Here is a 545,479-nt window from a genome sequence, read left to right as displayed (position 1 = left end):
GGTGGGCTTGGGGTGTAGGAAAAGAATAAATGCAACGAGATGGGATCGGGAGGGAGACAAAACATAAGAGACTCTTAATCTTACAAAACAAACTGAGGGTTGCCGGAGGGAGAGGTGTATGGAAAGGGTGGTTGAGTTATTGACAATGGGGAGACTATGTGCTATGGTGAGTGCTGTGAAGTGTGTAAGCCTGATGATTCACAGACCTGTACCCCTGGGGCAAAAAATACATTATATGTTAATTAAAAATAAATAAGTAAATAGAAAAAAGAAAAAAAATAGTGGTTTAAGAACTATAAATAGAAAATGAAAGGAAGTAAGCAACTCTTGGGTATAAAACTGCTTGTTGTAGAAATTCATAGACCTTGGTCACAAAAGGGAGATAGATCTCCTTTGGTCACTGGCCACATTTCAGCTAAAAGCCACAGAGAAAGAAATACTTAGAAGTCTTGTGTGGTCTAGTGAGTACGAGGTGGATATTGTCTGGCTCCGTGATTATAGAGGTCCTGAAGACTATGGTTAAACCTTACCAGTATATGTGCTTAATGAGTCTCTGAATTTCTCCTTCCAGTTTGATATTCAGGACTTCATTAGCAATTTTCAGACTCCTTAGAATGCTTCTTTAATCTATCTTAGGAGTATATAAGAAAAATAAAACAGCATTTCTTTAAAATGAGCATCTAAAACTTCCTCAGTAACTCTCACAGCATTCTTCCCTATAGCAGGATCCTCAACTGAAGGTTTTGGCAAATGCTTCTTTCTAAATGGCTTTCCTGTTGGGAAGTTTATGCCACTGAGAGCCTAAGCCCACCCTCCAGGTAAACCCCAAATATGACTATGTAACTGAGCTCGAGGACTTGATATCTGCACACTTTTGATTTCTATGCAACAGCATCAGAATCTACCTAATGAGGGAATTTCTGCAAAATTATTAATGACAAAGACAACAACAATACTGGTTTCCAGTATCTAGTGAATGCTTATTACATATAGGCATTGACCTAAATATGTCACATTTTTCCCAATTCCATATGCATAACCACCTTTAAAGGAGGTACTCTAATAACTTTTCCTTGGGGATTATTAGAGGCAAATATAAATTATCCAAACTCACCACACTACTAATGGTGGAATTGGGGTTTGGGCCTAGACAGTCTGTTTTTTAGATCTTAGGCCACTTCTTGCTACATATACTATACTTAGTAACACTCACTTGTGAAGATGTTAAATCCCAGTAGACCCTTGAACAATGCCAGGGTTAGGGGCTCTGGCCCCTGTGCAGTGAAAATTGTTTGTGTAATTTTTGACTTCCCTAAAACTTAACTACTAGTAGCCTATTGTTGACCAGTAGTCTTAACAATAACATAAAGTCAATTAATACACATTTTGTATGTTGTATGTATTATACACTGTGTTCTTACAATAAAGTAAGCTACAGAAAAGAAAATGTTATTAAGAAAATCAAAAGGAAGAGAAAATACAATTATAGTACTACATTGTAAAAACTCTGTATATAGGCAGTGCTCCCAGTGCTCCCAGGAATCTGCCTCTTGCTTCAACAATGTTCAAATAGAACAGACTCAAGAATACCCCTTCTTCCAGCCTCCTACCACCCTCCAACCTCCTTCCCAGTTGCAAGTTTTGGAACCATCTTCTCACCCATCCTCTACCTCAGAACCAGTTAACACCATTTTTTGAGCTTAGATCCTTATTGCCAATCAACTGTGAGCTCTCAGATTCATCAGAATTATTCCACTGAGGTGAAGACCACCATTGACCAATGATCAGCATGCATCTATGGGCCTCTTCTTACACCTACCTCTTTCTGTGGTTCTATTTCCACAGTGACAGTATGGCTCTGGAGGGCATGGGCCACTTCCGGAGTCAGCTGAAGAGAAGTACAGGGCACCAAGCAAAATCAAAGCAGTAACAGCACCATTCTTCAGGACGTGCAGACACCATCCCAAGATGAGTGTGTAAAACTCCAGAAGCCATGGAATCTACCATGGTCCTGGAGATGACCTCAACTCAGCCTTTTAGGCGCTACATTCCCTGGGTTCTGCCGGCACAGACCCCATCTCTGTGACTTCCTGGAGATCCATTTTGTAGATGAAGAGGTGAAACTCATCAAGAAGATTGCAACCACTTGATTAATCTCTACCAGGTAGCTGGCTCCCACGCTGAGCTGTGTATCTCTTCAAAATGCTCACACTTAAGTACTACTAGGCATCTCCAGAGCCCAGCAAGCCTGTCTGGCATCACCCTGATGTCAAGGCTTCTGCCTAATCCTTGCCCTGCAGCCATTAGGTAGTTTTTTAACCACCTGGAGCCCTCTACGTAGCCCTGGCCAAATGGAAATAAACCTTTCTGCAGAAAAAAAAAAAATACACATACAAGTGGATTTGCACAGTTCAAATCTGTGTTATTTAAAGTTCAGTAGTACTTCAAAGTGAATCCAGATTTCTTCAGTAACTCTCTCTGTACCCCATTCTGGATCTAAAACAAAGTTAACTATCCTCCTTCTTTTCTCCCAAAGCATTACCCGTTCACCACACTTGTAGTATTTATATTATCTATTTACTCCTCAGTGTCTCCCACTAGATTTAAATTTCTATTAAGGCAATGATTTTAAACTGAAAGTGATTTTTGCCTGCCAGGACACATTTGGTAATATCTGGAGATCCTCTGAGTTCTCACAGCTGGCAAAAGGGTGCTACCACTATGTAGTAAGTAAGGGCCTATGATGCAACTAAACTTTTTACAGTGCATAGGACAGTTTCCTATTAGAAAGAAATATCTGGCCCAAAATTTCAGCACTGTTGAGGTTAAGAAACCCTTCTTTAATGCAAGACCAACCACAATCTTTATATTCAGCACCCATGGTAATATCTGGTACATAGTAAGTGCTTAATAGATGCTTATTGAACAGACTCAAAAGATATTGTAGGTTAGAAAATTATGCTCCATTTTCTATTAATTTGAAAATTGCTTTCCTAATCTTCCCAGGTTGAATAAGCTCCTCCATCATCTATGAGCTGTATTCCCTTAAGTCATCCACCAGACTGCAGAAAACCTCTGTGCATTAATATGTTTTTTAGATGGTGACCTCTATCAGGCTTAAATATCTTTGCATCTCAGTCAGTTTTTAAAGATATTTTAAAAGCGTACATAGAGAAATACCATAATTGGATGACTTGTTAGGAATGCATAGTTCTTCCTAGCTCCAAATCCTGTAAGTCATGTAGCCACAAGGGGACCTATAAGCAGCAAAGTATAAAATCAGCTGTGGGGGGGGGGGGGGAGACTGGTCCTGATGTACACCACTATTTTTTATTGTCTAGTTTTCTATTAGGTAAGCCTGTAATATTCCATTGTATATAAAATATTACAGCTGTTCCTACTCAAGTTTCTCCTAAACTTAGGTTTTCCCATTAAGGTTGTGGTTTTATTTTTATCCGTCTTTCACAATTCTGAAAAAGCTTGTTGCCAAAACTGGTGTCAGGACACTCTACAGTAAGGACTTTCTTGCTTTTCTTGCAGAGGTATAAGCAAACATTCTCCTGTGAACTTGCTTCAGAAAGAGCTATGATTTTTTTCTCATTGAAAACAGATGAAATAGCATCAAGGGCCATAATTGGTTGCTCACATTCAAGAGCAAGAAAGTGAAAGTCTTTCTCATAAAGGCATTTAAAAATGTCTGTTAAGTTTTATTAGGTTATTAACAACATAGTCAGCTTCTTTTCGTTAATATTTTGGTTTTATAGCAGTCTAATACTCTAGTACTGATAGAATAATGGTAATCCTCATGTCCCCCCAATTTTTGATGAGTTGTAACCTGTTGTACTCTTTTCTTAGGTTAGTATCTCAGCCTTTCTTAGACTGCTCAATCCTTCTTTCTAGTTTAAGATTTAATTAAGATGTTACCCTCACATTTTTTTAAGCACTAGATTAATGATCATTTGTCATTAGATCATTCTTTACATAGAAGAAAACCTCATTACAACTTCCACCTTTAATATGGAAAAAGGGGAACCCTCCTACATTGTTGGTGGGAATGCAAGCTGGTTCAGCCACTCTGGAAAACAGCATGGAGATTCTTCAAAAAGTTGAAAATAGAGCTACCCTATGACCCACCAATTGCACTACGGAGTATTTACCTTAAAGATACAAATGTAGTGATCCAAAGGGGCACGTGCGCCTGAATGTTTATAGCAGCAATGTCTACAATAGCCAAACTATGGAAAGAGCCTAGATGTCCATCAGCAGATGAATAAATAAAGAAGATGTGTTTTATACATACACACACACACACATGGGAATGCTATGCAGCCATCAAAAAAATACAAAATCTTGCCATTTGCAATGATGTGGATGGAACTCGAGGGATTATGCCAAGTGAAATAAGTCAATCAGAGAAAGACAAATATCACATGATCTCACTGATATGAGGAATTTGAGAAACAAGACAGAGGATCATAGGAGAAGAAAGAGGAAAAATGAAACAAGACAAAACCAGAGAGGGAGACAAACCATAAGAGACTCTTAATCTCAGGAAACAAACAGAGGGTTACTGGAGGGGAGGAGGGTAGCAGGGATGGGGTGACAGGGCGATGGACATTAGGGAAGGGTATGTGCTACGGTGAGCACTCTGAATTGTGTAAGACTGATGATTCACAGACCTGTACCCCTGAAACAAAAAACACATTATATGTTAATTTTTTTAAAAGATTTTATTTATTTATTTAAAACAGAGAGAGAGAGAGAGATCACAAGTATGCAGAGAGGCAGGCATAGAGAGAGAGAGGAGAAAGCAGGCTCCCCACTGAGCAGAGAGCCCGATGCGGGCCTCGATCCCAGGATCCTGAGATCATGACCTGAGCCGAAGGCAGAGGCTTAACCCACTGAGCCACCCAGGCGCCCTATATGTTAATTTTTTAAATGAGCTTAAAAAAAAAAAAAAAAAAAAAACTTCCACCTTTAGCTATGATAGAACAGCTACTAGCAGTTCAAAATTCACACCAAAAACAACTAGAAAAGATAGATATTTTCATTTATTTGACACAGAGAGAGAGAGACAGTGAGAGAGAGAATACAAGCAGGGTAAGTGGGAGAGGGAGAAGCAGGATTCCTGCGGAGCAGAGAGCCTGATGTGGGGCTCCATCCCAGGACACTGGGATCATGACCTGAGCCAAAGGCAGATGCTTAACCACTGAGCCACCCAGGTGGCTCCAGAAAAGATAGATATTTTTAAAAAATAATTTTAGAGATGTTAGAAAGCTTCAAAGCACTCATGATTTGAAAGCCCAAGCACTCAAAGAAACAAAATGGTTATTGGAATGAGCTTGACATCCAATGTTCCAGTTTTCCCTTTTGAGAAATTGGCTAAATCTTTAGGATTTGGTCAGTATAGACAAGAGGCTGGTCAGTAAAAGAAGGAGAAATTAGCAGATGAATGGAACACTCTGTGGTTTCAAATTGCTGGAGAAATAGTTTGAATTCCAACCTGACAGAGGCAGCCAGGATTTGAGAGGCCAAGAACCTGTACTGAAGAAAGGAAATTTTTTAATAAGTGGGTTATATCACACTTGCATAAGGAAAAAAAAAAAATCTTGACTTTTATATCATATCACCAAAAAAAAAAAAAAAATCCTTTCCAGGTATATTTTAAGTTTTAGAGTAAAGTTCATAAGGGAAAACATCTACAAGATTTCATGGGAAATTATATTAAGGTCGACAAAAAATTTTTGATTAGGATCTCAAAAGCACTAACCATAAAAAGAAAAGATTGATCAACTGGGTTACATTAAAATTGAGAAGTTTTTCCCAGAGTACACCTTTAAGAGAATTTAAAAAGTAAGCCATAGAGTGAGAGAAAGAAAGCATTTTCAATTCATATATCCAGCAAAGGACTTGTATCTAGAACATATAAAGAGCTCCTACAAATCAGTAATAAAAAAAAAAAAATAGGCAACCCAATTTACAAAATGAATAAAAGAGGGGCGCCTGGGTGGTTCAGTGAGTTAAGCCTCTGCCTTCAGCTCCGGTCATGATCTCAGCGTCCCAGGATCAAGCCCCACATCCAGTTTTCTGCTCGGAGGGAAGCCTGCTTCCCCTTCTCTCTTTGCCTGTCTCTCTGCCTGCTTGTGATCTCTCTCTGTGTCAAATAAATAAATAAATAAAATCTTTTAAAAAAGAAAAAGAATAAAATACTTTTACAGGCACTTGATAAAAGATGATATCAAATGGATAGTAAACATGAATATGTGCTAAAAATCGTTACTCATCATGGAAATGCAAAGTAAAACTATAATGAAATAATACAATAATGGCTAAAATTAAAGAAGGATAACACCAAGTGTTCATGATATTTTAGAAAACTCAAACTCCTATAAGGCATTGTGAAAATGGAAATTGGTACAACCGTCCGGCAATACTGCTTACGTTAAATACATGCATAACTTATGATCAAGCTCTTCTATTCCTATGAACCTACACTGCAGAGATAGAAAAATATGCTCATCAGAAATACATGCTCATCAAAAGACATTTATAAGAATGTACATTGTAATACTATTTATGATACCCCCCAACTGTAAACGATACAAATGTCTTTTAACAGTAGAATGGATTAATAAACCATAATACATTTTTATACCAAGTAATATTAACTAGCAATGAGAATGAAGTATTATTACCCAAAACAATATTGATAATCTCAAAGAAGGAAAGCAAACAAAAAGGAATACAGACTATACGGCTTCATTTATTTAAAGTTCAAAAACACAGAATTAACTGGTGGCAAAGAAGTCAAGATAGTAGGCAACATCTCCTGCCTTTGGGAAGGTTGTTAAGAATTAGAAAAGGCATGAAGGAGGATTCTGAGCTTCTGATAATATTCCATTTCTTGATCTGAGTAGTGGCAATGTAACCACCAGTGAAAAAATTCTCTGGGCTATACTCTAAGGATTTGGCATAAAGTTACATTTTACATATGTATATTTTAGCATAAAGTTTATGCTTTAAAAATTCCATTACAAATCACATGACAAAATACTGTTCATGTCTTAGGAAAAGCCCATAGAAGTTATATTTAGAAGTCAGATTGCAAAAAGAAATGTTGATCTCAACATATTATTTGTTTTGATTAAGGTATCCTTTTCTTCTTCTTACTACATATTTTTACCACTTGACATTACGTTATTTAATAAATTGTTTATTGTTTGTCCTCCATAACTTGCAAGTTAACTATGTGAAGGCAAAGAGTCTATTTTATTCACTGTCTATTTATTCATACTTAGCATCTAAAATAATACATTTTAAAAATCCTTCTCAATATTTACTGGAGGAAGGAAGGAAGCAAGCAAGCAAGCAAGCTAGTTATGGCCATTAGTGGTCATTGACCCTTTCATTTAAATTTTATTTGAACTCCACATACACTGAACCATATAGAAAGTCCTCAATAATTCCAGATCTTAAGCAACCTGCATGAGGTGGCCAATAAAAAATTTAAAATGTTAAAATTCTAGAAGATGACCTTTTACTCTGCTTAATAGCTACAATGAAGACACATAGGGAGAAAACCAGAAAGCATTATAAGGGAATTTTTTTAATTTCAGGGAATTCCTTGCCAGCAGATTCCTCTCTACAAAATATTTAGTTTCTCAAAGGGAGAAAATAGTTCTCCCCTATCATTCAGAGAAGAGGGACGAAAATATGGCTCAATGGCTATAGTATAATGACAGGACTAATGCCCAGAGTAATGTGACCATATGCTGATTGGGGTATACCCCTTACTGAACCACAGAGCAAAGGTAAAGTACTGGTGGATTATGAGCCCAAATTATGGGCCTGGTGGCCCCAGAGCATGTGACCTCTGAGCCCAGATGATCAGCAAAGATGGAAAGCCAGAGAACTCAGGGAAAATCTGTGCAGCCTGCCTGGCATGGGGTGAGACTGTAAATGTGGCCCTGAAAAAGTGAGCAGAGAGAAGCAGCAGCAGTGGCCATTACAGGGCCTTACAGGGAAAGAGTGGGTCAATTAACACAAAGAATAAAGGAGAGAGAAACTAGAGCAGAAAGAGAAAGCTAACAATTAGAGCATTTTTAGGAGAAAGGGAAAATTAACATGTGTCCATCTGTATCCAGGGAAGCAAAGCCCAGTTACATGACTGAGCACTAAGTAAAGATTGAATCACTTTACACAGAAAGCTATAGGAAGAGGAAAGAGGAGGATGAGTGATAAAGGCAGTAGATCAAATGCTCAGGTACCTTTCCTCATTCAGAGAGCAAAGCTAAACGCACGTTTGTGGTGTACTGTAACATCATTGATGTTCAATTTAGCTACTTCGTAAATTATTATTTCATTTTAAAGCGAATTTAAAAAAATTAGTAAGTCTTCAAAAAGAATTCTAAAAGACTATTAATTTAATACATATTTTTTAAATTTCCAAATTCCAGAGGACCGAAGCCCAGTAGGCCTGTACAGAACAGAGGCGTGTACCCTCTCTAACCAGTAGAGAGGAAATGGGAGTGTTATGTGACAAATTCCCTAAGTAAGGGTGATTAGAGGGATGCCCATGGTCAGGATCATATTTGAAGGAGCAGAGTGAAACCTGGTACACAAATCTTCTTCTTTTGTACCCTTATTCTATGCAGTGAGGGTTTGATCTTTCTTCATAAATATGGCTAAAACTGAGTACTGAAATTTTCATTGGGTCAATAGACACTGCTAAGAATTCAAAATTAAAACTAATATTAGAACCTGTTAGAAGCTTCTTTTTTAAAAATGCAGGCTCATGTAAAACATACCCTAGGTAGGTTATTAAAGCTCTAAGCTGAAATAAGTTTTTTCCATAGAAGTTAAAATGTTAATGAAATGTCATTACCGGGGCAAGGGGAAGGAAAGGATTAAACAAACTACTGTTGTGTAACTCCGACTTAAGGGACAATATCCATGATGAGCTTTTATCTCTGTTTCCAGGCAAGATATTTACTGAATCTTTTTAAACCAGCCAAAATTGCAAAATGCAATTCACTCTTTAAATAATTGGAAATCAGTATTGTGAATGGATTTTGATTGCTAGAAAAAAAAATGTTAGCTTTCTCTTATTAGCAAGGCACAGCCGAAAATGAAGTTGGAAGACAAATAAAATATGGACTTGTTAATGGACCCTGGAAAAATAAATGAGGTTTTCTTAATTTCTTAGTGACTGTGGAGAGAGTATTTATGTCAAAATGAAGAAGACAGCTCTGTCACAGCTCTGAAAAGTAAGTAGGAAGGATATAGAAATGAGTATTGAATTAGGTCTTTTCTTCCCTCCCTAGCAACTTTTTAAAGACTTTAAAAAATTAAAAAAAAAAAAAAACAAAAAACAAAACCCACTAAATACTAAATCACTTATTCAGGATTTATTTTTCTTATATTTGTTGAAGTCTTAAATATCTAAGAAATACATTGATTCCAGAGGTCAACAGTCTTTTAAGGTATGTAATTTGGTATAAAAAGTTGAGTCTTGGGGTGCCTGGGTGGCTCAGTGGGTTAAAGCCTCTGCCTTCAGCTCAGGTCAGGATCCCAGGGTCCTGGGATCAAGCCCTGCATCGGGCTCTCTGCTCGGCAGGAAGCCTGCTTCCCCCCTCTTCTCTGCCTGCCTCTCTTCCTACTTGTGATCTCTGTCTGTCAAATAAATAAATGAAATCTTAAAAAAAAAGAAAAAGTTGAGTTTTAAATCTGGAAATGGAAAAAAAGGCTCTGCTCCAGAATGAACCTGTAATTGGTTGGAGTTGTTCGCTTAACTTCTGACTGTTCATTTACTTATTTGTAAAGGAGAGAAAATAGTATCATCCAACAGATCTCAGTACTCATTGCGAAAACCAAATTACATAACAGAAGGAACTGGTTATTGAAAGTCATTCTTCTTGTTTCTAGCATCTCATTTCTTGGCTTGACATTTGCTAACTTGTAGATGCTCATATGTCCACTACAGGGCTGCCACTTGAGTGAAGAATGATGAGACAGTATATCAGGCTTTTCTACAGAAACAGAACCAATAAGAGATCGATCGATCGATTGATCTATTTATCTATCCACCCATCTAGAGATTTACTCTGAGGAATCAGCTCACACAATTATGGAGGCTAAGTCCCATTATCTGCCATCTGCAAGATGGCACCCAGGAAATTGGGTGGTATAAATTCTGGTCTAAGGACAGAAAAAGATGATGTCCCAGCTCAATCAGTGAAGCAGGTAAAAAGGGATAAACATCTCCTTCCTTAGCCCTTTTTTCTAATCATGCCCTCAACAGTTTGGATGATGCCCTCCCACATTGTGTAGGGCAATCTGCAAAGCTTACCAACTCAGATACTACTGTCATCAGGAAACACTCCCACAGATACACATGGAAACAATGGTTAATCTGGGAACCTGTGGCCCACTCAAGGTGACACATAAAATTAACCATGACAGGCTGACATTAAAAGAACTTGGCAATAGTCCTTTAAGAGATGAGGACATACTTAAACAGAGACTAATTCTTACTTCCTGCCTAGAGAACTATGAATACAAAAGTCTGGCTAGAGCACCATAATGTCAAGGAAAGAAGAGAAGATGCAATGGGCAGCGTCCTATAAACCAAGTGGATACACAAAGCTCACCAGAATTAAGCTATATTTAAGTTATACTCTTCCAAGTGGTGCCTTGCGTCAAAATGCTATGAAGTATGGCCAAAGGCAAGAGCATGAGAGTTAAGGAAATGCTTCACAAAAGGTCAGCAAGGGAATTCACTTCAGCTTCAAGGAATGATACTTAGTCCATTTGGGCTTCTGTAACAAAAATACCATAGACTGAGTTGCTTATAAACAACAAGCATTTATTTCTTACATTTCTGGAGGCTAGAAGTCCAAGATCAAGGTGCCAGAAGATTCACCATCCGGTATAAGCCCACTTTCTTCTAAGGGCAGGCGGGACTGCCATCATTCTCCAAGTCTAGTGCCAAAACTAAAGCTAAGGGGCCATATGGAAATGTCCACTGAGAAGCAACACTAGAAGACCACGGATTGAGAAGCAGGGGTAAATTATAATAGCATATTCTTATTGTCTTGAATTTATTTCCTTTTCAGAGTGTTAGCTAAACCCCATTCCAGTAATTGATCCTATCTAATAAAACTACCTATATGGTGTCAATTTGTTTTGGCATTTTTCAGTGTTCTTACTCACCTAGAGTTGGATAAAATATTTTCAAGTGTATCATTTTGTAAAGCTCTCCAGAGTGAAAAATGAGGTTAGTATAAGGTCATAATTTTGACGATGCAAGTATTAGTCTTACACTTATGTTCAAAATTTCTATAATGATCTGAGGGGGGGGAAAAAAAACTCTTGTCATTACAAAACGTGATCAATGAAAAATGTCATCCAAACTTTAAAACTAAATTGATTAGGTTGGTTAATTGATAATCTCTATTTTGTTCTCACATGGCTTCTGTTAAATTTTCAAGCCCATCTCTAAAAAATATCTGTCTGGCACTTACCAGTCAATTTCCCTGTCAGTGCACTCTTGTTTTAGGAAATGTGGGCCCCAGAGTCCCTACTGAGTGGGCAGGAAACTATATGCCCCTGGGTCTAGTTCACTGGATGAGGGTGATTACCTGACCTAAATTGGACCAGTTGTAATTTCTGTCAAAAATAATCCAAGGACTCAAAAATGCTTGTCAATCTCTGTTGGGCGTTTGACCCAATACAGTTGCAATACCAAGGTGGGGATAACTATGTTAGGCTTATAAGCAAATGGAGCAGAGGAAGTCTATCTGAAAAAATAGAATTATGAAGCAGACACACACAGAGATCTCACAGCCTACAAGACAGGGAAAGAGACTGCCTTGATTTCTGTTTTCTCTATTCTGCTTCCAAACCAAGTGACTGACAGCTAATTTATTCCTTTTGATTCTAAAAAGATGTTCTTGCATACTTATAAGTTAGACATTTTAATTATACTGACTTAAGTGGTATCTAAGAGCAATCATTTTGCAATAAAGAATAGATTTTACAATCTCTAATTCTGTAATTCTATGATGACATTTTGTATACAATCCATATTTAGAAATGAAGTTAAATCAAACCCTCATAAGGATCCTATGATATAGGTACTATTGTAATCACCACTTTATAAATGATAAAATTGAGTAACAAGAACTAACTTGCCCAATGTCATTCAACTAGTGTTTAAGGTCATTCAGTTAGGATTCAAACACAGACTTTGCGGCTCCAGGTTTCACACTCCTAAGAAGTATATAATTTACAGCATATTAATTATTTTTCTATGATCCAAATAATAATATTTTAGAGAAGGCTTGTGGTAACTCATAATCTATCTAGAAATTGCATTAGGCAGAATAAATTTTAAAAAATATAGCCATTAGAACAAGCCTAAGAAAACTATAAGTATTTGGAATTATGAGTTTTATATGCAGATTAAAGTCATAAAACCTTTAACCTTCCTTTACAGAATGCCTCATTGACCAACATTCCTCAGAAGAGTTACAAAGAAGACTGATATATGATATAATCATTATGAAAATTAGGAGATTTATTTTAATTTTCCAATGAATAAGCAAACATGAACTACCAAGTAATAAGACCAAATATTTATTAAGCACTCAAGAGCGTTTGAGTACAGTTCGTGCATGGCTGAGAATCTCTTTCTCTTAAAATAATTTCTGTATATAGACTTCCTTCCTCTATAACACATATTTACTTAACATGAGACATCTGAAGCTAAGGCTATTTTGTGATTGAACTGATGTTTTAAAGTTTGGGGATTTTTTTGTTCTTGTTTTTACTTTTAGTAAATCGGTACCATCTTAAGATAAAATCAAATATAAATTCTAAAAGTAAGTTTGAAAATGTTAATGACCAAAACATAACAACAATAAGCAATGCTGCATTTTGGATCATTAAGAATTAGACAATAATAATTTGCTATGTATTTTCTGAGTCCAAATCTATGAGGCCAAGAAAAATAAAGGGCAAATTCCTGCCATGAAGAGCATACAATCCAGCTTGGAACATGAAAGGGGCCGACATGAAACAAGTGCACATTGACAATATATTTTCCCCAACCCATTAAAAAGAGAGAGAGAGAGAAAGAGAGAAATCTGGTCAACTTTAAATAGAAGCATGCAATCCAGCCATACATTATGTGGTACAAAAATAAAAGTCTAGTAGGGAAAGGAGAGTGGTGATGTGCAGCAGGAAGATAAGTCTTTACCTTATCCTTACAAGATGAGAGCATTTCAATAAGTAGAAAGAAGGGAGGAGTCCACATTTAGTTCCAGAGAAGCAGCATTAACACAAGCTTGGAGACAGGCAGCATTATATTGTGATTATCTTCCCAATGTCCATTCTTGCAACCATGTGGTTTATAAGATAATGGCCCTAGCTCCCCGCAATGAACTGGGCCTCAAGCAATTAGGGTAAATCCATCCTTCTTCCCATAGTGACTGGTCCAAACTGTCCAGGTGTAAGCCAATCAGTAAATGGTATCCACTAGTTTCCGTGGTTCAAGGGAGGACTCTTAATTTTGTTGTGGGAAGGAACGCTTTCTCTCACATTGCTTACAATGAAGTTTGTGTTCCTGGTTATCATGGGTATTCTTGAGTATTAAAACACAAAAAGTATGATTCTTCATAATGATGAGAAACAGTTGCTTTCTACTAAAGAAATATTGTCATCATGTAATACCACTGATTTGTTATTCTAGTCACATCTTAAAATGGGACATATATAAAGAAGAGTTTGTTTTGATAACATATCGACAATGAAAAAAGTACAAAAAGGATTTGTAAAACATTTCGACTGTCTATAATATTGTCCAATCTACTTGACTTCAGAGATGACCACTTTATTAATAGTGAAACATATTTTTAAGTCTATCTCACAGAGATATTTTGAAAGCCAGTGTTTATGAAAGGAGTATGTTGTGATGCACAAGTTTTAAGAAGAATATAAGCATAATTGCAGTAAAGATGGGATCAGGAGGGAGACAAACCATAAGAGACTCTTAATCTCACAAAACAAGCTGAGGGTTGCTGGAAGGTGGGGTGGGTAGAGATAGGGTGGTAGGGTTATGGACATTGGGGAGGGTATGGGCTATGGTGAGTGCTGTGAAATGTGTAAGCCTGATTATTCACAGACCTGTACCCCTGGGGCAAATAATACATTATATGTTAATAAAAATAATTTAAAAAAAATGAAAATCACTGCTAAGACAGTCAATGGCCAAATTTACATTTCTTTTCAATAAATAAGTTTTTATTAAGGTGTTCTGGTTCCCAATACACCCAGAATACTAGTATAAAGTTTCTTTAATCAATAGGAGTTTCTCTGAATCATTTTCTTTTCCTGCATAGTTGAAACATTTGGGATAGCATAACATAGACAAAGACAAAGTAAAAATAAAAGACTAACTTTATGTAACTCTTACTTCCAATAAGGAAAAGTACAATGCAACTAATTTGAAATTTGAAGAAATTCAAATTTCTTTGAAGTCAGTTACAATATTATTTCAAACAGCTAGATTTCTTATTTTCTTCTTGATATCTAACGTTATTTCATTTCTTGCAGTCAGTGATTTTTAATTAGAGTTTGGGTCACTTAACTTTCCTCTTTCTTCCCCATCCTGGTTTCCAAATCTCTAGTTTCATCATTTCACTTCCAGTCAGCACAATATATAAATACACAAAATCAATACTCAGTTTGATAGATAGAGGACTAATTTTAATGAACTTTATATCAATCAAACCTTAAACCTTATTCAAAATGTGAGCTGTATTTAAATGTCCTATACTACTTAGTGTCTAAAGTTCTTTGCATTTCACTCTCAATACCTCTCTCTCTCTTCACACTGTAAATGATAGCTTGTCTACTTTTTTCTTATTTTTGATTGGGAAATGTATGCCACTGAGTAAGCAGCAGCAACTGATTTTTTTTTCACCTCCATTACATCTTTCAAAATGTTTTTAATGTATGGAAGTGCCTTCATACCTACTGAAAAGAATACTAATTAACCCTTATAGACTAACAATTCTGGTTTATTAGACTTTCATAATATGTTCAATTTTTTAACAGATTTTAAAGACAAAATTTTATAGAATTTTATGTCAATAATGGTTTTTTATCTGTAAAAAATAGTTCTCTAAACTCCTAAAATAATCACTTCTATACAACATGAAATCCAAAACTTTGAGAAACAGAAATTCCATCTCTTTCAAAAGGTATTTGTATAACTTTTTCCTGAAATCCTCAAAATATTACCCAATAGTTTGTTAATAAAGCCAAACCAAGTTTATGTGGACTCACTCTGTTGAGGGAGAGTGCCTCCTTGATTGAGTCTTAGCAGTGTCTTAGAAGAATAATGTCAGAAATTAGATATTTATAAGACTTTGAAGTATGAGCTCAAGTGATTAAAGGTGGGTCTGTCTAACCAGGGAACTGACCAGGATTCAATAAAAATTTGTGATTATAATAGTTTAAGATTGATAAACATAACAAAGCAAGTGTCTTCAAGCAAATCTTGGAAAGTAAATTCCTGTTTGATAAGTAACCAGTATACCCAAGTGAGCAGATTTTTGTCAGCAATAAATTGATCTATAGGAAATGTCTATAGGGAATGTAATCAGTGAAGTTATCTATTGATTTATGGCATTATTTCTCCAAGGCAAAATTTTCTTAAAACAAGCAACTAAGACAGGTTGACATAGTTGATCTAAAACCTTACTGAAATCCTGTTGAAACAGATGGTACACTACTCCATCTTCCCTTTTGATCACTTTTCAGCCTGATATAGAGGATCAGAGAGTTGGTTATAATAAGGGGAAATGATTAAGTAGATGTTCGTAGAGTCATCCTTACATATCAGAGTTCTGTTGGTGGTCATTTCAACCTTTACATACACCAGGTTTTCTTTTATTCTTGTTGTTGGACTATCATTTGATAGAACAATGCCTATGAAAGGCATTTAAAATTCTAGAGGTTACATATTTGAACATCATAATTCAGTCAAATACTAAGAATACTATGATCAGATTATATTGTCCACATCTAAGCCAAAAACCAAAGGTGGTCTAATTAACTCAAGAGAACAGACTGCATCCACAGTAGAGCCTACAGACTAGATATGGGCATACTATCTAAATTACCTAATCTCATAATTTCCTTTATTTTTTCCTGGACCCTCTTAGTAATAATAAAATTTTCAGAAATATCTATTGAGAATAAAATTCTCAGAAATATCTATCTATCTAAATATATATAATAAAAATAAATATTTATTATAAATATATACTTTTTTCCTAAAGTGGTACATGTAATAGCTCTGAAGTTCGGTTATGTCTTGGTATTTTTACTTTGCGAACAGAAGGAGTTCTATGGATTTCTGACATTACCTAACTCCCTTTTCAATCTCTGAACCATGGTATGTTAAGATTTCTATGCATCTAGTGAAGAGTGATATAAAGAGGCTAAGGACAGAAGGAAAAATATCCATACTTTCCTTTGAATTCAGATCTCTATAGAGATCTGGTTTTCCTCCTTCTTGAAACAAGCTACATAATAATCTCTTTCTCTGAGTGTAAAATAGTAGACCCGAAGGTAGACTGAGTGATATCAGAGACTACTGAGTACTCTGAAACAGGCATCAATTTACTAAGATAAAAGTACCTGTCCACTTTCCTGGCAGTAGTCAGTAGGCTTTTGTGTTAGAAATTTGATATTTATGGTAGGGGGAATCTCCTGACAAGTTCTCAGACAAAATACCCTATGTGGATGCCTAGTCTCATTGTATAAAATTTTGTATTTTTCAGGGGTATTTAAGTACTAGGTGGGAGAATATATAGTAAAGATGTCATGAAATAGATGAAATGTTATATCTTATAGGGGATTCCAAAAATTTCCTACATGGTAAACCTTGTTTATAAGGTGTGTAACATAAGACGGGTATTCAATAAATTCCACAGGTTTATTTTCTGAGTCTTACGCCTGTGAAAGTTCAGCTATACAGAGGTGTTCTTCTATGAGTGATGTCTGGGTGTTACAGAAACTTTCCTTCCTGCCCTTTAAGTATGACATAAACGGTGATTTTGTTTTTGGTTATCTGTTTGATGTGCCGTCTTCCACACACAACAGAAATAAACAAACAGCAACAACAAAACCCAACCACACATTAATAATAGAGGCAAATGACTGATGAAACCAAATGCTTTATTGTAAAAGACTAGAACTAAAAAGAGTTAGTTGACACAAAGAAAAATGGTTGCAAGCCCAGCAATTTGTTCAATTTTATGTTTTACCCAAATCCACATCATGAACAAATTGCATCCAGGTGTTTGGCTTATTCTGAGAATTGAATAAGAATACAGAAAAGTGGAGTGCTTGGGTGGCACAGCTGACTGAGTGGCCAACTCTTAGTTTCAACTCAGGGTGGTGAGGTGGAGCCCCACATGGGGCTCCACTCTCAGGACGGAGTTTGCTTAAGACTTTCTGCCCCTCCTCCTGCCTCCCTCTCTCTCTCCCTCCCTCGCTTAGTCAATTAATCAATCTTTAAAAGAAGGAGAAGAAGAAGAGGAAGAGGAAGAAGAAGGAGGAAGAGGAGGAGGAGGAGGAGAAGAAGAAGAAGAATACAGAAAGCACACAGTTTAAAGAATGGCAATTTGTTTCTAAGCTCAAGGCTATGAAAAATTTTCTAACAGTCCCAACAAAATGAGTACCTTTATCACTGGAGATATGGAAACATTAAATCAAGAAATGTGTTTGCTATTGTCAAAACCATAGCTGCCCAGAAAGGAAATCCTTTGATCTACTCTAAGAATAAGCTAACAATGACCAGAATGGCATATTCAAAACCCATATGATGAAGGATGTTAGTAGACTTATTGTGGTAATCATTTTAAAATATATAAATATTGAATAATTTTGCTGTATATCTGAAACTAATGTAGTGTTATGTTTCAATTATATCTCAATTAAAAAAAATAAAGAAGGAGGTAATTATATGACCTCCTTTAAAAATGTTCACAGGGACTTTGAGCCTTAGGCTCTTGTCCATGCCCCTTCTATAGAGACATGTATCAGACATGTATCCTTAGTAATCTTAGTAAAAATACCCTCACCAATGTTTATTGACTGTGGTGGTCAATTTGTCTTTATTGTGGTAAGTAGTTTGAAGCGAAATTTTTGGCAAGATTCTAGTTAAGATCCTCTAGTGTCACCAAGTATCCACTCTGAAGTATCAGAGATCCTCTTCATGCAATTTACAGCTGTGATTTCTCCAATTACTCTTCAGATTCTGGAGCCAATCACTGGCATGCTATAAAACTTCCTTCAGCCTCTCGGAAGAGTTAGCTTCTAGGACTATCCTAAGGGCTAGGACCTTAGTAAGGCCTACCTGCTATATTCATTATCTAGGAATTTCCTTTGGCTTTTATGCTATCTGTTTTTGCATGGCTTCAACATTTATGAGGCCATCCATTTAGGAAGTATAGGAGAACTTAGGAGTCATTTAATCTGTTAACCAGTTTAACTGGGTTAATGGCTGGGGTCAAAAACCTTCATTGTTACCAGTTCACACTCATTAGGATGGCAATTATCAAAAATATGAAAAATAACAAATGTTAGTGAGGATGTGAACAAGTTAGAACAGTAGTGCTTTACACAGTGGTGCTTTTCTGGTAGGAATGTAAAATGATGCAGCCACTGTAGAAAATAGATTTATGTTATATTAATATGTTTACATTAATATATTATATGATGCTACATGATATAAGCCAGACAGAAAAGGAAAAATATCATATGATTCCACTTACATAAGGTACCTAAAAATTCATAGAGACAGAAACTAGAATAGAGGTTACAAGGGCTAGGGGGAGACAACAGTGAGGAGTTATTGTTTCATGAGATCATAGTTTCTATATGGGATAATAAAAAAGTTCTGGCAATAGGTCATGGTGATGGTTGCACAACACTGTGCATGCACTTAATGCCAATGACCGGTACATTTAAAAATGGTTAAAGTGGTAAATTTTTTGATGTGTATAGAATTTTTGTGTCCCCCACCAAATTTAAATACTGAAATCTTAATCTCTAATGTGATGGTATTATGAGGTGGGGCCTTTAGAAACAGATTAATTCTCTTATAAAAGAGACATCATAGAGTTCCTTACTTGTTTGGCCTGTGAAAACATAATGAGAAGATGGAAGTCTATAAACCAAGAAGCAGGTCCTCACTAGACACTGAACCCTCTGGCACCTTTACCTGGGACTTCCCAGACTCTAGAACTGTGAGAAATAATGTTGTTTAAGCGACCCAGCCTATGGTATTTTTTTATACCTTCCCAAATGGACTAAGATATGTGTGTGCATGCGTGTGTGTGTGTGTGTGCACACGTGCGTGCATGTGTGTATTGTAACCATAATTTAAAAAAAAATCTCCTGTTTTTCTAAAGCATTTCAAAATCATGGATTATTCCAATGGACTACCAGGTATGAGTATACATATATTAACTATTTTCTCTTGTCAATTTGTAAGCTCTGGCAAGTACACAGAATTCTACTATTTGGGCTAAACTTACTTCTGATAATAGGTTATATTCTTTTTTTTTTTTTAAGATTTATTTATTTATTTGAGAGAGTGTGTGCACACCAACAGGAAGAGGGACTGAGGGAGAGGGGCAAGCAGATTCCTCACTGAGTGTGGAGCCTGATGCAGGGCTCTATCCCATGACTCTGAGATCATGACCTGAGCTGAAGACAGACACTGACTGAGCCACCCAGGCACCCCATGATAACAGGTTATATTCTAAGAGTTCATTGAAATCTGTTATGACATGCCTTGCCTAAATTTTCCAGTTTCAGAATTAAGAGCCAATCAATAAATGATATTAAATCAAGATTTTCTAGGGATATTTGTAATAAGTCTGTTCAAGGCATAGTCAGTTCTTGGTACAGGACATTCCTGTTCCAATAGGTAGAAAAATTTATAATTAGGAAGACATAGAACATGGGGATTTTGAAGTGTTTGAGTCAGAAAATTGCTGTTAATATTTAGATTCTCAGGAAAAAGTTTCAGCTACCAAGGACGAAGTAAGTCATATAGATGTGATGATTTTTTTTTTTTTAAGTTGGGAACCCATTGTTTGCAGTAACTGGTAAAAACCAGAACACTCTTGTTATCTCTTAATAATCTGTCTAGGAAAGTTCTGAGTGGCTTGTAATCTATCAAAAGTAAAAATTTATTCCCTTTAAGATAAATTATGTTCTCCAGAATAGAGAGCCTGAAAATAAACCCATAGTTACATGGTCAGCTAATCTTTGACAAAGGAGGCAAGAATATACAATGGGAAAAGACAGTCTCTTCAACAAATGGTACTGGGAAAATTGAACAGCTATGCGAAAAAGAATGAAACTGGGCCACTTTCTTACACCATATGCAAAAATAAATTCAAAATGTATTTGGGACCTAAATGTGAGACCTGAAACCATACAATCCTAGAAGAGAGCACAGGCAGTGATTTCTCTGACATTGGCATAGAAATATTTTTCTAGATATGTTTCCTGCGGTAAGGAAAACAAAAGCAAAAATAAACTATTTGGTCTACATCAAAATAAAAAGCTTCTGTGCAGCAAAGGAAACAGTCAACAAAACTAAAAAACAACCAGCTGAGTGCAAATGACATACCCAGTAAGGGGTTAGTATTAGAAATATATAAAGATCTTGTAGAATACAACACCAAAAACAAAAACCAAAAAACAAACAAATAAAAAACCCAAATAATACAATTAAAAAATGGGCAGAAGGCATGAACAAACATTTCTTCAAAGACATACAGATGGCCAATAGACACATGAAGAGATACTCAATGTCACTCATGATCAGAGAAATACAAATCAAAACTGCAATGAAATATCACACCATACCTGTCAGAATGGCTAAATTCAAAAACACAAGAAGCAACAAGTACTGGTAAGGATGTGGAGAAAAAGAATCTTCATGTACTGTTGGTGGGAAAGCAAACTGGAAAGCCAGTGTGGAAAACAGTATGGAGGTTCCTCAAAAAATTAAAAATGGAACTACCATATGATCCAGTAATTCCACTACTGGGTATTTATCCAAAGAATATGAAAACACTAATTTGAAAAGGTATATGTACCCCTATGTTTACTGCAGCATTCTTTACAATAGCTAAATTATGGAAACTGCCCAAGTGTCCATCCATAGATGCATGGATAAAGAAGATGTGGATACATACTGGAATATTGCTCAGCAATAAAAATGGAAATCTTGCCATTTGCAACAATATGGATGGATCCAGAGAATATAATGCTAAATGAAATATGTCAGTCAGAGAAATAAAATACCAGGTGATTTCGCTCATATGCAGAATTTAAGAAACAAAACAAATGAACAAACCAAAAAATAAAAAAAAAGAGACTCTTAACTCTGGAGAACAACCTGATTGTTACCAGAAGGGAGGTGGGGGATGGGTAAAATCAGTGAAGGAGATTAAGAGTACACTTAATAAAACAAGCGTGGAGTAATATGTAGAATTATTGAACCACTATATTGTATACCTAAAACTAACATAACATTCTATGTTGACTACACTGGAATTAAATATAAAATGGAATATTAACCATAAAAGAAGAATGAAATCTTGCCATTTGCAATGACATGGAGGGAGCTAGAGTATTATGCTAAGTGAAATTAGTCAGTCAGAGAAAGACAAATAGCATATGATTTTACTCAGATGTGGAATTTAAGAAACAAATTAGCAAAGGGAAAAAAAGAGAAAGGCAAACAAAGAAATAAACTATTAACAATAGAGCACAAACTGATGGTTACCAGAGGGGAGGTGGATGGAGGGTTGTGTTACATAGGTGATGGGGATTAATGAGTACACTTGTGATGAGCACCAGGTGTTGTACAGAAGTGTTGAATCACTATACTGTACACGTGAAACTAATATTACACTGTATGTTAACTAAGTGGAATTTATACAAAAACTTTTAAAAAATGAAAAATACTAAGATTAAATTAAATTTTAAAATACAAATTATGTTCTAGATAATGCACTCTGCTCTGGAAAAAAATTGTATTTTTTCTTGGGAAATGATAGAACTTTTTAAAACTAAAAGAGTAAGTAAAAATAGGAGTCAATGTTCAAGTTTACCTAATCTTGAGAACACAGCAAAAATCACCTACACATTGTATAAGAAAAATTCAGAATCCTGAAAGTTCTAGTTAAAAACCTGTGGAAAATAAGACAGTGCCTCAGTAAATCCCCGAGGCAGAACTGCCCAGTAAATTGTTGAACTTCCCTGGGGTTGAGGGGTGGAGTGCTACCAGGTATTAATAGTGTTGATCTAAAGGACCACCGAAGAAAGCAGAATATGTGATTATAATATTAGTATTGAAGATAAAGTGGTATGGAGATTTGGTACCTAAGGGAAGCAGAGTACTAATATAACTTGTTTATTTGTGCTTAAGGTCCTAAAGAAGTCTATATCCTCACTCACTATATCTTGGTTTTTTGACTAGGAGAATTGGTGTCACAGGAACCAGTATAAGGTATGTTTAATCTTCTCTGTCTGTTTGGTTTTTGATTATTATATTGACTTGAGGTATTTCTTAGCTCCTGGTTTTAGATGATATTATGAAAGTTTAAGATCAACCTGAACTTCAATGAGTTCATCACCCAGAATTCTGCCAATATCAGTAGAATTTTTGTCCAAAAAGAACCTGGTGATCTTCTACCTGGGCTTGATTTAGACAAAAAAAAAATACTGGAGAAGTAAAGTTCAGTTTAGCTAGGAAGCTGTATTCTGATTATCAATAAGGACTTTCTAAGATATCTGAAGAAAAATACCATTGGGAGAGCTTTTAATTCATCAATTCTGTGGCTTTTCTAAATCCTTCTGGTTTCCTGTGTAATTCAGAATCCTCTTAAGCAAACCGTATGGTCTTTCCCATCTTTCTTTTTCATCCAATTTTTGTACTTAGAATTCCTCTTAAGATATGAACCAACCGATATTGATCCTGGAGCCTGGGTTTTCTGTTCTAAGAACTATCTTAAATTCCTCTGTAAATGTCTGTTTATCTTTTCTAAGCTTCTAAAAAAGTCTTTGGCAATAGCTTTCAGCTTAGACCAGTCTTGATATGACTTGTGGCTTAAAATCAACCATAAAAAGCTTATCTTTTTAAAAAGGGGCTTTAACTTTAGAAGACAGCTGAATTTCATAGGTTTCTGGATACCCAGAAGAAACAAAAGAGGAGTAGAGGCAGAAACCAATGAGAGGCAAAAAATAAACAAAAGGAACTAATAAAATAAAAGCCATTAGGCTCAAGTTGAGATTGGGAATATATTAAGAAAAAAAAAAAGATAGGTATAAGTTTTTCACATTTTTTTGTCTAAGCAAAGAAATCTTTTTAAAAAGCAAGTTGGAGGGGCACCTGGTTGCCTCAGTTGGTTAAAACCTCTGCCTTTGGCTCAGGTCATGATATCAGTGTCCTGGGATCTAGCCCCGCATCGGGCTCTCTGCTCAGCGGGGAGCCTGCTCCCCCCCTCTCTCTGCCTACTTGTGATCTCTGTCTATCAAATGAATAAATAAAATCTTAAAAATTAATTAATTAATTAATTATTTTAAAAAGCAAGCTGGAGTTGGAATTTCTTTTAGAAGCTTCTTCATAACGATAAAATCAATACAAAAGTTGGATATCTGGGATTTTGTTCCCCTTCCATTACAGCATGCTTCTCAAATTAACAATTTCATGTCACATTTCCTCAAGGTGGCACTATAATCTAAATTATCCTTGGTGAAATTATGAAGGATAGTCACTTGAATTAAAGGGAAAAGACGTTAGAGACAGAAGAGCTGACCAAGATGGTACACGGGCTTGGTTTTAGAATGAGATAAACCTATGAAAGTCTAACAACAATCCATCTAAATAAAGCATGTAATGCACCTTGTGTCTGACTGGCTTGCATCTGCCACATCACACAGCCTGTCCGTCAGAGTCAGTCAAGTACACAGACCTGAAAATCTGTGACGCAGATAAAAGTTCTGGAGAGGAGGTATCTTCCATAATCATGTTCTCATGGGAAAAGTAAGTCAACACTTGCCTTAGTCTTGTAAGATTCCCACTGATAAGTAACATAAGATAATATTTGTTTAAATGAAACTAGCCTGAATAAAAATTCCCATAGTCCTTAGCCCCTGGGTGAGTGAAATAGGCTTATTGGAGCCTATGCCCTTTCTCTTTCTTCTTACGTCTCTCTCTCTCTGTATGTCTCTCTCTTTCTGTGTGTATGTGTCTGTCTCTGTCCCTCTCTGTCTCTCTCTCTCACACACACACAAAGACAAAGACAAATAGTAGAGATGTTAGCAACAAAGCAGATTTTCAGCAAGGATAAAAGCTTTCAAATCTTATCAGATAATAAAGACATCCAATAATAAATTCTATTTCCTGGAAGAGAATATAAACTTGGCATTTCTTACAATGGGGGGGGAGGAACAAAATTTACCCTTTCCCCACCACAGCAGAGACCACTGAGCTCCAGGGACTTCAGCGCTGTTTCCGGATTTGAGAGCCTTAGCCACAGTGGTAAGACGGGGTCTCAGTTAAATCTCAGTAAAACCGCCAAGATCTATCTTAACCAGTATGATAGACTCTATCCACAGATGGATATTTAATTTTAAGTTTAAAGTAACTAAACGAAAGATACTAAAAAGAATTAAAAATTAGTTCCTTAGTCATGCTTAGCTACATTTTAAGTGCACATGTGGTTAGTGACTACTACATTGGATATTTCTAACATTGTATGAACCTCTACAGGAAATCATTTTTCCAGATTGTTGAATTTAACAAAATATCACCAAATGACTTGATAATTAAGGAAAAATAAGTTCATTTGAATTCACTATAATAGGGTGAACACCGCCTTTGCAGAATCTTAGCAGTGTGTCAGAAAAGTGACTCAGATCAAGTGGTTTAAAGCAAGGTTTTTGAGGCAGGAAACTGGTTAGGATTGACCAAAGTTTGTGATATAATAGTTCCAAATTGGTTAATTACAGAAAATGAGGGTCTTCAAATGAATCTTGATAAGTAAATTCTTATTTAATAAGCAAATGGTTGCCCCAGGCAAGCAGACTATCGTCTCTGATGAAACTGATCTATAGGAATATAATACTGAAATTATTTCTGCTTTATAGTATTATCTTTACTAGGCAAGGTAAGCTAAAGCAAGGTTGATTAAGTCATATTCACACAGTTCTCATGGTATTTAAACACAAATTAACAAAAATACCATTTTTTTTAAAGATTTTTATTTATTTATTTGACAGACAGAGATCACAAGTAGCCAGAGAGGCAGGCAGAGAGAGAGAGGAAGGGAAGCAGGTTTCCCGCTGAGAAGACAGCCCGATGCGGGGCTCGATCCCAGGACCCTGGGATCATAACCTGAGCTGAAGGCAGAGGCTTTAACCCACTGAGCCACCCAGGTGCCCCCAAAGATATCATTTTTAACAATATATCAAAATAGGACTTTTTTTTTTCAGTAAAATAAAAATAAAATAAAAATTTTTAAATATTAAAAATGTACCCCAAAATATTGTTTGCATTTAATATGTAAAGTTTAATTCACAAAAGCATCAGAAAAAGAAGAAATCTGAAATAAACTTTAAAATAATTACAATAAGGTTATTTAAGTCTTCTATAAGAGGAGGCAATCTGAACTTTCTTTAGACTAATTCTGATGGGTTGCAATTAAGAAAGATTTACATAAAGGGAAATTATGTTTAAGGAAATTCCAACTAACTCAATTTTCCATCACTTAGGAAAACTAAAGGAAGATTTCTTTAAACTAGCATTTCTTTAATAGTATTATTATCAGGTTTATCTCTAACTAGGATGCAGTCTGCAGGCAAAAGTCAGCTTTTTAAAGAATTTTAAAATATCATCCCCTAAGATCAAGTCTCCACAGGCCAACAAATTAATCCCAATAAAATATGAGGAAAATTTTTTTTAAATAATAATGATATTACCCTACTGAGAAAATTTTCCATTAAAAATAAATAAATCAAGGCAAGAGAAGAAAGCAGAACAAGTAGGGAGTCAGTTTTTCCCCAGGGATAGATGTCCTAGAAGTACAGGAAGATTATCATCTGTTCTCAAGGAGAATTTTTTTAGTCATTTGATTTATTGAAGGATTGTAGAATAAGAAGCAAAAATTAAGAGAAAATTTTAAGTGTGACACCTAGAGGACAAGATCTGATTGAGTACCATACAATATAGTGAGGACACAGAACAGAAAATAAGAGAAGTAATTACAGATATCATATACTATTTAAAAGAAATATTTTGTTTTATAATCATATGGTGTCTTTGGAATTAGTTTATATTTAATGTGAGGGGAAGAGGAATTGTCTTTGGCTGGAGATATAACTGTATTTAGAGGAAGGACTGTTAAAAAAAAAAAAAAAGTGGGGGCACCTGGGTGGCTCAGTGGGTTAAAGCCTCTGCTTTCGGCTCAGGTCATGATCCCAGGGTCCTGGGATCAAGCCCCACATTGAGCTCTCTGCCCAGCAGGGAGCCTGCTTCCTTTCCTCTCTCTGCCTGCCACTCCGCCTACTTGTGATCTCTGTCTGTCAAATAAATAATAAATAAATAAATAAATAAATAAAGGGCTGGTTATTAAATGGAAATAAAAACCAGATAAACATTTAAGCCATGTCCCAGCTATGGAGAATATGGCCAATGCAGTTACATGAGAATGAAGTTCTGAGAACGAAAATACACAGCCTAAGGGTTGTAAATAAATACCCTAACTTCGTTTGTGTCATGCTCTTCTTTGCAATACCCAGAGACCCAGACCGATAGTTTTAGAGTGGGTCTCACTGATATTAGCAACTACTAAATAAGAGTAGAACAGGTTAAATTCTGCAGGAAAACTATTCAAATCATTAAATGATAGGAATCATTCAATCATATTGACTGGATAGAAGCAATATATTATTGAGGGACGCCTGGGTGGTTCAGTGGGTTAAAGCCTCTGCCTTCGGCTCAGGTCATGATTCCAGGGTCCTGGGATGGAGTCCCACATGGGGCTCTCTGCTCAGCAGGGAGCCTGCTTTCTCCTCTCTCTCTCTCTCTCTCTGCCTGCCTCTCTGCCTACTTGTGATCTCTGTCAATAAATAAAACCTTTAAAAAAAAAAAGAAGCAATATATTATTGAAATGATGTTATGGAATATCTAGATAGTAAAACAAGTGATAACTGAAGGGATCTACATAGATGAAATTAACAAAGAAAATAAGTACAAATGTGACTCATGAATGAGATAGTATAGTCCAACTTGAGAATTACAAGAATCAAAAATAGAATCAAAGTTACCTAGAAATTGTTTAAAGATGTTTTTATTTATTTTAGAGAGAGAGAGACCGTGGGGGGTGGAGGAAGGGGAGAGGGAGAAAGAATTTCAAGCAACTGTTCTGAGCACAGAGCCCAATGCAGGGCTTGACTTCATGACCCTGGGATCACAACCTGAGCCAAACCCAAAAGTTGGATGCTTAACTGACTGCACTGCCCAGGTGTCCCTAGAAAGGTTTTTTAAGTGCCTGAAACCTGAAAGGATTTATAATGCCTTTAAGTAAAAATGAAAAAGCAAGTAGCCATTTTAAGATATAGCCTAGTGAAAGGCTTAAGTATCCAAGAGGAATTCTCTATGCTTCAGAAGCTTTTCCAAAAGAAAAACAGTACTATAACCTGAGTCAAATTTAGGATATTGTCAGATTGCTCAATTATAATAAACCAAATTATAAACTATGTAGTTGTATTTTCAGAATTATCAAACCAGTGTTCTTATCCTGACCATTTTTGTGAATGTATTTGTATGAAAAGATATATATTATGTATTGCATTTGTGCATTTTCTACCCAAAGGGCCCATAGCTTTTATCAGATAAAATCACATACCATTGCCCTTTTCTTATACTTTTTGATGAATACGCATTACGTTCTTTGTGAAAATATCAAAGTGCCATCTTTCCCTGGCCCATAAATGAGCATGTAACTCAACCTAAAACAACCAGTTTTCTTCTCTCCCATCTCTCCTCCCTTCACCTTTCTCTCTCCCCCACTTCACTCTCCTCCCTCTCTCCCCCTTTTAAAATTAAGTCAAGTGATACAAAGCCATCAAATACTAGTACATTAATGAAGTTCTTCAAAACATGCCAAGAGAATGAAAAGAAAAGCTACAAAATGGAAAAACACTTGCAAATCACATATATTTTTTAAAGATTTTATTTATTTATTTATTTGACAGAGAGAGAGAGAGGGAACACAAGCAGGGAGAGCAGGAGAGGGAGAAGGAGGCTTTCCGCCAAGCAGGGAGCCCGATGTGGTCCTCAATCCCCGGACCGTGGGATCATGACCTGAGCCGAAGGCAGCCGCTTAATGACTGAGCCATCCAGGTGCCCGCAAATCACATATTTGATAAAGGATTTGTACTCAGAATATATAAAGAATTCTCAAAATTTAATAATAAGAAAGCAACCGATTTTTCCCAATGAACAAACATAAAAATATAGCCAAAGAAGTACAGAATACAATTACAATAAAATAATGTTTTCATCTATCAAGATGACATATTACATGTTCCATAGCAAGAACATGTGAGGACAAGCACTCATACTTTTGTAGTAAGTAAACTGGTAAAACTTTTTTGGAAGGATACTTTGACGTTATTTATTCTAGAGCTTAAATATGTTCATATTTTTGACCCATATACTCCCTTTTGTATAGATAAACCAAAGAAACCATTATATATATAGTCAAAGACATGTATTTGAAAATATTCTTTATAGCTTTTTTTTAAGATAGAGAAGAATGGAAATAAGCTAAAGATACAACAATAGGAAAAAAAATCATATAAAATATAGTACAGGGATACGATAAATTTGGCAGTCACAAAGAATATTAAGTATATTAAGATAAGAAACATAAGAAAATACTTAAGTTTTCATGTTAAATAAAACTATATATATATACACATTATATATATATATCACACATTTTATATTTATACACACACTATATATATATATATATATATATATATTCACACACACATACACATTAAATATATGTTTAAGTGTGTTAATAACTCTACCTCGGCATAGGAAACCATCAGAACTGAAATGTAGAAAATATTACCTCTTGTTATTTACAAAACATGGGATTCTGGACAATGTTTTTAGATTATGGATTTTTGTCTTCTTCATACTTTATTCTGTAATGTTTTCTACAGTCAATATGTATTTCCTTTATATGGAAATATACGTTTGTTCCATTTATTTTGGGTAGTAGGGCCATCATCCAAGTTGGTGGCCTTCTGTCACTGATTCATCACAGGGGAAAACAAAGTTGAAATATAGATCCTGCTTGGTAGTAATCTTTTCAAAACACAGATAAAGAATACTAAACCCCATCAGCATGTTCTTTTAGAAAACTAAATGAAGTGACTCAATTTCTAAAGTTTTACATGAATACATCTTTAAGGTTGAGTTTGGGAGTTGAGGGCAGACAGGCAGAGTGAATCAAATAATCTTTTCTTTGGCGCTGGAGGATGGATGAAAAATATGCATGGCTCAGGGATGAGTTGACTAATAGATTTCTACCAGAAAAAAAAACAGACCTTATTTTGTTCAATCTTCTCCTTGTATAAATGGAGGATCTAAGAACTTAAGATCTCCATGTTTTTAAAAAAATCTTAATTTAAGCTCATTACTATTTTCTATCCCTGGATTCAAAATACCTACAACTACTCAGAATTTCATTAAGACTTGGGACACAAGATAGCTTTCCTATTTGTTGTGATAAAAACACAAATAGGAATCAGTGCAACCTGCAGAATAAATGATGGTCACAAATATGGCCCAAAATACACAGGAATGAACCTCTGCTGGTTTCATTGCTAGAAACCACCTCCCTTCCAAAATGTGCTGTAGTGAGTTCTGATAATTTTCCAGGTGCTACCTCCCATGTGCTCTTGTGTCCTGTCTGCAGTTTCTTCCTCAGACCAGCACTGCTACTTTGATGCTGAGGACCCTCCTAAGGATATCTTACCTACTGTTGATCACAACTGTCCTCACCCAGTGGTGGCCTGCGCTACTACCGTTTGACTTCAGAGAAAAACTTTGCTCATTCATCATCTACTTCATCATAAACATTGGTCAGGTACTTCTTGTTAATCCTCCCCAGCACATCATCAACCCCATAGTTACATAGGAAATTGACATTTGTAACATGTCTTTATTGAAAGGTCAGGGATAACATAAAGACAATTATCAGGGAACCTACAACTACCATAACCATCATTTGAGTGAATCTGACAGTAGTAGGGTCAAGGGGCTTTCACCACAGAAGAGGTGGGGAAGGAGCTGTTAGGACACAACTCTATTCCCCCTGCAGCATCTATATACTCTAACGAGAAGATAAGCCATGCTTTTTCCAAATGTCCAGAGTCTTACTCTTTTTTGGATGCCCATTTCCTTCTCAATAATTAATCTAAGTCTTAACAATTCCTTAATCTGAGATAGGAATACTTTTCCCATGACTAGCTTTTACTACCTTGGCTCACTTTGAGAATCACCATTTCTGCACTGTTAGAATACTTATATTTGTAACACTAGAGTATTGGTATTATATTATAAATTCTTACCTTACATTGATTTCATTTATCTAAATTCTGTCACCACAGCTAAATGGCTAAAATCCCAAAGACAGGAACTAGTATTTCTTTTTCATTCTTTATAATACTTTGCACAATACTGGACACAGAGTACACTTTTGATACTCAAAGATTTGAGTGAATTTGACTTATTTGACTAGGATAATTTGAGATTTGAGATATGAAGGCAACGGTCTTCTTTAAATGTTCATTATCTTTTTTTGGTGATGTAATGTAAATGCCTTAGCCTTAAATACAAGAGTGAACATAAATCATTCTAAACACTATTGGGAAATAAGAAGGACAGGAATCTAGGATTAGAGAAGAAACAACTAAGTATCCACATGATTAGTTACTTGACATTTGCAATCCTGTGTTATTTTTCTTTATGTATTTTGCTTAAGCTTTTAATGACAAAATAGTCTTTGAAAAATTCATTTCATTTTAATATCAGTTCAAGAACGTGCATGGATCAGTAGTATCCTAAGCACATTCACCTGCTGACTAGAGACTATGTTAAAAAACAACAAATCTAACATTCATTCACCAGGACAAGGACAAATAAAATAGAAAAACTGTTCACCTTCAGACTCAGGCAATTAGTTTTAAGTATGTCTAGAAGCGTGCTGCCACAAGAAATAAATGCACTGAATAGTAACTACGCGAAATTACAAAAAGACGCCAAAATATAAGCAAATATCCTAACAGGAGGCACTTGAAAATCAACCCTCACTACTATTATTGGAGGGTTCAAAATATAAAGATCTATTAAATTTTATTTTTAAACTTTCATACCTGTCCCCATGGTAACAGTCCAGGACAATTTAGATGGAAAATTTAAATTAAGACTTACAGGTTGGGCAGAAAGAACAAATGTCCATAAAATCCTAACCTAATCAAACAGATGAATTCTAGCATTCTTTTTTTTTTCCTTTTCTTTTCTTTTTTTTCAATAGTAATAAGCCTTCTGTCATGATCAGGAGACAGAGTAATCGGAAGATAATCAGAAAATATTCTGTTTAAAAATGTGAATACAGAAGCACAAAATATATTCTGAAGATAATGTTTGTCTTTCCCCTGGAGAGCAGAAACTTCTTTATAAATAAAAAATCTTTATTTTATTCTTATCATAAAAGTAATAGATGTACACAAAAACAAAAAGTTTAAAAATATAGAAGGGCTTAAAATAAAAAACAATTTTTTCCACCCCCAGGCCCACTCCTCACAGACAACAATTATTTTGTACCATTTCTGACTTTACTTTTTCTAGAGGTTATCTTTGTTATAACAAAGATTATCTGGATTCTAGATTATCTTCTGGAGGTCAACAATATAAGCATATAACAATGTGCTTGTGCCTTTACACCTCTGTTTCTTTTATCAACTGTTCTCTCTTCCAGAAAAGTTGAGCTCACTCCTACACATTCCCTTCCCCATCATTTTTATTATATTACTTAACTCCTAACTACCATATATGAAAAAAAACTAGTACTTCTTTCTGTACCTCATTATATTTCCCTTCCTCCTTCCCCTTCCCAACCTTAGTCAGATGTACCATTATTTTACTGTCAAGTTTCAGTGAATTTGCATTTTGTTCTCTAACAGTTATTAGTTCTTTCATTCTTTGTCTATATGTTGATTCTGAAAACTGAAAACAGAAAGCATGTACATTATCATTCATTACAGAATCATTTTGTATGATTGGATTTAGAAAAAGAGAAACATAATCTATATAATGAACCTTATGAATAAAATATTCCAAGAAAATGGATCAAATGAATTCTCAATGCTTACTTGGCTGCTTCTCAAAGCCTTTGGCTAGAAGGAAACATTTATAGAAATAATGAAGATATATTTTCTAGAATCTTTTTCAAAAAAGGTAAAATATGTCAGGTTGAAAAGACCCATAATGTACTAAAAAGAAGAAAAAAAGTAAAAATCTACCCTGAGACATATTGGGGTAACACTATTTAATATCATAGATGAAGAGAGCATTTTTAAAAGTTTAAAAAGAGGAAGAACAGATAATATACGAAGTAATAAGAATTAAGCTGACTTCGGATTTTTCAGTAGCAACAACGGATGCAAGAAGATGGTGAAGAAATGTCTCTAAAGTGTTAAAGAGCAAGAAGTTAGAATCTAGAATTTTCTATGTAGCTATTAAAATGTGTTTGAAGTCATAATAAAATATTCACAGATATATAAGACCTCCAAAGCTTTACTGCAATAGAATTTTCCTTCAATTTTCAATTCTTACCACAAAGGCTGATATAAGGTAGGCACTCAATAAATACACAGTAAAAAAAAAAAAGGAAGGAAGAATGGAAGTAAGAAAGGAAGAAAGAAAGCCTAACATAAACCCAGTAATCAGTTTCATGAAAACACAGAAACACTTCCATATACGGTTGAATTGTATTTTCTACATAAAGACCTACATTAAAAACAACTTTGAACAGTTAAATAAAAGAAGAGGCAAATTTAAAAAAAGTGGCAAGAGAAATAGAGAGTAAAGGTGATAAAATATTTTGGTAAAGCTTTTTGTTGCCTTTTTTAAATAGCTGAAACTATTTATTCATTCCTAAAAAAAAAACCCAGAGCTTTTATATCCACAAGTAACTAGCAACACAGACCAGCTGCCTTTCAAGTTCTCCTTAGGAAACACATGGTGACTATTAATGTCTTGTTGTTGTTTTTTAAAATAACTAGCGCTTTTTCTCCTATCTTCTTCTGAGTATCATTTCCTTTCTCCTTACTATTCTGACTTGTGTGACCCTGAGCTGAAACTAAGCTCATGACACTCCCTTTCTCAGTGTTATGGAGTCAACTGCGTCCCTTCCAGGTTCATATATTGAAGCCTGAACTCCCAGTGCCTCAGAATGTGATTATATCTGGAAATAGGGTCTTTAAAAAATAATTAAGTTAAAGTAAGATAACTTACTTGGGATCCAAATCCAGTGTGACTGGTGTTCTCATAGGAGGGATGTGCATACACAGAGAAAAGGCCACATGAGAACACACCAAAAAGGTAGCCATCTTCAAGCCAAGGAGTGAGGCCTCAGGAAAAACCAAACTTGTGGACAACTCGATCTTGGACTGCTAGCCTCCAGAAGACTAAGAATATATTACTTTTTGCTTAAGCCACGCAGCCTGTGGTATTTGGTTATGGATAAAAATATGCTCAGAAATCTTATTATGAACAAAGCCACTAAACACCAAGGTAGTTGGTGTGATAGAGCAACTAATATTATGGGTATTCGTGGGGTGGGCAGACAGACAATATATACATATAAAATTCAGTGTCAAGAAGCAGTCAGTCTTACGAGGAAAACTACATGAGTAAGAGTATAAAGTAATGGAGGATGAGGAGCTATTTTAAGGTAGTTTGGAAAGTAAGTATTGAGAAATATGTTCACTATGTGATTTTCTACAAAGTGTCAAAAGAAAAAAATTCTCTTTAATATCAGCAAAAATTTTATGTGCCTATGAGCAATTGGTTCATTTTCACCATGTTCAAACCATGACATTTATAACTATTCACATTACCCACATATCATTTGTGATTTGCACTTGTCAATTAGAGAGAAAAGACAAATTTCCAACAAAGGAAAGAAAATTGGGCAGACAGCTGACAGTCTTAACAACAATGGAAGACAGAAAAAAGAGGGAAAATACTTTTTAAATGATGAGACAAAAGACAATTACAAGATCGTTTAAAATCATATTTTAAATTTAATCCCTCTGGTCCTAAAAGCAAGTGTGTCCCTATTATGGAGACAGATGTATTAGGTTACTAATGTTGAACACTTGAATTAGGATAATAGCTAATAAAAATACCATCTGTGCTACTCCTATAATATACAAATAATCTCTAATCCTCAAAATAATCCTAATAGTAGGCATTATTATCTTCATAAAACAGAACCAATGACTCAGAAAGGTAAATTATGTAAAATCATACAACTAATTAAAAGCAGAGTTAAGACTCAGATCTACTATTACATTTCAAAGCCATTATTGTATGTATACCACTGGGCTCTCCTAATTCTTGACCTAAATTTGTGTTCATCAAGCAAACTTTGTATTATTACTACAAAGAATAATTACAATTATTCTTATATAAATTTTCTCTTTAGGGAGCAAAATTGCACACTGATTTTTCATAAAGTTCATGTAAGAAATATATTTGGAATATTAGAGGGTTTATGTAAATTTTATTTACACAAATCTTTAGAATGTATCTATGATCAGAAAATTAAATGTATTCATAGTTACAGAAGCATGACTCTTATAAAACCTATTTTGTCTAACTATATGACTAAAGTACCATCTTCAATATGTAAAGTACTAACTTATCAGAAGAACATAAAACTGGGATTTTTTTTTCCAGTAGAGATGAAATGTTAGTACCACTCTACCTTGTTTTCTTACTTTTCTTACTCACCCACACTTCTGTGGCTGTGTTTAACTAGGCCATGGAACATTCTGACCCACAAAAAAATCAAATGCATGTCCTTGGCCTCATTAGAACAGTTTCACTAATCACCATTATCCAAATTTACATTTTAAAAAATTCCAATAGCAGTTATTGTCTTTAGAATTCTTTTGGTGATTAATCATGTACTGCTTTGTGACAAACCTATTGTTCTCTTGAACTGTTAACTATTTTGTTATTTATCTTTATGCTACAATCCTTCTTTCATATTATCACAAAATTATCTCCCCAAAGCACAGATACTATGATCATGCTATTGTCCTGCTCAAAAAGTATGAAAGGTACATTCTCACGATTCCCTCTGGCTTCAAGGCTTCCTGCTTCCTCTGAATTGGTTCATTTTAGAGATCATGAAAGTGTTCCACTTGCACATTCTGTTCTTCCCAAAAGGGGCCCTGTGGTAGACAAAGTAACAGGCTCCCAAAGATGTCCACATAACTAATTTCCAGAACCTGTGAATATGTAACCTTGCTCTGCAGTTGTAAATAAAGATCTTGAGAGATTAACCCGGATTTTGTAGGTGAGCCCAATGTGATCATACGAGTCCTTACAATGGAAGAAGGGAAGCAGGAGAGTCGGTCTGAGAAGACTTAAAGACAAAAAGCAGAGAACAGAGAGAGAGATTTGAAGATGTGATGCCATTAGGTTGGAAATAAAGCCTCTAGAACCTAAAAATAGACAAGGAACAAATTACTCCTAGGGCCTTCAGCCCCGCTGACATCTTCATATCACTCTGTAGGACCCATTTATGGACTTCAGAGCTCCAGAATTGTAAGATAATAAATGTGTGTTGTTTCAAGCCACTAGTGGTAATTTGTCACAGCAGCAATAGGAAACCAATACAAACCCATTTTTGGAAATCAGTCTCTCAACTTGTAAAACAGGATTCTCAGAGCTTTATTGAGGATTTGGGGACATAGAGCAGGGAGTTTTCATTTCAGAATAATGAACATTAGAGATATCTCTGCTTTTAAAAATGTTTACCTACATTTTTTTCTCTTTCTCTCTGTTATGCTCTTTCTCCTTCCCGCAAATTGTTGTTTATGATAAACAGAAGTTAAACTTTTTCCATTGTTTGTTTGGCTTCTAATAATCCATCCTCTTAGGATCTCATTTCCAATTCTGGTGATTCTATCAAACCATTTCCTCAATAAAATCAAAAAAACTCTGATACCAGTTGCTAACAGTTTTTTATATCCAACTGTACAAGGAATAATCTGAATCCAACATGTAAATTTTAGTCACAAATGTGGTTATATATAGATTATCTCTTTTAGATTCTCCTTCTGCTGGAGATGCCTGAGATTGTCTTTGAATTTCCTCTCAGGAAGAGGTTAATAGATCCAAACTTGTCAGGGCATTGTTTTTATTGGCTTTCCTTTAGTGGTAATAGTTTACATAAAATTATATGTAACATCACCAAATACTCTCTGTGGTTGATAGCATTTATTTTCAAAATGTTTGCCTACATTTTTTTTCTTTGCTTTCTTTGTTTTTCTCATAGCATGAAACTGAGGTCTCTGAAATAAAATTATGACCATGATATAAGTTTTCAGAGGAGGGGCCATACCAGATCCAAGGGATTATATTGGATTATATCAAACAACAGTTCTGGGAATACAGACTGCTAGAAAGCCAGCAACAAAGTAGGTGGTGAAAAATCAAACACAAATCTTGACAAAGGAGTACCAGGAACACTATAGGATAAAAACATTATTAAGCCAATTTCTTGTCCTTATTTCCTAACCCATTAGAAAGTTAAAAGCAAAGTCATGGAATGCAATCAATATGGGTCAGGTCTAAGCTGCCTAGAGTTTTTCTTTTCTTTTGTATTTAGAAGAAAATTATGTAATTGGTTTGACAGGAAGAAACCAAAACTGTTAACTGTTCTATAAAGGAATTTATTTTATAAATGTCATTCTCCAGCTCAAGGTAAGAAAACTATGGCACATAAGCCAAAGTCTGCATTTGATTTTATATTACTGGAGCGGAAACCTCCTGTATCTAGAAAGCAAGGTTTTCTGGTATTTGATGCTAGCATACGCCATTCAAAATGGAGTTGTGTTCTTGACTTTAAAAGACTGGAATAGGATGCCTGGCTGGCTCGGTGGGCTGAGCCTCTGCCTTCGGCTCGGGTCATGATCTCAGGGTCCTGGATTTGAGTCCAGCATTGGACTATCTGCTTGGTGGGGAGCCTGTTTCCTCTTCTCTCTCTCTGCCTGCCTCTGCCTACTTGTGATAGGCAGTAGGCAGGAAGCCTACTTCTTCCTCTCTCTCTGTCAAATAAATAAATAAATAAATAAATCTTTAAAAAAAAAATAAAAGACTGGACTAATTGAACCATGATTAATATTGACTAATTAGGTCATCAAAATTTCAAAGGGCAAAGATAATATTTGATCATTTAAAATCCCATAGCTCAAGTAAATAGACTGTGACACAAATATACATATATATTTATTTCTGATTCACTTCTACCACAGAAGGCTTAAATTACTCACAAAAGGGATTAGTCTTTTATTAGAGTCCTTACTCGAAAAACCAGCATATCTGAACTCTACACCAAATCCTCAAATCTAAATTCAATGGACACAATATAGAAACATGATTATTATTAAAAGAAAAGGAGAAAAAAAAAAAGAAAGAAAAGGAGAGGTGGCTGGTGACTTAGTGGTTTAAGCATCTGCCTTCTGCTCAGGTCATGATCTCAGGGTCCTGGGACGGAGCCCCGCATCAGGCTCCCTGCTCAGCAGAAGTCTGCTTCTCCCTCTGCTGCCTCCCCACACTTGTGTGCTCTCTCTTTTTTTCCATCTCTTGTTTTGTCAAATAAATAAAATCTTAAAAAAAATAAATAAACAGAAGAAAAGGAAAGCCAATAACACAGATAATATCCAATAGAATAGCACAGTAAACCAAATGCTCTCAAATGAGCCCACCTCAATGCTACATTTCATTTTGTGTATGAAAGTATGTTACATGGTATGTCCCAGCCTCAGTAACATGGCCCTCTACTGGCACTCCCTACTGAAGTCATTATTCTTGCAACTGCTAACAACCTTTTGTTGCTATAAGCTGCTCTCCAAAGGTTTTGTTTTGTTTTGTTTCTGAATTGTCTTCTACTCTAGTGTCTCCTATGTTTTCCTCTGCTGGAGAAGCAGATATCACCAAATATAATTCCAAGTGTATTACTGAAGAGTTTATACTATAATACATTCAATAGTTTATTTATTCACTCCCTTTTTTGATGGGCATTTGATCAGTTTCCTGGTTTTAGTTACAGCAAATAATATTGTTACCAACACTTGCATACAGGTCTTTGTGTGGAGACCTACTTAATTTCTTTTGGTAAATACCTACAGATGAAATGTTTGAATCATATGAATGGTTAGTTTAACTTCATGAGAATTGTCAAGCTCTTGCCAAAAGTGGTTGTACCATTTCATATTCCCATCGACAGTGTATGAGAGTTCCATTTTTCAAATACCTTCTCCCAAATCAATCATTTTAAGTTTAGCCATTCTAATAGGTATGTAGTGTTTTAATTTACATTTCCCTAATTACTAATGATGTTGAACATTTTCATGTGCATATTTGCCATTTTAAATCTTTTTAATTGTTCAAATGTTTTTGCTTATTTTTGTAGGTGGTTTTCATACTATTAAGTTTTGAAAGTTCTTTTGTATTTTGTCTACAGATTATTTATCCAACATATCTTATTTGCAAATATTTTCTACTAGCAAATATAGCTAGTCTTTTGTTCTCCAAGTAACACCTCTTGCAAGGAAAATAGGTTAATTTTGATGAAGTTCAGTTTGTCAATTTGTTAATAGATGGTGCTTTTTGTGTCATATCAAGAAAGTGTCATGTAACCCAAAGTTTTCTCCTATGCTTTTCTGCATCTATTGAGAAAATCCTATGATTTTTCTTGTTTAGTTTTTTAAAGCGGTTTATCACAGTGATTGATTTTCAAATGTTAAATCAATTTTCTGTTTCTGGAATAAACACCACTTTCTCATGATGCATTATCTTTTCCACATATTTTTATTGTATTCACAAAAACTTTTGTTTAAAGGTTTTCATCTACATTTATGAGGAATAGCTAGCTATCTGTGGTTTTCTTTTTTTGGTAATGTCTTGCTATCAAAGAAAATTTGCCTCATAAAATGAATTGGGAAGAGCCCCTCCTATTTAGTTTTTTGGAAGAGTTTGCAGAGCATTGGTTCTCTATTTTTCCCTTAAATGTCTGGAGGGATTTCAGTGAAGTCATCTGAGACTGAAGTTTTCATTGTAGGATGGTTGTTAACTATAAATTCCATTTTTTAGGATAAAAGTCTATTTATTTATTTCTTCCTTATTGAATTTGGTGGTTTGTGTCTCTGAAGGAATCTGTTCATTTCACCTGTTTCCCAATTTATTGGCATAATATTGTTTTTAATTGTTAAAAACTGTCAAAGGCCAGATAGTTTATCCTACTTGCAAGCTAACAAGTTAGCTCATCCCAGTATTGATAAAGATGTAGATATAGTTGTGAATACAGATACAGATATAGATATCTAGACAGAAGAAAGAAAAATTTTTTAGGATGAAAGATACCCTTTATTACTTACAACAAAACAGCTAGACAGTGTTTTAGCACCAGTTCCCCCCCTCCCCCCGCCGTCTCTGTGTGGCAAAATGAATGAAAGCCAGATGTTACTGCACATGTGGCAGGGATGCATCACAGGACACATCAAGTCTCAAAATTGTGAAACCTGGAGCTTAGGCAGGTGCTACTGGTACGTATGACCATTCTCCCCTCTGGAGAGAAGAAGGGAATTTTATTCTGAAATGTAAACAAATAGCCTCCAAAGAAAAGAGGGAAGCTCTTTATTACCTTAGAATATGAGTGGGGGCGCCTAGATGGCTCAGTTAGTTAAGCGTCTGCCTTCTGCTCCAGTCATGATCTCTAGGTCCTGGGATGGAGCCCCATGTTAGGCTCCCAGCTCAGCTGGAAGTCTGCTTCTCCTTCTCCCTCTGCCTTTCCCCCTGCTTGTGCTCTCTCTGTCTCTGTCTCTCTCTCAAATAAAAAAAAAAAAAAAAAAAAAAAGAACATTAAAAAGAAAAAAACAAAAAGAACATTAGCAAATGTCTCCAGAGGAGACAAGTCTCTATATCTCTGGCTTCCAAGGTCTCTGTGACTCAAACATGCCCCCTGGTTTAAAGATCTGAACCATGCAGAAAATATTTAATGTATGTATCAAATATTTCACATTCAAATCCTGTCTTCAGGGGAAGGCCGTCCCTAAATCCATTCAGTTATTATATCAAGAGCTGATATCATGAGACCACTGTTACCTAGAGGATGCCCAGACCTCCTCTTCTAATTTGATTAGAGGAATCTGATTCATGGATACATAACCATCCCATCTTGTGCTTCTGCAATCCATAAGGGGTTGTCACCATCTTTATGTTCTAGAATGGGGCTCCATATCTAGTTTCCAGTCAGAAGGAGAAGAGAATCTAGGGAAGGTCTAACTTCTTTCTCAAAGGCCTGTTGTAGTCAGCCTCTGAAATGACCCCTAGTGAATTCCATCTCCTAGTTTCCATGTCCTATTGTAGTACTCTCCCATGTTGAATAGAGCTGACCTGTGTAAGTGATATGATATTGCGGCAATGATGATATATGACTTTTGAGCCCAGGTCACAGAATATATCTCAGCTTCTGTCTTGCTCTCTTGCATCATTTGCTATGGGGAAAGCCAGCTACAAAGTTATAGGGATACTCAAGAGGTTTTTTCGGGAGTTCCATGTGGTGAGGAGCTAAGGAATTCTGCCAAAAGACCATATAAGTGAATCATCTTGGAAGGAGAAACTCCAGTACTAGCCAACCCTTCAGAGGCCTACAGCTCCCACTGCAATCCTGACCCACACTTGCACAAAAGAACTGAGGCCAAGAGAGAGGATGAAATTTTATGAGTATGATACCAGCATGGTTGGTACACAAATGGATGTGGAAGGAGCAGCTCACAGCACATGAATATATGTGTGGGGGAAGGTACTAGGTAGACAATTCCACAGAAAACACTACATTTCTCAATAAGTATCTAGTGAATGAATGAATAATTAAATTGGATTTCTCTACAAAAGGATATTTAAAATATAAAACTGTTAATGGGCATGAGATAGATATACATTACATGTCATGACATGGAAAGAGGTTCATCAAGATCAAAAGCTTCTGCACAACAAAGGAAAGAGTCAACAAAAACAAAGAGGCAACCCATGGAAGGGGAGAAGATATTCGCAAATGACACTACAGACAAAGGGCTGATATCCAAGATCTATAAAGAACTTCTCAAATTTAACCCCCCTAAAACGAATAATCAAGTCAAAAAATGGGCAGAAGGTATGAACAGACACTTCTCAAAAGAAGACACACAAATGGCTAACAGACACATGAAAAAATGTCCATCATCATTCATCAGGGAAATTCAAAACTACAATGAGATACCACCTCACACCAGTTAGAATGGCAAAAATTGACAAGGCAAGAAACAAATGTTGGAGAAGTTGTGGAGAAAGGGGAACCCTTTTACACTGTTGGTCGGAATGCAAGCAGCAGCCACTTTGGAAAACAGCGTGGAGATTCCTTAAGAATTTAAAAATAGAGCTACCCTATGACCCTGTAATAGCACTACTGGGTATTTACCCCAAAGATACAGATGCAGTATCTTTATCTATATACAGAAGGGCCACTTGTACCCCAATGTTCATAGCAGCAATGGCCACAGTTGCCAAACTGTGGAAAGAACCAAGATGCCCTTCAATGGATGAATGGATAAAGATGGGGTCCATATATACAATGGAGTATTATGCTTCCATCAGAAAGGATGAATACCCAACCTTTTTATCAACATGGATGGGACTGGAAGAGATTATGTTGAGTGAAATAAGTCAAGCAGAGAGAGACAAGTATCATATTGTTTCACTTACTTGTGGAGCATCAGGAATAACACAGAGGACATTGGGAGGTGGAGAGAAGTGAGTTGGGGGAATCAGAGGGGGAGACAAACCATGAGAGACTGTGGACTCTGAGAAACAAACTGAGGGTTTTAGAGGGGAGGAAGGTGGGGGGTTGGGTGAGCCTGGTTGTGGGTATTAAGGAGGGCACAAATTGCATGGAGCACTGGGTGTGGTACCTAAACAATGAATTTTGGAAAACTGAAAAGAAATAAAATAAAATAAAATGGGAAAAAAAAAAGAAAGAGGTTTGTGATTTACAATTCAGTGATAAAAGCAGATTACAGAATAGTCTGTATAAAATGGCTCAATTTAGGGAAGCCCGGGTGGCTCAGTTTAAGCCACTGCCTTCAGCTCAGGTCATGATCCCAGGGTCCTGGGATGGAGTCCTGCATCAGGCTCCTTGCTCAGGGGAAAGCCTGTTTCTCCCTCTGCCTCTGCCTGCCACTCTGCCTGCTTGTGCTCTCTCTATCTGACAAATAAATAAGTAAATAAAATATTTAAAAAAAAAATGAAATGGCTCAAATTATAAAAGAAATAAATGAATATGAATAAATGTATATGAATGAAAAAGTTTTTTTAAAAGATGTACCTCAAACTGTTAGCAATAATTTCCTCTGAAGACATTCACATTCTCGTCATACATTTTGTTATTTGAAATTTCTTTTACTATCTACTTTATATGTACTGCATTATTTAAATTATTTATAGTACATATCTACTACTTTTACAGAGATATGTAATACAAGGCAAAAAGCAATACTAATAAATATATTCTTGGAAAAAAAAAATCTCTCTCTAACATGCTTCACAAATCTTTCTCTTTCTCTTCCTGGCATACTACTACTTCTTTAGTACATTCCTCTGTCATTTACTACCTAGACCGGGATTCAGCAAACTACTCTTATTTTATACCTGTGGGTATATGGTCTCTTCACAACTCCTCAATTCTGCTGTTGTAGTTTGAAAGCAACTAATGATAATACATAAACTATGGGTGTGGCTGTGTTCCAATAAAACTTTATTTACTAAAACAAGTAGTGGGCCAGCCCATGGGCCATAGTTTGCTGACCATTCACTTAGACTACTGAAGCCACTAAATTCTCTAACTCTGATCCCTTTCACCATATTCTCCCATTTCATGCACTGTTTCTATGTATGTTAAATAATTTCTTCACATCCTATGTTTTTGTTTAATTCTCATTTTCCTGGAAAAGTCTTAAATTTCTGGTGACCTCAGATCATTTTTTAAGACCAAGAATAGACTTCATGACCCCCCAAAATAAAACTGACTGCTCTGCCCCAGTGCTCACAGGTTTTGTACGTAGCTTGACAGGCATCCTGTATTGTGATTTCCATCTGTGCCTCCCAGTCAGACAGAGCATACCACAAGGGCAGAGGCTCTGCTTTTGAATTCCTGGAACTTAACAGAAGACAGAGCAGAGAATAGGGACTCAGAGTGTTGGCTGAGTGAACAAAGAGAGAGGGACAGGTGTCTCTTCCACCTCTTAGGCTTTCAAATTAGGTGCAGATAACTGCTCCTCCTAGCAGTACTTTTTCTCTTCACAATCCAAACAATCAATACCTGGCAGCTTGGATCTTTCTTCCTTCTTTCTCATATTTCTGCATGATTAAAAGCCCAGAGAAAACTAGACCATATAGCTAATATCAACTTTATGATTCCAACTTGTTATCTGATCGAAAACAACACTATGCATTTATAAGTAACATCACTCAGGGGATGGTTCGTCTTTGCCCCATTGTCCTAGTTATAAGGCTTTTTCCCCAACCCAGGTTCACTAGATGGTGAACTACTTGATTATGAGGAGTATGTTTTTGAAAGCCTAAAAGATATTTAGTGCATATATGAGTGACTCCCTAAGGTACAGCCAGCAAGTTTGGAATGTGTCCCAGGTATCCTTGGGACTTATTCACAGAGTTTGTACACAGGAAAAGTCTTACCTTAGAGACAATAAACTATCAAAAAGCCCATTTTATTATTCAGCTTAACCTCTCTCAGCCCTTTAGATGGTTATCATCACCAATTTGCTGATGAGGAAACTGAGGCTCAGAATTGTTAAGTATCTGACCCAGTGTCATAGTGAACAAGGGGATGGAGCTGCATCTCAAACTCAGCCCTTCAGATTTTAAATCCCATATTCTTTCTTCATACATGGCTTATTCTCATCTTCCCTTGATTCTCCACATTTATACAAAACCCTTTGCATATAATTTAAAATGAGTAATCCAGTGTTAGAGTTTTTGCAGCTGACTTTCCGCTAAATAATAGTCAATTACACAAACCATTGTTAAAAGGGGTTCAAAATGTTTGTCTGTTGAATATTTTTTAAAGGTTTAAAACTGACAAGACAGTTTTAAGCACCACTATATACCAAACTTTGTTGAGTAGTCCCCGGGTTTTGACTGGCAGTGAGATGGACTAGTCTGAGATGACCCACATCTGAAGACTGAGTAAACATCCATCCATAGGCAAGGCAGGTTGGGGGACTGGACCTGAGCTGCCCAGAGTGTTCAGAGAAACTTAATGTCATTACAATGATGGGAAATTCAACAATAGATGGGATCTCCAGTAGATACACAGAACACAAAATAAAAGAACTAGAGATCTACTCGTCATTCAAAAGAACCTGAAGCTGAAAATAGAAGCCATTCATAGGGGTAGGATGGAATCAAGAAAAAAGTACAGGACAAGCTCTGCTCCATAAGAGCTTACATACCCTTCTTAGAAACAAGGCTGGGACTCAGGCAAAGGGGGATTAGACAACACATCAGGGGCAAGAACTCAGGTGTGTAATTAAAATGACAGCTGCTGACTTGATTAGGGGTCCTCCCATTCCCCCTTCCCAAAGGCAGAAATGTTCCAAGCAGTCATACAGGTTGAAATCTAGAGGTGATGCATACAGAGCTCTAATAGTGAAGAGACAGGAAAAAAGAGACTGTGTCCAGTGTGCCTGTCTCGATATGTCTCTCTAGTTCCTCCTCTTGCTTGCCTTTTTTTTCCTCCTTGCTCCTCACTGTTCAAAAAGTTTATATGGCCAAATTATGCTTTTGGAGTATTTTCATTAATTCTTAAATGTTTATTTTTCTTATTCTGAATATTTAAAATAATTGAGTATCTTATATTTTAATAATGTTTAGTCGGTAGCCCTCTGAAGAATTTCTAACACTGCTTTAACAAACTTTTTATTCACTGGACTAGTTGCAATTAATCCAAACTACACAAACTGTATTCAGGTTTTTAAGAAATCTCTACACTACAAAAAAAATTAAGATCATGTATGTTTTCTAAATATTCACAAATGATTAAATGGTTAATTATTTTGCATTCATTTGATGACATATTATGCACTAATTAAAATATTTAAAAATCACTTTAAAAAATTTTTTAAATCATTTTAAAAATTAAAATCTGAACCCATGGCTAAAACTAGGTAAAATTTTTGTGATTTTAAATGTTAAGAGAACATAGGAAAACAACAACAACAACAACAAAACCATGGTTCATAGAGAGACAGAAAGACAGACAAATGGTGAATTATATTTTATTTTTTGGTATTATATTACTTGGCATTGAATCATATTTCTTAAAATGAGATGTATGTCTGTCACCTATACTGTTTGTTAATGTTCAGTTAGCCACTGTATAGTACACGATTAGTTTTTGATGTAGTGTTCAATGATTCATTAGTGAAGTATAACACCCTCTGCTCCTTCCCCTATACTTCTTGAGACAAGTGCACAAGCTCACGGCTCACATAATATAGTCTGTTTCACAGAATTATTGTCCTAAAAATGTTCAGCTGTTCCACTATGATACTTTTAAAATAAGCCATTTTGAAGAATCTAGTGCCTTTGAGAAATGAAGCTGTAACTCATGTATCTAAAACTAAACAAAACAAAACAAATCTTTCCATGATAGACATGAAAGGAAGGTATCACTCAACATAGATTAGAATGCAGTGAGTTCAGTGAAATCTCTGTCTATAACCTCCTAATCAGCTCTGGTCCCCAACTCTATCCTTCTTCATCCTCCCACAAGAACCAGTTCCATTTGGAATGCAGAATTTGTCTCTAAGCTTCAGTATTCCTGCCAAGAACACCAAAAGACTAACTTTTTGCCCTTCTGCTTTCTGACATGTCATTTTTGGCTTCTAATTCGAATACACTTAAATCCTCTACAAAATTAAATTCTGATTAGGCATTCAGTTACCTCTTACTCCTTAAAAATAGTTTTCTTTTCTATGACTGTAGTAGCAGGCTGATAAAGGCCTGCTTACATGTGTAACTTTATTAAATTAATATACATTCAATGGAACTATTCAGATACGATTATTTTACTATTCAAAATATGTAATTTGTTTCCTTTGAGAAATCATTTATTCTTCCAACAAATAACTTCAATAAAACACCAAAGCGTAAGATTGAATATATGGATAGACTTTTCATCATGAGGAAATACAAATGTATATTAAAAAATACAGACTTTTCCCATAAGAATTTCTTAAGCATCAGTTCTAAAAAGATGAAGTAAAAGGTATTTTTATAACAGTACTAAAATTTGTGGCAGCTTAAACTGAAATAAGATTCTGATACGAAAATGTTTACTTTTTATTGTTGATAATTTCAGATTCATTGCCACTATATTGTTTTGGCTGCTAGCTATGACCCAGTTTTCATTTGTTTTTATGCTTTATTTATTATTTTTTAATCCTATGACAAAAAAACAAAATACTGAATGTTTTAAATAGCATCAAAGATTTTTATATTGACTATACTAATAAAAATTAGTATTAATGAATATAAATTTGGAGTGCTGACCTTGAGGCAGAAGCATGCTTGGCAAATTCAAGGAGACAGGGTGATTGAAGAAAAGAGAGGGAAGGATGGGGTGCATAGAGAAGGTAAGGCCAAAAAGTTAACCAAAGGGCAAGACATAGGGCTATAGAGGTCTTTAGATTTTATTATGCATGCAGTGGGAAGTCACTGGTGGGTTATGTGCAGGATGGTGACATGATTTTATTTATGTTTCCAAAGGCTTACATTGGCTGCTGTAAGACTACAGGATATACAAGACTAGAATCAGGGTAATGAGAATGGTAGCTTGAGGTAGGTTGTTTCGTACTGAGTGGTAAGGTGTGGTTTGACTCTGGACCTAGAAACCTACTGATTATACCCTTTACCAAGTTCACTTACTGTTAATATGCTTTATCATTTCTTCATTTCTTCATTCTATCATTTTCCTTTCCCTCTCCCCTCTCTCGACTCGTTCACATCTGAATTATTTGAGGGTGAGTTATATTCATCATACATCACAGCCCCTTACTTCTAAATTCTTCAGTGTGTATTTCCTAAGAACAAGAATCATCCCTTATATAATCACAATGCAACTATAAACTTCAGTAAATGTAATATTGATACAATATCTAATTTTATCGAATTTACTATTTGTATTCCAATCTTGTCAGTTGACCCAATAATGTCCTTAATAGTATTTGCTCCCCTTCAGTACAAGATCTGGTATTGCATTTAATTGTCATGTCTATTTAGATTCCTTTAATATGAAGCATTTTCATAAACTAACTTTCTTTTATGCATGTATTTTAACACAGAGACAACTGACAGGACTGAACATTAATACAGATAGATTTGATGTGGACTCTGGGGGAGGTGAGGATGACTCCCAAGATTTCTGGCTTCTGAAACTGAATGGATCTCATTTACTGTGGTAACTATTGCTGCAGAGATGGGGGGCAGGTGGGAATTGAAACCTCTAGAGAGGTTCTTCTTGTGAAAGTGACTTCTTGTACTCATCCATATTTCCTCCTCTGGACACACTGGAGAATTACACTTCCCCACCACCTGACAGCCATGTGAAACTATGCAAGCAGTTCTGGCTAACAGTTGCAAGCTGAGATGATAGTATCAGGTCCCAGGAGAAGCATTTTCTTAGCCTGTTTCATTGTCCAAAAAGGCTGCGTATTTCAGGTAGCGCAACTGCAGGATGGTGGAGACTCCATCAGTGAGCAATGCGGACTGATGGAGAATAGTCATCCTAGACAATTGTCCATTCCCATAGCAGAATTTGCATGACCAAATAAGCAGTTGTTATGTCAATTCACTAAAATGTGGAGATTTATTAATACCTAGCCTATCTTGACATTGTCACCATTAGACATTCAAGTGAAATGTTAAGTAAATATTTAGATATAAAATCCTGGAATTGGGGTCAGGTCAGTTCTGTGAATGTTTGGGAATCACCAACATATAAATGATAGAGGAATGAGGTTCCCCCATCTAGTGAGTATAGGTATAGGTAATTGATTGATAGGTGATTGACTTATATATACCAACTTCTACTCATATACCCATACATACATAATGACCTCCTCCTCAATCAGCTGCTATACACAATCAGTCCAAGAAAAGGCATCTAACCTAAGACAGCCACCCAAAGTCTTTCCACAGGATTTTTCAAACTGGAACTAAAATAGTCAGTCTGTCTTATGTGGCGGGAATCTATGAGGGTCAAGAATTGTCAGAAGTCATATCCCAAACTATGTGAATGAAACTTGCAACAATAGGAGAAAATGAAGCAGAAGTAGAGAAAAAAAGAGATAAGAGAGTTTTGACAACTTTCAATTCCCTGGTTCTCACTGTTCTTCAGGCCCTTTCTTTCATGTCTTTCAGATGATTTTGTCATTTAAGAATACCACTAATTACAAGAGCCAATAATTACCATATTGTCCTAATCTAGTTTGAACTAGATTTCCATAACTCTTAGCCCAAAGAATGCCGGATAGTAAATGATTATTACCAAATTAACAAAATATTATACATTTTTAACTTAAAAAAAAAAAAACTAATCACGATGGGACACGTGGCTGCCTCAGCTGGTAAAGCATGTGACTCTTGATCATGGGGTTGTGAATTCAAGCCCTATGTTGAAATAACAACAAAAATAATTCATGGCTTCTCCCATTTTTGGAAGCCATCATTTACTTCCCGTCCTTTCCTCCACTTAGGATCCTGATGATCTATTGGTGCATACTAAACCACTGCAACACAGTAGCTTGAGGGTGAGTTATATTCATCAGCAATCAGTTGTTTTGCTCATCAACCTGCAATTTGGGCAGGGCTCCATGGGAAAAGTTCACTTCTGTTGCACATGCTGTTAGCTGGAGACCTGATCAAGAAGGCCCACCCATATGAGTGAAAAGTTGGTGCTGCCTGTCAGCTGATCAATCAGGCCTGCGTTGTCTCTCCATATGTGTCTCTCAGTATGACCACAGCATCTTCACAAATGAGACTGGATCCCAAGGGAAGCATATCAAGAGAGACAGGCAAGCAGAAGTTACATCATCTTTTATAACCTAGCCTCAGAAGTCACACAGTATCACTTCTGCCACACTGTACAAATCATACTAGTCACAACAATCACAAAGTCTTACCCAAATCCAGTGGAGAAGTACAAAGATGCCACCTTTTAATATGGGAGTGGCTAGATTCAAGAATAATATGAGGGAAGGGAGAATTATTATGACTATTGCTGGAAAATTTAATCCACCATAGATGCTTAATGGTTTATAAAAACTAAGGCTACTGAAAAAAAAAAAAAAAAAAACTAAGGCTACTCTATGTAAACTAAAAGAATATGTGTTTTAGTTTCATATGAAAAATATTCACTCATTCATTTACTCGCTTATCCATTAATTCATTTGTAAAATAAAAACTTATTGAGAGACAAAGATTCTAGGTGCTTTGCTAGATTCTGGAACAGGGCCAATAGTGAACCAATACATACTTAGTATATTCTACTATTTATTTGCAGCCACTATTCATTCTTATTGGGTCTGTGTCCATTCAGATGTCTTGGTGTCCCAGTTGTCAGCTATTCTGAATATCATCCCTTTGCATGGGGAATAGCAAGGAAGACAGAAATCTTTCAGAAGACAGACTACGGGGGGAGATTATGGTCTGGAGTACTGCTACAAACACTGCTAATCTTATGCTGGACTCCTTAGAGCTAGAAAATGAGACAGAGATTCTTGTGAAAGTGATTGATTTAGGAAGTGCTCTCAGAAAGGGAGGGAGGAAATCAGGACAGGGCAGCAAATGGAAGCTAAGCATGTAGCCTTGATTGGAGACTTGCATTAGCCTGGTCCCAAAAGGAGCTCTGGAATATGAATTGTAGCACACAGGGGGTCCTATCTGAGGCAAAGAGGACATATTTCAGTACACAAGTGGCCAAGGGACATGACTGATGTGTTTACGTGTGTGTGTGGGGCGGTGCATGGGGAGGGCAGAAATAGGTGTAACTCAGGTGTGGCAATTCCACTTAAAAGAGGAAGCAATTCGCCAAAGATGCAGTTATGAGCCTTTAGCATCCAAAACCAATTTGTAGCTGGGGATGAATACGCCTATCTAAGAAAGAAGTTCTTTTTTATATATAGTTTCAAGTTACTATTTAAATTCCAGTTAGGTTACATACAGCATAGTATTAGTTTCAAGTGTAGAATTTAGTGATTCACACTTATATACAATACCCAGTGTTCATAACAAGTGCCCTCCTTGATATCCATCACCCATTTAACCCATCCCCCCATCTGACTCTCCTCTAGAAACCCTCAGTTTGTTCTTTACAGTTACAAATGTCTTCATTTCCCTCTCTATTCCCCCTTATGTTCATCTGTTTCTTAGTTCCACATATGAGTGAAATCTTAGGGTATTTGTCTTTCTCTGACTTATTTTGCTTACTATAATACTCTCTAGCTTCATTCACATCATTGCAAAAGGCAAGATGTCATTCTGTTTGATGGTAAGTAATATTCTATATCTAGATCTAGATACATAGATATGCCATCCTTTCTTTATCCATAATCAGTCCACAGACATCTGGGCTCTTTCCATAGTTTGGCTGTTGTTGATAATGCTGCTATAAACATCAGGATACACGTGCCCCTTTGAATCAATATATTTGTGTATCCTTTGGTAACTACCTTGTAGTACAATTGCTGGGTCATAGAGTAGTTATATTTTTAACTTTTTGAACCACCTCCATACTGTTCTCCAGAGTGGCTACACCCATTTGCATTCTCACCAACAGTGTAAGGGTTCCCGTTTTTCTGCATCCTCACCAACATTTGTTGTTTCCTAAGTTGTTCATTTTAGTCATTCTGACCAGTGTGAGGTGGTCTCTTATTATGGTTTTGTTTTGTATTTCCTTGATGATGAGTGATATTGAGCATTTTCCTTGTATCTGTTAGCCATCTGTACAGCTTCTTTGGAGAAATGTCTGTTCATGTCTTCTGCCCATTTCTTAACTGGGTTATTTATCTTTTCAGTGTTTAGTTTGATAAGTTCTTTATATATTTTGGATACTAACTCTTTATCTGATACATCACTTGCAAATATCTTCTCCCATTCCATAGACTGCCTTTTAGTTTTGTTGATTGTTTCCTTCACCGTGCAGAAGTTTTTTATCTTGATGAAGTCCCAGTTGTTCATTTTTACTTTTATTTCCCTTGCCTCCAATGACATGTCTAGTAAGAAGTTGCTGCGGTGAGGTCAAAGAGGTTGCTGCCTGTGTTCTTCTCTAGGATTTTGATGGCTTCCTGTATCACATTTAAGACTTTCATCCATTTTGAATCTTTTTTTTGTATATAGTGTAAGAAAGTGGTCCAGTTTCATTCTTCTGCATGTTGCTGTCCAGTTTTCCCAATACCATTTGCTTAAGAATCTGTCTTTTTTCTATTGGATAGTCTTTCCTGCTTTGTCAAAGATTAGTTGACCATACAGTTGGGGTCATTTCAGGGTGTGTATTCTGTTCCACTGATCTATGTGTCTGTTTCTGTGCCAATACCATCTTTGTCTGGTTTTGGAATCAAGGTAATGTTGGCCTCATAGAACGAATGTGGAGATTTTCCTTCCATTTCTATTTTTTGGAACAGTTTGAGGAGAGTAAGTATTAACTCTTCCTTAGATAGTTGGTATAATTCCCCTGGGAGGCTATCTGACCCTGGACTTCTGTTCGTTGGAAGATTTTTGATTACTGATTCAGTATCTTTGCTAATTATCAGTCTGTACAAAGTTTTTTTTTTACTTCTTCCTGTTTTAGTTTTGGTAGTTTGTATGTTTCTAGAAATTCACCCATTTCTTCCAGATTGCCCAAGTTGTTGGCATATAATTTTTCATAATATTCTAATTGTTTGTATTTCTATGCTGTTGACTGTGATCTCTCCTCTTTCATTTGTGACTTTGTTTATTTGGGCCCTTTCTCTTTTCTTTTTGATAAGTCTGGCTAAGGGCTTAGCAATTTTATTAATTCAAAGAACTGGGTCTTTGTTATATATTTGTGGTCTTTCCAGATTTTTTTCACGTGGTTAATTTCAAGTTTCATAGCACTGTAATCCAAAAATATTCATGGTATGATTTCAGTCTTTTTGTACTGGTTGAGGCCTGATTTGTGACTTGGTACACAATCTATACTGTAGAATGTTCCATGTATACTCAAAAAGAATGTGTATTCTGCTGCTTTAGGATGAAGTGTTCTGAATATACCTTTTAAGTCCATCTGGTCCAGTGTGTCATTCAAAGTCCTTGTTTACTTATTGATTTTCTGCTTAGATGATCTGTCCATTGCAGTAAGTGAGGTGTTAAGGCCCCCTTAATTACTGTATTACTATAAATGACTTCCTTTATGTTTGTTATTAATTTTCTTATATATTCTGGAGCCCCCAAGTTGGGGGAATTAATACTTATAATTGCTAGATCTTTTTGTTGGATAGACCGCTTTATTATGATATAGTGCCTTTTTTCATCTCATTAGTCTTTGTTTAAAATCTAGTTTGCATGAAGTAAGTATGGCTTCTTTGGCTTTCTTTTGATATCTGATTGCATGATAAATATTTCTCCAGCCCCTCACTTTCAATCTGCAGGTGACTTTAGGTCTAAAATGAGTCTCCTGGAGGCAGCATATAGATGTGTTTTTTTTTTTTTTATCCATTCTGATAACCTAAGTCTTTTGATTGGAGCATTTAGTCCATTTATATTCAGCATGATTATTGATATAAATTTAGTAACATTTTTTATCTGTTTTGTTGCTATTTCTGAAGATTTTCTCTCTTCCTTTCTAGTATTTGTCACTTTTGGTCTTTTCCACTCAGAGTTCTCTTTAATATTTCTTGAAGGGCTGGTTTAGTAGTCACAAACTCCTTTTGTTTTTGTTTGTCTGAGAAACTCCTTATCTTTCTATTCTGAATGATAGCCTTGCTGGATAGAGTACTGGCTACAGATTTTTCCCATTCAGTATATTGAATATATATGCCACTTTCTTCTGGCATGCCAAGTTTCTGTGGAAAAGTCTGCTAACCTTTTTTGTATTCCCTTGTCAATTAGAGATTTTTGTCTTGCTGCTTTTAGGATTTTTTTTAATCTCCATATTTCACAAATTTAACTACGATAAGTCTTGGGATTGGCCTGCTTTTGTTAATTTTGATGGGAATTCTCTGTGCTTCCTGGATTTGGAAGTCTGTTTCTTTCCCCAGATTAGGGAAATTTTCACCTATAATTTCTTGAAGAAAACCCTCTGCCTCCGTTTTCTCTTTTTTTTCTGGGACTCCTAGGATTCAAATGTTATTACATTTCATGGAGTCACTGAGTTCCCTAAGTCTACTTTTGTGATCCAAGATTTTCCTTTCCCTCTTCTGTTCAGTTTATTTTCCATAATTCTATTTTCTATTTCACATATTCATTCCTCTTATTCTTCCATCCTTGTGGTCATTATATTCAGCTGGTTTTGAATCTCAGTTATTGCATTTTTCATCTTGGCCTACTTAGTTTTAAGCTCCTTTTTCTCTTACAGTAAGGGTCTCCTTTCTGTCTTTTATGCCTTTCTCAAGCCCAGCTAGTATCCTTATGATTATTGCTTTGAATTCTGGATCAGGCATATTACTTACATCTGTTTTGATTAGATGCCTGGCTGTAAACTTTACTTGTTCTTTCTTTTGGGATAAATCCTTCCATCTTATCTTTTGTCTAGGTCTGTCTCATTCTATATATTAGGAAAGCCTGTTATATTTCCTGTTCCTAAGAATAATGGTTTTATGAAGAAGAGGTCATAGACTGTCCAGGGCCTGGCACTTCAAGAAGTGGTCTCTGGTGTGTGCTGTGTGCACTCTTGTTGCTGTTATGGCTGCTCTACCCCACAGGTCAGTCCTCTGCAGTTTCTCCTTGCTAGCAGTGGGTAGTGTTTGGTGTAAGCAGGCTAAGCAGCCAGTTGATGTTGTCCTATTTACTGAAGTTGGTTCTTGCTGAGGAGTGGGGCAGGGAAATGGTGCCAGCCCCATTTCTCCCCAGAGAGGAGAGTTCCTGCTTGCTGCTGTCAGGGAAGCCTCTGGAAGAGTGAATAATTTTCTCTTGAGCATTGTAGGTGTTTTTCAGGCTGCTGTTTTCACAGTGTCTGTGTCTGAGTTGGTTGCCTGCCTGGACCAGCACAGTGCATTTTGGGGTCTATCTTGGGCAGCTAGCCGAGTTTTCAAACTCCAAATTTCAGGGATCTGCTGTTGGGGGGAACTTCACTGATCTTCTGGAGGAGGGTTTTGCCACACTGGAACTGATGTAGGTTTGACACAGAAGGGCAGTTGCACCACAGCACAGGAGCATGGGGTTTGGAGCAAAGCACCCTAAAGAGCCAGTGTCCAGGTCAGCCACCTTCAGCAGGTGCTTCTGCATCTCTGCTGAAAGGCAGGAGAGGGAAATTGCACCTCCCCCCTCCGCCCAGCTCCTTTGTCCTCAGAGAGGTAATGCCACCTCTCTCAGATGTACTCTAAGAAGGGGGAAATGTCTCTCCCAGTGTGTCTCAGGAGATCCTCAGATCACACCATCTGTCCCCAGTTTACCTGTCTGCCTTCTCCACAGGAGCACTACAGTACCTTCAGGGCTCTATACCAGCCACAGAGCGGACCTCTAAAACTTGTCTTTTGAGCTCCACTGGTTGTAAAAAGTCACAGAAATTGGCCCCTCTCATTTTCCCAGTCGATGCTTTTGGGAAAGTGTTTTTTCCCTGTTCAATCCCCTGTGCACTCCTCCCCCATCTCTCTCATCTCTCTCTGTGACCAGGACTCCCTCCCCTCTGCAGCAGCTACAATCTGTTTCTCCCCGCAACCATGTCTACACACCGCCTACCTCCCACAATGTGGCCCCCCTTTCTCCCTCTGTCTTTTCAGTTTATTCTGTCAATCCTCAGACTGATTTCCCAAGAAAGAAGTTCTGACTGAGGCACCAACATATTCAATACATTATCTCCTAGAAGTTATGTACCTCAACCTGGTACCGAGGCATAAACTGAGAAGTCAATTTGAACAGCACCTAACTAGATACAGAGTAATGGCAAGTCTTACACATTGCCTGTTGTCTACAACTCTCTTTGTTTGAAGATGAGGGGAGAAAAAAATCAACATAGTGTTTATGAAGGGGGATTTCAGGAAAGAAAAAGAATGTTAAATTGAACAAAAAATGGATCACTGAAAATTTTTTATTACACACAAAAAAACTGGGTGATTTTAATAGTTTTATTGAGATAGAATTTATACATCATACAATTCACTTATTGAAATAATTGAAAAGTTTTATATTTACAGAGTTGTACAATCATCACATCTAATTTTAAAACATTTAAATCATTATTAAAAGAAATCACATGCCCATATACAGTTATTTTCTATCCCTACCCCCATCCCCAGAATTAGGCAAGCATGTTGTATCATGTATCCGTGCTTTTCTTTTTTTATTGCTTCTTATTGCTGAAGAGTATTGTACTGTATTTTATTTATCCAGTTGATGTGCACTTGTGTTGCTTCTGTTTCTTAGCTATTGTGAATAATGCTAATATAAACATTTATGTACAAGTCTTTATGTGGACATTTTCACTTCTCATTTCTCTTAGGTAGATTCCAAAAAGTCAAACGCTTGGGTCCTATGTTAAATCAAAGCCCAACTCTTTGAGGAACTGCCAAACTGTTTTACCAAGCAGCTGTGCCATTTTACATTCCCACCAACAGTGTATGAGGGGTCCAATTTCTTCACATCTTCCAACACTTGTTATTATCTGACTTTTTCACTATGTCCATTCTAGTGCATGAGAATCTCACTGTCATTTTGATTTGCATTTCCCTGAGAGCTAATGTTTTTGTTGTTTTATATGTTAATTGGTCATTTGTGCATCTTCTTTGCAGAAATGTCTATTCAGATCTTTTGCCTATTTTTAATTGGATTATCTACCTTTTTATTATTGAGTTGGAAGAATTCTTTAACTATTCTGGATATGTCTATTATTGGATATACAACTTGCATGTATATTCTGCCATTCTGGTTTTTTTTTTATTATTATTTTCTTGAAGACAGCTTTTGAAACACAAAAGGTTTTAGTTTTAAGCCCAATGTATCATTTTTTTTCTTTTATCACTTGTATTTTGCTATCACATCTAAGAAATCATGAAGATATTCCCCTAAAATTTCTTTTGAAAGTTTTATAGTATTAGCTGTTACATTTATGTCTGCAATCTATTTTTAATTACTTTTTATTTTATTATTTTTTTTAAGAGAGAGAGAGTGAGTGAGCAAGTGCGCACAAGTTGGGGGAGGGGTCAAGGGAGAGGGAGAGGGAGAAAGAGAATCTTAAGCAAGCTTCACACCTAGCAGGGTGCCTAACACCAGGCTTGATCTCATCTCACAATCCTGAGATCATGCATGACCTGAGCCGAAATTAAGAGTTGGAAGCTTATCAACTGAGCCACCTGGGAGCTCCTAAATTATTTCTTGTGTATGGTATGGAGTAGGAGTTCAATGTCATCTTTCTGTATGTGGATATTCAACTGTTGTAGTACCATTTGTTGAAAGGGGACTCTTTTCCACTGAATTTTCTTGGGACTTTGATCAAGAAAGCAGAGTGAATTTTTTTTTTTTTTTTAAGAAAGCTAAGTGATTTTTTTTTTTTTAAAGAAAGCTGAGTGATTTTATTTTTATTTTTTTTTTAAAGATTTTTTATTTACTTATTTGACAGAGATCACAAGTAGGCAGAGAGGCAGGCAGAGAGAGAGGAGGAAGCAGGCTCCCCGCTGAGCAGAGAGCCCGATGCGGGGCTCGATCCCAGGACCCGGAATCATGACCTGAGCCGAAGGCAGCGGCTTAACCCACTGAGCCACCCAGGCGCCCCAAAAGCTGAGTGATTTTAGAAAAGCATTTAGCATGCTGTTTGTCAAGTCCCTGACCTATATCAAAGAGCAGATTATTAGGAAAAAAACAGGGTGACATTAAAACAAAAACAGAGAATGAGATAAAGTGTGTAAAATAAGGAATGAAAGCAAGAAAATAAATAATATAACAGAAATAGTAACATTCACAGTGGAATGCAGATAAACTGTTGGATGGTTAACCTCTTTCAGTACATATATATATGTGTGTGTGTGTGTGTGTGTGTGTGTGTGTATGGAAAAATTGTAAGGTAGACTTTGATAGATATGGAAGACAGGAATAAAAACACAATATAAGAATTTTAGGTGTTTTTCAGTAAGAAATCAGAATAATTAGAAGAATGATTAAAGATATAGTTGAAGAAAGAATCCCTAGGTAAAGAAAATATGATAGTATACAGGTAAGAAATGCTTAGATCTTTCCTAGGAAAAAATCCAAAAGAAGTTTGCAGATAGACTTATTATGGAATGAAATGTATTAAAGAAAATTTCCTATATAAACATCATATAAAAAATGCTTTCCATGAAAAAGGCAATTAGACTTAAAGATGATCAAGACTGGTCCCTCCAAAACATGCCGCTTTGGCATAAAGATTATTTTGAACCAAAAGTAACCAAGACCCACTGGATTTAGGAAAAGCTCTTTATCATCCCCACAACTGCCTAAAAGAATTTAGATAAAGGACCTGCTCCAGGAAGACAGCAGTCACCATAGATAGCTATACTATTTTAAGAACCAGGTATGCTAGACAGGAAGGAACCTAGATCAAAGCCTGTTTGATCTTTGTCCTGTTTTTCCTGAAGCCCAGAAAACATTTGTTTACCAAACATTTACTCTTTTTTCCTTTTTCCTGAGGATTGCATTCCTTTTCTTTGAAGACCTGGATCCCTACTACCTTCTCCTTAGTTCAGAATGATATACAGACCTTATTTTGGCTGACCATCTTTGGAATTTCCTATCTATGTGAGGGTCTCAGTACATAAATTTAATTTAATCTGCCTCATGTCAATTTGATTCCTAGTTCAACGAGAAGGACCTTAAAGGGGACAGGAATTTTTGCTCCCCAAAAAACTGCTTCAGTTTCCTCTCCTAAAGAACAAATGTCAGTAGAGAGCAGAAATATTTTAAGTTTCAAGTAAACAAAAAAAATTTTTTTTAAACTGAAGACTTTAAAACCTGGGCAAGTTGTCTTTCATTTGAAAGCAACTGAAAAAAATATCCTGGAAACGCAAAAGTTCAGAAAATACATCATCTATTCACCCTACTTGAGAAAATTTACTTAAAGATTAAACTCCAGCAGCAAAATACTGAATCAAAATAAAGATCTCAAAATGGTGTATCACTGTCTGAGAAGGTGTGACAGATCTTCCTACACTCATTTAGAGAAATATAAATTCCAGAGAAATCTAAATTCCACTCAGGCAAATTAGGTTCTGCTAAAGGAAGGAGGTAGAGGTGGGAGAGCTTGAACCCAATGAAATGTGTTGTTTCTTGATATATTCCATAAGTTAGGAGATCTCAGATGGTAAATTTATTGCTGCTTTTTCTCCTGTGGGGGGTGGTAATTACTGAGAACTGTTGTTTCTTTACCCAGAACAAGTGACCAGGGTTTTTTCTGCAGACCTACCCCTTAGAGGGTAATTGCTAATGGGGAAAGATATGGGAGAATAGGTTGAGTTCCCTTTGGATAAATCTTTTGGAGTCAGGGCCATGTCATAGTGTAAGTAGCACGTGGGTCTAAGCTCTAAGGTTGACTGAAGTTTCACTTAGATTTAATACCATGTAAGCACAACGCACTGCTAGGTTTCTAAGTAGTCTAATGATCTCTAAGATTTCTGTTCTGATTCCTTCTAAATCTTACTGCAAAACCTTCACTTAGAAGTTCACTCCCATGTCAGATTCTGAAAGCGGTCTTCACTGAAGGCTGTTAGGAGAAGCCCTAAATAATTTATTGCAACACACTTATTCTAAGTTAGGCACTGTGCAAATCACTGTTGACAAGATAAACCGCCACAAAGATAAATAAAACACAGGCATCTTTCCTGAAATGGTTGTAGTCTAGCGCAGAGGTCTCTTAAATGCTAATATGCATAAGAATTGCCAGGGAGGCTGTTAAAAATGTAGGACCTGGCCCCAGTCCCAGAGGTTTTGTTTCATTGATTGTTTTAGGTGATCTCCAGTGAGTGATCTCTCTTTGGAAACATTTGTCTGGGGGCCAAGCATTGATGGTTATTTCAATGTAACGTCAAAGTGCTGCATTTGAATAATGGTAAATCATAGACTTTGGCACTAGAAGATACAGATTTGAATCCAGCACTACTATTCACTACTTGTGTGGCACTGGATAAGTTATTTAATCATATTGTCTCTACAAAACCATACCTCTTATGGTTGTTATGATGTTTAAAATAAACGAGTAATTTAAATCTAAAGAAATAAACTAATGCTTACTGCTTACTAATTTTCTTTTACTGTGAAGGTACTGCAACAAAACTCATTATAATATAGGACTTGGGAATCAGGATAGGCAAAGCGAGAAATGGAGAGAAGATCTAGAGCCTGTACAGATGCAGAAAGAGATGAACAGAGATATTTGCTGAAGAAGCTTGCTTGAAGTTTGCTCTATTACATGTAAGATAAGTTACTCACTAAATATTCTTAACATTTAAGTACTAACCAGTGTTTTTGAAGTTGGGACTTGTGTTTGCAGAAAATGCCAGAAAAAGGGCTGCGTCTGTTATCAAAGTGTGCTGGGTGCAAGAAAAGATGCTACTCAGAGAGTATAGTCATACTTTTATTACATGAGTAAATGGCTAATAGGCTGGCACGTAATAAACCTCCAATAAATAGTGGCTGTTATCAGTGCCCTGTTCTTCCTTGCTCCATCCTTAACCCGATGTCTTCTTCCTACTCTATCCTTAAGTAGTATTCCACCTAAGTTTTCAAGAAACCCTCTTACACTCTTACTCTTTTCCCAGAACACTCTCCCTTTGCGACTCCTGACAGTAAACCTTAAGAACACCACCTCCTTCATCAGCTTCTCTGACAGGGATCCATTCATTCAACTGGTCATTCATTTAACAAGTACTCAGTGAGCAAATACCCTGTGCTGGGCTGTGCCAGGAACAAGAAAAGGACAATGGAAAAAACACATGGTCCCTGCCCTCATGGAGCTTATAATCTAGGGGAGGGGCAAACAAACAAACAAATACACAAGGAAGTATCTAATTACAAAATAGTAAAGTGCTAAAAAGAAGTTCAGTGTTCTATGTGTATACAAGTACCTATTCCAGTACGGACAATAAGAAAGGCTCCCTGAAGAAAAAAATCTTTATTATATTTGTTGAGCACCTATTATGTCACAGATAGCAGTATCCCTGCTATATATGATATAATATATAAGTGCACATGTTAAATAAGACATGAAAGAGAATTAAGATATGTAGTACAGTATGATATCTGATATGTAAAAGATAAGCACAAGTGTATTTCAGTAAGTGCTAGGAATCACGGAAAATGTCCTAAAAGAATAATAATAAATAAAATAAATGGTAGCTATTATTCCTATGATACCATGTGCTCCAAAAAGAGGCACGTGGTGGGTTAACTGGTGACCCTCCCCACCAAAGAGCCATGTCCACATCCTAATCCCCAGAACCTGTGAACATTGCCTTATATGACATGAGTGCATATCCCCTTAAATACAAAAGCTGTGATTAAGATTTCAAGAGGTAGAGTTTTTCCTGGATTATCTGGGTAGGCCTTAAATGAAAATACATACATTCTTATAAATATAAAGCAGAGAGTTTTGACTTAAAGGGAGTGGGCAATGTGATCACAGCTTAGAGCTATAAACCAAGGGACTCCTGGTGCCAGAACTGGAAGAGGCAAGCAAGAGATTCTTCCTGAAAGCCACAGGTGGGAGCAGAGCTTTGCTGACACCTTGACTTTGGGCACTGGCCTCCAGAACTGTGAGAGAGTACATTTATTTATGTATTCATTTTTCAGTCACCCAGTTTGGGATAATTTCTATTAGCAGCTACAGGAAACTAATAAAAAATTAAACCAATTTGTGGATATAGGGAATTGCTTTCTGGAGCTAAAGGAAATTTTGAGGGGAGGAGATCTCAGTTACTATTACCATACGTAAAATATCAAAAAACATCAACAATATGAAAAAAAAAATAGTAAAAAGGATACCAGACATGAAACAGCATGATTTTCTTCTGGAACCCTAAACTGTAGCTGTGGGGAGAGGTAAGAGATGAAATCAGAGTATCGCTAAGTTCAGTTAGTCTTGAAATGGCAAAACTAAAGAGCCAAAACATCTCTAGGCCCTTGGTACTCAAAGAGTGGTCCTTAGAGCAGCAGGTGGAGTTATAACATTATTATAGAGGTTTTTAGAAATGCAGAACTGGGGCCACATTCCAAACCAAATGCTAATAGAATCTGAATTTTAATAAGCTTTCCGGGTCATTTGAAGGTACCCTAACATTTAAGAAGCTTGCCTCTAGGGCAATGCTATTGGGAGATTTTCAAAGATTTAAAGCAAATAACTGACAAGGTAACTTTTGCATTGTAGGTTATCCACCTGGTGGTATTATGAAGAACACCTTTAACTGGATAAAACCCAAGGCAGAGACAAGTGACTGCAACAGTACTGGTAAGAGATTACGAAGTTTTGAATGAAGATGGTGGTAACAGAGATGGAAAAAAAAGAGACAATTTTAAGAAATATTTAGATCCTAGTCTGATATGTAGTAAATCTATTCACACCTAGGTTCTATGATGTGTCCCACTTCTCTGTGCTTCTATTTCTAACAGGATCTTAGAATGGGATTATTCCTGTCATAGTTTCTGTTGAAGCACCAAGCAGATGACAGGATGCTCAACGGAGGGTGAGCCATTCTCCCTTCTACACACAGGTTGACAAAAGAAATGCATTCTAGATATTTTACATGATTCATTGAGGCTTCAACCAGATCAAGAATATTTTAAAAAAGGCATCAGAGAAAGTAAAGGAATAGCTTCTTTAGAGAGCTGTCACTCTGTCATGAGCACTGCCAAAAAAAAAAAAAAAAAAAAAAAAAAAATCTGATCTTTTAAGTTACTCAGTTGAATAACAGTACCAATCCTCTGAGAGGGAGAGGCATAGATGTGTAGGACCTTCTAACTTCAAGCCTAGCGAGGAGTACTGTCAGGGGACTGTGGGAGAGCTTTGAAATGTATTTTCTATAGCTGAAAATGCAAAGAACTAGTGTTGTACTGCTGCCCCCAAAATCTTAAGTGGACTGTAGACTGACGTGTGACTGACTCTACTACCTCCATCCCAGAAAATGTAGAGGCTGAGGATGACTGGCTGCTTGGCCTAGGAGAGTGCTTTTGGTTTAGGACCAGCCTTTACTCCTAAAACTTATCAGGGCAAGGAAAGTAAGCCAAGGGAAAAAGAGCTGGCATGGTTCGTTCCTGGGTTATCAGGGCAAGGAAAGTAAGCCAAGGGAAAAAGAGCTGGCATGGTTCGTTCCTGGGTTCTGTCCAAAAAAGCCACCTGGAAGAGTAAAGAGTTCCTCTCAAAAAGGAACTGTAGATGCACTTCAGGCTTTTTAGGACCTGAACCAGGAAAGATGCATCAGCTAATGAATTGCCAGAGTTGGAAAGGTCTAGTTGGGAACCTTCAAGGAGTTCTCAAAGGTGTCTACAAAGAGAAAGAATCTGTTTTAATAATTTACCAGGACCTGCAAGAGGTCCCTGCCTTTAGACACAGAGAAGGAAACAACTAGGATTTTCAGTGAAGTAAGAAATGTCCTATATCTCTGACTTGTTGTCATCCTCCCACCTCCTAAGGGCTGGATGTGGCCTTGGAAATGATAGCAGTATGATGTCACGCAATAGAAGAAGAGAGAAGGCCCACTCCACTTCTTCAGTTCAGCTCTAATTAGGCTTAAGCTATTGCAAGAGAGAAGAATTCATACTAAATCCAATTATGAATTTTCATTATTACACAATAACAAATAGTATCTATTTAAGTATTAAATACTTAAGTTACTGAATTGTCATAGTGTCTGTAACTTAAAATGACAATGGAAAGTTATATTATTTAAAAGTCAACGAACAACAACAATAAAGCCACAGATCCCGCCATAGTTTTCATCCAGGAATAGGTACTCTACCCCAATAAAATTTAAAGGAACGGTGAGAGAAAAAAAACATTTCATTTTAGCTCTGTCAAAAGCTATGCTTTCAATATTAAAATTTTAGTAAATATTGCTCTAACTTAAAATACTGTTCTTTAAGCTTGTAATTCCTCGCAAGTTGAGTTGGTTCATTTAGGTTAAAAGACGGCTAAACAGAAAAAGAATTCTGGGATTGATGTCAGCTGTGGGCAGTAGTAACTACTGTTCGTGTCTGTGGGAGGTGGTCTTAATATACAGGCTTGCTATTGCTAGGATATAGTCATCTACTTCTAGCTCTAAGAAGATATTATACTATTTCTGCTTTTATAAAAGGAAACACTATAATTAGTGCTACACACACAATGAAAAATGTTGCTTAATCTTGTTTTGCTTATATATGTATTTATAATTTCTTGCTGTGTCTTTGTGAAAGCTTAAAAGGAAAAATTCTCCCACGGAGCACATATGTCAGCATTTAGTTTTTTAAAAAATTCACTTTAGTGGTTGTTAAGTAACTAGGTCTGTTCAGAGTTGTGTAAATCTGAGACTTTGTGTTCGGGGTAGGATAATTTTTCTCTTTGTTTATTCGTTGAACCCAGATTTAAAAATTTGAAATGTGGTATTAATGAAATCAACATCACATATTTAAGGAAGAAATTATTTGTAAGCAATCTTGAATATATATCTTAAGTACTAATATACAAAAATTAATTATCTGCCCCTATTTTTCTTTCTTCTTCATAATAGCAAAATAAGCACCAATTGACCAAGAGCTGTAACTAAAATAAGTCCTTTCTTCTAGTTTAGAAAACATGATAACCCTAGACAATAACCCATTTAATAAAGAAGAGAACAAGGTAAGCCTTGACCAGTTTGTCATCAGTTCCCTAAGTCCTCTTTTATGAAACTCCACATCTTGTCAAAAGATGGCGCTCCTGTAACCAGCAAAGAAACTGAAAAGTCCTGGAGAAGATAAAACACTTTTTCAGATACTGAGAAACCGTCCATTACTACTCGAAAGAGCCTTTTGATAGCAAGAAATTTCAGCTTTAGAGGGTGTGCTGAATCGCAGTTAGACATTCCCTTCCAGACAGACTGTCAACCTCCTAAATCTCAATTTCCTTTCCTGTGAAATCTACATAACAAAAGTGAGAATAATAAACACTTTCAGAGTTCCAGGAAGAAATGCTTAGCACAACGCCTGGCAAATAGCAGGTACTTGAGCAGTGACAGATAGCTATCATTTGTTAAAAAGCCAACACAGTGTTTGTCTTGTTTGCTGCGGAGTCTGCTGACTCAAGGTAGGTGCTCAGCATGTGTATCAGTTGAATGTGTTGACCTTACAAGAAAAACAGCTGGTTATTTGACCAGCAAAATGTGTTTACTCAATAATAGCAGAGGATTTGCAATTTGGACATGCAAGCTATGCCAAGCTACAGGCAGGTCCACAGGTCAAATGAGAGAAACGTTATCAAGAAAAGGAAGAATTTGGGGGTTGAGAGACTGCTGTGAATGAAAATCCACTGAAGGAAAGTAAGTCCAGCAGAGTGATGATTTCTCATTGTTTGAACTGTGATATTTTCTTACTCACTGGGCTTGTTGTTGGCTCTAGAGAAATTATTTCTTCTTCCTGCTAGAGTAGTAAGGTAGGCTTCCTCCCACTGGGAAGGCAAGATAGCTCTCTTCTTAAAAGAAGTAGTAGGACATGAAAGCTCCCCCTTCTAGCCTCCTGACTCCATTTTAAATGAGGTATCCTCTACTCAGTTTCACAAATGAATGGATGAATGAACCTTCACATCAATGCATAGAGTTAGCTAAATATAGCTCTCAGTCTGAGTGTCTTGAGCCTGTGAAATCCGAATCTTATGCCTGACTTGAACCTTGCCCTTCCTGATCAATGACTATAACTGCCCGTCTGACCTGTGAGTTGACGGACTTTAAATTTCCTGGTCTTGCTTAAGCTCCTAGGGTGGAATTTCCATCTCTAGTCTATTTTGTCACTTAAGTCCTATATCTCTACTATATCTTAAAAAGAACAACAACAACAAAAAATTATAACTCATGTCTAAACTAGGAGAGCTAAACCTATCAAAATGCAATTAAAATTATTTTAAGAGAAATTGATATTAATAAATGGGACCTTAACATTTAAATCTTATAATTTCATTTTAAACTATAATGGTATTACTTCCTTAGTGATGACTCCTCAACACATATATGTAAAGAAATGTTTAAAATATAGGGGCAATTTTTAACAACTCAGTGTTCCTTACGGAGGTCTTCAGTAGTTTATATTCTTTCTAGGGAGGTCTTGCAAACTTACACAATCCCCAAGCCTCAAAATCATTGAACTGTTACTATACAGCTTCGTTTTTCCTTCATTATCATTTCTGGCATTATAGTCTACTGAAAAACTTTCAATTTTATTTTCTAGCTGTGTCAAACTTAACATAGAATGCATTACAAGCCAGTAAGCCTGGTAGCATCTTCCTATTTATATATATAGGACAATTAGAGGAAAAAGAAAATGTTAGTAATCCTATTCTAATCTTAATTTTCTTTGTTGAGATGCTTCATAATCATTCAGAATGTTTTAAAATATAAACTTAAAAATAAGGTTTTTTTTTGAAAAAACAATTTAATTTCAGGGGGTGTAAACAACAAATCCTCCAATGAGAAAAGTGGAGATTTAGGGGGTGTATAGTAATGAATTAGAGCCAAAGAGAAAGCCTGGACTTTGCCTTTACCCTTTTAAGAAGGGGTTATCTGAGGGTCTTGGGTTACAATGAGTAGTCTAACAATATGATTTAGGTTGGGTACTGGCAACACCCATATCATCTTAGGTTGTGTATTAGCCAGTAAAAAAAAGACTAATAATAAGATTTTGGGTGGGACCCTTGAGTCACACAGTATCAGTGAACCTGGAAACTGAGACCTACATTTGGACACCAAGCTCAGGTGAGCCTCCCTGATTGGTGGTATTCGATGCATATTGTCACATGTTGATGCTAGAACATTAATGCGTCCTGACTTCATAGCTAGAAGACAACTGATTCTCTGCATTTGAAAGTCTCCTAGACTCTGTTTTACATGTGCTTTCTTTTAATCTTAATCTATTATCTTTTCCTTTTAATAAGCCATAACCACAGTATAATAGCTTTTAGTGGTTTTGTGGGTCTTTCTGAAAATTACTGAAACTGAATTTGGGAGAATCACTCCATCTCCCCCCCGCAACCCCGCGCCCTCCCGCAAATTTGCAGTTGATATCAGAAATGAGGGTGGTTTTGTGTGGGGACTGTGCCTCTAACTTTGTAATTGGCCTAAACTTCTCATAGAGCATTTTCAGGTTTGTTAAAGTAACAAGGCCACAGCAAGTTAACTTGACCATCACTTTGTAAGTACCAAGCTGTACTACCATGGTTCAGGACGAACCTGAACCTTGTCCTGACCTTACCTACTTTTAAAGTGAACACAATCTCTCTTTGAAATTTAAAAGTCAGTAACACCTCTAATGTATATTATAATAAACACCTTCTACATACTTTTATGGGATTTTCCCATAAGAAAAGACTTTTAAAACAGAGGGTGGAGAATATCTCTTTGAAGTATCAATACAATATATAAATTAAGGTGAGGGTGGCAACAACATGAAAAAAGTACTGAGTGGGGGTGCCTGGGTGGCTCAGTGGGTTAAAGCCTCTGCCTTCGGCTCAGGTCATGGTCTCAGGGTCCTGGGATCGAGCCCCACATCGGGCTCTCTGCTCAGCGGGGAGCCTGCTTCCTGCCTCTCTGACTACTTGTAATCTCTGTCTATCAAATAAATAAATAAAATCTTTAAAAAAAAGTACTGAGTGACATACTATATGATTTCATGTGTGTGAATTTCAAAACAAGATAGTAATCTATGTTGACAGAAGTCAGAATAATGGCTACTTTGGGGTGGCTGGGGTGGGATACGGGGGCTTAAATGCTGATGGGGAGGGTTAAAAGGGAGAATTAAGACATGCTGGAAATATTCTAGATCTTCGTTTGGATAGCAGTCACATGAGGTAGCATATAGCACTGTACACTTAAGATATGTAAACTTTAATATACCTCAATTTTGAAAAAAAGCTATACCTTAATTAAAAATTTAAGTTCTCCATCACATAATAAAGGAAACACTAAATATTAAAGGAAAAGTACATTTAATTGACAAACATTTGGTATCTACTATGTTTCAAGCTAGTACTTAAAGATACAACATAGGGAAAAAACAGAAAACCTGTTTATAGACTATCAAGTCAGTATTTTCAAGCTCTCACTAGCAACAGTCTGGACTTCTAAAATTCAACATGCCTCTATTCTCTAGAATCAATCTTACAAATATACCATTCATGATTTTGCATATGAAAGGTTTTATATATAAATTCTACCTATTCTTATATGCCCAACTCCATACTTGCTTTTTTTTGCAAATGTGTTTAATCTCCTGCAGCCAATGATGCCCTATCTTTGCTTTGCATTCCTTTTGTACTCATAAAGTATCACACAACTCAGCACTTAATAGTTCTTTAAGAGTCTTGTGTTAAATTTATCTCCTTTTCAAACTATAAGTTCCTCTAAGTTCCCTGAGAATAGAGATTATATCACACTTTCCTTTGGCGAGTTCACAATGCTTGGCGAAGTGTGGGTTATGTGATATATGCTTAATTACTTGTGGGTAGAATGAATGGAAACTCCATTCTGACCATATTAAAAATCCTTAAGAATAGTCTAAACTTCAGCAAATTTTAATTCATAAAATAACTAATATCCATCATTATATATTGCCATTTTTTACTTGCTCAATTTTTATGTGCATAAAAGAGATAAAAGTTAGTCTTCATATTATTCTGTTTCCCATGGCTCAGTTCTGATAAGTGAAGGGAGGCTATCCTTATCTGTTTAATACCAGTATGTTTGCTTTAATTGAGAAGGAAAAGGATTGTGGGTGAAACATTTGTCTCCAAATACGTCTTTATCTCTCATGGCAACAGAACTCCTGAATTTTAACTGCAATATATAATATAGTTGCCTAAAATAAAAACTACTTCTCCCAGCTGCCCTTGAAATTAAGTGTGGCTATGTGACTAAGTGAGGGTGTACTTTCAGCTCATGTTCCCAAAATAGGTCCCTCTGTTCCTCCTCTTCTTTAGACTGCTACTTGGAATATAGCCTTGGTTGCAAGTCATCTCATATTATTAGATGAGAACACTACACTAGAAATTGTAGAATAGCAAGAAGATGCCTGGATCTCTGGATGACTAAATCCTGAATACACCTACACTGTTCCACGACTGCTCTTGGGGGTAGGGTGACTGAAAAGACATCAATGCTGGTTGACCCGTGAGCTGACCCCAGGCAATCAAAGGCACCTCTGCCTACCTGTTATCTTTGGAATGTGAGTTCCGCTTGCCTTCCTGCTCCCAGCAGCTGCCCCAAGGACATAGCATTGGGATAATGATGTGGTGCTGAAACTATTTAGACAGTATAAGATAGTATAAGTACTTGACTGAACCTGGCTAAGGCCTCTATATAAACTTTTAAGATTCGACAGGTGCATCTAGGGATCCACTTGTCTTGTATCCTAAAACAAACTTGCGTAAGTAAGTTCCCTTTGGTTATTAAATCTGCCACTTACCAACCTAGAGTAGGCTTCTTCTTTCTTTGTTCTCTCCCTGTCCTCCAAATATAGGGACCAGTTTCAGATTATACCTGGGACACTCCCAAAGAAACTTGCAAACCAATTACTCAGCTATCATGTTTTGAGACAGAAAACTCTATTGCTACTGTTACTCTGGGTCTCATATACAGTCTAAATAATTCCTTAACTTCTCTGTTGGGAGAAATCACAGAATAGCAACAGTTGGCAAGGAAAGTTTCTTCCATTCCCACACAGTGCTTTAAGTAATAAATATGTTAGCACTTCAAACTTCGGGTGGGTGATTTGCTTGCATAGGAAAAGCAAACCTAGGGGTGCATGGGTGGCTCAGTTGGTTGAGCATCTACATTTGGCTCAGAGTCCCAGGGTCCTGCGATGGAGTCCTACATCATATTCCCTGCTCAATGGGGAGTCTGCTTCTCCCTCTGTGCTCTCCTGCTCTCCCTCTCTCTCCCAAACAAATAAATAAAATCTTAGAAAGCAAGAGAGGGAGGAAGAAAGATAGGCAAACCTAGCTCCTGATATGAAAAGGCTAGCTAAAAATTAATCATTTTGAAGCTAACTACCCCTAATCTTCTTTCCCCCAATCCCATTTATATAAACAAACCTATATTCATATGCATACTCACAATTGTCACTGATTCTCACCTGGCATTTGGGCAACTAAGTAGATCTCAAGTCAAATTAGTCAATGAGAACTCTCTGACTTGGAGTTTTCATTTCTTAAGTTTATATTGACTGAGTAGTGTTGCTTTTTAAAACCTAACCTATGGCTGCATGTTTGAATTTTTTTTCTGTATTTTATAGTAAATTATGAAAATTCAACGTATCTTACTATTTTACAAGAAATAGTTAAGAATATTCATACACTGAACAAGCCATAATTTCAAGGCTGCTAAAAGAAGTATTCCATTCATATTGTATATTCAACTTTGAAATTTTTATAGCTAGACATTCTTCCTTCAATACCTTAAAATTTTCCTGTATTTTTAAGCATCCTCTACTTCTTTCATCTTATCTCACAGGAAAAAGTCCCTCTCCCAAGGTTAAGAACAACTTCACATATGGTCTTGAGTGTATCCTTGTCTGTCTTCACTTCACCTCACTGTTATCTTTACTCAACTCATCTCTTATAGGTTTTTTCCTTCTATCAGTATCTTGGACATTTGCTTGTTTTTCTATCTTAAAAACACACACAGACAGAAGTCTTTCTCTGGACCCTAATATTTCCTCCACTGCTCTGCTTTTTTCATGCATTTGTTAGACAAAAATGATTCTCATCCCTGTCTCCATTATCTCATTTATTCTCTTAATTTGCCATCTGATTTCCATCCCTGTCAAGTTACTAAAACTGTTTCCAATCCATCAATTATATAAATCTCTGAAGACATTAACTCAGTCTCCATTCTCCTTGACTCTGAGCAGGAATTAACCTTGATGACTTTTTCAAAAAGTGATTTTAAATATCTTTGCTAAACTCTTTCCTCTTTGGCTACTCTTTCTCTTTTGCTAGCTCCCCTCCTCCTCTCAGACCTAAGGGTAGTCCTCTGAACTGTTTTGACCCTTTTCCTAATGATATTTTTTTCTGAATTCCCTTTACATATTTTATCCTTGTAGTATTTGATTTACTACAGCTTTCGCTTTTAAAAAAATTCCCTATTTTATTATTTATCCTATTGGAATTCCCATTTACTTCCATAAAAACCTATTCCTTGAACTCTTCCTTCTTTCATCTACACTGCTTTCTCTCTAGACATGCTGCACAGCCCCTTTTGGGCATGTCGGTTTGCCGCTAAGATTTGCATACCTTTTCCAGAATTACATGTTCTCCTCTTAGTTTTCAGCCTTATTTTTCTGAACTATTTCGCAGAGTTTCTGGCCTTATTTTGCTGGAGTGAAGATCACACGGGAGGAAAATCTTCTGCAGTTCCAATTTGATGGTCTAAAAATCTTTATTTTGCTCTTACAGTTAATTGCTAATTTGAATAAATATATTCAAGAGTGAACGATATCTACCATTAAGACTTTGAAAATATTCTGTCATTGTCTTCTAGGATCCAATGCTGTTAGGTCTAATTTTTTTTTTTTTTTTTTTTTTTAAAGGGGGGGGGGGGGGTGGGGGGGGGAGAGGGAAAGGGAGAATTTCAAGCAGGCTCCATATCCACAGAGGAGCCCATTGAGGGGTTCGATCACGTGACCCTGAGATCATGACCCCAGTCAAAATCAAGAGTTGGAAGCTTAACTAACTGAGCCGCCCAGGTGTCCCAATAGGTTTGATTTTAATTCTTTTGTTGACAACATGTCTTTTATGTTTATAAACTTTAGGGATTTATTATATTATTATTACTGACTAGTATTCCTAGTTTTAATTCTTTTTTTAAAAGATTTTATTTATTTGAGAGAGAGAGAGAATGAGAGAGAGCGAGCAAGCGAGCGAGCATGAGAAGGGGGAGGGTCAGAGGAAGAAGCAGACTCCCGGTGGAGCAGGGAGCCCGATGCCGGACTCCAAGATTATGACCTGAGCCAAAGGCAGTGCTTAACCAACTGAGCCACCCAGGTGCCCCCCCTAGTTTTTATTCCTGGTATTATATGATAATATCTCCAAGTGTGAATCTTTTTCCTTCTATGTTCTGATACCCTATTTTTTTCTACTCAATCTGAAAACTTATTTCTCTCTACATTCTAAAAAAACCTCTTATAATTAAAATTTTTTTCTCACTTTTTTTTCTAAATCTCTTTCTTTTCTAATGGTTGAATGTTAGTCCATTGGATTGGCTCTCCGTGACTCTTCATCTTTTCTCATATTTTCTGTTTATGTCTTTGTATGCTATGTTCTAGATTTCTTTGATTTTATCTCTGGTACTTCCCTTGAATTTCTCATTTAAGGAACATGTTTTCAGTGTCTCTGAACTGTATCATTCTATGGTTGCTCCTTTTTCAGAGTACCTTGTTTATTGCTTATAGATAAAATATATTCTGAATACTTACGTTTATAAATTGAAGTGTTTTTAAAAAATGTCCCCTTTTATTTTATGAAATATATCTGTTTCCTTTAGAGTTTGTTTTTCTGTTTTCCTTTCTCTCTCTTTCATAACGGTGATTTCCTGATTTGTTTGTTTATTCTTTATTGTACGTTTCTAAACACATACACATACAATATAACAAATATTTATCTAAATATATATTATATTATATGTTATATAAAATTTACTTATATTTGCTACTTATGTAATAGATAAATACACATATAAAATGCATATAAATATTCAGCAAAATATATAAAATATATATTTAATATGTTTAAAGTATTTAAGTACATTAAATAAAAAAATTAAAAAATTAAATATATATGTATATATAAACTGGTAATTGATTTGTTTGCTTTTAAGGTTTTATTTATACAGGGGTGCCTGGGTGGCACTCTCAAGTGAGAGAGCCCACAAGCAGGGGGAGAGGGAGAAGCAGGGAAAGAGGAAGAAGCTGGGAGCCCAATGAGGATCTCACTCCCAGGACCCTGGGGTCATGACCTGATCTGAAGGCAGACACTTAAGCAACTGAGCCATCCAGGTGCCCTTCCTTTGCTTTTAGTAAGCAGGATGTCTTCCAGGTTTCTCTCCTACGTACTAATTGTGAACAAGTGCCTGGGTTTGATAGGGTAGGACTAGGAATACTAAATATCAGGTTTTACTTTAGATGATAAGGCAAGTAACTAGCTCTCAGGATGCTGGTCCTGAGTACCACAATGAGAATGGTATTACTCTGTGTTGTCAACATAAAAGCTTTCATTTCCTCTCTACTATTTACACAATTCATTTCAAGACTTTTGGGGTCTTTTTTGTTTCTTTGTTTGGTGGCAGGTGTCTTTGTCAGCTCTCATTATGTACAATGAAGAAGGAAATGTGTGTGGTGCCTGAGTCAAGTGTACCATATTTAGAATGTCAACCTCATTGTCATCCCTTATTCTTATTTCTGCTCTCTGCCATGCCTCAACCAACTCTTTTGTAGCTTCTTCACTGTATTTTTTGGCAATGGTTTTAGGTGTTATTCCTAGTCAAATCTCTACCATTAGCCTTGTTTCCCAGGAAACTGTTAAAGTCTCATTTACTTTTCTCTTCTCCACTGATCATTCTCCTCTCCACATAAGTACATGCACCAAACACACACTATCTTCTTTTTTATTTATTCCTCAGCTTTCCTACTTCTAAATTTTTATTTCAGCACTTATAGGAAAGAACATTAGGCAAATTATATGCCAAGTCTACCATCTTGAACTGTAAGCCAAGAATAACTCTCTATAGAACTTATAAGCATATATTTGCCATTTGGATAAAACTTATTGCAGAACCCCCCCTTGCTGACTATCCCTTGGTCACATGACCACTTCTACAAAATTCTTATTCAAAAGGAAATAGAATTACTTCCAGGGTAACAGGAAGAGCTCACATTTCTTTAGTTGTTTGATGACCTAACAAATTCATTTTATTAAGGAAGAGGAGAAAAATGGTGACTGTGTAGACAACCAACAGCATCTGCCATCATAATTTTTTTTCCGTATCATCATCATTTATTAAAAAGACTAGGGAAACTCATTTTAGAATTGAGTTTTTTATTAATCAGCATCCCCCAGAGGTTAAGTGTCAGTTCCAGGAAAAGAAATGCACTGGGGTCCAGCAGAGATGTAATTTTAAGACCCAATGTTAATTTTAAGTTGAGGTATGCAAAAAGGAGGGGGAACCTATGGACTGAGAATAGGTAAAACCAAAAATATCCAGAAGCCAAGGCTGTGGGACACTGGTGAGCTGAACAGACCTAGTGGACACACATACTGAGATACTAAGGGACTCACGGGCTAGACATGAGTCTGGAGCTTATCAATCCATTCTGACAACTCATGAGGTGATAAGGGTGAGAGTGAAAGGCTAACATGCTAAGAAAGATTGAACATAGAGATGAAAAGAACCAAAAAACATGGATGACTTTGTTGAGCCCATGAAAAATATGCTGGAAACATCTTCACCTTGAGATTTTGTTTTTGAGGCAATTTTAAGAAAATTAAGGCACTATTAGTCAAATGATCTAGTTACATACACACACATATATAATTTTACATATAAGGGTTCACGTTGTGTATGCATTATTTTCCAAACTATTTACTCAATTGTACTCCTTGATAAATTTCCATATCAAACAATACAGAGTCATGTCATACTTTTAAATGCCTATAAAGTATTCCACTTTAGAGATGGGCTGTACAATAATCCCCTGTCTGTGCGAGATACTTCCAAGACTGCCCCAGTGGATGCCTGAAACCAATGCTAGTACCAAACCTTGTATATACTATGTTTTTTCCTACACATACATACTTATGTTAAAGTTCAGTTTATAAATTAGGTGCAGTAAGAGATTAACAACAATGACCAATAATAGAATAACTACAACAATATAATGTAATAAAAGTTATGTGAATGTGGTCTTTTTCTCTCTCTAAATATCTTATTGTGGTGTACTCACCCTTCTTCTTTTGATGTGAGAGGATAAAATGCCTAGTGATGAGATGAAGTGAAGTGAATGACACAGGCATTGTGACATAGCATTAGGCCACTATTGTCCCTTTGATGATATATTAGAAGGATCATCTGCTTCCTGATTGTGGTTGACCTCAGGTAACTGAAACAACAGAAAGGGAAACCTTGGACCAGGGCAAAACTACCATAATCAATTTAAATCTATCCCCCACTGTTTGTGGAATAACACATTTTTAAAAAATACTTTATTCATTTATGTGACAGAGAGAGATCACAAGTAGGCAGAGAGGCAGGCACAGGGAGAGGCGGGGGGCGGGGCGTGGGGGAGGAGGAGGCTCCCCGCTGAGCAGAGAGCCTGATGCGGGGCTTGATCCCTGGGCCCCAAGATCATGACCCCAGCCAAAGGCAGAGGCTTAACCCACTGAGCCAACCAGGTGCCCCTAGAATAATACATTTTTAAGTATGAGTTTTAGTTGGTTGCCCAACCACCCATTAATTTCAACCCACCCTACTCAATATATTTTTTTAAAAGATTGTATTTATTTGTCAGAGAGAGAGTGTGCACAAGCAGGGGGTAGCAGCACGCAGAGGCACTAGCAGGCTCCCTGCTGAGCAAGGAGCCTGATGCAGGACTCAATCCCTGGACCCTGGTATCATGACCTGAACTGAAGATCATCAGTTCCCTTAACTGACTGAGTCACAGTAGGCATCCCCACCCTACTCAATATTGACAAGAGATTCATACAATCCCATTTTCTTTTCTTTTTTTTTTTAAGTTTATTTATTTGAGAGAGCGAGAAAGGGAGCATGAGAGGGGAGAAGCTAAGAGGGAGAAGCAGACTCCCCGAGGAGCTGGGAGCCTGATTCGGGACTTGATCCTGATCCTGGGACTCCGGGATTATGAGCCAAAGACAGTCACTTAAACAACTGAGCCACCCAGGCACCCACAATCCCATTTTGTAACTGCCAGATCCTAATTGCCTACAGTATTAAATTTCCTTTTTTTTTTTTTTAAGATTTTATTTATTTATTTGACAGAGAGAGATCACAAGCAGGCAGAGAGGCAGGCAGAGAGAGAGGAGGAAGCAGGCGAGCAGAGAGCCCGATGCGGGGCTCGATCCCAGGACCCTGAGATCATGACCCAAGCCGAAAGCAGCGGCTTAACCCACTGAGCCACCCAGGCGCCCCCAGTATTAAATTTCTTAAATTAAAAAGTGAGTCTTCTTATAGATTAGTTTCTGATTTTAACTTTATTGTCACTGCCTTCCAATAAGCACCTTCTATTATAAACCAATGGGTTACTCATTATCATAGAGTGCATCTGTAATCTTGTTACCTTGTCTTTGCTCATGACACACTTTCTAGACAGTCTTCTATCTCTTCATTAGGAATCCTGTCATCAGACTCTTTCCACTGACATTTTGGAAAACCCTCCAGGGATTACAAAGAGGACAAAGATAGTTTTCAGAGCTCAGTGAAGTGTACTTCCCTCTAGGTCAGAACTGCTTAATAGAAATAAGATGCAAGCCACCTATGTAATTTAAAATTTCCTAGAAGCCTCATTAAAAAAAAAAAAACAGGTAAAATTACTTTTAATATACTGACCCTATATCAAATGTTAATATTTCAATATGTACTCAATATAAAAATTAAGATATTTTACTTTTTTTGTACTAAATTTCAAAATCTGGTATATATTTTGCACTTGCTGCATGTTTCCATTTTCCGCTACATTTCAAGGGTAAAGAGCCGCATTTGGTTAGTTCTAGGGCAGTTCTAGGCAGGGTCCATTTTCAATCTCCTCCTTCTCCCTTAACTGTTGGGAACTGTGATAAGAAAAGAACAATCTGCCACATGAATTTCTAGCATTTATTGTTAGTAACTCTCATTATCATGTGGCTTCCTCTCATTCCTTACCTTTTGATGCATTTGTCTTGTCTCATAAGTTAACCTCTAAATTCTTTTAAGTCTGGGACCATGGGCTGATCCAATCTGAAAGTTGGGAATGACTTTAAAAAACCATGAGCTAATTCTTTTCATATATGGCTCCCTTGCACCTCCTACCTATGAAATAAGCCTTCAGAATCTAATTAAGGTCAAATCCAGTAGTTGAGGCCCCCACATATCCTAAGGCAGACAACTTCTCTGACTACTTCTAGAAAGATCTTTTTCAGGACATGAAACCCGTTTCTCTCAAGTCTGCATCTCTTGAGACCAAATGAAAGGAATCTAGTATCACATGACTAGTGTTTATTCGATGTTCCTGTAGCTTTCTCTGTTCTCTGAGAATCCTCCCCAGTTCAATCAGTACTTTTTTAATGTGTTACATTTTGGGGTTCTCATCATCATCTGCTCTCCTGTGAAATAATTCCAGCTTCTGAATTTGCTTTTTTTTTTTTTTTAAGTGCTCAATCTAGATTGAACACAGAACTCCAATTATGGTTTGGCCAGTGAAGAGTATTAACCGGATCACTGTTGACTGCCTTTCTATAAAACACAGTTCCATTAGGCATCAAGACACATTCCTTATGAGAAACGGAGGTGGAAGAGGGGGAAGCTGGGACACATTAAGTCAGGCCGTCATGCCCGACATTTGGTCTGGAACTGTATACACATACCCAGACAGTTCTTGAGGTTAGTTAATTTTTCTTAATGTCGTCAGTCTTTCCAAATGAGCCAGGGAATCTTAAAGACATTTTGTTCGTGGTGGCGGCCGTCCGACCAAAGGACCAGATAGCAGAGATAACTTTAAGATAACTGAGAATTGAGAAAGCTTAAGGAAAGCGTACCAGAGACTAGAGAACCGCGTATAGTGTCCCATAACCGGGAGCTCGTGGCTGGTGACGCAGATCGCAATTACCCGGTTCTTCAGACTTCATACTTACTGCTCTTCTCTCCTTTGTAGGAATTATTACTTCTTTGTCTCCATCTTAGGGAAAAGAATAGGAAAAAAGATGCAGTCAACTCCAGTAATTGCGAGGAAAATTCTCTGGCAGCGAGCTAGAAGCAGCACGCCTGAACCCGCAGGGACACCCACCTGACCGCGGAGCCCCAGGAACGCGCGTGTCCGCGCCCGTGCCCGTGCCCGTTTGGGGACGCGCTCTCGGCGCCAGCCCGGCCCCCTCCGCAGCTCAGCTCCGCGGGCGGGAGGCGAGCCGGAGGCGAGCAGGGGGCGGGCGGCGCGCGCGCGGACGGGGTGGGGCCCGGGGGAGCTGACGTGCCGACGTTGGCGCCGCTGCGGTCGGGTGACGTGTAGGCCCGCGCCTGCTCCGCCCCCTCCCTCCTAGCCGGGTTTGTAGGTCTGTGTGGTGGTCGAGGCGCTGTACTCTGTGACTTGGAGCGACCCCGGCGAGCTCCGGGTGGGGTGCGGAGGAAGGCACAGCGGTGCAGCCGCCCACTGGCATCTTCGGCTCTGCCCTCCGTTCTCTACCCGGCGTGGGAAGTAAAAATGAAAACGAAAGGGAGGGAGACTCGAAGGTAGAAGCTGACCGAGTGATGGGATGCGCGTGAGCTGGTGCGGAGAGGTGAGGAGGTGGAGGTGGGAGAAGGAGGAGGGGCGCCGCGGCCACGGGTAGATGGCGGGGCAGGAAGTTCGGGGTGGGCTACGCGACCCGACAGCCCCTTCGGGACTAGGTGGCAAGCCAAGAGCTGTCATCCCTCTCGGGGCCTGAAGTCGTGTCTGTGGTCTCCGACAGTCTGGTCCCACTCTTGGAATCTGTAGGTGCGAGTAGTGATCAGAAAAATCGCCCCAAGCCAGATATTGGCCAGGTATTGGGCCACAACGTGGTGACCAGATAGGGTGATTTTTCTTTCCTGTGTGAGGGTAATTTGCTTTCTTTAGGTTTCGTTTGTTTTGTTAAAAGCCGCGGTAACTTCTTCGTTTTCTTCACACAGATTTTGGGAGAAAAGCCTCCTTTATATCTTTTTTACCCCCACACTGAAAAGTAAATAGTCTGGTTAGGGAGTTGGTCATGGTGAATTGTGGGTGAATTTAGCAATCGCCGAGTCTAGAATGTCATATTGAAGTAAGTAGATGTGTGCGCGTTTGAGGCAGGTGTTGTGGGTATGGGGGCAGTTGTATTAAATAGCCTTTATATCATAAGTTTATTTATTTATTGAATGCAGTGTGTTTGTGTATTTTGCTCTTCTTTGGTTTAAAAGAAGCATAATTTTAGCGTTAGCTAAAAGTTTGATATGAATGGTATCACATGTACACTCAAGCTAGTAAAAATATTTTCTTTCTCTAAGTAAGATTGGATTGAATAGCCGGTATCTTCATCACTAGATTTCATGTTTCATGGATGAATTTTTTTCTCATTTTCAGAGTGTTGTGAAAAGTTAAGAATTCAGCTTTTGATTCTAATCTGGATTGAGGTTCTGTGCATGTATTTTTTATTTGAGATGATATTATAATAGTAGTCTCGCATGAGAAAAATGCTCCTTAGAGATGCCAATTAAGTTAGGCTAAATGATCTTATTTGGATGAATAATTTTTCATGGTTTAGCCTTCTTGATCCCTGCTGAACAGTTTTCTTTTATCATTTCATTCATTCATATCTTCATCTGTGTCAGGCACTGTGCTAGGCCTGGAAAATCAAGAGAGATACAGTGTCTGTGCTTATGCAACTTTCTATAGTCCACCCTTTTAACAGAGAATCTTAACTAAGGTTCCTCTTCATGTCGTGGATCTCTAGTGGACCAAAGTGAAGCTTTTCATGAGAGTAAGTTATTGTCAATATTAATATGTAATGGGCCCCTAAAAAGGAACAGATTATTTTTCTTGAACAGCATGACTTGATTTTGCCTTTGATCAAAATCATACGTGCCAATGTTTTGCCAGTTAAGAATAATTTTTTTTTTTAAGATTTATTTGAGAGAGAGAGGGAGAGGGAGCTCAAGTGGGGGGAGGGGTATTGGGAGAAGAAGAGAGAGAATCTCAAGCACACTCTCCACTGAGTGGGGAGCCCAATGCGGGGCTCTGTCTCAATACCCTGAGATCATGACTTGAGCCAAAATTAAGAGTCGGCCGCTTAACTGACTGAGCCACCCAGGAGCCCCCAGAATAATTTTTGTTCTTTCTGTAAAGTTGGCTTAAATACAAAGTTCACAATTGGAAATCAGTTACTATCTGAAAAAGACTTTATTTTTCCCATTTTTACATTGGTCTCATTGGATCTTCTATGTGTTAATAACTTGTAATTCACAAGAATTATATGCACAAAGCATATTCATCAGAAATATGTATGGTACTTATTGACAAGTAAATTTTTTGCCCCATAGAATCTTCTCTGGGGAGGTCGTTAGCATAAGCCCTTGCAGTGCAAAATATATCTTTATATAATGTGGCACAGTTTTCAACTCTGAGGAGATAACTACCTGAAGTTGAAATTTTAACAAACATTTATGGAAAGAAAAAGTGCATAATTACCAAGGAGGAAAAAATAAGGTATCTTAACGTATTTAGTAATTGTGAGAAGGTAGGCATTATATGTCTTTTTCCTACATTATACTATAAAGTTTTTTAAAGTAGTTACTGGGTCTTGTTTCTTACATCTTTTGCCTAGTATAATGCCTCCCTCATAGTAGACTATGTAAATGTCATTCATTTACCATATAGCATCTCATTTAAGTCCTCCATTTTGCATGTAGATGAGCAAGTATGTTTGAGAATGTTTGTGTTCAGTTTCATTTTCCTGCTATTAGCTATAATGATCTGCTTTACAGGTTGTCTTGTTTCTGAAACTCTGTTATTCAGGTTTAATGCAGTTTAATCCATCTTTGAATATTCTGATTTAATCAGATCATTCAACCTGAAAGGAGCATTTAAAAATCATCTTGAGGGGCACCTGGGTAGCTCAGTCAGCTAATAAGCTTCTGTCTTCAGCTCAGGTCATGGTTCCAGGGAGCTGGAATTGAGCCCCACATTGGGATCCCTGTTCAGTAGAGAGCCTGCTTCTCCCTCTCCCTCTGCCGCTCCCCCAGTTTGTATTCTCTCTCTCTTTCTCTCAAATAAATAAATAAATCTTAAAAAAATATATAATTTTGAAACTCCTCTTTATTTTATGGATCAGAAAGTTGATACCCGGAAAAGTTAGCTGATTTTTTATCATCAAACAAAAATGGACATCTGAATTCAGTTCTCATTCTTTTTATTTTACGTTCATACTATGTCATTTTGCCTCTCCTCGTTGTTACTTGAATAGACTCCTGGGGACCTTTGTAAATTAAGGTAGAATCTTATTTTATCTTTCTGGTTTTGGAGTTTGGGGCTTATCTTCCTCTAATTCTATGATCTGTTCTTCAAAGAGAATTGTTAGGAAATTCATTATCAAAGATTTGAACTGATAGGGAAAATAAGGTGGAATTTGGAAGACATACATAATTTTAAAGCTAGTAGCAGTAAGCATTCTCAGTATATGTTTTAATAAAATGATTGCTGAGAAATATTTATATTTGAAGGTGGGAAAGTTCACACCTACTTGTTTAATAATTAAACCAGAGGGGCACCTGGGTGGCTCAGTCGGTTAAAGCCTCTGCCTTAGGCTCAGGTCATGAGCCCAGGGTCCTGGTATCGAGCCCCACATCGGGCTCTCTGCTCGGCAGTGAGCCTGCTTCCCTTCTACTCCCTCTGCCTGCCTCTCTGCCTCCTTGTGATCTCTCTCTCTCTGTGTCAAATAAATAAATCAATAAAATCTTAAAAAAAAAATTAAACCGGAGATTTTTAAACGTACTGAATCAGAATTTCTACGGGTGGTGTCTAGAGATGTCTATTGTTCAAACAACTCCACTGTGATCCCAATGCAACCAGTTTATATTGGAGAACTTGTAACTAAACCATATGAATTCAGAAGCCTCTATTCTGGTCTATTAAAGCAGAGCTTCAAAAGGAGGGAATTATCTCAGGATTATGGAGTAGTCAGAGAGGAGGTTGGTCACGTTTCCCAGCATTTAGTTTTTATTTTTTTGAAGATTTATTTATTTTAGAAAGAGAGTGGATGTGGCGTAGGGGGTGGGGGGAATAGAGAAGGACAGAGGGAAAGGGAGAGAGAATCCCAAGTAGGCCTGGCCTTTATCTCAGGCCTCCATCTCAGGACCCTGAGATCATGACCTGAGCCAAAACCAAGAGTCAGACACTTTACTGACTGTGCCACCCAGTTGCCCCAGTTTCCCAGCATTTTTAAAGACTTGCTAGGTCATTTTGAAATTAAGTTAGTGACTAGAAAGTTACTCAGTTGTGTGTAGCTTGGAAGTATGGCGTGCAAATTTGATAAAGGAAAACATTCCATTCCAATAAAATTCTTATTAATGAGACAATTTTTTTCTTTATTTCTTTTCTTCTTTTTTTTCATTCTGGGATGGTTGATCTTGAGCCTGCAGGGAGAAGGCTGACCCCAGTCGTCTTCAAGTCAACATTTCTTTGCTTCCAATTCTTACATGTCCAAAGACAGAAAACCACATGGACATCCCTTTGTTGAAGGGTTCTATTTGTCTTTTTTTAGAAAAATTCTTTTACTTACTTTCTTGAAAGTCAATAAATGCCCAACAGGCTAATCAGATAAAACAATCTAAAAATGTTAAATTCTACTTTTAAACATCAATAGAAATAAATATACCTTCATCTTGATTTAAGAAACTTAATTATAAAACCTGACATATATGATTTATAAGAACTTAATATGAGGATGATACTCATTTTGTACAAATAATCTCAGTGCATTTTTTTCCCAGTGTGCATGTGTTTTCTAAAATAGACCTGACTTAAGCAGGACTTTTAACACCGGGGGACTCCTTAAACTGTTTTTATGAGCATTCTTTAAGGAGTGAAGGAAACTTTGCAAAATATTAGCACTGTCTGCACTCTGGGGGTGGGGAAACAAGGAATAGCCTAAAGATCACTTTTAGAAAGAGTCACAGATCATTGAACAAATATTTATTGAGTTTCTTGGTATAGCCAAGAACCATGCAAGTAGTACTAGGGAAAACCAAGACATACACTACTGCAGTCCTGAGGTGCTAGTCAAGATGCTGGCTTTGTGAGACTTTGAATTAACTTGAATCAAGGAAAAATACCCGTGAATGCAGCCTGCACAGTCTGAAGTAAGTAAAGTAGAGGCTTTGTCATTGATTTAAAAAGTGAAAAAGTTGGTATCCTAAGTTACTGATTTTGGCCATTAGCTTAGGGGAAAAAATAGTTATTAGGGAGTTTGAAAAATGATTGAACTCGTTTTTCAGAGCTCTTCTCTTTGTATTTATTGGATATAATAGAAATGCTAGTTAAGAAGTAACAGGTGAGTGGAATCTGTTCCTACATTCTTCTACTGTGGTTTTCCTTCTGAGCCCACTCCTACTCTAGGTTTTCTAGCAACTGTCAACTTTTACCATTGCTTTTTGTTTTCTATTATATTAGCCTGAAATTTAGAAAATACCCAAGTATTGACTTGAGGATTAAATTTCTGCATGTATAAGTTCTTGAGTTCTTTGAGAAGAGTGGCATCATGAGTTGAGAAAATCACGTTAGATTTTTCTTTTGTGTTTGGAAAACTTACTAGTTTGTAAAACATCTCCTTAAGTACTAAAATAAATTAATCAAGTTATTAAATTAACTTATGTGTTGGGGGGGTATTTTTGAGGTTTTGAAATGAAGATTATGTAAACATTAAAAAATACATATTTTATATATGTGTGTGTGTGTATCCAGACCTGTAAATACTGCCTCTTTTTTGTGGCCATTTGACCTCCTTTTTTCTTTTCAGTTGGTCTATCTGGCCAAAATACAAATACTTATTGAGAACCTACTAGGCCCAAAATACTGTTTTATTTTAGATAATGTGGATATTACAATGAACAAAGCAAAATTTTCACCCTCATCTGGCTCATATTCTATTAGATGAAACTGATAAAAAACACAGAAAACATGTCATGTGATAAGTGCCATGAAATAAAGTGAGTTGAATGCAAGAGAAGGATCAAGGAAGGGGGTGCTGTTCAGAGACGGCTTCTCTGGTAAAGAGACATTTGAGCAAAGACCTGAGGAAATGAAGGAACTACCTATGTGGCATGTTTGAGAAAAGTGTTCATATAGGGAGATCTGCTTGGTATAGTTATAGCACTAGAAGGAAGGGCAATATGGATGTCCCAATATGAGCAAGGAGGAGAGTTAGAGGAGATCAGATCAAAATGTAAGAGAAAGCCAAGTTCTTTAACCTTTTGAAGTTTACTCAGAGGTATGGGAAACCTTTAATGGTTTTTGAGCAGAGTAGAGCCACAAATGTTACCTGTTTGGGGGAAGAATTATTCTTGTTTGTGTGTGGAAACTAGATTGTTAGTAAGGATGAAAACAGGGAGACTAGATAGGCGATTCTAATAATCTAGGGAAGAAAGAGTGACAGAAGTGGTCAGATTCTGAATATATTTTGAAGCTAGAATTGGGAGAATTTGCTGATGAGTAAAGCATTAACTCCAAGTTTATTTTTGGCCTTAGCAATAGTCAGAATGGAGTTCTGATTCATTAAAGTGAAGTAGACCACAGGAGATTTGCAGTGGGAGATCAATTTTGATATTCTTAAGTTTGAGTTGACTATTAAACATGCAAGTGGAGATGTGAAAGAGGTAACGAGTATACAAATCTGGAATACAGGTGAGATGTGCAGCATGGAGATAAGAATTTGGAATTAGTGTATAACTGATACTTAAAGCATTGAGACTGAATGGGATCACCTAAGAAACAAGTGTAGCTAGAGAAGGGGTCTGAGATCTGATCTTGGTGCACAGCAATGCTTAAAGCATAGGAGGATGAGGAGGAATCAACAGGAGAAAAAAGTGGCAGTGTTGGAGAAAAAAATGAGATACTGGTGTCGTAGGTGCAAAGGGAAGCAACTTTATCTAGAAGGGCTAGGTCAAAAACTGACAGGAATTAAACAAGGACTGAGAAGTAACATTGAATTTGGCAATGCTGAGGTTATTTGTGACACTGATAGCTCTTTTGATGGAACAGTGGAGGTAAAAGCCTGATCGGAATGGAATTTTTATTGTAGAGAAGCTGAAAAGTAAGATGTTAATTGAAGAGGGCTGTGGAGTCAGTGGGGGTTTCTAAACATGGGAGCCCTTATACCATATTTTTAGGCTTTGGAGATGATCCAGTAGAGAAGAAAATATTACTAATAAAGAGAGAGGGGACAATTTCATGTCAGCAATTTTATCATGTATCTCCACTGAGTAAATTTTTCTTGAATGAATTGATGAAGGGATAGAAAGTGTTTTCACCAGATGCAATATATTTTTTATTGGTGCTGAATAAAAAGTGGGATAAGAAACACTTTAACATCTTTTTCAGATGATTGTGAAAATTGATCAAGTTTTAGTCTTCCTTGGTGAGATTACCAACCTTGAAGTTTACTTTTTCACTCCGGTGAGCCTGGTGTTTCTCAAGTCTTTACAAGGTCTCAAGGTGTGCTACTGTGATGGGCTTGTCAGATCTTTTACTTTGTGTTCATTTTTCCCCTTTAACCTTTTAAAAAGTTGGTACGTATTTCAAAAATTTGGTTACCTATTATGAACTATTTCCTTAAGAGGCATTGAGACACAATGTGTGTAGGAACATTAAACAAGCACCCAGATGCTCCATGTTCAGATGTTCAGTCTCTCATTAACCTGATAATTTTTAGGTAGCAGTTTCAGAACCAGTGATTTGCCATTCAGTTTGTTGCTTTAAAACTGCTCTCTCTCTTATTAGCTTCTGTATTTATTGAAACTTAATTAAAACTTTTAATTATGAAATATTTCAAGAATATGGGAGATTTCAGAAAATAATTTAACAAGATTTAACAAGTTTTAATTTTTGCCATATTTGCTTCAGATCTTTCTCTTTTGAAAAATACTACAATTTACAGGATGTAAACCAAGGAATAATGAGGGGGTTGATGGAAAGAAATAGGATTGATTGACTTGGTGAAGAGAAGGCTTAAAGTAGGATGACTGGTGTGTTCACCTATTTAGAAGTCACTAATGTGGGAAAGAGTGCATAAATTTGATGACTTAAGTACAAATAGCTCTTTTTTTAAAGTATATTTATGATCAGGAAGCAACATCCAGTAATCAGTTATTTTATGGTCTATACTTATATGGAAATTTTTAAAAGACATTGAAAAACATCATTGTTCAATCTATACAGATACCATTTTTATTAAGTCAACAGATATCATGATTTTCCTGGTATCTTCACTGTAAAAATTGTTAAGCAACAATCTTTAGAGAAATGTCTATATTATTATTTAAAAGTTTAAGGTTACATGCACTAATTTTTAAAACATTAGAGAAAGTGAATTTTAAAATTGTTTGTAATACTTTTTGAAACATGATGTTTCTTTCAGTAATTAGATTTTGAAAAGGTGAAGAGTATCATTTTCAAAACTTGTTTTTCCTCTCAATTGTAGAATATATAATTTATTGCTAAGAAAAGGGCCTAGAAAGAATATAAGAAAGAATGACAACTAACAGGCCTGATCCTTTCAAACTTTTTTTTTAGTTTAGGAAGCTGGGAGTAGCAGAGGATAAAGTCTCATAAGAAGGTGATGGTTCGTCTCAGGACAAGACACAGAAAAGACATTCTGGTGGACCTTTATTTTTCAGGGCATATTTCTGACTGATATCACAGAAAGCAAAAGAAAGCACTTGGGTTTTTTTATCAGTAGTTAAGTTTTCATAATATTGAAACAGTTCACTCATGAATGTTAAATATGGCTATGTCAATACATTTTTTTTTCAGAAATAATAAAGCATATATATTAAATGCAGTGTAGTAACATAACAGAATTTTTACTCTCTATGTATTTGGACATAGAGAGGCATTCATAATATCTAGTGTGTAGTAATTTACTTTTCTGTTTTTTATATTCGTTTACCACATAAATTCATCGGAGTCCTCATTTTAATGTTTTTCTCTACTTGAGAAAAAGGGGTAGTGAGTGTGTGCCAACTTCTTTTATATAATGTCAGTGTTAGGGCTATTTAAGAATTTCCTCTGCTATGCACAAAACAATAAGAAGTAAAGATTAAGGTCATCATACACTTTGATAATTTTTTTTTTATTCAAAGTGGATAATCCTGTTTGTTTGGGTGTAAAAATTTGAGTTAGAATTCCTAAAGGAGCTCATATTCAGGAATGTAGTGGTGCTCCATAAAGTTGTAATACAGAAGAACCAGTGTAAGGTCAGGAAAACCCTTTCTCTCTAAATAGCTAAGGCTTGAGAATCACTAGAGTTTTGGTTTGGTGAATTCAGGTTTTATTAAGGGACAGACAGACATTTTTTCGGTCTTCCAGAAGCCCATAGTTTGGGGTGGAATTAGAATTCTGCCTTTCTCAGATAACCTGGCCCAGGACCTTTTCAACTGGACTAGTGTGGAGAGAGTTAAGATAGACACTCCTAGTATGTTGTGTATCTGTTCCATGTGTTCTCTAGGAGTAATAAGTGAACTTGTTTGGGGTTTGTGAAATGCTTTCTGACTACGCTTCTTGTTCTTAACTGGAGCTGATATATTTTTCTAGACACTTGTTTTTCCAAGAGCATTTAAAGAAAAGCGTTCTTTACCCTTAAAAAGTAAAATTAATATAATTATGGGGGTCTCTTATAATATGAAAACTTTGGTTTAGAGTTATGAGCCTAATTGGTCTATTCTTCCTAGGGTGGGAAACCTAGGGTTAATGTAAGTAAATAGTTGGGGGAAGTAAATTAAAGAGTATGACCCTTATATAAATTTCATTTTTAATAAATCATTAGATATGTTATTTATATAAAAAGTGTATATTTATGTATTATTTATATTACCCTCGCTTTCTGTGTTGTCGAGGTTCCAAGTATATTTTCTAATTTGACTGGAAACTGTTGAAGAGCAGTTGCTTCTTGCTTAGGAATGAGTTAGGATATTAAGTAAACTTCTTGGGTAGAAATTATGAATAGTTAAAAATTGCCCTTGAAAATCCTTCAGCTGGACACAAGTTTGTCAAAACACACTGTCTTAGTATGTTGTATGCAGTCGTGTCTTTTTTCCAGACTTGGAAAATGATCAGTTTCTTCAAATGAACCAGGTGAAAAGTTGGCTTGTGTTTAATGGCCATGATGTGTGTATATATATATATTTAAAAGATTTTATTTATTTATTTTGAGAGAGTGAGAGAGTGTGCAGAGGCAGGGGGGGACAGAGGGAGAGAGAATCTTAAGCAAACTCTAAGCCAGAGGCCAGGCTTGATCTCACAAAAATCAGGAGTCCAACCCTCAACCTACTGTGCCACCCAGATGCCCTATTTTTTTTTTTTTTTTAAGGGAACATAGTTTTAAACATTGCAGTGCAGCAGGATGCTCACAGTTTGAAATGCATATAGTGACTCACATGAAGGGAGCATCATATTTTTATTGCTCATCTTCCATTCACTCTGGAGCAAGTACTCAGTTATTAAATAGTGGCAGAAACTCCAGTATTGTTTCTGTCTGTCTATAACTTTATTTGACCTGTTTTAGTTGGTTGATTCAAATAGGGAAATGTGCCTATGATATGACTCTACTGTATTAACTAACTGATGGCAATAATGTACAAGTTAGGAATAAAAGGCAAAAATCATTTTTAGAATTTACTGTGAAAAATTACCCCCCTTTGAAATGGCATACTAGAGGATTATATATGTAATGTGTCTACGAAAGCTGGTGTTTTCTGAATTCTAATCTTGGCTTAATTAACTCTTTTACAACTCACTTTTTAGAAGTAAAATATAAATATTCCAGTTTATTTTTCAAAATCTGGTTGTTGGCATATAATTCTATTTTAAGTATTGAAACCTTAAATTCTAATTTTACTCCTTTCACAGCCTACTCCTGTTATTCCAGTGTTTTTATCCCTCACCTGCATTATGTCACTTTGACTTTTCCTGCCAGTAATTTTCTAGTATCCATGGTCGCCAAGAGTTAATTGGTGACTTTACATTCGTTAGGAAATATAGTTTGGCTGTTATTTGTTTATAATGAAAAATATAGTAACTATATTTTCCTAAAGTTAGGGTCAAGCAGTCAGACCCCGTTTAGAAAAACTTGCTATGTGGTATTTCAGAATAATGTGTACTAGAATTCTAGTCCACTAGTTGTTGGTCAATGTCATTTCACAAAGGGAAACATATTCCATTCAGATTTTTTTCTTCCCTAAATTGAATGTTTAGAAGGACAGTTAAGTACTTCAAGACCTTTTCTTTTTTATCTGTACTTATATCTAATCAACATTCTGAAGATTATTCAGATAATCACAGGAGGCTACTGCTGGCCAATAAAAATAGTCTTTTGGGTTTTAGTCTTATAGAATTATATGCTAAGGTGTTAATATTTATTATTAAAGGATTTTTTCATTTATTCATTTGCCATTTAGTAGGTCATACTAAATATGTAATAAAAATTACTGAGGTAACTGCGACATAGGACAGTTTATCTTAAAATGTATTCATTGTAGTCTTATAAACCAGAAATTTTCACCATGAACATTATGATGTGTCTTTTTTGTTTGTTTGTTTGTTTGTTTTTAAAGATTCCATTCATTTATTTGACAGAGAGAGAGAAAGTGCAAATGGGGGAGCAGCAGGCAGAGGGAGAGTGGGAAGCAGGACCTCTGCAAAGCAGATAGCAGGATGAGGGACTGGATCCCAGGACCCCAGGATCATGACCTGAGCCAAAGGCAGACACTTAACCCTCTAATCCACCCAGGGCCCCATGATGTGTCTTTAAGACCGCCAACTTGAACATCATTTCCTTTTGTTTGGACCTCAAATCAGAGCTTGGTCTCATCATTTAGACTCCACTGTCCTACTACTGTTGCTATGTTATAAAACCTCAACCCTGGATCCTACCAATCTTTGTTCCTTTGCCAGATTGTTGCCACTCTAAATTTGTGTTTTTCCAGTATAAACTGAGTATTCATTGCTACCTGAAAAATCTTTTATTGGTTTCTTAATCAGTTTCCTATCTTATCATTGGTGGTGAAATCAAACTTTGGCTTCTGTCTTCAAAAATTTTTTTTCTCATCGTCTTTTGAATTGTTTCAGCAGATCTCAAAGATTTTGGTGGAAACTCCCTTTTACCACCTTTTTCTCTCCCCATTCAATGCTTCACCGTGTTACAATCGTATCTGTACCTCCAGGCATCCATCCCTCCCTGCTCTTCCTTCTAGCAGTCTTATCTCTACCTCATGCTTTTATTCTCATTCACTCCTATATTCTCAGGGACTCTACTCCCTTAGTCATAATGTGCTGATTATTCAGTGTTTCCCTCTCTCTCTACTGGTTCTCCCCTGAATATGAAATTGTGCTCAGCTCTCTCCTATATTTTCAAAAACTGTTGACCCAATGTATTTTACTATTTCTTGCCTTTCTCCTTCTTCTCTGCCAGGTTCCTTGAAAAAATAGCTTGTACCCATTTTATTTGCTCATTTTCTCCCTTTCATTTATTCTTCAACCCACCAAAATTTGCTTTCTCCCCCAGTTTTTTTGAAAGTATGTGTGCTAAACTCACTTAAGACCCGAGAGTGGCCAAATACTGTGAACTCTGCAACAGCAGTTGTAACATTCTGTTCTCTTGTGGTAACACTTTCTTCATATGGTAACTCTTTGCTGATCTGTTTCTTAGGACTCCATTCTTGGCCCTCTACTGTCTACTTTCAAGCGTTTTTAGGGGTTCATGTGGATGGGTTTCATGGTATTCATGCAGCTTCTGAAATGAATTATAAAATATTTATATATGTGTATGTCTGTTTTCTTAGGGAGAAAGTCCACAGGTTTATTTATATTTGACTTAAAGCAATGCATTCACTCATGGTTTTAACTGCCCTGAAGTCATAACTCTAAATTCTCTATTTCTAGCCCAGACCTTTGATAAGGAATCCCAAACTGCTGTTTATCTTACTTGATGGCACATGATCAAAACTTTCCAAAGCCGAATTATTCAGTCATCTTTCCTCTTCCTGTATGGCATCTATTACATATATATGCCACTATTCTGCCTCTCCTGAATAACAAATTTGGGTGTCCTGCTCCTTTCCCCTTCATCTTCACAGCATATCCTACCCATTCTCTCTTTCAATTGTAAGTATCTCTCAAATTCATCTTCTTCTGCTTTTTCTTGCCTTAATTCCACCCTCTTTATCTTACATCTGGTTTACTGTAATAAATAACTTTCCAACTGATTTGCTGGTCTCCAATTTGACCTACATTTAATCCGTTCACCAAACTTAAATCTGAGTAATTTTTCTACGTTATGTTAATTTTTTTCAGTGACTCGGATTGTCAGGATAAAAAGTGCTTAAATTGAAACATGGTGTTGGGTCTCTGCTCACATCTTTATTCTTATTACATGAGTCTCCAAATGTACATTATTTAGTTTTCTCCTTCATGCCCTTACCTTTTCTTCTCTACTAGGCAATTCATTCAAGCCCTGTAAATCGCAACTTCAGTCCTTATCTACCTTCCTTCCTGTTCTCTTAGAAGTTCTACCTCTGTCTTCCTACAGTTATAGCTGCATAATTATTGTAACTCTTCTTAACCATACCGTAAGCTTGTTATTCAGAGCAAGTGTAGTCATAACCCCAATTTTTTTTTTTTTTAATCTTTAGAGCCTCACAATGTGTCTAATGTATAACTGGTCATGTATAGATATTTGCTGATTAAATAAATAACCAAGATGTAAAATTTGTTTCTCATTTTGACTTTTATGCATTTAGGTATCCTTAAGTGTTAGTAATCTTTTTTACTGGTACAAACTACAGTGAGTTTTGAAGAACAGAATTCTGTAAATCTTATTTATACCCAGTATCTAAAACTGTTCTTCATAAATCAAAGAAACTCAACTATTTGTCAATAAATGATTTAGAGGTGATCATGAACAAATGAGCTATTACATTTTTGAACTGTTAGTGTTCAACCTGAGGAATAAAACAGAAAACAAATCAGAAAATCAAGTAGTATGGGTTACTTAATTTTCTTGACAACTATAGTTCATATTGGACATTTTGATGAGAACTTAGGGAGTTTTAAAGTTTCCTGTTAGTGTAGGATGTGACAACAGTGCAACGTCATTACCAGGCCCTGCTGTTAGATCTCTTCTTAGAGACTGGGTGTATTATCTTGTTTGTTAGGATTTGTTAGGCTTGTGAATTAGACTTCATCCATCTTTATTCTCATGCCCTGCTGTTTTTAGAGAAGAACAGGGGATTCAGGAGATTATAGTGGGTTATGTCAAAATGGTGGAAGTAGTGGTTCCAAATACCAGTTTTATTCATAAAACATATCTGAGGCAGAGTATTCCATGTAGCAGAATATTCCATGTAGCATATGTCTTTTGTTATGATGTTGCATTTTGAAAATACTAATTTATGTGGTAAAAGGCATGTTCTGAGGCAGATTATATTCAGTTTTCTGTCAAGATCTTTAAATGTCTGGGTTAATGTCAATCATTATGAATAGAATGCCTATCTTGATAGTTTTTTAATCTGGACAGAGAATTTAAACCTCAGTGCCCAAAGGCATTGTTGTGTCCCTTACTTCTCCACATGGATAATAGTAACTATATGTTCCATCCTTGGGAGAATTGAGAAAAAAGTCACTCAAGTCACTCTAAGTTAAGACTTGAGTCTCTCACAGACCATGGTTGAGAAAGGCTCCTAGAAAACAGGTTGTGCACTTAAAATTAAGCTCAGGTCACTAAATTCTTAGTAGGGGGAAACTCCTTGATCACTTCATTTGAGACAAAATTGAATGTGACTTAAGAATGAAAGATAATAAAAAAGAAAAAAAAAAGAAGAATGAAAGATAATATCCCTAAAACAATCGTTTTCAAAGTGTGGTCCTTGACCTGAACTTGTTGGAAATGTAAAATTCTTATGCCTCATCTCAGTGCCATCTAATCTACTGAGTCAAAATTGGGGATGAGGAGTAGAGGAAGGGGCTTATTAGTTTTAGCTGGGTAACTGGTGCATACTAAGATTTGAGAATCCATTCTGTGCTATTTACCCCTGCTTTCATTTCTTCTTCCATATGCTCCAGACAGTATTTACCCAGTATTAGAAAAATCCAGATGTGATTCCATGAGTCATTTTGTTTTCAGAAATACTCTCCTAAATTCACTCCCAATGAGTAGTTGAAATTTAAAATCAGCTAGATAGGGTGTTTATTTGCAAATTAGGTCATTTTACTTTTCTGATTAAAATTCTTTGGTGTGATATAGGGCATCCAAATCTTTTCTCCCCCCAGACATTTTTGTACCATTTTCTTATTGATTTGGAATGCAGTCATTTGTGGGGTTTTTGTTTTTTTTTTTTTTTTACTTTATCTTTGTTGTTTCTGATTTCTAGTCTATTGTATTTTGCTCAGAAAATAGAATCTGTATCGGGGTCAGCAAACTAATTTGGTCACCCAGAGCCCAATAATAGTTTTATACTTTTAAAGTGTTGTTTAAAACAAAAGCAAAAACAAATCCCAAAATATGTGACAAAGTCTGCCTGTGGTCTCCCATATCTAAAATATTTATTCTCTCTTTCCACAGGAAAAGTTTGTTGACCCTGATCTGTGTGGTACTTATTCTTTGAAATTTGTTGAAATTTGCTTTATGGCCTAATATACACAGACTACTTCATTAAACTTTTTTACATGTACTTGTGAAGAGTATATATTTTCTCATCATTAGGTACAGATTTCTGTATATGTTCATTAAATTAAACTTACTAGTTTCACTGCTCAAGTCCCCTATATAACTTTACTGAATTTTTTAGGGCGTTGGTTTGACCTCTCAATAATGAAATATTGAACTTTCACTTTGATGTTGCACTTGTGACTTTTTCTGGAGTTCTGTTTGTTTGAATTTATTTTGAGGCTCTTGCATCAGGGCATGCAAATATAAAATTTTTATATTTTCTTAGTGAGATGTAATTTTTATTATTATGTAGGGAGGATTTTTTTTAATCCTTTATAATACCTTTTGTTTTAAAGTCCGTTTTGTCTAATTTGATAAGTTTTGGTAAAGCCATCAGCTACTTTTGGTTATAACTTACAGGAAGATCTTATTCAATCCAAGCTTCTTTGTCTTATGTTTTAGGTGTAACTCTGATGTTCACTTGTTTGCCATTTAGTAATTCTGTTGATCTTGTGCATGTTAAGTTTAATTATTGTGAATATTGATATATTTGGACTTCTTCCTCTTCATCTCTCTTAATCTCTAATTTGTTTATTTATGACAGCATACTGGGTTACTTCTTCAGATCTTTATTTCAGGTCACTAGTTTTCTCCTTAGCTGCATCTAATCTATTCTTTAACCCTTATTGATTGTTTCTAAATTTAATAAATATATTTATTTCTAAAAGTCATATTTTCAAATTTGCCTGGTCATTTTTTATTATTATTCACTGTTAAATTCTCTCTTATTTTGTTAAACATTTCAGTTATTTTGTTTATAATTATTCTAATATAGGACTCAGAGAATTTTTTAAGTATTAAACTTTGTAATAACTTTCAAGGATATAAACAATAAAGAAGAGCAGAATCAGGTCATGGTCTGAAATATTCTATATGGTCCCCCTGGTTCTTTCCTTCCCACATTGAACACATGTTCTTTGAACCAAAATAATCAATGAGGTCTCTTAATTGAGGTTTGTGGAACATTTCACACTGTAAGAAGTTTCTGGACTATAAAACATCTTTATTTCACACTCTGGAGTGGGATTTCATAAGCTCTGCATTATTTACATTTTGGACTGGATAAGTCTTTGTTGTGGGGAGACTGTCCTGTGCATTGTAGGATGTTTAGCAGCATCACTGGCGTCTCTGACAGAAGCCTGTCATACTCCCCACTCTCCACTTGTGATAACTGGTGATAACTCAGAATGTCGCCAGATATTGCCAGCTGTCCTATGTGAGGCAGAGTCATCCCTGAGAACTGTCCTAGAGACTTAAATACCTTTTGTGGCATTCTGCAGAGAACCATGCATGCCTTATGAACCTATAGATTATAGTTTTGTTATAATAAGCAATCTTAACCAAGGATGACCCTTCAACAGTGTTTCATAGATAAAAACTCCCCTCATAGTCAGTATTATTAGTCTGTTTGCCAGAAGGTTTAGTTGTTTAGTTGTCAGCATATAAACAGGGAGCCCAGATCATCTGACTTCTTTATTTTCCTGGGAGTGCTCCCCTTCCCCAGCTGCTTTAATTTTTTCCTTCTGTTCTTCAGTCTCTCTGTTGCCATTATCTCCCTTTCTCCATTTTTTTCTTTTACTATTTACCAGATAATTACTGAATACACAGAGTATTCCCAGACTAGTCCACTTGTTAGGACAGACCAGTAAATAAAGGTCTTTTTTTTTGGTTAAGAAACAAGACAACAAGTAAACAAACAGGAAAATATCATATTAATTAGTATAAGGAGAATTGAAATTCTGTGCTTTGAGAGATAGGAAGTGGGTAGCTGTTCTTTCTTAGATTGAGTAGTCAAGAAAGTCCCATCTCAGAAGGTGTCTTGTGTCAAGGAGTCTGTTAAATGAACATCAAAAGAGAATTTCAAACAGAGGGAACCATTAATGCAAATGCATTTAGATAGAAACATGCTTGATACTTCAAGAAGAGAAAAAGCCAGTGAGACTCTGAAAGCAAGGGATAATGTGAGATGAAATCAGTGAGCATAAAACAAAATTGAAGAAAAGATGGGAAAGTGCTTTCCTATCTTTCAGTGTGACTGGCATTAGTTGTATAGTATTGGAGTCCTTGGGAATCTGTAAAACTCATTTTGAAGGGATGTTGTGGTAGTACCCACAAACAGGTGTTTTTGTGTTTCTTTTTCCTTTAGCCATAGCCAGTGTAGTTATTAAAAAAACTTCATGGGTTTAAAAATGTTTCAGGAGAACTTTTCAGCATTGCGTTTTAACTAATTGGTTTTTCTTTTCTCTTGTATAGGTCAATTTGTTGAGTTTGATTACTTCTCCAGCTTCCTCCCAACAGATAAATACCATTTTGTTTTGTTTCAGTTTCAGGTTTCTCCTTGTATGGATCACTGATTGAATAATAGATGGCTTTACCACGTCTCACAGGAGCTTTGCGCTCCTTTTCAAATGTCACCAAGCAAGATAATTATAATGAAGAAGTGGCTGACTTAAAGGTAAACTTTTTAGATGAAAAACATTATAAATGTACAATGTGAGCAGATAACTGACACTCTTTTTCTCAGGTCTTTGTACTTAAAATGGTAAGTTTTATTTTGTTTGGTGTGATACCAAGAAGGGGAATGGGTAGTGATGTTTCCTGTGAGCATACTTATCTTAAGCACTTATGACTATATTGTCAAAGAGAATAATCAGAACCATGATAGTAAATTCTTTGTTAACTTTTGTTGCTAAGATATCTGCCACAGTTAATTTCGTAATTTAATCCAGTCATTTAACTCTGGTACATCTGAGTAAGTTTATGGGTCTCTGGTAAAACTTTTATCAAATGGACAGAAATAATGTCTTTACCATAACATGGAAAATATGAATATTAATGCTTTAAAATCAGTGGCTTGTCTCATAACTGACTTCTGTCTGGTCCTTATAATGACTTGTGGACTTTATAGGCCTGAAGGTGTATTAAGTATATATGAACATGTGAGCTATATAATATATATATAAAGGAACTGACCCTGTGTTGTTAAAAAAAAAAAAAGTTACATTGATGACTCTTTATTTGACTCTGTTGTAGAATATTAATGTTGTTTTCTAATAGGTTGGAATTTTATTGTTCATAGTCCTTAGGCCATTTTTAGAATTAATGCCTTCATTTGAAGATTGATAGTAGGAAGAGATTTGTTTGCAGTCTTTAGATAGAGTTTTCTTCTAACAGTGATACAGTTTTGCTACAGAAAACAGTTCACATTCTTTATAGTGGGAGCTGGTTTGCATTTTCATGGCAATAAAAATAAAGATATAGTCTATACAGTTAATTTATATTACTATCTTAAACTTGAATTGTTTTCTCTCATCTAACCAAAGCCCCTTTTAAAAGTTACTTTATATTATAAATATAATAGGAGATTTTAAAATTTGAAGATATATACCATGTCATTTCATTTATTCTTACAGACTTTTAGACACTTCTTTTTTTCCTGAGGAAAGAAAGTGGCAGATCTAATGAGCCTTATTTTATTTTCTATCTGCCTTTTTTTTTTTTTTTTTTTTTTTTTAAGAAAAAGAGAGGGAGGAGGGGATGGGTGTAAGGCAGAAGGAGAAGAAGAAAAAGACTCTTAAACAGTGGTACCTGAGTGGTGCAGTCTGTTAAGCATCCATCTCTTTGTTTCTGCTCAGGTTGTGATCTCAGGGTCCTGGGATTGAGTGCCACGTTGGGTTCCACACCTAGCAGAGAGTCTGCTTGAGATTCTCCCTCTCCTGCTCCTCCCGCTCATGCTCTCTCCCTCTCTCAAATAAATAAATACATCTTAAAAAAAAAAAAATCTTAAGCAGGCTCCATGCCAAGTGCAGAGCCCAGCATGGAGCCCCATGTGGGCTCAGTCTTACAACCTTGAGACCGTGACCTGAGCTGAAACCAAGAGGTGGATGCTCAGCTGACTGAGCCATCCAGGCACCCTCTAATGAGCCTCATTTTAATGTAACTTTTTTTTTAATTTCTTAAATTTTATTTATTTGACAGACAGAGATCACAAGTAAGCAGAGAGGCAGGCAGAGAGAGAGTGGGATTGGGAGCAGGCTTCCCGCTGAACAGAGAGCCCGATGTGGGGCTCCATCCCAAAATCCTAGGATCATGACCTGAGCCAGAGGCAGAGGCTTAACGCACTGAGCCACTCAGGTGCCCCTTAATGTAACTTTTTATCTTGAGTTATAGCCAACAATATAAATGAGAGAATAGTAAGCACCCCTGGATGTTGGACTTTTTCCTTTGTTCCTTTTTCCTTTGCTGTATGAAAATAATTGCATAATGAAAATTCATTGTGATCAAAACTATAAAAAATAAAGTTTTTTTAAACAGACAAGATATTTTAAAATCACACTTCAATAAAGCTCCTTCTGGGAGCTTTTGTTAAATTGTTAAAAAGCAATTTTGAATTCTTGTGGGTGCTATGTTGTATATTGTAATGCAAAATATACATGGTAAGTGATGGCTTTGAGGAGACCATTAACCAGTGTCACTGTATTATGCTGTTTCAGGTGAAGCGGTCTAAACTTCATGAACAAATTGTAGATTTGGATGTGATGTGGAAGAAGATAGTAAAATTTTTGAATGAAAAACTGGACAAGAGTGAAATGCAAAGTGTAAATGAAGACTTAAATGATATATTACAGGCTGCAAAACAGATAGGTATAGTTTTGTTTTGTTTTGTTTTGTTCTCTTTTATTTTGTTCACTAGGGTTTAAAAATAGATTCCTTTTAAACTGTATACTATATAGGGAAAGGCTCAAGTTTCCAGACAAGTATTTAACTATAAAAGATAGTCTTACCTATCTAGGGGCTCAGGAAAGAGTCATGAAACAGAATTAAATTAGTACTTATTATACAATTAATCATGAGGGATTCATAAGAATTAGAGTTTGCAAACCACTGTTATGGTTGAAATAAGGAGAGAGTAAATGGTAATTTTAATGTAGCTTGAAGGAACCTTAAAAGCCATGGGGACCAATTTCTTATAGAGGCCCGCCAGCACATAGTGAGGGGCAGCACTAAAGCTAAATTTTGCTTCAGTTCCTTTTGCACACTAATATTCTCATCAATTGATTATATTTGAAAGAAATTATAATTAGAGTTTGTGATACCACATATCAATATAATTTACTTTCCCAAAGTTAAAAACAAAAACAAAATAAAACAAATGGTTCTTTGGTAAAACATCTGAGTTTGTTCATTGAGATTCATCCTCTTTCTAGACTCTGATAACTAAAAAAGCATAGCTAACACTACTGTAGTTCTAAATTTTCCAGATTCAGGTTTGTACCCAAAAACTTCATGCTGATATTCAGGTCCTGTGAGATCTGGCCTCCACGTTCCTTCTGACCTCAAGTCATCCTTGTCCTCACCAATTGTGCTTCAGGAGACACTGGCCTTTTCTCACATCCTCAATCCCAGTTAGTGCAGGTCTTGAGAATGTCTTTCTGTTGAGAATGTCTTTCTGTCCTACTCTTAGAGTGGGTAGATCCTTTCTTGTTATTTTGAACTCAGCCAAAAACTTATTTCCTTAATGAGGTCCTGACTGACCATCCAGTCTCAAGTTGTTACCCAGTCATGCTTTTGTCTTATAACCTCAGCAGCATTTTTCTCCTTAACGTGTATCGTTATCTGATATTTTCCTTGTTTGTTTATTGCCTGTGTTTTGCTGCTAGGATGTAACTTTCATGAGGATAGGATCTTATTTTTCTTGTTCAGTGCTTCAAGCTGGGTGCTTAGAATAGTGTTAGGCATGTTTCGAGCCTTAGGATTCACTTGATAAATAAAAAGTTTTCTCTGCTGATTTCTTGGTAGAGGGAAAATTTAGATTCTTTGTCATATGCTGGTTGGCAGTGTTCTTCCTTACATGAACTTTGGGGAGGGTTTTCCTATTATATCTCATATACTTATTTATGATCATCAAATCTTTATATTTATTCTTCAAATATTTTGACTTTGATATATTATTTAATTATCATTGGTTTGTAATATAGTATAATATTTAATGTCCTCATTGTTTTAATTTGTGAAAGTACAAAGTGAATGTCACATATACATTATCTTCTGAACTTCAAGTGCTTTATTAAGTAAGGGATTTGTTTGTTTGTTTGTTTAAGTCTAGGGGAAATGAAGTGCACTTTGATGAGATTTGTAATAGCATTTGGCATAATATTTAAAAAATATAGAAGTAGTTAGATTCATTGGAAAATTGTAGTGCAAATGCAGTCTCCAGTTTACCAACATCAACTTGACTAGGATCTTAACCTTTCTGGACTTCACTGTTTTCATTTCTAAGATGTTGGGGCCATTGCGGGGGCAATTGTGATCTGACTAAAATACTTTTTCAAAAACTGTAGAAAGTGTCTATCCTCTTCTTTAGTTCAGTTTTAAAAATAACTCCAAATACTTAGCAAAAAAGTATTAAAATGTTGAGTTTATTCAGTACCATGACTAAATTATTTCTTTATTTAAATTACGTGGAAATTAAGATTTTTAAGAAATAAGGTACCCTTTGGACTTCTTCCCTGTGTATCTTTGACAAGTCAGAAATCATTGCTTTAAATATCAGTCATTAAATGTAATCCTAGGAGTTTTGCCTGTTGGCAAAACATCTGATTCATACTCAGGGACTAATCTATTCATTGATGTTTTTAAGGATTGATTATTTTGAGATGTAATATCTCAAAAGAATATTTTCATGACAGAGAAACCTTAGAGTTGGATTTAGGCAGATGCTCTATCGTATCTACTTTTTAATCCTATTTTACATTGAGTAATTATTAACTTTATTGATACTAATAGTTGCCTAGTAGTCAGCCATGCTTTCTGAATGACAGTAATGCTGATAATGGAAGTATAATTAAAATTAGCAGTTTTGAAAAAGTTAGTCACATGGGAAAAATGTTTTTATGATTTCTTATATTGCTCTTTCACACAGCTAATTTGGTATAATTGTATTAAAGAGGTAGAGCAAAAGAATAAAGAAAGAAGAACAATCACTTATATTTCAATTGAATACAGTAGTAGAAGGAACTTATTTAAGACCATTTATATTGACTAGTCATTATAATGGGTATTTTAAGCTGGTAAGGTACATCAGAGAACATTGGTCCATTCCTTTTACTTACTATGTAAATTAACAGAATCCATAAAGGTTAACTGAATCGCATGATTGATTCATGGTGAAGATAGGCTAGACCCAAATTCTGAAATAGACACATGATGGAAATACTAGATTCTTTTCTTTATTTGTAGTCAGATGTCATGTTCCATCAAGTCTACTTTTCCCCATTCTTAAATTCACTCTTTGTGTTATTTACTTTAATCTAGACTTTTAACATGTCCTCTCTGATTACTGTAGTAGCCTATTGCCTCAGCCTTCCTTTCCTATTTAACTTCTTCACTGTTATTAGACTGATCTTTGTAAAAACCAAAGCTCATTTTTTATTCCCATATTATTCTTTAGACCAAATTCCTTAGAATGGACATAAGAAAAGCTTCTTTATGAATTGAAACAATTTACCTTTTCATTTCTTTGCCATTCTATCACATGTAATCTTTACTACTACTCATATACAATGTCTACTAACTTAATTTCTTTAAAAGTGCTTACTGGTTTTTTTCTGTCTTTTTGTATGTTAAAATAACTTTCCTCATTGTGTTTACCCGGTGAAATGCTTTTCATCCCTGAAGAAATGGCTTAGACTTCATTCATGTCATCTGTTACTCTTTTCTAATCTTAGTAGATGGTATTCCATTAGACTATCATCTATTCCATACTTTATTATAGTATGGAATACTAATACCTAATATGGTGCAATGGATATAGTAGATGTTCAATAATTAAGTAAACTTTTGAGAACTCAACTAAAAGTACTCTGTGATCTTTATTACTTCTGATGCTAACAGCTTTTTGTTATTGTTATTTTAAAGTATTTTTTTCCTCTCAGACTTATATTTAATTATTCCTGTACCTTTTTACAATTTTATTCTCCCCTCAAGATTATTTTAATAGTAAAACTTAGCTTTAGGGAGGAAACATTATAAATTATTTGAAAGTAGAATTCTTGGCCCTTAATCTTAGTTTCTTTAAATACTCATTTTAGACATAGCTATCTCCTCCATGGGTTTTAAAAGATATGCATAATCATATTAACCTATATTCTGTTGGCAATGAAACTTTGTCAGTATGTTTTATGTGCTCTAAGAAGAAACGTCTTTGAAAATAAAGAGATCAAGATCAAAAAATGCATCATGTATTAGGCATGTGTATCTGTTACTTAATACTCATTTTGGGAAGCTGATAAGACCTCTAGAAAAACTAGAGTGGGGGTCAAGAATGGAGGAAAGGTCAGTAGAAAGACCCTGAAGTTCCCTACTCTGCTCTGTAATTGAATCTCTCCCAGAGCCAGAACAGAATGATCTCATGATTTTATTCGTATTATTTCACCATGCACAGACCTGTTTGTTTTGACTTCTCTGATTTATAACTCTTGCCTTATTTGGGTTTCAACGTTCTTATGCATTTTACCTTTAATAACTTTGCCTTTAAGAAAAGTATGAGTCAAAATGTAGGTTGGACAAAAGTGACTTGCAACAATGTGGCTTAGGTAATTTGGTAATCCATTACATTTTATGAGTTGTAAAGAAAATAAGGCTTTACTACAAAAAGTGAGGAATTAAAACTGAGGGAAGAAATCAGTTGATGGAAAAGACTTAAAAAGATATTAGGATCTGGAAATCCTGTCTATGGAAGACACGCTACGCATTTAGAATAATAAAGGCCTGTTGTGTATTGGAAGTAGCAAGAAATTTTGCAGGAGTATTTGTGGAAAGTAGCTATCTTGAAAATTGCAGATTCCAAAAATGTTTGGAGTTCCATTTCCCATAAATTGGCAGACAGGTTAATTTGGAACAACTCTCTGCTGAGAATAACTAGAAAGACTGTAAAATATAAAATTTGTTTAATTGCATCGGAGTCTACCAAAGCGATGAATTATGGGGCTGAGATCTGGAAGCAGACATAAACCCAGAAAATGTGATCCTGGCTTTTGGGCCACTTTTTCCTAGAGGTGACTGTTCATTCCAGAAGAGGAAGCTGGAAGAAGAAGAGGAGAATGAGAAGAGAAAAGCTTTTAACAGATTCAAAGGACTAAAGTGACAAAAATGACTAAAATGGCCAAAAGTGGAAATAGAAAATCTGAATACTTGACTTAAAGAAACTGAATCTGTAATTAAAAACCTTCTCATGAAGAAATTTGTATGCCTTGATGGCTTTACTGGAGAATGTCATATAATGTCATTTAAAGAGGCATGAGATTATTTGTAGATTAAAGAAGGTTACAGGCATATAATAATTCAATGTACTATCCTTGATTGAATCCTGAATTGGAAAAAAATAATAAAAAAATTGGGGGGACCATTATGGTAGACATTTAAATATATACTCTGGATATCCTGAGGTAATATTAGATCTCAAGTGAGTCAGTGGTTTAGTGACCGTGTAAGTATATGCTGAATCTCAGGAGATGCATACTGCAGTGTTTATAGTGAAGTGTCATGGAGACTGCAATATACTGCCAAATGGATCAATAAAAAATACATATGAAATGTGTGTGTGAGAGGGAACACAAATCCACATGAATGCACAAAATGTTACTGGATTAATAGGGAAAAATAAGGTGATTGATGAAGGTTTGAAATCACATGATTAGTAGATGAAGAAAAAACTTTTTTTTTGAATATCTAAAATCAATTATGATAAAAATTCTTAGCCAACTAGGAATAGAACTTTCTTAATTTGACAAATAATATATTAAAAAAGCCTGGATCAAATATCATATGTTGTGATGCAGTGATGAAAAAGCTTTTCCCCTGAGGTAGGAAATTAGACAATGCCCTTCACCATTTCTTTTTCTCACTGTACTGAAGGTCAAAGGCAAGAAAGAGTATAAAGATTTATTGAAACTCCCATTTTTCACATAACTATCTTTAGAATATGAATTTAGCAAGGTCAATATAAAAATCAATTTTATTTCTGCTTACCAGCAGCAAATTTAAAATGTTATTTACAAAAGCATTAAAAATCATCAAATATCTAGAAGTAAATTTAACAAAAGGTGAGAAAGACTTCCTCATTGAAAACTGAAATATTAGAGAAATTAAAGAAGACCTAAATAAATACAATAATGTACAAAGGATTAGAAGACTCATTATTATAAGATACCATTTTTACCCATATTGACCGAGAGATTCTTGCAATCCCAATCAGACTATCAGCGGGTTTGTGTTTGAGGATGTGCATTTGTGTGTGGAAATTGACAAGATAATCTGAAAATTATATGGAAATTCAAAGGCAAAGAGCAGCCAAGTCAACCTTGAAAAATTAAGAGGGAACATTGATTCTACTGGATATTAAGACTTGTTATAAAGATAGTAAATTATAAGTGAGATGTTGGTCTAAGGATAGACAAATAGACGAGTGGGATGGCATGGAGTCCAGAAACTGACCTACGAATATTAGGGCTCTTTCTTTACCACGAAGGTCATGAAGTAGTGAAACATGGCTGTTTTTTCAGTGCATGATGCTGGGTCAGCTGTATATGCATATGAAAAAAATTAAACCTGTACAAATAATTCTAAGCAGCCTATAAAATGAAATGTGAAGCTTGAGATAATAAATCCTTTAAAAGATAATAAAGAAGAATATCTTCATGATCTCCATATATGGAAAATTATTAAATAGTAAATAGCACTCATAAAGGAAATGACGGCAAATTGGACTACATGAAAACTGATATTTTTTATTCTTTGAGAATAAAAAGACAAGTCACAGAGTAGGAGAATATAGCTTCATATATAACCCAAAAGAGAGTTTGTATCTATATTAAATATGAACTCCTACAAATTAATAAGAAAAGGTAATCCTATATAAAAAGGAGCAAGAACCTTGCATAAGCACTTTGCAGAAGACAGTTGAATGTCCAGTAAACATGAAAAGGTGTCCAACCTTATTAGTAATCAAAGAGATGGCACTACATGCACATCAGAATGATTAAAATTTTAAAAAATGATATACCGGTTGTTTTTTAGGCTCAAGATTGTGAAATAACAATTCTCATCCACTACTCATTGTGTTTTAAATTGGTATGACTGCTTTGAATAACTGTTTGATGGTATATGCTGTGGTTGGACAGTGTTATTTTAAGTCTTGGTATATATTATCCAGTAATATGTACATAAATTTCCAATAAAAATGCCTGCACATGTATGCAAAAGACCAGTGCATGATTTGTAATAGTCTTAAAATGGAAACAGTCCAATTCACTGTTAAATAATGGCATAGAAAAATATGATATGTAGACTACCTTATAATAATAATGAACTATAACTACATGTGACATTGTAAATGGATCTTATAATGTTGAATGAAAGCAGCCAAACACAAAAGAACAGATAGGATAATGATTCTGTTTTTATGAAATTGAAAACTAGGCATGACTGATCTCTGATTTAGAAGTCAGGATATTGGCTACTTTTGAGGAAGCAGGTAATGATGGAGTAGATTTGGCAGTTTCTAGGGAGCTGATATTACTTTCTATCTAGAAGTAGCTATCCAGATTAATATTAAATAGGTGCACTCATTTTGTGATAATTCTTTGAGCTGTATGTGTACTGTATATGTTCTTGTTTTATTCAATAAAAAGTAAAAGTTAATGGCTTTTCATATTATTATTTTTCTTAAAATATTTCAGACTGATAAAAACATAATAAATGCCTGTGTATTCACAGGTCAGCTTAACACTTAGCTAGCTATGTTTCCTTCAGTATTTATTATTTAAGTAATGATTTTTTTTTAAAGATTTTATTTGAAAGAGAGAGAGAATATGAGCGGGGTGGGGGGCAGGGAGGGACAGAGGGAAAAGAGGAAGGAGACTCCCCACTGAATTAGGGAGCCCAATGTGGGGCTTGATCCCACTACCCTGGGATCATGACGTAAGCTGAAGGCAGTTGCTTAACCAACTGAGCCACCCAAGTGCCCCTAAGATATAAAATCTTAATGTTATGTTCAGAACTCTTATGGACTCTGCTCAGCCTCTGGTACTCAATATCATAAGTATAGTAAATAAATTTGTATTATTCTCATGCTTATTTTTATTACATATATTTATACATTCATAAATATGCATTAGGAATGTATTCAGCTCAAATATCAAGCCTGCTATGGTAACAAAGACCAAATGAGTTTATATGTTTCCTCTTACAAACTCCCTCTGTAGGATTCAGTAACTTGGTAATGTTAGGACCCAAGGCTGTAATGGCTTGGCTTTTTCTTCTGTTTGTTGCCTTTTGTTCACCACTTGCTCCACTTCTGGCCATCATATCTACGCAAGATGTTTCTTTAATTTTTTGAGAATAGATTATGTCACTAGATTTTTTGATAATCAAACCACCTTTTCATTTCTGAATAAACTCTACTTTCCTATAGTTTACTTTTAGATACATGGATGGATCCATTAAGTTAATACTTTGTTTGGAATATTCACAACTGTATTTTTTATTCCATATATGTTTCTGTTTTGTTTTCATAAAATTATTTTCTTACAGTTTAGGATGATTTAAAGTGAGTAGCTAATTAATATCACTAATCCTGTTTCCTCATCTATTACAGTGATGATAATTCTTGTTTTGTATAGTTGTGGTGTGAAGCAGTACCAAAAGTCTGTAGAGTAAAACCTAGCAAATGGCTGTCAGTGAATGATTTTATTATAAACTATAAACGATTTTATTATAAACACATAGTTTATAATAAAATCGTTTATAGTTTGTAATAACTTTTTTTTTTTTACCAATAGCCTTGGTAAACGAAGAGTTCTGTGTAGTTGTTATGATAAATGTATGTGCTTCAGTGATGTGAATGAACTGTGCATAAGGTCAGGAACTGTGCTTGGGTGAGTCTGGAAGGAATTCTTCAAGAACACTGGGACAGGTTTAGATTTTGTTTTAAATAGTTAGGATCAAAGTTGTTAAATTTATGTCTGTTTCATGGAGTTTTCAGGGAGAAATTACAAAGTAAAAGCTGAATAACTTAATGAATTCATACATGACTGAAGATATATCAGCTGTATAAACAGGCAGTTCAGATTACTTGAGGATATGGCAAAACAGTAAATTGAATGGACATTATAGCAATGCAAGAGTTGGAAATAGGATCAGATCTTCACAGTTTATGAAGTTTTAGTTTATCATTATATTATTCTTCATTACAAATGATTATAATTTCCTAAGCAGTTTGCACTGCATTTCTTAGAGGCATTTGTAAGGTTGCAGTTGATTGTCCTGGCAGTATTACCAAGTATAACATTACTAAACATCTGATAAGTGGGGACAGAACTGAAGTATATACCTTATATCATACTTTTTTTAAGGTGTTTCTTTGGACATTAATAAGTTTAAAGTGCTAGGTCAATCTCAGTAAGCTATGTTATTTGTTCAAAGGTACAGTTTCTTTAGTGATGCTCAAAATGATGATTTTATGTAGAAAGCTCTTATATAAAATTGACATTTTTATGTTAGCTGTTTCGTTGCTTGGGAAGTCAAGTTATAATTTGATGAAGGATTTAATAGTACTAGAAATGGCAGTATAGTGGCTAGATGCTGACTTGAAGTCTATACTGTAAGATGAGTATTCACATTTTGTAGTGAATATACATAAAATTGAATGGCTGACTAAAAGATGGGGAAGTGCTTTGGACTATTTTTAATCTCTTGTATTGCTCTTTTTCTCTACTAAGTATGTTTCTCTGTTTGCTTTCCTTTAATAATTTGCTCACCCTGAAGGCAATAATTTCTGTGTAAGTGCAGGAATAATTTAAATGTGTAAGCAACTCCTTTAAGTTACTATATTGAACATTTCTTGAATACTATGCCTACTTAATGTGAGGTTTTGCTGAAGGTGCTTTGATGCAGAGTTACACTCTGAAATAAATGCAGGTCATTATACTAAATTGCATAACTAGGCAATTTTAAGTTTAGATGATGTAAATTGTTAAGTTCATCCCCCAACAAAGTCATATGGTAGATGCTGATCTCTGTTACATAAATTTGTTTGACAATTTGGTGATTATTGAAAGATGGTATAATATAAAAAGAAAACACCTAATCCTGGCTCTTATAGTCTTAGTATGTCATTTAATCTCAGTATATCTGAGTTTCTCTGTAACATAAGGAAGATACTTGCACAATTCATTTTAGAAAATTTTCGGTACTATTCTTGTTAAAAAGCACACCAGTGACACTGGAGGGAAATATGTAAAGGGAAAGAAATGATTGGGGAATGGAATAGAGTATATTTAAGCAGAATCCTTTTTTTTTTTTTTAATATCTAATGCTGCCTGGGAAAGTTTATTGCACAAGTATTTTACATATTTGTAAAAAATTATTGTAATTATCAGTTAAAAAATCATTTAGCTAATGTCTGCAAATATAGCATAATAATACTTTTGTCAAATGGTGTAAACTTCAGTTGACACTGATGCAGGTTTATAATACAGTATTTGCAGATGCAGATCAAGTGTTTGGTAAAATGAACACTTAAAGTTTTGTAAAACATGAAAAAGTAAATTTGACTGCTTAGAACATTTCAGTATTAAAATATAAATATAAAAGATTTTATGGAATATTTTCTACTGAACATTAAAGATAACTGGTCAGGGAACTCATTTGTTGACAACTTGTAAATTGAATATTAACAGTTAAGAATGCAAGCAGTTGACGGATTTTTTTAATTCAATTTTCAATTAAAATTTTTTATTCATTTTTAAGAATCTCCCAACTATAAGGTATAGGATATTTGTTAAAAGTTACAGTTTATAACCCTTTAATTCTTTAGCATTTTTCTATCAAAGGGAATATAGAAGTAAATTTTTGTGTCAAGCATGATTTAAGATTATATCATTGCTGCTCTGATTTTAAAAATGTTTTATGTTACAGTAATCAGTTACCAATTATATAGATGACTGTACACTTCGCATCTCATTTTTTCTTTCAATGTAACTGGGTAGTAGGCAGGGCAAGTATTTATGATTAATAAAGAATAGTCTAATGACCTTCTAAGCATATCTCTTTAAATATGTTGCAGTTGAAGTGCCAGGTGGTAAAAGCCAGTTTTCTGATTTACAGTCCACCTTGTTTAGTGTTTTATGGATAGAAAATAGGATATTCAAGTGGTTAGGTATCTAGACTAGTTTTCTTATAGGTTTGGAGATCTAAAGTTTCATTCAAGCTTTGACAATTGATTACTTAGTGTATATTTTATTTTTTACTGATTTTTTTTTTAAATCTTGAGGACAAAACTAAGCTTCTTAAAATCCATCCAGAAAGATTAGCACAGGCAGTCGTATGAAACAGAAAAAGCTTGAAAATTGGGAGCAAATGTTAAGTGGCTGAAGAGCTTTAGCCTACGAAATAATCATTTGAGAGTTCATCAGTTTTACATTGTACATAAAATATAAACCAGTATTACATTGTACATAAAAATGAAGAGGTTATTTGTGAATAACATCCTCACAGTTAATCTCACAAATTTAATTTTGGGTACAGTGTAAGAAAAGGACTACTTATTACAAATTTCCACTCTAGAAGCACACCACACGCGTTTTCTGAGGTCTCCCCCACCTCTCGCTCTGGCTCATTATTTATGCTCAGGTTCAGCTAGTCCATGGACCAGCGCCTAGGTTTCCTGGAGGTTTCACTTCCGCTGCCATTGCTGTTGAGGGAAGGTGGGGCCTGCCAGACCTTTGACAGGTCAGATATCAATTACATTCAGTCTCTTCAGATGTTCTCTCCGTGTTTTACAAATACCTTTAATATGGTTTAGTCACCATAAGATCTGCGTGCTGCCTTCGTGGGTGGGCAAGTGTTGGTAAATGGGGTGGCTCCTTTGCTGCCGCCCTGCGTGAGGCCAGGATTCTCTGCTCCAATCCTGAGGTGCATTCTCATCCGGGTGGTCGACTAACAGCCCCTGTCCTGTGCTGACTACGTCATTACGTGCGGACCGCGCACGCTGGAACGCGTGTCTCGGCTCCTGGCGCGGAAGACACGCGTGTGCGGTTGCGGGAAGGCAGCGTGGCAAAAAGCCAGCATGCCGTGTTTTAGCGCGCCAGAGAACTTCATCATTTTCAGAATGCTGTAGGCTGTTGGAAAGCCAACAGTGGCCATAAATGGTGTTTGTTAATTTTTCTCAAAAACGAAGTTCCAGACACCTGAATAGGGTGGTGCTGGTTCACCTTTAAGAAACTATTTTGTGATGTGAACACGTGTCCTATTCAAAGATATGTGGAGTAGGTTGAACAGAGTTAATAATTAGGCGAGGGTAGGGTTAATAATTAGGAAAGGGTATTAACTTTTATGAGCACCATTTTCTAACTTAGTTTAAATAATTTTTTAAAGACTTCGGTTTTTGTTTTTTGGGGGTTTTTTTTGTTGTTTGTTTTTTGGGGGGGTTGCAAATAGATATGTTGATACTCATTTAAAAATTTTAAACACTGAAAAAATGTTTTTGATCTTTGTGTATGTTTCCAAGAGTCTGTAGTTATTTTTCTTCAAAGGTAGACTCATAACTTCTTTTCCACTACTATGGATATTATTTTCTGGCAAGATATTTGGTTCCATTGCATTGTATTAGTGAATGCAGTGTATGGCTGTAACATACTTACCAGTGATGTAATAATGGTACTTAATTAATTTCACTTTCAGTAAGAAATTAAGACTGTTCTCACAATTTGTACCTTATTTCCTAAAGTGATTTATTATTTATTTAGTACATGAGACTTTGAGATAAATCTACTTTCTGGGAATTTATAGGAGATCAGTGTGGTTTAGTAGAAGCACTTTGTTTAGGAGTTAGAAATCTGCTTTGAATCTCATTTGATAACTAGCTGTTTGATGTCTTCCAAGTTATTTGTCTCTGATTCTCCATATAGCATCTGTAAGATAAAGATAATTTTGTTAGGAAAAATTGAGATAGTTTGATTGAAAAGTTCTTAGTAAGCTGTTTAAGAAAAATCCAAAGGTATAAAATATCTTTACAAAAGAATATATGTTTACAATGTTAGATGTTAAGTGAGTTTGAAAATGTAAGTTCCATTTTTTTTAAAGATCTCAGCAGTCCCAACCTTATTGAATTACTTGTAAAATTATCACAATTCCTAAATTATTGAAAATCAAATTATCTAAGTGTCATGTATAAACTAAGTGTACATAAATGTTATTCAATTAAAGGGTTACTTAATTTATAGAAGTTTTTTGTCATGTATTTTCCTAAATAATAAAAGAATATATGTCCCATACTGTTTTATAAATTCTTTATAATCATGCAAGTAGACTTTATACTTGAGGAAATTAGAAATAATAGTTATTGTAAAATTATTTTCACTCATATAAATAGTCTCCTACACACGTGTAAACATCAGATAAAAAATTACAGAGGCAGTGTCATATAGTGTAAAACTGCTAGTCTGATGTCATTGAGGCCTGGGTTTAGGTTAATTCAACATATTTCTATTGAGGCACCTATTTTGGGCTAGGAACAGTGAGGGAGTACAACATTGTACATAATATTATACTCACCCTGAAAGAGGCAATTAAGCTAGATTCTGAAACATGGGTAAAATTTGGATAATCAGAGACTTTGGGGAAGGTTGCATAGAAATAGGCATAGCGTGGCCAGGACCTCGTTTTTAGATGTTAAGAAATCCTTGTTGGCTAGAGTTAAAAATGGATAATGGTCAGTAAGGCTGGAATAAAAGGATGGGGTAGCTCCTAGGGTGACGTGAAAACAAAGTATAGGAGTTTGGATTGAATATTAGGCTGTACTAAGCCACTCAAGATGTGTGATCAGTTCTATGATTGCAGCCATGGTTTCAGGATGATATTAGCATTAGTTGTATTACTAACTTTAAAGTTAGTCACATTGCCTTTGGGGTCTCTGAAGAATAAAATTCTTTTTTTTTTTTTTTTTTTTTTTTGGTTCTAAGGCCATTCTTTGAATTCTATGACACAAATAGTTTCTATCTTTTATTTGAGAAAATCGGCAATGAGAAATTAATGCTTTAAAGAAATTAGTAGCTGCTCCTTTAGTTCCTCCTCTTACTTTAGTAAGAAATTTACATCTTTTAAACTGCAGATTCTTTTAAATGTTTTATAATATAACTAAGTTTCTTTGACAAGATTCTGTTTCTGTCCATCCTTGATGGTATTAAATGTTTTTGAGTAAAAATTATATAAATCTATTTCTTGCCATTTCAGATTCGCAGTACAAATTGGAAAGGAAGTTAAAGATCCCCTGAGTTTTTCTTCTAGCTCCAAGTCTGTAATTCAGATATATTTTTTACACTTTATTTTTGTTTATTTGATTAGCCTATTAAATTAGCTTTTAAAAATCACTTTTAAGTAAGTTTTAGCTAACAGCTCAAACTGTTTTTAGAAATATGTAAGGAGTTGTTACTAGGTAGTTTCTCCTTTCTAGATAGAGAATGATTACTGATAATGATTTATTGACCTAATATGGTTCTTTGGGAATTTGGGAATAGATGTAAAGGGATTTTTTCTGTTCCTAAATTGGTTGTCTTTATCAGTATATTTTCACTGCTGGAATTACCCAGAAGTATATTTGTGGTAGTTTTTTTTGAAGAGGGTGACTTGAACAGTGATTCACTTGGGCTAATACTGTTTTTTTCATTTTTGAATAGTTGGAATAGGTAATGGGAAAGAAGCAATTGAAAGTGCAGCTGCATTTCTCTTCAAGACATTTCACTTGAAGGACTGTGTTGGTCACAAGGAGACAAAGGCTATCAAACAGATGTTTGGTCCCTTTCCATCGTCATCTGCCACTGCAGCTTGTAATGCTACTAATCGAATTACTTCTCGTTTTCGTCAAGACAATCTCACTGCTCTTATCCAGATGACAGAAGAAGAAGATGATGATAGAGTTTTATTTGGTAAAAATTTAGCATTTTCATTTGACATGCATGATTTGGACCACTTTGATGAACTGCCAATAAATGGTGAACCCCAGAAAACTATAAGCCTTGATTATAAGAAGTTTCTGAATGAACATTTTCAGGAGCATTCCACCCCAGAGCTTAAGCCTGTGGAAAAAACAAATGACTCCTTTTTGTGGTGTGAAGTTGAGAAGTACTTAAATGCAACTCTAAATGAGATGGCTGGAGCAACAAGAATAGAAGATCTTTGCTGTACTTTATATGATATGCTTGCTTCCGTTAAAAGTGGTGATGAACTTCAGAATGAGGTATAGTGGAAATTATTGAAGTTTTATATTTGTATGAATATATGAGTAATGTGAGTTATCTTAATAACCTTTTTAACATGGATAGTTATCAAAGATAATTTAATATTATGCTGATGTAAAATAAGTAGCCAAATGGTTTATATAGTATGCATGTGTATCTTTCCAGTAAGTAGTTGTAGGAGGACTGTGAGCGTAATGAATAAGCGAAGGCTTAAGAGCATCCATATGTCCTGGTTATTGGGATATTCCTGGTTAAATCTGTTGTTATAATAATTAGTAGGGTTTCTTCTTCAAAATGTGTATAGGTTTAAATGAATCATATGATTACTGTACTAATAAGTGTTAACGTTTGTATCGTGTTTTATATTTCTAAGAGTTATTTGATAAAATGCAATAAATTTCAAAGTATTAGAAATTTTATCTATATGTTGAGTGACCCACTGCTTTAGAAAAATATTTTTTCACTAGTTTGTATGTTTGAAAGAACAAACTTTGAAAAACAGACTGATCTGAAAGTACCTGGACTAATTTATATTACTTAGAAAAAACTGTCTTTATAAGTTTTTTATATCACATAAAGGAAAATATAATTTTAATTCCTTTCTATGCCACAATTTACTTATGTTATTTAAAATGATGAATTACTCTTACAGTTACATGAAAAGTTTATCTTAAAGTTTTTAGTTTTGCTCTCAGTACTGGCATTGTTTTCCTTTCTTGTTATAAATTTAATATAATGTCAAGTCAATATTAATACTGGATAAATTAGATGAATAACGTATTTAATGAAGGATTAAGAGAAGTGATATACTGTTGCAGAGTAGGTGTAGGTTTTAAAATCAGATGGTCCTTCCTTTCCCTACCAAAGTCTTGGTAGTAAGCCTCTAGGTAATTGAATTTCCAGAGGGTGTTTTCTTATTGGACTATCTCACAGGGCTATGAATACAAAGGTAATAGAATTATTATAAGCCTTAAATGATCTGTCAATAATGTGAAATGATAAGTAACACTTAGTAAATACTCATTACATGGTAGCTATATTATTTATTGTTATTATTATTTTAAATCACATCAAGTATCAGGAATACAGGTAATACTGGTTTGTTTGTTTTTTTTTCAGAGAAAAATTAATTTAGGAAATTAGCTAAACAGATATTGAAGGCCTGACCCCATGGTAATGTTAGGTATTAGGCCGATTAGCTTTGATTCAGAAGTAAGTTACTGTATTTTTAATTCTGTGATCAGTTTCATTTCTCTTGACTTCTTTGCAATTTATATCAAGATACGTTCCACATTTGTAAATGGTTTTGCTCTAATATTCTGTAAATAATAATGTTTTTAAAATTGGGATTTATAAAGAAAATCCTACTGATACTTCTTTATCATAATTGAATACATAGTTTTCTTGTTATGATTTTAGTAAACTGAAACTTATATAACTAATGGAAATTTTATTTTCTGAGTTAGCTGTAAAACTATTCCTTCAGTTCTGAATATCTGCAGTGAAGTTTGTATTTCTTACTTCCTTGCCACAGTTTTTTGTTTTTTTTTTTTTTTTTTTTTTAAAGATTTTATTTATTTATTTGACAGACAGAGATTACAAGTAGGCAGAGAGGCAGGCAGAGAGAGGAGGAAGCAGACTCCCTGCTGAGCAGAGAGCCCCATGCGGGGCTCGATCCCAGGACCCTGAGATCATGACCTGAGCCGAAGGCAGCGGCTTAACCCACTGAGCCACCCAGGTGCCCCATCCTTGCCACAGTTTTTAAGTAGTAACTGAATCTGATTTTTGGACGGAGACTGTTTTTTAGTTCTTAAACTGAAGTTCTCATGTTTTTCGTAATCTAGCTCAGTAATCATAATCTAGCTTAGTACAAGGTCAAATTAATTCATGCATCCATCCATTCGTCCTATATTTATTGTATGGTTATTATGTGTGACGTACAGTGCTAGTTACTGGCATAGAAGGATGAATAAGGTAGCAGCCTTACTCTGAGGGAATTCATTGTACATTAGGAGGAGGCATAACATTAAATAAGTGTACTCAAATACCATTGGTATTATGGTACTACAGTTGACCTTTAACACAGGTATTAGACGCATTGGGGCCAATGCACTTCTGCCCCGTGCACAGGCAGAAGTCCATCTATAGCTTTAGACTCCCCCGCCCTCCCAGAACTTAACTACTAATAGCCTACTGTTGATTGGAAGACTTATTGATAATGTAGTTGATTAACAGATATTTTGTATATGTATTATATATTGTATTCTTACAATAAAGTAAGCTAGAGAAAAGAAAATGTTAAGAAAATCATAAGTAAGGGAAAATACATTTATAATCATATACTGTATTTATTGAGAAAAAACCCATATAGAAGTGGATCCACACAGTTCAAACCTGTGTTGTTCCCAGGTTAACTGTATACAGAAACAAAATGGGGGCGTAAAAGAACCAGTCATAGATTGTGTGGAGGGGTTACTGTGGTAGGAAAAGTACTCATAGAGCAGGTTAATCTTGAGCCACGTCTTAAAATATGACAAGATTTAACTTCTTCAAGTGGACCAGAAAGGTAGGGAACCTATTTTAAATGTGAGCAAGAATGCGGTGTGTTTAAAGAGCTGTAATCTGGGGACGCCTGGGTGGCTCAGTTGGTTAAGCAGCTGCCTTTGGCTCAGGTCATGATCCCAGCATCCTGGGATCGAATCCCGCATCGGGCTCCTTGCTCGGCAGGGAGCCTGCTTCTCCCTCTGCCTCTGCCTGCCATTCTGTCTGCCTGTGCTTGCTCTCTCTCCCTCTCTCTCTCTGACAAATAAATAAAATCTTTAAAAAATAAATAAATAAATAAATAAAATAAAACCTTTAAAGAGCTGTAATCTGTACAGTGAGGGTGCTGGGTGTAAAAGGCATGTGGCTGAGAGACAAGGATGGGCAGACAGAAGGGTCAGAGAAAGTAAGGCTTTGTATACCTTGTTAAGTTGTACTGTGAGCCACTCTAAAACCTATCAATACACCCTGTATGGTCTGGTTCAGTCAGTTTTCAACTGGTGTTTAATGGACAGTTTAACATGTAAGTGAATATTTCACAATCTACCAGTAGCTTGAGTAATGGAGTTTTAAATGATTCATTTAGTGTTTTGGTTTTTCTAACTGTGAATAAAAATAAATAATTATTAGGATAGTTCTTAAAAATTTTATGGTATATGTTATTCATACTTTATATATTTGACCCCTTTCTGAGCAATTGTAGTTTTACAGCAAATTTTCCTTACAATTTTGAAGTAATTCTTGAATAGAAAATGTTTCATTACAGTTACTCTTCACCATGTTATTTTCACTTTAAGGTGTGCTATACCTTATGTGTTATCTTTTGACTTTGAAATTCTTCACTTTTAAGCCTGGAAAGGGTGTAATTAAAAGAGTTATCAGTATATATGATAGCATGATTCATTTCCATTTCTTTTTGAGGTTTTAGTTGACTCTGGAGTAGTAATATTTAAATAAACACACTATGTGCTGTTGCTCCAGAAATTTAGCAGAACCATAGAAATAGATTTTTACATATAATGTAAGAGGAGTATGTTAAAAGCTATGTCTATGATGAAGGCATTTTTTCCCCTCAACACAGGATTTCCCAATTCTGCATTTATTTCTTGACCTAATGACTGATGATAAAGCTAAGGACTGGCTATTTAAAGGGTCTTCCCCCCCCCCGCCCCCCCGCCAAAGACCTTTATGTTATTGTTGAAGTAGTGTTGGAAGCATGAGAATAAAAAGTATGTGCATATGATGACATTTACCACAAAGGTGGTGCAAGAGAGAGTTTCTAGTCTGAAATGTGTGGAGAGAAGTAATCCTAATGACAGTAGTCATAACAGTAACGGCAGCTTTTGAGTGTCTACTGTTTGACTTAAGCATTATGTTAAGTGGTATGTGTACGTTACCTCCTTTAATCTTTAAAAGCAATACTTTGAGGTAAGCAGTGTTGGATTAAAAGCTGTTAGAAACTCTTAAGCACTGAAAAGTTACATTCTGAAGCACTTCACCTCCCCTCCTGTAAGTTATTAAAAAAAAAAATCATACTAAAGCAAATATAAGAAATTGTAATAAACTTTCATTTGTACCATTATAGGTAAGTTGAAGTCTTTTTCAAATATCAGATTCTTTAAAAGAGTTTTTCTTATTTTTTGGTACCTCTGTCTTGCTGTACTTATTTAAGGAACTACTCTGGTGGCTTTATGTATTATTGCTTACTAGGAGGTAAAGCTATTTTATAGAAATGTTGGGAAATTTCCCCAAGGTTACAGAATAAGTAGTGAATCCAGGATTTAAATTCAGACATTCTGACTACACTGTCATATACTTTCTTTGCCAAAAAAGTAAATCTACATTTTGCTGTATTTGGTGCTTTGAAACATAAAACATTTTAAATATGCTGAGGAATCTTTGGCGTTTACTCTAATTCACAATTGCATTAGAAACAATGTTTTGCCCTTTTAGAGAGTTCCAAATATGGAGCTGGCTGAAATAAGAGAAAGGATGAAAACTTATTAAGGATGAGTTTCAGTATTTCTGCAGAGAATTAGTTATACTTGAAGTACTTTTATGTTTTAGTGGCTATTGAACTAATAACAACAGCCCACTTCTTAGGTTTACCAATACCCTCATCTTTACCTGCCCTACCTAACAATTCTAAGGCCTTTTCACCTCTCACTTCTAGTCCTCTTTCTGTTAAGGCTACACTCATTATGATTAATCCTTAGAATTTGTTTGGGGTAGAGATTCTTTAAGGTTCTTTATGCTCTTGAGGTATATTTACTTTAAAAAATATTTCTTAGCATTAGAGCATTTTAGTCATCAGAAGCAAGTAAGATTTGAACATTCCATTTTATTTTCTTAATCAGGACCTGTTGTGATTAGTACAGACATCTTCCTGTTGCTGGTGTTCCATAACCAGAATTGTAGCAGTCAGTTTAGTCCTACTGGGATCATGTAATGAACTTTGAAAACCTACTTACCCCCAGAAAGTAGTAATATTAGTAACAGGAAGTATACTGTGTTTTCAGTGCCTGTTATGTGTGGACCTGGACAGGCTGTCTTCCTCGACATAACCAGTTTCTTTATAGTCCTGCATGGTACGGATAGAATCCTCTGTATAAAGATAGAAAACAAAACAAAACTGAGGCACATGGGTTTCCTAAAGTGATAAAAGCGAGACTGGTAGGAATTCTGGGACTTTCTTCTGAACTTAGGCCTACTGTTCTATCCAGTATACCATTAGATTCTTTGAGGAGAAGAGCACTGACTAGCAAGACTATTGGAAGAATTTCTTTTCTCACAAAGTCAGGCCAAATTCTGTTTGCTTACCTGTGGTTGACCACGGGCAAACTACTAAGCCTTTATAAACGTCAGCTCCGAATTTGTAAAACATCTGCGTAGGAATTTTGCTGTTGGGATTTGTGAGATAATATATATGAAGTATTTAGCATAATGTTTCACAGACGGTAGGCTTTCAAATGTTCCTTTCTTGCCTTCCATGCTAATGAGCATCATATATTTATACATACCAAAGTTTTATTAAAGTATATACTCTATTATAGATCAGTATATAAAATTTTATCTATGCCTTATATATAGATGTTTCAAGTAATAAAATGATGCTTAAAGGCTAGGTCTTAATTTAGAGAATTGTTATTTTTCACCACTTTTTCTATTTGCTTTTTAAGTCTCACTAATCCTAAAGAAAATCTTTTGAATTTAATTTTTGAAGTGGGTTCTGATTTTAACAGTCTTTGTTAAAATAGAAAAGCTGTTAATAGAAAGACAGTTGAGAATATTGGAGATCTATTGAAGATATATTGGAGTGTACGTATCTCTTGGTATTCTTTCAATATTAAATGCTATTTGCAGAGTTTTTAATACTGATATAAATATTGATAGAGTTATTGTATAATCAGTTCTTAGGAAAAGTGAATTTTGAGTTGTATTGATATGATCATAGTTTCTTTTGTGTATATGGGGCTTATTCTTTATAGCATTTGTGATTTGACATTTGATGTTAGCATTATCTCTTGACGCTTTGCAGATGGTGTTACTTGACTCATTCAAGTTCACTTCTGAATTTAACCCTGTTCCAGACATGTGCCTGATCCTAAGAAGTACGAATTATTTGGTTAGATTGTCTTCTGAGAGAAGACTGTATTTTTTTTAGTACTTATTTGCATTATAAAGGATTCCAACATTCTTGTGAAATTTTGGTATAGAATAATTAGCATGGTTTAATTTGGTGGTTCTTGAACATTTTGTTCTCAAAACTCATTTACACTCTTAAGAATTACTGAGGACCTCCTAGAACTTTTCTTTATGTTATTTATCAGTATGTTCTATTGATATTGTATTAAAAATTAAAACAAAAAAATTTAATACATTAAATGATTTAGTATCTTAGGATAATACTAAACTATTAATACTAATATACCTCATTTGTTATATTAAGATAAGGAATATTTTTATTAAAAATAACTTTCCTAAAATAAAAAAATATAGTTTGAAGAATGGCATTGGATTATCTTTTTTCAAATTATTTAAACATCTAGCTTAATAGAAGACAACTAGGTTCCCATATGTGCTTCTGCATTTAGTGGGTTCTGATATCTTGCATTATGCCTCTGCAAAACTCAACTGACTTTACACTCATGGGAGGATGTGAGTGAATGAGGCAAAAAATATTTTAATAAAATAAAATATACTAATATTAAATTTATTATATTAAATAATAATGTTATTTATTTTTAATAATAATTTTGACCTCATGGACTTCTTAAAAGAATCTTAGAGATTCCAGACCACACTTTGAAAATCGCTGATTTAATGTATATACTGCAGTCTGACAAGAAGGTCATAATGATGATTTTGGTATCTAGAATAGGATATTTAAAATACTATTATGCTGAATGATACCATTAATGTTTTATGAAAAGATTTTTCATCTATTTGATGTTGTATATTCTTTTTGGTAGATTTAGCACTGTTGAACAATACAAAGACACTGACATCAGCCAGGTTAGAATTAAAATAGTGTCCCTTCAGCTGTGAAGACCAAATGTGTGTTGCCTTTTCTATAGTCTTTCCATCAGTGATCAGAAGAGACTTTTTTCCAACCAAATCTGATGGAGAGCTGCCACTGGGTAAAATTACACTTTTAAGATGTAGAGAATCTTTGCAGTCATAGAATTTCTCCACCCAATCTAGTATATGTGGGTCTAGCATTCTGTCAAAATGGTGGTGCCCCTATAATGAGGTCTTCTTATTGTAATGAAGGGTTTTTTTTTGTTATTTTGTTTTTGTTTTTAGAAGATATCCCATTCCTGGGGCACCTGGGTGGCTCAGTGGGTTAAAGCCTCTGCCTTCGGCTCAGGTTATAGTCTTAGGGTCCTGGGATCAAGCCCCGCATCGGGCTCTCTGCTTGGCAGGGAGCCTGCTTCCTCCTCTCTCTCTCTGCCTGCCTCTCTGCCTGCTTGTGATCTGTCAAATAAATAAATAAAAATAAAAATCTTAAAAAAAAAATAGAAGATATCCCATTCCTTTCTTGAATAGTTCTCTTAAAACTTGTTTGTTGAGGGGCGCCTGGTTGGCTCAGTGGGTTAAAGCCTCTGCCTTTGGCTCAGGTCATTATCCCAGCGTCCTGGGATTGAGTCCTGAGATCGAGCCCCCATCGGGCTCTCTACTCTGCAGGGAGCCTGCTTCCTCCTCTCTCTCTCTGCCTGCTTCTCTGCCTACTTGTGATCTCTGTCTGTCAAATAAATAAATAAAATCTTAAAAAAAAAAAAAACTTGTTTGTTGAACTGATACTATTTCTGTTAAGTCTGCCATTTAGTCCTGTATTTCTACAGTGAGGCAACAAAGTTGTAGGCATCTGCTCTTTTACATGAGGATATTTTATGCATAGGGTGGTAGTTACATTTTCACTCCCTTACTTACCATTTTATTTCTTTTAAGTGTAAAACTCAGTTTTCTCCTGTGTTGCCTGTTAATCCGTTATCAAAACAATTTTGATACAGTTATTCAGTGGTCCGTAGATCTACCAATGTGGACATATACAATGCTTTCATCATCTTGTCTTTAAGGATATTAAACTGTGAGTTACTTTGCCAGTATAAGAACAATAAACCTAATAATCTCATAGGAAAATTAACTAAGACTATTTTTTCATGACTTTATTTAGCAAATCCTGTTCTTTTTGTTGTTGTTACATTGCTATGTATTAATTTTAAGCTTATAGTTAAGTAGTTTTCACAATCTATCATTGTATCTCTTCCGTTTTCTTTTTCAAAATTGGAGAATTTTGCCTTTCTCTGGCACTTGTGATTTTCTTTATTATTTCTCAGAGAGAGCAGTGATTATGCTTAAAATCCTTGCCTGTTTAAGAGAGGAAATGGTATCTCACTGTTGAATTACATTTTTTTTTTTTACAACTGAGGCTAACTTTTTTTTTTTTCATTTATTTGTAGGCCATTTACTGTTTGCTTGTGAGAATTACCAGTTTTTCATTTGATGAAGTTATTTTTTATTTATATGATTTATAATGAGGTTAAAAAATTTTTGCAGATATTTTAAGTATTTCAAGTTGGCAGATCTTTCATCTTTTTACATAGGAATCTTCTTTTGGCGTTAGATTGCTTAGAAAGGCAATCCCCAAGACATGATTGAATCTACCATGTTTTTTGAACTTTCTTACCTTTTAGTCTCACAGGTTTTAAATAGAATGTTATTTGGATCAGATGTCTCTTTTCTCTGTATTTGATTAATGGATACATAACTGAATATGTCCATATTGCATACTCTAAAGTGGTAGAGCCATTTTTTCCCAAGGCTCTTGTCACTTCCACATTGTTTACCATTCTAGGTTGTTCATTTCTACATTTATTCAATAAGCAATGAAATTTTCATGAGGAAAATGAAGAATCATTTGTTCTACTTATAGCTAAATGTGAAATTTAGGAAAGGTCAAAATAGGTGAAATATTTCACCTGTTATAATTGGTCTCAAGTTTTATAACCTGTAATAGGAAAGCATTAGCTATATTTTGTATTTACCTTGATTGTGTGTTGCTTTTGTTCCTCTTTTTATGGCTCCAGTTATTAAAATGATAGGTTGAAAGGACGTGATAAAATAAATATAAATTTATGTACTTGTAATCAGGAATACTGTTAATTCTGGATAGGAAAATCTAGGTTAGTAGCTACATTTGTTTAAAAAAAAATATTTTTAACCAGTGACTATTTCCTGCTTTATTTTTTGGTCACATTTAGGTTTTAAGCATATTTTACTCGTATAAGAAAACAGTGATGTCATACATGATGATAAAATCCATTTTTAAAAAAGATTATTTATTTGAGAGAGCGAGCATACAACTTCGAGAGAAGAGGCAGAGAAGCAGACTCTGAGCACAGGGCCTGACAGCGAGGGTGGGGATATGGGGCTTGTTCTTACCATCCTGAGATCTTGATCCTGAGATCTTGACCTGAGCCGAAATCAAGAATAGGACGCTCACCTGATTGATTCATCCAGGTGCCCCAAAACCATTTGTTGTAGTTAAAAAAACCTATTGTAGGTAAATGAGTGTCCATTTTTGGCAAAACTCCGTCTCCACCTCTTAATAAAACTATAGTTTAAACTCACAATGAAGACTTAAACACTTGCTGTAATTAATCTGTTACTAATCTGTGGCAGTAATGGATTTCAAACCATTTTGCTCTTCATTGGAATGGTTACTCAAAGAGTAGGACGTTTTGCCAAATTTCATACTTTTTCTCTTATTTTTCTGTTTGGCTGTTTACTCATTCATTCATTCATTTTCTACTGTTTATCAAATACTCCTATGTGTGTGTGTGTATATATATATATACACACACACACACACGCATATATATATGTTTACAAGGAGAATGGGAAAGAAAATTGTGTTTGACATAATGAATAATAATATGACTAATTTGGGAGAGCACATGCATTTATATGCTGAGAGATATCTGTAATATATTGATATGTTAAAGAATTAAGATAAACGCATTTTATTAGTAAAATAAAGGATAAGTTTCTTGTTTTGATATGTGAGATTAGTAAAAACATTTTAGGTGTTTCAATTGTCAATTTGTAAACAAATGACTATTAGATGTAGAAATTGCTCTGAGCATTCCTTTAAATATTTAATACATTAATTGTGTTCAGCTTTACACATACATGCACACATATTTATACACATACATGTAATGACTGTAAATTTATTTACTCCAAGGCAGGTAAATCAATGTATTTTCTAAGAATCAAGGAAACTATCAATTTGCCATGAAAATATAAAGCAAGCTTTTAAATATACAGTGGTATCTAGCTGTAACCTTACTTAAATACATCTAATTAATTATAGCATGTGAAGAATGAATAGGTTCACATTCCAAGTAGTTTTAATTAAGTTGTAAGTGACCTTGGTTCTAGCTTTGTGTTAGATTAAGTACCTGTAAATAATGAACATTAGTTATTCTGAAAATATAATTTATCTAATTTTCTGTAGTGCAACAATTTGCATAACACATTTTTCTTGAGAGAAAAATAATTCTAAATAAATGGTGTCCTAATTTTCATGGTCATTTTCTTATGTATTTAAGACTTTATTTTGGGGCGTATGAATATTTAATAATCTTTTATGCCACAAACCAAACTAAGAATAATTTACAATGTTATTAATATACTGTGCTTTATGTAATTATTCTTATACTCAGTTCCACATGGACTGTTAATTCAAAGCTATTTTCATTTACTTAGCTTTTAACATTTTCTTTTATCATACTTCATTATTCTTAGTTTTCAATATGCATATCTTTTTAAATTGACATGCAAATCTAAAATAGCTTGTTATCTCAAAAGAAGACATTCTCTAAATTGAACATTGTTTTTCTTTAGATACTGTGTTTACCATAATGTATGACATACGCTGTTTAGTACACACAGTGGAGGTGTAGATACAACTTTAATTTTTACAATGTATATCTCTGTATAATTAAAAAAGAAAATACATATATTTGCTTTAATTCACGGGAATCTGAATGCCTCCTTTTTTTCTTGAAGCTTTATTCATTGGGTACTGGTGCATTATATGGTTTTTTGATCCTCCTGGTATGCTTAGAATCCCAGCCCAAGTAGAGGATTTGTAAATTATCCTGTTTTAATGCCTAAGGTTATTACAACTTCATAAAATAAACTTCTGAAGCTTTCTTTCTTTCTCCTTTTTCAAAAAAGTTTCTATAAGAAAATGATTATGTCTTTCATGGAAGTTTGATACAACGTCTGGTCTGGTGTCTTTTTGGAAGGCAGACTTTAATTACCGATTCAGATTTTACAATACTTGTTGGCTTATTCAGATTTTTTATTAGTTAAATCAAGTTTGAAAATTATATTTTTAATGAGATTAGCCACTTAATCTGAGTACTCAAGCTTTTTGCTCTAAAAGTATTTATAATATCCTCTTATTTTAAAAAAGATGTTAACAGTTTTTAGTTGGATTGCTCCTTTCTCTCTACCTTTTTTCCATTTTCTCTTTAGTGATAGAGGAATGTTTGTTTTATTTTCAGAGAACTACTTTTGGTTTTGTTGCTCTTCTGTTTATCCCCCCCCACACACATATGCTTTGGCTCATATTAATATAGCATGTATTAGTTTTAAATAATAAGGCATGTGGCAGTTTTCCAGCCTTTAGATACGTAGGGATTGGGATAAAGCCCAATGGCCTTCTAGTTACACCCAGGTATAACAGATCTATTTGTATCACAGTGGAGATGGGTTTCTTTACTTGTTTTCTTATGCTATCAACAATAATCATGATAACATTTGGAATACTCTAAAAATATAAGGTGACCTTAAGGACATTTTATTGTATTTGAAAAATAAGAGATCCCAATGAAAATTCCAAGAGATGTATATTTCATAACCTGATGACTTGTGCTGATAGAAAATGACTTCATATTGATCTTTTCATTACTTACTCATTTTCTTCACAATGATTTATGAAGCATCTTTTTATATATAAGGCATTTTATAAGGTAGTTTTTGTTTAAACTACAAGTAGGATAATCATTCAGCTTTGCAAGTATTAAAAATAAGGTTATAATTCTTTTTTTTTCTTGAATATATATCATCTTTTAAAAAAAATTAATGGACTTTTTAGAGACCAGTTTTAAATTTACAGAAAAATTGAGCAAAAAGAATAGAACATCTCAGTATATACCTCTTTTGTTTTGTAAATTATCTTAATTTAAGCAGCTGCTCTGTTGATCTCTTTGATAGTATTATTTTTAAGTCTTTGTCTCCTTGTTCTGTATTACCTTCTTCTGGAGTGACCTCAGGTTCCACTGTTGATTTTGTTAACTATCATTTTTTAGGATAAGATTTCTTCACATGTGGGGCTCCTGGGTGGTTCAGTGGGTTAAGCATCTGCCTTCAGCTCAGGTCATGATCTCCAGGTCCTGGGATGGAACCATGCATTGGGCTTCCTGCTTAGTGGGGAGACTGCTTCCCCCTCTCTCGTTGTTTCTCCCTCTGTCCCTCCCCACTGCTCATTTTCTCTCTCTCCAATAAAATCTTAAAACAAAAAAATGATTTGTTCATATGTTTTGGAATTTTAATTCTTATGCAGATGTTAATTTGTAACTTCTTCCCGCTGCATCTCCCCTATGCGCTGTATTAGATTCTTGTAGTAGTTGTGGCCCCAAGTGTCATTTTTATAGTAGTTCTTTCATCCCTTTTCATGAACAACACAGCCCAATTCCCTTGACCTAGCTTCAGCTAAGCCTTGTTCCCATGTGGCATGGGACATTTCTCATCTAGGTGAGAGGCTCCCAGGGAGCCAAACCTTAGGACCATACTGTCCAGAACTGGAGCCCAGCTAGTCTCTTCATGTCTACACAGTGCTTTGTCTTTTTTGCTCAATGTTTGGTCCAGGGAGATATTTTTGTTGTTTTTAAATTTGAAATGTGTCTTTTAGGTTTTCTCTTTTTCTATTCAACCAGAAGAGATACTTTAAAGCATGAATTTTGTGTCACCGTTTCTTCTTCATCTTAATTGCTAATACTTGTCTTTTTTCAGAAGGCAGTCTTCTTCCTATCTTAAGCATAAAGGGGAAGGGATTTTTTCAAAATAATTTTAAGAAGTTTAATAGTAAAATCTCTTTTAGTGTTTGTATTTTTTTAAAAGGAGAAATGACTTGTTATTCTTACAGGATCATCTTTTTTTATTGTGGCAAACTAAGGGTTTAGCTATTTGTGAATATCGAAAAACTGAAAATAGTAGAGTAACTAAATTCAGCATATAGAAGGTACATACCAATTGTATTGTCCTAATCAGTGATCAATAAACACTTATTCAACTGTTATTTCTATTTAGAGTTAACATTTAAATCTCGAGTTTGCTCAAGGTAATAGAAAATTAATCATGATAGTTATGTTGATTTAATAAGAATAACAACTATATATAAATATTTTGTTGATTCTGGAAAAAAAAAAAAGCCAAAACCAGGAACTTGTTGCTTATAATATTATCAAGCCTTATTTATATTTGCTTTATTTTGGTACTTTTAGCTGTCTCCAGTTTTATATGAGTACTTTGTTGTACTCATATAACAGGTCAATAGGTTTGTTGTTTATGCATTTTATATATCAGTTGTTAACTAGGAAAAAGTGATGTGTGATATGCTGTCCTTAGGGATTGAACTTCTGTGTAGAGAATTTAGTGCCTTACAAATCCCCCAAATAGAAAGGACCCCTAATAAATGCTATGATTTTTATTGTCTGTACCAATAAGGAAAGAGGCTAAACATTGCTTGCATATTACCAGTCTGTATGAAATATAATAAATAATTCTCATACAAATATTAAATGTGTATATGAGCAATCACATGTATTGCTTTCTACAAAAAATTGTTCTTTTTTTTGATACACAAAGAAATAAACTTACTTGAAGAGTAATATCTTACCCGCTTGCTCCATTTTATAAATCTGGCTATTTAGATGCTCAAACACATTTTTAATTTCTTTGTATAAGCTGCTCTTCTTTTTCTTAACTAGTTAAGAGTACTATGTCTCTTCTGCTTAGGAAGACTATAATGGACACCCTGCACTTATTGCCTCTCCTTCCTTCTTAGCTAGTTGTAGTTATATGTTAGAATAAGGAGTTTGCTTATGAATCTATATGATTAAGTTGTGAAAACATTTATTGCTGCCATGAAATAATAATAATTAAAACTTACTATAATAATTTTTCAGTGGTAAGATTTTTTAGAAAATAGTGTATGTCATCATGATTCCCATGTGGTCAAATTGTGTTTGATTTTAAAAAAATTTTTGTCTGAGGGACGCCTGGGTGGCTCAGTTGGTTAAGCAGCTGCCTTCGGCTCAGGTCATGATCCCAGCGTCCTGGGATCGAGTCCCACATCGGGCTCCTTGCTCGGCGGGGAGCCTGCTTCTCCCTCTGCCTCTGTCTGCCTGTGCTCGCTCGCTCTCCCTCTGTCGCTGAAAAATAAATAAAATCTTTAAAAAAAAAAAAAAAAAATTTTTGTCTGAAAAATACAATTTGGTAGAAGAAATAATTTGTCTTATCACTGGTTGTCATATTCTTAGTTATCAGCTAATTTGACACTTGATAAGAGATTTTATTTGTATATTTTCTGGTGTTCATTCCAAATATGGTAAATAAACCTATTTTATTTATTAGTTAAGTGAGTGATGCTTTGTGTCTTTGGCAGACAAAAAGTGAAAAACATTGGGCTCCTGGGTGGCTCAGTTGGTTGAGCGACTGCCTTCAGCTCAGGTCATGATCCCAGACTTCTGGGATGGAGTCCCGCATCGGGCTCCCAGCTCCTTGGGGAGTCTGCTTCTCCCTCTGACCTTCTCCTCTCTCATGCTGTCTCTCACTCATTCTCTCTCAAATAAGTAAATAAAATCTTTAAAAAAAAAAAAAAAGTGAGGGACGCCTGGGTGGCTCAGTTGGTTAAGCGGCTGCCTTCGGCTCAGGTCATGATCCTAGCATCCTGGGATCGAGTCCTACATCGGGCTCCTTGCTTGGCGGGGAGCCTGCTTCTCCCTCTGCCTCTGCCTGCCTCTCTGTCTGCCTGTGCTCGCTCACTCTCTCTCCCTCTGTCTCTGACAAATAAATAAATAAAATCTTGAAAAAAAAATAAAAATAAAAAAAAATTTTAAAAAAGTGAAAAAAATTGATAAATCAGAATCTGGTTTTTGTTATTTAAAAATAAGATAAAGATAAAAATAAGATATTTGTATTATTTAAAAATCACTTCTTTGATTAACTATTATATGTTTGTTATAGAAAATTTGAGAAAGATAAAAAATAGTGAAAAATGGAAAGGGTACAACTTAATGAAATAAGAAATGAAGACATAATTACTAAAATGCGGAAAGGAATGGATGAATAAACTGGGTTATAACCATATAATGGGAAATTATTTAGTGATAAAAGGAAATGAGCCATCAAGCTGTGAAAAAAAATGTGGAAAAAATGAATAATGCCAAGTGAAAGATGTCATTCTGAAAAGGCTACATATTATATGACTGTAACTGTGTGACATGCTGGAAAAAGTGAAACTGAATATAATCCAAAGGTCAGTAGTTGCCAGGGGTTGGGAAGGAAGGAAGAGATGAAGGGAGGAAGCACAGGGCAGTGGGTTTATCCTGTATAATACTATTAATGGTGAAAACATTCATTATAGCCATGATACATTTGTCAAAACCTGTAGAATATGCAACACACACAAAATAAACTCATGTAAAACGGCGGACTTAAATAAAATCTAATTTGGTAGTCATTCTGATACAACCAGACAGATAAATTATGCCATGCAAATATATGCTATCTAGCTCCCAGCAGACAATTTTACAGTAGAATCAAAATATCTTCCAGGCCACTGATTGCATATTCTGTTTGAAATGAAATATTCCGTTTGTTCTCCAACATAATACCCACTAGCCACTTGTGTTTGTTGATCTCTTGTAGTGTGGCTAATAAGACAGAAAAATTATATTTTAAATTTATAATTATTTAGAGTATAAATAGGTCATGTGCCTAGTGGCTACAATATTAGGGAAGTATCGAAATTAAATAAGATAGAAAAATGTCAGTGTTAATTCAGTTAGGTGGAATTAATAGTTTGTTGAAAAACTTGACCCTAAATATTGGTTCAGGGACAATTTGGAGTCAGTTCTTTCTTTTTGTTTTATTCTTTTCTTATTCTCTATTATTTTTATTTTTTGCCCTGTCCTCATTACTTTATTTTATTTTTTTTAAGATTTTATTTATTTACTTGTCAGAGAGAGCACAAACGAGGGGAGTGGCAGGCAGAGGGAGAAGCAGACTCCCCGCTGGGCATGGAGCCCCACTGGAGATTCAATCCCAGGACCCTGGGATCATGACCTGAGCCTAAGGCAGACACTTAACTGACAGAGCCACCCAGCTGTCCCTGTCCTCAATATTTTTAATCAATCATTTGCATACAGGTACGGTTATTGAACTTGGATTCAGGACAGATTCAACACTGATAGTGTTTACCGATATAACAGATGCCTAAATCTGGATTTAGAAAGCTCTCAAAAGACTAAAAAGAAGAAACAGGAAGAATTTGAACCTTATTAGCAATCCATTTGAATTCTGGGCTTACGAACTGTAAAAAATAAAGGATATAGGAATCTTGGACTATTAGGAATTCATGTGGAAAAAACCTAAAACTGAATGTTTTTACTTGGCTGCACATTGAGTTTGAACCAACAGTGTGATGTTGTTATCGACTTAGGCTATGCTTAGAAAAGTTTAACATCTGATTCAAGATATTGGTGTACTCTCTTGTGATTTGCCCCGATCAAATTATATTTGAAATATTATGTTCAGTTTTGGTTTATGATGTCTTTTTTTTAAAAAAGGCTCAATAAAAGGTATATTTGTAAAGGAACTTGGGTGAAGAATTATCTAGAAACCAAGTTATATGACTAATAGTAAGGAATCGATTAATGTTTACCTGGGAGGGAAAGGACTTGTGTGTGAAATGTGGCTAATACTTTACTTGGCTTTATCTTCAGGTATTTGAAGCGCTGTCTAGTAGAGGTTTACTAAGATCACTCTCTGTAACCTAGAGAGCAGAGATGAAAGTTGTAGTGAGGGTGACTGGGCTCAATATAAAGAAAGATAGATTTATTTATTTATTTATTTATTTATTTGTTAACAATTAGTGGCATAAATTACCTTAGCTAACAGAGGCATGAACTACCATATAAAATAGTTTGCTGCTGGCAGATCTATGCTAGGTGTTCATCAGCCAGGAAAAAAACTTATCAGTAGCAGTCGTATTTATGGAGCATTTAGTGCCAGACACTGTGCTAGTTTCTTTTAACAAATAAGGAAGCTGAGGCTAAGGGAGTTTATGAAAGTTGCCCATTATCCTATAGCTAGAAATTGGCAGACTGATAAAGTTAGTTCTTTCTGACTCTAAGCCCATGTTCTCAACCGTCCTCTTATTCTGTCTTCCCATGGCAGTAATTACTGCTTTTATGAGAGCTTTGTTTAGCTGTCCTCTAAGGTACCTTCCAAATTGAGGGTAGATGACTACATTGTAGTTTTTTGAAAAAGTTTATGTGAAAGGTGACAGTGAGGAAGAATCATCTGGTTCTAGTATGTAGCAGCTTGAAATGCAGACATACTGGTGGATGGCAGGAAGACTAAGAAAGCTATGATCCAACCAAGGATTAGTTGAAACATTGTTTCAAACTTAATGTAGCTACTTACAGAGCACCAGGATATGTTGTATTTAATTTCACCATTGAACAGAGAATAATTTAACAGCAGAAATTAGTTAGAATATGTGTATTCCAGCGTATGGCGACTGGGTGGCACAGGTGGTTAAGCATCTGCCTTCAGCACAGGTCATGATCTCCAGGTCCTGGGATAGAGCCCCATGTTGGGCTCCCAGCTCAGCAGGGAGTCTGCTTCTGCTTCTCTCTCTGCCTCTCCCCCTGCTTGTGCTCTGTCTCCCTCCCTCTCAAATGAATAAATAAAATCTTAAAAAAAAAGAATTTATGTAAGCACATATTACTATCATAAGCGTACTTTACTGAATAAAATGCTAGAAGTAAACACGTACTTTTGTTACTATTTTTTGTTTTCATTTTATTTCCTAATGGTAGTGGATTATTAGATACTTTTGAAGTGTTTTCTTTTAATTTCCATTGTGATTGTTTTTAAGTGATAAATGCATGAGTGTTGTATATAATTAGCAAAGATTCACTAAATATTTCTTCTGATAGAAGACATTTGAATATATGCTTTATATGTAAAGTACTTAATACCTTACCTGGGATATGAGTAGTATACAGATGTTAGGTATTGTTATCATTATTATTGTATTACAAATTATTTTGTGTACTTTACTCCTTTGTTTGATTATGACTTGTCTATTTTAATACTAAACACCTAAAGTTAATTACTTATTATGTGCAAGGCCTTGTGTCAAATACGTTTACATATATTATTTTGTTCACATCACAGCCCTTTGAATCCTTGCACTATTATTCCTGCTATACTAATGAGAAAATGGGAGGGTTGGAAGGATGTCTAAGGCCCTGAAGCTCCTAAGCTTTTGGCTTTTAAAGATTTGAGCCCTGGCTAACTTTCTCCTCTGCTAAACTGCTATGTTATGCTAGCATTCGTAAATTTGGTAAACTCTTGAATTAAGAGTTTACCAAAGGGATAATATGAAGAAATGATGGGTTTGCTGACTTACAATGAACTTAGACAAAAAAAAAGTTTTGAAAATATGAGTAGCGATGGTATCAGTGGATTGTACATATTTTGTATTTTTTAAATTCTATAAAACACCTGCAATTTTCAGAAATACCATTCATTTAATAACACTTTCAGAAAAAGTATCATATTAAATATAGATAGTAGTTATAAGATATGGCTAGATTAGAAAACTGTTACATTGAGATAAACTTCGTAACAGTATATTTGAAAGCATTGGTCTCCCAAACTTTTTTGATCATACTTTCTAATAACAACTTCAATAATGCATTCCTGATATAAATGTAGTTATTTAATTGTAAATTATAAACATATACTGTTATGCCTTATGTTCATCATAAAACATACATAGCAATGGAAAATTAAAAAGGATGATGGTGTTTTAAAAACAGTACTTAACTTTATTAATGGTACTAAAATTCTTTCTAGTCAGAGCAATATGATTATGTGTCCGTATTTTTAATCATAGTTTAGCATTTGTGGTGTTTTGGGGTTCTGGTTCTTTGTTCATGTCAATTTAGTACTTCATCTTTGAACAGTGGAGAGTCATTGGAGAGTTTTGTTGGCAAGCAGTGGAGGGGAGATGGCTTATATTTACCAGACCTACATTTCATATGATTTATTGTTGTTGCTATGTGGCGAATGGATTGGAGTGTTTTGGATAGATGTGAAGAAACCTTTTAAGAAGTCATTTGAGTGGTAGAGGCAGTAAATGTTTGGGAACTTAAAATAGACAAGCAGAAAGACTTGACATCTGTTTAGTAGTTGAGATCAGAGATCAAGGGCTGTATGCTCTACCAAATGAGCCCAGCTGGGAGCCCCACTAAGTGGAATTTTTGAGATATTACTATTAATACACTAAAATTTTTCTAGCCTTCATTGCATTTTTTATTCATATTGACCTTGCAAGTAACCAACCCCCATCCTTTCAGGAATTTTCTTAGGAATTTATTTGTGGGTCTAGGTTTCCCCATTTTGTGGAAATTTGCATAAGGTGTTTTTTTTGTTTGTTTGTTTGTTTGTTTGTTTGTTTTTATCCTACTTGTGGGGCTTTATATTTGTCTCTATTACTTCTCCTTAGGATTGGCCAGATATATCAGACTATTTAGAAAATTTAAAATCTTGATTTTACCATGCAACTAATTAACACTTTAACAAATTTGATTTAATATGTCTTCTAGTTTATATATCATTGATAAAATTTTGAAAAGGACAGAGCCATGGGCACTCCTTGAAGAACAACCTTAGTAGCTTAACTCAGTATTGAGATTAATCCCATAATGTACCTAACCATATTGTCATCCAAAAGGATACCTTGCTCACATGAAGATATTGTGCCTATGGTGCTTCACTACATCATTTTTCAGAATGCCCGGTGACTATCTGATACATAGATGGGTTGGTCTCTCTTCTGAAAGAGATCTTTTGGAACTCCTGATAGACTTAGTTTTGACTTTTGATGAATTCTTTAATATTGACTAGTTGGAAATAGAATGGAACAAGGGGCGCCTGGGTGGCTCAATGGGGTAAGTGTCTGCCTTTGGCTCAGTTCATGATTGCAGGGTCCTGGGATGGAGCCCCATGTCCTGTGTCCGGCTCCCCGCTCAACAGGGAGCTGCTTGTCCATCTCCCTCCTCCTCTCTCTCTCTCCCCCCCTCTCTCCTGCTCATGCTCTGTCTCAAATAAATAAATAAAATCTTAAAAAAAAAACAGAACTGACAAACCTTTTATAAATGTTGAAACTTTACTTGCTTTAAAGCCCGAGTTAGTGATTAAATACTTTAATTGTTCATTTTTTGACTAACCTGAGAAACAGAGTTTGAATAGGACATTAACATGACCAAATTTGTGTTTTACTTGGAAATAATATTTTTTTCTCTAAATCTAATCTAATCTAAATCTCTAATATCAGTAAACTGATAATCCAAGATATCTGCCATATTTATTCTGTGGTTTCATAAACAGTATATCTCTGCATCCACCAGTTTGAGAACAGATTTATAGTTCTAATTTAGATTCATTTTCTCTCTCTCTCTTACCATTTTCATAGGATTTATAGCATAATTTTCCATGGTATATTATTCAGAGGTTTACTGTATTTTGCTTTTGTGATGATTGATATTTGTGATTCACTTGATATTGTGTTGGGAATACAGCATCCATTATAGCATTGTTCCAATTGGAATAAAAATGATATAATTAAGAATATAGGATAAAGTGGGGATTACCTTTCCTGAGAGATTCACAAACTACCTTTGTCTGTTTAGAAGTGTTATAAGAAACAAGGACAGAATGCTGTTTTAAAGTTAGTCTGTACATGTTTTGAAATTTTTTTTTACATCTTAGGAATGTAGACTGTTGGTTCATTATTTTGACTCTTTACACTCATTATTTCAATTTAATGAACTATTTCAATTTAATCATTTAATTTAATGATAAAGGATTTATAGTAACTAAGAATTCTAAGAACCTTTGTCTTTGACAGTACCTTAATAATAATATATTGATCATAATAATGGCTTTAACAATTTCTATCAGGGAAAGGATGTTACCTGTCTATTCTCATGTGTCTCCTTTAAATCTCCTATCTTTAATTTATAGCTAGGATACTGAAATTTATCTTTTTCTCTCTCTTCCTCCCCCCCGCCATTTTTCTTTCTTTCTTTCTTTGTAGTTGATGTCTGTTTCTCTACCCACAGCTAACTTTTCCCTCTTTGTTTTTCAACTTGATAGCTTCTGGAACTTGTGTCAATGCATAGAGCAGTGATCCAGACAGCTGTATCTTTACAAATAGTCACACTCATTGCCAAATTAGTTTGTAGTGCAAATCTTGAGTGAGAACTGCACCTGCTCTCAATGTGGATGAAAATGGCAAATGTTAGGGAAAGCGTAATTTGGGGATTACTTTAAAACTGATGACAGCTGATCTCAGAATTCTTCTGGGGATTCTTCATCTCAGAAGTCATGGAAGTCCTACTATTCAGAGCAAAACAGCCTTCTTGTCTCTTTTGCTGGGTCTTAGGTGTGTTATTTTTAAGAAATAATGGGCTAAAAAAAGAAAGGAGGAAAGAGAAAGAAAGGGCTCTTTGAGCTGCGATGTTTCTCCTGAGGTGTTACATTAAAAGTTGTATTCCAGATATACTGGTGTTTTCCTTAAAGTTACGTTGGACTAAAACTTTGTGAATCTCTAATTTACCATGTGTGAACACTGTATTTCAGATTAAGTAAACTTGAGGAAGTCAAGAATATGTATAAGGGTAACTCTGCCATGATAAATCATTTTCTTATAGAAGAAATGGTCTCAATTTAAGAATTAACACATTCTTTTGAGAGTTGTTAGAATGTGAAAGACTTTTCATGCTATATGTAGAGAACATTTCTTGCTGCAATTCGTTTGTATTATGGGGATATCATTTTTTTTTAATTTGCTGGTTTTAAAATATCATGCTTAACCTTAAGCACAGGGCTTACATTGAACTAATAACAATTCTCAAAACATTCACTTAAAATTTTTACCGCGAAACTTGTACCAATCTATATCTTTCAACCATAAGTAATTTTTTTGTTACTTTTGGTATTTTAGTTTAAGCCATTTTGGTTTATAATTAAAAATAAAGCTTCATTGATACATAAATCACAGTTCATCCCTTTGAAGTGTATAAATCACTGGTTTTTAGTATATCCGTAGATATGTGTAGCCATCACCACAGTCGTTTTAGAGCATTTTCTTTACTTCAAAAAGAAATCCTAAACGTTTAACTTCTATCCTTCTATTCCCTCCTTGACTCCCTTCCCAGGCCTAAACAACCACAGATATACTGTCTTTAGAATTTCTCTATTCCTGGACACTTCTTATAAATGGAATCTTATAATATGTGGTCTTTTGTGACTTCTTTCACTCATCAAAATGTGTTTAAGGTTTACCATGTTATACACTACTACATTCCTTTTTATGGCTTAGTAATATCTGTTGTAAGTACATACCATATTTTATTTATCCATCCTTTAGTTGATGGACATTTGGGTGGTTTCTACCTCTTGGCTATGTGAATATCCATATTTATATATAAGTCTTTGGACATATGGCTATAAATTCTTTGGGGTATATTCCTAGGAATGGAATTGCTGGGTCACATTATAATTCTGTGTTTAACTCACTGAGGAACCAGAAAACTGTTTTCCACAGTGGCTGCACAATTTTTTATTTCCACAAATAATGTATAAGAGTTCCAGGTTTCTCCACATTCTTGCCAAGATTGTTATTTTCCAGTTTTGGTTTTTTTTTAAATGGCTTTTCCAGTGGTTCTTATGATTTTGATTTGTGTTTCCCTGATAAATAATGATGTTGAGTATCGTTTCACCCATTTATTGGCCATTTATATATTTTCCTAGAGTAAATTCAGATCTTCCGCTCAGTTTTTAGTTGATATATTTTAATTGGTGATAAGAGTTCCTTCTGTATTCTGGGTATAGACAGTGATTGTACCAGTCTCTTGCCAAATACGTTATTTTCAAATATTTTCTCCCATTCTGCATTTTCCCCCTATGTTCTTGATAATGTCCCTTGAGACAGTTTTTTATTTTGCTAAAATCCAAATTATCTGTTTTCTTCTGTTGCTCATGCTTTTGGTGTCATATTTAAGAATCCTTTGCTAAATCTGAGGCCATGAAGATCTTTTCTGTTTTCTTCTAAGAATTTTATAATATTTAGCTCTTACATTTAGATCACTGATCCATTTTGCATTAATTTTTGTATGTGGTATAAGGGTCTAACTTCACATTATTGCATATGACTAGCTAGTTGTCCCAGCATCATTTATTGAAAAGTCTGATCTTTTCTTACTGAATGGTTTTGTCATGCTTTTAGAAAACTTATTAGTTTGAATAGTATTTGAATGGAGTCTTTAGTATTTTCTATATAGACGATCTCCTATTGGAAATAGTTTTTTTTTCTTCCTCTTTGATCTGAGTGTCTTTTATTTCTTTTTCTTGCCTAATTGCCCTACAATGCAATATTCAGTAGAAGTTACAAATACAGCCTTTCTTGATCCATTTCTGTTCTTACTATTTCACCATTAAGTATGATGTTAACTAAAGAATTTTCATAAATGCCTTTACCAGGTGGTGGAAATACCTGTCTAAGCCTAGTTTTTTGAGTGCTTCTATCATGAAAGGCTGTTGGGTTTTGTCAAATGCTTTTTCTGCATCTGTTGCGCTGATCACGTGGTTTTTGTTTTTTATTTTGTTGGTCTAATACATCAATTGATTTTCTTATGTTGAACCAACCTTATATTCCTGACATAAATCTCACTTTGTCATGGTGTGTAATTCCTTTTATATATTGCTGGACATGGTTTACTAATACTTTGTTGAGGATTTTTATGTCTCTCTTCCTAAGAGATTGGTCTGTAGTTTTGATGTGTTTGTCTGGTTTCAGGGTCAAAGTAGACCTGGGAAATGTTCTCTCTTTTGTTTTCTGGATGAGTTTGTAAGGAATTGACATCACATCTTTTGAATGAATTTACCACTGTAGTCCTTTGGACCTTCACTTTTCTTTGTGGGTAGTTTTGATTACTAGTTTAATATTTCACTTGTTATAGGTCTGTTCAGATTGTCTGCTGTTTGGTAGTTTGTGTCTTTCTAGGAATTTATTTTATCTAGTCTACCAGTGCATGGGTTTATAATTGTTATTTGTTTATTTGTTTAGTGATTAGCTGGATTATTTTAGTACAGACAAGTCCTCTCACCCTTACCCCACAGTATTTAGATTCTAATATATTCTTCAAGGAGGCACACTTTTGATTAAAGACAATCAAAGTAGTTTTGGCAGGAGCCTCTGCTTTTCTTACCTTGAGGACACCCAACTATTAAATTTACCAGTTACCAGATAATTGCTCTGTTGTTTGTAGAAATGTCCTGGGGCATAAATTGCTCCATAAACTAATCCAGCAAATTTGGGACCCCTTTAAGGAGTAATTCAATTCCAGAGATGCTGAGCTGTTGTTGGTATTTATTCTCACTCAAAAGGACTCCTCCCACTTGTCTCTCTTTAATTCTCTTTTGTAACCCAGTATTGAATTTGTGAATCTCTAGTTATAGTTAACCACAGTCTGTGCTGTTTTTGAGATGGCCCTAAGGCTTCAACTTCCTGCCACATTGCAAATGAGGACACACCTTTGGAAGAAATTGGGACCCTTTTTTTTTTTTTTTTTAATCGCCTAAAATCTTTGATGCAAACTCTGAAGCTAGGAGTGGGGACAAAGGAAAGCTTATCTCTTGAGTGACACTGCGGCTTTAGGAGCTAAGTACTTGATGGGAGGAGGGTAGGCAGTAACCTAAGTTCTTGGCTTGCCTCTCCTGATGTGGAATTAGTGCCTTATGAGCCAGGGTGAGAGTGATTGGTTTCTGTGATGTTTAGCCCAAAAGTCAAAGTGTTCCAGGACTGGGGACTGTGGCCTTGTATGTAGATAATGTCTGCAAAATGAACAGTAAAAATAAAATATTTATTAAATATTTACCATTTCATATATACTTATCATAAATTCCTACTTTGTGATTTGTGTGGAGTCTCTGAGAACAGTTAGAATTTGACTAATATAAAATCTTCACATGTAAAATTAGATAAAACATTTCTGGACAGGAAGAAAATATATCCTCTAACCACATCTGAAGAAGTCTAAAAGCTTTCTGGAGCAGTTATTTCATACAATCATGTGATTGAAAGTCTTTCTAAATCACCAGTTCTCTGATTCTGAAATCAGCTTAATCTCTGGCAATTACTCTGCATAAGATACACATGGAAACTTTTATAAAAAGTTAAAGCACTTATGGAACTGTGTTTTAGATTTCAGATTTATTAAGCATTAAAAATTATTAATTAAGCATTAAAATATAAATTTAATAAAAATAATAAAATTAATTAAGCATTAAAAATTTGCAAGTCATGAATCATTAAAACATTTTAATGGTTCTTTAACTCTATAATGGTAGCTGATATGTGTAGTAAGTTGTAAGAAGAATGGTACTCTGGACTCTATTTGTGAAAACCAGAATAGTATAGTAAAAAGCAAATTAATTTTGGAATTTCCTTAGGTTATACCAAGAAAAGCCAAGTGTAAGAGTTATTTGTTCTGTGATTTAGTTTTATATATAAAACATAATTATTTTGAAAAGTTGAATCATGTGCTTTAGTAATTGCAAATTGATTTCATAAAGCTGAAAAATACATAACAATATGAGGAGTTATTTTTCTTTCCTGAGTTACTGTTTTTTAAAAAATACTTTTTGGGTACTTCTTTCTCTGTTAGTTTGGCACAAGGTTTAATAACTTGAAAATGGTGAGTTTGAGGTAACAGTTATTTTGATTCTTTTTCTTTTAAGCTCTTTGAACTGCTGGGACCTGATGGACTTGAACTTATTGAGAAACTCCTTCAGAACAGAATTACAATTGTGGATAGATTTCTTAATTCTTCAAATGATCATAAGTTGCAGGCTCTTCAAGGTAAGAAAGTATTCAGTGGTAATTCTAATTTAATGGAAACATTCACTGGTTAGCAAGTCTTTTAAAAATAATTATGCTTGGGGCGCCTGGGTGGCTCAGTGGGTTGAGTCGCTGCCTTCGGCTCGGGTCATGATCTTGGGGTCCTGGGATCGAGTCCCGAATCGGGCTCTCTGCTCGGCGGGGAGCCTGCTTCCCCCTCTCTCTCTCTGTCTCTCTCTCTCTGCCTACTTGTGATCTCTCTCTGTCAAATAAATAAATACAATCTTTAAAAAAAAATAATAATTATGCTTTTAATATTATTTGGTCTATTATATAATTTAGTGATACCGCTTTTTAAGGTAGATTTTAAATCTGGCAGATTATGCAACAAATATTAATGCCTTAAATAGGGCATATTACAGTAGAGATTCTCTTTATGTTTAGGTATGGCATTTTTTCTTGCTGAAGATTTGAGTAGACAATTTTTTTAAAGCAAATACATACAGTATTTACTCTGAGCTAAGTAGTGTTTTAATTTCTACCCAACTTTTTTACCTTGAAAACTTTCAAACCTGTAGTAAATGTGTAAAATTAATACAGTGAATACTTGTATACCCTTCATCTGGATTTGCTAGTCATTGACATTTTGCTTTCTTTCTCTCTCTTTCTCTCTCTTTCATTATTATTCTCTTTACGTATGCACTCACACACATATACATAAACAAATACCTACTGTTAAACTTTTTGCTGAACAGTAGCCTGACTGCGGCTTAGATGAATTAGAAAACGAATTTTCCCATCTTGATGCTTCACCTAATTCTTTCCTTGTTCTGTGTTGCATCTTGGAGTTTGGTAAGATAACTTGCACTGTGCTCCATCCGAGTATGGACCAAATCTCAGTCTTCATTGTCTTCCTAGCTCAGTTAGCAACAGTGCCTGGAACTAGTAAGTACTCAATACAATGAATGTGTATTGGTTTGGACTGCTTTGAACAACACTTTGAGCAGTTCCGTTAGTGCTGCATTGAGCCAAGATATACTACTTGGAAAGATTTAATTAAACATAGAGGGTAATCTGTTGGAAGAAAAATTTCCTTAATATTGAGGTGACCAAACCACATGTTTAAAGTGGAACTTGTGAACATTGACCTTTCATTGACCTGATTCTTAGTGGCTCTGGCCATCTTCCCATTTTTTAAAAACTCTATTTCCATGAAAAGGTGGATCATGCTCTTTATTTGCCTCGGTCATCTTATAAATATATCCTGAGCTAATGTTAATATATTTTATTATTATGTTAACAGTAAGTGCTAATTAGTATTGATAATTATTTATTGAAATTGTGTAAACAAATAATTTCAGAATTATAAAATATAATTTTTAAGTTCCTGATGTTGTATCTAAGAATTTGTAACACTAAACTATGTAATCTGTATAAAGAAAATATCTCGTGACTTTTCTTAAGCCACTGTATTAATATCGCTTAGATTTTATATTTTTAAAAACCTCTCCTTAAAACATACAATTGAATATGGCAGTTTTAAAAAAAATGAATTAAAACATTTTGCAATCTTACATTTTGGCAAAGGGAAAAATGGTTTTCATAAAGGTTCAATTTATAAAACATGGTATTTCTTAAATTTGCTTCGTAGACAATTGCAAAAAAATTTTAGGAGAAAATGCTAAACCTAATTATGGATGTCAAGTTACTATTCAGTCTGAACAAGAAAAACAATTAATGAAACAGTATCGCCGTGAAGAAAAAAGAATTGCCAGACGAGAAAGAAAGGCTGGAGAAGATGGAGAAGTTGCAGAAGGACTTTTGTGCTTTGATCCTAAGGAATTGCGGATACAAAGGTAATAAAAACCAGAAGCTGAAAAATGCTTCTGTTGTAGTTGCTACGATTATGTATCATCATTTTTTAAACAGTTTAGATGATTCTTACTTCTAGTGTTGTTTTCTTATAAGAACAGTATTTTAATATATGAAAACCTAATTTTCTGGGATAAAAAAGCAGTGATCTTAATTAGAATATTCTTGGTTGCATCTATGTAGGTGAGAGGTTTGGATTACAGAGGTAAGCTATTTTTAGGTGCTGTGCACACGCCACTAGTAAAATTTGTGAACCCTACACAGATTTATCTTGAGACATTTGGGTTTTTTTTTTCCTAGCATAATAAAAATACTTTTCCTCATGTTATTTAGAGTTAGGAAGGAGGAGAAAGATATGAAGGCATTATGGTACTTGTTCTTTTAAATATTGAATCCTTTTTTAAGGAATTTATACCTTGTTACACATCCTTGGATTATGGTAAACAGAATTATAAATAAGGAACATTAAATTAAACTTATCAGATGATATTATCTAAAAATAGTACCTAAAGAATGTGTTAACTCCTATGTAGTTACACGGAAAATTTCAGGATTGCTAATATCTTTCTTTGTATTGTAATTTAGTTTCTTCTACTTTATAATGGAAGGCTACCTGAAATAGTTATCATCGTGAGTATTTTAATATATGCAAGATAAAAATTTCAGATTTACCCTATTATTTTTGTATTTACAGAGAGCAGGCACTTCTGAATGCTAGAAGTGTTCCAATTCTGAGCAGGCAAAGAGACACAGATGTTGAAAAAATACGTTATCCCCATGTTTATGATTCCCAGGCTGAAGCCATGAGAACATCAGCATTCATTGCTGGTGCAAAGGTATGTTATTGGTATATGACCACTTTGAGATAATATGTCTATTCTGAGGAAATAATACATAGATTTTCCTTATTTCTTTTGTGACTCTTGTACTTGTTGATATACTGTGCTGACTTTTAAAATAGTGGGGAAAATGAGAATACGGTGTATGCAAAATTCTTGACACATAGTAGGTATTCAAAACATATTTGCTCTTTTCCCTTCAGTTATTTATGGAACTTGTATTTTTGAGTTTTAGTGGTTGCATTACTTTTTGGTCTTTACACTATACATTGCACATTTTTCCTAGCCACACAAGTACATCTGTCTTCAAGAGACCATCTAATAAATACATACTTAAAATTCATCAGCATAATAGGTGTTTTATATGAGAGATCTGATATATGAATAATTTGTGTGTATGTGGGTTTTTTTTTTTTTTGTATAGACTTGTTTTTCTTTAAATTTGCTGTATTTATTTACCAGTTCTACGTCTAAAGCCAGTAGTGTTCTCTCTCTCTCTCTTTAATTAAAGAATCTTTACCAGAACTATTCTTTAATTGATTTTTATTTTTTGTATTTATAGATGATTTTACCAGAAGGAATCCAAAGAGAGAATAACAAGATGTATGAAGAAGTAAAGATTCCCTATAGTGAACCAATGCCAGTTGGCTTTGAGGAAAAACCAGTTTATATCCAAGACTTAGATGAGGTGAGGTGATCATTTTTTATATTTATTTATTTTAAAGATTTATTTATTTTTAGGGAGAGAAAGCAGGAGAGAGCATGCAGATGAGTGGGGGTGGGTAGAGGGAAAGAACTAAAAGCAGACACCCTGCTGAACGTGGAGCCTGAGGTGGGGCTCAATTTCAGGACCCCGAGATCATGACTTCAGCCAAAATCAAAAGCTGTACGCTTAACCCATTGAGCCATCCAGGTGCCCCAAGATCATTTTAAAAAGTTGATATTTTTGATGCTTGGTATGTTTTATGAATAGATTTGTAATAGAAAAATTATACACACACACACACACACATTTTTTTTAAAGATTTTATTTATTTAATTGAAAGAGTGAAAGAGTGAGAGAGAGAGCATAAGCAGGCAGAGAGGTAGGCAGAGGAAGAGGGAGAAGCAGGCTCCTCACTGAGCGGGAGCCCCATGTGGGACTCTACCCCCAGGACCCTGGGACATGCATGACCTGAGTCGAAGGCTGATGCTTAACAGGCTGAGCTACTCTGGTGCCCCTAGAAAAATTATTTTTAAAAGTCAGTAGTTGGCTGACATACTAGAGAGAATATATGCAGTTGTTTACTAAAGAGGTACAGGAGGGGAGTTTAAATTTTCTGGGGTTTTCTTTTTAAAGAATTTATTTATTTATTTGAGTGAGAAAGAGAGGAGTGGGAGCAGGGGAGGAGCAGAGGGAGATGGACAAGCCGGCTCCATACTAAGCACGGGGCTGGACTAGGAGCTTGATTCCACAACGCGGAGATCATGACCTGAGCCAAAAACCAAGAGTTGGACACTCAATGGACGAAGCCACCACGGGCTCCAGGGGAGTCTAAGTTTTAAAAACTTATTCCTTCACACATTAAACATATCCTTGTATATATATATTTCTATAATTTCATGTTTGTTTTGGTTCTTTCAACTAATGTTTGGTTTAATTTACGTAGGCTGGCTTAAACCGTTTAAAAGGATTCAATTATTGATGTACCAGATGGTCAGCATATAAAACAACAGAATATGATTTGAAGAGGGGATCAAATTCTAAATTGTTTTATTTTTCTCAACTTTTAAATTTTGAATAATTTCAAGCCTCTGGAAAAGTTGCATGAATAGTATTATCCATATATCCTTTGTCTCCTCTGTGTACCATTTGTTAAAATTTTGCCTTATTTGCTTTATCTCAAAATAAAATATTTCTTAGTTACTTTTATGTTTATTTAGATTGACTGTTCAGCTTGTGATTTATTATTTTCCTGAATTTTTGGAGTTCTAGTAAATTAGTTTTAGGAAGGGATTATTTATCATTTTGACTAATGTTTAAATTGTGAGGATTTGAGAAAGTTTAATTTATAAAGCTGTGTAGAAAAATAATCTTTCCCTTCAATAAACTTACCAAGCAGTGCCAATCCAGAAGACTCTGTATACTCAACAGTACTGTGGTAAACTTGTACGGTCCCTTGAAAGAGTATACAGAAACATAAATTATATTGAATTTTGCACTCTGGTGGTTTTAGAGAACATCAGTATATTGAGGAGAGTGCTAGTCTGATTTGAGTATTTAAAGTTATTTGGATGACTTCTAGTAATAGGGCATTTACAATTAACTAAATTGTAATGCACACTAATGATTAACTTTGAAATCAGGTTTTCTTGGGATCTGATTTATTGGATTCTTTGTAAATTAAAATAAAAACTGTTCAGATGATTGTTTAAAATGTATTTGGAAACATTTTAATTAGGGTATATATTTGTCAGAATTTACTTTTGCATATTATTTGCCTAGTCAATTCCTTGAAATGTAATTGAGGTCAAATTGAAGTTCTTGATGATCTACATTTAAGGAAGTCAGAATTCATGAGTTTTGAGTGTGCAGGGGTTGGGAAGAATTAGGAAAAGAATTGCTATGTTGAAACAAACTTCTTAAGTCTGTAATCAGAGCAAATATGGAGTATGTAGGAAGGCACATCATCTTATCCCTTTTTATAAGAAGACAGTTACCCCCCCTCATAGATTTTATTTTTATCAATTCCTAAATACTCACCTATACCAAATGCATCCATATATATCTAAAATATGCCCTTTATTTGAAGAAATATGGCAAAGATGTAAGATAGCTGTAGCATATTTATGTAGACAGTGAGAGTGATAATGCAGAGTATTTCATAAACACAGTGTTGATAATGAATAAGAACCTCTGGTCAGTATCTCATCAGCTTTAGACTTAACACAGTTTCAATCAAATATACATCATTTAATGGTTGTCAAACAGTTTCAGTCAAATCAGTTGATTATGAAGACTCAAAGTATATAATCCAGCACTTTATTTTGGCACTTGTCAGGCACCTAGGTTGTTTATTTTCTCTGTGCTACAGGATATAGTCATCTGGATATTAAACTCACAGAAAAGTTGAAGAAATACATAAACATGTACTAAATTGAAAAAAAAATTCTTATAGTATACATATTACTTAACATTAGCCTTTTCTTCATGATCCCAGGGTCGAGTCTGCGTCTCCCTCCCCGTCTGCCCCTCCCCTCTGCTCATTGTTTCTCTCTCCCTCTCTCCCTCTGTGTCTCTCTCTCAAATAATCAATAAATAAATCTTTTAAAAAATTAGGTTAACCTTTCTGTCACCAAAATGAGGTTCCTATATATATATATCTATATATATATAATATATAGATATGTATTCATATATATATTACCTATGATATATTATACATGATATATTATATACGTAAATGTATACATATACGTATATAATATATCATAGGTAATCATTTAGAAATATCAATAATGGAGGTAAGCAAAAAGAGCAGCATAAAGCAGCATAAAGAGTAACCACAGCCAACCAAAATGAACTCCATTTTACACATATATGTGCAGGGGTATTTTGTTTTATAAAATGATATATCATACATATTATTTTTTGTGTATTTATATAAATATCTACATACATCTTTCCATGTCAACAAACATATCTGTAGCATCATTTCTAACTACCATACTGTATTCCATTTTATACCTCTATTACTTTTAAACCAATTTCTTATTATTTCAGTTTTGTTTTCTATAATAAGTTTATATATTAGACTAAAGTTGTAATTTTATATTAGTCAGTTTCATCTTGTGCATCAGAATTACCTGTAGATCTTTTTCAAAATCCAAGTGCCTTCTCCCCTATTAAATTATAATGTCTTGGGATGGGCCCAGATACTTATATTTTAAAGATGATTTTTGGAGCACTCTAAGTGACTCTGAAATACAGCAAGGGCTAAAAATCTATAAGAGTAAATAATTTTATACATAATTCTTTTTAAACTTTACTAGTCATTTTAAGCATTATCATCATGAAGAATTATTTTGTTTAGTGTATTAAATATTAATATTTTTCATGAAATATGAAAACATTATTAACACTCATAATGAATAGATCAGTCATCTTATTTTTCTTTCATATTTATTTCTAAATAAATAACTTTATTCATATTAACTTAGATTATGGGAATAAGAGTTTTCCTTAAATGGGTTAATGCCATCTATAACCTTAATGTCTGTTTGCCATGTAACCTAATATTTTTATGAGTTCTATGGAGTAGGATGTGGACATCAGTGGGAATCGTGGTACGGATCATCACAGTTTAACTTTTCATTTGTTGAAGGTATCAATGTCGCTTATAGTTTTTTGTTCTTACAAATTGTATAATTCTTCTTGGGCTGCCATAACAACAGACATTTATTTTTTCACAGTTCTGGTGGCTAGAAATCCCAGATCAAGGTGCTGACAGATTTACTTTCCTGTGAGGACTCTCTTCCTGGCTTACACACAGGCACTTTCTCACTGTGCCCCTCGCCCTCCCATGGCCTCACATGGGCTTTTCTCTGTGTGGCATCTCTTCCTCTTCTTATAAGAACAGGAGCTCTATTGGATTAGGACCTCACTCAGATGACCTTATTTAACCTTGTTACTTCTCTAAAATCTTTGTTTCCAAACACTGTCACATTGGGAGTTAGGTCTTTAATTTATGAACTTTGGGGGAACTTAATTTTATCCATAATATGGATAAAGCTGCACTAGACGTTGGCCTACAGGGTTTTGTGTGAATGTAAGTTTTCATTCCTTTGGAGTAAATGCCTGAGCATGCAATTATTGGGTCATATTGTAGCTGCATGTTTAGTTTTTTAAAAAACTAACATTTTATAGATGTTACCTAGAGTAACATTTTATATTCCCACCAGCAATCCAGTATGACTCAATTTCTCCACATACTTGCCAGCATTTGATTATCACTATTTTTTTTAGCCATTTTAATTTATATTTTTATATTTATATTTTTATTTTAACCTTTCTAACTGAATGTAGAGATTTCCCATTGTGTTATTAATTTGCACTTCCATAAGCAATAATAATATTGGAGAATAATGCATTCAAATGCAATGTGTCATTATAAGTACATAATTAAACCATTTGATGTCCTGTCACTTTAGATAATGATCCCACCAGATGTCATTAACATGAATAGTAATTGAAACCTCAGGAAAAAATATAGGTGTTAACAGAATGTTTGTTTAGTGGATGCTTTTGTTGGCTTAGATCTATTTTATACAACATAGGATCTTTATGGATCACAAAAAGTACTCCAGCAGATGGTATCTTTCTCTTTTCACTGAGTACATAATTGCATGCCATTCCTAACAGTCCTATGGAACCATAGATAAAATCCTCTTATGACTGAATGTCACCTCAGGTAATTTTGTCCTGGTTGCAATGCAGAGTTGAGGGTTGACAATAGAGCTGCTGGAGTAGTTCAGGACAGAAACGCTAAGCACCTAAATTAAGAAAGTGGCAGCCTATATGAAAAATGGGATAAAAAAGAATAATTTAGGTACAAGTGTATATCAGTTCTGATAACTGATTAAATGGGAGGGAATGAAGCAGAGAGAAGACTCTAGAATGACATCTCAGTTTTTGTTTGAATCTAGAACGATGTCTAGGTCATCTTGAGTGAACGATAGTGTCATTTACCAAGGTGAGGAATAGAAGAAAAGGAGAGGTTTGTACCTGTTCAGTCCAGGAGGCAGAAAACCACTTCGGTTAAGAACAGAGCCTCCGATTCCAGCCTGGCCTAGTTTGAATTGGATCCTCCACTTTCTAGCTGTGAGATTCAGGGCAGGTTACTGTCCTCTGTGGGATCCAGTGTTGCATTTGTAAAGTTGGAATAATAGTACCTTCCTCATAGTTTAATTGTGAGGATTAAATTTATTAATATATATAAAAAAACTTTGAATACTATTAAGGATTTAATACATTTTATGTAAAATGTTAGCTTAAAATGAAAAATGTAATGATGAAAACACTGTGATGTCAAGAGTATAGCTAAAGCAAAAAGACTTATTGTTACTTCAGCAATAATATTTAGTTAAATAAATTACTCCTGTATTCATTCATGCTATTTGGCTATTCTTTCATTCCAAACACATGTGGGAGTAGTATCGGATACTATCCTACAAGATCAGGAAGAACTAAACTTATAGTCACTCTATTAAGACATCTAGAGTACTTTCTAATTATTTCATAGAAACTAAAAAAAAGTCATAATTACTGACATCTGTGGTTATTCAAGAGAGACATTTTGAAAAAAGAGAGATAGAATAAATATAAAAAGTACTACTTTTCCTGTTTTACTTTGTTTTCTAAACCTGATGTGGGGATCCTAGAGCCAAAGCATTTATTGACACAGTTGGATTTGATCAAAATTATAAAGACAAGAAAAATAAAGAAGCATCCAGAAAAACACTTCACAGTGTGGATCTTTTTCATGAGACCATGAAATGGGTGAAATGTTGCTAAAACCTGGACATGCCCCCAAATAAAAAGCCTTTTCTGAAGTGTCCCACAAGGCTGTTTATTACACTGTCAAGCATATCATCAGTTTCATCAGAACCATGGCCTTGCATCACTCAATGCCTTTTTAAGAGGTGGTAACAAGAAATAATAACAAAGTATAAAGTTGAAAGTTGCAAAGTGAGTTTACGATATTGTTTACACTGATAGGGATCTTAGCAAAGATTTCACACATTTCATGGAGAATGAAATGGTGTAGCACAAATTAAATTTCTAACCATTTATATCAAATTCTGTTTCCCTTGATAAATGCTTTGCTTCACCTGGAGATTGGAGCCATGAGAATCTTGATTCTTATAGACTTGTTTGCTATATTTGATGCTAATACCATCAAAACAAACAAATGAACAAACATGTAGGTGTAGATTACTTCTATATCCTTATAATTCCTACAATTCATTTTTATTCTTTTTGCTTTAACAGTCTTTTTAAGACATTATGATATCTAGGGGCACCTGGATGGTGCAGTCGGTTAAGCATGGAATGGTTTCAGCCCAGGTTGTGATCTGAGGGCTTGAGATCAAGCCTCATGTTGGGCTCTGTGCTCAGCACGGAGGCAGCTTGACAGTCTCTCCCCCTCTCTCTGTCCCTCCTGCTCATGTGCACTCTTTCTCTCTATCTCAAATAAGTAAATCTTTAAAACAAAACTTAAGATACCTAATAATAACGAACAAAATTTTTATACTTGTGTACCTATCAGGTTACCCCTTTATGCTGTGTGTTGATCCAGATTTCCATTTGGTATTTGTTTCTTATAGTGCAGGTTTGTTGATGAATTCTTCCAGCTTGGTATGTCTGGAAAAAGCCTTCATTTTGTCATTGTTCTTGACAGATATTTCTTTTGATATAGAATTCCAGGCTGACAGTTTTGTTTTTTTGTTTTGCCAGTCCCTATAGATGTAATTGTATTTTATTGCTTTCATTGTTTCTAATAATAATGAGCATGCTTTTATTATGCTTTTATTCTTAATCTTTCTTTCTGGGTAATATGCTTTTTTTCTGGTTGATTTTTAAGATTTTTCCTTGTTATTGGTTTTAGGCAATTTGATTATGATGTGACTTTATATTAGCTTTCTGTCATTGTACAAGAAATTACCAAAAATTTAGTTATTTAGAACATCCATTTATTATCTCCAAATTCTGGAAGTCTGATTTGGGTGGGCTTAACTGGGATCCTATGTTCACTGTTTCATAACAGCAAAACTATTGTTTTAGCCAGGCTGGTCTCTTATCTGGAAGTTCTGGGGAAGGATTCGCTTAACAAGTGCGTTCAGGTTGTTGGCTAAATCCACGTCCTTAGAGTTGTGGAGCTGAGGTTCCTGATTCTTTGCTGTCTATTCTTAGCTCCTCAACACTACCCACATTCTTTGGCATATGGCCCACCCCATCTTCATAGCCAACAAGGCAGTGTCAAATTTCCTGTGTGCTCTAAATCTCTCACCTCTTCTGATGGTGAAAAAACTCTGACTTTAAAAGATTCGTGGGATTAGGTCAGAGTCACCCAGATAATCTTCCTTTCTAAAGGTCCGCTGTTGCATGTAGCGTAACGGAATCGCAGAAGTAACATCCGTCATATTCATAGTTCAGAGGTTTATGCAGGGAGTAAGTACACTGTGGAGTGTGGCAGGGATTGAAGAAGAAGTCTTGAGAGCCAGTTTAGAAATCTGCCTACCACTGCCTTGATGCAGTTTTCTTCAGGGATTTTGTGCATGCTATTGGTTAAGTATCTTGGATCTGTGGGTTTCTGGTTTTCATCAAATGTGGGAAGTTTCCAGCCATTATTTTTTCAAAAGTTTTCTACGCCTTCCTCCCTCTCAGGAAGTCTTATCAAAGATATATTAGGGTTCCTGAAGTTGTCACACAGCTTACTGATGTTCTATTAACTCTTATTTTGTTTATTTGATATTTTTCTCTCCTCATGCTTCATTTTGGGTGGTTTCTGTTGCCTTGTCTTAAAATTCACTGATCTTTTTTCTTTGGTGTCTAAGATACTGTTCATACCATTCAGTGTATTATTCATCTAGCACTGAAGTTTTGTCTCTAAAAGTGTAATTTTTTTTTAATTTGATATCGTCTATGCCTCCACTTGCATAGTCATTTCTTTTTTTTTTAATATTTTTTTAGAACATTTTATTTATTGTTTGACAGAGAGAGACACAGCAAGAGAGGGAACACAAGCAAGGGGAGTGGGAGAGGGAGAACAGGCTTCCTGCTGAGCAGGGAGCCCAACGTGGGGCTCGATCCCAGGACCCTGGGATCATGACCCGAGCCGAAGACAGTGGCCACCCAGGCGCCCCTGATAGTCATTTCTGTAGGTTGGGGTTAGCAAACTTATTCTGTAAAGGGGCAGATAGTAATTATTTTAGGCTTAGTGGACCACATAAGGTCTCCGTTCAACAGTCATTATTCTTTTATTGTTTCTTAAATTACTCATTCAAAATGTAATGACCATTTGTAGTTTATAGGCCATAAAAACCAAACCAAACAAAACCAAAAAAAAAAAAAAAAAAAAAAAACAAAAGGAAAGAAAACCAGGGGCACCTGGGTGGCTCAGTGGGTTAAAGCCTCTGCCTTTGGCTCAGGTCATGATCCCAGGGTCCTGGGATCGAGCCCTGCATTGGGCTCTTTGCTCAGCGGGGAGCCTGCTTCCTCCTCTCTCTCTCTGCCTGCCTCTGCCTACTTGTGATCTATGTCTGTCAAATAAATAAATAATTTTTAAAAAATCTTTAGAAAAGAAAGAAAACCAAACAAAACAAAACAAAAAACCAAAAACAAAAAGAAGTACCCAAGATGTCTGGCTAGATTTGGCCCATAAGCCATAATTCGGTGACCTTTGCTCTAGTTATTTGAAGGGTCCGTCATTTGTGTTATTTCTTGATTTGTTTTAGTTGCTCAGATCAGTTTATATTCTTATTATAATTTTTTTCCTGCCTTTTACCATGCACATTTTTTGTGAAAACCAGACATTGCGATTTTATCTTGTTGGGTGCCAGATATTTTTTGTATTCTTATAAACATCCTTGAGTTTTTTTCCTAGAATATAGTTAAGTTTGAGTCAATTTGACCCTTTCAGGTCTTGCTTCTAAAATTTCTTAGGTGGGTCAACGCAGCATTTAAAGGCTAGTTTTGCCTCACTATTTAGACACAGCCCTTCTGAGTAGAGTACTCTACATAATTACCAGTAAAATAAGAGGTTTTCCACTATTGGTAAAGAAACAGAGCTGTTCCAGACCCTATCAGGTGAGGTTTGAGTTTACTTCCTCTAATCCGTTTAAGTGGTTCTTTCCCCTACCTTGGGTGCTTTTCTCATATGCTTGTGCTAGTCAGCAGTCACCAGAGACTTAAAGGAAGCTCTTTGGAATTCCAATCTCTGGAGCTATCAACTCTCTCCTTCTGATTATTATATATTTTTAACAACAAAAATATCTCCCCCAAATGGAGAAACTCTGCTCTAAAGGGAATGAAGTAGAACCTGAAGCTGATGCAGTTGAGAATTATTATTCCATCAAAACTGACAAAATCCCTGTGTTTTAACAGAATCTTCAGTGTTTATTTATGGATTTTATTTTTCTTTTTGAACCAAAAGCAGCAGATTACTCTGAAAATTGGGAGTTTTAGCAAGTTAAAAGAAGGTGTGTTTTCCCCCTTCTTTCTGAGGGAGGCCAATGGTTTATTGCATTCCCAAATAAGTTGTTATTAAAGAAAGGAAATAATCCTATTTTCAGAATTACACATTATCTGAAAAGTGAGATCTGTACTCTGAAGTAAGGTCTTAAGTAAAATGAGAAAAGAAAAAGAAGATTCCACCCCATCTGTTCCCATTCTTTACCTACCTTTTAACTGGGCAGCCCTCCTGCCCCATCCTTCCTAAAAAAATATTTGGCAATATCTTAAGGTACTTTGGGTTGTCACACTAGCAGGGTGCTTCTGTCATCTAATAAGTAGAAGCCAAGGTGCTGCTAAACATTCCACAGTGTATATGACAGCTTCTCAGAACAAAGAATTACCAAAATATCAATAATGCCAAGATTGAGAAACCACAGTAGCACAGAGCCATCTAAGAATTTTATACCCTCCAGAGTTAGATATCTGCAAACTTGGTCCTTTTTTTTTTTTTCCTCTTCTGAGCATTGAATGGAATCTAAAAATACTACAAAATAAGGTGGTTAAAACTTTCAATCTCTAATCACTCCCTTCCCACGCTTCTTTGACATTGTTGTCATGTATTTTAGTCTCTCTTGTTTTAATTTTTCTCAGATATTATTTTTACTGTTACTATTGTTTACTGTCAGTAATTATTTGGTTTTACCTATATAGTTTGCTCAGTATTTTTTAATTCCATCAGTGCATTCATGTTCTGTGACTTTTCCTTGCCTGAATTTTCTTTAGTGAGAATCTGATACTGACAAAAAAATCTCTCAATTTCTGTTAATCTAAAATGCCTTTAATTTACCTTGTTCTTGAAAGATATTATTGCTGGTAATGGAATTCTCAGTTCGTGCTTATTTTCTCTTACCGCACTAAAGATATTACTCTATTGCATCCTATCTTAAAACATTAAAGATGTCCTTATAACATCATCTGCTTTTCATTTTTAATTGAGTTTTTTTGTTTGTGAGGTAAGCTTTCTCTCTGACTGCTTATAAGAGCTTCCTTTGCCCTTGGGATTTCCAGTTTTATCACATCTCCAAAATAAATCTTTTTTGTTAACTTCTTGTTCATTTTCTTATTCTGTGATTTGTTTAATGTCATCAACCAAAAGAAGTAAGGAAGGAAAAATGATTTTATATTTTTCATGTACCTATAACTTGACATTATTAAAAATGAAAAAAGAAATAGGTGTGTTTCCCTTGTCTTCCTTGAGCTTGCATCATAGCTGGGGACATTAAAAAAAAAAAAAAAGTCCCCTGTGCTGAGCATTTACAAACAATGTACTGTAGAATGCACTAAGTACAAAATCAGTAGTGCGGGTTTAATCGATCGTATAGAAGGCAGAGGGATTAGAGCAGGCTGTGGCTGCTAATGACAATTTCTTGGAGAGCATGAGGCTTGAGTTGTTTCTTGACTGCTATGTTCAGGGGGAATTGATCTTTATCTGAACAGTGACAATGAATTTGACAGTGTCTTTTTGTAATAGAGCTGGGTGTGGAATGTACAGAGAAAGGAACATTTTTAATTTTTGTGATGAAAACTTTGTGTGGACCTGGTTTAAAATAGTAGAGATTATGTTATGTCCATACTACTATTTCTATAGAAACTATAAAATGGTGTTTCTGTTTTAAAAACTTGGTCGCTGACAGATCACTATTTTATGATTAGAGTATTATGTGAAGTATTATTATGGAAAACTCTAAGGAAAACCCTAAAAATTTCTCAGCTTACTCTCAAAAGTAGTTAGGGATTTTTAAGTATTCTGTCTCTGTGAAAAGGTTGCTTTTGATGGACTATATAATGTTTTGGAGGTCAATAGGGGTTCAATGTGTAAAAATGTGATGTATTAGCTTTCTTAGAAAGTTGTAAATAAGATATTTTTATTTATATGTGACTCCCAGCAGTTATTTAAATTGTGATTAAAATGTAATGTTTACTTGTTGTGAAAGTGCTCTGTAGTTCAAATATATGAAATGGCTAGGTCTCATTTGAAGGGAAATTCTATCTATAGTTTTCCTTATAAAGAAGAATTTATTTTGTCTGTATACTGTGAACTTCTTTGAGATTATAGTATCATAAAGTGTACTGGGAACACTTGCAAATTGCTAACTAGGAAAAGGGCATCAGCTGTTTGAAAAAAACCCTGCTAAACTAAAGAGAGTTATAACTAACACTTGCTCTTCTAGCTAGGCATAATCTAACAAAAGGACTTTCTTTACAACATACACTTTGTTGATTTTATGACGAGAAATTAGAAGAGAGATTAAAAGCCTAAAACATATTGTGCTGTCCCAGAATAATAACTTTAGAACTCAAATGAATCCAGAAATCTGAAAAGTAGATGAATTTAACTTGTAATGTGAGAATTTCAAATTGCTTTAGAAATAGACTCAGTCCATATCTTCCAATATATCTATGTATTGTGGTTACATGGACCTATTATAATAAACAAATATTTGATATGATTGTATTGCTATGTATAGATTTTCATTATTTTCCTCTGGAAATATGCATGGATTGATTATCATTCATCAATAATCATTTCTTGAGCTCCTGATGGATGCAAGGCATTGAACTAGGAGGTATGATGGGTGCAAAGCAGTTTAGAATTATGATCCTGCCTTTAAATGAAATTTATCCAGTTAAGCAAGTAGAACTGAGGTTAAATTCCACCCTTGGCACATTTTGTGTTTTGGATCAGAGTACATAGCACCTCTGAATTTCAGTTATCTCATCAGACTATTTATTTTAAAGATTATATGAGTCAACACACAGAAAATGTGTAGCTGTGTGTGTGATACATTTTAGGTGATTAGTAAAGTCCCAGACTGAGAAATAATTATATAAACTGTTCTCACATGATAGCTGAGTTTTGCTGTTTAATTGGAAAGGGTACACATTGAGTCTATTAAGAGATATTGCTGGGTGAAATTATTTTGGTATAAATAACTTCAGAATTCCTCAAAAATGAATGTTGAAGTAGTGTAGAAGACAGTTTTAAATTAATAAAAATAGAATAAAGTGACTTATGTTTCTTTAGTTAATACTCTGCATTTTATTAAGTACCTTATATTGCATTTTCTAACTTAATTCCCCCTTGTAAACTCTGTAAGCAACTTTAGAGAGGATAAGTTTAAATTTCATCCAGTGGTGCAAATATCAGTGACTAAACATAGGCTACCTTGCTTTTTACACTCTTCTTTTTAAAAAAGATTTATTTATTTTACAGAGAGAGAGAGTGTATGTGTGCAATTATATAGGGAAGGGCAGAGGAAGAGTGGAAGGGAAGGCTGACTCCCTGCTGAGCAGGGAGCCCGATGCAGGGCTCCATCTCAGGACCCTGAGATCATGACCTGAGGGAAATCAAGAGTCAGACACTTAGCCAGCTGAGCCACCCAGGTGCCCTCTTTTTATATTCTTAATAAGCTGTTACATCATTGAGCAGTTTCAGAGTTATATGAAAATAATAATAAGTTGAGATAATTTAAGTATATCAAGGGAAATCATTGTATAAAGGAATCTCAGTGTATTCTTAAGTAATCTACCTAATAATTGTGTTTTATTACATAAGTGTTATGATTTCTTCCTTGTAATGTTTTGCTTATCCTTTCAAATCTCTGCATACTACTCAAGAGGTTCAAGCAAAACATTTTCCTTTTAGAGACCCCTTACTAAATGTATGCCTTCGACTTGATACATGTTTCAAACAAAAGTTTTTCTGAGCGAAAGGTACTTTGTTTTTTCCATAGTTTTTTTTCCCATAGGTTGTGTTAAATTATTAAAGAACAGAAGACTAAGAAAACCTAGTCACTGTGTTGGGAGGTAGGTAGGGAAAGTTAGGATAACATTTTTTAATCTTGCTTGTGCTTGATAATCCTTGGGGTGCTATTAAGAAATGTATGAATTACCATTCCCACCCTAGACAATTGAATGAAAACCTCAAGGGTTAAATTCTGGAAATGTCATTTTTAAAAGCATGCACACTACACTCCCTACCAGGAGTATGAGGAGCCTCTTCTCCAGGCACTGGCCTCCTTGGCATACCTTCATCGGAGCTCCTCTCCAGCAATCTTCAACCAGATCCTTTCCCTACTCTTTTGAGTGGTGTGTTTAATGTATCTGGAACCCTTCTATGTGAGTCTCAGATCTCATGTGGGGAAACAAGTAGTAAATTTCAGTTTAAGGAAGTAATTTATAAGCCCGCTTTATTGCTTGTTTCCCCAATAAATAAATAATTCTCAGATCTTCCATTTTGTAGAAATGACTTAATGATATTACGTTGTGTATTTAAAATGTTAGAAATTTTAAAAGGTACCAATTTAAATACGCATTTTAAAATTTCTGATCTTCAGGAAGTCAATACCATATATGTTCTTAAGCATTGAAATACACACACACACTTGTGTATTAAAATGACCACTCTAAATAAGTCATTAACACTTTTGTTATATGATATATATTTTACTGTTATTATTATTTATAGTAAATGAATTATTGACTTGAAATCAAACTAAGTTATTCCAGTATTGTGGGATTAAATGCAAGTGGAAGCAATCTCTTACCAGTCAGAACAATTCATCTGAGGATTCTATTAATGACAAAATTTTCTTGTTTAAGACAATCCAAGTTTAAAGTGACACTCTTGCTTTATTTAATTAGTTTTGGAAAGCTTAAAGTAATATATAGTGGAAGAAAATTTAAATTAATAAATCACCCATAATTTGATACCTATAACATTTTGAGAGCTTAACTGTGTAAGTGCCAAAATGTTTATCCTTCCTCAAGATTTCAAGTAAGCTAGTAGAAGTAACTTAAAGGTTAAACTCAGAGTTGAAACCAGTTATTACCATAAATATCAGCCAAGAATCTGAAAATGACATTTTCTTTGTAGGATTCAACAGAATTTGACAGAGACTGTTGTGCTTCTGTTTTATTACCCTGATTAGAAGTGCAGCTGTTGGTTGGAAGGCAGGTCTCACAGTTTGGACCAGAGTGACTGTAATACTAAATAAATAATGGTAACTTATATTTTTAAGCTATACTACTTATACTGATATCCTGGAGGGATATTTAGGTACACGTCATTATGAGTTCATCTCCCTTGTGAAAATAATGTTTTAACTAAATAGAAAATACCAGATTCTTAACCGTCAACTTCACTTCTGCTTTTTATGCCTCTGAAGTTTGTGTACTTAATTATGATACTGGTTTTGTGAAATCAGCCCTGTCTTATTATGGTAATGACAAGGAAACCAAATCTACCCAAATCAAACCCATAACTGAGTTCTCTTTTCTGTCCTGGAGTGCACTGGAAATGTGACTGTTGGCTCAGCATTTCGGTGTCACTTCAGAGAGATATCTGACATGATAAATTGTCAGATTTATGTGTGCTGAGAAGACACCCAAATATGCCATTTCAAGAGTTTATCAGTGGAGCTTATGGGCAGCCAGGGTTTTGGGAATTTTAAAATTCCCTCTTGAGAACTTTTTCTTTGGTTCTCCTTAGCATTCAAGCCTTCAGTCATCTTAGGAACAAGGAAACTAACTTCCCCTTCCAAGAAGAGGTGAGTGCACCTCTCTGACTCCCACTGTACCTTAAGTTCTCATTCAGTGTAGTATTACCGTTGTTTTTTTGTCCTTGTTATTTTTTTCTCTTCAAAAACATTAATAGCTTCTTATTTGTCATTTTGTCATCGTGTAGTGGAGTATTTTTAGACGACTCATCTATTTAGTTGGGTTTATTTTTTATTGTTTTTATTATGCTTCTTAGATGGACTATTTTCAGTATGAACAAATTTTCAGAAATTGATACTAAGAGCATATTAAGTATTTCCAGTTACTATTTTAGTGATATAAATGCATTCAGTTAAATAACATGAAAGGATTATGAATTATGCATTATAATTTTCTGATGGCTTTTTGTCATATGTAATAACTTACCTGATTTTCACAAAATCTTATAATCTCACTTCTTTCAAAGATTTAATAGTAGATTACTCTCCTGAGGCCTTTTGTTGTTAAGATTTAATTTCCTCTACCCAGATTGTCTGGTTCAAAATGAATTATTATGAAATATTAAGATAGACGACTCTTCAGTAAAGAGAAACTGGCCATAGACTGTCATTCTTTTCTCTTTATAATTAGCAGAATTCAGTAATTCTTCAGTGTGTTTTCAGGTGGAAGTACAAGTTGGAAATTTGGTGTTTGGTAAAGATGTTGGACTCTTTTTATGAGATAATGAAAAAGGGTGACTCAGTTAATTTGTATTAACATAAAAAAATTACATATTTCTATCTATAAACAAATTATGTTATTTTTAATGCATTAAGACAGTACAGAGCACATCTTCCTTTTTTTGTTTATTGTTAAGATAAATTGCACTTAAATAAAGGAATTTTTGTGAGGCTGAGTATAAAATCTGTTCACTACCAAAAAAAGCAGTATCTAAAATATAATATTAACATTTATAAAACAGAAAGTGAAAGTTCTTTTATAATCCCAACTCCTGTGGAGCAGTTTGATATATATCTTCCTGTAATTTTTTTATATATTAACAAATATTTAATTATGTTAATGTTCTGTGGTATGCTTTTTTTTTCCTTTCTTTTGGATACAGTTTCCTATAAGCACAAATATCTTCTTCATTCAGTTTGACTACTGTAGTTCATGAAGAATGTAACATGAGTTAATTATCCCAATCCATTGTTTGTGGACATTCAACTTATATCTATTTTTTCTTGTAAATGTCGTTTTAGCCAATGTCTTTGTGCTTATTTCCTGGCATTTTTGTTCAGTTAATTTAAGTTGGATAAATTTTTTGAAGTGGGATTTTTAGGTTAAATATCTGCAAATTTATTAACGTTAACCATTTATAAGTAATGTATATAATGCAGTTGAAGATATATTACCAAGAATAATCATTTTTTTGAAAATTGTAAACACTTGGTTTAATAAAAATTCTATTTGCCTTTATTCAGTTATTAGTATGGTCAGTATGTTCATTGAGTTTGCATTTTTATTTTTATAAAATTAGGTTACTTTGTTAAAAATTAGCATAAGAAATAAAAGTGTAAAGTAATGAAATCAGGAAGCCTTATAAGTTTGTAACTGGGATTTTTTTTTTTAAATCATTTTTTTTAATTTATTTTCAGCATAACAGTATTCATTGTTTTTGTACCACACCCAGTGCTCCATGCATTCTATGCCCTCTCTAATACCCACCACCTGGTTCCCCCAACCTCCCACCCCCCACCTCTTCAAACCCTTCAGATTGTTTTTCAGAGTCCATAGTCTCTCATTGTTCGCCTCCCCTTCCAATTTACCCCAACTCCCTTCTCCTAACTCCCCATGTCCTCCATGCTATTTGTTATGTTCCACAAATAAGTGAAACCATATGATAATTGACTCTCTCTGCTTGACTTATTTCACTCAGCATAATCTCTTCCAGTCCCGTCCATGTTGCTACAAAAGTTGGGTATTCATCCTTTCTGTTGGAGGCATAATGCTCCATAGTGTATATGGACCACATCTTCCTTATACATTCGTCCATTGAAGGGCATCTTGGTTCTTTCCACAGTTTGGCGACCGTGGCTATTGCTGCTATAAACATTGGGGTACAGATGGCCCTTCTTTTCACTACATCTGTATCTTTGGGGTAAATACCCAGTAGTGCATTTGCAGGGTCATAGGGAAGTTCTATTTTTAATTTCTTGAGGAATCTCCACACTGTTCTCCAAAGAGGCTGCACCAACTTGCATTCCCACCAACAGTGTAAGAGGGTTCCCCTTTCTCCACATCCCCTCCAACACATTTGTTTCCTGTCTTGCTAATTTTGGCCATTCTAACTGGTATAAGGTGATATCTCAATGTGGTTTTAATTTGAATCTCCCTGATGGCTAGTGATGATGAACATTTTTTCATGTGTCTGATAGCCATTTGTATGTCTTCATTGGAGAAGCGTCTGTTCATATCTTCTGCCCATTTTTTGATATGATATCTGTTTTGTGTGTGTTGAGTTTGAGGAGTTCTTTATAGATCCTGGATATCAATCTTTTGTCTGTACTGTCATTTGCAAATATCTTCTCCCATTCTGTGGGTTGCCTCTTTGTTTTGTTGACTGTTTCCTTTGCTGTGCAGAAGCTTTTGATTTTGATGAAGTCCCAAAAGTTTATTTTGGCTTTTGTTTTAACTGGGATTTTTAAATTTGGATTTTGGTATTAGATACATGAGTTCCAGTCTTTGCTCTGCTTGCTGCCTACTGGCCATTTATCCTTGGGCAGATTCTTCAAACCTGCTTTGCCCAGTGTCTCCATCTTCAAAATAAGGAGGGCACTTATAGTGATGAGCACTGTATTTAAGTGATAAAGTCACTAAAGTCTACACCTGAAACTAATATTACATTGTATGTTAAAAAACTGAAAATTAAGTAAAAACTTGAAGAAATGTAAAAAATAAAATAAAATAAGGTCTTTTTATAAATGCCTATGTCATAATGTTTCTTTGGGTATTAAATGAAGTAATCCCCTTAAAGTATTTAAAACAAAGCCTCGTATGTATTATGTGCTCAATAGAAATGCTAGCTATTACTATTATTAAATGGATTAGTGAACAATTATCAACTTAAATAATAAAGAATATATTATCTTATGTATTTGTAATCCAAGATCATTGAAGATAACATTTTAGTATTTGTGTTATATCATGTTAGTTTATTGATCTTGACATAGATCATCTAGTTTGGGATTGGCATATTCAGTGAAATAGTATGTCAAGTCTTCTCTCTCTTTTTTTTAATTTCTTTTTTAAAGTTAGGGTATGGAGGTGTGTAGTAGTTTATTTGGGGACCTAGTAACAGGTTCCTTGTAGTTCAGATTTACCTGGTGCAACATGAGTTGTTGAGGACAGAGAAAAAATCCTCACAGCTTGAGACTTGGTAGTTAGTGTTCAGTATACATTGCATGAATGGGAGAATGCAGTTTAGATGATGGCAGGAATATAGTTTAAGTTCTGCGTTTAATGACATATATGATTCTGTGATGAAACCATAGAGTCTTGGGTGAGGCCACAGGTCTAATGTATCAGGTATTGGAGGTAAGAAGAATCTGCTGTTCTTCTATTCCTAAACTTCTCAGAGATACCTTTGAGCAGCTAGGTGTATTCAGATCAAAAATAGAATGTCAGGGAGGAGAGTGAGTGGAGGAATACATGATTTAAAATAATTTGAAGGGTCTTCAGAAGAGTAATTCAATTTATCTTTTTGTCTCTGAAGGGTAAAATTATAGGAATAATGAGAAAAACTTTTTAATATGAAATGTTTTTGAAATACTTAAGAACTCATTTAGGATTCTCTATTTAATTAGATACTTCTTCGTTTTTTAAAGAAGTACTTGTATCTCTTTTTGTGTCTCTTTTGCATAGGTATTATCATGTTTCAAAAACTGGAAACTTATAAATAGTGCAAAGTCTCCTATTCTATCTCTGTTCTTCATCTGCCCAGATCCCTACTTCCTTCTTTAATAACCACTATGTTTAGAATTTATGTATTCATCTTGAATCTTTAAAAACAACTAAATATAGATTCTTATTCTCTTCCTCCCACCCCCGCCAAATTTGAACAAAAAATAGCATATTAAATGCTGTTCTGCACCTTACTTTTTTCACATAATGAGATATTTCCAGAATAGGAAATGTTCCTGTTCTGCAGAGGGGTTTTCTTTTTTCTTCACAGAGTTTTTTTCTGGCCTCATAGAATTCCATTGTATTGATGTGCCATAATTTATTCACTTTAGTACTCTATTGATGACATTTGGTACCATAGGTAATTTTGTGATGAGTAATCTTACAAGTGCACCATTTTCTATGTGTGCAAGTATGCTTTTTTTTTTTAAAGTGAAATTGCTAACCCCAAGATTATATACATTTGTGAGAGAAAGATTGCTGTGTTCCCAAAATGAAATATCATACTTTGAAAGAATGTGTTTGTGTTTGTTGGAAAGTGTTTATCTATAACATTGATTTTCAAACTATTATTTCTTTTTTTTTTTTTTAGTTTTTTAAAATTTTATTTATTTATTTGACAGAGAGAGAGAGAGAGAGAGAGAGAGAGATCACAAGTAGGCAGAGAGAGAGGAGAAGCAGGCTCCCTTCTGAGCAAAGAGCCCAATGCGGGACTTGATCTCAGGACCCTGAGATCATGACCTGAGCCAAAGGCAGAGGCTTAACCCACTGAGCCACCCAGGTGCCCCTATTATTTCATACTTTGATTCAGTCACCCAAACACAAAAACTTTATGTAACAGTATTTGCCCTTATATATGATATGCTGCACTATATTTTTTCTTTCCTATTCTTTCAAAATGCTGATTACCATCCACTAAATTGATTTTATAACCCACTAGTGGAAGGTAACCTCTTGTTATACACTGACCAGAGTTTAGTTGACCAACTTTGTTATATGTGGTAGGAGTCCCTAGTTGCAGTCTCCTAAGAACTCCCTACAATTTTTTTGCAGCTAAAATGAAATAAACATAGTTTTTACTGATTTTTAGAAAGTCTCTCAGAAATGATATTTTATTATCTTTGGACTCAGATGTTATGATATTTTAAAATAATAGCATGTATAGCATATGTTGCTGTATCTACATAAAATATATAAATATGTAAAAATATAGGTATAAGAATTTATCTTGGATTGGGTATAAATCAGCTAAGCAGTTTCTTGAGGATAAATTATTTCTTGAGGATAAACAGTAAAGATAGAATGTTAAATATTCCTGGCCATAATTTTTATGTTCTATGACATGCTAAGTATTTGATTATTTTTAGGGTTTCTAATACCATCTTAGTGCCAAGAAGGTTTTAAAACTGTAAAAGTATGTTTCAAAACACTGCCTTTTTTTCCCCCCAGAACAAATGTAACAGGGACTGATGTCCAAGGTAACATCTAGTTTCGCTGGAAGCTGCAGTGAATGAATGTAGAAAAAAAAATAGTTTGGCTAGGATATATGATATCTGATAGAAAACATGTATCACACTTAAATAATGTTAGCAGAATAATATATACCCAGCTCCTGTTCTGGAGTTAGTCATTGTGCTTAACATGGAGTGTCTTAAGTATTGCTTGATTTATGAAAATTCATCAGTGATGCAGCTCACAGATGATAATTGGTTTAATTAGAATGACTCAGCTGAAGCAAGTACAGGAAAGAAAAATCATTGAATATTTTCTTTGTGCTAAGTACTATGGTAGGTATTAGGAGGATGAAGATGAAAAACATAATTCCCAACCCTTAGTACACTCATTTTTTTTTAAAGATTTTTTTTTTCTTTCAGAGAGAGAGAGAGAGAACACAAGCAGGAGGGGCCAAGGGAGAGAGAGAATCTTAAGCAGACTTCGTGCTGACCTTGTAGCCCAACACGGGGCTTGATCTCAGGACCCTGAGATCATGACCTGAGTTAGACACTTAACCTACTGTGCCCCCCAGGCACCCTAGTAGTCTCATATTCTAAAGGGAAATAACTCCTTATATTTATCATTTAGCACTTAAGAGACTGTAAGTAATTTTTGTTTGATCAGGTGAAGTTTTGTCAAGCTTTAATAAAGGTAAGTAATAAGGCTTCAGTCGGGACCAGTTTAGTATATTAGTATATGGTGCATGCTTAGACCTAACTGTTGTACTGTTGTTGACTTTGGGTTGGAAAATAGAAATAAGTATTATGTGTATGTGTGTGTGTGTGTATATATATATATATATACATATATATATACATACATATATACTTATATACATATAAGAAATAAGTATTAGTGATTTAGTCATTGTTGGAAAAGAAGATTAATTCTAGTCTTTAAGGCATGGAACAAATGATTACTCATTTTTTTTTGTTTGTTTGTTTCTTTGCTTACTAAGGATGACCTTATTAAGAATGAGAGGTCAGATAAAACTAATGTTCTTTATGTTCCCAGAAGCATCCTCGATAATAGTTCATCTGAGTTCCATGACCCTCAGATTATGGCAGGGTCTTTGAGACCATCTTAGGATTTTGTATGCTGTCCTAAGAGTCTTTCCCATTATTCATTCTGTTATGTTATGACAATATATTTATCAGGTTTAAAATATTATATAAGTTAGCTGGGTGCTTTCTAGAGCTGCACTGTTTTATACAGTAGCCACTAGCTACATGTGCTGTTGAACAGTCTTGAAAGAGGTAGGGATGGAAGGATAGGCAAAATAGGTGAAAGGGATTAAGAGGTACATACTTCCAGTTATATAAAATAAGTAAGTCACAGGGGTGAAAAGTACAACATAGGGAACACAGTAAGAGTATAATAATTTGTACAGTGACAGATGGTGACTACACATATCATGGTCAGCATGTTGTAATGTATAGAATTATCAAATCAGTATGTTGTACACCTGAAACTACTAATATGCTATGTCAACTATATTTCATTTAAAAAAACTTAAAACAAATAAAAGAAATATGGCTGGTCTGGATTGAGATATGCTTTAAGTGTAAAATATACTTACTGCTCAGATTTGTTATGTAAAAAGAATAATTTTTATTATGTATTGAAAAGATATTTTAAATATATTAGGTCAAATAAAATTTTTATGAAATTGATTTCAATTTTTAAAACCTTTTTGAATGTTTCTTCTAGAAAGTTAAAATTTACATGCATGGTTTACATTTCCTTTTTAAATTTTTTAAAATTTTTTTAAATTTTTTTAAAATTTTATTATTTATTTAACAAACAGAGATCACAAGCAGGCAGAGAGGCAGGCAGAGAGAGAGGGAGAAGCAGGCTCCCTGCTGAGCAGAGAGCCTGATGCAGGGCTGGATCCCAGGACCCCTGGATCATGACCTGAGCCAAAGGCAGAGGCTTTAACCCACTGAGCCACCCAGGCGCCCTTAAATTTTTATTACTGAAGGATAATGTGACATTTTATTTTAGGTCTGCTACTAATGTGTAACCTTGGGAAAGTCAGTGTAACTCTCTGATAATGAGTTGTTTTTTTTTTAAACATTTTATTTATTTGAAAGAGAGAACAAATAAATGGGAAAGAGGGGTAAAGGGGAGGAAGAAGCAGGCTGAGCAGGGAGCCTGACATGGGGTTTGATCCAGGAACTCTGGGATCATGGCCTAAGCCGAAGGCAGATGCTTAACCAGCTGAGCCAGCCAGGCGTCCCCTGAAAATGAGTTTCTTAAAAAAAAAAAAAAAAAATCCTTGACTTTTCCATTGACCTCCAAAGTCAGATGCAATTGCCAGTTTGAAATTTCTATTTGGACATATAATAAGTTCTTAAAATGTAGTGTTTTTTTCTTTTCCTCTCTTAGTCTGTCTTTTTAATCTTCCTTATATAGCATCAGTAGAACTGCCATCTATCTACTTAAGGGAAAAAGGTTGTCTTTGATTTATGTCTCTTTTTTTTAACCCACTCTCACATTTAAGTTGTTATCAAATCCTATTAGCTGTACCTCAAAAATGTAGTCTGTATCCTCCTACCTCACTTTCCATTCCAGCATCACCCTCCACCTGTACTACCAGCATAGTTGTCTACAATTTCCTAATCTGTTCTTCACATAGTAGCCAAGTAGGCCTTTAAAAAATACATTTGTCATTCCTTACTTGAAATCATGCAGAGAACTTCTCTTGTATTACTAATAAAAATCCAAGCTCTTTACCAAGACCTATGGTTTCTCCATGACTCCTATCTCCCTTTCCTCTTAATACCCTCTTCCTCTGTATTACACTGTTCGTTGAAAGGGAAGTATATGTGAAATGACCTCTAAAGGCCATGGGAGCCCTAAGACTGAAGATAAAGGCTGACAAGTCCAGCTTGACAAGAAATGGCTTATTAAGGGGATTTAGAGGTATAAGTGTATCTTGGGCAGCTGCAAGAGGAGTAGATCTCTACAATCCCATTTCCCTTAACACTTGCTTTTATAGTCCTAGAGACTGGGAGTCCATACTGGGGGGACAATCCAAGAGGAGACTGTTTAAGAATAAGTGTGTGTCATAGTCAGATCTCTGGGGGCATGTCCTGATGTTATGTCCCAAGGGCATACTTAACGTGTGGTTAACTAAAAGAAAAAGATGTTGGAGGGGCAGGAAGCTGTGCTCTAGAAGTTTTAGGTCATGGAACCCTCATAGTGACAGATTTGTCCAAAATGGCATTAGTTTGGTTCACATTTATACCATGTATTAAAAATTAATTCATATCAGTGTTTGAAATAATCTGAATGTGTATTTTCTCTCTAATATCTTTATTACAAGTTGTGTAACTACCTTTTTGACCATTTAAATAATAAATAAATGTAGTAAGTAAATAAATGTAGCACAATAAATATTTGCCAAGTGAGCAGATGATAATCCCAGCCATGAATGGGTGAGATTTTCTTTAATATGTCCTATTAAGAAGGCCAATCTGCATGGTTAGAATACCCCATAATAAAGTTTTCAATACCATGTAAAAGCTCTTCTAGGAGAGGAAAGATACAGCTGTAGTCTGATGAAAGGTTTCTAAATATCTTACAATGAAAAATATATAATGTGCCTTAAATATTTTATACACTGAAATTTTATGTACAAGAGGCTTAACAAGAAAATAAGGCATCACAGACTATGGCTGAAAGAAGTTTTGAGTGGTGTAAGAGACCTGATATTGTATTAGTAAAATTCCAAACAATTTATTATCAACACTAAAAACATCATAAAGTGTACATAAAGTGATAAACCTTTACAGTAGACATCAAGACAAGGCAACAGTGCAAGTTTACACATGTTACTGAAGGCAAAGAGTAAGAGCAAAAGAGAACTCCAGTTGAAATGTTGAGTTTGTTCCTACAGGCTCCTCTTGATTTAAACACTCAGGACACACTGAATGAAATCATCATATAGGGGAAATTTACAACACCTTGTGGAGCAGTATCCCATCTTAGAAAGCTGTCTGTTAGAGCTTGCAGTTTGATGCAGCAGGTGATGTAGTCATTGAAGGTGATCTTGAAATTGGTGCTGTATCAGTTTGCTGTTGAAGTCCTGGCTTGGGAACTCGATTGAAATCCCACTGTGATCAGGGCCTTCTGCACTTCCTGAGGATCTACTCTTCCACTCCAGTCACTGTCAAAACTGATGAACTGTTGTGTCCGGGCATTCAGAACAGCCCAGAGTTTTGTTGCTGTTGTTGTTGTTGTTTTAAAGATTTTATTTATTTATTTGACAGAGAGAGAGAGATCACAAGTAAGCAGAGAGGGAGACAGAGAGTGAGGAAGGGAAGTAGGCACCCTGCCTATCAAAGAGCCGGATGTGGGGCTCTATCCCAGGACCCCGGGATCGTGACCCGAGCCGAAGGCAGAGGCTTTAAACCACTGAGCCACCCAGGTGCCCCCAGCCCAGAGTTCTTTACATTCACTGAAACCCATTGTGCCTGACCTGTCTCTAGCCAGCATTGAAATCATAAGCCGACACGTCTCCATGTATCCTCCAGCAGTGCCTGTGTCGGGTATCTCTGCAGTTCAGCAGCGTCTATTTGCTTATCTTGTCCAGCTACAGCAGCAAAGTAAGATACAGCGGATCCTGAGCTTGTCTGGGAAATGTAGGCCCTCCGGGACCCCCTCCATACCTACCTGGGTAGTACCTGCTGATAGCACCAGAGTGGCCTGGGTACACCATGGTGCAAACTCTGCCACCTCCCTCACTTGTAACAGTATTTTAAGAATTCTTCTGCAATGTTCTATTGAAATGAGTGTAGAGTCTTATTAATGGGCAAAATAAATCATCGTATAATATTAAACAGTAAATTTGGTGGTTTGTTTTCGAAACTAGAGAAACTGAGTTCAGGTCCCATCTTTTCCACAATTTATTAGCAGTGTGGACTGGAGTGAGTTATTTAACTTTCGGGACCTCAGCTTCCTGTGCTGATTCCTTCACATTGTCTTTCCGAAAAAAGACCTTTAGAGGTAAGGGGTTTCTGTGGCAGTCTGGTCTTCATAGTCTGGTCATGGCTTACTTTTTTTTTTTTTTTTTTTTTTTTAATCTTCATCATCTCTGCTATTCTATCCTTCCTTATCCTTTACACAACTGCAGTTGACCATTGTACAACTGGAGGTTGGGGCACCAACCTGCCATGCAGTCAAATCTGCATATAGCTTTTGACTCCCCCAAAACTTAACTACTAAGAGGCTACTATTGACCAGAAGCCTTACTAATGACATAAATAGTTCATTAAAACATATTCTGTATGTTGTATGTATTATATACTTTATTCATCCAATAAAGTATGCTAGGGAAAAGGAAACATTAAGAAAATCATGTGAAAGAGAAAATACATTTACAGTACTGTGCTATAAAAAAAATCTGTGTATAAGTGGATCTGTACAGCTCAATACTTTTTCCAGAGTTATCTGTACTAATTTTTAGCTAGTTCCAGGTGTGTTTTTTTTTTTTTTAAGATTTTATTTATTTGAGATAGAGTGCATCCGCTCAAGAGAAAGCAAGTACTCCCTTTTGTATGTACATGTACTTTTTTTCCTCTTGGATAAAACCTAGAAGTGATATGGCCAGATCATATGTTAATTGTGTTTAACTTTTAAAAAATTACCAAATTATTTTCCAAAGTGATTGTACTATTTTTACATTCCTACCAGCCATAGGTATGAGTGCCAGTTTCTCCATATCCTCACCAACACTGGCAGTGGGCAGTTTTTAAAATTTTAGCCATTTTAATAGACATGTAATGTTATCTCATTGTGCTTTTAACTTTGATTCTCCTAATAACTAATAATGTTGAGCATATTTTTGTTGTGCTGCCATCCAGATATTTTCTTTGGTGAATTGAATGTTCAAATCTTTTGCCCATTTTAAAAATTATATTTTTTGTTTTCTTACTGTTGTGTTCAGAGAATCCTTTATATATTCTGGATATAAGTCCATTACCAGATGTATGCTTCACAAAGATTATCTTCCATGTTGGCTTCTTTAATTTTTTTTTTTTTAAAGATTTTGTTTATTTTACAGAGAGAGATCACAAGCAGGCAGAGAGGCAGGCAGAGAGAGAGAGAGGAGGAAGCAGGCTCCCCGCTGAGCAGAGAGCCCGATGCGGGGCTCGATCCCAAGACCCTGCGATCATGACCTGAGCTGAAGGCAGAGGCTTTAATCCACTGAGCCACCCAGGCGCCCCTTCTTTCATTTTCTTAGTAATGTCTTAAAGATTATGTTTTCTTTTTCATTTTGCTTAAGTTGAGCTTATCAATTTGTTCATTTATAGGTTATGGTATATTTAAGACATCTTGGCCTAACTCAAGTAACTTTTCATGTCATCTGCATGGTCAAATTTATTGGCATAAAGTTGCTTATTAATATTACCTATTTTTTCAATATATGTAGCATCTGTAATGATGTCACTATTCTCATTCTTGATGTCAGTAACTTCCTGCCTTCTCTCTTTTATTTCTGATCAGTCTGGCTAGAGATTAATCAGTTTACTTGGCTAACTCAAAGAATGAGCTTTTCTGTTTTCCATTTTGTTGATATCTACTTCAATCCTTACTATTTATTTCATTCTGCTTACTTTGGTTTTAATTTTCCTTTTTTTATTTTGGAAGGTGAAGATATCCACTTAAACTTTTCTTCTTTTTTCATATCAGTGGTTGGTGCTATATATTCCTCCCTAAGTATTTCTTCAGCAGCATCCACAAATTCTAGTATGTTGAGCTTTCTCTTTCCCTCAGTTAAGAATACTCACTAATTTCCTATTGATTTTTTCATTCATCCATGGGTTATTTAGCAAGTGTGTTATTTAATTTCAAATATTTGAATATTTCCTGAGGATACTTTTGTTAAGGATTTCTGATTTCATTCCTTTGTGATCAGATGACATACTTCGTATGGATTAGTTTTTAATTTATTGAGACTTGTTTTATGGCCGAGAATATAGTATATTTTTTAAATGTTTTACAAACACTTGAAGAGAATTTGTATTCTACTGTTGTTAGATGAATAAATGTTGGTAGGTCAATTGGTTCATAGTGCTATTCAAATCTGCTTATAACCTTGTCGATTTTCATGCCTACTTGTTCTGTCAAGTGTTGGGAGGGATATTGAATTCATTTGCATGTCTTGAGTTTTTGCTTCTTACACTTTAAAGATCTGTTATAGATATATAAGCATATAGGACTGTTATGCCTTGTGATTAATTATTCTCTGTCATTATAAACTGACTGTCTTTATTCCTGGTAGTATTCTTGGCTTTGGAATTTATTTTTTCTGACATTAATTTAGCCATTCCAGTTTTCTGCCATTAATCCTATCCAGTTTTTCCTTTACTCTAAGACATTGTAATTTTCATTTCTCAAGACTTTTCATATGAAAGACCTTAGGAAAAATTATTTAACCACTCAATTTTCTTCTTTATTAAAAGGGCATAATAAAAGTACCAAGGGGGGCCTGGATGGCTCAGTCAGTTGAGCATCTGACCCTCGATTTTGGCTTAGGTCATGATCTTGGGGTTGTAAAATCAAGCTTTGCTTCTGGCTCCTTGCTCAGCCAGGAGTCTGCTTCTCTCTTTCTCTCCCTCTACCACTCCTCCCCCACATGTGCATGCATGCGTGCTTTTTCTCTCTACCTTCCTCTCTCTCCAGATAAATAAATGAAATCTCTTAAAAAATAAATAAATATATAAATAAAAGTACCTATACCATGGAATTATTTTGAGAATTAAATAAGTATATCAAAGTGCTCACAATTAATATGTATCACAGTGTAAGTTCTGAATGAATATAATCTGCAGCTATTGTTCCTACTATTATGGCTGCAATTAAAAAAGATATTTTTAAATCCATAATGTGTTAAAGCAGAGTTTCCTATTCATTTATATGCCCAGGACATTTCTTGTTTGGACTTTAGTTATCTTCAATTTAACTAAGCTAGAATATCGTCATATAAACTCAAAACATACCCGTGTTTTATTTTATTGCCTTATGTTATCATTGTTTTGTATTTAAGATCATGTACAAAGATACAGATATATAGTGTCATTATCGTATTTTTCAAATTTAGTGAGTATGCAACTCCAGAATTCATTAGAATCATATAGTAGTTGTGAGTTCTCAACTGCACACTTTGTTTTAAATATTAGACATATTGAGAGACTGAACAAATTAGTCATCTTTTTTTTTTTTAAAGATTTTATTTATTTATTTGACAGACAGAGATCACAAGTAGGCAGAGAGGCAGGCAGAGAGAGAGGAAGGGAAGCAGGCTCCCTGCTGAGCAGAGAGCTCAACGTGGGGCTCGATCCCAGGACCCTGGGATCATGACCTGAGCCGAAGGCAGAGGCTTAACCCACTGAGCCACCCAGGCGCCCCAGTCATCTTTTTTTTTTTTTTTAAATCAAAAGAAGTAAATATTTGCATTTAGTATTTTGTATGGGTCGTTCACATTATCATCATTTATAATGAGTCATTTTTTTTTCTCTCTCTCTTTCTTTCTTTCTTTAGATTGGGCAGCTGGCTTTTAAAGGAATGAGGAGACTCAATAGAATCCAGTCAATCGTGTTTGAGACTGCCTACAACACCAATGAGAACATGCTGATTTGTGCCCCTACTGGGGCTGGAAAGACCAACATTGCAATGCTTACAGTTTTGCATGAAATACGTCAGCATTTTCAACAAGGTATTATCAAAAAGAATGAATTTAAGGTAAGAAATTAACAAGTCAGACCACAACTTTTTAAATTATAAAATTAAAATCATTTGTGGCTATACATGTTAGGTGAAATCTGGAAAGTTTTAAGGATATTATTAATGATGTCATGTAAAGATTGCTGCTTGATTTACTCTGTAACTAGTAAGGCAGTCCCTATTTGTGTTGTGAAAATCCTGTTACCCCTGTGAAACACTGAAAATACATTTAGCTTTGAAGCAGAACCAGTGTTCAAAGTGATGAGGCTATATAAACAAATTCCATTGTCCTTTAAATAAGCTGCACACCTACCTAAGAAAGGTAAGTACTTTTCAGATATCGCTATTAAGATTTTTTTACTGCTAGAGTCTGCAATTATATTTCACATTAAGTTTTGACTTACATTGAATGCTGTGAAACAAATGACTTGTAGTTTTTGCTCGTTCATCAAGGTAATGTTTCTTTGGCACAGATTGTATATGTGGCTCCAATGAAGGCCTTGGCAGCTGAAATGACAAATTACTTCAGCAAACGTCTAGAGCCACTAGGCATTGTTGTGAAAGAATTGACTGGGGATATGCAGTTGTCAAAAAATGAAATTTTACGAACTCAGGTATGTTGTATACTTAGGTATTTTTTGTTTAATACCAATCCTTTTTTTTTTCAGATATACATAATATAAATATAATGTAATGAAATACTTTTATTTGTAATCACATATTACCTCTACAAAAGAGGTTTTTGCTGGTGCTTTGTCGAGTTTTATCCTGTCGAGTTCTGTGATTCCTGCTGTGTCTTGAATATTGTTACATGCCTGGTATAAATTTTAAGTTCATTGACAGTAAATGTTCTTTTAAAACAGTAGAAAATGAGAATGTGGATAAGACCAGACTTCAATTTTAAGAGCAGGAAAATATGTAGGTCCTTAAATGATCCTATTAGTATTCTAAACTATTCTATAAGGTTGCTTAACATATAATAAAAATGTTTAGTCATTCTTTATTTCATCAAATAGGAAGTTACCACGTGCTATATAAAGCACACTATTAGGTAAAATGCATGACAACAAAGATACTTAAGATACATTTCCTGCCTACAAGGATCTTATATTATGACTGAATAGGCAAAAACTATATTAGAGCTACAACTAGATTATCATTTATTGGGTAGAATATATAAATAAGGTAATATTCATAATGCTTTGAAAAAATCCAACAATTGATAACTAAATATTAATGGGACAGCCTCAGCAGTGGAGTGGAGTATGAATATGCTGGCTGATCAGCCTGGCATCTTTGCCAGCCTCTTTTCTGGCAGACAGTTGCCTGTCCTTACTGGTGATCAAATGTGTATTTTAAAGATTATACCTGATACGTAATTAATAGTATTAGAGTTTAAAGTCATGAGTTGGGGGATGGGGAATTGGAGAAAGCTGGTCAAAAGGTATACACTTCCAGTTATGAGATAAATAAATACTAGAGGTAAAATGTACAACATGATGACTATATCTAACTCTGCTGTATGATATATAGGAAAGTTCTTAAGAGAGGAGATCCAAAGAATTCTCATCACAAAGAGAATTTTTTTCTTTATATTGTATTTACATAAGATGATGGGTGTTAACTAAACCTACTGTGATAATCATTTCACAGTATATGTAAATCAGGTCATCATATAGTACACCTTAAACTTATACAGTAATGTTATGTCAGTTATTTCTCAGTGGAACTAGAAAAAACAAAAATGGGCAGAGGAAGTGAATAGACATTTTTCCAAAGGAGATATACAAATGGACGGTAGGTATGTGCGAAGATAGTCAGCATCACTAATCATCAAGGAAATGCAGATCAGAACTATGAGATATCACCTCACACTTGTTAGAATGACTTTTACCAAAAGGAAAGAGATAAGAAGTGCTGGCGAACGTGGAGAAAAGGGAACTCTTGTGCACCGTTAGTGGGAGTGTAAATCGGTGCAGTCATTGGAAAACAACATGGAGGTTCCTCAGAAGATTAAAAATAGAACTACCATATGATCCAGCAATTCTACTCCTGGTATATATCCAAAAGAAATGAAATTAGGGTCTCAAAGATCCTATGTTCATTACAACATTATGAACAACAGCCAAGAAAAAAAAAATTTTACTTGAGTTTAAAGATTTATTGGTGAAGATCAGATCCCTATTTCAGTTGTAGTTTGATAAAAGGCAGTGATCAGGATGTAACTCTGGTTATTTTGAATATTTTATTTTATGAAATAATATAGGAGAGTATATTAATGTTCAGACTCTGTCACTGACAGGTTTTTTAAAAAGCTATACTTTGACAAATGGTTTTATATTTCAGAAAGAGGTAGCAGAAAGAAAAATTTAAAAGAGCCAACAACATAGTTTTTGTATTTATGATATGTAGAACTTTATCTTTTCCCATTTACATTATAACAGAATCTCAGATTTATTTACTTTGTTAGCATAAATAGATTTTTAACTGTAGAAAATAATCAGTCGTAGAGAAAACATAATTTGAATTTTTACTACATATTTATAAGTTCAGGTAGTGGCTCAGGAGCTTGACCTTTTCCTTCAGATTTTCAGCTTCAAAATTAATTTTAAAATGTATAATGTACTTCCACTACTGTTAATTTAGGTCTTTTCATTGAAAAATTTTAATTTTGAGATAATGTAATAGAACTTTTATTTTTTTATAAAAAATACATAATTTTGTTAAATATTTTATCAGTGATAACACTGAATAGTAAACTAATATTGTTATTATCCTGTCATCATAAATTTTAGCTTATATTGCCTAACTGTGATATATGGTTAGATTTTGAAAACAGACTAGGGACACCTGGGTGGCTCAGCCAGTTAAGCATCTGCCTTCGGCTCAGTTCATGATCCCAGGGTCCTGGAACTTAGTCCCGTGTTGGGCTTCTTGCTCAGGAGGGAGCCTGCTTTTCCCTCTGCCTGCCACGCCCCCTACTTGTGTGCTCTTGCTCTCTCTCTCTCTCTCTGACAAATAAATAAATAAAATCTTTAAAAAACAGACTAATATATGGGGTCTTCATTAATTTCTTTGGCTAAAATTAATGTTAATTTCCAACTTGTGTTTTTTCCCATTGCCTTGAAGGAATATGAGTCTCTTATTAGTGATAGTGTTCTCTTTTGTAGTGATTCTTTTTTTCTTTTTTTTTTTTTGTAGTGATTCTTTGGGTTAGCATGTCCTAAACTTCATCAGCTGACACCCTCAGCTACGCTAGTTAATGCTTTTCAGCCACTAGAGCTGTGCATACTTGGGAAATCCACTCATTTAGGAAAAGCCTCAAACTTACAGATTTGGTTCTATGTGGCCACATCTTTTTCAAAATAGATTTTTGTTCAGGTGTCAGCCTGCTTTTTTGCCTGGGACTCTTGGGTTTTCTCCCATAAATATATTAGTTTTCACTCAAACATCTGGGAGGTTTCCACATTACTGGGCTTTTCATTTTAATTTTCAAGCTGCTTTTTTGGTTCTGAATCCTAGCTCTGAAATCTGATTTCTGGCACATTTTGCCAGTAAGGCTATGGTTTTTTGTAGCTATAGCAGTGAGTGTGGGGTCATACTCTTAGGTCAATAATTTGCAAACTGGTAATTCTTACCCCTTTCATTTGTAGTTTTGACATTACTTTTCTCTATTTTTACCACTTTCCAATGTTGTCCTATTTCTTACAAGTTGTTTTTATTAATTGTATACAGCCAAGTATTTTATAATTATCTGCAGGGATTCATACTACAGACTTGCTCATCTGCCATTACTGGAAGTAGAATCCAATATCCTATTTTTTTTTTCAAAGATTTTATTCATCTACTTGACAGAGAGAGAGAGATCACGAGTAGGAAGAGAGGCAGGCAAAGAGAGGAGGAAGCAGGCTCACCGCCGAGCAGAGAGCCCGATGCGGGGTTCGATCCCAGGACCCTGAGACCATGACCTGAGCTGAAGGCAGAGGCTCAACCCACTGAGCCACCCAGGCGCCCCCCAATATCCTGATTTTTTTATTATTGAATTTATTCATATTTCAAAAGCACTCATTTTCTTTTCCTAGCAGTGAAGGTAGGAAGCTTATTTTTAAAAATTGAACTTCTCTTTTAAAAGTTAATCCATACCAAAAACCGTAAGATACCTAGGAATAAACCTAACCAAAGAGGTAAAAGATCTATACAGTGAAAACTATAGGACACTTATGAAAGAAATTATAGAAGACACAATGGAAAAACATTACATGCTCATGGATTTAGTGTGTGATTTTTACTTTCATAATGTTTTATAAAGGCATATAGAGTAACTCAAAATTTGACTTTTAACAAATTGTCTTTATTAAAAATAAATTTTTCTGAAATTTGAACCACTCTTGAGTAGTTGAGACCATACCTGTGATATACTTACCTAAAGAAATGAATGTTTTACCCTGATGGGTACAATGAAGTTTAGGGAATAAATCAAGTCTGTTTGTTCCTCTTTTATTGCTTGCAAGTCTAGCATTAAGAAATTTTCTGCAAATGATAAATTCAGCTTTGGCAGTCTCATCTCATTGTTGTGCCAAATCCAGGGCTCTTCCTCTGTATATTTCTACTTTAGTCTTTCTACACACTATTAACAGACTTTTAAAAAAATTTTAAACCCTGAACTGATTTGGTTATTCTCATTACTATACAGCAGCAACTCTCAAAATGTTGTACAGGAGCATCCTGTTTCCTAAGATCTTTCTGGAGGTCAGCAAGATTAAAACCAATTTTCATAGTAATGTTATTTTTTTTTAAGATTTTATTTATTTATTTGAGAGAAAGAGAGAGAAAGCATCAGCAGGAAGGGAAGAGGGAGAAGGAGAAACAGGCTCCTGGCTGAGCAGGGAGCCCAACATGGGGCTCGATCCCAGGACCCTGAAAATCAAGGCTGACACTTAACTTGACTGAGCCTCCCAGCTATCCTTATAGTAACATTATGTTCTTTTCGTTCTCGTTTTCTCATAAGTATATAGTGGAGTTTTCCAGAGTCTGCCTAATGTGTGATGTTATCGACAGCTAATGAAGTGACTTCTTTCTATTTTTGTGTTGTAAAAATTTCTCGGTTTTACTTTCTAGTATAAGAAATTGAGGGATGGATGGATGGATGGATAGATAGAACAAACCTACAAATACAAGAGCTCTTAGGGCCTCAGTAATTTTAAGAGTGCAAAAGAGTTCCAAAGCCAAAACATTTGGAGAACCACTACCTGTGTAAGACAGTGGATTATCTTCACAATCTGGTGAAAACCAAACTCGTTTCAACCTCAGGTCCCAACTACTTCCCAATACACACTACAGCCATACAGAGCATTTTTGCTTTTTCTAAAGTAACATTGCTTGGATAACACTTTCTTGAATAAACATTGCTATTTTGTAAGTTTCCTCATGCATTTTCTCTTTTTCATAATATGGTTCTTTATTCATTGACATTTGTCCAAATCATTCTTCAAACTCAGCTTAAACCTAATGAGTACTTTTTTTTGTCTGAATCCTATAGCACCATTTATTTATATTCATAAAGTAAGACCTACTCCACAAAGTCTGTGGTTTTGGATCTGGTGTGGTCTTAGAAATCTGGACCACTCTTAAATAAAATTTTGATTGCTCCTGTACTGTATCTAGCTGTGTTGTTGATGAGAATGAAAGAGTATTTATGGAAAAACAAGGGAGGTGACATTTGAATTGAAATTATGAACCAGTCACTTTGCTAAGTGCACTATGTGTATCCTCACTCATATTATAAGAACGTTATTGAGAAGTATCTCTACTTTACAGTTACAGAAAGTTAAACATCAAAATCTACTTAGATTTTTTATGTTATATTGTCAAAAGATTTATGAACATCTCCCCACCCTGACCCCGCCCTTTGCTTATTTCTGAACTTTCCTAGATCAGCGCTGTGTCTTGTGTCATGTTTGTTAATTCTGTAAGGCCAGGGGCCATGTACTTGGCCTCAGTAATAGTTTATAAATTGAACCTTCTCTCTTATCTTTTCTCTTTATTCTGCTCCAGTATAAATATAGCCCTACTATCATTGATGCTAATTTTTTGTAGACCCGAAACTGCATGGTTACTAACCTCTTCACCTTATCCTACTATCTATTCTCATGAATTCTCAAAGATTAATAGACTGTGCCGTCACCACTGCATTTGAGATGGGGCTGCAGAGAGCAAAAGCAGGACTATTGCAGACCATTAAGAGTATAGACATACTAAACTTTTATTTTTGAAGTTTTAATTTTTTGCTTTCCTTACTTTTCACTTACATAATTTTAATAGCTTTTTAATGATTCCCCTTATAATGGTAAATAAGTTTCCCAGTAATTAATATAATTAAACATAATTTTGAAACTCCTCTGTTGTTTAAAAAAATATTTTCAGTATTGTTAGTTTGTCTTTATTTTTATAATATGGGAAAACAAATTAATTTCATTTGTACATTCTCTGTCATGCTGTTCTGATCATATTATTCTCTTGCTCATAAACTTTCATTGGTTCTTTATTGTTTATTGAATTAAATCCAACTACCTAGCTTGTTAAGAATCTTGTACAAATTAAGTATAATACGAGATGTGATTTGCTTTGTGGTTCACTAGGGACTGTCAGGTCTAGTAGCAGTTAGGATTTTATTGAGGTTTGAATATTAAATTTCCATTACAAGACAAAATTACATAAATCTCAGATTTATTGTTATGAAAAAATAGTCTGTGTAGACAACAAATACCTATCTCTCATCTTCAACTGAAAAGCCACTTCATGCAACCTCAAAGAACTCAGTAAATTTGTCATCCATGAAAACACCAATTTTTCTTTCAAACTTTATTTTCCATTGTTCTTCATCTATGTTTATTTTTTTAATTTTATTTTTTCAGTGTTCCAAGATTCATCGTTTATGCATCAGTCAGTGTTCCATGCAAATATTCTTCATCTATATTTAATTTCCGACTTATCCCCCTAATTGTATCATTTGCAAAGAATTATTATTTTACAGTATTCATTGTTGTTTTTAATGGTTTCATTTGACAGTTGTGCTTTCCCTTACACCCTGTCCTTCCGTATCTCAGATTATCCTTTCTGCATCCCTTCCTAGTATCATAGATTCAGTATTCCTTTGAGCCTCCGTGGAAATACTGGTCAGAAATTTTAGAAAAGTTTCTCCTGTCCTGGGAGTGGCTTTGTATTAAAGCAGAGCCTGAGTCCTGAATTCTGAAATTGTTCTCCTTTTTCTTTTCTATTTGTTTGCTCATCCTTATGCTGGGCTGAGTTTATCTGTGCAACTTTGGGAGTTGGAATGAGCTATTTTAGGTTTTGTTTGTGTTTCTCTTTTGGCTGTGCATGTAGGGAGATTCTGTTCAAATCTCTTAGGTGTAGGCAACAGCAAACAGAACCGTGAATCTGTCATATTATTCTGTTTTCAGAGCTCTGGCAACTTTGGTTGGGAGACTCTGTGTGTTGTGCATATGCATGTGCTCATGTCACACTCCCCTGATTTACTCTTCTCTCATGAGGGTTTTTATTGTATTGAGAATATACAGATACTTAGGAGTATAGGGTAGGAACAAAGGGGAGTTGGAAAAATGGGTCAGAAATTACATCATGTGTTCAGGTTTATCTGGATATCTGTGTGTTGTATGTTTAATTTACCATTGCTATTTTCTGTATAAAATCTGAGAATGTCTTTATTTCACCTCAGTTCCTGAAGGATATTTTTGCTGGATACAGACTTGTACGTTGTCAGTTCTTTCAACACTTGAAAAATACGCCACTTTTTTCTAGCCTCCAAGGTTTCCAAAGAAATAGCCACTGTCATTCAAATTGTTCTTCCTCTGTAGGTAACATGTTTCTTTTAAGATTCTTTCTCTGTTTCTAGTTTACAGAAATTTGATTATGATATGTCGAGTTTTGGATTTGTTGGGTTCATACTGTTTAATGTTTATTTAGCTTGAGTCTGTAGGTTTGTCAAATTTGGGACACTTTGAACTTCTCTTTCTTCAGCCCATCATTCTTTCTCCTCTCCTTGGACTCCATGGATAAGAATGTTAGATCTTTCCTTACAGTCCCACAGTATGCTGAGATCAGTTCATTTTTTTTTTAACTTATTTTCTCATTGTTGTTCAGATTTGATAAATTCTATTGATCTATCTTTGAGTCCACAGATTTTCATCCATTGTCTGTATTCTTGCTATTGAGCCCTTGCAGTGAATTTTTAATTTAGGTTGTTACAGTTTTCATTTTTAAACTTTCTGCTTGCTTTTTCTTTTCTGAGACTTTTTTTTTTTTCCCCAATAATGTCAAGTAAGTTCGAAACTGCTCCCAGAAGAATTTTTCTAACAATTGCTTTAAATGTTTTGTCAGGTAATTCTGACAGATGGGAAGATAAACAGATGTAATATACCCAGTTAATATTTTCTCAGCAGACAGTTTTGTATCCAAGCACATCAGAGAACAACGTAACTTCTAAGAATAGTGAGTTTGGTTCTAAATATGTTGAACATGGGAAGATTGTTGAAGTTTATAAACATAACTGAATTGGAAGGGCAAAGTAGTCCAAAAGTTGGAGTCCAGAAACATTCCTGGAATTAGGAATATAATGTTACTTAGTGGGTTTTCATTATGTAATTCCTAATGTATCTGGTGAAATATGTTAAATGCTCTCTATCTAGAGTTTAGGATTTCCTGAATCTCATTAACTTTGCCTTCTTTGCTCTGCAAAACATTTAATTTTTTTTATAGTAGCATATTAAAGCACACACACACACACACACACAAAACAGCAAGATGATATAAACTAAAGGTTAGGTAAGAGAGGTAGTAGGGTAAAGGAAAATAAAGACCACGTTAAAAAGAGAAGCCAAGAATAAATACTAATGCAATAATACATTTAACAAAGTTGAGGAAGGCTTGACCGATTTTATAAATCACAGTGACCATTTGCTTAGGAGAAGCCATTCTTGAGCATAACAGACAAAAATATTCCCAAGGGGGGCGCCTGGGTGGCTCTGTGGGTTAAAGCCTCTGCCTTCGGCTCAGGTCATGATCCGAGTCCTGGGATCAAGCCCCACATCGGGCTGTCTGCTCCGCAGGGAGCCTGCTTCCTCTTCTCTCTCTCTACCTACTTGTGATCTCTGTCTGTCAAATAAATAAATAAAATCTTTGGGGGCACCTGGGTGGCTCAGTGGGTTAAAAATATTCCCAAGGGCCCTTAAAGAGAGAAAAATCAGTAATCTAATAAAACAAATCTTCAATAACATCTCCTAATTTGTGGCCTTCCCTTTGTTTCCTATTTGTCAGAAATTCAGAACCCTGGAAAAGGAACTCTCCTAGGATAAAATAGGAAATAATGTAATTGTGGTGCATCCCAAGCCTTGAAACAAACTTATGATAGGCATTTCAGTTTTATTTTCTATAACTAATGCTAAGCAATATAGGAATAAAATGGGGCCATTTTACTATTAAAACTGATTTTCAGTTTTTAAAACATATCATTTTATTACAATTTGTTAAAATTCTGCTTTGTTTCATTTTATGTAATTTAAGTGAAAAACTGAGGTCAGCAATATTTTTATTGGTCCTATGAATGAGTCATTGACCTTGAGGTAGATTTAATGTGTTAAACCTGGACTTAGAGGTGAGCAGGAAGGAATGGCCTAAAGGCGGTGTTCTCAGGCATGTTTGGATCATAGACTAGTGAAAATCTGATCACAGGAATTTAAATTGGGGATGCAGATAAACACAAAAATATAAAATTTTGCATAGTCTGTTGTAATAGTTCACTCCACTCAGATGAAGCAATCCTAGCCCAAGTTAACCATTCTTTTGAAAGGAGAGGGTATTGTGAATTACAATTCTGGAGTCTCTTTGTTGGATAAATCAGCCATTAAAATCTGTATGTACTTGAATTGGCCCTCAATTTTAGTTAGAAGAACACTATAGATTTTAACTACACTGTACTGACACTTGCTGGTTGCTTTCCCATGTTGAAAATCAAATGTTTTATATAAGAGTGATGAAGTATATATTATTAGGCATTCACTTATATATTGAATCATTATATGAGCATAACAAATAGCATGGAGGACATGGGGAGTTAGGAGAAGGCAGTTGGGGGAAATTGGAAGGGGAGTTGAACAATGAGAGACTATGGACTCTGAAAAACAATCTGAAGGGTTTGAAGAGGTGGGGGGGTGGGAGGTTGGGGGAACCAGGTGGTGGGTATTGAAAATAAATTTAAAAAATGAAAAAAAAAAAACTAGCTGAAAAAGTTTCATAAACTTTATTCAGTCAAAAGTGTGCAATTATAAAGAGATGAAGATCTGATCAGTGAGATTCTGATTTTGTAGAAATTAAAATGATTCTTGAAGACTCCAGGGTAAATATTTTTCATGAATCTATGATACAGTTTCCATTTTTCATAGATTATTGGCATATAGGCAGAAATACATGATAATTCTGGGAAAACTGGATTAGCTTGGCCGATATAGTTTACTTTACAGTTGCTCTAAAACTAAGGTGCCTTGATAGGATAGGGACATCATAATTCAGACACATCAGGTTTCTTCCCCCAAGGTATCTGCAGAAACGTAAGAATTTCTACATCCTTTTTTGTATTTCTTTTTTGAAATTGTGGATTTATTCTTATTACTTACCTCTGAGATTTTTTAAAAATACCTAGTTAAACAATCTGCTGAATGAAAACATTCTATGTTAATTTGAATACTTTCTTGAACAATACCAAATGTTTATGTTTTTCTCCATAATTTGATATGGTGTGACATCTGAGAAAATACAGGTTTATGAGATCCTGAGAGCTTGATAGGTTCTTGCAATTTGTTATGTTCAAGTAGTTCTTGATTTGAAAGCCAGTTTTCCATTGTTTGGGGCAGTTATTTTAGTCAGTATTACAGGCAATTATTTTCAAAAAGGCTCTTGTCTCACAAACACTGCCTCAGAAGTACGAAGTTTCTGTAAACCAAAAATGCAGCATGCAGCTGGTTAATTTTAGGAAATGTAGGGAGCTGTGGTTTCTGTAATTTCTGTGACTGATCTAAATAGCTTCTTTTGAATTTGTAGTTTATGCATGTCTGTAAAAATTATTTTTATATATCAAAACTAGCATATATGAAATCATATTTTTGTAGAGCTTTGTGCCTCTACAGCCATAAATAGGTTTTATAAAGAAAGCTGAATGTACTTGTAGTCATCATTGATTTGAACCTTGGTTGAAATCATTACATAGAAATATTTACTGCTTGTTTTTCTTGGATTATCATTATCAAAGTCACAAGAACATTAGACGGCATGCCTTAATGTAGTATGATATACATTATGTGAGATACTATAGTTTAGACCATTTTGTATCCCAAATGTCATTTTCCATATGTTTTCTTGTGTAGTTTTATAACTGGAGCTCTGTGACACATTTTTAAGATCAGAGTGAATTAAATGTTAATTTTATTTTGAGAATTTTCATACTTAAGATTTTTTTCTGACTTCAAAAGGATAGCATGCTCATTGTAGAGAAGTGAAAAAAATATAGAAAATTACAAAGTTTAGCATATAGCCTCTTAATCTTTTTTCTAGGCAAATATATAAAACTTTAAAAAATGAAAGTTGATTGTATATTATTTTGTTACATTTTTTCCAGTAAATATATTTGCATATCATTGAGTATTTGTTCATATTGCATGGCATTTGGTAGCTGCACAATGTTCCTTTTATTGGATACACTAAGTTAACTGTACATTTCTGGTGACTTTTACTTAAGAGTTTATTTACTGTTATTTTCTTACATTTATTTACTCATTCACTCACAGTGGATTGGACACTGAGGAGAAAGAAGCAAATGGGATATCTCAGAAACTAAGCGGATAGTGTCAAGAACAAAACTTTCTCTTCTAGTGCTTGAGTTGATTTCTCGTGGACTACAAGTTAAGGGATTCCTTTACACTGACATTTATCAAACTATCACAAATGCCTTCTTCAGTTTTTACCATCAACATAGACTTCTATTTCTCTGAGTTCAGAGAGTGATTGGATGTATTCCCCTTAAAAGTCGTCTTTGTCTTATCTGTTGCTATGTGATAGGCATGCATGTAATAAGCCCCCCCTAGAATTACTCGTAGGATGGACCATGGGGTATCCAGTTATTAGTATTCTGATTATAACTCTTTTTTTCCTCTTCTCCTCTTCAAAGCAAATCTAAATGCAAGCTAATCTTGGAACTGCTATATTTAAAAAATAAAATAACCAACAAAAATTATTTCCTGTGGTATTCTAATTCTCATTATTGTTCAATTTACATGTTATAAATACTTCTTTTTTTATATTTTAAAGAAGTATTAAGCACCTTATACAGTGTAACTCATAGTGCTTTGTATTCTGGATTCACCTGTGTTTAAGGCAGGTCTTGGCCTCAAAAGCCGAATCTAAAAGAATATCAGTGCCCTCTAGTCTTTCCTATTTGTGTTAAAAAACATTATCATGATATAATGCTTTGTTCCCTCAAGTTATAGAAAACTAAAACATTCAAAATGTTTTACTGTTGTTATTTGAAATAATATGTAAAATTTTTTTAAGGTAGTATCTTGCACATAGTTGTCCTTCAGGAAATGTTAGTCCCTTTCTGCTGCTTTATTGGGTTCTTTACACTGCTTCTTAACCACTGTACCTCATGAGTAATAACCCCAGAGTATACACTTGATGATTTATGCTATGTTGACTCTTCAGACTATGCCTATTAGAATCAAAGAGAAGAGAAAAATTTGATGATTTCCCTCCATGTTAGAAATGACAATATAGTAAGTATAAATAGTATTTATTTGGCTGAAGTGGGATCCTTTGACTTTTCCCTTTGGAAGGACAGTAATCTGTGGAATTGATCTGGGAGAAGACCTCTTACAGGCTTGGCTTAAAAGAAGGCTCTTGTGTTCAGTTTGACTGTTTTTATTAAAAGATAAAAGCTATGCATTCATTCCTAAATTTGAGATTCATTCCTAAATTTCTTACTAGAAAAGAAAATAAAAATTATATTCTAAGGAAAGCACCAGAGACTACTACATGTTATTTTTAATGCATGTATACTGGTTGATCTTTAAACATTTTATTTTAGCTTTATTGAGGTATAACTAATGTACAAAAATCTGTACATTTTTAAAGAACACAATTTAAACAGTTTTGACATATGTGTATACCAGTGAAAGCATCAACACAATGAATGAGTATTCATCAGCCCTAAAATTTTCTTCACATTTTGTACTCTTCCTCCACAACTGCCATCCCTAGGCAACCGCTAAAATGCTCTGTCACTATAGCTTTGTTTACATTTTCATGAATTTTATGTAAGTGGGTTCACATAGTGTGTACTTTTCTCTCTGGCTTCTTTCCCTCAACCTAATTATTTTGATATTTATCCACATTGTTGCATTTATTAATGGTTCATTCCTTGTTACTGCTGTGTTACCTTGGATATACCACAGATTGTTTATCCATTCAATTCTGATGAATTTTTGCCTTGGTTCTGCTTTTCCCTATTACAAATAAAGCTGCTGTGAACATTCTTGAATAACTATTTATGTGGACATATGGCTTTCATTTTGAAGGTAGTACGTAGGAATAGAATTGCTGGGGATATGGTAGATACATGTTTAACTTTTTTAGAAACTATGAAACTATTTCTAAAATGGCTGTACCATTTTACATTTCTAACAGCCATGTATGAAAATTCCAATTCCTTCACATCCTCTTTAACACCTGTATGGTTATTCTTTTTAATTTTAGTTGGCCTAGTGGGCATGTAGTAACATCTCTATTGTTTTTTTAATTTGCATTTCCCTAATGATGTTGAGCATCGTTTAATGTGTCTTAGCTATCTGTATATCTTCTTTGGTGATGTGTCTTTTCAAATTGTTTACCTTGTTTGAAGTATTTTAAGTGGGTGATTTGTCTTATTATTGAGTCACAAGATATGTAAGACTCTAAATGCAAATCCTGTGTTGAATATGTACTTTGCAATATTTTCTTCTAGTTAATGACTTGCCTTCATGTTTGTAACCATGTCTTTCAAAAAGCAGATACTTAGTTTTTCTAGAGTCCTAATTTATTGACTTTTTCTTGTATAGTTCATGCTTTTTGTGTCCCATTTTAAAAATATTTCCCAAGCCCAAGATAAGTAATTATTTTCTCCTATGATTTCTTCTAGAAATTTCATAGCTGTAGCTCTTAGTTTTAGGCTATGAACCATTTTGAGTTGATTTTTGTGAAAGGTAGAAGTAAGGATTGAGGTTCTTTGTTTTTGCATATGGATACTTATTTTGGCACCATTTGTTGAAAAGGGTTATCTTGGGGCTCCTGGGTGGCCCAGTGGGTTAAAGCCTCTGCCTTCAGCTCAGGTCATGATCCTAGGGTCCTGGGATCGAGCCCCGCATCGGGCTCTCTGCTCAGCAGGGAGCCTGCTTCTCCCTCTCTCTCTGCCTGCCTCTCTGCCTACTTGTGATCTCTGTCTGTCAAATAAATAAATAAAAATCTTAAAAAAAAAAAGAAAAGGGTGATCTTTTCTGTATTGAATTACCATCACACTATTATTGAAAACCAGTTGCCCATATATATGTGGCTCTACTTCCAGGATTCTGTTCTGTTCTGTTGATTTTGTGTGTTTATCTTTGGGCCAATACCACACTGTCTTGATAACTCTATCAAGTGTCTTGAAATCATGTAGTGTGATCCTTCTACTTTGTCTTATTTTTTTTTTTCCAGAGTTGTTTTGGTTATTTCAGGTTTATTTCCATATAAATTCTGTATGTTTTGGTTACCTTTTATAAATTTTCCTGTTACTGTGCAACTTTATGTGGTATCCACAGAGTAGAGAGAGAACAGGTTATAAAAGTGTTAAGTGGGCGCCTAGGTGGCTCAGTGGCTTGAGCCGCTGCCTTCGGCTCAGGTCATGATATCAGGGTCCTGGGATCGAGTTCCGCATCAGGCTCTCTGCTCAGTGGGGAGCCTGTTTCCCTCTCTCTGCCTGCCTCTCTGCCTACTTGTGATCTCTCTCTGTCAAATAAATAAATAAAATCTTTAAAAAAAAATTGTTAAGTAGTGGATTGTAGCTGTTTATTTTTTATTATTTTGCAGAACTTGCAGCCCCTGAAAACATTGCTTTAATGGCAATGCAAGACTAGCTGAAGAGAAATTTGAAATGGTTTGAAAAATAGGGGAAAGTTTCCCACAACACCCTAGGATTATAGATTCTACCTATTTAATTTCTTTTTAATACTTTATTTTTTTATTGCTTTTATGTCATTTCAACACATATTCTTTCAGCACAGGAAATTTAAAAAAACAAAAATAACATAATATACCAATCAATTTATTACAAGTATATACTTTCCATTTCTCATTTTTGTACTAAGATATATTATATTTGTATATTTAAAGAAAGGTAGTATGGCATAATGGTAAGTTAAAGTTAATTGACTTTATATATGTGGATTGTTTAGAATAGTGCTTGACGTGTGAATTCTTAATAAGCATTAGCTTTCTTTTAATAAAACCATACAAGTAAATTACTTTATATCTTATTTATTTAACAACATACCATAAACAGTGATTCGTGTTAGTAGATACATATCTACAACAATTTTAATGACATTAACTGGCCATACTAAGTGGATTACCAATGGTTGTGAAAGGACCACACATACACAGACCTGCTGTATTCAATACAAACCATGTATTCCTCATTTATTAAATTGGGAATATGGAGCACTGTTGTTCAATATGGTAGCCACTGGCCATATGCGACTTTCTAAATTGAAATTAAATAAAACTTTATAAAATTAAAATTTATGTCTCTCATTTGCGCTAGCCTCATTTTAGTGTTCAGTAATCACCAGTGGTTACCAAATTACATAATGCAGACATAGAACATTATTGTCATCATAGTAAGTTCTATTGGACAGTGACAGGGTAGTGCTTAAAGGAAGCATTGTGGCAGTGTAGAGAATAGAAGCTGAAGCAGTGTATGTGCATACATGTTTTTTCTTTTGTTACAGGATGGGTGTAGTTCCAGAATACAGAGGGTCCTGCCAAAAATTCAACAAAACCAATCACTGCTAAGCCACTCCCCTGTCATTGAATTTAGGCTTACAGTCTCTGGGCTTCATTTTAAGGGGGTGTTTACATATATCAAGCTTTCTTAATTCTGAACCAATTTTGATACAATTCTCAACTGTAAAAAGTTGAGACATCTCTGTTTCCAGCTTCCCAGGGGTCCTGGAGAGCCCTCTTCTTTAAGTAATATACAACATTGTATGGATATTATATGGTTTATTTAACTCTTTCTTGGATGTTTATTTATAGTTTCCAAATGTCCTATTAGAAAAATCAAGGACTGTGCATGATTGGCTAGAAATCTGTACTAAAAAATACAACATATCTAATAGAAATAAAATAGCCCACTAAGTTTTGAAAAATTGGTGTCAGTGCTTAATGTTGAAAATTGCAAAACAACATTGTAGGGACCAACATTTTACTTTTTTAATTTTTATTTCATCTTGAGGGGGGACCCAACATTATAACACATGGTAAAATTTGTAACTAGGAATAGCATTTTCATTGATCTGTCATTTCATAGTTTCTCTTTAAAAAATTAATTTGGTGTTCTCCTTTTTTATCGTTATCTATAGTCATATTAGAAACCAGCCTGTCAGTTTCTGTCTCTTTATATTATATATATAGGCACTGAGATTACCATATTGCTGTTACTTATAATTTGCTCCAAAAAACTCAGCATAGTTTTGCAACTCACTTAAAATAATCATCATCTCTCCCCCATCTCCCTCTCTAACCCAATGGCTCTATTTGGTATGAAGGCCTAGAAAAATACATAAATTTAAACTGCATGCTAATGAAACATGGAATAAAAAACTAAGAGGAAGTGAAAATGATGCACAATGTAGATTTTTATCAGCACAAAAGATTTGTTTCAACTTCTGGGTTTTGTAAAGATCTGAACTTATGCTGTGTAAAACTGACATTCAAGATAAAATCATAAAAAACTAAAGTACTGTGTACCTGCTTCATAAATCAGTGGAGAATGCTAATCATTTGAAATCACTATTCACTAAGCTACTTCAGCATAGATACAATTTTTAAATCAGTTGAAAAAGCTAGTCTTAGTGATGAAATCTAAATATTCTGAGATATTGTTTTAGTTTAGAAATTACTGTGGCATTTATATTTGTTATAATGTTGCATGTTTCTCTAGTTGTCTTCATTAGTTTGGTTTTGGGATTTGTTTTTAATTGTACTTATTTCAGAATAAGAATAAAAAACAACCATAATATTCTTTTATATTTTGAAGGTAATTCTTGACGATGTAGGCTTAATTTTTCAAGTGACTGCACAAATATAATTAGTGTGTTTTTGGTGGCAGTAATGATTTTTTTCAGTCCTTTATTAATATCTCCCTTTTCCTAGGGTTTTTTTCCTATTTACGTTTTCAATTCTGTATAATTAAGCAACTAATAACCAAAATGATTTTTTTTTTTTCAAAGATAGAGAGTGAGTGCAAGCAGAGAAGGGTAGGGGGAGAGGGAGCGAGAGAATCTCAAGCAGGGTCCATGCATAGCACAGAGTAGTACATGGCGCTTGATCTCAAGACCTCAAGTTCATGACCTGAGCCAAAATCAAGGGTTGGACACTTAACCTCCTGAGTCACCCAGGTGCCCCCTCAGATGAAAATTTTAAGCTTCCTTTTAGTTAGAATCTAAAAAATGTAAATAGAACCTGAAGTCTGAAAGCAGCCAATTTTAAGAAGAATGATTAGTTTAAAAAGCTTTAACCCTGTGCTTAAGCATAATGGAATTAGAAAGCTACCACTTTTAAAATCCCTGATGCAATCTAAGTATTATTTATCAGGACAACCATTTCCTGCTTTTGAACGCATGCCATTAAGAAGTAATGAGAGTTCTATTTTGAAGAACGTCTCATTACTTTATTAGTAAGTAAGCTATAAATTACTTCGAAGCATCATGGAATTCATAGTGTTGATTATTTTTACTTTTGCAAGGTTTAATAGCTACTCATAAAATATTTTAAAATCCTTCGAGTAAAAAAGTCCTCTGTTTTTTATACACACACACACAACACACACACACACACACACACATATATTTTTCTGTTTTTAACTGTTTTGTTCTTAATATAGTTGGATTAGAGGGGGTTCTGAGAGAATTGTAATTTTTGATGTATAAAAATCTGTTTTTTGAGTGCAAATTATGTATTGAGACTCTTTTCCTAGAGTATAATTTAAAAGCACTCAGCAATCTAATTATCTTTGCCTTTACTAAAAAAAAAAAAAAATTAGAATAACAACTTTGCCTTTTCCAAGAGTATTACTTTGCAGAAAAATAGCTTGTGTCATTGTATTAGTGAAGAGAGGAGGGGGTCCTATTCTAATGGTTTCTGTTTTTCTTTTTGTCTGTTTTATATCAACATTTAGTACTTTTTTTTCCCTATTATGGGATTATTTTATATTCTTATGGACATTATGTAAAAACAGTAAAATATTACAAAATTCATTTTTAAATTACTTCAAGAGCTCTGCTTGCAAAGCTTATCATGCTAACTTATCTAAATACAGACCAAAAACCAATGAAAAACTTAGTGTTTTCTTCCTCCTAAAGTAAAATAGAATAATGTCTACTATTATAAAATAATGCAATGCATAGCATGCTTAAAAGCAGTCTAGTTTCCCTATAAACAAGTAAGCAAAAATAAATATCCAATATTTCTGATGCTCACTCTAAGTCTTCTTGTTACATATTAAATTTCAGAAAAATCCTGCCCACCAATAAGTTGTAAGATGGGAATTTGCTAACCACAAACATTAGTATCATTTTGAAAAATTACTTTTATCTTCTTCAGAAATATGACATGTCAAATATTAAAATAGAGTAAGTTATCTGTGGTCTTTTAATTGCAGATCCCTCAAAGTGGGTGTTTTTCTTTAATTTTCAATGGTTATCTAGACTATTTTGATATCTGCAAAATATTTAAAACTTTTGAAAGACTAGTAACTATTAATAAATAAACGCCTCAGATTCTAGTATTCATATATATATATATATATATATATATATATATATATTTTTTTTTTTTTTACCTCCAGTTGTCCTACAACTATTGAGGTAAATCTGTAAAAAAGTAGTTTGTCCCCTAAGTAACAGTGTTGGCATTTAATGACCTAGAAAAGATGAAGACTCTAAACAACTCTAATTTTCTTCTATTATATTAAAAAGTTTGAAAAATTTTCTCAGGGGGTAGCTTGCAGCTATATTGAGTATTTCTTAATGTTTCATTTGTGATTATTTCATATTGAACCAGAAAGATAGCAGAAAGATATAAAATATCTGACGTGTGGGGAATTTTCTGCAGAATATATTTATATGTTACTTTTCCTTGGGAAAAATAATACTTAAACATAGTCTATATTTAAATATAAAGTGAATCTAGTCAATCCAGCACCAATTCCTATTAATTAATGATTTTATCTCCTATGTTTTTCTCACTTTCATCCATATCCTCTCCATCTTCACTAATCCATCCTCTCTGGGCTTCTGTCTTCTCTCACCTTGATGACTTCTGTAGTATTGTAACAGGGGTACCAGCATCCAATCTGCTCCATCCTATTCTTCCCCCTTAGGTAGCCAGAAATTCAGCCTGGTTAGTTTTACTCTTTCGCATTTCATTCTCATACCCTGTCTATGAAAAACAATGACAATCCAAAATGAATGAATGGAATGAATGATTAGATGGGTGGACGGGAAGAAGAAGAGAAGAGAGGAAAAGAAAGCCATTCATAGTTTTCCAGGCTCCTCTACAGTGTGAAAAGAATACACCTCCTAGAAGGGGCTGAAAGGCTGTGCATTGTCTGTCCCTGCCCATCTCATTTCCACCAGAGTCCAGTGCTCCATCCTCTTTGCTCTAGCCATGCACGCTGCCTATCTTTACTCTTTCATCCACGTTTTCCCCATCTGTTCTGTGTATATGCTTCACTTCTGCCTGTAACTGTCTTTTTTTCTCCTTCAACTAGTTAATGCCTTTTCATCTTTAAGACATTAAATCAAATTCTGCTTTCTTAATAATGCCTTTTCTGATTTCTCTGATTAAATTTTCCTATTTAGGTCAAATTTAGGTCAAATTTTCCTGTTATGATTTGTTGCATCACTGGATGGTATCTAAGTAGTAAGTTATCCTTAATAGCTTATCAGAAGTAAAACTTTGTATTTTACAGTTTAATTGTATAATGCCTATTGCCACGCGCATTACAATGTAAGCCTTACCAGATCGAGGGTGTTATCTATCTGCCTTTATCTTTCCTCACCATGTACAGCACATAGCATAGTGTCTGCTATATTACAGTGAATAACAAGAGGGTGATGCTGATGAGATTAGAAAAACTAATTGATCCCTATTATATATCAGGCATTATTCTAAGTATTTTATGTGAATTATGTGTTTCATTTTCATTATACCCCCCGATATGTAGGTACTGTTATTTTCTTCATTTTATTATGGAGGAAACTAAGATTGTGGTAACATATACACAATAAATATTTGATAAGTACATCACTGAAAGATATTGAATGTGTTCTCATCACACATTCACAATGTATCAGAGGTAATGTGTTTGTAAATGAGACATGCCCATAAGGATACTTAGATTTAGAAGTATTGATAAATTGTGTTTATAGAAGTAAAGGTTTCAGTCCATTAATAGGAATACCTACTCTTCTTCCTTGCTTTGGAGGAAATTAAGTTAAAAAACCTTAGCTATTGCCTTATGAGACAGAAGGAAGAGAAATGCTGGCCTGCTTTCTTGGTAAAGGCCTGCAGTGGCCTTGATGGAGTTGGGGTGGGAGGACAGGAAAGAAGAATTATAAAAATCTCTGAGTCCTGCTTACAGGATGTTCAAATTACATTCATTCCTCTTTGAGTGCTACTCTGAGATACAATTCTGCTCTTCCCAAAAGGACAAAGATCCAGCCACTTAGTTTAAGTTAATCCAAGAAGAGCCATTAAGATCTCATCTTTTCTTTACAACATTCATTTCAGGTAAATAACATGTGGCTACTGTGATTTTCTTCCCCCAAGACATAGGGTAAGCAGTGTGGGTGCTAGTGTCTTCTTTGTCCAGGATTCAGTAAATGGGTCTCCTCCCTTGAATAAGCTTTTAAGTTTTTCTCTTTGGTAAATGTCCAAGAACAGATTAGAGAGGAGAATATTCCTCTGCCTAATTCACAAAATCTGTATGTGACAGTATATTAAACAGAACTTTTTAAACCCAATGATCTATATAGAACATAAATTATATAAATCCTACTATTAAATATAGAAATATTTGGGTTTTTATTAGTCAAGAAGAGTTGCCACTAGTGTTAGGAGGTTAATAATTACCTGCAATAAACTATAATTCATCAACAGTTCTTGAGTATGTACCGTGTACCAGACCGCTTAAGCAAGCAGTATAGTGTAATAAATGTGGAGATAGAAAATATGGGCACAGAGATGCCAGAGAAGCTTATGAAAGGGAAATATTAGTAGCGTATTTTAGTTTAAGAAAAGCCTCTTAAACATTTCCCCTCAAGACCTGGAGAATGTAGAGGAGTGTGTGTGTATTTTCTTTTAACATAATAAAAACAGAATCATACTTTATGTATACATTTGTGTGTATCTTTGCATAAAATGCATACTATTTGGGGCTTTTTCACTTAGTATCAGTATGCATAGATCTACATTATTGCCTTCTAAGAAAACTTCATGAATGTCTATTCATGTGTTCAGGCCTTTTTTTGAATTCTGGAAGTGAGATTGCTGAACCTAGGATTTGTGCATTTTAAATTTTGAAAGATTTTGCCAAATTACCTCCAAAATGACAACACTAGTTATATATTATCTCTATTAAAAGTTTAGGTTATGCAATTTGATGATATAAACACTAAATACAAGAAGAGACAATTCTTACGAGGGGAAAGACACAGTTGCAAAAAAAGATATTAAGCATCATTAACAAATAAATACTAATCAAGATACAGAACTGTGTCTCCATGATGAATTAGTGAAGGTAATGAAAATACCGCATGGAGGCAAAACTACAGTGTAACTTCAGCTCCCAACCATTGCTGTTAGTGTAATGAAACCATTGTGGCAAGTGCTGTGCTTAAAAGAAAGCAGTTTTAATCAATTAATTAAAATCAATCAATTAACTAAAAACAGTTTAGTTAACCAAAGAGAGAATGGCTTCTGGAGTCCTGAGGCCCTGGATACTTGGCAGATTTAGCCATTTTTTTTATTACTCAAGGTGCAATGCCAGAATCATTTGGGGACCAGTTTCCTACTATACATGCTGGTATCTGTTTTGGTAAGAGTCATCCAGACAGGTGTTAAGTGATGGTTCATTGCAGTTTTGATTTGCCTTTCTGTGGTTAGTGATGTTGAGCACGTTTGCTTGTACAGTGGGCCAGGGTTCACAGAAGCCTGCTGCTGGCCTGTGGCATAGATGCTTCCTGGGGCTGCGGGAACTGCCGTGGGCTGCCAGATCAGTGGGTGCTGGGGTGTACCAGGGGCCTAGGTTTGCAGGAGCCAGTAGGGAGTACCTAAAGGCCTTGGGAGTTCTCCTGGTGCTGGAGAAGGGGGGTCTGTGATGAAAAGGGACATCTGTTTACTTTCTTTCTCCAATGGGGGAAGGTATCTGTCTCTCTGCCCTGGGCTGCCTGTGCTTAGAGGTGGCGTGATAGGGGATGCCGTGAATCTATCTTCCCTACTGTCCTTAGTACGTATTTTCTTATTTCTGCACTTCACCTACGTGCTGTAATCCTTCACCTGGAATCCTTAGCTCTTGTGAAGTTATTTTCATGCACAGATAATTGTTCAAATTGGTGTTTCTGGGGGAGGGGACAAACACTACAAGTTCTGATGCTACCATTTTGCTGATATCACACTCCGTTTTTCTTTTTCAGATGGTTGTCGGGGAGGCTTACAGTGAGGTGTTGTGCTTCATCACGGATACTGTATTTGCTTGGGGCATATTTGTTTTTCTCCTTTAACACTTTTCTAAGCCTCTACTTTAGTGTTTGGATTTCTGTCTAAGGCGCTTCAAAGCTAGTAACAAATAACTGTTGTTTGGTCTTTTTTGTTCTGTTTTGTTTTGCTTTGGGACTCTAACTTTGTAAGATTATAGGAAATGGAGGAAAAATGCAGAAAAATGTATAATTTCATTTGGATCTGCTCCGTAGTCATATTGACTCTGTGTATGTCGTTTTTACCCTGAGTGGGCAGAGGCAGCCTCAGTTGGTTCAACAGGGTCAGCTGCCCGCTCATTGACCGTTTCATTTTGTAACATGTAAGAAAGAGTTTGAGCCCCATTTCATTTCTTCTTTGCTGTGTTTCTCCTTATCACATAAGCTTCTAAACTTCTTGCCTTTATCTTTGGATTCCTAAACACAGACACCTGTCTGCAGACACTGAGTTATTTACAGACTTCCACAGAGAAGCTCTCCCTTGGATAACCATAAGTTGTGATTAAATAGAACACATGTCCTGCCTTTGTTCTTTTTCTAAATAATATAGAAAGGATTTAAATGATAGAAATAGGTATACAATAGGGATAGGTAATTTTCTTAATTACAGTAGTTTTCAGCAGCTAAGGTTTTTTCTTAATTACAGTAGTTTTCAGCAGCTAAGGTTTTGCCATAATTTGTTGATGTTAGAATCCTATCTTCATCTGTCTCTCCTGTCCAGTGGTAGACTGCAAACAAACTTTTGATTAATTGTTCATGAATTGGCAAAATCTCTAAGTAGTGAATGTGCGGTGTTAGTTCGGAGAGTTAAAATTGGTAATTTGAATTACTTCAGAATTACTACAGAATACTGTTTTTAGTTCATCACATTTGAGGTTTTAATAGTTTGGCATTGTAATTTATGACATTTTAAAGTGTTTTAGTAAGAAATTGATCTTCAAATTGAACCTTGCACATGTGGCAGGAAAGAGAAAGAAGAAAAAAAAACTATAGCAAACCGAGGAAACCTGTACTCTCTGAGTCATATCCCAACTGTACAGAATAAAACTTACCACAGGACAAGTTTCTACCACAAATTATTCACATGTCAAAAATCTGTCTTTATGAGTAAACTGAAGAGGAATCATTGCAAATTGTTTCAGACCCTTGTTCTATGAGTATTTAATGGAATGAAATACTGTGGTATTATGGAAAAGCACTTATTTTGTATTTTTATTTTTTATTATGTTCAGTTAGCAACTGTATAGTACATCATTAGTTTTTGATGTAGTGCTCAGTGATTCATTAATTGCATATAACACCCATGCTCATCATAACACATGCCTTCCTCTATACCCATCACCTGGCTACACCATCCCCCCACTGTCCTCCCCTCTGAAACCCCATTTTTTTCCTGGAGTTCATAATCTCTCATGATTCATCTCCCTCTCTGATTTCTCCCCCTTCAGTTTTCCCTCCTTTCACTGTGGTCTTTTGCACTATTCTTATGTTCCACATATGAGTGAAGTCATATGATAGTTGTCTTTCTCTGCTTGACTTATTTCACTTAGCATAATCCCCTCCAGTTCCATCCATGTCGATGCAAATAGTGGGTATTCATCCTTTCTGATGGCTGAATAATATTCCATTGTATATATGGACCACATTTTCTTTATCCAGTCATCTATTGAAGGGCATCTCCAGAGTTTGACTATTGTGGACATTGCTGCTATGAACATTGAGGTGCATGTATCCCTTCTTTTCACTACATCTGTATGTTTGGAATAAATACATATTTATTCCATATTATATATATATATATATATACATATTATGCTGCGTCGTAAGGTAGCTTTATATTTTTAACATCTTAAAGAACCTCCATACTGTTTTCCAGAGTGGCTGTACTAGCTTGCATTGCCATGAATAGTGTAAGAGGGTTCCCCTTTCTCCACATCCTCTCCAACATTTGTTGTTTCCTGTTTTGTTAATTTTTGCCATTCTGACTGGTGTAAAGTGGTATCTCATTGTGGTTTTGATTTTTATTTCCCTGATGGCTAGTGATGTTGAACATTTTTTCATGTGTCTGTTAACCATTTGTATGTCTTCTTTGAAGAAGTGTCTGTTCATGTCTTCTGCCCATTTTTTGACTGGATTATTGTTTTTTGAGTGTTGAGTTTGAGAAATTCTTAATAGATCTTGGATACCAGCCCTTTATCTGTAATGTCATTTGCAAATACCTTCTCCCATTCTGTGGGTTGCCTCTTAGTTTTGTTGACTGTTTCCTTTGCTGTACAGAAGCTTTTTATCTTGATGAAGTCCCAAAAGTTCATTTTTGCTTTTGTTTCCTTTGCCTTTGGAGACGTGTCTTGAAAGAAGTTGCTGTGGCTAATGTTGAAGAGGTTACTTCTTATGTTCTCCTCTATGATTTTGATGAATTCCTGTCTCACAGTGAAATCTTTCATCAATTTTCAGTTTATCTTTGTGTATGATGTAAGAGAACAGTTCAGTTTCATTCTTCTGTATGTGGCATCCAATATTCTCAGCACCGGCTATTGAAGAGACTATCTTCTTTCCATTGGATATTTTTTCCTAATTTGTGAAATACTAGTTGACCATAGAGTTGAGGGTCCATTTCTGGAGTCTCTTTTCTGTTACATTGGTCTATGTGTCTGCTTTTGTGCCAATACCATCCTGTCTTGGTGATCACAGTTTTGTAATATAGCTTGGAGTTAGGCAACGTGATGCCTGCAGCTTTGTTTTCTTTTTCAACATTTCCTTGGTGATTTGGCATCTTTTCTGGTTCCATACAAATTTTAGGATTATTTATTCCAGGTCCTTAAAAAATGCCAATGGTGTTTAAATAAGGATGGCATTGAAAGTATAGATTGCTCTGGGCAGAGTAGACATTTTAACAATGTTTATTCTTCCAATCCATGAGCATGGACTGCTTTTACATCTTTTTGTGTCTTCCTCAATTTCTTTCATAAGTGTTCTGTAGTTTCTGGACAATAGATCCTTTACCTCTTTGGTTAGGTTTATTCCTAGGTATCTTATGATTTTTGGTACTATTGTAAATGGAATCTGGACTCTTGTTTTTTGGGAGGTTTTTGATTACTGCTTCAATTTCATTACTGGCTATTGGTCTATTCAGATTGTCTGTTTCTTCCTGTTTCAATCTGGGTAGTTTATAAATTTCCAGGACGGCATCCATTTCTTCTTGATTGCTTAATTTGTTGACATAGAGTTGCTGGTAATAATTTCTAATAAATTGTTTCTATTTCCTTGGTGTTAGTCATGAACTCTCCTCTTTCATTTATGATTTTATTAATTTGGGTCCTTTCTCTTTTCTTTTGGGTAAGTCTGTCCAGAGGTTTATCAATCTTATTAATTCTTTCAAAGAACTAGCTTCTAGTTTTGTTGATCTGTTCTACTGTTTTTCTGATTTCTATTTCATTCATCTGTGCTCTAATCTTTATTATATCTCTTCTCCTGCTTGGTTTAGGTTTTATTTGCTGTTCTTTCTCCAGCTCTGTTAGGTGTAAGATTAGCTTGTGCATTTGGGATTTTTCTAATTATATGAGAGAGGCTTGGATGTCTGTGTATTTCCCTCTTAGGACCACCTTTGCAGTATCCCATAGGTTTTGGACCAATGTGTATTCATTCTCACTAGTTTCCATGAATTTGTTTACGTTCTTCTTTAATTTCCTGCTTGACCCATTCATTTTTTAGCAGAATGTTCTTTAACTTTCAAGTGTTTACATTCCTTCCAATTTTTTTCTTGTGATTGAGTTCCAGTTTCAAGGCATTGTGGTCTGATAACAACCAGGGAATAATCTCAGTCTTTTGGTAGCAGTTGAGACCTGATTTGAGACCCAGTATGTGGTCTGTTCTGGATAAAGTTCTGTGTGTACTCAAAAAGAATGAGTATTGTATTGTCTTAGAGTGGAATGCTGTGTGTATATCTGCAAAGTCCATCTGGTCCAATGTGTCATTCAAAGCTTTTGTGTCTTTGTTAATCTTCTGCTTAGATGATCTGTCCATTGCTGAGAGTGGAGTGTTAAGATCTCCTGCCATTAATGTATTATTATCAATATGATTATTTTGGTTAACTGCCAGTTTATGTAGTTGGCTGCTCCCATATTGGTGGCATAGATATTTATAATTGTTAGATTTTCTTGTTGGATAGACCCTTTAAGTATGATATAGTTGGACAAGCATTTAGAGATTAGAGCAAGATCTTTATGACCTGTATGCACAATATAAACAATTCCTGTATTTTTCTATATTATAGGTAATTAGTTATATTTTAGGGTAACCAGGCACTATATCCTTCTAGGTTTATTCTGATGAGGGTAGACTTCGGCATGTATGTCCTGAGATTGTTGGAAAGTGTCTTAAAGTGTTTTAAGTGTTTTAAAGTGTTTTCAACAAAAAGAACTACAAAGAGAATTACACTACAGCTGTAAACATGTGTAGTCTAACAGGTATTTTAAGTATTTCTTCTTTATTCCCAGCACTCTATGCTCTGTTCCTTCAAAAGTTTTCTAATTTCTTGTTGAATTACCCTTTGTTTATTTAGTAAATGTTACCTATGAAATACTAACTGAAAATTGTGTGAGAGTTTTTCTGCTAACATGAGAATACCAAGGTACATTTTAGATTACATTCTTTATGCTTTAGCTTGATCATATCTTTACTTTCAACAAAGAATATGAGGTAAGACTACCTCTCTACTTGAAGATTTTCCAATTAATTTCTATATTTCTATTTTATAATTAAAAGCTGTGGTCCTTGACATAAATAAATAAAACTAGATACTTCAAAAGACACTGTGCTTTACATCTATGAGCAGGTACTCATGCATGTGAATTGATGGGAGAGGAAAGAACATAAAAATGTAGAAAAGGAAATAGTTGGAACTAACCGATTTATTGTAGTGTCCCCAGGGCAGGTATAATTTGCAAGCTGTCAGATTCCATTATGGGGGCTGTTGCCATCAATCAGAGCTGACATTTGTATAGCAGAGGTTAGTAATACTGTAATTATATGTATGTTTATTGAATCTAAACCGTGTGACATTTTAGCTTTATTCTTTAAATTAAAACATTCATGTAATCTATAAACTTGTTGGTTGAGTGAGTATGTGATTATGTATTTTAAAAAGGAAGATAGAATTCCTAAATCCTACAAACGGTTGCCTGGTCTACATTTATAACATTAAAATGTGATTTGTAACAATTACAGAATGACTATTTTCATCAGAGAAGATGTATTAATGAAGCATTCTTGAATATTGCTCTTTAGTTTAATTAAAAGATCACTTCATTTTCAACTAAGTGTACCATATTCATTAATTGTAAGACACATTTTAAAAATTTACTTGATAGTGGAAATAGCCATAACACAAGTAACAAAATGACAATAAATACATATCTATCAATAATTACTTTGAATGTAAATGGACTGAAGGCTCCAATCAAAAGCCATAAGGTGCATTGATAAATAAGACCCATTTATTGCTGCCTACAAAGAGACTCATTTCACACTGAAAGACTGATTGAAAGTAAGATTGAAAGTAAGAGGATGGAGAAACATTTATCATGCAAATGGAGTTGAAAGAAAGCTGGAATAGCAATACTTATATTGGACAAAAGAGATTTTAAAACAAGACTGTAACAAAAGACAAGGAAGGACACTCTATAAGAATAAAAGGGACAATCCAACAAGAGGATATAACAATTGTAAATATTTATGCACCCAAAATGGGAGCACCCAAATACATAAAACAATTAAAAACAAGAATGAAGTAATTGATAGTAATACATAGTGGTGGAGGATTTTAACATCCCACTTGTATCAGTGGACAGATCATCCAAGCAGAAAATGAACAAGGAATCAGTGGCTTTGAAAGATGCACTAGACCGGATGAACTTAACATACATATTCAGAACATTCCATCCTAAAACAGCATTATATCCATTCTTTTCAAGTGCACATGGAACATTCTCCAAAATAGATCACGTATTAAGCCACAAAACAAGTCTCACCAAATTCAGAAAAATCAAAGTCATACTATGCATATTTTCAGACCACAACAGTATGTAAATAGAAATCAACCACAAGAAAAAATCAGGAAAGAGAACAAATATGTGAGAGTTAAATAATATGCTATTAAATAATGAATAGGCCAACCAAGAAATCAAAGAAGAAATCAAAAATGACATGGAAACAAATGAGAATAGTGGTCCAAAATCTTTGAAATGCAGCAAAAGTGGTTCTAAGAGTGAAGTTCATAGCAGTATAGACCTACCTCAAGAAGAAAGAAAAATCTCAAATGAACAACCTAACATTACATGAAACAGAGCTAGAAAAAGAAAAACAAAACCAAACCCAGCAAAAGGAAAGAAATAATAAAGATTAGAGCAGAAATAAATGATGTAGAAACTGAAAAAACAACAGAACAGGTCAATGAAACAGGAGCTGGTTCTTCGAAAAGATCAGCAAATTTGATAAACCTCTAGCCAGACTCATTGGGAAAAAAAAAAGAGAGAAAATCCAAATAAAATCTCTAAAGAAGGAGAAGGAATAACAACCAGCATCACAGAAATACAAACAATTGTAACAGAATATTATGAAAACCATATTCCAATAAATTGGACAACTTAGAAGAAATTAAAAAATTCCTAGAAGCATCTCATTTATCAAAACTAAAGCAGGAAGAAAGAACGTTTGAACAGACTAATTACCAATAATGAAATTGAATCAGTAATCAAAAACTCCTAACAAACGAAAGTCTAGGACCAGACAGCTTCACAAGCAAATTCTATAAACATTTAAAGAGTTATATACATATTCTTCTCAAACTATTCAAAACAACGAAGTGGAAAAAAAATTCTAAATTTATTCTCTGAGGCCGGTATCACCCTGATCCCAAAACCAAATAAAAGCACCACCAAAAAAAAAAAAAAAAAACCAAAAACAAAAAAACTCTAGGCCAGTATTTCTGAATACAGATGCAAAAATCCTCAACAAAATATTAGCAAACTGAATCTAACAATATGTTTTAAAAAATCATACACATGATCAATTGGGACATATACCTGGCATGAAAGGTGGTTCAGTATTCTCAAAACAATCAATGGGATATGTCACATCCATAAGGGATAGGATAAAAACCATATGATCATTTCAATAGATGCAGCAAAACTATCTGACAATGTGCAACATCCATTCATGATAAAAATCCTCTGCAAAATAAGTCTAAAGGGAACATACCTCAACATAGTAAAGGCCTTATATGGAAAACTTACAGCCAATATCATATTCAGTGGTGAAAAACTGAGAGTGTTTCCCCTAGGGTCAAGAACAAGAGAAGGATGTCCAGTCTCAGCCCTTATATTCAAAATAGTACTAGAGGTCTTAGCCACAGCAGTTAGACAACATAAGGAATGAAGGCATCCAGATTGATAAGGAAGGAATAAAACTATCACTATTTGTAGTTGACATGATACTGTATAGAGAGACGACCACCAAAAACTTACTGGAATTGATAAGTAAATTCAATAAAGTTGCAGGATGCAAAATGAATGTACAGAAATCTTTTGCATTTCTACATGCTATAAATGAAGCAGTAGAAAGTAAAATTTAAAAATAATCCTATTTATAATTACATCAAAAACAATAAAATACTTAGGAATAAACTTTAACCCAGGAGGTGAAAGACCTGCACTCCGAAAGCTATGAGACACTGATGATGGGCATTCTAGATGATGCAAAGAATAGAAAAGACACTCCATGGTCATGGGTTGGAAGAACAAATATTGTTAAAATGTCTCTGCTGCCCAAAGCAATGTACACATTCAGTGCAATCCCTATCAAAATTCCAACAGTATTTTTCACAGAGCTAGAATGAACAATCTAAAATTTGTATGGAACCACAAAAGACCCTGAATAGCCAAAGTAGTCTTGAAAAAAGAACAAAACTGGAGGTATCCCTATTCCAGATTTCAAGTAATCTTACAAAGCAGTAGTAATTAAAATAGTATGGTACTGGCATAAGAAGATACATAGATCAATGGAGCAGAAGAGAAAACCCAGAAATAAACCCACAATTATATGATCAATTAATGTTCAACAAAGGAGGCAAGAATATACATTGGGAAAAAGTCTTTTCAACAAATGGTGTTGGGAAAACTGGACAGCTACATTCAAAAGAATGAAACTGGAGCACTCTCTTTCACCATACACAAAAATAAAGATGGGTTAAAGACCAAAATATGAGACCTGAAACTGTAAAATGAGACCTGAGACTGTAAAAATGCTTAAAGAGAGCACAGGCAATAATTTCTGACATTGGCCGTAGCAAAATTTTTCTGGATATGTCTCCTAAGGGAAATAAAAGTAAAAATAAATGTGGGATTATATTAAAATAAGTAGTTCTGCATGGCAAAGGAAACAACAAAACTAAAAGGTAACCCACCTAATGGGAGATGATATTTGCAAATGACATAACTGATAAGGGGTTAGTATCCAAAATATATTAAAAAAATACAACTCAACATCCAGAAAACAAATAATCCAATTTAGAAATGGGCAGAAGACATGAGCAGACATTTCTTCAAAGAAGACATATAGATGGCCAACAGACACATGAAAGGATGCTCAGCAGCACTCGTCATCAGGGATGTGCAAATCGCAACCACAATGAGATATCAACTCACACCTGTCAGAATAGCTAAAATCAAGAAGCAAGTGTTGAAGAGGATGTTGACAAAGTAACCCTTGTGCACTGTTGGTGGGATTGAAAATTGGTGCAGCCACTGTGGGAAACAGTATGGAGGTTTCCCAAAATGTTCCTCAAAAAATTAAAAATACAACTAACCTATTATCCCTTAATCAGGCTATTGGGTATTTATCCCCAAAATACCAAAACACTACTTCAAAGCAATATATGCCCCCCTATGTTTAGTGTGGCATCATTTACAAAGCCAAACTATGGAAGCAACCCAAGTGTCCATTAATAAATTAACGGATAAAGAGGAGGTGGTATACATAATGGAATATATTCAGTCTTAAAAAAGAATGAAATCTTACCATTTGCAACAAAATGAATAGAGCTAGAGAGTATAATGTTAAGTGAAGTAAGTCAGAGAAATACAAATACCATATGCTCTCATTCATCTGTGGAATTTAAAAAACAAAAAGCAAAGGAAAAAAAAAGAAAAGACAGAAACAAACCAAGAAACAGACTGTTAACTCCAGAGAACAAACTGATGATTACTAGAGGGGGACCTGGGTGGAAGAATGGATGAAACAGCTGATGGGGATTAAAGAGTACCCTTATCATGAAGAAAAGAAAAATTTCCTTGATAGTGGTTTTGTTTTTTTTTTTAAACCTTCTTACTGACACTTACAGTGATGGTGTAGCTTATAATAATGGCTCCTGAGAATTGATGAAATAATAGTAATACTATTATTAATCTATGGGATTTTAAGGACTATATTTTGGTACTTTAGCATTCTGTTTTTTTAAAAAGTCATTTATGTAATTAGTTTAAACATTTTCCCCCATTTTTTCATAGTCTAAAATTTCAAAATCACCTCTAAATTTTATAAAGGCAAGAAAATATGCTTTTATTTTTAAAATTTCTTGTATTTATTTAATATTTTATTTTTATTGCTATAAAATTGGTTTATAACATACTACTTTCAGGTGTGCACATAATAATTTATTCTTTGTATACACAATGAAGTGACCACCACAGTGAGTTTGTTTATTGTTCATCACCGTATACTGCACCACCTTCACCCATTTTACCCACCTCCAACCTCCTCCCTCTGATAACCACTAATCTGTTCTCTGTATCAGTAAATTGTGTTTGGTCTTGTTTGTTCATTTGTTTTGTTTTTTAGATTCCACATATAAGTGAAATGATTAGAGTACTTGTCGTTCTCTAATTTATTTCACTTAGCATAATATCCTCAGGGTCTATACATATTATTGCAAATAGTTAAGTTTCCTTCTGTATTTTGTGACTGTTATTCCATTGTGTGTGTACATCTTTCTCCATTCATCCACTTAGGTTGCTTCCTTATCTTGGCTATCGTAATAATTTGAAATCAGGGACTATGATGCCTCCCACTTAGTACTTCTTTCTCAAGATTGCTTTGTCTATTCTGGGTCTTTTATGGTTTCATAAATATTTTAGAAATTTTTGTTCTAGTTCTATGAAGAATGCTGTTAGGATTTTGATATGGATTACATTGAAGCTGTAGATTTTTTTTAAAGATTTTATTTATTTATTTATTTATTTGACAGAGAGAGTGAGATCATAAGTAGGCAAAGAGGCAGGCAGAGAGAGGGGAGAAAGCAGGCTCCCTGCCAAGGAGAGAGCCCAATGGAGGCCTCGATCCCAGGACTCTGAGATCATGACCTGGGCCGAAGGCAGAGGCTTAACCCACTGAGCCACCCAGGTTCCCCGAATCTGTAGATTTTTTTAATAATACTAATTCTTCCAATCCATGAACACGGAATATCTTACTAATTATTAGGGTCTCCATCAATTTCTTTCATCAGTGTCTTAGAGTTTTCAGTATGTAGATTTTTCAGCTCCTTGGTTAAATTTATTCCCAGGTATTTTATTCATTTTGATGCAATTGTAAATGGGATTGTTTTCTTCGTTTCTATTATAGTTTGTTATTAATTTATAGAAATAAAATAGATTCCTATCTATTCATTTGGTATCCTGTAACTTTACTGAATTAATTTATTAGTTTTAACAGGGTTTTTTTTTTTTTTTTTTTTGTGGAGTCCTTAGGGTTTTCTATATATAGTATCATGTCTTCTGATACTGATATAGTGACAGTTTCACTACTTCCTTTCCAATTTGGATACTATAGAAATAGAGAGGATCATAAGAGACTACTATGAACAATTATATATCAGCAAATTGGACAACCTAGAAAAAAATGGATAAATTCCTAGAAACATACAATCTACTGACTCATGGAGAAAGAGAAAATATAAACAGACCAATACATCATATTAATAGAATGAAAGAGAAAAATCATACCATAATCTTATTAAATGCAGGAAAAAAAATTGACAAAATTTAATGTCTTCACATTCCCTCATGTTCTTTGCAGCATTATCAACAGTAGCCAAGACATGGGAACAACCCAAGTGTCCCCCAGTGGATGAATGGATAAGGAAAATATAGTGTATATGTACAGTGGAATATTGATCAGCCATAGAAAGGAAGGAAACTCAAACTTTTCGACATGGATGGACCTTGAGGACATTATGCTAAGTGAAATAAGGCAGAGAATGACCAATACTGTGTGTTCTAACTTAAATGTGGAATATAAAAAAGATGAACTTAAATAGTAGAGTGGTAGTTGCGAAGGACTGGAAGTTTGGGAAAAGAGGAAATATTGGTCAAGGGATATAAACTGTGAGATGAATATGTTCTCAGGATCTGATGTATAGCATGCTAATTATAATTTGCAATGCTGTATTATGTATTAATAGAATAAGCCTTAAATGTTATCACACACAGGTGATACACACACACATACACACACACAAAGGTAGTTGTGTGAGGGAATGGGAGGGTTAATTGACCTTTTTATAGTAATCATTTTAAATTATATACTTGTATCAGATCATCACGTGCACCTTAAGTTTACATTTGTTGCATCTCAATATTTCAATAAAGCTGGAAAATAAAAGGAAGGAGAGATAAAGTGACTTCCCATAGGTCTTAGTGTTTCAAAAGGTGAAATAATAATAATAATAATAATATTAATATTAATGTTTAAGTTAACTACCAGATGAATTGGTTCTGCCAGGTCTCAGGTCATTTGGTATTTCTATCTAAAGGATAAGCATTTTAAAACTAAAGACACCAAATTTTTGACACAATGGTTGTATATAACATCGCGACTGTGCCATTTTCCCAGTGGACAAGATAAAACTGGAACAGTTTCAAGTAATGATTTTTGTGTTTCTGAGGGAATAAGTACATGTATTGAGAGAAATTTAAGTTGACAGTAAAAATGTTGACGGTTAACCCATGCCCCCAATATAAGAGCAGATGGAAATGTCTTGCATGAGTTCCAATTCATTAAGCAAATGTGACACTTCATGTTCTAGACATTTTAAGTTCAGGGAATTGAAGTGATGAAATAGTAATATAAATGAAGCCTCTTCTCACTGTGCTAAAAGTAAAGTATAATAAAATGCTAAAATGGATTTTTAAAGTTTCCTCGGTATAGCTTTCTGATATCTGAAAAATTTGATTTACAATTTGTTGCCACATTGTCGTCGTTGAAAGTTAATTATAAGACAGTATAAGCATCATATTCTTAGTTCTTGGTGAGGTAGGTAGCCAAGCTTTATTATTTAAAAGTGTACCCTGTGTCATTCCTAACATTCATGACTTAATAAGCTTACTTATTTAAATTATTATATTAAATATACAGTGTATGAGAATTGTTGTTTTGAAAACAGATAGTCTTGTCTTCCAGGATTTTGAATGAAAAGGGTTGTTAATAAGTAATCCCTACATTTTGGATTATTCTAAATTTGTCGTTATTCAAAGTAGAAGTTCAATTTAAATTTGTTCCAAGAGATTTTAATTCACAGTGAATGTTTTTACCCATTTTAGATCTCAAAATTTATTATACATCCGTTTATACTTAATTCCAGCAGCATATCCTTTCTGTTAAATTTGTTGTGATCTCAACATTGCCATTCAGCTTTAGCAACTTTGAACTAAGTAACTTTGGATTTATAGTATGTCGTATCTTAGATATGAATTCCTTAATCCGATTCACTATAGTTTGTTAATTTCTTTTCAAGTACAGCTTCTAAATTTTGTCATTGGTACAGTTAATTTCATAATGATAGCAGTGGTATCTCTAATAATGCAACAGGTCATATTGGCATATCATATTTTCGATTTATTAAGGAGTTTATATATAACTTGTACCAATCTAAAAAATAAAAATAAAACAAAAATCAAGGTAATTATTGTCCCCATAGGTGACTTAACCAGATGTGAAACAACAAAAATGTTGAGAGAACACTCTGACCCTCATCTCAGTGAACCCCTTCAAAGCACAGTTCAACTGTGATTATCATTGGTCTCTAATCCTGATCTACTGGCCATGAGAAATTGTAGTTTTGATTTATCTAGTATTCTTTGAATTATCCACATATTGGCTTCTTTCCTAATGTAGTATTACTATAGTAGAGGGTATTACTAAACTTGTCATCTTTTTCTCTGCAACAGGATGATTTTAGAGGAGACAATTTAATATGCGAAAAGCAGAGAGAATTATCATTACAGTTTCATGTTAAATGGTCTGCTACCGTGAGGCTCACATAAATGCCTCGGGCTTAACCTCCTGCTCTACACGCCCTGGAATTTCCAGTCTGTATTTGGGTTGCAATTTTGTGCCAGTTAGGCTGTATTGTATGTATTGTTTTTGGTACAAAATAGTGCATATACTAGTTGATATTAAAGGGCAATTTTTTGAAAACTATGTGTCCCTAGTAAAGTTTCCTTCACATTTGGGTACCTGGAGTAGATTCTTGGTTTCCTTCTTATTGCCTTTTAACATTTGGTTCACTTCATTGTCCCTCTTCAGGTGAAGGCCATTATCATTGTATGCAGTTTAAAAGATAGAATCGTTTGTTTTTGTTTTGTTTATTTTTTTAAGATTTTATTTACTGGAGACTGGGAGGGGGCAGAGGGAGAGGGACACGCTGACTCCCTGCCGAGCAGAGAGCCCAAAGCAGGTTCAATCCCAGGACTCTGGGATTATGACCTGAGCCAACCAGGCACCCAGAATCATTTGTTTTTTTACATCATAAGACACTTCTCAAAAAAGCTTTTTATTTTGTACACCTTACTGTAATTTTTTTGACAGACTATTATCATTGATTTTTAAATAACTGCTTAATGTCACAACTTACGTGAAGCTAAATGAAATGAAATATTACTCTTGAAATGACAATGTCTACAGTGAATTACATATCATTCTGGGATATTTTAAACACTTTTTATTTGATCTGTATAAAGGTTGCCAATCATAATCCTTTTTGAATGACACATTTGTAATTTATATAAACTATGTGACTTTTTCTCTTCTTTAATTTATCTTATCTTACAGATGCTTGTGACCACCCCAGAAAAATGGGATGTAGTGACAAGAAAGAGTGTCGGAGATGTAGCTCTTTCCCAAATTGTAAAGCTCCTTATTCTTGATGAAGTTCATTTGCTGCATGAAGATAGAGGACCAGTCTTAGAAAGCATAGTGGCACGTACTTTACGGCAGGTAAGTGGAAGTTATTTTTAAGCTTGTTTTGGAGGGATGTTTTTAAGCTTAAATATAGCATTCAAAAATATTAATATGTATTATTCATGGGAATAAAGATAATTTTAGTATGGAGAAAACTTTAGGTATTTTATTTTCATATTGAAAGTACTCTTTCTTCCTTCCTTACAAGTCTTATTTTATTGAAGTCTCTAAAAATTAACCAAAGTAAATACAAGAAGACTTCTAAACCGTTGTTGCAAAGCCAAGTGTAATATTGTCTATGAAGTGTTAAAGATAGAACATAGGCAAATTTTAGTGATTTCCTCCATTTCTCTCCCTGCCTTCTACCCTCTGAAAAAATCTGAACATGATTTATAAATTTTCTGGTATACTAGATAAAATAAAATATAAATCACCTCGTATGCATAATCTTAATCATTATTTTTTTAAAAAAGACATGTGTGCATGGTCTCTAGTTCTGGAGCTTTGTGGCTATTCATAAATAGTCCAAACAAAGACTGGTAAATTTACCAGTGTATCATGATTATTTTCTGCCAGCCCCTCTTTTCATTAAGTAAAAAGATAAAGTGTCTCAGAATGCCCATGAATATTAAAAATGACATTTGTTGTTAGATTGTACCTGTATAGAAAATAAATAAAAACTAGTTGCATCATTTCTTTTATACTTCATATGCTAAACAGCTCTGATCCAGGTCTAGGTTTGGGAATTTAATATAAAAAATGGAGTGCAAAATTTTAACAAGTTAATATTGCATTTTAAAATGCCTTAAAATAGTGTGTTTTCATCTGGTAAATCCACCATAAAATTCCAGATGGTTAATAATTTAGCATATCAGGGATGCCTGGTTGGCTCAGTTGGTTGAGTGTCTGCCTTTGGCTCAGGTCATGTACCCAGGGTCCTGGGATGGAGTCCGGCATCAGGCTCCCTCCCTGCTCAGTGGGGAGCAAGCTTCTCCCTCTGCCTCTGCCCCTCCCTCAGCTCCTGAGCGCTTTCTCTGTCTCTATCTCTCTCAAATAAATAAACAAAACATTTTTTAAAAAATGATAATTTAGCTATATCAAACAAAACTCTCTTAGTACATTAAAGAAGACATAAGAGAGGATTTTTTCATAACCTTGAGGTAGAGAACCTCTAAGCAAAATTAAAAACTCCAAAGGTTGTAAAGGGAATATGTGGCCAGTAAAGACTCCTCCAAAAAGTTAAAAAAGAAGACAAAATAACAAATTATTTGTAGCAATACAATAAATGTCTTTTATATTTAATAGTTATTAGAAATTAATAAGAAATACAAACTTTAAAAATTTGGAAAAATCATTTCGCAGTAAAAATAAACATACTGAGCATTATAGAAAAGATGCTTAAAGGGACATGAGAGTTTTATCAGATTGACAAAAGTGAAAAAGAATGTAATTTGAAAGCACCCGCTAAAATCAACTCTGTGGGGGCACCTGGGTGGCTCAGTCGGTTAAATGCCTGCCTTCGGCTCAGGTCATGATCCTGGGGTCAGGTCAGGGTCCTGGGATCAAGCCCCGCATCAGGCTCTCTGCTCAGCATGGAGCCTGCTTCTCCCTCTCCCTCTGCCTGCTGCTCTGCCTACTTGTGCTCTTCTATCTCTCTGTCAAATAAACCCTGTGTTTTTACTTATAGGGAGCTAATGTATGGAAATAATAGCACAAAAATATAGATATAATAACACCAGTGTTCACTGTAGCTTTCTTGTTAATGCAAAATATGCTAGAAGCAACCGAGATATCCAACAAAAGATGAAGTGGTTTAATAAATTATATTCATACCATAAAATGCTGCATTACAGCCTTTAAAAAGAATGAGGTAAAGCTGTATGAACTGGACTTGAAAGATAGATTATATTCTCATTGAAATAGGAAGCTGTCCTCTATATATAGCACAATTTCATTTATGTAAAGAAAAAAATGTACAATATATTTATTTTCTCATTCATTAAACTAGTGAACGTATGCCAACCACATAGTTCTAGGTGCTATGGGTATAGTTAACAGAGTTCTTACTTATCTTTAGATTTTAGGTTTGGGTAGAGTAGGATGCATATTCACAGAAGAATGTGCTACAAATTATAAAGGTACTTTGGTAACAGAGATGGAATTCGACGGTTGTTTGGGACATGTTCATATTTTACCATATTAATTTCAAAAACATGTATACATATACACATAAACACACATACATAAAACACAAAAGGTTGAAATACTCAAAATGACAAAAATCAGATATTTTAGCTAATATCCAACGTAAGAATTTCAAGGATATAGGTAGTTGTGAGACACAGGTGAAGCATGGAGAAGCCTGGAACTGCTGTCACTGCTTTCCAGGTCCTTTCTTGCCATTTTGAATTGGCTCTGACCCAGATTTTACATAGGAGGTCTCAAAAAGAAGCATGCAGGGCATCATCTGCTCAAAGAGAGCTATTTTAATCATTAAATGTTTTATTTTATAGCATGATACTTATATAGCTTAGTGATGTTTTTCAGGGAGCCATGCCATAGGAATCCATACATTCTAGGATTATTTACGTTGAGCCGCCTAGAGAGACCACATCCATCAGCTAAAAACATTATAAAGATAAGCACTTTCCTATAACTAGAGTACATTTACCAGGAGGTCTGCAATTAGCAAGTTTACAAGGGGATTTGACTAGGACATCTTTGCCGAGTACCTCCAGTTAAGGGAGCAAATAGATTGCAGACCTGCTGCTAATACTTCTGTATATATGTACACAGATACATGTCATTATGTATTTCTCATATATATATTATATTTATATATGCAATATAAATTTATAAATATTTTGTTAACTCTTTATAAAGGTATAATTTTCCATATATAATCTATGTTATAAACCATATAAAGTTAAATATATATAAACTAAATATATAAAATGTATTACAGGTTTATTACATATGTAATACAATTATAGAAATGTATATCTTAATATACGATACAGGGATATAGTATATAATATATATAACATCTAAATATATAATATATGATAATATATTTATCATACACAGTGATATCTCTCATCACATAATGAAACTCCACTTTTGTGGTTTAGCACTATTATGCTCATAAACTTGACGGATTGCTCTTTGTTATCTGAAGAAAAACGTTTAAATTCCTTATCTGGACATTAAAGACTATTGTGATCTATTTGTCTAACTTTTAACTTCTACATATTCCTTAGCTGTAATAGGTTCCAGCCACACAAAACTATGCATTCCTTCTTCTCTATTTCCTTTCCAATAACATTGGCTCTTTTCCAGAGATGAAATTCATCTCACTGGAGACAGAATGTGTTATCAGTTATGAGATTAAAGGTTATAAATACAGAATTACATATCTTCATCACTCCACACATTCATCTGTTGAAAACCTGATATCCTTTTGATTCTGCCAAATATCACTTCTTATTTTAGGTGTTTCCTAGTACAAAATTCAAAATGAATTACACCTTTTCTGGATTCCCTCTCTGCTCCTTTACACAGTTTTAGCTCTTACCCCTATTGTCCTTATAATTTCACAACTTGCTATAATTAATTCTGTCTTCACTTTTATCCTTTACTAGATTTTAATACCCTTGATAGAAGGATGTATGTGATTCCTCTTATTTCTTAATATGCTATGACAAAGCGCATAACTCTAGTTATTAAAAAGCAAAGTTCCTGTTTTTATTTGTTCCTTTTAATTAGATGTTCCCGGTAGATGGCAGTGTTTTATATTGCACATCAACATTTGTAACTGGAAGTACCATTAGAAGCTATTCTAATACAGTGTTGGTTGTGTTCAGGTTCAGGTCTGTGAGTTGGTATTAGAGACCAAATTCACAACACACTTGGCATGACTGACAGGAATTTGGAAGAGAAAATTGTAATAAAGGCCAAATCTGTTGTATATAACAACACTGAACTAATACTAGTTGTATTCTTAACTGTAATAACTTCGATTTTATCTAGGGGCAAATATCATTAAAAACTTACTGCATAGTTTTGGGCTAATGATACAGAAGAAGCTGTAAAATATTAAAATTTGTATAGTTTTTGGGGTGCCTGGGTGGCTCAGTGGGTTAAGCCTCTGCCTTCAGCTGGGTCATGGTCTCAGGGTCCTGGGATCGAGCCCCGCATCGGGCCCCCTGCTCAACAGGGATCCTGCTTTTTCATCTCCCCATGCCTGCAGCTCTGCCTACTTGTACTATCTCTCCATCTCTCTGTCAAATAAATAAATAAAATCTTGAAAAAATTTTTTGTAGTTTTCAACAATTAATACATTTTAGTTAGATGTGTATAGTTTATAGAACTTTGAGATTTGGTTTAACATAAAGTTCCAAGTTAATCTCATTTAAAAGAAAGTAATTCACATATAGGCTATTATATATATTGAGAATAATAGGATTATACCTTTAGATAAAAAATAGAGTAGTTTTAAATTGGATTTTTCACAGAAAAATATCTGGTGTTTGCAGAGTATCATGTTTTTGACATGGAAATACTCTAAAAATATGTTCAGTAACTTTTATGTTGTAAATAATTATTTGATTTTTTAAAAGATGTTATTTATTTATTTGACAGAAATCACAAGCAGGCAGAGAGGCAGGCAGAGATAGAAAGGGGGAAGCAGGCTCCCTGCCAAGCAGAGAGCCCGATGTGGGGCTCGATCCCAGGACCCTGGGATCATGACCTGAGCCAAAGGCAGAGACTTTAACCCACTGAACCACCCAGGTACCCCTGTAAATAATTATTTTAAAGCCAAAAATTACTTTTATTTCCTTTCAAATCACCACCAGTACTACCTAGAACTAGTGTGTGTAATTAAAATCTTCATTCTAATCAGTATAAAAGATTCTCATCACAACATGTAAAGGAAGTTTCTTAAGTAATAGGTATATTCATTGTTTCCCCCATAGAGGGTTCTTTTGTTTTTAGTTGGGTTTGTTTGGGATTTTGCTGATATTCATGAGATTTTTTTAGTGAATGCAAATCCATGGTCAGATGTTGTATATGTATTTATACTCTAATTTTCATCTACCTCTATCATGTTTTAATCCTTTCTCCTTATGTTTTTGCAAACAGTCTCCGTATGTGTAGATCTCTGTCTTATTCATTGTATCCACATTGCCTAAAATTTAGGTCCTATGCCAGTGTTGATAGATGGCTAATTCTGAAAGTATTCATATTACTCACATTGAAGTGCTTTTCTTATACCCACTGAGTCTTTTAGACTGAGCTAACTTATCAAATGCCTTCTCAGAAACCTGCTATGAAGTTATTGATAGTAACCTCATAGGATCATAATGATATATTTTAATCACTAAGTGAGTAGAAATTTTGGGCCATTCCTTGGTTTTATCTTTCTGAGTATGTTACACTGTAATCAGAGAACGTGGCCTATATATTTTTTTCGGTTTTGGAACTTACTGAGTTTTTTGTGACTTAATAATATTTTTAATTGTTTCAAGGTTCCTGTAGCTATTTAATGTAAATTCCCATGTGTATTTTTCAGTATGGTGGGTAGAAAGTGCTCTTATGTGTCTATTAAATCAAGGTTGTGAATTACGACCCACAGAGTCAGACACGAGAGGATTCCCAACCTCTAAACTCAGCTCTGTTCACTGTCTCCTTTCATCATCTGCTTTCTGTTCAGCTTGTTACAATCCTCCTTTGCACTTACTTTTTCTTCTGTTTGAAGGTTTTTATCCCCTGATCATCCCTCATATTTCTTTTTTTTTTTTTTTTAAGAATGTATTTATTTTTTGACAGACAGAGATCACAAGCAGGCAGAGAGGCAGGCAGAGAGAAAGGAGGAAGAAATCTCCCCTCTGAGCAGAGAGCCTGACACGGGGCTCGATCCCAGGAACCTGGAATCATGACCCAAGCTGAAGGCAGAGGCTTTAACCCACTGAGCCACACAGGCGCCCCTATCCCTCATATTTCTTTAGCAAGGCTTTTATTCCTTATCCCGCCTAAAGTGGGACCCCTCCCATGCTACTTTTTATGCCATTACCCTGTTTTGTTTCACTCATGGCACTTAGCAATACTTGATAATGCCTAATTTGTTTATCAGTTTATGGTTGTCTCTCACTAAAATGTCAGCTCTTTGATTGTAAAGACTCTGTTATGTTTACTGCACACTGTTATGTTTATTGTTATTTCCTGGTCCATCCTTGCCCTCACTCCAAAATGCATTTAGTTATACAATTGAAATCTGTTGACCGACTAATGAAATGGCAAAATCTTCTCTGACCTTATTTAAAATGCTGTGCTTGCTCCTCTGTAAGGAGTATTTTTTTGTTTGTCTACTCCCTTTTCTGACTATCTGTTGTTATATATTTTATTATTGAATCCTTTCTAGTAATAATGAACATCAAATTGGAACATACTTTGTCCCCTTTTTATTGTGAAAGCAGGTTTATAAAATCCTCACTAAAAATGAATGAACAATGAATGAACAGTAATTTAACAAAATATGATTTCCAAGGCTTATTAAGTTGTTTTCTGGTTAATATCACTGAGAGGTAAAACTTTCTGAAGTATATTCAAAACCATATTTTGAAAATTCTCTTATCTTTTTTATTTTCTTATTTTTTATTTTCTTATTTTTTAATTTTCTTCTGTAAATTTAGGTAATTTATACATTTTTAAAAAATTTTTACAAATCCACTGATTTGTAAGTTTAAGGAACAAATGGAACTGTTTCTTTAACCAGTCTGTAACTCTGCCAGACAAATGTTTATGTTGATTCAGTACTTGATAAACTCCGTTTAGGACTTTTTGCCAGGGAGATTGTTTTTATATCCAGGCAAATACCTTTAATTTGAAAGGAATGTTGGTTTACAAGTTGTAGTTCTGATTCTCTCACAGAAGTGCTAAGAATCTTCTAAGGAGCTGTACATATATCATAGGTGATGTTTTGTTTACTCTTCAGATAGGCCCAGATATAACCTCTAAACTCATCTCTAAATTTACAGAAAGAGTTTGGAAGTTACAGGGCCACAATTTCTCTTATAAGAAACATTTGTGTTGGGGAGTATACCCAGGCATTTGGATTTTTCCCAGCCTGTATGTACATTGTATTACAACACGCAGGGAGAAATCTGGCCTTGGGAATTGCTCAATTAGGTGCAGTAAACTGAGAATACCAGCATGATGCAAACAGGTTTTGACCAAAGAAGAAACATAGGAAACTGAAGAAATAATTAAAATATTTACCCAAATGTCCTTCCATAAACCCCCTTATTTTACTTACGATAACAAGAGAGAATGACATATACCTACATTTTAAAAAATAATGATAAGGTTAAATCTTTTTATATGCATTCTCTCATTGGTCTATTAACTTGCCAAATTCATTCTAAATCATGTGTACTTTTTCAAATCACATCAGAGGTTTTCAAACCTCAGGTAAGAAACCAGTTTTCTAAATCAGACTTCTATTTAGAAGGGAGGTATACGGGGTGCTTGGGTGGCTCAGTGGGTTAAGCCTCTGCCTTTGGCTCAGGTTATGATCCCAGGGTCCTGGGATTGAGCCCCCACATCAGGCTCTCTGCTCAGTGGGGAGCCTGCCTCCCCACCCCACCGCCTGCCTCTCTGCCTACTCTGACCTCCATCTGTCAAATAAATAAATAAAATCTTTAAAAAATAATAATAATTTTTTTAAAATTTTAATAATTTTTTTAAAAATTTTAAAAAATAAATAAATAAAATCTTTTTTAAAAAGGGAAGTATACAAAATATTAAAGCAGAAGAGATACAAAAACACAGACAGAAAGATTATTATTAAGGACATAGGCTGCAGAATGCTACCCAGTATTTCTCCAGAACCCCTAGGGCTTAGGGATGAATGGTCCTTTACTGTATCATAGTAATGATATAAATTATTCCCCTTAGGAACATTTTGTATCCTAATTCAAAATGGGAAGTTTGAATGTGATTGAAATGATTCTTTCTTTTGGCAGATACTAACATCCTGTATTGCTAACGTCGAGAACTTGAATAATGTAATTAATATGGTAAAGTGATCAAACATGTAGAATTGCATATCCTATGAATAGGTAAATCTCAGGTCTCCATGCAACATTTTCTCAAAGCAGAAATTGAACACATCAGAGGCTTTATAAAATACAATAGAAATTTAGAAATAACTTTTATATGATAAAATGATATATGTACATCTATGTAGATGTATATGCACACATACATACATACAATACATGCATGCATGCATACATTCTACACTTTTATGCCTATTAAAATGAAGACTGAAAACTTAACCAACTGAAAGATTAATCTCCTGCCATTTAGAGGTCAGTAAGTGATCATGGAAGGAAAGGAGAGGAGAGAGGGACAGCACTCTTATATACCTAGAATTATAATGCAGAGTAAGAATTATACTCTAAAATGAAACAGGAATGGAGGGACCATAAATAAGTTAATTATTAAATGTTAAATGTTAGACAGTTTTAAATAGAATATTCTAACAAAAACAAATGGAAAAAATAATAAAGCTGAAAATATTAAATTAATTATGAAAAACAATAATTTTTTTTTAAAAACTGAAGTAGTTTTTTTAAAAAACTGAGTAAAATAAAGAAACCTCACAAGTCTAATCACAAGTAGAAAACCATTGAATCAACAAAATTAGAAATGATAAAGACCTTTTACAGAATGTTTAGAAACTTAACAGGATGACAGTACTATAAACTGTCATGAGTTAGACCTGAAAACATAATTGAGAGAGAGAACTGGACATTGCTGAGTGCTTATGAGCAGCTAAATGGACAAACTCCTCTTTCACGGTCATTTCTGCGTTTCTTTCTTTTTTTTTTTTTTATGTTCAGTTAGCCACTGTATAGTACATAATTAGTCCTGATGCAATGTTCAGTGATTCAGTAGTTAAGTATAACACCCAGTGCTCATCACAGCACGTGCTCTCCTCAGTACCCATCACCCTGTTCCCCCTCCCCCCATTTCTAACCAGATGTTCTGTCCCCTCCCTCCTCCAGTTCATACCACCAGTTCTTTTGTAAGTGCGGTACCTTAAACTCACCATCCTTTCTGGCCTCCCTCCCTGTCTGTTCTCTGGGATTAGAACCATTACCTGCACTCAGCATGCCTTCCCTGATTTACCTGGGTTTAATCAGTGATCTCTCTCCATTATTCTCACAGTTTTTAGAAAGTGCTGCTATTAATAGGACACATCATAATGTTTGTTGTCATTATTACGCATAGACTCTAAGCTCCTGCTCTGTTGGCACCGTGCCTGCCATTAAGAGCTTAGCAGATAGTTGGTGACCAAATTAAGTCAGTGTTACCAGCAGTGCTCAGAAACAAAATGAGAGTATTACACTACACCAATGAACACAAAATGTGGCTCAATACATTTTTTGAGTAGTTTGTAATTTTTTCCAAAGTTTTGGCTGTTATTCCCTGCAATCAAACTTTCTGTTATGAATATAAAATTATTTTAATATAAGGTGCTTAACAATAATTTGTTAAGCCAATTTGAAAACTTTTCCTGTGTGATGATAGAATAATTAGTTGTATTTGTTTCTCAGAAATTCATCTGTTTTACTGATATGCTCAACTATATGTTGCTATGATATAGCAAAAGGAATACTATATAAAAGGTGAAGAATTATGGACTAAGTAAGCAATCTATAATTAGGGAAGGAAAATGCTGATTTTATAAATGAGTCTTCAAGAATTTTTTTAAAAGGCCCATGGAGAAATACGTGAGTTCCTGAGTAAGTTAGGCATCTGACTTTTGATTTCTGCTCAGGTCATGATCTCCAGGTTGTGAGATGGAGCCTTGCATAGTGCTCCATGGTAGGCATGGAGCCTGCTTAAGATTCTCTCTCTCCCTTTGCCTCTGCCCCTCCCCACCTCTAAAGTAAATAAATAATTAATTAAAAAATAAATTTTTAAATTGTTCTTGGAAATATTTTTTTGAAGATTTTATTTATTCATCTGACAGAGAGAGATACAGCGAAAGAGGGAACACAAGCAGGGGAGTGGGAAAGGGAGAAGCAGGATTCCCACCGAGCAGATAGCCTGATGTGGGGCTCAATTCCAGGACCCTGGGAACGTGACCTGAGCCGAAGGTAGACACTTAACGACTGAGCCACCAAGGCACCCCGGAAATAATTTTTCATTGAATGTATTGTAACACATAGTTTCCAATGTTTCTGTCATGCAGTTGTCATGCATTTTAAATTTAAATTTGTAAAACACTAGAAATATTTTACTTTACTTATTTTGGACTTTTATGTGTTTAGTTTTTAGCACCTGAAATTATAAATTGGTAAAATTTGGACTAAAATCTAAGCCATGTATGTCACTTACCTTGTTATATTTTTAGGAAAAAAAAAAAAAAGCCATTTAACTAATAGGATTTTCCAGTTGAGAAAATCTACTAAAATCACATTTTTAATTAGATTATTCCTGATGCCAGATTTATTCTTTCATTTTATCTTCCTTTTAGACTATGTGTTGTGTTTAAACTGTGTTTAGACTATGTGTTGTTGGGGGTGAGGGGAGTCCTGTTTTGTTGTAAATGTTTCATACTCTATATTTATTAAAACTTATTTCAAACTCTGTAAAAATCCAAATGGTTTGAATTTACATCAGATATTAAATAATATAACCCATGTAGGTGGAATCCACACAGAGTATGATAAGGATTCTTGGGCTCTCTGCGACCTTACCCAACTACTTGGATGTTGCTACATTTTTACACGTTAATCCCTGTATTGGACTTTTCTACTTTGATGGCCGTTTTCGACCAGTTCCTCTTGGACAGACATTTCTGGGAGTTAAAAGTGCAAATAAGGTAAATATTTTTTTGATAATTTACTTTTCTAAAACTGTTTTTGTTGATGTATTGTTTAATATTTAATGTATTTGGGATTTCTCCAAAAGACCTAATCTGTAGGATTACAAATTGAATGTTTTAGACAAAGTTAAGCACACTTCCTTAACTAGATATAGTAGAAAAATTCCTTCCAAAAGTTGCTTGTAGTTTGCATTGCTATCATCAATGTAGATTTTGTATTCTTAGCTGAGAATACAAGTTATATATAAAGTTATATGTTTCAAAAAGTCATTTTGATATGATTAAAGGCTGGTATAAAATAATAAAAGACTCTCATTAAACCAATAATATGCATTTTGATACGATATCCATCTAAAATAAATAGTACGTTTTATGCAATTGAAAAATAATTCCTAGTAGCAACTATTAATGGAGGTGTTCTATTTCACTTGTAAATATTTTGAATTACCATATTAACTATATATATGTAGCATATGTTAAATTCTTTATAGTGCTTTTAAAAGTTTGTTTATAGTATTACTGTGTACCATTTACACTATTAGGGTGCTTATTTTAGACTTTTATAATATTGTGAAAGAATATTTTACCTAGCTCAAAATTTATGCATTTAATATTCTGTTTAATGACACTTTTTTTTTCTGTAGAAGAAATAGGTTTAAGAGAAGATTCATACGCCTTATGATCTCTTCATAAAAGAAAATAAGATGGATTCATGTGTTACTATGTCAGCCTTGGTCTTTAATGTTTGCATTACTTGTCTGAAGAGAATTTTATTAGTAAAGTACGATCATTTTACCGTACACTATTACAAATAAAATACTCAGCTAGGAAATACCGGAAGTGACTGTGTCACTACAACAGTGTCTATGCTCCATCTACATTGCATCAAAGTAAGGTTATCTATATAGCTGTAGAGAGCTGTTTCAGACCTATGGACAAAAGGATAGTTCATGATATGATAATAGTTCTACTGTACATATTTTATCATTAATTGTTTCAAGTGCTTTTCAGTATCACTTTTTTTTTTCTTGATATATATTTGATTTTTTAGTACATTTTAATGTACCATTAGGTCAGGTGTAGAGCTGGTTTTTTAGCTTTAGATTGTTCTTTCAGCTTTATAATTTAAGTGATAGCAGGTGCTTATCACAGAAAGATACTATACAGAGAAGAAAAATTTTTCAGATGCTTTTCAACCATTTTAAACATTTTTTTAATTCTATCCTACAAAGTGGTAAATTACTTAAAGCTAATGAAATTCAAAGTATTTGTACCATAATATGTCAAAATTATAATCATAAAAAGAATGGCATCTGGTGGTTAAACCATCATAATTATTTTGAAAGTTTAGAAGTTTGACCATATTAGAAAGACACTTTTACATATCTTACATACTGTAAATAGTAAATTAATTATATGTACTAATTATAGATACAGATCTTTTTGTTGTACTAAAAGGTATTATTTTTACACTCAGTGAAATATACAATTGGTGACCATTAAGAATTTCCCCATGGTGTTGTTTAATATATTTACTAACCAGATATTAATTTGTCATCTTGTATAAAAGGAAGTCCTGGTAGGTTTCTGAGAGTTTCATTCAGAAACACGTGATATGATTCAGTTATCATGGAAGAACATAGGAAGATTATGTGCCTGACACCTCTAATCTGAAATAATGGCTTTGGCTGGCACTCAGACTGCACTGAAAAAATGATTGTGAACAGAAGTTGGTTTTGAATCATTAATGGGGAGTAAATTATCTTCTGATTCTCTCATTTTACTTAGTCACCACAAATCATAAGAGGAACAGAATGATAAAACGTTTGCTTTATTAAAGCAAATAATCTAAATCATAGTCATTTCAGATGTGTATGACATTTTCATCCCCTCTACACTCTTAACAAATGTTAAATAGGGAGATATAGGCTGGATTACATGCCTGCTCCTTTGGATTAACTATCTTACCTTTTTGGTTGGAAGTTTTCCTCATCATTAGGGAAAATGAGACCCTTTCCTAACTCATAAATTGATATTAAATTTTCATTTAATCTGAGAAATGTTTCTGTAGAAAAATATCTACCCCCTCCATATATATTACAGAAACAGTATGTTTCCTTCGATTTCAGCTTTATATACCATGGCATTCTACTAGTAGTGTTCTGGCGATTTTGAGAATTCCAGAGGAAAGCTCTATAATTTACAGAATGAAATAGAAGAAAAACAGCCTGAAGAGTGGGCTTTCCTGGGGAAAGCAGAGAAAAGAACTTTAAAATTATTCTAAAATACCTACAACTAATATATTATCCTTAAAATTGTCTTTTAAAAACTTGGCATACTTAGAAAGTTAGTACTCTGCAAGTATTATATGAGGTATTTTATTTGTACTTTTAAACTATATTGTGTTTATTTCTTATTAGGTTGTTACATGCTACATGTTTATATTGCATTTGTTGCTTCTGCATTCTAGTTAATCTGAAAGGGAAAAAATGCCTTAAAATCTGTAGTTTTTTTGGTAGTTAGAAAGTTTATAACTGCTTCATTTTATATTATTTGTGTTTTAAAAAAACTTAAGGTACAGCAATTGAATAATATGGACGAAGTATGCTATGAAAATGTTTTGAAGCAAGTAAAGGCTGGGCACCAGGTACAGTTACTTTCTTTTATCCTGTTTTTAGAGAATACTAAGTGCTTAACATTATTAATTTTTATGCTTTTAAAATTTTTCTTGAATTCTGAGATAATGACTGAGTTTTTAGTTCTTAATAATTTTTTGGTTCAGGGTTAGCCATGTAAGTCATAGAATATTAATAGATATCATCCCAATATTGATAGGTCATGCTATCTTGTTTGCCAATTTATTCAGTAGATAAGACAGAAAAGAATTTCATCCTTTACACTTCTTGTTTTTTTTTTAATCTTTTTAAAAAGCACCAATCTTTTTCATGCCTCAAAAGTTTAATTTATATTTTTATGCAATGTAAAAATTTTAAATGTATTATTCTTACTATTTTCATGAAGTAGTATCAACTGAAATATATATAATGTTTTTACATTGTCTTATTGTGCATGGAAGCTAAGCACTTTTACTTTTAAACTCCATTGTTCAAAATGCTCGAATTAAGATTGTTAGAGAAAAAGTGGAATGATAATAATTGCTTACATAAAACTTAGTCATTGCCCAATTGTATATGGGTCTTTGGATCATTTTATTTTATTATAGAATTTTTTTCTGTTATTAACCTTTTATGGCACATAAAATTAAATGCTTTCTGGTCCTTTGGTTTTTAAATTTGTTTAAAGAGCAGTGAAATCCTTTTTTTCCAGACTAAATCTTGTTTCAAGCCCCAGTATATAAACAAATCAAAGATGAATTAAACTCGAAGGCATGGAACACTGCCCACTGAGAATCTTTGATGCATTGTGCCCCTTTAAGAAATAGTTTTAAAGTCAAGTTTCTAACTAGTCTCAAGAAAATATCCTTAGGTTTAAGAATAACTTTTAGGGAAAAGACATCATAATTAAATTATACAATATTAGTGACTTACCTTTCCTAATGATTAGTAAATGTCTGAAACTGCTAGAGTTATATTTATTTTCATTGAATTCTGTACTAGCCAATGAGGCAGGTACTATTGTCATCATCTGACAGATGAAGAAAATGAGGAGTTGTACAAAATAAAGTAACATGTTTCCATCATTTTACTAGTCCAGTTGTAAATTCAGTCCATATGAGTATGGAGTCTCCACTAACCATTGTGTCATTATCACTCTCTGTGGCTTTATTTTATATCAGTGTATTTTTTTGATTCTCATTAGGAAACTGCTTTATGAATTGCATTATTTATTATGTACAAATAATGAAATGGTAAAGGCCAGTATTCTCTCTTTAATCAAAAATATTTCCAAACTCCAACTACTTATTCTTAGTCAGGAGCCAGGACACTTCTTGTAATGGGCCACAAAGTAAGTAATTTGGTCTTTGCGGGCTTGATGTTTTTTGTTGTAGCTACTCAGTTGTGCTATTGTAGCATGAAAGCAGCTAGGGAGAGTATATGAACAATTGGGCACAGCTGTGTTTCAATAAAACTTTATTTACAAAAACAAGCAGCAACTGCATGTGGCTTGTTTTCCAACCTTTGTTCTAGATTTCCTCACAAAATTTATTTGTAGTGAATGTCTGATGATCCTAAAATGTTATCTAGGGAAACTTTTGACAGCATTTCAATGAAAATCCTAAAAGAGAGAAATATCCTGTATAGCCACCAGTATTTATGCCTTCTTTATAAAAGTACGGGACAAATTTGTACTACAGAAAACTTAAGCTGTATTATTAGCTAAGGAATGTAGCTGTGGAATCCATAACATCTGTTTGTATATACTATATTAAAAATATTAAATAAATATTTAAATGTTTTCTCCATTAAATAAAAAAAAAAATAGTTACTCTTTTTTAGAGCAGTTTTGGGTTCACAGCAAAATTGAATGGAAAGTAGAGCGCGTCCTCATACAATGGCTGCCCCCACATGTGCACAGCTTCCCCCAACTGTCAACATTCTGCACAAGAGTAGTACATTTATTTCAGTCAGGGAACCTATATTGACACGTCGGTATCACCTGTGGTGTCCATAGTCTACCTTAGGATCCGCTCTTGATGTTCATCCTATAGGTTTGGACAAATGTATAATGATATGCTTCCCCCATTATAGTGTTGTACAGAATAATTTCATTGTCCTAAAAACCCTCTGTGTTCAGCCTATTCATCATTCCTCCCCATTTACCGCTGGAAACCATTGACCTTTTAAGTCTTTTTAATCTTTCTGTAGTTTTGCCTTTTCTAGAATGTCATACGGTTTGTAGCCTTTTTAGACTGACTTTTTTCACAATACCTACTTGAGGTTTTTCCGTGTCTTTTCGTGACTTCATAACTTACTCTTTTTAGTACTGAATAATACTCTGCTGTCTGGATATACTATTATTTATTTACATACTGAATGATACCTTGATTGCTGCCAAGTTTTGGCACTTATGAATAAAGCTGCTGTAAATGTCTATGTACAGGTTCTGTGTGGACTTAGGTTTATGGCTTCTTTGGATAAATAACAAGGAGTGTGGTTGATGGATCATATGGTGAGAGTATGTTGAGTTTTATAAGAAACTGCCATACTATCTTCCAAACTTGTATAGCATTTGGCATCCCCACCATCAATGAATAAGAATTCCTGTTGCTCCATAGCCTCACTAGCATTTGGTGATGTCAGTATTTTGGCCATCTGAGAGGTGTGTATTAGTATCTCGTTCTTGTAATTTGCATTTCCCTAATAACAAGTAACGTTGAACATTTTCATATGCTTATTTTCCATCTGTCTATAATCTTTGCTGAAGTGTCTGCTTAGGTCTCTGGCCATTTTAAAATCAGGTTATTCATTTTCTTATTGTTCAGTTTTCAGAGTTCTTTGTATACATTGGATAAAAGTCTTTTATCACATGTGTCTTTTGTAAGTATTTTCTCCCATTCTGTGACTTGGCTTCTCATTTTTTCATCAGTGTCTTTTACAGAGCGGTTTTTAAGTTTAGTGCAATCCAGCTCATCAGTTATCTCATGGATCATGCCTTTGGTGGTATATCAAAAAAAGTCATCACCATACCTAAAGTCACCCAGATTTTCACCTAAGTTATCTTCTAGGAGTTTTATAGTTTCATATTTATATTGAGACCTATGATTGGTTTTGAGTTAAATTCTGGGAAGAGTATAATGTCCACGTCTAGATTTATTTATTTCTGCATGTGGACGTCCAGTTGTTCCAGCACCATTTGTTGAGAAAACTATCTTTGCTCCATTTTATCACCTTTGCTCATTTCTCAAAGATTATCTGGTTGTATTTATGGCTTATTTCAGGGTTCCTTACTCTTTTCCATTTGTTTAGCTATTCTTTAGCCTATACTAGAGCGTTTTGATTACTGTATCTATATAGTGAAGTCAGGTAGTACTGTCCCTCCAACTTTGTTCTTCAACATTGTGTTGGCTATTCTGTGTCTCTATTTAAGTATGAACTGTGAGCAAACGTTCTTTTTTTCCATAATTTTTAATTGTGATGGGATTTCTTCTGTCACTGGAGAATTTTTTTCTAATTTATGATAAATTTCATTATAAATGCTAACCTTTAAAAGTTTTTTATCTCTTTTAAGATAATGGAAATTAAATTGTAAGTGCTTTGCTATGTATGGAACATATAGATAAGTTATATTTGACTCTAGTCAGGAAAACACTTACTACTCCTTTTGTAATTGAATAACCTTGAAAGTGTTATAAAAATATTTAAAACAACCTCTGCCTCTGCCTGCCATTCTGTCTGCCTGTGCTCGCTCTCTCTCCCTCTCTCTGACAAATAAATAAAATCTTTAAAAAAAAAAAAAATTTAAAACACCAGTGGTGGGAATGTTAGTGTTGCTTCTAGAATTAAAAAAAAAAATTAAGACAGTCATTTTTCTTCCAGTTGTAGTTAGCACTTAATAACCAGATAAGTAGATATTTGTTTCATTACTTTGGAATACAAGATTGCTTCTAATAGAAATAAATCGCCTTTTTTAGGATTAAAAAAGGTGTTTTCATGAATTTTTTCTGGGTGAGACTGATAAATACATATATCCATGTATAAACATACATATAAATGTACATATTTATAAATACTAATAAAAGTAAATGGCTTAATAATGTCATTATTGCCAGGACTGTAACTATTTTGGAGCCTTAGGAACTACAGGTCCCTCATCTTTGTAACACTATTTGCCTTTATCATGCTGTTTATAATTGTTCTTTAAGTATATTTGTTATATTGCTCCCACCATTTTTTTCCATTACATTACAAAACCTTACATTATAATATGTAATATTTCTTTAAAAAATAAAATGCACCCTATTCCTAAATGCACCCTATTCCTAAATGTTGGAGAGAATAATAGTTGTATCTTCCATTGTAAGTAAGTAAAAATCCAACGAAATATTGTAACTTAAAGGATCCTAGGAAGATTATTTCCTCTTCCTCTTCTAGCATAGTTCTTTCACTGTTACAGAGACTAACATGTCCCTGTAGGAATCGTGATTCATAAAGTGCTGGCTGAGGGAGGTTTGGTCAGTATAGACGAGATCTTACCGCCATTCCTTTCATTCTTAGTGTGAAGTTGTTTAGTACATTACTTTCAGAAAGAAAACTGCCAGAGGGCAGGCACTTGCAGCTATAAATTCTAAAAGGACAAGTTGGGATGGAGGGCTGGGTTCACAACACTGATTTCTGTTTAGAAGGGACAGACTTGGATGGGATACCCCAGAGAAGGTTTCGTGCTGCTCCACAGGATGAGGAACCTTGCAATAGAGAGTGAGCAAAGCTGAGGCAGAAGTTGGTTACAAGCATGACCTCCCTAATGTTTGTGTGCATGTCATGGCATCCACAATTGCCAGCCTTTGACAGACATGGCCTCCAAGCTCTCTTCCCCTGTCTGGCTAAAATGCACTGGGGGTGATTGTGTAGAGTATGATTGCAATTTGAGAGCCCATGGAAACACTTAGGCATCAGGATTTGTGTCCAGATCTGTGACTTTTTCCAGACAAGAATTAGAGCAGGACAATTATGGCCCTTCTCGGGCTGGTCAGGCTCCTTATGAAGCCAAACTTGGACTGCAAGTCTCATAATTTCTATTTTTGATTAGTGATGATGTTTATATTCTATAATAGACCTAACTGTAGAAATTCCTTAAGTTCTGTAGAAATACCCATGCATTTCTTTTACTTTTTTTAATTATAAAAATAAAATAACAACACTAAGGAAAATTTTTATAGTTCCACTGTTATTTTATCATTTTAACATTAGTATTGTAATTTTTATATACATCCCACTACTCACTTTTTATCGAATTGCACATGTAGCTTTTAATTTTGTTCACTGAAACTTTATTATTAGTTATAATCCATTACTAGATTATACTGTATATACAGTTTTATATTCACTGTTTTCTTTAATGAATACTGAACAGTTTTCATTGTTTCTGCATGGTTCTAACAGCTTTAATGTCTGGAAAAAGAGGGAGTTTTGATTCAGTTTGTAAGTTTCAGATACCATGTGAGTCTCTTTGGACTTTTAATCTTCCCAAACATTCTGATATAAGCATTATGGTCTCCTTTTGTTAAAGAGAAAGTGAAACTACAACATATTAAGCCCCTTCCCGAGCTAGTACATACAGCTAGTAAAGGTTTGCGCCAGGACTGAAACACAAGTTTCTGTGTTGATAAAGCCCACGGCATCTTCAGAACTTTACGCTGCTCCTTTGCTGTTAAGCTGACGTTAGCTCTTCCTCTCTTACTGGTTATTCCTACATTAGCGAGTGTTTTCAGTGTTTGCAATTTTCTGTTATTAAAAATAGTGCTACTGTAGTGACCATCTTTCTGCCTGTTATTTTTTCTGTTGAAACATTTACTCGGGATAAATTTCCTGAAATGGAATTATGGCACAATGGCCACATTTTATGGGCTTGCCGCATGATCCTATGATACATTCTGAATGGATTATATCATTTTGTGGTCATAGCAGACCTATGTAGGATTTTAGAAACTTAATGCCATGTTTTTCTGAAAAGTTTATCAGTGTAATGTGATGTAAGATTATAATATAATGTGTTTGCTATTTTAAATTTGTTTCATAATTTTAAAGCATATAAGAAAATGGTATCATTCCAGTGAACTTTTTTCTTTATTAGCAGCTATTACTTTTAAATCATGGTTACAAAAACAATTTTGCATACCATATTGTTCATGCTTTCCATTGGGTGTACACCCACTTTCAATTAGAAAAACGTATTCTTCCCTGTGATTTTGCTTCATGACTGTGACCGTGTGGTCTTTGACCTCCATAATTGTATTTTTTTTTTTTTTAAGAGAGGGAGAGATAGAAATGAAAGGGAGGATAGAGGGAGAGGGAGAAAGAGAATCATAGGCAGACTCCATGCCCATTCCAGAGCCCAGTTTGGGGCTCCATCTCACAACCTTGAGATCTTGACGTGAACTGAAATCAAGAGTTGGGTGCTTAACTGACTGAGCCACCCAGACACCCCTGTATTTGCATTTTTAAAATGTAGCTTAAGTATAATTAAGGTGCCTGCAGGGCTTAGTTGGTTAAGTGACTGCCTTCGGCTCAGGTCATGATCCCAGAGTCCTGGGATCAAGTCCCTCATCTGGCTCCCAGCTCCATGGGGAGTCTGCTTCTCCCTCTGACCTTCTCTCTTATGTTCTCTCTCTCTGTCTCACTTTCTCTGTCTCAAATAAATAAAATCTTTAAAATATATATATAATTAATATAAAAGAGATTGAGGGGAAGAAAAGAATTTGAACAAATTGGAAGGGGAGGTGAACCATGAGAGACTATGGACTCTGAAAAACAATCTGAGGGATTTGAAGGGGCGGGGGGTGGGAGGTTGGGGGAACCAGGTGGTGGGTATTGGAGTGGGCACAGATTGCATGGCGCACTGGGTGTGGTGCAAAAACAATGAATACTGTTATGCTGAAAATAAATTAAAAAAATTAAAAAAATTTAACTTGTGGACATACCAAAGAGCAAAATTAGGGGGAATAAATCACTACTAATTCTCCCATCCAGAGTTCTTGCTGGTGTGTGTCCTTTCATGTTCTTTTTTTTTTTTTTAAATGCATTTTATCCTTTAACTTCCTTTTTTTCTCAGTCAACTTCTTTCGTTTCTCTATTATATTTTGTCTATCCAAAAATATGACAGAACCTTAAATAGAAATAATAGCATTAAAGTATAAATAAACACTTACATCAAAGATGTCCTATTTAAAAATTTAACCAGTGTGTTCTATGTAATATTGTCCTTTTAGGTTTTGTGCTCCAGTAGGACAGGTCCTACAAAATAAGATCGGGTTACAAGAAAATATTGTTCATTAAGTTCCTAGTGTAGTGTATCTTATGTATGGGGTCTCTGTGGTAACTACAATTTGATTGTGACAAATGGCCTCATCTTCAAAGATTTAGCATCTTTAGTGAGATAAGGATGATGGGAAATATGAAATGCATCAAGACTATGACTTACTGGTTGATATTTGCTTCTGATTTCGCTAGTATTAACAAATGCCTAGGCCAGCACCTTCAGATTATAAGTACTGAGTTGTCAAGGCAGTCTTATGTTAATATAATCATCTCAAGAGCTCTTTCGCAACATAATTTGAAAGCAGAGCTCCATCTTTTCATTTCTTTATTACCTATATTATGTGTGTAATTTTGGGAAAGTCGCCCAAAACTAAAATCTTTTCCTGTTTCAGTCTTTTCAAAGGGATCATTCTAAGTCTTCTAGTTGCAAGTTGTTCTGCCAAGTATGATTTGGCCTATAAATTCATTTAACTTAATGTGTGGCAGCTTCTACTGTGGTCTTTGTAGTATGTCCAGAACTGAATATGCAAGGAAGATACTTAGAAAGGAAGGCTATTATACATTTTGATTTTGGAAGCTGAGGTAGATACCTATTTCAACGAGGCTAACAATCTTTGAATTAATCCACCACACAAGAATTCCTACTTCACAGTTCTCCTTGATTACTGAGGCTTATGTGGAAGTTTGTTTTCAGGGGCTTAGGACTACCCCCCCGCCCAGCCTTGCTGGAATATTTTTTCCCTTTTTTCTCTCCTTAGAGACATACCTTCAGTAAGGTCTGGTCCTCTACTTTTATTAGAAGTTTACCAAAGAACTTCCCAATAGATTAAAGTTTCTGAGTTGTGTTTTTTCCCCCTCAAAATTGAAGTTGACTATAATGTTAACTCAGTTACTGTCTGTCTTCACATAAGGTTCCAAGTAATAAATGTCAACAAATGAATTTGTATCCATCTGTCAGAAAATGAAAAGTATATAATTCAACAGTCTTTTCACCTTATTATCTCAAAAACTGTCACCCAAATTAACTCTTCATTTATGCTATTCTGCCTGGTCAGGTGACTGAAAGATCTAACTGGTAAATGCTTCATTCTGGAGACTCTTTAAATGTTTTGTTTTACAGCAAATTACATATGTGTTTGTGTGTATATATGTGTAGAGAGACAGACCTTTGCTTACAGAATTCAGTTATCATTATAACTGTGTTAGTGCTTTGCTATTAAATAGCCAACTACATATTCAGTAAATGTGCTTTTCCTTGTTATTAAGGGAACGTAAGTTATTTCTTATGGGGCTGTGGACCTAACGAACTTCAGCTTTATTTTGTTGCCTTTCAATATATCTTAGCAGTTTATATACAGTAGTTAGAAACTGTAAGTGAATGTATTCTACTCGAAGAAAATCAATTAAATTTCCCCCACTACTATCTCATGCACCTTTTCCCTGCCAGCTAGTTAAAAAATCCTTCCAGTGACTATTCCTTGATTTTGTTTGTTTTCTTGCCTTGAAGTTGTTTAGTATTTTGGATTTTCTCCCTAACTGTGGCTTCCCTAAATACTTTAATCAGAGCAGCTACTGTTCAGACCATTATTAATAAGACTGACATAAGTGTCCTTTCAAAAAAATGAAAAATATAGCTCTCAAGCAAGTGAATAGTTCTTATGATAAAAGTTAACACTTTCCTTCTAAATACACAAATGAATTTCTTCTGTTTCTCTCCACTTAGATTAGAATAAAGCAAATTTCATGTTCAAAAGACATGCTGACAGTCTCTGCTCATACTATTCCATGGGCTTCAGTATACTAATCATCGAAACTTACTGTGCTCGTGTACTTAATAGATTTTATGTGCAGCTTTGCCTTCCAAGTATTAAAAACAGTAGGAGGCAGTTGTGTTCCACTCAAGCATGTGTGATGACAGATGGAGAAAATCTTTTCATGTTGACTTTTCAACAGTCATACTCTGCAAGACTTCAAGTCTTCTTGGCTATTGGGAAATTAAAAGTTGGCGATTCAGCCTTTAATTTTGATCCATCTGCTCAAACTAATGAGACGTCTCATTTGTAAGCTTCTCTTTGTGTTACCAAATGCAAGTACAGCTTTATCATTCCTGTTAATAATTCCCCTCCTCCTGTGTAACTTGCAGAATGGGAAAATAATTGATGCCTTAACCCTACTGAGATTTTTCTTGTTATACAAACTTTGTTACAGTGATAGAAAAAGAAATTAGAAACTGTCTCAGAGATTATGGCATATTTATAAGTGAGTTAACTTGTTCTGTTTTTGCATTATCAAAAAGCTAGCATCCTTATTTAATATCTTACTCAAAATCTACTAACAGTTTCAGGAATAAAAGGCTTTTGCAGTATTAAAGAGGGAAAAAAAGTTAACTTCAATCCTGGAGTAATATGTAATATCAGGTCTTCCTTATTCAGATATGTCCTTGTTTTCTCTTTCTTCATTGTTTATAACTTTTTAGTAGATATTTCTGTTTGTAATAAGAAACCACCCTGAAATCTGAGGGTTTTGAAGGGGCGGGGGGTGGGAGGTTGGGGGAACCGGGTGGTGGGTATTGGAGAGGGCACGGATTGCATGGAGCACTGGGTGTGGTGCAAAAACAATGAATACTGTTACGCTGAAAATAAATTTAAAAAAAAAAATCAGGAAAAAAAAAAAAAGAAAGAAACCACCCTGAAAATTGACTACTAAATACACGTAAATTTAACTTCTGACTATTTGAAGGGAATTATTTCTGTTTCTTATCGTTGCTTCTTAGTTTCTATAAAAATAATTATGAACAACTGAAACAAGTTTTACTATGCTAACTTTAATAATGGAACTTTCCTTGGCCTTTTTACCTAAAAATGTTTTCTTCTGCCAGATATAATCATCTCTAATTCTCAGTACCCATGTTCTGTCATATCAGATTTGTTTAACATACCCTTTATTTGTGAATTATTTGAGTGCTGCCTTCTTTATTTCCTCCTGCCAAATTGAGACATATTCCCAAAAGAATATAAAAGCAAGATTCTTAAGGAGGAGACATTTTAAAAACTATGAGCACAAGAATTAAAGATATTCCCCTTCATCTTTGGCATTAAAGACAGTACTATTAAAGGAATATTTCAGGAGCTTTTTCATATTTTTTTAAGATTTTATTTATTTGGAAAGAGTATGTGTGCAAGTTGGGAGGGGAAAGAGGGAGAGAGAGAATCTTAAGCAGACTTCCTGTTGAGCACAGAGCCCCATGCAGGGCTCAATGTATCACCCTGAGATCATGACCTGAGCCAAAACCAAGAGTCAGAAACTTAACTAACTGAGCCACCCAGGTACCCCCAGTTCAGGATTTTTTTAACTACAAGAAAACCTACAAGAAGCATGCATGAAATCTCTACTTCTGGGTTTGGACATACTACATTTCAGATACCCAAGAGGAGAGGCTAGGCAGGATAATATGGGTCTAGAGCTCAATAAAGAGGTCTGGGTTGTTAACATAAATATAAGAGTTCTTTCTTTTTTTTTTTTTTTAAGATTTTATTTATTTATTTGACAGAGATCACAAGTAGGCAGAGAGACAGGTGGAGAGAGAGAAGGAAGCAGGCTCCCTGCTGAGTAGAGAGCCCAATGCAGGGCTCCATCCCAGGACCCTGGGATCATGACCTGAGCCAAAGGCAGAGGCTTTAACCCACTGAGCCACCCAGGTGCCCCATAAATATAAGAGTTATTTCTGTAAGGGCCATAAATGGAATAGGATGAAATAAGAGAAAGTTCTAAATTTAGAAATGGTTTGAGAACAAACCAGGTAGAGAAAGAAAAGGCTATAAAGAAAGTAAGAGGATGGCCAAAAAGAAACAAGGAAAATTTTATATCATTAGAGCCAGGAAAAGAAAAAATGGTACAAAGAGAAATTAGCATTTGAACCTACTTCCACTTCTATAATTTCTTGAAATCCCTCAATTTTATTCTCAGCTGTGAGCTACTGCCATCAGAAAATTTTGCCTTTAAAGAAAAACTTTTATTAAGAATGCATCAAGCTCTGCTTTACCTTAATATTTAGTTAAAACTACCTTTGGCTTTGGACTCTGGAAGGCTGAACAGCAGAGTGCCTAGGTCAACATAATTTTATATATTCCTAAAGTTGTCATGGCTAATATATAGTATTGTGATCACAGGATCAGCCTAGCAGCTGATAGTGCTAAGAAATAAGGGCTCCTGATCCATAACATCCAATTTTAAAATTTTAGCTCCTAAATTTGTAATTTTAACTGATGAATTGTTATTATATTATACCAGTCATAGAAAGAATTATATCAGACAGTGATATAATATAATGAAAATTTATCAGTTATACTTACTAACTTAGGAGTTAAAATTTGAGCCATGCCTACTTTAAGAACATCTGAAATGTAATATGTCCAGACCCAATTCATAAAATATTCACCCTTAGCCAATGGTGTTCCATCCTTATTTCTTGGATAAGTAAATGGCATAACTATAGATTTAGTTTCATAAGTCAGAAACCTAAAAGTTGTCCTTGTCAACTAACTCTCCCTTGTTCTCCTTCCTAATCCTTCGTTAGTACCTACTCATTTTACCTAAGAGTCTTTCAAATTTCATTTCTTTCCATTCCCTCCTTCTCCTGAACCATCACTTCCACTGTCTAATCCAAGTAACCATCATGTTGTCCATCAGCTATTCTAACCACCTCTTAATTGCTCCACCTGCATCCCTTCTGGCCTTCCTCTAAGCAGCTCTGTACATTCCAGCTGGCTGGAATGATCTATTCAAAGTACAGCTCCAGGACGACAGTTGAATGCTTCAAGCTCCTTTAAAAGGGTTTGGGGGTCCCTATATTGTCTGGCTTTTACCTTCTTCTGTCTTCATCACATACCTCTCTCCCTCATTTCCTACCCCTGTCTTTCTGGTCTTTCTTTCAGACCCTCATCATAGAGATGCTCTTCTATTTACCTCTGAGCTTTTGCACAACTTTATCCCTCTATCTCACACATCTTTCCTTAATCTCTGCTTAGTTATCCTATATTAAATCCTTCAGATTTTCTCTTTGTTAGAGAAGCCTTTGTATACCTCCCTTCCTCTTTTACCTCCCTATTATGAATGGTGTAGTAGCCTAGCCTATGTCTTCTTCATAAGTCTGACTATAGTTACATTTTTTTCTGGCTGGTTTTGGTTAATGCCACTTTTTATTATAAGATATCCGTCCTGTGAAGAAGATGGCTAACCGTGGTCTTGCTCATCATTATATTGTCATGGCCTCACCAGTAACTGGAGCAGAGTGGGTGCACAGATAATGTTTGATGAGTAAGTGAATAGGATATGGTAGTCTTTGCAAATCTGAAGTAATCCTTAAGGAATAAGGGGGCAACTAACCTCAGGGAAAATTAAGAAAATAATCATCCACTCTACAGTAAGCTGAATGTCCAGGCAGAGAGTAGAACAATATGGAGATTTTGAATGACATCAAAGATGCTTTGATTACCTTCTTGTGGAAATCCTCCCCACCCACCGCCCCGTTGGCTATAAAGATCAGTGAAAGAATGTTGGTATTCTCCTTTAAAATGTTTCATTACATAAATTTATTCTTGATATTATTTCATCTAGTTATAGTCTTTTCTGTTAAGCATATTAAATTATCTCATTTTCTCCTAATTTGAGATATCCATCTGACTTAGCTATTTTTCATGATATAGATATCATTTGTGCCACCAGTTATTTGAAGTTAATATATTCTTTCTTTCTTCTATTTCTATTCATTAAGCCCTAGAGAAGTAACTTTTGAACCCTTTTAAAATTTTACATTTTTAAGAGAACAGAGAAAAAATTCATTTTTCTGAAATATAGCTTACCATAAGAGTACTCAATTACATTCTTGAAATCTTATATATAATAGTTCCCTTATTAACCTTGTAATGTTCTCTTCATTTGCAAAAGGAATGTTTTTTAATGAAGAATATTAGTATTGCATTTTTACTTCATTGTTTTTAACATTTTTTCCTAATTTTTTGAGGATTTTCATGTTACTGAAATGATACATTTTTGTAACAAGTAAATTAACACAAAGGTGCAAAAAGAAAAGGCTAAAGAATTACTTTCCCCTTAACTCACTTTACCTCCAGTACCTCCTACCCCTGAAATGTATTCAGTTTCTCCTGGTGCATACAGATTAATACAAGTATGCACATATCTTTAGGAATTTGAACTTTTTTTTTTACATTGGTTATTTAGTGGTTTCTGGACTTTACAGCAAAAATTCACAGAGCACAGTAAAAAAGTTTGAGAATAACGCTGAGAAATTTTGAGGGTATAAACTAGGTTTAGATCTATCGTTGTACAGATGATAAATACTTAGCCAAAAGATCAAAAGAAAAAAATAATGCTGTCCATAAGCTTGGAAGAAAGTAGAAGCAAAACAAATAATTTTATTTTCCTGAAACTCATTTTGTTTCTATTTGATACATTGTTGAGCACCAGTGAACTCAGAACTGCAAGGTGAAGCTTGTGTTCCATCCCTTTCATCTATTGTGTAGTTGTGTATCATCTCTATTTTTACATGCCTGATCTCAATATAAGTTCCTGATAGAAGTTAGTAACTTTTCTATCCATTTTCTCCTTCTTTGCAGCTTCTTTGGTGGCCTTCTACGTGTATAAAGTGGCAAAATGTGAAGGCAGTACAGATTGCTTTGCCCTCTTCTGGATACTATTTTTTTAACCATATTATTGTGTAATTTTCCTCTCAGTTTCTCTTTCACACCTCTAGAATATCTTACATAAAAACAGCAATAACTGTTGGGCTTTGCATATATGCTTTATGCATGTAACCAATGTATAAATGCATATTTTCTGACATAACTGCATGGTTTACATGAAAGGTGAAGTTAGTTAAATAATACAAAATTTATTATAAATTTTGTTACTTAAAGATTCCATGTAGGGGTGCCTCAGTGGCTCAGTGGGTTAAGCTGCTACCTTCATTTCAGATCATGATCTCAGAGTCCAGGGATTGAGCCCCACATTGGGCTCTCTGCTCAGCAGGGAGCCGGCTTCCCCCTCTCTCTCTGCCACCTCTCTGCCTACTTGTGTTCTCTCTCTCCGTCAAATAAATAAAAATCTTAAAAAAAAAAAAAGATTCCATGTAGCTCTATAACTCTTTTAAGTAAAATATTCCAGATTTAGGAATTGATTTTATTAGATTATTTAGTAATTTATTGATGTGACTTTTGTAATTATAGTACTAAGCTCTAGTAAGTACATAATTATTTGGTTAAATAATATAAAGAAGCTCTTAGTCTGTTTTATAGTATTCACTTCTGTCAAACACTTTGTATATTCAGTATTTTTAATCTGTTAAAAGTAGAACCTAACTTACATACATGTTCATTTTATACTATTATTTGAATTATTTATATTATTATTTAAATAACAGTAATAATATAGGCTTAGAAATTACTAAAACAATGTTTTACTGCGTGTAGTCCTTTTTCTTTTTATAATATCATAGAAAATTCTCTAGATAGCCATTCAGAATATATCACAATAAATTGTCAGAATTTAATATGACAGCTATTTATTTCATTTTAGAAAATGACATATTGAATCTCTTTATTAACTAGTTTCCAACTGATATTTGGACTTGCAAGTAGTTGGTAGATATGTTTAATAACTTTAGTTACCTTGATAAGCATTTGCTGACTACATTTTTATAGCCCTCTTTTGATAAAATTGGACAGACAATATTTTTATTAAAGCTGAGTATAAAATTTTGTGTCCCAGGGAAATCTGATAGAGCTATTCATGTATTTGCTCAAAGTGCATAAAAGGTAGGTGAATATTCAGATTAATTACCCATTGCAGCCTTTTACTGCCTTGCCTATAGCTGGAGTTTTTATCTTTTTGGTTTGTTGTTGTTGTCATGTAGCATATAAGTGAGAAGGGGTGGGAAGAAAGAAATTATGTCTCTACAGATGATAATATAAATCAGGATTGTTTTTAAGGGAATAACACAACAGTCTCATATCTCATTTTTTTTCATGGTTTTTATAAATGAACAGATAAGAAATACAGCTCTAAGTATATTCTGGCAAATAAAGTAGGCATTTCCAGACTGTATAACATTCAACTTAGTGGCTGCTCCTGAAATATGGTTCAAGACCTGTTAAGTCTTATGGAGGGTGTACACACACACACACACACACACACACACATGCACGCACACACACAAGCTCACAAACAGAAATAGGAGACTCTTGGAACAGACTTCATGTTTATTCACAGAGCGTCCTATTGGTTGCTTCTCCCTAGCCTCCCACAGGGCAATATGGGTGAGAGCTGGCTGCGTCTATGCACATGGGTTACACCATAGAAGATGAGCTATAAAATTATGAAACTTGAAGCTTATATGTATGGTTGTTGCTGGCACGTCTGTTCCCTCTCTGATCAGGGGAGTAGGGCGGGGATGGAGAGAGAGAGAAAGAAAAACAGAAGAAGGAAGAAGAGAGAGAAGAACAATAAGGGAGGAAAGGGAGAGAGATGAGGAAGGAAGAGAGAAAGTAGACCAAGTGACCCAAGGACCTTATACTTTACTCTAACATATAAGCAGATGACCTCTTGAAGAAGGAAGGGAGGACCTATACCCTTGGGCATAAGCAGTTCTCTCCTTGAGGAGCCTCTACACTTTATTACACTTAAATGGAAGGAAATGGTTCTGGGGGAGTGGAGACTTTCTCTGCCATTAAAGGTGGACTTAACTGTCCATCTCTCAGATGGCCCTGACCTTTTTCCTATACCAGGAACTTCAGGGAAGATTATTTCCAGCAAGACCTAGGTTTCTGGAAAGGATATATACTCTACCAAACTAGCCTAGTAGACACTGCTTACAGAGGATGGGGAGGGTTTTGGGTGGAGAAAAATCTGGAGAAAGGGGAAAAAAAGCTTTCTAACTTTACCCACATTGCATATTCTCTCCAGTAGTATTTTTGTTTTCTGTAAACTGGGACCTCAATTTCTGACTATGGCATCTGATTTACTTTGTCTTATAGCTGTATTTTTTTTAGATTCTATGGTGCAAAGGCCAAAAAAAACTTAAATGGCTAAATGGATGGTCAAATGGCAACCTGACTTTTTTTAAATGTGGGATAATATCTCAACTGTAAGTTTGTAAATATATCATTTTTTTGTTTTTCTTTTTTTTTTTTCTTAATGAAGAGGGTTCACTGAAGAGTATATTACAGATTTATGGAGAATTGAGGTGTTTTTCATTTGTGTTTGTAAAAATGGCCTAAAAAAATAGAGACAGTTAAGAGCCAATCTAAGACAAATTATAATTTTGTGATTTGTGATTTTTCCTTTATAGCAATACAGTTTTCATCTAGCAAGTAAATTTGATTGAGAGTATATTGGTTTAGTATGATTTTTTTTGCTGCCCAAATAAATTTTTTTTCTAAGATTTTTATTTATTTGACACACAGAGAGAGAAATCACAAGTAGGCAGGCAGGCAGAGAGAGAGGAGGAAGCAGGCTCCCTGCTGAGCAGAGAGCCTGGTGCGGGACTCAATCCCAGGGCCCTGAGATCACGACCTGAGCTGAAGGCAGAGGCTTAACCCACTGAGCCACCCAGGCACCCCCAAGTAAATTTTTTTTTTTTTTTAAAGATTTTATTTATTTATTTGACAGAGAGATCACAGTAGACAGAGGCAGGCAGAGAGAGAGAGAGGGAAGCAGGTTCCCTGCTGAGCAGAGAGCCCGATGCGGGACTTGATCCCAGAACCCTGAGATCATGACCTGAGCCGAAGGCAGCGGCTTAACCCACTGAGCCACCCAGGTGCCCCCCCAAGTAAATTTTTAAAAGTATATTCTTTTAGGAAGAATCTCGTCAGTGTAATATCATCTAATATTTGAGAATATTAAATGTATAGTTGGGTTTTAAGAATTATAAATAGTGATTATTGTCTAAGAAAAAAATGAACAATACTGACAGAAGGCTTAAAAATACATTTTATGTTGTTATTTTACTAAAATTAGATTCAGTCTGGAACATCTTATAATGTTGAATAATAATAGGTCTTCAAGTCCAGTGGCATCTGTAGAAATGAAATTGTTAGCTTACTAATGAATTTTATTTGCATAGTAATAGACTAGCTAGTCTTCCTTAATTTGCTCTACAGAATAGATGTTGCTATTTTGGGGCTGTCAATAACAAATGTCAATGCAATTTGGACTGCCATGGAGGTCATAAAATATTTTTCTCTGTGTGATACTATAATGTATTGAAGAGACATTCTTTATTCTGTCTTAGCAGCCTTTATTGGATTGACTGGGTTTAGCAATTAATTAAGTTGATCTACATTTGTACCATGGGGACTAATTAGAAGGAGTGTAGTTTGGGTCACATCATTCAGATTTTTAGTCATATTTGAGAACATCTTTGACACAGCCTGAAATTAGAATGCTTAGATTTGTAGAACCTCATCATTATATTATTTTATCATTAAATTAATCATTGCAAGTAGGTAGGCTTCAATCTATGTTTATTTTTTTTTTACTTATGTGTGTGTGTCTTTATAAACTTTTAAAAATTGATGATACTTATAACTTATTCATACTTACAATTAGCCTGTAATTTTAAAATGGAAATAGTATTCTAGACTTAAAAACTTTACTGAGAATGGTTCATGATTTGGGATCTCTTTATGTAGTTTATTTGCCTCATTAAGGTAAAGCTCAGTGGGTAAAGTACAGAAACTGCTACACTTTCTTTTAGCATGTGAACTATATCTGAGTCATCAATCTAGATATTGAACAGAATGACTTTTAAAACTAAATGAACACATTACTGCCAATATTCATCTAATATTTATTGAATATTTGCGTGTGTCAGACACTGTGCTGAAGACAGAAATCAGAAGGAGACACTCTGCATTACTGTTGCTTATAATCTGATGAGGGAAACAAAGGTTAATCAAATGATTATACATAAAATGTAAATGTACAGATTTCATAATTAACTTTCACCCACTCATTTTAGCATGTGTTAATGAGTCTCTAACTCTGCCACTCCTTCCATTCCACTGCATGTAAGGGAGAACTGCTCCTGTCTCCTGTTTATTAATTCATTTTTCTATTGACTTGAATTTTTATTTTACTCAATGGGTTATTATCCATTATTGTATTACTTACTTTGATGATCTTATTAGCCCAAATTTGGCACTTGGGAGTCCCTTCAAGCTTGCTTCTTTGCTCTTTTGACATGCTCCAGTCCCAGAACTGGAATTAATAATTTCTGCAAGCCTGGCTCTCTTTTAGTAGAGAACGGTATTTAGAAACTGGTGAAATGTTTTATTTTTTTTTTCTCCCTGTATTTTTTTTTTACATTTTTAAAATTAACATATAATGTATTATTAACCCTAGGGGTACAGGTCTGTGAATCGCCAGGTTTACACACTTCACAGCACTCACCATAACACATACTGTCCCCAACCCATAACCCTGCCACCTTCCCCCATCCCCCTCCCCCCAGCAACCCTCAGTTTGTTTTGTGAGATTAAGAGTCTCTTTTGGTTTGTCTCCCTCCCGATCCCATCTTGTTTCACTTATTCTTTTCCTACCCCCCAAACCTCCCACGTTGCATCTCTACTTCCTCGTTTCAGGGAGATCATATGATAGTTGTCTTTCTCCGATTGACTTATTTCACTAAGCATAATACCCTCTAGTTCCATCCACATCGTCGCAAATGGCAAGATTTCATTTCTTTTGATGGCTGCATAGTATTCCATTGTATATATATACCACATCTTCTTTGTCCATTCATCTGTTGATGGATATCTAGGTTCTTTCTATAGTTTGGCTCTTGTGGACATTGCTGCTATAAACATTCAGGTGCACGTGCCCCTTCGGATCACTACGTTTGTATCTTTAGGGTAAATACCCAGTAGTGTGATTGCTGGGTTGTTTAGGGTAGCTCTATTTTCAACTTTTTGAGGAACCTCCATGCTGTTTTCCAGAGTGGTTGCACCAGCTTGCACCCCACCAACAGTGTAGGAGGGTTCCCCTTTCTCCACATCCTTGCCAGCATGTGTCATTTCCTGACTTGTTAATTTTAGCCATTCTGACTGGTGTGGAAAGTTTTATTTTTAAAATGATTATTTTCACTGCTTTCCCAAAATATTGTCCAGAACAATGAAAGAGATGATTGGATTTTAGAATTTTCAAACTTTTAACAAAAAAACAATGTTGAACAGAAGAGTTTCTCATGAAGCTGTTACTTTCAGGCTCCTCCAGGGTGCTCTGAGGTGCCACAGGACTTGCTGTCGTGACATTAAGAGTAGGAAACGTGTGCTGTTTGGGAGGAAGAAATGAGATCTGGATCTCTGAGGTCCACTTCAGTAGCTTTCATCTTTTTATATACGTATTGAGCTGCTACAATAGAGTTTGTTGGAAGAAAGAATTCCACAGCCAAATAAGTTTTTAAACCACTGTCCTATAGCAGTAGTTTTTTATAATTTGCATAAGGACTAGTAGTTTGTGTTCTTGTGATACCATGTGGGACTAATCTCTCAAGTGTGGAATATCAATTCAGCTTTTCTTACAGAGATGGGATTTGGTCTTCTACTTTATCATGTATCCATTAAACCTACCAAATCCGTGGTTTTCCTTTATGGGCCTTGAATGCCATCTTGAATTCTAACTGGATACACTGGCTGAGTGCAGTAACCTGTAAGTTTTCTTTTTTCTTTTTTTTTTTTTTTAGTTTTTTTTTTTAAGACTTTATTTATTTATTTGACAGAGAGAGAGATCACAAGTAGGCAGAGAGGCAGGCAGAGAGAGAGGGTGAAGCCGGCTCCCTGCTGAGCAGAGAACCCGATGCGGGGCTCGATCCTAGGACCCTGGGATCATGACCTTAGCTGAAGGCGGAAGCTTTAACCCACTGAGCCACCCACGTGCCCCTGCCTGTAAGTTTTCTAATGTAATATCTGTTATTCATCAGGCGACTCTGACTCCTTCATCACCCGGATTAGATACAAAGTCACATATGTGCATATAAGACAGGCTTTGAACTGAAAGTGCTGCACCATCTCTAGAAACTAGGGTTGAGCCAGAAAGTAGAGGGTATACCTTTCCAGAGCACCTTCTCTCCAGTGCTGTGGGTCATCCTTATTCATTGTAAATTCTGCACAGAGAGTTGCACAGTTCATGCTGTCTTTGCCCTGCTGGCCAAAATTTAATACCCCTCAGTTTGTTGACTTGTGTAAATGAAAATTTTTTACGTAAAAACCCATAACAAAATAAATTTTCAAATTTAAATGCACTTTTTTTTTTTGCATAAAGAGCAGTTACAGGTGTGTCACAAACTTGTTAACATCATATGTAATACAAAGAATATACTCCATAATCATCCTTAAATAAATTCGTACCATGATATAAATATTCTGTCATTACAGTTTGCCAAAACTCCTGTGGAAAGATATTATTTGCTTGAAAATTAAGATGGATAATACTCTTAATTTTTTTCTTTAATTATAGTTTGTACTTATTAAAGCATATTTTCATCATCTTCTGATCAGCTCCCAAAAAATCTTATTTTAGATGGAAAGTATTTTAAAGACATTTGATAGATCATCATTATGTTTACTTTATCACTGAATTTAGGAAAACATCATGAAGTTCATTAGTCTACCTTCTTATTACAGATGGCAAAACTAAGGCTAATAATATGCCCAAAGCTGGATATCTAGTAAGCTTTGCAACTGAAACTCGAACCATGGCCTTTTTACTTCCCTTTCAGTGTTTCTAAACCCCTGCAAAACTGACATTTTAATTTAACCTGTTATTGTCCTGCAAAGAGAAGATAATGTAGAGAATGTGAAAAATCTGCCTTGAGGAAAATCAATAGTACGTGAAAAATCTATAGCAACCCAATAATTTTCAGTGATGAATTTTTTTTAAAGATTCTTTTAAGGAAGTATATGATCTTTCAATTATTAAAAAACCATTTTTCACATTTTTAAGAAATGGATATCAGTAGATGCCTTTTAAATTCTATCAGGTTTCTCAGTAATTATAGTTTAAATTGATACATCTTTGAATATATAATGTAAAGTCATATTAAACTATGTAATCAAGGTGAGAACACTTTAGTCATAAAGCCTATACACATTTAAACAAATTATTTCTTCAACAAATTTTCTTCAGTACATTCTTTTTATATTAAAGAATGAAGAATAAAAATGCAACTGTGGAAAGCCATGATAGCTTTCATTTATGGAAAACAGCATGAGAACTGGTGATGTTTAACTGAGGAAAGCCCAGTTAATACTGGAGATACGATGGAATTTTTCAAATCTTTAAAGAATTCTTAGGTGTGAAAACAAGTGCATTTGTTTTCTATTGTCTTAGAGAACAATACCGACCTTGGTCTCAGTGAGTGGGTTGTATAGGGATCAGATTTGGGAAAAATATAAGAAAGACCTTTGTGGAACAACTAAACTTTTTTTTTTAATTTTATTTTTTATAAACATATAATATATTTTTATCCCCAGGGGTACAGGTCTGTGAATCGCCAGGTTTACACACTTCACAGCACTCACCATAGCACATACCCTCCCCAATGTCCATAACCCCACCCCCAACCCCCCTCCCCCCATCAACCCTCAGTTTTACCTACTGAATAGACCCTTTTATGTGCTAGGCTCTTTTCTGGGACTTCCTAATTATTTTTTGTTGTATCTACAGCAGCCTTGTAAGGCAGGTACCATTATCTCCAAATTACAGCTAAAAAAAACGAAGCACGGGGGCACCTGGGTGGCTCAGTGGGTTAAAGCCTCTGCTTTGGCTCAGGTCATGGTCTCAGGGTCCTGGGATCGAGCCCCACATTGGGCTCTCTGCTCAGTGGTGAGCCTGCTTCCTCCTCTCTCTCTGCCTGCCTCTCTGACTACTTTTGATCTCTGTCTGTCAAATAAATAAATAAAATATTTTAAAAAAACAAATAAAAATAAAAATAAAAAAACGAAACACGAAGCACAGGTAAACTTCCCCAAGCTTTTCTACTATATAGATGCTGAATTATGATTCAAACATGGATCTAAAATTCTGTTGGTATTCGAAATAATACTATAATATGTTATATAGGTTAGTTTGGCTTCAGATAAGCATTTTGTCTAGGTTGATAAGAATTTTTTTTCTTTTTTTTTAAATTTTCTTAATTTTATTTATTTATTTTTTTAATACAAGAGAGAGCACAAGCAGGGGGAGCAGTGGGCAGAGGAGGCAGCACAGGCAGAGGAAGAAGCAGGCTCCCCACTGAGCAAGGAGCCCCATGTGGGGCTGCATCGCAGGACTCTGGGATCCTTACCTGAGTCAAAAGGAGACATTTAACTGACTGAATCACCCAGGCATCCTGATAAGAATTTTTTCTTAAACAAAAAAATTAGTTTGAATATATCTTAAATTTGTTTAAGTAATTATGAACAAGGAAAAATAATATTTTTGATATGTTTACTTTTATATTTTACAAAAAACTAGAAGAAAAGAATACTTTCTATGCTTAAAACAATTTTAATGTATAAAATTCACTTTCATCAAGAGCATATACACTGTCATTAAGTTACTTAAGTTTATAAATCTAATGATCGTTTTATTTATTTATTTATTTATTTATTTATTTATTTTTAATGATTGTTTTAAAAATGAATTCAGCAGTGCCTGGGTACTCAGTCGGTTAATTGTCCTCATGAGTTCAAGTCCTGCATTGCGCTCCACATTGGGCATGGAGCCTATGTTAAAAAAATGAATTCAGATTCCATATTATTGAATGCATGAATGTATATGGTGCACATATGAATAAGATATAAATTAAGAATTTATAGAAAATTTATTCAAGCATTTCTTGGATAACATAAATTGTATTACCTCTAAAAGATATACATATGTTTAATGTCTTAAGGAAACATTGTTAATTAAAAAGTTTATAGTAAAGGGAAAAAACATTCAAAATATTTACCATTTTGAAATTCTAAAAACACTTTTTTCTCTGTAAGTTTGTGGTCTTAATATTTTAGAGGCTATGCTGACTAGAACTGTGTTATGCTTCTAAGTATATTGTACAATGCCCTGATGTATGGTGAATTGATTGTAAGGTTATTTTCTTTGCAGTGGACTTAGCTAGAAAAATGATGTGTATTTTTGGTATCATGGTATATAGTGTACACTGAGTCCTCCAAGTTTGTTTTCATTATTACTGTACATTTTGATAACAAGTATCTTTTAGGGTTTAGAAAATGTGAAGTATCATAGATTTCTTTTAACCCAAATATAGCACTTAAAGCTCCCTACCAACTCAAACGTAGAAACTGATAAATATTAAAACTTATTCCTTTAAAGAAATTTGCAAAGAATATATTTCACTTTTAGGGTAATGCCTTAAATATAATTCAGTAATGATAACCTGAATCTATTTATCACTTAAAAGCTTAGGTTTCTTGAGAAGAACTGCAGATTCTCAGCATGAGAGTCCAAAGGTGGCTATGAATTGCCAAGTATAGATCTAATTACACAGCTTGGAGCTGCGGAACCAGTTCTCTCTACTCCAGATTACTTTTTTGGTGTATTTGCATAATTTAATGCATGAAGACTAGTCAGTGAATTATACAGGTTTCTGATATAGGTAGGACAAGGTAAATTAACCCTGTCTCAGGTAGTTTGTATTTTTATGGTCTATCTGATAAGCATTTAACCACATCATCTTAAACTAAAAAACTATGTGTTAGTAAATTAGTTGGTTGCCAGGAATATCTGATAATAAATGCTAGTTGTTACACCCATGATTATTAAAATAGATGACTTTAAATTTTATTGTTTTAGCCCTATTTTCAGAGCTGAACTTACTTTTAGTAATAATAGTTTTGTGGATGTAATCCAGGTAGAGTAGTGTCAGATTTTCTACCATTATTAAACGTAAGAATACTTTCTTTATTCCTGTCCACCAGTAGGACATTGTTTTGCTTAATGAATTTGATTAATTTGATTCATTGTAAATATAGGTAGCTTTGATTTAGGAACTATCTTTGACTTCAGAGTCCAGAATTTTTTTTTAAGATGCTCTCAGAATAGCTCATTTTATAAGTTGTTTCTTTTTTAAATCACAAATTTTGAACTTTCTAATGGCCTTAAAATATATACACATATAGCTATACAATAGTATTAGAAGACTAATCAGTAGCAATTTTGGTTTATTAAATATCAGTAAAATGTTTGCTAATATATTTTTAAAAACAATCCAAGAAAATTAACTATCTAGTTGGATAATTTGAAAGTTAACTTGATACCCCATATTCCCATAAATGTATCAGTGAAAGTACTAACTCAGCCTACATCCTATTATAACTTATAAACTTTTAAATTCAAATTTCTGCTCATATTTAAAAAAATAAATGTTTTCTGTGAAAACTGATCATTTTTAACATTGGAATTTCAGCTCTCATTTATTGAGTACCTACTGATTGAATGATAGTTTGGAGAGTGAGACAGGGGATGACAAAGAGACCTCAAAATGAGTAAGATGTAAACTTGCCTTTAGGCAACACCCAAGGAGGAAATATAATTTGATGCAAAGAAAGTAGGCTTTCAAATGAGGCTAATTCCCTATTCTGCTCTTGAATGAGTAGCAAGTTAGTAAAACTCTGAACTTCAGTTTTCTTATCTGTAAAATACTAATAATATTACCTATCTAATAGTGTTGTTAATAGTGAGAAAGAGAACTGTGCATGGCACCTAGTACTGGGCCTAGCACATAATAAGCATTTAATAAATAATTCCTTTTATCGTTAGTCGTAGTAGTTATTAACATCAAGGTGGAAACCTGTGTATATGCTGAGATTACACAAGGCACAAGTATGAACAAAGTGCTGTGGGAATGATTAATTTCCCTAGAGAAATTGGAGAATAACCATTAGAATTGGATTTAAAGGTTTGTAGAATTTCCATGAGAGAATTGGCAGGAGACCTAAGTAAAATAAAACATGAGCAAATGCATGGAGGTTTTGAACAATAGGAAGAAGAATTCAGAGAGATGACGCCCAAAGACCAATAAAAAAACTTGAAATGTCAGGATCTTTAAATCAAGTAGTTTGCTATCTTTAAGAAAGGACTCCAATTAATTTTTCAATTATGCTTTTTATTTCTTTTCCCTTTTATTTTTGTTGTTCTTATTGTTGCTATTTCCTCCCATAGTTGTTCATGTAATAAATAGCAGCTTCTGTGTTCCCCATCTTCTCAGACTCTAATCTTTCGCCATAGTAACTAAACAGAAGCTCCAAAAGCACAGGGAACAGTGCTGGGCTTGCCCACTCGCTATGTCCCCAGTGCCTGTCATGTAATTGCTGGATGATGGCAGACTTGTAGAAGAGCTATGTCAAGCATAAAAGTAGCTAAAAATAAAAGGTAGTCAGTGATTAATGCTTAAGGGAAGGAGCACATGAATTTGTTAGATGCTCAAAAGAATAATTCTATCTGGAAGCATCAGGGAAATTTTTATTGTATTAATTTAACCATATTATTAACATCCATCTCCCCCATGTAGATAAAAGGGCTTCTTTTCTTTTTCCTAATGAAATTTTATGAACTTGTACTAACTTTTCAAGCAGTTCAGTGGCTGCAACGCTATATTTTAAAATGTTTAAATCAGAGTTCCCTTTTGTAAGATCTGTCTCCAATAATCATACTGACTCTCAGGGGTACCTCAGTACTCTCTTACTCATCTTGACTCCTCATAAAAAAAAAACCCTTTTTTAAGTTAACCTCACCGTTTAAAATTTTTTCCTGTTGATTGTCCTTTCAATTTACAAGAAACAATAAAATTGTTTCTCTGGTTTTCCTATGTTCTTTCTGCTGTTTTCTTTTATACTTCCTTGAGTCTTTTTTTTTTTTTTCATAATGATAGCCTTCTCTCTATTCAGTTTAAAATCTCTAACATAAAAATAATTTCTCAAGTATCATTTTTTTCTGAGTCTTGAGTGAATTCTATCTTAATACATATTTTATAATGAGATTGTTATTTGCTTTTCCAGATATTACTGCTCCTCTGTGTCCATGTCTATCAAAAATGTGTATTTACCACCCTGTGGATTTGCTCTCTTCTGTGTACCTTTGACCTCTGTATACTTTCCCTTGAAATGCTATTTATTTTCTTCTATGAGAACATTTTTCTTCTTAAAGCATTTCCAGGTACTCTGAAACAAGATAAATTTGTCACTTATATCAAAAGTGCCACCATCACCCTTATAAGTACATTGTCAAATATGTTTCAAGTTTTTACTTTGATACCGCAAATTACCTAGCAATAAAATTATCATGTCAAATATACTAGTATAGTAAGTAGTACATTATAAAAAGTTTTTATAACCTCATTGTCATCATTATTTTTTCTATTCATTATAATTTATGTATTTCATTGTAAAACTATTAGGGCTTGTTTCAGTGGCTAAGACAAACAATACAAGAAATACAAAGGAAACTTCTTTTTATCCTCTCCCACTCCCATTTTGTGAGGCATTTTATTTGGTGGGTGTCCATCCATATCCCTAATTTTAAACACACACATCCTTTACATATATACTCAGAATAATACTATGGAAATTGTTCTTCAGCTTGATTTTTTTGCATTTAACACCATATTGTGGGTATCTTTCTAGATAGCCATTTTTGAGAGCAAAATCCAGAGCCGTTTGTGCCTACTATTGGATTACCAGAGCCACACAGTGCTTGTGAAGTTCAGCACATTTTCAAATGTTTACGGCTATTTTTTACTCACTTATCTGTAAATTTCTTCAAAGCCACAGAGAAAAATGCTGATAGAGTTAAAGAAAAATTAACTGTTTCCATACTAAACAAGGTACCATAAACAAAGTCAAAAGATAAATTATAGGCTGGAACAAAATATTTGCAATATAGAAAAAGACAAAGCATATTATCTTCCATATACAGAGAACACCTATAAATTGGTAAGAAAAAAAAATATCCAATAACAAAACAGACAGTGTTCAGAATAAGGAAATAGTTAAATGAATAGTCATATATATTTGACCTAACAATTTCACTTCTATGAAATTATCCAACAAATATATTCAACAAACGTGAAATAAATCTTGTGAACAGTTATTTATTACATCATTGCTTTAAATAATGAGAGATTGGAAACAACGTAAATGTACTGGCTAAATTAAGGCATTTCTAAGTAATGGAATACTATGCAAATGTAAAACATAAATGAAGAAACTGTACTGATGTGAAAAGATTTTTAGGTGGTTTAAGTGTCTTCAGCTGGCCAGCATTGGCAGGCCTAAAATGAGAATTCTGTACTTACTTGTAATGTCCCACCACAGATGTCTTCTGATTGCACAGCATGCAGAATCAAACCTTTTAAAATTGCATTTACCTGATAACATAGATGTGGTAATATGACCACAGCAATAAAAACTATTTCGTGCTTACAAGCTCTTGTGATATACAAGATATTTGAAATACATCTGTAGTGGCACTCCCCATTCAAACTATATAGAACATAGAAAATGATTTGCCTGTGTTCTCCATCCTCCCAAAGATACCAGAATGTTCTAAATGGGGGCACAGGGAAGGTTTGGCTTGATGCAGGCTCTCAAATGTTAACATAACATGTATCAGAACCCCCAGGGGGGCTCATTGAACCAGATTGCTGAGCCCCCTTTTTCAGAGTCACTGACTCAGATCTAGTGTTGGACCCTTAGTTTGTAGTTCTCAAACATTCCCAGGGGATGCTGATGCTGCTAGTCTGGGGACCACGCAGATTTAGAATCACTCTTTGTTTAGGCCATTAGAGTTAATTCTCTTGAGGAACCTGGGTTAAGAAAGTTGGAAAGAATGAGAGCAAGACACCTAACAGGGCAGTGAGTGAAACCATAAACCACTAGGATATGAAACTCCTCACCCTCAGGCTTTATTCTTTAACCAGTACGAGAGTGAATACCTAATATTAAAGAATGTCATTCTGATCCCGGAGTCCCGGGATCGAGGCCCACATCGGGCTCCCAGCTCCAATGGGAGTCTGCTTCTCCCTTGACCTTCTCCTCCCTCATGCTCTCTCTCACTGTCTCTCTCTCAAATGAATAAATAAAATCTTAAAAAAAAAAAAAAAAAGAATGTCATTCCTTAGCATTTTCTGTGGAACATCTATCTGCCATTCTGTCTGTGTTTTTCAGGTATTCCTTTTCAGTCTTCCTTCTTAGTGGAAATTTCTAGGGAAGAGTCTTTGATTAAACATTTCACAGTTAATCCTTGCCCTCCCTCCTATTTTCAAATAATCTCAGGCTTAAATATTCCTTTAATTTTCTTTTTACTTCTCATTCATCTTGCACAGCACCTTTACAAAAGCTGTTAAAGGATAAGTGGCCTTTTAAATTATTTCATGTGGTGTCAGATATGTACACATTTGAATCAATGGGGAATAAATATATACGTGTCAATTTATGGCAGTCATTTACTGATCTCACAGTTTATTTAGTCTTTTAGGCCAAATTCGTTTTATTGTTTATTACCCTTACAGTGGTGCTGATACTTACCACTTCTGACAGGTTTTCAAAGTTGCTGTACAAAGAGTGTTAACATCTCCTTAGAAATTGTTAGAAATACAAAGTCTTGGGCACCTGGGTGGCTCAGTCAGTTGAGCAACTGCCTTCAGCTGGGGTCCTGATTTCAGGGTTCTGGAATCAAGCCCCACATCTGCATCCGGATTCTGTGCTCAGCAGGGAGCCTGCTTCTCCCTCTGCCTCCCCACCCCCCACTCGGGCTCTCTCTCTCCCAAATAAATAACAAATCTTAAAAAAAAAAAAAAAAGAAAGAAAGAAAGAAAGAAAAGAAAAAGAAATGCAGTCTTGGCTTGCCTCACACCTACTTACTCTGAGAGGGTGGTGGAGGAAAGGAACAGCAATTGTGTTTTTAGATGATTTTGAAGTGCTCTAAAGTTTGAGAGTTATGATTTTACTAAATGCAATGTTTTCACTTACATTATGTACTTCAAGCTTTATATTAAACTGTGACTCTAGAACCTATTTGTGGAGCGAGGGAAATAAGAATCGGAGAAATGAAATAGTTTGTCCTAAATCACTCCTCTTTAATGACATTTTTTTTTTTTAATTTTATTTGTTCACTTGAGAGAGACAGAGATAGTGAGAGAGAGCAAGCGTGGGGAGGTGAGGGAGAAGCAGGCTCCCCACTGAGCAGGGAGCCCAATGCAGGGCTGAATCCCAGGACTCTGGGATCATGACATGAGCTGAAGGCAGACACTTAACCGACTGAGCCAGCCAGATGCCCCTAATATAACGTTTCAAAGTAGAATTTTTGGTATTTTTCAAATAATATGTCCTTCCCTCTGAATACATTGAAACAATGTGAGTTACTTAAACCTTCTAGTTTTTAGAATCATTGTTTATCTCGGCTTTCACTCTTTCATTACCTTTAATCGACATCTCATGTAAGGTACACTGTCTTTGGCACATCAAATAGCAGGACCAAAATGCAAATTCACATACTCCCTCTCCTACCCCAGGACTGATTTAATTATATATTCTTAAACTAAATGGCTTTTTAAACTAAAAACAAGTATATACACTATTTTTAAAATGCATTAATCTAACCTCAAAAATATAAACAGTTTCATAAAACTATTAAAATTTACCAATGTTGTTGACTTGAATCTACTGTTATAATCTTATTTTAATGACCTATGCCTATTTAACTGCTGTTCAGTTACCAGTAGTGTTTCTAAGATTGATTTGGAGTTATTTATGCCAAATAAAACAGTGCTGTCCTCTCTGTTAGTTATAATTTTTATATGTCTATTAAAATTAATTAACCAAATTAACAAACCATAAAATCAAGTATGTTATAGAGACCCAAAACCTTGTAATGGCTTCTGTTGGAGCCTCTAAACAGAAAATTCTTAATAAGAAAAAGAGCTTATTTTACTGAACAAGAAGTGATGGATCATTTAATAAAAAGAAATTGCTATTTTAAGTTGTAACTAATATTTCTCTTGGCTCCAGTAGAAAATAATTTGCAAAATGATAAGTTGACAAGTCAGACTGAAATAATTAATGAAGATTTAGGGTCATATTTTATTTTCCCTTATGTTCTTTGTATCAACAGGATTTACATAATGTGGCATTTGAATTATGGAGAATAGAAATCTGGTTGCATTATAAAAACCCATCTGGGAAATGATCTTGGGGCTATACTGGTTATATGAAATACCTTCATATTCCCTGATATTATATATATATGTAAATAAAAACACGTTATTAAGGAGTTTTTAAAATCATCTCTTTAGTAGTGATTTTGTTTATGTTTCCTTTGTTTAACCTTAGGAGAAGAAAACTAAGTTGGTGGTAATTATTAACTAATTTCACACAGTAGTACAGTAGTTATCTCAAAAGTTGTTAATAATTCAAAATTTAGGTCCCACCCCTAAATATTCTTAGTTGGTTTTAGGGAAGGACCCAGAAGTCTATTTTAATGACCCCAGCAATGATTCTCATGAAGAGGTTCCTGGATCTCAGTATGAAAAACTTTGAAAGAGAATGTACTTCTTCAAGCTAACACACTCAAATTATGAAGGATAAGTATTTAATTGTATTTTTTTATGTTAAGTTAGCCACCATATAGTACATCACTAGTTTTTGATGTAGTGTTCAATGATTCATTAGTTTCTTCTAAAACCCAGCGCTCATCACAACACGCACCCTCCTTTCAATACTACTGTAGGCTCCTCCATCCACCTGCACCTGCTTCTATAGGAGATAGGGCTGATGACTAGTGATTCTTCCTCGCCAGCAGGAGCAGACCCATTTGGAGCCTTGGACTGTACTTCTCACTCTATCCGTGGTGCTCAGCGCATGGTTTGGAATTCAGTAGGGACTGTGTAAATACAGCACAGTGGCTGATTGAAGGCGACCCACCAGCTTCATGGTTCACATTCCTGTGTTATCCATGCTCCCTGTGTAGTTTTTTCTCCTTCCTTAAATTGTACATGTCTTTTATAGAAGGGTCCAGGTCTTCTGCATTTTCATATTTCCTCTTTCAACAGTACTTTACACATCCATAGCTAGAAAATACTTAGCAAGTGAAAAATATTTTCTGCTTATTTAGTACATCATAGTAGATTGTCATCTCCTTGAGGGCAGAAATGTTGCCTCTCTCTTTCGCAGAATTCTTGGGGCTTGGTAATGATTCTCAGAATTCTCAAACATTTGAAAGAGTGGATAAATATGAATACTTTCATTTAATTTAGATTTTCTTAAAATTTATCGTTAGGGTTTAGTGAGGCTTTGTGTGTAATAAAGCTTAATTTTACATAAGACAAAAAAGTCTGCCTTAACTTTCTAAGAGGAAACTCACTGTTGAAGTACCCTTACTTTTTATGAGACAAGGTGATATAACGTGAGAGATTCTGAACTGGTGAAGCTTCAGCAGGGCATTATAGCTAGCAGAATTCTTCTATCTAACTTTGTATTAAACAGTTTATGTCAATAATGATGAAAATATTACAGTGAGCTTAAGTGGTAGACTCCTGACACCCCATGAGATAAAGATGTTTCCCCAGAAAGCTAGAGAACCTATCAAAATCAGATTTGGGTTTTTTTTTGTTGTTGTTGTTGAAAATAAGGAAAACAGAAGAATTTTCCAAGTAATCATGAAGCTTACTGAAATAACTTTTATTCATATATTCTTAGGGATACTCTGATGATCATATTTCTTTTCTAAACACATTAGTATCAACAAATCAGTTAGAGCTCTAACCAAGTATGAAAGCTTACACTTTCTATCCTTGATGGCTGTGATTAACTAATGTTAAATCTCTCTAGATGACTTGCAATGCTTATTTTATTGTCTTTAAATGCTTTGGGAGTTTTTCATTGAGGAATTTTGGTCTTCTCCAGATTATCTACTCTCCTTGATTTTGAACACTTTCTAAAAGAATATTAGTAATTTAAGCATCCCAGTTTCTTGAATGTTTATACTCTGTGATTTTACTCTCCTCTGGATTATAATTGACATCCCGTACATGGAACAGTTTTTTTGGCAAGTTTACGGGCATAAGATTACTGTGAGTAAATTATGCAGTGTGTGCTCTAGATCTGTGTCACTCCATCTCCTTTCCAGTCAACTCCCAGGTCTCCCTCCCCTTTTCACCTTTGTTCAAAATGTTTCAAAATGACCTCTTTTACTTAGGTCAGCTAGCATGAGCCTATCATTTCCTTGACTAAAACCATCAGTGGCGCATTTTTCTAAATGTGTATCATGGAAATAACACCAATGTTTTAGCTTCTGGGAAAACATAATTAATAGATAAATATGGAGAGAGGTTGAGAGAAAGGCAAGATTTAGGACCTCCATGTTGCTGAGGCCTCAGGGGAATACTATGGTAACCAGAGAGTTTTAGAGCTCTCAATTTTGTTGCAAACTGGGGCTAGAACTTGTCTTTAAGTCACCCACACTGCTGATTGTCCTTAGTTTGTTATGTATCAGATTTTGACTAAAATGTCAAATTACCTAGAGGTGGTTTATTCACATCAGATAAAATTGAAAAAGATTGGTTGTCCATATAAAAGAGTAAAATTAGTGTATTATAGTAATGGAGCTTTGGGAAGGCTGGCGTTGAGCTGAATGGGGGTGGGGTGGGTGATTTGGAAGCCAAAGAAGAAAAGACACAGAGGAGAAGGCAGCACTGATGGGCATCAGATTCTGAGTGCTCCTCACTCTCTGATTTCATTCTCTTCAGTTGCATTGACATTCTGACTGTCCCTGAAAATACTTGTTTCCACTTGTCCTTGACAAAGCGTCCAGATACGTGACTTACCCGTAATTCAGATTTCCACAGTCACTTTGTGAGTAATTCCACAGGAAGGTCAAAAAAAACAACAGCAGAAAATTCCAAATGCCCCTCTAGAAGCATTTTCATCTCCAACAGTTCCCGAAACTCTATTTTTTAAATGGTTGTTCTTGACATGATTTTGTCCAAGGAAGAGTATTTTTATTGTTTTCAATTTCTTTAAACATCTTTATGATACTGGAAATTTCATTGACAGTGGAGAAATAAGACTCTCATGTATTTTTATACTCTGACCCCATAATATATGATTGCACTCATGAATCATGTCTTCAAAAGAGAAAAGCACATATTAAACTCAACATTTTATATAATACCTTAATCTCATTTCTGATTTCCGCCAATTTATAGGTTAACAGTATATAAAGCCATGTTATTGAATTTTATTTAACTTGCCTTTATCCTATATACACTTTGTTCTAAAATAAGGAAATGTTGGGGAATTCATAAACTGGGGGGTTGCATTTTGGAAAATTAATGGTTGTATATATATATGGTGATTTTCAGACTAGTATTAAGCTTTTAATGAATTTTAGTATTAAATATACTGCTTTTCTTTCTTTCAGGTGATGGTGTTTGTACATGCTCGAAATGCCACTGTAAGAACAGCTATGTCTCTAATAGAAAGAGCAAAAAATAGTGGTCAGATTTCCTGCTTTTTACCTACACAAGGACCTGAATATGGACATGCAGAAAAGCAGGTAGGGAACAAATGACGGCAAGATATAAGAACTAAAGCATTTAATGTGCCAGATAATACAGATATTTTATACATGACAGATATATGACCTCTAGTTTCCAAGGACTTAATTTTACATTTTTATCATGTTATGATCTTTAGTTTTTTTATTTAATGATCTCCCAAAGAATTCCAGTGTATGAGGTGTTCAATTACCACGTCTATCAATATGGTTAGAATTGTGTTTATCCTCCTCATTAAAATATAGTTAAAACATAAAATAGTTAAGTTCCATAAAATGTGTTAACATTGAATAGGGTTATTAGACTCTTAAAAACCTAATAGTTAATATTTTTAATTTCTCAGTTTTAATTTCTAAGGTTAATATAGACAGATTAAAGCAGCATAAATAGAAGTTCTTTTCAAGAATGTGAAAGGCTAGGGGCACCTGACTGGCTCTGTCAGTGGACAATGTGATCCTTGATCTTGGGGTTGTAACTTTGGGTATAGTGATTACTTAAAAATAAGACCTTTAAAAAAAAAAAAAAACCCGGGAGTTTAATAACCTTGCTACACAACATATACTTAAAGGACCTTAAAAGCCTGGGTCACCTTTACAAATGCAGAACCACAGGCCCATACCAGATATACCAAATCATAATCTGCATTTCGCCTCCATCCCTAGGTGAATTACTGCACATTACAGTTTGAGAAGCACTTCCCCAAGTAATTTGAGTATTGATAGCATCCTAAGATTTACAGAAGGTTTTATTTAATTATGTGAGATAATGATTTAGATCAAGAATAGGTAGACTACAGCCTGAAGGCCAAAGGTTGCCACCTGTTTTTGTAATTAAGGTTTTATTAGAAAACAGCCAGACTCCTTTGTCAATGGCTGCTTTTTTGTATTTGCAGAACGAGGGAAGAATGCACAATTGCTACAAGGACTGTGTGGTCCACTAGTAAGCCTTAAATACTATATGGCCCTTCACAGAAATTGTTTGTCCTGATTTAAAGCAATGAAAATACATTTTCAAATGAAAAAGTCAGTGGACATAAAATGATAGTAACTTCAAAGTATGTTATATGCATGAGATTTAACTGATTTTAGTGAACAGCTGCTCGCTGTCAGACATTGTGCTATACGCTTTCACATTTATCATCTTGGTAAAATGCATTTAATTGTTTTGACTTCACATTTGACTCCACTATGAATTTTACCATTTTGTATTGACATTTTAAATTCTAAATATGATAAATGTGATGTCAGTTGTTTTGAACATCAGAGTCTTTCAGTTTAGAACTATAAAAATTGTTCATTTTCTTCATTTTTCTCCACTTTATAAAATTTCTATTACATAACACTTATTAAACAGCTTTGTAGTCTTCTAGTTATTTATTAACTATGAATTTATGAGGGTCTTTGAAAAGTCAGGTTGGCATTCATAAGTCTTCTTTCATTTCTTAGGAAAAATAAAACAACTCCATTGTGTTTAAAAGCCAAGCCTTGAGAGCCACCTTGTGGATTTCTGGTTACTTCATACTTCTCAATTCTGAAAGCTATTGCTTATTCCAAATGATGCAGGTTTATTATTTAATTCCTATAATAATAGGGTTTAACATTTATCAGGTGTTTACTGGTGCCTGGCATTGCTTTCATTGCTTTATACATAAACTCATTCTGTCTCACAGAACCTTCGATATAGGTTTGTACTGTTATTACCACTTGTTATGGTATATGTGTAAGTAATTCAAATACAGCTTGAAATAAAGCATATAGAAATAACTTACATAGAGACATTTTCAAATGACGTTTATTTAAGGCATTGTCACCAGATCCATAAATCACTATGGTTAAGAAAAGAGAGCGGGAGAGAGAGAGAGAGAGAGAGAGACGTGGAGAAATGGAACATTTTAATACAGCTAAGTAGACTTGAAAGTCCCAAGTCTTTTTTATTATACCTTTTTAAAAATATTTTTATTATATTTGATTTTTATCCAGTCTGCCTATTGTTATTGGATTTTTTCAAACAAGAATGGCATTCCCAAACATTTATTAATAAGTACATGTTTTCAAGGATCATTGTCCTGTTCACTGTTATATTCCCAGCCTTTCATATAATATTTGGCTGATAGTAAGTACCCCCAAATTACTTTCTTTCCCCCTTTGTTCCTCTGAGACAAACATTATGAGATGGCCTCACTTTAATTTTCTCATTTGATCTCCACCACTGTTCTGTCCCTTAGAGATTCTTATCCCTATTTTATAGATAAGGAAACTGAAACTGAGAGAATAATTTTCTCAGAGAAGGCCACGTAACAAGTAGTAGAGCCATGATTTGAATCAGTCTGTCTCCAAAGCCTGCCCTATTTACCACACTCTATCCTAAATGTTCAAAACCAAATCTGATCTGGACTTTCTAAAGCTTTCAGAGCTTTGAGTCTTTTTGTTTCTTTTTTGGTTTTTGTTTCTAATAAAATGGAAGAACATTTCTTCAGCCTAACCGTATCCCTCATTTCTGCTGAAGAGAGATTGAAAAAACCTGTCCCCTCCATGGTAGATATGATTCTGTACCAAAAGATAAGGGAATCTTTCTGAATGTTTTATTGAAGCTCCAAAATTGTAGATTGTTCTCCTAGTGTTAGTTATATGCTTTTTATTTAAGTTTCTTTTGAACTTGGATGGTATTAACATTCTAGCAGTTCTGAGGAGCTATTATCATGATGGTAGGAGATATTCCTTACCATGTTTTTGAAAAATGGGAAATTAAGTACTCGAAACATTAAAATGAAATTAGAAGGTAAATTTGCTATGGTAGTACATAGAAATTTAGCCTCATGACTCCTGTTAATGGAAATACAGCTAAATCCCTACTGTGCCTCACTAGCACTTTACCCCTAAGTGTGTAATGTGTAATGTAACTATCTCAATTCCTGATTCACCAATTACGGTTCTTAAAACATTTCTTCACAGTTTTATTCAACACTCTACTTTATTTGTATAAATAATAAATAAAACTCCATTGAGGAAATTCTTTTCTTTCTCTTTCTGTGTGTGTGTGTGTGTGTGTGTGTGTGTGTGTGTGTGTGTGTGAGAGAGAGAGAGAGAGAGAGAAAGGTAAGGCTATTTCTCTGCCTTAGCTACAGCCAAAAATGAATCTTTTCTTCCCAGTAAGTAACAATATATTTTAGGACTCCTCATATCATTCCCATTTTTCCATCTTTAATGTAAAATTTATCCCCATATGAAAACTAGCTATATTTTCAAAGTGTCCACTGAAATAAGAAAATAGGGGAAAGAAAATGAAGTACCCCAAGAGTAGCTTAAGCTATAGAGATGGATCTTGCAGTTCTCCATGGGGAAGGGAGTATCTTAAGAATTCCAAATGAGGCCCAAAGCAAGAGGGCACATTAACAAAAAGCACTAGTTATACTTCACCTCTAGAAGCCCTCTTGCCTTAAACACCTAAATATTTCTGAAACTTAATTTCTGTTCTATCAAATGAAATAATAATAGGGTAAATAATACATATTCTAGTAGTTAACTATGAGAAACAATAGAATAATATATAAAATTATTTTGGAAAATGAACAATGATAAAAACATATCATATTTATGGAAATCTACTTTTAGAAAATATACATTAATAACTAAATTTTAACATGGTGAAAGGATAATGAACAATATGAATGACTTTTCCTAATTTGCCCTGCATATATTTTTCTCTCCTGCATAAAGTTATTTTCCTAAGAAACCACTATTTTCTGTAAGATAGAGTATACCTTAAAGGAAAAGTAGTAGCAGCTTACATTTATAGCAATATGTCATTAGGGATGCAGGTATTTTCATTATTAAGCTATTAGTTTCAGTTATGATTTAATTTCAAGTTGAATGAATATTTCAATTAGAATCTTCAGATTCTGTTTCACTTGTAATCTTAGTCAAATAAATTCTTTCCTTTAGGGACAAGTTTTTAACAGACTTTAAATATTCTAGTAATGGGATGGGTATTCCCACTCACTCCTGGATAGTATTTCTCCCGATTTATGGGTACTGATATGTGGTTTGATTTTATTACAATTAGTGATATTAAAATTTTTTCTTATAGGTAGAAATGGTCTGTCATGCAATAAGCCTTATGAATATAGTTATTCAAAATATCTATTAAAGGAGAACTCTATAAAAAATCCAATAATAATTTGTCCCCTCAAGCTACCTTAAAGAATCATTTTTTGACATTTTTATTATTATCTAGATATACCAATGATTTCATTGTTTTTTTCATAGGTCAGCTTTAGCCTTTATCTAAATTAAAGGAATTTAACTTTGATTTAAGTTATCAGATACTTAATAGCTTTATTTATTTCTACTCTAGCAGTTTAGTAGTCAGTATAGCCAAATAAAATTAGAATTTTCCCTTCCTGGTATAGATGATACTTATTAGCCAAAGAAAGTAGCAGGTGCCAAATAGACCTCTTTTTTTAATTTTTTATTTTGAATATATGCAAAATGTTTGTTTGATCAGAGTTTATTCTTTCCTTAGCCATATCAACCTCCTTTCTTTTTGGAGGTTAATATAATAATTCTACTCTTGTAGAATTGTTATAACCACATAGAAAGAATGTTGAAGACATATTAAAATTTTAAATAAAATGAAATAAAATTAATACAAAATAGAACTGAATGTTTAATTGTATTTTTGGAGACATTACTTTTCTGTTTTCAAAGGTAAGTAGGCCCTTGTAGAATAAAGGCTTTGGATCCAGGCAAACCTGGATATTTATCTGGACTCAGGCATGGTAACGTAGCCTTTTTAAATTTCCTTGAACTAGTTTCATCATAAACAAAGTGGCAGTGATACCTATATCTTAAGATTTTTGTAATAAGTTAGGTAACATGTCTTGGTCTGATACACAGTGGACACTCTATAAATGGTTACATATGTACTTTGAAGGGAAAGAAGATGACAAATTTAAAGAATGATAGATGTAAAAATATTTAAATTTGATGCTGTTTGTCAACAAAAAATAATACATTGAATCTCAAAAGGCAGTGACAGGTTGGGGGAAATATTAGTAACTACAGCTTTATATGTATCAGTATCTACATTTTTATATGTGTATCAACATCCTTGTGTACTAAGTTTAATAACTAAAACATGAAGTTTTCAGTTAGTAAATGAGCAAAGAGAAGAAAAAATAGTAAACTGGAATAAAAAATTAATGAATAAAATTGTACAAATTAATGGACTCTATACTCTTTAACCTAATAAATCTTTAAAAACTGAAAATGATAATGTCCATTTCTAAAGATGATTCGGGGATTTGGTACATTTCTAGTTTCCTGTGGCAATGAATGGTTCAATCCTTTTTTTTTTCTTCTTAAAGATTTTATTTATTTGACAGACAGAGATCACAAGTAGGCAGAGAGGCAGACAGAGAGAGAGGAAGAAGCAGGCTCCCCACTGAGCAGAGAGCCCGACGTGGGGCTCGATCCCAGGACCCTGGGATCATGACCTGAGCCGAAGGCAGAGGCTTTAACCCACTGAGCCACCCAGGTGCCCGAATGGTTCAATCCTTTAAAAAAAATTTTTTTTTGATAATATATGTTAAGAGCTACACTTTCTTCCAGATCCTTTAGCCATGAAATTCTAAACCTGGGAATCTTTCCAAGAACAGATGAAAAAGAAAAGTAATATATACCGAGAGTTTTATTCCAACACATTGTAATGGTAAAAAATGCAGCATAAATATCCAGCAGTAGGGGAATTTTAAAGTATGAACAGCAATTCAATTAAATATTATAACCTATTGAGCGCAGTTATTTTAGAGCATATAATAAGATGTCCTGTTCTAAGTTAACTGTCAGTTTTAATTCAATTGATCAAATTTTTTGTGCCACAGAAAGTAAGTAGCAAAACAAGGTGGTGTTTCTCTACCTTTAAGACACAGACAGTCTCACAGAGGATTTCGAGATACATAAATAAAGAAAGTAAAATATGGTAAATAACATAAAAGAACAAACGGTTCACAAAAGAGAAGTAGATTAATTCAAACCAGTGATCTTGTATCTCAATATGTAGCTACAAAGGTAAAGGGCATTCCAAGGAAAGAAGAAAAGGAACATGAACAAAGGAAACCACGGGATATATTTGGACAATGAGAGTGTTCTCTTTTCACTGGGATGTAATATGTATGAAGGGCCTGGCATATAGATTTTGGTCAGAATGGGGAGGACCTTAAATCACTTGCTTCAGCACTTGGACTTTATATGCAGTGAGGAGCTATTGAAGATTGTGGAAGAAGAGACAAGTTATATGACCAGAATTCAAGTGCTGAAAAGTAGGACTCTTTTTCCAACACACAGTGGAAAATCCCTTGGTCCAGGTGTTCATTTCAGTCAACTCTAATGTATGGCCAACTTTGAAAATAGAGGAGATGCTTCATAAGAGACAGAGATAAGGACATTGGAATCTTATTCTTATTTCTTTCATCATCACCTTTAAGTAAATTTTAATTGCAACAAATTTTGTTCTTATGCTTAAAGATGTATTTTAGAAGCATAGAGTAAAATTTTTATAACAAATGTATGTATCTTTTTAAGGAACCATGCTGTTTTGGAAACTGTGTTAATTAGAATACTGTTCTCTCATATGAAAATACTTTAGAAGCACTCGAAAGACATGCAGATTAAATAAGTACAGTTATTAAATCCCAAGAGATACAGAGATTTATACTGATAAAATTTAAAGATCAAAACCACATTTCACAGTGTGATTTTTTTAACATTATTTCAGCTTTTATGGCCAAATGGATATAATGGATATAAAGAATGCAATTTTAGATGAGATTTCTCTTTTGCTAATTAAGGTGCTGTCTCTGGAATAGTAAATTCTTTCTCTATAATTGGATTGTAGTGATATCAGGGTTACCTATGTTACCCTCTTTCAAGGGGTATAACATGGACAGAGCACCTGGTATTTCCTTTCTCCTAAGTTAAAGTGAATAATTAGCGCAGCCAGAATGACACATGAAAATTGGTTGTGGGGAATTAGGTTAGTCTGTGAACTGATTATATACCCATAAGCCTCAAACCATTTATAGTGATGATCACTCAGTGAATATTTACTGAATGTAAACTAGTTACCGGTCTCTGTGGTAGATCTCTAGATAACATCTAAGGAACCTCTGCTGTCAGCCTGTTTAGAGTGGATTGAAGAAGACATGTACTGTATCAGTCAAGATACAGTAAAGGAAACAAACCATTCTAGGTACATTTTAAATAGAGAAGAATCTTGTACAAGAAATTAGGTACTTACTAATGTTGGTAAGATTGAGGAAGTAGAAATTAGGGGGCTACCACTGGAACTGTTGAATTAAAGACCCAGCTACTTCGATGGTGATCCAGCGGTTGAGAAACTACAGCTGCGACTACTATATATGTCTTTCCAACACTCGTGAACACATTGGCAAGCTAAATTTTGAATGTATGATGCTTCTGTTATAACTTCAACCCTCATTTCTCCAAGATCTTATTTACAACCAAAAGATGATAGCAGAAAGAAGGTTTCCTCTTATCTTCCACTATCCAGATCTTGCGCAAGTGCATGTTGTTAGCAGAACTGATCTTTGCGTCCAGTACCCTGCCTACAGCAAATCTTGGAAATACAGTTTTTACTTTCTGGCCTATGCAATATAGGAAGGCTCATAGAAGGCCTGAGATTTGGGAGTGATTAATACTCTTTGCTTTAATTGAGAATGGAAATATATTGAGGAAGAAAAAGTATCTGCCCCTTTACTCTTATGGAGCTTGTTTTCTGAAAGGACAGAATGATTAATCAACTAATTAGATAATTTAATTTCATTTGTAATAAAGAATAAAGAGGGACAAAGTTGCTAAGGGAAAATAAAATTAGAGGACCTGATCTAGACTAACGGTGTTAGAGAAGGCTTAGCAAGGAAAGTGAAATTTAAGCTGAGATTTGAAGGTTAGGAGGTCACAAAGCAAAGAAGAGCAGAAGACTGCTCTAGCTAAAGGCTCTGACACCAGAAAAGCAATAGCACATTGAAGGAAGTGGATAAAAGTCAAAATGACTAAAACGTAGGGGCACCTGGATGGCTCAGTTGGTTAAGCATCTGACTCTTGATTTCAGCTCAGGTCATGATCTCAGGGTCAAGAAATCAGGCTCTGTGCTCAGTGGGAGTCTTCGTAAGATTCTCTCTCCCTCTCCCTCTTCCCCTACTCCTGCTTGTGCCAGCTCTCTCTCTCAAATAAATAGATCTTTTTTAAAAAGATAACTAAAACAAAGAAAATGTTTTTTCTCTGTCCTCCATGAGACTGTCAGAAGGAAATTGTTTGTGGCATAAGATGTGTCTAATGTTATAGCGAAGGCTGGATCTTGAGTACTTTTATATTCATATTATAGATTTGGTATTTTAAAAGCAATGGGCTTTGTTCTTTAAGCCGGAGAAAGAGGAAGAGGAAAGACTGGGCAGGGGAGTAGAAGCGGGTGCTGCTGATGAATAGGAAGAAAATAGAGGAATTGTGATCTCAAAATATCATTGATGATAAAGAATGGACTTACAAGAATTGTTTGAGCAAACTTTGATCAGAAATTGAGATGTTTGTACTAGTGATTTTGGAAGTGGTACAGTTGTGAGTTGATGACAAAGCCTAGAAATAATAGTTGATAAGGCTGAAGTGGAAATGAGGGTGTCAGGGAATGGAAGAGTGAGTGTTTTGGATGTCCACATGGAAAATACTGTCACCTAGGATGATGACAGGAATTGGGATGGAGAGACAGACTAGGAGCCATAGGTGTCAAGTTCATCGGATAAGGTTAAATGACAGGTGACGTAGTCAGATGGACTGAACCTTAAAAGAGCTGGAGTTTTTACAAAAAATGACTGCAAAATTGACTGGAAATGGTGATGAGGAAGATAGATATCGTCCCTCACCACTGGAGAGGGAATGGATGGGAAACAGGGTCCATACAAGGAGAGTCAAGTTTTAGTTAAGGCGAGGTCATAGAAGAGGTTAATAAAGTTTGCTGATCATTGTGTGGCAGTTCCAAAGAGTAGATCAAAGAATTCCCTATCCCATAATAGAGAAGGTAAGGAAATGTGTCAAGAGCAAAGAAATGCCAATAATTATGGGAACTTTGTTATAACAGAGAATTGGTTTCCCATTACCTGTTCCTATGTCAGTTATCAGAATCAGAATCTGAAACTAAGGCCCTAAAATTTTTAACATGATCCTCAGAAATTCTGATCATAGTTTTGGTTAGTTGATCTAGTGAAGAGATGACTAATGGACCTTATCCTGAAGAATAGGGATGGGAAGGATGATGGATTTCCTTCTGACAGCCTCGTGGAGGACAGAGTATTACATGCCTTGGTATAGATGTCAGAAAACCAATTTAAGATGTCTCAAAGAATAATGTTTAAAGTGGAATAAGAGCTTTGAAAGAGAGAGAAAGGTGAGGGAAAATTGCATATTATATTCCTTCGATTTCTGAACTCCTTTCCCAAAAGAGAAGCCAGGTATTGGTTTATGTTCTTAAATAAGCAGGTCCACTTTCTCATGCTGATGATTGTATTAACATTGAATGATAAAAGTAGCACTTACCAAAGATGAAGATTTTATAAATTTTTTTAACATTAATAATGCATACTCAGTAATGATTGTGAGAAAGAATGGCATCATTTGGAGGAAGATATTTGCCTCCTGGTTAAATTTTAGTTTTTATAATGGCAGTTAAGTTATTCCTGCCTAATGGATTTGATATTATCCACATTAAAGCATATCTTATCAAGATAAATTACCTCAGAAGGCTTACAAAGGTCACTGTAAATTAGTTATGCAATTTCTGTCATGCTTTTTCATCGAGCGCTTGCATCTAAACTGAGGTTCTTGTGTTGCTTCCGTATATTTTTGGTCTTATTGGAAAAACAAATTTGTTTTCCTTTAATAACCTCAATTGCTTTTTGGTTTTTTTTTTTCCAATTATAGTTTTAATTCCTGTATTTGTGTTACTTTGGAAGTCAACTTTGGGAAGTGGTTACATTTTAACCTTATTTATTTTTTTACCTTTTTTTTTTTTAAATGTTAGTCACTGTAAGTACATCATTAGTATTGCATAGACCACTGGGTATTATACACGAACAATGAATCATGGGATACTACATCAATAACCTTACTCATTTTTAAAAGTACTCACACTGTTTTTTCCATCTCATGGGTAGGAGAAAGATATGTAAGGTCATGGAAGGAAGCCCTGCTTGTTTTCATTGAGAATATAGTACCCTCTGTGTGCTAACAGATTACCCTAATAGTTGTCCATTCTTACTGACTAGAAGGCCCTTTATGGGAAGTTCACTTGTGAAAAGTGGAAATATAAAGTCAGAGGAATCCAAGCTTAAACAATTCTACCTACACATCTGACTTCCTTTACCTTCTCACAACTCCTGTTCTTTTGTGCTATATTTCCATGTGTAGAAACACTTATCCAGTTAATATAGTATTAGATCTCGAATAGCTTCTTTGAGAATCCAATGCTCCATTCAGAGAATGTGAACAAGATGAATTATATCTCTGCGGTTATTCAGAGGATAGCAAAGCCTGGACTCCAGGTAGTGCTCGCCCTGGGAAACCAGATGGAAACGCAGTGATGGTTTTGATACTTCAGAAAGCAGCAGTCGCCTGTAGTAATACTTGTAATAAAAAAGTTTGGCTCTGGGGCGCCTGGGTGGCTCAGTGCGTTAAAGCCTCTGCCTTCGGCTCAGGCCATGATCTCAGAGCCCTGAGATGGAGCCCCACATCGGGCTCTCTGCTGAGTGGGGAGCCTGCTTCTTCCTCTCTGTCTCTGCCTGCCTCTCTGCCTACTCGTGATCTCTGTCAAATAAATAAATAAAATCTTAAAAAAAAAAGTTTAGCTCCATAACTCATGATCTTACCCATCTCTTCTCCATTCATTTCTCTAAAAGAAATACCTGTTTAAAAGCTTTTTTTAAAGGGAAGACTGAATGCAACTACTCATTGTATGTATTTGCATGTATGTTTCAGTGTAAACAGATTTGATCATGTTATACATACTTTCATGTCTCTTGGAATAATACATAGTGGAGATGTTTTCAGATCAGCACAGAAAGATCTAATTCATTTCTCATAACAACTATATAGTATGCCATAATGTGCATACTGTCTTAATTCATTTACCCAGTCCCGTCTTGATGGACACTTTTGTCGTTTCCCATTATTTTTATTGTAAACAGTGCTATAGTAAACATTTTTGCTCATACTCTTGGCAATTGCAGTGATGTCCGTTGGGAAAATCCCTAGCAGTGAAATTTATACATCAGCATGTCACCTGCATTTAAAATTTTAGTAAATGGTCTCAAATTGCCCATTAGGGAGTTTGTTCCAATTTACATTTCCTTGAACACGGTTAACTTCCTCCCACATGACTTTATGCTGAGCATTGTGAAAGTTTTTAAGTTTAAAAAAATGATACTTCATTATTTTTCTGACTGACATTTCTTTGAGCGAAGCTGAGCATTTCCATATTGGCCACTTGAAATCTTTTTCTGTAATTTGCTTATTCATATCTGTGGTCCATTGTATTTATATTAAATTGCATGTATTCTCATATGTGTTATAAATGTTTTTTTCTTAGCTAACTTTCGGATTTTCTTCATTTACAAATATTTTACCTTGTATAAATTTTTTATCAATTTATTTATAGTCTTTGGGCTTTGTCTTACTTATAAAGACCATACCTATTTTATCCATAATTTCCTCCAGCCCTTTTTAAATTTAATTTCATTTTTATTATTAAACCTTTGATCTGTCTGGAATCTATTCCATGTAGTAATGGACCCATCATCTTTTCCTGAATATTCCATTTCTTCTATTGATTTTAAATTTTGATATAACACAGAATTCTCATATTTGCCTGAATCAATTTTTGAACTTTCTTATCTTTTCATTGATCTTACTATTTCCTCTTTGGTATCAAACTGTTTTCTTACTCTGTTACTATAATATTTTTAATACTTGATTATTCTTCAGTTTTAGAATTTTTCCTGACTAAATATACAGGTTTACTTTTCAGGGTGAACTTGAGTATAACCTCCAAGGAATCATTTTCTTGTTTTAGTTGAGTTAGTGCCTTGATTATGTTAGTGAGAACTGGCATTTTTACCAAGTCAAGTTTTCCCATCTCAAAAATCAAAGCATGTCATTTCATTTCTTGAATATATTCATATAAAGATAAGTATAATGCCCTTGAATTTTGAGGTTAAATTGTACTTAGTTGTGGTGTATTATTTTAATGCATTGGTGAATTCTGTTTTCTAAAGTTCTTTACTATTTCAATTGATATTCATAAGGGAGGTTTCTCTGATATTCTGTTTTCTGCTTCTTTATCAAGTTTTAATATCAGTGCTGTTTCAGTGCTTCTGTAAGATTAATTTTGAGGCTTTGCTTCTGTTTTTGTGCTCTAGGGCCTTTAATAGTATTAAAATTAATTTGTCTTTAAAAGTTTGAAAGCCCAGATGTTGGATAGCTTTTAAATTTTCCTCCATTGCTTTTATTATTTTATAACTTCCAACGCTTCTAGGATAAATGTTATAGCATATTTTCTATAAAACCATCCATCCCAAACAGTTTTTTAAATGGCATATACTGAATTTTACAAAGTACTCTTTTCTGAATATTTTAAACTCTGATATATTTCTGAACTTTTTTTTTTTTTACATTACTGATTTTGAGTCTTTGTGCTTGTGCCATTGAGCTTGTGTACGACTACCTATGTCCTTTTACTTAAAGGCTACACAGTAAATATTTTAAGCCTGTGGACATATGGTGTCTGTCACAATTACTTAACAGTAGCTCAAAAGCAGCCATAGACAATATGTAAACAAATTAATATGGCCATGTTCCAATAAAACTTTATGTACAAAACAGACAGTTGGCACATAGTTTGCCAACTCCTGTTCTTGCCAACAATAGCCATTGGTGATTTTTGTTTAACTTTTTTTCTTTTTAAAGTAAGAGGTTTTGTGTTTACTTATCCATTTCACAAATTTTAAATCATCAGATTCTATTTTAACTTGATTAGGATATCTGCTTATTCTTTCTTTCTTTCTTTCTTTCTTTCTTTCTTTCTTTTTTTTTTTTTTGTTATACTTTCATTATGGGGTGGCCAGGTGATCGGTATTAAGGAGGGCACGTACTGTGATGAGCACTGGGTGTTTTATGCAACTAATGAATTGTTGAACGCTACATCAAAAACTAGTGATGTACTATATGCTGGATAACTGAACATAATAAGAAAATAAATAAAAAACAAAACAATAACTCACGAGTTAGATGTTAATTCACTTATTATATTTTTATTTAGTGAAATATTTCAGGTATGATATTTTCTGAGAGCATGCTTTTACTCTGTCCTGTAAGTTTGATGTGTGATGTTTCCATTAGTTTTTAGACTTACGCAGTTTTAGTTTTTATTTTTCCTTTGTTGTTTAAGAAAGTCAAGAAGGATACATCTATGTAGTTGCAGGTGTGTGTTAGTTTAGAGTGATTAATTATTTTATTCAGATGTTTTACACCTGGTTCAGTCTACTGTCACATCTCTCTTGGAACACTGTGCTAGAGTAATAAACCTAAGTGGTCTCCCCTCTCTCTCTCCTGCTCAGAAACCGGCAGTGCTTTTCCACTTTATTCAGAGTAAAAGCCAAAATCTTCATAATGGGTGTCCTCAGACTCACGTCCCAAACTGAATCCTCTGCTCACCTTGCAAGGCACAAGCATTGGCTCTCCCGATCCTGTTTTCCCCATCACATATTTAGTTCATCAAGGCATCCATGGATAAGCTAGAAAGAGCCCTAACTCTTTCCTTCCCTTCATACCTGCCTTCGCAGGCAGTCACCCCGGCTTCCTTACTGTATAGCCTACTCTCACCTTGACTTTATGTGGTGTCTCTATTTCCTGTCTCCATCTTCTCACGGGCCTCTTGATAGCCCCATCGCTGCTCATCCAGCCTCTGGTCTTAGCACAAGGCCAAATCTGCTACTGCTTAGGAACTTTACTTGACCCCTTCCCACCTGTGCTTGAGACCATCTAAAGCCTGACCTAGTCCTCCTTTCTAGCCCCTGGTCGTCCTTTACAGCATCACTTTATGCATTCACCCAGTGCCTTCTGAACATAACGCTCAAACACACTGTATTCTTTGCTAGTTCTGGCCTTTGTGCTTGTTTATTCTGCTGCCTCCTGTCCCTCACTTAATATATCACTTGTCCTTCAAGACCCACATTTCACATTTTCTGTAAGGACTTCTTTGATGAGACTAGCAGATCATTGATTCATTCATTCCAGAAATGGGCAGGAAGTACTAGCTGTGCAGAAAGAACTCTGCCACTTGTTAGTGGGACATACACAAACAACTGTGCCATCCCTGCCCTTGTTTCAGCTTTGTCCATTTACCTCTATTAGAAACATATCATGTTATACACAAACAATGAATCATGGAACACTAGATCAAAAACCAATGAAGTACTGTATGGTGACTAATATAATTAAAAAATCATATTTTATAGAAGTCTTTCTTTCCATTCTGCACATTACTCAAAGCTCAGATTTTGTCTTTAATTTCTGTGTATTTCTAGGATCTACTATATGATAAACAGCTGTTTCTTACTTAAATTATCCTCTCTTTGGCCCTTTATAGTGCCTTTTTAGATCACTGTCATGTTTTCTAAATTTGTTAGAAGATATTTTTCTTAGGAGTGTAAATAATTTAGCATAATAATGCAAAGTTGTATAGCACTAAATAGAGTTATATGGTCAATTTATACAGCTATCTTGTACATAGATGGATAAAAATAATCAGTCTGGGTATCTTCCTGTTAAGGAACTATGGTCCTTAAACTTTTGTGTCTATCAGAATAACTTGAGGAGCTGATTAGAAATGTATATCTAAGAACACGAAAACATGTTTCATATCATTGGTCATTAGGAAAATGCAGATTAAAACCACAATGGGATACCACTACTTACTACTTACCTCTTACAGAGACTAAAATAAAAAATAAGGACAGTCTCAAGTGCAGACAATCACGGGAGGTAACTGGAATTTGGATATATTGGTGAAGAAAATGCATATCATACAGCCACTCCGAAAATAGTCTGGCAGTTTTCATAAAGTTAAAAATGTATTTACCATATGACCCAGCAATCACAGTCATGGTATCTACTTGAGAAAAATTAAAATATATTCTCTTACACACACACACACACACAGAAACTTCACATGGATATCCATAGAGGCTTGTAGTCATGATTGCCCAGAATGGAAACAACTCAAACATCCTTCAGTGGGTGACTGAATTAACAAAGTATCCATCCATACTGTAGAATTCTACCAAGCCATAAAAAAGAAGGAACTATCAGTACAACTTAGGTGAATTTCAGAGGCATGAAACTGAGTAAAATAAACTAGCCTCAAAGGCTTAGATACTGTTTTATTCAATTTCTATCACAGTCTTGAAGTCAAGAAAATGTAAGGATGGAGAACAGGTCATTGATAGCCAGGGGTTGTGGGTGGGGAGGGTTTAACTCTGAAGGAATGAAACAGGAAATTTTTTAGGGTAAAGGAACTATTCCATATCCTGATTATGGTGGTCATTACACAAATTGAACATATGTTAAAATTCACAGAACCAAACACAAAAAATGGAAAAACAATAAAATTTTTCTGTATGATTTTTAAAAGATTTTTAAAAGGTACGTATCTCTGGGCCTGGTTCCTAAGGATTCTAGTTTATTTGTACTATGAACTAGCATAGACCACAAGCGGCAGACACAGATTCAAAGAAAGTTAAGAATGAGCAACCCAGACTTATTTTAGGATTGTTGTCACTTCAGATCTCTCCTGAACCAATTAAGAAGCAATGAGCAGGGTATTGATAAGAATAGAGATGAAAGAGAAATGACCCCTGGGACCTCTATATTCCACACAGAGACCAGAAGGATTAACCCGATGGTGGTCCAGAAGCTGGTTGAACTCACTTGGCCAGAGTGAGAAGTACTATGACACTACTCCAGTATCTGCCTGCCACATTATGGGAATATTCTTCCCCACAGTTAAATATTTCCTGCATTCAGCTCATGTTGTGTCATTGGTGCCACAAACCAAGGCCTTCACCAAATGGAGCTTGACTAAGGAATCAGTAACAAGCACATCAAGACATTCCCCTGCAGGGGGCCACAGACAGCAGATTCACCTGAAACAAATGGCAATCCAAGCAGTATATTATGTACAGAGTATATCTTCCAAGCAATATTTTGTTTTATTCTTTTAGCTCTGAGTGTCTATTCATGAATATGAGAGAAGAAACTGAGTAGGTGAAATGTTTCTCCTCCCCTTACCCTTGGCCCATGAAGGACTCTGTTATATCCTAGCAAATACCCTCCAGTGGACTTTATCCCAAATCATCACATATTCATAAGAGCTGCTTTAGAAGATAGGTAGCAACTCTTGTCTGAAAAGATGGAAGTTTAGGCAAGATGACCCAAGTGTAGTTAATCATAAGGTCTATGCATAAAATGATTTCTAACAGGCTAATCACCCTGCACAAAAATAAAACAGGAATATAGTCCCCATGAAACTTGAAGAAAGCCTTTTTTGTTTCTGTGTATTTTGTACAGGACTCTGAAAAGGCTTAAAATGTGTAAGTTGTTATTTATGAGGATGGCCACTAGATGGAGTAGTTTGTTAAAGTATTTCCATTTTACAGCTGCAGTAGATTCATGAAGAACTGTTTCCTTAGATAATTTCCTTGGTTAATTATTATTAACTTAGAAGTTTAAAATTTTAAGTACTTTAAGGATAGTCAGTGTGATTCAGTCTGTTCTAGAACCCCAGACCCCTGAAGCCCCACTCCCTGCCGGTATAGTGCACCTAACAAAAAACAAAAACAAAAAACAAAAAACCTATGGAAAACTCTTTCAAAAAAAACTATTGAAATGTTGATAATGAAATTTTTAGAGCAATAACAAGCAAACACAGGACATGATGTCCAAACAGGACCTTTTTTTTTTTTTTTAAGATTTTATTTATTTATTTAACAGACAGAGATCACAAGTAGGCAGAGAGGCAGGCAGAGAGAGAGGGGGAAGCAGGCTCCCTGCAGAGCAGAGAGCCCGATGCGGGGCTCGATATGGGGCTCGATCCCAGGATCCTGAGATCATGACCTGAGTCGAAGGCAGAGACTTTAACCCACTGAGCCACCCAGGCACCCCTTTAAAATAGACTTTGTAAAGATTGATTTATTTATTTTAGAGAGAGAGGGAGAGTGTGCACCGGGGCAGGGGGCCATGGAGAAGAGACAATCTCACGCAGACTCCCTGATAAGCACAGATCCACTGGCTCAGTGGATCCCACAACTACAAAATCTCTACCTGAGCCACCCAGGCGCCCCAAACAGGAGATTGACTACCTAAATACTTCATTATGTTAATCTAAAGTCTTTAATTTTGCAGAGAATTTTCTCCATTGTATTAGTGAGTCTCAGTGAATTTTTAAAGATACTCTGCTGTAGCATTTATATGGATTGCAGATAAGTGGATCAAATCCCACATCTGAGTTCAGGCCAGGTCAAAGAAAAAACACCAGAAGTAAAGTTAATATATTCAGGGCATTGTAAAGTTGGAGAATTAAGACAGATGGTCACTGCTGGTCAGAAATCAGCAAGGACACACCTCTAGGTGAACTCAGTTGGGTTTACTGGGCCATTGCAATGAGGAAGAGTGCATGCACTGGGGAATCATGGGCATCTCTTAAGAGGGGAGAAAAGTCTTCCAGGAAGTATGTTGTGTATAGAGAGAGAATGTGAAAACCTTGGTGGAGTGGATGTGGACTTGTCAGAAAAGGAACCTGGGTGGCTTAAGTGATTAAGCCTCTGCCTTCGGCTCAGGTCATGATCTCAGAGTCCTGGGATTGAGCCCCGCATCGGGCTCTCTGCTCATGGGGAGCCTGCTTTCCCTTCTCTCTGCCTGCTTCTCTGCCTACTTGTGATTTCTCTCTCTGTGTCAAATAAATAAATACAATCTTAAAAAAATGAAAAGAAAAGAAAAAGAAAAGGGACTTAGAGGAAAAGTCAACACTAGTAGCTAACATTGGTTTGTGAGGTTAGGGGATGAGAATAATTTCTATAGATTCTTGCATTTTAAGAACTGTGGCCTTTATTCTGAATGAGTTGGGAGCAACTTAGATTTATGCTTTTTTAAATAGAGTAGTTTTGGAAGGATAGGAAACAAGTAGTAATGATTGGTTGAAAGTCTGAACGAAAGAAATACTTGCTTTTAACTTCATTCCTCTTGAATTTTATGTCACGCTGGGGATTACCTGTGTTTTAAGATAGGATATAATTTTTAATAATTTTATACAGAATATTATATACTAAGATTTAGTAAGACCTTAAAATATGAATAATTTTATGCTTTCTTTGATAAACTCATTGAACAAAAATGCTAAATAGCAATTACTTGTAAATGCTAAGTAATACTCTTTTATGTTCTATTAATATCTCCTGTAGGTACAGAAGTCAAGAAATAAGCAAGTACGAGAATTATTTCCAGATGGTTTTAGTATTCATCATGCAGGAATGCTTCGGCAGGACAGAAATTTGGTTGAAAACCTTTTCTCTAATGGGCATATCAAAGTTCTAGTCTGCACAGCGACACTAGCCTGGGGTGTCAATCTTCCTGCTCATGCTGTTATTATTAAGGTAATAGCTTACCTTATGTGGATTTGCGTGTGTCTTAAACCTGGGGGTTGGTTTGTTTAGAAAAATACTGTGATTTGGCTGTTTCACTGACCTCTAATGCTATTCATATAAGGTCAGAATTATTTTCTCCAAAAAAATCTAGTTTATATTGTGAAAATTTAACTCTATCACAGATGATGAAAGGATTAGTTAAAGTACACTTTTGAGATCTTGCCATATTTGCCTAATTTCAGTATTCAGCTCATCAGGATTATATTTGTATGTGTTTATGTAAATTCTTATTAACCTTTCCTCATCTAGGGAACACAAATATATGCAGCAAAAAGAGGCTCCTTTGTTGACCTTGGAATTTTAGATGTCATGCAGATATTTGGTCGAGCTGGAAGACCACAGTTTGACAAATTTGGGGAAGGAATCATCATAACAACACATGACAAACTCAGCCATTACCTCACCTTGCTCACTCAACAAAACCCAATTGAGAGTCAATTTCTGGAAAGCCTTGCGGATAACCTAAATGCAGAGGTAAGATTCAGTGAATAAAAGATTGGAATAGGATCATCACCTGAAAGAATGACCAAATAAATACAAGGTTGAATTGGTTGCAGTTCTGTAGTATTTAGGAAGACAGCTTATGCCATTCCACAGTCATAAGGCACAGCAGGCTGAATGGCCATATTGTTGGTTAATTCAGAACCGTATGGGATGCAGGTGATCACAGATAAGAACTCCAGAGTGTACTTTTAAACTGTGAGGTTTTGTTCTAAGCCAGAACCAAAGCTATACAGACTAGAAAAACAGAAATAGCAGTAACCACCCCTGTCTTTGTATTACATTTTTATAAAGTTTTTCTAAGGTTTTTAAAGCTATTTTATGTTAGGTCATTTGATAAAACTTGTTATACAGAATATAATTGCTTAAATTGAGCTACAGTATTATAATTTGTTTCCTGTGTGTATAGGCATTTTGTGTTAAGATTTAAATAGCAGACTCTGGAAGTCTAGGTAACGTATTAACTGGTAAAGAGGATAAACATTCTTAATTTAAGAATCTGTGTGTCAGACATTCAAATGAAGTTTCACTGTTTTCATAAGATTTTTAGTTATTTCCCTGACATTCAACACCTTCCTGCTTCTCTTTCCTTTCTTTAAAATGGACTCAAATAATTTTTTAAAGTAGATGGGATATGTGTTAAATAGATAAGTAAATGCAATGTTAAATAGACAAAGAAATGAAGAAACATTTGTAATCAAAGATTACTTGTGTACAAGTCTTATATCAGGTACTTCTTAAAGATCTTATAAAATTTCACTTGCATTCTGTTCAGTATTTACAATTGTTTTTAGAGGATCCAAAACACATTTATTTGCAGTCTCCTCTGTTAAAGAGCAGATAGTCCAAACGGGGAGCAAAAGGTACAAAAATACAGTGTAATAATGTTGGAAAGTGATAATTTCTATAGAAGCATTCAGTAGAAGGAAGAAAACATTTTTGGTCACAAGCTGTTAGGAAAGGCTTTATTCATGAAGGCAGCAAACCTGATCTGGATCAGAAGATTAAAGGTTTGGAAGATTTGATTTGGTTGGAAGTTAGAAGTCATGAAAGATGCTGGTCTCTAGTAGCATAATTACAAGAAAATAAAAAAGATTAGGAAATAAATTTTGACCCTAAAGAAAATGTTATTATAGCTCAATTTCAGTCCCCATCACCTGCTATGGTTTCATGGCTGAAATAATTGGATCTTTGGTCTTGGGTCTACAGTATCTCTGATAAAATAGTCTATTGTACAATGGTGGTAATAGTAATAATGGACTAAGGACCTTCCAGATGTCCTGCAAGGTAGACGTAATTGCCTCAGAGAGGTATGTGACTGATTACCTTCAGTCCTTCAGCTACTAATTTTTGGTCCTTCAGCTACTAATTTTTGGAACTAGTATTCAAACTCAGATATATTTAACTACACACCTAGTATTTGTAGCTAGATATTTTTTTTTAATTATTTGACAGACAGAGATCACAAGTAGGCAGAGAGGCAGACAGAGAAAGAGGGGGAAGCAGGCTCCCTGCTGAGCATTGAGCCCGAAGCAGGGCTCAATCCCAGGACCCTGAGACCATGACCTGAGCAGGAGGCAGAGGCTTTAACTCACTGAGCCACCCAGGCGCCCCTATAGCCAGATTTTTGTTGCCTGATATAAACTGTAGTAAGTTAACAGTGAATACATTTCTCGACGTTGATACTCACCATTTACCTTCTTCTAAGACCAGGACTAATTTTCCAAAATGGTCATCATAATTTCTCTGCTTACAATAAAAAGAAAGGCTCCTTTTGTGCAGTTTTTCTAGAAAACTGTATCAAGGAATACTATCTTCATAAACTTATAATTAGTATCCTTGACAACTTTTTATAAATGGTCAAGTAAACTCAAGGTGGTGATGTTATGGTGCAGAAGACACCGGATAAGTGTCTTGTCCTCAAGGAGGTCTCTTTTACAGACTGTAAAACATTATCAATAAAACTATTTGGTCAAGACCTGAAAAATTAAAAATAAATTGTAGTCCATTGATTTACCTCATATTCATAAAGTACTTATTAGGTAAGTTATCTTCAGAAATGCCAACTAACTATAACTGTAATTCCATTTAATGCCATAAAATGCATTCAAATAATGAAATACATATGTTGAAATTTTTAGCTAACATAGTGAGGTACAGACTATTGGTAAAACTTTTTTCTCATATTTTGGTCTACTTGGAATAGCTCCCAATTAAAGTAAATTGTCTTGTTAAGGAAAACAAACCCCCTTAAATTGTAGTTGAGTATGAAATTAAATTTCGTAATCTGTGGAAATCAAGTGTGAAATTAGTTTATAAAATGAAAGTGTGCTGTGTTCTTACAGTAATGGAATTTTAAGTCTTTAAACTCCACAGATCTTTGCAAAACTATTCAGTGGCAGTGATCAACATAAAGGTCATGTTAAATTAGGAATTTTGCCTCTGCTAATATCATTTATAACATGAATATCTATCCTGACCATTAGTTTAGAAGAACTGAAGAAAGTATTATATTAAATAATAATTTTAATACAAACATTTTTATGAGACAGATTTGCTGATTGGTACCTAACTGGGCGGATTTTCTAATGCTAATGCCAAAAGGTCACAAGTCCCAAACCTGTCTAAAGCCACTTAATTTTGCACTGAGAGAAACACTGAAGCATGTTTGAGGCTTATTAAAATGTCTTCAGCAGACATTCCTGGGTACCTACTCTGTGTTGGCCTCCTGTAGTATATACTTTAAAATATGTTAATCTTTCTGTAACCATACACATATTCTATATGGCATTTTTCTTGTCTCTGCAGGACATAGTATAAACACCTTGTCCTTGGATTTAAGGCTTCCGTAGTGTAACCAGCCTTCCCAGTGCTGGTTCTGGTTACTCTCCAAAACGTGTCATGTGCCCGAGACAGGCTTTCATTCTGCTCCCTTCACCTATAAAGTTCTGGTTTTCCCACTTATAAAATAGAGACGACATCACTGGGTTGTGGTGAAAATTTAATAAGTGCCTGTGCCAAGCTGGTATTTAGTAAATGATTTGTATCACTCACTGTTATCTGATAGTCCCTTGATTCTCAGCCCTGTTTATACTTACTGCCAGCTTGCAAATCCTAGCTGAATAAATACATAAATATTTTTCATGTATTTACTAACAGATACGCACACACATACATACTCATGATTAGTTATTTCGTTTTTGTATGATTTTAACCAGTTTAAGAAAACACATACACACAAGTAAGCAATTAACATAACCTTAAAAACTAAAGTTTAAATAAATAAATTAGGTACACAGTGATACATTGAGTCTTCTAAAATTACCAAATTTGGGGTTCTTAACAGAACATAAAACTCTTACACTGTTTATTTGATGGCCTTCTTGTAAGTTTCATGTATTAGGTATTTTTAATTAAAATCAGTTTTTAATATTATATACTAGGCACTGTGGATGGTGGTTTCATGTGTGTCATCTTATAATTAGTTACATGTTTCTCACCAGCATGAGTAGACAACTTCTTGAGATGAGGGATCAGGCTCTAATTATTCCCATATCCGTTGTGCTTTACATAATACTGACTCCTTGCTGACTTACTATATGATTATTGAGATGAATGGATATATTGCAGAGATTTGAAAAATACTTGTTTTCATAATAAAAGGCTCCTGTACTAAGTAGCCACTAGGTGACAGCAGATATTTACAAGTAAATTTTTGTCTTTGTCACTAGGTGGCATTCAAAGATTAATCTAGAAATATGATGTGCCATATTTACATCCATTTTTCCAGGTGGTCTGTTAGTTTCTTTTGGTGATCATTTAGAAGACTCAAATGACTTGATCCATACTCTGATACTTGCTTCCCCCTTCCTTTATTTTATCATTAGTAGCAATAAGTATATATTAATGTTAATTTACTGAGTCTGATTTTGAAAATAATAGCAAGCTATTTTATCCTTTATAAAATTTTCTACTCTTAGGAGGAGTCCTGTGATAGTATTTTAAAATACCTATAGGTCATAAGAGAATCCACGCAGTTTTTGCTGTCAAATAGTAGAATCGCAAATGGGAGACACTATCAGATTTTTAACTGTTTTTAGTTTTCTTTACCTTAGGAAGCTAGAAAATGTTTTAACTGTCTCATTTTTAAATATTTGGGGAGTGTGGCACAACTCCCTTATTGGTTATATTTAGTATTGTTATTCTTCATTTTGTAGAAAGTTTTAATTTGCATTTAGGAAATGTATATATTTTCCTATATTGAGAATGACTTAGTCATTTGTAAGTGCATTAGTATAAATTTATGAATTTATGTAATTATGGAAATCTAATTGACATATGACACTGTATAAGTTTTAAGGTTTACAATGCGATGGTTTGATATGTGTATAGTTATATAGTAACAATAAAGTTAGTAAATGTATTAATAGTCACATAATAACGATTTTGTTGTTTTCATGAGAACGTTAAAGCTCTACTCCCATAGCAACTTTCAAGTATACATACAGTATTATTAACTATTAATTAACTATCATTAACTATAGTTACCATACTATACATTAAACAACACAAATTATTCATCTTTAACTGGAAGTTTATACCTCTGACCAACGTCTCCCCAGTTCCTCCACCCTCAACTCCTGGCAACCACCATTCTACTCTGTTTCTCTGAGTCTGATATTTTCAGAATCCATGTGCAAGGGGCCTTATAGTATTTGTCTTTCTCAGACTTATTTTAAGTTCATGTAAAATTTAAAGTGAATAGTCAGAATCTGCCTCGTCATTTTTTACTTTGGTGATTTTTCTTTTTTAATAACTAATAGTATGATGTAACAGCATAATGATATTTTGTATATCGCTAGATCTCATCTTCAACTAGCCAAGTATCCACATTTATTTCACAGAATTAGTTATACAGAATTAAAAATTATAGGATTTATAGGAATAAAACAAATGTACAAGTTTTATTTTCTTTAATATTCAGTGTTAACTTTATTCTTCCTTCCTTTCTCCTAATATATATATATAATGATTTAGGTAGAAAACATCTTTCCACCTGTGATTAAAGTATTAAGAAATTTAATTTTTTTCACCCAGATGTTCAGGGAAAATTATACAACTATGAAGTTTCACAACTTGCATGAATTTTCAAATTACGGAATGCTAAGTAAATGATTACCTATAGATCTAGTAGCTAATGAAATGTATTTTTAAGGAAACTTCTCATAATTCTGGTTTAATATCAATTTCTAATAATTCCTTTCTCTTTATTATACAGATCTTTTATGTTATTATTGTGTTTTTAAATTATTAACCTTTCAATGCTATAGAGAATTAAACTCTACTTAGGGAAAAATAATCAGATGCCATAATATTGAGTAAATTCCGTTTTGGAAGATACCATTTCCAGTGTACTGTTCTCAATTAAATGAGGCAGGAATTATTTTTAATTATTTGGAGAAGTGTCATGTCCAGTAATTATACTTACCTTCTTTTAAATAAGGTACGATGATGTATTTTAACTTAACTTTTGACAAAATGGCCTTTGATGTAATGTTTATATCCAACTTTAATGCATTAGTTTAATTTTTGTTTTATTTTTTATTTGTAGATTGCTCTGGGAACAGTTACTAATGTGGAAGAAGCAGTGAAGTGGATAAGTTACACTTATCTTTATGTACGGATGAGAGCAAATCCATTAGTATATGGCATCAGTCACAAGGCTTACCAGGTAGAAAACTCATTTATAAAAAAAAAAAAAAATCAAACCTTCTTTTTTGGCTTTGTAATATTTTTATGATATGAGGATAAATATTTGCTACTTCTGCCTCATCTGAATAAAGTTAAGTACCTGGAAGAAAAACAAAAAGCTTAATCTATTTTTAGAAAATACGAAGGAAAATTAAATTTACCTCCTAGTTATTTCATTCTGTTTTAATAGCTCTTTTCTCACAGATACTAAAAAGTTCATCTTTAGATTGTTATTTATTTACTATCTAGGTACATCTCCATTTGATATTAATATTTTGCTGTGATTTTTATTTTTTTTTAATATTTTATTTATTAGAACATGAGCAGGAGGTAGAGGCAGAGTGGGAGAGAGAAGCAGACTCCCCACCCCGACCAGGGAGCCTGATGAAAGACTAGATCCCAAGACCCTGGGATCATGACCTGAGCCAAAGGCAGATGCTTAACTGACTGAGCCATCCAGGTGCCCTTTGCCGTGATTTTTTAAAAACTATAATAAATTAAACTTTTAGAGTAAACCAGACAGACATCAGGAAAATTGTAGATCATTTTTAATAATAGGCTTATATTTTTTTTAAATATGTTCCTCTTCTCAAGTCCCTTCTAACCCCTTACTCCCAAATTAAAAGATAGTGTTAATGAGTAATTAGCCATTTGGAGGCTTGGATTAGTTCCCCTGAGCACACAGACAAAATCGAATGTATATTGTAGCACTTGTTCCTATGAACTTTTCAGTTACGTGGGGCTTACAGAATCTGTTAGATTCTGTTAGATCTTGGCGTTTCTTTAGAACTCTGCTTTGTACAATGTAAATGCTCCCTAATTACAGATAAAATCAGTTGTTTAATGAGAACATTATTTCACTATCATCATACGGATATTCAGTAGTGTTAAGTCAAAAGTAGCAAAGTTGAATTGAACTCCGAATTAGTTTTCCTCCACTTACTGTCAACTTAGCTTTTGTTTATATTCCATTGTGTTATCAAAGGAGTTGCCAAGCTTTTTGTCATTTTTCTTTTCCCTGTGCTATAGATTTGACTGTGGAAAATTGAAACTTAAAGACTTAGGAGGGGAAAAAAAAAAGATCTTGTTACAAATACGGGCTTGTGAAAATAGTCAATGACACTGTGAAAGCTTTCTGAAAGGGTAGAAGGCAAAGCACAACACATGGTTTTATGGGGTAAGCCATTGCAAATCTTGGGGCCAAATAAAAACATGAATTGATTTTAAGTACTAGGTTAATTCCAGAAGTCACTTTTGTATAATTTTCTAACATAAAGTGATTTTTTTTTCCTCCTGAGATACATAGTTTTACTCTCTTCAGAGTTCAGAGACTCTGATCTTTTTAATTTTCTTTTTACTTACATGTTCTTATTTTATTACTCACTAAGAATATGTAGCCACAAAACCCATGTGAACTAACACAAATCATGATGTCCAACATATTTTAATGGTTTAGAACATGTAATAAATAAAATGGTTTCATAAGATGAACTTGATTCCTACAGTATGTCATTTATAGCAAATATTTAAGACTTTTGTATTTGTTAATGGCTTTTGATTCCATCTTCCCTACATTTGACTTTCCTTTGCCTCATTTTTCTGATTTTAAAATTTACTTTAGCTATGTTTAGTGTATGAATAATCTGCCATCAAAACGTAAGTTAGAAGGAATAGTAGGAGTGTTAATTCATTAATTGATTTCTAAAGAATTTTTATATTCCTTTCCCTTCCCTTTAAAGGTCATATTTATTGCTCCTGACTGGAGCATGACCTTCAGGACTTGGTGTGTGTCTGTATATATGTATACATACATACACATATTCATACACATATACACATATCACAATATTTAAGAATGTTTGTTAATATTGTGTGTTAAGTGTCCTGTTTAGAAAGAAGCTATTTAGGGATTCTTGGGTGGCTCAGTTGGTTAAGCATCTGCCTTTGGCTCAAGTCATGATCCCAGGGTCCTAGAATGAAATCCCTTATTGTACTCCTTGCTCAATGGGAGCCTGCTTCTCTGTCTGCCTGCCATTCTCCCTGCTTGTGCTCTCTGTCTCTCTCTCTGACAAATAAATAAATAAATCTTAAAAAAAAAAAAAGGCTATTAATAATTTCAAAAGTATTCAAAAATTTCTTGTCAACTTCATCTTACACTTTGCTTCTATTATTATTATTATGGGCAAAATGGGTTTTTCTATCAGCAGTTAATGAAAACTGCTAGAACACCAAAGTCATACTCTTGAAAGGATAATTAAGCATTTATTTCTTTATATCTTTAACAAAGGAAATCATCCTCACTGTGAGTTCTCCAAATAACTGATGAAGTAGGATTATAGCTTGATATTTTAAAATACCTGTTTATTTTAGTATGGGAGGGAAAAGACAGATTGATTTACTAATATCTGATTGCTGATCTTTATAGTCTTAAAGATTATAAGACAACCATATAAGAATTTTAGATTTTAGGGATACCTGGGCGGCTCAATCATTAAGCTTCTGCCTTTGGCTCGGGTCATGATCCCAGGATGGGATTGAGCCCCTCATCCAGCTCCCTGCTCAGTGGGAAGCCTGTTCTCCCTCTCCCACTCTCCTTGCTTGTGTTCCCTCTCTCTGTGTCTCTCTGTGTCAAATAAATAAGTAAAATATTTTTAAAAATAAGAATTTTAGATTCTAAAATATTACTACCTAAAGATATCATAATAAAGATTGATAATCTTAGTGAATTTTTAAGGCTTACTTTATCGAATGGATTAAAATATTTTCTATTTATGTCCTACATTTATAAAAATGTACTTCTTTAAAAATTGTATTAAGAAATTTTATTCTGGGGCGCCTGGGTGGCTTAGTCGTTGAGTGTCTGCCTTCGGCTCAAGCCAGGGTCCTGGGATCGAGTCCCGCATCAGGCTTCCAGCTCCACGGGAAGCCTGCTTCTCTCTCTCCCACTCCCCCTGCTTGTGTTCCCTCTCTCACTGTGTTTCTGTCATTTATAAATCAATCTATCTATAAATCTTAAAAAAAAAAAAAGAAAAATTTTATTCTAACTAAATATCAACAAAAAAATTAATTTCCATAAATAGGTATATGTTTGTAAATGATGACTCTCTAAAGAAATACTCAAATGTTTATATATATATTTTTTTTTTCCTGCAGATTGACCCAACATTAGCAAAGCATCGAGAACAGTTGGTCATTGAAGTTGGTCGAAAACTAGACAAAGCTCGGATGATTCGTTTTGAAGAGAGAACTGGATATTTTTCCTCCACTGATTTGGGTAGAACTGCCAGCCACTACTATATTAAATACAATACCATTGAGGTATTATACTGAGTGTAACAAATATAATAATACGTTTGCTCTTAGATGTAAATACTTTCTAGACTTCTTCAAAATACTGTATTAATGGAAATTTTTTTAAAAAGCACTAATAGAACAAAGTGCATTTAACTTACATGACTTCAATAACGTGAATTCAGTAAACAGAAGAGAAAAATAAGACTTTAAGTAATAAAGACCCTTTTGCCATCCATTCAGTGAGTATATCCTAAGCAGTAGGCACACCCAAGGCTAAAACACTGAGCATGGGGGGGAGACCTATAGAATGAATGCCTGAATGAGTTTACTGAATGAGTTAAGCAGGAGATGATGGCTTAATGATATCAGTGAATAAAAGTTGAAAATTAATTGTAGATTGTAGAGAAATACTGACTAAAGAAGAGTTAGAAAAACTACTGCAATTATCAGGTCAACCCAACTGTACTATTTGGGCAATTTAAGAGTTTTCAAGGATAATTTAGACTACAGTGTAGCCTTAATTTTTTGCTGTTTAATGTAATGAGTAAGATAGGATGCCACTGTAATATTTACATTTTAAGGAGCGTATGCCTGTCTTTATGGGTGTTTACATGCATGTATATATACCTACATATGTTAATACACGGGAAAACATAACAGGGATTACCTCTGAGGGCAGTCTTAAATTCAAGACCAAGAGGGGTTAAAACACATTTTTACTCTCCTTTTTATAGAGAAAGAGTTTGAATTTTTTTTCTGATATTCTTTTTTTGGGATACCTAAATATGTTTTTAGAAGGGAAATGTAATAGAAATCACTAAGGTGAAATTTCTTCAGAAATATGAAAACCTAGGCCAATATGAAGTATAATTTTTGTACTTATTTAACACATCCTTATGCATTTTACACGTCTCAGAAAACACCTTTGTGTGCCTACTAGCTCTTCCTCATCTTTCCCCAAATAAATCATGCATTTGTACAGCACTTTAGGTTTCTTCTTTTAACATGTATCATCCCACAAGTGTGATCTGATCTTCCTCAACCCAGAACATTGCCCCTTGCTCTCTCCTGCTTCTATCACCTGCTCACGTGCTTGCTTGCACTCCTTTTGTCCCATAAGTAACCTTCCTCATTTTCCCGCTAGGTCGTATGTTATTGCCAAACTATATTTTATGCCTGTTTGTAGCTCTTCCAAGAACTGTAACCCTTCTTCAGTTTTGTCTTTATTCTATGTGGTCTTCCACTGATGTTTTTTCTTCCCAGTTTCCTGAATTTGTATGTGCCGTCACTAGGAATATTTTGAGGCCTTCACCAGAATTTTCAGGTTGCATAATTTTAGTTACTCCTCACCAAATTTTATATGATATGTTCAGCTTAATGTTGGCAAATGGTACAGATTTCCACATGCCTGTGCTGAAAATTAACCAAGGCCGGATGGTTATGCTGAACATTTTTTTAGCTATTTAATGTAGGTTTTAATAACTGATTTTATTGATCTTTTTTCCTTCTAAAGGTCTTCAGCTAGTTATGTTTTAGGAAATTTTTTAGTCTTTGTTGAATTTGATGATGTTTAAAGCAATGGTCAAGAAGTGTATACCGCAGTAAAAAAGAAAAAAAAATAGTATACCGCAGACATAATAACTCTGCATCGTGTAGGGCTCAAATATTCTTTAAGAATGTGTGATTTTCTAGTCACTTTTTAATTGAAAATATTTCACTGGATTTTTCTATTTTAATCAAATATAACACTTGCTTTGGTAGACCTTCAATGAATTCTTTGATGCTCACAAAACGGAAAGTGATATTTTTGCTATCGTCTCCAAAGCTGAAGAATTTGATCAAATCAAGGTAAGATTATTTGAAGCTTGAATCAAATGCATTTTTGGCTTATATACATTCATTCATTTATAAAAGCTTATAATTATTTGTTATTCCCGTTACAATATAAGCTGTATGGCACTTCGCATTTAGAGTGCCAGCAATGTTCTTCCATTTATCAACAGTGTCCACTATCCTAGATTATGATATTATGTCATTCCTGACACTATTCTTTGCTCTCTACTGCAAATCAAATATAATTTAAATAGGTTTTGCAATAATAAAACTGACAGAGAATATAGTATGTACATTTTGGTTTATTTGCAATATAAGGTTCACTGAAGAAAATATAAAGGACATGCATGATTCAAACTTAGATATGAGTATTTCTGTACCCATATTATAATTTAATCTTATTAACAGTGAAAACTTTAATACTGTGAATCATAGTACTTCACAGCTTTAAGCTATGAATGTATTATACCATATAAAAATATATGACTATAATGAATGCATTTGAAGATAATTCAAGTTTGCCCTAATCCATTTGGGCAGAGGTTTTACTCTGGTCAAATAAAATATGAAATCTCATCAACTGAAGGATGGTGAGGTCAGAAGATTTAATTTTTGTGGCATATCAAATTTTTATATGTCAATGGCAACTTTAATATTGGTGATGAATAATAAAATGTAATTGTATCAGCCTCAAGATAGTTTCTTATTGTATTTTATTAGCTACCTGTGAAAAATTACTATTTTATTAGTGTAAAAAAGAAAAATGTTGAAAAATGGAAGCCTTAAAAAAACATGCGATGTGGTTTTATTTCAATATGTAAAATTCCAGTAAATCAGCCCAAATAATCTTATAAAAACATTGACTCTTCCAGGTCAGAGAAGAGGAAATAGAAGAGCTAGATGCTTTATTAAACAATTTCTGTGAACTCGCAGCTCCTGGAGGTGTAGAGAACAGTTACGGGAAAATAAACATCCTACTTCAAACTTATATCAGCCGAGGAGAGATGGACAGTTTCTCCCTTATATCAGATTCTGCATATGTTGCACAGGTAAGGATATTACTCCCTTCCTGTTTGCTCTTCCTTGTTTAGTTTCAGAGACTCAAGATATTTATTCATGCTATACTTTGAATGCATTGCACTGTGACATGCTACCAAGAACCATTTTATTGCAGAACTGGTTCTGTTTAATTTGCACACTTTTTATGCCCTCTGTACTATTAGATCAGAAATGAAGGTGGAATTTGGTGGTTGGTTTGGTTCTTTTTGATGTTGCTGTTTTTATTTGAGAGTTTAAAGATACCAACATTTTTTTTTTCTGCTTTACACGATCAAGTTCATTTCTTTTATTTACAAAGGGCAGTAATACAAGAATATTGCAAGCAGAATAAAAGATTTTGGAACCTTTGTAACTTAATCCAAATGTTAGAAACATAAACAAGGTTTTTTTAACCATTAAATAAGGCTTAGTAGCAGTACCTCAGACCATATTTTCAGTCTGATAGGTCTCTAATAAAGAACGTAATCTTTCTTCCCAACCGATGATACTTAAAAATTGAGTACGGAAAGAAAAATATTCCCTAAATTACAGCTCATTAAATGTATAATTTTTTTTAAAATATTGTAGTATAAAAGGCTGTAGTATTTATGTTTTTATATTCCAACCATTCATGTATTCACTCATGTGAAGTAAAGCAGGTTATTTTTTGCAGTATTTTTCTTTCAAATGAGGCTTTCCTTCTAGATATGTTTTTTTAAAAAAAAATACTTTTTACTTATCAAGTATACCTTTTTCAAGAGAAAAAGGTATTGTTTCACGGCAAACTGTGAAACAGACTCTTAATTATGGAGAACAAACTGATGGTCACCAGAGGGGAGGTGGGTTAGGGGGATGGGTGAAATAGGTGACAGGAGTGTATTTGTTGTTATGAGCACAGACTGGTGTATGGAAGTGTTGAATCACTGCATTGTACACCTGAAACTAATATAACACTATATGTTAACTATACAGTAATTAAAAGAAAAATAAAAAATAAAAAAGAATCCCTTTTTCATCATTTTTCGTTGAGTAGTGCCTCCTCTAAGTTAAAGAGAAATAAAAGCTAAATCTTATTTTAAATATAGAAACTATTCTGCTATGTATCTTATGTTGGTAATTTTGTTCAAAATTATATATAGATAAATAAACAAAAATATATATAGAAAATATATATTTGTGTTAAATAAATTATTATTAACAGCCATGAGTACTCAAGAGTGCTTTGAAATAACTGTAAATGTGAAGTATTTGCAAACATGAACCAAGATATATTGGTAAACAAGTTAAATAAATTCAGTAATTTAATCAAAGTAACCAAGGAGCCAGGTGATGATTTTATATACTATGTAAACCAACTATGGATGTGGCGGAAAAAAATTTTTTTTGACATATCTTGGAACACATGTATTTCCTGCCATAGAAAAGTTATATATAATTTATAATCTCTGAATTTATATATAATTTATAATCTCTAAACCCTGTGACTTGTATAGGAACCATTGTTTCTAACTTATTTTATCTGCTTTTGTGAAAAATGATGTTGTCATTTTACATTTTCTAATGATTTTATATTGAAATAGTTAATAGCTTAACTAAAAGTTAAGGTGAATGAGTTCTAGGTGAATAATCTGGTCACATTTCTTTCTGATTCAAGATTATGGAGATATTATCAAAGACTGACACACAAATTGCTTTACAGTGTAGAACTTAGGGTTTCTTTATGATTGGTGCCCAGAAAGTCAGTCTTGGAAAATTAAGGTTATATCTCAAAACATCCTTGTTTTTCTTAAATAGCTATTATGGGTCTATCATCCTTGAATGCATTAAATAAATTACTGTTGAGTTTATATTTTAAATGTAAGCTACCAACAACAGTTCCACAACAACCCTCTCAGCTCTGTAAAATAGTTATCCCTTCTCTATTTTTAAAACTTGATTGTCTTAGCCCCTGAGATAAATCCTTAGCTCAAATATTCTATGATGTTATAAAGCCTCTACTTAGCTTCTCTAAACTGCATGTCTTAGGTACTCTAATCATTATTCCCAATTTATATCATTCCAGATTAAAGTGCCTGCCTATATCTCACACAGGATTTCTTCTTCCATTCCTTTTAGCTTTTAGGGAACAACTATAGGTTCTGACATAGAAAAATAACATACTTTCAAACACAGTTGGGAAATTTAGCCTGGCATCTTCTTGCAGCTAGGAGTGATATCGGAAGAAGACCTATTTGGTAGATACAGTAATCAAATTGTTCATTTTATTTATCATTCTCTGGGCCGAATAAGAGTCATCCTGTAATTTTTATTGGGTATCAGAACAGTTCTCATACTTTTAAATACTATTTTTGTTCTTAAATTTCTAATACTGTAAAAAAAAGTAGTCAAATCTGTCAAGAGACAAAAACATATTTTATATAAAATGGAAAACCAAAGCCCTTAACTCTTGTGATCATTTTTTACCTTGTAATTTCAAACCAGATCACCTATTTGCTATTTAAAATCTCCACTTTATCTCTTTTTTTATGATTTTGAACAGATTTTAACATTCTTCATTTTCAAATATAGATGTCATTTGAGATTGTGAGGTTATCTCCCAACTTCATGACTTTAAGAAACAATCTTCAGTAAAATAACCTGCAACATTAGTAATAGAGGGAAGAAGGCAAAAGGAAACTAACTGTAGAGATGTTAAAATGGCTTCAGTCCTTGTAACTTTCTGTATGTCTATTAATGAAGTTTTCCTGACCACCAAATTTACAACCTTGGGGTTAAATTGGACTTGTTTAGACCTGGCTTTGAATAGATACTCTAACACCAACTATCTGTGTGATCTTGGTCAAATTATTAACCTCACCAAGCTTGGTTATCTTCATGTATACAATTATAATAACAAGACCAATTGAATGCAGTTACCATAAAGATTAAAGGAGATAACATACAAATTAAATAAGATACATAAAGCAGTTAAGGTGTTGTTTGTTTTGTAGGGAGCCATTAATACAGGTAGCTGAACTCATCAGGATTCCCTTTATCACCCTTCTCACACTAATTTTTCTTTCTTACTGGATCCCAGAGTCGTCTTTATTGCCCTAAGTAGACTTTGAATCATCCCCCTATATAGCCAAGGGTATCCTTGGCTGTATCTTATATTCTAGATGGCCTCAACAGCCTTCTAAGTCTTACGCATAACTTTTATCTCTTCCTCCTTAGTTTCTGGTTGGGGGCATAGGGTCGAGCCTCGTAAGAACTTGGATATGAGACTACCACCTGTGATTTAACAAGATAACATCCACCTGTGATTTTGAAAGAATTGAAAGATGTGATTATTCTTATGTAGAACTAATGAAGATAACTGAGGTTATATGAGAATAGATGCTGCCCACAGTTAAAGGCTGCAATTTGGCATACATCTTGTAAAATTGAGTGTGAATGACAAATTTGACAAATTTAAAAGTGCAGTGTACCTAACCACCAACCCCCTTTTTATTCTTTAGAATGCAGCTAGAATTGTCCGTGCTCTTTTTGAAATTGCTCTGAGGAAACGTTGGCCTGCCATGACCTACAGGCTCCTGAATCTTAGTAAAGTCATTGACAAGAGGCTTTGGGGTTGGGCTAGCCCTTTGAGACAGTTTTCAGTCTTACCACCACACATTCTAACAAGATTAGAAGAAAAAAATCTTACTGTGGATAAACTGAAAGACATGAGGAAAGATGAAATAGGTAAGCAGAAATGTTTTAATGTATTGTTCTGTACAAATAAAATATTTTATTAGATATAAAAGAAAACTGCATTTTCATACTTCAGATAAATTTGTTTACCATTTTAAATCCAGTTGGTATCAGTATGTAAATAGCATTTGTTCTTCTACTTTTATCATATGATGTTGAAAAACTATTTATACATACATTTCTAGATATCTTAACATTTTATTGGACAAACTTACAATGTATTGATTAGTTAATATTTCAGATTCTGGGGTTCCTGGGTGGCTCTGTGGGTTAAAGCCTCTGCCTTCAGCTCTGGTCATGATCTCAGGGTCCTGGGATCGAGCCCTGCATCAGGCTCTCTGCTCAGCAGGGAGCCTGCTTCCTCCTCTCTCTTTCTCTGCCTGCCTCTCTGCCTACTTGTGATCTCTATCGAATAAATAAATAAAATCTTTAAAAAAAATATTTCAGATTCTGAATAGGATAGACATTACACATGAAGTGAGTCAGGCTGAGGAGAAATAAGGGGGAGGACTACTGGTGGCAAAAGGTCCAATGAAGGAAGAGAGGTTGAGATAATTATTTCACTTGAAGACAGAATGGTAGAAGGTATCCATAAAAATAGAAATTAAGGATATTAACTAGAGAAGTTAAGATTACTTACAATGGAGTAACGTGTAAATATTTTATGATACTTCATCATTAAAGGAAAACCACTTTAGTTTCAAATTCTGGTGAACATAGAACATTTTGATTTGCTCATAAACATACTTTAAAAATTGTATTATGAAGAACCAAGATATGTAAGAAATATTGATACTATTAACTATTATCTATTTTTACTTAATTGCTTGGACTCAAGTAGGAAAATGTTTATAGTCAGTCACAGTCAGTCTCTTTGTGACCCCCTTCCCACCTTGGCATTCCCATATATAACTACTTCAAAATCTAGTAATTTATGAAAATGAGTACAAGTGATTAAGTTTGTGCTACATTAACCATATTTTATATTTTATCTGTATTTTTTTCTGGAAATGAGTTTGGATGGGTGATTTGTGTTTGATTATTAAAGCATTTCCCATGATGGTTATAGAGTTGAGAAGTAGACTTTGAGCAAATTAATAGCTATTTTCACGAAATACTGAATTTTTTAATGTGTCATAAGCTAGGAGGAGAGTAGGACTGTTTATAGTAGTTTAAACACTGTCAAGTCTCAGTAATTTTAAGAAACCTATTAATAGCTGAAGAAACCCTGGTACTGGTTTTTAGAGCTATGAATTGCTAATTCAAGTTAACTATTACAAAATATTCAAACATGCCAGGTCAAGAATGTCAACTATTCTACATAGCAAATCATAAAACAAGCAATAAAACCACCTTCTCTGAAATCCCATTTACAAGTCAGATTATATTGCTTTTTTTCTGTCTGAACACATTTCTTCTGTGTGATGTTTTCCTTACAGGTCACATGCTGCATCATGTGAATATTGGACTCAAGGTCAAACAGTGTGTTCATCAGATTCCTTCTGTTACAATGGAAGCATCCATTCAGCCCATCACACGGACTGTCCTCCGAGTGACACTGAGCATCTGTCCTGATTTTACTTGGAATGATCAGGTAAAAGTGGAAAATATCTCTATCAGTGGTCAGCAAAAATGTCTGTATTGCAGGTTTGACTATACCTCCTTACATCTGTCCTTAAGACATGATAGAAAACTCTAAAAAGAATACGTATTGAAGATTCATTTAAAGCATTGTAGTAATATTTACTATCATCCTCAAGAAAAATATGATATAATATATTAAAATGGCAACCAATGAGACCTCTTCATAACATCTTAGGTACCCTGAAAGTTCAACATTGAACAATAGGTTAGTGGATTCACTTTCTTAAAGACTTTGCGTAATTCTGTCTTCTTTAATTTTGTTATCTTCATTTTTGCCAGCTCTACTTACTCTGTCACTTTATCCTACTAAAAAGTCAAGATTCTTTGTGGTAAAAGAGCCCTTTTAAAATCCTAATATTTCTCAAACTGTCAATCTCCTCTTCTATTTTCCGTTAGATGTGTAGAAAGAGTATTCTGTTCTCCTCCTGGTCACCAGTTTCTTTCCTGCTGAGACTACTTTCTCAGTGATCACCAAAACCTAACTGGTTGCCCTAATAATGACTTTTTCTGTTATTTTCCTTAGTTCTCTGAATATTCAGCACTATACATTGTCTTTCTTGAAAATGTCCTTCCTTGGCACCTATCACATTCCTGTTTCTGTGTTTACCTTTTATATTCTTTCTAAATCTTAGATGTTATGGTAACTATGTTTATAATTAGTCACATCTGGTTGTGACACCCTCCCCACCCTGGTATTCCAATACATAACTATTTCAGAATCTAATCGTTTATGAAAATATGTGCAAGGGTTGACCATATTTTATATTTTAGCTTTATTTTTCCATATATCATATATATGAAATCTTAAATATATATGTATTTAACGTGTACACACACACACATATGAAGTTCTACTCTGGATCCTCTTTCTAGTCTGTCAACATTTTTTAAGGTCTCTCTTTGCAGCAGTTGCTGTACAAAGACTACAGTAGAGTAGTGATTGTAGATACAAAAGTAAGTAAGTCTCAATCCTTTCTTTCAAGAAGCCAGTGGAGGAAGACAAGGAAATCCGTAACTGTAGTAGCAGTACCTTCTTTACATGGTTATTTTAAGTTTCTGATTTAGTATAAGTAAATATCTTCTACATTACCTGTCATTATTAATATATCTTTAATACGAATTAATTTTATTCATCAATGTGCTTAAAAATTAACCAGCCATAGTCTTAAATCTACCACTGGTCTTAAACTGTCCTAACCAGTAATTTCTTCAGTTTTCTCATCTGTAAACATGCATAATAATAATAATAATAATTATCTTTCTCACAAATTCTGTGAGGGCTAAATGATATAAAATTATATTTAATATTTCTGTAAACATTAAATTTTACATAAAATGTAAAATTAGTTAAGCCATACTCATATTTCATTTATATTTATAATAGAGGGTTTTTAAAATCCATAAAAGTTTTATTTCCCTTTTTTCACAGTTTTCTTCTGTCAGTATCCATAAAAAAAATCTTCCACAGTTTGATTTAATTCATTAGTAAGATAGAGTACTTAATCGTTTGTGTGAAGTCTTAACTTTAGCTCAGTTAGAATGCCTTTGGCCGCAAGAATAGAAAACCTGACTTATCTCAAAGTGACTTACGCACAAAAAATATATTATCTTCCACAATCAAATGTCCACCAGTAGAATAGGCCCCAAAGGTGATTGAATCTATTTAATGCCATCATTTAGGGCCCATCTTTGCTGTCCTGACACTCTTGGCTACTTTCCAAATGTTTTCTGTGCTTCCTTGTTCACGTTTAACAGGGAAAGGTGAACACACCCATACTTCATCAACCTAGAGCATGAACCATAAGAATTTTCCTCAGTCTGATTGGAATAGGATTGGCCATGTGCCTATCCCTTACCACAAGCTGTTTGTTATAAGGGGGATACTATAAGCTGATTGGCTTGGGCTATCCAAAATCATTCTGAGAGACAAGGTCACCTTTTCCTGAGTCATATAATAGAGAGATGAACATTAATAAGACTGGGCTTTGTTAGGACAAAAAAAGAGGGAGAAGAATGAGTACACAAAATACAGTATATCTATCTCTCCGATGGAATATTATTTGTTAGTGAAAAAGAATGAAGTACTGTTACATGATAGAACATGAATGAACCTTGAGAACATGGTAAATGAAAAAAGCCAGTCATAAAGGACCACATATTATATGATTCCATTTATATAAAATCTCCACTACAGGCAAATCTTTATAAAGGAGATTGTTGTTGTCAAGCTTGGAGGTTGGGACAATGGAGAAAGATAAGTAGTGACTGGAGATGGGTGCAAGGTTTCTTTTGGGGGGTAATTCTTAAATAAGATTATAGAGATGGTTGTAAAAGCTTTATAAAAACCACTGAAATGTATACTTTAAGTGAGTAAACTTTTTAATGTAAATTATGTATCAGTAAAGCTGTTAGAAACAGAATAGGTGCTGGATTTGCAAACAACAATATCCCTTATTTGAGTTAAAATATACTTAGTATTAGAATATTATTTTTCCTCTAGGTCCATGGGACAGTAGGAGAACCTTGGTGGATTTGGGTAGAAGATCCTACAAATGATCATATTTATCATTCAGAGTATTTTCTAGTTCTGAAAAAACAGGTAAACATGGGTGTGTCTATTATTATGTTGCTATCATAGAAAGAAGAAAATATAAACTAAATAATTTCTGTTTTTACCTATTTCTTTGTAATTTCTTAGTGCCCTTAAAGCTTTATTTTTTTTTTTATGTTTCTGTTTGGTTTCAAAGGTAACAGGAATTGCATGTTATTATATTCATATATTCATTGTGATCCTAGGTTGAGAAATTGAATTGTAATCTTTATCATGGTTCGAGGCATAATCTGCACAGGAGTGAAATATGTCAAATGGATGGGATAAATAATGTAATGCATAAATAAAATTAAATAAATAAAAATTAATACTTTAGATGTTACAAGAAATACTACAGAATATTGACTCACATTATGAAAAGAGCATTTTTAAACATTTTCCATAAATCCTAAAAGAAAGACTCAATTTGATACTAGCGTATCTTTAACTCTGACGCTTTATCAATGATTTCTCTTTTTATCAAAGAGGAAACAAGCTTTAGGCAGGGAACCCTGGGTAGACAGCAGTAGAATTTCACAGCAGTGTTTCTTTTCATGATTACCTTCTATTTATGCTAAGTTCTGTTATTCCACTTTAGGTCATGGTAAAACTTAAAGAAAAATAGTAAGTTAATAATTTGATAAAAATCATGAAGTTAAGTAATTTAATGAATAGAAATTTAGGAAATTCTGATAGTCAAACTGGTAATCTATTAGTACATGATGATATACATATATCAATAATATAAATTATATATAAATTTTACTTTCTACAATATCAGATATCCTCAGAAGGGAACTACATATAAATTTCTGAGGTGCCTGAATATCTCAGCTATTTATTTATTTATTTATTTATTTAAGAGTTTATTTATATTTATTTATTTGACAGAGACACAGCGAGAGAGGGAACACAAGCAGGGGGAGTGGGAGAGGGAGAAGCAGGCTTCCCACTGAATGGGGAGCCCAATGTTGGGCTCGATCCCAGGACCCAGGACCCTGGGATCATGACCTGAGTCGAAGGCAGCCGCTTAACGACTGAGCTATCTAGGTGCCCCTATCTCAGCTATTTAGAAACCCAAGATATTTTCTTGTTTAGTATCTGTTGGTGTAGATAGCATTTTCTTAACACTAGACTAAGAAGGCCTTTATGATATCAGAATATTCATATTCACTTGAGACTTTATTTCACATTAGGTCATTAGTAAAGAAGCTCAACTTCTGGTATTTACAATCCCTATTTTTGAGCCTTTGCCTTCCCAATACTACATCCGAGCAGTGTCTGATAGATGGTTAGGAGCTGAGGCTGTATGTATTATCAACTTTCAACATCTGATTCTACCAGAGAGACATCCTCCCCATACAGGTAACATATTGAATTGTAACTTGAATCATTGATATTGTTGTTGTTGTTGTTTGTTGTTTTATTTGTGTGTTTGTTTTTATTATTTTTTTATTAAAATATAATGTATTATTTGTTTCAGGGGTACAGGTCTGTGATTCATCAGTCTTACACAGTTCACAGCACTCACCATAGCACATACCCTCCCCAATGTCCATCACCCAGCCACCCCATCCCTCCCACCCCACCTCCCCTAGAGCAATCTTCAGTTTGTTTCCTGAGACTTAGAGTCTCTTATGGTTTGTCTCCCTATCTGGTTTCATCTTCTTTCATTTTCCCTCCCTTCCCCTTTGATTCTCTGTATTGTTTCTCAAATGCCTCAAATCAGTGAGATCATACGATAATTGTCTTTCTCCGATTGACTTATTTCACTTAGCATGATACCCTCTAGTTCCACATCATTGCAAATGCCAAGATTTCAGTATTTGATGGCTGCATAATATTCCATTGTGTATATAAACCACATCTTCGTTATCCATTCAAATGTTGATGGACATCTAGGCTCTTTCTGTGGATTGGCTATTGTGGACATTGCTGCTATAAACATTAAGGTGCACGTACCACTTCAGATCACTACATTTGTATCTTTAGGGTAAATACCCAGTAGTACAATTGCTTGTAGGGTAGCTCTGTTTTCAGCTTTTTGAGGAACCTCCATATTGTTTTCCAGAGTGGATGTACCAGCTTGCATTCCCACCAACAGTGTAGGAGGGTTCCCCTTTCTCCGCATCCTCACCAACATCTATCGTTTCCTGACTTGTTAATTTTAGCCATTCTGACTTCTGTGAAGTGGAATCTCATTGTGATTTTGATTTGTATTTCCCTGATGCCTAGTGATATGGAGCATTTTTTCATGTGTCTGTGTCCATCTGGATGTCTTCTTTGCAGAAATGTCTGTTCATGTCCTCTGCCCATTTCTTGATTATATTATTTGTTCTTTGGGGGTTGAGTCTGACAAGTTCTTTATAGATTTTGGATACTAGCCCCTTATCTGATATGTCATTTGCAAATATCTTCTCGCATTCTGTCAATTATCTTTTGGTTTTGTTGACTGTTTCCTTTGCTATGCAAAAGCTTTTTATCTTGAAGTCCCAATAGTTCATTTTTGTTCTTGCTTCCCTTGCCTTTGGCAATGTTTCTAGGAAGAAGTTGCTGCGGCTGAGGTTGAACAGGTAGCTGCCTGTGTTCTCCTCAAGGATTTTTGGTGGATTCCTGTCTCACATTCAGGTCTTTCATCCATTTGAGTCTATTTTTGTGTGTGGTATAAGAAAATGGTCCAGTTTCATTCTTCTGCATGTGGCTTCTGCATGTCCCAACAACATCTATTGAAGACACTGTCTTTTTTCCATTGGACATTTTTTTCCTGCCTGGTTAAAGATTAGTTGACCATAGCATTGAGGGTTCATTTCTGGACTCTCTATTCCATTCTATTCATCAATGAGTCTGTTTTTGTGCCAGACCATACTGCCTTGATGATTACAGCTTTATAATAGAGCTTTAAGTCCAGAATTAGAAATAAAGGCTTTAAATGATGGTGATGCCACCAGCTTTGGTTTTGTTTTTCAACATTCCTCTGGCTATTCTGGGTCTTTTCTGGTTCCATGTAAATTTTAGGATATTTGTTCCATTTCTTTGAAAAAAGTTGATGGTATTTTGATAAGGATTGCATTAAATGTATAGATTGCTTTCGGTGGTGTAGACATTTTCACAATATTTGTTCTTCCAATCCATGAGCATGGAATGTTTTTCCATTTCTCTGTGTCTTCCTCAATTTCTTTCATGAGTATTCTGTAGTTTTCTGAGTACAGATTCTTTGCCTCTTTGGTTATATTTATTCCTAGGTATCTTATGGTTTTCATGCAATTGATATCAACTCCTTAATTTCTCTTTCTTCTGTCTTCTTGTTGGTGTATAGATTTTATACATTGATTTCTATGCATTGATTTTATATCTTCTTGTTGGACATTTTATGGAATTCCTGGATGATTTCTAGCACTTTTGGAGTGGAGTCTTCTGGGTTTTCTACATAAAGTATCATATCATTTGCAGACAGTGAGTTTGACTTCTTTGCCAATTCAGATGCCTTTTATTTCTTTCTATTGTCTGATTGCTGAGGCTATGACTTCTAGTTCTGTATGGAATAGCAGTGGTGATAGTGGACATCCCTGCCATGTTCCTGACCTTAGTGGAAAAGCTCTCAGTTTTTCCCCATTGAGAACAATATTCACTGTGGGTTTTTCATAGATGGCTTTAAGGATATTGAGGTATGTACCTTCTGTCCCCACACTGTGAAGAGTTTTGATCAAGAAAGGATGCTATACTGGGGCGCCTGGGTGGCTCAGTGGGTTAAAGCCTCTGCCTTCAGCTCAGGTTGTGATCCTAGGGTCCTGGGAGCGAGCCCCGCATTGGGCTCTCTGCTCAGCGAGGAGCCTGCTTCCTCCTCTCTCTCTGCCTGCTTCTCTGCCTACTTGTGATCTCTGTCTGTCAAATAAATAAAATCTTTAAAAAAAAAAAAAAAAAAGAAAGGATGCTGTACTTTGTCAAATGCTTTTTCTGCATCTATTGAGAGTATCATATGGTTCTTGTTCTTTCTTTTATTGATGTATGGTATCACATTGATTAATTTGCATTTGTTGAACTAACCTTGCAGCCCAGGTATAAATCCCACTTGATCATGGTGAATAATCCTTTTAATGTACTGTTAGATCCTCTTGGCTAGTATTTTGGTGAGAATTTTTGCATTTGTATTGGTCTGTAATTCTCCTTTTTGATGTGGTCTTTGTCTGGTATTGGGATCAAGATAATGCTGGCCTCGTAAAATGAGTTTAGAAGTTTCCCTTCCATTTCTATTTTTTGGAACAGTTTCAGGAGAATGGGTATTAATTCTTCTTTAAATGTTTAGTAGAATTCCCCTAGGAAGTCGTCTGGCCCTGGGCTCTTATTTCTTGGGAGATCTATGATTTATAGGTCTGTTCAGGTTTTCTATTTCTTCCTGGCTCAGTTTTAGTAGTTTATACGTCTCTAGGAATACATTCATCTCTTTCAGATTGTCTAATTTGCTTGCATATAGTTGCTCATAATGTGTTCTTTTAATTGCTTGTATTTCTTTGGTGTTGGTTGTGATATCTCCTCTTTCATTCATGATTTTACTAATTTGGATCCTTTCTCTTTTCTTTTGGATAAGTCTGGTTCAGGGGTTTATCAATCTTATTAATTCTTTCAGAGAACTCTTAGTTTCGTTGATCTGTTCAACTGTTCTTTTGGTTTCTATTTCATTGATATCTGCTATGATCTTTTTCATTTCTCTTCTTCTCCTAGATTTAGGCTTTATTTGCTGTTCTTTCTCCAGCTCCTTTAGGTATAGGGTTAGGTTGTGTATTTGAGACCTTTCTTGTTTCTTGAGAAAGGCTGTAGTGCTACATCCCAAAGATTTTGAACAGTTGTGTTTTCATTTTCATTTGTGTCCATGATTTTTTAAAAATTCTTCTTTAATTTCCTGGTTGACCCATGATTCTTTAGTAGAATGCTCTTTATCCTCCATGTATTTGTGTTCTTTGCAACTTTCCTCTCATGACTGAGTTCTAGTTTCAAAGCATTGTGGTCAAAAATATGCAGGGAATGATCCCAATCATCTGGTACGATTGAGACCTGATTTATGACCCAGGACATGATCTGTTGTGGAGAATGTTCCCTGTGCACTAGAGAAGAATGTGTATTCTGTTGCTTTGGGATGGAATGTTCTGAATAAATCTGTGAAATCCATTTGGTCCAGTGTGTCATTTAAAGCCTTTATTTCTTTGTTGATCTTTCACCTAGATGATCTGTCCATTTCAGTGATGGGTTGTTAAAGTCCCCTACTATTATTCTTTTATTGTCGATGTGTTTCTTTGATTTTGTTATTAATTGGCTTATTTAATTGCTGCTCCCATGTTAGGGGCATAGATATTTAAAATTATTTGATCTTCTTGTTGGATAGACCCTTTAAGTATGCTATAGTGTCCTTCCTCATCTCTTATTACAGTCTTCAGTTTAAAATCTAATTTGTCTGATATAAGGAGTGTTATCCCAGCTTTCTTTTGATGTCCATTAGCATGATAAATGGTGTTCCACTCGTTCACTTTAAATCTGGAGGTGTATATGGTTCTAAAATGGGTCCCTTGCAGATAGCATATTGATGGGCCTTGTTTTTTTTTTATTTTTATCCAATCTGGTACCCTGTGTCTTTCGATTGGGGCATTTAGCCCATTTACATTCAGGGTAACTATTGAAAGATAATGGATTTAGTGCCATTGTATTGCTTGTAAGGTGACTGTTACTGTATATGGTCTCTGTTCCTTTCTGGTCTACGTTCCTTAAGGCTCTCTCTTTTCTTAGAGGACCCTTTCAATATTTCCTGTAGAGCTGGTTTGGTGTTTGCAAATTCATTTAGTTTTGTTTGTCTAGAAGCTATTTATCTCTCCTTCTATTTTCAATGACAGCCTAGCTGGATATAGTATTCTTGGCCGCATATTTTTCTCATTTAGTGCTCTGAATATATCATGCCTGTCATTCTGGTCTTCCAGGTCTCTGTGGATAGGTCTGCTGCCAATCTAGTATTTCTACCATGGTGAGTTACAGACCTCCTGTCCCTGGAGCTGCTTTCAGGATTTTCTTTGTCTCTGAGACTTGTAAGTTTTACTGTTAGATGATGGGGTGTGGACCTATTTTTATTGATTTTGAGGGGACTTCTCTGTGCCTCCTGGATTTTGATGCCTGTTTTCTTCCCCAAATTGAGGAAGTTCTCTCTATGATTTACTCCAATATACCTTCTGCCTTTCTCTTTCTTCTTCTTCTGGGATCCCAATTATTCTAATATTGATTGTCTTATGGTATCACTTATCTCGAATTCTTCCCTCATGATCCAGTAGTTGTTTATCTCTCTTTTTCTTAGCTTCTTTATTCTCCAGCATTTGGTCTTCTGTATCACTAATCTCTCTTTTGCCTCATTTATCCTAGCAATTAGAGCCTCCATTTTTTATTGTACCTCATTAATAGCCTTTTTGATTTTGAATTGGTTAGATTTTAGTTCTTTGATTTCTCTAGAAAGGAATTCTTTATTATCTTCTATGCTTTTTTCAGGTCCAGCTAGTATCTTTATAATCATCGTTCTGAATTCTAGTTCTGACATCTTATTAATGTCCATATTGATTAGGTCCCTGCCAGGTAGTACTGACTCTTGTTGTTTTTTTTTTTTTTTTTTTTTTTTGAGGTGAATTTTTCTGTTTTGTCATTTTGTCCAGAAGGACAGATGAATGAGAGAACAAAAATGCTAAAAGGGTAACAATGACCCCAAAAAATATACACTAAACAAATGAGGAGAGACCCGAAACTGGGGGGAAAGAGAGGGGGGAAAAAGAAAAGGACATGATTTGGCTGGTGAATGGAGCAGATCCACACACTAGATTTTAGATGTATTTTGATCTTTTAGAAGGAACTGCCTCCCAAAATTTTAAAGAAAGAAAAACATATATACAAAAATAAGGGTAAATATGATGAAGGGATGGAATATGACTGTAAAGATGAAAATTAAAAAAGATTTTAAAAAAGGAATTGATAAGATAAGTTGGTTGAAAAAAGAAAGGAAAAAATTTTAAAAAAGAAAAAGAGAGAAAGAATGTGATCAGGTGGGAGACTGGAACAAGGCCATACACTAGATTTAGGGTACATTTTGGTCTGTTAGAAGAAACTGTATCCCAAAATTTTAAAGAAAGAAAAACTTATATATATGCTAAAAAATAAGGTTAAATACAATGAAGGGATAGAATATGACCGTAAAAAGGAAAATTTTTAAAGATTTTTTAAAAAAGAATTTATAAGATAAGATGTTGAAAAAGGAAAGAAGAAAAATTCAAAAAGAATAGAAAAAAAAATGAATTAAAATGTTAACTTTGATAAACCTGGCAATTCACAGACCTGTACCCCTGGGGATAAAAAATATTATATGTTTATAAAAAATTTTTAAAAAAGGTTAACTTTGGAAGACTAAAGAATCATGGGGAAAAGGCCATGAATTCTATGTGCTGTATTCCCCTAGTGCTAGAATTTTGCAGTTCTCATTGATCAGCAAACTTGGTCTTAGCTGATGTTTTTGCTGATCTTCTGGGGAGAGGGCCTGTTGTAGTGATTCTCAAATGTCTTTGCCCAAGGCGGAATTGCACCACCCTTGCCAGGGACCTGGCTAAGTAATCTGCTCGGGTTTGCTCTCAGTAGCTTTTGTTCCCTGAAGGCTTTCCCTATAGCTTTGGAGGACGGGAATGAAAATTATGGTCTCCCAATCTCTGGCCCTGGAGGAGCTGAGAACTCGGGGCCCCACTCCTCAGTGGGCCCTCAGAGAAAAGCAATCACTCCTGTCTCCCTGGTTTCCAGCCTCACTCCGTGAGCACCTAGCCTATGACCAAGCATTTCTGTCTCTGGCATATGATCCTGTTTGGAGTCTCCAAACCAAGTAGATTCCTGTAGTGTGGTCTCATGCTGCTCTTACTAAGGGAGGAAAGGGAGTCTCACCGGATCTGCCACTTTTTGGATCTCTGCTCAAGAGTAGTGGCCCAGTTGTGCTGTAGATCATTGTTTATGGCAGCCCCGAGCTGAGAGTCCACTCCTCAGGTCCATTTTTGCAGCCAGCTTCTCCACTCTGATACTTAGGAGCTCTGCCACACTCAGGCATCCCCAGTCTTTCTGTGACCCCAAGGGTCCTATGACCACAATGTCCCTGCAAGGGTTCCCCCCGGCTCAGCCACTAGAGCAATGTCCCTCTGCAGAGCAGACTTCTAAAAGTTCTGATTTTGTGCTCCACTGCTCTATCACTTGCCAGTAGCCAGCTGATGGAGGCTACTAACCCCCTGCAGTCTGTCTTCCCAAATATCACCTTGAATTCATGTCTCTGCAAGGTCCTTACCTTCCAGAAAGTGGTCGTTTTTCTGTTCTCAGAATTGCTGCTAATTCTTTTCTTCAATCTCCTGTTGAGTTTATAGGTGTTCAGAAGTTTTGATAACTATCTAGCTGAATTCCTGAGACCAGACACAATTTAGGTCTCCTACTCCTCCGCCATCTTGCTTTTCCTGTGCTATTGGTGTTTTTTTTCTTCTTTTTAAATAGCTTTATTGAGATAAAATTCACATATCACACAGTTCACTCTATAACTTAAATAAGGTATACAATTAAAAAATACATATACAATTAAACTTTTTTATTATTGGTTGATGTAGTACCTTTATGATGAGTACCACTATGTTAGAATGGGTGTATTGTTGTTTTAATTAAAGTTGCAAGTGTCTGTGCTTTAAAGTTGTCTAAATCCGAATCAGAACCCAACTCATTTAGTCAATATAGTTTGAAAAAAGACCTTCCAAAATCAAATCTATGTATACATTTGGTAGAATTTAATAGCAGACCTTCATTTTGTTTGAGTTCAAAAGACATTAAGCCTAGTCCAATTCTCATAGCTATAACAAGCTGGAGACTCACTACTTCTGCATTATTATGCCTTCATATTTATATTTTTAAAGGATTTTATTTATTTATTTGAGAAAGAGAGAGATTAAGAGAATGAGTGGGAGGAGAGGCAGAGGTAGAAGCAGACGCCCTGAAGAGGAGGGAGCCCAATGTGGCACTTGATCTCAGGAGCCTGGATCATGATATGAGCCAAAGGCAGACACTTAAATGATTGAGCCAGTGAGGCACCCACCTTCATCTCTGTTTTATATATAATCATTACAATCCATATCCCCTTCCTTCCCATTGCAAGTCTTATTTGTCATTTAATCTGTGCTCTTTGGGAAACTTTTGAGGTATCCTTTTTGTTTGCATTTATTGCTATTTACTTAAACTTATTTCTAGTGTGTTAAATGAATTAAAGTGAATCATAGGTTCTTTTTCTTCCCTATAGCATGCTTCTACACCAAAAGAAAAAAAAAAGCTAATATTAAGGAGTCAGGTTATGATATCACTGCAGAATGGATTCATGATAACTCAAGTCATCCATCCTACAAACAATATATACCCTTTATATTAGTTCTCTTCCCCCACGCTAATATGATAAAAGGGAATATGGTAATCTGCAATATCATGTAACAGTTTTTCATTGTCAAAACTAACAAAAATTCATTTTTAGATTTTTGTAACATGAGGAAGAATCTTTATATCTTGACTTATTAAGAAACAGAATTTCATGAATAAATGTTTATATTGGTACTTTTAAGTGCCCTCCATTCTATTTTTAAAATATCTTTAGATTAAGCTAATAATTTAGTATATTAAGTGTATTTCTTGTTGAGAATTCATAATTGATTAATGATTTCAAGAGGTCCTTAATTTAGAGAAAAATAAAGGCTGTTCTTTTCATGTAATTCCTCTGAAGACAAATTATTTTCAAAATAAAAATATTATTCCTTACTACTTTTAATGAATACATTTTTTAACAGTCCTTTGGGAAAGGAAAACAGGCATTAATGTGATTTTAATCTTTGCCATTTTTTGTCAATGTGTACCTTGTTTATTACCTTAGCATATCTTAAAAAGAAATACTTTAGACTACAGCTTAAAACAACTTTGATACCTTGACAGAACTAAAAAGTTTGTCAACATAGGGAAATAATGAGTTTGCAGTGTCTACCAATACACTCATTAAAGAGGACCTTTCTGTTTTTCTTCCATCAAATAGACTTATATGTAATACCTAGAATCTCAAAATATGTAAAAATGTTTGGTGCTTTAATTTTAAAGTATATGGTACCATCATTACTACTAAATCTCAAATGCAGTATTTGATTTTAATATGCATTAACATTGTATATTAATGCTCATTTAATCACTTCTCTGTTGAGTGGCAAAGCACATATCACCCTACTTATATAATTAGTTGGCTTCTGACTACACTTTAAAAAGCAGTAAATGTACCACCGTGACATCTTAGTGGATATTAGAAATGCATGATGTAACCTCAATGATTCCCAGTTCTATTTGGCTGAGGGTGAGAGTGGGTGTGTGTTTATGTGGATGTGTGTAGGCACCCCATTGAGCCTAAATCAAACAAGAAATTTCTTCACATTTCATAGAAGTGAATCATCACAATTTAGTATTATTAGCATATACCAAAATGTTTATTTTTCCTATTAAGAATATGTCTATGCTTTGGTTAACATTGCAAGTTGAGACTTCCTCCTTTCTTGATTTTCAGTGCTACAGAAAATTTAGGAGATTGTAATCTGCTACAAAAAAATTTATGCAGTTGCCTCTTAATTACCTATGTAATAGAGTAAAGCTGCAGAGCTGAGATAATATTTTTAAAATAGCTTTTCTATCTTTAAGTACAATTTTTTTTTTAAGATTTTTATTTATTTGTTTGACAGAGAGATCACAAGTAGGCAGAGAGGCAGGCAGAGAGAGAGGGGGAAGCAGGCTCCCCTCTGAGCAGAGAGCCCGATGCGGAGCTTGATCCCAGGACTCTGAGATCATGACCTGAGCTGAAGGTAGAGGCTTAACCCACTGAGACACCCAGGCGCCCCCTAAGTACAATTTTTTTTTTTTAAGATTTTATCTATTCATTTGACAGACAGAGATCACAAGTAGGTAGAGAGGCAGGCAGAGAGAGAGAGGAGGAAGCAGGCTCCCCGCTGAGCAGAGAGCCCCATGTGAGGCTCGATCCCAGGACCCTGAGATCATGACCTGAGCTGAAGGCAGCGGCTTAACCCACTGAGCCACCCAGGCGCCCCCTAAGTACAATTTTTGAGAATTCTCTACACTTTCCATTTTGAAGCTGTAGTATGAACAGCTCACACAGATACAGACCACCATGTCCTCTTACAGATTTTTTTTTCCTCCTTATTCAAACTTCATATGAAGTTTGAAGATGAAGTGGAATCATCCTCCATGAAAGAATCCTGAGAGTAAAGTTGCCTTCCAGTTTCCTAACTGATAACTTTTCGGTATTATGAGAAAATACAGTGTCAAGTTCAACAATGTGTAACTTCATTTCTCTAAATCATTTTAACTGTCTGATCTCCTAGACCTCTAGTTTATATAATGAGATACAGCTAAATTTGTTTCTTTCCATGTTTTCTCAGTGCAGTTCTTTTTACCCATTCATTCTCTTATTTGAAACTCCCACCTAAGTTTTTTCCTGTAATTATTTAAGTCTATTTTAGTTTTTATTGGCTAAACGAATAGCTCATTCAGGCATTCTGGTTTGGTCATTTTTCTAACAGATCAAAAGAAATTTATTATTGGTAACCATTTTGGTACTGCAGTTTGCAGTTGGTTTTCCTTTTTCTACAGATTGGGCTAAATTTAATTTTCTTCTACACCACGCATATTTTCATATAGCCGTCGCTCAAATTAGTTTCCTGATTGGAAAAGAGCCATATGGTGATATTAGTATTGGTATATGAGGAACTCTGCCAGAAGAGTGTCCAATACATTAAAATTATAAATGTGCTAACAGGGAGAAAAAAAGATCTGTAACTGGTATATTAAAATTTATGTTAAGCCTTTTCTCCCCCTTCCAATGAATTTAAGATTGTTATAATTTATCCCTGAGAGACAGTGTTTCGTATTGTCCATTCTTTCCAGTTATGGTTGTACCTGTTTCGTCTTTTCAGAATTACTGGATCTTCAGCCTTTACCAATTACAGCCTTGGGATGTGAGGCATATGAAGCCCTGTACAACTTTAGCCACTTCAACCCTGTGCAGACACAGATATTTCATACACTGTATCACACAGACTGTAATGTCCTACTTGGAGCACCCACTGGATCAGGAAAGACTGTTGCTGCCGAATTAGCCATTTTCAGAGTCTTCAACAAGTACCCTACTTCAAAGGTCAGTTTGAAGGAATCACATGCTTACATTAAATTGGAAAACACAGTCCATCATCTGTAAACTAGCCCCTTCTAAACACACAGCAAGACTCAATGAGTAGATCTGTCACTTTCTTCGTGCATTTTCCGGGGGAACCAGATCGGCACTAGAATAACTGGCCAGAAAAATTTTATCTTAAACTTTGGAGTCCTCTAGTTGGGTTTCTAATGTACATGTCAGTTTGCACGTGTCCTTTCCTCATTGTAAGCTACCTCATTCATAGCCATATTTATAAGATAAATAATGACTTATAATCAAATCTTTTTACTATAAAAGAAACACTAATACTTTAACAAATACAGTTTGGTTATATGCATGAAATACAGAAGCAGTTTTTATTCTACATTTCTGCAAATGGCCACATTATTGATGGAAAATAACATGGTGAGTCAAATAAGTATTGATTTTATGCTTTCTTGAAATATGAAGTACATACTCATAGTTTAGTAGTGTTATTTTTCAAGAAAGCTAATTCATACATTGTGATTGGAATTATATGGTATTTTCCTTATCATTTATTATTTTAGAAATGTTTTAACTTCTTTTTCAGTGATTTTCAATTAGTGGCTTTTCTTCCCTGCTTAACTTGAAGTTTTCCTACTTCTCAGTCTATTTTGTGGTTATCAATCCATTATAGGACATGTTAATACAGCAGTAGAGCTCACCTCTAAATTTGAAATATTTTATAAAGGAAAGAATTTTTTCACGAAACAATCTCTATATCAGTTAGGATTATTAAAGACCAATTGTTGCTGTTATTAAAAAGGTAGAATACCTAAAATGTGTGATTGTCCTCTTCCATAAAATCTGCATTAAAATTTAAATGATATTTATCTCTCTTTAGAATTTCAAAAGTAGTAACCTTTTTCATGGAAGAGTTAAAATTCACATAATTTTTTATCATAATACCAGGGAAAACTTTTATTTTCATCAGAATATAAAATACCTAAAGAAAATACCTTCATTGTTTTTTTTAAATATTTAAAATTTTCTATGTCTACATTTTTATGACAGTAGACATTTTTATGTCTACAGTATTATATTTCTGTCCTACTTTGGATACACGTAGTCTGAGCAAGTAAATGACTGTTTCCATTATTTGAAATTTTAGTCTTTTCAGTATTAAAAGATATATTTTTAAACCACACTGTCATATGTAGATGGAGTTTACCTTTATTTGAAAATGATGTCACTATTTTCATGAGGTCTTTTTACCCACCCCTCCCTTTTCAGGCAGTATATATTGCACCCTTAAAAGCCCTGGTACGTGAAAGAATGGATGATTGGAAAGTTAGAATAGAAGAAAAACTTGGCAAAAAGTAAGTTCTTGCTTATTCAGAAGCTATGCTTTGAATAATCTAAAAGGACCAACAAATAAAAGATTTGCTTTGGGGCACCTGGGTGGCTCAGTGGGTTAAGCCTCTGCTTTCAGCTCAGGTCATGATCTCAGGGTTCTGGGATCAAGCCCCACATCGGGCTCTCTGTTCTGCGGGTAGTCTGCTTGCCCCTCCCTCTCTGCCTGCCTCCCTGCCTATCTCTCTGACTACTTGTAATCTCTCTCTGTCAAATAAATGAATAAAATCTTTAAAAAAAAAAAAAGATTTGCATAAACCTGTTGAATGCTTTTACAGTGATTTTCATAGTCTTTTATTTCAGGGTGTTGTCATTAGTGTTAAAATGTTAGCAATATTCCCATTGTTTTAATATTGAAAAATGAAAAGTTCTTAAATTATTTAATAGGAATACTTTAATTTGGCAAGATAATTTTCTCAAAATTTTTAAATTCTAAAACAAAAGTAAATTTTATCTCTTAATTTTCCTTCATATCATTCAGAGTAACTCCCAGGAACCATGTAGAAGGCATTTTGCATGTAAACAATTTATAGAAAAATAGAAATCCATGTGAAGAACCTGACTTTTCAAAAAGTGTTTTAACATTGCACAAGTTTATTCGTTGTGGTATTATTTTTAATAACAAGATTGCAGGGGTAACCTGAGTGCCGAATAGAACATGACTGAATTAATTATGGTACATTTACACAATGTAAAATATTCTATCATCGTATAAAGAACAAACTTTATATACTGAATGATCTCCAGAGATACTATAGAAAATGTTTTTAAGTACAATATTCTATCACTTATTTTTTTAATGGTAGGGAATATAAATATGTGACTGCTTTGGAACAAGAACCAGGTAATTGGAAGATAGACATGTTACAGGGACTGCTCACCACACATTGACCCATACGAATATATTACATATTCAAAATAATGAATATAATGTAAGAATAAAAATGAATAAAAATAAGCAGAAGCTTTGGAAACACTGTACTTGGGAAACTAATCTTGCCCCCTTTTGTTTTTTGAGGATTAAGACAGATGTAAAAATTATTCAGTGGTTACCTGAAATTTAGAGTTTGCCTCCAGACCCTCTTCCTCTCTGTAAAACTGGAGTCTTCTTATTTTTTTTATCATGTTCAGCTAGCCACTGTATAATACATAATTAGTTTTCGATGTAGTGTTCAATGATTCATTAGTTAAGTATAACAACCAGTGCTCATCACAGCATGTGCCCCCCTCAATACCCATCACCCTGTTACCCCCCCATCCCCCTACCCTCTGAAATCTGCAGATTATTTCTCGGGGTTCATAGTCTCTCATGGTTCATCTCCCTCTTGATTTCTCCCCCTTTGGATTTCCAAAAACAAACAAACAAACAAACAAAACTGGGGTCTTCTTAGAATGAGATAACACTATATTTGCCTCAGCGTATGCTATTTATGTCTTATTATGGTTTAATTTGCCTGTAATATCTATAGAAAAAAGAAATGAAGCTTACACATAATTATATTCTTAATGAATGCCTCTTTTGTCTTAAGTTAACACTTTCCCTTATTAGAAAGGTGTTTATTCTAACATATGGAGAAGGAAGTATGAGTTCAACTCTATAAAAACTTATAGGGCGGAGACTTTGTAAACATAATCACAGCAAAGGTTGACATCTTCACATATCTGCATAAAAGTTAGATTATCAGTGATTTAAATTTACACATTCTCTTAAAATTCTTAAGAAACATGTTTTGGCCTTGACTCACAGAAACTTTCAGAAATCAAAGGGAGATAAAATGGTGTTAAGCATTATACAGTTTTATTTTAAAAGGTATTTTTGCCTTTCCAAGGTCATGTGTCATCTGAGAAAAGAATCATGTTTCTTCCTTTCCAGAGTTATTGAACTAACCGGGGATGTGACTCCCGATATGAAATCCATTGCTAAGGCTGACCTTATTGTCACTACACCAGAGAAGTGGGATGGAGTCAGTAGAAGCTGGCAGAATAGGAACTATGTGAAGCAGGTCACTATTCTGATCATCGATGAGATCCATCTGCTTGGTGGGTACCATGCTACCTGACACCACTTTACACATTTTGACTCTCACATGTGCAGCAGCTAGCATCAGGACCTATTAAATGATTAATACGTATTATTCCTATTTCCTAGGGGAGGAAAGAGGCCCTGTTCTAGAAGTCATTGTATCTCGAACAAATTTCATCTCCTCGCACACAGAAAAACCTGTTAGAATAGTTGGACTTTCTACCGCATTAGCTAATGCTAGAGACCTTGCTGACTGGCTCAATATTCATCAGGTATGTGGAAGATTGATAAATAAGCCTTTGATACTGTGGCATAGGTGGCTGTATTAAGGAGGCACTATAACATTATAAACTTAAATATAAAAATGGAAAATGATTTCTTTCTCATTTTCACTGCAGATGGGCTTATTCAACTTCCGACCATCAGTACGTCCAGTTCCACTGGAAGTTCACATTCAAGGCTTCCCAGGTCAACATTACTGTCCTCGTATGGCTAGTATGAATAAGCCTACATTTCAAGGTAAGCTTCAGGCCCTTGGAATGAAATAGCAGCCATTTTGTACGATAGCCTTTAAATGCATTCCAGATAATTTGGGTTTCTTTGAACGGGTAATACTGCTCCAGCTTCTACAAATGTAGGTTATGCCTCCACTGTTAAGGCATAAAAATGTATGTTGAATTAAATATTGAAAATTGGAGAGATTTCATATATGATACTATCTTGGAAGTAGAGAAAAAAATGTATGTATTTTTTTAAAGTAATTAATTCTTTATTAAGTTATTTTCTTACAGTAGTAGCTTGAACAAATGACAAATAGGAGCTATAAGTGTAAAAAATACCACATAATCTTTACCAGAAAGCATAAAACTTACGAATTTTAGTACTTTTTTTAAACAATGCTTCTGTTTTTGTGTTTTATTTTTTTGGTTTTCCTTTTCTAACAATTTAGGCAAGCAAGAAAGATTTAAGAATAACACTCCTATTTTATTGAAACATGTTTTGTTTAGGCTGCATAAGGGATATTTATTATATCAATTAAAAATAACCTCCAAAATAAATTCTCTAATGTGAACTGCTGTTGATTGTGAGGTGACAGTTGTGAGGTGACTTTTTAGCTGCTGTAATTAGCCTTATGACAGAAGCAAAGTATTGATTGTGAACTGGAGACCAATCTTGGCAGTTCGGATTATTTACACCTCCACAGAAGCATTGTATAAAATCACTAATGAACAATAAATCTGCCGTGAGCTGTTCAGCCACACCTGTTCTTGCAGCAGCAAAAATCCATTAAATGTTGAGGTTTAAAAAAGAAACAGACTCATTCATGATTATGTGTACAAATGATACCAATATTGCACTAATATGTGTATTTTAAACATTGTATTTCTAATATGATTTATCAGAGCATTACCATTTATATTCTGTAAGATTCGGATAAACTGTGAGTGAGAAATAACATAAATGAATTTATTTTTTATGGTATGTATTATGATTGCTTATATTTATTTAAGGAATGGCCAGTTGCATACCAGTGATTGAAACAAAACATTTTGTGTTCTATAAATCAATAGTAATAACTGAAATACTTATACTTCTCTAGATGTATCAGTACAGTAGCTGTCCTTATAAACTATTTATTATACTTGTAGCATATCACTATATTTCTTTGAGTTTAGAAATATGATTTAATGATAGCTTCATTTCTCACTCTTAGGGCATACATATAGTCAAGGTCATGTCAACATTTTTGTTACAAACCTTGTTTCTTAACCCATAAGAAGAAATTCTGAAACTCACATTTCAAATAAGAAATTACAGGAAGGTTGAACTTTTTATATGAAACTTTTACATATCTCTGTTTTAAGAGACCTATGTACACATAAGGATAAATTTTACTTGTGCCAGCTTATGAGCATTTTGGAGCCAAGGTATAGTAAAGAAATCTTGTTTCCAGTTAGGTCACATGATTTATGTGGCTCTGGAGGTAATTCTTTCTTTCAGTCTTATTACTCAGGTTTCAAACCATTCATTTCCTCTTCTGTGTGTCTATTTCAAACCATTCATTTCCTCTTCTGTGTGTCTACCATCCGTGTGCCATCAGCCACATACAGATTTAGGCACGGTGTTCTCTGCAGCTCTCATCCACATTCTCTTATCTTTCCACTTGAAACCTTACACATGTTTTAGGAAAACGGAAGACCTTCAGAGACATATCTCTGACTAGTTTGTTGATACAAACTCTCAATTATTCCATCGACTGGCAATGACAGCAATAAAATGAATTTTTGTGGCTTTTCTTAAAATTTTCATCACTCTGCAGGACTTGACTCTCTCCCCCAGATGCGAGGACCAATTAACTCTGTAATATCATTGCTTAGGCAAGCAGAAACACAACCCTGAAAAGTCAACCTTAGATTGAATATTCGTATACAGCTGTCACTAGACGGTAGCAGCTTTTATAAGTGTCACCTTCCTCAGCAACTCAAAATAGAACTGAGACCTGACACAGTTAAATTTCCCCTGTCCAGGCAATGTACTCCCCTCAGTGGGTTCAGCTACCTTCTCTTTCCTACCATTTTTCTAATATGCTGTCAGGTCCAGGTAGTACCACAAACAATGCAGAATTTGATGATCAAATTAAGAATTCATTTAAATCACTTAGTTTCATGCATCCATTTGATATCCTAATGATGTGCATATTATGGTATAAGTAGCTTATCCTTTTATTTTCCACAACTTTTCAATAGCAATTAGAAGCCATTCTCCAGCCAAACCTGTTTTGATATTTGTCTCATCAAGACGTCAAACTCGTCTTACTGCTTTGGAATTGATAGCCTTTCTGGCTACTGAAGAAGATCCAAAGCAGTGGTTGAATATGGATGAAAGAGAGGTAAGCAATCTATTTTATTTCTATTTCTTACACATGTCAAATTAGTTTGTATTTAATATCATGGAAATTACATATTAAATGATGTTTAATTTTAAGCTATACTAAAAATTTAGTATAATGTTACAGAAATTTAGGGAAAAAGTAGGAAATGCATAATACTGCCACCTTAACAGTTTTAATGTTTTGATGTATTTTCTTCTAATATGTTCCTGGTGAATATTTACTTTGATATCCATATTTGTTTCCATTGTCTTCCCTTTAACATCATCACCTATGTATATTATAATAATTATATTTGTTTTTCTATTGGAGTGTTCACTGCCCTCATGGAACTTAGAAACAGTTTTGCAAAATTGACTTTCTATAAAATATATAATAACATAACCATTTTCAAAAATTTAGAAAACACTAAATGTAAAAATTAAAAACCTGTTTTTATCCTTTAACCAAGTAGTAACCATCATCAAAATTGGAAGCAACTATAATTTTTTATGTCTACATAATTGTAGCCTATTATGTGGCTACCCCCATTAAATAAATAACCAGGCATCATTATTCTTATAGATTTTCTTTATTTAAACTTATTTCCTCAGTATAAATTTAAAAATAATGGGTCAAATAATATGGATTTTTTTTAGTTTTCATATACACTGCTAATTATTTTCCAAAAGGGTTTACCAATTCACCTTCTCCCATTGATACATGTATTGTCAGCAGTATATGAGAGTTAAATAACAGTTTTACTACACCCTCATTTGTTGTAACTTATCAATATATTATAGGTAAGATATGCCTTATTATTTTAATGTACATCTTAATTTGTGTGTGATTGAACTTTTTTTCATATATTTGTTTACTATTGGTTATCTTTTTTCTTCTTTTTTTTGGTCTGTTTATTTCTTTAAACTTTTATATTTTGCAGTACAGCATTTTTCTTATAGATTTGTGACAGTCTTAACAAATTAAAACACACATACATGCACACCCCTGAAATTTCATATGACATCACTTTTTTCCATATATGTTTATTACTATACACACACACATTAATCTCTCATCTGATTTTATTAGTTAATTTTGCTAATTCCTTGGATTTTTTCCTTTTTTTGTCTTAGTAGCTTTTTACAAATAGAGTTTTTGCGTTTTGGGGTACATTGGTGGCACAGTCAGTTAAGTGTCTGACTCTTGGTTTCAGCTCAGGTTGTGATCTCAGGGTCTTGAGATTGAGTCCCACGCCAGGCTCTGCGCTCAGCTCAGAGTATACTTGAGTGTCTCTTTCTCTCTCCCTCTGCTCCTCTGCTCTCCCTCCCAACACTTTCTCTCTCTCTCTCTCTCCCTCCCTCCAAAATAAATAAATAAATCTTTTAAAAAGAAGAAGAAGAAGTTTTTGCATTTGGGGGTTTGGGGGCACCTGGATGGGTCAGTGGATTGAGTGTCTGACTCTTTGGCTCAGTTCATGATCTCAGCTGTCAGATCAAGCCCTGTGTCAGGCCCCCTGCTCAATGCCGAATCTGCTTGCGATTCTCTCTCCCTCTGGCCCCCCTTCCCTGCTCATACTCTCTCTTTTTTTTTTTTTTTTTAAAGGAGAAGTGTTTCCATTTTATGTGATACAGTCAGTTAATAATCATTCTTTGTGATTCTTTCTACTGCTTCTAAAGGTAGATATTCCTCTGTCCCTTCATAGATTTATAGTGATTTTCCTTTCTTGTACTTATCTTGCTTTTTAGAAATATTTTTCTCATTGGAATTTCAATAAAAAAGTAGATGAAATCAGTAATAAATTTGTTGCATTGTTTCCCTTTGTTTTCATATCTTTCCTTTCTCATCTTACACAGCCTGAAGAAGAATAGTCAAAACAGTGTTTCTAACCCACCCATGTCCAGGCTCAGTAGTTGGCATATTTTCCCCTTCTACTTCTCATGAATCCTTTAGGATTAGTAGGCCTGTTGGATGATACTGTATATATTGCAGTTCTGTGTTAACTAATATTAGTTAACTAGTAATTTGAAATGTTCTTGTATAGGCCTGTAGGTATCTTTATTCACTGATAAGTAGCAGATCCCAATATTGACTTCCTATAAAAGGTGTCACATGACACCTTTAAGTAGAGTTGACCACTATCATGTTACCTTAATGTTGTTTGTGTATACTAAATATTTACTTAAGGTAATGATTTAAGATCAAAATAATTTGTCAAAAGTTTTCTTGTCCTTTTACTCAGTTATTCAGTTAGTATGTTCAAAAGAGTCACCCTGCTGTGTGTAACAGTATCTTGAACTTAGGAAGCAAATGGTGAGAAATAGATGTATGGAATATTGACAGTTTATGTGCAGCATCTGTCTAGGCTTAATATATTTTCTCTTGCATCTTATCCCTAAAAATGTTCCAAATGGACGATTTTCTTTGAAGTCAAGGTATAAAGTACATACCTATTGAATACATTTTGAGATGTGTGTTCAAAATGTATGTGTGTGTGCGTGGCAGTGCATTTTGCATGTGTGACTCATACTAACCTCAAATGTGAACCTCATGTCCTCTTCCAGCTATAGTACACTTACTATTTTTTTTTTAATTTAAATGTATGAGACCTAAGAAACTGTGGTCACCTCAGCCATTGTGTAGAGTTACTTCTCTGTGGTTTTTTTTTTTTCCTCAGCACAAAAATTTATCACCAAGGCTCATTATAAACCATAGAATTTACTTGCATGGCTTCTGCTGTTTTGTAGAGTTTTCACTGCTAAAATAAGACAGCTAGAAATTATGTCCTTTCCGGACATTGTGTTTCACCAAGTGCATTGCAATAGTAAGACAATCCAGGCTTTGTTTTAGTCTTTCCTCTAAAAGGCATCACCTTTAAAATCAAAATGTCAGAGGTTTTGCAGCTGATTGCTATGCAAATTCAATCTGATTCTACCAAAAATCTATAAAGCAGGTGTTTCGGTTTTTGATTCCCCTAATTACCTTAAATTTTTTAACATTTTAGTCTTTATGAGAGTTACTTTCCATTATATTGTGGACTAGAAGTTTAGTGACATTTCCTGTTGCTGCTGCTTGCACAGTTTCAGATTGGTGTTCTGTGGCAGGACCAGGTAGATTAAGTGGGTCAGCAAAGGCAAAAAAAAAGTTATCCATCAATCTTCGTAGTCCAGTAAATCTTCAAAGTACTAGGAAGCAGGACCACCCCTTCAAGTATATCATTGATGTGAAATTATACTGTAGCATGGGGAAACCCCAAAAATAATACCCTTCCATATTCCTCATCAGGAAGTAATTTCAAAAGTTGGTAGGCATATGCCACCATGTCACTTGGAGTCTCAGTTTGATAACCACCACTGGTACCATTAACTTCAGACTGTTGTTGGGTTTTTACATTACTCTCTCAACCTTCAAATCCAAGTCAGAAACGTTGGAATGCTTGAGCTTCACCCTCAAGCATACAGCAGGAATAGAGAATATCTTACCTCTGTGACTTCTGTGCAAGAGAAGATACTCAGTTGCTGGCTGTCTGTAGGAGTCTTCCACAGTCCTTTAGCTGGTTATATCCAGTCATTCTGTTCTTTTGCAATCCCATTTCAATATTCTCTAGCCAGGGGGCTAAATTATAAAGTTACCCACAACCAACACATGCTATATGCAGAAGAGGAGGGTAGAGAGACGAAAGAGAAATGAAATTAGTTAAAATATATAAAATGTGTTAGTTAAAATATGCATACGGCATATATGAGAGAGCAAAGGTAGAGGTCACAGTATTTTTTTCTGCAACACAGGACAAAACATATTTGGCCAGGGAGCCAGACATTTCTGATTTATTTTCTTTACCACCCATCACCTGCACACTACTTCAGTTGGCCCCTAAGCTAATTAAGATTCTTTATCCATTGGAGTAACCAAAACCCACATTCTTGAGACATTAGAAATTGGATTTTTATATATCCTTACTAAATAAGGCTTTAAAAGTTTTTGATTAGTTTTTCAAGTGGGTACAGTAGAGTGAGATTTCGCTAGGATCTATCCAAATTTGTCTGTCCCCTTATTGTGCAGCAATAACCCAATTTCTTTATCAGGATTGGTTACCTAAACTATACTATGACCACATTCTGCTCATTCACCCATAGAGTGAGAGATGTAGCTATTTCAGTTTCTAAGTAAATTGTCACATCCCTTGAATGTTAAGTCTCTAAACTAGCACAGCTAGAATTATAAAGAAGGGAAACAAAAATTTTCTAAGTGATTTATTAGCTATGACTACAAAAACATTTGCACATATTGACTACTTGATTCCTAGAACTGTATATTCTAGGAATGAGAGAAACAGTATCATTTAATGATGACTACTTCAGAGCATACACCTCATTTTATAAGGGAGTACCCCAGTCTTGCCAAAGCAGTGTCTTTCAGCTGCCACTCTGAGTCATTCATCTATAAAGCCAGCTCTTTCTGGGTAATGAGGGAGGCAATAAGACCAGTGAATACCATGGCATCCATTGTCTTAATCTTTCTGCCTAAAGTGAATTCCTCACTCAGGATATCTCCTATCCTGTTTCCTGAGAAACATTATCATAGGAGATATTAGATGATGCATAAAGTGTTCAGTAATCCTACTGTTGAGGCTACTGAGAGCACTCAAAAAAACGGGAAAAAGAATCAAAATCCAAAGTGTCCATTCTAGACATCATCCCAAATAGATGTCCCCTCTGTGATAGCAAGGATCCAGTATAATCTCCTTACTACCAGAGAGCTCTCTCATCCCCTGAGCAAGGTCCTTTATAGTGGGCCTAGGGATGTTTGCACTGGTGGCATATTAGGCACAGAGCAGGGGCAGTAACTGGGTCTGCCTGAGGAAATGGTAGTCCATGTTTAGCCTGTGCGTAGTTTTCATCTCTTCCGCCACGACACCATTTAGTACATGAACCCGCTGCACACAACCCTGGGATCTGGAGCGGGGGAAACTGCCCAATAGCCTTAGAAGTGATCATTTTGTTCACTTGACTTTTAGTAGCATTGTCCACCCTGCTGTTAACTTGTTGGTAAACATCTTCATGGGATATACGTAGTCTATTCTGGGACCATTCTAAACTTTCATCCCCATAAAGCTTGTGCCCTTCTTGCCACCTGCCCTCCAGTAGCACTCTTGTCAAGCTCCTGACCCTTGGACTAATCCAGTAACTACAGAGCAAAGTGTGGATCATCCATTCACATCATCCATTCACATCACCTCTTCTTGGCAGTAAAGTGAGAGGGAAATACTTGACACTTAGCCGTTTGGAGAGTCATCCCCGACAGAAGCTGTAACACCACATCAGACTACTTCAGGGGCTGCTATCTTATACAAAGCCATTTCTAATTTTGTAATTTTTTTTTTTCAGTCAATTTGACATAAGAAATACCCTGTGGGGCCTCAGTGGAGTTGAATTAGGGATAGCATGGAAAGAAAAGGTATATGCATGGAGTGTTCATGAATTACCTTTCATGATATTCTTCCGTCTGGTCCTTTTGTTTCTCCTAATGATGGACTGCCGCCAGGTACACCCCCTGTATATCTGGAGAGATCATGTAGCGGTAGTTCATGATCTGTAGCTTCAGTTGCAAAATTACCGGGTATCACATCAAAAATGCCCATAAAGGGTAATCCTCTAACTTAAGTCATTAGGCAGCTCTTGCCAGAATTTGTAAAGTGTTCATTAACATATGTATTGAATACCTACAACTTTACCAAGCACTGTGTTAGCCAACTGATCCCTATTCTCAAGGAGCTCAACTAGATAGAAATTTAAAAATATATATGATGCAGCAAATAATATTATAAAAATTGCTATAAAAATGAGAAATGAAATATGATAACGGGATACGGAGCATCTTTAAATAGAATGGTCAGAGAAGACTTCTTTAAAGAGGTAACATTTAAGCTGAGAACCACAGCATAAGAACAAGTTAACTATACCATGGGAGAAGATAATAGCACTTCAGGTCAAGGGAACAGGATGTTAAAGGAACTGAGATCAGCTCAGCTGGAATAGAATAACCTAGGAGGAAAATGGTAAAAGTTAAATTTCAGAGTAAGCAGTAGCCAGCTCATATAAGGCCTTAGACCCTTGGTTATAGAGCTCAGATCTGGATTATAAGCACTAGGGGAAGAGAGTCATTTATTTATTTATTAAAGAAACATCTGTTGAGCTCCTTCTGTGTATTAGGTAAAGTTCCTAGGCTGAGAATTAACATTCTTGTGGAGATGATTAGATAAAAAGCCAATATGTCAAATCGTAATAATTTCTATGGAAAAATAAATAAGCAGGGTAAGGAGAAAAGGGGGTGTTGAGTAGTAAAATATTATACATTGACAGAAGTACAGAATGCCCCTGTGATGAGGGTAGCTTTGAATAGAGAACTGGAGGAAGCAAGGAAACAAACCAAGCATATAGCTAAGGGAGGGGTCTCTCCAGGGAATTAAAAGATTTTAAGTTAGGCAAATGACACACTCAGTTTGCATTTTAAGGTCACTTTTGCTGTTTAGTGGAAAATGGATTGAAGTGGAGGTTAAGCATGGAATTAATGATGGTGGTGACCTACGGGCCACCTAAAGTGGTGACAGTGGAAATGGAAAGATGTTTTGGTCTGGATTCAGTAGGACTTTCTGGTAGATGAGAAATGAAGGTTGAGAAGATGAAAAGAGTCAAGCATGACCTTCCAATTATTAACTCTAAACATCTGAGTAAATAATGGTGTCATTTCTTAAAATGGGGAGAGCTAAAAGTATAGGATGGAAAGAAAGGAAAAGACGGATTTGAGCCAAGGGGGGAAGAAAAAGAAAAAAGTTATATTTTGGATGTTAATTTGTATTTCCAAGACCTTCAGTGCAATTAGATATAGGACGTCTGTATAATACACAGGAGATGTGAAATGAATATATGAACTTGGGAGTCAGCATACAAGCAGCCTTTACACCTAGGTAAGCACATGAGACCCGGAGACAGTGTGTGGAGAACCCGAGGAGCAGGCCTCGAGGGACTCAAGGTAGACCTTGGGTAAAAAATGAAGAGCTGGCAAAGGTCACTGAGAAGGTGATGTCACTAAGGAAAGTCTTAAAACATGGTAGATGAGAGAGTTTTGTGAAGGAAGAAGAGTTTAACTACTTCAAATGTTAATGGGAGCTGAGTGAGATGAGCAGGGAAACAGCGATGGGATTTAGCACTCAGCCCTCCTGGATGAGTGTGGCAAACAGCAACTTGGACAACTCGAAATCACAAGTGCAGATTTGGTAGTTTCTACTAATAACAGTTTCCTTTCTTTCTTCCCTTTTTTTTTTTTTTTAAGATTTTATTTATTTGACACAGAGAAAGTGAGAGAGCACAAGCAGGGGGAGTAGGAGAAGGAGAAGCAGGTTCCCTGCTGAGCAGGGAGCCTGATGCAGGGCTTGATCCCAGGACCCTAGGGTCATGTCCTGAGCCGAAGCCAGACGCTTAACTGACTGAGCCACCCAGGTGTCCCTAATAACAGTTTTCTATTGTTCTTTTGATTCATTTGGTTTTTTATTCGACATACATATTGACCTCTTTCTTCCTTATAGGTAAGTAGTTAGTACCAAACTTTGAAGACGGACTTTGAGATTGTCAAAAATCAGAAATTAAGTTGAGTTTAATATAGGGTAGCCACATTTTCTACTCAAAAATCTGTTTTATTATCAAACCAAAATAGACTTAGCTTGCAATTCAAAAGTCCCACCCCAAGCGCTATTTTAATCAGGCCTCGTTCCTCTTAGTGACTGACAGTAGAGAAATTACTAGGCTAAGAATATCAAAAGTAAGTATCAAAAGCTAAGTTTTAAACGGACATTATCCACAGATTTGCTGAGCATTGGACATTTGAACTTAGTTGGTCCTCATGGAATAGTTGTGTAATTCACAGCAGCTATAAAACATGAAGCTGTTTTATTTTGCCGTAGATGATATCATGCATGTCTTAATGAAGAAAGAGGCAAAGGTCTTATGCTTAGTAATAATTGACATATTTATAGACTACTTTATAGTCCATTAAAGGCTTATGTTATGTCATTTTATCATGAATTTTGGGAGGATTGTTCTTGTTATCCCAGTTTTACAGATAAAAAATTGAAACTTGAGAGAAGTAAGTAATTAGCCCAATAGTATGAAATAAATGGAGTTCAGAAACTCAAAAGCAGGATAGCTGACCCAATTTTTTTCACTCTGCCATACAGTAATTGAAATCTTTGACAACACACTGACTAGACAAGATGGAAAAGTCACAGTGCCAATATGTGTTTTGATAGGGACAGAAATACACAGTAAAGTCAGAAAAAAGTCAGTAGCTACAATATCAAACACAGGCAGCCAATAAGAGTTGTGCCATTCTCAGTCATGAGTGGTGATATTTTCATTTATAAAAGAAGATACTTTTAGATATTCTTAATTTTTAGGCATAGGAGTAGAAATACTCAAATACTGAAGAATAATTAGGTCTGCTAATCATCTGCATAGTTCCCCAGTTGTGAGTATAGTACATAATTCATTATTTCAAATCTTACCTGGTTTTTGCGCACAGTCTAAAACAGTGAGGCCCAGACTTTAACCAAATGAGTGATTTCATTATTTTAGTATATCACATCCCTGTGGTAATTAGAAGGTGGCATTGTGGTTGAGAACGTGGATTGGAGCCAGGCCTCTTGGGTTCAATACCGACTGCCCATTACAAGCTACATGACCTTTGTGGGGGGTGTTCAGCCTCTGAGCCTTACCCCTTCAACTATAAAAGAAAAATAATAATCCTGTCCTTACAGGATTAAGTATTAAATGCATTAAGTTATGTAATATGCTTAGAACAAGCCTGGAACAGAGGTAAATGTTCAATAACTGTTTTGTTTGTTTGTTTTAAGATTTTATTTATTTACTTATTTGAGAGAGAGAAAAAGTGAGAGAGATCATGAGAGGGGAAAGGGTCAGAGAGAGAAACAGACTCCCCGCTGAGCGGGCCCCCCACCCAGTGCGAGACTCGATGCCAGAACTCTGGGATCATGACCTCATCCAAAGGCAGTTGCTTAACCAACTGAGCCACCCAGGCTCCCCTAAATGTTTAATAAGTGTTAACTGTCACTACTGTTCCAGTACAGCAACATTGAATACCTTATAAATGGATAAGTTCTTTTTGCTGAAATCTCTGTGGTTAAATTTGCTATTATTTTTATAATATTTTTCTTATGTTCCTCCCTAAATTTAACTCATATTAATGTAGTATTTGTTCACTTAAAATTATGCTACCTTAACAAAATAATTTTATAAAATCCCTTTCGTCAGCTTTATCTGCATTTTAAAAGCTTTTCAAGACATGGAAATGCTCTCCAAACATGTGTTAGACTCTGAACTCTCCAAAAATGGAAAGAAGCATAAAATGTATATTCCAGAAAAAATATGAAACACTGACTTGGATTTCCTACCAATAGCATAGTGAATTAAGTTAGAAATATTAATAAGGAAAAATCTTTAATATTTTGCCCTACTAACCAGTTTTGATATTGCCATCATTAAGAATTAGGAAGGAAACACTGAAAATAGTATTGTGTTTATTTAGCAGACATAGCAAAGATTTACATGTTATTGTTTAGATTTCATTTATATATTTAATTTACATGTAATCTTATATTTAATTAAAATATATTTATATATTAATAGTGTGGTAAATCATTTTGAAGAGTCATTGTTGTGGGCTTCAGAGAAGACAGCAAGGAACATATGATAAAGAGTACTGGCAAAGATTGGAAACTTACTTTCTTTAATTAATTAATATTATTTTTAAATCTCTTTTCCCTTAGTAGATCAGCAGGATGTTCTAAAGTGTTTCTTTCATTTTTACTTCTTCCCCTTCAGTCTATGGGGTTTATCATACAGAAGTGTTTTTAAGAAATTAACACTTGGTAGTTATAAGGTTATATTTAACTTTAACATCTGTACCAGATGTGATATATTTAATTATCTTGGTTTTTAAAAAGTTTCGTAACTTTCATTATTCTTCGGTATGCTGCATCTTTATTGAGCATTTGAGACAATTGATAAGCATTCAGTGGCATATGGTCTGAGTCTGACGTGCTTTGAAAAGAGTACAGAGTTTTCTGATAATGAGGATTCTGTGAAAATGGGAAAACCAGCACAACAGATATGCTTTGAGAAAGTATGGGTTTTTAGCATCTTGAAACAATATATCACACTCAAAGGGACAGAATTGGGCTGTACAATCTGTTAGCTCATTCTTGTCCAATCTGGTCTCCTCCTTTCTTTTGGAGCCAGCATTGTCATCAACTCACTGAATTATATTCTGACTGGAATGTATTTTGGGCACAGAGTAATGTATCTACTTAAATGGAATCCTATATTTCTACAAAAGCTTTTTGAGTGTAATAAATTTAAAATATAAAAAAATTCTATTAAGTTAAAGTAATTGGTTCAACAGTTTACATATGTGCCTCCTCTACCATCACCCTAAAAAAAAAAAAAGCCACTATTTAGAGGAATATAGATCTGTTTTTGTTTTATTTATAATATTGAATAATTTTTTTTGGTTTAACTATCAGGTAGTCAGTCAGACATTTCCAAGACTGTTGGAAAGATACCTATACATTACAACAAATGTTGGTTGAATAGAAATAAACTGTGGAATTAAAACTTCCTCTGTCAGTGTTTTAATTATCATAATTATTCTAATTAAAATTCTATAGCAGCCTTTCTTAACAAGAATTAAGCCTTAATGTCTTAAGACATCCATTGCATGTAGAAGTGAACTTTTCTCTTAACCATCTAAGATGGTACTACCTATCTTTGGAAAAAATTAAAAAGAATGTAATTCAAATATTTTTTTGTGAGGTTTAATTCTCTTATGGAACTAGGGTCGAAAGAGTCTACTCTGTAGTATTCAAGATCACTGGGTCTTTTAATTTGAAATATACTGCATGGTGTAAATGTTACATTAGAGCTGTACTATTTTATGTAAGGGATTAAATGTGATAATCTTTGTAAAGTGATAAGCCCAATGCCTGACACATAATAAGTACTCAACAAATAATATGTATTACCATGTTTTAAGCTTTCGTTATCCTGTTTCTCAAAAATTTTGCTTATATTGTGATCAAGATGAAACATTTTAAGTATATAATTTAATCAAAGGTGTGTAGACTTTAATCAACAATTTATATTTTCATACTTAAATAGGCTGTCCTGGTAGTATCTTGTGCTTAATGACTGAGTACCATTACTATAAATTTTGCTTTTCTGTGGTGTTCAAATAACTCAGAATTCATGTACAGTAACTATGTAATAAATGAAGTTGTTTTTTGTAATTGTCCTCATGAGGATTTTAGGTCTTTGCCAGTTCAGATAGGCAAATAGTTCTTTTTTAATGCACTGATTTATGTGAAAGTGGGGGCAGGGGGAAAGAGAAACAGCCTTCCCTGATGTGAAAGGACAGGATATTAATGCCTCACCAAACCTCCTGCCATAGGATTCTTTAGCTTTCCTATATTAAATAGTATATTTTAGGGGGTATGATTGGCATTGCCATGGAACGGTATAAATTATACAAGTTGTAAAATTATACTGTTACTAAGTTATGAAACTGAAAAAAATAATCCCTGAAATTAATTGTCACAGCAAGAATATCAGTGAATTAATTTGATAGTGTAAATTGAAGATATTTATGCAGTGGACTATTGAACAAAACAAATGGATAATGGGCTGTCACTTGAGAATAGCTAACATAATTTATGAGACAAGACAAGCACCTTTCTTATAGCATACATTATAGTATACAGCTTGCTTATCGTTTGCTGATTTTAAAGGTAGAGTGGATTTATGTTACTACATTTCCATATCCTTCCTTAACAGTTTATAAAATGAGTATTCAAGAATATCAGGTGACCATACTGTGATTGTGAAACAGAATGAACTGTTTATATATTGCATTCAGTTCAGGGAAAGTTGATAAATAACATAATGTGTATACGATTAAAATATTACTTTGTTTCTATGAATGTTTTTTATACATTGAGAACTATTACAAAGCCTAATTTCACCTTCCTATTTTTTGAATTATCAGTGGAAAAATAACTTATTCCCACATTTTAAAAAATTGGAAAATTTTTCTGCCCATTGAAAATAAGATGAGTTAGAATGAAAGCAGTTGGAGTGCTTCATATATGACTATATTGTCTTATGCATTTTTGCTAAACTGCAGCAGCCAGTTAAACTTTTGTGAGATTTTTGTGAGGTGCTCACTGGTTTCTTCACAACCAGGAGAGTGAATGTATTGCAAGTATATTTGTGTATATTAAGGGAAAAAAAGAAATGAGATCCGAAGACAGGGTCGGTTGTTTATACTATCTCAGTCTTCAGGCATATAAAAATTATACATGTACCCATTTCCAAGTTTATCCTCCACTGTTTTTCACTGTTGGAATATGGTAGGGAAGTTATAGATATAACTAAAATATGTCATTCTTTTAACTGTTCATACATTCTCAAATCACTGCTTTAAGGACCAGTAAATGTCTGTCATTAAACAGAAAGAGATTGGGCGTTCTATTTAGTTCTTTACAAGGAGTAAGTTTTATAAGAAAATAAGATTTGTTTCTGTTGCCATAAAACCTGCATTGCATTAAGTCTTTTCCAAGTAGAATGGAAAGTGATGGAATACTCAAAGATGATGTAAGATAATAAGTTTCAGAAACTCTTTAGATATATGAAAACTTGGCGAGCTAAACTGAGGGTGGAAATGAAATAATTTTACTACATATACAGCTTAATAATAGCTCTAATCAATAAAGAGCCATTACAAACCAGTAAGGGGGAAAAAAAAAAGCTATCATATCCACTTAAAAGATGAAAAGATAATTTACCAAAAAAGCCTAGTAAATATGAAAAGTATTTTACTGCACTGCTGATCAAAGAAATGAAAAGTGAACAAAAATATACCCATTTGATTTTTTAAATGAAGAAGCTGAGGCTGAGAGAGGTTGTATGATTTGCCCTGGGTCATTAAGTTCAGTTGAGAAAGCTTAAATTTGAATGATTCCTGACTATTTGGTGAGATTATGACTAATTTTTTTTTGCATTAATTTTTTTGTCCTTATTTTCTGAATTTTTAGCACCGAGCCAAAAAGATTACAGGAATTGAACAAGACCCTGAAACATTTTAGGCAACATTATATCCTTTTTAATAATTGTTACTCATTTAAGGAGTCATTGCATTAATCCACAGATTTTTTTTCCTTGATGCATGAGAATAAAATGGGTACTGTTAAACTTTAATTCATTTAGGATATATATTCTCACTAACTAGATATTTTTTGAATTAATTTAATTATAACTGTAGATGAGGCCTCTATTTTTTATATAATATAAGAATCAAAAAACAAAATTAGTCAAATATAAACTTAGTATGAAAATTTTAAAGCTAATGAACCTATGTCCTGTCATTGTGCTTTTATTTGCAGATGGAGAATATCATTGGGACACTAAGAGATTCCAACCTGAAGTTAACACTTGCTTTCGGAATAGGAATGCATCATGCTGGACTACATGAGAGGGACCGAAAAACAGTAGAGGAGCTGTTTGTAAACTGTAAAGTTCAGGTATTTCATTTTTCATAAACAGGTATTTAAATGTAACTCAAAAGTTATGGTTTACTTAAATATATTTTATTTTCTAGGTTCTGATTGCTACAAGTACACTAGCCTGGGGTGTAAACTTTCCAGCTCATTTAGTAATCATTAAGGGAACAGAATATTATGATGGAAAAACAAGACGTTATGTGGATTTTCCCATTACAGGTAATTTTTTTTGACTTACAGATATATTAAGCTTCTCTTTTAGTCTTAATAATCTGAATTTGCATGAATTGAATTGTAGAGCGTTGATCACATTTGAACATACAATGAGCAAATTGTAAATTTTTGTTTCCACCGCAAGTACTGTTCAAAGTATTGAGCCATTTTATTTACTTTAACATACCTAATTTGTTAATAAATATCAAAAGCCTAACCAATAGTTTCAAATTCACAAATAGATAAAAAGTACCGATTAGTAGCTATTAGTGACTTAATAAATCATGGTTAAACATTATACTGTTTAATTTTAAATGTCTCACTAGAAATACTTCCATGGCACTTCTAGAACCAAAGGGCTTATTGCTTCAATGTGTCATGAACATTCTACTAACATATTTTAAAATGTGATAAAAGCATTGTCAGTTCTGAAGAGAGAAATTGTATTTCCACACAAGGATTACATGTAAAAAATGTATTTCTAAATAATTTTTTACCTCAGAGATTCCTGCAGTATAAAAGAAAGAACATTTATTTCATAAGTGGGAGGAGGGTGAGACCAAAATGGACTCATGGGGTCCATTCCTGGGGAAAATAATCAGATTAATCTGCTGAAGAGATTTGCCCATATATGTCTTACTTTTTCTTGTTCAATTAATTGAAATAGTGATTAACTCTTTTTTTAAGAAAAGACAGAGAAGCATACACAAGCAAAGGGAGGGGCAGGGAGAAAGGAGAGAATCTCAAGCAGACTCCGTGCTGAGTTTGGAGCTCAACGTGGGCCTCAATCCCACCACGCTGAGATCATGACCTGAACCAAAACCAAGAGTCAGATGCTTAACCAGCCGAGCCACCCAGGGGCCCCAAGTCTTAAACAGCATTTAACTAAAGGAGAGTTAACATTCTTACTTTTACAAACAGTAAGTAAGAGAGACCATTTTGGGGGCTTCAATTTCCTGTCATAATGAATTGATTATTTAATTATTAGGGAACTCAACAGTAGGCATCAGAGACAATAAGCATACTCTTAAAATATTCTGTATCCTTTGTTATTTTGTTGTGTTGCCAAAACATGCTGTCATCACTAAATATACCTTGTGCTATGTGTCATCTTGTTGAAAACCTCTTGTTCTCTTTTTTATAGATGTACTCCAGATGATGGGGCGTGCTGGGAGGCCTCAGTTTGATGACCAAGGCAAAGCTGTAATTCTGGTTCATGACATAAAGAAAGACTTTTACAAAAAATTTCTTTATGAACCTTTCCCAGTAGAGTCAAGGTAAATTTTGCTATAAATTAATTTAAATGGATTCATTTCATAACAAGTTAATATTTATCGCATGGTATTTTATTAGATAAAAATCAGTAAAAGTTCTAGTTCAAAAGAATTATTTGAAATGAAACTGAATTAACACTATAAGACAGAATTCAATTATAATTTCATTTTTAAAAAACCTTTTAAAAGAAGCAACGTAGTATGGTGTTGAATCACATGAATTCTGAAGCCAGATAACCCGGGTTCATATCTGAGCTCCACTACTTACTTCCTTGATCTTCAGCAAGTTATTTGATTCCTCAGTGCCTTAGTGCACCTATCTGTAAAATGGAAATAACAGCGACACTAGCTATCTCATAGGTTACTTGTAATGATCAAACATATAGTGCTTATAACAGTGTCTATCACATAGTAAGCACTTAATAAATTTTAGTTTAATGTGTGTTTTTGTGCCATAGTTAATAAAGAAATCTCCAAAATAAAGGGACTTGTAATGAATAATTTAGGCTACTGCCTTATATCAGAATTATCACATACTTCTTCGTGGCCCAGTAAACTACCCCTTTGACAGAGGCCTCCCTCATTTTCTCAGTGGAAAATAGCCTTTCTTCCTCAGATTTATATATTTTTTATTTATAACATTAATCACTTGCTATCTTTTGTTGTCTTTTTTGATATACTGTATTCTGACTGCAAAAGGTAACACATATTTGTAATTCACAATGTAAATAATTACTGAAGTTTTTATTCTAAGTGCTAATGTTCAATTTTTTTAATTTAGAAAATATAAAAATATGGATTCACTTAACACTGTGCTGAGGGAAAATTTATGATCCTATATATAATATGTATTAATAGATGTCTATATCTGTTGTAAAAGAAAGCATGAATAATCATCTAAATATTCATCTCAAAAATTTGGAAAAAATTAGCAAATTGAACTCAAGAAAAGAGAAGAAAGATAAGAGCAAGAATCAAAGATTTGAAACCAAATACACGTTAGAAAAACATCAAAAACTCAAAAGTTGGTTCTTTGAAAAGAAGAATGAAATCAATAAACCTTTAAGTCTGATCAAAAATATAGAAAGAAAGAATGAACAAAATAATATTAGAAATGAAAATCTCACAGGCATTAAAAAGATATTATGAAAAACATGTAAATAATTTTAAAATTTAAATCAAATGGTAAAATTTATTTTAAAAAATTATCAAACTGACATAAAAGAAATAGAAAATCTAAATGTTCTCTTATTTATGAAAACAATTGAATCTAAAATTTAAAATTTTGCCATAAAGAAATCTTCTCACTCAGATGCTTTATTAGTGAATTTTTCATAACATTAAGGATGAAATAACATCAGTCACTCTTTTTTTTTATATATATTTTTCATCTTTTTTTTATTTTTTATTTTTTTATAAACATATAATGTATTTTTATCCCCAGGGGTACAGGTCTGTGAATCGCCAGGTTTACACACTTCACAGCACTCACCATAGCACATACCCTCCACATCAGTCAGTCTTAAATGAACTTTTCCTAATAGTAGAAAAAATAAGACCATTTACCAACTTATTTTATAAGCCATGTTACCAAAACCTGGTGAGAAATTTACCAAAAAGAAACATTATCAAACCTGTAACTTTCATGAATATAAATATAGAAATCCTAAACAAAACATTAGTAAATCAAATTATGTATAATTTTTTTATAAATGTGAAGTTGATTTATTATTTGAAAAAAATTACTATAATTTACTACAGGGGTGCCTGGGTGGCTCAGTGGGTTAAGCCTCTGCCTTCGGCTCAGGTTATGGTCTCAGGGTCCTGGAATTGAGTCCCATATGGGGCTCTCTGCTCAGCAGGGAGCCTGCTTTCACCCTTCTCTCTCTCTCTGCCTGCCTCTCTGCCTACTTGTGATCTCTCTCTGTCAAATAAATAAACAAAATCCTTAAAAAAAAAATTTAGTACATTAGCAGGAAAGAAATGAGGAAATCATATTATTTATCAAAATATTTATTATATAATACATATATATTATATTATTATTATCAAAAAATATTTTTTTAAATTCCACACCAATTTATAATAAAAACTCTTAGCAAACAGGAGTATAAGGAAATGTCCTTAATCTGACAAGGAGTAAATCAGCAAACATCATAATTAATAATGAAATATTGAAAGTTTTCCCTTTGAGATAGAGAATGATATAGGAATATTGTTCTCCCCCCACTTCCACCAAGCATTGTACTAGAAGCCCAAGCCACTGCAATAGGTAAGGAACAGAGATAAGTCAGAATATTCTTTTGAACAAGGGTAGTGACTAGACAGCACAAAAGGAGGGCTTCCAAGGAACTGGTGATACTTGATCTTAGTGTTGGTTACACAGGTGTGTTCACATTGTGAAAATTACTTGAATTGTACATGTATGATTTATGTAATTTTCTGTATGTGTATTTCAGTAGTTAACTAAAAATGTTAATTTTGTACCTTAATATGACTATTATTAATACTTAACCGATCACGGAATATTCCTTAGTTTACACATTAACTTCTCTATTAATGGGCCTTTTGAGTTTCCTATTTTTTTTCTTTATGTATAATGTTGCAGTGAAGTGACTTGCTTCCCTACCCTCGTCTATAAATGTTTCTCTGGCAGGTGATATTGAAAGTGAAATTGCTGCCCTCCCAATTAAATATACAGATTTATATTCTGCTACTGGTGAACTGAGAGTAATATAGAAACTTTTCATGTTGTTTTTTTTTAATCATATAATTTAATACCATTTTTTCATATTCTTAAAACATCCTTTGCAAAAACGATTTTTAATACTCACATAATGTCCCACATATCATAATTTATTTAGCCTTTTCTTTTGTTTGGATACTGCTACCCCTTTTTCACATTTTACATAGGAAACTAAAATGAGCATTACGTTATGCTAGTCTTTCAACACATCTGATCATCTTTGAATACTCTACAACACCCAGCACAGTTATGTTTCATATGATTAGGAACTTAACACTCACTGGATAAATGAAAGCAGTATATATCTTTGCTCTCTTATAAGTGTCATCCCTTTCCTGTCAGCTCTCCTTTCATCAGCCTCAGTATTATTCCATACTGATTCCAGTACCCCATAAGTATACTCTTCCCTACTCTCTAAGTTACATCTTCTATTGCCCACTCTTTCCTTTCTCCTTTGGCTCATATCTTCTGAGAGTTTCTAGCCCCAGTCCATCAGCCTGCTACATGAGATAAAGTGGGTTTCATTTAATGTTCATATGTGTTTCCCATGTCTTGTTCACTGTGTAGCTTATTGGGAGTGCTCTCTGACCATTTAAATGCAGAGATTGCTGGTGGTACAATTACATCTAAGCAAGATGCAATGGATTATATCACCTGGACCTACTTTTTCCGACGTCTTATCATGAACCCTAGGTAAGTGCAGGGCAACTACATATCATTCTGTTTCATACTGAAAGAAATTGTCTGAAATTTCGTACATAACAAAAATCAGAACCTTAGGCATTCTAGGTATGTGAATTTTCCCAGAGAATCACATGATATCTCTGATTCACAATATATTATGATATATTTGAAAATGAATAATGGTTGTATTTATTGCTTAGCTTATTTTAGTTAACTTAGGATGTCCTTGAGGAGTTTGCTCTGTAGTCAGGGAGACAGGACGCCTGAATTCATGAAGAAATGTGCTAAACCAGACAGTAGTTACTGCCTTAGGTGCAGTCAGAGAAGAGTGAGGCTTGTGCCGTTGCAGAGGGAAGACTTTGTGAGGCATCTGTAGTGGTTAACAAGAACCCGGCAGGAGGAAGTAAAATGAGGGGAGTTGAGGTGGATCTTCTTCACTGAGCACCTATCTGTCAAATGGTATGTAGATAGTGAGGGAAAAATTAGTGTACATTATCCCCTGTCTTCAATGGCTGATCTTTTAATGTGGGAAGAAGACAGATAAATGATTACCGTGTAAATCGTAATAGAATAATACAGCTCTAATAGAACTGTATTAAGCCTGTAAGAGTAAAATCTTCACAGAGGGGATCGTTGAACCAATTTTGAATCTGGAACAGGAGTAGAAGAGGTAAGAGGCACGAAAGTACTGTGTGGACATAGGTGCTTTTGGCTTGAAAGGGCATTTGTAGAGCGTCAAGAAGTTTGATGTAGCCAGAGTTTAAGAGTATGAAGACCAAAAGATTGTCTTGTCCAGAAAGTGGACCACTCACCAGAGAGTAAATGGCCTGTGTGTCATGCAAAGGAGCTAACATCTGATCCTATTGGCAGAGGTAAGTGTTATGGTTTAACATCCCCAAATTGGGTTTGGTTTTGTTTCAGTCCTAATGACACTATGACACTGTGGTAGGGAATGAGCTGGAATGGAAGACATTGAAAGCAGGAAGACCAGTTAGGAAGCTCTTGAATAAGAGAGGTGAATAGGACCTTAACAGTTGCAGAAGGAATAAAAGGAAGGCCATGGGTAGGGGACATATCTGATATATTTGGAAGTATCAAGGCATTGTAAGGTCTTGAACGGAGAGATCATGATGAAAAGGTCATTACCAAATCTTACCTGTTCGTATCTTTAAAAATTTGTATCTCGTTTCAGCCGTCATTTCCACTCCCATAGATCAGACTTTGAAAATATGATGACAGTTTTGTTTCCTCAGTTCGTCCTAAGCCTCCGGATTAGATACAGAATATCATTTGGGTACATGACTATGGGATTAATGAGGTGTAGTCATCCAGCACTGCAAGTTTACCATAGCAAATAGATCGCAGGATTGGAACTGTGGAAAGTGTACCAGGATGGACTTTACGTGCACACTGGTCCAATCTTCTTGTTTGATACTGAAGAAAGGGAGGTTAGAAACTTGAAGTGACTTGCTCTGGATCCCAGAACTATTTGGATGTAAAGCCAGAACTTAACACCATTAAGTTTTCTGACTCAACTCTTTTTTTAGAAGAACTAGTGGCTTGGTGTAACTGTAGATGTATTTCTTTTTTTCTTATGTCATAAAAGATAGAGGTGCTTAATATTGTGGAAAGAGATTTGAACATGGAATCAGAACACTAATTCCTGGTTTAGTTATTACCCTTTATTGTTTGACCTTGAGTCACTTCACCTCTCAGCTTCCCTTTCTTCATCTGGAAAGTGAGTAATAGCCTCTCTCCCTCACAGGATCATGTTGAGAATCAAATACATGCATTAAAGTCTTCCTAAGTCTTGTATTAATTATGAAGAACTTAATTAATGTTGATTAGTGAGCTGTTATTCTAGTACAGCCTTTCAGTTGCTTTAGTGGTCCATACCATCCTGAAGACTCTAGTTTAGAGACTAAGAGCCTAATCATTTGTCAGTTTCTCTGATTAGCAAACAGGGAATACTTCCCTGAGTTCTTTAAACTGGTTCAAACTGAGTTCTTTAACAAATTAGAATTCTTTACTGAGCTCTGTGTGTGCATGTACTTTTCTTAAACTTAAAAAAAAAATTAACTTTCAATTAGAAACAATTTGCGACTTAAAAAAAAAAATGGGAAAATAGTATGGACACTGTATATAGCCTGCATCCAGCTTCCTCAAATATTAACTTCTTACATGACCATAGCACGTTTATCCAAACCAGGAAATTGACATTTATGTCATACTATTAACTAATCTATCAACTTTTTTCAAGTTTTGTCAGTTCTCCCATTCATGTCCTTTTCAGTCCAAAATCCAGTTTAGTATCCTGCATTGCATTTAGTTTTGTCTCTGTAATTCACTCTAACATGTGACATTTCTTCAGTATTTGTCTACTCTAACTTTGACATGTTAGAAGAATACTGGCCAGTTATTTTGTAGAACGTCCTTCAGTTTGGGACCTACGAAGAGGGAACTGGAACAGACATCACTCCCTGTTGTTCTGGTTGAAAACTACCTTCTATTAATATTAATGTGGTGAGAAAAATCCAACATGCAACTATAATAAAGAGTGTTAATTAAGGACAGAAGAAGATTATGTTTGGGAGAGGTTAGCACAGTGGACAAAGATGAAATCTTGGGATGCACTTGGCTTACAACTTAAATTATATTGAGCCTCTGAGCCTGGGAACTTCTTGGGTGTTGACAGTTTAGGGTATCTCTTGCTCATATGATTGTAGTGCATGTAAATAGTGAGTATTCTGTAGTTCATATTGCCTCCCCTACTTTTACCTGAGGGCCATCTTTGCTAGGGGTAAATTCTAGCACTGGGAATCAAAGGATGCATTAGCTTAGGGTACTTGGTTGTTGTGGCAACTGCTTTTCCTGCCCTCTTCCTGACCCAAATAAAAGCTAAATATCCCCTACTACCACCATCAACACCACCAAAAGAAACATTAACCCATCCCATCCCAGGTAAGAGTCTGTTCCTCTCACCTTCTTGGTTTTGCTGTCACTCTTCTGCCTTTCTGCAGTGCCCTCTCCAGCCCCTATAACCATCCAAGTTCTAACAGTCTTAAAAATCCAGTCATATATTGATAAATGCACTTAAATCAATTTTCAGGAGTTCATGATCTATACACTCTCAACTATCCTCATCAAAGTTGCTTATTCCTTTAGAGTAGTCACCTGAACGTATTTTGAGATACCCAGCTACGTTGAGACTCTGACTGTTATTATTATCCTGAAGTAGAAACCTGTGCCCAAGCTGTTGCCATGTGAATTAATCAGTCCAGAATAGGTACAGCAATAATTATTTTTTTTTGAATGGCTATGGTGACATTTTTCACAGAAAGAGAACAAGCAATCCTAAAATTTGTATGGAACCACAGAAGACTCAAATAGCCACAGCAAACCTAAGAAAGAAGAACAGAGCTAGAGGCATCATGATCCCTGAAGTCAAATTATATTACAAAGCTATAGTAATCAAAACAGTAAGATATTGACATTAAAAAAGACACATAAATCAATAGAATAGCGCAGAGTACCCAATAGTAAGCCCACACATATATGGCCAGTTAATTTACTCAAAGGAGCCCAGAATATATGATGGAGAAAGTACAGTCTCTTTAATAAATGGTATTGAGAAAACTGGATAGATACCCATATATTTCACCATGGACAAACATCAACTCAAGTGGATTAAAGACTTGAAGGTAAGACCTGAAACCATAAAAGTGCTAGAAGACATAGATGGTAATATCCTTGATGTTGGTCTTAGTGATGATTTTTTGGATTCTACAGCAAAAGCAAAGGCAGTAAAAGCAAAAATAAACATGTGGAACCACATCAAACTAAAATAATTCTGTGCAGTAAAGGAAACTAGCAAAATGAAAAGGCAGCCTACCAAGTGGGAGAAAATATTTGCAAATCATATATCTGTTTAGAGGTTAATATCCAAAATATATAAAGAATTCATACAAATGAATAGAAAAATAACAATCTGATTTAAAAATGAGCTAAGGATTTGAATAGACATTTTTCTAAAGAAGATGTACAGTTAGTAGGTACATGAAAATGTGCTCAATGTTACTAATCATGAGGAAATTCAAAACCGTAAGATATCATCTCATACCTGTTAGAATGGCTATTATCAAAAAGACAAGAAATAAGTGTTTGTGAGTACGTGGAGAAAAGGAAACGCTTATGCACTGTTAGTGAGAATGAAAATTGGTGTGGCCACTATGGAAAACAGTATGGATTTTCCTCAAAAAATGAAAAATGGAACTACCACATAACCCAGCAATTCCACTGATGGGTATGTATCCAAAGAATATGAAATCACTGTCTCAAAAAGGTATCTGCACTCCCATGTTCATTGCAGTATTATTTACAATAGCGAACACCTAGAAACAACCTGTGTCCATCAGTGGATGAACAGATAAAGACATGACACACACACACACTGAAGTATTTATTATTCACACAAAAAAAAATGCCTCATAGAGAACAGATCATGGGGGAGGAAGGCAAAATGGGTGAAGGAGGTCAAAAGGTACAAACATCCAGTTATAAGTTAAATAATCCTGCAAATCTAATGTACAGAATGATTATAGTTAATACCGTATTATATATTTGAAAGTTAATGAGAGAATAGATCTTAAAAGTTCTCATCAGTTTATAACTATGTAAGATGATTACTGTTAACTAGACAAATTAGGGTAATCATTTAATAATACAAACATATCAAATCATTATATTATATAACTAAAACTAATACATTGTTGCATGTTAGTTATGTCTCAATAAGGAAAAAAAGCTGTGATCAGCAACTGTATTAGATTCTGTTGGGAGGTAGTAGCAACATAAATAATGATCTCTAGTCTCAAAAATCATAGACATACCTTAAAATGGTGAGGTAGAAGCAATTAAAAAATTAAATCTATATTCCTTAATTCAGTAAACATTTATTAAGTGCCTACTTTGTGTTAAGTACTATTCTAGGCATTTTGAAGATGTAAATAAAAAACTTCTTGCTTTCATGGCACTCTTACTCTTTTAGCAGAGACAATGAGTTTAAAAGTTATGCTGATAGAAATCCGAACTCCAATGAGATATCATCTCACACCTGTCAAAGTAGCTAAAATTAACAACACAGATAATAACAAATTTTGGTGGGGCTGTGAAGAAAGGGGAACCCTCTTATACTGTTGGTGGGAATGCAAACTGTTGCAGCCACTCTGAAAAACAATATGGAGGTTCCTCAAAAAAGTTAAAAATAGAACTGGCCAACAATCCAGTAATTACACTGCAACATTACAACATATTTACCCAAAGGAAACAAAAATACTGATTTGAAGGGATTCAGGCACCTCTTTATTTATAGCAGCATTATCAACAGGAGCCAAATTGTGGAAAGAACCCAAATGTCCATCAACTGATGAATGGCTAAAGAAGAAGTGGTGTGTACACACACACACATGCATGCGTGAGCGCGTGCACGCACACAGAGAGAGGAATATTGCTTACCTGTCAAAAAGAATGAAATTTTGCCATTTGCAATGACATGAATGGAGCTAATGTACTATGCCAAACAAAATAAGTCATAGAAAAACAAATACTATATGGTTTCACTCATGTGGAATTTAAGAAATGAAACAGATGAACATAGGGGGAAAAAGGAAAAAAGAGGGGCAAATTATGAAACAGACTCTTAACCATAGAGAACAAACTGAGGATTACTGAAGGAGAGATGGGCAATAGGGGCAGGGGACAAGGTCTAAATGGGTGAAGGGTATTAAGGAGGGCACTTGTTTTAATGATCAGTAGATGTTATATATAAATGATGACTCACTGAATTCTATACCTGAAACTAATATTACATTGTATGTTAACTAACTGGAATTCAAATAAAAACTTGAAAAGGAAAAAAAAGAATGTTAGGTTAGAAGGTTATGAGTGCTTTGAAAAAAAGAATGTGGTACCGAAGACTAGGAGACCCAAGTGGGCAGAGAGGGAGCATTATAGTATTAAATATGGAGACAGAGTGGGCCTAATTAAAGGTGCCAAAGAGGGAAATGGGAAGATGTTGGTCAAAAGGTACAAATTTCCAGTTATAAGATATATGCTATAATCTACAGCATGGTGACTATAGTTACTAATACTGTATTTTTTCTTTAAGTGCTGACTTTTGAATAAAGACTTGAAAGGGATGAGAAGTTTGACCACATGATATCTAGGGAAAACATTTCAGACCAAGAGAACAGGAGAGGTTCTAAGGCATGCATGTCTGGTGTTTGCAAGGTATGGAAAAGAGAAGTTGTAGCTGATGAGAAAAAAAAAAAAAAAAAGAAGAAGTTGTAGCTGATGCAGAATGAATGAGGGGTAAACAGTAGCAGGAGATGAGATTAGGGACTTGGGGGATTGGTGGTTGTACCAGTCATGTGAGACTTGAGAGACCATGGGAAAGACTTTGACTTTCATTATCCATGATATAAGAGCCATTATGGGGTTTTGAGCAGAGGACTGACAGGATCTATTCATTACATAAGTCTGGTCAATTATAATCATAAATGTTAAAAATAATTTAAGCTAAACTGTTGAAAGACAAATTCTCGGATTCAATTATTTTAAATCCGGGTAAACGTGATTTGTAAGAAACATCTAATCAAAGTGATATTAAAAAGTTGAAAGTTAAGGATTGAAAGAAGATATGAAGGACAATAACAAAGAGAAAGCAACAGTTGCAGAATTAAAATCAGAGAAAATGAAATTCAAGGCAAAGAAACACTTTTTAAAAAGGACAAAGAAGAATGGTTCATATTGATAGCAAGCACAATCACTAAATAAGTATAGTAGTTTACAAATTTTTAGGCAACTAAAAACATAGCATCAAAATACAGAAAGCAAAAACTGATAGAAATTCAAGATGTTAACTAAATTACAACCACGTGGAGAGACTTGAACACATCTCTTGTGGAAATCAGCATTCCAAAGAGAGAGAAAAAGTACTTCGTAAAACAGGATTTGAATGAATAACAGTATCTTTGAAAATATGTATCTTTATAATTCTCCTCCTACAAAGAATAAGTCTTCTTCTAAACACTCATCAAAATTTATTTATAAAAAGGTAACGTGCACCAGACCACACAGAACACCTCAGTGTATTTCAAAACATAGTGATCATAAGGCTACATTCCCTGAATATAATGCAGTAATACCCGAAATAAACAAGAAAAGGGTAGCAAAGGCAATCTACCTACTTGGGATTTAACTATTCTTATTCTAGTGGAAGGTGAAAATTTATTTTAAAGGTATAGACTAGAGCTGTAAGAAAATACACGTAATACATAACAAAGTCAGTAAATTTCAGACACAGCACAATTCCAAGGAGTATTCATCTCTTTAGACCATCTACAAGATAGCATGAATGCTTGAAAACAAAATAAGCATTCATCTCTAGGAACTAGATGAACATTAGCAAAACACAAGTATGAGAAGGGCATTTATAAAGGTAAAAAGTGAAATTAATAACATGAGAAACAAAAACATACACTCTCATTATTTATAATTTATTAAACTTGAGTTATTGATTTAAGAGCCTAACTCATTTAGTATCATTATGATCCCCATTTTACAGATGAAGGCACTGAAGCACAAGGGGGGATTGAGCAACTTGCCCATCAGCACAAAGCTCCTGAGTAACAGAGGCAGCACTGGACTTCTTTGGGCACTCTAGCTCCAGGGGCCACAGTCTCCATCCCAGGCTCATTATCAGTTCCAGAACCCAAATCACCCCACTCCCACGGCACTTCTTCCAGTGCTATGCTGGAAAATGTGTTCTTTATGGAAACCATACCATCCAGACTTTGTTCATGTGATGCAAAAAAAAAAAAAAAAAAAAAAAAAAAAAACAGTTTTAATATCTATACCTTTACATCTGGACAAAAATGAGAACGTGCCTAAATCAATTTTAATGATTTATGTATTTTACTTAAAACTTCTGTTATAGTGAAGCTCTACAATTGTCTTTCTGATTGGCCCATGATTTTATCTTTTTCTGTGTGAAAAATCACCTGTTCCATAATCTGGAAGCAAAGAAAGGCACAAGAGTTCAGGAAATTGGTAAATTTTTCCTACTTATTTTTAGATCTATTAGAAGTTTCAAGGAAGCTAAAATCATTGTCTCAAATGAAGGGTAGTTTTAATTTATATATTTAATTTTATTTATTAAATTTATTATAAAATTATTTTTTTTATCTTGATGTGTACTTTTAATTTATCTTTAACACTCCACATTATTCAGTGTCACAAATTGAGGTGTGACTTTTGGGTGGGTGGGACAGGCTTATATACATGCGTGTGTGTGTTACAATGAGAAATTGAGGTTTATTTAAAATAGAAAAGATAAAGACCACTTTCAAAATACAGTCACACCTAGATAGTAAATATGACCAAATTCTCCAGCCCCCTTTATTTAATCATACTACTACTGTAAAGTACCCCCAGCACAGCACCGCCAAAAGTAGAACTTATGTTGACAAAGATTCTGCCACTGTTCCTGGATTGTTCTCTGTGTGTCTGCTTATAGTCTCCTGCATGTGTGATATGTATATATATGCAAATATATGCACATGCATATAAAGATATTTATTTATATGCATAAATATATATGTAGACACACATTACATTAGTGTGTTCGAATGTATATAAACACATGTATTGGTGCATCATGAAATATAATATATTCCAAATTGAGTTCTGGATTCAATTTGTATGTTCAATTTTACTCTCTGTTTTCCCCTGAGAAAGCTTTTAAACATTTCTGGGACAAAAAATGTTGTGGTAGTTTCAGCTGTCCCTGCAACCACTTTCATTATTTGTGTCATTATTACTGCTGCATAATCTGAACATAAAAAAACATGGTGCTGTAACAAATGACTTCCCCGTACTGACAGTTATAGCTGCAGCATTTCAAGACTGATGAAAAATTTCCCAGCAAGATCTCTGGCCAGGTTTAAAATAACGAAACAGGAAATGGCTGCCACTATTCACATTAAATCCAGACTGTTTGGTGTAACTTTATCTATGTTTTCGATTACAATAAAATCTCTTTCATTCCCAACCAGCAAAATTTCATCCTTATTAACGTTGCCAAAAGATAACTTGAGGTTTCACGTGTGGTTTTCCTGTTTGTCCTTTGATAAGATCTTTTAAAGATAATTTTTTTAAAGTTGTTTTACCTTTTGGATTGTTTGAATTTAATGAACTTTGTAAATTTTTACGAGAGGGAGAGGTTTGTTATGACTTTTTCCCAATGGACTGCTAATAGAAGTTAGCTTGTCTAGCCCATGTGCTAGATACTGTCAGTATCAAACTGCCTTTGACTTTCACACCTCCCAGGGGACTAGTAATTGTTGTGTTCAAACAGCCTGTAATTGTGATCCCGCTGGCTTTCTCAGTACGCTTCTGGCTATTAGAATCATTAAACAACTCAGCACCTGTTAACAGCATTGTAAATATTCAACCCTGCTTGTGTGCAGGTTGAGTCCAATATAGAGAAATCTTACAGAGCTCAGCCTCATAAATTAGAGCTTCTGACAAGTCAATTATTGTGAAACTGGGTTTCTCTGTGAAATAAATGAAATAGCATGCTGACAAAAAGGTAGGCTGTCTGTTTATGGCAGAGAGAAGGTAATGACTTGATGATCCAATGCAGTGAGCATGAAACTACATTGTATCCTTTATCTGTAATTAAACAGTTGTGTAATATTTCTGTTTTAATAACCAATAAATTGTAAATTTTGTACTGTGGAGAGTGCAACGTGAAAACCTTTTTACTTAGCTGCTGCTTGCTTTTTCAAGTTAGTAAACTGATTATTGAAATTAATGATATATAATATTTTAAGCTAAATGCTTATAATTATTTAGGCCAGAAATTACCCAGTGACTGAAAAGTTCATGCAGTAGAAGCAAAGGCCATATAATGCTAATGAAGATCATTTAAATATAAACTCCATTGTTTATTCACAGAAAACTGTCAGAATATATTATCTCTCAAAATTTGATGTGACCTAGACAGTAATTCCATTTACATTTAGTTTATTTTACAGTGTCTTAGAAATTATATATCTAATTAAGACATAGCAAATCTAACTTTTATAAGAACTTGGAAATGTAAGTAAACTTAGGTCAAATATTAGCAAAGAATAGTAGCATAAATCAGTGAGGTTACATTACAACCAAAATTACGCATTTTAGTGTTTGTGTAGGGTGTGTAGAAGACAAGTCTTTTAATGACTGATATTGTCCTATTCTTGAATGTAATATTCTACCTAGCATTTTCTATTTTTAAAAGTTATCACTTTCTAAAAATAAATAAAAGTTATCATTTACATATGCCAGGATACCTGAAGTGAAAAATTTTAGGATTTTTTTTAAGATTCTGGATTACCCCCAGATTCCATAAGGATAAAAGTATTGATAACTGAGTTAATTGAATGTCAATCCAATTACTTAAGTTGAATTTTTGCATTTCTTCTCTTAGGCAAGTCAAGTGTGAGAGTGTTGGTGAGCACATTAGAAAAGAACAACCAAATTAAGAGGAAATACCTGGAAATTTTTAAAGTTATTTTGAAAAAACTGTGTTAGTTTTTAGCAAGTTAGAAGATGTGTAATGTAGTCATCAGATAATTTGTTGTAATCTCAGAGACATAACTTTGATTGCTTTTTTTTCATTTTTGCAACTTATTTTAAATGTTTAAGAAATGTTTATCCTGACTGTGCTTTATCTGAATAAAAGCTACAAATTAATCTTAAAAACTTCCCAATAAACTTAGATAACATTAGAAAGGGTATTAGCCCATCAGAATATTCCTTGTAAATATTTTAAAAATTCATAATTTTTGAAGGGGAGTTTTTATCATAGATGGTTTTAAATGTTACTTGTAAGTATACTAAATTTGTTAAAGTAAAAAATGGTAAAATTGTCATTCAGTTATATTTAGAGGGTAAAGGCTTATGGTAATTAGTAGCAGCATCCATGAGATCTTTTTCTTTTCAAATGGCCTTGTAAATTTTTAGGCAAAAATGGTATTTTAACTTTTTTGTTTTTCATGGTGAATTATTTTCAAAATGTTTTCCTTCTGTAATTTTAATTGCATAAAGAATTATTTGATTCTTGCTCTAGAAATTCTACTTACTCAGTTCCTGAGCACATTTTCAGTTTTTTATTTCAATTTAGGAATAATTTTATCAACTGTATATTAATCCAGGAAGCTGAAAATAGTGTTGGAAAATTTATAGATTTAGCAAGCCAAAAGAATGTGAAATATAAACACTTCTGTTGTAGAACGTTTGGCTGATAAATTCCATTTGTTGGAAAAAAATGAAAAACAACAAGTATCACTATTAATTTGGAATGGCTTTAGAGATCACTTATGGGGTGTTGAATGTGCAGAATTTTTAGTTTCACCTTTGATAGCAGAATACATTATTCTAATTAATACTTATTTTACTCATTTTTCAGGATAAAGGAAATATTTTCTAATGGTTTCTAATGCTGGTTTTTTCACTTTATCTGCCTGGTTAAATAAAAGTTTGTACATTTTGTTTAAATTAACAACAGCACTGGTTTCAGTACTTATTTATCTGTTCATTGATAAATACTGCTTTATTTTGGTCTGTGACAAGAATTTTTCCAGGAAAGGCAATAATTTCTCTGCAGATAAAAATGAAAAATATTTCTCTTTTGTGAAAATTAAAATCATCAGCATGTAATTATGATTTACAGTTACTTTCCCAAGTAAATAGTCTGTTATTAATCCTTACTCAGTGGAGACTCTCATATTGGTATACTTAGCTATTTGTGCAAACATCTCTTTCTATTGAAAGTATATTGTATCTCTTTCTTTTTTTTTTTTTTTAATTTATTTGAGAGGGGAGAGAGAGAGATCACAAGTAGGCAGAGAGGCAGGCAGAGAGAGAGGGGGAAGCAGGCTCCCCACTGAGCAGAGAGCCCGATGCGGGGCTCGATCCCAGGACCCTGAAATCATGACCTGAGCTGAAGGCAGAGAGAGGCTTAACCCACTGAGCCACCCAGGTGCCCCTATTGTATCTCTTTCTTTTGAAAGCATATTATGTCATCATTTAAGTCCTATTTTGTATATTTTTATTTTTTTAAGATTTTATTTATTTATTTGACAGAGAGAGAGATCACAAGTAAGCAGAGAGGCAGCAGAGAGAGGCGGGGGGAAGCAGACTCCCCACCGAGCAGAGAGCCTGATGCAGAACTCGATCCCATGACCTTGAGATCATGACCTGAGCCAAAGGCAGAGGCCTAACCCACTGAGCCACCCAAGTGCCCCATCCTATTTTGTGTATTTTTAAATAAATTTTTGCAGTATACTGACCCCAAATATTTCCCTTTGAAGAAAGAAAAAAAAAAAAAAAGTCACCATACTTGGCCTGTTGTGGTTTCCTTTAGGCTTCTCCCATTGAGATTGTTAGCACTTGCTTCCCAGACCAGGACTATCTCCTTTCTAGTCCTGTGCAGAAGTACAACCCTTGTGCTGGGGTTTCAGGGATGAGTCTGTTCTGAGGTCACTTTACATTCATGTTACTTGATTTGGATGGAAATAGGACATATAATTCTCTATGCTGACCAAGGTACAGGATTCATCACCAGGAATTAGAGAGCTGCCATGACGTGGGATTATTCTGTCACCCTTTGATTCGGTTCCCAGACACAGATTCCTAGCAATCTTAGATATTTGGCAAGACATTTTTGGACTTAGAGGGAGGAGCATTTAGGTGAATTGCATGCCCTTCAGCCTTTACTCAGAAAATATACGGAGTTGAACATATGTGTTTTTTATAGAAGCTTAGTTCAAATGCTTTATTGTTAGTGTGATGTCCCTTCCAATATTTAGGGTGACATGTACTTATTAAGCATTTGGAGAACAATAAATGACTAAATGTCCTAAAAGAATTCATCTGCTACCCAAGTCAATAGTTCTTTGAGTTTTATTAAAGTTACTGAGGATGGGTTTTTCTATATAGAAGGGAATTATATATAATATATTATATGCTTCTATTTCTAAATCTAGTGTGCAAGTTTAGTTTGCTCTAGAGGTATAAAGTGAAATCATGCCAGTTTTAACACTGGAAAGTTAGTGTCCTTTTAATGTGATGCTGAATTTTATCTGCTTATCTTACATATTTTAACGTATTATCATTGTTCATTGGTGTCCACAAATCTTAGTATGGGAATTTTGATCTGTACAGTGAAACAGGCAGTTGGCAGTTGTTTTACTTCTTTGATTTGCCATAAGTGTAATTGTTCTTTGAAATCCTGAAAAAAATAGAATGATAAATTGAAATGCTAATTTTAGTAGAAACAATCTTGAAACAAATAATGACCTTCCTTATTTTCTAGTTACTACAATTTGAGTGATGTCAGCCATGATTCTGTGAACAAATTTCTGTCCAGTCTGGTTGAGAAGTCTCTGGTTGAATTGGAACATTCCTACTGTATTGAAATTGGAGAGGTATGACTCAGTCCTGTACATTCTAAGTGAAGAGATTGTCCAGCTTTTTAACAGTAGGGCTTTTGTTCTAATGATAACTGAAAATTTGAACAAAATTGTTGCAATAGCAACCTGCAGTAAGAACTATTAATTTTATGAATGCATGTGCTTCTAATGTACTTTTTATTTGTCATTTTATCTTTCTTTTTGAAATAGGATAATCGGAGCATTGAACCTCTGACATATGGCCGAATTGCCTCTTACTACTATTTGAAGCACCAAACAGTTAAAATGTTCAAAGAGCGTTTGAAACCTGAATGCGGTACCGAAGAATTGCTTTCAATTTTGAGTGTGAGTTTCATGATATTATTGCATTGCTTTTTCATATAAAGAGATTATATCCTACATATTTCATACCTTCTCTTTTAATTTGGGTCTTATATTGCTGCCAGCCAGTGCGTCTAGAAATTTGGCAGAAACTATTTATAAAGTCTTTATATTTGGACCAAGTTTCCCACATAATTTATTATCCAAACTTGGGTACTTCTGAGAATGGAATGGATCACTATTAATATTTAAGTTAGGATAATAGGTATAAACTGGGTTATCTTCAGCAGCCAGGTGATCACCCTATCCGTCAGTATAATAACTTATGTGAATTATAATTGAAAGCTTTCTTACTGCTTCTTTTGAGTCATTCTTCTTGAATTTATGATGTGTGTCCATAGGGACACACAATTAAGATCTCTTAGATTTACTTATTGGCAAAAAAGCTGTTCAACGCCCACCCTTTTCCCCCTTCGAAAATTTGTATTTTTACAATCGTATTTATTACAGGGTAAAAACAAGAACAATTTAAATTTAGTTACTACAAAACCTTGTTAGCACATTGGTCAATACATGTGTTATAAATGAATACTACATGTTATCTTATTCCTCAGGCTCATTGGTATTATTTTAAAAAGTTAAGAACCATTGGACTTATAATGTCTTTAAAGTCCTTCTCTTACACATTCATTGATGTTGAGATAGTTCACTTACTTACTAGCTTTTTCTTACCTCCTTTGCTTATCATTCTCAATGGCTTCAATATCCCATTCACAGTTTCCAATTTTTCGTGTTTTTCCTTTGAGAAGCTGGTTTGTAGATTTTGTATGCAACATAAGGCCAAGTACATTATAGTGAGTCAGAAAATAATATGTTAATGAATTGATGTATGGATCCTGTTGTAGTCATCAGTTCTGTTATTTGCTTTAAAGAAAAGAGTAGAGAATTAAAGTATATGATGCCACTATCAAAAACTTTTTTATAAAATTAAAAATTCATTTCTGAAATAACAAGTATAAAAAAATAAGAATTTTTAGTTCCTAAGAATGAGGTTTTATTATTTCTTAGTTGGAGAGTCATAAAAATAAGATTTATCTGGGTGGGAGACAGCAAAATCATGGTTAATTAATTTGGGCAAGTATTTTAAACCAGTATTTTAAACTAGATTTAAGAATATAATTTTCCTTTCATATTTACCTACCTTGATATATTTGTCTAATCTAATATTTAAAAATATATGCCTACCTTGGGAACACACATAATAAAAGCTAACATCTTTGAGCACTTTTCATGTGCTAAGCATTATTCTAGGAACTTTACATCAATAAACTCATTTAATTCTAACAATAAACATTCATTTTGTATTGATAACATCCCATTATTATTCTCCTTTTAGAGGTTAACTAACCTAAGGTTGCACATTAAGTCAATACTTAATGACTGCAGTCTAGCAGCCCAAGTTGTTTTTTATTTTGTTTTTTTTTTATTGTGTTATGTTAGTCACCCTGCAGTACGTCATTAGTTTTTCTTGTAGTGTTCCATGATTCATTGTTTGCGTATAACACTCAGTGCTCCATGCAATCAGTGCCCTCCTTAATACCCATCACCAGGCTCACCCATCCCCCACGCCCTCTTCCTTCTAAAACCCTCAGTTTGCTTCCCGGAGTCCATGGGTTCTTAACCACTGTCCTGTGCTGTCTCTCATGTCTCTCTCTCTCACACACACACACACACACACACACACACACTGAAGTAGAAGATATTGAGGTAAGAGGTACATGTTAAGACTAGATGCTGGACGCACATTTTGGATACCATCCCAAGATCATATTTGCAGATATCTTCCATTCCATGGGTTGCCTTTTAGTTTGGTTGATTGTTTCCTTTGCTGTGCAGAAGATTTTTACCTTGTCGAAGTCCCAATAATTCTTGCTTTTGTTTCCTTTGGCTCTGGAGATGTGTCTAGTAAGGAGTTGTATAGTCTAGTGTGTCATTGTGTCAGAGAGGTTGCTGCCAATGTTCTCCTCTAGAATTTTGATGGTTCCCTGCATCACATTTAGGTCTTTCATCCATTTTTAATTTATTTTTGTGTGTGGTGTAAAAAAAAAAAAAAAATGGCCCAGTTTCACTCTTCAGCAAGTTGCTATCCATTTTTCCCAACAGCATTTGTTGAAGAGACCATCTTTTTTCCATTGAATATTTTTCCATTGAATATTTTTTCCTGATTTGTCTAAAATCTAAAATCTTTTTTCCATTGAATATTTTTCCACTGAATATTTTTTCCTGATTTGTCTAAACTCTAAAATAGAGTTGTGGGTCCATGTCCAGGTTTTCTATTCTGTTCCACTGATCTGTGTGTCTGTTTTGTGCCAGTACCATACTGTCTTGATGATGACAGCTTTGTAATAGAGCTTGAAGTCCAGAATTGTGATGCCTCCAGCTTTGCTCTTCTTTTCCAAGATTGCTTTGGCTATTCAGGGTCTTGTGTGGTTCCACACAAATTTTAGGACTTTGTTTTAGCTCTGTGAAAAATGCTAGTACTATTTTGGTAGGAATTGCATTAAGTATGCATATTACTTTGGGTAGTATAGACATTTTAGCAATATTTGTCCTTCTAGTCCATGGGGGGGAAAAAAAGACTGGATGCACATTGTTTGTAAAGGTTTGTGAAAACCATATGCCTATTACACTCCGTATCCCTCTACGCCCCCCTAAAAAAAGACCCCAAAATATATCCAATATCAAGAGAATTAGGCTGTTTTCCTCTTCAGTCTTCTCTGAAAAGGCATTGGTCAGAACAAGAGGTCTGCCTGTTTCCTTTCAGCAGCCTGCTTCTTTCCACCATTACACCATAAAACCAGTTACACTGATCTCATGGTTTATTTTTATTAAAATAAAGTCAGTTCTTGTGATTAAAAAAAATATCATCTGCAAATACATGTAAGATAAACTCAACAGTGTATTTATATGGATATGATTTGGGGTACCTGTAATAATTTTCACAGCAACAATGATGTCATCTCTTCATCCTATGTGTTTAGTCTAGGAAACTCACCCTGTGCTACCTAGCATCTAAGTCTGTAATATCTCAGTGACACTGGTTTTTGAATGAGGATATTGGGGCTTTAGAACTGTGGGACACATATTGATAAGAAGATCTGCAGGTACCACTGTTTTATTAATTTCTTGTGTAGAAATTACTTTCCATTCACTAGAGAACATATGTGTATAAGTAACAAATAAATATTCAATAGTAAAACAAGATTGGATTTGAAGTAATTACAGTGCAATTTCTAGAATTCATTCTGTTGCTGAAAAGTATTGTTTTTTTTTAATGTTCGCTGTTACCACCCTAAATATTCCTAAATGATTCACATAGCCTCATTATCTTTACTCTCACCTCCAAAAATGGGTATTAATCTCCTTGTGGTTTTGAAACAAGGAGAAAAAAGCAGCCAGACAGGAGCTATGGAGAACAGGATGATAAACACAACAGGGCAAAGAAAACCAAAAGGAGTGTCGTTAGTTTCAAAGGCCTATTTTCATTATTATTGTTTTGTTATTATGATGCTTAATCATGTCACATTATAGTTTTGAAAAATTCAGTATTAGAACCCATTCACTGCCAGCATCTCCTTTTATAAAGATAGTCATTGATGTTTCTAAAGTCATCTTTAAACTTTTTATTAATATATTATTTTTTAATGAATTTTTAGTATTTCTGAGATCACAACTGAAAAGCTTCTATTCTCTTAAGTATTACTTTGAACTTACTCTAATATTTCCATCAGTTTAGTTTTGGCAGTGAATGAAGTTTTCTCATTTTATCTTAGGTTACATATTTAACTTTTTTTCTTTCCTTTGGTATTAATGATGGTATAGAAAGTGTGTTCATTAAGATTTTCTTTGAGGTTCTCAGTGTTGCAATGTGATTGATTTTACCTGGCATAGAGGAAAAAAACTAGAAGGTAACCAATCATAAAAGGAAAAAAGAATATTAAGACACTGATTTCATTTTCACCATAACCAACCATAGAAGAAAAAAGAATATTAAGACATTGATTCACTTTCACCAGACATTTAAAAATACATAAATATATTATTTCTCTTCATTTAACATCATAGTTTCAAGTGATAATCTCTTGATTTTATGTATTCATAACTGATAACTAATAACTGTTTATAGATCTTTTTCCCTTTAGAAAAGATATGTATTTAAAATCTCATAGTTAGCTATAGAGTTGTCTTTCCTTTACTTAAATGAATTAGAATCGCTATTGTTTATTTGGTCATTTTGCATATCACTGTCAACTTTTCTGAATTTCTTTTTAAGTAAGGATGCAGTTTTAGTGCCTTTATAATATTTACCAGACAGTTTATTTTCTTTCAAAAATAAAAAAGAAAGCATTTATTTAATCAGGTCATTTCATGACATGCTTCCTTATACAGTGTTTTTTGGCACTATAGACTTCCCTCTTCCAGTGTTCATAGAAGGTTGTCAGGTTTGAGTTAAAAACAAAAACAAAAACAAAAACAAAAAAACATTAAGGTCATATATAACGTCTTCTGAATTCTGTTCTTTTTCTTCTATCAGTAGAATGGTTGGGGTCAGACTGTTATTTTGCAGAATGGTGTTATATTGACGGTAATCATCCTTTTGACCAAAGGATGGACAAACGGGAAATTTCTGAGTTTAAAGTTGGAAACTAAACTCTTCCCAATAAAGAGCTAAGCTGAGTGAAATTGTCTTGAGAAATAAATATCTTTTAAAAAGAAAAAAAAATATGCATAAAATGAAGTATGCATAATGTATATATTTTATCCTTAATACATTACGCTCTACATTGGTCTATATTAAATTCTATCAGTCATATTTCTACCCACAGACCATATACTAATTCTTGCAAAAAATATTTATTTTGTACCTAATATGTGTGCGGCTCTTTGTAGGGGCTGGAGATAGATAGTGAACATTACTGACAAACATGCAAGAGAGAGAGTGTGTGTGTATAAGCACATACACACACTCACGCCAAATATATAGATTCAGAAAGGGCTGGAATGAATTTATTAATGATAAAACTACTGAAGAACTAAAAGACAAGGAGAAACTGTCAGATTTGGTGGGATAGATGGTGATCATTCCTTTACAGACTAGAAAAGGTGGGGATCAGGATTAGACCTGTGTGGCATTTACATGAGTTTTTCTCTTGGCCCACTGGATACTTGGAATATTTTCATCCTTCCAAGTAATATGAGGAGTTTTGCCTGTTTTTTTTTAAATGTGACAGTGTGTTAAACTTCCAGGAACTAATTTTTGTTGGTTGTTACTCCATTACATATAAATTTTTATTTCAGTCAAACTGAAAAAGAAAATACACTTCCACTAATTTTTTTTTTTAGTAATACCTCTTTTGAGATTTCATTTCTATTCATTTTTCTTCTTCCTAAGAAATTGAATTGTTTCTAGCTTACATCTTCAGCTGTCATTACCTTTAAATGATAGTGAAAAGCTCCAAGGCCAAAGACTGTACTGAGACTATTTCTGTTCACCAATCTTATTCTATAATAGCAACCCATTTGTTTAAATTTTGTCTTTCCAATGCATCTATTAAAAAATACTGCTATCTTTTATTGAGCACCTACTACATGCCAGGCATTTTATATACATTATTTGTAATCCTCAAACAGTGCTTCATGGTAAACATTAATATACACATAATAAAATTGAAATTTAATGAGGTTACATAGAAAGTAGTTCTTTAGAATTCCTTCTCTCTACCTCACTTCCTCTCCGAGACGTAGTTTATCCTTATCCAGTGTTTTAATTCCAACTGTAAAAAATTTTTAAAGCACGGAAGAATAAGGGGATATATTTTCAAAAAGTTGATTTAAAAACAGAATTACTTTTAAACTCATGTGTGACCTTGTAACTTAGAATTATAGATGTTAAATGCAGATGTTAATTACTGTGACAAAATAATTATTGCACTATTTCTTAGTGAAAACATGTATTTTAAGTTTTAAACGCTATGATGCTATTTGGAAAGTTTAGCTATTTTATAAGAACTCTTGCCAAGTTTTTTTTAACACCATGAATTAATAAGCTTCATAATTAAGGCAGCTGCTTCACACTTCTATTGTTAACCAGTGACATTACATCTGTCTTGCTCCATTGATGCCCTCCTCCTACTTATTGAAGCATTTAGCAGTTTTGGCAACAGGGATTACATGGCATAGAGTAAGTAGTCTAATTAGATATAAGTGAAAATCCTGAGGGAAAAGGACATTTAAAAAGTAATTTAAAGAATCTCTTAATGATGTTGGCACTGAAAGCCCACATCTAGAGCAGAAAGTGCCTGTCGTCATGGCAAACAAGGATCATGATTTGATATGTTCAGTGAACTTATAGAAGGTAACCTATTTTAAAACCATAATAGAAATAAAAAGATTTCAAAGTTAGGGAAAATTTATTTGAACAGATTTAGGAATATGCTTGCTATCGTATTAATAGCTTTGAAAGAAAGCAGAATATGCCCCAAATGTATTCTGTCTCTAGAATTTTCAATAAATATTTTTAAAAGATATACTCAGTTGTTATGGTTCTTGTGACTACACAGAAACATGAGATTATATATCAAACATCCAATCTGAAAAGTTGTGAAGTTCTTACTTTTTCGCAAAGCCTTGGATATTGACTAAAAGTATGGGTTTCATGTGTTAATATAAAATAGAACCATTCCAAATTTAGAAAGTACCAGAGCAATAAGATTTTTATATGTCCATAAATTTCCAGGTTTGGCAGTTCTCTGTACTGCTTTCTTTAAAGGCACACAGATTCTTTGCTCTGCCCATGTGTAGAACATTTTCAGTAACAGAGCATTTTTAATGCTTGAAGTTTGTCCTGTTTGGGCACAACTACAAATCTTTTGATAGAAAATTACAAATACATCTTCCTCAAACATGAGATTGGAAAAATAAGCAATATTGTTTTAAAAAGAGAAATTTAAAACAAAACAAATAAAAAGGACAAGGCAGATATGAATAGCATCAGTAGGGGACCCAACATGCAAAATTAAAGAGTTCATTAAAGGAAGAATGAAAGGAAGGAGAGGTTAACAGAGTAACAGTGAACATCACGAACCTCATGGCCTTCCATTTCCAAATCACCTCCTGACAATTGCAGGATCCCATCTGCTACTCTTTATCTTCCTAGTGGGGAAACCTAATGGGATATCTTCCAGGGTTTGTGAGAAGAGCTTCCCTAACCCTCAGGCTGGGGAGCTGCCTGGCATCTTTTAGAGAGGCACAGATGGCAAATGTCTTGAAAAAAAGTTATCTTTCTACTTCTCTTGGTCTCTTTCCCTTGAGACTTTCCCTCTTCTCCATTATTTCTCAGCTTCTTCCTAGCTTTCTGTACATAGAAGCTCTCCTCAGCACAGAAGAAAGTGAAATATTTTCCTGGTAAAAGACCTCAGTCCTAGACATATCTTTTGTGCATCAATAGATTACTTTAAGATTTTTAAGCTGATTGTGTTCTGATGAGCATAAAACATATTCGTGATGTTACCTGAAATTTGTCCTGTTTTACATTTTTTATTTTGTTCTTACTTCTCCCACAGAATGACAACTGGCAATTATTAGGCATCTAATGGTTTGTGATTAAGTAGAGCTATTAATTAAGAAATGATTTTATATATCAAAATATGAATAACTTTGATATTTCTTTATCACCTAATATAACTTCCTCATTTTGTCGAAGACCAAAGACCCATTCTTGCTCGAGATGACACAGTCAGTATGGAAAAATAATATAAAAACTCAGCTGTCAATAGGGAAAGGGCAAAATTGGAATTAGAATTCATATTTTCCAGCAACCTTTTAAATGCCTTGTTTCTCCCTTTGCCATTTTATGCTTTTCTTTTTCATCTTCTTCCATTTTATTTTGCCCTTTTCTTTAAACTTACAAACACAAGGTGTATAAGCCTTCTCAGCCTAAGCTATCTATGAAAAATACTTTTGGCTTGTCAGAATTTATTAAGATTTGCTAAGTGCTCTATTCAATACTCAGTGTACTTTGGGGAATACAAAAGAAATAGAAGACCCATATCTTTTTTTTTTTAAAGATTTTATTTATTTATATGGCAGACAGAGATCACAAGCAGGCAGAGAGGCAGGCAGAGAGAGAGGAGGAAGCAAGCTCCCCGCTGAGCAGAGAGCCCAATGTGGGGCTCGATCCCAGGACGCTGGGATCGTGACCTGGGCCAAAGGCAGAGGCTTCAACCCACTGAGCCACCCAGGTGCCCCAAAGACCCATATCTTTTAAGGAAATTTGTCCTGGAGCCCAAAGATTCTAATAAAAACAAGCTTGTGCTGAATACCTATCTCTTGGCTATTGCTGCTTAATATAGCTTCACCTGTGCATGAGAAGTGTTTAGTCCTACTTATGGCATTCAGAGCAGAAGAGTTGCTGATATTGCTCTCCCCAAAAAGTCAGAATTACCAGCCTGGCCTATAGGCAGGAGGTGTGTAAGTCATGATCTCAGATAGTGTTGTATAAATTATGTTTATAAAACTCCAGGTAGTTCGCCTTTCAGGGAACCCTATCACAAAACCTTTGGCAAAGGAAATCATCATTAATTTAGTTTTGAAAATATTTTATCATTGGTATCCCTGCTTAACCAAATGATATCAGATATCATAACTATTTAGAATTGTTAATACGAGGATGCCTGGGTGGTTCAATGAGTTAAGCATCCAACTCTTGATTTTTGGCTCTGGTCATGATCTCAGGATCCTAATATCGAGCCCCCCATCAGGCTCCACTCAACAGGGAATCTGCTTGAGATTCTCTCTCCCTCTCCTTCTCTCCCCATGCACGTACGTAAGCTATTTCTCTCCAAAATAAATAAATAAATCTTTAATTTTAAAAAAAAGAATTATTGGGATGCCTCGGTAGCTCAATTAGTTAAGCATCTGCCTTCCGCTCAGATCATGATCCCAGGGTGCTGGGATTGAGTCCCACATTGGGCTCCTTGCTCAGCAGGGAACCTGCTTCTCCCTCTGCCTGCTACTCTCCCTGCTCGTGCTCACTTTCTCTGCCTCTGTCAAATAAATAAATAAAATCTTTTTTTAAAAAAATTATTGATACACATACCATCACACTGGGGAAATAAAAATAACATCAAAGATTATGCTATTGCTGGAATGAAATCTCTTCCCTATAAATTTTAGCCATTTGTCAATTCATTCTGTAAGTAGAGCATTGTTTAAACTTTAAAAATAAGTAAAGAATAAATGGAAACTTGAACATTGGATAAAATATTTTAAAATGCAGTTTTTGTATGCCAGAAATTGGTTTCTGCTCAAAATGTTTCTAATATCCCAATTAAGTTAAGTGCTCTAAAATTATTGTTAGGATTCTATTGGTGCATTTGGTAGAACGTTTCAGAAATCAGTGCTAGCTCCTTCCTCACAATAATGGTGATCAGAAATTTTCCAAAAGGTTCATGGTTCCTGTTCTAAGTATTTTCCAAATACAAATAATGCCGAAACATTGTTTAAGATAAAAATATATCCTGCCTTTTATTCTCACAGAGCTGCCAAGTAGGTAAATAAGTGTGATTATTTCCAGTACTTAAAGCCAACTCAATATATTTCAGTATCACCTGTGTATAATAGAGCAAAAGAAAAACTAAACATCTAAGATAAAAATATATCCTGCCTTTTATTCTCACAGAGCTGCCAAGTAGGTAAATAAGTGTGATTATTTCCAGTACTTAAAGCCAACTCAATATATTTCAGTATCACCTGTGTATAATAGAGCAAAAGAAAAACTAAACATCTAATTTCTTTAACAACCCCCAGTTGGTGTAAGTGGAGTCCACAATATTACATTATTTTAGAGACAAACCATAACAGACTCTTAATTTCAGGATTGCTGGGTGGGAGGGGAGTATGGGGAGCTGGTTGATGGGCATTGGGGAGGCTATGTCCTATGGTGAGCACTGTGAATTGTGTAAGACTGATGACTTACAGAACTATACCCCTGAAACAAATAATACATTATATGTTAATTAAAAAAATGAATGATTAAAAAATAGAAACATGGAATTTTAAAAAGAAAAAATAATCATAGATATGCTCCTTGGTGCTGAGGGACATAACAGTCTTCTATATTAACTAACATGCCAGGCTTGTTCTCTATGTAATAATGTAGAAAAACACTAGAATCACTGTGTGCTTAAAAATACATATTTTTTTAAAAAACTATGTTAACAGTTTGAGATTAAACTTTTGTGAATTCCCTGTTGTAAAGTATATTAAAGTATATCTTAATATATGTTTAAAAGTAAGTTATATGTAGCCATCTCCCTGGTTTATTGAATTTTATTCTACAAATAAGACCACTTTACAAGCTTGTGGGGGGCTTTTAGTGGAAACAGCATAATTACCCTTCCTCAATTTCTTATTTGGCTATATTTCCTTATACTTAATAAATAATTTTTTCACTCACTTATTGGTTATCAAACCACCACTATTCCTCGTACATTTAGCCATTATTTACTCTATATAGAGATTTATATCTTCTGATTATTTTCTCACAAGTACGTTTCTTGTCAGTTAATCCTTCTGAGTAATTCTTTTCATAGTCCTATTTTAAAGGAAACAGCCAATAGTCCAAGTACAGAATGATTCATAAATATGACTTTTGTGATATCACCACTATAAGCACCTCCTGGAATTACTGGGAAGATTAAATTAGTTAATATAGGTAAAGCACAGAACAGTCTTTTGCTCATTTACAGTAAACTCAGTAAACAGAAGCTATTATTATATATAATAATAATATTTATTACATACAGACTGTGCTCCACTTGTGGAGAATATAGCAGCAGACTAGTTTGATGAAGTTCCAGTACTTGTGGGCCTTATATTCATAGTGGGCTGGTAAATAAACAAGTAAACAAACATGTAATATAACAAAGTAGATACAAATGAGATTTTTTAAAAAATCAAGCAAGTGTCTACAGATACCTAGAGGAGACTGTTCTAAATACAGGACAGTTAAAGAAAGCTTTTCACAGGAGATATCTGATAGAGAACTGAGGGACATGAGCAACCAACTCATGAGAAAGCCTTGGGGAAGAATTTCTAGGCAGAAGGAAAAGCATATGCAAAGGCCATCAAGCAGGAAATACTTGTCAGGTTCAAAGAATAGCAGGGAAGCCAGTGTGGTTAGAGAGAACAAGCATTGGGCGGTCATGGTATGTAAGAGGTAGGTCATCTGTCGTCTCTCTAGGGAGTCTGGATTTTGTCCTCTTAAGTGTTGGGAAAAGCCATTGGAGGGGTTTTGATCAAAAGAGTGATGTGATATTATTTGTTCTGAAAAAACCACTCTGGCTCCTCAGTAGAGACATGGTTGTTAGTCAAGTAGTAGAGAAATGATTGAAAGTCAAGGTGAGAGAAAATGGCTTGGATAGAATGGTCAGAAGTTGAAATGATGAGTAGTAGTTAGACTCAGGATGTTTTGAAAATAGAACCAACAGGAACGATGAGTTAATTATAAGTAAACAGAGGAAATAAAGACAATGCTAGGTTTTTGGCCTGAACAACTTGGTAAAGAGAATACCATTTACTGAAGTAGGGAAGACTGGATAAAAAAGGCAGGGTCTGTATTTACGTGAGGGGGCTGGTAACTGGCATAGGGATGTTATTCAAAATTTTAGTCCTGAGGTTGAGTGAGATTGGGCGAAATGAGTATTGAAAAAAAGTCTGTGGAGCTAGAGAGTATAATGCTAAGCAAAGTAAGTCAAAATAAGTCAGTCAGAGAAAGACAATACCATATGATCTCACTCATATGTGAAATTTAAGAAACAAAACAAAGGGAGAAAAAAATGAGACAAACCAAGAAATAGACTCTTAACTATAGAGAACAAACCGATGAGGATGGGTGGGTGGGAGGATGGGTAAAATAGGTGATGGGATTAAGGAGGGCTCTTGTAATGAGCACCAGTGTTGTATGGAAGTGTTGAATCACTGTTATTTATACCTGAAACTAATATAACACTATATAACTATACTAGAATTAAAATTAAAAACAAAAGAAAAATGATCTGAGGATTGAGCTCTGGATCATGTTGAGCTTGGAGAGAGAGAGGAGAAGATAGGTCAGCAAAGAAGACTGAAAATGAAGGATGACAAGTAGAAGGAAAACCTCTACGAGAGTGAATGGTCCTAGAAGCCAAGGGGGGAAAAAATATCTCAAGGGGATGGTGATTAACTGAGTTAGAGATTGTTGATAAGGAGTGGGTGAGAGCTATGATTGTTCCTTTGACTTGATAAGATAAAGATCCTAGATGTCTTTAGTGAGTAATTTCAGCAGAGTAATAGAGAAAAGCCTTTTTTTATTTGAAAGGATTCAGAGACTGAGTTATAAGAAAGTGAAGACAGTAAATAGAGCTAATTCTTACTTGGAGCTCAAGGGGAGATGTAAAATCAATTTCCTTTTTTAATTTAAGATATAGAATATTTGTATGCAGATAAAAATGATCCTATAGCGAGGTAAAAAATGGTGTTATAGGAAAGCCTAAAGTCTTTAAGAAAACAAAAGGGAGGTAGGAATCAATGCGTAAGTGGAAAAATTGGCCTTAGATAGCAGAGCAAATTAATCCATTGTAATGGGAGAAAAGGAGTATTTTTCTCCAAAGGGAGATGGAGTATTAGGGTATAGGTTAGTAGGTGGTAGGATAATGTGGAAATCCCCTTGTGTTTGCTTTAATTTTTTTTATAAGCTAAGAAGCAAGGTCCTCAGCTGAAACTGAGGAAGTGGGGAAAGACCTGTGAATGTGAACAAAGGCCATTAATAAACCAAGGGGCCATAGTGTAGTAGAATGAATATGGCATTTGCATCTAGGAAACATGGGTTCAAATCTCAGCACGGCCATTTTAACTTCTTTGTGTAAGTGGCAGGTCATTTAATTTCTTTTTTATTTTTTTTTAGGATTTTATTTATTTATTTGACAGACAGAGAACACAAGTAGGCAGAGAGGCAGACAGAGAGAGAGAAGGAAGCAGTCTCCCCGCTGAGCAGAGAGCCTGATGCGGGGCTCAATCCCAGGACTCTGGGATCATGACCTGAGCCGAAGGCAGAGGCTTTAACCCACTGAGCCACCCAGGTGCCCCCAGGTCATTTAATTTCTTAAACTCGGTTTCCTCTTTCATTAAAAAATGGGGAGTTATACCTGCCCTACTTATCATCACAGGATTAGTGTGAAGATCTGATAAGGTAAAAGACACATGTTCCAACATAACTGACCTTGATCAAGGTAGATTTTTTTTGTGTAGTGCTATGTTTTAGTTTATGTTTCTTATTTGCGTTTTGCTTTGTTTTGCCTTCAAAACTGTCATACTCTAGGTACTTTTACATGTCTTTAGGGTTCAGAAGACTTAGTCTCTCTCTCTGTCAGAAGGGCTGGCCTTATTGGATTCACTAAGAAACTTATTTCGTTTATTAATGTTTGGAGGAGTAGAGAAGAATACAGAATCTTATTTCTCTTGGGATCCCAAGTACAGCTTTGCCCTTACCCTACCATGTAGTTAGTAAGTTTTATCATTGCTTTTTCAAAATAACATATGGTAACTTCATTTATAAGATGTTGGTTTCCTTGATGGCAGTGTCATTTTCTGAGTTTTCTCCTGCCTCTACTCCCCTAATCCCTTGTTTCTTCTTCCTTTCTCTCCAAGGTTAATATTTTACTAGAAGCCAGGGCTCTGGGTTTTAGTGTACCTCAGGGGAGTGACAAAGTCTGTAAAAGTAATGATTCCCCACTGCCACATCATCCTACCTCCAGATAAAAAAGCACTACAATTCTTTAATGAGACATTACCCTGGCTTCCAGACCAATGTCTGTGTTGCTAAGCGTGCTCATCTATTTATAGTTGTTAAAAACCACTTAGTAATTAAAAGAATTCATAAAGTAATTATGACTTGTAATAGTGATTATGGCTGGGTGATTACTCCCTCACTAAGATGCTTTGCAAATGGATTAGCACTTCTTTGAATTAGGAACTTGGGCTTGAATCTATGAGGAAGCTATATTAATAAGAAAAATGTTCTTTCTTTTGGGACTAAGCAGAAAGCTGTAAAACAGCCAGGAAGCCTTTCGGATCCTGGCTGAGAGAAAAATCAGGCAAATCAAATTGGTCATATTATTAGGCATATGTTCATCTGGAAAAAGTCTCTTCATTCAGTTGCAGTTAAAGCTCTGGTCAATTTAATCTAGTTCATTAGTAATGCCAACTCTAAAATGGGCTGGGATATTTAGTAGTTTCTCTTCCTGAATAAGTAGGCAAATATTACATTATTTAATCAGATATTTGAAGAAGGAGAACCATATTTAGAGTCCAGATATTTCTAAAATACAGGTTTTCAAAAGTTAAAATTTGTGATATTTATATATCTACCTCATTTTATTTTCTAGTGAGGAAATAAATGTCCATTCTTTCTATTGCTCTGCACATTTTAAATCTCTTCCTTCTTTTACTGCTGTTTCTTCTTTGCCTCCCTTATTGGTTGCCTTTCTCTTGTCCTTCATTTTCTCTTTTTGGATACTTATGTGTTCTGTATCTACTACTGTCCCACAGGTAGTCTTAAATATATATCTTCAGCAGTAACCAGCAAGTATTTATTTAGCACCTACCATGTTAAGTGCAAGAGGAGAGTAATAATTAAGATATGGTCCCTGCCTTTAGGAAGGGAATAGCCCCATGTCTAAGAAGTAATTATAGTTTGATATTATCTGTTTTGGAAGTGTAAGTTGTACTAGTATGTCTGGAGTATGATGAAAGTCTAGTTATTTAGAATATGGACTTCAGAGTCACACAAACATGACTCCACCATTTTCTAAATATGTGATCTTGGGTTAGTCAATTAATCTGTCCAGGATTCTGCTCCTCTGTAAAATAAAGGAGAAGGTTAAATAAAATAATGTGTGTTAAGCCTTAATACATTGCCTACCATATGATATTTGAATTCTTTGAATTAGGAACTTTAGTCATTCACATGTTAGTGCTAGTTTTCATTAATATTTTGATACAACAATCACTAGTAGTTGATGAATTATCATTTATATAAATCATATCTACATATGACAAACACCATTGACCTCATCTATTCAAAAGATAAAGATGACAAGATAAACTCAGATTCATTACTATGCCATACAAGATTGTTCTGAGTCTGGCTGCAGAGAAGGTTGGAATACAGATAGCCTCTAATCTTCAACTGCTCTTTTCCTTTATGGAGCTCATGCTATTCCATATGCCAGCAATACCTCCTTCCCCAGCTAGGCCAGAACAATTTTCACACATTGGCCAAGACTCATTTATTTGTGTGAAGCTCTATCCAAATAAAAAGAAAACATCTTAAAGGCCTTGGTTGAGGGATGATTTATTCAACAAGTATTGTTGGGCAAATTGTATAACATTTTAGAAAAATATTCAAGTTAGATTCTAATTTCATAGCATGTATTAGAATAAGTTTCAGTCAGATTAAGGTTTAAAGCCAAAAGTAATGTTAAAATTTCAAAGAGATACAGGGGAAGAAACCCAGAAAAGCATAAAGGAATTGAAGAAATTGCAAAAGGAAATAGATGGATTTGCCTACATAAATGTATAAAATATATGAATGTCTCTATAAAATTTTTGAAGTCTTAATATTTGTTACAGTTATGATAAAGAAGTAATATATTTTAATTTTTTAATAAAATTTAAAAAGAAAACCGTGGCACCAATGATAAAATGAAAAGAGGACAGTGATAAACAGTTTTCATTGACCCAGTCTTTCTAGAAGGAAATTTGATAGTATCTGTCAAAGTGAAAAAAAAAAGTCTTCAAGAATTTTCTGCTCCCTGGTATTGTGATTCCATCTGTAGGAATCTATCCTAAAGAAACAAGTATGTTGTTAAGATACATGTACACAGATGTTCATCACAGTGTTATTTATAATGGCAAAAAAAGAAAGAAAGAAAGAGCGAGAGAGAGAGAAAGAGAGAGAAAACTGGAAAACTTTACTAAAAAGACCAAAACTGTCTCTTTAGGAATAAATAATTTACAATCACTTAAATATAAACTTCAGTTTTTTGAAAGCAAATCCGTGAACAAGTGTTTTTGTTTTGATTTGTCGTATACAGCCCTGTATGTACCTTCTAGTCCTGAGATATTGGTGCTTGCCTTGTCATATGATAGAGGATCACGTACTAACTAGCTCAAGAGTTTCCAAAAGATCTTGCCAAGAAAAAGATCTAACTAGTGATTAATAATTCTTAGAAAACTGTAGTCTTCCCACTGTGAGAAAGATTAAAATGAATATTTTTATGCTGAACTATTACATATGGCAGAAGCCTAGAAGATCTTTTTTCCAGTGATGCATTGTAAGCTGCATATCTTTCGATTTCTTAACCCAAAGAAATGATGAAGAAACATTTCATGCTTTCATGTATTCTGAAAAATTTTGTTGTTACTACCAAATAAAATGCCACAGATATGGTCTTTATTACAGTAGTAGCAGTCATACCATCTGCATTTTATTTTAACATTACATTATCCTAAAAAAGCACTCCACTTGCTTTACAATGTTTTCCAGCTGACAGTCCAATAGAATATAAGCATGTCTCAGAAATTTGATTATGTCAGAAAGTTAGAACTCACTTTTCTTTAAAAAAAAAAAAAAAAAAAACTGGGAGTTAAGGGAGATTTCCAAGTGTCATGCTCCTCACATATATAAAATTCTACATGTTCTTATGTTCTATTCATTATTTTGTATGTAATTCAGAGGAATAATGCAGTTTGGCAGAAGCATGATCATCTCAGTTGTAAAGTATTTCCATTGGCAAAGGAGAATTTTCTATATATACAGCTTCAACGTATTAGATTTAGGTCCTTAATACCATCTTTGTAGGTATTTTCTGTTATTTATTAAACAGTGTCAGCAAATTTGTAAGACAAATACCAAACAGGTGTCTTCTACTGACAGATGAACATACTGTCTTGGAGAAACATTGACCGAGTTGGCAGCGTATTTCTTCGCTGTGCTGAAAAGCACAGAGGTGTTGTAACCTTGAATTACTTTGACTGTATTAATCAGTGAAGGAGGAAGGGAAGCGAGAGAGGAAGGAATCAATAAGACATTGAAGTAACCAGTGAAAGCAACTGAAATCGGAAGAAAAGTGATGTGGGTAATACCGGACTAGAGCTTAAAAGCAAAGTGGATTGTTGTTGTTGACTGGAAATATGGCATAATGATTACTTGAAATATATTTTTAAATAAAATCTCTAAATATATGTCATGAACTTCAGTATTCAAACTGAAATGCTGTAAAATACTCTTAGAACTTTGCCAAAAAAAATTTTTTCTTTGATGATTGAGAAGACCCATAAAGATCTTTTAGAGACCTAGAGCTGTCGTTGTAAACATCAGTCATCATTACATTATGGACATGTTGAAGTGCTGGGAGGTTCATTAATAAACAGCTAATAAGAATCCAGTCAAATTCAAAACTGCTCCTGGTAAACCATAAGCAGTGGTTCTTTCCTTTTTGGAGAAGGCAGAGGTCCACAGATATTTATTACATCAGTGTATCAATAAAATAAAGCTAAGTGAAATTAAAGGCCACAGATCTTTATGTAACACTTGCTTAGAAACTGATTAAACAGGCTTACTTTTTGAAATAAGTAGTTGGTTGCTATTATTTGAGATTCTGGGAATGTGTGTATGCCTAATGTAATGTCATGCTGCACTCTAGAAGTTTAATTTAGAGTTAATTGCCCCATATGAATATCATATTTAAAAGCTTAAAGTTTTCTTGCCATTTGCGACAACATAGATGGACCCAGAGGGCATTATGCTAAGTGAAATAAGACAGAAAGACAAATACCATATGATTTCACTTACATGTAGAATCTAAAAAACAAAAATAAACAAAACAGAAGCAAACTCATATATATGGGGAAACTGTTGGTTAATAGCAGGCATAAGAAGGTTAGGGGGTCAGGCAAAATAGGTGAAGGGGATTAAGTGGTACAAACTTCTAGTTACAAAATAAAGAAGTCATGGGGGTGTAACATAAAGCATTGGGAATGTAGTCAGTGATATTGTAATAACTTTGTATGGTGACAGATGGTAGCTAGACTTACCATGGGGATCATTTCATAATGTATGAAAATACCAAATCACTATGATGTACATCTGAGACTAATAGGATATTGTATGTCAATTATACTTCAATTAAGAAAAAGAGCTATACTTTATAACCTCTGAACATGTTCTTTGTTTTCGATGTTTAAAGCACCAGGAAATGCAAACTAAATCAAGGAATTCGGTTAATTTAGCTGACAGTATGTGATTGCCTATTATTGAAGAGATAGGTAGATAAATAGAGATGCAGATACAAATAGATATACACACATATATATGTGTTCCTATAAGATATTATGGGGTTTGAATATGACTTTAGCTGTAAGAATGCTTGTTTGCTTTCTCTTGATTCACACAGAGCAGATGGATGCTTGACTGCCTGCTAATCCACAGCTGGAATGGTTTCAGCAGTTTCCACGTTGCTGGGTTAGAGTGGCTTTTCTAGTGGACTGAGAGGGCAGCAAAAGAGGGATATCATTATTCATCAGTATCCCAGTGGGAGCGCTGCCAGCAGAGATTAATTTTTTCTGTTATGCTTGTAAAACAAGCTCAGGTGGAGTCTCTAATCCTCAGGGCACGGGTGGCAGATCAAGGAAGATGCTACAAAGCTAGTTAATTTTCTGATTCTGGGGGAAACAGAAGCTCTGTTAGATGTATAAATACATGATTGCAAATTTAAGTAGCTCAAATCCAAATGGGATCTTCCCAGACATCTGGTACTGAAAATTTCTATTTTTCTTTGTTGCCTTTAAATATAACTTCTTAAAAGTTTGCCCTGGAGCCAAAATATTGGTAACTCTAAATAGGGGGAAGTAATTAATTTTATGAGTTAATAACAAAACATTTAATTTTTATAAACATGAACAAAAGAAAAGCTTTCTGCCTAAACAGGCTCAAACTTAGATACGGAAAGTACCCACTTAATCATATTACCAAAAAGACATATTAGCTATCTGATTGGCAGGATTGTTTTGTTTTGTTTTATGTATATCCAGGCTATTTTTTAATGGTTTATTTTTATTCTCCCAATTTATAACTGCTATGTGACACCTGTTTCCTGTATCTTATTGTGTGATCCATCTGTGTAGTCATATTTTTGAGCATTTCGTACAGCCTTCAAACTAAAGTTAAGTGACTTTTAAAATCAACAGGACAGAACTAATACATTCATTAACTATTGTCTTAGGATTATCTTTAAAAGCTGTTGACTAAGTTCATTACAAAAAATATTAACTTCATTCAGGCCCATGGCACTTTCTTTTGATTATTTTGGGCACAAAATGTTCTCGTTAGTGGTACTTTTCTGTTTGGACATTTGCTCTTGTTTTGAGAAAATGACAGGAAATTATTTGAAGCCAAGTCAGAAGACTAAATTTGTTGATTAAGTGAGGCAGTATGATTTTTGGTTGTCAAATTGGTTATAACTATAAGGTAAGTATAGTTCCTAAAGTCATTCTGACTATATTACCAAAAGAACACTTTCAAAATGTTTTGAGTGATGCAAGCTCTATTGAAATGAATTTATAACCTCTCATGGTGTTTATTTTGAATAGCAAGGCATATGTTCTGGGATATTTATTTAAAATCAGACCCTCCTGTGACTTTAGTCACCTCTATACATCTTCCTTTTGGCTAAGTTTTGATTTTAACTAATAATAAGTCCAAGTCTTGTTGTTCTACCAAGAACATTTTGTAAGTCAAGAAAAGATAAGCATTTTAAAGCACTAAGTAGAAACCAAAAGCTAACAGTTCCTAGAAGATTCTCCTACAATATGGAATATTTAGTGAGAATGAGGAAGACTTTCTAGTTATGGGAAATAGAGGATAATACATGGACTAGGGCAAACAACTCTCAGAGGGACTAGAGAACTGACTAGGGAGTAAGGATGAAATCTAAAGCTTATTTGTTAAATATTTTTTGAAGTTGTAATGACTGCTAATAAATTTGAGTAATCGTTCCCTAAACCTGTGCTAAATAAACCAGCTCTTATTGTCAGTTTCCTGTCCCACTCAGGAAGAAAATCAGATATCTTTAAATATTGTACCTAGCCTGAATAAGACATGAAAAAACCCACAAATCTGTAATTTCTTCATATTTTTTATTTTTTATTTTTATTTCAATTTCAAGTTTTTATTTCAATCCAGTTAACATACAGTATAATATTAGTTTTTAGGTGTACAATATAGTGATTCAGCTCTTCTATACAATACCACTGCACAACAAGTGCTCTCCTTAATCCCCTTCACCTATTTAATCCATCCTTCCACCCACCTCCCTTCTGGTAACCACCAGTTTGTTCTCCCTAGTTTATTCTCTGTAATTTAAAGAGTCTATCTCTTATTTTGTGTGTGTGTATGTCTCTCTCTGTCCCTTTGTTTATTTGTTTTGTTAAATTCCACATATGAAATCATATGGTATTTGTCTTTCTCTGACTGACTTATTTCTCTTAGCATAACACTCAGTAGCTCCATCCATGTTGCAAATGACAAGATTTTGTTCTTTTTTATGGCTGATTTTCCTGTGTGTGTGTGTGTGTGTGTGTGTGTGTGCACGCACACGCGCACACATACACATACATCTTCTTTATCCATTCATCAGTAAATGGACACTTGGGCTCTTTCATTAATTTGGCTATTGTAGATAAAGCTGCTATAAACTTTGGGAGCATGTATTCTCTTCATTTTACATGTCCACCGTAACTTATTCAAACTTTTTCAGATGGGCCTTACAAATCATGTGATTAATTCTATAGCAGTATTCTTATTTTTTTTTAAGATTTTTATTTATTTATTTGACAGAGAGATCGCATGTAGGCAGAAATGTAGGCGGGGGTGGGGGGAGAGCAGGTTCCCTGCTGAGCAGAGAGCCCAATGCAGGGCTCAATCCCAGGACCCTGAGATCATGACCTGAGTCAAAGGCAGAGATTTAACCTACTGAGCCACCCAGGCGCCCCATATAGCAGTATTCTATAGGAAACCTTGTTTCAAGAGCAAATAGAAATTGCTTGTTTTATCACTCCTTAATTTTAAACAATACATTTCCAAATTAAAAAACTAGAGTATGTATCAGAATTCTTCAGAAATTTTAAGGATACCTTCATTTTTCTTCCTAATGTAGACTTTGCTTCATAACAGAATAGTTTATATATACTCTCACATATGCAAGCTACCATTTCTTAGTTTTCCCTGAGAACCTAGATTTTTGCATTTCAGATAAATCAGAAATTCCTTAGGATATTTAAATGAAGTTTAGAGAAGAAACTTTCTACTTAGTGAATAAAAGCAAAACAAATTGAATACATTTTGGAAACTATCCTGAGCTATTTCTCCATATTACCATCCATTCAGTTTGGCTGACTTTCAGTATGGCTGGTTGCTCTAGGAGCTCTGGTCCTGTCTCATATTCTGAAGTCTGGGCATCAAAGACATGTTTGTGGGTTTGATATCTAGGAATAGAATTTTTAAAACTTAAGAGGTTTTATGTGTAAGCACCTATTTGATAAGTTTTACAGTATTATGTTACATGTATTCTTTATAGTTTTTGATTTATTAATTTTGGTAAACTATCCTGAGGAACAACCATTTATAAAAATTAAAGTTTACATTTATATTAATAATGATAAGGCTGTTCAGATAGAATTCTGAGATACATTTGAATATAGGCAATATATATTCAAATCTGCAGATTCATATAATGCACTATAGCTTGAATTTCAGAATTTTACCAGTGGTGTCATATTCTCTCTCTTGGAAAGCTGCATTAAGACTTTCGGGTCATTGGGCACCTGAGTGGCTCAGTAAGTTAAGCATCTGCCTTCAGCTTGGGTCGTGATCCCAAGGTCCTGGGATCGCATTCCATTTCTGGCTCCCTGCTCTGTAGGGAGTCTGCTTCTCCCTCTACCCCTACCTCCTGCTTGTGTTCTCACTCTTTCTCTCAAATAAATAAAATCTTAAAAAAAAAAAAAAAAAAAAGACTTCCAGGTCATTGAAACAGATTTACAATAGCATGTTCATACAGGTGTATAGAGTTACTCACCTGCTTGTACTTTGGGAGCTTTTAGATAACCATATTTTGTTAAGGTATAGAATTTGTGTCACATCCAGACCTAATTAATTGGGAGCTCTTTTATGTCACCACACTACATAAGTTTTGAAGAGTCAAAAAAGAAGCAGTGCTAGAGAACTAAGGATACTGGTCCCTAGAAAAATCTACTTAAATTAATCTACTTAAAAGAGAGTCTAATATTTTATAGTAAGTGAGGAGAAAGAAGAAGAAAGTTTTATTGAAGATTTTATCTTAAAAATTAAAAAGTTAATTTAAAAATTTAAAATTTAAAATTTAAAAATTTAAAAATTTAAAAGTTCATTTACTTTTTTTATATTCAACAAAATTTGAACTTCTATCTCAGTTATTTGCTAACTTTTAAAGACTGTATCAAGTTGATCTTGTGATGATTTTTTGAGGGAACACAATTTTTCTAATATAATTATATATAACAAGGTATAACACTTTTTACTTTGGGCCTAACTTTCAGTGCATAAATATTAAGAAAATAACTTTTCCTGAAATACACTTGAGGACACAAATTTTTATAATGACCTGTCTCAGTACTTGGATATTTAAAACATTTGCTTCTGAGCACTTAACAGTGTCATCATTCTTACTTATTTTTCTTGTTCCATTGTTCATCAGTCTAACTCTGCCAGATTCTCTTTTGCCGATGGATTTGCATGTTATTCAAGCATCACTTTCATTGATTGATGAATTAATGCATCTTTTCTAAGATATTTAGTTTCACCTTGCAATCATTTTTCTATTGTTTTACATTGTATTGTTTAATTTTGCGCAGTTAGACTGACATGTTGTTGACTAATGACAAGGGATCTGTCTTCCTTGACTTATGATAGTTTACATCCTGGTAAGCCCATTGTAAGTTGAAAATATCCTAAGTAAACAATGCATTTAATACACCTACCCTATAGCTTTTTTCATATCATATCATATTTCATATTTCATATCATAGCTTTTTTCAATATCATAGCTTAGACAGCCTAGCCTATCTTAAACATGCTCAAAACACTTATGTTAGCCTACAGTTGGGCAAAATCATCTAACACAAAGCCCATTTTATAATAAAGTATTAAATATCTCATGTAATTCATTGAATACTATATTAAAAGTGAAAGCCAGAATAGTTGTATGGACACAGAAAGGTTCTTCATGTACCATTTGTTTACCTTCATGATCTCATGGCTAACTGAATCATCTTCTCAATGTACATCTGTCCTAGGCCTGAAAAGTAAGCCCTTTCCATTATTAAGTGATCTGTTTCATCTCCCCAGAAACAGTTCAAACTTCAGATGGTAGGCAGCACCCATTTTCTTTTTTCTCTCTCAATTCTTATTTAAATTTTAGTTAGTTAACATACAGTGAAACGCTGGCTTCAGGAGTAGAATTCAGTGATTTATCACTTACGTACAATACCCAGTGCTCATCACAGTTGCCCTCTTTAATGCCCATCACCCATCTAGCCATCCACCCCCACCTGCTTCCATCAACCCTCAGTTTATTCTCTATCATTAAGAGTCTCTTGTGATTTATTTCCCTCCCTTTTTCTCCTTTTCCATATGTTCATCTGTTTTGCTTCTTACATTCCACATATAAGTGAAATCATATGATATTGGCCTTTCTCTGACTGACTTATTTCACTTAGCATGAGATACTCTAGCTCTATCCATGTCGTTACAGATGGCAAGATTTCATTCTTTTTGATGGCTGAGTAATAGTCCATTACACACACACATGCACACATACATACATGCATACATACATACCACATCTTATTTATCCATTCATCAGTCAAGGGACATTTGAGTTCTCTCCATAGTTTGGCTATTGTTGATAATACTGCTGTAAACATTGGGGTGCATGTACCCCTTTGAATCTGTATTTTTGTACCTTTAGATAAATACCAAAGGTATTTGGATCATAAGGTAGTTCTATTTTTAACTTTTTGAGGAACCTCCATTGTGTTTTCTGGAGTGGCTGCACCAGTTTGCTTTCCCACCAGCAATGCAGGAAGGTTCCCTTTTCTCTGCACCCTCGCCAATACCTGTTGTTTCCTGTGTTGTTAATTTTAGCCATTCTGACAAGTGTCAGAATGGTATCTCATCCTGGTTTTGATTTGTACTTCCCTGATGTTGAGTGATGTTGAGGATCTTTTCATGTATCTGTTATCATGTATCTGGATGTCTTCTTTGGTAAAGTGTCTATTCATATCTTCTGTCCATTTCTTAACTGGATTATTTGTTCTTGGGGTGATAAGTTTGATAAGTTCTTTTTTTTTTTTTTTAAGTAGGCTTTACGCCCAATACAGAGCGCACCACAGAGCTTGAACTCACGAACCTGAGATCAAGACCTGAGCTGAGATCAAAAGTTGGATGTTTAACCAACTGAGCCACCCAGGCATCCTTTAATAAGTTCTTTATAGATTTTGCATACTAACCCTTTATCACATAAGTCATTTGCACATATCTTCTCCCATTCTGTAGGCTGCCTTTTAGTTTTGGTGATTGTTTCTTTTGCTGTACAGAAGCTTTTTATCCTGATGAAGTCTCAGTAGTTCATGTTTGCTTTTGTTTCCCTTCCCTCTCGCGATATCTCTAGTAAGAAGTTACTACAATTGAGGGGCACCTGGGTTGCTCAGTAGGTTAAGCCCCTGCCTTTGGCTCAGGTAATGATCTCAGGGTCCTGGGATCCAGCTCCACATCAGGCTCTCTGCTCAGTAGGGAGCCTGCTTCCCCGTCTCTTTCTCTGCCTGCTGCTCTGCCTACTTGTAATCTCTGTGTGTGTGTGTGTCAAATAAATAAATAAAATAAAATTTTAAAAAAAGGAAGAAGAAGTTGCTACAGCTGAGATCAGAGAGGGTACTGCCTATGGTCTCCTCTAGGATTTTGATGGTTCCTGTCTCACATTAAGGTCTTTCATTTTAAATTTATTTTCATGTATGGCGTAAAAAAGTGGTACAGTTTCATTGTTCTGCATGTTGCTATCCAGTTTTCCCAACACCATTTGTTAAAGAAACTGTCTTTTTTCCATTGAATATTCTTTCTGCTTTGTCAAAGAGTAGTTGACTACATAAGTGGCATTCATTTTCACTCAGAAAAAATTTTTAAATGCCTGCAATCTACCAGGTACTGTGCCATATGTATGTATCTTATTTCATTTTCTTCTCAAAATACAACAGAACTCTTTGGAGTAGGTATTGTCCTGTTTTGTAGAAAAATCTGAAGATTTCAAACTTTAAGAAAGTCTATAAGAATAAGTGGTAGAAGCAAGATTCATCCCAATTCTAATTCCAAAATTGGAGTACTTTTAAGTACACCTTATTGTCTCTGTAAGCAAAATAGGAGGAAATACTAAATAACCCAACTCTTTTTTCAAAAATGACATCTTTTAGGTATGTGGTTTACATTTTGGTTTATTGTAGTAGAGAAGACCAGATAGCAGTCTGAGGTACAGCTGACCCTCTTCACAAGGAAACCCATTTAACTGCCAGAGTGTTACTCTCTTTTTGCAAAATCCAAAAGTTCTCCTAAGGGCATACAGCAAATGGAGAAGCACCTATTCAGGAAAATCTACTAAATCTCAAAAAAGAGTGAAAGGCTGTGGATTTGAACTGTTCATGTCCCTGCCACCGTACAAAATATGACAGAAGCTTTGTTGAAGGCATTTGCAGTAAAAAATATGGAACTACCTCTCCTTTGTAGGCTATATTCTCATCCCAAAATGGACTGGCTACTGGCATCTCTCAGCTTCTCCCCAAATTTGTATTGCAGAAACTCTTTTCCAAGCAGTTTTGGCCAAGAGGGACCAGTCTGTTTTTTTCTCCCACCCAGCCTCCAATTATAGGGTAGACCTATACTTCAGATATGACAAACTAAGAAGAGGCTGATCTCCCCTGTCCAGTTCATATATAGGTTAGAGATTCCAGGCTGAGAGACCCAAACTGAGAAGACCAGGGACCTATTATCATTTCCCAGAACCCCATTCATAGAGCACAGATGTCAATCTGGAAGAAGTGGGTCACAAACCCCACCCACAAGTTTTCTTTCTGTTGTAGCACATAAGTTCTGCCTAGGAGACAAGGCAGACCTTACAAAGAAAGAATTCCATAGCTCTGGTTAAGGGGACTCACTTTCTTTGGAACAAGGTATAAGGAAGTTCATGCTTAAGAACATTAATATAACAAACTTGTATAAGTTATTATTGCTCTTCTTTATTCTGTTAACTTCTACAACAAAATGAAATTAATGTAAAGTAATAATTACAATATTGTTTTTAGTTTGTAACCTATATAGATATAATATGTATAAGAATAATAACAATAAATAGAGAGAAGGAGAAAATAGTGCTATATAGGAATAATGTCTCTGTATCTCATTGAAATTTAGTGCAAATCTGGAACAAATTCTAATAAGTTAAGATGCATATTTTAAACCCTAGAGCAACTAAGAAAATAAAAAATAAGAAAGTATACAAAATCATTAAAAGAATTAAAATGTTACATTAGAAAATACTTACCTAATGTAAAAGAAGGCAGTAAAAGAGGAAGAGAGGAACAAGAAAAACATGAGTTACAAATAAAAAGAAAGATGACAGATGTAATCCAACCATGTCAATAATAATATTAAATATGAGTGGAGTAAATAATAGAATCAAAAAGCAGAGATTATCAAACTGGACAACATAACAAGACTCAACTACACACTATCTACTAGAGACATACTTTATAATTAAAAATACAAATAGATTAGGCCTCCTGGGTGGCTCAGTCAGTTAAACAGCTGCCTTCAACTCAGGTCATGATCCCAGGGGCCTGGGCTTGAGTCGCACATCAGGCTCCCTGCTCAGCGGGGAGCCTGCTTCTCCCTGTCTGCCCTGCCTGCCACTCCCCTTGCTTGTGCTCTCTCTCACTCTCTGACAAATAAATAAAATATTTTAAAAAATAATAAAAATATGAGTTAATAATACATTATATGTTTATTTAAAAATTTAAAAATTAAAAAAAATAAAAATAGGTTAAAAGTAGGATGGAAAAAGATATACCATGCAAACAATAACCATAAAAGAGCTGGACTATAATATACTAAGGTTAATGGTTATACTAGTATTGGACAAAAAGACTTTAAAACAAAAAAATTCAGTAGAGATGAACGGGAGCATTTTATAATAATCAGCTTTATTATTATAACTTCTTATAATAATTTGACAACAAAAGAGTTCAGAACTTGTAAATTCATTCTGTGAGGCCAGTATTACCAAAACCAAAGGCACTACAAAAAAAGAAAACTACAAGCCAATATCTCTGATAAACATAGATGCAAAAATTCACAACAAAATATTAGTAAACTTACTCTAACAATATATTTTAAAAGTCATTTACCACAATCAAGTGAGATTTATTCTTGGGATGCAAGGGAGGTTCAGTATTTGCTAATCAGTCAATGCAATACATCACATTAACAAAAGAAACAATAAAAATCATATCACGTCAATAAATGCAGGAAAAGCATTTGACAAAGTACAACATTCATGATAAAAACTCTCAATAAAGTAGGTTTAGAGGGAACATACTTAACATAATAAAAGCCAGATATAAAAAAACCCATATACTACTAAGCTGTAGTAATTAAAACAGCATGGTACTGGCATAAAAGTAGACACACAGATAAATGGAACAGAATAGAGAACCCAGAAATAAGCCAATGCTTCCATGATCAATCTACAACAAAGGAGGCAAGAATATGCAGTGGAGAGAAGTCTCTTCAACAAATGATGCTGGGAAAACTGGACCACTTCCTTACACCATACACACAAATATACTCAAAATGGATTAAAGACCTAAATGTGAGACCTAAAACCATAAAATTCCTAGAAGAAATCATACACAGTAATTTATTTGATTTGGCCATGGAAACATTTTTTTAATTATGTCTCCTAAGGCAAGGGATAAAGCAAAAGTAAACTGTTGGGACCACACCAAGATAAAAAGCTTTTGCACACTGAAGGAAACTATCAAGAAAATGACAAGGCAACCAACTGAATGGGCAAAGATATTTTTAATGTTATATCTGATAAAGAGTTAATATCCAAAATATATGAAGAGCTTACAGCTCAACCTAAAAAGCAAATAATCCAATTTTAAAATGGGCAGAGGACCTGAATAAACATTTTTCCAAAGAAGACAAATGGCCAGCAGAAACATGAAAAAAGCTCAACATCACTAAACATCAGAGAAATGCAAATCAAAACCACAAGGAGGTACCACCTTACACTTGTCAGAATAGCTAGAATCAAAAAGACAAATAACAAGTGTTAGCCAGGACACAGACAAAAAAAGAAACCTCATGCACTGTTGATGGGAGTGCAAACTGGTGTAGCCATTGTGGAAAATAGTACAGACATTCCTTAAAAAATTAAAAATAGAATTACCATATGATACAATAATTCCAGTACTGGGTATTTACCCAAAGAAAACAGAAACACTAATTTGAAAATATATATGCACCCCTACATTTATCACAGCATTCTTTACAATACCGAAGGTATGGAAGCAGCCCAATTGTCCATTGATAGATGAATGGATAAAGAAGATGTGGTGTGTATATATATGTATGTATATATTCCATTGTGCATATATATGTGTGTATACATGTGTGCGTGCACACGCACAATGGAATATTAATCAGCCACAAAAACAATATGAGATCTTGCCGTTGGCAGCAACATGGATGGACCAAGACAGTATAATGTTACATGAAATAAGTCAGACAGAAAGACAAATACTATTTGACTTTACTCATGTGGAATTTAAGAAACAAAATGAACAAATAAAAAACAAACTCTTAAATACAAAGAACGAACTAGTGTTTGCTAGAGGGGTGATTGGTGGGTGATGGGTGAAATAGATAAAAGGGATTAAGGGTACACTTATCATGAAGAGCACTGAATAATGTATAGAATTATTGACTCATTGTACACCTGCAACCAATATAACACTGTTAATTCTACTTCAATAAAGAGTCAATTCATCAGGAACATGTAACAATTATAAACATGCTTAAAATCAATGTCTCAAAAGCTGGCAGAATTAAAGAGAGAAATAGAGCATGGGTATTCAACACTCATAAGTGGAGACTTCAAATTTGCACTTTTAATAATGGTAGAACAGCTAGACAGAAAATTAACAAGGATAAGGGATACATGAACAGCACTATAGACCAACTAAACCTAATAGACATCTATAAACGACTATTCCACTCAACAATAGCAAAATACATATTCTTCTCTGGTGCACTTGAACATTCTCCTAAATAGACCATATAATGGTCCTTAAAACAAACCTCAGTAAATTTAAAAAATGAAATCATTAAACATATGTTCTTTAACCATAATGGAATGAAAGTATAAATAACAAAAGGAAGTTTATGAGATTTACAAATGTAGAAAGTAAACAACACACTTCTAGATAACCAGTGGGTCAAAGAAGAAATCACAGCAAAAATTAGAAAATGCATTCAAATGAATGAAAAGAAAAACACACTATACCAATATTTATGGGATGCAGCAAAAGCAGTTCTTAGAAATTCATAATTCTTAATACCTATATTAAGGAAAATCTTAAATCAGTAACCTAACTTTCCACTTTAAAAAGATAGAGAAAAGCAAGCAGAAGGAAATATAGAATAAAGATTAGCATTAAAATGAAAAAGGGAATGTAAAAATAGTAGAGAAAATCAATAAAACCAAACCTGGCTCTTTGCAAAGATTAACATAATTGACAAATCTTTAGTTAAACTAGTAAAGAAAAAGAGGATATTCAAGTCACTGAAATCACTACTGGTGACCAAAAATGTATAAGGGAGTATATATATATATATATATATATATATATATATATATGTATAACCACATGCCAACAAATTATATAATATAATGAAATGGACAGATTCCAAAAAAGACACCAAATTATCAAAATTGAACCAAGAAGGAGCACACATATATACACACCCCTATAACAAGGAAAGAATTTGAATTAGTAATTTTAAAACTTCCCGCTAAGAAAAGCCCAGGCTCAGATGTCTTTAGTGAATTCTACCAAATGTTCTAAGACTTATTACCAATATTCTACTATTTCTTTCAAAAATATAAGAGCAAGAACACCTCCCAACTCATTCTATAAGGTCAGTATTACCCTGACACCAAAATCAGATGAGGACATCACAAGAAAACTACAGACTAATGTTCCTTGTGAATATAAATGCAAAAATTCCTCAACAAAATGCAAACCAAATCTAGCAGCAAGTAAGAGGATTATACACCATGTCCAAGTGGAATCTATCCTGGGAATGCAAGGTTGATTTAACATCCAAAAGGCAATTAATGTAATTCACATATTAATAAAATAAAGGCCAAAAACTGCATGATCTTCTTAATGGACACAGGAAAATATTTGTCAAAATCCAACACCCTCTCATGATGAAAACACTCCACAGAGTAAGAAGAAAAGAGAACTTCCTCAATCTGACAAAGGGCATTCACAAAAAAGTCCATAGCTAACATCATGCTAAATAATGAAAGACTGTATACTTTCTCTCCATGGTCAGAAACAAGGCAAAAATGTCCATACTGGAGACTCAAACTAGGACAACTATAGAAGAAAAAATATTAAATACATCCAATTTGGGGAAAAAAGTAAAACTATTTCTAATTGCAGATGACATGACTATGTATGTAGAAGAGCCTAAGAATTCACCAAAATACTAGTAGAGTTAGTAAGTTTAGCAAGGTTTCAGGATACAGGATCGATATGCAAAAATCATTTGTATTGCTATACACTAGAAATGAACAATATGGAGTAAATTCAAACAGGAAGTGCAAGATTTGTACACTAAAAACTGTAAAATGCTGTTGAAGGAAATTAAAGATCTAAATAAATGAAGAGATTTCTCATGTTTGTGAATTGGAAGACTTACTGCTAGATGGCAATACTTTCCCTATCCATCTACAGTTTCAACACAATCCCAGAAGCCCAGCTGACTTTTTGGCAGAAACCGAGATGCTCATACTGTAATTCATATGATAATGCAGGTGACCCATAAGAGCCATAACAATCTTGAGAAAGAAGCAAAGTTGGAGGACTCACAATTCTTGACTTAAAAACTTACTACAAAGTGAATATAATCAGAATAGTGTGGTCGTGACCACATATAGACAGATAGATGGATGAAATCGAACTGAAAGTCAGGAAATAAACCTTTATATGTATGGTCAATTCATATGAGGGTGCCAGGACAGTAAAATAGAGAAAAAACAGTCTTTTCAATAAATGCTACGAGATAATTGGATATGTACATATAAAAGAATAAAGTTGGACTCCTTCCTCACACCATACACAAAAATTAACTCTAAGTTGATCAGAAACCTAAATGTAAAAGCTAAAATTGTAATACTCTTAGAAGAAAACATAGGTGTAAATTTTACCCACGTTGGGTTATGTGATAGCATTTGTGCCGGAAGTGTAAGCAACAGAATTTGTGAACAAATTGGACTTTATCAATAAAGCTCTTGTGCTGCAAATGATACCATCAAGAAAGTGAAAAAATAACCTATTGAATGAAAGGTGGTATTTGCAAATCATATATCTGATAAGGACTCAATTCCAGAATATATAAAGAACTTTTTATCTCAATAATAGGTGACTCCATTAAAAAATGGGCAAATGATCTGAATAGACATTTCACCAAAGAAGATGTACAAATGGCCAATAAGCACATAAAAACATTCTTGCCATCATTAGTTTTTAGGGAAATACAAATCAAAACCACTTCATACCCACGAGGGTGGTTATAATCAAAAGGACAGACCATAGCAAATGTTGGTGAGGGTATGGAGAATTTGGAACACTCATACATTGCTAGTGAAAATGTAAAATGGTGTGACCACTTTAGGAAAAAAGTTTGGCTGTTCCTCAAAATGTCAAGTAGAATTACCAGGTGACACACCAGTTTCACTCCTATGTATATGCCCAAAACACTGAAAAACTTAAGACAAAAACCTGTACACAGATGTTCCTAGCAGCATTATTCATAATAGCCAAAAAGTGGAAATGAGTAAACGTCCATTAACCAATGAATAGATAAACAAAAGGTGATAAATCCACAGAATGGATAACGTTGATTCTCACAAACTACTACTCACTGGTCACCCTCCCACCACCACCACCACCGTTGCTTTTTTTGTGTAGAATTTTCTCAGTAGTTTTCGTGATATTGTTTCTTGTAAACTTTAAAATAACTTTTTCAGCTTAAGAAAAAAAAAATGCACTCCTGTACGTGTATAGGTTAACCCATAGTCTGGGGAGAATAAACCTCTTTATTGGGTTTTACCATCCTTCTCAAATTACCATCTTACTTCCTTTCTCCCAGTCACTGACAAAATAAAAAAGTGAGATCGCAACCTGCTGTTTCCATTTCTTTCCCTTCCATTCATTCTTAACTCCCCATAATCTGGATTATTATTGTTTAGAATCTTTGGAGGTCCAAGAGGGCCTAATTACCCAATGCTTTGATATCCTTGATGTCTTCATTTCTACAGCATTTGACATCATTTACTTCTTTTTAATAGTCTATTTTTAAAAATGCATGTTCACATCTTATCCAGTGCTTTTTCTTAATGGTTTGACACTGGCTACTCTTCCTGTGCCTACCTCTGGTTGTTTTCCAGACTCTGTATGAGATAAAATTGCCCTCTTTAATGCCAACCATAAATTATTTGTATATCAAAATACACTGGTATCTTTAATATTTATTATGCGGTTTGAAAATTTTTAAAAACTACAGTGACAATATTTTCAGTATTTTCTCCTTTTAACCTATAATCACTGATAACAGAGTTACTATTTTAAAGAGTGTAATACCTTTATTTGAAGTATAATCAATGTATAATAATCATTCAGATATACAACATAATAATTCGATATTTGTTTATATTGTGAAATGATCACCACAGTAACTCTAGTTAACATCTGTCACCATACGTAGTTACAAAATTTTTTCTTATGACAGACTTTTAAGGTCTACCTTTAACTTTCAAATATACAATACGGTGTTACTAAGTATAGTCGCCATGCTAAATGTTACATCCCCACAACCAGCTCCTGTCTGGATTCTCATCACCCCATTCCTAAACAGTCTCCTAAGCGATCTTCCTACTTTAGTTTCTCTCTCTTCTGTAATTCACCCAACTCATCCCTCCAGTTTATCTCTTTTAAAGGAACATTTCTGCTTTTAAAATCTAAACTTACATAAATAATAAAGCACTGTTTCCTTAACCTAGCTATCAAGGCCTTCGTTTTTACCAACACCATCCATTAGACTTTTACAGATCCACCTCCCCCTTTCTCCTGATGAACCTTCTTACTCTTACCTTTCAACATGCTGGATATAAACTCAACACCTTTGCTTATGATTCCCACTTGAAATGTGTCTAACATTCATCCATCCATCTTGATTCAGCTCCCTCTTAAAATATTCCCTAATTCAGAATTAGTAGTTATTACTACTTTTTCTAAGTTCATGACACAGCATTTGTTTCATTCATTTGTCAATCACTCCTACATTATGATTATTTCTTGTATACTGGCCTATTTTGATATTTCATGTGTAGATTTGTTTAACTTTTTGTATATGTATTGCTTAACTCCTGGAAGAATATTCCATAGACATTAAATAGAACTGTTTTAGTATTTCCACCTTAGGTTATATATATGTATTTTTAGTGTTTTCATATGTTTGTTTTATGTTTGATATACTCTCATAGCCTATAGAAAAGCAAATTATAAAGGAAGTCACTCAAATAAATATATGAGGTTTTAAAGGCAGAAACAAGGTAATAAGAAAGTTTGTTTAGCTTTTAAAGATAGATTGCAAAGTGTGACATTTAACTAAACACAGTTATTACATTTTGCTACTAATCTCACTCTATTTTAGGATTCAAACAGGATAGCCTCAAGATTTTTATTTTTTAAAAGAAAAGTATCTAAACATTGTTAAGCTATAAGACATTTTTATTACATCCTCCAAAACTGAGGAATTTTTTTTCAAGTTTCATCAAAGAGCAATTTTTTAAGGACTTAGCTATAAATCCTGGGAAATAGAAGTTTCTGATGGAATCCTTACCACTGAAATTAATTTAAGTACAACAAAGTTACTGGTACCCACTATTGAAAGATCCCTTAAAATCCAGCTGTCAACGGGTTGTCATTTTTACAACGGAAGGAATAAGGTGTTGTTTCTTGTTCATATTTATTTTTGGCAAGTGATTCCATGTTTGCCTTAATTGGTTGAAGGCCAAACATAGTCCATAAGTTTCAGACCTTGATACAAATCAGACACATATACTCACATAAGCCCTGAAAGGAGACATACATCGATCCATGAGTATTAACAATTATATCTATCAGTATTTACATTTTTGCTACCTACATACAGTAAAATTATTTGATACTTTATCTGAGTGAACCAAATCATGTACGTACTGGATATTTTATTATTGCTTAACTAACTAGATCTTAATTTTATCATTTTCCAATAACTTTTATAACCAAGGGCTTTTTTTTTTACCTTTTTCTTTAACAAAGAATGTTTTTAAGTTCATTCCTAGTATACATTTTACTGAATTTTGAGGTCATTATAAATTCCAGATAAGTGTAGCTTATAGCAGTCTTTTAGAGATTTATTTAATGTAGTAGTAAATGATTTATTCAGTTTGAATAATTTTAATAAAAGTACAGATCACAAGTATTAGAAACTAATTATATATATTTGATTTTCAAAAACAAGTTATGTCACACATAGTTTTTTAGAGTATTAATGATTGAAGAATAGGTAACCTGATGTAATAAAGATAAAAATATGAGGCATGTTTTCTTATCCCTTAATATATCTGGGCCTGGCTGGATAAATGCCAGATAATTTTTCAAATATTGTTATAAAATGTATAATATACAATTAATTAATATTTCAGAAGGGCCCAGAAATTAAACTGGGTTCCTATGAGGGAAATTTACTGAAATGCTTTTCCTACAGCTTCAGTGGCCAAAAGACAGCACTGGAATGTGAGAAACTAATTTTGGTTTGTTTTAACGCCTCAGAATGTTACAAATTAATCAAGTGCTACTTAAAGTCTAGAACTCATTAACTTTATAAGTTTTACTGTTCCCATGACAGAGATTAAGTTACAGCATAAAGCTTCTTTAGCCTCTCACATTGATCAGGTTGCCATCCCCGCTTATCTGCTAGTTAGTGGATTCAGTGTAGGCAGCAATGTGTGCAATGACATAAAAGTACTAGTTTAGTCTTACGAACACTTGTACAAGCCAAACATGAACCCATTCTGGCTGTTTCTTACCTCTGCAATTTGCTTAAGTATAGCAAATATATCTATCTGTAAACACACACCCACACAAACAATATCCACTTACACGCTCACTAAAGAAAAAGCCGAAGTAGATTGTAATAAGCTTCTTATTTTAACAAATCTAAAACATAAACTGTACAGCCAATGTACTTAAGAGCCACAAGGATATGTAAGACCTACATAATGAATTAAACTACCAGAACCCTAACTAAACCCAGGAGCCGGCCAATCACTGAAAGACATTTCTCAGCAGTATAGATATGCCATGTTCTTAGGAGAACAAGCAAAGTAGTTAGGGATAAGATGGTGTGAACAAACCATTATGTAAGAGTATATATCCTCAGTAAACTTAAACGAGTACAAATATATAAGCAAAATGTAGTAGCTTTACATACTTTCTTTAAAATTTTTTACTTTACATGGAGTAGGTGAGTTTATGGCATTTGTAGAACAGATTGAGATTCGTGGTGACAAGGCAAACAAAATAAAAACTATTGAGTGAACAGCAGGGCCCATTTGATGTGATTATGAAAGATGTTTCTTTATTCTGTTTTTTTCTTTTGCAATCTAAAAACAGTAGCAGGGGGTAGCAAGCAGAGTTCATCATAGGTTGTCAATCACTGTCATTTAACATTTGCAGGGGAAGACGTCTTTATACAAGGACAGCTGGGCAAATCAGAGACATAGATTTGCAGTTAGGAGCCTGTCCAGCCTCCACTAAATAAACAAGGACAGGGCAGACAGACCAGCCTCTCACATAAAAATATAATGGACTCCACTGACCTCGCTGCCCTCCATTCAGCTTCAATCCCGGTTGCATAAAAGCTTCACTGCCCACTTTCAATTTCCTTTAATTACCTACATGATGTAGATAAGAAAATGAACCTCACTTGTAGTCAGTGATCACACACAGGAAATTAACTAGACAAGTTGTTTAAAATTAGAGGAGTAATTTGGAGGTAAATAGAGTGTCCTACTGAGGAAAAAGAGGCTAGAAAAGGGTTTTTTGTGTGCTTGTTTGTTTTTAAGCAGGGATTTTGATTATTTTACTAGCTCTCTCTGCTGATCCTGGGATTGCTGCTTTTCTAATCAATCTCAACTAAGTATGAAATCTCCTTTCTAAGTATTCTGAAACATCTAAAATAAAATTCTTGAAGGAGCTAAGAGCCAAGTAAAATGGTGAGACAAACATGCCACCACATTCTAAAGAGCTTAGAAAAATTGTGAACTGGAATTACAGGAATAAATGATCATGGTTTTTACAGGAGGGTCTGGCAGAGAAAATGAGGATTAAGTAGCAGTTGTCTTCAGTCAGTCTTCATTTCAGATTGCTTGTCCAGTCCATAATCAAAACACACATGCACACAGAATTATATACCAAGAATATTCTTTACTTATTCTAACAAATTTGAAATCCATATTTTCATTTTATTTTTGGAATTCATAGCATTTCAGTTTTTTTTTAATTAACATGTAATGTATTATTTGCCCCAGGGATACAGGTCTGTGAATCATCAGTCTGACACAATTCACAACACTCACCATAGCACATACTCCCCAATGTCCATCACCCAGCAACCCTAACCCTACTTGAATTTTAATTCGAAAATACTGTAGGGTTTCAGAGTAATGTAACTGTAGTACTTCTTTGGAGAAGTTGCACCAGGTGTGTAATATATGTCATTCATTCCTTTTCCCTGTCTTTCCACAATATTTTGAGTTAGTTCACCAGGTACACTGAAAAGAGCATATTTCCTTATCACACACTGATGTGATTTTGTGAACATTTAATTAATATGGATTTAAAAGAAACCTAATTGGAGACTGGAGATTAAAGCCTGCAATATCAAATCTATGGTTCAAGAGGATACAATTCCTGAATATTTTATCTTTAATTTGACTGTCTCTTGTATTATGAGAACATTGTCTTTCAAAGAACCAGTGTTTTTTGTAACAATTACATAAAAATTGTATGATTATTTGGATGAAATGAAGGTGCCACTACTAGTAGAGTATCAGTAAAAAAAAAAAAAAATTATTTCCTTGAATCATATTTAAGAATCATGATATCTTTAAAAACGAGTTAATTAAATGTTATTTTAGTTAGTGAAGTATATTTACATAATTGTAAACAAAATTTTACAACTGAAAACTGTAGAACAGAACTCAAATAATTGGATCTTCAGCTTCAGCTAACATCCTGTGTGGTATCAGATGTGGGGATCATTATTATCATAACTCCTAACATTTATACCAAGACGTATAGTGTTTGAGTGTTTCATGAACACTATCACACGGAATCTTCCCACCAAATCCCAATTTAAGGTAAGGGATTTGGGTTTAGGAAGGTTTAGTTACTCTTGGAGGGTCACATAGCTTGTAAATGGCAAAGCTGAAAATCCACCTGTTGTATCAGTTCCCAGATGCAGTGTTTTCTCTACCACCTCACACCATCCCATCCCACCCTCATGACCTACAACATTTCTAAGGGGATTGATTACTAACCACGTTTTTCAGGTTCCCCTTTAATTCAAACACTGGAAGCAGGAAAAGAAAGGATCCTCAAAGGAAGTAATTACTTTTGATGAGATGTCAGTTAATTTTTGGATAATTTTTAACTACAGAAACTATTATTGGTTTGATACTTTATGAAGTATTTATAAATCAAATATCACCTCCTTTGAAGATCTCAAAAATATTGCATGTGTCGAGGTTTTTTAACTTTATTTTTTCAGTGTTCCAAGATCATTGTTCATGCATCGCACCCAGTGCTCCATGCAATACGTGCCCTCCTTAATACATATCACCTGGCTTACCCACCTTACCCCCCCACCCTCCTCTCCAAAACCCTCAGTTTGTTTCTCAGAGTCCACAGTCTCTCATGGTTCGTCTCCCCCTCCAATTTCCCCCAACTCACTTCTCCTCTCCATCTCCCCATGTACTCCATGTTATTCCTTATGCTCCACAGATAAGTGAAACCATATGATAATTGAGTCTCTCTGCTTGACTTATTTCACTCAGCATAATCTCCTCCAGTCCCATCCGTGTTGATACAAAAGTTGGTTATTCATCTTTTCTGATGGAGGGATAATATTCCATTGTATATATGGACTATGTCTTCTTTATCCATTTGTCTGTTGAAGGGCATCTTGGCTCTTTCCACAGTTTGGCAACTGTGGCCATTGCTGCTATAAACATTGGGGTACAGATGGCCCTTCTTTTCACTACATCTGTATCCTTCAGGGTAAATACCCAGTAGTTCAATTGCAGGGTCATAGGATAGCTCTATTTTTAATTTCTTAAGGAATCTCCACACTGTTTTCCAAAGTGGCTGCACTAACTTGCATTCCCACCAACAGTGTAAGAGGGATCCCCTTTCTCCACATCCTCTCCAACACTTGTAGTTTACTGTCTTGTTAATTTGGGCCATTCTAACTGGTGGTATCTCAATGTGGTTTTGATTTGAATTTCCCTGATGGCTAATGATGATGAACATTTTTTCATGTGTCTGTTAGCCATTTGTATGTCTTCTTTTGAGAAGTGTCTGTTCATGTCTTCTGCCCATTTTTTGACGTGATTATCTGTTTTTTGAGTGTTGAGTTTGAGGAGTTCTTTATAGATCTTGGATATCAGCCCAGTCTGTAGTGTTATTTGCGAATATCTTCTCCCATTCCATGGGTTTTTTCTTTGTTTTGTTGACTGTTTCCTTTGCTGTGCAGAAGCTTTTGATCTTGATGAAGTCCCAAAAGTTCAGGGACTTCATCAAGATCAAAAGCATGTGTCAAATTTAATAATAAAAAATACACTGCTTATCAAAAGCATATATTAAATAATAAATTCTGTGCAAGCATTCTAGCTTGTGTTCTCCTCTAATAAGAGTCAGTGTCCCTTTTTGCAATCCACATTTGAACATTATCAGTCATACTTCTTTATCTAAAAAAACAGATTTTTTTTACTTTCTTTCAGTCTAGTCTTAAACTCCTTAAAGATACCTTACCTGCCCCACTGTCATTTGAACCTCCTCTTCCTTATACTTGTCCAGTTGTCATTTTACATTATCTGTGGTCAATTTTGATTAAGATCAGTCTCCCTCACTGGACTATAAAGCTTTGTGAAAGTAGGTGGTCATGCCCCTGGTTTTATTTACCATTGTATACCCAATTATAATGTATGCTGAATAAAAATTGGATAAACAAATGATTCAGCATATTAAGATCATGTCCATTGTGGCAATATATGATTTACTTTAGTAAAAATGAAAGTGTATAGTTTTTTGCAAAGAAATTAAAGAATCCTGAGTTTAGAAAGATTGCTTCATACATTGAGAAAATGCAGCACCTGGGTGGCTCAGTCGGTTAAGCATCTCCCTTCAGCTGAGGTCATGATCACAGGGTCCTGGGATCAAGTCCAGCATCTGGCTCCTTGCTCAGTAGGGAGCCTGCTGCTCCCTCTCCTTCTGCTGTTTCCCTCACTTGTCTCTCCCACCCCCACTCTCTCTCTGCATCAAATAAATAAAATCTTTTAAACAAAATAGAAAAGGTATCCTCGAATTTTTTTCATAAGGTCACTGTCTTTGGGTAGTCTACAGTAAAGATCCGATGGTCCCCTTATTAGACTTAGAAAGATCTCTCTTCTGCACAACATTTTTTCCAGCCTAAAATGTACTCAGCTGTTAGCAGACTCATGTGATACTGATACTGCTGGCAGTGAGCAAATTCACAATCCTACTGAAGCAGAGGATTAAAGCAATAAATCGGGTAATTCAAGCAGAATTGGCATGGTTTGGAGAACAGTGGAATCACGTCTTACATGGAGTTTAGATTCTAAAGAAAGCAAATATAACAAAAAACACTGGTGATCAAATTTACCTGAAAATGATCCCAAAAGTACAATAAGCATGACTGTAAGTAGTCAGTCCTATTTAGATATACTCCTTCTCAGTGAGTTCAACTCCACTACTTTTTCCTTTAGCAATGGGGCAGATCATTGTTTCTTTAGTTTAGCACCAAATGAAGGAGTTGGTTTCATTAGAAGTCATGCTTTATGAAGGTGTGCATCTTGTGCTTCTTTGGATGCTGGAACCACGGAATACAGAAAGATGTTCACACTTACAGAGGTATTTGAGGCTGGGAAATGCCCAGTTTATATTGTTATTAATTGGTCAGTCTCCCTCTGTCTGTCTCTCCCTCTTTCTCTCTCCCTCCCTACCTCTGTGTGTGAGCTGGGGGTTGGTGGGTAAAGTGTATAATCAAATTTGAATAAGATTGTACTGAGGGGAGTAGATTACTGAGATAATACTACAGTTAGTGCTTTTAGGCCAAATTCTTACTTTCCATGTAATTTTTCTTTAATTGAACTTTTCACATAATTTGTAAGCCTAATCCTGTTTCTTACCTATCCAAAGCCTAGAGAGCGAATTCAGTTTGCAGTATTAAAATAACTATTTGATTTTCTTCTGCTAGAAGATCAGAAGTTGTATTTAATGAACAGTAGAAAGAAATCTAAATATGAATAAAATGTTAGACCATGAAACGGGTTTAAAGCTTATTTCTCTCCCTCCACCTCCACCAACTATCCAGATTATTGCCCTCTCTTTAAGTGTATTTTGCATGCTTGATAGAAAGCTCCAACTCACTGAGTGTTCCCAACTTCTCTGCTATTAATAGCATCATCATTCTCTTCATCCCTGAGGCTTAAACCTCAGACCCCTCCTTATCTGTTTTATAGATCTGCTCATACTATTTTCTCCGCATGGAATGCAAGGAATCTCTCTCCCTCTGTCCTCTTCTACAAATTGTTCTAAGCCTAGAACGAACACTGTCTTTTTTGGGAAACTTTCCAGCACATCCAATTCACTCCAATGCTCTTCCCTAAATAATTATATTTTATTCTACACTTAAAGTAATTATTTATATAAATTTTCCCCCAATATAATTTTAATTTCCTCGAAGGAAAAGGTCACATTTTAGATTTCTGAACCATCTTCGTTCTTACCTGCTGTTCATTTTTTCTTAAACATTTGGCAAGCCTGGAATAGGTGGATAGTCACTGATAGGGATTTGGATGGAGCTCAGATACTACGTTGAGATGGATCAGCCATTACATGATGATGCTTCGGTCCTAAAATTCACCTGAAATCAAAAATAATATAACTGTCACGTACAACTGGTCCTTCTTTAGCAGATGACTTCAGAGAGAACAGACAGAAAAGAACTGAAATGACATATGAAAGGAAAACCAACATGACACATAGGAGCAAAAAATGATTAATTGCTAATATGGCAGCATACATATCTTTACACAAAGCAGTCAAAAAGGTGAAGATAGCATTTAAAATAGTGTAGAATAGCTGTAATATTTTTGACTAATGCAGAACAAAATAAGATGAAATGTAATTTTAAAATATTTATCTAGTTCAGTTAAACAGAATATTTCAGCTTTTCATTTAAAATATTTTTTGGGGGGCACCTGGGTGGCTCAGTGGGTTAAAGCCTCTGCCTTCAGCTCGGGTCATGATCTCAGGGTCCTGGGATCCAGCCCCACATCGGGCTCTCTGCTCTGCAGGGAGCCTGCTTCCTCCTCTCTCTCTCTCTCTGCCTGCCTCTCTGCCTACTTGTGATCTCTATCTGTCAAATAAATAAATAAAATTTAAAAAAAAAAATAAATAAAATATTTTTTCAGCGTACTATATTGAATCAATTGAAGTTATTTTAAGACCTATTTTTTTAGTCTCTTGAACTTGGTTTTCCTTCCCACTCTAGGGTTTTTGTGTATATACTTTTCCTAGAACACTTCATTTCTCTCTTCATCTAGTTAATATCTGCTGATCTCTGTATCTTATCTGCCTTTTTCTTCAGAAATCCTTTATGACCTTCCTAACTCAGTCAAATTCCTTGGCTAGAGTCTGTCATGCTTCTATATGTTTCTCCTTCATAACACTTGTCGCCTTATTAAATTTGCATTTATTTACATGATCGGTTGAGTAATGTATGTCTTTCTCATAAGGCAGATAATCAACAAATATTTGTTTAAATGAATTTATTCTATTTGGTTTTTAAAATAAGAATTTACCTATTAATATAGTCTGAATTTTCATCATAAAGATGTAATTATGTTTTGAGTAGTCTTGTAGTATACTCAACATACAGTAAAGGCACAGGTTTCTGAAACTGTAGGTCAAGCAAGGAAAGATGAAAACATATATAGGTATAGAATACTCTAATTGTTTCATATAATTGAATTCCAAATTATACAGTCTTCAGGGATTCCATCACACAGTTTTATTTCCTAGGCAAGAATTCTGTACCTAGCAAAAGCAAATCAAAAGTTATCGCATTCCCCTCTGTGAACTTTAACTCCCTCCCCTTCCACCCTGACCCCTAGCTAGACAACCACCAATCTGCTTTCTGTCTCTGTAGATTAGTTTGCAAATCCTTAGGGTATGTACTCTGCTTTTGGTCTGATTTCTTTCATCATAATTATTCTGAGATTCATCCATATTTTGGTAAGTATCAATAGTTCGTTCTTTTTATTGCTGAGTACAATTCCATTGCATGGATCCATTGTATGGATGTATGGGTAAAATTTATCCCTTCATCTGTTGATGGACGTTTAAGTTTTTTCCTCCTTTTTTTTTTTTGTTTGTTTGTTTTGCTATGTAAGTAAAGCTGCTATGAACTACTGGGTACGATTTTTGTGTGGACATATGCTCTTTTTTCTCTTAGGTAAATCACTAGGAACGTGGTAGTTACATGTTTAAATTTTAAGAAAATATGAAACTGTTTACCTAAGCAATTTAAACATTTTAAATTCCTGCCAACTGTGTAGGAAAAGTTTCAATTTTTCTCCATTCTTGCTAGTACTTGATATGTTAGTCATTTAAATTTTGGCCATTCTAATTTTTATTTTCCTGATAACTAATTTATACATTCTGTATATAAGTCCTGTATTAGATCTATGCTTTGCATATGTTTTTAGTCTATGGACTATGTTTTAATTTTCTTAATGTCTTTTTTTTTAAGAACAGATATTTTTAATTTGATGCTCAATTTATCTTTTTTTTTTAAAGATCATGCTTTAAGTTATCCTATCAAAGAAATATTTTCCTAACCCTAGGTAGCAGAATTGTCCTCCTGTTTTTCTTCTGGAAGTTTTATAGGTTTAGGTTTTTATTTAGGTCTACATACATTTTGAGTGAACTTTTTAGATGCAGTATGAAGTAGAGATTGAATGGTTTCATTTGCTTTATTTTAGGGGGTTTTGTATGTAGATTCCCAATGATTCCACTATCATTTCTTGAAAAGACTACTCTTTCTCCACTGCTTTGATTTTCACACTTTGTCAAAAATTTGTTGTCCATATAGGTATGTATTTATTTCTGGATCTATTCCATAGAACACTTTTTTTTTTATTAGATAAGCTTTATAATTAAAGTCTTGAAATCAGGTCTTGTTAACTCCCACTTTGTTACTTTTCAGAGCTCTTAAAGTTATCCTAGGTCCTTTACATTTCCATATGATTTTTTTTTTTTTTGGACAGACAGAGATCACAAGTAGGCAGAGAGGCAGGCAGAGAGAGAGGGGGAAGCAGGCTCCCTGCTGAGCAGAGAGCCCGATGCGGGGCTCGATCCCAGGACCCTGGGATCATGACCTGAGCCGAAGGCAGAGGCTTTAACCCACTAAGCCACCCAGGCGCCCCTCCATATGAATTTTAGAATCAATTATCTTCTGATAAGAATCATTATTTTCTTCTGTTAGCTATGACTCCCGATATTGGCCTGTGTCTCCAGTCTTGGGAGCAGCAGTTTGCCCCATGTCCTCTCTCCTTTTATGGCTCCAAAAAGAGTTGTTGAACTTTCAGTATGTTCAGCTTTTTACTTGTTGTTAGGATAGAATGGTGACTTCCAAGCTCCTTACATGTGGTACTGAAAACTCGATTTCAAATCATTTTATTTTAATCTAACTTATTACAATAAACTTTAAGTTAAGGATTCTTCTCTTCATCCTTTTCTTACCTCACCAATCTTATCCTCCACCTCCCTGCCTCAGCCCTGCCATACTCCTTCCATTCATCCTATAGCTCTTAATGTCATTGTTTCCAAGAAATTTTCCCTGACTCTCTAAAATAAGTTCTTCCCCAAACTGAATGTCCCTTCAGCACTCTGTACCATATAAATAGATTCGTCGTACTTTGTAGAACTTGTCTGTCCCTGAAGAACTCTCAGTTTCTGGTTCATTGCTGTGGTCCCAGTGTTAAACATATTGTATGATGCCCAGCAGGTCCTCTGTTATCTTTGTGGATTGTAAAAATAAGAAGAGCATTCATGCATTTCAGATATATTGTACATTACTAGCTTGTGCTTACATATTTTTTTCCATTTTATTTTATTGTATTTCTTTTCAGTGTTCCAGCATTCATTGTTTATGCACCACACCCAGTGCTCCATGCAATACGTGCCCTCCTTAATACCCACTACCGGGCTCACCCAACCCCCCACGCCCCTCTCCTCCAAAATCCTCAGCTTGTGCTTACATACTAATAATAGTATGGAATAAAGCAAAGTTCTAAGAGGGCATGATTAGTTACCTTATGGTTTTTCTACACTACGTTTTAAATGTCAGTAGTTCAGCTAAGAAGTATGTTAATTATACCTTTGATCCAACGTTATTTTATATATATATATATTTATATGTGTTTGTGTGTTTTCCAGGATGCAGAAGAATACACAGATTTGCCTGTAAGACATAATGAAGATCATATGAATAGTGAACTGGCAAAATGTCTTCCCTTTGAATCAAATCCTCATTCATTTGATAGCCCTCACACCAAAGCACATCTCCTACTACAGGCACATCTCAGCAGAGCTATGCTGCCCTGCCCAGACTATGACACGGACACCAAAACAGTCTTGGACCAAGCGCTCAGAGTATGTCAGGTATGAAAGTCTAATAGCTCTATTTTCTCCCATCGTTTTTGCTTTTCTCCCCCCTGTATTAGGATAAAATATGCTTGCATTTAAAATATTTTATCACTGCATTGTTGAGAAAAATCTGATGAATCAAATCAAGAACTTTCAAAGGAAAAGGCAAATATAAATGCAGTAAGATTACAATTTCAGTTATCCATTAGGTGAAAATTCAAAATAAAAGTAAATGCCAGCTACTTTTCTAAGTACTGAGTGTATAGCAGTGAACAGGCAAAAGACTGCGTGCTCCGTCAAAAGAAACAAAATCTTGCTGGATGGAACTAGAGGGTATTATGCTGAGCAAAATAAGTCACTCAGAGAAAGACACTTATCATAGGATCTCTCTGATAGGAGGAATTTGAGAGGCAAGGCGGGGGTCGTGGGGGTAGGGAGGGAACAATGAAACAAGTGGCATCGGGATGAAGACAAACCATAAGAGAGTCTTAATCTCAGGACACAAACTGAGGGTTGCTGGAGGGTGGGAGGGTAGGGATAGGGTGGCTGGGTTATGGACATGAGGGTGGGATATGTGCTATGGTGAGTGCTGTGAGATGTGTAAGACTGATGATTCACAGACCTGTACCCCTGGGACAAATAATACATTATTTGTCCCAAAAAAAAAAAAAAAAAAAGACTGCCTGCTGTTATGGGCTTTCACTTGAGATGGAAAAGACAATTAAAAATGTAAATCAGAGTGATAACTGTGTTGGGGTTTGTTTTTTTAAGTAATAAAGTATAATAAAGGAAATAGAAAGATGGAAAGTATTGTTCTGTGCTACTTTAAATGTGTTCCAGGACTATCTTGCTTATAAGGTAACATTAAAGAAAGAATTGAAAGAAGAGAGTGAGCCTTAGGATTATCCGAGGGAGTATACTCCAAAAACTAGGGAAGCTAGTACCAAGTCTCTCATGTAGGAGCTTACTTGGTGTCGTCGAAGAAAAATAAAGGAGACCATTGTAAAGAAGATGGACAGGGGCACTAGAAATGATGTCAAAAAGAAGTGGATGTGGAGATTATTTTCTCAGAGAAAATGGGGTCAGGTCAGGGTAGGGAGTTTGTAAACCACTAAGGATTTTGGATTTTACTCTGAGACGGAAGCTGCTAGAGCAGTGATTCTGTTGGTTCTATCTACGAATATTTACCATGTTAATTAAAACTAAAAAAGTCTCAAATATTTATTATGTTATTTAAAACTAGTAATAACAGACCCATTATATGTTAATTGAAATAACTTGATTTTTCAGGAAAAGTAACTATTTTCCAAGACAATAAAGAAAATTACTGAAAAGTATAGAATTATTTTACATTTTTGCAAATATCTTTAATATCTAGCTTATAGAAGTCAGCAAGATTCATATATCTCCTTTTGCCATCAGTCTGTTACAGGATGATGTGTTAGGGAAAAAAGTATGACGTATATGAAAAAAAGCCAGCTTCACAAGTACATATAGTTTGAAAAGGGAAAAGTATTTTTATAGCCTTTTCAGGTAATTGTGGATGTTCTTTTTTGACACTCCATGGAAATGACATGCGGTTTTTCTTGAAGGTTAGTTGCAGTGTGGAATCTGAGACCCTATCAATGAAACTTTTCATACCTTGAATGCTTTAGGGCTAGGCATGAAGTGATGGTGGCTGGACCATGTTGATATGTGTGAGACTGGTTAGCATTGGCTGGTTTCCTGTATGTATGTATGTATGTATGTATGTATGTATTTATTTATTTATTTATTTATTTATTTATTTTCAGAATTAACAGAATCTGCTAATGAATTGGAAAAGAGTTTTTAGGGAAAGTGAGGAGCGAGAGAAGTTTCCACGGCTAGTCTCCTGAGCAAATGGAGGGTTAGAGCTGCCATTTACTAAGAGATGATTGGGAGAGGAGCAGTGTTGGAGAAGTACTCCCAAGGGAGTGAGATAATGAGAGATTTAATTTTTCTGCATTCTACCTTTATTTGACATTTGGGTAATGAAAAACAATTTTGAAATTTTCCCAAAAACTTAGGGTGTTTTTAAGGTAGAGAAAATAGGTCTGGGTATGTGGCGGTACATTATGGCATCATTTAAAAATTAAAGACTTGTAAAGAACCTAAGTATCTTTCTATTTATAGAATGCTGTAAAGTTTACAATTTCATTTGTAAATTCTGCATGTATGTAAAGTATCTATATCTATATGTATAAATATATCTAGAGAGAAGATGCTGAATAGTGTCCACCAAAAGGTGAACAGTAACCATCTCTCTAGCAGGATTGTGGGTGGTTTTTAACTTCTTCTTTATGATTTTCTAAAATGTTTAAATCTTTTAAAATTAGCTTCTAACATTTTTATTATCATAAAAATTAAATTATACCATTTAAAAGATAGGAATATTTCATAAAATAGAGTAAGTACAAACTTTCAGAAATTAAGGAGGTAAAGCTATACTAAACACAGATATTTTTTGACATCCTTTTGTAACCAGCACATGGTTTTCCTCTCTAGGAAGACATGGACACACATACCCCACAATTTCTTTGTCCTTTCAATTATGAGTGGACATTTGGGTGGCTTCCATGTCTCGCTGTTGTAAATAATGGTGCTATAAACATAGGGGTACATGTATCCTTTGAATTAGTGTTTTTGTATTCTTTGGGTAAATACTCAGTAGTGTGATTGCTGGTTTATAGGGTAGTTCTATTTTTAACATTTTGAGGAACCTCCATACTATTTTCCACAGTGGCTCCATCAGTTTGCATTCCCACGTCAATGGTACAAGAGGGTTACTTTTTCTGCACAACTTCACCAACATCTGTTGTTCCTTGTGTTGTTGATTTTAGCCATTCTAAAGGTGTAAGGTGATATTGCATTGTAGTTTTTATTTGAATTTTCATGATGATAAGTGATGATGAGCATCTTTTTATGTGTTTCTTGGCCATTTCTGTTTTATTTGAAAAAATGTCTCTTTGTGTCTTCTGCCCATTTTAATTGGATTATTTGTTTTGGGGGTATTGGTTTATATAAGTTCTTTATATATTTTGGATACTAATCCTTTATCACATATGTCACTTGTAAATATCTTCTCTCATTCTGTAGATTGCCTTTTAGATTTATTGATTATTTCCTTCACCGTACAGAAACTTTTTACTTTTATATAGTCCCAATAGTTTATTTTTGCTTTTGCTTTTCTTTGCCTTGGGGAACCTATCTAGAAAAAAGTTACTATAGTCAATGTCAGAGAAGTTATTGGCTGTGCAGGAATTTTATGGTTTCAGGTTTTACATTTAGGTCTTTAATCCATTTTGAATTTATTTGTGTGTATGGTGTAAGAAAGTGGTCAAGTTTCATTCCTTTGCATATCGCTCTCAATGTTTCCCAGCACCATTTGTTGAAGTTACTGTCTTTTGCCCATTGGAAAATATTTCCTGCTTTGTGGAAAAAAACACCATTGCATTTAGTAGTCATTTCTCCTTAGTCTCTTGACTTTCATGATCTTGGCCCTTTTCAAGAACACTGACCAGTTATTTTATAGAACTGTCTCTCAATTTGGGTTTGCCTAATGTTTCTTCATAATTAGATTGAATATGTATATATAGTCACTGTAGTTACATTACTCCACTGTAGTTACTTCTTTGCCTTTTCTTTTATAATTAAAACGTATTTTTTGCAGAGATGCTTTGAGATTTGAGATTATGCAAATATCCTATTTCTTATCATACTTTCCACATTATTTTCTGCTCCATTGGTGAATTTTGTCTGGAGCAGTTATTGCTATTCTGATTTTCTGTTTCCACTTTTCCTGGAATTCTGGAAGGAAAAACTTGTTCTTCCCTATTTATTTATTTTATTCACGTATTTATTTATATAAGTATAGACTCATGAGTGTTTGTTTTATTCTATTGGGTAAAATCCTTTGCTATCATTTATTTTGCTGCAGAGATTGTCTCAGCATCAACCACTGGGGCCTCTCACACTGGCTTTATACCCTTTTGACATGCCCACATTATTATTTTAGCATCACCTTGCAATCTTCTGTCTTGTACCTTTCCCTGCCCTAGCCCTGGAATCAGCAATGTTTCCAAAGAGCCCTGGTTCTTTTTATTAGAGAATAGTTTAGAGAACTCATCTGCAGGTTTGTTGACTCCATCACTCCCTGGGTATCTTTGCCTCTTAGGCCTATTCACTGGACAAAGCTAGGAAATGTAAGTGTGCATAGACAGACATCTATACCATTTGCATATCTACTTATCTCAGTGCGTATGTATATCTGTGTGTGAAAACATTTGTATTTACAAAACCGTGAGTTCATTTCTAATACCTCCAATTCCACTCCAATACCAAAAAGTTCATTTCACTCTTTTTAAATTTATAACTCCTTTCTCTACCTGTGAAAACCTAGCTCTCATTAATCAAAACATATTTACCATTTCCTCAATCATAGCATATTCCTGATGTCATTTTAGAGTCACTAACCCTTTTTCCTACAAAACCAAATTTACTAGCTAGAGTACAATAGTTGTGTTTTGTTCTTTTTTGTCCATGGAAGCTCAAAAAGCTCTTTTTCTTTGTACATTTATACATATACATACTTGCTCTCTCACTTTTTTCTTTTCCAGTTTTATCATTATTTCATAAATGTCTTAACCTAATAATTTATAACATTAAATATTTTAACACTGAATTTTTTTTCAACATAATTTCTAATGGCTGCATAGTTTATTTAATGACTCCCCTATAGTCAGACATTGTGGTGGAATTTTCTGTATTATAAAGTTTTAGTTATGATCATCTTAAATGTTGAGTTGACTTTTTACCCGAAGCCACCTGGTAAAAAGTTTTGTTGTAAAGAGATGGCAACCAGCTTTGTATCCTAAATCCTCTCATTCCTGCAATTTGTAAGACTGTGATAAAAATAAACAAGCTAGGAAGAGAAAAGAATATTAGGGTTGCCAATGGAAATTTTGGGGAGAAAATCAAGAGTTGATAAAATTTTCTGTGGCTGATTGAGCTTTATAATTGTATCCTATTTCTCTCACTTGGTAATGTGGATATTGTTGGCCTTAAAAAAGTATTGGTTCAAGCCATTTGCCAAGCTGCAGCCCTGCTGGCTAATTGAAAATTATACTACTGCCCTCATGGGACATGAGCCTGACCTTGTGTCTATGTGTGGGACTCAGTACCACCATCTCTTGCCATAAATCCAACTCTGCTCTTGTTTTAGTATAAGGTGCTAGGCAAGTCGCTTAAAGTAAAAGTGTCTGAGTAAAAATAACACCTTACAAGAACAGGGCATTAGTTACTGTTTGTAAATTAAACAATGATTTGAGGACTCAAGGAAATAGGTCTGTTCCTTGCTTTATCATAGTCATTTACTCTACAGCTTTTTTATGCCCCTTATTTTATAGAAACATAGCATTTGTATGAGCCATCATTTAGATTATGAAAACACTACCAAGGCTACTATTATGAAACACTAGTCAAGGCTACCCATGTCCTAGGGAATCTTTCACAGAAGAAAGGCATAGGTGTGTAACCCTTTTCCCTGCTTGAAGTCAGAATATACTCTCCTTTCTTTTGTACCCATTTGAAATTATATATCAAGATCATCTGAGTCATTTTTTTTAGTTTGAGATATTTTTGTAATGATTCCTTTTAATATGTCACTGTTACTAGTATTTCCATTTCCATCCTACTGAACAAAAATACAAGTAAAAATTACTGTGCATATCTCAGTTTTTAAAATCTGCTTTAAAAATTCTAATTTGTAAATTGAGTAATTACAGAATTGATCATTCTTGCCATTCACCTTTGAAACCCTCTTCTTGACTGTGTTAACTGTAATATATATTTGTAAAATGTTTTAAGCGAAATGACATCCTTTCTGTGCTGGATGTACCAAACGAAAACTTAATTTTTTTTAGCTTTTATGAGAATATTACAAATAAGAAGTATCAAAAATTAAACTGACTTGCCTAAATTTTCCAAATTTGACAGCAAAGCCAGAACTGCTGTTGTCTGGTGTTTTGATCATAGCTCTCTGCTGCTTTTTAAACAAGAGACAAACAAATTCATGCTCAGAGAAGTTAAATAATTTTGTTAAGGGTGATCTGCCAAGGCAGTCCTTACTGAAACCATTGGGGTTACCAGGATTTTAAATCCTACTCTATTATCTCTGATCTTTTCTGAGAAGGGCTGTAAGTCTTTACATTAAAATCATCTTCATTTTTACTTAAAACTAAAATCTTTAAAATCATCTTCATTTAAATGAAAATTATCTAAATACAGTAGTGAGCCAGATAGCATAAGGGTATAGTCACTCCCACTCCCTACTGTTTGGTATTTATAGCAAAACTTCCCAGTAACTGAATGCTTTCAGGTGTTTCATGGAAAAAGGAAAACCAGGGCTGGAGGAGCTGACTCAGTGAGCTGAGAACCAGAGGGCTGTGTGCTTCGATGTGCGCTTCTGTGGTCAGGTTGCTGGGTTAATTAGGAAAGCTTCTTTAAGATGTGGTAGAAGATGGACTTGTCTGCTAATGCTGCTGCAGCCTAAATTTAATAGATCAAAATATCTCTGTGTTTTTAATATTTATTTTAAAAGACTTTAGCATCAGTGCCTTTAAAGACCATAAGATGATTCTGTTATCTCGTGAAAGAAGAACACACACAGAGAGAGACATGTGATGGCAGGTTGATTAGAAAGGGATCTGGAGACCTTTGCTTCCAAATTTAAATTGGAATTTATGTATGTAAATATCAAATTTGACCAGAATTATTTGGAGAATTGTACACTATCCCTGCAGCCCACACCAAAAAATCACTATATCATGATGGCCCATAAGGCAGACTGTCATTAACAATGATAGTGCTGAACGGTTTTTGAGAACTTTTCTTTGTACCAGGCTCTGTTCTACTTGCTTGGCATTGCATTTGTTATACTAGCCTAATGAAGTAGTATAATTATCCTCATTTTTCAGATGAACACTAAGTAATTTGCCCAAGATCACATCCAAAAGAAAGAGTTTTCAGCATAGGTTGGGTATATGTAATAAAGATATATCTCACCAGGTTCCCTTTGTCCTATAAGGATGAATTTAAAAATTGTACTCATGGTCTAGTCAGAATTTGTTTTAAAATATGAGAACTTCACAGGAATTTCCACTTTTTTTTAAACCAAGAATTCCCACTAGACCATGAATAATATTTTTAATTCATCACTCCCTTTTAATATATAATCAAATCACTCCTCCTTATTTATTCTTGTTCCTTTCAACAATCTATAGTTACTTTAAGCAGTTTCTAAGAAAAACCTGTTAATATGCTTGATATTTGTAATAGCTTTATTATATTACACTACACTACACTACACACTACAGTGTGTAGTAAATAGGCTGTTTGCCTTTTTTATATCAACTGCTTATGCTCTTTCTCAAGGTTTTTATATTATTTAGATACACAAGTGAATTAACCATTTACTTCCTCACATTCTCCCCTAAAACTTCAAAAATTGAAAATAATGGAGGAGAGACCAGATTGATGCTACAATTGCCAAAGGAAAGAGAAATGCCAGCATAATTACAAAACAATCCTGTAATGTAGTATAGGCGTACTAGAGCAACCTATACATAGATTTACTATTAAAACACACGTACACACATTTTATGTTTCTCTTTCATTGTTCAAAGTTTGCCTACACTGCTTCGATTAGGTTCTTGGCTTCTTTCACTGGTTAATCACCATCACCTAACGGGGTTCCCATGAAGGCAGTCTTTGTTCATCGCACCGATTCTTTTTGAAAAACTTCAAAACTTCTAGCAGCAATAGGCAATCTCAGCAATTCCTTGCCCCAAGATACAGAGCTACCAGCACCCCAAAAGATAGCAGACATCTCCTCTTTACTATTGAGGAAGAGTGTAAAGTTCTGTATTTTGTATATTCTGCATACCAAGCAAGGCACATGTTTATATAGATTGAAATCTCGTTCTATTGTCCTAGTGGAAATAGGGAAAGGTAAACCAGGGGACCTGCTTTGGTAATAATCTAGGTGATTCAGTGCCTAAAAGCTGTGTTCCGGCAGGTAAGTTTCCATGGTTTTGTAAATTCTTGCATCTAACTTAAATATAAGAGCTGCCATTTCACATTATTTTCCTTAATGCCCAGGTCTTTGGAACTACTGTTTTCAGCCTTTCTTCCCTTGCACACAGGAAACAATACATAGCTCTTATGCCCCTCAAATTAATGTTAACATGCTTTTTGTTCTTTTGGGTCTTTTTTTGTGCTGAAGCAGGGAGAATTTTTTTCTAATTGTGATATAATTGACATACAGTATTTTATTAGTTTCAGGTGTACAAAACAGAGATTTGACATTCATATACATTGCAGAACGATCACCACAATAGTCTAGTTACCATCTAACATGTTCTAATAGGCTTTATCTATTGTCATAAATGGTGTTGGTCAAAAATAAAGGGTAGGAAGTATATGAATTGAGTAGGTATTTATACTTCTCTTCAGTCAGAGAACCTTCGTAAATTTGCAAAAACTAAATTCTAAAAGTTTACTGGTGAAACTGTTGTTTAGCCCAAATTTCAAACAATAATTTGATGTCTTTGTAAACCATGTCTGATAAAGTGTGTTACCTTTCAAATAATCTGTGTCATATTTTTCCTGTAGCCCACAGCTATTCTGAAAATGCATTGCATTTTCAATCTATGTTTAAAAGACTTGAATTGATAAACTTAAGATATATATGTATGCAACTGTTGGAGTTAAGAACAGAAAAGAATAGGATAAGAGAGAAGGTGATGCAATGATATGAATATTTTTTCATTGACTTAATTTTTTTTAATGGAGAAGTACTATGACAGTGGCTGGGTCTGTATTTCCATTTGTAGTAGATTAAAAAGCATAGAAATATTTGATGATGCCAGTAGATAAAACTGCCATGGAGCAAGACTAATGTAACCTTTGAGGAGTATTTACCTATGGGTACACTAAGCACATGCGCAATGGCTCGTCAATGTATTGAAGAATGTCAGTGTCAATTAAGTGAACAAGTTTTAGAATCATAGAGTCAAATACAGTTAGCAGAGAAAATAGGCCAGGTATTGCTCTGATTAACAAAAGAAGTACTTGGTCACACATCCTTAACCCAATACTTATAAGAAATGTTTCGATATAGCAAATGGTAGATAAAATCTTCCATATATTCTTAGAATCCTTTCACACTTTTAAATGCTTATAATTAGACCAAATGAAAAGATTATCTTTAAGTGGACAGTACAGCACAATAGACTTCAGATCATTTTAAGAAAAAGATGGGTGGATTATAAGTAAATAATTTCTAGGCTTCCCAAATTGGATTATATGCATTTAGCAATCTGTAATCTAAAGAAGTTAAAAAAAAATTAATTGATGCAACTCAAGTCTTTAAAGGATCCTAAAATGAAAATTACACTATTGAGTTTTAAATATTGGATATGTTTCAAGGAATATTAATACTATGAGTATATATTTGGAGGATTTTGCATCATCCAAAGTAGTCTGGAACCTTATCAATAACTATTTATAATCTCACTGACAAAGATGACTTGGACATAATTCTTGGCATGTTGTACATTTCAATATATCATGGTGAATGGAATGCATAAATATTTCACTTTTTCTTTCTAGTTCTTTATTAGGAGAGTATTAAAAGGGAAATTTATTATGTGTGGATTCTCACAATGTTTTTGAGATTATCTGCCAAATCTGTATTGTCTACCAACAAATGTAGTCTGTTTATTATAAACATTAGTGTGACCTTATCAAATTCATGGAGACAGGGAAGTCTAATTCAGACTGCTTTCCTGGCAAAACTACCAGGAGCTCAGATCTTGCCATGGAAGCCTCATGAAGTTTTGTTAATGGATGACTATTTAAAAGCAAATAATTCTAAATGAACTTAATCCTAAATGATTATTTTTCCAAATGCAGAGATCCACACTATGGTGCAGAATTACCATCCTGTTGAATCACTGTATTGTACATCTGAAACTAATATAACACCATATGTTAGCCATCAAAATGTTAGAATCAAAATAAAAACTTAATAAATATAAAATCATTATCCAGTTGGAAGTTATTTTTTCATGTATCAAAGATACATTTTAATTCCTCAATAGAACACGGGAAACAACATTTAAAACAAGGTACCATTCCCCCCTCCCCAAGAAGCAACACAGAGCTGATGCGTGTAGTGTTTCCAAAACTAACACAAATGTGTGTGGATTTTGAGGTCTTAAACAACTTTACTTATTCTTGTGGATTTATAGGCAATCTCCCCTCAAGGACTATAATATAATTTGGAAGGCTGTTTCCCCCTGGGTGACTCTACCTGAAAGCTTTTGTATGACAATTTGGTGATGGTTTATTGATGATGTGATGCTATTATGAAGGATCCTTCTACCCCCAGCTCCTCTCCTCATACCCACATAACAACCCTTTTCCCGGTTGGGGCTATAGGAAATGAGTAATGCTTAACCCATTTGTGTGATCAACTCACTTAAGCAGCTACTGTGAAATGTTAATCACAACTTTAATTTGTACTGCATTAGCATTTTGATTAACTTGTAGGCTTGCTAGCACACTTGAAGCACTTTTACTCATAGTTACAGCTCGGAAATGACTTTTTGATTAATTAAGTTTGTTAGACAGCAGCTGAGCTTCCTGAATGCTAACCTTCTGGGGGTAAAAGTTCAGGAGAAAGTTACAGTGAACAACTGTTGCTATTGAAAAAGAGTCTTATAAATGTACTTATAGCATTTTAATTATTGACAAAATACTGTATCATTACTTGCAACTGACCTAAACCTTTAAAGGAGTATGCCTTTCTGTCAAGAAAGCCTTTTTTTTTTTTTTTTTTTTTCAGGTTTTCCCATCATTGTAAAACTTCTGGGAGCCCTTGAACCGCATAGTGCATTTTCTAGCAGATGTCTAACAATAAATGTTTTAACAAGCTGCTTTGGATGAATTTCCATAATTTGTTTTTTTTTTAAATAACCTTTATATTTTAGAACAGTTTGAGATTTACGGAAAAGTTGCAAAGATAGTTCAGAGAGGGCCTACACCTCCCACAGGCAGTTTTCCTGTAATATAGCTTCTTACATTAATAAAGTACATTGTCACGATCAATGTACCAACATTGATACATTATTATTAACAAAAGTCCATACTTAGAATTCTTTAGTGTACTTAATGTCCTTTTCCTTTTCTAGGATCCCATTCAAGGTACCACCTCATGTTTAGTTGTCATGTCCTTACACTCCTCTTGGCTGTGAGTTTCACAGAGTTTGTTTCTGACAATCTTTCCATAGTATTTTGCAATTCTCATGACATTCTATAAGTAGTCACTTGACTTCTGTAAATTAATGAAAATCCTTTTCTCTCACTCTAGACTAAATAAATCTTTCTCTTAAACTCTGTTAGTTTATTATCTTTATGTTATCTAATTTTAACAGAAGTAGCAACATTATCTAGCCATTTCAGCCTTTGTCATAATCTTATTTTCATGTGGTTGCTGCAGTCCCTACGCTACCACTAGGTACACAAGGATGACTAGCAGGAGATGTGAGGAAAAAGAGAAAAAGCTCCTTAAAGAGAGGAAAGGATAAAGGGAGGGAGAGGGGAGGGAATAAGTCAGAACGCTAAGGGGGCTGTGGGTGGAGGAGCTGGCGGTCATCTGTCTCGCACCATATACACTCTACAGCCCCAAAGTCTAGATATGACACCAAGGACTAATTCACAGACTTTTCAAACTAAATGCAGAGATTTTTAAATAATGGGCCTTAGAGCTTCATCATATTATCTTCCTCTCAGTAACTCCTAATGTATATCGAATGATAGTTTTTCTTTTGCTGGTCAGCAATTCTGTTTCCTTCCAATGAAGTTGACTTTAATTCAGTCACAGTACTCAAAGTTCCTATGTTACCCTTGAAACGCTTAAATCTGGAATTCAGTTGGATTCCAAAAGATATGTAATGCTTACCTATAAAATATTAAAATGTACTCATTACCAAATGATGGATTCAAATTAATTTAAAAATTTTAAGTTTTTGAGAATTGTATTGATAAAATTCATACAAAGACAGTAATTGATGAAATGCCTAATTATTTTGTCTGGAATTTGTGTTTTTCTGTTATGTAGGGGAGAGGGTTAGGTTAAATCCTTCTTGAAATAAGACAGGGTAGGGGTGCCTGGCTGGCTTAGTCGGTAGAGCAAGTGCCTTCAAATCTCAGAGTCATGGGTTCAAGCCCCACATTGGTGTAGAGCCTACTTAAATTTTTTTTTTAATAAATTAAAAAAAAAAAAAACAGCCAAAGTCAATGTAAATCATTCAACAGTAATGGAATATGGTGTAATGAACATAGGTAATTAATTGGAAAACCAAGATCAAGTCTTAATTTCATTTTGGCTGGTGTGATTACATAGCCACTGAACACCTAGAAGCTTCTATTTCTCCATCTGTGAAAGGAGGATGGTACGGATGCCTTTCCTCATACTTGGTATTGTTATGCATTAAGGGTGAGCTGTTTACGAAAGTGTATTATAGTCTGTATTCTTACACAAATATTTTACAGCATATATGCATACGGTCTATACAGCTTGACTTTAACATGTAATTCAGTATTTGGGACTTTTAATAATTGAATGAAATTTTATCTGTCATAATACAGAAAGAGATATGTTGTCAAGCTTGCATTTTAAGTATAGTATAGTAGCAGAAGACAAGAAAATAGACTAGATTTGATAAATATGTCTTTTGCCAAAGTAGTAACACCACCACGAAAATGTGATTGAATTTAAATGTTAAGACCAAGCCTGATATGCTTAGAGAATTCTTGAAATTGATTCAAAATAAATGTTCAAGAAATAAGTTAGATTCAAGACATAAAGCATGCATTTGGCTCCAAGACTCCTAGAGCCTAAAAATTTTTTCCAGAAAGCATCCATTTTCTAAACACTTAATTTTTTTATTGTTTTAGGAGTGAGGGGTGGGGTTGGTTTTTATGGTTTGTGGTGGTGGTTGTTTTACCGTGGCATAAAGCCAAGTACTTCAGAAGTTCTTGAGTTTTTACCTGGACTTCTCACCTGGCTTCCCAGCAGCATCTCAGTTAAAATGTGTTAAAAACCATTCTCATCACCTGCTCTCCTATAAGTAAATGACAGCTCCACAGTTTCTGTTAATTATGATAAGGTTTTAATTGTAGCATAACTTGATAAATGAATACAGTGCTAGAAATTATATTTCCATCCTATCACAGCTGGAAATGGCAAAGAATTCTCAATCATCAATCAACTGAAGTTCATTTCAACTTAGTAGAAGAAAGTTTCATACACAGAGTCAGTGCCCATCCATTTTTTCCACTATACTTAGAATCATCCTAGTTTTGCCGTGCAAGTAGCGTGCCAAGTAGAAAGTGGATGTGAGGTAAAGGGGGATTAAGTATTTGCCTAACATTAATGCTAAGCTGATAAAGAATCTCCAGAGTTCTATCTCCTCCATGTACTAAAAACTACCTTTGTTGTTGAGCATTAGATCTCTGTAAGAGACTTTAAGGTGATTTGGAGAACTGAGCCATGATCTCCAGCTGCTACCAAAGTCAGCCCCACTCTGGGGAGGAGCAGATACCTTATTAGCCTTTACCTATGAGGAAGATTGCTCTCAAAGACAGTGAGACACAGGGAATCCATCCTGGGCTCAGTCATGCAAACGTATGTCAGTACAGGCTATCAGGACCCTCAGATCCATTTACCTGGACTATCGCCTGGCCTTAGCTTCTTTAGGTATGTACCTCTGAACAGTAACACAGGCTTACCCACTTACACTGAGATCCAAGCCCACCCACATCCTCCAGCTCGGCCTGAGCCCCAGGGACTATCATTAGCCTTTTCCTCTGGCTCTTTTGTATTTGGACGCCTGTCCTGATGAACTGTTTTTGTCTATTCCATACATCTGCTCTGACCTTGCATGCCCTGCCCCACAAAGCCCTGTACTACTGAGTCCAGAAATCAACACCAAAAGGCCGAAAGGAAATCTGTTAGAAAGAATGGACTATTTTAGGGTGTTCTTTTCATCAGATCACAGGAAAACTTTAAAAATAGAGACCTGTTTGTTAAGATTTACTGTGTTCCGGGCAGTATATTAGATACCTTACATAGTACATTTTCTCACTGTACCCTCATAACACCCCTGCAAGGAGGTATAATAAGGTATAATGCCCCCTTCTGTAAATGAGAAGCCTAGCAGAGTAGGGTTAAGAAATTTCCCCAGATTCTGGGGCGCCTGAGTGTTTCAATGTGTTAAAGCCTCTGCCTTCAGTTCAGGTCATGATCCCAGGGTCCCGGGATCAAGCCCCACATCGGGCTTTCTGCTCAGCAGGGAGCCTGTTTCCCTTCCTCTCTCTCTGCCTGCCTCTCTGCCTACTTATGATCTGTCAAATAAATAAATAAAATCTTTAAAAAAAAAAAAAAGAAGAAGAAATTTCCCCAGATTCACACAGTAAGTGGGACAAAATTAGGACTGAAATCTATGTCTGTTTGACACTAAAACCTTGGAATTTTTTTCTTCGGCAAGTGTGCAATAACTTGGGCAGAATGTTGTTATCATCGTTGTAATTGGATTTTTTTTTTTAAGATTTTATTTATTTATTTGACAGAGAGATCACAAGCAGGCAGAGAGGCAGGCAGAGAGAGAGGACGAAGCAGGCTCCCTGCTGAGCAGAGAGCCCGATGCGGGGCTCGATCCCAGGACTCCGAGATCATGACCTGAGCCGAAGGCAGCGGCTCAACCCACTGAGCCACCCAGGCGCCCCTGTAATTGGATTTTTACCAACATTTCTCAGACAACAGATATTACCTTGAGTGCACTGGGCTTGAGTTAACAGAATATTTCTAGATTCCTGCCATCAAGAAATCTGTAGTTTAAAGAGTACACGTGTAAACAAAGAATCACAATAGGATGAAGGTGGCATGTGTCAAGAGCAGCAGACTCACGGGAGAAGAAAGAAATATCTGCAGTCCATCTGGAAGAATCAGGGAGACTCCACAATAAGAAGTAGACTTTGAGCTAGACAGGAAGGATGAATCGGAATTTCCCAGGTAAACAAGTAGAGCAGGATTTGCAAAAAGGGAACGGAAGGAATAAGGGTAAATTTGGAGAAATAGCAGTAATGTAGTAATGCTATATTAGGAATACAGGGAGGGAGGGGCCGGAGTGAAAATCTAGGACCAGCTAGATCACAGACCAGAACTGCCATGCAGATAAGTGCTGGCTTTGTCCTCTACATGGTGTGAAGCCATTGAAGAAACCTGAGCAGACGAATGGTATGATCCCTGTCTCCTCTCTGATCATTGGTAACCATATAAAATATGGATTGAAGAAAAATTAGATGAGACTGAAGATAAAGGGGTAGTTATATTATTCCAGGTGATTGTTGTTGAAGGTCTTGATTGTTGTTGAAGCGCTTAAGACTGTGATGGGGGCAGGAGGTAGGGAGCAGAGAAAACAGACCCGACTAGGGAATGATTGAGCAGAGAGCAACATTCATTCACATTTGGGTAATTGCAAAACCTTTTTTCATCCCAGATTCTTGGTCTCTCTACCTGCTTTTCTCAAAATTAAAACAAGAGAAATAATTGTATTCAATTCATGACATGGCTTTTCATTTACTTCATGTAAGCAATCACTTTGCATGATTTTTTACGTTTTCACATCTGGATCATACAATGAAAAATTGTGGGGAATGCTCATAAATTTTATGAAATCTTTCAACTTCATCATGAAAACTTCAAAGTTAAAAACATATGGTCTATCCATCCAGCTCTTCTTGTATGTGAGCTTTTGATCTGGAATTTATTTCCAGTCAAGTTATAATGTAAAATCACAAGTAAAATCGCCATAGTTACCCCACATTACAACTTCTAACACCATCATGATATCACATTAGATATGATTATTCATTTCTTTTTTCTTTTCTGTTGCCTTACAGAACTCAAGAGTTGTGACTTATGAACTAATGCTTTTTTTTTAATCATGATCTTTTGTCTCATATATTTCAAAGAAAGGCAAAGCATTTTAATCAGCTCTGCAGAGAAATGGGAAGAATGGAAGTGGATTTTCCCTAGATTGATGAACATGTACACTCATACATGTATACACATTGATATGCACACATATAAATATATCTATTATACCAGTATGAGGCTTTATTGTATGTGGTAGACTCACGGGTACTAAAACTCACTGTGACCATTTTATCACATTAGTCATGAAAGCCAGAAATGTTGATGAATTTCCCTGTAATGTATATAAAAAGACAACAGATTAGTTTAGCCAGATGTTTTTAAACAATTTTACTGTTTGCTAAGTTAGAGGACACAGAATAGGAAATTCAAAATTTAGAAGGAAAATGTGGCTGCCTCTGTCGTATTAAGTAGTATAACAAATTAATTTTGCTAGCATAATATGCCTTGACAATTATTTCTAAAAATGTTCTAATAGTTCAATACAACATTTTATAAATATTTTGCTGGTGATGAGTCATTTACCATTTATATTATCATTTTCAGCATTTACTAGGTACATCTCTTTTCTCTTATCTTCACATCTTCATTTCCCTAAAATAAGAGAATACACTCCTCAAACTGTATAAAGTAGCTGCCTCAAATCATGATATTAACTTATGTGTCTTTAAGTCAGCATTCTCCAGAATCTAATTTAATTGAAATAGCTTTGCCTGTGTAAACTTCTCCTTTGTTTAAATAAGATTTCACTGTTTAGTTTTGCCTTAAGCAAATGCAGCCGTTTGTTTGTCCATAAAACATTAGATTAAATGTATAGACTAATATGAATAGCTTCTCATCATTCCACTTGGACCACTGGCAGTTGCCCCATTTGTAAGTACGTAGTGTATTATTTTTATTGAAAACCAGGGCTCTGTCTTCAGCCTGCTTTTGGGGGAAAATAAATTTTTGGCAAGAAAACCTATTGCTTTACCATTATCAATATTAAATTTGGAAAAGACTTCCTGAGATTTACTCTTTAGGTGCAATTTCTAATGCTTTTCATACAGTGAATTATGGAGATATTTGTTCGTAAAGTACACTGAGTCTTTCTCTTTGTTTTATTACTGGTTTCCAGTATAACCTGGCTATATTTGCTACCCTTAGAAAAGCTAAATATTTGGCACTTTATTAGAAGTAATGTGCAACAGATGCTACTGGGAGTTCTGGTTCATTCTTTCCAATCCAACCGTGGTTTACTTTCTGGTTTTCATTTTGATTATAGCAATTTAGAGGTATAATGCTTATTTTGTGTTTGTTTGTTTTCTGTTAAGGTTAACATGAGATCCCCAATGGAGAAGGCAAGTGCCATGGTATTCTTGTAATATGTGAATTTTTTTTTTCCCCTGTTCAGGCAATGCTGGATGTGGCTGCAAACCAGGGCTGGCTGGTGACAGCCCTGAATATCACCAATCTGGTTCAGATGGTGATCCAGGGTCGGTGGTTAAAGGATTCTTCTCTTCTTTCAGTACCAAACATAGAACACCACCATCTTCACGTTTTCAGGTAATAGTTGTAATTTCAATTTAATTGGCTTTTTTAATTTCAAAAATAATATTTTCTTTACATGTGTGGTCACTGGAATTTCATGTTGTGCCTAGGATATTGATTCTTTACAGCGAAAATGCCTGTTTCCCAGAGGGAGACAGGACCCAGTGATCTCAGCTCGAATTTGATCATCTACCACAAGCTGAATCACTATTCATTTTAACCTTCCCTTGTTTTCTGTTTGCAACATTACATTCATTTCCATGTTAACTGCATTTATTCCTTTACAATATCAGCCTTTATTTTGAAAGAAGTTATGAAAGTGCTCTGTGATCTAAACCAAAGTAAATGACCAGTTTCTAGTATTGCACCATAAATTTGAGGGACCTGAAATCCCCTGTCAGAGGTAAATTGTACATCTACAAAATGTCCAAAACTGGGTAGTTATATATACTAGCAGCCTGAGATAGAACCTGTACTAAAAAGAAGGGTTTCTATTATCATCAGATTACTTAACCTGTAGGTCCTGTGTACATAGCTGCAAATATTTTAGCAAGAAAAAGAACAGTACAGTTTACAAGTGTTTAAATGAAAGTGTTGGTTTCACACCAGTGTTGCACTTTGGTTGAGAGATACTTTGCAGCCAAATGTTGGTTCACAGTCATGTAGACAAACGGAACAATGTGGCTGTAGGTTGCCATCGTGTACCCATTTCTTCCTGTCAGCTGGACTAAGGGGTGCGCTCATTTGAAGCATCTAGATGCAAATGCCAACCAGAACCTCACACACACATGGGGGTCCCCTCAGAAAGTCCCTCATTTGGACTCAAGTGTACTGGGTTCCAAAGCAGTTATTTCCATGGTGCTTCAGTCCCCACCACGGGATGTCCTAGACACTAAAACGAACATTCAGAGAGTGAGCCACACCAGCAGCAGGTGGCATGAGGAGAAAAGTAGACACCACATATCTGCAGCTCAGTTTCAGGAACCCTTCCAATACGGTATTAAAAGTTACGGGAGTTGGGTTTCAACAATAAAGTAGGTACATAAGGGTACTTTTGTAACACAGCACGCAGATCTGTTACGGAAAGCTGCTTGGGGTCTAGATTTGATCCAGTTCTTTGCTGTCACCCTGAAAAGCACTATATTTATATGATTTCAATTGTATTTTTCTTCTTGCTGTATTAACAGGAAATAGAGAGTAAAATTTAGGTGGACTGTGCTCTTGGGGCTCTGCCACTATTGTGCTGAATTTCAAAGATTCCCAAAATTTGCTTTTAACTGTATGTTCCCAACAACTTAAAATGAAAACTTTATTCAAGTAATTGTGTTAGGGACACTTGCCTGCATCCATTAAAGAGACCTCCCAGGGCTTCAGTTCAGCGCTTGAACTGAAAATAGAAGCATAGAAGCACTATTATACATTACTAGTATACTAGTATAGTATACTATACTATACATAGAAGCACTAGTATACATTAGTGCCTTCCTATAGACACGCACCCCCTCCCTATAAACCCTGCGTGTTACTGAGCTCACATTTGATTTATGCATCTTATGTCATAATAGCCATACTTCCTTGGGTTGATGTATTAGACAATCTGGCTGATTTTAAAACTTAATGGCCTTTAAAAAGTTGGCTAGTACTCTTGGTTTTAAAAAACTGTCCTCATTAGGTAAACGACCAATGTCAGGAATTCTCATTTGCTCTATGAAAGAATTCGTTGGTTAATGCTGGTATTATTTCCCAGGAAATGGAGCCCAGGTATAAAGGGCGGACGTGGTGGGGGCCATGGCGTCATCGATTGCCTTCCGGAACTGATCCATGCCTGCGGAGGGAAAGACCATGTATTCAGCTCCATGATGGAAAATGAACTGCCAGCTGTGAAAATGAAGCAGGTCAGGCCATTGTTTCTGTGTTTCAAAGCTTCCTTATTCTGTCTGGGAAATTACACCAAGAGTTTTCTAACTTAAAGCATTGGTTTTGGGATCAGACTCACCTGGGTTTAAATTCTGTATGCCATTTACTGTGATTATGAACATGGACACATCATACCTGTCCCATGAAGCTTTATGAAAATGAAGCAGAATATTAGTATTTCAGCTGCCTTATGTACTTCCTAATATAGAACAGAATTTAATAATAGTATTAAAAATAGTTACAATAACAATAATTAGTAAGAGCATTGACATTATTGGAAGTTGATTCAGTATAATGCTATTAAACCAGCATAGAAAGGCCTACAGTAGCTTGTCTATCACTAACTAGACTGCATTACCCACTTGGTGTAAATTTCAGTTGGGTAGACTTTCATGCAGTTCCCTCACTTACGTTCTTACACCCTCCCCTTTTATTTTAATCACTTTATTGTTCCTAGATTCTAAAGTATTTCTTTAAGTAAACTTCTTATTTGTACACCATATGTCTTAGATAGAAAGCTAAATCTATGTTGTAAAAGACAACATAGGTCATGTCTCCAAACTGTCTTTGGAAAGGCCAAAAATATGAATGAACAATGCCAGAAATATTTGGCATATATAGACTTTTAAGTCTTAAGCGTTTTACCCTAAATGTGTCAAACATTCAGGATTTATAACATAATTAACATTGACTTGCAAATGCAGGTATTAAAGAAACTTCCAAACCATGTCGTTCTTTTTTTTTCCAATGGAACTTAGTTTTGAGTAACTTAGAAATAAGTATTACAGGCATTAAAGTCTGATTGTTCAATTTCTGTTGAACTCAAAATTGGCGCAAGAAACAACTTAAATATTCATAATAAATGCCTACCTTTCTAACTAAATTACCATCAAAATTATGAATAAAAACAATATATTTAAACCAAAACAAGGCTTCTGTTAGCAACAACAGATTTCTAACCTAACATACACTGATTTCAAGCCAAGTTTTAGATGTGATGAAAAATTAGAACATTGTTATAATTAGTTCAGGGAGAACTCAGAAGTAAACTTACTTAATTTATTTGCATAAATTGCCATTCTGTTATCTTTAAAACCAAATGCAAATTGGCTCAGTCTGATATGATGATGGTTATTTGGCTCAAAAGTGCTTCAATTTGCAGAGCAATCTGGTGTCGGCTCTGCAGTGAGGCGATCCCAGGTAACATACAAATCCTGAATTATTCCAGAAATTAGTATGTTTAAAGCATCAATTTAAGTGCTAATTGCAGGAGTAATGAGAAAAAGCAGTACGACTGTGAGATTTGCATCTTCTACCCCATCAGTATGCCTGGAACGGCTGCTGACTGGCAGAGGATTTGGCTGCTAATTAAATAATTGTATGCATGGCAGTGCTCTTGCCTGATTCAATAGATGAAGATTAATCCTCAGATAAATATGTTTGGCTGGTATTGAAATGTCTTAGCAGTTTCCTTAAAAATAGCTTAGTTTTTATATATATATATGTGTGTGTGTGTGTGTGTGTGTGTGTACACAACAAGGATGAATAATAATATCATGCTACAAAAAAGATCACATATACATAAAAACCAGATCTGATTTTTGGGAGCCTTGTAAAGTAAAATCCCAACAAGTTGCTAATAACTGAAAACACCTTTGGTAACTAATTTAATAGTACAAGTAAAGAAACATGGTCTTGCTTCGTGCAGTAAATGTTAACTTGTGTTGTCTCACCAAGTTAAATGCTTTACAAAAATTGTGTATTTAAGTGTCCCCTTCATCACTCTCCCACTCTGGCCAGGCTTAGGACATCAAGTGGTGTATAGCTTCTATACTCAGTGACTCTTGATTCTAGCAGGGGATAGGCCATCTGTTACCTCGAAGCACATGTAGACCATTCTGTAGCTTGGCTATTTCAAGATCTATTCCAGACATAATTTCAGATTCACAAGACAAGTTATAGGATTGCAGGTAGATTGAAAATTTGCATTAGATTTACATTTTTTGAATTCCTAAGGGGTAGTTTGATTCATCAAGGCTACTTCATTTCAATTAGGTACACTAGGCAGCACTGAAGTCGTAGCAAACAGAACATCAAAGCCTATGAGGAAATCTATGGTATAGCGTTAAGAAAGAAAAGAAAACACAAAATTAAAGTATTCATGCACTTTTAAAAACTTAGAAGCTAACAACTGATAAAACCAACCAATATATTGAGAAGTTTTCTTGACTGATAGTAATATTATAATTATAAGTGTTAGGAAAAGGTAACAGTGTTATCGGATAACATTAAGTTTATTTTGTTACCTCCTTTCTGTAGACTTAGAAATTCATTTGTCAAAGATGAGCACTTGCTGTATGCATACTGATTTCTCAAAATGCCTTTCAATTTAAGGAGCAAGAATAAAATTGGTAAAATATTTTCTATCCCTTTAATATGCATCATTTCAGTTGGTATTCTCAATGTAATGCCAAAAGCACATATTTATTTCTAGAAGGACCCTTACAGGGCTCCTTGTGATATACAAACATGTGGAAATGTTTTCCTCTCAGAATAAATTTGGAACCTAAACAAACAAATCATTTTGTACAGTCAGTAGTCAATGAGTGATGCTGAGTGACATCAACAATTGCATCACAACGTTTTTGTTTTTTTTTCAAATTGTATATCCCCCAGTAAAGCCCTCTGCCTTAGAAGTCATGTATATGTTACACCAGATGTTCCTCTAAAGCAGACCAGCTGAAAAAAAAAATTTTTTTAAGCTAACTGTTGAGTGTAGTCAGTAGCCCCTCAATATCTAGGCGGGATTTATAGTGAAGGAATCACATGACACGTTTAGCGAATGATTAATAATTTTTTAGTTGCTTTTAAAAGGACTTTAAACTACAGAGATTAAAAGCACACTATTTTTACCCACCAACAAATGAGTACAAGAAAAACTCAGAAATCTGAGTAAGGACTGTGGATTGTGTCAGTGTCGATATCCCGTATCAATATTGTACGTTAGTTTTGAAAAATGCTACCGTTGGGAAAACTGGGGAAACAGTGCACAGGATCTCTCTGTGTTATTTCTTACAACTGCCGTGGATCTAAATGAATCTCCAGACAAAGAGGTAGATTTTTTTCAAAGCACAGTTTCTTGATCACTGCATTTCCCATTAACCCTTTCTTACTATTTTTCTTCTGTTTTTTATTCAGGCGTGGAATTTCTTATCCCGCTTGCCAGTGATAGATGTTGGCTTAAGCGTTAAAGGCTGGTGGGATGACTCAGTGGAGGGACACGGTGAACTCTCTATCACAACGCTGACTTCAGACAAGCGAAATGACAACAGGTGGATCAGATTGCACGCTGATCAAGAGTATGTGCTTCAAGTCAGCCTGCAGCGAGTGCACTTTGGGTTCCACAAGGTATGGTGTTTGGTTTCCATTCTCAAATGCTTCACACCAGATCCCGGCATGCGCCGCCACACATAGCTTTTATATTACTAATGTGTCCGTGTCATTGACGAATCCTGCTTTCTCAACTGGCCTTAAGCAGCAAGAGTCAGTCTTCTGGAACCAGTCAGTCCTCATGGGCCACTTGTCAGCCCCAGAATATGCACCTTACATAATACTATCTTGCCTGGAGTCCTGTGTTCATGGGGTCTGTCTCCTCAGGCCGGCTGAATTTCCTGGGATTTGGAGTACAGATTCTCTGGCCCTACTTATCAGACCGGCTGCATCAGAATCTTGGGGGTGGGGGAGAAATCTCAAAATCTGTCCTGTACCCAGCACCCCAAAAGATTTTTAAGGTTAGAGAAGCACTGCCCATGGGCACTTTGAGACATAGAAACCACAGCTAGCTAGGTGCACAGGAGGGCAGAGCTTTCCTACTCAGCGCTGTGAGTTTGAATAAGACACGAAAGTATCTTATTCTATGCCTCAGTTGCCATATCTTCCTGCTTTCTTCACTAGAAGGCACACGAGAGAGCTTTGCCAGTGTTCATACAGGCAACAAATCTACAACATGCTTATTTTAAATTACTCTGGTCTTTTCTGTTACCTATGACACAGAAACTTAAACATTAGGCCGCCTAAGAATATTAATACAGAGCATGTGAGCAGATTGGTTTTTAGTACCATAATAATTGAAATAAGAAAGAATTTGTCTTCTGTGTCACCCCGTGCCATCAGGGGCACTCCCATATCTAAAATAAGTCCTCAGATGAAGGAGGGCACGTGATGTGATGAGCACTAGATGTTTTATGCAGATAATGAATCATTGAACACTACACCAAAAACTAAGGATACACTATATGTTTGCTAATTGAATTTAAATTTTTTTTTTAAAGATTTTATTTTATTTATTTGACAGACAGAGATCACAAGTAGGCAGAGAGGCAGGCATGGGGGTAGGGGAGGAGAGCAGGCTCCCTGCCAAGCAGAGAGCCCCATGCGGGGCTTGATCCCAGGACCCTGGGATCATGACCTGAGTTGAAGGCAGAGGCTTTAACCCACTGAGCCACCCAGGTGCCCCTGAATTTAAATTTTAAAAATAAAATAAAATAAGCCCTCAAGAATGAGGCTGTTGTTAATGACTGTCCCCTCTGTTTCAAAAACAGAGGGGGCAGGAGCTGTCTGTCATTACATCTTTTTAGCACTGTGCCTTTGGGTCCCATCTCATTTAATTTCTAATTCTAAAAATCAGTCAGTGTAAGTATGAACTGATTGGCCTCTGATAGTCCAGAGGTTTTAATATGAGCATTTTTAGATGACCTAATTTATCCCAGCTTACAAAAAAAGATAGTAATAATCATACAGATAAAATCATGGGAAAACAACTAAGATTTTTCTACCTTACCATTACTACTTAAAAATTATACTTAATCATACTAGACTTAATCATACTAGAAAAACTCTCAATTTGTTCTAAATGCTGTAAAAATGCATTGCTCTCAGACTCTTTTAAAATGTCTTAAGTGCAGCATCTCCCTCTAGAATATTTAATGATGTGTGATTGAGAACATGTCATTATTAGTAAATTTTATGCCATAATGTCATTGTCTTAAAAGAATCACTAAAATAATCTCATATTTCGTAAAATCCATCTACAGTAAAGACTTCAAGTGCTGCCATTATGGTGATGTAGGTTCTTGGATTGTGGTGATTAATGTATTTTACATATCACTTGGCTTAACAATTTCCCATTCCTCGAAGAAAGGATTTTTTAATATTGCCATATTAGAATATGTGCTTTTTTATGTGAGTTTTATTCTTGGGTCGAGGGAAAGTATTTATATTACATAGTCCATATTATCTTGAGGTCCAAGGTCTAGTCTTGATGTCTTTTTTCCCCTAGGTGTCAGTTTCTTTTGAATAAGGCTTTGGAAGATTTAGTTAGCCTGATTATATCTCAGTTCGTTCATCTGCAGTTGGGGTATTAATATCACTTATAAGAATGATGTGAGAATTTACTAATTTGATGATAAGATTCAGGGCTTTCTGTTCTAACTGAGCCAAATATTCTGGTGGTTATAGCCACAAAGTAGTATCTATAATGTGCTTCAAGATGCCTGAAAAATAGTAGGTGATAGCATATCAAAGACATCAAACCAGAAAATTTAAAACATCCCAGATAGATATACTGAACCATGTAGATTTATGGCCGTCAAGGAAAACAACTTAAGTCTTTTAACCACAACCAAGGGGCATAGAAAGTCTAGACATTATTAATGGTTTCTCTTTTTTTTTTTTTTCTGGTTTACAGGGAAAGCAAGACAGCCATGCAGTTACCCCCCGATTTCCCAAATTGAAAGATGAAGGATGGTTTTTGATACTAGGAGAAGTGGATAAGAGAGAGCTTATCGCTTTGAAAAGAGTAGGATATGTTCGAAATCATCACGTTGTTTCCATTTCTTTTTATACGCCTGAACTACCTGGAAGGTAAGCAGAACCTCACCACCAGAGTTCTGCAAGAATTAAAGATGTCTGTGGTTTTACGTTTTATTCTGTTTTCATGTTTTAGGTATATCTACACACTCTATCTCATGAGCGACTGCTACCTCGGCCTGGACCAGCAGTATGACATTCATCTCAATGTCACACCCGCGAGCATTTCCGCCCAGGTCAACGAGGAGGTCTCTGAGGCCTTGACTGACCTGGAAATGAAGTAATCTGATCTGAACAATCCATTGGAGAGAAGTGGTTAAGAAGTCTGGCTGGTCATTCATCTAGACGAAGTCCAATTACTTGATGTTTGCCTTGGTGGAATCAACTTCCGACCTCAAGACACCCAGGAAATCGACAGCGGCCGCAGTATTGACTCCAGTGACACAAGGCTAGCTGCGGTGCCTTTTCACAGTTGTTGCCTTTTATAGTGCTGTCTTCATGGGTTTCTTGATATGTGAAATGAACACGCATGTAGGAGAAACTTTGTGTCTGTTGAGATGAGATTTAACAATTACCCATCCAGTTTTGCATCTCACAGTGTAATGTTTACAAGAATGTTGGTTCATTTTTTTTCTAAGGGAAGCTACACTGAGGCGTGACAGTGTTAGGGTTTGTGGTAAGAGATTTCTAACCATGCAGCATAAGACACATTAAGATAAATCTGTATGGAGGCACATAATGTCGGTCGTTAGCAAAATTTATACTTGGATCACATGTAGTTTCAGAATTTCTTATAGTCAAAAATGTTAATAATATATGATGTAAAATTATATTGCAGAGCCCAATGATGATAAAGAAAACCGAATATACTGATCTTAGAAAATGTAGATACTGTAACTGGTGGAAATAAAATGTTGAGAGTGCCACTTCAACACAGACTGATTCGATTATCTCTCCTTCCTTCCCATTTATTCCCCCTTAGTCTTCTCTTCCTTTCATGACCTGTACTTCAAGACTTCACTTCCATTCTCTTTCTTATATATTTATTTACACAAGGAGAGAAGTGCAGTCTAATTCGTGTTGTAACATGGACAGACCACACAGTACTCTTCTTCATCTTTATACTTTCCAAGACAAGTCTGGGCAAACACAGAATATTTCCAACCCCTACAGGTAGGTTTTCACTTGCGATAAAGGAAGTATCTCTATGTCCATGTGGTTTCCATCATGAAAGATACCTTTTTCAAACTAAAATGTTGTTAGAATCCCATGTCCATGTAAGATACAGTCTAGTAGAATTATATTCTACCCTTGGAAAGTAATTTCAGTTGTTCCTGGTCCTGCAACGAATAGTTGTAAAATACTTTCCAATGTAACCACCTCAAGTACTAGAATTTAAAAGTTTTTCATAAACTAGAATATATTGCTTTTGTTTTCCTTTTCCATGCTGTAAAATAAGAATGAATAAAAGTGGGGTGGGGAGACCAGAGATGCACTTTACAGAATTAAATCCGAATGACTAATAGGAAGACATTGAAGTACAGTGGGTATGAGAAGTGTGAAGGGCTCAAAGTAATATGTGCTTTTCCTAGGATGGTTTATTTGCTAATGGAAGTTCATACCTTAACCCCTGTTTTAGTAGAATTAAATGAAAATGAAAGGTTATAGACAAATGGTCACCAATCTATGCAGGAAGCTGAGGAGGAACATTCTCCTAGTCTTCATGTTTATCAACATCATTCCTTTTTGTTGAAAGACCGTGCAGGTGTGGGGAGGTAGGAGGTCTGTTTCCCTGGGCCTGTGACACAGGACATAGGAGCAATAAGAAAGAATTTCTGTTCTGTCCCCCAGAGAGAAGGAAAAATGTGACCAATTAAATTCTAACTTTAAAAGTGGTCAGTTTGCAATAAGGTGCAGAAAACACTAGTGAGGCAAAGTGTGCTTGGATGGAAACATTCCATCCCAGTAAGTGACGAACGCTATTTGTCTCTGACTTTATTCTCACTCATTACTCAACCAAAATGTTAGTGTTAAGTGTGCATTCTAACAGGACATGTGCCAACATAATCAAACTAATTTCATATTCCATTTTATATTCCCCTGGATTTCATCAAGTTCAAATAATTGAAATGCCAGTCAGATACTCATTCTAGGTAGTATGTTGAGTACTCTGATACCCACATTCATCAGAAACATATCCTGCCCTTAAGGCAGCCTGGTGATGAAAAGACGTAAATAGTTATAATAAAAAGTAATTGCAGCAGTGAGATACTATTTTTTTAAAAATCACAAAAGAATGTAGGCTGGGATTTGAAGATGGTTAGAATTGTGAAGGCAGAGATGAAAGAACATTCCAGGTAGATCAGCATTAACAAAGGCTCTGAGATAGCCCCGCCTAGGATGTCTAGTTGGGCTGCCCTTTCAGAAACATGAAAGGAATCAGTAGGCAAGAAGGATGGAAAAATCTGGAATGACCTTGAGTTAGAGGGTAAGGACAACAAGTCTTATGTGTATACAGTATAATTCCTTGGCAGGTCACCACAGAAGATTATGACAATGGACATTCTGAGAGTGGAACAAAGATGAAGTGGAGGCATGAGCTAGCTGGGAGCCTGGGAAGGCACGCAACTGAGCCTTTGGTGGGTAATATGTACCGAATACTGACAAGAAGCCCAAGAAGTGAGAACCAAATCAAGGGTTCTGGTTCTGTGGATAGTAGGTCATTAATGGCTATTAAGAGAGTAATTTCAGCAAAATGGGGAAGGAGGAAGCTTAGATTGCATAAGGTAAGGCCTGAGTGGGCAATGAGAAAGGAGAGACACTAAGTTCATAGACTTCACTCTGCAAAGGTCTAATGAGATGAAGTGTGTGGTGATAGGGAAGACGTTAGTTGGTAAAAATCAGAAAACCTGTTTCCTTCCGTCATTTTCTCCTGCAACTCCCACTCCTTACATATACATTACCACCACTGAACTGAAGCTAAAATTCCTCACCCACGCTCCCAAAACTACTTGGGTTGTTCCTCAGACTTATCCCTGTTCTCCCTTAGGGCAACCTGGACTCCAGTTCTCTCATAAACAGGTCCTCCTATTTCTTGCTATGTTTAGGAACAATTGAAATTCAAGTGTCAGAAACAATCCCACATCCCTACAACCCCAACACAAGAATGCAGGACCTTCAAGCCCAACAATGAGTTGACATGGATAAGGAACCGTCCTCTGCCTATACTTCCCAAATTCCATGGTCAGCTTTTGGATGGGAAGGATACAGTGACGGGATATTTAATCACCAAAAATGATCTGTTTCCTCTTAACCTTCACACACACAGATGATGCAGCAGAGTGAAAATCTACAAGATAGACTCTCGTCCTCAAGTTTTGACATTCCCTTCTAGTATAGTAATTCAGTTGCATTAGAAAACTGCATGTCACTCCCCAAGCATGCTCTCCACACACACGACTCTAGTTACCTTGGAATCATTCTGACTCTCCTTTTCTCCCAACTCCCACCTAATTTTCCCAGAGACCCTTTCAGTTTTACCTTTAAAATCTATCCAGAATCCAACCGTCTTTATTGCTACCACCCTCAACTACACCACATCCTCCTGCCTGGCTTCCATGCTGCTACTCTTGCCCCTTATAACATTTTCTCTCCACAACAAACATCCTTTTTTGAAAGGTTTAAGTCTGATGATCAGTCTGCTCTGCCCATATCTTATAACACCGTTCCATCAGAAGAAAAGCCAGACTCTTCATAGTGTCTACAGGGTACTGCGTGGTCTGCGCCTCCTCCCCTAACTGCCCCTGACCTCATCTCATCACTCTCCCTCCTGCTCACTCCTCATCTACCACAGTGGTCACCTTACTGTTGGTGAACATCATGCACGACCTTTGCTCTTGCTACTCCCTCAGTCTCGACTTCTGTTTCCCCAGACACCCACAGGTCTAACCATCTTAGCTTAAATGGCAACTGCACGCAAGCCCACCAGTCTTCCCCATCTTCCTTTGTTTTTCTCCATTGTTCTTATCACCACAAATATATTTGGTTTTTGTTAGTCTCCTGACTAAGCTTTAGGAAGGCTGGGATTTGTGTTCCTCCAATGCCTGGTTACATTATCAGGACCTAGAACATTACCTGGCACATGGTAGCTGTTCCATAAATACTTGCTGAATGACTAAATGAACATGAAGACACGAGGATTCTAAAATATAGCACATCATTCTCTTCAGTTGACTCGTCTAGAGATTGCAACTACTCTCACAGATTCACCAAGAGCAGGGTACTTACCTGGACTTCTTATAACATGCCCACAGGGGAAAGGGATACTTAGGTTAGTTGGTAGTTTTATTGTCACGATGACTCATTATTTATGGAAAAGAAGAATGAAATATTTTTGTGTAACAATGGATCTTGGACATTAGAGCTATTTTAAAATTTCAAATTATCATAAAACCTTTCCAGCCTAAGGTTGTACTCTCTGTCTTCTCTCACCAGGTAGCTTTCTTTCCACCATCACTACTGCTAACTATTCACAGTGAAAGGATCCGCAAACAGGAACTCCATATGCTTGAAGAATATGAACTGATAATAACTGTGGGCCTTCTCTCTTTCAGAAATAATCCAAACTGAGTAGGCAAAGATTATTTCATGACCCAGTTTCTTTAAAGAGGAAAATCTAGGGGCATCTTGGTAGCTCAGTTGGTTAAGTGTCTGACTCTTGGTTTTGGCTCAGGTTATGATCTCAGGTGAGATCGTATCCTGCATCTCCCTCTGCTCCTCCCCCACCCCTCACTCGTGCTTGCTCTCTCTAAAATAAATAACTAAATCTCTTCAAAAAAATGAAAAAGAAAAACCTGAAAGAAGTTTTAAATCTTCAGACTGACTATTAGTAAATGCAAAAAAAATTTGACTTCCAAGATATGTATTAAGCCCTTAGGTTAGCTTTCTTAATCTGCTTTCAGAAATCTAAATTCTAAATCTAAGCAAAGCAAGGAGATAAAAATTTGTAGTTTAATGAGTTCTAGTTATATTATTTTAGGGTCCTCAAAAATTCTGAGAATGATTATTGATTCCAGGTTGTCCAGGAAGCCTGATGTTAAGTAATGGAGAGCGGTTGCAGTGACTTCTAGAAAGTTATTCCCACAATTTCAGCCCCGGCTCTTTCACTTTTCATCATGAGCATTCTGTATTACCCCTGGGGAAAAAAAAATTCTTCAAATTTGAGGCTTTTAAAGGAGATTTCAGGGATTCCACTTTGCTTGAAAATTCTTCCCAAGTCTTTTTCATGTCAATTTGAGAAGGATCTTGAGGTACTATTCTGAGGTTGGATCCAGTCTTACCCAGGGTTAAGATTTAGGCCCAGACAGCTGCATCTGAATGGATATTTAAATTTTTATTTTTAATTCTTCAACTAGCCTGTGATTTGGAAAATATTTCTAAAATACATATGATTAAAGTTTCATAAGTAATACTGTATCTGTAAATTAATATTAATCAGTTCTTTATAGAGAAGTCCTGGAGAAGATGATGGACTACAAATCTATATTTGGTTGAGCAGAATCACAGCACCTCCTTGTCATTAAAACTTCTTTGAATCCCCAAACCCATGTTTCCTTACTAGTCATCTCGATTTTATTTGGATTTCTTAAACTACATAGACGCCCGCCATGCCTGTCCATTGAAAACAAATACAGTTACCTTGAATGATTGCACCCTTTGATTCCAAGTCATATTGAAAGCAGTTTTTATGATTTGAGGATTGTAGGACTGATCTAAGATGAATTTTATTCCAGAACTTTCAACCCTGATGGATCCCAGAATCAGAAGACTGCACTTTGTAGGGTGTGGCAGGCTGATCTAAAGCGGTTTTAGATCTCCCTAGAGCTAATCGGGTCCATATTTCCCAGTGGCCTCAAAAGTGCCAACCATTCAGGAGGAAATGGAGCTTCTGAAATAATCACATAATTCCTGCAAGTGAAAAGGCTAAAACTGAGTAATTCTGGCTGCCGTAAAAATGAAACTGCTTTTCTCAAGGCTTGTAAATCAACACCAAAGACAATTAGAAAAGGGGGATTCCAAAAATGTTCTTCATGGCGAAACATCAATATTGGTGCATATTTTCCAAAAGTAATAGTCTAAAAGGACAAACTGTATTTGGACGTGTAAGTCTAGGTTTGTGGCTGCTTTTGAGTCAAATTGATGCAGGGTTATTAAAAACAAAATACCACAGTAGACCAGCAAAAAATAAAATGGGTGTGAATTACAGAAGAGAAAGTTTGGATTGGGACAAAATAAACTTCACAACACAATCATAAAATAATAAGTAGGCTACCACAAGAGATCTCCATTAATCAAACATTATCTGCTCCAACTTTATGTTGTCTTTCCACCGAACACCAGATCACACTTGAAACAAGTCATTGCATGGTTCTTCAAATGTCTGAAATTGATACTACATGAGAGTGTCTTAGAGCCATTCAACAGAATGCTAGTGATGTCAGTGAACCTTTAAACAAGCTCATCTAATTACAATACCAAAACAAATGGGTGGTATACCAGGAATATGCATCTTAACAGTGTTACTTCAGCTGGGTATTACCGGAAAAGATGCTCTATTTCCTATTACAACAGTTTCACCAGGAATCTAGAAGGAATAGGTATGGATTAAAAAGAAAAGGTGGGCTTGTACTATTAAGAGAAGCAGTTTGCGTTCTTTGGTTTTCAGTTTGGGTTTGGTTTTTTGGTTTTTTTGGTTGGTTGTGTTTGTTTTTTTTTTTTTTTAATTAAGTTTCTGTAATGCCACCTTATGCCGTGTTGTATTTGGTGACCCAAGCATATGTTGGAAGATTTAGGACAATATATCTGATCAACTCTTCTATTTGCATTTCTCACCTACAAAACAGAGGAAATACCTGCCTAGGCTTCCTCTCGTAGTGGTTGGCTCCATGGTGATGAGAAGAGCGGTGAACTTCATTATTGTATACACAGTGTCTGGTACAGCAAGTATTTTATCAATTTCACTTAATGAATCATTTACATGAAAATGCTTAGAAAATGATAAAGAGCTATCAAGAATAAATAAAAGGTAAATGAAAGTCTAAGGTGATAAGCTATAAATAAACTCATCCTTAGCATTGATTTTACGTCAGTGCGCACTAAGCTAAGAGCCCACCCCATCATTGCAACCCCACCAAAAACAATAAAATCTCTGTACTCAGGTATTCACTTGCATTCCATCCCTTTGTGCTACAATATTTCCACCTCTTCAAATTCAAATGCATGCACCATTTCAGTTGTAGCTCAGCATACATGGGAATGGGGATTCATTCCTTCAGTGGACCTTTTCTGAAAATGCTTTCTGGGAACATGTTTTGGTGGGATGGTGAATGGTACATAGACGCCCAAGACAATGAAAGAGAGGTCTGACTGCCTCTTTTCTACGCCCTCTGGTTTTTTGAAGATAAACATCACCCCTTCAGAATTTTGCCAAGAGTCGTATCTAATGTCCAAGTCAGCAGAGATGGACTATTCTGGAAGCAGAACAGGTTTTGAGAGCAGCAGTGTGGGTGTGCCTCACACACTGACCAAGCATTTGGGTGCAAGGTACAATTGCACCCAGAGGGAGACATTTTAAAGCAAGCTCTAAAATTTCCTTAAAAACATTTGTGTACTTTCCCTAACATTGCAAAGCAATACCCATTCCGTCCAATCTCCCTGGGAGTTGGGTTGCTCCCATGCTTGTATAAGCATGAAAATCAATTTGAGGATATTCAGTAAAAACTTAAACCCTTTCCTTTTAAAAGCAAATATTTGGTTTTTCTTTCAGAAGTAACTATTTTTACACCATTTTATCCAACTTCTGAAACCTAATTCTGGCCAAAAATCAGGAGAAAAAAACATGCCGCTGGCTTCAAATAGTGCTGTTTTTAGCAGAAGCCATAAGAATAATATAGACATCTTAGTAAAACCTCAATCTTATTTTCTGATACTTTAGAAAAATGCATTCCTCTAAAAACACATTACCCTTCAAGTGGCCTTTGGAGAAACTGAAACATTGAAGAAATCCTTGGATTGCAGCAAAGAACATTCTCCGTGGACAATTCCAATCAATTATAGAAACATAACTGTACCCAGATCATATAATATACCACAGTGATGATCCTGGCTTCTGTCCATCTTGCAAAATGCTGCATCTCATAAACATTGGTCCTGCTGCTATTTGTAGCTCTCCGGCCCAGAAAGATTTACTCTCAATTGATACTTTTCGTGCTAAAAATGGTTTTACATTTGCATCTTCTTTTTCAGTTTTTTCATTTCGTTATCTTTGCCTACAGTGTTAATTATTTTTGGATGCTTCATCCTATCCCCAAACAATATATCTGAAACACTCATGAGGATGCATTGCATAAATATTGAATGTGTTAAAGACAGAGTCTGAGGTAATTCAGAATGAATTTAAGTAAATTGATTGGAATCAGCTTTTATTTAGGAAATCTTCTAGGGACAATTCTGACATATTTAAAATAACTAACTGTTCACAGAGATGCAATCTGCTTGTGCATTCCAACAAATCCATGAATCAGCAATCAGAACAGAAATACATCCCTTTAATATGCTAGAGAACAGCTAAAAGAGATTCAGGAAGATGATACCAATTACAGTAATAAAATACCTGGGAAAATTCTTCAGAACAAAAATGTTTTTAATAAAATCAGATAAAGATAATGTAACAATGATGAGGTGTTAAAATGAAAAATGGAAATGGAAAGTACACCCAGGCTGTAATTACATACATGTTTTATAAGTTCAGAAGACAGAAAAATGAGATCTGTTCCACCCTGGTGAACAGTGAGGGAAAGAGAAGTGGCAACTGTAATTAAAAGTCAAATATCTTGCATTTGGCAGTGATTTCTTGGATATGACACAAAAGGCATAGGCAACAAAAGAAAAAATAGACAAATTGATCTTCATAAAAATTAAAAACTTTTGTGCTTCAAAGGACACTGTCAGCAGAATAAAAAGGCAACCCCCAGAATGGTAGAAAATATTTACAAATCATATATTTGATGAGGGATCGATATCCACAAAATATAGACAACACCTAAAATTCATCCAAAAAACAACCTGATTCAAAAAGTCTGCAAAGAAACAGACATTTTCCGCATGAGATACACAAGTAGCCAATAAACACACAGAAAGATGCTCAACATCACTAATCACTAGAGAAATGCAAATCAAACCCACAGTGAGATACCATCTCATGCCAATTAGATTAAAATAACAGAAACTAACAAGTGTTGGTGAGGATGTGGAGAAATTGGAATCTTTACGCACTGTTGGTGGGAATGCAAAATGGAGGAAAAAATAGTATGGCAGTTCCCCAAAATGATAAAAATGGAATTACCATTTGATCAAGTAATTCCACTTCTGGGTATATACCCAAAAGAATTGAAAACAGGGCCTCAAAGAAATATTTGTATGTCTGTGTTCATAGCATTATTCACAGTAGCTAAAACATGAAAGCAATCCAAGTGTCCTAGAACAGATGAATGGATAAGTAAAATGTGTGTGTACCTATAATGAAATATTACTCAGCCTTAAAAAGGAAGGAAATTCTGACATATTCTACAGCAAGGATCAACCTTATTAAGGACATAATACAAAGTTAAATAAGACATAAAATAAGACAAAATAACAATAATAAGACAAAAAAACAAAGACTATATGATTCCACTTATATGAGATACCTAGAGTAGTCAAATTTATAGAGACAGAAAGCAAAATGGTGATTGACAAGGGCTGGGGGACTGGGATAGTGCAGAGTTAATAGGTATAGAGCTCCAGTTTTGCAAAATAAAACAAACTTAGCGGATGGACAGTGGTGATGGTTACACAACTATATGAACGTACTTAATGACCTTGAACTGTATACTTAAAAATGGTTAGATAGTAAATGTTAAGTGCTTTTTGCCACAACTAAAAAATGTTTTATTTCTGCAAAGTCAAATATTCTGGATCAAAGATGAAAAATTACAAGAAAACCAAATGATATCCAAAATGTTTATTAAAAATTAAGGACAATGCACTATGGAGTCAAAATACTATAGAGTTTACAAAGTAAACATTCAAAATAGAAAACTTATCACATCATCTTTTTTTTTAAGATTTTATTTATTTATTTGACAGAGAGAGAACACAAGTAGGCAGAGAGGTAGGTGAGGGGTAGTGAGAGGAAGGCAGAGAGAGAGAGTGGGAAGCAGGCTCCCTGCTGAGCAGAGAGCCCAATGCGGGGCTTGATCCCCGGACTCTAAGATCATGACTTGAGCCGAAGGCAGAGGCTTTAACCCACTGAGCCACCCAGGCGCCCCTTATCTGATCATCTTATCAATTTATTTTATGGAAAATATTTTGAAAAACTATTAAATGCTGGATCAGGAAATCTTTGTTTCTAGATATTATTTTTCAAAAATTGGAGTAGACACAACTAATTTCCATTCACTCATCCTTCACTACAAATTTTCTTACCAGAATCCATACTCCTAAATTAGGTCTGAGTCAGGCCTTCTCCAAGTAAGAAGGTGAGTAAACACCCCCAAAACTCGGCCCAAGACTTTGCACCTACAGCACACAAAAAGTTTTTAGTAGGTTGATTAATGGTCCCTTTGTGACACCCAAGGTGACACCTTCTTGGTACCAAGAAGTCAGGCCTCCTCTTTCCCCCATCTCCCACATCTATGTTTGTGAAGTACCTGAACCCCACTCTTTGAGCCCAGAGGAAATAGTACAAAAGGATTTTTCTTATTTATATTTAGCTCATTCTTTTTTATTATAAAATGTTTCAAACATATCAAAAACACAGAAACTAACAAAATGGATAGCCCTGCACTGTCTCCCAAATTTACTGAATTATAACATTTTCCATACTTACTTTTTCAAAGATAAATAAAACATTAAAGGTATAATTGATATTCTGGTACCTGTTTTCCCCAATCCTGTTTCTCCCCTGTACCCCAGAACTAGTCCTGACCTTGAACTATTACCATTCGTATGTGTGTTTTCATACTATTACTGACATAACTATATAATTTTGGTCGTGCTTTTACATGATTTTCACATATACTTAAAAACAATATATAGCAGTCGTTGTGGGAAGCCTCCAAGATAGCTCCCAATAACCCCTGCCTCCTGGGATTCACACCCTGGGTGACTGCCTTCCCTTGAAAGATATTGACCAGACTTCAAGGTTCACATCTAATGAACGGAATACAGCCCAAGTAAGTGATGGGCTATCACTTCCAAAATTCGGTGATAAGAAGACTCCATATTGGCTTTTTTGGTTTTTTGTGTGTGTTTTTTAAAGATTTTTATTTATTTATTTGACAGACAGAGATCACACGTAGGCAGAGAGGCAGGCAGAGAGAGAGGGGGAAGCAGGGTCCCTGCTGAGCAGAGAGCCCCACATGGGGCTCGATCCCAGAACCCTGGGATCATGACCTGAGCCAAAGGCAGAGGCTTAACCCACTGAGCCACCCAGGCGCCCTGACTCAATGTTGTTCTTGAGATTTGTCCAGGTTGACATAGTTTATTACACTGGATGACCATGTCACAGTTTATTTATTCATTTTTATATTGATGGGCTTTGATATTTGTTCCTAACAGGTGCTACTACAAATACTGACTGCCACAAATATTTCCTACTTCTCATCAAATTATCTTTAATTTCATAAAAATGCACATAGCTAAATAATGTGCAAATTCAGATTTTAGTTCAAGAAGCAGAAGAAATTGGGCACAAAGAATTTATGATCTGCCTAGACTACCACGACATGTTTATGTATTTTTAGGGCAAAATTTGACCTGCCAGGGTGAAACCATGGATTTCTCCACAGAAACATATCCAAGTAGGTAATGTTGAAATTGCAGACTAAAGTCAGCCATGAAACCATACTCCAGGCCAAGCTGAGGAACGCGAGCTGTAGAGTCTCATGCTTTTCTGATTATGTACAAAAGGAGCTCAGTCAGCATGTCTTCCCTTTTCTGCTCTCCTGTAAACTTAGATTTGATGGCAGCATTTTCCAGTGGATGCCTCTTTGTGCCTCAGTAGAAGATCCCTTCACCGGTGGATTCTCTAGGAGTCACCTGAAGAAAAAAGTCGTGAAGCAGCGCCCACCATTTTCACTACTCTGCAGAGCCTCCATACTGCAAGTCCTCCGGATGGAGCTGCTGGGCGGGCAGTTACCCTTCCCCCACCGGGGGAGTTCAGCCAAAGTTATAAAACTCCTAAGAAATGGGAATATGCCCTGTCATTATCTCTCCTGCCAAAATAGGACTGGTTAAAATGTCATCACGAATTAACAAGCATGCCTGCATGCTTCGCGGTGTGACAAAAGTCTTAAAAAGTTCCCTTCTATTTTTGATTTGCAGACTTTTAAAACTCTACAGCAAGGGCTACCCCTTTACAAGGGGTTCCATGGAGGGTTAAGGAGAACCTCTCTGAACATGCAAAACTGTTCTCCCCACCGAAAAAATTTTTTCTGCCATATAGCATATTTGGTCAAATGTATCACTTTTTTAGACAGGCTGGGTTATTTGTATCACACATATTTGTATTTCCTACCACATTCTGATGGGAAAGAATTCTGCAGATGACACCTCCCAGTTCTAGCTGTAGCCATAGGAGCAAAGTGCCACCATTGCAACCACCTCCCCCATGGAGACATAAAAGCACTAAATAGAGAAAAGCCAGTTTTGATGAGAGAGGCAAATCTAGTAATACCCCTTAAAGAACTGCCTTGAACGGCTGTTTAATGCACACTGAATGGGGGAATCTATTCAAAGGGATGCCAGACTTTTCAAAGAACCTGAGTTACCATTTCACCACAATTCAGGATTTACTCAAGAAAACCCCCAAAAGATCACATATAAAATTCCTTCATTATCTGCATCATTTCAGAAACAATCTGTAGCTCTCTGAGAATATATAGATTTTATCTATAAAATCATGTGCATCAACCAAAGAAATACATACTAAACAAAACCTTCCACCAAAATCAAGCTAGGCAGATGCTTTGGAACCCAAGAGGTGATAAAAATCAGCCCCGGGCGGGGGGGGGGGGGGCGGTCCCATGTTTTTTTCCATCCAGCCTGAAATGCTGCCTCCCCCTTCATTGCTTCCCCGCCCCCCGTCCCCCCAGCTCATCAACCTCTCTCCTGGGACACTGGTTCGCCTCACATCCCCTCCCCCTCTGAATAGCACAGGGCCTCATACATTAGGGGTGTTCGAGAAATATCTGTGGAACACATACAAATTTTAAAAAACAGATTAAAGAGTTGTCTGATATGGACAATGATACTAACAGAGGGAAGGGAACTTCATAAAGGCTTCTCGAGCACCCACCTAAGGTCATTGTCCCATCTTCTCTTACAGCGACTGGTAGAGACGTCTCCAGGAAAGGTCGGCAGAACAAAGTGAGGTTGCCCAACATCCTTCCTGTTTGCAGGCCGTTAGGCAGACAAATGCCTTCCTGCGGTGGGAAAGATGATCTGAAAGACAGCAAAGCAAGAGCAAAATCTAGGAAATAAAAGGTATTTTTCGAAAAGGCAGTGGGTTCGATGGTAAAAAGTCCCTGACGTCTAACAGATCCTGCTGGAGAATATTTTACAGTTTCCACCTAGACTGTCATTTATTTAACAACATGTCCCCGACTAAATGCGTATTGTCTGAAAACAAAACAAAACAAAACAAAAACCCTCAAGGCTCTCCATAGAATAATTCTGGAAGGCTAGCAAGGAATTTCTGAGCAGTGACTTGGAGGACGGAACAGAAGGAGTGACTTACTTAATGTTTAGTATTTGATACCATTTGATTTTTTTTTTTTTTTTTGACCTGGTGCTTACACAGTAATTTTCCATTGAAAAAGGGTGTATTAACATGTTTGACAAAGGAAGAAATCTCAAAATTATCAACGGCTTCGGAGGAACAAACTCAATGGTTGCACTCTGTATTCCTTTTACAAACTGATTCAACAGCTGTGTCTGAGGAGACGGGTTCCACGGAGGGTTAAGGAGAACCTCTCTGTCAAGGACAACTCTGGGAGAAACGGGGCGCTTTCCCATTCGTGCCCATGAAAAACCCTCCTCAGGGCAGCAGAGATTGTAGTATTTGCAGGATGGGGAAATGGCACGGCCGAGTCCACAGCCCTCCATTCTTCCCTGAAGCACCATGAACCTGAATGGATGGTCACAGGGACGATTCTTTATTAAAGGATGATTAAAACAAGGGCAGAGTCAGGGTTTTATTTAGGTTAGAATGAGAGATTTACTTAGGGAAGGGATTTTATCGTCATGCTTTTTATACTTTAAAAAAAAAAAATCTCAAGGTGATCTCTCTCCTTTCATTCCTCTTACAGGTTGAATTGTATTTCCTCCTAAAAGATATGTTGAAGTTCTAATTCCCAGTACCTGGGAATGTAACTGTGTTTGGAAATAGGGTCTTTACAGAGGTAATCAAGTTAAAATTAAGGCCTTTGGGTGGGCTTTAATCCATTATGACTGCTGTTCTTATTAAAATGGAAATTCGAACTCAGACAGAGACATACACAGAGAGAAGACAATGTGAGGAGACACAGGAAGGATGACGTGCATAGAAAGAGGCAGAGACTGAAGTCAAGAACATGTTGTAAGGGCCTACTTAGCCGGAGCAGCCCCACCTCAGTAGAATAGCCATTGTGTTGTTTATGCAGTGAACTTAGATTGACCCTGCCCCCCAGAAGAACTCACTTAGAAACGGGTCTGGGAAACTGGCAAAATATGGCCGACCAGCCATATTTACCAGAGCCCGGTACCAGGATCTGTCAGGCCAGGCGGAGATAACAGAGCCCAGATACCAGGACGTGTCAGGCCAGGTGGAGACATCCAATCAGTAAAGCGCACCTACTACCTCCCTAAACACTAAAGAATGTAAACTCCGCTTTCTGGGCGCCAAACTAAGGCGCCAATTCTGACCATAGTGTTGGCTAGTTCAAACAGCTAGTATAGGGTAAATTGCAATCCGATTGGTCACTCGTGTGTAACCTAACATGACTGTACAACTTTCTCTGTGTGCTACAATCTCATTGGCCAGGTTCAACCGCATAGCCTTTGTTCTATAAAACTGGTCCATAAGGTTGGGAGGGGTCTGTAAGAGGTGGCCCCAGCCGGTCGGTTTGGTTCTCGATGCTTGGCACGAAATAAAGCTTTGCTTTACATTCGCTTTGTATCGGTCTCATCCTTTTGTCCATAGACCCTTCAGTGTGAGGCTTCCAGAAGCAAGAAAGGATCCTTGCCCTACAGGTTTCAGAGGGAGCATGGCCCTGCAGACACCCGGCTTTCAGACTTCTGGCCAACAGAACTGTGAGGCAAGGGATGTCTGTTCTAAGTCACCTCATTCTTGGTACTTTGTTATAGCAGCCCTAGGAAACTCATACAAACCTTCTCTGGATCTTCTGGGCTTAGGGACACTCAGCAACCCCTGCCAGGTCTCACTACCCCCGGCCTCTGGCCTCAAATCCAACACCTTGCTTTCTGCCTCATGTTGCTCTCACCTCCACACCTTGGCTCACCTGGTCGCCACACTGGGCAAGCCTCTCCCTCCTCCTCAAGTCTCAGCTGGGAGCCTTCCCCTTGAACTGGCAAAGCACCCCCTCCCACCCCTCTTTCTCCCCGGAGGCATCCCAGCCCCTCCTCTGTTGCTGTGCCTGCCCGTGATGCTGAGAGTACTTGTGGGTCCATCCCGCCCGGTGGAGAATCACTCCCTCCAGGGAAGACACCACGACATCTTCATATTTACTGCCAAGTGTACCACCTTCCCTGCCACAACTCCGTGAGTTTTCCTGGGCTGGACTAGACTCTTAGCACCATTGGTAGAACACTGTCAGGAGAAGCACGTTGTTTCCAACTACCTCCAAAGTGAGAGCCAGCCCCCAGAATCTAAGCAGCCTTGTGGTGGACTAGGAAGGAGAGACATCATGGCAAGGAGAAATGAGGACATCTGGTCCGCTTCTAGCACTTTCTATAACTGTTATTCAGCCCTGTTCAGAGTCCTCATAAGACAAAAGAGCTCACAGCAACAAATGGGACCCCAGGAACGGCATCAGGCCTGAGTTATAAATCTGCACTGTCTAGGGTATTACCCCCAGTATCTCTCATTTGGCTACAAGTGCATCTGCCTTGATTGCATTTGGTCACAAGTTTCTTTGGGCTGTCACCTCCATTTCAGACAGTGTCATTCAGTGTCCTCTGGGATCTGAATAAACAATAGCCGAATTGAAGTCGTAAATCCATGAGACTGAACAATTGGGTAGATATGAAAGAAATTTCTGGAAGAAGTAGGTGGTCTCATTCCCCTACTCCTTTATTATAAAACCAAAAGAACATGTTTAAAGGACTAATGATTTCGAAGGAATAAAAAAAGAAAAGTGGGAAATAAAAGCCCTATTTTTCTAACTAAAGAACATTTTCTCTTGATCATCCACAAATTATAAGATGACATACATTAGCATGCTATTTCATTAACAAATTACAGTCCATTCTCCACAGTGAAGGAATAAAGAAAAAGTTCACCTAATAAGAGAGGTTAGCTCCTAATTAGGATCAGGCTGCAGAATTTGCTGGGTGTAATTTTCCACTGCAAATTGTTCTCAGGTTGACCTTGGCTGGTATTAAGGACAGGGGTTTGAAAACACATCTTTCCTTTGCCAGCACGTCCCTACAAAGCACCAGTGCCTTCCACAGACCATTACTGAGTCTATCTCTATCCCCCAGCCTCTTGCTCCCCCATTGCCCTGCCATTTCCTCTAGCTTTAAGGAATTTTCCTGAAGAGAAATTAACATTTACTGAGTACCTCGGAGTAGCTGCAAAGGCTCAGGGCTTGGACTCAGGCAGGCCTGGGAATGAACCACGTCTTCACTCCTTATTTAATACCTGTGTGGCTTAACTGAATCTCACTCGGTTCCCAGCTACGTGATGAGCTGTTGTGGGGATTCGATATCAGGGGGTGTGTTGGTATAAAGCAAGTGCTCACACATGTTATTTTCCTTCTGTTTCGAGTACTGTCAGCAATTCTGTGAGGCTGGCATTCCTCCTCACTCAGCAGTTAAAACACGCTGAGATGCTAAGTCTCTCAGGGACATGCAACCAATACATGGTGAAGGCAAGATTTGAACCTCTGACCCTAAAGCATTCAGTTCGGCCACACTGTCCATCCAAGCACACTGACCTTGAAGATTGGCAGCTTCAAGCTCACATGTGGAATGCAGACCACCAGAAAACACTGGTGCTGAGCACAGTGGCCGCCCATGTCTTCTGCCCTTAGGGGCTCAAAAAGTGAGACTAGAGGGGAGGACAGGGTAACCAAGGCAACTCTAGGAATAAATCTCCTCTCTGCCTGGAATCCTATCCCCATCATCGTGCTGTCATGGAGGATGGCCTTGTTACCCCAATGGCTTCTAAAGAGATTACGTAGAAGCCTTGAAAGACGAAAGCTCCTTATTTCAATGAAATCACCACCACCCACCCTCCCACTCCATCCCACCTCCTCCTCACAAATACCGTGTGAGGTCCCAGGTGTGCTTGATCTCTGTGTAGCTGAGGTGGTGATTTCATAATGAGGCCAGGATCAGAGTTTATACAATAACTTCATCCATATTGATTGCTCCACCACATGAATAGGAAACCTGTGGAAAAGTTCTAGAAATGCACACCAAGCAATCCAACTTCCTAAGTCAGCACTTTGGAAAACTTTGGGGCTTTGAAAATTTTCCAATGGTTCCAGAGATGTCAATGTGACTTTCAGACAGGACAATGGTGGAAGTGTAGGGAAAGGATGAGGAAAGAGGCCAGGCCACTGTTGTTCTGGATTATTACAGTTCATAGATATCTGGCAAATTTTATTTGAAAAGATCTTGAAAATAGAATTAATAGTTATCTCATAGGAATTTGGACATGCCTTAATTCCTTTTAGGGTTTGTTTCTTTTTTTGCCCTAAATGGGCTGCACTGTCCTGGCTGCCTGAGAACTATCATTGAGAATGGCATTTTAAGAAAATCAAACTCAGTTAAAATCTCTAAAATTTAGATATCAAAGATTGCAATAGGTTGTGGAAGATGGAGAAACAGAGTGAAAAATGTGATTGGGTTTTCTTAGCCGTACTTGCAGATAGGCAGGAGATATAAAGTCTTTTCAAAAACACTAGGGGCTTTAAAAAACGAGTTTTTTAATATGCCAGTGTGTTTTAAAGGGGAAGAGAAAAGATTTTCTTTCTTATATTTTACCAAAAAATTGTACAAATTTCAACAATCTTTCTTTGGTTAAAAATGATTTCCAATAATCTGGTTTTATAAATACTCAAATTTATAAAGAATGAGTATAGAGCAATCTGTCCTTTAGCTAATACCCAAAATGGCACTTGAATGAAATATTATTTCCTTCAGTAATCATCTTGGTAGTAATCAGACTCCCTCTCAGAATTCCTTTCAGAACCTGAGGGAACCTTTCTCCTCCATGGTGGCAAACATTTGTTCTCTGAGAGAGAATTTGGTGTTTGGAAATGGCCCAAAATTAACCCAATCAGTCTAGGCAAAAACAGCTTTTGTCAAAAAAGGATGAGTTTATGATTCCAAAATAATGGTTTTGAAGCTAGTTCCCAAAGAGGCATTTGAAAGGTGTTCTACACAATGGTAGCCTGTCGAAATAGGAGTTTGCCTTCCCCAAGATGGATGTTCACTCAGCTATATGAAAAGGCATTCTCTTTTCTTTTTGAGCCTAAATCGCGGTATTCTGTTTTTGCTAGCTGCTTTTCACAGGTTTTTTTTTTTTTTTTTAAGATTTTATGTTTTAAATAATCTCTACACCCAACATGGAGCTCAAACTCACAACCCCAAGAGCCGCGTGGCGTGTTCCACCCCCTGAGCCAGGCAGTCACCCCCACAAAGTTTTCATTAGAGATTTACAACTTGATGTTCCTATTTTCCCTTCCGCCTGGGATCGGTCGTTCTTTTTATTTCTGATGTAGAAGACTGGTTCTCTAGAACCCATATTAACTAATTAGCTAGTAGAAGGGCCACTGTGGACTTCCTTGATAAACTTATTCTTTTGTTTACAACATTCTCTGTCATTCACCAACTGTTAAGATTAGTGCTAAATTGAAGCTTTACCATGTTTCTGATGCCATTAGCATGTGGGGGTTAGCCAGGTCTCCTCTCCTCTCTCATTTAAAAGCTCATTAAGAAGACATTTCCCTACCTCAAAAGTGCATGACCACCAAGGTTACAAGTGCTAATCTCTGCCGTCCCATTACAAGGGCTGAGGAACAAAATCTCTCTATACCCCCAATGTTTGTAAGCATTTTTGGCTCAGTTCCTATAGCACTTCTCCATATTCTGGAAAAAGATCAAGGCTGGTACATATGGGAAGAGAAATGAGGCTCTCTGGAGACTTGCTTGGGGCATCAGCACACCTCCCATGGTCCTCGCTGTCCCTTTCAAAAAGAAAGTAGGTGGGCATCTTTCCTGGTCCATGGAATGCTGAGGCTCCAGACACAGCAGGCGGAGATGGGATCCTGGTGTTTGGGAATACAGTGAAGTCACCCAGGCTACAGGGGTGCCTGTTGGACAGAGGTCAGCTGTCACGAGCCCATCTAAAGTTGGCATGAAGCTATAACAGGGTGTGTGCTCCCTCGGGCCATGCTGGAGGAGAGGGCTTGGAGGAGGAGCCTCGGGCATCTTAGAAAACTCCAAGTGAAGAGGTACGGGGACCTGCCTACAAAGAGCCTTTCAGATGGCAGCTCCTAAGGGCTTGTGTTCTGCTTATTGACCCAACCCAGTATTTGGGAACCGGGGGTCCAGGTTTTCCCTCCCCTGGACAAGAAGGAGGATGGAGGACTCCACACTGGCCTACTGTTAATGTGAGTGCTGACCTTTGTCACTGATGTTTACTTGGGATTTTTATTTGATTCATATGTCTTTGTTATTAACGTCCTATGTGCAAGCAGAGCTCTGGTGTATATATTCTTTTATTTCTAGAATCAAAGTTTTGTGCCTCTAGATGAGAAAAAGGTATCCTATTTATCCCTTTTAAGTGGTTTCTTGGAATTACTAAACAACCAGGATAGTTTACCAAAATGGAAGGTAAAGACAGGTTATTCTTTCTAACTAGTATCAAGTGAATTCTCGGCTCAGGAAGATGAAGACTGTAAAGTTAGAGTCTCAGCTGAATCCCGTAGTTCAGAATGATGATTGTATATGGTGCCTTCCACCGACAAAGGTGCTACCAGTCCGAAACACACGGCATCTGCCTTGGAAAATGGGTTTTACCTGGAGTCAGTATTTTCCTGCAGGATCACGCGGCCTGTCTGGTGGTCGGCTGCGTAAGAGGTAAAGAAAGAGAAAGTACCAAAGAAAATTAAGGATGAACTAGAAGGTTATATCCTGTGGTCCTTCCCTCTTCTGCCTTCTGTTGCTTTATTTCTCACTCCTCACCTGTGCAGCCGGCGCTAACTGAAATAGACATTGTTTGTAGAGATAACTCTAATAATTTGTCCCAGCATTGTCAGCATGGAGCAAATTTTATGGAAAGAAATCTACTTGTAAAACACCTCTCCTCCCACTCCACCACACATCCACATACCCTGTTTCTGACACATATAAAGGTGACTTTAATCAGGTAATAAAATATAGATTCAGCAAGCATTGCTGCATCCTTCCTTTTCCTTCTTTCCCGAGTCTCTTTTTCTCTGTCTCTCTGTCTCTGTCCTTTTCTGTCTCTGTCTCCATCGATCCTCTCCACTTTTTATTTTTGAGTTGGCTGGTTTGTTGGGGAAGAGGAGGTGAGTTGTTGGGGTGAGTAGTAGGTCTTTGGTGGAGACAGTGGTGATGAAAATCTCTAACTCCTGAGCGACCCAGGTCAAATTTCTCTGTACGCTGGCAGAGAAACCCACGGTCACTGCCAAAACCACAGAGTAAAGTCTTTTAAAAATCCCCTCAGACAGTGAAGTTTTAGAGTTAAGCCTCTTCATTTATATTTGGACAACCACCTGTTGACTTCTAGTGGCGCTAGTCAAGGGCGGATAGATGGTGGGAACCTGGAGCCGAATTAGCCTGTTCAAAGGGCTTGAGATTCCCCTTTGAAGAGGTTGCCATTGTTTTCGGTGGAGCCTAGTCAAAGCTCTTCAGATCAAAATTTGAAAAACAAAAAGGAAAGCGTTTCCTTGGGGCAGGGTCTTTCTCTCCTCTTGTGATTATCACAGCATTCTCAGGCCATCCTCTTTAATCCAGGAATCGATTAGGGCAGTCTTTACAATGCATTTCCTAGTCCTGAAATGCAGGGTTGAGAGCCAGAAAACACACAAGGGAGAAGGGAGGGAAAACCAGGACCGACGACGACGCGCAGGGCAGGGCGTCCGGCTGGTTCCACGGCATCTGCTGTGCCAGCAAAGATCCCCGGGCAAGTTCCACTTCTGCCACGGGGAAGGATGAAGGCAAAGGAAAGACAAAGGAAAGGAAATGAAGGGCAAAGGATCCTTCACTCAGGAAAGTTGCATTTAAATCAAGTTTCTGGCACCTGGGTGGCTCAGTTGGTTGGATGGTGGTTCTTGATTTCAGCTCAGGTCGTGATGTCAGTGTTCTGGGTTGGAGCCCCACATCAGGGAGTCTGCCTGAAGATTCTCTCCCTCTCTCTGCCCCTCCCCCTGCGTATGTGCATGTTCTCTCTCTCTCTCTCTCTGTCTTTAAAAAATTTTTTTGAAAAAACTTTAAATCAAATCTTAGATTTGTGATGGGAAAGTTGGCCATTATATGGTGGAATCTCTGGTGAGATGTGGATAGTTCTAGGCACTGACAGGCTGTGTAATTTTCCAGCCTACCCAGATCAAGCCACTTCACAAATATTTTCTATCTACTATACCCTCGGCCCCATGGAAACTCAACGATAAAGTCATCATAGACCCTGCCCAAATGAAAGTGTATGTTGTCAATTATCCTTAACAGTCTCTGAAAGAGACAAGAAGACAAAACTCAAAACGGTATGTCTGGTTTTGATAAAATATTCCAATGTCCCTCTTTGGAAATAATTTCTTGGCCAACTCAACAGCATGAACATGTCCTTTATTTACCAACATAACATTTACATTCTACAGAGGCAGAATTGAGTGAAAGACAGAGACAGAGGCAGTTTGGGTAAGAAAGCCAGTCCTCCCCTCTTCCCAGGTGCACTGTGACTTCTCACCGAACTCCACCACTTGCCTCTATAGCTCCTCTCCCCACTCCCACAAGCTATTTGCTTCAAAGCCATTTCTGCCATGGACCCTGCATGGACTCTGCCACAGCTTAGAATTCAGCACCCTTGACTTTCATCTACACCCATCCCAGCCAGCTCCCCAACCCAGGCACCCAGCTGGGCTTCCTCAGAGCTAGGGCAGGGTAAGCAGGCTGTGGATTGGGGACTAGGGAATGAAAGCCAAACCCAGATGGTTTTGCCTTGCCCTCAAAGTCAACACAGTCAGCCCTCTATTTGGGGTCTGTGAATTGCTGTGGGAATATGGAGAGTATGTATTTGATTTTGCTGGGAAAGAAAAACAAAGACTTACATAGTCACAATTAAATACAGCATCGGCTGGCACTAGACGTGAGGCAGAGCTAGAGCGGATGAAACAGAATTACAACCAAGAGCAGAGGTAGGCACACCACACAGCAGAAGAGAGTGTATTCCCTACTGCCTCTTCCAGCCCAGGGTCTCATCTATGCCTTCTCTCAGATGGAGTCCATCTCTCTGTCTACCCTGAGGGCCAATGCCAGATTGCCCCTTCCAAAAGGCCATGTGAACCTTGACCCAGGCAGACTCTGATAGAAACAGAAGGGCACACTCACGGCGTTTGCTGAGAAGAACGTAATGAAGAGAATGTGCAGGGCGCCTGGGTGGCTCAGTCGTTAGGCGTCCACCTTCAGCTCAGGTCATGATCCCAGGGTCCCAGGATCGAGCCCCATATTGGGCTCCCTACTCGGCGGGAAGCCAGCTTCTCCTTCTCCCACTCTCCCTGCTTGTGTTCCTGCTCTCGCTGTCTCTCTCTGTGTGTCAATAAATAAATAAAATCATAAAAAAAAAAAAAAGGGAGTGTGCTGAAGGACAGGGTTACAGTCACCACCAAAGAATGATGAAGCACCTCAGGAAGAGGAAGAGTGAGAAGCCCTTACCACCTCCAGATCTGCAAGGGCAAGGAGAGAGAGAGAGATGGTCTCTAAGCTGGTAAGAGCCACAGCCATAGAGGAGGGGCTGCCCCGCAGAGGTGGGGCCCAGGGGAATCGGGCCACACTGAAGCCAAGGCAATGAACGGTCTAACCTTTCTCTCTTTGTTCCCCAATGACTGTCTGTTGATTGAACTTAACCAGAAGCTGGAGGGCGACCAGCTTCCTTCCAGGGCATTCTGTGGAGATTCAGCACCTGGGCACAGAGCAGGGTTAGAAGGGCAGAGAATGGATTGGTGGAAGGGAAGGTACAAACAGAAAATAATCAGGATACAGCTACCATGAGATTGTTCAGAGAACTTCAATCCAATGGACGTTTATTGACTATTGAAGATGCACGTTGCCGTAATAGCTCCTGATTCACAGCAGACCCTGAGCCAGGGTCTGTTACATACACTAGCTCATTTACCCATTTTACACATGATGGAAATGAGGTTCCAGTAGATTCTGTGTCTTGGCCCAGGTCTCACAGCTAATAATGAGAGTCAGGATTTGAACTCAAGTCTTTCTGAACACCCCCCTCCCTAGCCTGTGTACTTTTCTTGTGGAAGATGTACCTGCGACAAGTGACTGGTGGGATCCAGCAAAGGGGGAAGAGGAAAGATCTGATTACGTCCTTTAGAGGTTAACCCTGTTGGCTTCAAGCATGTTGAGGTCATAAACTGAAATGGGACACCCAGGAGGGACAAATAAGTTTCGTGGGCACATACCACATCAGAGGCCCCTAAAGTCCACAACTGCTAGGGGAAGGTGTCAGCGCACAGTGTGGATTCAGATATGGAGAATCTGGAGGTGGCAAATCTAGAAAGAATGGTTGGTAGCCATGGGAACAGGGTAGTGGCTGGTGCCTTGGAGGCAAAAGATACCACCTAGGGAGGTTGCTGGTCAAAGTCAAAGATCAGACAAGGACACAGGCAGAGCCTTCCAAGGCCCCCTGCAGGGAGCAGTTTGTTTTGCCTAGTGAGGCACAAAATCCCCTCCCCTACTAGGCCCCACACACTTCAACATTCCTTCTCCCTGATTCCAGAGACACACCAGCCTCTCTGGTTCAACCTGCCTGCACTTCCCCAGCTCTTTCTCCTTGCCCACACTCAAAGCCCTGTCTTCCCCATGCCCCATTCCTCCTCTGCCAGGGCTTTGGCCTGGCTGATAGCTCCCTTTCTTCACCCTCAGTGGTCCTTACAGCTCCACCAACCAGCACATGCTGTCTCACAGTGTTTGTGTCTTTGACTCCTTCCCATGTGGAGAATTAGATGCTCCATGTAGGTGGGATGGAGATGGAGCTTAACACCTCTGTTTGGGAGGTGGCCAAATATGGATAAGGCCAACTTTTCTTATTTGATTCAAATTAGCCCAACTAGTTTGTTGAATTAGTTTGTTATTTCTTCTTCTTTTTTATTTTTTTTTTAAGATTTTCTTTCTTTATTTATTTAACAGACAGAGATCACAAGTAGGCAGATAGGCAGAGAGAAAGAGAGAGAGAGAGAGGAGGAAGCAGGCTCCCTGCTGAGCAGAGAACCTGATGAGGGGCTCCATCCCAGCACCCTGGGATCAGGGCCTAAGCCTAAGGCAGAGGCTTTAACCCACTGAGCCACCCAGGCACCCCTAGTTTGTTATTTCTAAATCAGCTCTCCAAACATAATAGTGGCAGTATGATTGCAATGTTTGGTTAGACTTCCAAAGGGGCGATATGAAGAGGGACAACACTTATTTGGATATGTATTACTGTGGCTAAAGGCATGGTGGGCTTGGGAGTCAGGTTGTCCATGTTCAAATTCTGACCTGACCACTTCCTTCATTGTAATTTCCGGGGCAAGACATTTAATTTTTCTAAGTCTCAATTTTCTTGCTTGTAATAGTGGTACCTATTTCATAGGCTCGTCACACAGATCAAATGAGATAGTGCTTTAGCCCAGGGTCTGACAGATAGTATAGGTCTTGAAAAATGTTCGATATCACTGTTACAATTACTTTTAGCTCATAGAGTCTAGCTTATTAGACCTAGAAGAAACTGCACAGAAAATCCAGTCCAATCACTTTGCTCATGGATGTAGAAATGGATGCTCAGAGATCAGGCCATGATTAGGTGGAGATCAGACACCACAAAACAAGACTATGTTCTTTCCTCCACTTCCCGGATTATTCAAGTTTATATATGATGGTTTATAACTGTACAGACCCATGTTTTTACTTGTATTACAAGCAATGGGACAGAGGGACCTAAATCTGTTTTTTTTTAATTTTCTAAAGAAATAAAACATTTATATTATCAAATCTAAACTACCTTGATCAGATGGAAAAAATACAATGAAGTATTTAAGACAAATTTTCATAAAGCAAAAGTTAGATTGGTCTGTAGTCACAAAAATCATTGCTGGCGATCCTGATTAATACCGATGCTTATGAGAATAATGAAAGTAAGTATGTGGAGAGTACACTTGGAGTAGAAGTCATGGAGGTGTTTTGTGCCTCACAGCGTTTTGGTTTGGTTTGGGTTTGGGTTTGGGTTTGAGACCATTATCTAGGTCACAGGAAAATAATTGTAATGAAAATGTCCGCCTATAGGTGGCAGACTTACACTGCTCACATTCTGTCCTTGAATGTCCTTGCAAACAAATGTCACCGGGTATGGAGATGCAAGTGAAATCTAAAGAAGGAAAACAAGAAACCCAAATGGATTCAGCAATAACACGCTTACCCAAGCTTACAATTAAACAACAACAATAACACATGATTTCACAAAACACTTAGTCTGATTTGTCTGTGAAAGCCCTTCATGGAATTGTGCCAAACCCATTCATTTAATGAATGAATGTAGGCCGATCCCTACCTGGGGAGCCCTGATAGCCATTGGCCCCACTGGACAGCTTCCAGCGACGGCTCTCATTTTCCCAGAGCTGTCGTCCCTGATTTCACAGATGAGGAAACAAGCTCAGAGACACTGGGCGAGTGGCACTGGAGACATCCTGGATGTGGGGATAGAACTAATTCTGTTCAGGTTTATCTCTCAAAATGGGTGACAGCGGGTCCCTTCCAGAACATTTTATACTAGAATGGTCTTAGATGCTCCAGACCCTGCCCTTTGCTCTGGCTAACCCCGACTCAGTCCCTCACCATAGAGGGTAGGGCTGTTTCCCACACTGTGGGTCTGGATTTGCTGAGACCTCTAAGGAAGATGATAAAGAATCTAACCTACTAACAAGAAAAAAATCCTTCTACTCTACTTAAAACAAACAAACAAACAAACAAATCGTTGGATAAAGTTCAATCTTTTTAAGTGTGTTTAATTAGAACAGTATTTTTTTTTAAAGATTTTATTTATTTGACAGACAGAGATCACAAGGAGGCAGAGAGGCAGGCAGAGAGAGGTGGGGGGAAGCAGGCTCCCTGCTGAGCAGAGAGCTCCATGTGGGGAACCTGGGATCATGACCTGAGCTGAAGGCAGAGGCTTTAACCCACTGAGCCACCCAGGCATCCCTAATTAGAACAGTATTAAATGTCTATTTAAACATATGAAGAGAATAAACTCCTCCCTCCTTTCAGAAGTTTCCTCCATACAATTCCAGACCTATTCCTGCGTATTTATACATATGTGGGTGTGTAAGTGTACATCTGAAGGGTCTTCTTTTCCCACTTCCTATGTCATTCCGCACCTTGCTTTTTTCACTTAACAGTGGCCTTTGGAGAGCTTTATGTAGATAGGTCGCTTGATTTCATGCAACGCAGACATTTAGAGTTTAGATGGACCGTGGTCTAGAACCCATTCCCCTACAGGTGGGTATTTGGGTTAGTTCCATCTTTCACTATTACAGTTCTGTGGTGAAATCCCTTTACACACAACCACACACATGAGCAAGTATCTCCAGAGGATAAATTGCTAAAAATGAAACATTGTTGGAAAAAAGCATTTATACATTTACAATTTTTATGAATAATGTTAAATCATCCCCCTCCCTTTGCGCCCCCCCCCCCCCATGAAGGCTGAACTGACTTTTTTGTCGACTCTTCCATCTTCTTTTCTCTTTCTCTCTTGTTAACTTTCAGTTCTCGTCATATACTCTGGGTCGCTTTCACCCGATGTGCTAACTTCAACCCTGAAGGCTTCCTTCTCCCTCTTTCTCTCACACGTAACTCATCAGAAAGCCCCACTGGACTGACCTTCAACTATGTCCACAACTCAGCCGCTTCTCACTGTCTCCACTGCGGTCACCTGGTGGAAGGCACTGGCAGCTCTGCCCTGGATGCCTGCAGTAGCCGCCCTCACATCTCCCTGCTTCTGCCCCCGCCTCCTTCAAACTGTGTTCAGCACAGTAAGCAGAGTGATCCCGTTAAACCAAGTCAGATCTTTGCGCCCCACTGTTCCACAGCCCCCATAGCTTCTTCACTCAGAGTGAAGTCCTCACAGTGGCCCTGGAGCCCCCCATGATCTGCCCCTCTTGTCTCCTCTCCTCTATTCTCTCTCTCCCTGCTCCACTCTGCTCCAGACACTGAGCCTTCTACTTTTCCATGAACACGGCAGGTGTCCCCCACCTTGGGGTCTTTGCTCTGGCAGTCCCCCCAACCCAGACGTCCACTTGAGTAACTCCTTCTTCAAGTGGGCTTCTGTTGCACCTTTGCCATGAAGCCACCTGCATTCTTATTTAATACTTCTAAGGTCCCCTTCCAGTGCTCTGCACCCTTTGCTCCTTTTTATTTTCCCACAGCACTTAGAACCCTCTTACCTACAAAGTAACTTTTTTATTATGTTCATTGTCTGTCTCCCCTCATCTGCATGTGCCACATGGACGGGGATCTTTGCTGTTTTGTTCATCAAAAAATCCAGAGTACATAGAGCAGTACCTGGGACACAAGAGATGCTAAATAAATATCAGTGGAATTGGAATTACCATTCCTTCTCCTGTTGCAATTATGAAACAGCTTCACAGAGCTGTGGTTTCGACATGGAGACATTCCCTCGTGGGTGATGTTGTCCTTACAGCTTTTTGAAAATACATTTCAAAAAGGAAAAATGGAAAAATTTGACATGATCAAATTTTTAAACTTTTGCTATGTGGAAGATCCTGGGAAAGGGATGAAAAGACAATTTCAGAAAAAAATGTATTTGCAAATCATATATACAAGAAAGGGCTTGCATATATAGAGTACATAAAAAAACTCTCAAAGCACCACAGGGGGGAAAAAAAATATCCAGTTGGAAAATGCACAGAGGACATGAACAAACATTTCATCAAAGGGGACAGAGAGATAGCACATAGCATATGATAAGCTGTTCACCATCATTAACCACTGGGGAGTTGCAGATTAACAGCATAAAGATATCAGACCTCTCATAACGGCTAAAGTAGAACATAATGATAACACCCAGTGCTGGCAAGGATCTGGAGAAACTGTATCACTCACACACTTTTGGTGGAAAGGTAAAATAATACATTCACTCTAGAAAACAGTTTGGCAGTTTCTTCTAAAACCTAAAAGGAGGCTTCCACACAACTCAGCAATTATATCCTTGACCATCTGTCTGTGAAAAATAAAAACATACAACTATAGGAAACAAACCAAGGGTTGCTAGAGCGGAGGTGGGTGGGGAATGGGGTTACTGGGTGATGGGCATGTAGGAGGGCACTTGATGGAATGAACACGGATTATTATACGCAACTGATGAATCACTAAATTCTACCCCTGAAAGTCCTGATACACTATATGTTAACTAAATTGAATTTAAATAAATAAATAAATGTTTAAAAATTTTAAAGACCCACAGGTTTACACAAAAATTTACATGCAAATGTTCATAATGGCTTTATACATGTATCCAAAAAACTGGAAGCCACCAAAATGCCCTTTAGCAGATAAACGGTTAAATAAACTATGGTATCTCCATACCACGGAATATTATTCAACAATAAGAAGGAATGAACCACTTGGATAAACCTTAAGTATCTTATGTGGAGTCAAAGGCCCAGTCTCAAAGGTTACATATTATATGAATCCCTGTATAAAACATTCTGAAATAAAATAATAGAGACAGAAAGGTTAGTAGTTGCCAAGGTTTAGGCATGGGGCAGGGAATAAAGGATAGGTGTTGTTGTAAAAGATAACATGAGGAAGGCTTGTTGTCATGTTCTAATTTTGTATCTTAATTGTGGTGATGGTTACACTAAGGTACAGTGTGTGACAAAACTGCAAATAGCCACGGACGCACACGCACGCACGCACGCGAGGGTGTATATAACGGCAGAAGCCTGCGTAGATTCTGTGGATTGTACCCGTGTTAATTTCCTGGCATCGGTATGTACGATAGTTAGTTATACAAGATGTTAGCACTGGAGCAGGCTGCGTGACAAGCACACCAGACTTCCTGTACATTTCTTTGCAACTTCCTGTAAATCTGTAATTATTAAGAAAAGTTTCAAGAAGAAATCCAGGCTCACTCGTAAGCACCCCTTCTTTCCGCCCAGAGATGTTTCTGCTTCCTTGATTTCACGGAGATATTTGCCCCCTGGGTTACTCTTTTTATTTTCAATATGTATTTTTACTTGGTCTTTTTCGAAAAGTTGGAATCACTTTTCAAGTAAAGTCTGGAAATAGTTAATTGGGGAACAATAACCTTGTGTGATTCTGGGGAAGCTACTCAGCTCTCTGTTCTTCAGCCTTCCCTCTGGAAACTTGGAGAAATGTCATCTGTATCCTTCCTCACAGAATGCTGAGGATTACAAATTCACAGAGGCTCCAATGAACTCCTTCCATGCAGAAATAGAGCAAGTGAGAACTGGGTGAGCCTCCCCTCTACTGAGTGCCTTCTACATTCTATTCACCGCACAGGTGCTTCCAGCACCCCTTCTCACTGGTCAGATTTCAGTTCATTCTAGAAAGATATTAAGGTTCTCTTAAAGCTACAACATCACTGACTACTGGATCACTGGTAGTTAATACTATTGTTAAATGGTATGGACCTAGTATGTTTATATCCTTCCTCAAATTCCCAATTAGTCAGGGAAGTCTAGGTGGCTCAGTCCATTAGTATCTGCCTTTGATCTCTGGGTCTTGGGATGAAGTCCATATCAGGCTTCCTGCTCAGCAGGGAGTCTGCTTCTCCCCCTATCTCTCTCTGTGCCTCTCCCTCCCCTGTTTATGCTCTTCCCCCTCAAATAAATAAGTAAAATCTTTTTAAAAATTTTTTACTTATTCAAGAAAAAGCAAGCAAGAGAGAGAGCACAAGTTGGTGGGGGAGGGAGAGGGAGAAGCAGACACCCCGCTGAGAAGGGAGCCAGCCACAGGGCTTGATCCCAGGACCCTAGGATCATGACCCCAGTCAAAGGCAGATGCTTAACCGACTGAGTCACCCGTGTGCCCCAATGAATAAAAGCTTTAAAAAAATTCTATTAGTCAAAACAATTATGATATTTTGAAAGTCACTTTTAAAAAAATACGTGAACTGATTAGTAAATACAGTTTTAAAATAAATAAATTCAGCTATTTTAAAGTATTTCCCCCAGAATTTGGTGGATAGATTTTTCAAACCAGTTTGTGCATGCTGATGTCAACTTTTTTGTCAAATTCTCTCTTCCGTGCATCCTGCCTGGACATAGTCCTCTCTTCCTTCATCTCAGTTACAGTCTTTATTCACTCTCCCACTTTCTCTGGAACATGCCCGCACTAAACAAATTTGCTGTGTCACTTCTGGTCTTACAGTCCCCTGGGATAAAGTGTTACTTGCCGGTCCCTCACTAACCACTCAAGCCCCTACATGATTATTCATAATGTATCATGATAAACCTTCCTTGACATGTGTCAAGCCTAGAACCCACAAGGAGGGGAGTATGGGCAGGGTGAGTTCTCCACCATAGAGTGCTCTTGTGCAACTTAGGAAAAGGTACCATCCGTGGGTAGGACAGGGGACTGATGCTGGCTCAATTTCAGTCCTGGCCTTCCCGGGCACGGCACAGCAGCCTAGCTGGACCCAGAAGCTTTGGAACAAGTTCAAGAGTGCAGGCTCGGCTTCTCCTCACCTCTGTACTGACTCCATCATTGACGGTCAGTGTTTCTAAGAGCAATCTTTTGACACTTTTGTGACACATTTCTCTCTGGGTCCCAGCAGAAATTATAAAACCCTTCATCATGAGGTTTTACCAACCCATCCTGTTCGGGGATAGTGGTGCCAATACTCTTTGGGAAGTCAACAAATCACACAGTTCCAGGACAAGCTCCGACCATTCTGGTTTTCTTTAATGAGGAAGGGGACCCTCTGGCTACACTTGTCCCCAGTTAGTCTTCCTTCCTCCAGAGCAGTGGTCTATGACTCACAGCCCAATAAGCCAGACCGGCCTTCCCCGGGCCTGATACGCATGGTCTCTCGAATTGAATGAGAACATCTGACTCTCAGTGTCAATTTGCGGTGGGACACACTTCCCCCATTCTCTACACTATGTGAGATCGGCTCTGGACACTTCTCACTTGGTGTTCATCTCTGTCAGCTAGTCTGAAATTTGGAACCCGGAACATTTGACAAGTCACTGGCCACATCATGGTTACAGGTGGTGACATATTGCTGCTTGCTGCTGCTTATTCATGAAACCGGAGGTTAAGGCTCCGTGTCTGAGATGTAAACTAGGGTAAACCCCACATAAAGCACTAGTGTTGGACAGAATATCACATAGACAATTTCCAACCGAAATGCCAGTTATTAGAAGTCATGTGGAGTCAGGAGTTGCCATGGAATCCATTTGTTTCTAAACCAGCTCCTCCTGCTGGAATAGTTTCTGATTATCATGTCTTATGGTAGGGAAAGGGGCACAGGGAGAGACGGAAGGCGAGAGGGAGTCATCTGATATCAAACTCTGTGTTATCATTCTAATACATTCGAGCCCTAAAAGGAGTAAGAAATTAAAATGTGTAAGGAGACTTAACACCAGTTGGAACACACACGTATGCTGCTGTCTGGTTTGGAATGAAAGAAAAAAAAAATCACATTGCCATCATGGTTTCGTTTCTGGGACTGGTGATTATTCAGGGAGAATACACAATGGCTTGTCCTATGACATTTATCTTCACAAACAAGTTATCAGATCTCCAGGAGTGAAAATAAATATCAAAGCAGATCTAAACCACTACAGGCTGCACATTTGCAGTACGCTTGTTTTCTCCTACGTATGACTTTATTTAGATTCTTAACTAGACCATTAGAGCTTTTCCTTCTGTGAAACTGCTGGAGGATGAATCTATCCCCTGTTTCCTTCGAGTTATTTGTTTAAATCATGAGAAGTAATTGGCTGGCCTATATTAATGCTTGAGTTGTTTTTTTGTGGGAAAGTCCCCGTGTGTTTGTAGGTAAAACACAAAAACAGGTTGATCAGATATCAACTTGGGATGACTGAATTTCAAAACATACAGAATCCATAAATTAACCACTACTTTAACATATGTACAATGTAATTGATTACAATTAGCCAGGAGATCTGTTAGATGAAGACACATTAAAATTATATTTGCATATTTATCTTCTGTGTTTTGTATTAAAGAATACTAAATATTTCATAGGAGGAAAAAAAAATGTTGGTAGATGATGCTAGAAGTTTGAGCCTGTATATCTCTGCCACAGGTTCAAGAAACACTCATCTTCCTTAAGGGTCAAGTCCCAGCTTTTCCTCCTGCCCCAGGACCTCGACTCACTCTAGAGCCAAGAGGGTCCCACCTTCAAATGTTTCTGGACAATTCACAGGAGGGAAACTCAAAAGCTCTGCGGGTGTGAAAAGATATTTAACTTCCATAATTAGAGAAGAACAAAAGTAGACTGATTTTTTTCAGATAGGCCAAGAAAAAAAAAAAAGAGAGAAAGAGAGAGAGAGAGAGAAGTTACAATGTCCTTCATTCACTGCAAGGCTGGGAACCAGTCACCCTCTCACATTGCTAGTGGGAGAGGCAACTGCACAGCTCCTGGGGAGGGCAGTTTGTGTCTGTCTGCTAGGGCTACCAATCTACCTACCCTTGATCTAGCAACTCCACTTTTGGGACTCTGCCCTGTGGTTGTGTTTGTACACAGGTAAATAAACTGCACACCTGTGCAGTTTACTTGTTGCTGCATTGTTTGCAATAGCAATGATGGGAAATGATCAAAATGCCCTCAGTGAATGACAGGTTGAAGAAATTATACGGATATAATATATTCTTAAAATGGACTACTATACAGATGTTTAAGAAAGAGAGATATAAGTAAGTTTTACGGAAGTTGAAAATATCTAGGTGCAGAACAATATATAAAAGATCGATCTTAATGTTTGCGTAAATATGCATACGCAACTCTAGAAGATAATAAAAAACTAAAGAGCTGTATAGCAGCGGACACCGACTGATAGCCCAAAGGTGCACTCACTTGGTTTGCATAACATTTTAAAATTGGATTTCACTTAATAATCTGATATCCAAGTAAGGGTAAAAGTGAAGCTGACCAGGTGTTAAGAAATGGTGCTGATAACCTGTTCGTTTTTCCCACTCAGTTTTTTAGGATACTACCTCAGACATAACTAAAGCAAGGTGGAGGGACTCTGCCGTGGGAGCATGGATGAGCCAACTAGTTTCATAGTAGGAGTAGAGCGATGACTCATAGAGAGAAAGCCTCATCCCAAACCTCTCTCTAGGTTTCCTAAAGAGGCTTAGGAGCCACGGCTGGGAAGAGGCACACGCAGCCTCCTCGTCCTCCCCGATGTGCCCAAGAACATCAACTGACTTATCCATTTGTCACAGTTGGCACAGTGCATGGCGCCCATGATAGTTTTAGAAGTTCATGGGATGTTTTAATTTGAATTTCTTTTACAACCAGAAAAAAAGATAAATACGAGAACAAGGAATATATGATAATGAAATCAGCCTGAATGACACAGTTTGTAAAATACAATCTTGAATTTTGTTATGGAGGAAAGGACCTGTAACAACATGACAGAAGTGCCCAGGGACTGACAAGTCATAATGTCCTAGTGGGGCCCTGCACAGGAGGGGGCACTTGCCACCTGGGGGGAGGCCTAGACCTCACAGACCCAGTGGGTGACTGCAGGGCCTGCTCCTGCAAGGACAGCCCTCTGTACCAATGCTACACACATCTTGGGCCTTTATGTTTAAAGTACTCCGACACAATTAGGGAATGGTTGTGCCAAAAGGAGAACCAAAGCTTATCTCTATTTTTCCAATATGCCCTACTCCTGGTTGATTGACCCAAACCCTTTGGATTCCTTCTCTGTAGCCCAGCGAGAACCCTGGAACCCTAGAACCTTCTGCGGATGCCCTGAGCACTTCCTTGCCCTTCTGAGGCCAAACTCCCCACTGAAGTGTGGCCTGGCTGGGTTCCTAGGCCTCCTTGCCTTCATCTTGAGGCCATTATCTCAGGATCTTTCCTAAGGAGGCATCCTAATGACCTGTGTTCAGGGACCCCATTCTATCACAGCTATGAGCCTGACACCTAGACCTCAAATAGACAGTCATATCATTTTACACCATATGCCCAAGATCCCACTTGGTACAAGTCTATCACTTTCCCATCCAGTCTTCTCCCTCAAAAACAAGCTAAGAAAAAGCAAACTAAGGCCATGGTTCTCACCTGTGAACTTGTTAGAAAAGCAAATTATTGGGTCCCAGCCGAGCTTTGCTGAATTGTGAACTCTGAGAGTAGGGACCAGCAATATGTATTTTAACAGGCCCTCCAGGCAATTCCCATGCAAGCTGAAGTTTCAAAACCACGGAGTTAGGAGCAAGGGTGCCCAGAGTTTTTAGGGTAGATTTCCATGTCCCTGGGGCCCAGAGACGATGATGAGGACGGTGGGTCTCAGGAACGTGCCCCAAATGCCAAAGGCACTTCGTTCAGGGCCCAGGCGAGCACAAACGTACTTCCCCGGAATCCTGGGATGACATCAGAAGGAGGATGGGAGCAGGCAGCACTTTTTTGAGACTCCAGACTCAGCACCTGGAGGCTCAGCGACGTCTGTGGGTCGGCGCCCCGGCGGAATTAAGCCCAGGGGTCCCTGAGCCAGCCCGCCACTCTCGCTGCACGGTGGGAGGGGCAAGCCCGCGCCCCTCCCTCTGAGGTCCTTCTCAGCCCTGCTCCTTCAGCTCTCGGAGCTGCTTTGTCTTTGGGCCACCCTCTCTCCCCTCCCACAATTTACGGAATGTCAACTCCAGGGTCCAACAGGGATTTCCAGTTTCTAAATCGGAGCGGGGTCCGAAAGTCCTTATTTTCAAGCCACATTCTGCCACCACGTCCCACCCGCAGGTGACCCTGACGCTCCGCCCCCGCTGGAAGCTGGTCATTTGTTATAGAGATCAGTCTCACGAGAGTGCCTTGCCCATTCCTCCTAGACCGTGCAGGGCTAAGGGTTCCTCTTTAGGCGTTCCCGGTACAGTCTCTGTACTGTACCGGTGCCTAATAGGTGCCAGGGAATAGACACAAAGTTGGGGATCGGAGAAGGGGAAAACTCTCCAGAAGCCTAATTCAAAAGCTCTCAAAGCCAGACGAGGGTGAAACACATGCTCTCTAGGTCCATCCACACAGTTCTGATGCCCCTCACCCTTTTGGAGGCCACTGACCCCATTCCGTCACCTTGTGGCCACCCGCTTTCCAGCCCCGCCTGGGATCCACTCCTGAGCTCCTGAGGTGCAAGAGAGCACGTTTTGGTCTGAAAATCAGAAACCGATTTAGGAATCAAAGTGTCTCTCAACCCAAAGTCACAAACCAACGTTCATCTTCAGCTTTTGAACATTTTGGTCGTGCTCTTGCTCCCAACTATGCTGAAACACACACACACACACACACACACACACACACACACACACACACACACCATCCCCAGCTAAAAATAACAGCAACAACAACAACAACAAAGTGTAAAAAATGCTGGCACCCTTAGAGACAGACAGCCCCCTGCTCCTATCCACAGAATGCACATCATCAGCGCTTTCTGGCTACTGTTAATGTTTGAATAATTCATTTCTTTTAAAGTGTGCACAGTTTAAGAAGTACTCTTGTTTCTCTGTGATCAATTCGAGATTGTATTAGACTATGGTTTCAAAATCTGGTTAGAAAATATTATCCAGATTACTTAGAAAAACTACATAAAATTCACCACTCTCATTTTTCAGGTTGGTGCCTTTCTTTTTCTTTCTTTCTTCCCCTCTTCCTTCCTTTCTCTCTCTTTCTCCCTTATATTCCCTCCCCTCCTCCTTTTCTTTCTTTCTTTTCCTTCCTTCCTTCTCTCTTTCTCTTTCTTTCTTTATTTTCCTTTCCTCTTTTTTCTTCTTTTTTAATGTGTACTCATTGAAGCTAATTTTTTGGACATTTCAATGGTCAATTCAGTTAGGCAACCTCAGAAGTAGTGTCTCACAAAGGACTATTTTGTTTTGCATAACATCTCACACTTTACAAAACATCCTGATCAAACAAGTGATATATACCATAAATTTTTAAAAATTAAATATGGCTATTTTTTGGAGTTTCCTTCTATTCTTTGTTTTCTAGCCGACTTGTCCCATCAGGTCGAAGTTTTAAGGAGCCCTTGTTTGCTCCTCAACATCAGACTGTCTAAATGTGATAATAGAATGAGGCTACAGCAGGATTCACTTATGTACATGGAAGAAGAAAAATGTTAGTATTTCCTTGGACATCAATATTTCCCTAGATAAATTCTTCTCAGTGGTAGAGAGTGAACATCTGGGTATAACATACTGAGATATTCAGGTGGCCATCTTCGGATGTTGCATCTTGATTACTAATAAGTGTATCATTCATCCTGACCTTGGCCACTGAGCAAAATCCGTGCCTGTGTGCTTTGTACAAACGTGTACATGTGATGTGGAAGCGAGCAAAAGGGCACGTATGCGTTCCTAGTAGTCTGTAAAAACAAAACAAAACAAAACAAAACAAAAAGTGTGTTATGGGAGCGAGGAAGGGGAGACAGAAATCCCTCTAGTTTTGCTAAGATGCTCGAGCAGCTGGGCACAGAGAGGAGTTACCAGAAGGTAGGCTAGAAGTCTGTGCCCGAGCACCGTCAGCATCGCAGTGCGCGTAGGTCGGGACGGATACGCTGAAACCCAACCCGTAGTGTGCACCCGAATTCCGCTGAGCGTTCTGGTTCTTTCCCAACCCAGAGGTTTAGCTTCTTCAGTCTGGACTTTGCCTGGTGTTGGGAGGGGTCCGGAGACCCGCAGAGCCCCCTCCTTTTAGTTCCGGGAGCGCGCCGCGCGCGGGACTCCGCACGCACAGGAGCGTTGGTTCTCAGATCCGCCGCAGCGGGCACGCCTTGCCCCCTAGTCTAGAGCCTTGGGAGCCCGCACGTCGTGGTGTCCCAACCGGCTAAAGGAGGGCTCCATGCGGGCAGCCTCTGGGGTCGCCTCCGTGGTAGAAGCGACTCCCAGGGGTACAATTTTGCTGTTTGCCCTCCTGGGCCTAGGAAAGGAGGAAGGTGTTTGTTTACAAACAGGCTCCGGTTTCTTCCCGCTTTAGGAAATCGTTCCTGGGTTGCACGGACAGTGTGCCCCAGGGCGAGAGGTACTGGCAAAGGAGGCAGCGGCCTAGACGCTCTTAAGATTCCCGTCCGGTGTTGGTGGGTCGCATGCACCCTTTCTTTCTTCCCTGGGCTTTCCCTCTTACTTTTTGTCAAAGACGTGGGTAGGACTAGCTTCTTAAACTCAAGAAATAAATTTAAAATTTCTCACGCTAGAGGGGAACGCAAATTCTCAGAACACGTGGGAGGCACCTGAGGTTGTGGTTCACGCCCCTCGCCGGCCTGATGCTCTGGCGGGGCCCGCGGGCGGGGTCGCCGGAAGGGTGCGAGGCCGGGTCCCTGCACCCGGGCGGGGGAGGGCATGCAGGAGCCGCATTCCGGCTTCAGCCTAGGTTCAAAGATTAGAAAAACAGGTGTTACGTCGCCATGCTAATTCACTCACTCGGTAAACGCGGCTCAGAGAGTTGTGTGCGGAGGACTTAGCGAGGGGGCCGTCCCCACAAGGCCGTGCATTCACTTTGTTTATTAAACAGCTACTCGGTTCATGGACTACTGAGCTTCACTGGGACGCTGGAACAGCACGCTGGGCCCCCCAGGATGTCATCTTTGGTGTGAAGACCCACCCACTCATTTTGCCCATTTTCCTTCTGAAAGGAAAATACTGCCTTTCTTCCGGTGAAACGCTCTGTTGTATGGAGAGCAGGGCACCTCCTGACGCCCCAGGGTGTCTCTGCCATGGGCAAGGGTTTCGGACCCTAATGAAGCACTAACACACCTGCACGTCTTTGAAGGAGAGGTATGGTTTAAGTAACCACTGACTTAACCGAAATTCTTTCCAGAGCAAAGTCGGAATAGAAAACTGCTTAACTCTGAAGTGCCATTGTTGCGCCCGGCCGCTCCATTTACCCATAAGATCTGTCCCGATTGAGGGTGGTGGGAGAGTCGGGGAGAAGGGTCAGGGAAGGTTTTTTCACCTTCCCCAAACACACACCCCCTGTCTTTAAATGCAGTAGTTAAGTTGATCTTATCTGGTCTTCCTGGAGTGTCGTGTATAAGAGAGTGGCACCACATCTCTCTTAGTATCCTTACTCCTTTGGAGTGTAGCACTTGGAGGTTGGAACCCTCCCAAAGCCAGGTCTCTAAGCGGCCACAAACTCTGGGGAAATTACTCCTTCTAGATTAGAGCCCATTAGCCAGATTCCAGCTTTGAAACACCTATAAAATCTTTATGTTCCGTTTTGTCTTATTCTTTTTATCCAGACCATTCACCTCTTCTTGCCAGGTGCTTCCCAGATGTGTAAATATCCCCAGAAAGCTCCCGTTGTCGTTCTGTGAGCTTACTGCCATCGGGCGGCAAGGAGGTGGCAGATGTCTGCATTTTTGAACAAACACTCTTAAAGTTGCTGGGAATATCAGGAAAATGGCACAACCCCTCTTCAGAGTGTATGTTTTCTCCGCTGCAATTATCGCCACAAAGGAGAGGATGAATGCAACATCACTGGCGTTCTTCCTGTCTTTTACCGCCGCTGAAACACCTGCCTCCGAGTGTACGTCCAGAAGAATCGTGGTCACAAGCGGCACCAAAAAACAAGCGGGGAATCGCCTTCGTAGGGAGTGATTCCAAGTAGTAGTAATTATTTTGGGGGCAAGTCAGCTTCTAGCTGTTGCTAGCTGTTGTCTTTCTTCAGATGACAGGAAAAAAGCAATTCAAATCAGAGGGTGTCTTAATTTGTCAGCGAGAGTACTTACAAGCGTTTGTTTAAGTGGGTCCTGTTGGGGGAACTGTGAATGTTGTAAATTTATTGATGCTGAATGTATCCTTTCGTAAGGATATTACGTTGGACTTGGGTTTCCGGAAACAAAACCCAACAAAAAAGTCTTCACTCACCTTTAAGCTGACAGATTGTTGCGACGTATCTATGTATCAATCACTCTAACTCTATTTTGTGCTGAAATGTTAACGTCTTTTCCTCTAGAGTCCCCTATCTGCGCCCCCCCCATAAGACAACCCCTAGGATGAGCTTTCCACGGTGAACAAATCAGCCCCCAAACTCGCGCCATTTCGAACGACTCTCCTCTTTGGGATTAATTTAAAGACAGATAGATATAGATATAGATATAGATATAGATATAGATATAGATATATAAATCTTCTCCGGCGATGAATTCAGTGTCGCTGGGGTTTCAGAGAAACGTGGAAGAGAAAGCGCAACACCGGCGGGTGCAAGCAGTGGGCCCCAACACTTGAAAATGGGAATGGCGCGGCCGCGAACTCGGCCTTTGGGTGACTCGCGCTCGCAGTCTGGGCGACTCCAGCCTCGTCGCCAGGAGCCCCAGTCCCCCGGCTCGACCTCTGCGGCCTCAGGCCGAAGCCCGCCGCTTTCGGACGCGCGGGGCACAGCGGGGCCAGCCCTCGGGACTAGGTGCGTAGCCACTCGACCCCAGGGACAGCTGGGAAGCGAGGGTCCTGCACATCACCCGCGAGGCCCCTGGAGGCCGGGAGCAGCGGCCGCTGCCGGGCATTGCCGACACCCGCGCCCAGAGCTCGTCAGGAGCGCTGCAGCCACGCGGGTAGCGGAGAGGCGAGCGGGGAGCCGGGGCGCGCAGGGGGTGGTTCGGGTCGTGCTCGCGTCACTCAGCCCGGCCGGCCAATGAGCGCCTCTTCCCGCGGCAGGGCGAGCCAATTGGACGCGCGGAAGTTTGTGAGTGGCATTAAGGGAGGGCGGGAGAGAGGGAACCCGGGAGTGAAGTTGAAGCTAAACCCGGTGAGCTATAAAGAAGTTACAGGGGGGCGTTTTCGGCTTCCAATTAGGAATAATACTGGATTCGTAGCAACTACGGAGGAGGAGGATTCTAAAACCACCTCACCCGTCCCAAAGCCTGCATCCCCCCCTCCTTCTCCCACGCACCCCTCCCCCAATTCATGACCGAGAAAAGAAAAGGGAGCCAGGACGCGCTCCGCTCCTCTCTGCCGGTGGGAAGCCTAGAGGCCGGAGGAGTTGGATGGTAGGCATGAGTACAATTAAGAGGTGGGCGCCTCTACACCCTTTGCCGCCGGCGGGGACTGAAGGTAGGTGAAGCGAAGACACCTTGCGCCCGCCCAGAGGCACCCGCAGCTCTGCGGCGGACCGGGAGAGGCCGGTACGCCTCCCACTGCCCCCCTCCCCGTGCCTGCGAGGGGCTGTCATGAATGTGCCACCTGTTAACCTGGCGCTGCCGTGCCCGGCGTGTTGCCGCTCCCGCTGGGCAGGGAGAGCCCTGGGTCGCCTTGGGAGTCCCGAGGGACTTGATGCGTAAGTGCCACTTTTTGTGGAATCCCTGAGAGTTGAGACCCAAGTTAGAGAGATAGCCAAATTCCAGATCTGACCAACTGGGGGGGCCTGAAAGGCGGCCTGAGCCCTGTGGAGGAATTCTGATTTGTGGAACCCTGCTTTCTGGGACGTGCGACTGACCTGGGCGCGGGCACGGGGACCGGCGACTGAGGGTCTGCTAAGTGTCTTCAAAAATATGAATTTTGTTATTTGGGCAACTTCCCAGGGGGCTGGAGTATGTGGTTGGCATGGATGAGGGAATGCGAGCATTATTTGCAGGGGGCTCGGTCTCGCCGCCGATTCCTCCATACCTTAAAAAAACAAACAAACAAACATACAAATATACGCACAAACAAACACCTGGAGAGGCGCGCTGAGGCCCTTTCCGGCCGTTTTTCGGAATTCGGGGAGTGTATGGGTGATTGCGGAGCTGCAGATCCCTTACGCTCTGATGCTGTTGTCTTCACAGTGGCCTGAAAGAGTTGTCCGGCGTTCCTGTGCTTCCCAAGTTCTTCCCAAAGGAGCTCGGAGCCCCCTCAAATGCCTCGGGACTGAAGAGCAAACGTCGGGGATTATTATGTCGATTTTTTGGGGACCGGGTTTGGCCGCGCCAAACAGAAGAAAAGGCTGGCTTCTCAGGGGTCCCGTCGGCATCTGATACCCAGAGACTCCTAGGATTGTCCAGATTGCCGTGGATCAACAACTTTCCCACATTCGCGTCCTGTATTTTTAAAGAAAATAATTTTCTCTTCGCTGCGTTGGTCTTTCACTGACATCAGTACACTGAAGCAGACTTCCGTCTCTTCAAAGTAGGCGCTATGTTTTTGCCAATATGATCTCTAATTGAGAGTTTATTTTTGCTTTTGGATGAATCTGTGGAGCTTATGTTGTAAGAAGAAAGGGAGAACGAGACACAATGAAAGAGAAGTCCAAAAACGCTGCGCGGACTAGGAGGGAGAAGGAAAACAGTGAATTTTATGAACTGGCTAAGTTACTGCCTTTGCCCTCAGCGATCACCTCGCAGCTGGACAAAGCATCCATAATCAGGCTCACCACCAGCTATCTCAAAATGAGAGTTGTGTTCCCAGAAGGTAAGTGACTCTGCCCAGATGGAATTTCAAAGGCAGAAGGGGTAGAGGTTTGCCAGTGAGTGAGCCTACACCACGGAACAGAGGATTGCATTCACACGTACGTACACACTCTCTGCAAAGGGAAGTTTAGCATGGCTGCTTGACTCAGGACCTCTCTGAACTTAGATTCCTGTTGCCTTTTTGTGGCCCTTTCTACTTCCCCATTAATACTTTCTCTCCCATGCATCGGATATGTTTGGTTGGGATGCAGCCCAACAGTGCTTTTGTCAACACTTCAGATACTGAGCTCAACTGAAAGTACAAGTAATCCAAACATGACTGACTGACTTTCTTTCTTCCTTTCTTTCTTTAATTCCTCGTTAGAATTGTATCTAGCAGAAGGCAGGAACATTGCCAAATTCTTGTATTTTTGCTACATATAGATAGACCCGTGTACATGGAGCTAGCTAAGCTAGATAATAATTTCTAAGTTTATAGTTCTACAGAAGAGAAGCAGGCATATTTAGGAACAAATTTGTCCTGGATTTACCCAGTCTCTTGATTGCTTATAGCAAATGTATTCTGAGTTTTTGAGACACTCACAGATTCTGAAACTAACTCTGGGTCTTCATGATTTGCAACTCCGAGTTTGGTATTATCTCTGAGATAAAAGGCTGGGATCCAAATACTTAAGGTTGAATCAAGAAGACTAACCCGCTTGGAAACTATCTTCTAGGAGGCAGGTTGGCAAATGGGTCCTGGGAAAATTGTCTTTTAAGGCCTAGAAGGAAAAACAGCTGAGCTGGTCATGATTTAAAACATGTATTTAGATGATCAAGATTCACTGTGTGACGACAGAGCAGCCTTCAAAGAACACTGTCCTGTATAAAACCATATATACTCACTAGGAAAAGAATACTTCTCTCTTCCATCTCCCCATCCTTTCCTTTACCCACATTCAAATAATATGTACAGATTTAAAAAAGTATTTTAGATGTTTCTTTGCTAGAGGAGAGAGATTGGGAAATATAAAGGAGAGAATACAAAACAAACAAAAAATGCCAAGAGAAAGAACCCTGTTTATTTACAAACCAGAATGTCTTATTTGACCCACAGAGGTTTATGTTATTGTTGATTTTGGGTGTTTGGGGTCTATTGTTTTCTTTTAAGGAAATGGGAAGGAAATAGTCATTATCGGGCTTGGAGTTTCACTTTGTTTGATCTTGACTAGAAGTTATTATCTGAATCAAAATCTCGCAAAACATGTCGACAAATTAGTCAGGGGCACTAAAGGAAAACTTTCAAATTATAGTTCAATTTTACCAGAGAACTACAAGGAGTGTTATAGTTGTTTTGTCTTAAAGCAGTTTTTTGAACAGTCTCACTTGACCGTGGAAACCACAGGAGGAGAGGAATCAAAACCTAAAGTTACTGAAAAGTTAAAAAGAAAGAAAGAAAGAAAGAAAGAAAGAAAGAAAGGGCACTTATATAGTAAAAACCATATTTCCCATTCAAACTGTGCTGAGAATTGCTGGTGGGAAAAGTACTATTATGCTACACTGTCTTCTTCTTCTTTTTTTTTTTTTTTTAAGAGATCTCGTTGTCTTTTATACTGTCAGCGCCTACTTTATAAAAATAAAGCTATTGCGAACTCGGCTGGCCGCGCTGTTCCTAACAGGATTATTAGCAGTGATTTGTCAGCCCCTGTGGTCTCAGTGGGCTCCCTTTCTGCGTGATTTCTAGCGGGTCTCGTCAATTATCAGTGCCGATGTCGCTCGCTGTTTGATCAGAAGAAGCATATGGTGCTGCTTGTGGGGCTCCGGGTAATCGCGGGAGGAAAAGAATAGGGGATCGGCGTTCCCGGGCGGGCACAGAAAGAGGGCTGGGGGCGCCCAGGGAGTTGCCGGGCTGGGGGCGCTCGTCTTTGTCGCGCAGATCCCCTGCTGGCGCGGCCGGGAGGGTTTCGGGCTGGTTTTTGTTGTTTTGGTTTTGTTTTCTAAGAGAACAAGCTGTCTTAAGTGCTAACTCCACAAATTATAAATCTCTTGATAAATAGGAAGAACAGAAAGTAAACTCTCTTAGCCAACTTCTTATTTTTAAAGAGAGCACTGGCGAAGACTCCCTCTGGGGTCCCCTTGGTGGCCGGGCGGATCCCCTGTGGCTACTTTAAGGCGACTGTGCTTTCTGCAGCCCCCTCACCTTCTTCCGGAGCCCGGGGCCCCTCCCCTCTCCCTTCTCCTGTGGACTAGTGTGAGTTTATGGGGAGGAGGGGATGGACGATGTGTGAACTCTGGGCACATCATTTATTTCTCCAGCTACTGTTGAGCTCGTAACTCACTGGCAGTCTCCACCGGTGAGTTGGACAGGGTCATCCGAACAGCTGGCTCCTAGGGATGAGGTTTTAATTTTGAGGATAGATCAGCTTCAGAAATCCAAAACCCAGACAGAGCCCTTTAAAATATTAAACGATAACAACACCCCCCACCCCCGCAAATCCCAACATCTTTCAAAGGAGTGTAATAATCACAAGCGGCAAAACCAGGCACAACCTGCAGAGGGTGCTAGATTTGGGTTCAGCTGTGCAGTGAAGACAGCGAGTAGACAAGACTGGGTCCATGGCAGTGGGGGAAACTGGGTGTTTTCTGTGGAAGTAACCCTTTTTAGGAACGAGAAATGGAAAGAATTTGAAGATGTAGTTCATGTTTACATCTATCTTGATCCCATTCCAGAACATATAGGTCTTAAATTTTGTTCTAAGGATGGAGTAAAAGATAGCTATTTCACCATGGTAAGCATTCTGTCACATATAACATAGGGATTTTGCAAGGTATATAATCTAAAATAATCATAAATCTGATGACATCTCAGTTATAGGCACAACAATGACTATAAAACTCCATGGTTTTGGTTCAGATTACATTTCATCTACAGTATTAATATCAAAAGACTTAAATCAACAAACAGAAATCTTTCCATACTTATATTTGAAAAAATAAACAAATTCTTAAAATATAGCTAATGCCCCATTGTTAAGTATAGTTCCTACCTCCCCCAGGTTCTTGTAGATTCCTTGTCTAGGGGCAAACTTCAGCTTTCACTTATCTGAGTAGATAAAATTGAGCTCTTGAAAGAAAAACGAGAGATTGAGAACATAAGAACAGGATATGGGTGGCTGGGATAACTAAGAATAAAGCAATAGATCGGCGGCTTCATACTTAAAAAAAAAACGCAGGAAAGATTACTGTGAAATCATTAAAACTGCGTATCTCCCATTGGCAGCATATTCCATTCTGAAATAACCTTGCGAAGAAAAAACTTGAAAAATGTATGTCTTTAGTGTTACCAAAGCTAGAAAAGCAGGATAAAAAAGAGAGATGGTGTGCTTTTGTGCGCAAAATAAGACAAATTCAACTAAAAAGACATATCTATTTGTTATCCAGATATAATACAGTTTTGCTGGGGGTGCAGTGGGTTGCTGAACAACCTTTGAAAGGATCAGACATGTTTTCAAATCTATAGCCAGTGGGAATCTTGGTAACATCACACTACCAATTATTCATTGTAAAGATGTCTTGGGAAAATAAAAATAATCACAGAATTGAAATTAGTAACTGTGCAGGATAGGGAGTCTCTACAAAGACTGGAAGGACAAGGATGATTAAACAAACCTCCACAGACCCTTTCTATAATATTCACCTCAAGATTGAAATCCTTAATCGTCTTATATTTTTTTGAGGCCCAGAACTGAAAGAGAAAAAGAGGCCCCATTTCCCACGTGGATGGGTGATTTAAGGCTGTTTTTCTTGCTGCTCGGGGAAATGATTGAGCATTAGGTTTCCATGTTTATTTTCTTACAGAAGTTTTTCTCATTTAAAAGCCTTTAAGCCCAGTTTACGCTCCACGCTGGTTTTCTCTGTTTAATTCCAGTTTTGATGTTGACTTAAAATGTAGAGTGCAGAACTAAACTCCATACAGAGCATTTGCAAGGCAGATTTATGTGCTAGAAATTGTAGATCAGATCAATGAAAAATATACTTTTTTTTTCTTTAAAGGGAGTGGTCACTAATAAAAACAATCACAACAGCAAAACAGGGCATTATAAGCTATAGCAAGTTGTTTTTAAGCAGGGTACAATCACACACCTGAAGCTAAAATCACACTAAATTTCCAGAGGACAAATATGATTTCTAGGGGAGTTATTTTTCAAACCTGGGGGAAATCTCGGCAGCTTGGAGCTTTTGCAGACACATAAGTGGACACAATTCGAGCCCACGGATTCTGGCTGCATTTCTCTATGTCGGCCCAGGTATTTCTCAAGAGAATGAGGTTTGGAGCCAACTAACACCTTATGATGTTAGCTGTCCACCCACTGCCGGTCTCTGATTCATGGAATTTTAAATTTTCCGTGGAAGGAGGACAACCCTCTAGTATTTGGCAAGGGGGCTGCTACTTAGTACTAAAACACTGTTCGAGAAGTGCCGAGCAAACTTTCTGCATGCAGTCCCCATCCGGGAGGCGGTCCGGCGCGGAGTCGCTCTTCCTCGGTGGCTCGGGACAGACCGGAGACCGAAACCTCTGCAGCTCTCGGGTACGCTACGAAGCACGCAGCGGGGACAAGCCTGTATGCTGCTACTCGCAGGCCACGTTGGCGCGGTGAGGCCCATTCTGTCCCGGCCGTGGGGGGCGGCAGACGAGGGGGCGCCAGCTGGAATCTCCGCACGGTCCATACCAGGTCTCTGCCCTCCAAGGTTCGAGGACGTTCCAGCTCGCCTGCCCAAGCAGAGGCCGGGCCGGTGCGGGCGTGCTCCCTCTGTCATTCGTCCTGCCCGGGCCACTGCCCCAAGGTCGGTCTGTTGTTTAAACCTGAAGTCGAGATCCTGCCGGAGCGGACGGTAGTGCGGCGGTCGAGTCCGGCCGCAAAATGGAACACAAGCCCGACACGCCTGAACAGCCAGGCAACCCCGTCCGCCCACCCGCGCCTGCCTTTGGGGCGATGTCATTGCCCCTCCCGGCCACTTTTGAAGACCTGGAGCCCTGGGGAGACACCACTTGACGTTTTTCAGTGTCACGCAGGCACTGTTGTCAACCCCGCCTGCATTTTCGTCCCACAGTTTAGTTGGGATTAGGCTGAAACCCTTTAGCTCCTGTTCTCTTCCATGCAGCCTATGATGCCGAAGGCCAGCTTTGCTGGCCCGCTCCATCCCAACTTGGAAGCCCTAGCTCCAGGGCCAGAGCTCAGCAAGGGTACAGAGACAATCAATGCTGTGACCGTCAGTCTCCACCCCAGATTTATAACTAACATTAGTGTATCCCCGGGGCGCGGCCAGGGGTCTCAGAAGCACGCAGGGGAGAGCACGGCACTCAGTGCCATTGCGGATTGCAGAACACACAGGGGAGTTCGGGACACACACGGTAGGGTCCAGGCTGTTGCGCGGGACAAAGCCCGGCCTGAGCTGCTATCCTCGCGCTCAGGAGGTCGGCCACACCCTCCAGGTGGCCGGAGGGGACCTCGAGCAGGGAGGGTCACAGCGCCCGAGGCTTGAGGGTGGGTATGCCTAGATGCAGGAAGCAGCCTTCTATCCAGTGACCACTCCTGGCGGTCTAAGGGCTTGTCTAAGGGCCCCCAATCTCCGTCCCTCTCTTCCTCAGTGAGCACAGCTTCTGAGGCCCCCGAAGCCTTAATAGGAAGACCGATAAGTTGCTGGACAGGGGTAGTGGAAGGAGCCCAGGCGGCAGAGACAAGTCCCTCCAGGACCCCATGTTAGGAGCAGTGTCTGGAAGGGCTTTTCCCACTTCAGTCACCAAGTTGTGGTCAGATCCTGGGACAGCTCTTCCAGTCCCCTTCCCATTCCCATATTACCTAAAAGATATATCGGGATCTGTCAGTCAGATGAAGCTTTCTGGGAACTACTATAAGGAGGACACATTTCTACTGAGATATAGTTTATTTATTAAAGAAAAGGGGGGAAAGAACAGTAGACCAAGCTCTTCTCTTCCTCCTCTTCCTGTCTGAGTGAAGGAGGCAATGATGCCAGGTCTGTAATCTATATTTTGTCAAGGGCATGAAATTCATTCCGAAGGAAAAGCTCGATCAATTTATTTTTGCTGCTTGTAATAACACAGCTGGATGATGCTTTGAGCTCACGCTAGACTGGGGCTCATCATTCATTCGCCAAGAACGGGCCTAAATTGTGCCTGTGGGATTAGGTCAATTTTAGTGGATCTACTTCGCCTCATTTGGTTACTAATTGGTTTCTTGTTTTATAAATCGAAATCTCATTTTCAGGAAATTACAAAACCCGTGCAGTCAGTCCATTGAGGTAATCCTTGGGTCAGGGGGTATTTAAATGGAAATGCCTCAACCGAGCACTGAGGGTAAGAGTGAAACTTCGCCCGGGGTTTTCACATGAAATGTGAGCTAGCCCTTTAGATCCATAATAGATACATCCCTTCTAATACTACTTATGTAAATATGATAAACCAGACTTTAAGGAAAGAGTGGGGAGGGGAGAAGCAAAATTTATCTGCTAAGGTTAATGTGGCATATCTTGGAAATCTTCCAAAATAGATTATGTTTTCCTTTGTCTTCGGCCACTTTAGCTAGGGAAAATCCTTTTGTCTAAAACCCGATTTAGTTATCGCCTCCCTCGCAGAGCTCCTTTTCTCCTTTGCAAAACCCCGTTCCCTCGGCCTCACCGAATTACAAGAGAATCTTTAGATCTTGTTCCCACTGTAATCCTGCCGCAAAGGGAGCTGGTTTCCTCCTCATTTTAAACAGACAATCAAAGGATTTGTGAATTTTCTGCGGTAGGTCAAGTACAGAAACGAAATCTCAGCTTACCCCCCTCGCCAACTGAAATTGGGTGAGGGAGTGCGTCACCGCGGGCAGGAGGTGAGGGGGTCCGGGGAGAGGGGTCTCTGGCCCACTGCAGGATTTTCGGGAGGCCGAACCCTTGACCCGGGGCTTCAGAAGGTGTCCTGGGAGGGCTGAAGGGCGAGCTCAGCCCTAGGATTAGGTCAGGAACGCCTGGCAGGTAGAGGAGGGCAGCCAGTGCCTTATAAAACATTAACCCAGACAAAACCGTGTGGCGGCGATTTCAGCCGCAAACATAGAGGAGGCAATGCTCCGTGAAAGCAAAAGGTTCCCTAAAAGGTGTGGGGGTAGGGGCAGGAGAGGGCGAGGGAGGCCCCTGTGAACCTGCGCCAGGCGGGCTGTTTAGTAACCTGCGGGGAAGTCTTATTTTCCCCTCGTAGGCGCATACTAATGAGGCCGCAACCCGAGACAACAAACTGCAGAGGCTGGCGCTGGGGTTCGGAACCAGTACTTAACCCCGAGCCCAGCTCGGGGATTTTCAAATGATTCGGGTCGGGAGGCCGTTCCCGGGCTGTTTGCAGCCGACTTGGGAGAACTTCACAATTTTAGAATAAAGACGTTTGCTGGCCCCAAGTGCAGGCTTCGCACCCTTCCGGAAGACCAGATTCCAGACGCGAGGAGGCCTCTGCCTGCTCCCAGGGCTCCGGGAGCGCCCCGGCCCTTCAGCCCCGCACAGCTTGGCGCTTCCAGGCCTCGGCTGGGCCCGGGCGCTCACCGGCCAGCGCCACCCGCGTCCCTGGCTCTCCCAGCAGGTTATTTTCCCTTTCCCCCAGTTTGGCCTCCTCAACCAACAACCCCCATCTCCCTTTCCGCCACTTTTGGGTGGGGGTGTGTGAGCAACGATGAGAAAAATGAACGCGTCGTGCGGGAAACCAGGCAGGATAGCTTGGCTGAGACCCAAGGAGCGAAGGGAAGGTGACACGGCGGAGGGGTGGGTACAGGTGGCTGTGGCGGAGGCTCTCCTAAACAGTCCAGGAGGACCAAAGCATCTGGGCAGTGTTGTCACTCCAGGGAGGGAAACTGGGGCGGGCTAAAGAGGCAGGAGGGATTGACGATAGGCGAGGGAGGGAGAGGAGTCCGGCGGCGGGCGGGGAGCATCAGTGTTTGCAGAGCGGTGGGGAAATCGTTAGATTTATTTAGATGTGCAAACACCCAGGAAGACCCGATTTGAGCTTAAGGGGCGCTCCTGGTTACTCGTTACCAGGGTTTTGATCGCTTGCTTAGGAAGCAGCTTCTGACCAACACATTTTAAGAGTCCAACTCCATGTTTTATTCCGAAAGATCCGCCCTCACCCCCATATTACAATGCGAGTGTGTCTGTCACTGTGTACTTCATGGTGATTTGTACTTTAATGCAGCAAATCACTAAATCACCCCTCTTTTTGTCATGTTAAACCTTGTTTATTGGTGGAAGAATGAAAGAGTTTAACTACCTAAAGTAATTTCAGCAGCAACACTGTTAAAAAAAAATATTACCTGTAAGTAGTTACAGGTAGTATAATCTCTGTCTCAAGTTTCCTCTGCCTTTTTTTTTCATTTTCTTTCTGCAAACAGGTACTATAGCAGATTCCGTATTGATTTTTTAAAACATCAGCCATGGGTATGCAGAGAGTTGTATTTTTTTAGGCATCATCGGAGAAATGATTTCTGGCAAAGCCTGGAAAGATCTTAACGTGGTAGCATCCAGGAGAGAAAGGGGCTGTCTTTGTTAATAGATGGTGCCTGGGAAGTAGAGAAACTGAATGATTGTCTATATCCAATAGGGAACAGGAAATATTTCTTAAGACGGTATAAGCACTTGAAAGTAACTTCAAAAAAAAGGGTATACTTTCTTTTTTTTTTTTTTTGAAAGGCAAGGTTAGGATGTGTAAATGGAGGGCTGGCGCAGGGTGGGGAGGAGGGGAAGCAGAGGAAGAAGGATTGTTCAGGGATGTTGGTGCTGGAAACCATCCGCAAGCAAACGGATTTCTACAGAGGGAAGCAAAGTCAGGGGGCTGGGGAGGAAAATGGCTGGAGAGCCTGGCAGCCAATGAGAAAGCCCACCAAGGACCAGCTGGACCTGGCTCAAAGCCTCAGGTATTCGCTCCTGGCGCTTGCTGGACGTGAGGACATCCTAGGCCTCCTGATAAGGAAGATAATGACACTTTGGGAGAGAAACAGTGTCCCTCACCCCTCTAACCACACTAGTGAACCTATGCAAAAGTTAACCGCGGGGGTTCGGTATCGGCCCCTTCTGGACACAGGCGGTCCTCAAATTCAGCCACTTGGGGTACTGCCAGGAGGGGCGCTCAGCCAGGGCCCTGCCCTCCCTGAGAAACCTGCGCGGGTCTGGGAGGGGGAGTCTGACCTCTACGCAGTCCTTTATAAGTGGAGAGGGCGGGGCCGAAATTTACCCGCTTGCGTCCTAGGCTGTCCTGGTGCGGGCGATCTCCGAGGGTATCGGGTCGTGTGTGCGAACCTGGGGGTGTGACAATAACCGAGAGATTAGACTCAAATTGCTAGCCAGGTCGGCGTCCCATCGCTAAAGTCCCATTGTCTCTTTGTCTCTACAGGACTCGGCGAGGCGTGGGGCCACTCGAGTCGCACCAGCCCTTTGGACAACGTGGGCAGAGAACTGGGCTCGCATTTGCTCCAGGTAGCGGCGCGTCAGCACATAGGCTTTGAGGGCTCAGGTGCCTGTCCCGCACCGAGCTTCTTGATCTTTAGGGAAATGGGATGGGTCCCAGACGTGGCCTTCTTGCGGTCCCTACAGCTCCTTTCAAAATTAAAACGTTGAGCTCTTAACCTCATTGGGTGAGGATGGCACCTCTCCAGGCAGAGAGGGAGGCAAGGTGACAATGAGCACTCTAGGTTTAGAAGGGAGTCCCTCAAGGTCCCAAACCAGGATGGCTGAACCAAGGGAAGTGGCCATTTGACACCATTCCGCCTAAAGAACCGAGCACGCTGGGCCAAGCTGCAAAACCACCAGAAATGAAGGATTTACACAGGAATAACGGGACTCTGGTAGAAACGCCCATCAGTGCTTTCAGTCCACACATTCCAGATCCAGCTGCGTCTGCAACTCTTTCGTCTCCTCCCTGTAGCTTGCGGGCTCCCTCCTCTCTCTCCACGAGCTCTCACCCCAGGCCAGCCCAACCGGCATACAGACCCTAGCCTACACACATACAGCTCCCCAGGTAATGAGTTTACCCAATGTGGAGGCGCCCATTACAGCGTTGTTTGCAGTGTACACCGTTTTAAATTGCCCGTTGCCCGTTTAAGTCGCATAGCAAATATTTAAAATAGCAAAACTCCCAGTGGCATTTTTAGGCTTGACACTTGTCTCCCACCCTCCACCCCCTTATCATTATCCATGTCCACCGCCAGCTCCTCATGTGGGAGCCTCAGACCCAAACAGCACGGTGAGACTCTGAGTGGCTTCTTCTCCCTGGGCCGGGCAGGACCAGCATCTCATGTCTTCCCCTGTGCCGCTGCTACTCTGTACCCGCCTCAGTCCTGGAGACCAAAGAGATTCTAGTGCCACAGAGCACAGAAAGGCCAATGTAAGCATTCCCTCACAGGCCTGGGCTCCAAACCTCTGAATTAAACAGAAAGGCGTTGTCCGTCTCCTTTCTCAGAGACACCTTCGTCAGTTGTTGCTCAACAACACACTCCCGCCATCTTTCCATGCTCCCCTCTAATGTTCCTCATAAAGGAGAGAACAAAACCCAAATAATCTTTCACTCCTTCCAGTTCTTGCCCAGTCTTTTCCCTCTCCATCCCACACTTCTGGAATATCTTAATTATCCTCTCAGTTTCCTCACTCACCCTGCTCCCCTCACTTCCACACCCCTGCAGTCTGGCATCTCTCCTAACTGTTGTGCTCTGTCAGGCTCTATCACCTTTTGATATCAGCATAAAGATGCTCATCTCTTATCCTGCCTGACTTTGTTTATTCCACAAACATAGGAGGGCCAAGTATGTGCCACACAGAAAGTCCTGCCCACATGGAGTTTACATTCCAAGGCGAGCAGCCTTGCCAACCCAGACAGGGACCTTACGTAGTATAACAGGTGCTGTGGAGAAAAGTAAGAAGGGGGAGGGAGGGGCTGTGTTTGAGTAGTACCACTTAAAATGGGGACATTGCAGAGGACCTCACTGGAAAGAGAACATCTGGGGAAATTCCTGACAGAGGTGACACTGCTTACTTGACGTTCACTCTCTCCCTTGGCTTCTAAAGTAGCACAATTTCCTAGATTCTTCTCCCTCTCTACTTGCTCCTCTGGTTTCCCCACTGCTATCTGGCTACAAAAGCTGGCATTTCTCCAAAGTTCCACCTCTGTTTCTCCTCTCACAGCTTCAAGGTAATCTCAGGGTAATCTCAGCCAACACCATCGCCTCAACTTCTTTCCCACATTTGCATGACTCCAGCTGGTTTTCAGTCTAGACACCCTTCTGGAGCTCCAGACCTTTCTCTCTTACTGCCAACTGGAAATCTGCATAAACCTGAAGTTTAGCATCTCCAAGACAAGGATTCATTACTTCCCTCCTCCAGTCTTCCACTCATAGAAAAACTCACCATGCTTCCCTAAATTTTCAGTCTGGGCTTATGGTGTTACCCTCTATTCAATGACCTTGAAGCCACTCTAAGCTTCTCTTTCTGCCACTATAAATTCCACAACTAGAACCATCTTTGACTTAAACTCTCCCTCTTCCTCATCTGCCCGTGACCACCCAATTTTAGGGTCAACCACCTCTGAACTCTTCATCCCCACTTTTTCCTCCTGTAGATCACTGTCCACATTCTGCCATTAAAAAACAAAACAAAATGAAATATAGACACTAGCGTGTGTGTGCACACACCCCTAAGCATGCTATTTCCCTCCTTACCTGCTTAGAAACTGCTGGAAACCTGATGCCTACAGGAACATCTCTGAATTCCTCTGATTGATATCTCAAACTCTCCGAAAACCCGGCACTGGTGTACTTTCTTAGCCCATCTCTGGCACACGAAGTCCCTCACGCCTGAGTACACCAGATACTCCCTCCTGCCCCCCAATCCCTGCCTTTCCCAAGTCATTCCTTCTACCTAGGATACCCTTTCTCTCATCTCCAGTACAAACGTCCACTTCTGCTCAAAGAGATCCTCTGAGGCCCTCTGATTCTCCCCCAGGCCTCTGGCCACTCAGCCTCTTGGCCACTACAGCCCTGTCTCTTTAGCTGTGCTGTCATCATGTCTGTCTTTAGCCGGTCACTGCTGCTGGACTTCCAGCAACTTGAGAGCAGAATCTGACGCATCCTTGTGTCCCCACTGCCCGGACTAAAGCCTCATTCACAGAGATAGGGGGATAGGGAAAGTCTAGGATAGGAGTCTGACAGACTTCTTGGAAAGTCTGTCAGTTTGATGCATCAATGTAAACACACATATGTGAACGCTATACCCCTATGCTTGCAGACTTGCTGCCTGGAAAGCCTCTCATTTCCTAAACCCCCTTTCCCAGATTCTTTCTGGAGCTACTAGGCAGCTGTCTTCTTTCTGTCTCCAAACTTTTCAGACTACCAGCCCTTCCATATGGCTCAGTGCCCATTTCCCAAGCCCTGCTGGTACTCTTTCCATTATAGGATGCTGCCACTATGGAGTCTTCCAAAACTGACACAGGAAACTTTTCATTCTTTCAGTGATCATCACCCCAAGAACCTACCCACCTCTTATTGCAGGCTGTGATCCCTGTCCCCTATATGTGTGTGTGTGTGTGTGTGTGTGTGTGTGTGTGTGATAGATATAGATATCCATTTTGGTGGATCCTGAGTGTTGGAGGGCAGTAGTCTTGCCAGCTACCTCCTCCGGGCATCTCCCAGTGTGCCACATATCCCAGATGCTTACATATTTGGATGAACAAGAGAGGGACTCTTGCCGCGGGTATTCTATGTCCTATGTCCTACCAGCCTCTCTACCCTCTCTGAACACTCTTCTGGCTGAACATCTCTCATGTTCAACTCTGTTTCTATCTCCCTAGACCCTGGATGGCTTCATCTTTGTGGTGGCCCCAGATGGGAAGATCATGTACATCTCAGAGACAGCCTCAGTCCACCTGGGTCTTTCTCAGGTAGGTGAGTGGTCCACACCTCCAGCCTTCCATGTTTACACTGAGAGCTGGAGACCCACAGTAAGGGTCGGGGTGCGTTCCCAAAGCTCTTATATGTGCATTTCTGGGACTGGAAACATCTCAGCTGGCAGGTCTGCGTCTCCCTTTTCCTCTACTTCCCTATTCTCACCCCTTATCCTGCTATGTTTTAGAGTCCCTACCATAAGTCAAACACCATGGGTGGCGGTTGCTTACTAAAGTCTAAAAATGTCTAAAAAAGTCTAAAGATGTGTTCACCTGAACCTTGCCAGAGAACTGCTACTGCTAGTACTACTACTACTGTAATTACTATTATATTATTATTATTATTATTATTTCCTTTCATAGATGAGGAAGCTGAGGCTTAGATAGACTGCAATAGGTAGCCAACCGCACAACTGAGTTAAAACTCAGGGCTGACCCTGAAGCTTTCGCTCCTGTCCTCACAACCCTGTAGACACTCTGGTCCAATCTTCTAGCCCTACCTGGGCATCCCTCTACCTCGGAGAAGCTGATACCCCCCTCTTTACAGGTAGAGCTGACTGGGAACAGCATTTACGAATACATCCACCCCGCGGACCACGACGAGATGACCGCGGTGCTCACGGCCCATCAGCCCTACCACTCTCACTTCGTCCAGGGTAAGCAGCGCGAGCCTCTGACACTTGGGCCCATCTCCCTTGGCTTGTGGCTTTTTCCACCTTGGGCAGGGCAAGGGCGGGGGCAGGGACTGGGTCGCGGCACCACCCATCTCCATGGCTCACGGCCTGCCCCTCCCTCCGCTCCTCTCTCCCAGAGTATGAGATCGAGCGCTCCTTCTTCCTGAGGATGAAGTGCGTCTTGGCCAAGAGGAACGCGGGCCTCACGTGCGGTGGCTACAAAGTGCGTGGCTGAGAGGGACGTTCCCACCCGCGTGTAGGGGAAAAGGGCAGGACAAGAGGAGCTTGCGGCTTGGGAGGGACATTGCTGCGTCCCCGACTGCCCCGACGGCATCCCTTCCCCGACCCCCGCACGCGTCGCAGCGCTGCCTGCCCGGGAGCACCTCGAGAGTTGTAATTTGTGAACACTTGGGGGCTACTAAGTTTTAAGACTTAGTTTCACTGTGTCCGGTTAAGGCCGGGCCGCTGGGACTCTTAATCTGGGGCTCATAATGGGCTTTAGGGGTGTGCAAAGCGTCTGAAATGGTGGGTCATTTTGGCGGATTCTAGAGTTTACGCACAGCGTCAGATTCCGACCCCAGAGGGGTTACGAACCAGAGCTTTAGCTCGAATCCATGGTTCTCCTGTTCAGTGAGATAAAGCACGATTAGAATGCAGGTTCCAGGGCCCCACTATCCGATTTTGAGGAGTTCGGGTCGGCAGGTGTTGCCAGGCCTCTGAATTTTTACACGCTCTCAGGTGAGTACTGTGTGGCAGGACAGTCATTCCCTTGAGACGCTGGAGCTCCAATAACTTTGGACCCCTCAGTGCGGGGGCGGGGCCCACACGGCCTTTGCGGCCCCGGGGAGTCGCAAAGTATTTTAATCCCTTACCCACCTTTTTGTGGAGACGTTTCCTGGTTGGGGCTGAGTCTCTCCCCCACCTTTCACCCTCCTCTGCAGGTCATTCACTGCAGCGGCTACCTGAAGATCCGCCAGTACAGCCTGGACATGTCCCCCTTCGATGGCTGCTACCAGAACGTGGGCCTGGTGGCCGTGGGTCACTCGCTGCCTCCCAGCGCCGTCACGGAGATCAAGCTGCACAGCAATATGTTCATGTTCCGCGCCAGCCTGGACATGAAGCTCATCTTCCTGGACTCCAGGTGGGGGACCGAGGCGGGAAAGGATCCCCCTGGCAGGAGAGGGGTCTTGCTCAGTGGCTGAGAGCTCTTCCTCGACCGTCTGAGCCCATTTTGCAGACGGGGCGACTCACGCCGCCCTGCGAAGCGGGGCGGGCGCCCAGGTCTGAGATGGCTGTCGGGGGTGGGGGGCATCCCGGAGCTCTGAGCTCATCCGCGAGGATTGCTCTCGGCAGAGTGGCGGAGCTGACGGGGTACGAACCTCAGGACCTAATCGAGAAGACTCTGTACCACCACGTGCACGGCTGCGATACCTTCCACCTGCGCTGCGCCCATCACCTGCGTAAGGCACCGCTCTTGCCCGCACGGGACTAAGCTCCGCGCGTCGCGGGGAGGAGAGAGGGCGTGATATAAGTCCGCAGTAAGCGGAAGGGTGGGAGCCCTCATAGCCGGGTGGTGGTGCGAGGCCCTTGCCAGGGAGCGGCTGCTCCAAAGCTGAGCACAACCTTGTTTCTCTCATGTCCGCGGGAAGAGTTTCCGAGTTTCTGGGTAAATTCCCCCCCAGGAGGGTTTTTATGCTTCCCCTCCTGCCCGCTGCAAACCTCACTGAAGACAGGAATAAAAACTGAAGCTAGGCCACTTGGCTCATGTGCACCGATCTGCTTCAGCAGACAGAGCTTTGTTTTGAACTTAATCTCGAGGAACAGGGACCCTGAGCCTTGGAGTTCAGCTGCCCAGACCCCACCTTCCTTAGTTAGAAAGCTGAAAGGGGAAATCCCCCAATTTTAAGCGTCCCCTTTGCCAAATCACAAGGGGCTGGAGGACGTGATGCAAAGTAACAGAACAATCTATTCCTTTGGGAATGTAGGGGTTGTCTCTCCCTCCTGCCTGAGCACGGTTATTAGGGCCCATAGGGACCCGCACTCCCACCGCCAGGGTTTGCATTTGGGCCAGATTAGCCGCTGGATTCTTCACTCCCAGCAGCCTTCTGTCTCTCCCATCAGTGCTCGTGAAGGGGCAGGTGACCACCAAGTACTACAGGTTCCTGGCGAAGCACGGCGGCTGGGTATGGGTGCAGAGCTATGCGACCATCGTCCACAACAGCCGCTCCTCCAGGCCACACTGTATCGTCAGCGTCAACTATGTCCTCACGTGAGTGCAAGTCTGGAACACTTCGCCCACTCCAGGCAGCCCTGGTCTCCAAGAGGGTGCAGGTGGTGGTCACCGCAGGTTAGAGGAGACTGGGGTCCACTGGGGCGCAGGCAGGTTCTGACCCCACTGCAGGCTGTGCTGGGAGGCGGCAGCTTGAGCACGTTCATCTTTATAAAGTTATATTCCAGGGAAAGATTTAGGAGTTTTTCCATCTACAGTCTATATTTGCTTTCTGCTCCCTCTCTCTCTTTTAACCTTTTAAGCGAACTCTGCATTAAATAAAACTTAATGCGGCAGAAAGAAAAAAGAGGGAGAGAGAGAGGAAATGGTCCAACGTACGGAGCCATTTATGGTTAACAAACAGGACATCTGTTTCACTTTTTCAAATCTGGGTTTGAAGTTCTTAATTTTAACCAGAGTCTCCAAAGTTAAGAGTTCTGAGAGAATGATTCTTCCGTTGAACCGCAATGGGGGTTTAAGTGACCAGGCGGGTGTGAATTTAACCTCCAGAAAGCAAAGGGACCCAGGCTAATGCCACGAGTCTTGGCGGGTGCCCAGGCCCCACGCGTTCTGGGACCACCTCAAGAGTTGAGGAGCTGGCCTCGAGGTGCCAGCAACGGGCACAGCTGGCTGGGCTGGACGGCCTTGGTGGTGGCAATGGAACCTTATTCTTTCTAGAAACAATAATCGTTTCTGGTCCGCGGTGTGGCCCGGCAGGCTGATCACGTGGCCTGGTGTGCGGCTGGTGAAAAAAGCGCCTTCTGTATAATGTTTGTGAGGTTGAATTGCTCAGGTTTGAAGCCTTTATGAAGAGCCCTTTTGTGTGCACAGTTTCTGGGTTTTTTTGGGTAGTCACTGAAATTCTTGTAATTTTTAGGGGACCTCAGGAGTTATTTACTTTGGAAGCATTGACACACCCAGCGCTTAGTAGAAATGCTATTTTCTCATTGGGCAGTTAGTCAAGGGTTTCTATTTGGAATCAGACTACACTAATAGGCCACGAGGACTCGATTCATTCCACCTCGTTTTAAATCACCAAATTAAAAATGTAGTGCTTGAAAATATGGTGCTTGGCAATAGACTATTTACTCTGTGCCCTGTTGAATAAGAAATTTTAATTCAATAGACTTCAGAAATGACTTTGGTTTAAATGAGGATTCAGTATTCAGGAATAATTGTTGTTAAGAAGAATCTTTTTATTCCTTTCATTTAATAAATGGCATTAAAATAAACACTGTTGGGTTTTTGTAGTAGCAAGAAAGCTGTGGATTTTAATACAGAGCAGAAAACATACCAATATTTTGGGTATCATGAAATAAAACCGTCTATTTTATGAATGCATTTTTTATATTATCAAAGTCCACATAAGGGAAAATGGCAAAACATAATTCATAAAATAAGCCACTCTGTGAAGCAGAAGTATTAAGGAGTGAAAAATTATGTCTGCTTACCATGGAAAGGAAATGGACATTCTTTAAGAAGGTGCTTTGTATGTCTGAGACATCACAAGCCTTATACACACACTCTGTTCTCTGGTGGGTGCCTGTGGTTAGTAATCATTTTTTATCAAACAGCAGGGTATACAGTCACACAGACCCATATAAATGATCAGAATGCAAGTTAGACCTCCCAATGGGTAAGCTTAATTTACGTTTGGAGTCATTTTGAAATATTCTGTTTTGTTTTCCAGTGGATAAGTGTACTTCCTTTCTTCTGTTGACTCTGTCATTCTTCACTTCACACACTTCTCCAGAGCTGTAGGATTAGGCTACCAACTTTATATCAGATTAAAAAGATGTAATGAGGATAAATGATTTTCAGAAGGAAAAATAGCATGGCTCCTATTTTTCTCGATGTTTTATACCTCGGAATGAAAATGGAAATAAACACACAGAAGCACGCAAGATGAAAAGCTGAAATTGATTACCCTTTTATGAGCCTTGACTCCAATCCTTTGTATGAAAATTCTTAAGACAATTTTTATAGCTGCAAATGTGGAAACTGCCTTAGACAAAATGTCATCAAGTGGCTCTGTGTGTGTTGACAGGATTTTCATAATGAACAGGTTGCAGTTTGTTTGATGTGTATATCACACATCTGGCTGGAAGTTACTAATTTACATTGTCTTAGCAAATTAAATAGATGGCTATTGATTCTCTATGGTAGCAGTGAACTACCACATACATTTGTTTTCAAGGCTAGTTCTCTTTGCAGCCTGAGAATGATAAGTGAATTCTTTCCAAATATACTACCTCAAACAATGTACTTAAAACCACAATTGGGCAGGCCAGATGTTTTCCCAATTTAGACATGTTAGTAGCATACATTTTTCAGGGATTGTCGTATCATGAAAGTAGAGAGAATTTTAAATAAGCATTGGTTAAATGAAGGAGTGACATTGATGGAAGCTGCATTCATAAGAAACTCATTTTTCAAATTTCCTGATGGCCAATTTATTGTTGATGTTAAAATATGCCTACTAATACCCATCATTATTATCTGACAAAAGTGATGATGAATAGAAATATTCAGTAACCTTGTTCTAGTAAGCAGCCGCATCTGCGAATACAGGCATTTTAGAGGCTGAGGTAACCGTCTTTGTAGGACCATCACACACGTGTTGGTGTTCTGAAAATCTACGGAGGACAGGGAGAGGACACTATGATTAAATTTTTAAAAACTCTCTTAGTTTTTCTCTGGGTGCTTGAGGGTCCCTAAAGCTTATACAGCTCTTCATTAAAAGTCAGAAACAAAAACAAAAACAAAACAAAAGACTTCTCTCAAACCAAAAGACTGACCAGTTCGTGGTTTTCTGTAAGACACACATACCTGTTAGCTTTATGTTCCAAATTAAAAAAAAAAAAATCATTCTTGAGTGCCCATAGGCTTTGAAATAAGTGTTCAGTTAGACAGGCCATGCTCCCTGATTATTTTCAGGAGGATAGATGAATGGAGATACTGTCTAGTAACACTGAATGTTGGGGAAAGTCCAGACAAGTATGGAGAGTATAAGGAATTCTGTGTAAAAACTGAGTAATTTTCTTGAATTCATATTTCCTTGGGTTTGTTTAATTAGTAGTACTAATTATTCATAGCCAGTTCAGATGGAAAACATTAGTACTCAATGTGAAGAAAATTGAAATTGTGGAACACCCAATAAACTATGAAAAGTAATTTCTAGAAAAATTAAGAAGAATCTTGATTCTTTTTAGGTTATTAAACTTCATATGTTATAAAAATAAAACTTTTAAAATCTACTTTTAAGGATAAATCGCAAAAGTATAAAATCCCATTTTAAAATGTTTAAGGACATCAATTTTTCAAACATACAGAAAAATTGAGAGACGAGTACAGTGAATACCCACACATCGTCTATAATATAAGCCATTTTTGTTTTATCTCCCTTTCTATCTATATGTATGTCTATCTGTATGTGCATTCTTTCCACTGAATTATTTCAAAGTAAGCCACAGACATCATGATTCTTCATCTTAAATAACATTCTCTTACATAGTCACTGTACCATTTATAGTGGCACATGTGTGTAGAAGGTTACAAAAATGTTCATGAGATCTAGTTTACTGATGCCATTAAAAACAGTCTGTCACTGACATTCATCAAGTACTCACTGATATATGACCTCAGTAGGTTGACTGATAGTTGGTGTTTTGTGAGGGGACTTCCGTGGGATATAGTTGTAAATGCTAGTGTATTTTAAATTAGACTTCTAGTAAGAATTATAAGTTAATACAATTCTGACATTGTTCTCTGGAAAGTAAGAAAGAGAGATTTGAGAGTTATTTTGGCAACTTTGGAATCACAGACTTAATATCTTTAACCATTTTTTGTTGGTGAGGGAGGCTTCTCTGCTTACATCCTAAGTTTAGGATTGAACGTTGTTTTAGTGGAAAATCTCACAAACTGCTTTAGAGTGATTCATCGAACACATAGGAATTTTCTCTTAAAATTCCTATTTCAGTGTTACAAAAAGCAGAACAAATAGACAATTTGAATTAGTGGTCTATGCAACACTACCTGCTAAGTAATCCTTTGCATTTATAGAAAAGTTTGGGCAAAATGCCAAAGGAGACATAATTTCCTTCATGTAAAAGGAAAAAAAAAGGGTCTCTACATTGTAATTATTGCAGGTCCAATATTTTTGCTTTTCTTTTTATAAAACATCTGTAGTTCCCACATTTATTTATTTATTTATTTTAAAAATATTTTATCTTTTTAGTTCCCACATTTAAAAAGGGTCTTTAAGTATTAACATATTCTGTGAATATAAAGCCTTATGTATAAACTTATCACAAAGCAGCAGATGTTAAAATATGTTCATGTTAGTTTGCTCTTTCAAGTGTATTAATAGTGCTGAGTGAAGTTCAGCATTTAAATTAAAAATTATTTTTTATTAATTTAAATTGTTATTACTACTAGGAAAGTTTAGAAAATGTTTTTTAAAAACTTGACCAATAATATATAAAGTTATAGAAATAGATTTTATTACTCTAACAAAACCATTTTTTATATTATAAATAATGTCAAATGAAGTGCCTTTTGACTTAGCAAGCCATAGCAAAATATAAAATAATTTACTCTCATGCCTTGGATTTGTGGAGCACTTGTTGCTTAGATTTAATTTTTTTATCATTAAAAATAATAATCATGCTCTAATGTATACCCGTAAATTAGATTGATCCTTAATTGTGTTTAATCTTTATTATAATAATATTGAACATCAAAGCCCCAGTTGTCCTTTTCAAATGATCTTTTAAGTAAGTGACTGATTATAGAAATGAATTGAAGACACATTTGTATGAATGGTAATTTATAACAGTAAAGACTATTAATAGTAATTAATAGTGATTTTGTAACTACTAAAACACTTTATTAAAAGAAAGAGCTCGGGGATTTAGTCTGTTTTATAGTTCATACCACCAGTACTCACTTAAATAATGTTATCCTTCATATCCTTTTTACTTATTGTAATTTTTTTATCAAAATGATCTGTATTTAGTTTTGAATTCATCATTTATGTACAAATTTTGTATTATTATTATTATTATTACAAATGCTGAATATAACATCATTACAAAAGCGGAGTATTTCTTTCAAAGAGCTGTCACATTCATTATCTAGTTTGCTCCTTTGATAGCTCTGTATGAGGGTGAGGGAAGGGATTTTCTAGGTGAGGAAACTGACATCAGATATGCCAATAAATGGGGAAGCCAGGATTAAAGCCTGGGGTATTGACTCCTACTGTATGCCATGTTTCTCTGTATGAAGGTGGTGGTTAGAGATAGTTGCAGGGGAGAAAATATCTGGTAGAGAGGGATGGATTTAAATGGGTGAGGCCTGTGTTCAGCCCACCGACCTTCCAGATAAGCTTTCATCTGATCTCATCATGGAAAATTAAAAAACTGTTTCTCTGTTGCTGCTTCATAAATATGTACAGATATTGACAATGTAGTGGTTTAAATTTAGCAATGCTCTCTTCTCAGTCATATTCAATTAAAGATGTATCTTTTTCCCCCTGTCTCACTAAGGACATTTTCATTTTGTAAGAAAAAATGTGCCCTGCAAACATTTTAGTTTCTCCCTGAGTTCCTTGCCTTTAGTTTACATAGATACATTATTGCTATTCCTAACTATTTCATTTCTGCAACCAGACTTAATATTTTATGTTTTTGTTAAATGTGTTAAAACAAACGCCAGTGGATTGGCAAGCTAAATCATCCTTTTCATCAGAGGAGACACAAATGACCTCCCATGGCAATGGGGTATTTCCTAAATAGTGTTCTGCTTTTGAGGCTCCTGGGTGGCTCAGTGGGTTAAAGCCTCTGCTTTTAGCTCAGGTCATGATCCCAGCATCCTGGGATTGAGCCCCACATCAGACTCTCTGCTCTGCCTCTCCCCGCCCCACCCCCCCGCCTACTTGTGATCTCTGTCAAATAAATAAATAAAATATTTTTTAAAAAAACTAGTGTTCTGCTTTTGAGGGAAAATGGCAGAAAATGTTGTCTCCTGGGGATTCTGTTGGTGGAGGGAGGCTTGGGATGCAGAGCCTCCCAGCGTAAGTGAGTCATTCTTGGCGCTTTGGCAATGCTGCTACTGGGCTGCTTCCCTCTCCCCAGGCTTCTCTGGCCTCCATTCCTTTCTTTGTTCTTGCCCTGACCTGGAGGGCACTGAGTCACAGGACCTCTTCTTTAAAAGATTCCTATGGGGAGGCCACTTGGTATGTGCTAAATGACCAGCCTGACCACTCTTCTCTGGCTGTTGGGGCAGAAAGCGTTCTGATCTTTGCTTCTTATCATGGAACAACATGGTCATTAACTTCCTGAAGGCAGGGATATACATGTGATTGCGAATGGACAAATGCAAATGAAGCTTTACTGGAACTCCTGAGAAGTATGTTTTCATCTTCTGACTTCATCTATCTGACTTCACAGTTTGTTTCGTGAACACTGTTATGTTGATTCAAGGTGTGTGTATGTGTGTGTTGGGGGGTGGTGGGGGGGTGGATTATGCATGTCTTGATGATTTAGTAAGAGGTTGTTACTTATTTCCATGTATCCAGTGTTTTCCTGTTTGTTCTCACTGACTTGTGGCATCTTTCCAGGTGAGCAGGTAGTGATAGAAAATTCATCTGGGTTGAAGTGCCAGTGTCTATGCCTCAGTAGTCCTGCAGAAAGGATTGGCTGGAGTTTAGATGAAACCTGGAAATGTCTGAGTGCTTATCGGTAGAGGAATTTCATTCTGGAATTCCGTTCTGTCTTGTTTGAGGGGGTAACTTTGCCACTTCCTTCTCCTCCCTCAGGCATTCTGAGGTCTAGGGAGCTGGCAGGGGTGAGAAAGGTGGTCCATGGTGATGGCAGGGCAAGGGGGTTGGTGAGAAGAGAACTTACTTTTATGGGGCATTGACAATGCTTAGGGTCTGGCCGAAGCTGGACCATCTGTTTACCACCTGTGACTTTTACTCTGGGAGGTTATATTGCAGTGGGATTGTGATTTTGTTTTTATAAAATCCCATTGTATCATTGGAAGCAACCTGCAAGGGAAAGGCATGGGCTTTGGTGTCAGATGTATCTGGGTTTGAATACGCTTTGCTGCATTATAGCTATGAGACTCTGAGCACAGCTCTATTTCTTTGAGCCTCGTTTTCCCCATCTGTACAATGGGGATATTTTTACTCACCTTTTAAGGACTAAGGAGGATTAAATAAAATAATGTATATATATAGCACAGAACCTGGCAGAAAGCAGATGCTCAAAATAACTGTTGTTATCAGCTCTTGCCAATTATGTGATGTCAGCTGAAATAGTTTGAAAAGGGAGGAGTGGTTCCCTTTTTAACTTGAATTGCTAAATCTTCAAATTCACAAATTTAAGTGTTTATCATCCTTCCCCTCCCCAGTTCTTCAACACACACATCTCCAAGTATTGCGCTCTTTGTGGGTGATGGTTTCTATAGTTTGGTTAAACTCACCCTGTTTTTCATTGCTGTCGTTATGTATTCTACAGGGAGCTGAGCTTTGTGCTTGGAGGGAAGGAAGCCAATATTTATTGAGCACTTTATTTGTCCCAGGCAAAGTGGAAGGTGCATTACAGGGAAAAAGAAGGTTCTAGGAAACCTAGCTTTTATCAAATTTCTGAAGTTAATTTAGTTGGAACCAATGTTTGCCAACTTTACCAGTGTCAATAATTATAATTTAAAGTGAATAAAACATGCAGTCCTGGCCTTTTTGGTAGTGTCCAGTAGAATGTTTGTATATTTCCTTTAATCTGTATGGACAAATCAGGTGTTTCAGAGAGTGTGGCAGAGTGCAATGATTTGTTGCATGAATATACGAAGCAGAGGTCTTAGCATCTCTTGAGGAGTTTACAATTTATTTGGAAAAGTAGAAGAGTTGCATTTAAGTATTTAAGAACTCAGATGAGTACAGTTGGAAGTGATACGCTTGAGCTATTTGTTGAGAGCACAGAATTCAGAGACGCTTGAATGGTGGAGCTACTAGGGAAGGAGTAGGAAGTAAGGGTGGAAGGAGAGGTAGGGTCTTTTGAGATGGAATGGTGACATACGCACCTTTGTCTCATTGTTCTTTTTTCCATGAACATTATAGCACAATTAGTATTATTACTCTTCAAATTAGCTTCAGTGCTTGTCTCACTGTTCTTATCTGTGCTGGGTTTTCTTTCCTCCTCTTACCTTTTTGCCCTCAACTTTTTTGTTGGAACTGAATATGTTTCATCTGAATTGGAAACTATTTTCTCTAAGCCTCTTACTTTTCTCAAATTAGTGTTAGCATATATCTTGAACATGTTCACCCAGCCTTAGTAATACTGTATGTGTGTGTAGACACACACACTAGTGTCTAGTGTGTGTGTGTGTGTGTGTGTGTGTGTGTGTGTGTATATATATATATATATATATATATATATATATATATCTAGCATACGTATATCTATATACAGGCATATAACACAGTTTTTAACATTTTAAGGGATGTCAGTATTCTGAATAGAAAGTGGAATCTTATTGAAACAAATACACAGTATTGCCACATGTATAATGGTTGTATTTTAAAAATCATTTGTAGAAAAAAAATATGAGGTATACATTAGGACAATGAACATCAGCAGAACGGATGAGAGAGAGGTGCAAAGAACCTGATTCTTTGGTTCCAGATTTGCAGGGCCAGAAGGCCTCCCCTGTCCTGTGTTTGACATCATAATCATAATGTTAATAGAATATGATGCAGTCTAAACCCTAGGCTTTTTAGAATGTTTTAACCCTGATAACTGTAGGGATGTTTTACAAGGTACTTGTAATATGTTTTACAAAGTACTTGCAAAACATATTATGAAATGAGCTGTCACTACTTTATTATGCAACATAGCTTAATAGTTAAGAGCTTGGGTTATGGGTCTATTGCTTATTCAAATTCCAGTGCTGCTACATTGGCTCTCTCTGTGACTGTGAGCAAATTGCTTAACTTTTTTGTCTTGTTAATTTTTTAATCTGTAAAATGTGGGTAATAATAATAATATCTAGTTCATAGAGTCATTGTGAACATTAAATGAGAAAATGTGTGAGGTTCTTGGCTCTGCACCTGACACAGAGTAACATCAAGTAAATATGAATTATTAGGGTGATTGCTTCAGCGAAATTAAATAAAATAATTTTTGGCTTGCCAGTAAACACAAAATAAATGCCTGTGATTCTTTGGGCTGAAGGAGGGAAAGCATGAGTCTTAGGAAGGCAGAGTGTTGCCCAAGAATGAGAAATCCCCAATCATGCTAATCCATCTGGAATGGATTGTTAGATCCTACTTCAGATGATTAGGACTAGTAAGCCTTTAAGCATTCATAAATGTTTTCTTGAGCACCTATTATGTGTCAGGCACTGTGCCAAGTTCTGGGGATATCAAAATGAATGAGACAGTACCTGCTGTTAAAAGAAATAAGCACAAGTACAAGCTCTATCCCAGCTTGATTTCCCTATAGGCTTGCTGAGGATGGATTCGTTCCTGGAGGGAAGCGCTTCCATCCACAATTAGAAGAAAGCCCAAAATGCCTTGGCACTGTTAAGGTCACCTGGGGAATAAGCTTGCAGGTGTGGTCAGACTCCCCTTGGTTCGGTGGTGGGGAGGGAGTGGAGGCAGTGAGAGGGGCTGAGCCCCTGGGGAGGGCTGTGCATGTGTGCCTTCGAGGGAGATCTTGATTGGCTGCAGGGTAAGGAGTCCATCTCAACTCTGACAAAAACACTGTTGCCTAAGGTGTGTCCTGAGTATCTCTTTATGTCAGCCAGAGAGAGCAGTTGTGTGTGCCAAGCTGATTTTTATCCTGTTGCAATGATATTGAGCTGCTTTTTGTTCTGTTTTGAATGGAGTTTTTCAGTATTTTGTGGGGTTGACTGCTAATAGGATTAGGAATCTTACTGAGTTTTAAATGGAAGAATCACATTAGAGTCAAAATAGTCTTTGCATATTTATTACATTAAAAAAAGTTTCTAATGATCTTAGGTCTTTGTAATATTTTAAACTTTTCTTTTGTAAGGGGTAATTCCCAGGCATTGCTGCCCTGCCCTGGAAAGACTGTGTGATTGTCAGCTGCAAGCGAAGAAGGGATGGGAAGGTGCTCTGTTTGTTGTCATACTTGGAAAGGTCAGGGGGTAAGAAGGACTTACATTCAAGAGGCTGCTGCTTTATGCCAGAGGCTCAGAGAAGCCAAGTAACTTAGCCAACACAACACAGCTACTGAGTCGACATGCTAACCCAGAGACAGGACTCCAGGGCCCACCTGATTTCCTCTTTGGCATGCTGTCTTTAAATTGGTAAACTTGTACTAAGGCGGACCATATGTAATTGCCATTTCTTTACATTTAAAGCAGTCTAATATTGGCAATTTCATAGGATTCCACCTAATATTTGGGAAGTAATATGACACTTTGAAGAGATTTTGCAAAAGTCTGTGGGTAGTTCGCTAAAAGAGTTCAATATGGGGTCTCTGCCAAGTGACCTAATAGCTTCACAGAAGTTTTGGTGTACTCAGAACCTAGTCAGCTGCCATGCCATGTGCTTAACCCCTGGGTCCGACCCTACGTCCCCTTAGCCAGTTTAGGCATCAATAGTTATGACCTTTCCACAGAACAGCAATACATACGCAGAGAACACTATTTTATTTGAAACATCTAGTATTTTACCAGGATTCAAATGGGCCTTGCTGTCTTTACTGGAAGGATATTTTCCCTTTGATTGATTGTTAAATGGATAGAGACCGTGAAAGGATCTCTGTCTCTCTTTCTCTTTTTCCTGGGGATTTCTTGTTCAAACAGAATTTGTTGTATCCACATCAGTAAAGCCGTGCTAATATGGGCTGCTGGCCAGATCGTGGAAATAGCCTCATTATATTGAACTGGATGTCATAATGGTCCCCATTAAGGTGGGATTCTCTCTATGTTTGTACTTTTAAACCCAAGTCCCTTGCCACTTTTTACATCTCTCTGAGAATAGCAACATTCTCTGGTAATACAATCTGAGAATGTGCTGTCTCTTGCCTCCTCCTAGTGAAAACCATTACAAAAATAGAATCCCTGGTTCTGAGCATTTTTAGGGGTTTGTAGCTTGTTGCTGTTCCTCAGTCATTCATTTTACTCTCTGCACTCGTGATGACTATAATGTGTTCCGGTGGCTGAAGGTAAGCACCCATGAGATTTACTTCTTTCGACACTCCCATTAATTGATATTGGTGTCCAAATATATGACAGGAAAAGAGCAGCTTTTTTTTTTTTTTTTTTTGACACAAACCAAATGAAACACAAGGTTTTTCATTTTAATTTTTATAAGCTGTTCAGAGGCTAAGACTGTTGAAAGTCATAGCATTTCTATTAGCTGTTGACATTTTACAATAGTCCGGGCAAAGTGAAGCGTTTGTTGTGCTGGATTTGGGTAATGGAACCCTGCAGGATTCCAGCTCAGGAATGCGGGAAGGATGAAGCCCACAAAGCAGAGGGCAGAGTGAGTGTCAATTTCATTCCTCCAATTACAGCAGTTAAAGAAATAACAAAATGCAGGGTAACATTTTATTGTGAGGGCTAATTGAAAATCAGGGGGAAATATTTAGGTATGCTATGTTATCATCTCTTTTCTATTTGTGTCTCTTCCCATTTGTCTCAATAGGACCTTCATTATGAACAAATCTCTACCATTAACATTAGCTGAATTTTTGTTATTATGATTAAGAGGATGGTAAGAAGTGTTGTAGAGTGTAGTCCTTCCTTTAGCAAATGGGACAGTTCTTGCATTCACTCAGCAAGTCTTTCCCCAGTGCCTTATGGGTGCCAATATCTTTAGGAGGGTTGTAGTGTGACCAAGACTGACACGGTCCCTACCCTCATGGAGGATAAATTTTAGTAGGAAGAAACAGATAGTACTTATAAACAAATAAATATGTCCTATAATGTCAGGAAATGAAAGAATTAGGCAGGACAAGGAGAATGGTGGTGGTAGAGAAGGCCTCTCTGAAGACTCCTGAAAGAAGGGAAGGAGGTAGCCATGCTGAGACCAGCAAGAAGAGCATTCTCAGCAGTGGGAAGCAAATGCAAAAGCCCTGGGGTAGAAACCAGCTAGGTGAGTAAGTCAGTGAATGAGGTCACTGTAGAGAAAGGGAGGGGAGGGGCATAAGAAGTTGATGTTAGAATAGGCAGGGTCAGACCATGCTGGGTCTTAAAGGCTTTGGGAAGCCACTGGAGTTTTGAGCAGAGGCATGGCATGAACTAATTTAAACTATGAAAAGGTCATCTGGCTGATGTGGCAAATAAGCTTTGGGAAAAGTGGAGGGTAGAGAGAGGGAGACTAGTTAGGAAATGATTGCCATTGCCTTGGTGAGGGAAGATGATGGCTTGAAAGAGGGAGGTAGTGATGGAGGGTCAGATTTAGGATGTGTTGTTGAAGGTAGACAAATGGGATTTGCAGATGGACTATATAGAAGTTGTGAAAAAATGAGGAGTCAAGGAGAGCATCGAAGTTTTTAGCCTGAGCAGCTTGGGTGAATGGTGGGAAGGAGCAGACTCATGGACAGGGGCAACAAGCAAGAGTTGTGTGGGGGTCTACTTAGAGATGCCTGTCATTCATTTGAGTGGAAATGTCAGGCAGGCAGTTAGATCTGGGTGTCGTGGAGTGGGGAGGTCTGGCTGGAGATGGGGGCTGGTCATCAATGTATAAGATTTAAAGTCAGCAAGAGAGCATGAGATCCCTGGAGAGTGAGCTGTAACTGAGATGCAGCCTGAAGTCCAAGCCCTGTAGCTCTCCAGTGTTGTGGGATCTGCAGGAGCAGGTAGTGTCCGCAGAGGAGGCTGAAAGGAAGCGAACAGGGACGGGATGGGAATAGTCTGGTGAGATGCACAGTAAGGCTGGGCCCTGGGGAAGGTGTGAAGTTTGTCTTTGGAATGTCCCCTCCCTTTTCAGTGGTTTTCCATCTTCTCTGTGGGAATTTTATCTGATTTCTTTAGTTTTTCTTATCCCATATAACAACTGCCCCAGTTTTCCAAGTATGGTCCCCTGACTGGAAGCATGGGCACCCCCCAGGAGCTTGTTAAAAATGCAAATTGTGGGCTCCACCCTAGACCTACAAATAAGAAACTCTAAGGGGTGAGGCTCAGCGAGCTGAGTTTTAAGGAACTCTTCAGGGGCTTCTGGTGCATGAAGTTTGAGAACTACTGCTCTAAAGAAAGTAGTCGGTAAATGGAACCAATGAAAAATCACAGATGAGACTTGACTCTTTTAACCTTTTCTGAGCTCTCTGTCTAAAGGCAAAGAGGTAAATATCTAACAGTAGATTTTAGGCATAAAACAATGGGCCATTCTTGAGTCATCTTTGTGGGGGCCAAGGAAACTTCTCAAGCCCTACAAGTAATAAATGAAGTCAGATGCCTATTGTATCTCTGGTAATGAACTCTATGGATAACTATATAGTCTGTGTAGTATTATATAAGCTCTCTGAGTCCAACTATGAAGGCAATGAAAATTTGGGCATTTTGGTGGGCAATCCAAAATCTCTAGAGATAATTCAGAACTTATTTTGTTTGAACACTTATTTCATTTAAAGTTGTTTATTTTTTAAAGATTTATTTATTTATTTAAATTATTTTTATTAACATTATTTGCCCCACGGGTACAGGTCTGTGAATCATCAGGCTTACACATTTCACAGCACTCACCATAGCACATACTCTCCCCAATGTAAGATTTATTTTACAGAGAGAGAGAGAATGTACACGAAGGGAAGGAGAGAGGGAGACAGAATCCTCAAGCAGACTCCCCACAAAGATTGGAGCCCCTTGCAGGGCTGCTCCTGGGGCTTGACTTGGGACCCTGAGATCATGACCTGAGTTGAAATCAAGAGTCAACTGCTCAATGAACTGAACCACCCAGGCGTCCCTGATTAAAGTTGTTGAAACACTACCAGACAATTTTAAATAATGCCTCATCAGCAAGACATATAATAATAATAATAATAATGGCAGAACATTCATTGAATTGTGAATTTTTATTCATAAAATACACCTCAAATTTATTTTAGCAATTTAAATAATAGAGTTTTATGTATATTTAGTCAAGCATTACAGTAGTAAGGGCTTAGGGAGATTAGAAATAAATGAATCCAATTAAAGAACACGTCTGTGAGATTTGATATGTCATAGGTATGAATGAACTGTTTGCACAGCAACTGTAAAGAAACCGTTAATGATTAACTACCTAGAAGAGGTTTAATCAAGAATAAATGCTATAGGACATATTTAAAAATATTTAAGTTAAACAAATGAAGATTTGTGCATTTGAAAACATCGCATCATGCCATCATTTTTGCTGTGTCTTTTCCTGGGGAGTTCAAAGCCTAAGGTGCTGCTTTTCTGTTATCTACAGAAATGCCAGTTCCTTTGTGCTGTGCAGAAAAGGGCAGAGCTCTCAATGGTGCCATGAGATTTAAACCTTGCCAAGGTTTAAACCTTGCCATGAGGTTTAGCCCCACAAAGTGTGGAGAGTTTGGGACCCTCTGGTCTTGAATATAGAATGCAAATTTCCCAGTGTTGTGGAAGATTATTTCTTTGTGATCACAAGGACTTTTTCTGTTCCAGGAGTTTGTGTGAAGTTGAAAATAGGAGGTGTGCTCTTTTCACTCTCTCTGCCAGGGGGTTAGTTATAGGGTTTAGGAAGGGTCAGAAGTGGGTGAGAAAGTTATTTCTGTGGAGAATAGAACGTCAACAAAATATAACTTGTTAGGTGGTGGGTTCCCCTATTACTTCTCTATCTTAGGTATTGACAAAATTCTAAAGGAAACATACACTTGAAAAGCGTCAGCTTAGTAAAATGACAATGAAGGTGAAGGGGATGGGCACAGAGGGTGGGAAGGTGAGAACGAATGGAAAGACATGGAAAGCTGGGGCCGGAATAACTTGTATGCATTTTATTTTCTATTTGTGAACATTTTTAAAAGTAAGAAAAACTCGGCTGATATTAGTATTTTCTTTCTTTGTATTTGACCCCCCCGCCTCCCCAGAAGAAGACTAAAATTAGTGGTGTTGATTGTAGAAAAGGAGTCTGGCATTTTAAAATTTATGCCTTTGGTGAAAGAGACAGCACATTTTGCACTGAATTTGTTTGGATCTAACTTTAAAAGACCAATACCTCCCTAACTGCCCCCCAACCCTGGCCCAACTTGGAGAAAATAAGAAACAAAAAAGCTATAAGATCAATAGAATTTGGAACTTAGATCTGTAGGATATAGTACACCTAAACTTCACTAGCTCTAGATGTAGAATAGATCTCTGAGCATAAAAAATTAAGTTTTTCAGAACAAAAAATGTGGCCCCCAAAGTAGGGTTTACTTCATTTAAGTTTTACTTCATGATAAATATGCCATCTATAACTCACAGGAAGCTGAACTTTTGTAAGAAACTACATGGCAAGACTTTCTTTTTTTCAATTATAAGCAATAATTTAGGTTATATTCTCCAAAGAAGGAAACATAGAGTCATAGAGTTCACATGAAGGTCTTCAGAGACAGATAATTCTGTAAGGTAGGAAGGGTAGAAAATAGATCAGAAAGTAAGTGAAATGTATAGGCACTGAGAGAGCATATGGACATTTGGACATTTTAAAATTATAAATGGTGTTCATGAGAAGTTGAACATGTGGGAGAAGAAGTTTCGTGGTGTTGTCCCTCCCATAATTTAATATTACTCACAAAGAAGAAATCCTGGAACTATAAGGAAGAAAAATTGGGGAACCATTTCAATACCAGGTGGGAGTGCCTGGTTTGCCTCAATTAGAGTTTCTTTTTCATGAACTCTTTTTTCTGATTATGAAAGTGATACATATTTATTATAGAAAGAGTGAGGATAATACATAGAGGTATAAAGGGAAGGTAAATAACATCTTTAACCTATTTTCCAGATAGTCACTGTTAACATTTTGATTTTTTTGTTTCACCCTACGTGTATGTAAATACATGCATATATGGTACATGTTGACTTAAAAAGAGATAATTTTTCACTTTATCATTAGTATTTTTCACATCATTAGAATAAAAAAATTGATGCCTGCATAATATTTTATCACATGGGTATACCATAATTAAGTAATGGTTCTATTGTTGCTTTTTATTTACTTATTTACAACTAAATATAAGAAATTATGCTAAGTACCCTTGTATATAGACTTTTGATGCTTATCTCTGACTATTTTCATAAGATATATTCCTAGAAGTTGAATTACTGGATTTAAGAAATGAACATTCTTAAGATTTTTTTTTTTTTTTTAAGATTTTATTTACTTATTTGACAGAGAGACAGAGACACAGTAAGAGAGGGAACACAAGCAGGGGGAGTGGCAGATGGTGAAGCAGGCTTCTCGTGGAACAGGGAGCCCAATACAGGGCTGGATCCCAGAGCCCTGGGATCATGACCTGAGCCAAAGGCAGAGTTTAACAACTGAGCCACCCAGGCGCCCTATTCTTAAGATTCTTGATAAACACTGATGGTTTACTCTTTTTAGCATTAGTATATAAGAATGCTCATTTACTTCACCTTGTCTTCATTGAGATTTTAGTGTCATTAAAATAAAATCTTTGTCGATTTGAGAGATAGAAGTGACAAAAAATCTGAAAGCTGCCTTAATTCATATAGGTTTTTACAAGTGGGCTAAAGTTTTAAAAAATCGTTCCTCAGCAATTTGTAGATTGTTTACATCCTTTTCATATTTTTCTATTTCAGAGATATTGTATTATCGATTTGTAGAAGTTATTTCTCTAGAGGTTTAAAGTACTATTCCTCTGCACTCCTTCAGTACAGTTGTAATAGTTCCAAATAAATGGCTGAAGATAAAACCAATTTAGTATTCTAGTTTAAGTATCACATATGCCATGCCTGAATCGCAACTTGACCAAAAAATCAGTGCATTTTCTTAATATGCATAATGCTAAAACAATAGCATGATTTGTTTCTTTAATTTAGGATCTCACAGAATATCAGAATGATCATTATTATTTACAATCTTGGAGTTTAAAAATCCCTCACATAAACTTACTTACTTAGTAGGTATTTTTTTCTTGCTTATGTAGAAAGGTTTGCCAATTTTTAAAAATTTTGGTCATTTGGATTTAAGATAAATAAAAGTTTATTGCATTGAGAATTCTTTTGTTAATCAGTTGCAAGAGAGCATCTGCTCTCTGTAAGATATGGTACTAGACAGTAAATGGAGACTATCATAAGAGAAGGAATTTAGGAGATTGTTTTCTGATATACTATTTGCCACACTGTGTGACAGGAACTAGATGTGCTAAGTGAGCGTTAGAGACCGTGGCCGGCGTAGGCGCTGAGGGAGGAAGCAGGAAATCACTGTGGCCTCTGTAGGTAAAGAAACAATGTTTATTCTTCCGATCCATGAGCATGGAATGGTCCAGATGCATGTTGTGGCGGGTCTGGACTTAGCTATATTTCAACTTGTTGTCATGGGTTTGTGCAGAGGTTTTCCATAATCTCTGTTGTGAGGATGGTTGACTTTGCTACATCTTACCAAACTATTACAGTTTTTTACTTGCTTTTTAGTTATTATTTGCCTCTTATTTACACCCCCTGTCTTTCCTTCTTGAAATTACAGTGTGAGGGTAGACTTTGTGCCTAAGCCATCCCTCCCCCTTGTCGTGCCATCCTCTCCATAGCATGTTGGAGGAGACCTACAAAATAGAGGAGAAAGATGTTTCTAGGCAGAGGCAGTGTTTATGTAAAACCAAAGACTTCTGGGGAACTACTAAAATCACTAGAGCAAATGGAGAAAACCACAAGGAGCAAACACAAATCCACTTATTAGTATGAGACTATTATATTTCCAAGGGTGCCTTAGCCTAATTTCCCAGCAGATGTCTTCGTTTGTGAGCCTCTCACAGTATGGAATCCTCCTTATCAGCTCTCTCTGCTGGGCTCCATGGGAGCCTGAAAATGAAACATAAACTAGGTCTCTCTGCTGCAGAGGTTTACCCAGTGGCCGGGCAATAACTCTGCCAGAATATAAAGAAGGTCATGCACTTCGTGTGACAGTGATTTGAGAATCCAATTAAAAAGTTTAGTGTAAGACGCAGTCCGTCCAACTTAATCCGATCACACTTTAATGCAATCCTCTACTAATTGTAGTCAGTGCCTTGGAGCCAAATCAATTGTATGTCTCTGTTTCCACGTTTTCCTCCGTAATTTGATCACCTTCAGCTGTTTTTTTGTTTGTTTGTTTGTTTTGTTTTTTTAAATAGCTCAATTGGGAAATCTGGCAACATCTTTTAAGAATAGCCACATAACATAAAGCCAGCAAAGACACTTCAGAATGTCCAGCTTCAAAAGTGACATGCCTGCAGCAAAAAGTCACTTGTCTACAATGGAAGTGCACTAGGAGATAGCAGAGTTGAAGAGGAAAGGTTCTTGGGAAGAATCTTGACTCACCATTAACTGAGAAAATGCTGCTGATTGCTTATCTCTACAATCATTGCAACTCACTTGAACTTTGCAAATATAGTCATGCTGCTGTTGGCGCCATGGACACCAGTTTCCCAGTCAAAATGATAGAAATTATATTAATGCATTTCTCTGAAGCTAAAAGTACCTCTTAATGGTGAAGAGAGACCTCTTGTTTGCTTTGCAAGGGCATCACACTGAGGTCCCCTATGGCAAGTTGGCACTTACCTCATGAGTGGTCATGGCATATCGCTGAAGGCCAGGAAGGCCAATGATGCAAAAATGGCCCCTTTTATTCTATTGGAATTTGAGTAATTCCAAATATGTACATGGCTATTATAAAGTTTAGAGTAGACTCAGATGGTTAATTCTGCAAATTGAATGATTTCTGACTGTCCATAATGGAATAAGAGGATTACTTTGGTCTGTGCAAATATGAGTGAGATTGACAAGCTGCAAGTCCTAGTGATTGCAAATTACCCATTTCACATTGCTTTAGGAGCCAGGGTACCTGAGGATGTCTGCAGCTCTAGTACAAGTCACTCAATGGAGGAAAAAAAAAAACAAATGTAAATTGATATCAATAGCCGTTTTGAAAAAATATGCCAAAGGGCATATGCTCACAGTTCCTCTTTTGATATGCCCATTGTATCCAGAACAGTGTGAGCTTCCCTAGTGAGGGGAGCCTGTGGAGTCCTGAATATGGTCTATCTGGCACTTTCCAGGAAAGCTTTACAAGTAGAGTAGGGCTGTGTCCTGTCCCTCCTTTACTAAAGTCACCTAAGTCTAATTCCTCACTGTATTCATTCCAGAGTCCCTGGGTTGTGCACCCAAGTATTTTATTTTGTCTTGCTCCACAGGGGAACATTGAACGGCTTTGCTAACTGTGGTGTGTGTGTGTGTGTGTGTGTGTGTGTGTGTGTGTGTGTGTAAGAGAGAGAGAGAGAGAGAGAGAGAGAGATACCAGAATGTGCCTCACTGCTGAGAAGGGAGGGAGTGTCTGGGTTTGGAGGAGGGAAATGGAACTCATACTGTGATTCCCATCAGCATCTAGACCTTTAATCTACACAAATGAAATGCTCCAATTTAATAGAATTCTAAAAGTAAAACAAATGCTTTGTTCTTAGTGAATCTGTCATTCAGAGCTGCTCTTGGTAGCACATCAACTGTACTTGAAATGTCTTTAAGTGGGTATTTTTTTATTGTGCTTTTCATCTTAACACATCTTTGAGTTGTTAGAGGAACAGGAAGTTTGAGCTCCTCTCAGCATATCAGGTGTGTGCTACTCTCAAGTCCCCATTTGCTTACTCAGCAGCAAAGAGCTTACCTTAGTGAGTATTTTGGCCATACTGAAATAGAGCTTAGAGACTAAGAAACAACAGAACAAATTAATATGAGTTAGCGGTAGAGAGGAAAGAAATACAACATAAGGAGATGTTTGTAATGAAGTGTATTATAGCCACTACCAAAGCGTAACTATTGTTTTGGGGAAGTCAGGTGCCAAAAAGCACCACAAAGTATGGAAGTAAAGAAATAATACTTACTGTTTGTTGAGCATTTACTCTGTTCTAGGCACTGTGCTATGAGTTTTCTATATAATATTTTTCTAAACCTTAGCACATCCATTGCTATGAGTTACAAAGAGGAAATTGAGGTCTAGATGGGTTGTTACACACTAAGTGGCTCAAACCATGGTCTACCTGACCTCATGATATTTTTGTTATTTTTGGTGGATTCTTTATGGTCTTTTTAGATGGACAGCAAAATATTAATATTTTTATTTATCAAAAGTATTTGTATAACTCTTCTTATATTTTTTAGCATTTTCATGTGACTCTGTAGAATTTCAAATCCTTTATTTGTTTTGAATTTTTATTTAAGCCTATTTGGAGTATTTCTATCATTGGAAACTAGGCAAAAACTTAGGGAAGACTTCTTCAGTAGTTGAGATGCATACTCCCAATGCCTGATAGTGTATGTGAGAGAAATGAATCCTTGTTTACTCTCTGCTTATTGCCATGAAGTCTCTGTGCTGAAATGTTGCATTGAGAGTGTGTTTTAAAAATTATGTGGCCAAATTTTCAGGGGTGCAGGGTTTTTGCTATCAGTCTGGATCCTGTCAGGCAGAGACCGAATGGATTTACCAACACTCTCTTGACACAGGAGATGCCCAAGCATAGGAGCTCTACCTCCTATCAGAGTCCACCTTGCTCACTGTCACATGCATGTGATCTCAGGGAAGATGGTCAGAGACTCACAGCCCAGAAGGCTCTTTTCCAACAGAGAAATATTGTTGGGCTGCTGGTTATTAATAGTCACTGAGGAAAAGGGTCCTTTCTGAGTTGCATCTTTATCTTCTTTCTCTTCCAGATGTGTGAAATATTATGCAGTTGACATTGGAACATAACAAAATGTCTCTTGACTCTTGCCCTCTAGGAACTTGGAACTCCGAGGAATGATTAGATATTATCGCTTGAAAAATAAGGTTGGAGGAGGAAAAGGGTATTTTCTGGTCCCCTCCCTACTTCCTGCAGGACCTGGCCTTGGTGTCTTCTTCCTGAGCACAGCAACTTAGTCCTTCTGTTCATTGATATCTCCCCAGGACCTCCACAGAGATACTCAGTAAACATGTATTGAAGGAATTAATGGGGTTAGCAGTTGGGAAGCGCTTCAGAGGCAAGTAGGATTTAAGATAGTTCTTTATTAGAGGAGTTCTATAGGTATGTGTTGGAGGAGGAAGAGAGGAAAGTATAAAGTTAGTTTGGGGAGAAGAATTTTGGGTGAAGTGAGGAGCTGATGAAGGAAAATTTTCATATATTGTCAGAAAAATAGGTGGGAACTACATCTCTAAATTTCAATTTAGAAACTGAATTTCTAACCAAGAAGTGCAAAGAGTCTGTGTTGTGTGTTTTCCTTGGGAGATGATTAGAGTAATAAAGCACATCAGTCATATGATTCAACTTCCCAAGCCTGGAATGCATATCGCATGCCCACCTTCTAAATTTTTTTGCTTGCATAGGATAATTTTTTTTAACTTGCCCTGAGTAGTTGGACTATTTGATATAAAGTCATTGTAATTTGCTGACATATACCACTATATTGTAGTTTGTGGCCATGCTATTATTAAACCTGTTTTAGCTGATTTCTATCAGGTATAATAGTTAGATATTTCTATCTATATATTTATATATATATTTATATATATTTCTCTCTATATATATTTCTATATATGCATATTCTATATATTTCTATCCTTGTCACTCGTCACTTGCTTGATTTTCCTTTGACTTTGCCTGATCTCTCTGTAGAAGAATAGGGAAGAGGAAGGGAAGGTAAATGAATATTTGCTGATCTCTGGAAATCTACCAATCACTTTAACATTTTGAACTTTATTAGTTTATTACATTAAATATGCCTACTTTAATCCAAAGAGTATTAAAAATGCATGTAATTTTTTTTTAGAAAAGTGAACCCATTAGATAAAAGGAAAAATAAAAGAAGTCAGCGTAGCACAAAAATGCCTGCCCTGGGGTCTTTGTATACTTGTTAGAGGTGGTTACATATCAGATTTGGGGCTCAGAGCTTTTTGACTTCCAGTGGAATGGGGGGGAAACATGATGGGTTGTATGCTTCATGGTGTCTGTGAGATAAATCAGTTTCCCAGGAGCAGTCCAACTAGTTCTGGAACCTGAAAGGGAATTCTCCCACGGGTCCTCATAAAGAAGACTATGAAACATTTTATTTTGTCTGCCAGTGGGAAGGGGAGATATCTTCTTATGGAAACTGAGGAGTCCATCAAGATTCTCTCTCCTGATGCGGTCTGAGGTGATAGCTGTGGGCAGGGCCAACCTATCATCTTCAGTCCCTAAATACCTCAAGCCATACCTTTGTAATGAGCTCTCCAAGATATACTCTTTATCCTCTTCACATCACAGTCTGCAGTTACTATGTTTCATATTTGTTTACCGTGTCTTCTTGGAAATAGATTGTAATCTGTGGAAGGGCAAGGACTCTAGGCTGCTTACTCATTCTTCCATTTCCACATAGCACAAAGCCTGGTATATATTAAGAGCTTAATAAATATTTATTGAAGATGGAATGGAAAGAACTGCTGGTAAAATGTACCCAAGTGTAACTGAATTAGTTAGCCCGTTAAAAGGGAATTTTAACTACTTATAAGCCTAGTTTCACTGGTTTGCTAGCTATAAAATACTAGGAATGTTTACCACAATGATTGATCTTGGAACAGCTGACATTCTTCTTGCCAATAATCAGATAGCATCAGATGGCCAGTTGTCTGTTGAATTCACCCTATACAGAAAATCTGTTAGAGTAGATTTTATAATCTACACCTCACCGATGAGGACACAAAAACTCAGAGAAGTTGAATTATGGATTTATTTTCTACTTATAATCAAAAATGTATTTTAAAATCTAGACATTTTCATGAGTATATCATATAATTTGGCTGTGGTATATGGGGCAGCTACCTCTGTATACATTAGTTAAATGTTAGGCATTTCTAAAATAATCAAGGTGTTTGTGGCAACCAGTTATATGGCTAACTTTTGCTGGCTTTCTTTTCAAATATGGATTACTGCCATTCCTGGTGAGAGAACACATGCACCTTTTTCCTGTGGTGGCAGATTAAGGGCTGTGTCTCTCACCCTACAGGGACACAGAATACAAAGGATTGCAGCTCTCCCTGGATCAGATCTCAGCCTCTAAACCAGCCTTCTCCTACACCAGCAGTTCCACTCCTACCATGACTGACAACAGGAAGGGGGCCAAGTCCAGGCTCTCCAGCTCAAAGTCAAAATCCAGAACTTCCCCATATCCTCAGGTAAGTGCACTGCCATTTTGCAACTTTCTTTTCTTGTTTGTGTGTGGGGATGACTTGGTTTGGTCTCAAAGTTGAGAAAGTCTTAACACAGTTTGGAATTCATTATCTGGTTGTAATAAATTTAAAACTTCTATGTAAAGCTTTCTAAAACTATCTTCTTCCGCTCTTCTCCTTTTAAAATAACTATGCTAGTAAAAATTTGAAATGATCCTTGGTTTGCTTCTTTTATATGGAGATCGTGAGAGTCTCAGTTGCAGTTGAAGCCATAACTCTGTTTTTTTAAGGAGATTGATTGAAAAGATGTAGCCGGCATAGCAAAATGTGGAAAACAAGAGCTTAACATGGTAAAATTGATTCTTAGGATAGGAACTGAAGTAGAAGGAAATGAAAAGGTGGAGGCCAAGAATCAAGGCTGCGTCTTGTCATGAGATGTATGCATGCGAGGACTATCTGGGGAAGGAGGGAAGTAGAATCTACCAGATGGCAGGAATGGTAGGAAAAGCAACTCTCTTCTCATCTTGACAAAGTGGTGAGCTGATGAGACCCAGATGAGGTAACTCTAGTAATACTGCATGGCACAGGATGAGTCTGTGCTCTTGGAAAGAAAAATACTGTTTTTCTAATCAGTCACTGTTAGAAATTAGACTATACCAAGATACATGCACAACTGTCTCCTGGCCTGAAAGAAGTGGGACAGAATTGGGGATTCTCTACTCCTAGGATCTTGGGACCATCTCACCTCTATCCTTTTCCTTAAGGTGTCACATCACTCGAGTAACTCAGGAGAAGATTCCTAGGCTTATATAAAGCCAAACTGGATTTGGAGTTATTTTGTCAAAGTGGTCTTTAGTGTTTATGTTTTAAATATAGTTTTTAAACTAAACATGGCCATCTACTGGTTACAGAAACTGTTATGGCCTTACTTATCAGAGCAATATTACTCTGTTGATTTCTACAAATGTGTATACTATGTGAGGAAATGTCATTTGTTGAACTCATGCTTACTAAGAAGCTACCATTTGCTAGATTATTTTAGCAGCTTGGTATATAAAGATGAGAAGATCATGGCCCCAAAAGATTTATGTCACACAATTTAAAATCTCCCACAGAAGGCTAGATCTCTTTGCTCTGACAAAAGGGAGGGAGTTGATATGTGACGCCTAGACAGTTTTCAGTGTACACCCTCTGTTATGAGGACTGAGCATTTTACTTAAAAAGTACATTTTAGTTAAAGTCACCATGGAGGAGGAGTTGCTTCTTTTTATTGAACATCTGAGAAGCTTTTATTATTACAATCTTGTACCTTGGGGAAAAATTTTACTGTCTCTTTCTATTACTTGGAAGTATTGATTATGCCTTTGGGTAATTTTATCCTTAAATAAACAGGAATGTTGAACACATAGATGAAAGAAGAATTTAAATTAAGAAATACTATGTTAAGAAGGCATTTATCTGTTGTTATACAGAAATTAAGCCATAAAATATCTCCCCATTGGACTTCCCAAAACTCACTAATTCTGTTCTTACATTCACAGCTCTAACATATAAAATTTCTATTAGTTTGCTCTAATGGTAGACTGCTCATTTTTTAAAGATTGATTGATTGATTGATTTCAGAGGAAAGGAGAGAGAACATGCATGAGTTGGGGGGAAGGCAGAGGGAGAGAGCATCTTAAGCATGCTCCATGCCCAGCATGGATCCCAATGTGGGGCTCAATCTCACAACCCTGAGATCATGACCTAAGCTAAAATCACAAGTTGGACATTTAACCAACTGAGCCACCCAGGTGCCCCTAGATGACTCATTTTTAAAAAAATGTTGCAACTGCCATTAGACTGCTCTTTGTACATGTGGTCATACATGGAGGAGGAGTTAATTTGAAAGTTATACATGTTTCCTAGTTTATTTTAATTTTTTAGAAGATTTTATTTATTTGAGAGAGAGAGAGAGAGCGCTTGCAGGAGCAGAGGGAAGCAGCAGAGGGAGTGGGAGAAACAGGCTCCTTGCTGAGCAGGGAGTCCGAGGAGGGGCTCAATCCCAGGACCCTGGGATCATGATCTGAGCTGAAGGCAGAGGCTTTAACCCACTGAGCCACCCAGACACCCCACATGTTCCCTAGTTTAAAAAAAATACAGAAGATTGTCTACCTTGGACTGGCTGCCTCTGCCTTTGGTAACTCCTCTATATAAATTCTCCAACCTACCAATGTTGACCCATAGATAGGGACATCTCTATGCCTCCATTTAGCAGGAACAAGGTACAAAAGATAAGACCTTCCACCCTCAAAAACCTTAAAGATTTAAGGGTCAAAATTGTTTAGAGGGGGAATGATGTGGAGAACAAAGGCAAGAAAAAAAATGTAGATAAAATTAAATTTCCTTATAACCTTCAACCCACAGACAAATACTTGAGACCGGTAGAATAGACATCGCTCTAGGAAGCTCCACTCTTACTGTTCATGCTTTGCTAGAGAGAAAAGCAACCTTAGCTTGACAATAGTAAGGTCTCCAGGACCCTGTGCATCTTCTTTAGCACATGAATGTTCTTTTGGAAACTTCCCTCTTTCTTTACCTTCCTCAACTCCAACTTATATAATCAATTGCTCCTCATGACCTCCGTGCAGACTTTTCTGCCCACGAGTCCGGTCCCCATGCTCTAATAAAAACACCTTTTGTACCAGAAAAAAATAATAATACAGAAGAGTGAAACATAGACGAAAAAAACACCTCTATTCCCTTATTTTCCCTCTCTGAAATCGCGATTTCTTCTCGAAATATTCTAGGGTGTATAAAAATCATGCACATGCCCACACATATGTCCATATAGGATTTCTCTTGCTGTTTGTGTGTCCATTTTTGTGGCTAGTACTTATATATATGTAGTCCTTAGAACTTGGCTGTATGTCTCATTTGAAATCACACAGGGGGCACCTGGGTAGCTCAGTGGGTTAAAGCCTCTGCCTTTGGCTCAGGTCATGATCCCAGGGTCTTGGGATCAAGCCCCTCATTGGGCTCTCTGCTCAGTGGGGAGCCTGCTTCCTCCTCCTCCTCCTCCTCTCTCTCTCTCTGCCTGCCTCTCTGCCTACTTGTGATCTGTCTGTCAAATTAATAAATAATAATAAAAAAACTTTGAAATCACACAGGCACGAATTAAGTTTACTTAACATTTATGTGCCCAGTAAAGGTTATTTTTTAATTGTGTTTACTTTAGACAATCGTGGTGCTAAGTCAATCATTGACTGAGTTCCTACTATATGGGCTACTAATATGTAGAGATCAGAAGTGGAACACACTGCCTTTGCTTTCAAGAAGCCACTCCTATAGACAGATGAGGGAACAGGCATTTGTAGTGAATTGTCATGGGGTGAGCAGAAGGCCCTCTGGGGGCACATTGGCAAAGCATGAAATCTAGGGCAAACTCCTCACTGTATCTTCTGGAAGAAAACAATTGGGTAGCATCATCTTGGATTTCAAACCCGTAGAAATGTTAAAGAAAAAAAATTATCTACTCAGAAGTCCCATTTGTTTCAAATTGTCCTTATGTTATACTTAACCTTTAATTTTCGTGCATCACTGCTATTATGTGTCCTTGACTCAGGAGATGCTCGCTGATTCCCTGCATTGGAAAGATGCTTTGCTGGCCATTGTGGTGAATGAGGGTAGGGGCTGGGTGAAAGTTGCTAGAATATAAAGAAGTGGTATAAGAAATGTCCTTAAGCTTTACAAGACAGCTGAAATGATAATTTACACTTTAGAATCAGTACTGCATAGGAGAGAGATGACGTACACAAAGGGCTTTATGAGTGGGGTCAGCTGCAGGGAGGTAGCCTGGATGACTGGGGAAGGCATTGTGCCTGACCTGGCTTTGAGAGTTGGGTTCAGGCATACAGGCGTAAGGAAAGGATGAGGACACTTCAGAAGACCAAGATTATGAAGAAATGGCAGAGATGCATTGTGACTGGAACTGGAGCCAAGTGGGGAAGATTTTCGTCCCTGTGGTTGAGGACTAGGGATGATACATTGGGAAACGTTGGTTGGTGCCAAGTATCTGCCAGGCCAAGGAATTCCGAATTTGTTTTATGGAGAGCCAGTAGAGGTTTTTGAACAGGAAATGAGGGCATTAAGGTGGTTGAAGCAAGGCAGACTCCTCATGTGAAGAGTCCTGGCATGCATCTGGGAAGGTCTGAACTAAAGTTCTCTACAGAAGTAAACAACCTTAGAGAAGAAGAATGGATGAAGTCCTTTTTATCCTTGGCTGCTTGCACCAATTCTCCTTATAGAGTTATTTTGATCACTAAAGACTTATCTTGAAATTATACTTTTAAAGATTTTATTTATTATTTGACAGACAGAGAGGCAGGCAGAGAGAGAGAGAGAAGCAGGCTCCCTGCTGAGGAGAGAGCCTGATGCGGGGCTCGATCCCAGGACCCTGGGATCATGACCTGAGTCAAAGGCAGAGGCTTTAACCCACTGAGCCACTCAGGGGCCCCAAGCTTTTGTGTTTAGTTTTGAATACTTCTGCCCCTTTTCTCAAAAATAAAAAGAAAACCTCGTCTGTTATTTGCATGGTTACATGCTTTCAGCGTGCAAATTCTTCTCATTAGAATTTTCAAGAGGCAGTTTCCAGAGCAAAGCTGAGCTCACATGGTACATCTTGCTCCTCTTATTAGTTATGTAAATGGTGATTTAATTATTCTATCAATGTTATTTATTAGGCTCTTTGCTCTATGATACGTTGGGCATATCTAGAAATCTCTCAAAGTTGTCTGCTGAATGGCAAATAGTAACACTGCTTTTTGGAATTATTTAGGCACCCTTCTTTGAACATGTGAGACATGCACAAATTGTAATTTGCTGTCACACCCAGTTTGCAGTAATAGATGAACCTTCAGGTCCCTTCCTGATATGAGATGCTCTTGGGAATGATTTTAGACTTGATTATATTATAGCCACTTAATGAATGACTCAATCACCTTTGTACCTCTATGCATTACTCAGGACAAGAAAGGTTAAAACAGAATTGTTTTTGAATGGTTTTGGAAAAATTGTCATAGGCACTATTATAGTTGATTTCCAAAGACTCTGCACAGAGCTATTGTGCTTTTCTATATTAAGGCAAAACTGTTAAGGCCTGGGGATACATTATGACAGTTGTATTTTATTGTTCCTGGGTTTATGTTCATGAAAATAGCAACTTGTTTTTATAGTTCTGTTGAATCAGAGATGTTGAGCTTATAGAATTTATTTTTCAGACCTTATCTATTAACGATTGCTACAATATTTTTCATCTGTCTTTATGGAGGGAGTCATGGTTACTTTAATATAGTCGGATATTATCTTGCTATGGTTTAATCATGTCAATCATGAATAATTTGCCTTCCTATTCCATAGCCCCCACTCCCCATTCTACCTCCTGATTCCAGTTTCCTTTTAAACTTCTCATTATGGCATGTTTATAGTTGTTAGGTTTATTATAGACAGTGCGTGCCCTCTTACTTTATTGCATATGCCTGCCCTCCTCTTGCTTTTTCCCTAGTCAGTAATAACCAATACACCATGTAATTCTGTAATAACAGCGCATGCATAAGACTGCTTGTGTTTCTGAAATCTGAAAGTATTTAATCACTTGCTACAGACACACGTACCACTTGCTGGTTTTACTCCACATCTGTTACCTTAAATAATCCTACAGAACCCTCTTAATTTTCACTGCCAGCAATCTGGCTTCCTTTTGGTGAAGGTAAAATCTCTCTTTCTACAAAGGTTCTTTCTGGCCTCAAAAGTACACCAGTGACTGCTATGCCAAGAGCCTAACATCTTAAGTTCCAGAGAAGAGAAGGACGAAGGATTTTTCAAGTATAGTACTTTTATGACTATCAGGATAGACATATTCTCATTTCATGTTTATATGTAGTATGAAAACATGTAATACTTGATCAGTAACCACAAGAAAAGTTTTTAATGCATCTTTCAAATAAATGAGGTTATCTTTTCAGGAATTTTTGTACTATATAGACTTGCTTATATTTTCTGGCCATGTATAAACTTGAGATTAGTCTCCCTGTCCTACAGAAATGTCAGAAGATTATTAGAGTGGTCCTTTATGGTCTTTTAAAACCATCTTCATAAATGAAACTCTGAGTATTATTTTAGAAAAGATTCTGCCCAGTAAGAAGAGACCTCTGTGTTATGGGTTTGTTCTTTGGTTTTTACTAACTCTTATATTTAGGTAAATAACTATTATGTACACTATAATGCTAAAGGTGGGTCCTTAGGGAACCATGTGCATGGTCTTGTTGGGGAGGCAAGGCAACATTTTAGAGAGGAACTGTAAGATGTGTTCAGTCGTGGGACCTCAAGGCCACAGCTTTGGCCTTTTAGTTCTCTTGGCACATGGTTGAGTCAGGGGCACCATGTGTCCAGGATTAATGGATGGATGAGCCATGTAGGGGAGGTAGAGAAAGAAATAGGGCAAAGATGAGATTTATTAAGTTCTGGGATATATTCTTTGCCCCAGGGGGCTTACAGATTCATTGGGGGGAGATAAAAATGTAATGATAATTTTTTTAAAGAAAAAAACAAAACATAAGGAATAGCATGGAGGACATTAGGACAAGGAAGGGAAAAATGAAGGGGGAGAAATCAGAGTGGGAGATGAACCGGAAGAGACTATGGACTCTGGGAAACAAAGTGAGAGTTTTAGAAGGGAGGGGGGTGGGGGATGGGTTATCCCTGTGATGGCTATTAAGAAAGGCAGGGATTCCATGGAGCACTGGGTATTATACAGAAACAATGAATCATGGAACACTACATGTGTTCAAAACTAATGACGTACTATATGTTGACTAACATAACAGTTAAAAAAAAGAAAGCAAGAGATGAACATGGGGGAAGGGAAGGAAAAATAAAATAAGATGAAAATGGATAGGGAGGGGCACCTGGGTGGCTCAGTGGGTTAAGCCTCTGCCTTCAGCTCAGGTCATGATCCCAGGGTCCTGGGATCAAGCCCCGCATCGGGCTCTCTGCTCAGCAGGGAGCCTGCTTCTCTCTCTCTCTCTCTCTGCCTGCCTCTCTGCCTACTTGTGATCTCTGCCTGTCAAATAAATAAATAGAATCTTAAAAAAAAAAAAAAAGAAAATGGATAGGGAGGCAAACCATTTAGATGCTGAGCTCTAGGAAGCAAACTGAGGTTTGCTGGAGGGGACGTGAAGGCAGGATAGGGTATTTGGGTGATGGGCATTAAGGAGGGCATTTGATGGAATGAGCACTGGGTATTATATGTAACTGATGAATCATTAAATTCTACCCATGAAACGAATAATATAGAATATCTTAACTACTTTCAATTTAAATAGAGAATTTAAAAAAAAATAAATAATTTTTAAAAAGGATTTAAAAAAACTATAAAAAGAAAATTGAAACCCAGTGTAATATATGTGTGATAAAGGCCTGTGGTGGCCAGTGTAGTGGCATGTGCTGGGGGCTGACCTGCCCTTCCATCAGTGGATTAAAGGTTGGAGTTGGGGACTGACAGTGAGACAACCAATGGCCTTGAGGCCTAGAGACCTCACATGTCAGGGGGAGTTATCAGCAGGTGCAAATTTGTCCCTGTGTGCAAAGTTGCAGTGGGGCTATGGAATGACAGTCAATAAAGCCCTTTAGCTCATGGATGCTCCCTCAAGGACCAGACCCCATGCTTGATCTAGCAGCTGTGCTTTTTTATCTTCCAGCCCACTTACCTTTTCCCCATTGCTGGTGTCCTAGAAGTTCTCTCACTCGGAGGACTGCAATGGTACCTTAATTTTCCCTCCATTCTGGGACATTTTCCTCTACAGCTTGCCTTGTTTCCCAGATTGACCTTAAAAGAACACCAATCAAGTCAGTGCATGGAGACCTGCCTGAGCCCTAGCTGTTACTCAAGGTCACCTCTAATTGGGTCCTAAATGGCCTGAACCCCGTGATGCAGCCAGATCAGTCTGCTCACAATTTGCTGAATCCCTTATTCTTCCCTATTTCCATGCTTGTGCTTGTGCATTTATTTCTGCCTGCATTGCCTTTATTTTTCAAAATTCTGCCTATCTTCCAAGGTCTGGATTGAATGGTACTTATTTCATGAAATACAACTGGATTATATTTCCCTTTCGGATCTCTATTTAGAATAACCTACCTTCTACTGCCTCCTAGATGTGTTGTGTCTCCTCTCTTGGATTATAATCTCTTTGGAAGTAGTAACCATGTCTATTTCATATCCATCCCAACCCCACCTCAGCATCTAGGATGGTGTCTTCCACATGTTTACTCACCAAATGTTAAAGGAATGAATGAATGGATGATGATTACATTAAAAAGTGTGAGAATACTTTGTTGGTTGCCTTTAGAAATATAAAAACTCCAAGGAGGAAAAACATTTTACAAAAGAATCTATAACCTTTGTAAAGAGGCGAAAGATACACACCCAAAACAACCTGGGGATGGGTTTCACAGGTGCAGAATCCTGCAGTACAAATCAGACACCCAGGTGCTGAGGAGGAATTAGACGTGTTGCAAGAGTAAAACTTGGAATAAGCCTTCTCTGTCTCCGACTCTAGGGGCAGGAAACCATCCACACCTCAAGTGGCTTTCTGTTCTCCGTGTCTCTACTGCATCTTCAGTGCAACAATGGAGAGATGTGACAGCTGATATTTGTGTGCACACATGTGCGTGTATGTGTGTGTTGTGTGTTGATTACAAAATAATTGCATTGACATTTGAGTGTCTGTGCATGAAATGCCATTTGGCATGTCTTCTGTCTCAGAGACCCGTCTTTGTAGATCCAGCCCTAGTTCTAGGGCTCAGTTCCCCTGACCTATGGATACTTTCTAGAGCACTCTTATTGTCCTTTTAATAATCTATATGCAATTTTTGTGTTATACCTTTAGTAATATTATGCTCTATGTGGGGTAGATTGCTTCTATAAGAAAGGGGAAATTCTCTTAAAACAGTTTTTTTTTGTTTTTTTGTTTGCTGGTTTGGTTTGGTTTTTGATCCTTTGAACATAAAGGGTTTTGTGAGGGTCTTATTGCTTCGTGTTTCTTGGCCCTTGGTCCTTCTCCTCCTATTCCTCCTGTCTTTGTGTGGTTCCAGCCTCTCTGGAATAGGACATCACATTTAGACTACCTCCCATGTCTCCTTATTACTCTTTCAGTTTCTGATCATTCCTGCCAGAGCAAATCATTTTGCGTATATCCACCTCATTACCCTCTGCCCCTGGCCCTACTTAAAAACCTACAAGGGGCACCTGGGTGGGCTCAGTTGGTTAAGCATCTGCCTTCAGCTCAAGTCATGATCCCTGGGTCCTGGGATCGAGTCCCATGTCATGCTCCCTGCTCAGGGAGCAGCACCTTCCTACCACTCCCCTCCCCACCACTCATGCTCTCTTTCTCTCTCTCTCTCAAATAAATAAATAAAATCTTTAAAAAACCAAAAACTTACAGAGGCTTCTTGTTGATTATAGTATGAGGTCCAATCTGTAAATGTGGTCTAGGCTACATATCCGCTCCTGCCTGCCTTCCCTGCACTGGAGCCCACAGTGTCCTTGCAGACACCTCACTTGTGGAGCCCCTCAAATCCCATCTACCCGTAAAATCACAGCTGCAGACTACCTCTCATCCCCATAGATTCCGGGTTATAAGGCATAATTCATGTTACACACATCTGTGCCAAAACATAGGATAGTGTGAATCTGGGGGAGAGTTAGTGTCAAAAAAAAAAAAAAATGGGCACCAGGTAAAGCAGTGGTGCTAAATCAAGTGGAAAGCCTATGCTTTTGGCTTAGTGGAAGTGATAGCTAGAACGAGCAATTCTGCTCCCCAGCTGAACAGAAAGAAGGAATGACTGAATCTACCATCAAAATGTATCCAGGGGAATTTATTTGAACAAAAAATTTGTTTAATTAAAATTTATTAAAACTAAAGAGTGAAATTAAAGACAGCAATGCCCCATTTGACAGTTCATGGTGGGATTTGACCCACTCATAATGGGAACCTTCTAGAGTTAAGAATTAGATTGGATATCTTTAAGAAATTTAGATTTAACTCTTCCTTCTTTCACAATTTTTAGGAAACTCCTGTTGCATGTTATTCTGCATCGGATTGCTATGATTTTTCCAGAGAAGTCAAGGTTCTGGTATATAATGTTTAATAGTTAATGTTATTTTAATTTTTCTTATTATTTTACTGTGTTTCACTTAGCTGAAGAAGAGATGGAACCATTTTTCCGTTTACAGATTCCAATTTGAAACTGATTAACTTCTTAGAGGGCCTTTGAGCTCCAATTTCTTTTAAAAAAATTACAAATCTGATAGATCTTCTCTTTCAGCAGGCAGAAAGCAGGTAATACAGCTGCCAATCTATGTGCTTAGTTTTAGAACACTGCCAAGAGTAGCCTGGGCAATCAGTCCCTTGTCCAGACCAGACGAAGTCAGTAGAAGACCCAACAGCACTGCAATAAGGAGTTGGAGCAGGTGGCACCACCTATATCCATATCATTCATACCCATCTAATCAGCCACTTCTATGTGAAAAATCAGAGGGTGAGTTAGAGCATTGAGGAAAGGATGGAAAAGGTTCTGGCTCATGCCTGAAGCCCGTCATGGAAGAACATCACCATCAAAACTAATGTTACTGGTCCTAGAAACCCATGATTTTCCCAATGGGCCAAAGCTCTTTCTGATTGTCTATGCAAGTTGGGATATTCCTGATCATTACAGCTGCCAATGCCATGACATCAGGGGCTGAATTAAATGCTCCTTCCGTGTTCATTACCTGTTCAAAATCTTTGGTGCAATGAAAATGCCTGCAAGCCTTTAGAATCTTACCTTTGGATTTATGAAAGGATGTGATTTATGGATTTTATTTTTTGGGAACAGCACTCTCTGGTTGGAACCCCATAGGAGATTCCTTATAGAATTCCACGGGAGGAAAGCTTGCCTCAGGCCCTGGGTGCTGATTCCCTTCCAGCTGCATATCACTCTGACAGCTAATGAGATGTCAAGTATGGTTACCTTTCTGTGAGAAAAATGAGTGAAACAGATCCCAGGAACATTTCTTTAACTGTGGGGGATGGATTAAGAGAAGACCTATGACATTTCAAGCTATACTTAAGGCACATTAAAAAACTTTCCATGTTTCTCCTTCATGAAATATATCAGGGAACTTAGAGGTATGAAGGATTTCTCACCAGAATATTCTTTGAGCTAAAAATAATATGTAGATTAAAGTGAAAAATGTAGACTAAAATGTAGATTAAAGTGAAAAAACAATGTCACAATAAATAATAGTTGTAGGTAGAGCAAACCATAAAAACAATGAGAGAAATCTTGTGAACACATTTTTAAACAGTAATTATGAGAAGCTGACAATTAATACCATTTTCTAGATGAAAGAGGAAGTGACCAAAATATTTAAAATTGCGAAGAGTTGAATTTTGAGTCTATATTTGCTTTCTAATTGTTTATGGTATAAATGGACATATTTATTGCTCAGTTCTTTTGGTAAAACCATCCTTGACTCTGGGATGTGACTCAATTTTTTTTTCTTTTAAAATGCATTCTCTAATTTTTCTTGAGGAATTTTTTTAAAAGCTTAACTCTTTGAAACCTATATGTAATTCAACTGGATTTTGTAAAAAAAACCAAACAAACAAAAAACAACTCATGAGGATTCTTTTCCAATGCTAAATATTTTGCTACTTGTATATAAACTATGTTATAGTTAGCTTCTCTTAATGTGTACTCTGCACAGAATTATCCTTGGTGTTGATTAATAAGTTAATAAGTTAGAAATAAGTGATGCAAGAAATCTCTTCCTACAATTAACAGGAGTTCAGGAATGTAGAAAATAATGTCTCCTTGATACCCTCTTTGCAGTTTCAGTTACTGATGACTTCTAGGTAGTATAATTTTTCAAGTTAGAAATGGACTCTGTTATTTCACTGCTGTTCTGTTACATTATCACAGGCACGTGTTTTCACTCAGCTTCTCAGATTAGCAAAATTAACCTGCATAATTGTTTTTTAAAAATGCATTCGATTTGATGTTGGTTTTTCTCTTACCCTTCTGTTATCCTTGAGAAAACCCCTGGCAATCTCCAATTTGTGTGAGCCAAAGTCATTCTTCATCGTAAACACAACTCCCGTTTAAGGGAAGCATCCCCGGCAGTGGGGGTTATTTTAATGGGCACGCTGTATTACTTTAATCTAACCCTTTTACCATCTGTTCTTCCCGTAACAGTGAATGAAAAAAAAAAAAAGAACATATTTTATGTTTCAGGGTTACATTAGTAAAAAGTAAGATAAAAGTGATTTAAAAGCATGCATATGTTCTTAGTCCAATGCAGTCCGCATCTGTGATGTTTTTTCTCATGGTTCAGACACAAATCAAGACGAAAGCTGCTCATGCCTGATAGAGTGAAAGTTTTTCATGGAAAACAGGACTTTGCCATAAGAGGGTCTCTCTCTATGTTTTACAGCTAAAAATGATAAAAACTTCAATGAGCTGCCAGGATAAAAATAGATAACTGTAACTTCTATTGTTGGAACATCTGGCATTTGTCTTAAGCTGGGTGGTTGTTGCCACCTCCAGAGGAGTGCAGAGCACCTGCCTGGAGCATTCTGTTGAGGCAGGAATGAACCTCGTGACTGTTGCTGAAGGCAGACTCTCTGTGAGTGCAGTCGTGGTGGAAGAAGGTTTCTGCGATCGGAGAACATCACCCAAGCGTGTGGGGAGATAGTTTACTGTAGTGTAGGGTTTGGAGAAAGCCTCCTTTGTGAAAACACGCTTGGGGACCTGGCGTCCAATACTGCTTAGAGAGTAGGACGCTGTTGTCCTTGGTATCTAAGTACACACGCCTAGGTGAGTCTGGGGAACCGGAAGGAGCAAGGGCTCTGGAATTGAATCTCTCCTCTGAAACCTAAGTCATGTGACCTCGGGGTAATTTTTTTGCTTGTTTGTTGAGCTTCACTTGCCGCATCTGTAAAGGGATTAATAATACTTTTTAAAACTTTAATTTAATTTTTAAAAAAGATTTTATTTATTTATTTGACAGAGAGACAACGAGAGAGGGAGCAGAAGCAGGGGGAGTGGGGAGAGGGAGAAGCAGGCTTCCCGCTGAGCATGGAGCCTGATGCGGGGCTTGATCCCAGGACCCTGGGATCATGACCTAGGCTGAAGGCAGAAGCTTAATGACTGAGACACCCAGGTGCCCCCAATAATACTTTAAAGATGCTGACACTTAATAAGATGATGTCTGTGGGCTCTCAACATAGTGATTAGCGCAGAGCAAGTATTTGGTAATGGTAGCTATTGTGGTTGTTTTGGGTGTTAGTTAGCATATGCCAATCATATAGTCCATTGCCTCTTAATCAGTCATAAAGTCCTGTTTACCTTCCCAAGCAACTACAGTGTTTAGAGAGAGGGAGAAATGGCTCCGTTCTTTGAACTCCTAAACTATATGGGTTTTCTCTCTATTCAGGCCAATGCCATTTTCTAACTTGTATTATTAAAGTTATCTTCTGTGCACTGTTTATGTTCTGTTCACTGGTGTGAAGGTGAAGCTGTGTTTCTCAGATCACCAGGTATACTGCTTTGCAAATAGTAGCCACTCAATAAACATTAGACTGAATCACAGGATGAATTATTACAAAAAGTTCCCATTGGATGCATATTAGGCCCCTGCTGATGGTTGAGACCTGTAACCAGATGAGGCAGCAGTGCCTCCTGAAAGGGATGATGCTTTTGTGAACTGAATCCCAAAGGGAAGCTGGAGATGTGGATGTCGCTGACATCTATTTCTGGCAGTCATCCAAGCTCTTTGCCTGCCAGCTTTAGCCCACCTTTGGTGGGTGGCATTTGGTTTCATATTTCATGAGAACAAGGGCATCTTTCATCTGACTTATTTTTTAATTTGCCAACATGAATGCCTGTTTTGAAAATTAAATTTTAAATAAGAAATAGGGATAAATTAAGGTGCAGAATATTCAGGATGACAACGTATTTTCTACGGAAGAGAAACAGAGGTTTCAGCAAAATAAACCAAAAATTAATTTTCAGTGAACTTTCTTTGATGGATGTAACCTAATTAAAATAGGGAATTAAATCGTTCAGTTTCTTAGCATTAAATATAGGAGAAAGCACCCTTACCTTTTCAAAGAATAGCAGATGTTCTATAGATCCTAAAACATTATTGTTTTCCTTGAAATTAGTATGGATGTCAACAGTTGCTGGAAGAATCATCTAGAGGGCTTACATGTATTCTAATCTATCACGATTCCCATTCTCTCTCCACCCTCAAAACACATCTTTGAGGCTTTTTAAAAAAAATTATTATATTCAGTTAGCCAACATATATAGTACATCACTAGTTGTTTTTTTTTAAATATTGTATTTATGTATTTGACAGAGATCACAAGTAGGCAGAGGCAGGCAGAGGGAGAGGGGGAAGCAGGTTCCCTGCTGAGCAGAGAGTCTGATGCAGGACTCGATCCCAAGACCCTGAGACCATGACCTGAGCCAAAAACAGAGGTTTTAACCCACTGAGCCACCCAGGAACCCCACATCACTAGTTTTTGATGTAATTTTCAACGATTCATTAGTTCCGTATAACACCCAGTGCTCATCAATTAAAGCTTAAGCATTAAGAACCAGTGGTATCGAAGTGCATTTCAGCTTTGAAAATCAGATATTTGGAAGAAAAGGCCCTAGTATTCAGATGATTGGCCAGTGGCCTGATTTCTTTTTGCAGTCGGAAGGCTAATTTCTTTATCCTTTAATATGTATGTTTTATCTCTTTCATACCTATAGGGTGGGACTGAAAAATAAGACCTCTAGATAATACAGTCTGGGGAAAAAATAGTTTTTACAAGATGGTGATATGAACCATTCCTGCTTACCCAAGTGAAAGTTATTAATTAAGGGCATTTACTTTATACATATGTATCTGTAACATGTTTGCATTTTTAAGAGTGCTTTGCTGTATATTATTTATTTGATCCTCGTTGCAATCCCACACTGTTGATAGTCTGTTCCCATTCTGCAGATGGGAAAATCAAGACCCAAGGAACGTGGTCTTTTTTACAAGTCACAAAGTAGTGCAGAGGTTTGCTACTGCATAATCGCATGAGAGTAAACCAGGGTCCTCCCATATTTGAGTCCAATGTTGTTTCTACTGGAATCCCTAATGGATAAATTAAAATTACATTTTTATGTACAAAATATTAATAATCAGGAATAAAAACAAAGATATTTATATAACTAAGTTACAGGTTCTTGGGTCAAGTTCCCATTTCTTCAGAAAAATATTTTCATTTAATGGCTTTGTCTCTATTCTACAAATAAGGTATCAGTGTACTCAATGGCTTTTTTGATTTTAAAATATTTTGAAATGTTTTCATATATAAAGGAAGGAAGCAAGAATAGGAAATTATTCCTGTATACTAAACCTAGGTTCACCAGGACTTAACATTTTGCTGTATTTGCTTTATTTTCATTGTCTCTTTTCCTCGCCATCTTCTGCATTATTTTTTTCTAAATCATCTCATAATAGGTTCCATATATGATGTCTCTTTACATAAGCCTTAATACTGTAATGTGTATTGCTTGGTCTAATGATTCTTTAGAATAAGGAACTTGAAGGGTTTAAAAAAAAATTAAGATTTATTTATTTATTTTAGAGAAAGAGAGTGAGTGGAGGAGAGGGGCAGAAGGAGAGGGGGAGAGAATTGTCACGCAGATTCCCCATTGAGTGAGGAGCCCCATTCAGGACCAGGACCCTGAGATCATGACCTAGGCCACAATCAAGAGTCAGTCGCTCAACTGACTGAGCTACCCAGGTGCCGTGGAAATCTGCGGTTTTTCTTAAGAATTGCCAAATTGTAAATGAAACAAGTTGGGATTGGGAGGGAGACAAACCATAAGTGACTCTTAATCTCACAAAACAAACTGAGGGTTGCTGGGCAGAGGGGGTTGGGGGGGGTATGGACATTGGGTAGGGTATGTGCTATGGTGAGTGCTGTGAAGTGTGTAAACGTGGAGATTCACAGACCTGTACCCCTGGGGGAAAAAATCTATATATATATATGTTTATAAAAAATAAAGTTATATAAAAAAAAAAAAAAGAATTGCCAAATTGGGGCACCTGGGTGGCTCAGTGGGTTAAAGCCTTTGCCTTTGGCTCAGGTCATGGTCCCAGGGTTCTGGGATTGAGCCCTGCATCGGGCTCTCTGCTCGGCAGGGAGCCTGCTTCCCCCTCTTTCTCTGCCTGCCTCTCTGCCTACTTGTGATCTCTCTCTCTCTGTCAAATAAATAAATAAATAAAATATTAAAAAAAAAAAAGAATTGCCAAATTATCCTCTGTGGAGGTTGTATCCATTTGTATTCCTGCCAGCAACATGGCAGGGAGCATGCCTGCTTCCCACAGTCTGCCTGACAGTGTATAGCCAAGCTTCTGAAATTTTGCTAATCTGATGGCCCAGATGGAATATCAGTGCTGCTTTAATTTGCATTTATTTTATTAAGAAATTATCTTTTCATAGGAGTTATTTTAGGAGTTAGTTTAGGATTTATTTTTAAATTTTTTGTGGATAGTCAATGTATATTTTTTGATCATTTTTCATTGTGCTTTCTTTTTTTTTTGTCTTTCTAGCTTTTGAATTGAGAATTGAACTTTTTATTCTTTCATTTTTATTATTTTAAGTGTCTAAAGCTGTGTATACTATAAATCCAGACATGTAATATCTTCATTATCTTTTTCCCAGAAAATCTATAGTTTATGTTTGCATTTACTTATTTTCCCCAAGAGTTGTTTAATAGTTTGAGGGGTTTATTTTCGGTGAGAGAGTCTTATAAAAATTGTTTTTAATTTCTGTTTTTTATTCATTGTTGTCAGAGTATCAGTTATAATATTTATACTTTGTAAAGTTACCTGAGGCTCTCTTTGTGACCTACTATTTGATTAATTTTGATGATTAGTCATGTACACTAAGGTTCATCCTTTATTATCAATATGCAAAGTTTGATTGATAGCCCTAAAATTTAACTGTTTTTTTTTTTTAAGTCTTCTGTGGTCTTTTTTTTTTAATTGACTTTACTTATTTTATACTGAGAGTGGTTTCTTAGTCTCCTATTTCTCCTTGCATCTTCTCTAGTTTTTCTATGCATACGTGGTATTGATGTGTTATATGAGTCATAGACAGAAAGACATAAAGAAAGAGTGGTTTTAAGCAGGAGAGTGGATAAGAGTGTCAGAAAGATCTGTGAGGTGGCTAGGTTCTGGGAATACCTAGTGTTAGGGAAGTCCAGGGGTTCCTGGGATTCATTTCTTTTTCCTTTGACAGAAAGTTGAGTGGTGGTTTCCAGGGGCTTGAGGGAGGGGAGAATGGGGGGTAATTGTTTGATGGGTATAGAGTTTTAGTTTTGCAGGACACAGAGTTCTGGAGATGGATGGGTGCTGATGGTTGCACAGGAATGTGAATGTGTTAACTGCCACTGAAATGTATGCTTAAAAATGGGTAAGACAAAAAATTTTATGTGCATTTTACCACAGTTAAAATTTTAAAAAGAAAGAGCACAGTAACAAAGAGGACCAGAGGGGCCTCTGGGAGGATCAGTCTGTTAAGCGTCCAACTCTTGGTTTTGGCGCGGGTCACGAACTCAGGATCGTGGGATCCAGCCCTGAGCTCAGCTCTGAGTCTGCTTGAGACTCTCTCTTTCCCTCTGCCCCTCCTGCTTGTGCTTTCTTTCTATCTCTCTCTCTCAAATAAATAAATAAATCTTAGGGGAAAAAAGAGAACTAGGATGTGGAAAAAAAAAGGTACTGTTCTAGACATTTGTGGATAGGTTTTTGTGTGAATATAATTTTCCTTTATCTGAAAAATGTCCAGGATTGCTTATGGTAGTTGTATGTTTAGTGTTAGTTTTTGTTTGTTTGCTTGTTTGTTTGTTTGTTTTTAGAAACTACCAGACTATTTTCCAGGGCAGATGTACAATTTAACATTCCCATCAACAATGTATGGATGATCCGATTTTCCTACATTTTTGTCAGCATACATTGTCACTATTTTTTTTAATTTAAATTTTTATTTTTTTAACTTTTTTTTTTAAAGATTTTGTTTACTTATTTGAGAGAGAGAATGAGAGAGAGAGTATGAGAAGAGGGAGTGTCAGAGGGAGAAGCAGACTCCCTGCCAAGCAGGGAGCCTGATGCGGGACTCGATCCTTGGACTCCAGGATCATGACCTGAGCTGAAGGCAGTCACTTAACCAACTGAGCCGCCAAGGAGCCCAGTTGTTGTCACTATTTTTAATTTTAGCCAGTTTAATAGGTATATAGTGATATTTCATTGTGGTTTTAATTTGCATCTCCCTAATTGCTAATGATATTGAACATCTTTTCATGTGATTGTCATCTTATTATCTACTTGGTGAAATGTCTCTTCAGGTCTTTTGCCCCCTTTTTTTAATTATTGAGTTTTGAGAGTTCTTTATATTCTAGATTCTAGTCCTTTTGTTGGGTATGTGGTTTTGAAATGTTTTCTCCTAGTCTAAAGCTTTTCTTTTCATCCTCTTAACAAAATCTTTTACAAAGCTAAAGTTTTCAATTTTGATCAAGTCCAATTTACCAAAAAGTTTTTAAATGCACGTGTTTTGGTATCAAGTCTAAAAAATCTTTACCTAGTCCCGGATTTTAAAGATTTTCTTCTGTTTGTTATTTTATAAAAGTTTTACAATTTTATATTTCTATTTTTTAAGTTTTTTATATATTTATATTTTATATTTAAGTCTGTGATCCACTGGAGTTAATTTTTATATAAGGTATGAGACCTGGGTTGAGGTTCATTTTATTTTTGCCTGTAGATGTCCAATTATTTCAGCAACCATTTGTTGAGAAGTCTGTCTTTCCTCTGTTGAATTGTTTTTGCACCTTTGTAAAAAATTGGTTGGGCGTATTTGTATGGTTTCCTTTATGGGTTCTGTATTCTGTTTTATTGATCTGTACATGTATTTCTCCATCAATACCACACAGTTATGATGGTAAGTCTTGAAGTTGATTTTCTCTTTCATTATATTCTTCTTTTTCAAATTGTTCTGACAATTCTAGTTCCTTTGCCTCTACATAAACACTATGTATGTATTGAGCCTTTTCTATCTTCTTTCAACTACTTTGACCTTTTAATTTTCTCTACCCAATTTTTGTATCCTTACATGTTTTCCAACTTATCTTCAATTTCCCTCATTAAATGTTCATTCAAATCTATACTTTTCTTCACAACTTGCAACTTATTCTTCACTTATTCAATTTCTGTGTGTTTGGTCAGTTTTCATTGCCTTTTTTCCTCTTTTGTTGTTGTTGTTGTTGTTAGGTGGGGTTTTGGGGTCCATCGCTTAGTTTTAACATTTCTGGTTCTGAGCATGTGTGCCCAAGTACATCGCGTGTGCTTATTTTAGGTTGGTGTGTTGTTTTACAACTTTCCTTTGTGACATAGTTGGTTATTTGATGAGAATTTTTATCAGCTGAGATGATCGTGTTTCCATTTCATGTTTTGTTTTCCTACAGAAGTTTTATAGAGAGTTTAATTTTTTCCCCTACTCCTTAGCATTTCATGGGTTGAGTTACTATTTAAAAAGGACCCTATCTTATCAATATTGTGAAATACAGTTGTGTAAATAGATGACGACAGTGGTAGAGAGGAAAGAAGGGATTCTCCTGTCTTTTTTTTTTTTTTCTTTTCTATTTTCTGGATCCCTAGTTTCCCCCTTTCCTCCTTTCCTTTCACTGCTATCTCCTTTCGGACACAAGGCATTCTCAATTTACATTTTTCTCTTATGAAAACGATACTTGTCCCAGTCTGCTGCCTTAGATTTTGTTTGATTTTGAGCCCTTTCCCTGTGGCCAGTATGGTGAACTACCAGATACTGACTTCTGTTCTTATTTTGGCACTTACTTGTGATGTATTTTTTCTTTCTATGGACAATTTTGTCTGTTTTGCCTTTGTCCTAAACTCACTCTCTCTCTCTTTCTCTCAGACTTCTTTCTTTCTCTCTTCTCTGGTTGACATCTCACTCTCGGAGTTTCTTATACCTGCCCTTACCCTGCTCTCTGGACCCACAGGTTCATAGTGTTTGCTGTTTGACTTTTTATTTTTATTTTTTATAAATTGAAATTTAGCATACTCTCTCCCTCTCAGTAATGCCGATAGCATGGGTCATGGGTGATTCCGTTTGTGCTCTTTGTTCTAGGGGTAGTATTTGTGAAGAGGTACACATTCAAATGGCTGTCATTATCCTGTCAGAAGCCTCTAGAATATGATAATTTATTGACCAAAAGGCATCATGTAGTCCCTATAAAACTTGTGCTTTAAGGGGACACTTGGGGGAACATTTACATAATAGTAAAATAAAACTTACATAACAACTTTCTTTTTATAACCATGACAATAAAAATTCCTGGACTTGGATTATAGTTCTAAGTAATTTATCTCCTTTAAATCAGTAAAATATAAGGACAGGCACAGGAATCCTATGTTTTAACACTAGAAAGGATACTGAATAATGATTCTATCATGTAGAATGTTAAAGCTGAAAGAAAAGTTAGAGAGCATCTAACCTAATCCAATATATCATTTATGGGGGAGCCTAAGAAAGGTAAAGTAATTTGCCCAAGGTTACCCTAAGAGTTACTAGCAGGGGTGGACCTGGAATCAGGTTCTCTTGGTTCCCTGTACCTATTTCCTCTTCCATTAAATGGCACCCATTCTGGTTTTGCCTTTGATAAGTTAAGTATCTTCATGAGCCTTTTCCTGTTGGGACAAAAGAAATTAAATTACTTGCCCAAGGTTGTATATGTAGTAAGCAGCAAAGGTAGGTGTGAGGAAGATCTCACACCTCATGCAGCACCCACTGAGTGTATGGCACGTTCTGCATGTACTGGCCGCCTGCCTTCCTTTCTGCTCTCTCTCTTCCCTCTATGACTTGACAAACACCTGAAATTTTTCAGATCAATGTGTGGGTCTCTAGGGTTCTCACCAGAGTTTACATCCAGTGCCATTCATTTTAAAGGGGTGAATGTGGCTCAGAGGATTGATGATACACGCAGGTGCAGGTTTACAGGTCTTGAAAAACAAAGGTTTGCATCTAGGCTTTTGCTCTCTACCGATCTTCTTGGTCTAACTCAACCACCCAACTTCCGCCTGCTTCAAGGACAGTGTACTTGCTGTCATAGTTTCCTGACTATTGACAAGAGGCTTATCCGTCAAATTCTTCTTTGGGTGCTCTTGAAACATGTACCTCATGTATGCCTGGGTTGCCTTGTGTTGAATTTTCTTTGTGAGTGAAGGACAGAATGTTCTTCTGTGCTGCGCCAATAGCACTTTCCCATACACACTCAGGGAAAGCTTTTTCCCCTCTCAACAAGGCTCAAAAGTCTTGACTGGAGTACTTCAGAAATAGGCCTGGTTTATACTTTTATCAAAACAAGAAGAGTCTGGGCAATTCCTAGCTTGGAAAAGCACTGAGGATCTGAAATTTTCCTAGGCAGGTGCACAAATGGTGTTACCAAAGGGCAAATGTATGGCACTCTGACTCCCCCTCAATAAAGAAAGGGGTACCAACATTCCCTCAGTGAAAGTGAAGGTGGTGTCTCATAAAATGAGAGCCCAGTATTCATGGGGAGAAAAGGCTGACGGCAGATGGAAGTGTGATGTAGGGAAATGGTACTTTGGGTGCCTTGTGGTTCTTCAGGGAAAGAAGTTGCATTTACTATTTTTTTTTTTCTTGGTGGCATATGCTGATAGTCCATATGTACCCTTGGAAAATAATTAAAGTAATAATGAGGTATGGTAACAGAAAGATCTCGAGCTTGGAATTTGTGTAGAACTCCTTCCTGATCATGCTGTGTTATTAGCAGACTTCGGGGTTCCCCCAGAACCTCTGTACCGCATCTCTCTGGCTCCAAGAGCCCCTAGCCAGAACTGCCTGAATTTCTCCTGGGCCCCCCACAGCACCACACATCCATCCCTCTTTCTCCCGGGATAAGAAAAAAAATGTAATGGACTCATATTTTGGTTCTAGAGACTATATTTTGGTTCCTGCTTCTTTTCTGGGAATGTCTCTAACACTGGATCCTTTTCTCTCTCCTCTCTTCCTTGACAGTGTTTTCTCTGTAAAACATGGTTGGAGGGCAGGCTTTGAGCCGGATGGACCGCAGGTGGCCGTTCCATCTTATTAGAACACTCAGTGATTCAGTTTTCCCATCTGTAAAATGGAGCCCTGTTACTGCCCAGGGGGTTGTGAGGATTCAGTGATAGAATGTACGTACCATGATTAGCAACCGCCAGACACACTGTAAAGTCTCAATAAATGGCACCTATGATTGTCAGAACAGGTAACCGCTGTATGGGACCTAGACTTGTGTTTAGCTTTGTGTAACCAAAAACTGGTAGAAACTATATTATTAATTTGAGTGGCTCATGAGGAACTTCCAGCTGAGCATATCTCCTAGGGAGGTCTGCCAAACCTCTGGCATTTTCTTTCAGTGCCAGATTAGATAGCTGACAGCAGATGAACGGTATGACTCCCAACGAGGCACAGTATTGTGCGGCTGTTTTATTCTGAGGATCCCATGCATACTTGGAGTTTTACCTAGGAAAGCAAGAAATGCCTCCTAGTGACTGGCTTCAGCCCATATGCGCCAGTCTTTTTAAAAAGTTATATTGCCATGGAATTAGTTAAGCCTTCATTAGCTGTCCGAGCATGTATCCAGCATGGCCCTCGGGGAGTTCACAGGCCAGTGTGAAGAGTGAAGGTACAGCACTTTGGGCCTTATTTTTCTTTTGTTTTTAAATTAAGAAAAAAAAAAAATCTGAACGGCGAATGGGAACGATATATGGAGCTTTCTTGGGCTCTCCCTCTGGCAATACCATGCGGGAAAGGATGAAGGACTTGGGTTTGAATTTTGACTCTGCCACCTGCTCCCCTGTGGCCTTGAGCAAATCATTTTCTCTCTTGGGCCTTAGTTTCTCTATTCATGCAATGGGTCACTAATATCTTCGTTAAAGGGTTGATAGAAGAACGAGGTGAGGTCACTCACGTGAAGCCCGTCTGCTGTGCCTGGTGTTTAGTTCCTTCATCCCTGACATTACCTCATTTACCTCCTGCGTGACTAATTAAGTGATTCCCAGTGCCCAGTGTGGGGCCAGAGTTTGTAGAGTTTATTTTGGTGCCTTGAAGCCCAACATGACCTTCATGGTGTATGGCTGAGTAAAAAGGCCTTCTCCCCCCCACCTTTTTTTTTTTTTTTTTGAAATGTACTTTTTTCATTCTCTTGGTTTCAGTATTCAGGATTTCACACGGAAAGATCTGAGTCTGATCACGACAGCCAGTGGGGTGGAAGTCCGCTGACCGACACGGCCTCGCCTCAGCTCCTGGACCCCGCGGAGAGACCGGGCTCCCAGCACGACGCGTCGTGCGCCTACAGACAGTTCTCTGACCGCAGCTCTCTCTGCTACGGCTTTGCGCTGGACCATTCCAGGCTGGTGGAGGAGAGGCATTTCCACACGCAGGCCTGCGAGGGAGGCCGGTGTGAGGCAGGCAGGTACTTCCTGGGAACGCCGCAGGCCGGGAGGGAGCCCTGGTGGGGCTCTCGCGCGGCCTTGCCCCTCACCAAGTCTTCCCCAGAGAGCAGAGAAGCCTATGAAAACAGCATGCCTCACATCGCTTCCATCCACAGGATCCACGGTAAGGGCAGCTGAAATGAGTCCTGAGCTGGCAGCATTGGGCCCCTGGGCTGGTTTCTGAGATTCTAGGTTTGACGCCGCAGGGACTGACCCGGCGGTTTTCTCCTTTGAACTGATAAATCCGGAACTGGCATCAGTGGGCTTTTACAAGGGGCAGCCGCTCTTTTTAAGTGTATGAATCTTGCTCATGCTTGCCAGGTGCATTTATTTTTGGCATGTGAGTAAAAATGATTCCCAGTGTAAACATCATAAAAACTGTAGAAATTAAGTGAAAGTCAAATATTGAGTAAGTCTGTTGAACGTGGAATATGTATGTGTTTAAATTTCTTGCGTATGATTTTCTTCTGTATTCTGATGCTTCAAAAGTAGACCTCTGTAGTTTTGGGGCTCATCAGCAGTGCTTCTCAATGAGGCCACCACTGACCTCCTGGGGAGTCCAGGCTTTGCTGTACGGTCTGTCGCTCACTTCACAGGTGGTTGAACGCTCTGCTGGGCATTAAATATGGTAACCACCCCCTCCTGCATTATTATGAAAACCCTTAGTGTCTTCTGTGGGTGAAAGATGGAATGATATACAGAACCCATGGAAATTTTCACCCTGGGATTATTGTGCAGTTTTACGACCACATAGAAACGGGCACTGTGGTGGAAGCTTTTAGGGTCACTAACGCTCTTTTTTGTTCATTTCAAAGTAAACTGGTGAGGGAGAGCCCGCTCTGTCCATTCCAGGCTTGGGCCCGGACAGGTCTCTGACACCCTCCCTGTTTCATTAAAAGTCAGTGACATTAAGGTTGATCTAACAGGGTAATATTACCCTTCTGGCTGGGTCTTTAGGGTGGGAAACGCGCTGAACAATGTTGTCATTCACCCGTAGTCTCTGTCAAACACCACCCAGGCACTGACGGCCTTCCACGAAGGATTTTCATTTGTTTCTGTTTTTGCTTTTTATTTTTCTGCTTTTGCTTTGAGTTTCTCTAGTGTGGTAGACTGGTCATGGAAACCCAGGGCAAAGGGCAATTGCTTGCCAAAGAATGGAGTGAAGCGAAAATCCTGGCTTAACCTACATGGTCTGGAAGAAAATATTAGAAATAAAATAAGAAGAAAGAGGAAAAGGAAAGCAATGAACAGTGTGATCCAGGGCTTCTCTTCTGCATTAAGCAGTTTACAGCTTTCATATGTCCCTTCCTGCTTTTCTTTTCCCCTTTTATATTGACTTCACACTGCTTTAAGAATAATGTAGCTTATGGAATATATTTTGGATGCATTGTTCCTGTATTAGATCTCTCTCTGGGGTTCAGAACAGATTGCTATTAACATTTTAAATATTTATTTGTTCTTTACCTTACTTCAGAAACTAAGATACCAGAGTTACTGTATGAGTATATGTGAAACTGAGATTTTTATCTCTAGATTTGAAGAGACAATATTTATATTTTTGATTGGGACAAGATATCTATATCCATGCATGCATATACACATATCTGTACTTATGAATATATATGTATTTATCTAACCCTCAAATGGTTTTAAAACTAACATTAGAGCTTTATTGTAATTCTACTTAGGATACACTTAATGATTTTAACATTTTAGATGATTTATTTGGAATTGGGAAGGTAGTTCAGTCTCTATCATCATCTTCCTCAAACTCAATGGAAAGCATTTTCTAAGCATAACATTTCTCTAGAAAGTCTCATCAACCAAATGTTATGTATGCATTTTTCTTTTATTATTTGCAGTCAGACAGGTCCAACGATATGCATACATGGAGAAGTATAAACACTCATATCATTTTGTTAATTGGCCTCTAGGACCCATGGGCAAGGTTTACTTTCTAAAAAACTTGTGATAAACTTCATCTGCACTTAAAAGCCACTGAAAACTACGAATGCCAGTACAATACATTGACGCTTTGTCATGCGAGCCCATGTCTGTTTCAAATATTGGTGCATACATTTAAAATGAAAGATGAAGTTTTCTTTTAATAGGAAAAAGAAACACACAGTTTTGGGGGTCAATTTTGAGAACACTTACTTTTTCCTTTTTCTAATTTCTAGGGCGAGGTCATTGGGATGAAGATAGTGTGGTCAGTTCTCCAGACCCTGGGTCTGCCAGCGAATCAGGTGACCGATACCGCACTGAGCAGTATCAAAGTAGCCCACACGAACCTAGCAAAATTGAAACTCTGATAAGAGCCACCCAGCAAATGATTAAAGAAGAAGAGAACAGATTGCAGCTAAGGAAGGCCCCCCCAGACCAACTGGCTTCCATTAATGGAGCTGGGAAAAAACACTCCCTCTGTTTTGCAAACTACCAACAGCCCCCGCCAGCAGGGGAGGTCTGCCACAGCTCGGCTCTTGCCAACACTTCACCGTGTGACCACATCCAGCAGAGAGAGGGAAAGATGCTGAGCCCCCACGAAAATGACTATGACAACAGTCCCACTGCACTGTCTCGAATAAGTAGTCCCAATTCGGATCGCATTTCAAAATCCAGTTTGATCTTAGCTAAAGACTATCTACATTCGGATACGTCTCCACATCAGACAGCAGGAGACCATCCTGCCGTCTCGCCAAACTGCTTTGGTTCTCACCGGCAGTATTTTGATAAGCACGCTTACACATTAACTGGATATGCCCTGGAGCACTTATATGACAGTGAAACCATTAGAAACTATTCCTTGGGCTGTAATGGCTCACACTTTGATGTCACTTCCCATCTAAGGATGCAGCCAGACCCGGCACAAGGACACAAGGGAACATCTGTTATAATAACCAATGGAAGCTGATGTTTTTCTAAAATATTTTGTTCTTTAAGGCTCTCTGAAACATATTTATAGTTTAATGCCCCGTTACCAGCATTTACTATGCCACAGATGGTTACAGAGGATAATTTAAGTTACTGGATATTTGACATGTGTTCCTGCAAAATCAAAGAGCACTAGCATTCAGGGTTACACGCAGATAATGGAGTTAAATGAATACATAAATTGCCCCTCTAAATTATATGGGAACCAGAATAGATAAAGTTTGATTTGAGAAGTACTCGTGTAGATTAAATGAGCATATATATCACATTAAAGGACTGGTAGAAGACAGCATTGCACTGTGATGCTCCAGTAAACCTCACACACACGGACCACCCTCCACACACTGCTGTGTACACTTTACATGCAGAAATGTTGACTGTATACCTTAAATACAACCCAAATGGGTAAGTTTTCTTAACCCTAGCATATTAAGCTTATTGAAGAAATTTCCATTCCTAAAATAACTGAGAGAAAGAGAGAGAGCTACATCTTGTAAAGTGGTTTCTTGGTTGTGATTTCAACCAGTCAGCCCATTTGGTTCAGGCATAAATTAGGGAAATGGTTCCGGGTATGGTACAAGAATGAGTTTTCCACCTGGTATCCATTATAAGCAATCAGGAAGTGGTGATTTTTCACCTTACTTTTGAGTTAGATGAGGAACAGGATCACACTGACATAGCAGTAAGGGTTTTCTAAGTAAAAGGACTAAGATGTTGAGACACACATCGAAAACCTGGTGTGCCCAATTGGAAATAGTTTAGGAAAGATGGAAAGGCCAGAGACAGAGAGAAATGAAATGATATCTCAACACAAAAATTTAAGCCTCTAAATACGTAATCAATATATTTGAGGCTATAAAACCAACCAAATAAAAGACTCAAACCAATTCACCAAGCAAAAAAAGGCTGATAAGTACAAAAAAGAACTAAGGAAAGCCAGTGGAGGGCTACATGGTGGCAGTGTGAACGAGAACATTTCAGAGCACAGATGTGCAAATGCGACAACATGTGGAAAGCCTCAGGGAGAGCCCAAGATAAAAGCTTGGGCTGATGGACAGGTGGCCAAAAGGGTAAGAGTCACTTCAAATGAAGGAACACTCAAAGCGCTCATTTCCCCTATTGTCTGTGAACGACGGAAACAACAAACTTGGTCTTAAGTTCGTGCGGTATGGTAGAAAAACCAGCAGACTTGAATGCAAGATCTCTGGGTTCCAGTCCTCGCCCTGCCTGTGAGTGAGTTTGGGAATATCGATGTATCACTCACTGTGCCTGGGCCCTACTTTTTTTGTCTGTATGGACCTTCTGACGTGCCCTGGTTCTGTGGATCATCGGTGCGGCAGAATTACAGTTGTTGACCTGTTAGCTCTCCACTGTCAGTTGTCAAGACCATCATTCTGGCTTGTCTGCACTCCTGCAGAGGTCCAGGTTCTTTGTAAATTCAGCAGGTGCATGGGTTCTTTTAGGCATGTGTAGTTATAGTCAACTTTCTGGTCCAGCCAGAATGTGGATGGTAAAAACTGGTGAGGGAATAGGAAAACAAGGACGATTTATTTCATGCACTAGTCTCTAGTGATCAAGGCAAAGTTAAATCATGCAAGTGATTAGAGAAGTTTCTTAGGCAGTATTTCCTAGGCGTCCCATGCCTGCAACCCTTGCCATCTGCAAGGAGGGGAATGTATTGGAAGAAATGGACTCATGATTTTGAAGACAGAACATGACACTGACCACTCAGGGATTAGTACTCTAGTTTCATCATTTAACACAGTTATTTGGCAGTTTATAGGTAGGCGACAATCTGAATGATGATAATCTGAGAGATGAAGAGGGGGTCATTTGTATATGACAACAGAGGTGACATGAAATTAAGTATTTCTTGGGTATGACATAGCAACATTTGTGTCATAAAGGGAAAAAGTGTAAGTGAGGAAGTTAGTGGTTCTCATATATACTTTCAAAAAAGTTCAAAGAACAAGAGAAACTACATATTAAACTATGGAAGCAAAAAGTGTGTAGTGATTTTGAGAAGAATATTCATGAAAAACCTCTGGAATACTTAAAATAGATTTTTGATCAATTTGAAACATGAAGTAAGGTTTTAGGAATGCTGAAGTTTTGGGGGAATTCTGTAGGTGGGTAAGTGGTTCAAAGGCACAAGTATCAGAAGAATATGGTGTATTTTGGAAAGGAAATCTATACAGATGGGTTTTACTGATGGATATACATTCTACCAAAAATGTCAGGGACAGATGCTATAAAATAAATAGAGTCCTCAGAATCAAGGAAAAGGAACTGATATGAAAGAAAAGAACACCATTGAAGAGACTTCAGTGAAATCCTAAAATGGCAGATAGTTAATTGGTAAAAAATAGATTATGCACTCTACCATTAGGGGATAATCAGAAGAAATAATGCTCTTTAAAATGGTATGACCAATATTTTTAAGTGAAGACAGAAATACCTATGTTACATCCTAATTAAAAATTTTGGTAGGTGACTCAGTTTTAAATACAAACAATTTATTTAACTTACATGTCAATAATTTTATAGTGGCAGATTTATTACATTACATATAATGCCTTCCAGGTCCATAGTATTATTATAAGCTTACAATTTTTGCAATGTGGCATGATTATTACAAAATGACCCCAAAACAAGATAGTTTATGACAAAGTACCTTTTTAATATACACAATGTGTTAAAATGTATTTATAATCTACATTATCTTGTTCTGTCCAGGAACATATTTCCTCATAATGAAGATGTCATCTGTGTCTTTTTAAAATACGGGATGTAAAATGCATATGTTCCCAATAACTTACTTAGTTAAAGTTAAATTGGCTTTAGTTTTAATCCTTGAGTTCCATAACTTTGCTAAATGTTGAGAATCATGATACTCAATAGAAATAGAGAAGTATGATTCTTATATCATCCGGATTCATAAAAATGTGCTATATCCAATTGCTAGTGTAATATGTAGCAATTCATTAGATGATACAAAGTTCATGCTTTCTAGTAATAGTAAGAATATCCTTATCGCCCATTTTACCTACCTGTCAGACCTAATTTAACAAGTTGGATGACCAAAGAAATTAATAAATATTTCCCCAATGTTCCTTGAGAAAATTCTATTAAAACTATTGAGAATATACAGATCTGATGTATTATTTTTGGATGCATAATATTAATGTCATAAACACTACAGACGGACATTTAGTTGTTCCTCAGTTTCACAAATCTTTTGACCTACTATGCTGGATATCACGGGCTAGCTTTTCTAAACCATAATTGCCTGACCTAGGATAATATGATAGAGTGCTGATGTGACATTCAAAATGAGACAGGATGCAATAAGTAATTAACTTTCAGTGTTTATACAGAAAACCCACTCATTCTCTCTTGATTATATTTTATAGGGCTAGAATATTTCCATTGGGTACTATTCTTAATTCTCTCTACACCCTGCTGCCACATGCTGCCTTTGGGCAGAGAATCCCACTTAAAATAAGCTTTAATGGGATCTTCCAGAAAAGGATAATATGCTTCATTTTCTTTTCTTTTTTAAATGAGGGATAACGATCTATTCAATAAAAGGTCATTTGGAAAATATGCATAGTTATCTTAAAATAAAATGAAAGGCTTTTTACCATCCAAGATCTAGACCTTGGTTTAGACAAGTTTGATAGACGACACTACAGCTAAAGAGACATTCTAAATACAGTTATGTTATTTTATAGCTCACTCTCCCTTTCAAGAGCAGGACATGACTAAGATATTCAGTGCAATTCTATTAGTACTAGTAGTGTTTGGAAGTGACAGAGTGAATGCTGATTCTTGGAAAAGTGACGATTTGGTTATTTGGGGGTTACTTACCTTGCCCAGTGGACTAGCTTACACTTTAATACACTTTCTTTGCTTTAAACAAGTTTGAATGCCCAGCTTTGGTTCCTCAGTTCATTCAAACCATAGAACATAGATATACATTTTATTTTCTGAATGATTTAAAGAATGTAAATCCTACGGCTCTCCAAATAAGTGATTCAATTTTCATGTAAATGTCAGTTTTTGTGAATAGGGATTTGACTCTAAGACAGCAGAACCTACTGGTTAGTTCTTACTGGGACATGCATTGTGGATAAAAGATCATTCTAAACTTTAAATGAATGACAGGACAACTATGGGCACATGCAAAGGGTATCTTACAAAGAAAATGTTCTTGGGGGAAATGACCATGTGGTGCTCATTTCTTGTGCACAGGAGTTGTACGGGTAGTGCTTAACTCAAAATGTGATATTGTGCTCATATTAAATAGGGGTTTGTTCAGAGTTCCTTCTCTAGGACTGTATGCAGAAAGGCTACACATGTGTGTATGTGTGTGTGTGTGTATCTCTATACACACATATTTGTGTGTATATACAGGTGTGTATATACATATGTGTGTATATATATGTATGTGTATATACATATATGTGTATATATATATACACACACACAGTTGTAAAGCGAGTAACAAGATTCTGTTCTGCTGTGCTCTTTAAAAACTGATGGTTCACACAAGAAGTCCTAAAACTTTTGAACCAAACACTTACAATTTAATTTATTGCAAAAATTTCGCTGCATGGGACTTTGCTTTCATATACCTATATAGTGGAGAGTTTGTCCTAATTTGCTGATCCGGAACACATTTAATCACAGTTGAATTTACACCAACAACCCTGGTGTGCTTACATTTCAAAAGAAATGAAATTGGCGTGGAAAAATTTTTAGAAGTACTGTAACTTTTTTCCGTTTTTTTTTCCAAAGGGAAATATTTCAAAAAGTGAAACTTATGAGTAGACACTTCAAAAAAGATAAAAATATTTTATGTTTGTTTTTTGACTGACATGCTATAAAAAGGATTATATTTGTGAAAGAAGATACTGATTGCCAATATTTCAAATACCATCTTGCAATGTATAGTTTTTAGTGGTATCATAGTATAAATCTGTAATTTGAACTTTTACTTTGGAATGTAAAGTAGAAGATATTAGCTATGTCAATGATATCTTGCAAAGTGTTCCCATTTATAATTATTTATATTGTAAATAGCTTTCTGAAGTAAATTTGAAGTTAATGTGCATAAAATGTATTTATTATGTGAGGAATTTTTTTTGGTTTAAAATATAGTTACCAATATGCAGTTTGAGTCTGAATTATTCATTGAATAAAAGGTCTGTATAGGACAAAACAGACTGTCCACTAGAAGACTAGAACTGTAAAGAAATAAGACCAATTTTAGTTCTAGATTCTGTTGGAATAGGTAAAACATCACACATACACACACACTTTACAGGACCTAGCGATAGCAGCTTATACATATACACAATAACTATCAAGTAATGTGTCTGATTGTCACTAGATACTAGAAAATGGTTTTCTCAATTTAGAACATCTTAGGAAAGACTCCTGTGATCGCCTCTTTGCTAAAATAAAGCAAGAAGTTTAAAAGTACATATTATATTTTTAATGCCCAAGGGAAAAGAAAACCTATAATGATATTTTTTAATTTGCTGTCAATCAAAAACATGTTAAAAATCATATCTTGAATTATTTGTGTTTTTTTTTTAATTTTTTAAATATTTTTAATTTATTTTTAGAGAGAGAGAGAGAGCAGGAGCAAAGGGAGGGAGCAGAGGGAGAGGGAGAAGCAGACTCCCCGCTGAGCAGGGAGTCTGACCCTAGGTTAGATTCCGGGACCCCAGGATCATAACCTGAGCTGAAGGCAGACCCTCAATCCACTGAGCCACCCAGGTGCCCCACATCTTGATTAATTTAGATTTTGGAATCCAAAGTAGTTTTTAAATCTAGAATTAGTAATTCAGGTCAAACAGAAATAGATTTTCAGATAGTTCATAGCACCAAGCATGTTTCTTTTTCCTCCTCCAGGGTTTTTTGATATACCTTCATGTGTTCTAGATTTGACTAGAACATTAGCTGATTTGACAAACTTACACAATGTATTTTTAATTCAATGGAAATGTTTGTATTTCATAAAGCTTTTTTGATAAAGCTGCCCCAAATATCATCACATTAATATTATAACATTTATCAGATATTTTTAACACGATTCTGTAAATAATTTTTTTAGCGCTTTAGTTTCTGAAAGTAAAATTGTTTTCACTACTTCATACTTCAAAATAACTGTGCTTTCCGTTTGATCTATAGCATTTATGGAATACATACCCATGCCTCAAAAGGCATAGAAACCAAGAATCTTTTTTTTTTCCTTAAGATTTTATTTATTTATTTGACAGAGATCACAAGTAGGCAGAGAGGCAGGCAGAGAGAGAGAGGGGAAGCAGGCTCCCCGCTGAGCAGAGAGCCCGATGAGGGGCTCGATCCCAGGACCCCGAGATCAGGACCCGAGGCGAAGGCAAAGGCCCAACCCACTGAGCCACCCAGGTGCCCAAGAATCTTCTTCATTGTAGGACATTCTAAGAAAGCACATAGAGATGGTTCTTGATTTCCCTTTTGTGCTAATTGTAAATTCTTCAGATAATCATAGAAACGACAAGCATGTATTGAGTTGCATGTCACAGGCACTGAACCAAGCTTAGGTTGTCACTGAAGTCTGAATAGACCATCACTGAAGGGAACACCAATGTGCTCCATTTCACTGAGGAAAGGGAAACTCAGAGTCGGTACATGACTTAGTGACGCAGCCAGCAATGGCGGAGAAGAAATTTGAACAGGCAGGTTTACTCCAAAACTTTACCTTACTTAATTCTGCTTTCTTTATGTAATTAAAAAAGTAAAATAAAAGAGTGTCTGCACGGCGGTGACATGAAACAGATCACTCCGTTTAGTCAAGGGCCGCTCCGGCAGCCCCATATATGGTCTCAGGGCTAGAGATGCTGTTTCTCCATTATTCCACTGACACATGATGACCCGCCTGAGGGAGACAGAGGCCAAGTCTGCCACCCCCTTACCTAATATTTTGCTTCCTGCCAAATGAATGTTCTGATGTTTCTTTTATGAACATGAAACCAAGGAACATCTAGGGCACAATTAATTACAGGTAATAGTATCTTAACAGGATCCCTATTATTTGAAAAAAAAAAATTTGAGGCTTTCTTAATAAAATACAAGTGGTCTAAAGTGTAACTGAAAACTACACTTTAAAAAACAAGAAAAGCTATACATTTTTACCCCATGTTTTCAGGATATGCACCAAAAACAACTATTGCTCTTTCATTGTTGTCGTTAAATATTCTGCTTTATTTCATGGAAAACTTCCTTTCCTCTTTGCAGAAAGCCCAATCAAAGCCCATCCCACCGAGAACAGATGTGTCAGCACTGCCTATATTATTCAAGGGCCTGGTTTCAAGGTTACTTTGAGGGTAGAGCTTACTGGACTGTTGCAAACTCTACCACATTATGTGTCTTCCGCACGTGAAGGAATCTGCTCAAAAGTTATCTGACAGGCAATCTGCCCCCCAGAACATAGATGATTCCTATAAGATGTCTTCAAGCAACAGCAGGAGCCTGCTGGGATCTCGCTGGCCTGGGGATTGTGGTAACTCGTGGGTGCCACCAACGTGGGCAGCCTGTTCAGTCATCCCTGGCCCTTGGTCTCTGCCTCACAGTATCAGGAAGGCCAATCCTTTGTAGCACTTCTCGGCCTTTTCATAATTATGCTTTATAACTCAACATGTGCTGTATTTACCGATGGAATTAGATCCAGGGTGAGAGAAATGTAAAACAGCCCCTGCTTTGGGAGTTTGTAAATAATCTTTGCTTTGTTCAGCTTCCCCCAGGTCAGGCTCCTGTGTGGGGAGTAATTCCATATGGGAATCTTACTGGAGTGCCATCTAAGTAAACCTTAAAGGAAATCTTGGCAGTATCTCCTGAGCCATAAGGAAATCATTCTCAGTTTCTGGTGAGGATTTTCTGATAGCTTTGTGTAGTATATATATTTTTTAAAAAGCTGAACCCACGGAGTCTTTTTATGGGTTAAGTCTCCGGAGTTGACTTGGGAAAGTGTAATTGGGATCTAATGGGAGAAGAATCATCCAGGCAGTAATTGGGGTTCATTATTCAGTGTATTTCTACATTTCTTTTTTTTTAAGATTTTATTTTAATTTATTTTTTTATTGGACAGACAGAGAACACAAGAAGGCAGGGAGGGAGGCAGAGAAAGAGAGGAGGAAGCAGGCTCCCTGCAGAACAGAGAGCCCAATGCGGGGCTTGATCTCAAGACCCTGGGACTGTGACCTGAGCCGAAGGCAGAAGCTTAACCAACTGAGCCACTCAGGTGTCCCTATTTCTACATTTCTAATTCCTAATTTCAGGCCTTGTTTTAGTCATATGCCCCATTAGTTAGGCTAGGCAGGTTTATCTATGATGGGATGCTAAACCTTTTTCCATTTAAAAGGTCAGAGACACATTTTTAATAAAGATTTGCAGTTTTGTTATATAACTGAAAGTTACCAATAGCTGAGAAATTTTTTCAGGGTGGTGAGGAGAAGAAGTGGAAAGACGAGCAAGTACATTCCTTAAAAACTTTCAGTCACCTGTGTACCTTGCTTAAATACCTACATCTGCTATATACTTAACCCTGGTGTTTTTTTGTTTGTTTGTTTTTGTTTTTTTTGTTAAAGATTTTATTTATTTGACAGACAGAGATCACAAATAGGCAGAGAGGCAGACAGAGAGAGAGGAAGGGAAGCAGGCTCCCCCCTGAGCAGAGGTGGGGGGGCTCGATCCCACGACCCTGGGATCATGACCTGAGCCAAAGGCAGACAATTAACCAACTGAGCCACACAGGACCTTCTGTAGAAAGTGTTTTTTAATGTAAGACATAGGCTGTTTTATTTTTGAAATTCGTATTTCTTTCATGGGCATTGCTATTGTTCCACTTAATGGCCTCAAAAGGAAATAAGACGGCTGAAAAATTCTAGCAGTCTTTCATATTCCCTTTGGTGGGTTTACGGCCAGGTCTCCTTCTTTGGAGACTTCCTGTCATACTGTATTACTCCAAAATGTTCACCTTTTTCTCCAGTCCCTCTCATCTTGCAGACATGTTATTTTACTTCAGTGACCATCTCTCAATGAGAACGGCTTTTAAAAATATGCGTCTATAGCTATTATGTCACTGTCACACCTACAAAAATTAATGATAACTCCTTATGTGACACTGTTTAAAAGGAGGAGACAGAGATCAGGCGTGAAGTTCTGTCCTTATGTCTTACGGTCCTGATGCCTCTCTGGGACCTTCTTTCACCTGTCGGCTGCTCTCTTCATCGACCTGCCCTTCTCTCCTTCCTTTCCTTTTTGGCTCTCTTCAGCTCCTCCCCCAGGTTTTTACACATACTAGTGTTTTTTGGATGCATACTTAGGCCTATAAACACATACACGCACACACATGTGCGTGCACACACACACTCCCAGATAAACCCGGACTTCTGTGTATCAGGCCTCATTCCCGCTCAGCTCCTCTTGGCTCCGTTCTCCCAACTTCCGTTTTAAGTCCTGAGAGCAAACTGAATCCTATCCTGACTTGAAGACCAAGGGCTCTGGGATCCTTGCTTTCCTGAAATATCTTGATTTCTCTTTCCAACATCTCAAAATACCACATCTTTGCACTTCTTTCCTGCCTACCTGTCTCATGAACCAGGTGACTCTGACCTGGCAAACGAGGGTGTTACGTGACGGTTACCTCTCCCAAAAAACCTTCATGAGTGTCAGAGGAAGCAATGCCCAGGGAGCCCTCGGCGTCTAGCAAGTGCTCGGTAGATGTTGGCTCTGAGAATAGGCTCCTGCCATTTTCCACTTCCCCTCATTCATCATCCAGTCAGTGTCCAATTAACACTTACCAAATGCCTCCATGTACAACGTTCAGCAATGCAGATAAAACACATGGGGCCCCTGAGTCAAGAGGTTCACGGCTGGGGCGTTGGGGAAGGAGAACTCCAGCAGCCCTCCACTGCCCCTCCGTTTTCCCTCAGTGTTCCCCTCCACCGAACTCTGCACTCATGACCTCCCTTGACTGACCCCCCCAACCTCCCCCCCCATGCCCGCCACACCCCCCTCCCACCTCAGGACTCACTTTGTCTCTGAACTCCCCTTGTTGCTGTCCTGAGCCAGCTTGGCAATTACCCTCTCGGACTCTCCAGTGTGCTTCTCTGGGCTCCTTCCTTCGCAGCAAAGATCCTCGACACAGGAACCATTCCCTCCCCGCTCCCCACACCCCCTTACCTCGCACCCCAGACCCCTAGATGCTCAATGCACCACAGAAATGTGGTAAATATGCATCGGAAGAGTGAATAAATGCTCCCTCAGAAATGATGGTGAGGTAGTTCAGGTCACTGCATTTTGTTCTCCGGTCGGCATCATTACACTTCCTGTGGCCTGTGCTACTCAAAATAACACTCTGGATCTTAGCAACCCGATGGTCATGGCTTCATGTTTTTTCTTTTTTTTTTCTTTGAGCGAGGGGGTTTGCAACTTTCGCTTTCAACATTCTGTTTTTGAGACAGGAACAGTCTCCTCCATGTTCGTGATTTTTTCCTATTACTTGTATAATGAAGGAGGGGATACGTATGTGACAATTTCTATCAGTTCCTGGCTTACTGTGAGTATGCGCGCCCCCGTGTTCCACCTCCCCCTTTGCAACCCCCTCCCATCAAATCCACTTTTTCCCCTAATTTGCCCCTAAGTCTCTTTTATGTATTTCTGGTGCATATTATGTATTACATGACACAGATCCTTTTTTAAAAACACTTTTCTCAGATCTTACCCTGTCCCTGTGTGAAATGCCAGCATAATCTGACTTCCTTACTCTCTTTCCAAAATCCTTTTCTTCTCCATCTAATTTCCTCCTCCTGTTCTCCAGGATTTCTCTCCCTCACTGTTGCCAGGGTCTTCTTCCCACAGATTTTATGCCACTCACCTGCTTAAAAAGCTCTTTTGTGTCCCTATTGCATCTGAATGAAATTTAAATCCTTTGTCACGGGGAATTCTTCACAATGGAGCCACCAACTACCTCCTTGGTCTTTTCTCCATCTGACCCCCCAGGCACCCCAGGGTTCTGCTGCACTGAGTTTTCCAACTTCTTGGACTGTGCCATGTCTTTTGCTCCCCTCGTCCTTGGCACAGGCTGTTTCTGGACTTCTTTACAGCCATTCTTTATTGGGAAAATTCCTCTTCACCCTTTAAGGCACAGAGTTCTCATGTGATGCCTGAAGCCTGACTCTCCTTTGGGAGAGTTTTACACTTCCTTTCTGGGCTCACACAGCACCTGGTTCATATTTCTGTTACAATATTTATAGAACATACTGGGAGTTGTAGGATATTTCTTAAATTATGAAAACAATAGGCCAGTTACAAAATTGATACAATACCGAAGTGTGTACAGTCATAAAGAGAATACGTACAACTTTGTGACTTTTTTTTTCATTCAGCAATGTATTATGGGCATCCTTCATGTCAGTTTCCCTATATCTCTTTTATTCTCCTTAATGGATATATAATATTTTATAGTATTGATGTGCCATGGTTTATTTATTCCCTTTTTTGATAGAGACCTACTTCTTTCCAATTTTTATTTATTATTTTGTATTATATGCATATATATATATAATAAACATCTCTGCAAATAGATCCTTTTGCATCTGTCACCGAATCTCAGTAGAATTGATTCTTAGAGGTAAAATTGCTGACTCAAAGGTTATCTTCAATTTTGATAAATACTACACAATTGCCCTCCAAAGACATTGTGAAAGTGGATTCCCCCCCTTGTATATGAGACTATATTCTTGTCCTTTAATAAAGTTTCATATAGTCTTTGCGTATTTCTTGACTCTGTTCTTAGGTACTCAGTAATTCTGTGATCTACTAACACATGGATCTTTTTATATAACTTTTTTTTTTCTAATTTGGTATTGATAGCATATAAGGAAACTGCCTAATTTTTGTATATCTTATACTAATGACATTTTATTTAACCCTTGTTACTTCCGATAATTTTTAGTTGATGCCCTTGGATCTTCTGGGTAGACAAGAATCTCTGTTTTCCTATATTTACAATTATTTATTTTTTGATTTCTATATTAGTAAGTTTGTAAATCTCAGTAACAGATACTCAGTTGTATCAAATGCCATTTTGGCATTCAAGATGATAATACATTTCCTTCTTAATTTCCTAACTTGAAACATTCTTTCCTAATGTCAAAAAATCCTGCCTGCCTGGCCAAAACCTGATCAAATTATTCTTTTACTATATTCTGTATTCAGTGTGCTAGTGTTTAACTTGAAAATTTTTCTCTGTATTCAGTTGTCATTAATTTCTTGTGTTTGTCTTTATTTGAATATGGGCTCTTTGAGGGCAGGAACCGAATGCTGTTCAGCTGGAAATAACCCTCACCTCACAGAACACCTGGTACGTAGTAGATGCTAAAACTATGTCTCCATCTGTGTTTTGAAGAACTGGATTCAAATTCCAATCCTGTTTGTTTCTAATGATGTCAGCGAGTCACTTACTATCGACCTGTTTCTTCATTTGTTAAATGTGACGTTACTTCTTCTGAGGACCTATGGAAAGATGAAATGAAAGAACATATGTAAAGTATTTATTACAAGGTTTAGAGCATAGGAAGTAATTAAGATCGGTTCTTTCTCGCTTCCCTTTGAAATAGAAAAATAATCTGAATTTATCTGTCATGGGAGAGTTATCAGGACAATCTACGAGTTTTTAATAGACATGGTTATGGGTGACCCTGAGCCTCCACATTCTCACTGCAAAGTGAAATGCTGCATGTCAACCTTCTTTTGATTACTGTCATTAAATAAATATTTGTTAGGCAGCTTACAATTACAACTTGAGAAGACCTTACTATTGGATAGGTGTCAGGGGGCAATTTGGAAGACATTTATGTTGAAATTATAGTTCATCACTTCATGTTTCTATTTTACTTACATGTGTGTATACCTGCCACACATTTTTTTTACCACCCCCCCCCCCAGTTTATCTCTAATATGTTCCAAGAGGGTAGAATTGATGCTGATTTGTTAAGTCACTAGTTTAGCAGGAAGCTTGAGAATTTCATAATGAGAATGGTTTAATTCGAGCTTTTGATTTCTACCAGAAAAGAAAAAAAAGAAGCTGGACTGTTTAAATCTGAAATCTCCTTCTGCAAACTTAAATATTAATGTTTTCTCATATACAGAAGGATAAATTCTATTGCCTATGCATGAAGTTGAATCAATGCCTCGGTAAAGCCCTCTGGTGTCATCTCACTGAATGGTTTCAAATAGGAATACAAAGCCCAGATGAAACTGAGATGAGATCGTAGAAATTGTGACAGGGCTATTTTTGAAATGATGCTCTTAGGAAAAGCTGCTGATTGAAATCAATATCTCAAGACCCGGAATTTGAAAAGACCATTTCTGAGACCTGAGAGGGTCACTGAATAGAAGTGTCAGTTGATGGTATTCAGACCATGCAATTGCTTTCACCAAGGTGCCTCTGTGTTTACTTAAGTGACTTGTGGTAGCTGGTGGCTGAGCATACATTGAGAGAGTATCCCTCTATTCAGGCTCAGGGGAGGAGGAGGAGACTGGAGAGGACATTGTCTGTTGTTTAAATGAGGAAGTCCTAGTGCGCTATTTTGGAGGAAATGAATTGAACCGGATTTTCTTTTTCATTTATCCCCTGGAAGAAAGAATCTGTGAAGGATACAAAGAATATAAACCTTTGTAGTATTGAGAAAAATTAGTGTACCCCAAACTTTACAATATTAATTTCAGACCAAGTCCTATTTAATACGTTATCATTGATCCGAAAAAATTCATTTGCACAGATCTCTGCTAATGTTTCCAATTTTCCGCAAGGCACATGGAATCATTTTCTTTTTGTTAAGTGTGAGATTTTATTGGTGGTGATGTCCTGGGGTGTGGGGTAGCACAGAGGCTATTTATCCAACTTTGAATTGCCTTATATAGAAGGGGCCAGGTCACTTAATTGTTCTAAGATTTGAGATAATTTGAGGGGAGGGGAATAAATGTATTAACCTTTCAGGGTTTTTTGTTTTTTTTTTTTTACTGCATTTAAGATTTATATTATAGGGAAATTTGTTTTGTCTTTTTTTAAAATGTCAAAGTGAGTAAATTACATTTTGGTGCTCCTAGCACATGCGTATTTTAATCATTAATTTTGTTCACTATGTTTAGGACCGTTTGTTTGAACGGAACTGAATACTTTTATTCCAAATACTGAGAACTTGGCTCTCCACTTTACCATCAAACAGTGGCACTGTTCCAAACTCACATGCACGTCATAGGTAGAGGTGACCATCACAGAAACAGGAGTAACAATCCCCACACCCACGCCCAGACTCTGTCACATGTTGCTGGTCTGAACATGTTCTTCAGAATGATAAACTTGACCAAGATGGATGAAAATTAAGCTTTGGAAATTGAAACAAAATTTTAAAATGTCAGAAGAACATCTCCATCAATTACCTTGGTTTTATAAGGTCATGTTTAAAGGGTGGAATGGCAATGGGGGAGGGACCCTGTTGTTGCTGCCAGTGTTCTGAGAAACTCCTACAGTGGAGAAGCTGTGAACATAGCGACAGGATGAGAAGTAAGACAGGGTTGGGTTGTCAGGGGCATTAGGAGGAAAACAACAGCCAAGTCTTATGGGTCATCCAATTGTGTCCTGTGTACCAACACATCTGATCTTGACTCGGAGCCCAATTCTTGAACATTTATATGACATGATTACTGTAGCCACTGAGATTCTGCCTACAAGACCCAAGAGTGTAAGTGTGCTTCCTAGGTCTTTAACATGCATGAAAAAAAAAAAAAAAAAGTTGATGAGATGGGCTGATAGACTACTGGAGAAATACTCCACCATCTCCGTTCCCAGGTTTTTTGGAATCTGAGGAATCATAAAAACAAGCAGTTTAATTAATGACCTCAAAGCCAAGTCTTGCTAATTATACTCTGTCACACAGCAATGTGACCTCGAGCAAAGTACTTTATCTCCAAGTCTCAGTGTTCTCAACCATAAAATGGGGAAGAGTCCTTACTATAAAGAATTGAAAAAGGATTAAAAAGCAATATATTCAAAGCATGGAAACACTCAGTACTTAGGACATAATTAGCTCAGTACTCAATCGATATTATTTATTATGATTAGTGCTATGACTATTATAATCATTATTATTTTGATACTGTTCTTTGAGCTAAATTCTGTAATTTATATTTCTAGGATTGCACTGACATTAGAATTAGTATTGATGGATATTTTTAGTTCAGGGGTTTTAAAGGACATTGCATTCCATCAAAAGCATTCTTCATAAAAAGAAAAAAAATGTTGGAATGTATGTGATAGTTCTATTTTTATTGTAGTTCTTTAGTGGAATTCCAATATTATTCAGCATGTTTTATGTTTACAGAATTATTTAGGGTATAATCAAGGATGCCATAATCCTGTCTTCATAAATGGGCACTGTTTTAAAAACTAGGCATAATTAGCAGGAAGATATTCATAGTGTAGGTCTGACATTATTATGACTGCAATATAAATTCCACGAGGTGGAGAAGGCCCCGAGAAGGACGGCTACAGATTTATCATAGTATGATGCATTTGCAATATGGATTGTACTTATCTTTTTATTTGCCACAGACAATGTAAATTAGGAACATCTGAACGAAGATTCAAATAATTTAGCATCTGCAGCCCACTATAAAATATGCCGCTCTGATACCTAGAGTAGAAACAGAAATGGACTGTTTTCTACCTCTAATGATACGATTTGGCTTGGGGTGCCAGAGGTAGCCTGGGACCAAAGATGGACCAGGAGTCATCGTGAAGGAAAAGTGGGGGAAACGGCAGTGGGTCACTTCCCACTGCCTCCTCCTGTTCTCCCTTCAGTGCTCTCAGGAGCATTTGCTCTTTGGCCAAGATGTCAACAACAAACAAAACCCTTTGAGGGGGTGAAGTTTGGGGTAATGATGTCACCAACCCCTTTTCCACCTTCATGTGGAAATCAAAAACTGCTGAAATCAAAAACTATAAGAAATGTAGCTGTAGGTGAACATTTAAGTTTGTTTAAATATGAGCGATTTGGGGGAGGGGGCCGTCCTTCATGGTTCTAGACACTTCTGGTTGGGTAACTGTCCTGGCAGGTAAGAACTTGACTGTGCCTGGAGCACGACGTGAATCGCCATAGTGAGAGACAAAGGGGAGAGGAACTACAGCAAGCCTGGAAACTGGTCAGAGCTTTCCATGTTTGCTTTCTTCTTCTACTCGATTGTCCTCCTTTGACAGATGAGGAAGCTGAGGCCCGGAGAACTTTAAATGACTTGCTCTAGGTCACTTCCCATTCTGTAACAGAGATGAAATACCTCAGCTGGGTTATGGATAGAGCTGTGGCCATGGATCAGGGTGGCGAGCCTCTGCCCCTCGAGGCCACTGGGAGCAGCGGTGAGCACAGGCACAAATGTCTGCTGTGAAGCTGCCCTGAGGGGAACATCAGATTGGGGGTGTGAGGTGGGTGACCCCATAGTTGTAAGGGAGAAAACAGGGATGGGAGAGAGAACAGGAAGAGCTTGCGTCTCATCGTAGAACTTGTGTGTGCACAGCTTTCAGCCATGGAGGCAAGACCGATGGGGGACATTCCTCATTCGCTCTGAGAGTCTGGGTACATTTCTGAAGTAGTTTCCTAATTACACAACAATTCGGAAAGTTGAATAAAAGCTGCAGACTCTCTACGGCCTGAGAGATTGTCTCACTCGTGTTTCGACTGTGTCTGACTGAGCCATTTTTTCCCACTGGGGGCAAGAGGGGGCTTCTCCTTGCTGCACCCATTTGGCAACAAACAACAGCTGGTTAGTTCTGATCCAATTATAGCTACTAATTTGCAAGTGGCTCTAAGCAGAACTGAGATATCCCATGACTTTCTCTGAGCTGTGCGTCTTAAATTCAGAAAGTGGAAACATGATGTCCCTCTGGCCTCCCAGGCTACTACCAAACTCGAGACTCGGCTTAATGCGGAACTGATTTCTTTCTTTGAGCTGTAATAGCAAAGCAAGCACTTCAAAAAGACCAATCCATCTCCTCTCCATAAAAGGTTAATACCCTTCAATGTGCAAAAAATAAAAAAGAGCAAGCTTTTACTCTTTTCATGGCAAGCACCAACTGAGAAAAGCAATAAGGACCAAGAACGTTTGAATATCCTCATCTACAATCCATCCATTATCCATTTATCCAATACTGCAAGAACTGGAGAATGTGCACCCTCTGTCTGGCTAGTCTGTAAGCTTGAGCTCTGCTTACACTTGGAGGTGGGGGTGTAGGGAGTGTTGTGGAAGGACAGAATCCCCCGTGAAGCGGCGTCCGCCCCACAGCCCTCTCCAGGAGGCTGGCCATGTGGGACTCTTGCTCCTGGGCTCTTGCTTTGCAACTCCATATCAAAGCCAATTACCACCCCCCCGCTACCCCCACAATGGGAATTAGGATCAGGGATCTGGGAGAGGAGATGCTGTTTTCAAGATGCATGTGAACATGAACTTCTGAAGAGCCTTTGGTACTGTCATCTCCTGCCCAGTCCCAATTTGGGAGATGACCCCATTGGGTTATTAGTTTCTCTTTGCCCTCACCAACTTGCCACACCCTTCCGTTAGCCTGATGCTCTGAGCATGCAGTCACTTCTAGAGGGAGGTGCTTCTGGTGAGGAGAGGGGGCAGGAAATAACTAGTTAACAGGTAGCTTAGTCACATCATTCTTTTTCCTTTGTTCAGGACTAGAGACCAAGTATTGGTTTGGAACACCAACTGGTAATTTTTCAACACAGAAATGGCATGAGAAATATTTAACACATTGCATTGACTATTGCTAAGGACCGATAACAGTTAACAACTTGGACCCTGGGCCAACATTCCCCATTCAAATTCCAGCTTCATTTCAAACCAGCACCAGGAACTTAAGGGAATTTGCTTAACTTCTCTTGGTCCATTTTCCCATCTGTACAAAGAAGATAATAATAGAGCTTACCTCACAGGATCTCAAAGACTATCTGGCATGTAGTAAAGACTCAGGATGTGTTAGCTGGTATTTTCTTATCACAAGATATTAGGAAGCTTCATTCAATTTTATTTCATTATTCTGTGTTGTCAATGTTATATAGGTAGCCTATTCTTCACACTGGAAAATGATTGAAACAAGTTCTCTTAGACTCAAGAAGTAAAATTTCTACAAAAACCAACCCATGCTCTTTTTTGGTGTAAAAATTGTCTCCCATTGGTAACCATTGCTTCTATAAAATAAATACAATTTCTGACACATTTCTAAGTTAACTCTCATAGGGTATCACCATGGAAGAAATAATTTGCTAGTGTATTTCGATAGCCTGATAGACACAAGTCACCTTTAGATTTAAATCACATAATATTTTCTTCTTTATGGGTTTATGTTTTGTGAAGGTTAGTTGGTATAAGCTTATTACTCTTTTTAATGATACTCCTGGAGCGCCTGGGTGGCTCAGTTGGTTGAGGCTCTGACTCTTAATTTTGGCTCAAGTCCTGATCTCAGGTTCATGAGATTGAGCCCTGCGTCTGGCGCCTTGCTGGGTGTGGAACCTGCTTAAGAGTCTCTCTCTTTCCCTCTGCCCCTGCCCACGGCATGCTCAATCTCCCTCCCTCTAAAATAAATAAAAAAATCTTTAAAAACATAAGTAAAATGATACCCCAGTTCAATTGATTCTCAGGAACTTCTGCAAAATATGTGAAATTCTAGGTCATTTTAAAGTGAGAGCTATGATATACATAAATTGTGAAGAAGACTGTGTTCTTAAATGATAACATAATGGTGTTATCAGGTGACATAAATGACACTTACACCATTACTCTTTTCCATTTTCAATACACTCAACAAAACTGAGAGATGTTGATACGAAGTCTAGGAGAAATAAGTAGCAGGATTATTAGAAAACACAGAACTTAATATTGCTCTGGGACTTTGATTTTGTCTTCTTACTGGGAAGGATATTCTGTTTTTCTCTGAGTACAATAAAGGGAGAATATTAAATATATACATCTAGGTGGGGCTGTATGATTAAATGCTGGTGACTAAGAAGTGGTGAAAGTGAATACAGGCTACTTCTGGGCCTAGGCACCCCGCAACAAATCTCCTGCACTTACCCGAGCTCTCTTCCTGCAGGCTAGATCAGAGGATCCAGTGATGGACTCCATGGCCATAGACTTTGGAGAAGCTACTAGATAGGAACAGTCTGGGTCCCACACTGGTGAGCAGAATTACCCCCACGCCCCGTCCTGTGACATGAATGGAAAACACTGCTGAAGTGTTAAGCTCACCGAAATTTCGGAATCATTTGTTATACCAGCTAACATTGCTTTCCCTGACTAAAAGAGCTGGTATAGATGCTTCTTTACCAACATAGAAATGACTCAAAATAATAAATGTAGCTAACATCTGTTGGGTGTTAATCAAATGCAAGGACTGAAGCTTAGGATGTTACTAGACCAAGGTTTATAAGCTAATGAATGATAGAACCAGGATGAAAAGCTGAGTAGGATGATCTTGAAGCTTATACACGGAACCATTTTATTTTGGTATTGTCTATGAAATATATCATTTATTATTATTATCTGTGCACT

The 545,479-nt window shown here is 36.4% G+C and overlaps 2 protein-coding genes, 1 long non-coding RNA gene, 1 other non-coding gene and 1 pseudogene across 8 annotated transcripts; 2 read left to right on the top strand and 3 right to left on the bottom strand.

Moving 5' to 3' along the window:
- Positions 1–63,131: 63,131 nt before the first annotated feature.
- On the bottom strand, positions 63,132–77,654 carry LOC116868122. 2 transcript variants are annotated; one of them, XR_004382745.1, is made up of 3 exons: positions 77,526–77,654; positions 74,894–75,049; positions 63,132–63,383 (listed from the first exon to the last, which is right to left on the bottom strand). It is a non-coding gene; the product is annotated as an uncharacterized LOC116868122 (long non-coding RNA). The 2 variants fall into 2 exon arrangements; XR_004382746.1 differs by lacking the exon at positions 63,132–63,383 and adding an exon at positions 64,303–64,662.
- Positions 77,655–78,163: 509 nt separating this feature from the next.
- On the top strand, positions 78,164–418,798 carry ASCC3 (activating signal cointegrator 1 complex subunit 3). 4 transcript variants are annotated; one of them, XM_032858205.1, is made up of 42 exons: positions 78,167–78,431; positions 95,951–96,075; positions 98,114–98,264; positions 112,355–112,914; positions 139,139–139,259; positions 140,890–141,094; positions 141,805–141,946; positions 142,512–142,637; positions 171,705–171,905; positions 172,361–172,501; positions 209,162–209,326; positions 220,011–220,187; positions 222,766–222,837; positions 256,613–256,747; positions 275,326–275,517; positions 275,818–276,042; positions 281,681–281,800; positions 284,974–285,138; positions 286,876–286,962; positions 287,820–287,996; positions 291,483–291,708; positions 293,157–293,311; positions 295,862–295,960; positions 297,148–297,316; positions 307,987–308,207; positions 309,480–309,565; positions 311,473–311,639; positions 311,749–311,894; positions 312,021–312,141; positions 314,370–314,512; positions 328,002–328,139; positions 328,217–328,337; positions 329,476–329,608; positions 332,919–333,044; positions 346,456–346,567; positions 346,763–346,897; positions 392,261–392,485; positions 409,945–410,096; positions 411,829–411,976; positions 415,197–415,406; positions 417,745–417,920; positions 418,003–418,798. In XM_032858205.1, exons 2-42 carry the CDS (start codon positions 95,986–95,988, stop codon positions 418,148–418,150), a joined length of 6,609 nt encoding a protein of 2,202 aa, XP_032714096.1. In that variant the 5' UTR covers positions 78,167–78,431; positions 95,951–95,985; the 3' UTR covers positions 418,151–418,798. The 4 variants fall into 4 exon arrangements, 3 of the variants coding, with proteins under 3 accessions (XP_032714097.1, XP_032714096.1, XP_032714095.1); XM_032858204.1 differs by having other exon boundaries at positions 95,945–96,075; XM_032858206.1 differs by lacking the exons at positions 311,749–311,894; positions 312,021–312,141; positions 314,370–314,512; ... (10 more) ...; positions 417,745–417,920; positions 418,003–418,798 and having other exon boundaries at positions 78,164–78,431; positions 95,945–96,075; positions 309,480–309,569; positions 311,473–311,562.
- LOC116868247 lies at positions 82,254–82,386 on the bottom strand. The gene has a single exon (XR_004382786.1). It is a non-coding gene; the product is annotated as a small nucleolar RNA SNORA38 (small nucleolar RNA).
- Positions 167,071–167,883, bottom strand: LOC116868121 (annotated as a pseudogene).
- Positions 418,799–459,777: 40,979 nt separating the features above from the next.
- SIM1 (SIM bHLH transcription factor 1) lies at positions 459,778–526,964 on the top strand. Its single transcript, XM_032858203.1, has 11 exons — positions 459,778–460,025; positions 469,431–469,513; positions 472,875–472,964; positions 473,515–473,623; positions 473,779–473,864; positions 474,583–474,782; positions 474,995–475,101; positions 475,763–475,910; positions 499,083–499,251; positions 522,611–523,013; positions 525,070–526,964. The coding sequence occupies exons 1-11, from the start codon at positions 459,851–459,853 to the stop codon at positions 525,798–525,800; spliced, it is 2,301 nt and encodes a 766-aa protein (XP_032714094.1). The 5' UTR covers positions 459,778–459,850; the 3' UTR covers positions 525,801–526,964.
- The last annotated feature ends 18,515 nt before the right edge of the window (positions 526,965–545,479 follow it).

This window comes from Lontra canadensis, unplaced genomic scaffold (genome assembly GCF_010015895.1).
Source record: "Lontra canadensis isolate GAN:19392208 unplaced genomic scaffold, GSC_riverotter_1.0 scaffold14, whole genome shotgun sequence".
NCBI classification, from domain to species: Eukaryota; Metazoa; Chordata; class Mammalia; order Carnivora; family Mustelidae; genus Lontra; species Lontra canadensis.
This window is presented reverse-complemented; position numbering and strand designations above follow the sequence as displayed.

Excerpts from the sequence above, each read along its gene's own strand:
- ASCC3 (XM_032858205.1), top strand. The coding sequence starts at position 95,986 with ATGGCTTTACCACGTCTCACAGGAGCTTTGCGCTCCTTTTCAAATGTC. Across the intron at positions 256,748-275,325 it reads ATGGACATGCAGAAAAGCAG|GTACAGAAGTCAAGAAATAA; the intron begins GTAGGGAACAAA and ends TATCTCCTGTAG. Across the intron at positions 297,317-307,986 it reads GAGACATCCTCCCCATACAG|AATTACTGGATCTTCAGCCT; the intron begins GTAACATATTGA and ends TCGTCTTTTCAG.
- SIM1 (XM_032858203.1), top strand. The coding sequence starts at position 459,851 with ATGAAAGAGAAGTCCAAAAACGCTGCGCGGACTAGGAGGGAGAAGGAA. Across the intron at positions 460,026-469,430 it reads GAGAGTTGTGTTCCCAGAAG|GACTCGGCGAGGCGTGGGGC; the intron begins GTAAGTGACTCT and ends TTGTCTCTACAG. Across the intron at positions 474,783-474,994 it reads CTCATCTTCCTGGACTCCAG|AGTGGCGGAGCTGACGGGGT; the intron begins GTGGGGGACCGA and ends TGCTCTCGGCAG.